General features: G+C 33.0%; 7 protein-coding genes across 8 annotated transcripts; 3 read left to right on the forward strand and 4 right to left on the reverse strand.

The window, feature by feature from the left end:
* Positions 1-128,092: 128,092 nt before the first annotated feature.
* Positions 128,093-185,771, reverse strand: LOC129223877 (mitochondrial import inner membrane translocase subunit TIM44-like). Its single transcript, XM_054858248.1, has 16 exons — positions 185,726-185,771; positions 169,190-169,267; positions 151,988-152,086; positions 149,025-149,102; positions 148,844-148,924; positions 139,763-139,912; positions 138,189-138,258; positions 138,049-138,115; positions 136,112-136,197; positions 134,271-134,363; positions 130,889-131,013; positions 130,756-130,806; positions 130,581-130,670; positions 128,830-128,940; positions 128,609-128,741; positions 128,093-128,218 (listed from the first exon to the last, which is right to left on the reverse strand). Exons 1-15 carry the CDS (start codon positions 185,768-185,770, stop codon positions 128,622-128,624), a joined length of 1,344 nt encoding a protein of 447 aa, XP_054714223.1. The 5' UTR covers position 185,771; the 3' UTR covers positions 128,093-128,218; positions 128,609-128,621.
* Positions 185,772-194,267: 8,496 nt separating this feature from the next.
* LOC129224911 (probable methyltransferase TARBP1) lies at positions 194,268-224,241 on the reverse strand. The gene is made up of 7 exons (XM_054859458.1): positions 222,952-224,241; positions 220,742-220,805; positions 217,781-217,938; positions 214,850-214,902; positions 207,338-207,448; positions 207,036-207,109; positions 194,268-197,871 (listed from the first exon to the last, which is right to left on the reverse strand). Exons 1-7 carry the CDS (start codon positions 224,023-224,025, stop codon positions 195,086-195,088), a joined length of 4,320 nt encoding a protein of 1,439 aa, XP_054715433.1. The 5' UTR covers positions 224,026-224,241; the 3' UTR covers positions 194,268-195,085.
* Positions 224,242-224,614: 373 nt separating this feature from the next.
* Positions 224,615-291,876, forward strand: LOC129224122 (DNA helicase MCM9-like). The gene is made up of 17 exons (XM_054858532.1): positions 224,615-224,688; positions 233,319-233,415; positions 236,630-236,771; positions 238,810-238,921; positions 244,012-244,194; positions 245,814-245,967; positions 252,253-252,379; positions 253,065-253,211; positions 254,376-254,436; positions 257,313-257,422; positions 257,660-257,806; positions 261,309-261,389; positions 267,412-267,547; positions 274,013-274,112; positions 276,945-277,045; positions 280,558-280,719; positions 290,274-291,876. The coding sequence occupies exons 1-17, from the start codon at positions 224,661-224,663 to the stop codon at positions 291,647-291,649; spliced, it is 3,264 nt and encodes a 1,087-aa protein (XP_054714507.1). The 5' UTR covers positions 224,615-224,660; the 3' UTR covers positions 291,650-291,876.
* A 3,256-nt stretch (positions 291,877-295,132) lies between these two features.
* Positions 295,133-330,141, reverse strand: LOC129223946 (alpha-methylacyl-CoA racemase-like). 2 transcript variants are annotated; one of them, XM_054858329.1, is made up of 6 exons: positions 329,709-330,141; positions 320,107-320,242; positions 306,935-307,078; positions 298,643-298,803; positions 298,355-298,553; positions 295,133-295,608 (listed from the first exon to the last, which is right to left on the reverse strand). In XM_054858329.1, exons 1-6 carry the CDS (start codon positions 329,814-329,816, stop codon positions 295,217-295,219), a joined length of 1,140 nt encoding a protein of 379 aa, XP_054714304.1. In that variant the 5' UTR covers positions 329,817-330,141; the 3' UTR covers positions 295,133-295,216. The 2 variants fall into 2 exon arrangements, with proteins under 2 accessions (XP_054714304.1, XP_054714306.1); XM_054858331.1 differs by lacking the exon at positions 329,709-330,141 and adding an exon at positions 329,545-329,679.
* A 132-nt stretch (positions 330,142-330,273) lies between these two features.
* Positions 330,274-350,849, forward strand: LOC129223892 (AKT-interacting protein-like). Its single transcript, XM_054858266.1, has 10 exons — positions 330,274-330,429; positions 330,677-330,768; positions 338,796-338,824; positions 340,759-340,943; positions 341,379-341,443; positions 343,263-343,363; positions 345,124-345,212; positions 345,299-345,397; positions 349,046-349,214; positions 350,644-350,849. The coding sequence occupies exons 3-10, from the start codon at positions 338,804-338,806 to the stop codon at positions 350,731-350,733; spliced, it is 819 nt and encodes a 272-aa protein (XP_054714241.1). The 5' UTR covers positions 330,274-330,429; positions 330,677-330,768; positions 338,796-338,803; the 3' UTR covers positions 350,734-350,849.
* Positions 350,850-351,316: 467 nt separating this feature from the next.
* LOC129224075 (UPF0598 protein CG30010-like) lies at positions 351,317-358,226 on the reverse strand. The gene is made up of 3 exons (XM_054858476.1): positions 358,037-358,226; positions 357,886-357,934; positions 351,317-352,533 (listed from the first exon to the last, which is right to left on the reverse strand). Exons 1-3 carry the CDS (start codon positions 358,193-358,195, stop codon positions 352,079-352,081), a joined length of 663 nt encoding a protein of 220 aa, XP_054714451.1. The 5' UTR covers positions 358,196-358,226; the 3' UTR covers positions 351,317-352,078.
* A 424-nt stretch (positions 358,227-358,650) lies between these two features.
* LOC129224076 (katanin p80 WD40 repeat-containing subunit B1-like) lies at positions 358,651-486,879 on the forward strand. The gene is made up of 19 exons (XM_054858477.1): positions 358,651-359,062; positions 382,807-382,937; positions 443,418-443,535; positions 451,182-451,282; positions 452,047-452,088; positions 453,095-453,178; positions 460,698-460,813; positions 460,944-461,015; positions 461,241-461,391; positions 462,261-462,391; positions 463,140-463,190; positions 465,396-465,520; positions 468,192-468,239; positions 471,991-472,499; positions 473,207-473,377; positions 477,498-477,574; positions 478,356-478,430; positions 482,397-482,513; positions 485,545-486,879. The coding sequence occupies exons 1-19, from the start codon at positions 359,029-359,031 to the stop codon at positions 485,684-485,686; spliced, it is 2,295 nt and encodes a 764-aa protein (XP_054714452.1). The 5' UTR covers positions 358,651-359,028; the 3' UTR covers positions 485,687-486,879.
* Positions 486,880-524,856: the final 37,977 nt, after the last annotated feature.

Consider the following 524,856-nt stretch of genomic DNA (forward strand, 5'->3'; position numbering starts at 1 on the left):
GTACGATGAAACAACATTAAGAGCACAAATTTGCTTTACGACTGTGCTGTGTAACCAAATCCAGACTTTGGCTTGATGAGGCCCTCAACCATTAGAAAGAATATTTAGATAGAAAGCAGGCCTTCTGTATTTCCAAATATCATTCATCCATGACAAATAATATGGAAATACACTGTTAAATAATGATTTATGAACCTGAGGATACTTAAAGAGAATTTGTTTTCTGAAAGTGGATATTGAACCAAAAATGCAATTGAAAGATTGCATTAATAACTAATTCATTGTTAAGCTGCAACAAGTAACAAAATCATTTATGGTTACCTTCACCGTTTTTTACTGCACTATAAGTGCAGTAGAAAATAACACACACACACACTCTTTTATAGAAACAGAAATTCAGGAAGATGTAAGGTTTATTTCTAAGTTTACTTCCTTTAAATTCGTTGATATATTGCTTACAAAAAAATTAGTTAATAAGAAGCATTGTCAGGGTAGAAATCGTTTCACTTTTAACGACGAAAACTTCAGAAGTACTGAATATGTCAAGCGAAAGTTTTCTCCTCATATATTCTTGCACTGAAAAATGTTAAGGTGCTAAAATATAAACTTTTAGAAGTATCTTTCAGGAATTTGAAATACTTTCCAATTTAAAATTATTTCCTTAATTCAAAACGAACTTTGGCTAAAACTTTTTAGTTTGAAATTCCACGTTATTGCAGTTTTAAATTACTGTAAAAACTTCCACAATAACTTTTGAAAGTGTTCTAATTAATCCTTTATTGCGTGGTAAAAATATTTTAATGTCTGCTTGGGTTAACGGTGATTGTGGTCCGGAAGAAGGTATATTTTTGTATTTCTTTTATTTTAATTCAATTTTTTGTTTTATATAATTATTGAGCAATCATGAATTGTTTATTGTTTTCACTCGATCGTTGATTGATGTTCGTCCTTTGACTTATTTTTTCCATGCTTATAATGTAGTCATCCATGTGCCTCGGAACCGAATTATTTATAAACGACCTTTTCGACTTAACACAATCCTTTTCTCGCGAAAACTACACAGTCCAGTCACATTAATGTGACCACCACGTACTTTCCACGTCAGGGTTAAATAACCAATCACAGAAGGCAGGTGGAAGCACAGTGCAGTTGAGCGCATATAAAGGGTGTGTGAGGGCTTCGGAAAACATTTCAATCGTTGGCGTAATGCAGAAACGAAGCGATTTATCCGACGTCCAAAAGGGCATGATCATTGGCTTTTGGGCCAAGGGTGGAAGCATTTCCGAAACGGCTGAGTTTGTTAACTGTTCGCGTGCCGCCGTGGTAAAAGTGTACCGTGCATGGCAAAATGCTACTGTCCAAAGTCAGCGATGTGGCAAATGTGGGGCACCACGGACCATAGATGGCAGAGGCGAACGACGGTTGCGGAGATGCGTTCGGGCAAATAGACGGGCTACCGTTGAGCAACTGACCACCAAAATGAACCAAGGGGCTACCAAAAGTGTCTCCCAAACTACTATTCAGCAAACATTGCTGCGTCTGGGCCTCCGAAGCAGACGCCTGGTTCGTGCACCTATGCTGACTGCTGTTCATCGACGACGAAGGCTAGAATTTGCACGCCCGTACAGCAGCTGGACGTCCACTGAGTGGCGACAGGTAGCGTTTTCAGATGAATCGCGTTTTATGCTCCATCGGACAGATTGACGTTGGTGTATAAGGCGTGAAACCTCTGAAAGGAACCACCCTGCAACCATTGCCGGAACGATCCAAGCTGGAGGCGGGAGCATTATGGTCTGGGGAATGTTTTCCTGGCATTCTCTGGGTTCACTGATCATTGTGGAAGGCACGATGGATCAATACAAGTACGCATCTGTCCTTGCGGACCATGTCCACCCCTACATGCGCATTGTTTTTCCTCAGGATGATGGATTCTTCCAGCAGGACAATGCGAGGTGCCATACAGCTGCCAGTGTACGTGCGTGGTTCGAAGAGCACCAGGATGAGTTTACCGTCCTCCCTGACCAGCAAACTCACCTGACTTAAACCCAATCGAGCATCTGTGGGACCATCTCGATCGAGTTGTTCGCGCCATGGATCCTGAACCGCGTAATCTAGCGCGGCTGGCCACGGCATTAGAGTCGGCATGGCTCAACATCTCAGAGAACTCCTTCAGGGACTTAAGTGACTCTCTTCCTGCATGTCTCGCAGCAGTCCGCTCTGCGAAAGGTGGTTATTCTGGCTTTTGACAGATGGTCACATTAATGTGACTGGACTATGTATATCTAGCACACAACATCCAGCATCCTGCACATAACATCCAGGATCCAGCCCCAAGGCATTCATTTGAATTTTGACATCTTGAATTCAAATTACGTTTGCGATAAAAGCCAGTAGTAGAAACAAGGGGCACAACGAATTGGGTCTTATCGCAATTCGTGATAGTAAAAAAACGTAATTTGAGAGTTCAACATCTCAAAATTCAAACTATCTTTCTCTTTTATTGTTATGTTTTCCTTCACATCAAGTATTTCCAGATTTGTGAAACACAAACATCCTCAATTTTAATTTTAGACCTTATAAAAGGTCAGGCAGAAATGAAGTCTTTTATGTTAGCAATATCTTAGATTCAATCTAGAAGTATACACTAAACAACGCTGTCGGTCTCAAAAACAGTCAAGTAGAGAATACCAGGGATGCGAAGTCGGAGAGAAACTGACTAACGCTGATTACAGAAATTTTGAAGTCTCTGACTCCAGCTCCTTCACCCCAGAAAAAGTTCGACTCCGACTTCAATTCACAGACTCCGACGCCGGAGCTCTGGCAGAACTGCAGTGTCGGATAAAAAATGAACAACTCAACTCTTGGTAAGTTAAATCCTTCGACTACGCAGCCTAGAAAGATATGTTTTCTGCTCGGATATTTCTCACTGAAGAAAATTTTGCTCCGTGCCGGTTTTGAGAATGTTTCAAATGGAACCACAAAGAGGGATGTATTGTTGAATGGAAACTGGAGTGGCCGGGTCAGAACGACCTTGATCACAAAGAATTTGCTGCTAGATCAAACATTGAATTGAAGGTAAGACTCATGTTTTCGTTGAAATAAAGATAGACATTATATGGATGATCTTTGAATAGTCAGATTTCTGAGAATGAGGTCTGAAAATTTTTTAAAAATTTCGACGTCTGAAAATGTTAAATGATCAGACTACTCTTACCTCTCAAAAATTCCTTTATTCGGCAAAATTATCGTCATTCGGAAAAATTTCGAGCTCTATTCGGAAAAATTATCATCATTCGGCAAAACTTGGAGTTCTATTCGGCAAAATTTGGAGCTCTATTCCACAAAATTATCATCATTTGGCGAAATTTGGAGTTCTGTTCGGCAAAATTATCATCATTTGGCAAATTTTGGAGCTCCATTTGGCAAAATTTTCATCCATCAACAAAATTTGGAGTTCCATTCGGCAAATTGAGAATTTCTACCCTTCAAAAAGTTCACGTTCGGGGCACATTTGTATATAATGTTCAAAAACCTTGTTTTGCGTCAGAAACCTTGGCTTGGAAATCTGTTATCACTTCGCTTGAAACAAAAGCGATGGTTTTGTTATTAAATTTTCAACCATGACAAAACCTTAAACTCCGTGAATTTAAAGTTTTGTCCTAGTTAAACCTTTATTGCTTTGAATCTTATTTAAACATCTTCGTCGGCACTTGATGAATTTGTGCCCTAACAGTTCTTTTTCCATCCGCTTATACGCCTAAAATAGATCCATCAATGCCTGTCCTTGATCAACCTTCATTTTCGGCTCCACCTTTTACTTGCTTTCGCGAAAGGAATGTAAGAATCTTTTTCTTACATCGGTATTTCCAACCTTCCTTACGAATCTCTTGATACTATGTAACTAAGGCGCATAACAAGTAACTGATTCCGCCAAATACAGGTATTTTCTTTAACAAGCGACAAAAGTGATGGCATAAAAACATAACACGTGCGAGAAAAAAGATCGAATGTTAAACAAAACAAGTCACTGAAAAATAATGTAAGCTCTTTCTAGTGCATAAAAAATGTTAAGCAACTTAAACACTAATAAATGAATGTTTTTAAAAGGTTGATACGTCAACAACTACGATATTGAAATGCTTTTGTGGAAAAATACAGCATGCCCATGAAAGAATTAAGAAATTCTGAAACGAGTTTTTTAATACAATCATAGTTTTTGGTAAATGTTATACGTATGTACTTGAAGTTTAATTGATTCAAATTTTGAATATTTTTCATATTTCAATGGGGTTGTTTCCTCCAGTCAAAAGTAGTACTTTTTGTCACTGAAATTGATAGAATAAGCAAAAAAATTACATGGACCCAGAAAATACTTTCATTTCTCCAACAGTTATTTTTTAATTTTTTTTTAAATGTCCGATTTTTCAAACAAGGCGTGGTCTTCATGACGTCAAAAAATGATTTTGGCGCATCTTTGTATCGCGTTTCCACGTTATAATAATCAAGAAGCGAATTAAAATTGCGCTCTATGCTTGCTATCAACCACATCGTTGCCAATACACGTGAGTAAAGATGCGAATTAAATATTTTGTTCTGTGAATGGCAACACTGAATGGCATTTCATCATTTGTGATGTCATCGGCAGAAGTATAAACAATAAAAGCATACCGATTTAAGTAATTTTTTAAAAATATTAAACTTAAACAAATTAATTAAAAAATTGTCAGCTCCTATGTTTTTAAGAATGCTCTTTCAGAAATAAATAATTTTAAAATTTTGGAAACGTGGCACGTTTTTGGCACGGCACATGTCCTAAACGGCTATCAACTTCTTACCATGTGCTGGCCAGCATTTCTAGATTGCTGTTTGCCGCAAAAATGACTATCCTTTGACTGAGACGGTTTACACCCTGAATTTTCTTATCTTAAACAGGATTCTTGACGTATACCCACCAGAAACATCTTAAGTCAAATCAGGACTACTTGGAATCCAAAAAAATAGACCTTGACCTTTTAATCCACTTGTTTCTGAATCGAGTAACCCGAGATTCCTCTTTACCTTATGGGTAAAAAAAACGAACTGAAATTAATGTGCATAAAATTTGATGAACTACTATTACTTTCAACAATTTACTTACTTGAGCTAACACATACCATTTACTCGATATGATTTTTCAAGCATAGACACCCTGTACCATTAACTCGAGTGAAAATGGAAAAGTTCAAAAAACCGTAAGAGAAATTTCCTTGAAAACCAAATACTTATAAGATCAGTTTGAAGTTTTGTTTTCGAACCGTTAATGAAGCAAACTAACAACCAGTTCTTATTGTTTTCCTCATTAGAATCAAAATTTTGAAAGTTTTTAAGCGGAAAATTTATTTCCGTTTCTTCGTTCAGAAATAAATTTATTCTTCTCACTAACAAAATGGAAGAAATTTCAATGAAACAGACATAAAATCGTATTAAGTCCTATCGCAAAAGGTTTTTTTGTTTTGTTTTGTTTTGCAATAAAATGATTCCTCGCATAATGATCAAAAAATGCAAAAAATTAGTTTTTAAAGCTAATTATTTGAAACTCCCAAACATGATTATTTAGTAAGCTTACGCAATAATTTTTAAATAACGAAAAATTGTAACACAAGTAATAGAACAGCTTAAAATAAATTCCATTTTTTATTTTTGTTAATGTGCTGTTGTTTTCAGAAATTTTGCTACATTTTTAACATTTAAATCCTCGGAGATATTTTTAAAATATCATAGTATAAAAAATTTATTCTTTTTTTTTTATTTTCGTAGTATCATTAATAGCATACAAATTATTCAAAAAAGCAAGTAAAGACTTTTATTGAAAATTAGTTTACCTTTTTATTTATCTAGTAAAAAGATACAAGTCCTTAGGAGAATCTTATCTTTGGCAAGCAACACAAACTTTCTGTATTAACAACGGTAGAAAGCTCTAAATAAAACCACAGAAATGAACAAACTGATCAAGATCAGAGTTCTTTCGAACTGTCAGGACTAACTACTGATTCTCAAATTTATTCGGGGGGGGGTCGCGGCACTCTAATAATCAAGTAAGTTTTTACAGTTAAATGGCTATTGTGCAGCTTACTCGTAATTTATTTTGCGAAGTTAACTGATCAGAAGTTCAAAATGTTGCTTTTTGACTTCAGAAAACATCGTGAAATATTGCACTTAATTGCAATTAAAAAAATTTAAGGAGATTTTTGAAGTCTGTAATATGAAATTGAGAAGACAATAGCTAAATGGAATGCCTGAAATCAGATAAACTAAATAAAATGTGTAAAAATAGAGTGAGGAGATGAAGATTTTTAACTTCTTTACTTCCTAATTTAAAAGTAGATAATAAGTACAAATAAAGACATACGAGTACTAAACGATGTGATTATAAAGTATGGCTAATGCAAAGAATGTCACTTTCGAAATAAAGGGCTTTAAATTGAAAATCAAAGAGATTTATTTATTAACTTATTAAATCTGAAATTGGGTCAACAAAAACCAAACAGAATGTAAAAAAATAAACAAAAATGCAGGGAGATTCATGAGGATGGAGACAATTTCAAATTTCTACACTCTGCAATGCACTTAAAATCTAAATTATGTGTAATTTACACACCTGAACCTTACACCTGATTATACAACCTGAAATATATGAATATGGAAGTTCATAGATTTCAGGACTTTGTTCAATATGGCCCCCTCCAGCAGCACGAACAACATATGGCTGATGCTTAATGTTCCTTCTCATTAGATGCTATGCATGAATGATAACGTATTTTATCATTCAATAAATTGGAAATTCATTCTGCAAATGCAAATGCATTCTGCAAATGCATGGCGAAAGTTCAGAATGAACTTTCGCCATGAATGAATGGCGAAAGTTCATTCTGAACTTTCGCCATTCCAAAAATTGTAGCTCCAGGCGCCCGCGTGGTCCCCACGGCAAACCCTAGTGAACATTATTGTAACTGCCTGCTCCAGACGTTTGGTTTTATTTGATTATTTTCCCCTTTTCTTTAAATAATTATTAATTTCCAGCTTTAAGATGCATGTTATTTTGTGTTCCGTTCTAAGTTTGGTGTTTTATCCAGATTTTTCGGTGCTTTTATTTAAATTCAAGTAACTTTTGTTGGTTTCTAGCTATTTTATTTGTAAAAAGAGGTTTTATTTATTTATTTTTTTTTAACTGCAGTAATATTTTCCAGACTATAATCCATGAATAAAAATTTTGACATACACGCGTTGTTATTATTGTTTCTCAGTAATAATTGCAAATTATTTTCGCGTAATTCAAAAATATTTCATTTTATTTTATTTTTTATTTATTTTTATTTTATTTTATTTTGTTTTTTGTTTTGTTTTGTTTTTGTTTTGTTTGTTTCATCTATCTATTTTTTTTTTTGAAGGATCTTAGCGCGGAAAACTTTTGCTTCGTTAACTATTTTTTTTTAATAATTCAAAACTTTTGTACAGTTAAAAAACAGTATCTGAAAAAATGTGTGTTTCTAACGTGATTAACTGAGTCAAAAACAAAAAAAAAATCTCAAAAACTTTTTCTCTCTTTTTCATTGTCATACATTAGACAGAGATAAATAGGATGCTTCGGGAAAAAATAAATCATTGAGTTATGTGGTAAAAAAATGTCTTACAGAAGTCAATGGGGAGTACTTTTTATTTTTTTGTTTTGAGAAGAAAATTGCTTTCTCCTGTGAAGAGAAAATGTGTATCAAAGAATAAAACTACTGTCTGATTTCTTTGAAACGAGGTTTTAAAAGTATTGAGAACAATGTAATTAACCTCCTGGGGTTCTGGGATTATCATTTTAATTTATCTTTTGATCTTTTATTGTTGATTGGTGTTTCACAGATTTGACGTACTTTATACCAAAAAAAATTTTTTTTAACTATCCCAAGTTTCGATGACCTAAAACCTCATCCAGCCCTTTAAGGACCACCTAAACTGGTGAATTGGAGTGTCTTTCACACCAGCAGAACTAGACTTTTGCATGCAAACGCTGTTAAGATTTAATTCTTTTATATGTATTTGTATGTATAGTGATGTTTCCACATTACACAGTGCTGTTTCAGTTGTATTTAGATGAAATAATTTTACACAAATCATTGGTCATTTTTTTACTGTGATTAATTTTGTAGAATGCATCAGAAATACAACATTGGGATTAGTGCAACCCATATCACTACTTAGTCACAAAAGAAAAAAAAACATCACTGGGGTTAACAAAAGCGCCCTGAAAAATGTATGGTGTCCCTAAAATTCAGAACAATATGGTTTAAAACTCAAAAAAATGCTAGTATACCGGTAGGTAAAAACAAAATACTTGACCAAAATAATACTTCATGCTTAAAATTTCAGTTGTATTAAACAATACGTTTTCAATAGTATTTCAAATAAATATTGAAGGCTAAAATTTTCAAAAACTGAGGAAGAATGGAAAAGTATATTAATGTCTAACACAATAATATGTTAAACAGCTTCAATACTTCTATTTCAAAACAATTTTTAGCAATAACACTTGCTTCGCTTTTTTTTTTTTTTTTTTAATATCTCATATTTGACGGAAAGTTTTTTCCCTCTGGAGAAGTTTCTTTCAACGTGGTCGGTACACATTTGAAAAACTGACTCACAGATCTTTCTTTCTGCTTGTAAACATTGTCTATCTTAAACTTTGCTTAACCTAAGAGATTTTATGAACTGAGGTTATTTCAGGATGCATAGAGTTTTCGCACATCTACAATATGAAAAGCGAAATCACGTTCTGCTCAAAAACAAAGGGGGGGGGGCGATTTGTTTCTACAAATGGAATGAAATGGAAATTGTCAAGACCTGCTATATTATGACTGGTGATTTTCTAGCATAGGTAATACGCGGCATATCCTAAAAAAAGGGAATGGTGGGGATGTGGTAATAAATATAAAGTTTTGATGGCCGATACCAACCAGTACACTTATCAAAATGGTTATTTACAGAGTATAACGTTATGTATTTTTATTTATTATCAATCTTAACTGATGGGAATTAGTAATCTGGAAATTGGATATTTAGATGAAGTTTTGTTGTTTAAGTGCATCTATGTAGGTGTTTTTTCCTGAAAAATATGTAAAAAAAATGTTATAATAGGTGTTTTTTCCTTACTTTACACAAAAAAATCTTTTCTTTTTACTGTAAAGTCTGCTTGAGTTAAGCCCTGAAAAAAATATAAATAAAATCAAACAAAAGACGATTTGTAACTGTAACAGTTAAAGTTTCGCTCTCTAAATAAATATTAAAAACAACTGTTGTCGTGGTATTCTGAAAAATCAGAGCAACAACAACTTTGGTCATTGAGGATCACAAGCCATACGTGATTGCTCAAAAAAGAGGGGGGGGGGAGAAGCACGAAATATTGTAAATAAATAATATTAATATCAATTACGAAATGGCCTAAGAATCTCAAAGATAATGTGGATATGATAAAAAAAACAAAAATGCTTTAAAGGAAAAAAAAAGGACAAAATGAAAAAAACAACACGAAGACCTGTCACTTCATCGTTGTAACGTAACACGTCGTATTCCCACTCGACACTTGTCATTCCGTAAATATTATTGCGCATCGTTGGTTTATTTATGTTAAATAGCGTTAAATTCAGTACCTAGGAGAAAAAATAAACGCTTGGGATCACATGTTATGGGCAACTATTCAAACAAACTTTTAGGTTGAAAATATTTATTTTGCTTACTTAACCTTTTGTTTTCCGAGTTTTCTTATATTTGCGTTTCTGAATTTTCAACCCAATAAACACTTCTCCGCCAGCGCTGACTTAGAATGTCTTATCGTTTCCTGTCAGCTTCCACCTGGGAGTGCAAAAAAAAAAAAAACTCTCTCGCTCTCTCAACGGATTTAATATGAAAATGCAGAAAGGTTCGAAAATTTCGTTTTGGTATTGAAAAAAATTCTTTTTCTGATATTTTGTGTTGACATTTTTATACTATATTAATTCTGTACTAATATTTTTATATTAATATGAGTTTTTTGTAGAATGCAAATGGATTCTAAAAGTTTGCATTGATTGAAATAAAACGATTCTTATTCTATTTCTGCAGTATCTATTACAGTATTATAATTATTGCAAAAGGGTCACCGATTGTATTGTTTGACCACCGATTAGATGGAAAGGTAAATTTCCGGTTTAGAGGAGGAAATGGAAGCATCTGTTACTTTTCAGGGATGTCAGTTTTTGCAGATGTATGTTAGTCTCTAAATTAAGCAGAGTCACATTCAGATAAACGAAACACGCGCATCAAATTTTTACTTTTCCCCCTCATTTAGATAGACTCGTCTTAGCTGGACGTTTGCCAATTCCACATAATCCGTGGGCAGACTGTAGGAAACAATGAAAACTACACTCCTGTTTGTGAAAATTGTAACACCATGAAGGAAGCATCATAGTTGAATGAAATTTAATACACTGTTGAGTGGTAATGGTACAAATAAATGATTACATTTTCAAACCAAACAAACAATAAAAAGGGATAGAAATTAGTATTTTGTGTGGCCACCACGCACCGCAATAAGAGCTGCTACACGACTCGGCATGGAGTGAAACAAAGTTTGAATATCTGCCAGTGGAAAAGTTGTTTATTGTTTGTATGCGCAACCAAAGTTCGTCTGTCGAAACAACAGAACGAGGATCACGAGCGAGACGAAATCTCACACATGTTCAGTCGGTGACATATCCGGGGAATATGCAGGCCAAGGAAGAAGTTGTACCTGCTGCGAATCAAGATAGGATTTGACAGTCCAGGCGACATGTGGGCGGGCATTATCCTGCTGGAATACAGCCCCTGGAAATCTTTAAGGGAAAGGAATAGCTAGGGGCTGTAAAACTTCGTTTATGTATCGGGTACTGTTCAAATTGCACACAATTCGTAGCAATTGTGATCGTCCATGATATGCTATGGCACCCCAGACTATAACTCCGGGTGCTCGTCCACTGTGGCGTTCGATAATGCACTCCGGAATGTGCCGTTCACCGGCATAGCGCCTGACACGAATTCGGCCATCATGGTGCCACAAATTGAAGCGGGATTCATCAGATAAGACGACCTACTGACATTAAGCATGCCAGTTCCTATGCACATTGACCCCATTGTAGCCGCAGGCGGCGATGGTTTTGCGTGAGAGGAATCCTGTATAAAGAAATCCTGGCGCGCAGCAGCCCACGCTGCAGCAGACGTGTCCGAATAGATGAAGCACAGAATGAAACACCTGTAGCTGTTGACCACTGTGCTGCCAATTGTCTAGAAGAAGCTGTGCGGTCCGTCAACGCCATACGCACCAGATGTCTGTCATCGCGAGCTGACGTCACATTTCGGGGTCCACTCTCGGATTTCTGAGTTGTCCGACCTTCGTCCGTCCACTGCTTCCAAACACGCATGATTGTGCTGCTGTTACGCTGCACACGAGCGGCTACTGCAGGATAAGAAAATCCAGTTTCACGAAGGCCAAGGATCTTAAAATAATCGAAGTAAATTAAATTGTATTCAGTTGTAAACCTATGTAATATTCCCTTTCTCAACTATTCAAGTTTGCAGAAAGGCTCTGAAAGCATCAATGAACGCACTTCCAAGTAATCCCAGAAAGAAAACAGGCTCTTATATGTTATCTCGAATGAAGAATACTAATGGAATTACTGTGACCGAAATGAAAAACAAAAAAGCACATGGAACTTGCTGAAACAATTTTTATAATTGAATTTTTTTGTAAATAGGAATAAATTTCTTTGTAGTTATCTGAAAGATGACGTTCCGCTTGTGCTTAAGGAAAGAACAGTGGAGAAAAATAAATTTTGTATGAAGCAATGAAAAAGCATTTATTTAATCCAAGCTGCAAATTTGTCAATAAAACTGTTAATTTTAAGACAAAGTACATATTTCTTACATATTAATTAGGTAATATTTATACACACACCTGCCCAAGAAACTAAATGCGTCTTAAGTCTAAAGTGTTCCGTCTTCAGAGTTACCTTTGTCAAGCGTCATATTTTCAATAAATATTCGTTTCTGTTACAAAATAAGCATAAGTAAGAATTATTATGCATGAAAAAAAAGATAGGGGTGAAAATAACAATATATATATATAATATATATATATATATATATATATATATATATATATTTTTTTTTTTTTATTTATTTATTTTTATTTTATTTTTTTATTTATTTATTATTTTGAAATAATATCTACTTAAACTTATAGAAATTGAGACCTGAATTTCATACAAATATCCTAGGTTGCAGATATGTTATGTTGGTCAATGTATATTTATTTAATTTCAAAAACCAATTGATAAAATTTTTCTTGTATGAAGAATCACATAAAAAATTTATCATTTCACAAAATTCAGCAAAACTACAAGCAAATAATTATGAAACGTTTAAAACTTGTATGTAAAAGAGTATCTGAATGTCGGCATGAGAAATGACCCTTATACAAAACCTGCTTTCAGTTACTACAATGCTTTCATTCCACGTGACAGTATTTTCCTGGTACCCATGACAGGAGCCTTCCTATGTAAGCAAATCTTTCCAATTTTTTGACGAAGAAAAATATGGATTGAGTTTTGAAACTCTGATAATTCAAATCCAATAATCCTAAAAATTATTTAGGAGCATGTTAGTAACAGAAATAAAAGCTACCCCATATTTCACTCTATTTTCCTGTTAGGAATTTATGGAAAGTATGAAATACATTATTATTTTTATGTACTTTCATTTTTTGTTTTGTTATCAATATAGCACAGCTATACTATTTTATATATCTGTGTTATGTTGCGTATTACTACTAAAAAATATGCTACTGTATGATCAAAAGAAAATAAAAAGGAAAATTAGTCAACTAAAAGGCAAAGCTTTCAGTAACTTACATGCAATGCATTCATTTGGTTATTGAATTAACAGAAAATAAAGCAATAAAAAAGGCTCAATTAATACTCCCAATAATTAAGGGACGCATTTTTCGTAACCAAACGAAAAACAAAAGCTGATACTACTCTCTTTCAGCTTTAGTTTGAACCCCAAAAAAATAAGGTTGCTTCTTCAGTCAAAAGCACTTCTTTTAGTCACTGAAATTAATAGAATAAGCAAAAAAAAAAAAAATAACATTGAGCCAGAAAAAAACTTTTATTTTCCCCAACAGTTATTTTTATTTAATATTTTTAATTTCAGATTTTTAAAAGAGGCATCAAAATCTTCAATCAAATAAGTGATCATCAATCAAACAAGTGATCTTTCATTACTTGTAATGTCATGTGCATAAGCATAAAAAATGAACTTCAATCTCCGCACCAATTAAAATAATTATTAAATAATTTTATGGTTTGTCAAATTATTTTAAAAATAGTTAAATCCTATGTTTTTAAGCATGCTCTTCCAGAAATAAAATACCTTTGAAATTTCGGAAACAACCGAATTGTCTGAAACGTTTTTTGTTTCTTCTTCTTCGTCTTATTTTTTGAATTAAAACAGAATATTGAACTAAGTATGATTAAAAGTTGAAGAATATTTGCGATGCTTTCGAAACATTTATTCGTGTTCTATTTACATAAAACATTTAACGTGATATTAATCAAGAAGAAAGTTAATTTTCAAAATGGCGGAAACTTGAATTCAAATCACGAGGGAAATTACTTAAAAGCTTAACCGTTAAGAGCGTAAATGTTATTTCCATAAATATAGCTGACCTTTCATTGTTCTTGACGGAAATATAGTTAAGCGTTGACTGAAGAAAAAAAATCTATCGTGTTTAATATTTAAAGCAAAAGTTCATTTTATATTATAAATTTTAGAAAATATTTTCTGGATTCCTTTTATCTCTTTTTTTTTCAACAATTTTTTGATTCATTTTGTGTAAATAAAAGTTAAAAACAGCAGAAAAATTCTTTTTCTAATATGATTCTGTAAATTACGTCAACATTTTTGGAGCTATAAAAAACACACCAGAACTAAAACAACGGCAGATAGAGTTGATCAAACCCTCTCAAATAGTGAGTTTCTCTAAAAGCATGAAATTTCATCGCTAGTTAGAGATGAAATTTATAAATTTTAATTTAATTTGAAACTTTAAATTGGTTAACTTATTTTATTTCATTTTGATTAATTAATAAATTAATTAACATACGGATTTTTTTTCACTTCTTTATTTTGGTAAGACTTAACGGTGTATACTTTTTGCAGGTTTTCGTGCTAAAAAAAATTAAAAAAAAAGGCTCCTCCACTGCCAATGAGCTATCTCCTTTTATATAGTTTTAATAATTTTATTACAATTTTTTGTTGTATAAACGTATGTATTAATCATTTTCTCATTTATATTAGTGCGAATATTTCAAGGTAAGGAATTTTATTTTTTATTTCCCAATCTTAAATTAAGGTATATGTGCGCCAAATAAAGCCATGCAGCCCCAAAAAATTCAACCTCCTATTTTTGGAGATAGGATACCAAAAATTCCTTAGATAGAGATTTTATTGCCATTAAAGAGTCTAACTGGTGATAAAGGGCAATTTCACGGAAAAATCAACCACTTGTCTCGCATGTTACGTACGGTTCATATGTTCCATTAAAAAGTAATAATTTTAAAAGGTAATGACGAAATTTTTTGCTTAAGATATCATACATAAGTTTGTAATTTGTTAAGCAGAAAAAATGTGTTCATTAATATTTTAAATCATTATTTTTACTGAAATATATGAGGCGTCACGTGCGGGACAAAATGGTCGTTTTCCATGGAATGGCTCTAAAACGTTATCAGTAAGCAATTTTATTTATCAACAGGCAGTAGTGTAGCAACAGTTATTACAAAATATTCTTGTCAAAATGGCCTGATTTTGTTTAACATTAAATTTCGCTTTTTCAAGGTTCACTGTAGCTAAATATAGAATAAAAAACGTTGTTAATTGTTCTAAAAACCTATTTTATATAGTTGGCGAATTGAAGTCGACAGACTGATAGCGCAACGTCAGTTCTAGCTGTAATTTAGTAACCCCAGAAAAGCAGAATGTAGCCCAATAAGGTCATGATTGGCTTTATTAGGACTCCATTGTCCTTATTAAGACACGAAACATCGGGTGGATGATATGATCCTGTGATTCATACTGCTGCACATTATGTGAGCAAACTGTGTGCAGGAGAGACCAAAAAAAAAAAAAAAACAGAAAATGATTTACTAGTCCTTGAGCGTGGCAATTGATCGTCTTCTTTGCATTGAAGTACCTATATATAAAATTTTGATGATGTTTTGAGTTTATCAAATGTGGTTTAATATGTCTCTATATTGAAAAAAGTAGAATTTTTCAAATTTTTTAGTTTGATAATACTCTGCGGATATTCGGAAGAATTTCGGATTAATACTCAGTACACTTTCGTTTTAACGGACCCCATTTGGAATTCATTTTATCGCATATGCAGGACACTAGAACAGTTATTCTGAACTAAAGAGTTTCAAACATATTTCCTATGTGTAGGGGAGAAAGGGGCTAAAAGTTCCGCGGGTAAGTTGTTCCCTTTGAAATAACTCAATGAAGAAAAAAGATGTATTTTGTAAATACCTAATAAAATGGAATGCTGCAGCGCACCGATGGCAGCCATATTAGCCAGGCCAGTGGGGTCCGGTATATTCGTTTTGAACTTTTTGGTCTTTTCACGAAATTTAAATGACAGAGTTTAGTTCTTTGGTGTTTTTATGCAAACATCTATTTTGCATTCTAAAATACTGCGCTGAAACGATTTACGTTTCGTTATCTAACATATAATTTAATTTTTCAAGGACTTGTGCTTGTGGGGCTAGCTGTCCTTCTTTGTTGGGCAAGTTGTTCTGAGGAACAACTAGCCCCAAGGAACTCCTTGCCCCTATCTATCTATAGCAGCTGTGTAGTAAACAAAAACCCATATAAATAAATAGTATATGTATATATTCGTTACCGTAAAATATAGAAATTGGAGAATGTCGACTCTCACCGGTGATTCATTGAAAATATTTGGACGTTCTCTTATAGATAGATAAAAGAATGAAATTTTTGAAGATCAAATTATGAATCAAAATATCTTTCATACTTTCAAATGAAAAGTGAAATTTGCGAAATTTGTTGATTACGCCGCCTTGCGGTGATTTAAGAAAGTATCCTAAGAGGTAAAACAGATAAAATTGCTCTGACAAGACAGATGTCTCATTAAACAGATGATATCCTACACAAGTGGATCAGTCTAGGGTTTACCTGTTTGGCCGTCATGATAGCTAGAGACTGTAGCTGCTCCTTCGTAAGTTTAGCCTAATCAAATTTGTGCAAGACTCTCAATATCAGAGGTGTAAATTAAAAACACAAGTAAGTGTAAAGCAGGATAATTTTTTCTAGCAAAACTGGCTCGGTCACTCATTCACAGACATATGGAGAGTATATGAAAAAATAGGGCTTCAAAAAACTAGTCAGGTTCCAGTGACCGAGGAGAGTTTGATGTCTTTGGGAAAAAAGGGAAAGAAAGAAATCGGAATGTCTAAAAATAGATCTTGAACATGTTTAGTTAAAATAGGTATTTTCAGTATTCAGTAGTTTATAAACACAAAATTAAATAAATAAACAATAAATGAATACATTCACAACAATAATATCCGCCTGCGAGTAATTGGGAGTTCATTGTTATCATTTGCTCTAATCTCGTTTATGGATCGGCTGCAAAGTATCGTATCAGTTATAGTCAAAAATGGTTTTCTGTTATGATTGCAGTCTGAACTAGCTATCATAGCTTATTAACTACAAAAGCTGTTAAATATTGTATTTAATTTTTCTAAATTATTCTATTCTTACTATATTTTACTATGTTAATATATTATAATGTTACTATACTTTTTAACTGTGCCTTAATATATGTATTTGTGCTTAAAAGGCAATCATTGAGCCTTTAAATACAAATTATCAATGCTAAAATGTAAAATAAGTTTAGATTGTTTTAAGTTTAAAAAAGAAAACGTCTGATCATTCGGACAATATTGATTATTAACCTTTCGATAAACATTCATTTTTAATCAAAATTTATTTTTTTATCACAAAATATACTTTTAACAAAGTACTTGTCTCGAAACGATGTTCATAACGAAAACATCATCGTTAAACATCGTCGTGTCAATATCGGACCAACTTGCCCCACCCGCGGAACAACTAGCCCCAAGAAGGGGCAAGTTGTTCCTTCTCGACTTCCCTCTCGATCTAAGTCACAGTTTCCACTGAGGTCTAGGGGAATAAATTCGTTGATTTTCTGATGCATAAAAAATTTACTGAACGCATTCGCTTGGGCAACAGGTGAATGGAGCTCTCCCGCAGGCGTATTTAGGATAAAGTGAGATTTTGTATCTTCGTACGTTCTGTTATTAAGACTCTTTAGAATTTTATATATGCTGTGATTTTCCTTTGCAATGTTTATGGTCTTATTCCAATAAATTCTTCTTAAACAATTACATAATCTTCTTAGTTTTGCCCCTATTTGTTTGTATTTTTCCCATGCATCACGGTTTAGAGAGTTTCTTGAAAGTCGATGATATTTTCTTTTTTGGCCAAGGAGAAAGCTGCATTCTCTGTTCCACCAGGGATTATTGCCGCTTGTTTTTATAATTTCATTCTTGCTGTTTTTAAAAAGGGTTTTTTTCTATGATATTATTAAATTCGTTAATATTTATGTTGTTGGCATCATTAAGGTATTTGTTTAAGTCAGAGTTGAAATTCTTCCAGTTTATTTTCCATCTGTTTTGGTAATGACTCCCAAGATGCGGAATATTTATTTTGATAGGGTGATGGTCGCTGTCGAAGGTATCGGCAATTACTTCGTATGATAGATGATTGTTAAGGTCCAATGATGTGATTGTTAAGTCCAGAATAGCAGGTTTATTGTTGTTTGAGTAGTACGTTAGAGTATTGCAGTTTAAAAGAACCATGTTGTTGTTAATTATCCAGTCGATTACTGTTTCAGCATCCCGGGAGTCATTATCACTGCCAAGGGAGGTGTGGTGGATATTGAAGTCCCCCATAATTAAAAAGGGAGGGGTCAAATATTGTTGAAAGGTAGAGAGCCAGTTTTTGTTCCATGAGCCGGATAGAGAGTAGATATTAAAAATTTTTAGGTTTTTTTTTTTTTTTTTTTTTTTTTTTTTTGTGTAAAGAATTTCAATTCCAAGTACTTCAACATTGGAGATAGGTAGGGTGATGTTGATAATTTTAGCAGATTATTTTGTACTGACAGCGGTAATGAGCCCGCCCCCAGGACGGTTTCTCCTGTCCTTACGAAAGATGGTCTTATCTTTTAGATTAAAATTAATTTGATTATTTAAAAAAGTTTCTTGAATGGCGATAACATCAGCGCCCAAAAAAAATTCCGTGTTCAGCCAGGTGCGCTTGTTAGTGACGCTTCTAGCATTCCACTGTAAGGAGTAGCAACCTGCCATGGAAAACAAAAGGGAAAACAGGACGAAAAAAGAAAAAGTACAAGCGCACCAGAAAGCGGCCGAGAAAACTAACATTCCACAAGAGTAGAAACAGCAGGGACTGGCCCAAGAGCCTCATGATATATCTGATTTTCGTCTTCTAAACAATCCGTGTCTCCTCTTTGCCTCTTAAAGGCGTTCCAGTCGATCTTGGAGTCCGTGTTTTGAAAGGATGTTTTTTTTTTATTACCTGAGTTGGTAACTAAATTTTGTAGCATTTTCGCCACGTTGGTGTTTATTTGAAGTATACAGTTTTTCATCACCATTTCAATTGATGTTTGTAGCTGGCTGATTTGGCTGATGAATTCAGCCCTAATTTTGGATTCGAAATTTTCCATTCTTTCTTGAATGGCTTTGTCCATAACCTCTTTGGTTACGAATTTATTTTCCTCGCCCTTAGCAGTAATCTTAGCATAAGTGGTGTTGTTATTTTTTATTCTTCTTCTAGCTTCACTTAAACTTAAGTGATTGATGCATTTGAATGCCATGATTTCAGCTTCTTTTATCCTCTTTGGGCATAAATTGAAATTAGTTGGATGTGCATTTTCGCAATTGATACATTTTGGAGGGAAAGTACATATCTCTTTGTGTCTATCTCCGCAATTTATGCACTTACTTGCCTCTGTGCATTTGCTGGTGATACGGAAGAAAGAGAAACAGTTGCTGCATTGTCTTGGCTTGTCAACGAATAGAGATATTTTTTTTCTCATCATGAACAATTTAATATACTCAGGCACTTTGTGCCCTATGATTGTGATTGATACCATTTCTGTCGGTATCTGCCCTTGAGGGGTATTTTTCTGAAATCGACGTGCTTCCAATATGATAATTTTATTTTCTAGTTCCAGTTCAGATGTCAGGTCGGTTAGTCCTATGTCATTATTGATGTCCCTAAGGAGGAAGCGTGAGGTGTAGTTTTCAATGATTAGATGGGCTTGGACTTTTATATTAAGTATGGTGGTTATTGATGGGATTTCTTCAGTACATTCAAAGCTATCAGTGATAATCAAAAGGCTGTCAGTTCTGGTGAAGTTGATACTAGTTATATCATTGGAGCGTTTGATTTTTGCCATTAATTCAGCCTTGATAAGCTTCGGTTTGTTACGGGGGATTTTTTCTGTGTCGATACCCGATAAAAATATGGGGAACGAGGTGACACCATTTTCAAATACTGTTTTTACAATGTCCACATTTGGTACTTCTTTAGTGTACTTGTGGGGCTCCATGAGGATGGAAGAGCATGCATAAAAAAGGAGAAAGCAAGCAAAAAGCAAAAGGCACCTTACCTAAGACACGAAAACATGAAGTGGCAAACTCATCACCGAAAGGGGACTTGCTTGCTCCCCAGAGCAAGTAGAAAATTCATTCGTGAAAAACAGTCCTGTATTCGAGAACTACGAAGCCAACAGGAGAGAAAGACCAAGGCCGAGTAGAGTCTTATATACAATAGGCGGACATACAACGGGACCACCTCGCTCGGCAGCCAATCACTAAACAAAATTTCCGAGTTAGGCCTAGCTCGGATGCATTCCAAAGTCCAGAGTGTTATTTAACCAAATGAATTAGCGGACAAATACCGAAAAACAAAAAGAAATAGAAGCGACGAAGTGCGGTCGCACTCCTATCCTATTTGCATTCCTCTCAAAAAACTGAGAAACTCGACTTCCCTTCAACAGCAAACCTTCATCACTTGATAACTTAACGAGCAGCCAGCTGTGCAACCGACGGATCTTCATGTCTATGCTTCTGTCCGATGACATCACAAATGATGAAATGCCATTCTGTGTTGTCATTCACAGAGCAAAATATTTAATTCGCATCTTTACTCACTTGTATTGGCAACGATATGGTTGATAGCACGCGTAGAGCGCAATTTTAGTTTGCTTCTTGATTATCATAACGTGGAATCGCGGTTGAAAGATGTGGCAAAGTGCATCATTTGTAACGTCATAAAGACCACGCCTTGTTTCAAGAATTGGACATTTTAAAAAATTAATTAAAAAATAACTGTTGGCAAAACGAAAGTATTTTCTGGGTCCATGTTTTTTTTTTTTTTTTTTTTTTTTTTATTTTTTGCTTATTCTATCAATTTCAGTGACTAAAAGTACTACTTTAGTCTGAAGGAAACAACCGCATTCTTTCTAATTTAAGGGAAAAAATACGTTATCAGCGAAGGGCATTAAATCATGATAGGTGTTTTTTTCTTTCTTTTTTTCCCGAAAAAGAAAAATTACTCTTTAAAGAAAATAGCTTTCTCTGTTTATGGTCTCTCCTATCAACACTTTCAACAAAAGCTTCTTGATGTAAGATTTATTTTATTCGAGGTTCCTGAAATGGGGAAATAGCACATAAATGTCATGTTATCAACTCCACATGATACATTGACTACAAACAATCCGTTTTGTGCTCTTTTCTTCTCTTCCAGGCCCAGTAATTCAAAAGTCGGAATTTGTAACAAACTACCATTCTTATTTCGATGCGACAAAGTCAAAACTCCAAATACGGCTTCATGAGCGGTTTAAATATTTTATCATTAGTTAGAGTGAAGTCGTGGAATTACTTTATGGCTTTTCATTTATCAGAAACTTTTTGGTTCTTCGTCGCTTGACTCATTTTTATTCGGCTAAGTTACCGATAAATTATTTTCCCTTTTATATTCCTTTAAGAAGTTGACACAAAATAAAACAATGAGGAACCTAAATTTGATGACATTGTTATAAATGATGATGACCTACCTACTGTATAGAATTACAATCAAAAATAAATGAAATAATGCAATGATCTAGTAAAAAGAAAGTGGAATCAAGCATTGAAAGCAGTTTTGGAATTAAATTTTGCTGAATAACACTATAAACTTATTCATTTCCATACTTTAGTGAACAGATTTTAATTAGCCAAAACATTTCTTTGAAGCATTATTAGTATTTAAATACTTTTACGGAATTTTGTATAAGTATCTATTTGCTAGTTTATGCTTGGTTTTATGCTTCTTTGTGGTTGGCTTTAACTTTAATTACTTTAATTCTATTGAGTAACAAAATATAATGTTGTTCTCCATAATAGAAAGAGTAGATACGATTTCAGTGTTTATGGACTTCTTTTGCCTCAAAGGGGGATTTTACTTAAGGGTTGTCCACAAATGACGTCACTCTTAGAAGGGGGAGGGGCATGAAATTGTGACAGTTGAGGATGTGACATGGGAGAGGGAAGGTGTTACAAGAAGTGTAACATCATGCAATCTGGTTAAAGCAAAAGCATTCTTTAAAGCAATATGCTTGTAAAATACACTGGTGTGCAAAAATTAAGGACGAAGTCGAAAAATTAGCATATCAGCTGAACGAAGAGGCAGAGCGGACAGAAAGACCAATCAGGAGATTAAGTAAGGTGATGTACGGTAGCACATGCGCAGATATGCAGGAAGACGTAATAGGGGAGTGTCTGAGTAGTATAAAGCATGTTGTCGGTGTAAGATAAGTATTTCTGGCAAAGTGATTGCACGCCGTATAGCAGTTAAAATTACACCGAGTTGCTGCCTCAGTGAAAAATGGCGAATAATCAATCTGTTAGACGACATCTGGATGCTTTTATCCAGGGTCGAATCATTGGGAAGTTGGAAGAAGGCCGCAGTGTGACAAGTGTGGCTGCAGAGTTCGAAATTGCTCACAGCATCGTTTCACAACTTTGGAGACAATTTCAAACTACAGGAACAGCTATCCAGGGGTTCAGTAGTGGTTGTCCACGAGGAACCACACCCGCAGATGACCGGTATATTGTCTTACAGGCCAGAAGAAACAGGCGGCAGACAGCGGGAGAAATCACTAGACACACGACACAGGCGACTGGACGACCGATATCGCGTTTTATCGTGGCCAGAAGACTGCACGGTGGTGGTGTGTTTGCACGACGCCCTATACGGTGTGTACCTCTAACGCCTGCCCATCGGAGAAGGCGTTCTCTGTGATGCCGGGAACACCGGAATTGGAGAGACAATGAATGGGGACGAGTTTACAGATGAGAGCAGATTCAGTCTGAGAAGCGATTCTCATCGCATACTCATCTGGAGAGAGCGGGGAAGCCGCAATCATCCCTCGAACATCATTGAAAGGGACAGGTATGGAGGTCGCGGTGTTCTCGTTTGGGGAGGCATCATGCTTGGTAGTCGTACAGACCTTCACATCTTCGACGCAGGTTCAGTCAACGGGACCCGTTATTATAACGAGATTCTTCTTCCATATGTGCGTCTTTTTAGAGGCGCTATGGGTTCGCAGTTCCTTTTCATGGACGACAATGCATCATTTCATCGCACAGTAGCTGCCGAACAGCTCTTAGAGAGTGAGGATATTGAACCTATGGATTGGCCGGCACGATCTCCGGATCTCAATCTCATCGAGCATGTATGGGATTTTCTAGGCAGACGCTTGGCAGCTCGTACCTTAACACCAGTAACAATTCGGGAGCTTCGATTGGCGCTGCAAGACGAATGGGCAGCGATGCCTCAACAACTCATTGACACCCTCATTCTCAGCATGGGCAGACGCTGTGAAACCTGCCTAGCAGTCGGGGGAGATCATATCCCCTACTAAAGACCGGATGTTTCTTGCTGGACACCCATCACAGGGATGTTTCGGCCTTCAGTCGCGTTGCGCTCCATGCTACTTTTTCAATAACGCTTCTTTTTATCCCTCTGATTTCTCTTTTAGTAAGTGTTGCTTACATTACACATGTCCTTACGTATTGGGGATCTTACGGTATTAAATGTGTTGATTTGGAAAGCTTTTGCACAAAGTTATATTGAAAAAACCGTCTCGTCCTTAATTTTTGCACACCAGTGTATAGTGCTACGTGTGACAAGGAGAGCGCAGAGGGTACGATGAAGTATGACACTTTGACAAAGAGGAACGAGCGATAAAATATGTTGAAAAAAAAGCGACAGTATTTATAAACAGCCCATTGCTGGAGAATTCATGCCCCTTGTTGTATCTTGACTAAGGAAAACCACAAAATGCGCTCAAAAGCTGGAGGAGCAGTTCTAAGAATTATTTCCAGTCCTAATTTCAGAAAAGCTAACATAATAAAATGTCTACTTCTTATGGAGTCAAAAAACATGTGATCTAGTGACTTTCAAAATAACGTTCAAATTCATCTTTAAGATATCTGAGGATGCCTCTGCATTAGAAGCTTCATCTTCCAAGCCGGAAGTGGTGGGTTCGATTCCCGCCTGTGCACTGGGTATTCCCTTCTCTTATGTTGTCCCGCGTGTCTTTCCCGTGTGTGACTGGAGGCAAGACACTTTGTACGCAGTCCTCTATTTATGTGAAGCTATTTGGCTTCTGTATAAATAAATAAATAAACTGTCTCAGGAACGTTTTCATCGAATGCCTTCATATGTTTAATTAGAGGAAGGAAAAATAAGAAGTATGGCACCCAAGAAGTACGACATCGTTAAAATCATCCCGTCACAATATTGGAAATTTTTTCAAAGAATATAAACAGCTGTTGGAAATTTAGTAAGTTACCGCCCATTAGCCAGGGCTAAGGCAGAAATACATGAAATACACCTCCAGCTCAGTCATTCCAGCTGAGGACTGCAGTTTCGTGCTTATTAGCACTCATCAGCCCGGCATAGGAAAGTGATTGAGCTGGAGATGGAAAACCTCTTAAGGAAGTCAAGAGTGCCAAACAAACTGGTAGCTTGGTCTTAGCTAATTCTATATAGCTACCAGTTTGTTTGGCAGAGGTTTTCCATCTCCAGCTCAGTCACTTTCCTATGCCGGGCTGATGAGGACTAATAAGCACGAAACTGCAGTCCTCGGCTGGAATGGCTGAGCTGGAGGTGTATTTCATGTAGCTGTTGGAAAGTTTTAGCAGTGGTCATAAAGATCAGCCTTTTGCAAATCGGCCCTCTTGTGTTGATATTTTTTAAATTTTCATTTGTAAACTTACAATCATTTTTTAAACATTTAAAACATTTTCGTTGGCTGTTTAGCCAAATTACGTAAACCAATCCGTACGACCCATTATGTAGGGTGTCCGAAAAGTCCTTGACACATTTTAAAAATTCACAGCTAAGCAACAAATTGTCGTATCAATATGCGATTTGTGCCATAATATTTCGCAGGTTCGAGAATTTTTTATAGCATCGTCAAATGGGGTGGGGGGATATAAAGGAAAAGAAAACTAGTGTAGCTATTAGTAATTTACGTTGACGGCTGTATCGTCACAGTAATAAAAAAAAAACTGAAGATACAGCAATTACTTATACCTACATCCTTTTTTCTTCTTTTTTACTTTTTTTTAACGATATCATAAAAATTCTTAAACCTATGAAGTATTCGGCGCCAACCGTATATTCAAACGAAATTTTTTTGCATTTCTATGAATGTTTAAAATGTGTCAAGGACTTTTCGGATACCCTGTATTTCTTTTAATTTTCATTCTAGCAAAACGCTTCGTTACACGTTCATGTTGATTTAGCCGTTATGAGAAAGTGTCCTTGCATTTAAAACAGCGGAAGGATTGCCCTTCTATGAAATTGTTAGACCAAAAAAAAATATTTTTTCATGTAACATGAAAAAAATACCATTCAATTTGTGGACCCACGATGCCTTTCAGAAAAAAACAATATCTTCCCTTAAAATAATGCTTAAAATAACAGATTTAAAAAAAAAAAAGATACTATGCACTTTTCATAATGCACTCAAAATGACAAACTAACTTTTCTGGGTCAGAAAGGACAATTTAAGTATTCCTATAGTTTTCAATTATTCCAAAAAAAAAAAAGACTTCACAAACGAAGAAAAGTGAGGCTCAAGTCATGTAGAGAATGTTTTCAATTATAAATTTGAATGTTTGAAACATGCATATTTTTCTTAATAGGAAAGTTTAGTTTGAAATGACTTGAGCGCACTTTTCTTCGTTTGAAATGTCTTTTTCTTGGAATAATTGAAAACTATAGGAATACTTCAATTGTCCTTTCTGAGCCAGAAAAGTTATTTTGTCATTTTGAGTGCATTATAAAAAGTGCTTAGTATTTGTTAAAAAAAATCTGTTATTTTATCCTTTTTAGTGTAAATGTATTTCAGAAATAGAATAATTTTACCCTCACGAAACTTCCCCTTATTTTTTCATATAAATGCTCGGTATTAAAAGGGGAAAAAATCTATATGTGTCTAAAAATTTAAGCAGTTTGGACTAAAATTTAATCCTTGTTTCCTCTCTAGGATTTATGCTTGCTAATTTCATGCCTGCTTCAGAGTAGCCTTGATTAAAAACTTTCATTATGACTGCTTTTAACATTACTGTTGCAAGGCAACAAAATTTGTAACAATGGGTTTTATATTTAAACATTTAATAGGGAAATTACATGAAATTTGCTGTTTTCCATCCTGACTGAAATAATAATTTTATTCTAGAATTTTAATTTTTCAGCGCTAAGTTGTACCTTAAGCTTAAGCAAATCATTTAGTGAAATCCCGAAGTCTCTAAGTGGTCTAGTTGCAGAGATGTAAGCAAAACCAGGCCTCAGATTTCTCCATGATAATCAGGCCAAGTATAATAAAAGTGCTTGATAAAATAGCGATATGATTTTTTTTAAAGAATATTTCTCTTTGCTTATGAAACTCGCTTTATGCATCAGATAAAAGATATGTTTTTTTTAAGTATCATCTAGAAAAAATTTTATGTTAAAAATAAAATTGAATATGTAAATCATAGAGCAGGAATTACTGCTTTCTTTTTTCTTGAAAAGATTTCACTTCACGGTAAACAACTGAGGAAAATTTATAACTACGGGAGAAGCTTTGACTCCAGCGCTTTATTTTCCAGAACTTCTCTGCGTAAGTTGGTATATGGTTTGAGTACTTTCAACCTGCTTTAACGCTCTCAAATATTGCCGAGCGTAATATATTCTCCGTCTGGAAATTCCGTGCAAAATAGAATAGTAGGTGTAAAGTAATAAAATACGCATACCGGGCATTTCTAAAAATACATATGGGTTACGTTTTAAATTAGTTTTTTTTTAATAAGAATTGAAAATAAAAGCTATGTGCATGCATGAATAAGTACAAACTTCTTTAAAAATTTGTTTTTTATGTTCAAAACATGAAATAATACTTAAGAATAAATATTCCTTTAAACTGCTGGAAAATTCCGAAACGCCATTGATTATTTCTAGGCAACGTTCCAGTCTTTCACTAGTTTCGAGCAGTTTTTTGTGAAAAACAAGGAAATGTGAGAAAAATTTCATGAGTCGCTACAAGCTGCATAAATACACAATTCCACTTTTGTGAAAAATATTTTTAGCTACCAGTGTAAATAAATGCTCAGCGTCTTTACTAGATGTTACTAGCTTCTCCTGGGCGGTGGCGGAAGAGAAATCCTCGTTCACGTCCCCCCGGAGTCGACCTTATTTAAACCCGAGCTTCTAAATTTTACACAATCCTCTTTATTTAAAAACGGCATCCAGCACACAACAACCAACATTCAGCACAACACAACCAGCATTCAGCACAACACAACCAGCATTCAACACAACACAACCAGCATTCAGCACAACACAACCAGCATTCAGCACAACACAACCAGCATTCAGCACAACACAACCAGCATTCAGCACAACACAACCAGCATTCAGCACAACACAACCAGCATTCAGCACAACACAACCAGCATTTGGCACAACACAACCAGCATTCAGCACAACACAACCAGCATCCAGCGCACAACAACCAGCATCCAGCACACAACCAGCATCCAGCACACAACAACCAGCATCCAGCACACAACAACCAGCATTCCCCTGGCATTAATTTGAATTTTGACATCTTGAATTCAAACTGGAATTTTCGTAATCATGAACTGAGATAGGACCCTACTTGTTGGGTTTCTTGTTTCTACAAATGGCTGCTCTCTCAATCATAATTGCGAAAAACATAATTTGAATTCAAGATGTCAAAATTCAAATTAATGCCAGGGATTGGATGTTAGAGGATGTGTGCTGGATGGGTTTTTTTTTTTTTTTTTTTTTCAGTTTTCTTTATTTAGTCATTTATGTGTTTAGAATTTTGATGAGTTGCATTTGTGAACTGTAGTCATTAGCCTAGGAACATTAATTCTTTTAAATTGTTCTATAGACAATTCGTAACGTAAAGAAAATGTGCAATAAGTACTCTACGTGAACTTCATTTGGATTTCAGTAGAACTTCCTTTCCCCATTTATCTAAATCTCCGTATAATGCGCATGAAGTAGTAGAGTTTTTTTTTTTTAATTTATATTCACATAAAAAATTTTAAGTTATGATATCAAAAGAACGTAACGAGAAGTACGCCAAGCATTCGCTTTTATTTTAATTAAATGCACAGTTCCTGCACAGATTTTACCATAAATTGTAGTATCTAACAGACATGGCGTACTAGTGGAGTGATGAAGCGTCAGCCGGAAACCACTCCAACTCGACTATTAAAAGTAAAGCATTCAAACACCACACGTGTTTGAAATGAAAGAATTCTTTGTTTAAAAAATGATGTGAGACAGTACTCGTATTTTTGTTTTTTGTTGTACTGTCCACCTCTGAGAAGTTGAGCTATGGCCTTGAGCAAGTCCATTTCTTTCAAGGGAGAGCAATCAGTAAGAAGAGGAATTGTTAAGCGCATAGTTGGGCTACCACTGCAACCCTTTTATTGGCGAGAAAATCCTGTACCGCTTGCTACGTCTTACCTGAATTAAATTGTTCGCCAAATGGGCAATAACACTGCAAAATAAATCCGCAAGTTCTTAAGCCGTTTTTTCCCAACCCTATTTCAACAAATGGAATCGTTTGATCGGTCAGGCAGCGGAGCTCAACTTGCCAGGGGTGAACATTATACATAGAGCAGAATTGCAAGTGGTATTTGCGTGCAGTTCGATATTATTTTGCTACAGAAAATTATTTTTATCGCAGTATACGGTAATTCTGCTTATTTAAAGATTCGTTTTGTTAATTACCCACATAACCCGGATTATCCAACTTTTCGATTCTCTGGATTGTCTTTGGCCCAAAGTAATCCGGATAAACGAGGTTGTACTGTACTTTCCAAAGCTCAAAAAAATTTTAAGTGAAAAGAATTCCCTTGTTTCACCCTTTCACCTCCCCCCGAGACAAGTCTATTCCATTTATTTCACAAGTTTTCTATGTCCCAACACTTTTTTCTTTCATATCCTTTTTTTATTTAGTCATATGATTTCAGTTTGACATTGTTATCGAAACTCTACCAGATATTTTTCTTCTTAATTTCTAGCTTAAAACAAGGAATTCACTTTTAAATGTACGATTACATTTTCATTATACACAGCTGTAACAGTTCTTTAAAAAATAAAATACCATAAAACTGTAGTTTGGGAGCTTAGTTAAGAAATTTAAATCCAAAAGGTGTAAGATGAACTCTCTTATTGTGATACAAACTTACAGAAATTTGAAAAAGACTTATGAAACGGATGGAAAGAATATCGTTCCTCTTAAAGATTTAATCGAACAACTCATACTATAGAGTCAAAAAAAAAAAAAGGCGGAGTAAGAAAAATCAGAAACTGTCGAGCTTGTTTCGCACCTGAAAAAAACTTCCAACTTTAGAAAGTGTTATGTTGACAGGTCTTCAACGATTTTCGCTTTTATATTGATTTTATATTTCTGTCTTTTATAATTGCTTTTTAAACGATAAAAATAACGTTTTTAGACACTTTCTTTTTATTTTTCCGAACAGGAATGGAACATTTGTACTTTCTCCCTTTATCTGGAAAATTTGTATAAAAAATTAGTTTTAAACACTTCGCTAATTACAGTAATTATAACTGTCGTATTTCAATAGGCATTTTTTTCACTATGCCATCCTCTTTTGCTTGGGACTTTTTTAGTTTTAAGCTGTAACACAAATAATATTGAAATGATAAATTAGTTTCAGATTGTCAATGAGTAGGACTTTTTTAACTGATTTCTTTTTGTTGTTATCTTTATTAATTTCCAACAAAGATTACTTGTGACTTACTTTTCATTAAAGATATTTTTTCCTATAGCAGTAAATTTGAATCGCCTTTTATGTCTGCATATTGAAATCACTTTCTACTTTTTTAAACAAAGAAACAATTGAAAAAACAATCTTTTTATCTTATAGGCTTTTGTCATCAGGTATTTAAAAATAACCAACTTCATCTGAGTTGAAACAGAAATGTCCAATCTTTTGCAGAAGTTTCGAAAATTAAAATCCGTTGGTTTGATTCAAATGTACATGAAATATTAAATACGAATAGAATTGTTATATATTTAATTTTATAACGTTTTTCTAACATTCTACTTGTTCCCCAACTTTGGCTTGAACTAACTGCCAGGACTTCCAAGTTAGCCGCCAGCGGCGGATTGGTGTGCGCCGTCTTATACACATTAAAAGAAGTTTGTTGAAATCGAAAGAAAGGTATTTTAGTGAATTTTCTTTAATGGTGCAAGACTATAAACACGCTGAATTTTGAAAAGTAAGCAATAATACTTTAAAGCATTAAGTAAATATATAAAGACGAGAAAATAATTCAAATTCTTATGAAATGAATTGAAATGATGAGTTCTAATGACTGAAAATTCGCTAAAAATCAATGCATGCAACAATGAAATTATATTCTTACGGCACGTGACAATAAAACTTAAAGGTATACATCGTTCTCCATCAGGTCTTCGCTTTGACAGATTTTGTTTCAAAAACTTCGCTTTAGAGTAGAATCAGACGAAATAGGGCTTAAATCTGGATTCTTTTTCAGAAAAATAACTCCAAATCTTTCTAAAACAACGGTATAAAATCACTTACAAGTTTCTAAAACATTTTCTTCTGAAACCTTGCTAAAGGTATTATTGATTTATCCTCTAAAGCAACAGCAAATATTGTATGTGTTTGAAAGAAATTAGTTTTACACTTTTCTTGTTTTCTTGATAGCAATTTCTTATAAATTTCAAATATCTTTCGACAAAGTTAAGAAGTTTGAAAATAATAGATCCAACTATGTTATATGTGATCCAACTATCACATTCTAATAACCATTGTCACACTTTAAAGCATTTTTCAAACATATTTTTGCCCTTTAAATTGCATTTTATGTACCAATATTTGTACAAAACGTTTGTGTAGTACGTACACATCTGCATGATAAATATTAACTTAATCTACCATAGTTATTTCGTCTTTGCAATTTCCTTAACAGTTGTGTTTAGTATGATTTCACACGAACTTCTTTTTTAATTGCGTTTTGCGCATATTTTGAACTTTTGTACACATCGCTTCCTCAAACCTAACATTAATTAAACGAGATATGATTAACCTTGGCCGTAGGGATGTGTCCTGGATTTCTTCTGGGTATGCTTTAAACACCAATGTTACTATGCTAAAATTTTCAATGTCGCACGAGACTATGGGTTCGGTAACCATCCTTTGGCAACACTTGTGCGTGAACCTTTTTGTGCCTCGTCCTAACCTGAATCTTGACTACGCGTACAACTAGAAAGAATTATGACAATCAAAAATTTTGTACATTGCATGTTCACTTCTTACATTATTCAATACTCTGCTGCGTCTTTTGGACCAAATTTTAAAAGAAAAGTTGCTTCTTCTACTGTCTTCCAAATTCGTGTAATCTTACTCCATAAAATCGGTGGCAGCTCAGCTTAGCTGCCTCCACTGCTCTGAACTGAAATAACTGGTGTAAAGTTACACATTGCTTGTAGAAGGTTACACCATGGTAATGAAACTATAGCGTAACGTTTCACTTAATTCTGGGCTGGGTTACACCAGAATTTTCTGTTTGCTTACAGAGAAACTTCTTGAAAGGTTACACATTAATAAAAATTAAGCTTTCATCTGATTTTCTTGAATGATTCATCAAGTTCATGCTTTTTAACAACCAATGTGCAACAATTATTCTTATATTTTAAGGGATCACAGTACCTTTCATAACATTTTTTTTTAATTTAAGTAAATTTTATATTTTTTTGAAACCATAATATGCATATTTATTTCTTAATCAATAATTTATTTTCAAAATTTAAAAATATTGCCTATTTTTTTTAAAAATTCAAAAAATTGAAGAAAATTTCAATCTTTTCAAATTTTTAAGGTTTTTTTTTTTTTTTTTTTTTTTTTGCTAAACGATTATACTATACAGGTAATCATCTCTAAAAATCTGTGCATTCATTTGCTAATGAGTTTAGAAGAAAATGTTCTGCGATTAATTATGTAAAAAATCAAAGTTTTTTTGAAAAAAAATTGGTTTTTAAAGGTTTAACATGCCATAAACATTTGAGTAATTAATAAAATGCTTATCCAATGCACAATTTTGTCAAATATGTTATCCCAATTGCAAAAAGTATTACTTTCAAACTGTATCTTTAATAGAAAAAATCCTTGGGGATTTTAATGACATGAAAACACAAAAATACCATCATCGAGAAAAAACAGTTTAAAGTTTTTCTTTTGCATAAGAACACATAGCGAGCATGACCTAAAACCACTCATAACTTTTTAAATATTTGAACTAAAGCAATGAAACTTTTTCCCAGTGTTCAGAATAGTTTTTAGTTTTGAAACAAGCAATAAAAAAAAAAAAATTTGATCGTTTCATCATTTTTGAGGTACTGTAACCCCTTAGTATACAAATAAGACATTTTTACTGCACTAAGAGAGGAAATAACCTTAGTGATGTCACTTAGGTCACAGAGCAAGAACTTTTACCTCTCAGCCACCAAGGAAGGTTTTCGATTCGCTAATAAGAGTTTACCTGCTCTGCGCCGATTCTGATTTTTACGCATGCGCTTTGAATTCTACTGAAACTATAGAGCAAGTAAAGTAAGACAAAACAACGTTAGAAGAAGCACAAATTTGTAAATTACAGCAGACACGTGTTTCGGCGTTACAGGGAACGCCTTTTTCAATGCAAAAAATAATGAGCTTATGGATGAAAAGACATCCGACAAAAGCCAAGAGCAGATAAGCAAGCAGCTTAAAAGATAAAAACAGCGGATTAGCTAAACACCAATGACAAAGTTATAAACCGAACAGGAACCAATAGGAATGCCTTTTTGTTTTGATTGACACCGCCCCCTCCCCCCCCCCCCCCCAATTTTCTTCTATTTATCTTTTTTTTTTCCTTTTTTCGAATATTTTTTGTTTCTGTTTATTTTATTTCTTGGTTTTCCATTCAGCTTTTCCTTTCTTGCGGTTCACGGTTACTGACAATTTCTTTTCTTTTTGTTTAAGCTTCGGCTTACTCTTTGTCCAATTGAATTCTTTCTTTCTGGGTTTGTACCTAAGAGAAAGCTCTTGGCCTTTGCTTGCATTCCTATTGGTTCCTGATCGGTTTATAACTTTGTCATTGGTGTTTGGCTAATCCGCTGTTTTTATCTTTTAAGCTGCATGCTTATCTGCTCTTGGCTTTTGTCGGATGTCTTTTCATCCATAAGCTCATTATTTTTTGCATTGAAAAAGGCGTTCCCTGTAACGCCGAAACACGTGTCTGCTGTAATTTACAAATTTGTGCTTCTTCTAACGTTGTTTTGTCTTACTTTACTGTTCAGCACAAAGGTATTTATTTATCTTATAGAGCAAGGTTCCACCAACAATTTGAGTTTTTGAAACTATGATGTTACACACTTCAGAATTCGTGTAACGTTACGCCCATTAATACTGGTTTTTACAGTAAACCAACAAATCATCGGCACCGTGCTAAACTAACGAATGTGAAAATTGGCCTTTTAAGGAGAACCAAAACACTAAATATAATTTTTTTTCATCAGACGCGTTTACTTATTTTTTTATTTTAAATTTAATAGATAACTTGAGGAGTAAAAAGCTATTATTTGAAGCAGTTATAACCAGTAAACCATTTTGGAGTATTGCTGCAAACATCGAATTTGATTGCGACGACGAATGCTGCAAACATGAAACACGATTTTTCACATTTGTTAGTTTAGCATGGTGCCGACGAAATATTCATAAAAATAAACTCAATCTCATATAAAAAGCAAGAAACTCATTAGCAGTCAACGAAGCAGAATTTATAAACAAATACCCTGGTTTGTTGTCTAATTTCCAGAAAGATGTTTTCAATGAATCCTATCGAAAATTCATTTTCATTCGAGTACCATATGTACACCGTTTTCAGTTTTATTATTTCCGTTTTTGAATCTGAAAAAGCAATGAGCTATAGCTTCTTATTTTTCGCTTTCCGATGAAAATAAAAAAGTTATTAAAAGTAGTTTACAAATGTAATGTTATTTTAAAACGGCTCATACATTTAAATATTGGTTACCGAAACTTTCAAGGTGAGATTTTAGGCAATTGCATTAATTCAACTTTTGAATCAAAGCTTATCAAAATGATGTTGAACAAATTATCCGCAATTTCTCCTTTATGCATGCAAAATATCCAACAATGCCTCTTGAGGAGCTGATCTTTGGCCAACTGCTTTATGGATTATTAAATCCCTCAAAAGTATTTTTGTGAAAAATTAACTCCCATAATGTCTTTTTGTGAATTAACTTCATTATTTATTTTTTCAGGATATGAACCTTGTACTGTAGGGTGGGTCAAAAGAATTTTTTTATCTAGAGTCCAGGACACCCCTTATTTGTTTTAGACTTACTGATAATATTATGCTTTGAAAGTTTTAGCTTCTTACTCAAATTTTAAGAGGGTGCTCAATGATCCCTTAATTTAACATCAGCCGTATCATAGAAATTGATACAAATTTAGAAGCATTAAATTTCCCTAGCTGTTTTTTTGTAAATAATTATTTTATTGCAATGTTTATGCACATTATTAGTGTGTATTATAGCATGTAGCATTGTTTTTTCAGTATTCGTTGTTTAATTGTTTGTATGTTGTGCTCATTTTATTTTGTGTATTTTGTACTGTTGTGCCTCTTACCTTAGTGCATAGGGAGTTTCTTTTTGTGTCTAATAAAAAAAAGCATTTTTTTAACCCCCGTTCCCATACTTATGAAGTTTGGGGAGGGGGTTGAGCACCCTCTTTCAGTTGAAATAGGAAGCTAAATTTCTTCCAGTATATTGCTATCCACAAGTCAAAAATATTGAGGGGTGTCCCGTTATCTAGGAGAAACTTTTTTTTTACATGTATTTTTGAACCACCCTGTTGTACTGCCTGCTATCAATTTTAAACAAATTTAAGGAATGCAGTTATACAGATTTGCAAAATGTACGGAAATTTCTCGTCAATGAAAAAATAAACTTTACAGCTTCATTTTGGCGTTTAATGGTGTATTATAACCCTCTTTTTTTTTTTTTTTTTTTTTTTTTTTTTTTTTTTTTTTTTTTTTTTTTTTTTTTTTTTTTTTTTTTTTTTTTGGAAAAGGTAATTTACTTCCCTACGTTGATACTATTTTCTTACTCCAAACATTCCCGGAAAATGTAAAAACATTTCTTGAATTATGTGTGCTTAACATAAAACTCCAAGAATTTCTCACAGAAACGTATCTGAAAACTACATTTTAACGATCAAAAGAAAACAAAAAAAAATGTACTGATAAAATTTAAAGTGAAAAAAAACCTCATTTGCTTTGTTTTGTTTTTTTTTTTTTCGAAAAAACGACATAGCAACTTCTAGCAATTTAGATGCCTTTTTTCCCTAGAGGTTTCCATTTCTTCCTCTCTCATCCGTTCTAATCCGCAAGGGAGCTTTATTGCCCACTTCGAAAAACCGTAGCTTAAAAAATGACTCTTCCGAGATTGTTAACTATTTACAGATGCGCACTGAATTGTTTTAAGATATTCTAGAAAACACGGTACTTCTGCAGCCGTTTTTTGCTTCCTGAAATTTAAGTGCAATAGTCTACCTCAGAAACAGCAGAAAAAGAGGAATCTTCTCAGGAATTCATTACTTTTTGAAGCTGAGGTAAATCAATTACGACTAAAAAGAACTGAAGTTCGTTTTTTAGATTGTTGAACCGCTGAACGTTATTTTAACTTTAGTTGGATTCAAAATACTGTGTTTTGACGATGATAAAAAATTTTATTCCATTGACTAGTAAGCAGATGTATAAAATGAAGGTGAGTTATAATTCAAGATGTTTTCAAGTTGATATGTTATTTAACTTTAAGATTAAAGTTTACATTTACAAAAAACATTTTACTTGCAGTTATACATACGTAACTGCATGATCTAACTGTAGCATAACATTTTAATGCCATAAATTTGACTGAGGATTTATTGCTTTGAAAATATTTTATCAAACGGAAGATGTTGCATAAAGTACATTTATTGTTTCCGTTATTATATTTTTGAAACTACTGCACACATTGCAATGAGTGATGCCAAGAATATAAAAAGAAATATACCAAATTTTTTCAGTTACAACTGTTTATGGTCCCAAATTAAGTGGGGCCATGAACTGTTCAATGTAAGACACTATTGTACACTTCATAGGGGCGGTGGTGACCTAATCGGTAGGGCGTCGGACTCGTAACCAAAGGATCACGGGTTCGATCCCAGCCGGTCGAAGATCATCCGTGTTCAGTAATGGTGACAGGGGCACGTTAAATATGCTCGTGGTACTCTTGGTGAATCAATATCTCTGAGGGTGCTGAACAAGTGATTGCTTCTTTTTTCTGGTCTGGATCAAAAAATCAGAGCTGTCTTCGTGGTCCCTTCCAAATAGTGGTAAGTAAACGGGTCCCTGGAGTGTGAAGGGAAAGAATGTTTCTCTTCAAATGCTCAATCTTCAAATGCTGTCCATTTTGTAGCGTCACTCAATCTATGATTCTTAATGCTGCTCAACTTTGTAATATCGCTCTGCTAAGGTTCGTAACACAGTAAACTACCGATTATCCGCGGAATTGGGTGGCACGGAAACCGCGGATAATCGAAATCCGCAGATAATCCGAATAATAGGCAAAAGACGATAATAGCTAAAAAAAATATGAATAACACTAATACATACAGAAAAATTATAGCTAAGAACATTCCTACATTGCATCTACTAATATTGAATATAAAAAATATGCATATGTAAAAGCAAAAAATTAACAATAACGCAATCATAAGTTAAAAAAAAAAAAACATTTAATAACAGTTTAAAAAAAATTTTTAAAAGACCCGCGGAATAGGATGGCACACAGTAACCGCGGATAATTGAAAACCACGGATAATACGAAAAATAGGTAAAAAACGGCAATAGGAAAAAATATGAATAACTCACACATGCATTTAAATTATAGCTAAGAACATTGCTACATGGCACCTACTCTGCCGTGCTAAGCACAGATGTCGTATCTGCACTTTTATCAAAATTGAGTTATTGTCACCAGGTGGTTCTTTGTAGCGTATTTTACCCAAATACAATGTTTTATAGTCATTTGAGAACGGGAAATATTATAAAAATAATTCTGGATAAGTGGCTTCTGGATGAAACACATGGAGACGCAAAACTTTAAAAAGCAATATCTCAGTTTGAGCTCGACTGCAGATACCACATTTGTGCTTAGGACGGCAGTTTAACATTGAACATAAAAATATACATATCGTCGCCTCAGAGCAACAGTAAGATAACTAATCCCAGAAATAACACTAAGATATCTTACTGTTGCTTTGAGGTGACGGTATGTGAAAGCAGAAAACGAACAATAACACAATCATAAGTTTAAAAAACATTTAATAGCCGTAAAAAAAATTGTGCAGATAATCAGGTCGCCGATAATCGGGAGTTTACTGTACTGCACAAATGCATACAAGTTCTTGTGGTATTTCCGGTATCGGACAACGAATATCCGAAACGTAAGCGCATAAGGAGAATCACACGAAGTGTGGAACGAACTGGATTACAGCTTAGACCAGTGGATCGCAACCCAGGGGAGATTTGGCTCCTTAAGAGGGCGATAAATTCTTGAGAAGCAATAGTGGGCGATGAGTGTTTAAAAGATAAAATGATAATAACGAAAAGACAGCGAGTATCAAAGTTGAAAAGGGAAACGAAATGGATTGTTTGGCGTTCCGACAAGGAATCGGTAGTTCAAAAAAAAAAAGGGAACGTTCAGGAGCTTCCTCCTCATATCTCGGTTGAACCTTAAAGTATTTCATCGCCAAGTTTATGAAATTTAAAATTTTTCAATTTGTTTTTAATTCCTGATTTCAATTTAAAAAAGATAATAATTTCATAAAAAACGTACTTCTGTTTTTGAAAAGCATGTCAAGGAACATAGGGTAAAGTGAAATTGTGAAATATTTACTCTGCTTTTAGCTCCACCTATCTGGTATTATTTTAACAACGTAGTACCATATGTAGTCTATTCCAATCAGGGAAAAAATACCGCCGAAGATTAAAGCATTTGGTTATACAGGAAATTTTTTAAAAATGTTACTCATATCGTAATATTTTGTTGTAAGTCAAAAATTATTTTTGTTACTATAAAATGATAAAGTTCTTGTTATATTAGCATTTGAAATATTAATTTATACTTTCTAATATTCCATGCAGCAAAAATTAAGTTGATATTGAGCTTATTTGTATTTCAAATAAATTGTGCAAATAGTCAAGTACATACGGGGCAAAGTGAAATAGTTTGTTTCATTTACTCACTCAGTCATTTAGTCTAAATCACTTACATTTCCAATTATTGATTAATTCATTTGCATTCCTTAATTTAGTAATCGACTTATATTTATTCATTCATTCACTTATTTTCTTATTCATTCATTCTTTTATTCACTCATTTATTTTTCTTCATATATCAATTGATTTATTCATTTAATTATTCGTTTTTTGGGTCATTATCTTTTCAGTTATTCATTCAACTTTTTATTTTCTGACTCTTTTGATCAAAAATATATTTTGTAATCAAATAGAAAATATTTCATTAGAAACATATCTTGTTTTTCACTTTGCCCCATGAAAAAAAAGGGGGAAAATTTTCCACTTTTTTCTGAAGGCTCAAATTTACTAACAAAAATAAAAAATACTGTTTCAACACAAGTTTTACCATAAAATACAATGTTCTTTCTTTATGTACTGTAATTTTTAAGACAAATTTCTGATTTGTTCATTTTGAAAAAAACTCAGTCATCTTAACATTTCACTTTGCTCCACATTTCCCTATTTCCCTTCAAATACCTATTAGTTCATTTTTTAAAAGAAAAAAGGGGGAGGGAAGCGTAAAAGAGATACTTTAATGCATTTACTTTAGTTTTTTTAATTTGAGTGATTAGACAAAATTGCTTTATTCTACACATTTTACTTCAAATTGAAATAAGACCTGAATATGTTTCATAATATCGATGTTCAATAGCGCCAGCTCGTAGTTTTTTTTCAAGGAAGAAAGAAGGGGTGCGATAGGTGGCAGTTAATCTCTACAAAGAGGAAGATGTGCTGAACGAAGTTGAGAACGACTGGATTAGACGCTTCTAGCATAATAGAAGGCACATACATTGAACATTTGTTGACTGAAAAAAAAAATTAGTACACTTCTCTTAAAATTCATGCATGAATTATTGTAATATGTGCAATAGTTTCAAAAACATGTTTTTTTAAAATCGGTCAATCCCTTTTGCTCACACCGTACATGTGTCATCAATAGCACCGAGATCCAGAATACTGGGGCTTCTACGGAATGCACAGTGCAGCTGATTTGGTTGACGGCAGATTAATAGCACCTGATAAATTGAAGTGACAAACCCATATTCTCATATCTTCCTGGTGATTTAATCACACATAATTATGTCATGGAGTAGATAATTGTTACAGAGAATTTGGGAAACGTGCACTATATCAAACTTGCTTTAGATGTCATTGATGTTTCGTGATTGTTTACTCTCCCTCTCTTTTGGTGGTTGAATTCTCCTCCATGACTATAGCTCTTTGCTTCAAATTTTACAAAACTACAAAATTTTAAATGGTACTTTAATTTTCCTTTCGACTACTACCATCAATATATTAGTCGCCTTAACATACATACATACATACATACATTCATATATAGCCTGGATGATTCCTCCACCTACAAAAAAGTTAACGCTTCTTTATAACACCATTGCGTAAAAAATCATTGCCCTCAACAAAAAAGTTAAAATTAAAAACACTAAGATTATCTTTCCGTATATTACCATCTACCCCAAATTTCATAAAAATCCTGTTAAATTCCGTTACATTACATGTGGTTCAAACTGTGGTTTAATAAAAACCTGGATGGTGGCCACACTTGGATTATTAAAAATGATAAACCCGTTTTAGAATTTCTGAAAAATAATACTATCGACTGTATCTTTTCTTTTGATTTCAAAGACCTCTTTACAAGCATTTCTATTTCTAGTCTTAAAGAAGCCCTCATGTCATACTTTTACGACTTTTATAGCACGCTGGATATTAGTGAAAATGGCTGGTCCAATTTAATCAACTTCTGTTTGTTTAACAACTACATTTACAATGGTGAACATTGTTTCCTACCAGTTAACGGTATTCCGCAAGGATAAAAGTTCTCTTCCGTTTTAGCCAACCTATACTTACACCACTTTGAAAAAAATTTCACCTTTTCCATTCCTAGGGCTTTCAGATACGTTGATGATCTCATCATTTTCAACTATCAAATTTTTAAATGATTCCAAAAGTATCTATCCTCCTGAATTAGAACTAATTCAAACCAATGACAATATCAAACAATCTGATTTCCTTGATCTTAATATTTCTCTTTCAGACAATTCCGTTCATATTGATCTTTTTGACAATTTCCTTTCAATTCCATGTTAATCGTTTGATTTCATGGAATTCAAATATTTCTATCAAAGTTTTTCGTAACACCTTGATTAATGAAATCAATAGAATTAAAACTATCTGCAACAAAAATGATTTTGTCTCCAAAAATATTAATTTATTGAAAAGCACTTTGGACTATAATAGAATTCCTCCATCTTTTTATTTAAGTTACATTAGAAAAGTAAAGAATTGCCCAGCAGAGTGAAGTATAGCTCAATTGTATTATTGCAGTAAGGCCACCTAAGCTATGAAGGTTTGTTGGGATCTATCCTGAAAATTTCTGATGTAACTTCCGATCCAGTTTCTATTTGTATTATTTTTATTATCATTTTTTTCAACTCCAGGTTTTTTCAACTCCATGTTTTACAAAACCAGGTTCTGCTGCTGCCATGTCTAAACTGCATGCTTGCCTGGCACGTGCAGATCATTTCTTTTTCAAGGTCTACTTTCTGATTGTTTCTTCCTTTTGATGGTTTACCTGAATAAGCTTTCGTTAATTATTTTCCAGGTATGTTTTCTAGTTCAGTTTTCCTCCAAGGCTCTCGGGAAGGGTAGCAAGTTATTGGGACCTTCCCTCTTGCTAAACAGAAAGGGCCGTGTGAACTTAGGAACTTAGGGACCGATCCTTCCCTTGAGAAAGTGTCGGTCCCTGGTTCACCTTTTTTCATTTTTATGTTCTTGTGTTTTGCATCTTCAATTTTTTTTAGATTGTTTATTCATGAATATATATATATATATATATATATATATATATATATATATATATATATATATATATATATATATATATATATATATATATATATATATATATATATATATATATATATGGATCTCATGAAGCCGATGCATGATTTTTTTTTTAATTTTTTTTTGTAACAAAACAATAACTTTTGGTTGTTTTTCTGTACCTTTTTTTTAATTTTTATTATTACTTTTTTTGGTGTTCTTTCTATTTTGGTTGAAGGCTAGGCTTGTGGAGGATTTTAATCAGGTCACTCAGCTTGAACTGTTTTGTTCATCATTGTGACGAAAATTTAAACTTAATATTATACATTTCAAAAATAATTACAAAGAAATTCAACACTTTATAAAATAATCACATCTCTTAAACAATATTTTTATTCGTATAGAATACTTTTTTGTTTCAGTTTGAACTCTACTTAAAGATTTTTCGATTTGCTAGAAAAAAGAATAATGTTATGAATTTCAAGCTTTCTACATCATTAGTTACATTCTAGCCAATAGTTAAATTCTAGACTATTATATTGTCATTAATTGTTCAACAAAAATAGAACTTCTACCAATTTTAAAAATATTTGTTCAATAAGCTCGCTTTAAAAGATTAAAAAGCAAAACTCCAACTTCTCCACACTTTCCTCTCAGAACTATTCATTCCATCGGTGATTTTAGAACCCACCCCGGCAGCATTCCACGAACGATCCTTCGAACATTTAATCGAAACGAAGCTCAAAAATTGCCTCTGCCAATATCATAACTCCGTAACAACTCGTTTTTCCACTCATCAACTTCCAAAACTTATAAACACCCAATTAACAAGAAACCCGAAAATTGGATTCCCCGCTTGGTGTAACTCCACGATAAGCTCACTCCCAACTCTCTAAAACTTTTCCGGGAGAGAGAAAAAAAATCATTAACAACCTCTCTCAGACATAACGGCAGTAACTGTTAAATAAAATCACCAATGGCAATTACCTCTCGCAATTAATTGCTCTTTGGTGGGAAGCTTTGCTCAGCAGGTGCTTTTAAAATTAACTCAGAGCAGGGCTTGACCGTTGATCCCCCCTGCACAGTCTTAACGATAACTACTGTTTCCTGATAGGACCATTTAGATTGCTTTTTTTTTCTCCCCTTCCAGAAACGATTCTCAGAGGAAAACGTGAAGAATTATTTGCTTCAGGAGGATCAATAAAGTATGCTTGGTTTATTTATTTAGGAATGAAAACTTCTGTTGTTTGTAAAGGTTTTTGGTGCGAATTGGTAATAGGAAAATAGCAATGAATGCCGTTCAATGCTGCTGTATTTTTGAGTTAATAGTGTGCGTCTAACAGTGATGTTCCCATCAATTTTTCTGAGGGTACTAGCTACGTCGCCCGGCTTTGCACGGGCCTCGTCTCGAAAATAAAAGTTATGTCAAGTGACGCGTGTTCAACAATCAGGCTTGAACAAAAAAAAATCAGTAAAATTTTCTGGCAGATTTCGGAAGAATAACCAAAAAGTAAACGTTTTAAATCCCCCGGTTGCAGGAGAAGCCTCTTTAAAACAATACCCAGAATTTCAATTGTTCATATTCGAGAAAAAAAATGGCAACAGATCTTTCGTCTCAATGATTTTCTTCACGCTATAAATTTTAATAAAAGCATTGTTGCGGAAAGTTGAGATGAAGCACTGAATAATAATTTGAATGGAAAAATAGGGATTTTATGTCGAAATCTGTGTCATAATTAATAGTTTTAATTGATATGTCCGCTAATTATTATCGGAGGATTGTGTTAAATAGCCAAACATGAAGACGGGAGGATTACGAACCCATCGATACCTGGTTCGATGATCAGTTCACTGTCGTTCGGGAGATGAAACTTGGACATAGACACATACGCTCAGTTTTTAATTATATAAGATACTCCCAATAATCCATTATGCACAATATGTGTATGCGATCATGTACATTATGTCTAGACATTCTTGAGGGTATAACCCAAGGGTGATCCGGGTTTTCCAGGGAGAAGAAAAAAACTGGTAAAATTATAGTTTCATATTTTCCTTATGTTTTGATAATGAACTTTAATTAACTACTACTGTAACAATCAGTAACTGTTCTTTATATGCAGCTATAAGGGACCTGTGGTAAAAGTTGTAATTGGTAACTATATCATTTCATTGCTTTAGAAAAATTTTAAAATACGATGATAGAATCTGAATTATAAATGAAAATTTTTGAAGCTTGAGGGTATATGCTATATGTCAAAAAAATGTTTGAGAGTATATGGCGTATATGGAGTATAACCCTATGGGAGCAACCCTAGTGTCTAATACTAAATATTTGAGTTACTCGTGGACTTTGATTCCTTTTTAGTTCTTCTCTTAGGCAGAGCTACGGAGTTAGACTGATTTTGGGTTAAAGGAGTCTGAGTCGGGAATCGAAGGTTTAATGTTCTAAGAGTCACTTGGAGTGAAAAAAATATGAGTGAGTCATAGTGTGTATTAACGCAGCATGTAATAAAATATGAGTTAGGTATAGTATACTGGTGTACCATGTGACAAAATATGAATGGAACATAGTGTATTGATGCACTATGGGAGAATATATGAGTGGCGCATAGTGAACTGATGCACTATGTGATCAAATATGAGTATGGCATAGTATTGATGCATTAATGATAAAATATGAATGGTGCACAGTGCATTGATGCACTACGTCATAAAATATGAGTGAGGCATAGTGTATTGATGCATTATGTAACAAAATATAAGTGGGGACATAGAGAAATAGTAAGTGTAGAGAAATTAATAGTGTGTGTCTAATGTTTTAAGATTTGAGTTACGCGTAGACTTAGGTTCCTCTCTTTAGTTCTTCTCTTTGGCAGGGCTACGGAGTCAGAGTCTAAGAGTAGGAGTTGGACTGATTTTGGGTTAAAGGAATCGGAGTCGGGAGTGGAAGGTTTAATATTCCAAGACTCACATCGAGTGAAAAAATATGAGTGTGGCTTAGTGTATTGATGCAACATGTGACAAAATATGCATGGGTCATAGTGTATATGCACTATGAGATGCACTATGGGAGAAAATATGAGTGGAGTATAGTGTACTGATGCACTATGGGAGAAAATATGAGTGGGGCATAGTGTACCGATGCTCTACGTGATGAAATATGAGTACGGCATAATATATTGATGCACTATGTGATGAAATATGAATGGGTCATAGTATATTGATGCACTATGTCATAAAATATGAGTGAGGCATAGTGCATTGATGTACTCTGAGAGAACATATGAGTGACGCATAGTGTATTGAAACACTACGTGATGAAATATGAATGGGGACCAAGGACATGCACAGGGTGGGGGAGGGAGACCTGTTGGTATGGGGCCCGAGCCTGAAGGGGCCAATATTTTTATAACGAGGGGTGAAATGTAAGGGTCAACAATATGGAGGGGGCCCATAAATGTCATTTGTGACGGGACCTAAATTTTCTGTGCACGCCCTTGAATGGTGCATACTGTATTGATGCACGACGTGAGAAAATATGAGTGGGGCATAGATAAATTGTGGATCATAGTTACATTGAATGAGTGTAAAAAAAAATTCATCACCATAGTATGACTTGAATGACCAGAAAATGGTAAAGAAATCTAGAAATTAATCAATATAATTTCTGAACACTCTTTGAATACAATAAAAATAATTTTAAAAATAAATATGTTCAAGTATTAAGTGGTTTTATTCTTCACAAATGTTCAGTATTCCGTATTTCCTTTCAATTTTGAGTGTTTCGTCTTTGAGATGTTCCTTATCTATACAAAAATTAAATTTCTTGATTGAAATATTTCTCTTTGAAAGCAATTAATTAACGTAATGAAAGCAGGATAACTCCTAATAGCACAAAAGCTCTTTTTACTTCAATCATTAAATTAATACACGTCTGACACTCTAATTAGTTTTGCTTTCTGAAAAGAAAAAAGGTAAAATAAGCTTTAATTTCAAAGATAAATACCGAAATTAAATGGCATATACATTAGATTTTAATGAAATTATTTTGATTCTATTTTTACTAATAAATTTCTCAGTATTTTTAAGTAAAATTTGCAGAAAAAGAGGAAGGCTCGATAATAATTGAATGTTGTTATAATAAAGTAAGAAGACTAAGAAAGTAGATGTTTATATTTCATCTAGATTATTTTAGTCAACACATTTTTGGCATATGTTTTAATATTCAATTCATTTAGCTTTATTGATGAATTAATTCCCTCGTTTTTTAGTCTAAATTAACTATTTTTCTTCATTTTATGCTAGTTTACGATAGCAATATCTTGTTAAATTTACATTGCACGTATGAAATTTACCAAGCGAATTTTTTTGCCGATAAAAGTAATTGTATAGAAAAAATCTGGCATCTGCATTGCATTTTTAAAGTGCGTATATCCCTAAATCCAGTGTTTATTTTTTAGATTTTTCCTGGCAGCTATTTCTATATACAGTGGCTCCCAAAAGTGTTCGTACACTTTGAAATTTTTTAGTAAAACCAAAATAACTCGAAACTGAATTCGAATATGAAGTCCAATATTTTTTCACATCATTCCTATATCATTCTTAATACAACCTATTGGTTTTTTCTAAATATTGACGGATCTTCTTTTTGAAATGGGTCAGAAAACGAAGATACAGAGAAATAACACGCCACAAAAGTCATCGTACACACAAATATTTTCGAATAAATTCATGATTAAAATTATCATATGCCGTTTTATTAATATTTTTGTATTGTGTTGACCCTTTTAAGTCATTTGGCTTAAATTTTTTGTTTATTTATTCCTTAATATTGTGCTTATTAGTGTAAAATGGCTGGTATTCGTAAAAAACAGAAAACACCATTCAAAATTTGAATTTTTTCCCCACAGTAGTGGTAAATTGGTTTGAAATGTCTCTAAATTAGTTAATTTATTTGTTTGTATAGTAAAGTGCTTGATAAAATGCTTTAAAGAAAAGGAATCGGACCGAAAACAAGGTAAAAAAAGGTCAACCGGCAAAGTTGACAAAACGTGATCGGAGATTTAAAGTTAAAAAAATTATGAAAAATACACATTTGAGTGCTGTAAACGTTTCTGCAGAGTTAAATGAAACATATTACATTTAATTTTTACCTAAAATTGTTCGCCAAGTTCTCTGATTAGCTGGATTAAATGGGACCTCTTCCCGCAGAAATTTTCTTGGTCGTGCGAAAAACAGAAAGCTTACGCTTTTCGTCGCAAAATCAATTATAAATAAGTTAAAAACGTTTTAGAATCACGTCTTACTTACAGATAAAAATTAATTTAACATTTTTGGTTAAATTGTTGTATAACTGCAAGTAGAAGAAAAAATTAGGCACTTAATCTTAAGAACTTATTTGGATCAGTTAATCAGGACGGTGGAGGTGCTCTAGTGTGAGGGTGCATATCAGCATCAGGATTTGGTAGTTTGTAATTTTTTGATGAAATAATGAATCATGCTGTTCCTTTAAATATTTTAAAAACCAATTTTGAACTCTTAGCCAAAAAGTTGGTTATTGGAAACATCTTTGTTTTCCATCAAGATAACGATAAGAAGCACACGGTTTTCAACATTTGAAACGAAAATTGTCCTAAAGTTTCGAAAATACCCCCTAAATCTCCAGGTTTTAACTTAATGTAACGTATTTAAAGTTATCTGGAGGCTAGATTACGAAAATAGGGCTTTAAAACGAAAATAGAGCTAGAAACAGTAAGACTCGAAGTGTGGTAGAACACTTACTCAGAAATTACGCAAAAAAAGAAAGAAAAAGAATGAAATCTTTTCCCAGACGTTTAAAAGGTGTTATGAATATTGTATGATATTCTACTAATTAATAACTTAATCAAAAGTTAGATTATTCAATAATATATAGACATTTTAGAAAGTGTACGAAGACTTTTGTGAGATAAAATTTCCGACACTTTTTGGTTTTTGATTTTTAAAAAATTAAGTTTTAATATTTTTTAAAAACTTTTCATGTAGTTTTGTTAAAAATTGATCATAGATCTTTTATTTAATTACCTATTTCGAAATATTAATTCTAACCAATTGATTGGGGTCTATTTCGTTGAAAGTCGCAGGTGTACGAAGACTTTTGGGAGCCACTGTATGAGGCACCAAGAAGCAAAGGGATATAAGTAGATTTCATAGAGATTCGAGTAAAACGCGTTTTCAGTTCAGACCCTAGGTAGACTTTCGGTGATTTTTTTTTTTTTTTTTTGAGCAATCACGATTGCTTACTGCTTTTATTTTTTTATTTCACTGTCCTTGATGTTGTGGTCCCTTTTTCTGCTTGGACCAGGGACACCAGCACCACCGGCCACCGGCTTTTGCAGGCGCGGCTCCGATAAACACACGCCTACGTGCATACACACAGGTCTACGCACACACACAAACCTACAAATGCACGCACGCGCGCCACACATATGTTACACATACACACACGCCTGCACACACACAACTATACACACGTAACCGCCCAGGAGGAGGGGTATAGGCTTGGGGGGACAGGAGCTGTTTCTAGAAACAATAGCCAAGCCCCCAATGAGTAGGCCCTATCGCAACTCGTGATTGCGAAAAACATAATTTGAATTCAAACTTTCAGAGTTCAAGTAAAAAAAATTTTATTTATTCATTTTATTTATTTATTTTTTTTTTTAAATTTTGGAATTATGATGTATAGCAGAATCCACACTCTTGCACCAAAACAGAGGAGAGGTTCTCCCGTCATGTGTACTGATTAGCTTCAAATTTTAAATTTTGGTACTTACACCACTTTGCTTCTCACTGCCTAGTATCAGGCCTGGATTTACAGGGCCCCCCAACTGCTGGAAATTTGTATGATTCGTTCCAAAGAAAAAAAAAAAAAGTTCTTGAAAGAAACAAAATCATTTTCTATTGCTTGAAAACCTTGATAATTTAGAAAAGTGTGGTTACACAAACCACAAATGGGAGGGGGTAGAGAGAAGGAATGCCAATATATGTCAAATTCAGCTCCTTGCTTTAGCTTGCACCGAAAATGTAAAAACCATGTTTCTGAAACATATTACAAATTTTTGTGACTCGCATGTTTCATATCTTCCTATTTATATAAATCCGACTACAGTATTTTGGAAATTCTCTTGATGTTGCCTGGTTTTATCTTACTTCTTCTGCATCTTTTCAATTTGTTAAGCTCGGAAAGAAACACTACTTCTATTCCTTTTCGTTTTCTGTCCCACTTGCAACTGACGATAAGTTGTTGTGATGAGAAATCTATAGTTTTTTTTTTCTTTTTAATTTTAAATAGCTGCTTTTTGCAAAGTTAGAACCAGAGTAAAAATTTACAATCAAGTACTAAAATATCAGAGACTGGAAAGTACAAAATAAAGTGAGTTAAATAATATTCATTGTTCCGAGTCCTTGAAAATAATTAGATAAATCTTTGAAAATCTGAAGCAAAGTTGGGCTCCAATTTTTTAGAAACGTTGTTCAAACTTCTAATGGGGGCTCCATACCTGAAACAGCTTAGGGCCCCGTTAAGTGTAAATCCGGCCCTGCCTAGTATATTCCCCTTTTTATGGATTTTTTGATTTGCCAAAGGATTTCAGATCCGTGTCCCTTCGGTTAATCAGGTTTCTACTGTGTGCTTACGTAAATAAAACACTTGCCTTAAAATTTATATTGATTTATGTTTCATGAGTTATTAACTATGGTTAGATTTACAACGTGTAGTAATATAACATCATTTTTATGTACCTTTTGATAATTTTATACATGGTTTTTTTTTGTTTTTTTTTGGTTTAAACAACGGTTTAAGCCAAATTACTACGCCTACTTATTTAGTCTTACTGTAAATTATTTCTTTGATTATACATTTATGCCAAGGTCTATTTATTAAATTTATGGTATACTTTTTTAGTAGTTAAAGATGATGAAAATTTCAGAAATCTTCCCAACAAAAATCTCTCATGTTTTTGAATGACTTTTGTTGTCATGAATAAGGAAACTTCAGAGAAAACTTACATATGGGAGGGTGGAATAGATTTTCGAAGAACGCTCGAAAATTGTAGTTTTTGCATTTTTATCGCAACAATTTCGGTTTTTGTTTCCTAGCAGGGTTCTTGAACTTCAAAATAAAAAGTGATTTTTGTATTATTTTAAACCCAATTTTTTTTATTATTATCAAATATTACAAACACTTGAAAAGCCCGCTTTGCCCTACCAGGGAGCCCAAAGCGGGTAAGCTTAACTAATTGTGGTTTGGTACATTTGCCAATCAAATATGAAGTCATAAATGATTAAAATAGCTGACAAGCTACCTGCCAAATAAAAAATATAAAAAATATATAAAACAGTTGTACTTATCCAATTTAAAGTCAGCACATTTGTTTATAAAACATAACGAAATAACTGATTAAATTAATAGACTAATTAACTGCCATCCTAAAAAATAACTTTTTAAAATTATACTTATCCTATTGGAATAGAAAATCTAAGTCATCACCGCACGAGTCAAGAAATTATAAATAAATATATGATTAAATCTTATACCCGCTTTGCCCGAAGGCACGTTTTTTATTTCAATAATTATAAATTTAAATTTAAAAAAGAAGCAAACGAAATGACTATTGCAGTTTGTAGGTGGATGGTGTCAGAATAACGTAATATTATTGACAATCGAAAAAATATGCTGTTCCTCGACTAATTACAAGTTACAAAACTTCATTTTTTTAAAGAAATGTATCATTTTTTTAAATTTTGAGCCTGGTTGAGCCATGCCGCTTCATTGCTGCTTCGCTGGGATTGATTAAAACTCGGGGGTGTTCATATAAACATGACATACGTATACATCGCCGGTTACACACCATGGGGGGCATACAAAGGCCTACTCACTTTGGGCCACCCTCCTCTATGTTTATAGTAATAGCTTGGCACTTTCTCGATTTACCAGGAAAGCATCTAAAGCAAATATGGCCAAAACTAAGGGAGAACTGAAATTAAATACCGAACTTTGCCTGCAATTCTTACAAAGTTTCAATACCCAGAGCCTACATTTGGCCCTTGTTTTCGGTTCAGTCAATCTTATAGGGCCGTGACAGAGCTGCTGGCGAAACACCTAATAATGATGCTCAATTTATTTTAACAGTGGTAGCTAAAAATATTTCAAAGAAATATCTATTCATGCAACTTGTACAAAATCAGGAAAATGCTTCGCAAAAATACTTGATTTTCACAAGAAACTGGTGGAAACCCTTAAAACAAAGGAAAGTTGCCCAGAAATAATGTGACGTTTCGTAATTTTTTGGCACTGTAAGCATTCCGCAATCCTGAATGTAGCTTTTGCTGCCATTTCGACAACACGCTTAGCTCAGAAGTAAAAAATATTCAAGATTTCATGGTCATACTCTAATTAAAAGTGCAAAATTAAAAGAAAAAAAAAACCTAAAATTTAAATCGCTACTGTTTTGCAAAAACGCTTTAATGTTATTTCGCAATGTGAACTAAAATTCTTACGTATTTAGTCTTCGTTTTCTATCTAGTTCGTATCTAACAAATATCAGAAATACTTATCAAACGGTTATTATGTATGCCTCAGAAACAAATTTACAGGCAAATATATTTAATTTACGGAAAAAGTTTTCCGGATTACAAAGGGATTTGAGAACAAGACGATAGTTTAAGAAAAATGCGGAAAATAAGTTTTGAAAAGTATTTTGTAAGCCTTTTACTCATTATTATTCTTCGAACATAGTAGTAATTGCATAAAATAATGTTAAAATCCCTCAATCCCTCATTCATATTCACTATGGAAGTTGAGGTAGCTTCGGTGTAGCAGAAATAATGACTAAAAGCTGCATGGAGATGGTTGAAGATTACTAGAGCTTCTTCAGCGTAAAATACTCCTATAAACCGAAAAATAATAAATAAATATAGGGTAACTGCACCAGTAACAGACAAGGGTCCACCAGTAACAGACTGTCGTAAATTTGGATTTAAATAATAATAATTTTTGATGCTGCTGCAACCCATGAAGACGGAGCAACCATGTAGTGTTATCAGAAATTTTTTGAGTCATTTAGTATTTACAGGATGTCCTGAAGAGGCCGACTGTTATCAAAAGTTTATAACAGGAGTACGGTTATGATAAAAAACAAATTCTTACAGAAAATTCATGTGGTGGGCCCTAAATTTTTTCCTCAGAGTTCCAAATTTTAGTTCAAAAATGTTTCAGTAGATGATGCTGCGCATAGTAAGCCAGTAAGCCTGTAAGCCGAAAAAGAAGAATTGAAATTCACCGATTTTTCCCTCCAATTGCGACATGGGATTACAGCCGAGTATTGTTTGAAAATATTGTTTGGTTCTGTTGTTCATTATTTTCGAAAAAAATATGTTGTAATTTTCTATATATATATATGTATATATATATTTTTTTTTTTTTTTGACCCACGGGCTTACTATCTGCAGCGCCATCTATTGGAAAAAAATTCAACTAAAATTTGGAACTCGAGGGGGGGGGGATTTACGACCCACCACATGAATTTTTAGCAAGAATTATTCATTTTGTCATTTACCGTTTTCCTGTTATAAATTTTTCAAACAGTCAATCTTTTTCAGGACACCCTGAACAAGGCAGTGGTGGAAGGTTATGAACAGCTACCAAGAGGTCTGCAGGTGTTTCATTTTCATTTGAATTTAATAAGGTTTTAGGTCTAAAAATAAAGAACTTTTGCACATTTTGAAGAAAAAAGGAGAATTCTGTCCATTACTCACCCTTTCTTCATCCTATCTCTTACTGGATATCATCAGAATAGGGAAGTATTCGATTTTTTAATTTTATTTTTATATGATAGAGTAACATACATGAACATCATCTGCGAAAACATTTTTACAATACGACTAATACTTTTATTTTAAATAATTTTTTAAAGTTCACGCGCGAGTGACGTCATTTGCTTGTAAGTCCTTTGACTGACGTCACTGCCGCGCTGCGAGGCGGCGGGGTTGGCTAGGACAAAGAAGTGCTTGGCGATTTTTGGAGGAAGGCGCGGGAAAACAAGAGCCTTCTAACAGCAGCACGCATAAAAGGCTAGTGAAAATCCTTTGCTGTCGGTAGGGTTTAATGCATTCTGCGATTGTTTTTAATTTGATTTTCTTTGTCATGGCTAGTAGAATCAATTACAAGTATTGCTTCGTTCCTGGATGCGTATCTACATCTAAAAAAACTCCTCACATAAATAAATGTTTAATAAGCATATGAGATATTTTTAAAAAAATGCAAGTAAACAAAGGATTTTAAACCCTGCACAATAAACTTAAATAGAAAGTAATGGATGCATTACTATTTCCATTTTAATAACAATGCAAAAACTATTAATACTTTCTTTTTAACATTCAAACTATCTTCAAATTTTAACTATTACAAATTGATAATTTAAAAATACATTTTCAGTTTATCACCAGAAGCGTTTCTATATATACAAGACCTTTCTCACATGCAAAAAGGTACTTATTTTATGAAATGAACACCATTTTCAAATTTATTATTTTTATCAAAAGAGCAAAAAAATATATTTTTCCTTTTTTTGCTAAGTTGCACAAAAACTCAAGGATAATTAACATGTATTAATGGATTTAAAACAATTTTCCACAAAAAAAAGCAGATCAACTTTTATTGCCAACAAAGCGAAACATTTTCATGCAAAAACTGCTCTAAAACTTAGTACTGGAATCACTTGCAGTAGGGTTGTTACAAAATGCGCGCCTCATTAAAAGCCGCTAAGTAAGAACTGGAATAGCGCTCTTACATTGTAATTTATTTTTTCATATAAAAAAACCATCGACACACAAATGGAAATGATCAATCTTGATAAGGGAAACTAATGCGAATAATATGAACTGCAAACATAGACGGATATGTACGTACAATTTTAAAGAATAACAATGGTGAAACTTTGTTGTTTCATTCCCCGTACTTCTAGGACATTAAATCTCTCGTCCTTTCGAAAAAAGTCAAACACCATGAATGACTTTACTTGAGGAAGGTTATTGGATTGACCTTTTGTGAATCCTAGCTCCATGATGGAAAAAATGCTGGTTAAAGGCTTTAAAAAGGCTGAAAAAGACAGTGCTATTTACCTCCTGGTAGGAGCAACACGGCATGGAAATGGAGCTCTGATCGGAACAGGGAAATGACGTCAGCTGCTGACGTTTTAGGCCACACCTCTTTTTTGCGCATCGCTCTTTAAAAACTTCATAAAAAATCAATCGTTGGTTTTAAAAATCCGGCCATGGTGAATTTTTGTGTTTTGTAAGCCTGTCAACATTGTGCAATAGTTAAAATTGGAATATTTGATAGGTTGATACTTCCCTATTGTCGGAGTCTGTTACAAGGGGTCGGACCTTCATTCAAAATTGAGCAAATAAAAATGGAATTAACTATTTCGGAAGATCCAGAAGCAGCCAAAAGTTAGATGAGATGTAGTTGCATGCGAGAAAAATAGTTTTAAAAGTCTAAAAAAGGCTCGGAAATTGAGTTAACCTGAGAGCGATGTCTTAAGCATGTCTGTTACTAGTGCCGTTACCCTAATAAAACAAAATTTAAAAAAAAAGCACTGATGCACACAAATAACACAATTAGTCTCAAAATGTCTGCATCTGTATGTCGAAATTGTTATTTCTCATAATTGCATGTATCTCATAATTTGCGTTTCACTAACGTTGCTATGCAATGTGAAAATGAATGAGAAAAGTCCAACCACTAACTTTCTACGCCAAGCTATTGAGTCACGTACACTAACACCAACATTATAAACGCCTTATGCAGGGGAAATTAGGGAGACTTAACCCAATTTTTGGTTTTACATTTCCCTTTTTTTTTTTTTTTTTCTTTTTTCTTTTTTTTTTTTTGCTTTGCTTTGTAGAATAGTTGGAACGAAATAAAAAAATATACATAAATAATTTGTGCCATTCTGCACATTGTTATGGTTAAAAATAACAGCATCATTTAAAGCTGTTGTTATTAGCTGTTATTTTTATGGCTAAAAATAACAGCATACCCCATGTAGAAATGGTACAAAAAATTATATTCATCAAGTCTGTAAATGTGTCAAGTGTCCCTAAAGCTTGAGAGACTTGACCCAACACCTATCGAGACATGACCTCCTCATGAATGTAAGAAGACTCATAGATATTGAAATAAAAACGCAGGTTTGATGGTGTTTCTTGTTTTCTTGTTTTAATAAGTGATCAAGATTATTACTATTTTAGTTATTTGTCAAATGAAAAGAATTTTTAATATTAATTTTAAAAAATATCAGGCTTTCATAATATTCACAATATTAGAGTCATTGCATGAATAAAATAAAATCATTAGGCCCTTAACAACAAATTTTATCGATTCAAAAGTAAAAATTCATCGAAAAAGCATCAAATTAAACAAAAATATCAAATTAGTCTTTGGGTCAAGGCTCCATATTTAGCTTGGGTCAAACCTCAATAGTAAGCATTCTTTATTTTTACCTTAAATTTTCAGCAACTTAAATTAAAGTTCCATAAAACTACTGTATATCAATAGATAGCTAGAAAAGTGACTAAAGCATGCATACTACTTTTAAAATTCCTTTCCCTTGAAACTAGAGGTTAAAATCTAAAAAGTTACAAAACCTTCAAACTTTACTTTTAAGGAGCAGTATCATTCAACACTGAATTTCTTGAAAACCAATGACAATTCCGAAATGGCTTGTCCGTGCAAAATACTGTTGTGCGACTGGCCAACCAATAATATGACTAAAATTTTCCCATTTCATAGAAAAAATCATCATGGGTCTCCTCTCTCTATGGGTCAAACCTCCCTAATTTCCCCTAAGTTTAAAACATGTTTAACAAACGTTTAGTTTACTATTTACAACAAGAGATGCATAGTTTTTGGAACTTTTAGTCGCAATGTTCAAAGGTCATCCGACGAGGTGGAACTAAACCAATCACAAATTTTTTTTAATAATTTTATTTATTTGCACCTCCGCTTATTTTACAAGTTCAAGCAGTTCCACATTATGTTGAATTATGGCCTCCTACACAAAAGGTGGTCAGTTTGAATCAACTTTTCTAAAAAGTTTCCTGTCAACTAGTTGACTGGCGTTTTTCGTCACCTACACACAAAGCAACTTAGTTGAATCAACTTTTCCTCCAATAAGCAGAATTTTTTCGAGCTGCTACTCCACAACGCTGTTACAACTGAACCAAGTTGATTGAATTTGCTTACTCATGTGTAAAGCGAACGCTTGAAAATGTCCCGATGAGTTGAACTAATTAAAAAGTTGATTCAATGCATCTGGACGAGACTGGTAGCTGCACACGTGCCTGGCTTGTCTGACGAGTTAACTGCCATTTGAAGGATGCCGGGTGATTCCTTCAATTTTCTATCTGGTTTCACATCCTTATAACCGCATGTTCGAAAGTTGATTCAACTAAATTGCCTTGTGTGAGAGGCCTTGGTATTTTCGCAATGAATAGTGATAGATGATTGCTTTACAGTTGTTAAACCCATGCAAAAAATAGTATGCAACAAATTCGTATGACAGTGCTACTCTTTTGTAGAAATTAAAGGAAGTTGGTATCCTTAAACGTGAAAAGAAAAAATCAGTTTTTATGTGTTCAAATTAAGAGGTGTCTAGTGACTCCAAATTCATGTTTCTAGATTTTAAAAAATTCAATTTAAATATTAATGGGGAGGAATGTATTAAAATTTACGTACAATTTGACCTTCAAACGTGGCTTTCTCTAATCGTCAGTTTTAAGAACTCATGTTCCTTTTTATAGAATACTACTTTAAATATTACTTTGACATTTTCAACACATTTTATTTATATATTTACAATTATACTGAAGTGAAAATTTGGCTTTAGAACTTACACTTTTTCCTAAGCAGCTGTTTTTATGTTCAAAAACGATATTTTTTTTTTCATTTAAATGGCAAGAATTGGTTAAAATTTAATAAACTATGAAATAAACAGAACTGCTTCAAAATTTCACTTCGGTAGACTCTTAGATATTGAAAACACTGAAAATTGTAAGTTTTTATCATTAAATTTTTTGAGAAAAGGGACATAAAGTTAACGGATTTAACATTACGTTTTTACAAAATGGACTTTCCTTGCAACCATTACAAAATATAGCATTTGACCTATTTCCGTCTTTTCTTGAAGTTTTAAGCGTAGGTTATAAAGTTCAGCCCGACTTTTCAACGTCATAATGTTACAACGATTTGATTGGCTGCTGCTACAACACCATTAGATTTTTACAATGCGTATGCAGTAAATTATGATCATAAATATTAATCTCTATAAATTGACGTAAATCGCACATAACAACGCAATTCTTGCTTTAACAGAAGATGAAAAATAGTTTCATGTATTACTTATTCAAAATGGCAGACATTTCAACGTCATAACTGTTCACCGTTTTCATTGATTGCTGCTACATAAACATTAGAATTTTATAATACGTATAAAAAGAAATTATGATCATAAATGTTAATCTCTAAAAATTGGGTAAATTTCGCATAATAACACAACTCTTGCTTCAACAGAAGATGAAAAATAGTTTTATGTACAAGCAAGTTCAAGATCATAAAACGTCTTTCCCCCTTTCACCAGATTCATTTTCAATGGATCCCGTCCATGTCTGGTAACGAAATTGCTGGCGCATTGGCAAGAGCTGGTGCTGGTGAGGCCATTGTTCCTGCTGCCTCTCTCACTTTCATGGAGTCTTTCTCTAATAAAAGGCAGCGAACATGGCCATTTGGAAAGCCACACCGCAAAAGCAGCCTGGTGACTCTCTTACACGGGACTACTGCAGACGGGACCAAACTGCTCTCACCCGCCTCTTTAGTGGACATTTATCAACAACGACTTTTGTCAATGGTATTAAGCAATTCGAACATAGTGCTAAGTGTTCATCTACACAGGCCTCTCCTACCCACATTTTATCCTGTTTGGAACTCACCAGACGGAACCTGTTTGGTGATCCTTTACCGTTCTTGGACTTCCTCATGGTGAATGGATTCGCGGAACTCGGGGATGAGAAACAACACAAGCAAGTTACTAATACAAAATGGCTGACTTTTCAACGTCATAATGTTTCAACGATTCCATTGGCTGCTGCTGCACCATTACTATATTTTTACAATACGTATAATAGGAAATTATGATCATTGTTAATGTTTGTAAATTGTGCATAATGACGCAATTCTTGCTTCAAAAGAAGATGAAAAATAGTTTTATTGTTAGTAAGTTACTATTATAAAATGACTGACTATTCAATGTCATTATATTTCAACGATTTCATTAGCTGCTGCTGCACCATCATTAGATTTTTACAATACGTATAGTAAGAAATTATGACCATAAGTGTTAATCTCTATAAATTGACGTAAATTGCGCATAATAACACAATTCTTCTATCAACAGAAGAGGAAAAAATGTTTCGTGTATGTAAGTTACTAATTCAAAATGGCTACATTGCAGAGTTAAACAAAACCTACACATTAAACTTTCGCGTGTCTTTTGAAAATATCATTCACTGAAGTGCTCGTTAAGTTGAAATTGCCTCTCAAAGAGGTGCAATTTGAGCTAAAACAACTTAGTTACAGCTATCCATTTAAATAAATTACACTTCGCAAAGTTATGTCCCTTTTTGCAATCTAGACGCATACTTTGAATCTTTAATGCGCAAGGAGATACTTTGCGGAGAAAAAAAAAAGTCGCACATAAAAATCTCAGTTGAGGCTAAAAAATTGCCCTTTGAGAAGACAGGAAGAAGAAATAAATGTAGAGAGGGTGGGGGGGGGAAAGGATTCCTTTGTAAAAAGCCTCCAGATTTTTCTAAATTGGAAGAAAGAATTTGTAAAAAGCCAGAGTTAAAAGACACCTGTGAGAAAATTGTGATAAGAAGCTGGTAGTAGTTTTTTTCCTCCGCGGATGAATCTTTTTTTTTTTTTTTTTTTTTTCTAGTTGATTTGGAGAATTGGGATGGAACAAAAAATTTAATTAACGGAAGGGAAAAAACGTTTCTAATTTGTTGGATTTAGTTTTATAGCGTAATCCGTCACAGAGAGTTTTCGTTATCTTGGATTCGAATTTCTTGAAATGATATAATTAAATCAAGAATAGGAAAAAAAAGAACTGCACTATTTCTACGAAAACATACGCGTTACTGAAAGTTTACGTTTAAAATGATTTTGCAAAGTGTGTTTTGTATGAAAAATGAAGTTTAAAATGTACCTGAGATTTACTTACAAGTATATTTCTCGCTTAAAACTATAGATCGGGCACATCTAACCTAGCAGCATTGGAAAGGCTACGCAGATCCTAATCATTGCATTACGACGCTACCAGGTTAAAATAGTTCCAACTATAGGAATTAACGCGTTATAAGAAAGTGTTTGTCTTAATTACATTTTCAGAAATATTTATCAGCAATTGTAACGGGGGCCGATAGGGCGCAAGTGCACAGTCTGATAAAATTCTTCTAAAAAGAAAAAGGACTCCACATTGAAAAGAAAGCTTAACTTATTGTGGTGGGTTTGGCATTCGTGCGTATACATTTGCCGCTATATCTAGGAATTACAATGTAACAAGGTACATATTGTCTCGGCTTATATTATTTCAAGATATCGTATGTCGTATAACACGGTTTCGACGAAAAACTGTTTAGATACAACAGGGTATATTGCGTTGATTTATGTTGTGTAGATAAATAATTGATTAAAAAAATAAACTAATAATTAAAGTAAATAAAAAAAAGTTTCGTATCTCACGGCTTTGATATAGCACGGTACGAATTAACCGTGTGACACGAGGGATACACCTGTATAATAAAAGAGAAATGAAGAAGATAGGGGAGCCGAAGGCGGGCAATGCTCCTAAGGCAGTTCACCCCAAAAAAGTAGAATTAATTTTGCTCATCACGGGGTAGTATTTTATAGTAAATCGTGCATCCGCCATGCGCGTGGTCGAATTTGAAGAGATCTTCTTGACTGGGCGCCATTGTACGCACTGATTTCATTTTTGCAGGGGAATAGTTCTAACTTCTAAGTAAGAATGTATTTCAATTCAGTTGCGTTTTGATTCTTAAAGCTTTGAGTTATGAGGACTTTTTTGAAAGATTATTTCAATCTCTTCAATCACATTCACTTCAAGTCTAATAAATTTTAAGAGATTGATAAAATTAAATCCTGCAAAAGGCGACTATATATATGTTCACAAGTTGGCCAACATAAGAAAAAAATGGAAAATGATGTAATGGGGCAATTTTCGGTGCTCCAGATTATTAAGTTATTGGTTTTACATTACATATTGCTCTGCTAACATTTTTAAAAAATTTCCACATCATTTAAAGCCGTGGGAGCGCAATGTCCAAAGTAAATTTTTTTAATGTTTTTCTCATTGCAATATCCTTGCAATTAAATTCTTTCTTTTAATTAAAAATTGCATTACTTTTCTAGAAGTAAAATGAGCTTGACAATTTTGTTTTCACATCGTCGCCTCAGAGTAACAGTAAGGCTTCAAAACCTAGAAACACCAGTAAGATATCCCACTGGTGATTTGAGGCGACGATATTTTATAAGATATTTCAATGGGGGCATGGGCCACCATTGGAACACTATGCTCCAAAGTTGATCCACAAGTTACAATTCTAAAATTTTATCAAAAATGTAGCTAAATATTGTCTTACAAAGAAAATCATACTTGATATGTGCTATAGATAAATATAATGTTCCATAAAAAATTAAGCTACACACACCTAACCCGAAAGTTATGAAAGTCATCCAAGCTTGACTATGGCCATTTAGCACCTGTTTCTAACTTACTTTATGCTTTTATTTCTCTATATTTAAAAAAAAAACATTATTCTCATACTAGAAAACATAAAACTTATTACACAATCAGTAAGAATGAGATTTAAAACTAACACGGCTCTTATGAGAAAATCATATTTTGTTACAAAAATAAGCATCAAAACTTCACGAATTCAGTGCTTTATTTTAATTATTTTCATTCACTTATTTTTCTTCTCTAATCATTTTGAAAAGATTCAATAACTTTTACTTTCTGTAAACAAAAGCTCATATGAGACATAGCACATTTTCTAGAGAAGCTTAAAGCTGCCACTCGGTTTTAAATATAATAGATGATCACATAATTTCAGAAGATTATTTTAGAAGAATAGAAAATATTAAAATGAAACAGGACCGTTTCCTCATAAACTATTAATAACGGAATGAAGAAAGGCGATAATTTATTCAGTTCTGAAAATATTTCTTAATATTCTTGGAAAACTTAAAAACTTCAGTGGAAATCCAATCACCATCCATTTTGCTAGTGGTGGTTCAGCGTAGTTCGAAAATTTTACGTAAAGTATTTGCTTTCAAAACTGATCAATATGTGCTCATTTATTTTTACGCAGCTCATCTAATCCCAACTGAAAATATTTTTCCAGGGACTGGATCAAAATTAAATCAGGATGCAATTTCTTTATGTGTTTGTTTTTTTCCTCTTCACTTTACCAGAATTTTTTAAATAGCCATTTTTGCTTAAATAAGGGCTTTAGAAATTCAATATTTTATGGAAATTCTTTTTATGATGTTTAGCTTTTGTGAAGGCACGTAGACTGGTGCGTGGGTTTCACGTGATAAAAAAATAGTGTGTGAAACTCAAAGAAAGTTTTCAAAAAATTGATTCTGAAAGTAAAATGCTAATGCGCTGTTGAAAAAATAAATCAAGTATGTGAAATAAGTTAATACCTAGAAGTGAGGAAAGTAAAATTATTCAATATACAGAAAAACGGAGAATACAGACTAAACATTTTCCCCCGAGTTCGGACTTGCAAATATTTTGTCGTTTCAATTTCAAATTCAGGGTTCGTATTAGTTCGTACTCGATTCCAGAAATAAAATGGAGGAGTTTTGAAGGAGTAAAATGAGATTTTGAAGGAGTACCTTTGGGCTGCCCTTAAGTGATGTCACATTTTTTTCAACATATTCGATCGACTTCGTCCTTTGTCACAAAGTGTCACATTTCACCTTACTCCTCCCCTTGTCACATGTCAAATGTTTCATAAATATATTGTCATAAACTGCATGATGTCACTTTTTATCACCTTCTCACTTCCCTTTACCCTCACTTACCAAACAATTGTTTTTTTAACACAACCGCATCTACTTATATATTTTTAAATACTAAAATAATAATTAGATAAACTGACTTTTGCTGCTGAGAGTGGTGGAAGGAAAAGTAATAATCATAAAACTACATTTACTTCACTTATGAAATGTCTTAGTCACATAATATTTTCACCTTTAACTTTTATGACTTTCATAATCAATTTGTAAAATTCATCTTTATGAAAAAAATAAATATACAAAATTACTATTACATTAAAATCTCCCTTATAACATCGCCCTTGTGACAAAATTAAGTTATCGATAGAAGTATTTTCAAATTACTTTCACAGAGGAAGATTATGTAGTCTTGAACTAAAAAAGAAGGAGTTAAAACAAAAATGAAGGAGTTTGAAGGGCCCTTCAAAACAATTTCCTAATTGAAGGAGTATTGGAGGAGATTTGAAGGAGCGTACGAACCCTGATAAGTAATTTTACCATCATGAAAATGTTTGGAATGATTTAAAATATTTATTGATTGGGGACCTGTAATACACTGGCATGCGAAAGTTAAGGTGCCACATACTTTCCAGCGCTTATCGAAAAAAAACCACAGTAGCCGTAAAATGTATAGTTTATTTAAATGACAAGAGAGAGGTTGAAAGGGACTTATGGCAAAAAACGATAGCTAACACTTTTATTTTATGGAAAAGAACAGGCGTTTAGGAGAGAGAAAATTATGCAAATATCAAGCTTTTGTGATTTTATGTTTAAATGTTGTTGATTTCAGGGTTGCCCCCCTCCCCCCAAGAGCAAAGGCGCCCTCTCCCCCACTTAACTATCGCGAATACCCTCCCCCCTCCTAAAAATTTCAATGGCGCAGTCTGTGCCATGGTGGGCGCTAAGGTAACACCCCTAGGTAGGATGTGCCTAGGTGGGCACCTCTGTTAATTTTCAACTGCTGTTGGCAGTTTCGTTTGAAAATAGTCAGTAGAGTCTAGCAATAGAAGTCGTTTGCCCGAATCGTTACGTGTCCGGGCAGTCGAAAGGTCAAATGTTGCTACACGCTTCCATCATGAGTCTCGCAGCGTGATCCAACGACTTAGGCATCAATATCAATTCGAAGATAGGGTCTGTAAGATGACGAAGAAGGGACTTGATAGAAGCACGCTAAATTTGATCCGATAAAATGTTGAAATTCATTTTCCTATCCCTCCCGATATAACTGGATTCACCTCAAGAGCCGGCGCAAATGTACTTCATCTGCAGTAGAAATTTGATTTAGCCTATGCTAGATTCCGAGTTGCTACTTTTTTTTCTCAAGGTTGAAACATGTAAGACCTACTTATAAAATTTAATAATACATAGATCCTGAGGTAGCTTTAGATTACAGGCAAACAAATTATTAGAATAGAGATAAACAAACAATTCGGGTAGATTTCGGAAATTTTTGGCATTGTTTTGAATTGATGCCATTTTTTTTTTTTTTTTTTTTTTTTTTTTTTTTGAACCGCACTAATATTGCCAGAAAGAAAAAAATATTTTCCAAAGTTTGGCGACCAGTCCAAAATCTGTCATCGAAATTTTCACAATGATTTAATAGTCATCTTGTCATCTAAGAACTTTCCAGTTTCTCAATAAATCGAGGATAGTTTGGTAGTTGGGAGTTGGGGGTTTTGGTAGTTGGGAGTTGGGGGTTTTGGTAGTTGGGAGTTGGGGTTTTGGTAGTTGGTAGTTGGCATCATCGCCAAATTTTAGGCAATAATGGTTTTCTTTTGGCAATATCAGCTTGTCAGAAACACTATAGTTATTTTAGACTCTGGCAAGAGAAAATTGCCATGAATCCTTATGATAGAAACCCTCACACATATTTTACAAAAAACTATTAACGACAAGTTGTAAATAATTTTACTGTGTTAAAGATGAGCAAGAAATTAATTTAGAGTGAAAAATTACCTGCTTTGACTGCACACCAACAAATTAATTTTGTAATATCTTTGTAATGTTCAATTGGCAAGTGTTTTAATCTCTGTTCCTTATGAGAGTTTTGATCTAGTAAATAAAATTAATTCATTAAAAATGCCTGTTTCATACTCAAATTATTGAAAAACAATTGTTTTTAGAATAAGATTCGATGGAACGTCATACGGGATTCGCTGTCAGTTTATTTTTGACTAGTGGTACCCGCGCGGCTTTGACGGTAGTAGAAAATTAAAAGGGTTATTCGGTTCGCCTGTATATTTACAAATAATGGTTGACGAATTTCTCCCCAATTTGCTATGTTCATCTGCTCACCCATGTTACGGTTTCACGTTATGATAATTTGTTAATTTACTCGTCTTCGTTATGATAATTTGCTCCATAAAATGTTCTTGAAATTGAAGTAGAAAAAGAACAAAATCGAATTTTCGAAAACTCGCTTCGAGGTGCTCCCCTCTATGCTATAAACTAATTTTTGCCAAATTTCATGAAAATTGGCCGAACGATCTAGGCGCTATGCACGTAACAGACATCCATACATCCAGAAACACAGACTTTCAGCTTTATAATTAGTAAATATTGCAAACATGCAAATAAATAAATTCTTGCGAAATTTATAAGTGCTGGAAGTGAGTGCGCTGTTTTGTGTTTTATCGTCCAACAACACAATCCACACTTATACTCTTTTTTATTGTACGCTCTTGTATGCTATTGGTTTAATATTACACAAGTTCTCAGTTTACTTAAAAGTTTCAATCTATGCATTACTCGAAATGTTTTAAAGTTGATCTTCATAAAAGAATATTTTTCGTTCCCATGACAAAACTTTTTTTGATTTACCTTTAGTTTATTGGCAATTTGTTTTCTAGATAACTACAAATGACATGTTTTACTCTGACCCCGATTAATAGGTTTTGAAAGCAAGATATTAGAAAGACTTCATCCATAATGGAAATTCCTTTCAAAACTTTCGTCTAAGTCAGACTTAATTAAACCACTAATATGCTTTTTGAATGCCTCATTAATAATTTTAATTAAAGCACGCACTGAAAATGCAGTGAAATTTTAATACTGAGTGGAAAGTGTTTTGAAATTCTTCGCTGAAACTATTACTGCTGAGTCAGAAGTTAATGCTTTAGATAATTCATCGTACGAATCTAATTTAAACAAAAGAGAAAATTCAGAAATATCAAAATTTCCCACGAGACGGCTAACATTGCAATTCTCTCGGAATCATTTTTTCCGTGTCAAATTAGTTTGGAGTAAAAAATTGCTAAAAATGGTATTTTAAAATAATACAAGACTCGTATAGGGTGACGGCCAGGGTTGCCAGACGCCCCGGATTTCAAGGGACAGTCCCGTATTTTGAAAAATTGTCCCGCGTCCCGGGGAACTTCCATACGGGATGGCTAAAGTCCCGTATTCTAGTCCAATTGATAGCAATATTTTACAGAACGAGACATTCTTTTAAGTGAAAAAGTAAAGTAAAACAAAAAACGTTAAATAATGAGCAATAAGAAAATTATGTGGCAGCAAACGCAAAAATTGTTTTCGTTTTGGTTTGGCTTGTATGTTTTTGTTTTCGCAACAGACCATTAGAAGTCGAATAGTTGCTTCATCTTTGCTCATTGACTAACATTGGAAATATATCTCTGCGCATGCGTCGTCACTCGCGATGAAAACGATTTTTTATACTTTGATAGGTGACATTTTGTGAGGTTTAATGCTTTGTTGCTATTAAATTTACAGCGACGTCTCAAAAATACCCCCCCCCCTTTTCACTCCTAGAAGCTTGTCCCGTATTTACTGTTTTTAAATCTGGCAACCCTGATGACGGCACCAGTAACAGACAAGGATCCAGTAACAGGCAGTTGTAAGTGTGGATTTTAAGAATAAGAACTTTGGTTTGGTAAAACTCATGTTCTGTGGCCCATGAGTACGGTGCAATCATCTAGTGTTATCAGAATGAATTTTATGAACCAGTTGGTATTTACAAGGCAGTGGTCGAAGGTTATGAACAGCAGAACAGCCACCACAAGGTCAGCTGGTGATTCATGTTTATTTCAATTTAATAATGCTTTATTTCTAAAAAGAAATAACTTTTGCACATTTTAAAGAGAAAAGGGGAATTCTGTCCACTACTCAACCTTTCCCTCATCCTATCTGTTACTGGGTATCATCAGAATGGTCGGTGTCTGTTACTGGGAGTCGGACCTTTTTTCGAAACTGAGCAAATAAAAATAGAATGAACAAATTCAGAGGATCCAGAAGCAGCCAAACGAGTGATGAGATGTAGTTGCATGAGAGAAAAATAGTTTTAAGAATCTAATTACATTAAAAGGCTCAGAAAATTGAGTTAACCTGAGAGCGATGTCTTAAGCATGTCTGTTACTGGTGCCGTTACCCTAAATGTTACGCAAATTATTCTACAAAACTATTCTACTCGCATAATATCAGTTGATTTAGAAATACGTAAACGTTTTCACACATCTGACTGGATCGCGTGTAAAAAGGATATTAGTTTCTAAAATTGTAAACTTATCGGTTTCTTTACTGATTCACCCAAGTTTGCAGATTCGAATGCTGCCTCAGTATATACTAGAGGGGCACAACCATTTTCAGTGAAGCGCCACTCACATTACAGGCACACTAGTGGAGGGCCGCATGCACTTTCGTCATTTAGCGTTGAGGGTGGGGGAGGGGGTCCGAAGGGGAAATTGCCTCCCTCCCTCCATCTGCTGTGAGCTATTAATAAACTTACTTAGGTGGGAGTGGTTTTTTTTGCATTTTTCCATGTACAGCAAACTTCCAATTATCCGCGCAAATGAGTGGCACACATAAAAATCGCGGATAAACCGCAAGAAAGCTAAAATAAGGGACTAATAAGAGAAAAAATGTTGTTCCTCAAAACCTAGGCTGTATTGATGCATAATACTTTCTATACAAAGTGAAAAGTGAAAATATAAACAGTACAACCAAAATGATTTGTATTTTTACCCAACAGAACTTAACATCAATAAAGAACAAGTGCATGTACGATGAAGAAAGTGCAATCAAAACATAAATAAATAAATAAATAAGCAAATAAATGAACAAAAAAAACAACTGAGTTTAAATTTACAATTTTTCGACAAAAAAAAAGAAAGAAAGAAAAAGAAAAAAACGACAGCCATTGGTGTTTACTTTTTGCTTCGAAAATACGTGTTCCTGGAAAGGCTTTATCGTGACAAGGCCGAACTCGATACGGGAATTTAACTGTTTTACTATTAAGACAGTCATTTTAAGGAAATGAAGAAACAAATATGCGGTTGAAAATTAACGCTACCTACTGAAGTTTAAAGTTAATCTACTGGATCACAATTTCAAATATCAAAATATCACCAAGCAGGCAATGGCTTCGTTCAAATGTAGAAGAGTAGATGCAATTTTTACCCGTCATACCTTTACGGGCAACTTTCTAGTTACAAAAGAGTTTCTTAAGTACCTCTAAAGTATGTGTGTGCAATTTTCATTGAAAACATGTGCTCTATTTTCGTTTCATTGATTGAAGCTTACAATCAGCGCACACATAAATATGGACCAATCGAATTAAGTTCGGCTGCAATGATGCGAATATTTTCACAAAAGAGAGCCCCTCCCCCCCCCCTCCCACCTCCTATCCATTTTTCAAAAAAAATGCAGCTTCTAAAATATTCATTTATTTTATGATTATATTTCACTTTTTTTTTAACTTCCATTTGTTTAATTTTTATTTTATTTCATTATTTTTTTTTCCAGTTATTTATTTATTTATTTATTTTTCTGTTCTTATTTACTTTATTTCATTAAGTTTATTTCTTTTCATGAATATAAATTTATTTATTAGTTTTATTTCTCTTAATTTATTGTGCCATTTATTTTATTTATTTATTCACTTATTTATCTTTCTGGAAGCATAAACTTCTCTCCTAAAAAAATTCTATCCCTTCTTCACACCGTGAACAGAACTATAGTAAGAAATAAACGTTTCTGAGCGAAAAAGTCAAGAATTCTTGCATATTTACCTTCTCTCTCAACAGCATTTCCGTTTAAAAAAAAAAGAAAAAAACCTTTAATCCCTGCTAGGCCTATAAACTTTTTCCAAAGCTCAGAGTCGGATCTTTTCAACCAAGGGAAGCAGGATCAAGGGGGAAACAAAACGGTAGCTTTGAAGTTGGAGACCACTATCTTAAGTGCACCACCTGCTGCGTAAGATGGGACTCCAGAAAAATTGCCCACCCCCTAAGCCACATATTAAATCGTTGGGAAACGGCATTTTTGTGACCTTTTCGGAGCGGCTGTTTATACTTAAATCACGAGCAAGATTTGTGGGCTGAGGGAATATTTCCACTTTCCTTGCGAATTGGCTTTTTTTTTTTGTTCGATTTTGCTTCGAACGGAGATGAAAGTTTGAGCCGTAGTCGGTGAATTACTTTTCTCGTCGCAATTTGTCTCACCTGTTTTCTTTTTTCCCTCTTTGGAGCAGAATTGAATCCTTAGCAGAAATGGCCTCCCTTAGCAGAATTAAATGTATGTCAGTGGTAACATAGTCTGCACGCCAATAATTATTTATTTATTTATTTACCTTAAATGATTCACAAATTTTTCAAAAGAAATTTCAGTTTGCACATGTCAATATGTGTGAAATATGCTAAAAACAGTTCTCAATTCATTTTCTGATTTTTCTATGAATACCAATAAAATTGACAGACATAACTCACTTCGCAAATGAATCAACAATGGGTAATACTGATGGTAGAAATGGCCGCTTAAAAAATTCTAAATTTGACCATATTCAAAAGATCTACTCTATCTGAAAAAAAACTACACCATCTCGGAAATGAATATTAAACCTCTGCCCTTCAGTCTAGGACTGGAAAAGGAGGATTTGAGATCTTCTTGTTTTAGATTTTTTGAACATCTTCGAACTAGCAGTAACGACGAATAAGCAACAACAACAACAACACGTTAATTACTCACAAGTTATGACATGGAGAGTAACATCAGTTACAGACGTTGGCCAATTTATTGTGAATTTATTTGAGGGGGAAAGGATATGAACTCAACGCATATATTAGTCAATCTGTCCAATCGCATATATCAACGCATTGAATCAAAAAACAGCAAAAACCACTTCAACACGTATGAAAAAAACCTTGATTTCTCTAAGCTAGGAGGGTATTGATTCATCTTGACCCCAACAAATGATGAACCCGCACGTAATTCATGTTATTAAATAGTTATGACGTTTCATTCAAAGAAATAAAACCATTGAACTATAGCTAGTTTCGAATGCAAAAAAAAAAAAACAATACTTACGTGTAAAAAATATTATTATATTTATGTGCTCATAAAAATTTTAATAATCAAAATGGCGACAGTCCGAGTTAAACATTAAATAATTATAAAGAAAAGAATAATCTGAATTCAAACTCAAAAGTAGGTGGATCACCGACTTAATGAACTTTAGTAGCGACAGCGAATAAACTTTATTGAGGATAAAATTTTATTTTTGAAATAAATTTGAGTGGTTCATTTCTAATGATCTGCAATAAAACTAATAGTTCTAGATGAAGAAAAAATATTGCAATGGTAAAAGAAAAGGTTCGTTTTTTACAAGTACTTAGGAGTCATAATCAAAACGCTTATACTAATTCCCATTGTTGTAAATTTCAAAATACCATAAATCATGTTTTCTGACTGATTAGCATCCTCACTCATTCTGGAAAACTGATGAACCGAGGTTGAGAAACGGAGTGCAATTGTTATCATTCATTATGTCATTACCGTTGGTTATAAGTACAATAAACTATTTAATAAATAATTATCATTCAAAATGAGGTAAAGATAAAATGGAGGCATGTAATTTAATATTTTAAATTAAATCATAGTTTTTTTCAAAATATCGTCATTAAAAAGAATTTTAATAATCAGTTTCATTAATTTAGCTGAGAAAACTACAAGCACAAATAACAAATTTACTTCCACTATTTCCACTATTTGTGAAAATCTGGTGTTTTCAACTTAAAAAAGCTTTACAAATTTAGAAACCACAATTTGTCATGCGATAAATGAGTTTACTTGTTTTTCATACATTTTCATCAAAAAATAAACTGCTTTTTTCACACAAAATTTCTTGCATCAGCTACACTAAAGATCTTATTTACATGCTGAAAAAACTAATTTGCTCTTAATTATTCTAACTATATAAATTATCACAGCATGAACCTTTTTTCGACGACTAATTACACCCTTGATATCTTGTACAGTCTGGCTTTTTCAACAGAAAGAACAAAATTTGAGACATCTAGGCACGCAAGCAGCTATAATAGTAAATGTTTTGGATCTAAAGATTATGTTAAGGAGTAAAGAAAAAATGATTTCAAAATTAAAATTTAATTATTTTTAATTCATTTATTTAAGTTATATCATTAGATAGATAATCGAATTCAGAGATATAGAGGCGGGTATCATTAGTGGCTCGACAGAAACTAATTAGTATATTTTTTTAACCAAGTAAAAAGTTAATTTACAAATATATTTGACCCAGATCATGCACGATAGTTTTAAGGAAAGTTATTGACATTAGCTGCACATGTATCGTGTACAGCAAGGGTTCTCAACTTGTGGGGCGCGCCCCCTTGGGAGACGTAGAAGAATTTTAGGAGAGACGTGAATGTATAAAGAAAATAAAACGGGAAAATTTACTGCAGTTTACGCAATCTTTTTCTTACATTTTAACAGTACTTTCGACATTATCGTCTTTAAAAAATAAAAAATAAAAAGTCTTCACTGCAGTTTTCATCTCTGGGAATCTGAGTTTTTATCATTAATTTCACATCAAATTAAAATATTGAGCAAGGCTGTCTATTAAAAAGGACCTGAGGCGCGCTTTGACAAACTAATAATTAAAAACTTGTTAAATTAATTAAAAGTTAGTTCATTGATTTCATGTGAATAAAAATATGTTCAATGTGATGTTAAATTTGGCATAAGAACTTATCTATATTTTTGTTTATTGCTCTCAATCATTCGTTTATTCAATATTTATCACGTTCATGCTTTCTCACAATCAATATACACCAATCAACTTTACACCGATTCGAATTTCATTTTAATATACAAATAAGACATTTTTACTGTACCAACAGATGGAATAACGCACAGGACACCTGAGCGGAATCGAACTCACAGCGTGAGTCTCACAGACAGCTAGCATATCAAGCGTTTTTTACCGCTGGGCCACAAAGGCTAGCATTCGTTTCGCTGTTAAAAGTTTACAAGCTCAGCGTCGATGCTGCTCTTTACGCATGCGCTTTGAATACTACCTCAGCTTTTCAACTTCAGCTTTTGTCTGAAGATGGGACTTTACACAAACCATACTGCAAGGTTCCTTCTAACAATTTGAGTTTAAAAAAAAAATATGATACAACTTACTCCAGAATTTGTGTTACGTGACAGCCATTAATCCTGGTAACCCTACACAAATTTGTTACAGTGCAGTAGGATTTCCATTTTAAAGTTTTTTGACATTTCGCAAATATTCGATTGTGTTCATAAAGGTTGTTTCTTTCCCTTTGTGTGAATTCAAAAAATTGAAAATAAATAAATAGAAGGTGAAATGTAGCCGTTACAAAATATTTTGCTAAATGTTTTAGCTAGATGTCTCATGTCTTCAAAATTTGTTCTCTATTATTCTTATTTACTAATAATAAAGCTGAAAGTCTCTCTGTCTGGATGTCCGGAGGATGTCTGTAGGATGTCTGGATCTCTGTGACGCACATAGCGCCTAGACCGTTCTACCGATTTTCATGAAATTTGGCACAAAGTTAGTTTGTAGCATGGGGGTGTGCACCTCGAAGCGATTTTTCAAAAATTCGATGTGGTTCTTTTTCTATTCCAATTTTAAGAACAAAATTATCATAAGATGGACAAGCAAATTACAAAAGTATCATAACGTGGAACCGTAACATGGGCACAAGCCAATTGGCGAGATACGAAATCATCATAACGTGGAACCGTAACATGGGTACAAGCCAATTGGCTAGAAAATTCACCATAAATTATTTCTAAATATACAGGCGAACCAAAAGATCCTTTAATTTTTCTATTACGGGCAAAGTCGTGCGGGTACCACTAGTTTCAAACAAAACAGTAACAATAATTTTAATCTCATTTTTATGAAAACGAAAAACTTTTATCAACCTATCAGACAATTTATTTTTGTATCGATGCTATAAATAAAAGCGCTAAAGACTTTTTGATAAAGTTTGAAAAACTTCTTCAACAGTAGCATCATAAGTACCACTTCTTTGTATTTTATTTGTTTTCTGAAGACATTTTTAGCCATCGATCATAAAACGCCATTTCTCATTCCTCAAGCTGTTTTGAAATGAATGTCTGAAGGAAATAAAGACTCCTAAAGAACTTATTTAGGAAGAGAAGAAGTAAATAACTAAATTTCTCCCCGCGAGTGTTCCATGCGCTGTGGGGCACACAGGAAATAGACGACACCACTGCACATATTTCTGCAGTGATATATTGCCAACATTCAGAAGGAATCCTACTGTGGGACCCACACGATTTAATTCGAAAGAGGGAAGCTGCGGGGATTGCGCAAGAGGGGAAAAAGCAAAATAGAAGATAAAAAAGAACATAAGAACATCTCTCAACATCCCTTGAGATTCCCCTTTTCGATCGTTGCTTCCCTTTTCATTTTTTAAGCATAAAGTGACGCTGGCCTCAGAATGTGAGGTATTTTGGAATTGTCAGGAAGAGGTTGGGAACACGCTTCTTTGACAGGAATATAAAAGTGTATTGGAACGGCATTGCAAGGTGGCCTGAAGTCACGATGGGACTTCAGAAAGCCCGCGAAACGTACTGTCATTGCCAGGAGTCCTCTTGACATTTTTCTGAATTTGAGTTATCGCGTTCAAGAAGGAAGAATGGGAACAGCTCGCTCGCTTTTGGAATTATAGCCTCAAGTCTATTTGAGAGGACTCATCGTTTCATTTAAGATCGAAAGTGCCTGAACTTGGGGCGAGATATCTTTCTTCGGATTACTTGTGACATTGTTTTGTACTGTTTCAAATTTCAATAGTTTTCTTTCTGCTCTCACCTGTTTAAAAATTTCTTTTACAGAAATGAATACAAATGTGGTACTTTGAGTTTCATATTGTTTCATGATTTATGATTGCGTGATTTTGAATTTTAAGTAAAATTCAAAGGGAAAATACTTAAATTTTAAAAATGAAAAGATTTTCCTCAACAACTTTATTAACTTCGTTTTAAAAAAAAAAGTACTTATTTTTTGAGTTTGAAATTAAAATTTCGGCAAAAAAGAAAAAGATACGAGTCCAAGAAACTATAGGAAGAACTACAGTATGTAGTTAATGGTGGCTGAAAGACGTAAACAAATGGCCCCAACTTATAACCTGCTTTGCTTAGTGAATTACAGTAATGTTTCATCGTGTTTATGAGGCTTTTTCTCTTCTATTCCTTTGAAATCTCATTGCAACACTAACTGTCTAAAGCTTATATTTTATAGCAAAAGAAAAATGTGGAACGGAAGGTTTTACCTCTTTCCGTAGTTTTTTAAATCCCAGCTAGGTAGCGTGTTCAAGCTCTAGAATAGCGAATAAAGAGGAAATAAGACAAATACGCTTTAAATTTTGAAAAAGTTTAAGAATAAACCGGATTCCATGACATTTAATGATAAAGTTCGAATTTTAAACTGACAGTAGTTTAAACTAATGCGGAACCAAAATGCGAGTTTGAAGGGGGAAAAACGTCCAATTTCGTAATTGGAAGATTAATTCAAATAATGCTCAAAGACAAAGAACAAAAATTAGTCTTTCTTTCTTTTTCGCTTAACATCGTTTAAAATCTTATTAGTTACATGTCAAAATTTCTTTTTCTTTCAAAAAAAGTACCATAATAATTTTGCTTAATAATCCATTACGTGCTAAAAATCAAGATATCATTAATATTCCTGTCATAAAAAAATGTTTCATAACAAACGGATGATGCAGTCTAATTTACTCCGTAATTTAAGAAATGGCTCGCTAATAACAAACACGTACGGTTAAACTTTCAGAATGTCTTGTTTCTCTTTTTATACCCCTCGTTCTTTTTTGCAAACTTCTCTCCATAAATAAGCTCTCAGCTTAGTTCAGTTTATAAATTATTCGAATTTATCTTTTTTCCCGTGTAATCTAAGGCCTGTAATATTGAGATTAAGTGAAATCACTGATTGTCGCTTTAAATTCTTTTTCTGCTTAATAGCAACAAATCTTTCTGGCTTTGACGAGAACAAAAAGTTAATTATTCCGTAAAAAATAATTTATGCTGTACATTAATTTTTAAAAATGAACGTGAGACAGTTTAAATTATCGGCTTGGAAAACAGGAAAAGCATTGAAATAAAAATTAGTTGAAACTATTCATTTTTATTCTTATTCTTATTACAAAGAAAAATTGATCCCTAAACTTTATTTCTGCCTTATCAAACAGAGTCACATTTTATCCTATTTAAAAACAGTATTGCTTTTAGCTGCGTTTTAGTCAATTATTTATTTAGTTCGGGGAATTCTTTATTGGAACTGACTTCAGAACTATAATATTTTGTTGCTTAAATGATTACAGAGTCGGAAGATAACAAGAAATCTCACTTTTTCTTCCAGATGAAGTAATAGCTAATTTCTGAAATTAAATAGATCAAAACCTTTCTTCAGCGTTAACCTAATTAAATAGTATCTTGATGAAATAGCCATACTGTAAAAAATTAATAACTATTCTCAAGTTTTCAAAAAGAAATGTTTCTAAGTAAATCTTTTGCAATAAGTAATCCTTGATTGAGAAAAAAATGTGGACACCACACTGCTTCATTTTTCACCTATTAAATAATCGGTGTGTTTTAATAACTGGAAAGAATATATAAGTATACGCCTAATTTTAACCCATTATTACCTCTCTTAGAAGGTGTATTGGAGGGGGGGATGAAAATAGAATAACAATTTTCAATGGGGTTGTTTCCTTTAATCAAAAGTACTACTTTTAGTTTTGAAATTGATAGAATAAGCAAAAAAAAATAACATGGAGCGAAAAAAAAACTTTTATTTTCCCAATGTTTAATTTTTAATCATTTTTTTTAAATATTCAATTTTGAAAATAAGACGTGGGTTTTTATGAAGTCACAAATGAAGTACTTTTGCGCATCTGTTTACCGTGTTTCCTCATTATGATAATCAAGAAGCTAATTAAATATTACGCTCTACGCTTGCTATCAACCATATCGTTGCCAGTACACGTGAGTAAAGATGCAAATTAAATACTGCGCTCTGTGAATGGCATCAGTGAATGACATTTCATCATTTGTGATGTCATCGGCAGAAGCGTAAACAATAAAAGCACACCGTTTTGAATAATTTTTCAAAAAATATTAAAACTTAGTCAAATTATTTTTAAAATGGTCAGATCCTATGTTTTTAAGCATGCTTTCTGAAAAAAAAAAATACTTTTAAAATTTCGAAAACAAGCCCATTTTGGTAAAAGTTTTTTTTTTTTTTTTTGAAACTTTATTTTTTAACGGAAAATAAATTGTGTTTGAGGTGGTTAAACTTAAACACCATGCTTAATGTTGTTACGTTTTTTTTTTTTTTTTTTGATTAATTAATCGCAACATATGTGTTACTCAGAGGCTAAAACGCTTGGGGGGGGGGGGGGGAAGGTGAAATGTGACGCCTTTAAACTACAGAGACCGACAATTTTAACCTTTTTTTTTTCGCGATAATCTTAAAAATTCACTTTTTCGAGATATAGCCGTACCATACGTCTCGGACCTTTTACTAGGCTAAAGTACTTTCAACTGCTAGAGTGAAGATATATTCAGCTTTTATATGAATAGTTTTGCCTCCTACTCTGTTACTAGTGTTCCAGACTGATGAGCCAAAAATAAAGGCGAAACTCCAGTCTCTGGATGCTATAACTGAGCTGTTTGGTATTTGCTTGCTATTACGCCTTAACTCCGGTTATGGAGTGGTAATTTGTACCTTTATAACGTAGAAAGTACTTAAAATTAGGGGTCGACCGATGGCATTTTTTGGCCGATGGGCCGATGCCGATTGTTGGCCGATTGTTCAAGGATGGTCGATGGCCGATTGTTTTCCTCTAAATGGCCGATGGCCGATGCCGTTGGCCGATGGCAAAAAAAAAAAAAAAAAAAAAATCAAACAGAAATCAATCGATAAGAGTGTCAGGGATTTAAAGGATCATTGATTCATTTCACTTTACTTCCTTTCTACAAATAAAGAATTGTAATCACAAAAAAAAAAAAAATCAGATTTCGACCTAAATTTCTATTTTACGATTACCCAATACTTCACAAGTTTTTTCGCCACATCTGTACATGCATATGTACCTAAGAACATATAGATGACTGAAATATCCATTTTGAAAGCTTCCTCAGCTAATTATCGCAAATTCTCTTGTGATGTCGTCATGCGCGTAAAATTGCGTCACTCAAAAACGTTATGAAATAGTAAATTGAAAACTCATACGTAGTAGTATGTTCTAAAAGTTCTAGGACAAGTTTTATAAATCCTTACCCTGAATAGTTCACATTACCGAAGCACATCTATCTACAAAATAGTCAGCTTGAACAACTATGCACTTCTGCCAACGTTCATGTAGCTTTTTTAAGTACTTCTGGAAAACATTTTTCGCAACCTCCTGTAAGGCCTCTTGCGCTGTTGCTTTAACTTCATCGTGGGAAAGAAGACGATTTTCATGTTGAGGATGCACGGTTTGATTGGTCAATACTCTGATATGACAAACCAATAAAATAACGTTTCGTCGGAGTTAGCTCCATGTGACTTTTACCTGTTCCCAGCAAAAAACATTTGCATGGACGCTGCTTTCATCCGCCAGGAGAAGATAAAGCTGCATCATAGAAGGTAGCAAAAAATGGCTTCTAGGCGTGTTCCCAAAAGTTATATGAACACTGGCAGAAGTACATAGTCTTTCAAGGTGACCTTTTGAAGGTGGATGTGCTTCGGTAATGTAAACTATTCTGGGTAAGGTTTTATACAGCTTGTCCCCGAACTTTTGGATCGTACTACGTACAATCTGCATAGAGTGTAGTTATGCTTCTCCTTTTTTTGACTGCTGTATGATGAAAGAGAAGGAACAACAGCCAAAAAAGAAAAAAAAGAAAGAAAGAAAAAAAAAGGAAGAAAAACAAAGAGACTGCTTAATAACCAATTGATTTGTTTTTTTTTTTTTTTTAAATTGAACATTCAACTAAGATTTAAGTAATATTGTAATAATGTATGAATCTAGGTACATTAAACATAGTTAAAAACGTTAAGTTATGTTGTTTAATCATTAAAAAAAATAAGAGTAAAACTATGAAACCGTCAACAAATTACGCAATTAAAGTGGAAAAATTGCACGTAGACATTTTTTAGTCATCAAATTAACCAAAAAAAAATGCTACAGATAAATTACAATATCAAATCAAAATAGGAATATTTTTATACTTATTTAAAATTTATGAATAGAAAAGTTTGCATTTTTCATGAAAGCTATAACAGTGGCATAAATTTTGCTGAAAAAAGAAATAGCCATGAAAAGAGCGAGGTTCTTTAAACGCCGCTACAATAAACAAACTCAATAATTACACCAAGTTTATAACTGAATACATAATACTACTTGATCTGATGTTTGCACACGTAATATTGAACAATTTGATTGTTTAATCTTTTATGAAGCTTTTCAAACAAGTTCAAATTAAATTTTTCAATTTAACAATTTTCTGAAATTTAAAAAATTGCATAATAGAAAATCCTTGAAACTTTTCTATAAAAAACGAAAATATCTTATTCATTGATTTTATATAAATACATAAAAATAACTAGTTACAACAGAAAAAAAAAATCGATCGCTATTTTAATGATGCAAAAAAGATGGCGCATTACGAAATATAGGTGAAACAAGTATGAGAAATACGCAAAATGACATTTCTTGACTAAAATAAATAATCGCTAAATATTTAAGAAATGCTTGAAACGACGAGGGAGGGTTAGGGGGGAAGGGTTTCAACCCACTGATTTTGGAGTAACTCACACTTCGACCTCATTTTTACTTCCTTTTACAAAAAAAGGAAGTATTGTATTCGCGAAAAAAATTTCACTAAAAAATCAGCCTTAATTTCTATTTTGCTCACCCCTAAATGAATGTTGAGTTTTTTTTTTTTTTTTTTTTTTTTTTTTTTGAACCCGACCACACGCGGATAAGTGCCTAAGAACGTATAGAACCCGAAATATCCATTTTGACAATCACCGAGTTAATCACAACGAATTTTCTCGTGACGTCCGTATGTATGTCGCATAACTCAAGAACGGTATGTCCTAGAAAGTTGAAATGTGGTACGTAGACTCCTGGTGGGGGTCTAGTTGTGCACCTCCCCTTTTGGTTGCAATCGGGTATTTTTAGAGGGGGCTTTTGCTCCTTTTGGGGGGGGGAATCATTGTTAATTTCGATGCAAACGCAAGTGGTGTTATAATTTGGCGGACACTTGACGATAATTTGCCAGTCTTTTGGTCGCCAAGTTTTGTTACCAACTTGGCGACAAATTTGGCGCTTTAAAAAATATATTTATTATTTTTTTTAATCTGGTTTCAATTTGGCCACTGTTAGTGATATTTAGAGAGTTAACTATTGAATCACATTAAAATTGCCAATAATGGGGAAATAACATTAAGTTGGGGTAAAAAGAAGTCATGTGATGCACACTTTAGCTCGTTTCAGTACAGAACCGCTACCACCAACGCCTCGGAAGAGTTTCTGAATCTACTTCAGCACTTCTGAAGAAAAAATTCAAGTCCCTTTGATTTCCGAATTATGTCACTATTCAAAACGTCTTTAATCAATTTCTTACATTAATGCTCTAATGTCTTCCTAAACAATAGATAAAGTTTGAAAAAAAAATCTCTAATTTTATGAATGGTATTAGTTTTAAACAACTCAGAAATACAACTAGAGTTTAATTTCAGAAATTGAGGGAGTGGGAGGAGGGGCACGCAAGTGTTCTCGGAAATTAAAAAAATAGTCATAAAAAATAGAGTTCAAAATAATCATAAACATTGAGCAAAAAAACCCTTTCAAGACTTGCATCCGAGTTTGTTTTGACGTGCAGTGGCGAGCATAAAATATAGCAAATGTTGCAATTGCGCGAAAGGCCTCATAACCGCAGGGATACCGTAGGAGTTACAAAAATGCTTCTGATAAATGTTTTACAACTTTCATGATAGAGAAATAGGGCCCCAAAATGTATTTCGACGGGTCTCAAACTTGTAACTCCGCCGAAGCGATACAGAAAAGACTGCATTACTGTGATTCATATTACAAATATCGAAAAATTAAAAATTACCGTCGGTTCAACGGGAATCTAATAAAATGACACAAAAACCGGTTTCGCCATCTCATATTTGTTTCCATAGTCTGTAAATCGGTAATATATCACCAAATGATCGTCAGTCTGAGACGCTATATTAGTTTTGCATTGAAATAAGTAATTAATAGAAACAAAAAATGAGTAAACAGGCTTTTCAGAACACGCGATCGAAAACAAAAAGGGAAGTGCACAACTGGAACGTACGCACACCCCACATGCGAAAATTTATCCTTCTACAGCTTACCATTTTTGAGTTATAACTTTTGAGAGATACATACGTACATCCAACTGCAAGAAACAAAGCAATAATTAACTTGTTTGGTACCTAAGAATGCAGTATTAAAATCTCTTTCAGGGGTGACTGATAGGGGTGTCATACAGAAATTTAAGTAAACAATTTTGTATGAAAACTATAACTTCCTTTACTTTGTATTAAAAAGTAAAACAGCAAAGGTCCTTTTTTTTTTTTTTTTTCAAAAACATCGGCCAATTCCATCGGCTTTTCGATGTTTTTTAAGGCCGATGGGCCGATGCTTCCTGCAAGTTAGCATCGGCCGCCGATGCCGATGACTAAATTGTTGAACCATCGGCGCCGGGCCGATGCATCGGTCGAGTCCTACTTAAAATATGCCATGCAATATAAATATATGCATGAGAACGAGAGATCGGCATACATGGATGCATATAAGTACCTATTCAAATGAAAATGGAATAAAGAAAACGCATTCATTATTTTACTTTTAAAATCTAAAGCGTGGCTATCAATTTATAAGAAATAAAAATAATTCATCTGGAACTGATATGTATATTATTTTTGATCAATACTTAAATAAATAATCTGTTTCTTCTCAACAAAATCCTGATATTTAAAAATGTTCTCAAATATGCATCAAAGCTCAAAGATTTTCCGCATATTTGAAACGGCGGCGAGGAAATACAGTTGAAAAAAGTTTCTGGAAAAATTGCGTGCATTAAAATACCAGCCCTTGCATTCATTGTTAGAGTTGTTGCCTGAGACGCATGGTTGGTTCAAGTATATTAAATTCTCACGTCACTCTTAGACATCTGCTCCATAGAACAGCTTAGCGCAAGAGACACTTGCAGTTAAAATGGCGCAAAGATAATGAAAAAAGATTCGAAAGACCATCTAATACCATTCGAAGTAGAAGAAACTTTAAATAATTTTTAGGAATAAAAATGCCAGGAAAAGAATAAAAATTAATTTTGTTTTATTTTTTTAGATCGATGCTTTTCTCAGATGACTTTACATCTAAAAGCTCACACTTTTTTGCATTGAAAAAAGGGCTTCTGGAAACTTCGAAACACGTGACTGCAGTCAGTTGCATGTTTGTGCTTTATCAACGTCGTGTTCACTACTGTTACACTGTTGCAAGAGAATATTTTTTCATTTCGTGAGATGTTATGATTTCATGGTAAAGCTAAATTCAAAAGCATGCGCTACTTTTTTATTTAGATTAAAATTCCCTACATTGTAGCAATATTTGTAGAATAATACGCATCATCTTTGACAATATTTAAGAACTTCTATTTTTCATTGCCATATTGTTTGTAGATGAAGAGTAAAATTAACTAATTTATAATAATTTCTCACATTACATTTTTTGCTATAAACCACCTAATTGTTCTCTAATTGAATCGATGAATCCAAAAGCCAATCATTTCCTCATGGGTTTAACCAAAGGTGGGGATTGATTTTCGGACTCACTGATTCAATTTGTACAATTTCTAAATCGTACAAATTTAGCTTACCAAAAGTTGCATATCCACACTTAACTTACAGATTGGTAAATTAATTTTCAAAACAATCGATAAACTTCATTATAAAAATACCAAATTGTTTCATAATTTATCTTAATTATTAAAGTTAGCAAGAACTTTTCTATCACTTTTGAAAGTGCTTTTCCACACACATTCTTAAAAACCTTTTACTGAAGGGATTTTATTTTTTTTTTTTTTTTAAGTCTTGAAATATCTTCTTACGGTATAACTAAGAGCCTAATTAGCGAACATCCGCATTCCTTAAGTGCACGAATTTTGAAACCGTATTCAAAATTTCAAGACAATAAAGAAATTTAATTGTTTCATCAAGTCGTTTAAAAGGCATAACCAGGAATCCCCCCCCCCCACTTCAAGGGCAACACTTGACCTTAATTCTTCACAAAGTGGCGTAGTCTTTCAGTTCTGTAATAATTGACATAATAGTAAAAGCATTCAAGTGAATTGATTTAAGTTTAAAGCTTCGTGATGATGCCGTTCCAGCCTGATAGCTTCCGTAACTTTTAATCAACTTCAATAAGTTTGAAGGAGCTTTAAAGAAAACTTGAGACCTTTGTAACACGCATGAAGAACTTCAGAACTTTCTATCAAAAAGTTAATATAAAGTATATTTCCAGAAATGGTAGAAACAAACTTCAGTTATTTGTTCGGAAATAAAATTAAAAAATGGCGAAACTACGCGGTTTAGAATAAAACTTTCTTCTAAAATGAGTCAGTCAAGTTTAAAAAAAAAAAAAAAAAAATCTCTCCAGAAAGGAATTCAACATTTCTTTCAGTGGAAGGAAGAATCTCTCTTCGAGGAATTGAGAAAGGCAGGTTTTATTTGCTCATTCGTATGGTACTTAGAATACCAAAACAAAATTTGCTGCCCAAAAGTAATTTCTGCTTGGAATTTTTATTGAGATTTTATGGAGCTATTTTCTCGATATTTATACTTAAGCATTGGTCCATACATCATGGAGAAGTGTAACTGTTTATTTTTTCATTTTATTTAAAGAAAATCAGTTGGTTTCGACAAGAACTGCGAGTGTTTCACGTTTATTTTCTTTGCTTGTGGCACAATGAGTAACCGAGTTGCTTTTTTTTTAAATGTGAACAACAAACTTAAATGTTAAAAAATGCCAAATAAGCTTTTTAAGTTTTCACCCCTGAATGTTTATGTCTTTATTTTTTTTGGGGGGGGGGGGAGGGGGGCATCTAAATTTTGATTTTCCGGATGAAATGATGAAAATATTTGTTTCTAAAATATTTTAAATCCTTTGCAAAAAAAGAAAATAACAATTCTTTTACAAAATCTTACGACTCGAAGATCTTTTACAAAATTTTACGAAGAACGGCGTATGCCGTTGTTCAAGTAGTATAAGCAATCTAAAATGTCGTTGATTAGTTTACAGTAGTGCACAGCTGAATGGTTTACCTGACATTAATTTCTCAGAATAAGACTTTTCTGCATTAAAATTATAGCAATATTGTTTTTGTATTAGGTTCTATAACAATTCACAGAGTTATTTTTTTTACTTAGGCTTTAACCTTTAATCTCTAAGCCTAAACCCATGCAGTTTTTATTCAGTCAATCGACTACGAATTAAAAAATATATTCTTAAATATCTTTGGTTTAGTTCAAGTAAGTTAGATTATCTAAAAAGAAATTTCAGAATTCTTCAATTAGGGGGTGTAAGAGTGGGTAATATATCAGTTTGAAATCTTAGCAGAGATGTCAAAAGTAGTATATTCTCCACAAATAACCTATTTGGACGTCGAAAGTCAAGTCTATTAGACGAATGTTTAGTTAATGTTTAGTTTCATGTTTAGTTAGGGTTAAAACTGCAAATGGCGCAGTCGAACTTGGTTATAATGAGCGTGAATGGACCACGGTATTTGCTCGTTATAACCGGGTGCTCGTAAAAACAGGTTCCTGAAAAAAAAATTAAGAAAATTCTCATATACTTGCCCTTTCTTAAAACTTCTGAGCAGAAACTAAAGACTTTTCCGATTTGTTTTGAACCATCTTATTGTCTCGCCATTTGCAACCAATTTCTTTGAAAAACATTTGAAAATGTTCTGCCCATCAAAAGTTATTGAGTCTGTTTAGGGTAGTTCAACTTCACATTTTTCGTTACCGTTGTCGCTTTCATTTCTTAATTTATTAAGTTTTAGCAAATATTGTAAAACCTGTAAAGTTGACCACCCTTGTAAGTTGACCACCTGTCTAAGTTGACCGTTATTTTCAGGCACAGAGTTAGATCTATATCATATAATTCAACCTCTATAAGTTGACCACCTGTTTAAATTGACCACTAAAGTAATGCACCGCAAGTGGTCAACTTACACAGGTTTCACTGTAGTCACTTTTTAAATGGAAAAAGAGGACCGCTTTTGACCATAAACACAGCTGTTTAGAAAAAAGTATGAGCCCTAAAGCAAAAATTTTACTTCTGTATAAATTTGAACATATAAATAAAATGTGGTGAAATTTTCAAAGTAATAAGTAAAGTAGTTTTCCAGGAAAAGGAACATGTGTTTTTAAAATTGACGTTTTGAAAAAATGGCATTGAATGTAAAAATTGTTCGTAACATTTGAAAACATTCCTGGTCCAATAGTATTTCAGTTGAGTTACTTTTAATCAACACAGAAACATGAATTCTATGTCATTTGAAAGCTCTTTATATAAATACTAGCAGTACCCGTACAGCGATGCCAGCGCTAAAAATTTTTAATGGAAGTCCGTTGAATAAAAAGAATTGACGCCCTCTCCCGCCCCTCTGATGTGAAATGATCGTTTTTCTTTGTATAAATGCGTACACACCTTTTCAAAAAAAAAAAACTATTTAAGTTTTTTTGGAGTTAAAAACTTTTCGTCAAATCGTTAAATTATATTTATTGTTGCTTTAAAACTCTATTTAGCGAGTGAAGCGGTTTTTACTGCAATTTAAAATATTTTGCCAAATAAACAAAAAAAAGACATCAAATAATACCTTTCAAATGTAAAAATAATTCTGAAGCTCTATTGTTTATCGCCAAACTTGCCCAGCAACCTTGCTATCATAATCCATCCGTCTAACGAAAAAAAAAAGACATCCCGTGGAACATTCAAAAATCATCGTCAGAAAAAAAGAAGAAAAATGTCGTACATTTCACTCGGATAAAAAACAAATCAAAAGTTTCCTTTCTTTCAAAAAACAAATCGCCAAAACAATGAATTACATTAACTGTTGCCTTAAAAAAATAATCATAGACTGAACTGCTCAGCGCCTAACGTGCCAAGCGCCGACGCTAACGGAACCCAGCCCTTTTGCGAGTGAAGCGGATGTTTTTTTTCTTTGGCAATAATAAATGTTTCGCCAAACAAACAAAAAGGTATTAAATCACATTAACAGTAGCTTTTAAATCTTTATATATTAGGAGCTGCGTTGCCAGGCTTTGCCCGGTCTACCTTGAGAACAAAAATTGTGTCAAGTGACATATATTCAACAATTAATTAAAAGAATAACTTAATAACTTAAAGGATAACTTAAATAAAAAAAAAAACACCATGCAAAATTACCCTTCCAAACAATGACGACAGATATTAAAATACTTTTAGGAAATTAAAATGCGAAAGATGGATTTTAAAAGCGCAACCATGGAAACATGAAATAAGTTTAAGAAATCAGATGCAAAATAAGAAAATATACAATGGATTCAAAAAGCGTAACCACGGAAACGCGAAAATAAAATGATTGACAACCTGAATCAAAATGACATATTTCGAAATTCATTTTAAAAACGCTTGTAACTTTTTTTATTTGAAGATAGCAGCTATTTTTTTCGACCAAAGGTCGAGGGAGATCTAGAGTAAAAAATCTCGCTTTTTCCAATGCTGTCAAAAAGAAAACTGTGGGATAATTCCTTCACTTTTTATTGATAGATTTAATAAAGAAAGTAGTGCCTAAATTTCAGCTAATCCTAAAAAAGGTTCGAAGCTAAAAACGCAAATTACTCCCGCCGTAATTAAGTTAGAGCATTGAAATAAATTGTTTAGAACGCAGAAAATTCTACCCTTTTTAACGATATATATAGTATTAATATGTGCAAGTAATTTTTCACAACCCTTTAATAGCCAATAATAGGCAATCTACGTGACATTTGGGCCTAAATTTGAATAAAAAAACGAACTATTTTATCGGAGTTTTTCTAATTATAGCCTATGTTACTCAGCGAGAAAGCACATTTTCATATACTGAAAGAATTTTTCAAATAGGTGCAGTGGTTCCGGAGATTACCTCGAACATATAAACACACAAAAATCTGCCCTCTCTCTTTGTAATATTAGAAAAGATTTTGAATACATAAAAACTGAAAAAATCATTTTTTGAGGCTTTAAGGTACTAACTCCCTTAAAGCTTTTGTAATTTTAAGTTTATCCTAATCAAGTTTCCCTACATGATCAAGAGTTTTAAAAGAACGAAACTCGCATACTAGAAATTACTATTCGAAAAACATGGCACTCTGTTTCTATTTTTAATGGGGTGGTTTCCTTCAGGGAAAAGTACTACTTTTAGTCATGGAAATGGATAGAATCAGCAAAACAAAAAATTTTTTTGAGCAATCACGATTGCTTATTGCTTTTATTTGACTGTTTTTGGCGTTCCTTTGATTTTTCCCACCAGCACCCTCCGCAGCATCACCGTCGACCGGCTCCTCACGATGCTGCACCTCTTGCGAAAACCGTCTCCAGATTTCGTCAATGTCCTACACTTACACGCATACATACACGCACCTACACACATATACATATATACACCTACACACACATACATACACCTACACACAAACACACACACACCTACACACTCACATACACACAACTACCCACACACTCATGCCTGCACACAGACACAAACACATATGCCTACACACACACATACCCCCCACACACAATTACACACGCTTACATATACACACACACTCGTGATTGCGAAAAACATGATTTGAATTCAAGATGACAAAATTCAAATAAATTTTCTTTTTTAAATTAATTTTTTAAAATGTCCGATTTTTTAAACAAGGCGTGATCTTTAAATCGTCACAAATGAAGCAATTTGGCGCTTCTTTCTACTACGTTTCCACGTTATGATAATCAAGCAGCGAATTAAAATTGTATTCTACGCTTGCTATCAACCATATCGTTGCCAATAACAACGTGAGTAAAGATGCGAATTAAATATTGTGTTCTGTGAATAGCAACATTGAATTGCATTTCATCATTTGTGATGTCACACGACAGAAGCGTAAACAATGAAAGCGAACCGTTTAAGTAATTTTTTAAAAATATTAAACTTAAATAAATTATTTAAGTTTATTGAAGCCAACATTGAATGGCATTTCATCATTTGTGATGTCACACGACAGAAGTGTAAACATTGAAAGCGCACCGATTTAAGTAATTTTTTTAAAAATATTAAACTTAAATAAATTATTTAAAAAATAGTCAGATCCTATGTTTTTAAGCATGCTCTTTCAGAAAAAAATACTTTTAAAATTTTGGAAACGACCCCATTATAACTATCATTTCGCTGATGTTGCTAAAAGAAAAAAAAATTTCAGACATTTATTTCATATTTGAATACAATTTTTGGCAGTTTAGTGTAAGACCATTGGCGGGAAAATCCTTAAAATTAGGAAAGATGTTGAATAAAATTTCTGGAATGAAATTTAATTTCGCTTTCGTATCAAAGAAGTAGAAAATGCATCACTTTTTCAAATCAAGAAACAATTTTCTGGGAATAATTTAAAAATACCATCGTTTCAGTTTTCTGAAATTCAATCATTATAACAACAGAAATTCTTTCGATTTTAGAAATGGAAAGATATTTCAAATTTCTAATAAAATGTTTCTCTTAATGAAAATATTTTCTCTTTCGAAAGGAATTTTTAGTGACATGTTCGAAAGTTTCAAAAGCCTTGATTTCGTTAGATTTAAATTGATACTCATGCGTATTTTTGTTTGAAAAAATGTAATGATAAATATTCTACAAAAATGAAAACGTGTATCAGCACTTCAAACAATGTGTGGATTTACAGTTGAAAAATGTTGCTGAAGAATTTTAATCTTAAAATTTTCAAACCTGTTATTGCTTTCTCTATTTCAAGATTATTTGGACAAAAGCAAAACTATTACAAGAAAATATTTTTCCTCCTCTGTTTAAAAATTATTTTAATTTGTGATGCATTGCCCAGAAAATAAGTTAAAAACATGGTGTATTGTTTACTAAAACTTGTAACACTGTAATTTTATTTGTTGTTGTTTTTGTTGTTCTCGTGTGCCTACTAGGCTGGCAATTTGATGTGCGTTGCTTCCTTTTTTCAATGCAACTGTACCGTAATTAGGTGTGAAGTCCGACTTCCACAGTACACACACTGCCATAAGGGGCCATTCATTCATTACGTAAGGGTCCCGAGGAGGAGGGGGTTGGGAAAATATCTACATACCCTTACTTTGGGGGGGGGGGCTTAAAACCCATTCTTACGAAATATTTTCCAAGTCGATATTTTACATTAGAAATCGCGCGGTCAAGTAGTTTGACAGGGATCATACTTTATTTGCGTCTGGAATGTAAAAAAACGTATTAGGATGAGGTGTTTTTTACTTGATTTTCAATAGTGTAAAAAAATGAATAAAAAAAATGAATGAATAGTGTAAAATATAATAAAAGAGTCGCACTATGTATGGCATGTTTTATTTTTAATTAGTATCGCATCATTTACAAAAAAAATACCGAAAAAACATTCAATCTAAATTTTAATTTTTTAGTAAATATTTCTTTACACAAAAAGGCTTAATTTAATAATTAGTGAATTAAATTTCGATTACAGTGATGTAAGGTTCGTTAGTTTATTATTTTGAAAAACGAAATGGAATCTTAGATGAGAATAGGGGAGGACTTGAAAAATCTTACGTACCCTTACGTGGGAGCAGGGAGAATCAAAAAATGCCAAAATCATCCTTACGTAATTAATGAACGGCCCCTAACGACCTGTTTATAGGGCAGGCAACCATTCACAGTACGATGCACGACAACACATTCACACAAAGGAAGGACGAGAGAGATAGTAAAGCAGCAAGTAAGCACAAGAGCTATACTGTAATTTTTATTGAAATACTGGAAAAGTATAAAAATTTTCCAAAGAATATGTACCATAGACATAAACTGAGGATACGGATTTCCTTACGAATTCTTTTCGCCAATAAATGCAATTAAAAAAGAAGTACAAATTAGTGACAAATATCAGTGCTGCACCCCCCCCCCCCCCAAAAAAAAACGAGAAAAATACCCCTGAAAACAATTTCCTCTCCTCTAAAAATGGCACAGACTTTGCTATAACTCCTCAACACCTCATTCGGGCACAGAGCCCGACTAACTAAAGTTGAGATCTTAGGCCCACAATAATTTGGAGTTTTCTTGAAAACTCGATTGCGGAATGCAGTGGCTGATTAACAGGTTTAAGGCTCGTCGGAATGCATTTTTGAGGGCACCTTTGTCTATCACAGAACTATACAAATCATTTATCATGTGCATTTATGAATCCCATTCGAAGCCACTTTTTTTTGACATGATAAATTCGCTGCTGGCAAAATGGCAAAATGAATAAAAATTCTCCTTTAACGAAGGGGTTTTTTTTTTTTCTGTTAACAAGTCATTACTTTTTATTGTTATTTAAAAAATACATGTATTTTTCGTATAGTTCTAATGTTATGCATAATTCTTTAAGTAATTTGGGACCACTAATGAAGATGGGCGTCTCAAGCCTAGTTGGCCTGTGTGGTAATCAGGCCCTGGTTGGGCTCCCTTGAAATAAGCATATCTAACTTTTGTGGTATTCACGATCAAAAAATACTGTTTAAGGAGTTCTTTACTTGTGTATTTATTTTAGAGGGGGTTTGATGAACAAGAGAAGGCCAGCATTATTCAAATATCTGGAAAAAAAAACACAGATAATAGCAAAATTTCTCTTCACTGAAGACATGGTAAAAAAGAAAAAGAGAGAGAAAGGAATGGGACATTTTTGCTACAAGTGTCCTATTCATTCTAGCCTACCAAAAAACGTCACGGAAATGTAACTGTTAATGCATTTGCAGATAATGTCGCTTCGTTCACTTCAGTTTGTTATTCAGAAATTTATAGCATTCGAAAGCAAGAATATTAAACCATTTTATCGTTTATCAAAAGAAACGTTTTCCCCTGTATCATTTGAAGTGGCTTTATGCCACAAGAAAAAGGAATGTAGAAAAAGTTCAATTTATAATTTCAACCTTCTGGAAACCACTTCCAAGCGATGACACATTTCCTCAGTGGGTATGTGGGAAAAACTAAAGGCCACAATACTAGGGAAGTCGACTCATTCGCCATTTTGGTTCCAGATGTGTATGAAGAGTTTAGTTCTAGAAGTCCAGAAGTGGTTCGGTCCAGCAGTGTGCGTGCCAGAATCAGGACTGTGGAGTGGGAGGAAAAGTGACCAATACTGACTCCTGCAATTTAAAGACTACGACTACGACTCAAGGGTCACGGGAGGTCACTGTGACCGTCCGAAAATTTCCCTATTCGGCAAGTTTTTGTCTGACGATTCGGCAAAATTATCATCCTTCGGCGAAATTTGGAGATTTAACCATTTTTTAAATAATTTGACAAAGTTTAATATTTTTTAACAATTATTTTAATCGGTGCAGACTGAAATTCATTTTTTACACTTCTGCACATGACATCACAAATGATGAAATGCCATTTACTGATAACATTAGCGCACAGCGCAAATTATCATAACCTGGCAACGCGGTTGACAGCAAACCGAAAACATTTAGCGTTGCAATAGAGTAGCGCGCCTAAGTCCATCACTTGTGAAGTCACAAAGAATGCGTCTTATTTCTAAAATCTGGCATTTAAAAAAATTAAATAAAAATAACTGTTGGGAAAATGAAAGTTTTTTCTGGTTCTATGTTTTTTTTTTTTTGCTTATTTTATCAATATTAGTGACTAAAATTAGTACTTTTAAATGTAGGAAACAGCCACATTTGGAGTTCCCTTCGGCAAAATTCATTTTTTTCCGACATTCGGAGTTCCATTCGCCAAAATAATCATCATTCGGCAAAATTTGGAGTACCATTTGTCAAATTCCGCCCTCCCCAAAAATGTCAGTTTTTGGTGCCCCTACTCCGATTCCACTAATGACAGAGTTGCAGACTCGGAGGAAAAATGAACGACTCAGACCACTTTAGCTGAAAACCCTCCGACTCCGACTACTTCGCCAGAAAATCAGTGCGACTTCACAACTTCAACTCACATCCCTAATTAGAACGATGTTGAAGAAAACTAGTATCTATCTCTTTGCATTCATGTATCACTTATTGTAAAATGTGCAGTAGTTTCTAAAACATGGTTTTTCGAAATCGAGTCTATCATTTGTGCTCTCGCTGTATTCGCAAATACTTGAAACTAGCAGTAGCGTACCTATCATGGGAGAAACCCGAGGCGGTAATTTGTGGTGCCCCCCCCCCCCCTACAGATGCGAAAGAAAAAATATGAAAACATGAAATTCATGCAATTTTCAGAAACAACTACATTTGCGTTATAACGAAATTTCCAGTGGGCTAGTGTACAAAAAAATAAATGAAAATGGGGGTCTGAGGGTTTACCCTCCGGAAATTTTTCAAATTTTTAGTCATAAGAATGCATTTTAGCGCCATCTTTTTCAAAAACTTGCAATTCCACTTAGGGTGTTACCCCCAGACGGGTGACACTTGGGGCGGAACGCCTCCCCCTTCCCCCCGTAGTGGCGCCACTGGAAACTATAGTGATGTGTTAGATCGTTAATGATGTAGATCCGCGGATACGGTTATGGATACGAATCATTTGTATCTTGATCCGCGAATACGGTTACGGACTTCAAAGATTTTACCCAAAATTTAATCCGTATCCAAAAGTGTAAAATTTGTGACAGAAGGTTATTCCCGTAAGCGAAAACATCATCAAAAAATATGATTTTTTCGTAAAAGAAGTTCTAAGAAGAGTAGGTGAGAGTCGGTAAGAATAAGACAGTGGGAGGAATGGAATAGCAGGAGAAATGAGACAACTCTGCCTCTATGCCGAAATAAAATGAGAAAATGTATTTCTGGTTTGCAAAAAAGTGGTCTGATTGTGAAAAAGTCTTTGCAGTACATGTAGCAGCAAGAATCTAAAGCTGCTCCATCTATTGGACAAGCTAGAAATATTTTTTCGCATTTTATTTCGGCATAAATGCAACGCTGATCCATTCCTTCCGACTCGCCTCTACCACCAAAAAATCACAGCCGGGACATCTTTACAAACAGTTAACACAGAATTTGGTCTCACTCTCTTCGAAGAATGAACAGAAAAGACGAAATAAAGAATAATTCAATGGGGTCGTTTCCAAAATTTTAAAAGTATTTTTTTCTGAAAGAGCATGCTTAAAAACATAGGATCTGATCACTTTTTAAATAATTTGACCAAGTTTAATATTTTTTAAAAATTACTTTAATCGGTGCGCTTTCATTGTTTAACGCTTCTGCCGATGACATCACAAATGATGACATGCCATTCACTGTTGCCATTCAGAAGAGCACAATATTTAATTCGCATCTTTATTCACGTGTACTGGCAATGATATGTTTGATAGCAAGCCTAGAGGCAATTTTTAATTCGCTGCTTGATTATCATAACGTGGAAACGCAATGAAAAATGCGACAAAGTAAGGCCCCTGTATATACGAGCCGACGCATCAGCTTAAGATCAACCTTTTTGGATCGGAGCGCGTGTTTGAGTGGTTGTCTTTTCTGGCGAGTTATCGCATTGGTGATTGTTCAATGTAAGGAATTATTAGCGGCATGTGAATTGTTTATAAAATAAAATATTATTTTCTGCAAATTTGGCGAAATCCGAAAATTTGCTGTGGTAACCCAAGCAGTGCAACAATGAAAAATCCGATCCAAAATGGCTTAACTTAAGCTGATGCGTCGGCCTGTCTATATAGCGACTCTACGACAAAGGTCATCATTTGTGACGTCATAAAGACCACGCCTTGTTTGAAAAATTGCACATTTTAAAAAATTAATTAAAAAATAACTGTTGGGAAAATAAAAGTAATTTCTGGGTCCATGTTTTTTTTTTTTTTTTTTTTTTGATTTATTCTATCAATTTCTGTGACTAGAAGTAGTACTTTTGACTGAAGGAAACAACCCCGTTCCCAAATCGAGAAAAATTGACTATTTAATTGCTAAAATGACACTTCACATAGTTTTTATGAAAAATAAAAACTAATTTAAGTGAATTCAAAAAGTATTTTATAGTTACTCATATGTAGAATTTCAAACATGAAATGAAACTTAACTCTAAAGTTCCGTTTAAGATTCACCAGACGGATACGGATACAGATCATTATTTTTCCCTTGGATATCCGCGAACACGGACATCCTGCACATCGCTACTTGAAACAAGGCTGAACCCAAAGCTCACGTGGATCCAAAATGCCGGATAGGTCGGCCTATCCTCTAAAGTGGAAAAACCAACGTATTCCATCCGATCGTAAATACATCGCCGCTATCTCTGCATAAAACGAACTCTCTCTGCTTCTCGGCTCCGATTTGGTATGTTAAGCATCGCAGTCCCAAAACTCGAGTTTATAGTTGATAAATAATAATAATGGAGTGGAACGAGAGGGTCATTTTCAGATTAGAGTGTCGTGGAAAGAAGTTGGAAGCGACATGGAGCGTGGGTTTTATGTTATGCAGTAATAGATGTAGCTTAAAAGGGTTGCTCTGGTTACAACTGCTCCGAACACCGAAATCTTTCATTTGAGAGATTTATTGAAACTTCTACTAGTTTCCCTTCAAGTAACGCAGACTCATGTTTCAAAATTGTTAGATAGTTATGAGATGACATATTGTTCTTTGTTTAGAAGAAGCCTTTTTACCGTTATATTCGTGCAAAAAAAAGAACTTATGTATTTGTGAAAATAAATATTACGTGCTTCTGACAAAGAGAGGTGGTTGAACTTAATTTAGAACGTGAAAAATTATACTGAGATATTAATTTGAAAAGAAGTTCTGCTTTTCATTTTAATGGTGGAAAGGTATCCAAAAACGAATGTTTTACAAAAATTGTGTAATTGATGAGAACAAAGTCATAATTAAGTTAAGTTTTCATCATTAAATAGAATTTTTTGCGAAAGTGCATTCTAAAAGAAATAAAAATTGTACGACACCAAATCTTACTCAACTTTGCCAAATAGTTATTGCATATATTTTTTTTTCTTTTTAAATAACAATACGAATATCCGATATGAATCACAATACGAACAACCGAAAATGCATTATGAGGTAATCAATGTTTTTTTTTCCCCCTTCGGCTTTTATTTTGGAAAAGAAACAAAAGTAACAATATTTAAAGAATTCCAAATTCTTGAAAAAAAAAAAGAGCATGGCTGTGATCATTTTGTATTGCTAAATATTTTTACGCCTCAGATGATTTATTGCATTTTGACCATAAAATATTCACTGTAAAAGCACTTATTTTCTCGAGCCCTTCGCAATCGCGGAAATTTAAAAGTCGCAAAATATTTTTCCACAGAGGATTTTTCAATTTTCGGTTCTGTGCATATGTAAAATTCACGAAATTTTCAGCCAGAAATCACCGATATCTTCATTTTCGAGAAAATGACGACTCGCGAAAATAAGTGCTTTGACAGTATTTACATTTAATTTTATAAACAAACCGCCTTAAAGAATTTTATCTTATGTAAAAATAAAAATTAAGCATTCGCAAAAATTTTGGTGCTTGATACGGATAATATTGTAATGAATACAGGGAAGTGCACGGGGGGGGGGGGGGGGGAGGGAGAAGAGACATCTGTTGGCCCGGGCCCGAGCCTGAAGGGGCCCAATATTTTTAAAACTAGGGGTGAAATATAGGGGTAAACAATTTGGAGGGGGCCCCGGAAAAGTCATTTGTGACGGGCCCCAAAATTTTTGAGCACGGCCTTGAATGGATATTCTATTGGGGCTGTTCCCGAAGTTTTAAAAGTATTTTTTTCAGAAAGGGCATGCTTTAAAACATAGGATTTAAGCATTTTTTAAATAATTTGACAAAGTTTAATAGTTTTTAACAATTATTTGAATCGGTGCGCAGATTGAAATCCAATTTTTCGCTTCTGCACATTACGTCACAAGTGATGAAATGCGATTCACTGAAGCCATAAGCGCACAGTGCAAAATATCATAACCTGGCAACGCGGTTGACAGCAAAACGTCAATATTTAGAGCAGCAATTGAGTAGCACGCCAAATTACATCACTTGTGACGTCATAAAAGACCGCGCCTCACTTCCAAAATCGGACATTTAAAAAAAAATAATAAATATAATATAACTGTTGGGAATATAAAAGTTTTTTCTGGCTGCATTTTATTATTATTTTTTTTTATATATTTTTTTTATTTATATATTTTTTTTTGCTTATTTTATCAATTTCAGTGACTTAAAATAGTACTTTTGACTGAAGGCAATAACCCCATTGGTGCTTGGAAAATATAATAATTACTTACGGAACTCTTGTCAGTTCTCCAGGGAACCCTTGGGTTCCGCGTAATCATTGTTTAAGACATTTGACCTAGCAGGCAAAAATAATAAGAAAAAAAAAAAAAAATCAGCTCATGCTTTTAAATTGGACATTGACATTTGATCATTTTGTAGCAGTTTTTGCGCATACACTACACATGTGTGTAAGTGTAGCAGAACGTTTACGCACGAAAAACTTTTTTGATCTATGAGAGCCAAATACATTTCAACGTTACCCTAAAAAGGCGTCTGTGAAGAAAATAGGTTGAAAATATGAGAAAGAACATAAAAGATCATCTCCCCAAAATCTTGATGGTCTTATTTTTGCTGATACAGCAACAAAAATGTTCTCTGATTCATCACCCTCACATTCTATTTTTCAAATTTCTCTTTTTTCTTTTTTTTTATCACAAATAATTTTTCAAGGAATCAAAGATTTCGGATATGTTATCATTCTGAAAGGATTTCAGTTTCAGAGACTTTCTCCTTATTTTATTCGTTCACGAGCTGAGTTGTCAAATTCCTTTCGAATTGAAAAAAAAAGGCGGGAAAATTGCTCCCATTTCAGTTAACAGTCCAAGAATGTAGTTCATGATGATGCATCTATCAAAAAATGCGAAATAGCTCATTTATGTTTGCTGTGAAAACCAAGAAAATTTTTTGTCACGTTCTTATAAAAAGAAATGTCTTGGATATTTTCTTTTCTAGAGTTGGCAGAAGATTCACTATATGCTTCTATCATTACGAATGCCTTTTACATACAACAGTGAGATTCAAACACTCGTTTTTTGCTCGATAGTTTATTTTTGTTTCATAAAAAATGATTTGTAAACGAGAATATATCTTTGTGTCTTGTGTGCAAGATTTTCTATTTGTATTTCAGCTTTAACCAACCACCTAAGAACTTTTTTCCTTCGGTTTTTTTCTAGAAATTGACCAATGTATAGTATATTTTTTAATTAATGATAATTTATTTGTATGTTCACACAAAATAAAGCATTTAAACCGTTTTCAGCTGTTAGTTAAGAATATATTTTGAAAGGATTTTTTGAAATTTATATTGATATTATTAGTATTATTAACGTAGTAATTTTTTAAAAACATATCATGTGAACCTCCATCCAAAAAAAAAAAAAAAACCTACGGAACTGCTTACATGAAAATATTATGGGAAATTTAAAACAAATACATAATTTCTAGAAACCACTTAGCACAAAAATTCTAAAAAATCAATAAAATCTCTTTTAAAGACATATAGTCCAGTAAATTTCGTATTTTTTGCACCACAGATTTATAATTAAGAAGTATTTTCTAAATTAGTTCCTCATAGTATGTAGAGTAAATCCTTAAATGTCCCCTAAGATCCCATGTGTACCATCCAAAATAGCAGATCAAAGATGGCCGCCTAGTACTTTTTGTTTTCCTTATATCTCGGTTGTCAAAAATGAAGATTTTTCAGTTCTAAAAAAACCTGTATGCTCTAAAAGTAATACTGTTTCGATATATACCCTAAAATAAGTTCAATATAAAAAAAGTTCAATCAATTGTTTTGACATCAAAAGCTAAAATTTCTATTTTCTACGTAATATGCAGCAGAGCAAATAAACTACTAAAATAAAGAATTTTTATGGTATTCTTTTTAAAATATGAACTGCAAAATGATTGATATATTCCATTTATTGAATAATCAAGTAGCTTTTATTCCATTTCTAAAAGAAATCTTGCTATTTCTAGCTTTGGAATGAGAATAGGATAAAAGAAAAAAAACGAAGAGTGACCTTGTAATGAATTTTCAAAAAAAAAAAAAAAAAATGCAGAGTATCGTTTATTTAGTACTTTAAAAACTGACACATAATATCCTTTTGAAAAGCATGTAAAATGCATAAAGAGAAGATAGTAATGTAAGTAAAAATATAGAAAAAAAAAGTATCAACATACAATATAATCATCCTCATATTCAAAACTGCACAGAAGTTGAATTTTTGCATGTTTCACCAAAACAATGCATGCAAAACTTGGAGCATTAAAGGTCTACGTTTTCATTGGCATCTAGATCACAGTCTCACATAATTACTGTTAATTTGTTGTCACGAAACATTAAATGCGGAATTCCTTCAGAAGCTTCGGGAAGTGACAAAAGCGTTGTGAACAGTCCACCATCTTTCACACCACATCCCCATTTAATTGGATTCATGTTTTTCTTAAGCCACTGTTGTACCATTGGGTAAACACAAAATGGGTGCTGTGAAGCAACTGCACTTGTGGGTGGAAGAATTGCCAAGCTTTAAATTTTGAAGAAGGAGTTTTGGTTAATTAATTATTATTATATCGCGGTTGTATCGTAGGATGCCTAGAGAATTAAGTGTCACTCCCACAAAAAAGATGTTTCAGCAACACTTCTACTATCTGGGTGACCTTTTCTGGATGGATCAAACTGAAAACTACTGAGCTGTGAGATCAGAGAAAACAGTTAGAGGTTTTCCTCTATCTATTTGAAAGCTCAAGATTTACCCTTTCTGAATATAGCCGATGTGGAGTGGGAGTCACATCCTGTGGCTGCGTGGAGCAAAAGAGGATCCTTCAAGGGACCCATAGTTTCTTGTACTTTCAATATATTGTAATATTTTCTTTGTATTAAGTTAGTTTGGAGGTAAAAAATACAGTAATGTTCCTGTCATACCTCTTTCACTTAGAATCAAGAGCACGTCTGTTTCATTGCCTATTACTGCGACTGGTCTGGAGCTGTTCTGGCATGTTTTTATTGCAATTGAGCAAATTAAGTCCTCCTAATAGGAAGTATTCCATCACAATTTGAATTAATCTTGATTTGTTCTCAGAATTCCGCAAAAAGTTAGTCGAGAGAATCGTTCCCACTATACTTTCTTTTAAAAAGCAGTAGTCTCAGACATTTTCCACATCACCCTTCTTTGTTTATTCCCAATGTTAGTTGGTAATGCGTACGCATATCCATTAAAAAGCACTGCTTTACATAAAAAGTTTTTTCTGAAGACACCTGAAGTATTTGAGGCAGTGGTTGGAAGTAGCGCGCAACAAGTAGCGACGCTCCGGTAGTAGCTACATTTTTCAGTAGTTTGTAGTGTAGCGCACTACTTTTAAAAAAGAGTAGTGTAGTGAGTAGTTCGATAAAAAAAAATAGTAGTTTGTAGCGATTTCTGAAAACTACTTTTTAAAATAAAGATTTTTTTTTTTTCTTTTTAAGAAACAATTCCGTTTAAACGAATTTGACTCGTGTAAATCTTACGCGAGTACATCAACGGATGCAATGAGAAATAAGACTTATAAAAATACGAGATGACCTCTGGCATATCATTTTGACGCCATACGTTCTATCTGTTTGACGCCATTAGTTCGTTTGCAATTGTAATTTTCATATTTCACCAAAATTTGCATTGAATCTAGAGCTTGACTTAAAAAGAAAAGTATATATGAATCAGCGATAACCGCCAATTTAGTAACTCCTTTGTTTTTTCTGACTGTCGGGAATGTCCCGTGGATGAACGTTTTAAACTTCAAAGAGATCCAACACTGTAAAAACATTTATTTTCGCGAAAATGAAGATATCGATGATTTTGCGAATTGAAAATGTCGTTAATTTTATATGAACAAACCTCAAGTTGAAAAGAAAAATATATATAATATATATATTTCGTGAAGCTTAAATTTTCAAGCTACTGTAAATGTTATAGATGAGGATGATATTGAATTGCCCTTGCCGGCTTACAATGAATACGAGAATTACAGTGTTATATAAGAGAAGAATAACGGACATTTTTGGGGGGGGGGGGAATAGATAACAGATAATTCTTAGTAACATTCCATGTTCAAATGAGCTAATTTGTCAATCTAAACCTTTTTTCGTTCAATCCTCTTACCGTGTGTGTTTGCATTAGGGTGTCTGCCAAAAATCGAAAATTGATTTTTCAAGTCGCACACCCTTTTATATTTTCCCGCATGCATCAAAACAATCGTAAAAAAGTTTCATATAATTTGAACAACTGCAACCAGTGCCAAATTTAAAAAAAAAAAAAAAATTAGAAAATCGAAATTTCTGTTGATAAAACGTTGCCCCCCTATACCCCGCATGCACCACAAAAACATTTATTCAAATTAGAAAACATTAAGGCATCCCCTACACTTGGCCTAAAATTATAACTTTCTTCAAAAAATTGTTTTTTTTTTCGATACATATTTTTAAAATTTATGCTAAATTTTACGAAATTACCAAGCTGAAAAATATCAACAGTAAAGTAGGTAATTAGCGTTAAATAGAAATTTTTGCTCTCCTGCAATATTGAAGTCTTCCACATAGTACTCAAAGATATGGATTTTTTCAAGGTTAAGTTGAATTTTTCATTTTAAATGTATTATTTTTTTGTTACTCATTTGAAAAAGTTGATCTGAAAATGAGCTCGCTAATAATTTTTGAACTTTATTTTTTATTTAAACTCATGTGTAAATTTTTAAAAGATAAATAGGAAAAAAAATCAATTATTTGAAGAAAATTATAATTTTTAGGCCAAGTGTGGGGTATCCAAATGATTTTTAATTTAAATAAATATTTTTTGTGGTACATGTGGGGAGTAGGGTTTAGGGGCAACGTTTTATCAACAGGAATTCGAATTTTTAAAAAGTTTTTTTTTTTTTTTTTTTTTTTTTTGAGGGGGGGGGGAAGCTAGCATACAAGTGCTGGTTTACACTTTCAGACGCAAGTCGGCACGGGTTGCCGTTATTCAACAAATTATATGAAACATTTTTTCAAATTGTTTTGACATAACTGGAAAAATATAAGAGGGTATGACTCGAAAAATCGACTCATTTTTTGTGGAACACAATAAACCCACTTATTTTATTTTATTTCATTTTCTTTTATTTTTTTTATTTACTTATTTTTTGAAAAGTAGCGAAGTAGCGACTACATTTCAAAAGTACTTTGTAGTTGCTACTTTTTAGCCTACTTTCCCAGTAAAAGAGAAAAAGAAGAAAAAAAGCATGAAAGAAGGCTTAATGCATCTTAAAAATGTCGCGAAAAACAAAAAAAATCAAAAATAAATAAAATAATTAAATAAATATCGAAAAATTAAAAATTGGAAAGTAGGGTATTGAGATGGGGGAAAATGTCTGTCGGTCTGTCTGTCGGTCGGTCCGTCGGTCGGTCCGTCGGTCTGTCCCCCCCCCCCCCCTAATAACTTTTGAATGAATAGTCCGATTCGAACAAACTTTTTTTTGTTCGAAAGATCTCGGCGAGGACACCTCATTCCCATATTTCACTTTTTGATTTGAACTATTTTTTGTTCAATTTTGAACAGTTCAAAAAAACTTAACATTAGAGCCTACGGGGAAACTGAAAGTCAATGTAGATTCCGTACTTGAAGGCGGATTTATTTCAAACAAATTTTGTTGGAAATAGCTATTCACATCAAACTCCAGACTCCGACTCCTGTGCCCGACAATTAATCGGACTCCGACTCCCCGATTTCGACTCTGACTTCGTAGCTTTGGCAAAAATTTATACACGGAGGACAAATGACTGACTCCGATTCTTAGATATTCGTCTCCGACTCCTTTATCACAAAATGAGATTGACTCCTACTCCGACTCCGCAGCTATGGTTTTCACTGTGAAATAATTATTGTTGATATGATTTGTTTTTATTTTCACGTTAAAGTTTTAATTTAGGTATTCAGTTTTCGGCGAATAAACTCGAAGTCATTTATGTTTCTACATAACGATATGCGCAGACGATTTATATATATATATATATATATATATATATATATATATATATATATATATATATATATATATATAAATATATATATATATATATATATATATATATATATATATATATATATAAATATATATATATATATATATATATATAAATATATATATATATATAAATATATATATATATATATATATATATATATATATATTTGACAATGAAAAGTATTTCTTTAAGTTGACATTTTATTGTTTTTAGTAATTTTGGTAAGTGCAGTAATTCATTTAAAAAATTATTTTTGGCAACAGGGTAAAAAGAAACGATTTTTTTTTATATGTATTCATTTTAATAAGCTTATTAATTTTAATTATTATTTGTTCGTTAATTTTTTTAGATGTGTGAGGAATACTTTCTTCCTAGAAATTAGCAAACACACTGCAAAAAAAAAGCTGTTGTTTTTACAGTAAAATACTGGCAGCTCGCATTCCAAAGAAAAACTGCAAAAATTACAATTCTAAACTGCAAAATTTGCAGTAATATACTGTTTTATAACAGACTTTTACTGTGAAATTTACAGCGATAAACTGTAAAATTAGCAGTAATATACTGCTTTTTAATAAAACTGCCCTGTAAAACTTACAGTATCAAACTGTAAAATCAGCTGTAATATACTGTTTTAGGAATGACTTGACCTGTAAATTTAAAAGAGATAATATGTAAAATTAACAGTTATATACTGTTTTGTAACGGAATTGCCCTGCAATATCGACAGTATCAAACTGTAAAGTTCGCAGTATTATGCTGCGGAATCAACTGAATTGTGCCATAAAAGCAGCAGTAGTATACGGTTTTATAAATGATTTGTATAGTAAAATTAACAGCAGTAAACCATAAAATGAAGTTATCAATTTTTATGCAAAAGGGTTTTTTCACCCTATCGTTTCTTTTCATAGCCGAAATCACTGCTTTTACAGCTGAAGAACAATATCGAAAAGTAAAGCAATTGAGTCAGTATGTACGTTGTATAAATCAGCCTATATACGAAATCTGTTCCTTTTCTTAAGTTTTTCAACAACAAAAATAATGTTTTAGGCTATGAAAAGCGACAAATAAAGAAATATAAAACACTTTTACATAAAAATAGTTAACTGCTGCTAAATATATGTTTTATTGATAATAATTTCCTTGTACACAAAATAAATCAATGCCCCATCTCAATATTTTATAAACACATGTTAAAGAAGAAAAAGTGGTGCATTTTCATTTCTACAAAAAACTTTTAGCTCTATTGCAGACTTAAAAATTTACAAATAGAAGGAAATTGCAAAATATGGTCTGAAGCTTTATTTTAAGAACAGTTATAGCTTTTTCATAATACAAAACTTTTTGATCCATGGAGGTAGTAAAAATGAGAAAGGTTTTTTATATATAACTGAAAATACTACATCGTATCTTCACTAAAAGTACTTTTTTCACTTCCAGCATTATTGTAATGCTAAAATGTGCAGCATAACGTGAGAAATGTTTTGCAATATGCAATCCATTAAACCTTTAAGTTTATTTTAACTTGATGCATGCAATTATATGCATTTATTTTTCTTTTATGGTAAAACAGAATATTTTCATGGTTTTCTTCTTTTTTTAATGTTATAAGTTGCATTTGGATCTACTTTATTTGAGAAATACTAGTAACAAACTAATTTTATTTCGCACCATATGTGCAGTATACAGCATTTAGACTGCACAGAATGGTTTTTATACTAAACTGATTATTATAGATTAGATAATACTTTATCCTATTAACCTTTTAAAATTTACATAGATGAAAACTATAAATATGTGACGGTTTAAAATTCCAGAGCTACTAAACAGAAACAATTTTTCACTCGGTATAATAAAATCTGCTGGTTTATGAGTACTAGTATTAAAGTTAAAAATTGGTTTTACTACTCCAAAAATTATATAACTTTATATTATGTTATACTGTTTTCATGAGAAAAAATGAAACATTCACACCATTAAAAATTGCCAAATTATTTTATTTCGTATACATCACCTATAAATATCGATTAGTAGTTTTTTCAGTGAAAATGCAGAAATTCATTTAAAACCGAACGCTAATTTTTTCAAGGGCAATATTTTTACATTACAAACTTGATTCTTCTTTGTGACATCTTTGCCGACTTAGGTGCCATCATTAGGCCTTATATCATGCAAGCATCTGTCAAAATAAAAATTGTTAGAATCTCATAAAACTTGAACACCAAAAAACATTCATGGAAAAATCAAATTACGTAGGTATAAAAATACGCCCTAAAATAATTAAAATTATGACTCTGAATGATCTGAAATTAAGATTGCCTTGGGAGTTGCTTTTATTTTGAAACCGCTTAACATATACCTAAATTGTAATTGAATCGTTTATTTCAGGAACCAGTTAAGCGCTAAATATGTTGTCTTAAGGAGAAAAAAAACTGCTGTGCAGCAATTTGGAAACTACGCAATTGAAACGGTGGTTTATTAGTGTCTAATTGAAATAGACCTAATCTGAATACTTTACATAAGAACTCAAAAAAGAAAAAAGAAAGAACATAATCTTACATTTTATCTTCCATGTCAAGAAATGCACTTATACTGGTTTCTGAAATACAATTTAAAAAAATCCTTCTAACTTTCGGTAGTTTTGAAGGATTTTGTAATACATAGGAGACCGTTGATTAAGAGTTATATTTATTTTTTTCGATCGGATAACTGAAGTGATTGGTGATCGGGAGAATATATATCTTCAGGATAATAAAACTTGAAACTAGTTTCTTCTTATAATAGGCTCTAGATTATTGGATTGCAATATGTTTACTTCAAAGCAATAATTAGGATGCGGTAGAGAATTATTTTTTTTGAAAATGGAGCAAGGTCGACGTTTAGGACAACCAATTGGGAAATATTGAGGTATTCATTTAAAATAATGAATACTGCATCTAGCCTCTTTTAGCCCCCCCCCCCCCCCGAGTTGCTATAGTAGCACTGAAAACCGTTGATGGTTTTTCTTTCTTTTTCTTTAACTCATATTCCATTCCAGCACTTGTTAACAGCTCGAGCTATGTTCAACTGATACCAGCTTCATATTCTTTTTCTTGGACAGCTGCCCATTATTAGAAATCTGAATATGAAACAATGTGTGATGTAAAATAATTTAGATTTCTGTACTTAATATGAAATATTTTACTTGTAATTTTTTTAAATATTTTTTTTTCATATATTTTATTTCACAATTGTGTTATTATATTGTTTAAATTTAATTTTTTGGAGCTTTTTTTCTAAGTACTAAGGAACTGCATAAAAAAAATCATTTGAGTTGAAATAAAATAATACCGTAAGAGCATTCTATCTTATATCTGTCTTAATATTTAAGCATAATTTAAGATGTTTCATTTATATTTTATGTCTTTTAAAATGTGAACGCCCCCTCCCCCCCCCCCCCCGTTTTGAACAGCTATCGATATCCCCATTTAATCCGCCAGCGGCTTTTTTTTTTAAGTGCTACTTCTTTTGATAGGATTTAGACAATTTATGTTTAAGTTTTTTAGAATTTACCTGAAACTCGGAAGAAACAATTCTATATTCCCAAAATCAAGATGACTTAGTTAAAGTCAATTCAGTAAAAAGTGAAAATCGATCAGAAAAGTTGAAAGTTTTTAACAAAAGAATAAATCGACAAACATGTCAAGAAATAGATTAAATCTGATACTGCCAGTTCTAATCATTAAGAAATTGTAAGTCCACATTTGGCCCGCCGTCCTTGCTGTAAACAATGCTACCCTTCTTGGAAATGCTTGCCAGAAGACCGCACCTCTTTTAACTGTAAATTTAAATATGCTCACATTTGCAAAATAACTGCTTTTTATTTACATTACAATAAAAATAATCTATAATTTTGTTTGATAAGTGTCACAAGCCTGAATATACGAAGAAAATCTCATACGCTGTAATACATCGTACTTTAAACTCTAATCTTTATTGTTGCTCTCATTATAAAGTTGACTTTAAATTTTGTTCCTTTAAATTTTTACAAACATACGTACAATAAATAATAAAGTACTTGACATTCTGATTTGGTTCCTTCAATTTTACTAACATGTAAAAACAAAGAATCAGTGCTCCAAAATTTACTGGAAAATAAAAATAAAAAAAATAAATAATGAAATAAATTACGTTTAATTTAGCACTAACAGAAATTTCTATATTCCGGTGATTCTTGAAATGATATTATTCAACTACCCATAAAAACCAATATTGAATTACAAGTTTAAAAAACCCAGACATAAATGAATTGTATGATCCATCACATTTAAATCAAAACAAAATTTAGTTTATCTTGTTCCAATACATTGTTCTTGATTGTAACATAAAATCTGAAAACGGGCACACCAAAATCAGCTTCAGGGGCCCAATATGGCACACAGACCGTAGGATAGGCTTTAGTGGCTAAGAACGCTCTAAAGCTCAAAAGTATTTGTGATTACAAATTACATCCTAAAACATAAAAATATAAATGAAAAAGGTACTTATAAACTTCCATTACCGGCATTCATGTCACTAAGTGAATCATCGCAACATCGTTCAGACTAGAGGCTTCTTTGAAATTCCAAGCGGAACACAACCACGAATTGCCATCTTGATAAAATGAGACCACCCATTCATTTCTGGTCACAAGTTACGTAGTTCTTTACATTTGCATACCACTAAACTCATAGAAATAATATTGCATTAGTGAATAAATTTAGATGAAGGAAATTCAGGCGGCTGGAATGAAATACTTTAAGACATGAATAAAAAAAATAGAAATATATTACAGGCCATCCGTTTGTGTGCACAAATTATAACTTAAACATAATGGAATAATTGAAACATTTCAAAAAAAGAAAAAAAAACCCTAGAAAAATATGTCATTGCAATTCAAGCTTTATGTAAATTTTCCCTAGAGAAAAGTTTTGTAAAACAATCAGCTACATTATTTTTAGTTTCATCAAATTGTATTCCAAATTCATTTTTATCAATCGAATTCCTTAGGAAATAGTACCCCGCATCAATCTGCTTAGTTCTGCAATTTTCTATTGCAGAACTAGAAAAATCGATTTCAACTAGATTGATTAATAGTACTCTGTACTGTGACAATCTAAAATTCTGAACTCTTTTCGTAGCCAATTGATTTAAAATTCCTTTAACCCACATCCTTAGATTATTCACTAATTGAAATATACTCCGCTTCCATCGTTGACAGTTGTACGCATTTTTGTTTGAATGTACCACCATATTATTCGTACCCTATCCAAAAACACTACAAGCCCCTCTCCCCCCCCCCCCCCATTGAAATCCAGTCGTCGTGATTCGAGGCGTAATCTGTATCAGAATGACAATGATTTATTCAATTTACAGACAAAATTTAGATTTCAGGGACGGACAAACCTTTCAGGTTGTCTCACAAATCTCCTCTTTTACATCCGCATATAGATACGCATTGCAAACATCTACATGGAAATGGACTCAATGTAGCTTATACACAAAAATTGAAAAGAAAGCCTCAATCAAAGGAAAGGAAATTACTGGAGAGAACACTTTCGAAAAGTACCCCCCCCCCCCACCTGGTGGGTATTTAAAATTACCAGTCTGGTCTTGAAGCGCATTATTTCATTCTGCTCATTTGTTTTTAAATAAAAAAAAAACATCTCTACCCTTTTTTCTTTCTAAAACTTTCATTCAGTGTAACCAATACGTAAACGTTTCTTTCTCATATCACCTGAATTTCTTGAGCCATTCCGTTTTGCCAATTTTAAATCTCGGAAATGTTAGCTTCTAGCATACTTCAATTATCCCCCCTATCTTCATAAAAATCCTATACTTTTCTTGAATTATCATCACAAGTGAAATTAAAATATTTTGTGTCATATTCAATGTTATTTTCAGAACAATAAACCTCGGCTTCACGATTCGGACTTTAGAACCGTCGTGTCAATAGAATAATACTTATCCCTGTATTCTTTATTTTGCCTTGGACTTGCTTTAACCCATTTAATTCTCAACATGATATTTTATGATTTTCAGGATATTCTTCTTCTACTTCAGATTTACTCAGTAGTGAAATAAAACTGTGTCCCTCTGTTTCTCGTTCCTGGGGGGGGGGGGGGGGGGGGGGCGGGGTTCGTCCAGAATTTATTTTCATCGAATTTAACAGTCAGCGTTTCTGTCACTTCGCGATTTTTGAGATCCCAAATTCTGTAACCTTTCGTATGAAACGCATATCCTACCATGACTCCTTGTTGAGTTCTCATATCCAATTTGTTTATTTTCTGTTTTGGAAGTTCAATATACGAAATGCATCCAGAAAACCCCCGGGAGTGTTTAATAGATGGCTTTCTTACCCCAAATAGCTCAAAATAGGTTTTGTTTAATAGATGGCTTTCTTCCCCCAAAAAGCTCAAAAAAGGGTTTGGTTTTTCCTTTTAAAGCCGCTCTAGTCCGTAAGCAGTGGAAGTACATAGCTGCTTCGGCTCAAAACTGCTGAGGCAAACCCGATTCACATCAAAGTTTCCATTCAATTAATGTTGACTTATAGTGTTCTATGACGCTACTTTGTTAACTAGAGGATTTGTTGGTTTTTTCCATTCTTAGGATTTGGTCGCTAAGGTAAATTTCAAAGCGGGAGTTCAGAAATTCCTTTCCGTTAGCGGAGCTTTGCCACAAATCTCTCTTATCTTTTGAAACCTGACAAAATGTTCTTAAACCTCACTTTTCTTCTTAAAGAATTAAACTGGAGAGTTTCTTGAAAAATCGTCTATTATTGTGAAAATAATCGCCCCCCCCCCCCCCCCCCCGCTTTAAAGAACTCAACTGCTAAGGAACCCATCGTATTCAAATGCAAAAGATCTTACCGGGTGTTGGCTTAAATCTCCGTTACAGGTTTAAACGAAATTCTCCGATTTTTTCATTTTACACGGATAACAATCTGACATATTTTTACTTTTGATAAGCAGTGAAAGACAGTGAAGCACAGAATCACACTTTTCATTATTTATAATATACTTTTTGTCTTCATCCTGAACATGTTGATGCCAAAATTTAAGACTCAAAGTGTTCTAAAAGTTAAAATGTAAGGAAACTGATGAGTTTCAAAGTTGTAAGAGTTTCAAATTCTACTGTAGTTTCTCGAGCATCTACTTTTCTAAATGAGCATGCCCTTCAAAGCGAATAAAATATGACAAACAATGTATAATAATGTAAATATTCTACTTTAAATTTAAAAGCTGTAATTTTGACGAGGACGAAACACTGCCAGATCAGAAATGAAAAGCTGAAAATTTTAAAATATAGCCAGGCACGGCCTGAACTTAAATATGTTGGGAAGGCGTATAATCTCAATTTGCCAAATGGAACTTAAATATTTGCCGATTAATAAAATACTGGTAAATGCGCACATTAAGTACGCACAATTAAGTACAATATCTAATGAAATATGCACATTCGAGAATTTAAAAATTGCAACATTACAATTATGTCCCCAAATTTGCCGAATAGCCAGACAAAATTTTCCCAGTATGGCATTTTTGGGGAGGTCATAGAGACTTCCCGTGACCTCCAATCGAGTGCCTTTGAATATAGTTTCTAAAATTATTTTTACGTTCCCAAGTTTCAATGGTACTAGTGCAATTTTCCTGAAGTAAAACTTTAATTTCCTGCTGACGCAAATATAAAACTTTTAAAACACAAGGGTTTCGTGTTTGTATTTTAAGAAGCTTATTTTTTGAGTTCTTTATTGATGATTTTTTCAATTATTATTATTTTACTTTCGACCGTTAAGTATGAAAGCTGGCTCCAGATTTCAGAGAATTTTGAGTCGTTCAGACATCAGAGTATTGTATTTCCACAGTGTCAAATTCTTCAGCAAAAAATATCAGTAAATTGTATACTGTTTGCATGTCTCTCTGTCACGTTGTTATTTTATTTATTTTCATTTTATTCATCGAATTATGTATAAAAGCTACTGATGCTATAACGTAAAGTTTTTCAATAAAATTGTTAAATGCAAAATGTTAAAGAATTTAAAACTGAACATAAGAAAAAAAAAACAGAAGAAAGAAGTCAATCGCGATATGTTAAAAATTCACTAGAGAAAATAAAAATTTAAATTTTAAGTGCTGACATAGTATATAACACAAAATATAATCGTACACAAAGTTTAATGTTCTAATAACTTTAAATACGACCAAGAAAGGAATTGATTTAGTTTTAAATAAAATTTGAGTTTCAGAAAATGTTTAAAAACTATCACACGTGCAATAAAATATTCAGAATCACAACAACTACTCGGATTTTTGCTAGAAAGCAATCGCTACAACTTAGCAACTATAAGAAATTGCAAAGTCAGCATCAACGAATATTAGGATACGAATTGCGATTTCAAAATAAACTGTTATTTTACATACATTATCGATGATAAAGAAAACTATATTTTGAGGAAAAGGGAATGAATATAATATAACCAGCACTTACCTTTAACTTGGATTACAGATGAACAGTCCTGCCTCAGCACACCCGAATCATCAAAAAACATGGCTGCCAATATCTTGAATTCATTAGTTTCTGTTCCCGTATGAAAGAAACACCTTTTGCGCATCGTTTTGCGCAATCTAAAATATTTTTACAGCTTTTCTCTGTTATTTAGCAGAGCAGTATTAAACTGTAGGAAAAAGTAGTATATTACTGTAAAAACAACAATTATTTTTTGCAGTGCATATGTTTGAAACAATTTGACAATTTGCGATTTTAGCTATTTTTGAGAATATTGATCAGGTACTAGAAAGTAGTATGGGTATACGGGAAAGTAGGCTCGTATAATTCTAGACAGAACTTCTTGTTTAAAAAAGTAGTTGTAGTTCTAGTTAACTATATTTGTAAGAAAGTAGCTGTAGTTCGCTACCAAAAAAATGTAGTTTTTCCAACCACTGATTTGAGGCATATGTCATTTTATTATGTGTCTGACTCGTCCCATGCCAATGCGTGCATAAGAAATCCTTCATCTTCAATGAACAAAGAGATTGGTGGTGGGTGGCCTACAAAAGGCTCTACCGATTCAATGATAGCTGCCACGCTTTTTTTTTTTTTTTTAAATCCTTCTCAGATAAACTCAATTAAAAAGCGAAGGTAGTTGAGGGGCTAATTTATATTTGAGATATCTCGTAAATTATCATTTGATTTGAAAACAACAGAATCCTGGTCAAAAACTGTGGATGACTGAACAGAAAGCTCATTTCTTACACTAAAAATAATCCGAAACATTACTGATTATTTCCGCGGAACGTTGCAGGATTTCACGGGTTTTCGCCTATATCACCGTAAAATCAAATATCTTTGAAAAAAAGTTTCCTGAACTGCTTCAAGTTGCACGAACGCAGACTCCTCACTGGTGTGAAAAATATTTTTAGCTACCAGTTTAAAGATTAACAGAGTGTATTTATTAAGTGTGTCGTCTTTAATTCAACTACAGCTCATCTAAGTTGACTAAGCTCCCAAAGAGAACGAATAACTCTCTGGATAGCTGTAGCTTTGCAAGACAAGAGTTGCGAATGGGCAGCATGTTGCAGGGAGATGCTTGATGCTTACTTGCAGTTCTGCCTAGCGCTTTGGCCGTGATTCCATTGATACTTCTGGAGCTTTCGTAGTAACTCTGGAATGTTATAATGAATTGTATTAAACCTACCGAATTTCTGTTGAAGACTCTAAACTGGCTTTGACCATCTGCATAATCTTCAGAAAGATTCAAGAATAAGTTTAGGAAGGTTACTGATTCTTAGCGGAAAACTTTCCTGGTTTTTGCAAGGTATGTTACTGGCAGAAATTGGGTACATCAGCTGCCCATCATTTTTCAGGAACGATTCTGAATCGTTTTTACAGTGTAATAAAAACCTCTTTTTTTTTCTTCCGAAGTTTAACTTCCCCAAAAGAACTTCCTAAGGCAGTAATCTTTCACCGACATTTTTTCCATCGTCATATAATTATATGGAAACATAATTAAAAAAAAAAAAAACATTCTTGAGTAACTATTTTTGCTACCTAAAATGCACAAAAAGTACCATTGTGAGATAACAATGATCTTTAAAAAAAAAAGTTTTGAACGATTTTTGATAAATTTCTATCGTTACTGTGGTTTTATTGTTATTATTATTATTATTCACTTTATATTACAAAAGGAATTTGGAGTCACTTTAAGATTTATGGTAGTTTCAAAGAGCTAAACAGATCAGCATGGAATTTTCACACCGAAAATTTTGCATTTCAGACAAAAAACATAATTTGCTGATTATACGTAGTTATATGTTTATAGCTTTTTATGGGGAAATATCGATGAAACACAAGCACCAATTCAAACATACATAGCATTTTCTAAAACTAAAAAATAACAACTATTGACTAATATATAAGGGAAAATAGTTTTAAACTATACCCCAAAAATGAAAAAATATTTATTTTAATAGCTTATGTGTTCCGCTGCATGGTACATAGAACACAGAAGTTTCAGTTTTTAGTGTCAAAACAAACGTTAGATTTTTTTTTTTTTTTTTTTTTGATTAGTTATTTTAAGTTATGTATCGAAACAATTTTACTTCTAGAGCGTATACAGGTTTTTTTTTTTTTTTTTCCAGAACTGAAAAATTTTCATTTTTGACCGAGTAATAAGGAAAACAAAAAGTACTAAGCGGCCATCTTTGATCCGCCATTTTGGATAGAAGCTCACATTGGAACTAAAGCCCTGGTTTCCTAGAAGCGAAATCACCGAGCTTTGACGTCGCTCCTGGGCGTGACGCTGAAATCAAAGTCAAGTGATTCCGGCGTGCCACTCACAACGCCGATTTTGCTCGGGCGCGCATGCGCAGAAGAATCAAGTTTTCCTCTCGGCGGAAAGCTACGCCGAAGGTCGGCGATTCCCTCCTAGGAAACCAATGCTTAAAGGGACTTTTCAGGATTCGTTCTACACATGTTCAGGAACTAATCCTGAAAAATTCAGTTAATTATAAATTTGTGGTGCATTGAACCTATTTTTGGTCTAAATTTACTGGGCTAATGTGCCTAATTATGATAAAGCTAAAAAGTTTGAAATTATTTTGGACTAAATTTTAAAGCAGTATAATATTTGCTGCAAGAATAACAAGCACTAGGGAAATCATAGAAGCAATGTAATCATCCTTACGTAAATAATAAACATACATACTAAACAAAACAAATTGAAATCTTTTAACTCATTAGGGAACTATTTTCCAATCAAGAACTTATGTTTTGATGAATGAATACAGCATTTTAACTGTTAAAAAATAATTAAAATATTTACTTATATACAAAAGTAACTCAATTTCAAATGATTTCATTATTTATTCGCAACTCCAGAGCTCGAACACGCTACCTTGCGGTGATTAATAATATTAAAGAAAAAGGTAAAACATTCGATTCCACATGTTTTCTTTGGTGTAAATTACAGGCTTCAGACAGCTTGTGGTGTAATGTAATTTCAAAAGAATAGAAAAGAAAGCTTCCCACAAATACGATGAAAAATTACTGTCATTCACTAAGTGTCAAAGCAAGTTATAAGTTACGGCATGCGTTTGTTTTACCTTTTTCACAGTGGTGGCGCTAGGAAATCCCCGATGGAGGGGCAAGCTTGCCCGACAGGGGGGCATAGCCAAATTTTAGTTTGCAAGATTCCCCCCCCCCCCCTTCCAATTTAGGTGATAAAGAAACTAATCATTCTTGGCGTCTAACAATACGAATTCCCCATAAAAATTAAAAGCAAAAAATAAAAATTTTAATGTAAATAAAATAAAATAATTAAGAAAATAAAATTAAATTTAAAATTAAAAACATGAAACTAGGCATTTGTAAGCGGGTTCATCGCGAGATCAATAAACTAAAACAGTCTAAGAATCAGAATTTGACGAAAAATCTGAATATGATGTAAAATCATTAAAAATGTGTGCTCTACAGAGTTTATGCAGTGAAAGAAACTTAAAAACATTAATGTAGTTGTGAATGTAATGTTGCACTTAGAGAAATGAGGGGGGTCCGGGGGGGGTTCCCCCGGAAAATTTTCGAAATTGTAGCTCTGAAAACGCAATTTTAGTTGATCTTCAGTGATTTCATGCAGACAAGGGTTGGATGCTCACCTCCAAATAATTTTAAGAAATTGAAGTCCAATAAACAAATTTTAGTCGATCTGTAATGGTATTTTGTAGGGAGTGAGAGTCGAGGTGCACAACCGAAAAAGTTTCAAAATTAAAAAAACAAAATTGTAGGTCATGTTTGGTAACGTTAGGGTGATGGGGTTAATGACCAATTAAGATATTCAGTGTTCCTCCCCCCTCCTTTTTCCGTAATCAAACCTTATAAACACACAAATTTACGTGGTGGAAACTCTAGGGAGTGAGAGTCGAGGTGCACAACCGAAAAAGTTTCAAAATTAAAAAAACAAAATTGTAGGTCATGTTTGGTAACGTTAGGGTGATGGGGTTCATGACCAATTAAGATATTCAGTGTTCCTCCCCCCTCCTTTTTCCGTAATCAAACCTTATAAACACACAAATTTACGTGGTGGAAACTCTAGGGCTCGAGAGTACAGCGGTGCTCATCCACTAGCTCAACATATTTATTGGGGAGCAGAGAAATCCACATCTTAAGTAAGCGGAAGAACAGTAACTAATATTAAGTTAAGAAATTCAAAAGAAACTTGAGCCCGATGCCTAGCTTTATATTAAGACTAGCTGCGTTGCCCGGCTTTGCCCGGTCTACTTTGAAAACAAATATTGTGTCAAGTGACGTATATTCAACAATCAGGCATAAATAAAAGGAAAAAAAATCATGAAAAATCCCCCCCCCCCCCAAACAATGACGACAGATATTAAAATACTTTAAAGAAATTAAAATAAAATGAGAAAGAAGAATTTAAAAAACGTAACCATAGAAACACAAAATAAAATAAGTTTAAGAATTGAAAATGAGAAAGATGGAAATGAACAATGGATTCAATAAGCGTTACCGTGGAAACGCAAGATAAAATGGTTAAAAACTTGAATAGAGAACAGATTTTTGAACTTCATTTAATTCGCTTGTAACTTTTTTCTAATGGAGATAGAGGGTTAAACTTTCGACCAAAGGTCGTGTTACGTGTTAGATCTGGAGTGAAAAATGTCGCTTTTTCCAATGGTGTCAAAAAGAAAACTGTGGGACAATTCCTTCACTTTTTATTGATAGATTTAATGAAGGAAATTGTGCCTAAATTTCAGCTAAGCCTAAAAGAATTCGAAGTAAAAACGCTAATAACTCCCGCCGTAACTAAGTTAGAGCATTGAAACAAATTGCGTAGAACGCGGAAAATTCTACCCTTTCCAACGATATGTAATATTAATATGTGCAAGTAATTTTTCACCCCCATATTCGGGAATTTATGTGAAAATTGGGCCTAAATTGAAAAAAAAAGAACTATTCATCGAATTTTTTTCGAACTGGTCTGCCAACCTTTTCTGGACTTAAAAGAACAAATTGTGAAAATTTCAGCGAAATCGGCCGAGTAGTTTTTGAGTTTTGCGAGTTCAAACACACAGACACTTTTTAGAGACTTCATTTTATATTATGTACAGATGAACCTCGCGAGTCAGAGCATATATAAAATTAAATTTATTTATATTTTCTTTCATTATTTTATTTTTCCGAGATAACTTGGGAAAGCACGAAAAAGGGAATGCAGTCACAACTACTAAGTTTTGCTATTGCAAAAGCAGAATCAAGAGAAAAAAAATTTAAATCTTTTGAAGAGCCTTGCTTGCTAAAACCAATTACAAGTATTTTATTTGATAACAAATAGAAACTGGAAACGTATAAAAATTTTGCGCTAAAAAAATTAGAAAAAGTGCAAATTTTTACGGATTTTAATTATTTTCTATGGTAGTAAAAGGTCTACATCGATTAGGCCTAGCTGGTGGTGGATGGAACCGGCGGGTAGCCGGGCATTTGCCCGGTGGGCCGCATTAAATTTTGCAATTAAATAGTATAAAAATAAATTCATGATTTTTCCTTCCTTTCTTTCTTTTGATCATATAAATAATCATGATAGTTTCATAGGGGCCGCCAACATATTTCATTCCTAGATTTTTAAAAATATCATCCAGCAAATCACAGACTATTAGGAAGAAAATGTTTGGGCCGCCGAAGCATGTTTGAAATAGAAAATAAAAGTTAAAGTGTAGTTATCGAGATTCAAATTATACAAATGAATAGTCACACCAGTAGTTCTACGCAGGACTGCGGAGTCGGAAGAAAAATGACCGACTCCGACTGCGGGAATTTTAGAGCCTTCGACTCCGATTCCACAAGAACTGGCAGGGTTGCAGATTTTAAGGGAAAGTGATCGACCCCGACTCTTGAACTTTTAAACTTTCGACTCCTGACTCCGACTTCTTTACCTCAAAATCAGTCCGACTGCAACTTCTCAGCCTTGGTTCTAAGTTTTGAATGCACAAAACAAAAGTAATGTGTGTGTGTGTGTTGTGTAATCAAAAAAAAATAATAATAATAATAAATAAATAAAAAAAAAAAAACGAAACTTAATAGTATGGTCAGCACCATGCTAAACTTAATAAACAAATGAAGGTGAAAAATCGCGAATCTCGTTTTTTAAATTCAATGGTTTGCCGCAGTACTGAAAAAAGGCTATTACTACTTCCAACAATAAATTTTACACTTAAAGTTATCTATAAAAATTAAAACATTGAAAATAACTAAACGCGTCTAATGGACAAAATTTTGTTTTGGCTCTCCTGAAAAGAGATTTTCAGATTCGCTAGTTCAGCATGGTGCCGACGATATTACGCAATAAACAAATTTATTAAGTATCAAAGTGATCAACATTAATTCACCAATTTATCTTGTGTAAGGTTTTTCTCTCTTTTTTTTTTTTAATTTACTATATACCTACCTTTTTTCATTTTTAAAATTTTTTGAAGCACTTTTCATAATTCGAAAATGCATAACCATTAGTTTCAAACTTTTTATTGATCATGTCAGTTGAAATCTGTCATACTTTCAAATTTTAAGTTTGCACTCACTTTCCGGACCAAGAGGAAAAAGTGTAAATTCTAAGTCTTACCCCAAAATTTCCATACATGGATCTTTTTTGCAGATCTACGGAGACGAAGGGAAAATGGTCGACTCCAGTTTCAAAAATTTTAGAGCATTCAACTCCGACTCCTTTACCCTAACATCAGTTCGATTCCAACTCTCACTCCGACCCAGCAATCACTGGCAGTGTTACGGGCATTGAGTGAAAATGACTCCAACTCTGACTCTTGTCATTATTAACCAACACATTCCGATTCAGACTCCTTCTCTCCAAAATCAGTCCGACTCCGACTCCGCAGCACTGCTTTTTTACACTATTTTAGCACTTGAAAAAAAGCATATTTAAAAAAAATAGAACATAATTTGCAAAAAAAAAAAAAAAAAAAAAACTTGAACAAGACTGACCCTGGTACCAGTCTGTAAGTTGGTTTGATCGATCTCGAAGGAGCAATGTTGACTTTTGAATTAGACCTGGTCCAATCAAATAATTACAGCTGTATGGGCTAAGCGCAGCATATTGCAGGCTTTACTTTAAGTTAGAAACATGAGTTTCGACTACATGATAACATCTGAAAAAATTAAATTTGGAAGCAAAATGTATATTTTCAATTGCCTTTAACACATGATTTATTTATTTATTTAATTTGGCCTTTTCCAAAAGGTTCGCCCCTCCCCCTCCTCCAGACATTTTTCTCAAAAAGAACCCAAACCCGATTCAATACCAACCCGACGCTTAATAATCCAATGATTGTTTAGTTGTGCCAAACCCGATGTTTAGTAAATCATTCTCATTTCTTCTTCATTCCCAGCAATACTATTATGCCCCCCTAGTATGATCCCCTTATCCCCCAGTATGCAGCCTACAAACAAGATCAATATAAGTTTTTGAGAAACATGTATATAAAATGTTAAACATGTATTTGCTTTTATAAACATTAGTCAAAAGAATTTTTTTCTTGCGTTTAGCAGTTGCCGACAAGACATCATTACACTAAAAAATTAAACCTACTTTAGTACACTTCCTTGCATGAGGTAAAAGGATTGTTTACTCATCGATATGTTTTGTTGTACAATAATCCAAGAATAATCAGAAAAATTGTAAATAACTATAGCAATAACTTACTTGTAACTTCAGGGTGAAAATAAAAGATAATATTGCAGTTATTTACCCAAAGAAGTATTTTAAAACGCATCAACAGTGTGTCTGCACACTTGACATGCTGAAGAGCTGTTTAGCGAATGTAATAGAAAAGGAAAAATCTCCGAAGCATGTTTTTTTCTCCGATGACTCCCCCCCCCCCCCCCCCCCCCCGTCTCTTTAGCTCGTCTCGTCCTGGCTGTTGTCATTCGGTACGTATTTGTCGCGTAATAACCCGATAACCAGATGACGACGCCTTAGGTCTGACCGGAAATCACCACTACATTCGGCAGGGACGTGGATAGTCAAGGGGGGGATTGTACTCTTTTATTAGTCTAAGTCGACACCCTGAGGTGTCGAAACCAGCTCATCGATAAACAGAAATTTCAAGGATGAAAACACACCATTTCTCCCGTAGCAATAGCTATCCCTTATTTTGTCACCATCTGGGCGACGTTAAAAAGGGACTTACGGACTCGGGCTAAATTGCGGGTGTCAAGGTGAGTGGCCCCGAAGGGAATTGATTTTTTGTTTCCTTTTTTAAAATATTTAAGATACTTCTACTTTTTTGTACTAATGTTTTTCGAGTTCATATCCGAGGAAAAAAAATTTTCATTTACGATAAACGCCAAAGCAAACAGATTCCCCGACGAAATACAAAATTTTCCCCGACGGGGGGGGGGGGCAAGACGTTTCCGACAGAGGGCAATTGCCCCCCCCCCTGCCCCTCCCTTGGAGCCACGTCTGCTTTTTCATCCGCCATTAGACAGTGGCTGCAGCGCACCCATAATTTATTGGAGTTGCGAATGGGGAAAATCATAAGTTACGTTTTTAACAAACAATTTTGAAATGCAAAAAAAAAAATCGATAAATTTCAAAATTTTTATGTATACAACTTGGGTTTTTAAAAAAAAATATTTTTTTTAATTTGAAGAGAAAAAAAAACTTCGTATAATCCGCAAAATTCAAGAAATGAATAGATAAATAATCGTGCTAGTTTCGTTGGGGCGCCGAAGCATGTTTTAAATTCAAAAAAAAGTTAAAATGCGCTAAGGGAGATTTAAAATATTCTAATGAATAGTCACACCGGTATTTAGCAGTAAATCGGCAGCAGATCTCAGCCGCGCTCGTTTTTAGGGCTCCAATTCCAAAAAGCTTTCTGGGAAGAGCTCCCAAACCCTTGATAACATCAGCAAGTTATCTACAATTTCGTTTTATAATTCAAATTTCGAAAAATTACCGAAGGAGGATCCCTCCCACTAACACCAAGATCGTCTAAAAACTAAGTTTTAAAAGTTAACTTCAAAAATTTTTCGTTGGAGCGTCCACAACACGCTCGTCAGCTTTATTAAAGCTCGTCCTTAATTTCTTTTTATAGGCTTCAATTTCGAAACATTTCCGGTGTAGATATATCCCGACAACTCAAGTTATGTAAAGACCGTCTAGAAGGCATTAAGATTATATAAACCATCAAAAAACCATATAAAGCTACGTTTTTAGAGCTACTACCTCTTCACCCTCTACCAAAGATCGCTTCAAGTGCATTTTTAAGACAAACTCGAACCCATTTCTGCCGAAGAGAAAACCCCGGAGTTAATGTTATACGACTAGGTTCAGATTGTCAATGATTCAGATTCAGATCTAGTATAATTACTTGCTCTTAAACCAGAAGCTGAACCCGTTCTCTACCTCTGTATCTAAGTTACGTCTGAAATAATTAAAGGACCACCCTTTTAATACACGGGAATAAGTGTAAAAAACGTAGAAGGTACTTTTTGGACCTCGCGGCGGGTCTAAATTCAGGAGACATCGGCTAATGTTAAAACAGGGCTATGTTTCCATGATGGCTTGACATATCGTTCACCTGAAGCCCTTAGAGATATACACCTTCTTTTCTAGCTAATACCTCACTTTGAATAATATTCCTTACCTTAGCCGTTTTCCTCTGCCATCAAAAATAGCCTATACAGCATGTATGTTTTTAGGACTTAAAATCCCAACAATTTTCCGGGAGATCGCTTACAAATCCTCCTTTCCTAATATCACTAAGCGACCCTCCCTGGTACATCCGTACGGACAAGCTGGTGGAAGAGGTTGGCATCCCGATGCTCCACAACTTTTGCAAAAAGCTCGCCAAGAGATTTCACTACAACAGTGAGTGAATCCCTTCTAGGGTTCACTTACCTCGTTTCGACTCTAGTTATTGTGCTACACTCTGACTGGGAGCATGCTCCTATCTATTTTCATTTCACTATTTTTTTTTAAATTTCTTATCAACTTTTTATTATTGTCTTAATTTTATTTTATTATTTTTATTCATTCAAATAGCCTAGAAATCCCCCACGGGGGGAAAAAGTATAAAAGTCAAAAATATGTAGGAAGCGAAAAAAAAAACCTTAAACTTATTTAAAAAAAAAGAACTTTAGTTGAAATTTACTTTGAAGAGCCTTCGGCTAACCATTATGGTGGGCCGTGGTAGCCCGATCGGTAGAGTGTCGGATTCGGGGCCGGAGGGTCCTGAGTTCGAACCTCGATGGTCGAAGATCCACCGTCGTCATTAAAGGGGACTGGGCGACGTTGAATATGCTCGTGGTCTCAATGTCCTCCAAGTGAAACGATACCTCTCTAGTTCTAAATTCTCATTAACTGTTCGATCCGGTGATGGTGCTGCCATCTATCGGTATAAAAAATAATGGAGGCAAGGCACTTAGTATGCAGTCCTCGACATAAATACAGTTGCAGTCAGTTGTAACTCGGAATCGAAACCATTATGGTACTCCCGTTAGAGGAAGCCAACATCTCTCGTACATCCACGCAACCATCTTCTGCGCCAAAATAAAGATATGCCCCCAACTGGGGAACTATCAACATACCACACCAGAGGATAAGGGGCAGGGCCCCAGGTGCCTCATATTTCCGTGGTAGTACAAATTATACATTCCGTTTTCACGCGATATCTCGTGAAAAGTTCCTCCTCTTTAATGGTTATTGCATATAAAGTGTGCTTCCAGAGACTGACTTGGTGGTCAATTTATCGGTAACAAACTTGTTAAAAAAACTTCAATTTCAAAAAACACCCCCCCCCCTCCCCTCTTCCCCAAAGAGCGTCAATTATCGTCAAAATTTGCGATTTGGGAGCTCCAAATGAGAAATTTTGTCTAGAAAGAATTCCCGAATCCCCCTCCCATTTCCTTCTCCTAGTGTTTCCAAAGATAACTTAATACACATTCGCTCTTAAGACTAATTCCGAAACTTTTCTAGGGGATTTCATCAAATCCACCTCCCGCAAACTTCGCCAAAGATAATCTTAAAATGCGCTTTTGGAACTATAATTTCGAAAATTTTCCGGGGGAGTGCCCCCCCCCCCCCCCATCATCTGCAAGAATATTACATCTTTTTCTATGCAGGTGTTCGTATTACTAATTCTTTCTCCCCACATTCGTAAAGGTAGTTCTCCTATATTGAGACCTCAAATTTTAGTTATTCCCTCCTAAAACTAGAAGCTGAATCCGCTCTGCCTTTTACATTTGAAAAAAGTAGATTGAGGGGGGGGGGGGGGACTCGAATAACTTAAGAGGCTGGCTGGCCTATAAATGCCAGGGCCCGTTCATGCGCTCCCATCCGTTGCTGGTCAATTGATTCTTGTTCATTGTGATTAGTTAACGATAATTAACGAATAGATTAAACGTAGAGAGAAAGAGTGAAGCCTTCATTTCTTAAAAGCAACGATTTTAGGTCCCGTGATATATTTTAAAGTAAAGTACTGCAAGGTTCACACAAAACGTGTATTCTGTCGTCGTAGTTGAACAGTGGCGGATTGGTTGAAAAAATCGGCCCTGGCATTAGGAGATATAGCGGCCCCATAGCTCTTATAGATATTAAATTTTACCTAACGATTGGGATATCACTTAAATATGACGAAATTTTTCTTAAAAACTAAATATGTTTTATTTAAACGAAATTTAACCGATAGAAACTCTTTTGCGTTTTAATGGTGAACAAATTGATACAGTATTAGCTAAACCTTATTTTGGGGAAAATTTGTGATTGTAATTGTCTATTTAATTATTTTTATAATGCTCGGAACTTGATTGAATATTTCCGTAAAGATAACACTGCTTGTTTAGTATATGTCCTTTTCTGCAGTCATAACAAGTAACTTAATTGCCCTGTTTTATGAAACTGATCTAGCGATGTTCATGAGTGAAAGACTAGGGCCGTCTTAGAACGTGATGGGTCCCTTGACACAAACACACATTACTGGGCCCTATTATGAACATTCCCTTTTTTATACTGCTATACCCTGACGACCCCCCAGAATCGATACGAGATCAAAAACCTGGTGGGAGGGGTCGGGTACGTGTTTGGCAGCCCCTTAATTTTTTTTTCAAACGCATGTATCAATACAAAGAGAGAAAGTGGACTTAGCTTTCTGGCTTCTGAGTGTCATTAAAGTATTAACAATATAAACCCAATGGAAAGATCAACATTGAGTCTGAAATAGGGGGGTCCAGGGGGTCTCTCTCCCGGACATTTTTTAAAATTGCAGTACTAAAAACTCAATTTTAGGCAATATTTGGTGATGTTAGGGGAGCGGAGGTTCAGGGTTTCTCCTGCTGCAATTTTTCGGAAGTGGGAATTCAAAAACAGAATTTCAAAATATCTTCGCGTATATGCTATGAAGAGCAGTTCCGGGGGCTCTCCTCTGAAATTTTTTAAAAAATATTAGCTCTAAAAACACAGTTTTAGAAGATCTTTGGTGATTTTAAGTCGAGATAGATTCCAAGGCCATCCACCACCAAATTTTCAAATTGAAATCTTAAAAGCCTTTTGGTAAAGACTAGGGAACCGGCAATTACTCAAAAGTTAAGTTCCAAAAACGAAATTTTTGCTGACCTTAGTTTTCAGGAGGTTCACCTTGGAAATTTCTCGGAATTGATGCACTAAAAACGAGATTTAAAACGTTCTTCATTGATGATGCCGAGAGAGAGGAGGGGATGGGGCACTTTCCCAGAAAATTTTTGATACTGTTTAAAAAAAAAAAAACAGTTTTAGACCATCTTTGGGAATGTTAAAAAATGGGAGAGGTTCGAGTGCTTTCCTCCAGCAATTTTTCGAAACTGGAATTCCATGTTATGGCGGGAGTGGATTCGGCTGTTCTCTTATGAAGTTATTCAAAACTGAAGCCCAGAAATTTAAATTTTACACGATCTTCGATGATATTAGGAGGGGGGAGGAGGTTCTGGGGACCACCGGAATTCTTTCGACATTGGTTTTTATCAACTTATTTTGTTTTTAAACTGAGGGGCTCAAAACCGTGAGTTTGTACAGCGTACAGAATACTTTATGTTTCGTCAAAAAATATTTGAAATTATTATTTTCGGTTTGCATTTAGTCTTTGATTTGATACTCTTAATAATGTAGAGTCTTTCATGCTCCTCAATGGTATTTTAAAGTTGAATTTTTTAAAATAATTTTACGGAAAAAAATATTTTGTCACTTTTATTCCAATTGTTATAAACAAGGTCGCCGAGAGCAAAAGGGGAAAAAATGACATAGGTCAATTTTTTTCGCAGGCCCCCTTCTACACCTTTTCGCCATTAGGATATTTTACCCTCTGCACGAGCTCAATTCCGAGCCGGGCACCTATTCTCCAACTAAGCTGACATGACCTCACGTCGGCCCTTGTTGTAAATTGCATTTTAGAGCAATTATGAATTGTCATTTATAAATAAAGCGTCAAAGAAACCAAAAGTATTTTAACTTTTTACGACCGCTAAAGTTTCCCTTTTTTTTTTTTTATTAATTTCTTCATTTATTTTTTATAATACCACTAAAAATATATTGGCAGCCCCAGAGCCCGACTAACTAAAAGCAAGATTCTAGGCCCACATTAATTTGGAGGCCCCCTGAAGACTATGCAGTGTTTGATTTACATTTTTAAAGCACGAATGCACTTTTGGAGGCCTCTTTGCCTAATCACACAACTATGACACAACATTATGACTAACATTTATGAATCCCCTTTTTGCCCCCTCATAATCGTGACCAAGGAAATTCGTTACTAAAAATTCCCCTTCAAAGAAGTTTTTTTTTTCCAATTAATAAGTCAATGTTTTATTTTTTAAATACATGTATTTGTCATATCGTTGCAATGCTATGCATAATTCTTTGAAAAATGTGGAGCCCCTTAGGAACATGGGGCCCCAGGCCTAGGCGGAATGTGTGGTTATCAGGCCCTGGGCAGCTCCATTTCAGAAAGTCAACCTCCCCCCCTCTTGGTGATGTCCCTGCCTCCCTCCACTGCAAGCTTTAGCTCATGCGTAAAGAAGATCTGAGGCTGTGTTTTGCGAATTTGCGTTATTCTAAACACATGCGCGCAAAATTTTGCTGTAAGTAGAGAGGCCCGAAATACTTTGCTGTTAGTTGATTGGCCCAAAGCATGACCGGCCCACCGGGCAAATGCCCGGTTGCCCGCCGGCTGTATCCGCTACTGTAGTTGAACCATGTGACCGGATCGGTGCTTTAGGATTTCCTAGTACCGGACCTGGCAACATTTGTTTCTCGGCTAAAATCCGAGTTTTGGCACCAATGTCAAGAATACTTTTAGGATTATCTAACAAATCAGTACATTATTAAAGAAAAAGATAATGGAATTTAAAGACGAAGCAAATTTTATTTTCGTCCAAATAAATTACAACACACAAAAGATCAATGCAGTGGAAGCTCTTTATCTTTGGTGGAAAGAACAAATTAGGCAATATATGAAGCTTAAAAAGTTTTTCGTTTAAAAGATCGGATCGCTAATCGGTCGGAGTTGGCTTCTCTCACTGATCGGCTGGATTACAGTAACGTGGTGGCATGGCGACTTTCGCTATAAACAATAGAGTTGCGCCATCATTTGTTTACATTTTAAAGATAATGTAATTTATTGTATTTTTTGTTTATTTGGCGAAATATTTCAAATTGCAAAGAATTGTTTTTCGTTTTTATAGTTTTTAGTCATTTTAGTTGAAGAATGTGTTTATTTTACATCGGGAGGGGGGGGGGATGAGTGATTTTCGCTTATTCAGAGAACTGTTTTTACCTTTATCATTTTTCTAAACGATATCTTTTCGGTTGTTTTATTCGTTTTCATACAGGGGATGTTGCAGCGGGATTTCCCGTTTGTTCTAGATGGGTAGTTAGATTTTTACACCTATTAATATCTGAGGATGCTTTTTATCTTTTGAGTGTGGCTGAAAGAACAAGCCATTAAGTACGAGAGAAAAAATAGTTAATAAAACAACTGCTCAATGGGCATTAGATAAATCAAGTTGTAATACATGTACGAATTCTGACACCATAGCAGCTTAAAACATTTTTTTTAACTTTTTTTTTCAACAGAAGGTTTCAAACACTTGATACTTTACTGAAATTTTTTAACTTTTCAATTTACAAAGTTTGAACAGAACAACGTCATCAGATTTTTCATTAACAATTGGCGTGACCTTTCATCGTTCCTGGAAAGAAAAAAGTAAACTGGATTGTAAAATTTGACAAAAGAAATTTTTGAAGCACTGCGTGTCTCTTATTTCCTTATTAAAAATGCTTCTGAATTATTTCAGCCAATTAGCATACCATTTGTCAAAATATGCAGTTCGAATTTGAAAATTTGATACAAAATAGAGAAGTTAGTAAATTTCGAATTTATTTTACGATTAAAAAAAAAAAAAAGAAAGAAAAGTTTAGAGAAGGGGTTGCGTTTTGGGGGGTGTTTGGTAAAATTGCAGGAGCATAACTTTTGGGGGTGGGTTTAAGTTACTGCATTCTACTTGGTAAATAATTATTCCAGTAATTTATTCAAATGATAATAGCTAAAGCACAGGAGTGCCGTCGTGGGAAGAGGAAGTGGGGAGGGGCTAATGATGGAGACTACACTAGTGAAAATTTCAAAAGAAGGCATTTAAAAAGAATTTCTGTCCCAATTTTAGGTGGAACATTATGGGGGAGGGGGGGCTCTAAAATAGTGATAGGGGATGCTATCACCCTTGGGATGAGCTTTTCTTAATCAAGTTTTCGTATAGAACAGCCTTTGATCATTTGATAAATGTTTCAGTACTTTTTCCTAGTAATTATACAGGGGTCATACACTTGTGGCTAAAAAAAAATTCCGAGTTTTCCAGGTTGTTTTTTAGAAAATTCCAGGTTGCTAGCTTCATTCAAAATTAAGTTTAAATAACAATATTTTCATTTTTTTTTGCCTTTTGTTCAAAATTGTTTTCAATCGTTTACTACTTGTTTCAAATAGAGTACATTCAACTTATTTTAGCGTTTCTTCAATGCAACGTGTCATCTGTAAAATTTCTTGAATTGAAATTGTAAAATTTCTTCAAAATTGGAAAATTTCTTGACTTTTCCCTTGACATTTTTAACCATCTCATTTCCCTTGCCAATTCCAGATAGGACTCCAGACAGTTCGTCCAGACAGACGAACCCTGATTATAGCTTATGCAAGGGTGCCAACCCCGGGCATGATGGGGGGGGGGGGGGGGGGGGGTTGAGGGCTCATGGCGAAGCCTACACCATTGAAATTTTTATAGATGTTTCAAAATGATTTCAGTCTTATTATCGGGAAATAGCACTACTGGGGGGATGCCGAGCAAAATGGAGGGGGGGGGGTACTTTGCGCCATCACTCTTAGGAAACGTCCATAGATTAACTATTAGCATATCTGTTTCTGTTATGATTCATCATTGATGATCATTTATAATTGCTTTGGAGCTCTATATCGAAAAGTGACTGGGGAGACTACCTGAACCCTATTCCTTCTCCAGACACTACCAAATCTCTCATTTTTAAGACTTCATTTAGAAAAATTTCCGGGCTAGTTTTCCTTCTCAATAATTTCACCAAACATCGTTTACAATTGAGTTCTTAGAAAAACAATTTTGGGGAAGAATTTCACCTCTTGAGAAAATCCTGCATACGACACTGCATCTTATTAATTAAAAACAAGAGGAATTAGCACTTTTTTTTTTGCAATTTTGGTAGTCAAAACTTAGTTAAATTTTAAATACTAGTACTAAAAGAAAGAAATAATTAAAAACTAGAAAACAAAACAAAATTCTTATTGAATTTAGCTTCAAAAATGAAGAAGACTAAAAACTTAGAATGCAGATTTATTATTATGAAATATTAAAAGGGACTTTGGATGAGTTCAGAAATTTGAGGATTATGTACACCCTGTTCCCCCTGTGCCAACGAAGCCAGCATTCTAACTTTAAACTTGTGTATATGAGTACTTTTGTGTACATTTTCCCACACATCTTGTTATTGTGCAAAGAAAAATACATTTTTTATCAAGTCATTTAAACCATTGAAGAAAGAGACTCCTGAAAAATATAACTTTATTAAAAAACATTTTTGGATCAAGCTTTATCTAATTCTTCAACGTATAAGAAATATTTCTAGTTCTAAGGTCCTATTTCTCATTAATGTTTAATAGACTCTTTCTGGGACAAAATAATTCTACTAAAATAAATGGAAAGCTGTGGTTGCAGAAAAAGAGTTAGGAATTTATCAAATATTATAGGAATACGATCATGCACAAGTTTTAAATCTGTACATTACATAGCAGCTCAGTTGTATTTAAGCCCATTTACCATAAAAATAATATATGCCAAGTAAAATTAATTTCTAATTAATATCTGTCGTATAAATTAAGATTGAGTGATTTTAAAGAATGTATGTTTATGTTAGCCTAACCAAGAATTACTTCACCCTGTCTTTCTTAAGTTGTTTTAAAATATATGTAAAAAAGATCCAGATTAGCTGTTGATAAGGAAATGTTTTTGAGACATGTGGGAAGCCTTCTATACAGCCAATCTGATGAGAATACTAATAAACAAAATTCTACAAGGAAGTTTAAAGATGTTTTCAGATTTTAAAATGTTTTATATCAAACAAACAAAGCAACATTTTCTTCCTAAACATAATATTGCCAGTACTAAAATATTAAATTTAAAACTTAGTGTCTAATAGTTAAAATTCAAAACAAAAAATATATATATTTTGAGCAAGGATTTTCTATTTGACTTGGGTTGGTAAAAATTTGGGACAATTTCATGAACTGTCAAGTTTCTTTTTTTACAAAAAAAAGGAAAGTGTTTACCTGTTGTGAAAGAACAGTAACGTAGGTTGATTCGCAACTCCAGCACTCGAATACGCTACCTTGCGGGGATTTCCAAAACTGCTGAAAAAACTAAAACATTGCCACATTGCCTTCCATGTGTGTTTGTTGACGTAAACACAGGCAGTTTGTTAGGAGCATTTATTAACGCAATCAATGTGTCTTAGATTGCTTTCAACTACAGAAATTGTTTTATCCCTTAGTAGTATTCTCGAGCTTCTCAAAATAATGTTAGTTTTCCTTATTGCCTTCTAAAAAGTGAGTTGATTGAGAAATGGTGAAAGCGAAAACGCAAGAAAACTCTGGATTAACAAACTTGTATAACATTATAGCAGGTAAAATTTTTTATTGTTTTGTGTGAATTTGTAAGAATGTGGGATTTCTTTTTGAATCTTAATTTAACTAACCATATTTTACAGCAGCATTTACTTGGAATGGACAGTAGGCAAAATATTTTCTTGAATATATTATCGTAGAACAAAATGAAAACTGTTGAACCGAGAAAGAATTTACTTTATTGCTTTTATTCTCAGCTGAAAGGTTTCGCCAAATTTGTTTAGGGTTATAGTTTAAGTATTGTGTGAGCAAATTATCCTTGGCGAGATTCCGCATGTTAGTTAAAATATTTTTAATTTTTATCATGAGTGGAATAAAATGGTAGAAAGATTACAGAATTCGATAAGTAAAAAGAAATGATGGTAGATCAACTGAAAAGAAAACTACCACCATATATCCATGAGAATTTTGCTGATGATTTGCATAGCATGACATAATTAAATCATAACTCAGATATTAGAAACATTCGAAACAGAAAAATTTTAAATTAACCGATTCGGGAATTTGAGAAAAATAACTTAGCTACAAATGCAAAACAATTATCGCTAGCCAAGCAAGGCAAAGAAGTATCATCTTCTTTTGATAATAATTTGTAATGTCATATAATTAAATTTTCTAGCATTAATTGTTATTCTTGTCAGGCCACAATTATTATTTAGTTTTATCAAGAATTGATAAATATCGAATTCAACATCGTGGAACTGGCTGCTTTGAACTACAAACTACGTAATTTGCATTAATTTCTAACGTTTATTAATGCTTCTTGAATTCTCATTTCTTTCTACGTGGGCCAGAATATGAATAAGACTTTGAACATTAATTTAAAAAGAATAAAGCGAAAAAATCATGCATACGAACCACATGCGTTTGTTTTACCTTTTTCGTCCGCCATTAGAAAGTGGCTACAGTGCCCCCTATAGTTCGTTGGAGTTGCGAATTATAAGACTTTTAATATGATTTACTTGTAATAATAAGTAAACACAAAGATAAGTTATTGTTGAAATTATTATGCAGAAGTAAATCAACCTTTCAGAAAGAAAGAAAATTATAAAAAGTAATAAAAAATTATTGTAAAAAATATAATCAAATAAAAATAATAATTTTTTTGATAAGGAAATTTTTTCAACTTTAATAAAAATCTTTGAGGGCTGGTCAAGTTTTTGAATGAATTAGTTGTGTTCACCAGACCAGTGGTTCATAGAAACATTACTTTAAAATAAGTTTGAAGCTTAGAGAACAAAATTCGTTTTCAAAACAATTGTTTCCAATAGATCAACTACAATGAACATCGATGAGCAAGAAATTGAGTGCTATACTGAATTACTTTGAACCGATACTGCTAGGAAGAACTACCAAGAACAGTGAATAAAAGAGCAATCTCTACTCACTCCAACATGCTTTGGCAAGTTGATCATAAACAATGCAATAAGCAAAGAAAATGGTCAACATAAACAAAAAGAATCCATCAAGTGAAATGAAAATATTTAATGGCTATACATTTTGATTTTACATCTCATATTTTTATGAAAATATTTACAGCTTTATTACATGACAGCATAAAACTCTATGGAACAACTTTCTGCAAGGGATGCAAGGCTGAAAAATATAAAAACATTTCACAGTATAATAATATCCAAAATATTTAATATCAAAAGAGTGAAAAGACAAAATATTACCATTTAACTTTAAAATATTTTTCTGAAAATTCATGAATTCATTTTTTCCAGTTATGGAAAAAATAAAACTTTGTCTTAGTGGTTCTCAACTTTTTAGTGCATACACAATTCAGTTCATCATCATACTTTTACAGTAGAAAGTGAGAAAGATATTTAAGAGTGAAAATATGACAAAGATACAGCAGGTTTCCCACATTGCAAAAAATAATCACATGTAGAACGAATGTTTGCAAAAGGAAACTTTTGGTGCATATTTCAAATTTACAATGATTATACAATATGCTGTACAGAAACTTAAAAAAATGCTTACTTTATTTACACATTTAAAACGCCTGTTCAGAATAACTGAATTGAATGTCTAAAAGTTTCCAAGCAGCATGAGGATCTAATTCAGTTTGATCTCGACACAATGCCCAAACATGTTGCATCTTCAATACTTTGTCCTATTTCAATACAAAAATGAAAGATTTAAAAAAAAAATGCATTTCATGTTCAAAATAATAGAAGGTACTGCATATATATTTAACTAACCGGGTCCCCATCTATCACATTTCCATTGGCATCTTTAATAGCTATAATTTGTTGTGCTTGAAAACTGAGGATTAGAACTGGGCCTTGTTCCATTATTTGGGCCATTGGAACCTATATTTAAAAAATAAAATGATTAAAATAAAATAAGCATAATGTTCCAGAAATTGAAAAAGTTAGCAATACATGGTGGCATATAATCAGTTAATGAAATAGCATCTCTTGCTATTCTACTAAATACAGCATGCTGATTGACAACTGGAATATTTTAGAAGCCTTCTTACTTTTTCATAAGCAATAAAAGCTCTGAAAACTTTTTAAAAATTGGTAAATGTTTTAACTTAATGATTAAAAATGAAAAACTTATTAAAAAAATAACAAGACAAACAACTTAAAGGGAAAAAAATTGAATTTTGAGGTCTTGAATTCAAGTTATGTTTTTCGCAATCACGAATGGTGACAGGAACCAACTCATTGGGTTTCTTGTTTCTACAAATGCAATTGCAGCCATAATTGCAAGAAACCCAATTTGAATTCATGACGTCAAAAAACTCAAATTGATGCAAGGGCTTGATGCTAGACGTTGTGTGCTGAATGCTGTTTTTGTCTAAAGAGGATTGTGTAAAGTTGAGAGGCTTGAGTATGAATAAAATTATTCATGGGGATGTGGATGTCACTGCCCAGGAGGAGATAGGAGAACTTAAGAATGCGGAAGCCAGTGAGCAGAGTGGATCATGAAGGCTCAGGACTCAAAATATGACTGAGAACGCCAACTTCAATCTAGGGAGAGCAATTAGCAATTCGTGATTACTCAAAGAGAAACAAGGGATAAAATAATGTGTATGAGTAATCACAAAGTTGAGTAATTGACAGTTTTTTCACAGAAATACTACAACTATACTGAAATATTAAATAAGGTACCATCTGTAACTAGTCTTCTAATTATTTCCAACTTAAATGTATTGAAAACCGTACATACAAATGTTTTTAACTTGAGCTTAAACCTTTGGTTTTAAAGAAAAAATATTTGTTATCTTTTTTATTGTTTTTGCTTTATCAAAATAAAGGCAATTTATTTTTTATTTGCCGACTCTATTATCATCAGTAAATGCCTCATACGTAACACAGCTGATTTCTCGGGTAGATGAAAAAAGACTATGAATTTTGATCAGAAGAAATAAAAGTAAAGTTCCAGGAAAAAAAAGCTCTCGACATAAATAAATTCAAAATTATTCTTATAATTATAGTAATCACTTCTGAAGAATTCTAGAATTCATTCTGAAGAAAAGATCGCTTGAAAATTCTGAAAATATTAATAGTATTTTAAAAAGTTTTCCAAAAAATCATGATTTTTGTTAATTTATTGTTTTATTTCAGATTGTTCATTGACCTTTTTCAGAGCTCTAGAAACTTCCTGACAATTCCTGAACTTTCTTGCTTTTTTTTCAATGCTGTTAAATTATATATTAGAGGAAAAGTTTTTTTTTAGAAGTTGAGAGTAAAAAGGAGGAGTTAAAACTAAAAAACCAGGAAGTTCAAAGCGTACTTGGAAGGAAAAGAAATGTTGTTTCAATAGTTTTTCAGGAATTACAGGAGGCATGCGAGAGAAATAAGAGAAAATTTCTAGTCAAAAAATATTTTTTAAAAACAGATTTCAATTTATTCATGATGTTTATCTTTCCAGTTGATAAAAAATATCAATAACTAAGGACAAAAAATAAGCAAATAAATAAAATGCAGAAAAGACAACATACATCAACATGACTTATATCCAATATCTTCGATTCAATGTGATATCCTTGGTTCAGTGCATCTGTGATAGGTTTAGATAGGATACTGTATGGCTGAAAGTAATGAAAATCATTACTTAAACACAAAATGCATTTTTTTGGCATTAAGACTTAAGAGAGCTTACAAAGACAAAATTACCCCTTCATAGCACCAATCTTTCAAAATCTCTAGATCACCTCGTGACATTGCCTGAAATTAAAATAATAATGAAATTTCAGATTTCTTTACTTTTACAAAAATCCAAAATTGGAACAACTTTTACGAAAAATACCTCTAATATAGTTGGAATGATTTCAGTTTCACACTCTTTGATAAAACTTTCTTTGTCGAATGATGGATCCATTTTCACAATTTCAGTCATACATTCAGAAATTTCTGATTTTTGGAACAGACCACCTAAAAACATTTAGGAACATTTTTGTCGGTAAAGCACATTGTCTTCCTATTATAATGCCATTTATCAAGAAATTAAAATAAAATTACAGTATTGTTATGACTATTATTAACAAAATTACAGTAACAGCAATGAACGAAACAAAATGTAATAATAATAATGACTCAGTTCAAAACTTATGAAAGATTACCAATATTTTATTCTTAGTGTGAGGGAGTTTTCTCACCCCATTAGCAAATCATTCTAATGATACTAAACATAACTTTAACAAGTGACAGCAAGTATAATGTAAAACTTCTTTATAAAGATCTATTAAAATAGATTAATACTCAAAAAAAAAAAAAAAAAGAGAAAATAAAAAAAAAATTCAAAAAACAAATAGAAACAAAAAACATTTTTAATGCTACTGTCATAAAAATTTACAAGACACAAGCACCACAAAAAATAAAAATGCACAACAGAACCCATAAAAATTCAAAAAGTATGATCATATACATCAGCAGTCGGCACCTCCTCCAACACAAGCTCCTTTATGGGCAATCATGAGAACATTTTGGACATTGTACCATATATATATATAAATATTATTTTCTGTAAAAAAATTACAATTAAATGCTCAACTTCCAAGTAAAAAATGATATGAACATTTTTAAAACTTTAAAAAAACTGAAGGTGGCAAAATCTTTAATATTTAAAAAAGAAAAAAGTTCCCTTTTATTCTTGAAAACATAGTTCAAAAATAAAAAAGGATAGGTTTTTTAGGATTTAGATAAACATTGTTATGAATGCTTTACTAATATTTTAAGCGAAAAAACATGGTGTTGAATAGGATAGCTGCCAACATCAGGGTGGCGACAGGAACTGTGAAAAAAAGTTCCCTGACTTTTCCCTGATTAAGTTCACCAAAATTTCCCTGATTTACATTACCAATAATAATGGTTTTTTTCTTTGCTCTACTTGAAATCCATTGTATGTTTGTATAAAATGCAGTATTTTAAACGTTTTAAGTTGTGTAAAGTTGAACTAAAGATATATTTTTAAAAGATGCTACTTTCTAAAAAGAATGGTTAAAAAAAAACAAATCAAGTCAATTTTTTGGGAACAAAAACCTACAAAACAGTATATTAAATTTTTCTACATGGAAAGATTAGAGAAAATTTAAAAAAAAAAAAACTTTTCTTCCAGAAACCACTTAGCATAAAAATTTTAAGAAACTATTAAAATTACTCTTAAAAACATATGTGTATTTATGATAGAACTAAAAAGTAATTGAAATTATTTTGAACGAAATTTTCAAACAGTATAATAATTGTTGCAAGAATAATGAGTAATAGTGAAAGAATAGAAGTAATGTAGTTATTCTTATATAACTAATTGACATATTTATGCAAAACAGATGAAACCATTTGACATCCATTCATAGGGAGCTTTTCGCTAATCAAGAACATAGGTTTTAATGAATGAATACAGCATTTTAACGATAAAAAAATAAAGATATTTACTTAAGTATACAAGTTAATTCTATTTCAAATGATTTTAGTATGTAACGAAAAAAAATCTTAGATTGCTTTTGTAACAAACAACTTTGAAATGCAAAAAAAAGCAATTGGTTAATTTCAAAATATATAAAAGAAGAATACAACTTGGTTATAAAATAAAAGAATCATTTAAGTCTAAAGAAAAGAAAAACCTTTATAATCTGCGGTGACAACAAATAGTATAACGGCAAAAAACAAATTTTTTTTTAACTTGAAAGTTCAATTTTAGCAATTAAATTAAAAACGCGAAGAAGTAATAACTTTTAAGCTTTTATAGTATTAATTCAAAAACCCAAAGATTTCTGCTTGAAATCGTGATTACAGAACGCTAATTACTTCGCGACAATGGAATAAAGGCAAAGGAGCTAAGGCATTAATGAAGGCTTCCTCTTTGCCTGTATGGTTGTAAATTTTACGTAGCATTGAAAGCGTAAAGGGAAATTTCAAGCTAGGTAAAATAAAAAACCTAACAGACACAGAAGCAATTTTAGGAAGTTCATCCTGTGGTTAATAAGTAAGATTCAATACTTTAACGTTGAGGAAAAAAGATGCACAAATATGCGGCAGTGTATAATCGCACCTCATTAATTTTACTTTTTTTTTAAACAGACAATTGGCAAAAAATGCGGAGGGAATTATAGTACTTTCTTTTGTAAAGCAAAAAAAAAAAAAAAATTTTTCTTCATAAAATCCATTTTCCCTGATTTTTTGCAATTTTTTTCAAAATTCCCTGATATTTCCCTGATCTGTCGCCACCCTGAACATTGAAGAATGAAAATTCAGGAGACTTATGCATAAAACTGGGAGACTTTGCATGAATATATTTATACAGGGTGTATCAGTCAGTGTTTACAGACTTTCAGGGCAGATAGAGTACACCTAGACGATGAGAAATCCCATACCAATGCATGGTCAGAAGTGCTTTCCTAAGACGATAGTGACGACACAAAGCACTAGAAAGACAGGACACGAATAAGAGGAGAAAACATGTTTATTATTTTAAATGCAGTAAAAATACTAGTAAGTTTTTGTCTCGTGCACACGACAGATGTTGCTACGCAAACCCAAGCATCAGATGATGGTGTATGAGTACACGCAGTTTTTGTTGCGCTCGCTATGAAGCTTTATTTCACCTGCCGACAGAGTGGCAGTAGGATGGAATGTTACATGAATGCTGAGCTTGCTGACATGTATCTAATGCTCCAGTTTACTTAGCAACAAAAACTTACCACATGTACAGACAAAAACTTACCAGCATTTTCGCTGTATTAAAAATAAAAAAACTAGTTTTCTCCTCTTATTGGTGTCCTGTCTTTCTTGTGCTTTGTGTCGTCATTGTCACGTCAGGAAAGCGTTTCCGACCATGTATTGCTATGTGATTTCCCATCATCTAAGTGTAAACGCTATACTGATACACCCAGTATAATAATTGAGAAGTTGACATAAGACAGTGAATAAGTCACAAATGTTATATTTTCAGGCAATATTGAAACTCCAAAGCTGTCCTTCAAAAAAAAAAAAAAAAAATTGTTGATGATAAAAATATACTAAAAAAAATTACAAAAATATTTATTAATATAATAGAATCGTCATAAATTTGAAGACTTGAATACGTATGTTATTTAGAAGAACTAAGCAAGTAGAGACCATTTCTTGAACTTTTTCCATTTCTCATGTAACGCTCAGATTAATACAGGAAAAAAAAGAAGAAGAATACTTACCAAATAAATAAGTAACTTTGTCAGTCAGAAGACGAGAAGCTCTTACTACAGCATTATCACTTTCATCATATTTCATTTTCCAATCAAAAATTTCTGCAATTAAAAATAAATCAGATTCTTTTAAAATAAAGTAGATATTATGGATAGATTTTAAAATTAAGTGATAGAAGTTTAATTTGCTTTTTAAACTCATTGATGAATTAGAAATCTGCAAATTCAAAAACAAATGAGTTTTTCAAAAAATACTGTTTTTTATTAATAAAAAACTGATTTAAAGCTTTAACCTTTTCTCATCGACAACGCAGATTTTGTGGACAGTAACAGAACTTCTCGGACAGTCGAGGACGGAAAAAAGGTTAAACATGGTTAACATTAAAAACAAGGTGAAGAAAATAGGACACACTTAATGTTGAACTTATTCTGATAGCTCAATTAAAAACTCGAATTTTTTAAGAACTAAAAACAGGTTATAAGAAAGCAAACTTAACTGAAAAATTTGTGGAATGATCTGCTCGGGAAGAAAGGATTTACACATATTTAATAATCAAATAAACATTTTATTGAACAATAAATATATCAAAAACATGGCATTAACAAGTGTAAATAAAAACTCGCATTCCCAACAGTTGACTAAAAGTAATCCCAAAAATATCAGTAGGAAACATTTCTTGAAATAGTATGGTTAAAGTTCCAGTAAAATTCACATGACTAGTTTAATACAAGTACTACCTTGAGTCTTATGCCAAAAACAGAAGAGTTCAGATGAACAACCTAAAAGTTCATACCATACAAGCTATTCCTTCCTTTAAAGCTGGTACAAAATGTGAAGGCGCGATCCACCAGTTTGGATCCCATATTAAAATTGTCCGCAGCCATTCCACTTGTGGACAGCCACCATGCTGAATCATTCATAAGACCTGTGCTCCCGTAAAACAGGAACCATCCATCCGACGAAGAAATCTAACGGACATCCAATTCAGCTCTCGAGCGTGAATCTTCAATGGCCTTACTTGCTAGGCCTTTTACCAGCAAAAACGACTTGATTTAAAACTTTCATCTTATAGAAAGAAAATTCCCCACTTAAAAAGACATCTCAAGGCAACCACTGGAAAATGCCCGCATTTCTAGCTGGGCTGAACGAATACTTCCTAAATCTTTCAAAAAGAATCTACTATACAACGCGGAACATTCAATCTGGAGCACTCGGCTCCCAGGCACAATCTCAGCACCTCAGGAAAACATCGAACTGCAGTTACAACATCATAAATAATAAGAGTTTGATTGATTGAGAGTTCACACTTAAATACCATTCCCAATCCCACTATGCAATGGCGTTACGCATATCTAAAAGCATGCATAAATTATATTGATGAAACAAGTTTACAATTTAAAACTCAAATCATTAAAAAATTTTCCCACATGCACACAGCAAAAAGTTAATCAACATCTTTACTATAACGTTACATTATCATGGCGGGTCAACAAACACATACAGGGAATCTTGGCTCTGGGGAACAATTTGTGCGCCAGTAAAATAACGGGATGACATTCTAAGTTCGAAAAAAGGAAGGAAGTTTTGAAAACTTTTATAAACCTTCAAAAACTTTAGGAATTTTCAACAAGAACCAAAAATAATGGCTCTAGGATCTAGGCCAACACTTAAAATCCCCTTTTGTTCTCAATGAGCTTGCATTAATTCAATTCAAAAGAACATTTTCAATGGAAATTAAGCCCTGATTGAAAGAAAAATGAAGAATGCCAAGCTGGACCTTTTACAAAAGTCAATTTTGATCTATAGAAATGAATACGAAAAATAATGTAAATGCTGAAAACATACTTACTATTGACATATTGATTATTTTCCCTAAAGTTTTGCCAGCTCTGGAACCATTTAGAATCTTTATGTAACTCAATACCAGTTGCTTCACTAAAGTGAAGGAAATACAATAAAATAAAAAAATATTGCTTCAACAATGTTTTTAACAAAAAGATACAAATATTTATAAATTGGACTATGCATTATTTATAAAATATGCAATTGGTGCCAATGTAACATTTATTTAAGAAGCCATTTTTGGGTATGTAGCAGTTACACATACAGAGCAACCACATAAACAGTACCACAAAAAAGGAAAATACATAGCCAAAACGTTTAAAAAGTAACAGCCTAAAAATACTTGAAACACACAACCACTCAGGGGCGCACAAAGAAATTTTGGGGTACGTCACAAATGGCTTTTCCAGGCTCCGTCCCAATTGTTTACCCTTACATCCCTACATATATTACTCCTAATTTTAAAAATCTTGGGTCTTCTTCAGGCTTGGGCCCAGGCTAACAGGTGCCCCCCTCCTCCCTGTGCACGCCCCTGCAACCACAGTTCAAATGAAGTGTTTGCCAATCCCCAAAGAACAAAGCTCTCTCAACAATTTCACCAAAAACCCAGTAAAATCACACCCTAAAGAGTGCAATGGTTTAATTTCACTTCATTTTTTTCCTATGATTGTTCCACCCAGTTTTTTCTTTAAAGCAATCCTAAAAAAATTAGCCTAATTTCAGGAAACTAGCAATATTTTTCACTTTTTTCATGAATAAATTTGTTTATTTGCCTATCCAAAGTCTTATATTGGCATGGGCAGTTAGAGGGCAGTAACTGCAATTTCTCATTTTGTTGCCATTTATTGTATGTTAGCTTTTTCGGTACAAGATTGCTTATTTGGTTTCCGCTGAAAAAAAGCCAAAATAATCTAATTCCAATATTTTCTTGTTGCTAGTATGGAATCCAAAACGCATTTCTTCAAATAGCTTGAAAACTCATTTCTGTAGATACCGTCATTTACATGCCCACAGCAGTTTTCACAAAGATGTTTTCGATATTTCGAACAAAAAGTGTGTTAAAAACAACGCAATTTATCCATGAGATCAAGACGTCATTTTAGAAAATCTAGAACAAATGGCATTTTTTGTTTGAAATCTAGACAGAATAGGCACAAAATAAGCTCTGCTAGGAGTTAGACAGGCACGCTCAGCACCTAGAAAATCAGTAATGAGTGACAGTAGCTTTAGAGTGCCTGTATATTAAGGAAGAAGCAACTGTTTTTAGATCATAATCATCCTTACCCATCCTCAGCTTGAGCATTAGCAGTGTGAGACCAGAAGTAAAATGTTTAGTTCAACTCATCTCACCCTGTACAACCTTTTGAAATAAATTATGAAAAAAAATTTAAAATCTAAAAAACTACTAATGGCACAGGGGAGAGCATGGGCACAGGGAAGAGCATGAAACAAACAAGACCCCTCAGTTTTAAGCCCTATTGCCAATGTTAGTAAGTATTCTCATAAGGACTGCTTTGAACTGGAATTTATCCTCGCCCTCTCAAAGAAAATTGATTCCTCTGCAGAGCAACTTCATTTAGTATTAATTTTCCTAGGTGAAATTTACAAAAAGTTTCAAATACAGTCACAGTAATTAATTAGGATATCAGTTACAAATAAAATAAATCGTTCATCAGAAAAATGATACACAGTACATTAACAATTAATGTAAAATTAGCAAACACTTAGAAATAAGAGAGGTAAATGTTTATGTCTTGAGCAAAATACAACAGAAAAACTTTGTTAAAAGCCCAAAACAGTAATAAACATGCATATGCTTCAAAGTTCAAAGGAAATCATTTTACAACGAGTTTATAAAAATAAACCTGAAAATGCTTTATATTGGGCTTTTATTGTTGTTTTTCATTTCATACTAAATATGGTTCCAAAACTGCAGATGTTTACCTGTTAGGTTCAATAATTCTTTGTTCAACTTTTATTTGAGATCTCTCACTTCTTTTAAGGAGTTTAGCTGAAATATTCAATAGTTTAGAACAAAAGTATTTTTACTTTAATTTTAAAGTACAAATGTTTTGTGAACATACCTGGGGTCTGATAAATACGAGCACCAGGTAGCTCAGCATCTTCTATTTGTTCCTTCACGGTTTTGACACCCTACAAAATTTAAAATTAAAGATTTAATTTACAAACAACAATGGTTACACTTAAGGCCAAGCAGTCAAGAACTTCAAGAAAACAGTATACATCATTCGCAAAAAAATAAATAAATAAATAACAAATAAAATTATTAATAATAATAATAAATAAACAAAATAAATAAAGATGCAACACTGTGCCCTAAAACAGTTATTAAAAAAATTAAAAAACACTTTGTCAATAAATTCCTCATTTTCAAACATTTCCACAAAAAGAAAAAGAAAAATACCAATAAAAATAATGAACCTTTAAATGGTTTACACAGGAAAGTCAAAACAGCAGAGGGAAGCTGGATTTGCAGATGAATAAATACATAGTTCTGATTCTTTGGTCAATATTTTTTCTTTCAAGTACAATGAAGACTCTAGTATTTAGCACTCTGTTACAAGTTCCGATTAAGACATCCCTGGCCCATAGGTCAAACACTTTTTTGGGTGCCCCCTATAATGAAACCTTGCAATTATAATCATTGGCTAAAACAATATTAGCCATTTGGGGGCGTTAGTTATTAGCTTCGAATTCTTTTAGGCTTTGCTGAAATTTAGGTACTACTTTCTTCATAACATCTATCAGTAAAAGATGAAGAAATGGTCCCACAGATTTCCTTTTGACACCATTAGAAAGAGCGACATTTTTTACTCCAGATCTATCTCGATCTTTGGTCGAAAAAACTGAGCTTCTATCTCCAAATGAAAAAAAGTTACAAGCCTTTTTAAGTCAAGTTCCTAAAATCTCTTATCCGTTCAAATTGTTAACCATTTTCTTTCGCATTTAAACACCTTGAACTTATTTTATTTTGTGTTTCCATGGTTATGCTTTTTGAATCCATCTTTCTCGATTCAATTACTTAAAAGTATTTTAATATCTGTCGTCATTGTTTTTAAGGGAAATTTTGCATGATGATTTTCTTTTAGTTCAGCCTGATTGCTGAATATACGTCACTTGACACAATTTTTATTTTCAAGGTAGACCGGGCAAAGACGGGCAATGCAGTTAGTATTCAGATAAAATGGAGACGTTAGGTGCTAGATGTTATTGTACTGCAATCATATCATATTTTAGAAATTAGTCAATTGTGGCTTTTTAAACTTTTCGGAAACAAGTAAGAACGTTGTTGATTGGGAGATGGATTTTGATCAATAAGTTTTGAGCTTTATTTTAACTAGAGCAGCAATTGTTGGAATCCTACATGTAACATTGAATTGCATCTTGCATAACATTAATTGTTCGCAATACAAAAGGCCATTTATGCACAAAAAGGATTAATTAAAATAATTAAAATAGTACCATTAAAATAGTGATGCAATAACGAATGGTCTCGGACCATTCAGCTTATGCCGAATATCTGACCTACATTTTATTCTAGACAAAATATTGAAACAAGAATTTTACAAGAACAAGAATTATCTTGTTACTACTATTTAAATCTAAATTAAAACAAGTATTCAATGAAAATTATTACTTCAGCTACTGCTCGAAGGGGGGTACTCTTTCCAAGCTGTTCACTTTGTTTTGCAATAGCTTCTGCAGCTATTTTAGCGGATTTAGTCAATTCTTCAGTTAATTCTCGACTTTTTTTTCCAATTTCACTTTTTTGAGCTTCTTCTAAACCCTGTTAAAGAAACAACAGATTGAAACAAGGATGTTCAGCACAAAATAAACTCATTTTGAACAAAATATGGCAACATGAAATGGGCATCAAAAAAAATTAAAAACTGCTTCTCTGAGGAGAAACTATAAATGTTTAATAACTGCTACATACAGTTTATTCCTGTTTATCAACAGAATTGGGTTGCACAGAAAACGAAAATCGTGGCTAACCCGAAAAAAAGCTAAAATTGAGGAGCAAATAATGTGAAAATATACACAGTACAGTAAAAATATTTTGAATTCTATGCACAATAGAATTCAATATAAAAAATATTTTAAAAAAAGATGTACAAACGATGAAGAAAACCAAAATATTAAACAAAAACAACAAACCTTTAATTCAAAGTTTTTTTTAAAATCAGTCATTGGTTTTTGTTTCTTGCTGCAAAAATACCTTTTCTTGATTTTTGATTGACTTATGGATTGATAGGGAGTTAACTGTAGTATAATTTGGTGAAGTAAGATTCATAGATACAGTAAGTGATTTGAGCCAGTTAGTTGAGGAAAAAACGCATCTTTTTTTATTTCCGTCAAGAATAGTGAGAATTTGAACTTACGAAGTTTGTGGCACAATTTAATGCTAAAATAAACGAGTAAATCTCATAGATTGAATTAAATTTGATCTGTTTTATTTATTTCATTTTTTTCCAGCCATTCAAATTCTCAAATCATTTGAGCTCTAATTGAAGTGAAACCTAATAATTAAATAAACATATTTTCCCCCCAAACTTTAAAAAGGAATTAAATTTGAAAATATCTTTGTTACTTTAGTAAACACTTGCGCTACAAACAGATTGAATCCAATTATAGATCAGGGAATGGATAGCTAAACTTTTACCCTTTTTCCTTCTAAAATAATTTCAGAATTTGATTTATAATTAAAATATAGGTCGTTTTTGCTACTTGAAATGAGGACAGAAAGGATTCTTAGAAGTATAAAACACATAAATTGTCAATAGCAATATGAGTATAGGTTTATTTAGAAAAAAAAAGACTTTTGTCTATGTAAGATATCTTAAATGTATGTGTATGATTTATTTCATTAGAGAGAAATATTATAACATTAATATACCGTATTTTCCTGTATAATCCGCGGATTATCTGTTAAAAAAGTGTAAATTAATGAGGTGCGGAGTATACGCTGCCGCGAATAATCTGTGCTTTTTTTTTTCTCAACACCAACTCATTGAACCTCAATATTTCCAGCAGGATTCGCCATTAAAGATCGTGAACCCTGCCTGTATGTTGGGTATTTTACATAGCACGAATGTTCTTCTTATGCGATTCAAGCTACGTAAAATAAACAACACACGGTGAAAAACGAAGTCTTCTGCATAAGATTAGGTCATTTGCTCCTTTTCTGACTCTTTGTCTTCAAGTACAGTATTACTCTGCATTATCCAGCATGCCGCAAAATTCGGGGGTCACCAGATTTTCAACAACACTTGTCTGGTGCTTTCCGGCATGCCGAAAAATTCAAGATTAGGGAAAAAATATTCATACTATAAAAAAATATATGTTGAGCTTAAAAATGAACATAATTTCTATACATATCCTATTAGTATTAATGAACGGTTTAATTTTGTAAAAATATTTACTAACAATGTCATTTGCTATTTTAACAAGAAAAATATTCAATAACGAATAATATTATTAAAATTAAGTAAGCAAACATTTTAGCAGTAAGTTACCTTCTTTAAACCAGTGCTAAAGAATTTCCCATAACTATTCAATAAATAAAAATTTAACTTACTTCTCTAAAAGGAACCTAAAATATATTTATTTTAAAAAATATGAACAAATCATAGTAACGATGATTGCTTTTTAATTAATAACTTTATCGGCATATAATTAAATCCATTAATAATGACCTACCATAAATAACATGCACATATTATAGGAAATACATATTTTGTTTGAAAGACGGTTACTTTCGGGATTTATTCATTTTTTCCTTACAGTGGTTTGCTTTCTGATTGGAACTGAATGAGGAAATTGACTTTTGCTTTGTTGCAAATAAACCTCAAATTACCTTGCAAGCACACCAGGAAATTCGAATTTCTCGGCATGCTGGTCAACCCATTGAGATGTGACACTAAGTGAAGAGCGAACTAATTGGTCCGTTTTTTGCCCAAGTGAGTATGGCAAAAGAATTGCACTTTTAACGTTTAAACTCAAGTTCTATCATGTAAAGCCCTTTGCCATGCATTTTTCAAATCCTTAATATGTTCGTTTTGCCAAACTCTCTCGAAATTCAGATCGTGAGCCTCAGTGTAGAAGAATAGGAAGTTCTCTCTCCTCTTAGCGTTATAGCTCAACGGGTCAACCTCGCTTTTTTCTGTCATGCCAGATAATGCGGGGTAATACGGTAATTAGAGTATTATAATGACAATTTCGAGAAGAAATCTTTTTTTTACAGATAATTTTGCTTTTTAATACTGAATATACCTCAAAGTTAGTTTAAGTGCTAAAAATGTAGGTTACATCAAAACTTCATTTTTTTGGCATTTTATTATCTGTGGATTATACGAAGGTTTTTTTCTTCAGGCCCATTTTTGGACCTGTGGATTATACGCTGCCGTGGATAATATACAGGAAAATATGGTAGGCTAAATGACTAGGTGTTAAATGGTGGGATATGTTAAATTATCAAATTAATGGTTGAAAATAGTGGAATTTATTATCATGCATAATATACCGTATTATCGATATGATATATGCGTTGTGAGAAATACCATACTGGCATATTGGAAATACCAGACCACGTTGAATCATGAGAATCGATGGTGTAGGCCTAGTGGTCGTGAAGAGGCATGCAAGATACAAAGAAAAATAGTCAGATGTTCACTTACCGCATCTGTTTATTGTTAAAGACATATGTGTATTTAATGAAATGCATTGATACTATCGAAGGTGCACCCTTTTCATAAGAGTAGATAATTTATATCCGAATAGAATAGAATGTTCTCAGGTCAATGGTGGTTCGATGAGCAGTCTTTGACTTGCAAGTTCAATCCGCAAAAATTATCAGTTCATTTCCTAAATCGTATCGTTCAAATGAGCAGTCTTGGAGCACATTAGATCATTGCTTCATAGAGCAACATTATCAAGTGGGGCATCCTCGTCAGTTAGCATGACACTCGCCTTATAGATGGAAGATCGGGAAGGCTCAGTTGCAATTTTTCTCCATGCGGCAATCTATGTGCATCGTGTCGCCTTTGACTATTTGAGAACCGTGAGGAATCTTGGTTAAAACATCGCCTCAATATTAATTTAATTCAGGCTTTATTGGCCACACAAATCATCTCATTTTTTCTTTATCTTCCACGTTGAAGATGAGCATTCTTCAGGCGTGTACCAGCGGGGAATCATCCTTCCAGCGAAAACGTTGCAGCAAGCAGAAAAAAAAGCTGCAGGTAATATGATACTCTTTGTATAGGGAAGACTGGAAGGTGGGGAAAATCTTGAAATCCCATAGGCTGCTGAAACCACGTGATTGGTTATTTCACCTCAGCAAGCGTACGCTGCATGGTACTGCCAGCTACTGGGATTAGATTCATTGAAAGTTGATTTCCCCTTTTACACTAGGGACGGGCACCCAACCAGTAATGGGCTGGTTTGTCTTGTAGTGTCAATACCAAGTTAAAATTGATAGTCCAGAAACACTATCAGTGAATTCTCAAATAGCATCTTTTAAGAACACCATACCACATTTTCCCCAAACGTAAGTTTTTATCTACAACGTAATTTAAAATGTTGATTCCCCTGGGTCACCCATAGTGTATTTTCTTTGCATTTGTTCCTAAGTTCTTGAAGAGATTCTTTTTCAAGGCCCTGTGATTGCTGTTGTGTATCAGATTGCAGTTTTATTGCAACATACTAATTATTCAGCTTATTTCTCCATTATATACAGTGAAACTTCAGTAAGTCGAACTTCAATGAGTTGAAGTGAATCTTTATTCCCGCCTAACTGAATGGAGAATTGATGCTATTTATTTTCGATAAGCCGAATTTCGTCGAGTCGAAATATTGGATAAGTCTAATTTTATTTCATCACTGTCTAAAATTTCTTTGCTGAGGTAACTCCATAAGTCGAAATCATGTTTTTTTTTAATCCCCAAAAAGTATGAACAAAAAAGAAAGAAATTGGCACCATTGCATTGCATCAAAATGTGTCTAAACAAAGTAGATCTAATAAATCTCTGAAATGGATTATTTGTTTGTAATTTAGCAAGGTTTTTTTTTTCTTTTTGTTTTAAACTATTGCTGACTTCATATCTTTTGATAGAAATGAAAAATCTGCACAGAGAAACCAAAGCTCTAGTTTATTGCAACCAAAAATGAGATAGAAAAATTACAGGGAGGGGTGTGTATATTCGAGATTATGGAAAAAATTCCACTTTTTGCATAAAGGGGGGGGGGAGGATGTGGGATTACTGAATGGAAGAGCTATTTTTAGGATTTTGCAATGATCAACGCAGCTGCTGGTCTTTCCAAGACTGGTCTTTTTCTTTTGTTGCAATAGAAAGCGAATGTTTGTGGGGCCGTTTAATCGACTCCTGAACGTTTAGGATAGAATTTTAAAATTGGCTAATAGAAAATTTAAAATTTTAAGCTTCCAAGAAAAAGTTGAGTTGATTCGACTTTGGCACAAAAAAAAAAGGAAATTGCATTGAAATTTGCCTGCCAAGTTTTCAACAATTTTAAGCAATAAAAAATAAATTAAAAAACTTTTAAAAAAAAGTTTTTATTGGCGATACAAGAAAAAAAAACGATGCAAGAAAAGCAGGAGATGTGTTGCGCATTTCTATTATGTGTGTATATGTTCCCTATACAAATCCAGTTTTCATCTGATAGCGACCAAATTCAGCAGGGAGGTACTCCGGCACCCAAGAAGGAACGTCGGGGGGTCAAATGCCAAAAAAGTACAGAACTGTTTGAATTTTAGGGCCAAAAATCGCATTAAATGGCTATTTCTACCGATAATGGTTCGATTCTAGCTTTATTCGAAAGCCTGCGAAAAATACCTCTGGAGTAGTTTCTTCATTTGAATTTCAAAAAAATAAAAAAACCAAGGCTGTAAAATCACCAGAAGAACAGTTATAAGCATTTTTAAGCCCAATCTAACAGCATCCGCAATCGGAAAATTATCGCTTGCGTGTTCTCATTTTAAATTAGCGTGAATAAAACCATTCACAAGGTTGCCACTTATTTTTTCTCGACTGTGAGTAAATCAAGTTTTGATTTTGCTTTGAGGTAAAAATTTCTCCCTTTTGATTATTATTTGGTGATTTACCTTCTTTTTTTTTTGCACTGATGTATCAAGGATTTTAGTGTTGTATTTAGAGAGGATTGCATTTAATTTGAGAATTTTTGATTTGCTGTTTTCTTTCTTTAGGAATGATTATTTCAACGGGATATTTTACAGTATTTTTTTCTCTAATTGAAACCTAATTGTTGAATATGCATCGCTTGACATAACTTTTATTTTCGAGGTACACCATGCAAAGTCGGGCAGCGCAGCTAGTAACACATATAAATCATAATTGCAAAATGAAAGAAATTTGCACAGATATAATAAAATTTCTTACTTCTAACCCCATGGGAATTAGTTTTTTTTCATGAAGTAGAACTGCAACATCACAGTTCAACAAAAATCCAAATTTAAAAAAACCCTTAACCATATCATAAATGATCATCTACCCTGGCATTTTACATGTATGTATTATATATGGTAAAAAAACAGATGGAAGTACAGTGTTGTTCTAGGGATACCTTTCTACATACTGTGTCAGTAAATGAAAAATGAAACACAATAATGTAAGGATATAAACAACATCAAAAAACTATAAATTTTCACCAAAATTGCAGACGCCTGTTCAAAAGCAGCTACAAGAAGTTTTTTTTTTTTCATTGCAAAAAGATATGTGCTTGCCAATGTAAAGACATCTGACACAACATTAGTTAGACAACATAGAAAAATTCGATCATAATGCATACTCAATTAACCAAGAACAACAATGTAAGCTTCAAACAACTTCCAACATCTTCTTACACAATTTCACTCAAGGAAAATATTGTATTCCTGCAACAACAATTCTCTCTCATTTCCAGTTTGAAACTCATCTACTTCCTTCTGCATTGGCACATAACTAACTAATGGTCTGTTAAAATACAGTGAAGCTCTGTTATAACATCAACCAAGATCAGAATGTTTATGACATAAAAGCCAAGAACAACTATAAACGATCATGTTTCTGGATGGTTCAATGAACTGAAAACTTGAGCTGTTATAACCGAGTTGTCAATAAAGTCAAGTTTAACTGTGTAAAGTGTTCAAAAGAAAGATGCATAGGTAACTCTTTACTAACTCTGACAATTGTTCCGAAAGTTTCAGCTAGAATCGTTAATGTATCAACATTTATCATTTGTGCTTCATAGTGAAAATTTCACGTATCTTCTTTACTAAAGGTGAAAGTCTCTCTGTGTGGATCTCTCTCTCTCTCTCTGTCAGGATGCCTGGATCTCTCTCTCTATCAGGATGTCTGGATCTCTGTGACATGCATAGCGCCTAGACTGTTTGGTGGATTTTCATGAAATTTGGTACAAAATTAGTTTGTAACATGGGGGTATGCACCTCGAAGCAATTTTTCAAAAATTCGATTTTGTTCTTTTTTTATTCCAATTTTAAGAAAGTTTTACCAAGCAAATTATCACAACGTAGACAATTAAATTATGAATTTATCATCTTGTGGCACTGTAACAAGGGCAAGCAAATGAATATGGCAAATTGGCGAGAAATTCATCATCCATTATTTGTAAATATACAGTAGGGTGGAGCTTATTTGCACTGAAAAAAAAAAGTTTTAATTTTTGTAGGTCTTACCCTCTTAATTTGTTCCTTTTGATGAAAAACCACTAAATATGAAGTTTGAATGAAAAATTTTGATATTTAGAGGTAGCTCAATGAACTTGAAGTTTGTTACATAGAGAAAATTTCGACAAAAAGTGATAGTTACCATTTATTTATATTGCACTTGTAAATCAATTGAGACATGAAAGAAGGTGGTTTCTGGGTAACAAAATGCACCTGGCATTGTTCTGGAAACAAGTTATTGTTTTGAAACAGTCCCAGATAAAGTCACTTTCCTGCTGTCAGGGTATATTCTGCGGTGTTCCGTGTTCCTCGATGACTTGCACCCGAGTTACTGCAAGTGTTTGAACTGGTTGTGTCAAAACACATAGCACGTATGTTTGATATTCCCCAGCTTTCAATAGCTTTAAATACTGCTGTAGCTTGTGCCTCACCTGTCCCAGATGGAAGCTAGGGGTGAATTCCTTTCCCAGTTACTAGTACAGGCAGGCGATCCACTTTATCTTTTGCAACTAAATCAGGAATTAATTTGCTGTCCCAATGGATAACTAGAGGGACATTAGGTTGAAACTTAGCCTTTATGTCTGCATATTTTTGAACTCTTTCCTTCCTTCTTTGACGGCGAATTGAGTCCTTATTCGAAGAAAATTCATCGATATTGAATCCTAAGCCTTTTGCAGTTTCTGCTATGACATAGAAAGCCTTTCGGTCTGACTCTTTTGTTCTGTCCAAAGCTGCAGCAAGTTGGGGAGTAACTATAGTTTTTCTCCCTCGCTTCCTTTTCTGTCTTTTTGATGCTTGTTCTGTGATATTCATTTTCTTACCTTCTTCCGTTGAGCTTAAGTTGCTATCAGTTTCAGTATCAGTAGATGATTCAAGTTCCACTATAGAATCTTTTAATTCTTTAATTTTCTGTTGCTGTATTTGGGCATTTGCTTTTGTTTTCTCGTTTAAGAGCTTTTTTCACTTTTATATCAAGCTTTTTATCAACTCCTAACATTGATCCACATCTACCTTTCTTCCTTTGTGCTATTAAAAAGTCTTTGTCTTCTTGTAAGACTGCTTTACCGGTTAAAACATCAGCATGAGCAACATCAAAAAGATCTTCTAGTTTAGAGAGAAAAGTTGATTCCTTAGCTTGCTGTGTTGATGAACATCGAGCTTTATTTTTCTTCAAAAGCTGCCACTCTTTATACAACTTTTCAAGCTTCATTTGACAATTTTGGTTGTCTTGCATAGGAATTCTAGCTTTTTGTCAAAACTTGGCAATTTCTGTGATGGTCAGAGTTGAAGCTTGTCTTACGGTTTTCTTCAATTCAAGATGATGATGCAAAAAATGTCCCAGAGCCATACGCAAGGATGGCAGTTTTCCACCTTTTAATTCTAGAACTGACCCACCAAGAAAATACAAGTCACTTTGAGATCTTGTGGTTTTTGCAATCATTTTGCTTTCAAAACTGAAGCAAAAATAAAATACTGAAAACAAACTAAGTGCTAAAATAACCAAATGTGTTTTGTGCAGCTAAAGATGTCACATCCTAAAACAAAATGGCTAAATCAGAGCTAGCATGGCTTTTAAGTATTTGTGGTCTGCCTAGCGGTGCTATCTAGTAAGTTATATGTGAAGTTAAAATAAGTCAAAGGTATATATTTATAAAATAATGGAAAAGTAAGGAATCTTTGCTTTTCGAAAAAAAAAAAAAAAAATCCCGCAATGTTAAAATTTTCACAGTTGTTGAGCTACCTCTAAATAATCTTTAAATGTGCTAATATTTGGCCTGAATTTTTTTTTCATACAAAGGAACAAAATGAGAGGGTAAGAGGTTAATATTTTCATAGTTGAAAAATAAGCTCCACCCTAATATACAGGCGAACCAAGTGATCTTTTAATTTTATACTACGGGCAAAGCCGTGCAGGTACTACTAGTAATAAACTAAAAGTTGTAGATTTACTCTGAGAATGAAAATGCTTTACACTTTTCTATTTTATAAGAATAGTATGAAAAAGAGAATACTTACTTCTTTTATTTTACCTCTGATAGATTCCAGCTGTTCTTTAATTTGCTCAGAACTTCTCGAAGTTTCTTTTTCAATAAGTTTCTATTAAAATAAAGGAGAAAAATTGCTTTCAAATCAATTGCATTGAAAAATTAATTCAAAATATGCATCATTTAGATACAAATAATACTAATTAACTTACATATTTTTCCCTTGCTTTCTGTAACGCTTCTGACTGCTCTAATTTTTCAGCCTCTTCTCTAAATTTTTTTAAGTTTTCCTGCAAAAAGCAGTTGCAGTAATTATCACAATATATGTCAATAATCATAAAATGCAAAACTGAATTACAAGCAAATGTAATGCAAATTCAAGTTATTGTAACTTAAGCTAATAAATAAAGGACAGTATTGAAACTATATTTCTTAAAAGAAATTCATAATTTGGTAAAACATAAAGATAAAATAAGTGTAACAGGTAAAGTTTTGTCCTCTGATGGAATCTTAATTTAAATTAATTCCACCTGCAGTTCCTAACTTAGGTGGACCGGGATTGCTGCTGAATCTTATTTGTGAAGAATGGACAAAAACATCCTTACAAACCTGCATCCCTGATAAAATGGTTGCATGGGACTAGTGATGTAAAATAGCCATATATTCATTTTTAGGGGTAAATACCCAAAATGGGCATTTACTTACTATTTACATTTGCTTAAATTTCCTTCATAATTTGTGCTCATTTTCATTGTTTTTTCATTCCAATCAAATTGAGATTTCACACAGAATTTTCAAATTTTCAGCAAGACTTAATAGAATTGTTTTGGCAGACATGGAAGCCCCAAAACTAAGTTGATAATAAAAATGGATCCTTGGATTTTATTTGAACAATTTTATGTACCAGTATGGATTAGTTTCCGAGATCTGCCTAATCATACATTATTTTTCATTTCTTCACTGTTTTAGAAAAACTAGTATTTTTCTTATGCAAAACCAAAGTTTCTTTTTTGGGTACAGCATACTTGCCAACCTTTGAAGGAAAAAAAACAGGAGATTTTACTAGAGGTATATAGGAGATTCACCATCGACACATCCTCGCTACAGAATTATTAAATTATGCTTTTAAATAACATGAATACTAAATTTAAAGTGAAATGGGGATTTTTTGCAGGTGTAAGCAAATTGGTAGTAGCAAGAAAAATATACTGCAAAGGAAAAACTAAATAATGAGTGAATTTGCTTAAAGTTTCGGACATTCTCCAGTCTCTACCAGAAAAGTAGCTACAAAAATTTAGTTACTAAAATCCGAAAAGAAAAAAAGGAAATCAATATATAATGAAAATACAATATAAAATAAGTAGGTATAGGGTAGTACATGTTAAAATAACTTCAAACATTAAAAATAATTGAAATAATTTCAAGATTCAAAAAGATTGAAATCTGCTACAATTTTCGGCAAAGCACGTGCTTCATTGAACATGCAATGTGGAAAGCTTCTAAAAAAATTATTTTTTTACTAAATGAGTTATTAATTGTAAAAATTCTTATTCCCTGACATTGGTAGACCAGAAAAGGGCGCCATCTATTGAGAAGAAAGTGAAACTTTTTAATGATTGACTAAAAAAACTGCAAAAACGGGAGAAAATCGTAAAAAATGGGAAATCGGGAGATGGAAACAAAAAACGGGAGTCTCCCGCTAAAAACAGTAGAGTTGGCAAGTATGGGTACAGATGTGATACCCCCCCCCCCTCCCCCCATTTGGCGACATTGGATTTTTTACACAAAATTGAAATATTTTTCTCACCAATGAGGCGATAATTTTTTAAGTATGGTATCCCTGGCTAAACTAACCTGTGTTTGGCAACCGAAAGGCAATCTTAGATTTGTTCAAATTTGTTTACTTGCTAGCGGGCTTGCTCACATAGGATACATTCTTGTTTTTTTGTGCTATAACTTACAGGAAAGTTTATTTTGTGTTGGTTTAGATTCAGTAGTTGTGTTTTGATGAATAAATATTAGAAAATGCCAGTTTCTTTAAACGTGACCGTTAAATAAGAGTAAAATCCAACTTGGGGTGTGTCTCGATAACGTGCATTGTTTCATATGTTGTGGTTCAGACTGAGTGTGAGGATTTATACAGTAAAAAAGTAAGTTTTTATTTTAGAATTTAAAAAAAAAAAAACTCTCACTTCCAAAATTCTTTGTTTTTACAAAATCGTGACGGTTATTTGTAGTTTTTAACTTTATATTTACTGCATGTAAATTTATTTTACAAAAAAAGTAGTTATTTTATTCTAAAAGTTAATTCTTACCGATGCCAAAAACTATTCAAGCACATTCTGTAAACGTGCCTCCTTTAGGTACTGAATTTCTGAAAATAAGTTGACTCTACGATTTTATAAAAATATGAAGGTGTTATTTTATGTAAAATATAGTAGATATTTTAGTAGGTATTTTGAAAGCATTTTTGGATAGCAAATTAATGTATGGTATTTTTGTATTGTTTATGTTTGGGATGTTCTGTTGAGACATTTTTACTTTTCATATATTGAAATTTGCATAACTAAGCGTTTTTTTTTTTTTGGCTGAAATAGTTATATTTTGGGGATGTTTTCTGCTTTAAACATCGCATATTGAATCGCTTTGCCCTTTTTCAGTAGAGTATGAGAATTGTTTTTGTTCGATGAAATGCACGTTGGAAAACAGCTTTTATTTCTATTGGTACATATTTCTTTGGTGAGCTGTGACAGTCATTTGTTAATTTAAGCATTTTAAATTAATTTTTTAAATTAATTTTTTTCTTTGTGTACAAAAACTTTCTAGTTTCTTGTATTTTTGAAGCAAATATTCGTGATGTTTTTTGCTGTAGTTTTATGCTGTTTTTATTCATATTGTCTTCTGAAGTGCTTTGATCATGTTTTTTTATCTGAATTTTTCCTGTTGGCGCCAAAAAAGCATTGCTAAGAACGATGTATGACATATGTCGTCATACATTGTTTTCTTGGTTCCTTTTTTGGTCAGTACTTATGTTGAAACACATTAATTCATCAGGATGCTCTTATAAACACTCAAGTTGCTTGACAAATTTTATAATTCTAAATATAGCTCATAGAGTGGGGGGGGGGGGGGGGAATCAAATATAAGATAAGTACATGAAATTAAAGCTGCTTACTTTCATTTCTTGATTTCGATTTAAATCTTCCTTTATGTTTTCGATTACTTGAGAAAAGAAGTATTTTTTCTTCTTCTGTGGAGCTGAATAAAAGCGTACCTAAAAATTGTGAAAACACTGCACATTTATAAATGAAACTCATAACATATTTAGATTGATTACTTAATGTAAAAATAACTTTAAAATCTCAATATGATTCACTGAATCTAACAAATTTTCAATATACGGTTTTTAATACAAACACTAGCTGTACAACTTAGCATTGTACAGGATATTTCAAATACTGCAATATTTTCTGGTGGTGAAATACAGGGTTCATACTCTATTCGGATGAAAAAATTCCATGACTTTTCCAAGACTTTTTCATGACTTCATAAAAAATTTCATGACCGTTTTACATGAAGAGAATAGCACTATTTAAAGTCAAACTTGCCATTTTTTGGAAATTAGCATTAGCAAAACTGCTGTGTAAATGCCACTATCTCTTAGAAGTTTGTGATGGAAAAAATATAAGTGTACACCTAAAAAGCTAAACTATTCTTATTTCTCTACATCATATAAATTTAAGTAAAGTAAAAATACAGTGAATGGAATATAATGATGCTTAATTGTCTCATAATTTTTTTACTAACAGGCAGAATAAAAATGAAAGGGACAAAGGTTGAATGAGTCATAAGCTTCAATAAATTTACTTCAAAGGTTGTCTTTTAGTGTCAACAGTGCATTTAATCATCCACATAACTTGACAGTTTTTTGGTTCTTTAAAGTAAAGTTGCATTCTTTAGTAAATTCATGTTTCTAAACCAGATATTTATTTAAATAAAAAATTCAGAAGTGAATAAATCTTCTCATTGAAAGGTACTTGTTTGTTTATTCGCACATTTTCAAATGCATATAAATTAATAGGTTCAGGAATTCCAGAACATAGTGTTTGATTCCTGATATTGAATGCAACATTGGGTCACATGGATTATTTTTGCGGCCGAATGTAGGGCACTACCATTTCAGAGTATTAGAATTCCCCTATTTCTGCATTCTATCGCCTGACTAAAGATCTTTATTTTCTAAAAACTTTAACAAATTAAGATGAACCCTGACAAATTTAATTGTAAAGTTTTCACGAGTGATGGAAATGAATTCGTATGCAATTGAACTGCGTTTTTTATGTGGGCGTGACAAAATCAAGAACGTGCATGTTTGCTACTACAGAATATAAAATATTAGAAGTGTTGAAAATAATGGTAAATTGAAGATGAGTGATGTCCAAGCAGTAAAATCACATTGCAAAAAAAGACGAGCAGCTACTACAGAAATGAATGCAATGACATTTCAAAATTCAAATTTGTTTTTGAGATCGTTCAATTTTCCAGTTTTATTAGCTTTTATGTGCTCAATACTGTTAAATCACTCTAGGTTTCTAATGCTCTTTTAGCTACTGTTACTTTCTCTTTGGCCAGGACATTTTTCCATGACTTTAAATAAATTTCCATGACTTTAAATGAAAATTTCAATTTTCCATGACTTTTCCAGGTCTGAATTTTGCTTATTTTTTTTCCATGACTTTCCAGGATTTCCATGACCCGTACGAACCCTGGAAATAAAGCAAGGTCAGGCCAAAAAAAAAAAAAATTAAAATCTCCATCAGGGAAAAAGACCGCAGTCTTAAATCCTCAGTACATGAAAGACAACAGTCCCTAATCTAGGGATGCCCACCCTCCCTAATAGCAAGGGTACACTCCCCCCTAAAAAAACAAAAATTCTCCCTTAAAGCACCCTTCCCACTAAAAATTTCAATGGCACAGGCTATGCCATGACTCTCCCCCCCCCCCCCTCCACAGGTGGATACCCCTGCCTAATCCTTTACTAGAACAGATTCATGACAAGTCTTAAGCACAACAGTCTCTAAGAACACCCATCAGAATAGAGTCCTTAAAAATGTTTGTTAAATTGCCACCAACAATTTCTAAATATTCTCGAAAATCCCAAAAAAAAAGCTTCCCCATTAAAATAGAAATACTTCCCGAATATGGTTCAGAATTCCTAAAAATCTTTATTAGCACAAAGGATAACAATTTCTAAAAATTCATATCTGTAACTTCAAAATAAACCCAATCGAATAAAGATAAGAGTTATGAAGTAACATGAACAGTTCCTAAAAACCAAAATAAAATATAAAGCCTTTGTAGATTATTTGGAAGATTAAAAAAAAAAAAATTTGAAATTAGAAAAACCAAATGATATTTTATAACGGCAAAAGGAGTGGGAAATAGGATTTTTTTTTCCACAGTAATCATGACCCACTACAGGATGATTTTATCATCATTTTTCGGTACCTTCACAAAAATCTTATTTTAAAATTGGTACTTTCACAAAAATCAAGTAATAAAATCAGGGCCGGATTTGGAAGTGCGGAGGTCCCGGGACAACAAAAGAGTGGAGGCCCCCTAATCAGGGTTTGAAAAGATCATCATATTTTTGAAAATATCCGACACTTTGATATATATCTGTAGCTTTAGTGTTGTTGTTGATTCAGTAAACACTATCATCTGACTCCATATTATTTATTAATCTTACAATGATACACACCAAATCAAACGCGTCTGTTCGATCGCCGAATTGTTTTCGTTCCACTCCTGCTCTCCGCTCGAGTTGCTCGCTCGCAGGAATCAGTGACTTCACTTCACTACACACTCCCTCCCTAGAGCAAACGATTAGGAATCATAATCCTTTAAATGAGGGGGGAACCTGACAATCCTTCCGCTGCGTGTGGTATGAGTATGATTGCTCGGCGGTGAAATTTCCTCTCGAAATGCACCTTGGGTGTGTTGATCCGTGAAATCCCTGTGTCTTTGGTTTTCAAGGGGTTTCTCGTCGTTGTCCTTTACGATAAAGCATGGTTTCAGTCGGTCAATTGAAATTCTTTTGACAGTTCCATTGATTTCAATGTCAAAATACTTTGGTGACCGATGTTTCACAACATAAGGCCCAAGATAAACTGGTTGCAAAGATGAAGTGACGGCGTTATTGTAGACGAAAACGTGTGAGCAATTCAAAAGCTGTTTTGAAACGAACACGTTCGTATTACCATGGGTAGTCGTTGCAGAAGGTTTTAGGTTGCGGATAATACTTTGCAGCCTTTGTACAAACTCTGAATGCGTGACATTAGGAATGGTATCAACAAACTCTCCGGGTAAACGTAGAGGACTTCCGTAAAGGAGCTCGGCCGAAGAGTATCCTATGTCTTCTTTCAATGCAGAACGCAATCCGAGGAGAACCAAAGGTAAAGCGTCAACCCAAGATTTGCTTTGTTGTAAATGACATCTCAAGCTTGCCTTAATAGTCCTGTGTTATCGCTCAAGCAGTCCGTTCGATTGTAGGTGGTAGGCTGTGGTTCTGGATTTTTGAAACCCAAAGTATATGCTCAAAGATGAGAAGATTCGACTTTCGAACTGACGTCCTTGGTCAGACGTAATACGTTGCGGTATTCCAAAGCGTGAAATCCAGGTTGAGATCATGCCTGTTGCAACTGTTTCTGCTGATTGATCTGCCATAGGAACAGCTTCAACCCATCTTGAAAAACGATCAATCATCGTTAGTAAGTATCTAAAACCTTGACATGGTGGCAGGGGTCCAACGATATCAATGTGAACGTGCTGGAAACGTTCGGTAGGAACCTTGAAGTCCATAAGAGCTGATTTGGTATGTCTTTGTACCTTGGATTTTTGGCATTCCATGCATTCCCTGCACCATAACTGACAATCTTTATTGATATTTGGCTATATGAATCTTTTCTTGTGCTTCTAATCCCTGTATGAGATAGGTTATGAATAGAAGAAAATAACTGTCGTCGGAAGTTTGGAGGGATGTAGGGTCGATTACTCTTGGTGGAGACATCACAATAAATGGATTCGTCAGTTTCTGGAATGGATATTTTATCCATTCTCAGCCTTGGGTTATTCTTCAAAACTGTTAAATCGTGATCATCTTGAAGTTTTGCAATAGCTGCGTAATCGATTGGAGATGGTGCGGATATTGTATCAATTCTGGAAAGGGTATCAGCAATAGGGCTCGACCGATGGCATTTTTTGGCCGATGGGCCGATGCCGATTGTTGGCCTATTGTTCAAAGATGGCCGATGGCCGATTGTTTTCCTTCAAATGGCCGATTGCCGATGGCCGATGCTTTTGGCCGATGGCAAAAAAAAAGAAAAAAAAATCTAACAGAAATAAATTGATAAGATTGTCAAGGATTTATAGATCATCGATTCATTTCACTTTACTTCCTTTCTAGGAATAAGGAATTGTAATCCCCCCTCCCTATTTCGACCTAAATTTTTATTTTACTATCATCCAATTTAAACTTTACAAGTTTTTCCAGCGAATATGTACCTAAGAACATATAGATGACTGAAATATCCATTTTGAACGCCTCCTTAGTTAATTATCGCAAATTCTCTTGTGATGTCTTCATGCGTGTAAACTTATGTTACACAAAAACGTTATGAAATAGAAAGTTGAAAAATCATACGTAAGTAGTATGATCTAAAAGTTCGAGGACAAGTTGTATAAAAATATCGTGAATAGTTCACATTACCGAAGTACATCTACAGTGGCTCCAAAAAGTGTTCGTACACAACCCAGTAGTTTTTCTCAAAATATTGCCAAATTTTATTTTTGAAATTTGTCAAAAAACGATGAGACAGAGAAAAAATACGCCACAAAAGTCATCGTACACTGAAATATTTTCGAATAAATTCATGATTAAAATTATTATATGTGGTTTTTTTTATTGTTTTTACATTGTAATGACACTGTAAAGTCATTTGCCATTAATTTTTTGTTTATTTATTCCCTAAGCTTCTGCTTATTATTTTTAAATGGCAGGTATGCGCAGAAAACAACAAACACGATTCGAAATTTGATTTTTTTCCCTCACAGTAGCCATAAATTGGTTTGAAATGTCTCTAAATTAGTTAATTTATACCATTCTATAGTGAAGTGCTTGATAAAATGCTTTAAAGACAAGAATCGGATCGAAAACAAGGTAACAAAAGGTCAACTGGCAAAGTTAACAAAGCGTGATCGGAGGTTTACAGTTAAAAAAAATTATGAAAAATACACATTTGAGCGCTGAAAAAGTTTCTGCAGAATTGAATGAAACATTTTACGTTTAATTTTCACCTAAAATTGTTTGCCAAGTTCTCTGATTAGCTGGATTAAAAGGGACCCCTTCCCGTAGAAAATTTCTTGTGCGCGCGAAAAACAGTAAACTTACGCTTTCCGTCGTAAAATAAATGATAAATAAGCTCAAAACGTTTTGAAACAACGTCTTACTTATAGATGAAAATAAATTTAACATTTTGGGTTAAAATAGTGCATAATTGTCAACAGAAGAAAAAATGAGGAATTTAATCTTAAGAGCTTAACTGGATCAGTTAATCAGGACGGTGAAGGTGTTTTTTGTGTGAGGGTGCATAACAGCATCAGGACTTGGAAATTTGGAATTTTTTGATGAAATAATGAATCATGCTGTTCACTTAAATATTTCAAAAAACAATTTTAAACTATTAGCCCAAAATTTGGTAATCAGAAACAACTTTGTTTTTTATCAAGTTAACGATAAGAAGCACACGTTCGAGTTTGGTGCCTCAAAATTTGTCCTTAAGCTTAGAAATTTCTCCTCAATCGCCAGATTTAAACTTAATGGAACATATTTGGAGATATCTGGTGGCTAGATTACGAAAATACACCATTGAAACGAAAAGCGAACTAGAAACAGTAGGACTCGTAGTGCGGCTGAACACTTACTCAGAAATTGCACAAAAAAAGACAGAAAAAACAATGAAATCTCTTCTCAGACGTTTAAAAGCTGTTATTGTTACTGCATGATATTCTATTAATATAAAGTTAGATTATTTACTAATTTTTTGATATTTTTTCCGAAGTGTACGAAGACCTGTAAAATAAAATTTCCGACACGTTTTGGTTTTTGATTTTTACAAAATTAAGTTTTCATGTTTTATTAAAAATTTTCGTGCAGTTTTGTTTAAAATAGATCATAGATCTTATAATTAAATATCTATTCCGAAATATTAATTCTAACCAATGCCATAGGGGCCTATTTCATTGAAAGTCGTGGATGTGCGAACACTTTTGGGAACCACTGTATCTACAAAATAGTCACCTTGAACGGTTATACACTTCTGCCAACGTTCGTATAGCTTTTAGAAGGACTCCTGGACATTTGTCACAACCTCCTGTAAGGCCTCTTGCGCTGCTGCTTCAACTTCATCGTGGGGAAGAAGGCGACTTTCTTGTTGAGGATGCACGGTTCGATTGGTCAATACTCTGATATGACAAGCAAATAACGTAACATTTCGTCGGACTTAGCTCCGTGTGATGTTTACCATAAAAATAGTTACTTACAACAGAAAAAAAATCGATCGCTATTAATGATGCAAAAAAGATGACCCATTACAAAATGTAGATGAAATAAGTATAAGAAATACGCAAGATGGCATTTCTTGACCAAAATGAATAACCGCTAATTATTTAAGAAATGCGTGAAATGAGGAGGATGGGTTAGGGGGGGTCACCCTCTGTTTTTGGAGTAACTCACAACGTTAAACTACGGCCGCAACTTCGACTTAATTTTTTTAGTACAGAACCGCTACCACCAACGTCTCGGAAGAGTTTCTGAATCTACTTCAGCACTTCCGAAGAAAAAATTCAAAAGTCCCTGTTTTCCGAGTTATGCCACCATTCAAAACGTCTTTAATCAATTTCTTACATGAATGCTCTAAATTCTTCCTAAACAATAGATAAAGCTTGAAAAAAATCTCTAATTTTATGAATGGTGTTAGTTTTAAACAACTCAGAAGTACAACTAGAGTTTAATTTCAGAAATTGAGGGAGTGGGAGGAGGGGCACGCAAGTGTTCTCGGAAATACAAAAAATAGTCGGAGACAAAATAGAGTTCAAAATAATCATAAATATTGAGCAGAAAAACCCTTTTAAAACTTGCACCCGAGTTTGTTTTGACGTGCAGTGGCGGATTTAAAATATAGCGAATGTTACGATTGCGCGAGAGGTCCCATATACATAGGGGCACCGTAGGAGTTACAAAAATCTTTATGATAAATGTTTTACAACTTCTGTGATAGAGAAATAAGGCCCCAAAATATATTTCGATGGGCCCCAAACATTTAGCTCCGCCGAAGCGATACAGAAAAGACTGCATTACTGTGGTTCATATTACAAATATCGAAAAATTAAAAATTACCGTCGGTTCAACGGGAATCTAACAAAATGAAACAAAACCGGTTTCGCCATCTCATATTTGTTTTCATGGTCTCCAGTTCTGCAATATATCACTAAATGATCGTCAGTCTGAGACGCTATATTAATTTTGCTTTGAAATAAGTAATTAATAGCCACAAAAAATCGGTTAATAAGCTTTTTAGAACACCCGATCGAAAACAAAAAGCGAAGTGCACAACTAGAACGTGCGCACATCCCACATGCGAAAATTTAGCCTTCTACAGCTTACCATTTTTAAGTTTTGACTTATGAGAGATACATACATACATCCAGCAGCAAGAAAAAACGCAATAATTAACTTGTTTGGTACCTGAATGCAGTATTAAAAACTCTTTCAGGGGTGACTATAGAAATTCATACTGAAATTTAAGTAAACAATTTTGTTTGAAAACAATAATTCCCTTTACTTTGTATTAAAATGTAAAACAACAAAAGTCCTTTTTTTTTTTTCAAAAACATCGGCCAATTCCATCGGCTTTTCGATGTTTTTAAGGCCGATGGGCCGATGTTTCCTGCAAGTTAGCATCGGCCGCCGATGCCGATGGCTAAATCGTTGAACCATCGGCGCCGATGCATCGGCCAGGCCGATACATCGGTCGAGTCCTAATCAGCAATAATGTTTTCTTCTCCTTTGATGTAGCGAATATCCGTTGAAAATTGAGCAATATAACTCAATTGTCTTGCTTGTCTGGGAGAGGCTTTGTCCAAGTCTTGTCGAAAAGCGTATGTGAGGGGTTCGTGGTCTGTATAGATTTCGAAAGGCCTTCCCTCTAGTAAGTATCTAAAATGCTTAACTGCACTGTAAATGGCCAGAAGTTCACGATCGTACGTGCTGTATTTCCTCTGTGCCGGGGATAGAGTTCTTGAAAAGAAACTAAGAGGTTTTTTTAATCCAGCGATTTCTTGTTGAAGGACGGCTCCGATGCTTATGTCTGAAGCGTCCGTTACCAAACTCAGTTGAGCCTCTGGATCTGGATGTGATAAGAGAGTCACCGAACATAAGGCATCCTTGAGCCTGGAAAACGATTCACGACTTTCGTCAGTCCACTGAAGAGGTTTGGTGCTATTCTTTTTATGGCCAGCAAGTAACTTGGCACCACCACCGAGATTCTACTCAAGGCCAAACAGCGGGAGGAAGATGGCTCCCCAAGAAGACCTATGCGACTGGATGCAGCTTGATGCAGATACCGATATTTTATGCAATTTTCTTTCTTAATCCATCGTTTAAATAGTTTCCTTTTGTCAGCGAAATGCTTATTTTGATGCTCGCGATGCGCATTTCTTTTCGGTGAAAACAAAATAATTCCTATTGCAATTATTAATTGAGTATGAATACATTCCTGAAAAATTTATGGAAAGTATTTCTGTTTGTCTTCAGCATTCAGTATGATTAACTCTACAATACATTATCAACAATAATATTTTTTTCAGCGTGGAATAATTTAATAGTCGTGGTTAATGTTCACAAAAAAAAAAAAAAAAAGCAAAGATCCATTTCACGGAACTCATTTATTCCCTTTTGACACATCAAAATATCACTAAAATAAAATCCTTTTCACTATCTCAATAAATAAATGCACAAATAAATGTAAAGAAACCAATAAATTATTCAAAATATCTGTTTTACATTTAAAAAAGAAATTTTATAACATAATTACTTTAATAAGTTAAGATTCATTGCTTCTGCATCTGTGGCTGATTTTTTTTATTTAACAGCGCAAATTTTGATAGTCCATTAGTTTAGATCAAAAAGGATCAACACCAGTAAAAATCTAGAGATTTTTCTGACTAATACTTAAGTGGGAATAAAAAATAAAAAATATGCTGAGAAAACCAAAGAAAAAGCACCTTTTTAGCTATTTTCATTTCATGGCAGTAGCTATTTTTTAATAATAGGTATAAGTTGACTGCTTCTGCTTTTAAGACAAAGCATGCTTAAAATTAAATTTAACATTAACACCCCCATCCCTTAGCTACAACCACCATGCTTTCAACTATAATTCTAGGAAGCAGAAGTACCCACTATTTCCTAAAACTAATTTCCATACTTTTTAGCAGAATTTTTTTTTGATTTGGCAGTTTTCTATGTTTATCAGCTTAAAGTCAACATAATTTCTGAAATGAATTCGATTGTTCATTTGGAATGAAGAGGGCAAAAAACTTTGATAAGAAAGCAATCTGAACTATTGAATCAATTCGGCTAACTCATATTGAGATAAGACTTGAATAATAAATTTAAGATTTATTAATACATTATTATGTTTAGATAAGATGTGATGTTTTATGATATGCTTAAAGATAAGGTTTCCATAATCCTGTAAATTTGTAGTGTAAAATAGTATGTTCGACAATTATTTTTCTTAGCTACATTAATCATGATGTATAAGAAAAACTGCAATTTTTTTTTCTTGTTCTGAAGTAATTTTGAAGTAAAAACAATATTGCCATGTCTGAAAATCTGTTACTCACACAAAGAGATATGCATGTAATTTTGCTAGTTCAATTAAAATTATGTAATGCAGTAAAATTTAATTTAGAGTAACAGATTTAAAAAATGCGAAATTAATTTATCTAAAATCTACTCATTTCAATCAATGACTTTGTTAACTTGATTCAAATCAATTGATTTAAAAAATAATCACTTGATTTAAATCATGATTTTAATCAATTTAAATTAAGCTGATTTAAATCAATGAACCCTGCTTATAACATTAAGCATTTCAAAATTAAATCTGTCAACTAGTTTACTTTAACAATGTTTGGAACTTGCGTTCATTCAACAGCGTGCAACATCGTGCCAGACAGTTTTCCCCCAGAACATAAACTTAAGTAATTCTTATGATCATGTATTTAAGAATTTTGAATAATTTCCATGACCTATCCTTTTCCATATAAAAAGCCCTTACATATATCTATCTCTATAAAATGTTTCATTTGATTCCACTCACTTTAACTTTTCTGATTTTTATAAACTCAAAATATATGTTTCTATGAAAGTGACTCATTTATATTTTTAGGTTCTTAAAAAAAACCTCAATTTAAAGTACAGAATTTGCTGCCCTCTTAGCATTTAGTAGGAACTATTGCAACATCGGTAGAGGGTACTTCCAAAAACTAAAACATTAGATAATTTAGAATTAATAAAAAATTTTATTCTTTATTTAAACTTTTATAATGATTGTAAAAGTGTTTATTTTTTGACACGGAGTTTTGACTTTATAGTTAATCATGGTTAAAATTAAAACTGTCAAAAGCTTGCCCACCGGGGTTTTTTCCATATTAAAAAATTAAAGTAGAAAATTTAAACATTTTAATAAAAATATAAATGATTACATATTGTTAAATTATTGTTTTGAATTAAGAATTTAAATTCATTTTCAACAGATATTTGTGGTGACGAAGAAAATAATTTAAAAAAATGATTGCATAAAATACGAAATTAAACAAAAATTTAATTTTCATGAAACGTATTTTAAATATTTCTGTCTCATTGAATGTGCAAAATATTTTATAATTAGGATACAACCACACAAAGAAACAAAAACACTCACGAATAAAATTGGCATAAGGTATACTGAACCTAATATATTACCAGTCACTGTAATAGGGGAGGGGGGAGTGGAATAATGATTTACTTCCTGGTTATTCACGCAACTGTATACGGTTTGTGATTATTCAGCTTTTTAAAAACTGCTACAAAAATCAATTTTGCTAAAAGTAATTATTGACATTTGTTATTCAAATTATTGACATTTGTTATTCAATATACCAGTCTTATTTTTGAGAAACAACAACAGAATTAATTTGTGCCCATTTGTTTTTAATGAGGAAAAAAAATTAAAGAACTCACCCGAGATTACTTAGTTGGTGCAAAATCCTTGCGTGGAATGGATTTAATCCATCTTTTGCACATTTGAACATCGCCCGAGAATTTAAAACGGTGCTATCGTAATTGCACTGAAATCCAGGCACACAGCATCTGAACGGCATGATTGATAAACACTTATACACAATAACAAACGAAATAACTATAATAAGCGAAACTTAACCACTAAACAAATAAAATATGAGAATCAACAAAAACAATTCACACAATAAAATTTTAATCCATGAGTAAATGGCGGGGACAAAGCATAGCGACCGTTACTTTCAGCAAATTCAACGGTGTGAAAGATTGAAAACACTCCCCCAGAAGGTTTGGGGAAAGCACAAACAGGTCTTCTTCGCGTGACTCATACACTTCCCTTCGGAGAGCTTGTTTGGCCTTGAGGAGTATCTCGGTGGTGGTGAACTTGGTGAGTGGTTGCTGTATGCCAGCGCATTTAGGAATGAATCTGTGGTAAAAATTTACCATTCCCAGGAACCGTCTCAGGCTAGTGGCAGAGCTAGGTTCGGGATAATTTTTAATGACATCGACTTTGGATGTACAAGGCTTCATTCCCTCGGAGCTGATTTCATATCCGAGAAATTGGATGTGTGTTACACCAAATATAGATTTAGAAAGGTTAATGCGTAGACCATACTCGTTCAGTCGCTCGAAGAGAAGGAACAGATGTTTTTGATGTGTCTCTTCATCCTTCGAAGCAATCAATATGTCATCTAAATAACAGAAAAGAAAGTCTAATCCCTGCAACACAGTGTTTATCAGACGTTGGAAAGTCTGTGCTGCATTGCAAAGGCCATACGGCATGAAGGGGAACTCGAATAGCCCAAAAGGCGTGGTTATGGCGGTCTTTTGGATGTCCGCTTCATGCACCGGTATTTGCTGGTACGCTCGCAGTAAGTCAATGGATGAAAAAATCTTAGCTCCATGCAGTATATAGCTACAATCCGTTAGAAATGGTATCGGATAACGATCTGGAACCGTAACGTTGTTAAGGGCCCTGTAGTCCCCGCAAGGTCTCCAATCACCTGATTTTTTCTGGGTTAGGTGTAGTGGGCTGGCCCAACTGCTCTTGGAAGGGGGGCACAAACCTTGCTGTAGCATGTAGTCAAACTCTTTTTGAGCGGCCTTTAATTTTTCTGCGGAAAGTCTGCGCGCTTTACTATATACCGGTGGTCCCTGTGTGGTGATGAAATGTTCAATATTATGATTTACAATTTTAGTATTTACAATATTAGGTCTTAGCAGATCAGGGAATTTTGAGACTATGTACATATATGGCTGTTGCGTTTCTATTTCGGTGATGACTGGTCTTCTCGTTGAAAAAAACGTTCCCTTTGTTGACAGTTTTGTATTTCCATCTATTAGCATTTGATTTTTGCTGTCGATTAAAAGGTTGAAGTTTGCCAGAAAATCTATCCCGATGATTGGCTTGTCGACATTGGCTATTATGAACGGCCATACAAAGTCTCGTCTGAGGCCAAGATCGAGTCGTAATAGTTTCTGCCCAAAAGTTTTTATTTTCGAATGGTTTGCTGCAAATAGTTCAAACTTATGTACATTTTTTCTTTCCGTGAGCGTTGGAGGAATTACAGAAATCTCCGCCCCTGAATCTACCAGGAAAAGGGCTGCTGATGCTTTGTCACTAATGAAGAGGCGACTCAGCTCCGCCCCTAGGCTCCCTGTCGCCGTGGAAAGCCGGGGTATCAGTTTTCCTGCACGTCGGGGCCCTCACGCCGTAGTTGAAGAGACATACTGCATGGTTGTAAGCATTTATACGCTTTATCACCAAACTTTGAATGGAAGTAGCATATTCCGTGCTGATCGGAGGGTTTGCGGCTGCCAGATTTGCTGTGGCTCTTCCCACTATGCTGACGACGAGCTGAGGAACGTCCCCCTTTGTTTAAATTTTCCACCAGTATTCGGAGATCTGTTATCTGTTTTTGGAGGGATTCCAAAGTAACCATCGACACATTAGTATGTGACACCGAAGCCAAATTGTAATTATTGGGTGATCGAAGGTCCCAAATTTTATCAGCCATGGTGGCCAGTTTATTTAAATCATCGTTGCTGACTGATAGAATGCTGCGCATGTCCATTGGGAGGCGTTGCGAAAACAAGGTTTTTAGAAAATTTTCACTAACCTTTTGGTCGGCAAGATTTCTCATTTCACAGAGTAAAATTGAAGGTTTACGATCCCCAAGTTCAATTTGGGTCAACAATTTTTGTGTCCTTTGGGATTCACTGTCTGCGAAAGTCGAAATCAGGCGATCTTTTATTGCGTCATATTTGTTGTTGGGTGGTGGGGTAACTAAAATGTCCGTAACTTGCGCTAGGATTTCCGCCTCTATGGAACTGACGACTAGGTCGAATTTTGTTTCGTCACTTGTGATTTTTGCACGGCGGAACTGTGCTTCTAACTGCAGAAACCAAATCCTGGGATCAGGCTTCCAAAACGGTGGAACTTTCACTCCAACATGACCCACAAAGCAGGCTTGCTCAGTGCTTTCGGTTTCAGAAAGAACGTCCGTTGAAACGCTTTGTTTCAGAATTTTTTTATCAGTACTCATTTTCAATGCACAAAATAGTCCGGAGGTCACCACTGTAGCTTTAGTGTTGTTATTGATTCAGTAAACACTATCATCTGACTCCATATTATTTATTAATCTTACAATGATACACACCAAATCAAACGCGTCTGTTCGATCGCCGAGTTGTTTTCGTTCCACTCCTGCTCTCCGCTCGAGTTGAGTTGCTCGCTCGCAGGAATCAGTGACTTCACTTCACTACATATCCAAATATTTTGATATACATGTATATATCCGATATTTTTGATCTGTGAAAGTTAGGATATTTTGTAAAAATTTTATAGTGGGGGCCCCTTTGTTGTGGAGGCTCCGGGGCAGTAGCCCCATCTACCCTCCCTTAAATCCGACCCTGAATAAAAATTAACAGCTTTACAAAACTAAATTTGAAAAACGGCACAGTTAGAAAACAATATTAAATATTCGAAAGTTTTACAAAAATCCGGATTTTAAAATTAAAAAACTTGTTTTTCTATTTATAACAGTTTACTCATAAAATAAAATGCTAAGATGATTTTCATGAACAATCACTTAGGTAACAACTTTTTCTTAATATTTTAACTCATTTTTAGCAGAATTTTGTCAAATTACATTTACTAATCCTTTAGCGTCAGTTTTGGGAGGCCGTTTTTCTGATGATTTCCGAAATTGTACACAGTACAAAGCTTATTGAGCTGAGGTACAATGGCATTTTTCCTACCTCTTAGGTTATTTGCTCCCCCCTCCCCAACACCAAAAAAAAGCAATAATCAGAGCTTCCCCCAGGATTAAAAAAGGGCAGGGTGCTGTTTTTCAAAAAAGGGCACTTTTTCGAAACTAAAAGGCATATTAATTATAGCTTCAAAGCATCAGTGGATATAGTCGTAGGATATTACTGTTATTCCTGGGTTCAAATGTCTTACTGTCGCAACAATAAAAACTTTGAAACATTATGGAATTACTTCCTAGGACATTTGAATAGTTTATAATCATTTTCAAAAAAGGCGATTGGGACTAAAAATTGAGGAAGGGGGGGTTGGTGTTAAAAAAAGAAAGCAACTAAAAGCCATAAGATTTTTAGCATCTGCTAGAAAAAGAAAAGAAAAAAAAGGAGAGAAAACAGTACAAAATTTTGTTAAGGCTGTTTTTGAGAACATGTGAGTGGTAATTGATGCAAATCCAACAGCTTAACTCTGGTTTCTCTTAAGATTTTGATGAATTATGTACATAATAACTTTCCCCAACGACACACTTTAACATGAATTAGACTTACATTAGTAACCACAAGTACTTTGAGATGTCACAAACATTTGGTAAGAATTTCTTTAAGCAAGAAGTGCTTGTTTAAGTAAAACAACTGATTTACCAATATCTGAACAATGAATATATAAAGTAAAAGTTTCTGCTTGTGGCTAAATAATGTTTTGTAAGCAGATACACAAGTAAAGCAAATTATTATGATCTGAAAATTTTAACATTCTGCTTTTTTTTTTTTTTTTTTTAATAATTTCTAGTTTTGGTTTCTAAATTGAAAAAAAAAAAAAAAGAATTAACTATAAAGGGGGGGGGGGGCGGAAAACTAATTCTTTCAGCTGTTACTAGCTGTAACTTAAAAGACTTTTAAATCCAAAAGTAATAATTGCTCTTGGAGTAACCACCACCATAAGGAATTAAAAACCAATAAACAGCACCAGTTTGAAAGCACTTAGTATTTATTTTCAATAGCTAAAATTCATTTGTTTTCATTTGAAATGTCCAAAATCATCCACATTCGACTTTTATATGCTCAATTCTTTGTATTTTTGTGTTTCTTTGATGCCACGTGTCACGCGAAATAATAGCGTTTTGCCTTTAATCTGCAGCAATCTTTTAGCATCTGCTTTCAGTTTTCGATATTTCTTATTATTTTTTGAGTAGTACACAATATGAAGAAAACTGAGCAAAAATACAAATGTATTTTTCGGACCAAAAAATTATCGGCGTGCGTATAATGCATAATAATAAAACAGAACATATTATCCGCTAAAACAGCTGTTTCAGCAAATAATCGTGATTTTGATTATTTTAGACTGAAATAAAATTTTAAAAAAGATTAAATTCGCAGCGCAGGAAAAAAAAAAACGGAAAAAAAAAATGGCGCGGATTTTGGGTCGGTGGATTTGTGGCGCTTCACTGCACCTACTTGATTCTAATTCAAAATGGAAAAGCGCGATTAAAAATATGAATTTGATTGAACGATTATAAAGTGCAGGGCTAACTTAACGTTTATCTGGCTGGAAGAGAAGTAGAATTTTCTTAACATACAGGTACATGTCAATTGGACAAAGAAACACTTCCCTTGTCATGAAGCGATAAGGAGGAAGGATGACAGCCTGTATTCTTCGCTACAGCCCTCCATTATTAAATAAAGGGTGATGCAAAGCCTGTAGCAAGGAGCAAGGAAATGATTCTGGGAATTCAGCAGTGGCTTATCAGTAGTGTTCCCAAAAGTGAAAGGTCCTTAGAAGAACATTGTTAAGTCTCTACAATGCCCAGGAGGCCACTTTTTATCCCTTGTGGTAACTGATAATGGAAGGCATGCTTTTCTGATAGTCAGCTCAATGGCAATCCTAGTTGGGAGGCGAGGGGGAGGGGCGGATGTCGCTATTTTCACTTAGAAGAAAGTCATTGTAGGAAAACAATGGAAAAGGACACTGGCTCCTTCCTTTTTCTAATAAAAATCTTAAATCCAAAGGATGCCAATTCATGAACAAAAAGGAAATTAGGGCGCCATTTTACCGATAAAACGGCAAGTTGGGCGCGTTCTAAGAATCAAAGGGCAAGTTGGGCGCAGCGCCCTCCCGCGGAGGGTCTGCAGTAATAGTAGATGACATTTGCACTTCTCAAACTAACGTTTAAGTTGCTCTAATTTTCTTTAACAAAAATTACAATATGTCTTCAAAAAATCACAAATCTAACGCTGATAAAAAAAACTTTCACAAAAATAATGAACGAGGTAATCAGAAAAAATCCTGGATTGGCCCCTGGCAATATCATCTTCATGAATTCAATTCGAAATAATTTTTTTTCTCTAATTTACTCTTTGCTTAGATTAAAGGAAGTCTTAGGTGTATTTCCGAGACTCTATTTTTTTTCTTTGAAAGGGGAGAAGGATCAGACTTTTGCAAGTACATCCAATATTAGAGTATTAAAAATAAAAAATAAAAAAAAACTGTCTCAGAGTGGCATGCAAAGAGTCCAGGTGGAAAATCATGTGACCAGGTTTGCACTAAAAGCAGATATGTTGCAAAAAAAAGGGGGGAGGCAAGGTTTTTAATTAATGTTCACATAATTAAAAAGTCAGTGAAAAGGCAAAACTGAAGCACAAATTACCAGGAAAGAAAATATGAATATTGCATTTTAAAATAATTCACTTAAAAACCTTTTAAAAATATACCTCGTGAGCACAGCATTTTTCTAGAGTTGATAAGTATAATGAAGTAGATTTACCAGTCAATATCCTTTGTAATTTTGCCTAAAAGAATTTGATTGAATTAGATAAAATTAATAATATATAAAAATATGATCACTGAAAAAAAGCAATTTTTTTTTCAAACAACTCATTCTTTCACAAAAATAGACACAACATATCAAATATGAGATTTAAGCAATCTTTTGGTAACAAAAATGAGAGACATTAAAATAATTTCCAGTAATAGTTTAAGATATTTCATTCAAAGCCAGGGACGATCCTAGCAGGTGTGCACCGCACAAGGGCGGCTGCAGGCCGCATCATATAATTCTTTTAATTAAGCAAAATTCCTCAAGAATTTCTCTCAAGATAACTTATAATAAGTCAAATAAATCTGCTGAATTTTAAATGTTCAATTATCAAAGTAAGTATAGTTTAAGAAAAATAGATTGTTAGGGAACATTGTGTTGGTTCGTTGTCCATTAATATCTACTCTTTGCACACATGCTTCATTTGGTTGCAAAATTTGTGACAGAACCAGTAATCAGGCATGGATACAGGGGAGGGGAGATGAGGGAAATTGCTCCCTCCTGAAGCATGAAAGGGTGCCTTCTAAAAGGAGCAATCAGGGCCCAGGGCGGCCACTAATGTTTACTCCCCAAGTTTTTATAGACCTAAACAATGAAGACATATTTTATACTTTACATTTAAAAAAAGCTATACTGATTAGATACTGTCGCAAGCATTTCAAACAACAAATTCTGTTTTCAACAATTGCGGATGCTTGGAGAAACAGTGGAAAATTGCGACTCTCCGGAGAGTCAAACATATATGAATAATGAACTAAAATTTTGTAATTTTTCCCGTTTACAGCATTTTTTTTGAATTAAAATCACGAATGAACTGCCCAGTTTCAGATCAGGGCTCTTGCCCCGGGTAGTAAATTTAAACGTGGCTCCAAAACGAAGATCCAAAAGGATACTATAAACTCCTTGATGAGACTAAAGAAGGCTTAAAATTGCGTTTTTAGGACTTTAATTTCGGAAAAATTCGCTGTTTGAACCACCGATCTTAAGGACCCAATTAAATCTCTGATTCACCCCTTCCACCTTAACTTAATTAAACATAGTCTGAAAATTTTGGCTTTAAAATCCAAAATGTGTTTTCAGAGGACAGCCCTTCTTAATGTCACCAAAATTTGCTTAATGACATTTTTCTTATTTCTTTTTTGAAATTTTTGCGATGGAGGGCCCCGAAATCCATTCCCAAACATTGCTACCAAAAACAGTCTCAATGAGCATCTTTAGAGAGCCCCCTAATCCCACCCACTCAGTTTGATATTTACTTCAGTTTCAAAAAACAGTTTGTGAGGGCACACTGAAACCCTGCTCGCTCTTTGTCCCATCGCAGGGCTCCCAACACATTTTAGCCATAGAAAAGGGTAAAAGAGGACCACTTTGAATCAAAAAGGGGACCAAAGAGGACCAGTTAGGATTAAAAAGAGAACCTTGGGAGGACCATTCATAGTTAAAACCAGGGAAGCACCAAAAGGCACATTAGCTGCCTGGCACTAAATATGTGAAGATAATTCATTAATTAACCATAACAATGATTATAAATGATAAATCCTTATCACCTTCTGTACAACTGAACTTTTTATCCATTGAATTATATTATTTACACAAACATTTGGATGGGGGGAGGGGTGACAATCAAGCATGTAACTGACCATCTTACAGAGCAACTTTAATTGTAAAATAAATTTTCTACTAATTAACAGGTAAAAACTGGCTAGTTAAAAATAATCACCTAAGTGACCGATAATCAATGCATACCTAATAAAGACCTTTTAGATACAGTTATTACAGTAAACACCTAAGCACATAGTAGTTTACAAAATTTTTCACACAACCAGTTTAAAGATAATTCATTTTGATGTAAGGTACTGTAAGACAAGAAGATATAATTTAGAGGTCAGGAGGTCCCCCTCTGCCTCCACAGCCTTTCGTTTTTACACATATTTCCGGCCTAAATATGATAAGTTTACATATATATATATATATATGAGTTTATGACCAAACACCAAAGCAGGAGACAATTTCTGGCTATGTTACTGACTAAGTTCAAAAATATTAGAGATTTGCAAATCATTTATTAGTATGCTAAGTATCCAAATCATTTCTTCATATGTAGGTATTAGTTGTTCGGGAACCAAAAAATATTGTAACTGTCTTCAAGTATACATAAAAATTAATGAGAAAGAAAATTTTTTATTAAAGTCACCATACCCAAAAATATACAAATGCTTCTTAAGCAATAAAAACAGTGAACGTAAATTTGAGCCTCCTTTTACTGGATAACTTAATGTAATAAATAAATGTGTAAGTTCAGATTCATAGAGCTATACTTTCAAATTAAAAATACTCATTATGAGTATTTAAAAAAAAAAAAAATAAGGATACAAAGTTTTAGTTTTTAAAAATAAAATAAAATAAATATATTTTGAGGTAGCACATGTCAAAACAGCTTCCAATTTTCAAAAATGTTAAAATAATTACAAGATGCAAAAAGATTGAAATCTTGAACACGAGAATCAAATTTTCGCGAAGTATATGTTCACTGTTGGCATAATTTCCAAAAAAAAAAAAAAAATCTCTAAAACTAAACATGACTAAAATTGAACATAAAATATGCTAGTCTAGGATAGCACATATGAAAATAACATTCGATTGCGCAAAATATCAAAATACGTAAAAGATGCAAAAAGATTGAAATCTCAAACACAAGAAGCGATTCTTCGCGAAGTTAAATTAAATAATATAGTTTGAGGTAGCACATGTCAAAACAGCTTTCAATTTTCAAAAATATCAAAATAATTATAAGATGCAAAAGGATTGAAATCTGGACACGAGAATCAAATTTTCGCGAAGTATGTTCACTGTTCGCATAATTTCTAAAAAAAAAAATTCTCTAAAACTAAACATGACTAAAATTAAACATAAAATATGCTAGTCTAGGATAGCATATGTGAAAATAACACTCGATTGCGCAAAATATTAAAATATGTACAAGATGCAAAAAGATTGAAATCTCAAACACAAGAAGCAATTCTATGCGAAGTTCGAGTAAGTGGAATGCTGCTATGGTTCCAAAAATAAGAAAGTTTATTATCCATAAAAATTAAACAAAAAATAAGCTAATCTATGGTGGAGTGTGTCAAAATAACTTCTGATTGCCAAAAATATCAAAATATGTTCCAGATGCAAAAAGATTGAAATCTCAAACACAAGAAGCAATTCTTCGCGAAGTTCAAGTTCGTGCAATGCTGCTATGGTTCCAAAAATAAGAATGTTTATCTATTAAAATTTAGGACTCGACCGATGGCATTTTTTGGCCGATTGGGCCGATGCCGATTGTTCAAAGATGGCCGATGACCGATTGTTTTCCTCCAAATGGCCGATTGCCGATGGCCGATGGCAAAAAAAAAAAGAAAATCTAACAGAAATAAATTGATAAGATTGTCAGGGATTTATAGGATCATTAAAAAGAGCCATGAAAAGAGCGATGCTCTTAAAACGCAGCCAAAATAAACAAACTCAATATTTACACCAAGTTAATCACTGAATACATATACTACTTGATCTGATGTTTGCACATGTAATATTGAACAATTTGATTGTTTAATCTTTTTTGAAGATCTAGAAACAAGTTCAAATTAAATTTTTCAATTTAACAATAATTTTCTGAAATTTAAAAAAATGCACAATAGAAAATCCTTGAAACTTTTCTACAACATATTATTAAAAATATGATGAAAACAAAAATAAATAACTTATTCATTGATTTTACATAAATACATAAAAATAGTTACTTACAACAGAAAAAAAATCGATCGCTATTAATGATGCAAAAAAGATGGCTCATTACGATATATAGGTGAAAAAAGTATAAGAAATATGCAAAATGACATTTCTTGACCAAAATAAATTATCATTAAATATTTAAGAAATGCTTGAAACGACGAGGGTGGGTTAGGAGGGTCAACCTCTGATTTTGGAGTAATTCACAACACTAAACTTTGGCCCCCTTTTTATAGTACAGAACCGCTACCACCAACGTACAGTGGAGTATTTGACTGAAAATCCAGGCCAAAACTAGTTTGAAATTTTCACGCTTCTGAAGGCGACACCCTTTTGTGCGTTTGTGCGCTGTACGGCGAAGCTATCCCACTTATAGACACGAAACTTGATATACAAGTTGTCTGAAAGGTCTGGTGTTACAATTTGAAACTCGATTTTTTAAATTTGAATTAGAAAATGAAATATTTAATATTTTATCCACGGTTTGGACTTTTACATGTTTACGACTGTAAAAACGATCCTAGTGAACGTAGAAAAAAACCAATGCATCACTAGATAGGAAAAATAATTTTCTTCGAGAATATGATTTGTTTGAAGTTAATTTAACCGAATTTCTAGGAATTTACAGAGGGAGATCACTTTTTCGACATTTTTTAATTATTCAATCAATGTAAACTAAAATTCCTGCATCTAATATTCTAATAATGTTATGGCTCTGAAACTTTTTATGGAAATAATATAAACACATTACCTTTATTAACAGCGAAAACGGTGAAATTATGTTGTTTCACTGATTTATAATGAATTTTTTTTCAATGAGTTGAAATAAAAATTTTCAATAATTTTCACTTGATCCGAAATGGATGCCACCGTTGGCTCCTTGCCAATAACGCTTAGACAAGTGAAAAGTAAACATGTTTGATGCGAATGGCTGTTTTCCTTTGAAAATATGTAATTAAGTGCACTGTTCGAGGAAAAATAAATAAATAAATTCAAATAAAACGGTTAAAAAATCCTAGTAATCTTTTCAAAACACTAATTTGAAACCAAAAAAATAATCAATTTTATTCTTCTCGTTTGGTTTCAATCATTAAAACCCTGAGTTAAGCATGCACAAAAAGAATTGGAGACAAGGGTTTCGGGGTTACAAAGAACCTTTTTTCTATTGTAAAAAAAAATGAATGAACTAGGATGTTATAGCTGTAAAAACACTCGAAAATGGATATTCAAAAGCTCTTTGTTTTTGAATTGTATATATTGTACTTGTACCTTGGGTCGGTCCTTAGTTTTACACAGCCTGATGTGTCCCGCTAACGATGTACGAACAAAAACTTGGAACTAAAATTTTATATAACTTCAATTTTACAATGAGTATGTAAAATGTCTTAAATGTAGATAGCTCGCTACCGTAAGGAGACCATTACAATTGTCTCTTAACGCTAGCGAGTGTGTGTGTGTGTGTGGGGGGGGATTTTCCCCTCTTATGCTACGTATAAGGGGGAAAAGATCCCCCCTCCCCCGGCACATTATTTGCAGCAGTGATCTGAAAAAATATAAATATTTATTTATTTTATCTAAAATCTATCTCAATTTTAGGGAAGAGCAAATTTTTTTTAGCGAGATCACAAAATAATTTAATTTATTAACTCATTAACGCACGAGAAAATTAACATAATTGAACGCAAACACATGTTTTAGGGGTGCAATGAATCTCTTTAGCGATACATAAAGGTAAGCGTTTCGAAATTAATTGGATGATTCTCATTCCATAGCTTACATCTTTATACATTGATGAAGCGGTTTCTTGTAACCCTGAAACTCATGTCTGAAATTTTATTGTTGTTTGTGCGCTCAAATATGTCGATCTTTTCATTCAGTAGTACTTATGATAACTTTTTTACAAATTTATTAAATGTTTGTAGGTAAATTCAGTTTAAAATCATGACTTGTCACAAACGATCGGATTATGTACTTAAAAAAAAAATCATTTAAAAAAAGGGCAGTTGTAGGCGGAAGATTTTTTTGCTGAAATTAGCAATAGAGACTTTGCCAAATACGATGCAACTTTCAAAACAGCCCGACCAAGCCCTACACCCATTTAAAAAGCTTTCTCTAGTTATAAATTAAGACGAAAAGTCTTTAAAAATCTCACGTATCAAGTTCTTTTTTTTTTTCACATAAAGAATATAAAAATATTTACTTTGATTTATAATTAGCACGAAGCTCTGACATTTCTTTATCCCGTAAAATTGATTTGGTTCAATTCCATTCATTTATAAAGCCACAAAAAAATCTACATTGAAACTAATAATTAAGCTGAAACGTAACAAAAAAGCGAAAATTCTTATAGAAATCTCATCTTTTACCGAGGCTATGAGCAATTGTACAACTCAAGTTTCCAAAACAGGTGCCGATCAATGCACAAGTTAGTCAACTATCATAGAATAAATTTTCATAAAAATCGGGTAAATTTTTAATTTTGGACTTTTGACCAGGATTTTCAGTCAAATACTCCACTGTACAACGCCTCGGAAGAGTTTCTGAATCTACTTCAGCACTTCCAAAAAAAAAAAAATTCAAAAGTCCCTTTGAATTCCGAATTATGTCACCATTCAAAACGTCTTTAATCAATTTCTTACATTAATGCTCGAAATTCTTCCTAACAATAGATAAAGCTTGAAAAAAAAATCCCTAATTTTATGAATGGTGTTAGTTTTAAACAACTATAAACTCTGCTTCACTGTACATATATTTTATATATCTATGTATTAAAAATCTTAGCACAATAAAAATCAGTACCAGTGAAGATTGGTAAGTATTTTCCTTCTCTCATTGAAGAAATCTGAGAAAGATTTGGATTGAAATAGGATGGAGGAACACATTAAGTTAAAAATCTAATATTTGTTTGACCTACTGGTTTCACTTTTCATAGAATCCCCCTTGCCAACATATTTGCAAATTTAAATTTGTAGGACCAAATTTTAAAATTCAAAACCACATAATAAAAACAAACTAGAAAAATATTTGTAGTTTGCGAACAAATGGTTATTTTAAAAGTCTGAATTAGAATTGAACTAATAATAAAGTAGCTATCCACTAATCTAGAAATCTGCCTCTCAACATACGACATTTAGTATCGTTTATAGAAATAATACATTTCAAATTCAACAGCAAAAAAAAAATATTTTTAGATTTAATATTTTAGGATAAATTAAATTGATTAAAATAAAGCCTGTAAAAATAAATATGAACAGGATTTATTACTTTTTAGTTATTAAAATATAACTTTCAATTATCAAAACTTCTGAAGTATTCAAAAATGCAAAAAGATTAGCAAAACTGGTGTGCAATGTCGGCACGTTTCCCGAAAATAATTGCATTTATTATTTATTAAAATAAAACTTAAAATAAGCTGACAACTTCCGACTGCCAAAAAAATTAAAATATGTTGGTACAAGATGCAAAAGGAAATCTAAAGCACAAGATGCAATTATCCTCAAAGTGCGATTCCAAAGTTAGCATGGCTCCAAAAATAAATTCTTTTATTAAAATGGAACATGAAACAAGCTAATCTAAGGTAGCACACATCAAAATAACTTTTGCTTATCAAAAATATGAAGACAATTGTACAAGATGCAAAAAGATTGAAAATTCAACCACGAGGTGCAGCTCCCCGCGAAGTGCGGTTACAAAGGAAGCATGGCTTCAAAAATAAATTCTTTTATAAAAATATAACATAAAACAACTAATATAAGGTTGCATTTGTCTAAATAACTTTCGTCTGTCAAAAATATTAAGATATGAATAAGATGCAAAAGGATTTAAAACTCAACCACGTGGTTATAGTTATACGCGAAGTACGATTACAAAGAAAGCACGATTCCAAAAATAAATCAAGTCTTTAAAATAAACATAAAAATAAGCTAATTTAAGGCAGCCTGTGCCAAAATAACTTCCGATTATCAAAAATATTAAAATCTGTACAAGATCCAAAGGGATTGAAAACTCAACCACGAAGAGCAATTCCCCGCAAAGTACGATTACAAAGGAAGCGTGGCTTCAAAAATTAATTCTTTTATTAAAATGGAACATAGACCAAGCTAATCTAAGGTAGTATACGTCAAAATAACTTTCATTTGTCAAAAATATTAAGAAATGAACAAGATGCAAAGCTATTGAAAACTCAACCACGAGGTGCAGTTCCCCGCGAAGTACGATTACAAAGGAAGCATGGATCCAAAAATAAATCCATTCATTAAAATCAAACACGAAATAAGCTAATTAAATTTAGCCTGCGCAAAATGACTTCCGATTTTTAAAATTTACAAGATGTAAAAGGTTTGAAATCTAAATCACGAAGTGCAATTTTTCGCACGAAGTACGATTTCAAATTTAATATGGCTTCCTAAATAAAAAGTCATGAAAATTAAACATTAAATAAGCTAATTTAACGCTGCATCTGTCAAAATATTTTCAGATTGAAAAAAAATTATATTATATTAAAATATTCGCAAAAGATGTAAAAGGAACAAGGGAAGCAGATTTTCGCGAAGCAAGTCGTGAAAAGTTTCATGACACCCGGTGTAAGTCGGCCACTTTAAAGTAATTTGGTACTTCTAAAAATTGATTTTTAAATCGATAGCGTATTATACAGCAGAAAAATAATGTATTTGGTGCCATGTTTAGTTTGTTACACACGTTACAGTAATCTTTCCAAAAAAAAAAAAAAAATTCTATAATAATGAAAAATGAACTGACTTGATGCTGGTTGTCTTCGTTTTGAAGAACTGAAATAAAGTCTTGGAAGATGTATCCAATTTTATTCTCTTTGAGCTACCTCTACTCGTCATTTTCAACCTTTTAAAAAGTTATTAGAATTAGCTACGCCGCCGTATTTACGTTTCCCCTCCTCAGGCACTGCAGATGCTGCGGTGTTGACCTTGATTGGGTTCAGGGATCATGTCTGCTGGACCGCGGGGAGGTTTCAGTTTTCACCCCCCCCCCCTTCCCGAACAATGCTCTAAGCCCCGAACGCAGTGTAGGTGTAGCAAACGGGAAGTGGTCAACGAATCAGCGAGGAGAGGGGCAACATTTCAACTTTTCTTGAAGGTCAGTAAGTGACCTCGCGTCTAGACGAGTGACTACCACAGCATGAAAAACTGGATCCGAAAGCACAGTGCAATCGATAACTTCAACTTGGGGGGATTTTTTTTCCCCTTTGGTCACCCGGTGGCGATCGGCGCTGAAATCTTTGGTAGCCATTGAAAATTTTTGGTCGCCAATTGGCGAGTGGCGACCGCTAATCTGCACCTCTATCTGAGACGCTAAATTAGTTTTGCATTGAAATAAGTAATTAATAGCCACAAAAAATAAGTAAATAGGCTTTTTAGAACACCCGATCGAAAACAAAAAGGAAAGTGCACAACTGGAACGTACGAACACCCCACATGCGAAAATTTAACATTCTACAGCTTACCATTTTTGAGTTATGACTTATGAGAGGTACATACGTACATCCGGCTGCAAGAAACAACGCAACAATTAACTTGTTCGGTACCTGAATGCAGTATTAAAAAGTCTTTCAGGGGTGACTAAAATAGAAATTCATACTGAAATTTAAGTAAACGATTTTATATGAAAATGGTAACTCAATTTACTTTGTATCGAAAAGTAAAACAACAAAGGTCCTTTTTTTTTCAAAAACATCGGCCAATTCCATCGGCTTTTCGATGTTCTTCAAGGCCAATGGGCCGATGTTTCCTGCAAGTTAGCATCAGCCGCCGATGCCGATGGCTAAATTGTCGAACCATCGGCGCCGATGAATCGGCCGAGTCCTATTAAAATTAAACAAAAGATAATCTTATCTATGGTGGCGTACGTCAAAATAACTTCCGATTGTCAAAAATATCAAAATATTAACAAGATGCAAAAAGATTGAAATCTCAAACACCACAAGCAATTTTCCGCGAAGAAGTTCAATGTTGCCATGGTTTCGAAAAATAAAGTAGTCTATAATCTATTAAAATCAAACAAAAAATAAGCTAATCTATGGCGGAGTGTGTCAAAATAACTTCTGATTGACAAAAATATCAAATAATTTACAAGATGCAAAAAGATTGAAATCTCAAACACGACAAGCACTTTCCGCGAAGTGCGAGAAAGTTCAATGTTGCTATGGTTCCAAAAATAAAAAAGTTAATTATCTATTAAAATTAACCGAAAAATAAGCTAATCTAAGGAGGTGTTATGTTAAAATAACTTCCGATTGCCAAAAATCAGGGTTGGCAAGGTTTTGGACACTACGGTAAAAACCCTGGTTTTTACCGTCCTGTCCAAAACTGTCCAAAACTCTATTTTTAGAAAAAACGTATTCTGTAAAAAAACATCAAAAATAAATAATAAAATGTTTTATATTGAACATTAATTCAATGAGAACATTCAACTTATTTATGCAGATGATTTTAATCTAGTTACATAGAAGTTGAATTATTTATTAAAATTTCAATTTGCATGCATGAGTTTATTTATTTTGATAATAGTAACCAAATTTCCCTATGTTTACGCATGTGTGCAAATGAAAGCAGGTTTGGCAAGGTTTTTACCATCCTGTTCAAACCCCTTGAGCCCAAAAGTGTCCAAAACTATTTTTGAGAAACTATATTTTGTGGGAAAATATCAAAAACAGAACAAAATGTGTCGAAATTATTTTTTTGACTGTAAAATATATTCATTTAATGTGAACATTCAAGTATAAATATACTATATGTAACTTATTCATGCAGCTGATTTTAGTATAGTTAAGTAAAAATTAAATTTTTCATTGAAAATTCCAATTTGTATGCAGGAGTTTTTTTGCCTCCATAAACCAAATTTTTCGACATTTATGCAAGTGTGCAAAGGAAAGATTTCAAAATGTAGTGCAATAATTGACTTAAATGCAATTAGTTACAATTTTTTGTAGTTACAGAATGTATTATATTAAAAATAATGACTAAAAAAGGACTAGCACAGGTTCTATAACATAAGTGTAGTCATCAATTTCTTGTTCTTTAATCTATAATTTAAAAAATAAATTTTGTTAAAACATCATGTAAAACTTATTTGCAAAAACCATTTTTAAAAAAAAAGCTTTTTTTTTTCTTTTCCCTAAATATTGCACATTTAATAACATTCCTTTGTGTTATAAATGGAACTGACATTAGTTGTCTTGGTAGTGTTTTGAATTTCCTTTGATAACTCTGCCAACTGTTACATAAGGATGTTTTTACGCAATAGCTGTTAGCAATTTTTTTAAGTAAAATATTTTTTAAATGAACATTTTTGAAATTTTTTTTTATTAAATACCATTAATTAAACCTGATTAATATCTATATTTATACATTGCGAATATTGCAGTAAATACGAGTTGATTAGATTACACCCCTTTAGCTTTAGCATAGTTTTGGACAGTTTTAGACTTTTGGACAGTTTTAGACAGTTTTGGACGGTAAAAACCACCTGTCCTGTCCTAAACCGGTTTTGGACAGTCTAAAACCCAACCCTGCCAAAAATATCAAAATATTTACAAGATGCAAAGAGATTGAAATCTCAAAACTCAGCAAGCAATTTTCGGCAAAGTCCAAGAAAGTTTGATGTCACCATGGTTCCGAAAAAAAAAGGAGTTTATCTATTGTAATTAAACATAAAATAAGCTAATCTTAGTTAATGAATGTTAAAACAACTTCTGATTGTCAAAACCATCAAAATATTATCAAGATGCAAAAAGATTGAACTCGCAAACACAGGAAGTAATTTTTCGCGATGTTACATATTGAACACAAGTTTAGAAAATTGCACTGATGAAACATTCTTGATTTTTTTTCAAGGGCGTGAGAAATATCGGTAGCAAAATGCTTTGATTTGATGTCATAACTCCTTCCCCAAACCTCTCCATTTGCTAGATTTCCATGTTACAGCGATTGAAGGAGGAGTAATGACGTCAATCTGAAGCGAAATAATAACCAGAAAGTCAGGTTCAATAGAAAAACGGCGCAGCGGCCGCATGTTCGGGCGTAACAAACGTCAATGCACAGTATCTTTTAATATAATGAAAATATTAAAAACCTGATTTTTGAGTAAAAACAATATAAAAGTGGACTAAACGGACCAAAATTTTAAAAAGTGGTCTAAAGCGGACTATTACCCTAAAAAACGGACTTTGGCAGGAAAAGCGGACCATTTGGAAGCCCTGGATCGTTATCAAACAATGCGTAAAATACGATTTTCTAAAAAATTCTGGAGAACTGTCTGGCTTATGTGAATTTTTTCGGGGCTAGGACATATACCCATCAGTCGTCGAAGTGAGATGGACAAAAGTCTGTAGCTGTGTTTTTCAGATATTAATATCGAAAAATATCCGAAAGATCCGCTGAAGCTTCCCAGTTTTGTTAACGTCACCAAAGATAACATAAAATTACGCTTTTAGAAATATCTACTCGGGAGCCCCAAAAGCCTTCCTTCCCAAAAATAGCCTAGAATGGATTCGTTCTGAAAAATATTTCGGTTCGAAATATTTTCACGTTTTCCCTATCGTTTTCAAATATAGCCAAAAATGGGCTTTTGAAACAATAGTGCCGAGAAATTACCGGAGGAAAGCCGCCAGGTCCCCTACCATCACCAAAGACAGCATAAATTTGCGTTTTAAACTTCAATTTCGAAAACTTTCGATAGGAGATGATTGAATTTCCCTCCCTCTAGCAACGTTAACAAAGATAACCCAAAACAGCTTGTTTAAAACTTCAGTTTCGGAACATTTTTGGAAAGAGCGCCGATCTTTTCTAAGCTGCGGTTGCAAAAAAAGCTTCAAATTGATTTCAATTTTAGAAGAATTTTAGGAGAGAACTCCAACATTACTTTTCCCCTGAAGTCTCGAAAAAGTTAATAAAATTGCAATATTTGACGTCAATTTCGAAAATTTCTTTACGCACCTTGAATATACCCGACTCTTTTCTCTTCTTGCAACCAAACTAGCGATGTAAAATACCTGGGTATTTATTTTTAGGGGTAAATACCCAGGGTATTTATTTCAAAAATTTATATTCAATTAAAATACTTTTCTGTATGTATTTCACTATGTATATATAACCAACCATATACAAAACAATAAATTTTTGCCCAAAAATTGTATTTTGATCACATATTTAAAGAATTATTGTGTGAAAAAACTTAGCAATCTAATATGATATTCACATTAAATGTATTGGATATGCCTACTCAATGTTGATAGCCAAATTTCAGATATAAAAAGTCATTCTACAAAAAGTAAAAAGCTTAACTTGTTACCAAAAAAAAAAGCAAACATCCCATTTAAGTTTTAGAATAGTTCATTCTAAATTCTGACAGTTTTTTTTTTTTTGATAAGATTTCACCAAGCCTTTAATTAAAAAATTATATTACACAAATTTTTATATTTTTAATCTTCCATTTTATGGTTTATGTTTTAAAAAGAAAATCATCACTTTTTGATACCACCCAAAATCTTTTTGCAAAATGCGCAATTACTAGAGGATTTACCCTGCCTTTGGATAAATACCCAAAAAATATTTACCTTCCAACCCTACATCACTAATTGCGTCTATTAATAATAGTTTGAATAAATCTTCATCATGAAGTACCGGGGAGCAAATGCAAATGAGCAAGGCAACAGAAAACAATATTTTGATTTTTTTTTTGCTTATTAATGTGAAAACTGTTTCTATATTTGCCACGTTATCACTTGAACAGCAATAAAATAAATAAATAACATTGCAGTCTTAATAACTTCTCAGTTTATTCTTCCAAACATGCCTCTTGCTTTTTTTTTTTTTTTTTCCATTTTGGATATGACTAACCTAGATTGTGATTTTGAAATTCTGAAGTTCATCATTGAATTGCTTATACTTCTCCAATTATGACATTAAAAAGAAAGATTCTTTGTTTCATAACATGTCTCTTTCATAATTTCATCAAGTCTTTCAATAAAAAATATTATAAACTGTGTACTACATATGTATGTATCAATTTTACCAATTATTTCATATTTAGATTTTTTTTTTAAATTCCCAGTCACTTTTTGCAAATTTTTTGTAAAATACCCAGTTTTTGGGTATTTACCCAGGCCTTGAGTAAATACCCAAAAAATATTTACCTACCCGCTGAGTATTTACCCGATCCACATTACTATACTCGATTGCAAGCTTTCTTGGCTATGGAGAAATGAGCTGCGGCCAAGTGAAGGAAATAGTTCCTTGCGCTTTGCCAGATAATCGGGGGGAAATTACGCACTTTGCTTTAGAAATCGGATTAGTTAGTTAAACCGACGCAAAAGGGACATTTTTTTGTCATAATTTCTGTGAATCGTTAAATATTTTCAATTTTAAGAGCGGTGCAGCGCGGATCCATACATTCATTTGCAACTGAACGAACCAGCCAATCAGAGCTCACAAACAGTTGGCGATCTCCGGATATTCTGCGTTTGGCGCGATTTTGCTCAAGTGCTCCACTCTCGTTGAAGTATGCCAAAGCGGATTAATTCGCCAAGCAGGCAACTGCCAGTGCGGTGTCTTATCGGAGATCCTCCTTACAAACCTACAGGCGGTCTTTTCACTCAGTGTTTTTCCTCCGCGCTTAATGACGTCACTGACAAGTTAACTTGCAAGCTAGTATAAACCAAACACAACCAAAGATTACCAAAACTATTTTTCGTACGCCAATTTCAATAATTTACTGGGAGCAATCCCCCCTCCTCCGTCCTTTCTCTGATGTCACCAAAGACAGACTATAAAATACGTTTTTACGACTAGTAAATTTTGGTATCTATACTTTCTTCAAAGATATAAATTGCACCTATGGAGTTTCTTACTATAAAACTTTTCTTCCTTTTTATAAGTTCATAATTCTTGGTTTTTTTTTGTTTTTTTTTTTAAATTAGAAGATATAGAAATTTGAAGAAATATTTATGGACGTCAAAGATTAGTCAAAATATGCAAATTACTCTTTGGGGGGGATGCACATTAGTTCTTTGCACACGGGCGGACGACACCCTAGGATCGGCTCTGTTCAAAGTCATTGCACTACTTACATGATACAATCGAATAATCCTGCTGCTTTAAAAGAAAGCTAATGTTCACTGAAGTATTTAATCGTCAGCATAATTTCTGTATGCGTTAGAAGTAGGGTGGGGGCGCGCAAGAGTGTCATCTCTTACAGGACGGTTCTGCTCCTACTTCGCAAATATTCACTAATCTCGATGGAGTTTGGAATGGATTAACCTCAATAAACAAGGGTTAACTGTATGTTTTCAACCTCTGTTACAATTAAAGTTAGTTTCATAATACGATCTACCCAAGAAATGAGGGTACACGAAATGCAACACATATTGCATATTCTTGTTTGGCATTATAATAAACAAATTAAACTTGATTATTTAAAGTGGGATTTTTCTTTATTCATTAAAATGTTATGTTACATTGATGTAAAATGGATTCAGATGAAGATTCACAAGGTGTCAGAAAATTCTTCATTGTTTAAGAACAGATGTGCACACGAAGCTATAGCCCAAGAAGCGGACCTCTTACATTTTAAACTTTAGAAATTGAAAAAAACTCAAATACAGAACCAAATATTTTAAAATTGGCATAAATTTTACATAATAATTACAAAAATTCTTGGCAAGTAGCATTTTCCTTTTCCATGTTATTTAGAAAGATTTTTAAAATGTATTTAATTTCAGTGATGAGTGCTAATAAGCACCAAACTGCAGTCCTTAGCTGGAATGACTGAGCTGGTGGTGTATTTTATGTGTATCTAATTTGTTTTGGTTAGCCCACAAAAATCATTCTAATATGATAAGCGGTTCTCTCATAAAAAAGGTTCGTCTCCCACCGATTGAAAGATATCAGTTTATCTAAGAAAGAAAGTCAATGATGCATTTCATTTACTAAATGCATCAAGAATAGACAAAATTATAATTTGTAATACACGCTGAATCTGCATTTATGGACAGCAATTTAGTCTCATTTCAAAAATTAAATTTAAAATATTGTATTCAGAAAAAAAAGACAACAATAATGAGTTAGAAAATAACTATTTTACTAGAAAATCTCAGTCTTCGAGAACCTGAGAGACACCATTACCAGAATATTTCTATTGTGAATGTTAGAGGTATGAAGATTAGTTGAACAGAAACAAATTCATGAGTACTATGCAGGTCAATCACATTACTATAGGGCTGAAATACAAGGTAACTGGTTTGCATAGAGTTTGAGTGAAATCACAGCGTTAGGCTATTTAAAAAGGGGCGGGGGATAGGTAAATCATAGCTTACAAAATAAGATTCATAACATTTTAGAGTTTTTCATTGAGATAAATAACTAGATACGACTTCAGTTTCATTATTTGTCAAAATAGTACGATAGGCAATATCAATACACAATATTTTCTACATCTACATGACACAAAAATTTTAATTTCAAATAGGAAGTATTTGTTGCATCATGATTCATGAGGTATTTAAATTACATATGAGACAGATTGCAATATTACTCAAACATCCACCACCTAAAATACCTTGTATAAAAGTTGCTGCAATGAACTGAACACCGTTTGGTTGATAAAAGAGAATAAGTCACTCGCAAAAACTTACTCGATTTATTGCAGACAGGCATGTATTGCGTGTGAGCGCTGCCATTTTTAAAGAGAGCTTGTTGCCAAACAAGCACTTATGTCTGCAGGGCAGTAGTTTCGTTGCATCGTAAAGTTAGAAATTTATGCTTCGTTTTTCAAATAATAATAGTTTACATTTTTACAAATGTGACAAAACTTATTATTGTTTACAATTTCCCAAAACTATTTTCAATGTTTACTTTCACAAGAAATCATTTCAGTAACTGGTACTATAGCTGGCAATTCTCAAAAATTTTGTTTTTGTTTTCTTTTCTTCAAACGTTAGTTTGTCTGTAATGTTTTAAGGAAAAATCTTTTGTTATTTTTAGCAGCGAATATTGTTTAACTAACGCTCTAAGATTTCCGGCTTTTATGAAAAGAAATTAATAAATTAGCGTTTCTATAACTCTACGTCTCTCAAAGCTAAAACATATTTTTAAATGTCAAAAACCAAAGTTGTAGATTTCCTTTTTATTTTTGTGTTTGTAATTGTGTACATTGAATATTGTATATTTTGAATACAAGTTTGTTTTAAACAATAGAAAAAAGACATAATTAATGGCTTGTTTACATTACTTCATTGTCAATTATAATGTTTAGATTTGATTGTATTTATGTAGTTTTACTATATTTACTATTTATATGTTAGTTATGTGTTTTCCTCTGCTTAGTTTTAGATTAGAAATTAGTTAGGTATTAAGTATGTGCCCAAGATTAATTCAATATAATGTGTACATGAATTTCTCATAAATCTAGAATCATTTCATCCTAACTAATTGTATTGTATATTTATCTTTTCCTTTTTTTATTGTTATTTTTGAAACATATTTTTTTTTCTTCAATTACAGTTGTTGATCAGAACAATGGATGGATGTCGAAAAATCCTGTGATATTCCAAGATCCTAATAAATTAACAGAAACACCAGAGTTGAAATATTGTCCAGTATGTAAATATACCACTTTTTCGACTGCAGATCTTCGTAATCATATAGCTTCACATGTTAGTTTTAAACCGCCATTTAACTGCCCTGTGTGCTTAAAGACATTCTCTAACAAATATAATGTTCAAACACACATGGTGATTCACACGGGTGAACGACCTTTTGAATGTAATATTTGTTTTAAATCATTCAAACAAAAATCTCACATGCATGCACATCAAAGAAATACACATTCTATTGTAATTTGATGTCATTCTGTTAAGGGTAAAAGTTTTCATGATAACCTTTAATGTTCTATTTTCTGTGTAAGATTTTAAAATATTTATGTATTAGGGCAAGTAAATGTGCTAAATAACAAGAGATTTCAAACGCTGGTCTGCAGACTGATACCAATCCTCAGCTATTTTATCTGTCCAAACAAAAAAATATCTTTATTCAAAACACAAGGCATCCCTTAAGTCTTGTTTTGAGGTATCTGCAAGAGCTCTGCCTTGACATGTGCTTCGATGGAGTCAAAACGTTTTCTATTCAGCTCTTGATTTTAATAGTGGGTAAAAGAAGTCAAGGGGCCACAAGCCCGAACTGTAGAAAGGTTAGGGCAACACGGGAGCATTGACTCTGACCTTCTTCAGTCAGAACTCTCGGCACAATTTTCGCACAGATTTTCCACATGTACAACTTCTCTGTAGCAATGCATTACACTACTGTTGAAGTCCAAGGCTTTCGCTACTTGGTAGAGACTCAAACACCAGTCTGTGTTAAAAAATTCACACACTCGATGCAAATTTACGTCAGTACGGGCTGAGAACGAGCGTCCAGACTGAGGTTTGTCAATCACCACTTCCTGGCCTTACGTAAGGCCTCGTGCGATTTTTCTACTTGTGAATAGGACAGACAGTCCCAAACGCCTTTTGAAGCATTGCGAACATTTGGGAAGGAAACCGGAAGCATAATTTGATCTCATTGCGTTGCTCTGACGAACTTTTCATCTCGCCTTGTTGTGAATCATCATATGGGATTACTGGTCAGGCCGATGGTGCCGCTCCGAAAGCTGGGAGGCAACTGACCTGCGTTACTCTGTAAAGCCAACAACCCCCACCACCATTGATGTCAACCGGATCGAACTTCAGGGTGCGCATGTATCAGTATAAAGTGAGGCTCATTTCTTTTGGATTGTACCATGCATATAATTACAAGGTATAGGACCATTCCACTGTCACGGGCACGACAACCAGACTTTATAATTTTACCAACATATTCCTATAGATCTTAAAATTTTAATTAAACTGGAGTAAACGAGTTTTGTAACTTTTACATTTGATACAAAGATGCTCCTCACTCCATTATTTTTAATAATTAATTTTGTTACTTAAAATTTATTTGCATATGTCACATTTACCTCTTGTAATTTGCTATATGATTCAGTAAATATTTTTGCTTGATTAGTAATGCAATGACAAAACAAAAAATAGCTTTTTAATGAGAACAGTGTAAGGGAAATATGTCTTAGTTGTTGAGAAATAACAATTTTTACTGTTGAAACAAATTATGTATAAGATCAATCCCCCAAAGTATCAAATTTGTCCAGCACCTAACAACTCATATAATTAATTATAAATTAATAATTTTAAGGGTAATGAACAATTTTTTTGTTTAGGAATCACAAACATATGTGATTTCTTAAGCAAAAACTTTTGTTAATTACCTGTCCAAATATGCATTTTTAGTGAAATACATAAGTTGTCGCATGCAAACAAAATGTCAGGCCCTACAACTATAATTTACTGAATTTTGTGGTCAAATATGAGCATTAAAAAACCAAGCACTATCATAAATGTTGTGAAAGAGACTTCAGTTGCATGCCAATCTTATCTAGATCTTAGATTATCTCAATTAAATGGGTATTACTTTCTCTGGCTTTTGGATTTCATCTGTTCTATTAATGTGTTCAAAAAAAGTTATGTGAAGTAATATAAATTTTGCATGTGAATTTATTTTCATTTAATAACTAGCTTCAGCTATATTAAACATGGTTCAGTATCAGACTGTAATACTTGTATTGACTCTAAATGGTGATGTGTAAGGGGCATGACCATGCATCAAGGTTCGGTTGGGGGGGGGGGGCATAGATCCTGGTAGGCATTTGAGAGCCCCTGATTAAAAACAAATCAAAAGTAACTTAGAGTACTTTTATGCCTTGTAAAGTCCCCCCCCCCACCCCCGCTTTGATAAATGTCTCTTGCTACTTAAGATAGTTGAAATCAAAAGTGGGACAAAATCAGAAGTAAGTACCTAATGTAAATTTATTTTTTAAATATGAACAAAATGTAAAATCTTAAAATAAAAATAACATAAAGCCAAAAAAAGAAAGATATTGTGAGGACGAGAAATGATGCTTCCAGAACTCCATGCTACAGATAAAATCAATCAAGACAACCAAAACTTATATAATTTTGGAAAATAACAGAATATTTTTTGGTTGCAAATTAGATGTTCATAAAGGAGGCAGAAGAGGGCTTGAGCCCCACTCCAGATATTAGCACTTATATATTAATTTTGTGCTTGAATATCAAAACATTTCAACAAAAGCCATTAATGGATAACGGTTATAAAAAATTCCCTTAGTTGAAAATTTTATTCTGCACTGAAACAATTTTCAGAATTATAACAATGCAGTTTAAACAAATTTGTCTTCTAATAAAAATGAAAATATGACTCCCTTTTACAATAGGATTTTAAGCATAATGCCTTTAAGTGCCACTAATTATAAAATGTGTCCAACATTATAAAAAATGCAACAGTGGTTCAAAATGCCCATTAAAATAAAGGACAATACTTCCTAAAAATACCCATTATAATCCAAAAAATCCTCATTGGAATCGGTAAAAGAATGTTATAAGGGATAAAGGATGTATGTCAGATAAGGAGGAAGTTATAAGTTAGTAAGAAATTTGTTACAAGTGGAAAAAACCCCTTTTAACTAAAAGCCTTAAAACTAAAAGATGGGTTAGCCCCCCCCCCCCCCCCTAAAATTACATATGGGCACCTCTTTCATCTTGGTTGAAACTTTATATTTTTGTTTTTGGGACGAATAATTCCACTTAAGAAAAATTTTCTTGGTTCAACAATGAAAAATTTCCATTTATCATTTTTTAGAGTTATCACTCAGCAGTGAGCATAGCCTCAAACTGCTAACACAATTTTTGTAGCTGCTACGGAAATAGATCAAATTCAAGATAAATGTTTAAACCAGTTTGATATTCGGACATTTTAAATTTTATGACATCCTTGTTTGATTTTTTTTTTCTTTTATTTTTTTAAGACGTTAGATGTATTTTATTTATGTTGGTTATAGTAGGGTAAGTGGCAGAAATGACTGTATGACCAATGCAGGAGGGTATGCTGGGTCATTTTAGAAAATAAATGGGTCCTAATTTTTTTTTTAAATGACAAAAGATGTTTAATGTTATATTTTTTATTTCAAGAATATTACTTCATTAGTGAAATTTATGCATCCTTGGTATCACAAAAAATTTTAGTCTTACTTTTTAACCCTTTCCACTCTACTTTCTTTTACTCGATAACAAGGGTGCCCCTCTCCCCCAATGCTTTCCAAAGTACGAGAGACCCACCTAGGTTAGGTAGGTGCTCCTGTTACTAATTATATACTTTAACTCGACTCTGCCATAGTTATCAGAACCTACAGTAGCCGCAGCATAAGCGTTTAAACATGATTATATTGGCGATTGCATTGCATGGGAGTACATTGTGATGTTTACGTTATTGGGGCTGTCCCAACAGTCGAACGCAAAGGGTTAATTTCTGGATATTTAAATTGTAGGTGCATCAACAGCCCTTCACTCATTTTCAAGGACATATAAAATGATTTTTTTTAATTATTTCTCTGTTTCAAATGCTTTTTAAAAATTTCTGTTGTAGCGTGAAGGAATATCAGCATTTTATTATTCCCAGTTCAAATGTACAGCAGTGCAAGTTTACTGTATTATATTCTTATTAGTCTAAATTTAATTGTTGTTGAAATATTTAAATGAAATATATGTAAAAACAATGTTAATAAGCATTTTTATAAGTATTCAAATGTTTTTAAATTCAATTGAAGCACTTGTTTAAAATGTAGATATTTGGCATTCATCTAAGAGTATTGGTGTATCAATGTAGTTTATATTACAAACATGTATTATAAGTATCAGTCATAATTAAATAAGACTAAGTTTTATTAATTTTTGAAATGAGTATATTTAAGTAGACTGAATTACATTACATAATTAGAAATAATAATTATTATTGACCAAAATGTACATACAATTTTTTTCAAACAAAATAAAATTCAAACAGAATAGACATTTGAAACTTGTTTTATTCTTCTGCATCACTTTTTATGCAATTCATATCTTACTTTTATGTGTACTATATCTTATTCTTTGATGTCAAATAAAATGCCATAAATCCTCGATTTTAACGCAAAACAAAATATTTTAAAATATAGAAATTTGATTGAATTATGACTGATATTGTACTGTACTTACTTATTTTAAACTTACTGCTTCATTATTGTCCATATAATGTGAGCTACTATTTATTATTTTATTTTTTACTGCTATTTTGTTTCCTGTGAAGAGCTTAAAAGTAATTTGTCATCCCTTCCTATTGTACAAAGATTTATATGACATATTAAAAGATGAATGTTTTTGTCTAAAATAAAACTTCATTTGACTGTATTAGCTTCCATATTTTTAAAAATATCCCACAGAAGTTTTCCAAACAGAAAAAGCCTTTCATGAAATGCAAATGACTGAAAATATGAAAGAAAAACTGGTAATATAGTGAATAAACTTATAGTTTCTTCAGCAGAAAATAGCTCAATGAATTTCTTAAAGATTGGGGAAAAGGTGAATAGAGTAGGTTCACATATTCAAACAGTTCAATAGTTGGGATTTTTTTTTTCTTTAACGATAATGAGAATACCTATAACCAGAGGCAAAGACCTGAAAAAAAATTATTTGGGAGACCAGCAAAAAAATTCATAAGCATTCCAAAAGGTTTAAGTTTAACATAATTTATGTTCAATTTTTTATACTAATTGTGAGCACATGTTTTCTCTCTCTCTCTCTCTTTTTGAAAGTGACAAGAATGAAATAATGTTTTTTAGATGTAAGCAAAAATACTAAGAATTAAATGCATTTTTTAGATTTTTTTTCTTTAATAGAAAAACTGCTCTAAAATAGTGTGATAAAAAAAAAGTCTGGCTCTAATTTCTTATTTAAAATAGTTGAAGCATGTATCGCAGTAATAAACCTAAAATTGTTCCCTACCAGATATGTTTCAATTAAAATAATATCTAATCATAAGATTTAGATTTTAAAAGGGAAAGAAAAAACTTTTTTTATTTAAGAACAGTATTAAATCATTTTCCTTTGCATAGGAAAAATACTGCAAGTGTCGCACAAACAAATAATTTTTCATTATAAAAAAAATCTCTAAAATAATTGCACGATCAATTAAATAAGTTTGCAATTATTTTGACATTTTGAGCATTGTATTTAGTTTGGAATTTTCGGCAATATTAATACCATTTTTTGTGATGTTGTCCTTTAATTTTATGTGAGTAATTTTATTAGTATAGCCACTGATAGTTCTGCAAATAAAAAAAATCAAATGGAAGTAACATATACATAAAAAGGTAATCAACAATGTTAAAAAAAAGCAGTGACAAAAATATAAAAAAAGAAAAACTATTAGTTGATTGTCATTACATCCATAGGCTCACATGTTTTACACCGTTTTTTTTTTTTGTTTTTTTTTTTTTGTATTGATAACTGATTCACACATTAAAACTAGTATGTTGTGGCCATCAGAAAACTTTCGATTCATTATTACAATAACAAAATTCTGCTATTTGCAAAAGCAGAATCAAAGAGCAAAAACTGAAAATCAATTTAAAAGCCTTGCTTTAATTAACTACAAACATTTTATTTTAAAAAAATAGAAGAAGGCAACAGATAAAAATCGTAAATCATTGAGATCTCTCTGGTGATTTGTCAACAATAAAATTGAGTGAAAGGAGCTTTCTAGACAAGTAATTTGATTATCTTTCAAATTGTTGATTTAATTAAGCTGTTTAACTTGCACAAAAGAGCCAGCTTCCCTCAGAGCAGTTGGCGCCAATTTTAAATCAATGCCCGTTTCCGTGTAGTTCACTTTAATTCAAATTTCATCTAAATCGTAGCATTACTTCTCGCAGTTGCACCAACTCCTTGAAGCTATGGGTGCCAAATTCCAATCAGCTCGTATACATGCTAAACTCTTCCTTTGGATCAATTTCTGCTTGAACCTATTCATTATTTCTTGAGATATTAGTCATCGCAAGTAGCCAGAAAAACATTTGATTGCTTAACCCCATTAGGTATTGGCACCAAAATTGAATCAGCACTTTTCCTCTTTAGCTTCTACCAATAAGCTCCAACCAATTTTTGTTTGATTCTCCCTATTACTTCTCGATATGTTGTAGTCCTGCATAACGAAGAAAACGTTTGATTGCTCCCCCTGCAGAAGAAATTGGCTTCAATTCACATGGGGTCACATATGTGTACCAAATTTTGTTTGATTTGATGTAGTAGTTTTTGCATAGAGCGGCCATGAAAAAAAACAATCAAGTACATACAGATAGACATACATTTTTTCAAAAAATAATCAACATAGAAAATGCACCTTAAAACATGCAAATCCCTCGAAATTTTAAAATTTTCATGAATTCAATACTTTTTTCTACATTATTTAAGATATAGAAGTAAAAAGTGGCTCCTTATACACTAAAACAGTACCTGCAATTTTTTGCAAGTGTGTACTTTTTTAAAAGTTCGTTATTTTTTTACTTTCTAACACTAAAGTATTTATTTCTTAGTATAATGTAATTCAGTAAAGCAATTAAGATATTTTAAAAACATATTGATGCACATTCAAATTCATAGATTAAAGTGTTTCACTACCAGATTGACAAACTTTCAGGAGAACACGGGCATATAGCAATGCAGGGACAGAAATAGCTGCTTCATGTAGTAGAGAACATTCTGGGAAAGTTCGAAATAAAAAAAGTTTTTCTTTTGAGAATTAGATGCTTTGAAAGGTAAAATCAAAAGTGTGAAAGCACAAAAATGGTAATATTACTGCCTAAAAATTATTAATTACCGATGGATTTCTTTTTCCTAACATAAAATAAATCTTTTGTTTATAATTACTATTGATAACACAAATAACATTTTGAAGTAGGAAAAATTTAGGATTTAACATACCAAAAAAATAATTCCACCTCTCAAATCGAAGGAAGTTTTAATAATTTTTTTTTTTTTAAATGACATTACAGATTTAATATCACATTCAAGCAATAAATTATTCTTACAATTTTTCTGATCCAGTGGTACTTAAAAATTAAAAAAAAAAACTATTCTCCATTGTAAGCGTTGTAGTTTATTCTTTTATACAATATAAAATATTTTAAAGAAACATTTGAACAATATATATATATATATATATATATATATACTGAAGAGCCAAAACATTATGACCACCCCTTACTTTTTCAAAGAATTCGTCGTGACGTGGATGACGTGGAATTGGTATATAACTGACACTGAAGAAGGTAAGGCTTCATTTGAGCACTTTCTTTTGCAAGTTATGGGAAAGGATAACAATCTTAGTGAATTTGAAAGAGGGCAGATTGTGATGGCCCGAAGACTTGAAACGAGTATCTCAGAAACTGCAAGGCTGGTAGGTTGTTCATGATCTGTCGTTGTTAGTACCTATGCAAAGTGGAAAAAAGACGGTGAAACCAACAGTAGGCGTAAAGGTATTGGACGGCCACGCGTCATCAAAGGGACGTTGCAGACTAGGCTGCCTGGTAAAGTAAATTTGTAGGCAGACAGTTGATCAACTAACAGCTCAATACAATGCAGGTGCGAGTAAAAGTGTTTCCAAACATACAGTTCAGGGGGCACCGTTGGATATGGGACTGCGCTGCAGGCGTCCCACTTGTGTGCCTCTATTGACCAATCATCAGCGCCAACTACGCCTACAGTGGTCCCGAAAACACCGAGACTGGTCCCTGGATGACTAGAAGATAGTTGTCTGGTCCGACGAATCACGATTTCTTGTTCATCACGTGGATGGTCGTGTCAGGGTTTGCCGTTTTACATGTGAACAGTTACTCCCGTCTTGCACCGTTGGTCTATTTTGCAGGCCAAAGGTGGCACAATGCATTATTGACTGGGTGGTGATAATGTTTTGGCTCATCAGTGTGTATATATATATATATCCAATATTTAGCACATATAAGTTACAAACAAATATAAAAAAGGTTCAAATGTTAACATAAAAATATACACTTAAGACACATTAAAATGATGCTGGCGAGCATATTCCCATATTAATATTGCGCCACTGACATGAACATTTAAAGATCTAATGACACCATGTTGGGGTATCTCAACACAAACGTCAAGCATTTGAATTAAATCTACTGGAAGTCCTTCTTTTTCATGCCCTAATAAAAGTGCAGAATTTTTTGGAAATGCATATTTTGTTAGTTTTCTACTGTTATCCGTTTGTTCCACACCAATTAATGTATAACCTTTCTCTTTAAGAGACATTAAATATTCCTTTAAATGATATGATTTTATTTCCTTTATCAAAACCCATTTGTCAGCTGATACTGCAAGATTTTGAAATTGCTTATCTTCTACATATTTCATGCATCCAATAACAAATTCTTTTACTCCAAATATTTCACATGTGCGGCAAAGTCCACCTAAATTAGGAATTCTATCAATTAATGAGGCTATTACAATTAAACCTTCTTCTGTGTTCCTATTTGAATCACCTATATCCAATTTTCCAAACTGTTGATTCAATCCATCTTTCCATGGACAAATTTTTTTCTGGAAATTAAAATCAACAACTGAATTTTCACACAAATTTTTCTCTATTGGTTTACTGGTCCATATTGTAGGGGAGCTTCTTCTTAAAATGTCATCGGCATTGTAAAATGGAATTTTACTTTTTTCAGTTAACTTGGAAAAGCTTTTAAAAAATGAGGGCTTTATCAACTCTTCGGAAGTTAAATTATTCAGTCGTGGTATATCAAAGAAAATACTTTCAAGAGAAAAATGCTTTTCAGGATGGAATGCAGAAAAATAGAAATCACTTGCTAGTTTATTCAAATTTTTGGAAAAGTTTCCACATTCAGATGAGTTTTCAGCTGTCATAATTTCAGAAAGATAATCATATTTTTCAAGAATGGTAGTTATGTTATCTTTTTCACAAAGAGTAATACAGTTCATCAACGTCAATCTTGCATGCAAACGGACATTGAAATTTTGCGCCATACAAAATCTAATTATAACTGGAAAGCATTTTAATAATGCCCATTCTGTTTCATCTACATGAGGAAAAACATGATTTAGAATAGAAAGTAAAGATATTAAGTGACTAGGCCGCTTTTCGGATGATTTTTCAAAATAGTCAACGAAAACCTTTAAGAAGATTTTTTGTGATATAAGAATTCTTATCATAATCCATTCTTGGAGGCATCTGACAGAGGGCTGTTGATTTTCTGAATTCAATATGTCTAAAATGGTGAAAACTAAGTTTTGGTTTAATTCATCACTAACTAAACTTGTTTGTAATAACATTACACTTTGCCATATTCTGTTTCGGAGACGATGACAGAAGGAATTTGCAAAACGTGATGACCGAGATAATGCCACTTTTTTATCCATATCAATCAAATCATTTATCATCAAGATTGCAATATTCTCATTTTTCTTTGATATTTCAGCCAAGTTTTCCAATAAATACATAATAGTTGTCAATCGTACAAAAAACAATGGTTTGTTTACATCATAAGATGAACCAATATCAAAATTGCAATGCTCTGCCATGTAAACTAGGGTTTCTTCTAATATTCTTTGACCTTTGTGATGAATAGGTCCATATGTTAAAGCAAAGCTCAAAAATGGCACATAATCAAATTGCAGATTCATCAAGTTAGCTAGTTTAAATGTCACACAAAACTGCTTAACAGCAATATAAAAAATTCCAGCACAATTTTCAGAAAGCTGCTTAAAGTTTTCAATATATTTATATAAAATATTAAAAAATATCTCCTGGAACATTTCAGGCTGTAAAATTACCTCAACAAAGCTTTTAAAAGCAGGACGAAATTTCTCGTTTCCTCGTAGTTCAAGGCATGTTTTCCAACAAACATCTAATAAATCTTCCATGTATACTAAATATGTTTTCCCTAGATTTGGCACAATTACTTTTAAGCACTTGATGATTGGCACAACAGCAGATGCTGGTCCTTCATTGAAGCCCTTTTTTGCTTTCTCAGAAAGAGGAAGCAATATATCAGATACTTCCGAAGGAGTAAAATGTACAAGAACTTGATGAATAACAATCCAAAAGTCACTAAAAGACTCCCTAAAAATTTTTATCCATTCCTCCTTATGCTCTTTGCTTTGAAATGTAGTACATGATAAAATCTTATTAAAATCATACTTTGCAATAATATTAGATGCAATATGAAAATTCAAACTGTTCAAATGTTTTAGTGATAAACTATCACTGGTTGTTTTGCTATGAAAATAGTTAGAATGCAAATTTAAGATTTTCCAAAAAGATATAAGTGTAGGCAATATAAAATAATTTTCATCAGTAAGATTGTCGAATTTCGTAGTAAAATCTTTAACGAGGTTCAAAAACGAACTTCGATATTCTTCAATCCTAGAAAATGCTCTAAGAGCATTCAGAAAAATATAATTATGAGAAATAACAGTGGGATCTGATATAGTTAGAAACATATTATTGTATATAAACTCAATAATATCAGAAACATTATGAAAGCATTTGATGATATCATTATGCATATCTTTTCTTACATCTTGAGATTCTTCCAGCAAGAATGTAATCAATTGTAAAATATTTAAAATTTTTGTTAGTGGCATATATGGTCTTCTTGATAGGCACAGACAGGTAGGTAATAAAGAATCCAATATTAGTGAACAATTCAAAAGTTGATTGTTTTCACCACTACAAGGTGATTGCAATGTTAATTTTGAAAGAACAGTTAATATCACAGCAACTTTTCTGATTTCAAAAGATTCTAAGTTATCTGTAAAATAATAAAAATAAATTTGTAACTTAAATTATTTTTAATATGCAGATTAATGAAATTGCAAGACACTTGATTTGACTTCATAAACTTTTGAAATGAAGTTTAAGTTTTTTCGGAAAAATATCTGTAGGGAAATATATAAAGGATACAGGGGGTTTCACTACCAGATCGACAAACTTTCAGGAGAAGACGGGCACATAGCAATGAAGGGACAGAAAAAGTTGCTTCATGCAGTAGAGGACATTCTGCAGGGCTCCCAAATGGTCCGCTTTTCCCGCCAAAGTCCGTTTTTTAGGGTAAAGTCCGCTTTAGACCGCTTTTTGACATTTTGGTCCATTTAGTCCGTTTTTATATTGTTTTTACTCAAAAATCAGAATTTAAAAATTTTCATTACATTATAAGATATTGTGTGCTGACGTTTGTTACGCCCGAACACGCGCCCGCGGCACCATTTTTCTATTGAACCTGACTTTCTGGTATTATTTCGCCGCAGATTGACGTCATTACTCCTCCTTCAACCGCTGTAACATGGAAATCTAGCAAATTTAGATTTGGGGGAGGAGTTATGACGTCAAATCAAAGCATTTTGCTACCGATATTTCTCACGGGTTAATATGCCCTTGAAAAACCTTGGAAAAAAATCAAGAATGTGTTATCAGTGCAATTTTCTGAACTTGTGTTCGATATGTAGTATCGCAAAAAATTACTTTCTGTTTATGCGAGTTCAATCTCTTTGCATCTTGTTAATATTTTGTTATTTTTGACAATCAGAAGTTATTTTAACATTCATTAACTTAGATTAGCTTATTTTATGTTTAATTACAATAGATAATAAACTACTTTTTTTTCTCGAACCATGGTAACATCAAACTGTTTTGGACTTCACCAAAAATTGTTTGCTGGGTTTTGAGATTTCAATCTCTTTGCATCTTGAAAATATTTTGATATTTTTGACAAGCGGAAGTTATTTTGACATAACACCTCCTTAGATTAGCTTATTTTTTGGTTAATTTTAATAGACAGTTAACTTTTTTATTTTTCGAACCATAGCAACATTGAACTTTCTCGCACTTCGCGGAAAGTGCTTGTCGTGTTTGAGATTTCAATCTTTTTGCAATCTTGTAAATAATTTGATATTTCTGTCAATCAGAAGTTATTTTGACACACTCCGCCATAGATTAGCTTATTTTTTGTTTGATTTTAATAGATTATAAACTACTTTATTTTTCGAAACCAATGCAACATTGAACTTATTCGCACTTCGCGGAAAATTGCTTGTCGTGTTTTTGACTTCAATCTTTTTGCATCTTGTTAATATTTAGATATATTTGGCAATTGGAAGTTATTTTGACATACGCCACCATAGCTTACCTTATTTTTTGTTTAATTTTAATAGATAATAAACTTTCTTATTTTTGGAACCATAGCAGCATTTCACGAACTCGAACTTCGCGAAGAATTGCTTCTTGTTATTTGAGATTTAAATCTTTCTGCATCTTGTACATGTTTTGATATTTTTGGCAATCAGAAGTTATTTTGACACACTCCACCATAGATTAGCTTGTTTTTTGTTTGATTTTAATAGGTAATAAACTACTTTTTTTCGAAACCACGGTATCGTTGAACTTACTCGTACTTCGCGGAAAATTGCTTGTCGTGTTTGAGATTTCAATCTTTTTGCATCTTGTTAATGTTTTGATATTTTTGGTTTTCGGAAGTTATTTTGACATACGCCACCATAGATTAGCTTATTTTTTGTTTAATTTTAATAGATAATAAACTTTCTTATTTTTGAAACCATAGCAGCATTGCACGAACTCGAACTTCGCGAAGAATCGCTTCTTGTGTTTGAGATTTCAATCTTTTTGCATCTTGTACATATTTTAATATTTTGCGCAATCGAGTGTTATTTTGACATATGCTATCCTAGACTAGCATATTTTATGTTCAATTTTAGTCATGTTTAGTTTTAGAGAATATTTTTTTTTTTAGAAATTATGCGAACAGTGAACATACTTCGCGAAAATTTGATTCTCGTGTCCAGATTTCAATCCTTTTGCAGCTTATAATTATTTTGATATTTTTGAAAATTGGAAGCTGTTTTGACATGTGCTACCTCAAACTATATTATTTAATTTTATTTTTAAAAACTAAAACTTTGTATTCTATTTTTTTTAAATACTCATAATGAGTATTTTCAATTTGAAAATATAGCTCTATGAATCTGAACTTACATATTTATTTATTCTATTAAGTTATCCAGTAAGAGCAAGCTCAAATTTACATTTAGTGTATTTATCGCTTAAGCAGCATTTGTAAATTTTTGGGTGTGGTGACTTTAATAAATAATTTTCTTTCTCACTAATTTTTATACATACTTGAAGACAGTTACAACATTTTTTGGTGCCCGAACAACTAATACATATAATTTGGATACTTAGCATACTAGTAAATGATTTGCAAACCTCTAATATTTTTGAACTTAATCAGTCAGTAGCGTAGCCAGAAATTACCTCCTGCTTTGGTGTTTGGTCATAAACTCTCATATGTATATAAACTTGCCATATTTCGACTGGAAATATGTGTAAAAACCAAGGGCTGTGGCGGAGGAGGGGGACCTCCTAGGCTCTAAACTAGATCTTCCTGTTTTGCTGTACCTCATATCAAAATGAATGGGGTCGTTTCTAAAATTTTAAAAGTATTTTTTTCTGAAAGAGCATGTTTAAAAACATAGCATCTGACCATTTTTTAAATAATTTCTTTAAGTTTAATATTAAAAAAATTACTTAAATCGGTGTGCTTACATTGTTTACACTTCTGTCATGTAAAATCACAAATGATGAAATGTCATTCAGTGTTGCCATTCACAGTACAAAATATTTAATTCGTATCTTTACTCACGTGCATTGGCAACAATATGGTTGATAGTAAACATAGAGCGGAATTTTAATTCGCTGCTTGATTATCATAACGTGGAAAAGCGGTAGAAAGATGAGCCAAAGTGCATCATTTGTGACGTCATAAAGGCCACGCCTTGTTTGAAAAATCGGACATTTAAAAAAATTAATTAAAAAAAACCTGTTGGGAAAATGAAAGTATTTTCTAGGTCCATGTTACTTTTTTCCCTCATTCTATCCATTTCAATGACTAAAAGTAGTAGTTTGAATTAAATCACCCCATTCCCTTTAAACTGGTTATGTGAAAAATTTTGTAAAATACTATGTGCTAAGGTGTTTACTGTAATAACTGTATCTAAAAAGTATTTATTAGGTATGCACTGATTCATCGGTCACTTAGGTGATTATTTTTAATTAGCCAGTTTTTACCTGTTAATTAGTAGAAAATTTTACAATTAAAGTTACTCTGTAAGAAGATCAGTTACATGCTTGCTTGTCACCCCCCCCCCCCTATCCAAATGTTTGTGTAAATAATATAATTCAATGGATAAAAAGTTCAGTTGTACAGAAGGTGATAAGGATTTATCATTAAAAATCATTATTATGGTTAATTAACGAATTATCTTCACGTATTTAGTGCCAGGCAGCTAATTTGCCTTTTGGTACTTCCCTGGGTTTAACTATGAATGGTCCTCCCAAGATCCTCTTTTTAGACCTAACTGGTCCTCTTTGGTCCCCTTTTTGATTCAAAGTGGTCCTCTTTTACCCTTTCCTATGGCTAAAATGTGTTGGAAGCCCTGCATTCTGGGAGAGTTAGAAATAAAAAAAAATTTTCCTTCGAGTATTAAATGCTTTGAAAGGTAAAATAAAGTGTGAAAGCACAAAAATGGCGATATTACTGCATACGAAAGATTAATTACCGATGAGGAACTTTTTAAAATGCCAAAACAGTCAAGCTCAAGACCCTAAGCATCAGTTGTCAAATATGCATGCTTTCTCAATTACATTAAAGTTTTTTTTTTTTTCATTCGTAGTATTGAACCAAAAGATTACAAATGCATTAAACTAAGCCTTTCTATGCATTCAGTATTCTTAAAGAAAACTTTTGTGCTTTCAAACCAGGGTTCGAAAACATCATGATATTTTCAAAAATATCCAATATTTTGATATATATCTGATATTTTCAATCAGCGCAAACTTAAGTATTTCAATAGTAACTGATTCTTCAAATCACTGTTGTTTGTTTTTTATATTATTATCATAATACATCAATTTTAAAACTAATATTTCTTTCATTACTTATATTTATAAATATACATTTTATGTAAAAATTTACGTACTTTGAATGGCATTCAAATATAAATGGTATTTACAATAATTTGTGAAATGTGACAATTTAATGTATTAGAGATAACATATAACATTACTGGTATTGTTACTGGCTATTACATCGGATACTAACTTTTAACTAACTGACCACATATACATGCAGGGTTGCTATTTTGTTCACTTTTTTACAAAACGTCTATGACGCCGGAAGAAATTAAAAGAAATGAAAAATCAACCGATTATCCACACATAAATTTATTTTTATGGTGTAATAAAATTAGTATATAATTCTAATTCAGTATCTATTATGAATTCATCATTTAATTAAAATAGAATGATTGCTAACTTTAGAATCAGGGTTGGGTTTTGGACAGTCCAAAACTGGTTTAGGACAGGACAGGTGGTTTTTACCATGCATAACTATCTAAAAGTGTCCGAAACTGTCCAACAGTATGCTAAAGCTAAAGGGATGTAATCTGATCAATTTGTATTCACTGCAATATTTGTAATGCATAAATATAGACATTAATGAGGTTTAATTAATGATAACTTGATAATATTTTTCTTCATAATATTCATTTAAAAAATATTTTACTTTTAAAAAATTGCCAATAACTCTATTACACAAAAACGTCCTTATGTAACGGTAGAGTAATGAAATGAAATTCACACCACTACCAAGACATATAATTTCAGTTCCATTAAAACTCAAAGTAATGTTATTAAATGTGCAATATTTACGTGCAAAAAAAAAAGTTTAATATTTTAATGGTTTTTGCAAATAAGTTTTACATGATGTTTTAAATAAATTATTTTTTGAATCGTAGATTTAAAAAAATTGATGATGAAACACAAAAATTTTGAAACTTGTGCTGTTCTTTTTTTAGTTCATAATTTTAATGTAACACATTATGCAACTACAAAAAAATAAGTAATTTATTGCATTAAAGTCAAGTATTGCACTGTATTTTGAACGCTTTCTTTTGCACTCATGCATACAAATTGAAATTTTTAATGAAGAATTTAATTTATATGCATAACTAGATAAAAATCTGCTGTATAAATAAGTTACATTTTTATTCATACTTGAATGTTCACATTGAATAAATATATTAAATAAAACTTAAAAAGAAAAAAAAAACAATTTTGATACATTTTGTTCTGTTTTTGATATTTTCCCACAAAATGTAGTTTCTCAAAAAATAGTTTTGGACACTTTTGGGCACAAGGGTTTTGAACAGGATGGTAAAAACCTCGCCAACCCTGCTTTCCTTTGCACATGCACAAACATAGGAAAATTTCGTTAACATTATCAAAAGAAAAAATAATAACTCATGTAACAAATTGAAATTTTAATCAAGACTTAAACTTCTATGTAACTAAATTAAAATCAGCTGCATAAATAAGTTGAATGTTAACACTGAATAAATGTTCAATGTAAAACATAACTTTGATACATTTTATTCTGTGTCTGATGTTTCCTCACAAAATACAATTTCTCTAAAAATATAGTTTTGAACACTTTCAGACCATTTTGGACACAAGGGTTTTGGACAAATAAATAAAATAGATAAATATCGAAAAATTAAAAATTGGAAAGTAGAGTATTGAGATGGGGGAAAATGTCTGTAGGTCTGTCTTCCCCCCCCCCCCCCCCCCCCCCCCAATAACTTTTGAATGAGTAGTCCGATTCGAACAATTTTTTTTTTGTTAGAAAGATCTCGGCGAGGACATCTCATTCCCATAATTCATTTTTTGATTTGAACAATTTTTCGTTCAATTTTGAACAGTTCAAAAAACTTAACATTAGCGCCTACGGGGAAATTCAAGGCAATTCCGAACTGTGAGGCGAATTTGCTTCAAACAAACTTTGTAGGAAAAAGCTTTTGATGAAAAACTTGTATATAAAATATCTTTTTGATTTGAACAATTTTCCATTCAATTTTGAACAGTTCAAATCCCTTAACATTAGTGCCTAGGGGGAAACTGAAAGTCAATGTAGATTTCGTACTTGAAGGCGGATTTTTTTCAAACAAATTTTGTTGGAAATAGCTCTTGAGGCCAAACTCCAGACTCCGACAATTTAGGGGCACCTGACTCCGAATCCGACTCTTGTGCCCGACAATTAATTGGACTCCAGCTCCCCGACTTCGACTCTGACTTCGTAGCTTTGGCAAAATTTTATACATGGAGGACAAATGACTGACTCCGATTCTTGGATTTTTGTCTCCGACTCCCTTATTTCAAAATGAGATTGACTCCGACTCCACAGCTATGGTTTTAACTGTGAAATAATTATTGTTGATATCACTTGTTTTTATTTTCACATTAAAGTTTTAATTTGGGTATTCAATTTTCGGCGAATAAACTCGATGTCATTTATGTTTCTACATAAAGATATGCGCAGACGATTTTTTTTTTTTGACAGTGAAAAGTATTTTTTTAAGTTGACATTTTATTGTTTTTATTTTTTTTGGTCAGTGCATTAATTCATTAAAAAAATTATTTTTGGCAACAGGGGAAAAAGAAACGATTTTTTTTTTTTGATATGATGTATTTATTTTAATGAGTTTATTAATTTTAATTATTATTTTTCGTTTTGAAAACTGTTAAAGATTTTTTTCTTTTTTTTTTTGAAATGGAAAAAAAGTGTGTTAGCTGCTTTGTTTAAAAGGTGCTGCTTTTTTTTTATTTTTTAGATGAGTGAGGAATATTTTATTTCTAGAAATTAGCTTAAAATATTGGAAAAATATGTTTGAAACAGTTTGAAACAATTTGCGATTTTAGCTATTTTTGAGAATATTCATCAGGTACTAGAAATAAGTATGGGTATACGTGAAAGTAGGCTTGTATAGTTCTAGACGGAACTTCTTGTTTTTTTTTCACAATACACAAATGGAAATGCACTCGCATGAAATTCTAGAATATCTGTATTATAAATCTACATTTTTAAAATAATGCATGTTCTTCAACAATACAACAATTTGTTTTTCATAACAAAATGATTACATACAATCTAAACAAGATTAAAAAAATTTAAAAAAAAGTTGTTTTCGTTCTGGGTTCACAATTAAGAAGCTAAAGTGCAAAGGTAAGTTTTAAAACTGTCCTCATTCAAACAACATTAGGAACTGTGATTCGAGATATAAACATGCTGCTGTATTAAAGTTTTAATCCATGGATAGTATGAATCTTTACATCAGATTTGGTCTTGACACTCAGAAATTATTGCATATATTATGAAGGGGGGAGGGGGTGACTTTACGTAATTCTCGAAAACATTTTAGCCAAAAATTGCATTCATGCATTTTGAGTTGTTAGCTTTTGATACAATATATGTTGCCATCATAGATGGCATTCTTACTGCATCATTTATTTCTTTTAAGTTTAAATGAGTTGTCTGAAAATATACAGTCGGATCTTGATAACTCGAAACTTGAATATTCTTTTATCTCGAAGTTTTTATTGGGTCCCAAACTCTTGAGACTGTTGTGGAAACTTCCCATAACTCAAACTACCAATAACTCGAACGCTTCAGTCGGTCCCTTGGGATTTCGAGTTATCAAGAGTTGAGTGTATGTCTTTCGTCATCTTAGAAAGTCAAGCATTTCTTTCATCATCTTCGAAAAGTTTTTTTTTCCAAAATAATTAAGTTTTAAAAAATTAAATACAACAATAAAATTTGATTTCTTAATAAATTATTTTAAAATAAAATGTCTACAAAAGTATTTAGCACTTTCATTTTACTTTTACCATCTTTACTTACCTAAAATTTTAATAGTACAATTACATACTACGAACATACAATTGTCCATTAAATTTTCCCCTAAAAAGTGTATTGAATAAAGAGATCAAAGTTTTATGTGACATAATTCCCTTACTGATATGTTTATATACTAAGCACAAACATAAATCATAAATTAATATCAGTAAATAGATAACAAAGCAAATACTATCTTACGTTTTGTATCTTGCTCCTCAATTTTTTCAAATGTTTTAACAGACTCCACACAAAATTTCTTTGCATCAGTAATAAGATTAAAATCTTGGTTAAATAAGTCTTGCAATTTAAGTTCAATTTTAATCCATAGTTGAGGCAGCTTTAGTGAAATATCTGCATTTCTGAATACAATAATCAGTTCACATAAATCTTCAAAACTTAACGAATTCTAAAATGGAAAAATACATAAGAAAAATAAGTCAAGTGCTTGCTAATGAAAAATAAATCAATAAAGTTATCTCAGATCAAATATATCACAGTACAATTTAAAAAAAGGGAGAGAGAGAGAGGGACCCTTTTATTATTCTAATCAGGGCCCGATTAAGATATCAGGGGGCCTTAGGTCATGTGCTTTTTTGGGCCCCTATGTAGTCAACCCTTACAATTTTAACCAGTTTTGAAAAGAGTTTTAGCTATTGGTTGAAAAAAAAGTAGCCATTTGGGGGCCCCTAAAAAGTGGGGGCCTTAAGCCATGACCTAGCTGACCTAATCGGTAATTAGGCCCTGATTCTAATGTATTTCTTTGAATGATGTATGTTTTTATGTATGCTTTCATCTTGACCCCTGGTTTAAATTAGGTGGCCTATAAATGTTTTCCAAGCACTATTTTTTGCCCTTATTGCTCATCAGCTCCAGCCAAATCATATACATATCGGAAAGAAAATAAGCTGTCAATCAAAATCAATAACAATGGTACTTTTAGAGTTTTGTTCTTTCACTAACAAGTTTCCTTTCTTATGTCTAAAATGAGCAGATAATTGCAGCATTACCAGTTGCTAAAAACTCAATCTGTTATTTGAGAAATTCAACCTTTTTTTAAAATTTTACATCAAAAGCTTATAAAGTACTTTATTCCTTAGAAAACAACACATTAGAAGTTTAAAAAGAATGATGAAAATATTAATGATTTACCCAATTCAAAAGTAGCAGACAACATTCCACAATATAGTGGCACAAAGCATACTTGAAAGCTAATTCTTGTGTTTCCTGACTCTCGATTAAAAGCTTCCTGAAAAATAGAAAACAAGAAGCTGTAATTAATAGAGAAACACACAATAAATACCATTGCAATTGAAAGGGAAAGGCAAATTGAATCAGGAAAGAAATCATATCCTGGTGACAGTCAAAGGGCTAAGAGGGTAGGATAGTGAAGAATAGGCAGACTACTTTTATTTCTTAACATTCAAGAGCTTTATCAGCAGATCATACACAAAAAAAAAAAAAAAAAAAAAATTACCTAATAAATTGCAAGTCAGTTCCATTCCAAGCAGGAGTACTTTCAACAGTACTCAGTGCAGAAATAACATGCAACAAGGCAACTCCACACCATGACTGTGAAGATATAATTCTGAGTGAATAACGCAACAGTTCAGCTAAAATACAATATTTTAGATTATGAAATACTTCTAACAGAGAGAATTTCATAAATGATGATAAAATGACAGTGATAACTATAACATTACATATAAAGATAATATATCCCATCCTTGTTTCATTCAAGAAAATTATGAAGAACATGTACTCTACATCTATATTTAAAAAAATAAAAAAAAAATTGGGGCCATGGTGACCTGATCAGTAAGGCATCGGACTTGTGACCGAACTGGACCCCGGCTATGGTCCAGGTTTGATCCTAGCTAGTTGAAGATCCACCATCTTCATTAACGGTGACTGGGGGACGTTAAATATGCTTGTGGTCACAAGGTCCTCCAAATGAATCGAAACCTCTGGGGCCGCTAAACCAGGAGTTGCTCGGCTTCTGGTTTGGTTCTAAGTTATCAAAATGTTGATAGATGGTGCTGCCATCCATCGTGTGCTGTTTGAGACAAATAGGACTTCCACCTAAATTGATGCTCAATAAATGGAAGCCGTAATTCTCTGCCTTAAATCGAGTAGCATCGCTCAGGCTTGGGTATCTAAGTGGCATAAGTAACAACAACAAAAATATAAAAAACTTTTTTGCTCAGTAATGGAAGTGTTATGTCCGTTACTGAGTGAAAAAAAATATTTTTTTTAATTGCTTCTGGGAAACTTCAAAGTCTAATTGCATTTTACAGAAGTAAAATTCGTGTTCTTCATCAAGTTCAAGCAATGAAACAAGAATTAAACATATTTCGAGTCTTTGTGGGATGTTTTGTGCAAGAATTGCTATTTTTATCAAAATAGAACTCCCCAAATATGTACACACTAGCTTTTACCCGCGGCTTCGCTCACGTTGATCTAGTTTTTTTCAATCGATTCAAGTTAATGGTCAACACAGGGAGAGGTCAAATAGTTACCAAAAAATAGTTTCTCCCCAGTTTCGCCGACATTTAAAATGGCTTCCCCCCCCCCCTTAATATATCAAAAGATATGATGAAAACTGAAAATCAAGGGGGGGGGGATGACATGTTGGCCTAACTGGGAGACACCCAAAAAATCACACAACATAAATCAGGAAAACGTTCAGGAGTTGTAAAGAAGTTAGTTTGGGTAATTCTCAAAAATTCCAATTCGAGTGAGGTCAACAATTCTTAAATAAAGTCAACTATTTCCCTTATAATCCCCATCCCCGTCAAATGGTGTCCAGCACTACACCTGCTATCTAAATTATTAATTATTGTATAGCTTCTTACCGGAGAAATCGTCCCAAAATCGGGTCAACAGTCACTACAAATCCAGATTCTAATAATGTCCCTTTAGAGTGAGAAAATCAAACCTTTAAAATCCCCCATGTGAAGGAAATCATCTGTTTCTTAACAACGTAAACTGTCCTGATTAAAATACCAAAAAAGTTCAGAGTAAAAATACCATTAAAATCAGGGTAAGCATAACAGTTTTTTTTTAAGTTCCCATTTAAATGAGGACAATAGTACAAAAAACGTCTCCTTTCAGAAAGAGAAACATTCCCTAAAGTCTCCATTAGAATGGTGATATCAGCGTTTTCAAATAACATCTCCCTCTGAAGGTCGCCTTCATGATTAATTCCAAAAATCTTCATCAGTACAGGTCTGATAGCATAAAAAACAAATTTTAAAAAAAAAAAGAAAGAAAGAAAGAACAATACTCTCTATTGTCGCTATTAAAGTAGGGATATTAATTCCACAAAATCCTAATTAGCATTATTAATCCTTAAAAACACACACAAAAACAAGAAGTTCCGTCTAGAACTAGACGAGCCTACTTTCCCATATACCCATACTACTTTCTAGTACCTGATCAATATTCTCAAAAATAGCTAAAATCACAAATGTTTTCAAACATATTTTCAAAATACTTTAAGCTGATTTCTAGGAATAAAATATTCCTCACTCATCTAAAAAAAAATTAGATGCATTAAAAAAAAAAAAAAAAGAACAAATAAAATAGCAGCAACTTTTAAACAAAGCAGCTAATACACTTTTTTCCATTAAAAAAATCTTTAACAGCTTTCAAAACGAAAAAACAATAATTAAAATTAATAAGCTCATTAAAATAAATACATCATATCAAAAAAAAGTTTATTTTTCCCCTGTTGCCAAAAACAATTTTTTAAATGAATTAATGCACTTAAAAAATGAATTTAAAAAAATGTCAACTTAAAGAAATAATTTTCATTGTCAAAAAAAAATCGTCTGCGCATATCTTTATGTAGAAACATAAATGACTTCGAGTTTATTCGCCGAAAACTGAATACCTAAATTAAAACTTTAGCGTAAAAATAAAAACAAGTCAAATCAATAATAATTATTTCACAGTCAAAACCATAGCTGCGGAGTCGGAGTCAATCTCATTTTGGGGTAAAGGAGTTGGAGTCGAATATCTAAGAATCGGAGTCAATCATTTGTCCTCCGTGTATAAATTTTTGCCAAAGCTACGAAGTTGGGGAGTCGGAGTCCGATTAATTGTCGAGCACAGGAGTCGGAGTCAAGTGCCCCTAAATTCTCGGAGTCGATGTTTGGAGTTTGGCGTCAAGAGCTATTTCCAACAAAATTTGTTTGAAGTAAATCCGCCTTCAAGTACGGAATCTACATTGACTTTCAGTTTCCCCGTAGGCGCTAATGTTAAGAGATATGAACTGTTCAAAATTGAACGAAAAATTGTTCATATCAAAAAATGAATTATGGGAATGGGATGTCATTGCCGAGATCTTTCTAACAAAAAAAAAATTGTTCGAATCGGACTATTCATTCAAAAGTTATTAGGGGGGGACAGACAGACAGACAGACCGACAGACATTTTCCCCCCTACCATCTCAATACCCTACTTTCCAATTTTTAATTTTTCAATATTTATCTAACTATTTTATTTATTTTTGACTTTTTTTTTGTTTTTCGGGATATTTTTAAGATGCATTAAGCCTTCTTTCATGCTTTTTTCTTCTTTCTCTGACTTTTACTGGGAAAGTAGGCTAAAAAAGAAAAAATATTATAAAAGTTTTATTAAAAATTTAAAAAATTCGCCAATGCCCTAACGTAGTCGCCTGGTGAGTCTGGAGATATAAAATGGATTTGGTGGATTAATTTACACTTTGATAGCAGTTTTAATGTTATTTGAGCGTGCTGTTTCACAAATTTGGGGGATTAATTTTAACTGCAATACTCTATGCATAGTATTTAATGATATTTTTACCAAAATTAGTTTGGCGATGTTTTTCCATTTTAGTGCAAATTTTGTAATGGCTGTAGCGCCAAGATTTTTTAACACTCGTCCCGACTGCTTTATCATAACTCTGCCTATCGAATAAGTTTTTAAAATGTCATTTTGTTTTTTGCAATTAATTTCATTTTCTTCAACGACTGCAATCTAATTCATTATCTATTTTTGCAATTAAAAGCAGTGTAAAAATGGAAAATAATCCCAATCCATTATTTATCGGAAAAAGGACCACAGTGCCATACATTCGCCAGAGACATGCCAAGTTTATAAAACTGCGTAAAATGTTTGCTTATTCTACATTCATAACATATGAATTTTAATTCTGAACAGAAGATGCTACAAAGAAAATATTTTGCATGAATTTAGCCTTTCCTGGTAAAATATTTTTTCGACAGTAACTGGAGGTAGGGGGCAGACTCTATTTAATAACTTTCTTTATTTAGTTACCAGATTGTTGTACATAACAAAAATAGCTGGCGTTGCCTGGGTGTGTAATAATTGTGAGAAACAGTATAGTTACTTTTATTTGTTTTCTTTTGTAACTGAAATAACTCAAAACACACCGCTTTGACGTGATTAAAAATCGAGCTTTTTCCTTACCTGTAAAAGTAAAATGGCAATAAATACGAAGGACAAAATAGCACTCTTTTAGAAACGAAAAAACGACGTTTAAAAATATACAAATTTGAGGAATTTCCAAAATACGAATTTAAACTTCACTTGTTTAAAACAATTTAACTTTTTTTTAAACATATTCTAAAATCGTCTCTATATTGCTATTGAAGTACAAACTTTTAAAAAATGTAGCCGCCCGTAATCCCTTACTGCGATTCAAAGCGTTACGAAATTTTCGGTAATCGTTTTGGGATACCTTGGATAAGTCTCCCCCTCTCTACTTTGTAAAACTGTGTGTTACTAATTTTGATAAAGATAGTGTCGCCAAATACTGAGATACTTCTGTTGATCATGAAATGATGCTATCCGAAATGTTTCCAAAATAAGTAGTAAAGTTTGGCAATTGTGTTTGAAATTGTGCGCAAACTTGTGCTGTTTATGGCTTTGATTATTTAGTTGGCGGATCATTTTACATGTTAACAAATGATACAAAGAAAAAAAATATTAAAGAAATGGCGATATTTTGGTTACATGGGGAAAACCGAGAAACAGTATTCGCGTAGTTTTTAGCTTCAAAAACAGCGACAATTGAAAAAATTGCCACATGCCTTAGATATTGAAATGATTCTGCAAAAAAAGTTTGACGAGATTCCTGCTGGTCGACCAAGCACCCAGTCAACACAAATAAATTTCAAAAAGAAAGAAATAAAACATTAATTGCTTCAATGTTGCGTAAAACTGGAAAAATAATCAGCCAAATCCATGTATTATTTGCCTATCTTGTGCAAAAATTCATACTTTAAAATTTGACTTGAGAAAAGCCTTGAACAGACGATAAGCAAAAATAGTCAACAATACAACAATTGTCGCTATCGACAGGGAGTTGAGATGATACCCTTAATACTATATTGTATTGAGGAAAGCCTTCGAACATGGAACTGAAAAGCTCATAACTCGTTTTTTATTCTACTTAGAAATTTGGAACAGTGCCATCTTAAGCAGAAAAACCAGAGCTTTCGATGGACATATAATGTTAAGATGTGCAAGTATTTTTTCATCCTCATATTAGAGAATTTATACGAAAATTGGGTTTTATCGCCCCCTAGGGGGTTTTGCCCCCCATAAGAGGGTGAAAACTACCCTATGTGTTATTCTGATGCATAAACTATATTAAAGTTTTATCAAAATCCATTCAGTAGTTTTTTGCGTGAAAGAGTAACAAACATCCATACAGACAAACTTCCGCATATATAATAGTAGTAAGATCTAGATAGATAAACAATAACATCATTTACAATAAAAACAATGGTTGGACTCACTTTTCTCCTTTTCACTTTGAATGCATGAAATGTAATTTTTAAAAAAGTTACTTAGTTTTTCTGATGATAAAAACAGATGATTTTTTTCTTCTTCATCTGATCTGCAAAAGAAAACAATAACCATAAATGCATAATGGCAAATTTGAAAAGACAAACTTTTGCTATCTTTATTTTTCTTATCAGAATATGCATAACTTCTTCAGGGGTTTCCATCCCCTCAACAGCGAAGGTACCCCCTCCCCCTTCAATATGCTATGAGCACTTCTTAACCTAATTTTGAAATAACTTCATATAATTTTATCAATAACTGCCCAAAATTACAATTCTGTCCCTCATTTCTGAAAATTATTTCACAAGAGGGTTCAAAATCTTCTTTCAACCTTCTTTGTCTGACACCAAAGATTGACTAAAACCGAGGTTGTGAGACTTCATGCTTGAAAAATGAACCCCTACCTATATACCTCATAAATTAAAAGGTCCACATACAGAATTATATCCATGACGATACGGGCAAAATATTCGAATGAAATAAGATCTATAACGAAAGTTCAATGGACAAAAGATTATATTTTTCATGCAGGTACCTTCTGAGCAGGTCACAGTCAAAACAATATAAAATTGGGTTTTTAGATTATGTATCCATCAAAGCAATGAACTGTAAATCAAGAATTTCTCAGAATAGAACTTATTTTACATTCTGTAAATTCATGTTCTTTCTTTCTTTTTTTAAATTATAAATAAACTTAGAGGAAGATTGGTAAAAAAGCTTCAGGTCTTTGCCCAGTCTCAGAAAAATGCAAGGATCACTGCACTCATTAGTCTTCTTAATGTATGAAATGGTGAAACCCAAAACAGGATAGTGTTACGAATGGGAACAGTTTGATTTTTCTGATCACTGACATCATAAAAAAAAAACCCTGAACTGCCGTGATACCTGCTCATTAATGTTGATAAAACAGTGACATAAAAACGTGGTTTTCTATCCTATAGAGAAGAGGTTCTCTCTTTCTTTCAAGTTTCCATAGAGAGGCAATGAATACTTTCAAGGGAGTCGGTAATGTTTAAAAAACTGCAATGAAAAAGTAACACTAACTATATGTTGCTGAATTTGGTAGTGATCTAAATAATTTCAAGGTTTTAGTGCACTTTTTATTCCTATAACACTGTAAATCTGGGTTTTCAGCAATTGCATACATAAAGTCAAAATGTACCACAAGTCTGGACACTGAAATTGACTTGAGGTGTGCTTTGTCATAGTTACTACCCAATACTGAAAAGCTAGTCAAGGACAAATGGCAGCTGCCCTGTTGCTGAAATTGTGAGAATGACTGGGCGTTACATGTCAATCTCACTTAGATCTTAATTGCTTTGTATTTAGTTCTTTGACTTTAAGGGTTCTGATAAGTAATAAGTTGAAAAGCTTTAAAGTTGTAAATTGCAATAATGTTTTGCATGACATTATTAATATTTTCATTTTACGTCTAGCCCACATTCAAAGTAAATTCTTATATAACATTTCTGTGTTTTTTAAGTAGATTAATTGGCTCTAACAGTTCTTAAAAAACATTTTAAAGGAATCTCATAAGAACTTTTTTTGAAATAAAAAAAACTGTATAGGGAGAGGGAAACTTTTTACTCTCTCACCCCTCCCAAAAACTACATCTGTATCTGCTCTTGACACAAACTGATACAAAATTAATGCTTCAATGCATTTTTTCTTAAAGCATAGAATGCAGTTCATGAACAATGAAGCAGCATCTTAGAAATGGCTCCTATACGACACGATTATACATATTAATGATGTTAAAGGAAAGTCATACATTAAAATTTATTCACTGGAATTATACTATAGGCATTTCACGAATTCACTTTCCTAAACTGATATGCAAATACTTTCTTACAATAAGAAATGTCTTTATTTTGTACTAACTGTCATTTTGGTTATTATCTTTTGATAGTACCTTACATTTAAAAAAAGGTTACTTCTGTCAGCATCAGATGCTATTTATGGATACGAAAATGCATAGTTAAAATATCATGTAAAATATTAACTGAACACAAATTCAACAACTTAGGGGAAAAAAAAAAGAAACTTGTTTATAAGCAGTAATAATAAAAGTGCTGATTTATAGTAGCAATTTAAATATATATGCGTGCTTACATTTATGTTTTGTAGACACAATTAACATTCTACAAACCTAATATATAAATTTTGATCATTAAGAGCTTCAATGGTGATTTTGAGAAATACCTAAAGCAAAAGAGAAAATTAAAAGATTAGCTATTAAATAAGCCATAAAAACATCATTGTTCCACACAAATTTTAAACAGGATTTAAAACAAGCTATCAATTTATATATGTATATACCTTAGAGAACCAATTATCCGGAATGTTCGGGACTACCTCGTTTGCTGATTGCTTATAAGACAGAAATTACTATAATAAATAGTAATGCATCTTAAAATATGAAGAAAACTGTTCAAAAATGCTTATAAGTAAGAAAGTATTTTAAAATTTTAATTGAAAAAAACATTTAAAATCCTAAAAATTTCACATTCAAAACACCGTAAAAAAGGGAAAAAAATCACCTCAGTACTTGATAATATTTTAAAAGAAAAGAAAATCAATTGAAAGAAAAATGTTTATGAACGTAAATGTTTCATTTTTTTATACTGGTGAATAAAAAAAAATTTGCTTTATGAACTTGTTTTTCCTTTTTTTTTTGTTGTGAGATCTCGCTATTGCAATAACAATAATTTTTGATAATTCCATCAACTATTAGAATTTGAGAATCTGGTATTCAACATTTTTTGCATGATCACTTTTACATTCTAAAAGGTTTTAATTACCACCATTCAACAAAAAATAGCATTAGAATGCTTCAGAACTTATTTCTTTAGTTTTAAATTGGAACGAAGTAGAGGAAAAGTCCGAATTTTGATTGTCTTCATTTCGGAAAATATTTTGGAAATTTTGCCCTGTGTGTCAAATGACTCCTCAACCTTGAAGTTAGTTTTTGCACTAAATTTACTATATTTGTAAAGAAATAGTTTATATTCTTTTTTGTAAAAATGCTTACTTTTTAAAAAATAATTCCGAAAATGCGTATTTTTAAAAAGGGCGGAAAAAGTGAGCAAAACGATCCCGTTTTTCTGGATTATCAGTATTCTGTATCCCAGATAAAAGGCTCTGTACAGCAACAGGAATTCTAAAGTCTATCAGTAAAATGAGGGTTAACTTTTTTTTTCTTATTAAGGCACAATAATGAAGTCAAATAATTCTATTTGCCATTACAGTTATTAAGAAAAGATTTAGACATATCAAAACCTACAGATGAGCAGAGGTTTTGGAAGCTAAATTCACATACTGGAAAATCATTTTTAACAAGGTTAAATCTGCTAACCTTTACTTATTAATACAAGTCAACAATAAATCTGTACTAAGTACAAATAAACTAAATTTGCATGATAAACATAAATCTTATTATGATATTTAGCAACATAAATTCATAGCTTATAACATAAATACAGCTGAGGACGTTATATTTTCCACGGATGACGTTTTACTTCATCTGAAAAAAATTAAAGAGACTAAGGGTCCGGGACCTGATAATATTTATCCAAAAATTTTAGTTGAATGTGTGGAGCAATTAGCAGATGTAATTGTAAATATTTTCAATGCTTCTTATAACTCGGGGACAGTGCCAGAGGACTGGAAGCTGGCTAACATTACACCGCTCTCCAAGAAAGGGTCTAAAGGGAGTGCGGGAAATTATAGACCTGTGAGTTTAACTTCAGTGGTTTGCAAAATTTTTGAAACATTGATAAAAATTAAGATAGTAAATTTTCTAGAGACTAATAATCTATTGACTAGTTTTCAGTACGGTTTCAGGAAAGGTAAATCTCGTGCAACTAATTTATTACATTTCTATGACAAAGTTACCATGGCTTTGGACAATAAGAAGCCTGTAGATGTTGTTTACATTGATTTTCAAAAAGCTTTCGATAAGGTACCGCATGTTACTCTACTTAGCAAATTAGCTGATATAGGAATAGGAGGGAAAACTTTCATTTGGGTAAAAAACTGGCTGACCGGAAGGAAACAAAGGGTAGTTGTAAGGGGAAATTATTCTAATCGGAGTGAGGTTTTAAGCGGGGTTCCTCAAGGCTCAGTGTTAGGGCCTGTTTTGTTCATTGTCTTTATGAACGATATTCACAAAAATATTTCTGGGAACATGAATTGTTTTGCTGATGATGTCAAAGTTATGGGGACTGTAGAAAATGAAGAACAAGCAAATCAGCTGCAAGAGGATCTAGATCATATTACGGAGTGGGCTGATAAATGGGGTATGGCTGTTAATGTTGGGAAATGTCAAGTGCTACATTTAGGGCATGGAAATAAGTGTACAAGTTATTATTTCCAAGGTTCAGTCATTAGTCAGGCAGACAAAGTTACTGATCTGGGGGTTTTAATAAGTCAGGAATAAAGTTTAGCCAACAGTGCAGCATTGCTAGTAACAAGGCCCATAAGATGCTTGGGTTTATCAATAGATCTATTTCAAACAAATCTAAAGAAGTTCTTCTGCCCTTATATAGAAGTTTGGTAAGACCTCATTTGGAGTATGCTGTTCAGTTTTGGTCTCCTTATCTTAAGAAAGACATTAATGTATTGGAAAGGGTTCAAAGGCAGGCTACAAGGCTAATAAATGGACTTTCTCACTTAGACTATGATTCCAGGCTTAGAAGGCTAAAAATGTACAGTCTTGAGCAAAGAAGAGACCGAGGGGACATGATTCAGTTGTTTAAATTTATTAAAATGAAAGATGTTACGGGGCTGAAGTTTAGCACTGAAAACAGGACAAGGGGTCATTGTTTTAAGCTATTTAAATCTCAGGCTAACACGGATGTTAGGAAAAATTATTATTTTAGCAGGGTAGTGGAACCTTGGAACAGTTTACCGGAAGAGGTGGTAATGAGCAAGGGAGTAGATAGTTTTAAGAGGGCCATTGATCTTTACTGGGGATTGTAAATTGACTAGGACCAGTCTAGCTGGGCCAAGAGCCTGTTGCTGGTCGTCACTTTTGTATTTGTATTTGTATAAATGAAATAGTGAATTTAAAAATACATACCATTGAATTTTGTACTTGAATCGGGCAGGTCTTGAAATTAAAATTCAAAACAGTAGTGAGACTCCATCTTGTAATGTACTTGCTTTCATGAATGAGCATTCTCTTGATAATACATATAATCCAAGAAGTGTGCAACGTAAAGGCAAAAGAACTTGTGGCTGAAAAAAGCATCAATGTGAGATATAAACAGAAATTGTTGGCACATACTTATTAACAGAAGATTAATCCAAAATTAAAATAAAGGTATGTCTATGTATCTATGTTTGGTATCTATCTATGTCCAATTACCTTCTGAAACAGCTGGAAGTCTGATTCTAAATCTGGCACCATCAGATTCAGAAAATTTCGGAGCATTTATTTCAGAAGATCTTAGGTCAGAAGAGTTTTCATTAATGGAGATATTAACTTTAAAAAATACAAAAGCTACTTTTTTTAACATTTATTTTCAGAAAACCTTCGAAAAGCTGATCAAGATAATTACTATAAAAAGTGTCACAAATTGTTACATTTAGATCGAACTACTGACAAACATAAACTATTTCCTGATATTTCCCTACTCTTTGTTTTTGTAAGGAAAGCAAAAACATTCCTAGCACAGGCATAGACAGCAAAAATTTAACGCAAATGAATTAAGATCGCCAATTTTCGAATTATCAAAACATTCCTGTATTTTCGCATAGCAGAACTGAAGTCAGTGGCGGCGCTAGGCGTCGGCAACTGCTGATGGCCTCTCGCAGACAGGGCCTCGCAAAATTCTCAGAAGTTTTAAGATATTTCCATGTTTTCAATTGAAGCTCTTATTAAATACAACAGACGCAAAAGTAATCAAAATAGTGCGTGCAGCAGAGACTGCACAGAGCCAGCCTTAGCAAATGTTTGGCCCAATTCTGTCGGGGCCTGATTTAAAAAGATTCAATGGCAACAGCTTATTGATCAGCTAACTCTATCCCCACCCCCCCCCTTCTTTTCTCTCTTCTTTTCAGTTCTTTTCTTTTTTCTCTTGTTTCCTAAGTTCATCTAAAAGTAAGAAAATATCTAAAATGCTGCTCCTCCGAACTCCTCCCCCCCTCCACACACACACACCAAAAGCATTATGGAGCAACTGAAATTTTGTTTCCAGATCTTAAACTTTGCTATATTTCCAGCTTAAAGCCCCCAAATACTCAACAACGTCGAAAATCGCTTAAAATTGCGTTTTTTTAGCTTGAATTAAAAAAATTACCGAGCGTAATATTACGAAATATGGCCCTATAATCACATTTTTAAGGCTTGAATTTCAGAAAATATTCGGGCAAGGGTCCCCATACCGCCTTTCTTTTATATCATAAGCAATTAGGCTTTTTAAATTTCACTAACAAAAAGTACAAGTGGAATGGCTCCTGAATATAAAATATTGCTAAGTTTTTAGGACCATAATTTTCAAAATTTTTCGAGGGATCTCCCTTCCTTCCTGTAAAATCTTCAAAAATTGTCTAAAATTCCAATTTTGAAACTTCAATTTCGAGAATTTGCAGGAGATTGATTTTGACCTTTTTCTTTTCTTTCTTTCTTTTTCTTTTTTTTTTTTTTAAGAATCGATCTGGGACAGTCTCTGACCCTAAAGTCAATAATATGGCCCATAATTGCATTTTTAAGGCTTCAATTTCTAGAAATTTCCACCGAGACCCCCTGTACCCTTTTTCCCTTAACATCAGCAAAGAAAGCCTAAAATGGCGTTTTTAAACTACAAAATTTCGAAATCTTTAATGGGGAGAACCCCCGGACCCCCCTTTCTATCAGGAAATTTTTTCCCCTGTCAGTGTACCGCCTCCTTCCCCCACAACGAAAAAAACTTCCTTTTTGACTGCGCTACTAATCACGAAATGTTTTTGTCCCAGCAATTAAGTGAATTGGGAACCCTAAGTGCCAATAGTTAGTACAAAAATTAATTCTATGAATTCAATTATTTGTCTGACAATATTTTATGATTAAAAGGGCCTGGCAAAACTGCATCGCCGACGTCTACTTTTGCTCTCGCGCCGCCACTGACCGAAGTAGCGATTACATAAGCAGTTATATGGTGTTATTTTTTTAGACAAAAAAGAATCTCCCTATGCTCCTATGCACGACAAAGTATCAGAAAGGGCCAGAAGGTAAAATGTATAACAGTACAAAAAACACAAAAGGAAATGAACACAATTAAACAAAAATTTGAGGAAGAAAAAAACACAATTAAAGTTAAGCTCAGTGGCTGTGTGGTTTCGGGGGTTCGATTCCTGCCTGTAGCCCTGGTTGTTCTTCCATTCCTAGGTAACGTACATCTTTTATGCACATTGTCCTGGAAATAAAATATGGAAAAAGGTTGTAGACTATTTAGAGGTAAAAGCTTCTCCACTGAGAATGGCTATATTCCCAAATGTGTGTAATCATAAATAAAATCAAAGTTAAGCAATTGAATAAATGAAATGTCTTTATAAACATTTCATTTATTAAATTGTTTAACTTTAATTGCATTTTTTTTTTTTTTTTTTTTTGCTTAAATTTCTGTTTAATTGTGTATCTAATTTGTTCATTTCATTTTGTGTTTTTTGTACTGTTGTGCGTTTTACCTTCTGACCTTAGATAATACTTTGTGATGCACAGCAAGTTTCTTTTTGTGCCTAGATTGAAGAATTTATAAGATTGATACAGAAGAAAATTTAGTGATGACCACAACATAATATCGGTGCCATGAATTGACACAATATGAAAGATTACAAACACATGATTATTCACCAGGATAGAAAGTTAGTAATTCTTATAAAGCTTGGTGAAACATTGATTTGAACTGGCAAATACAACAACTCATTGCATTGTTGTAATAATTAATTCATCTTAAAAAGGCAAAATTGACAGATTAATAAACCAAATTTTGAAGCTGAATGAAATATAATCATCAATGTTAATATAATGAAGATATCAAATAAGTATACTTATACATACTTTCTTTAACAGTTAAAGAAACTAATCGCTCAAATTTAGGCAGAACAGGCTTGATGATATGCACCTATGCATAAAAAACGCAATCAAGAAAAGTTAAATACATAAAACATTATTCAGATACATGTCACAAGAATTAAACCATGCACAAATCCAGTTAAGACCAAAAAAAAAAACAAATATACAAGAAAGAAGCTTCATAATCAAGGGTGCGGAGTTGGTGGGGAAAATTATCAACTCCGGCTCGGACTCAAGAAATTTTAGAATTTTCGACTCTTACTCCTTTACCCCAAAATCTGTCTGACTCCGACTGACTCTGTGTGCACTAGCAGAGTTGAGGACTTAGAGGGAAAATGACCTACTCAAACTCTTAGAACTTTAAAACTTTGACTCACGACTCTTTTACCCCAAAAATGAGTCTGATTCCAACTCTACAGCCATGTTCGTAACAATGGTATGCCAAAAATTCAGTTACTTCTCCCCAAGTCAACCATTTCCATTTTCCGGGAGTTGAGTTACAGAAATGGCAACTTAGTTCAGAAAGTCAAAGAAACACTGAATACATAAAAACAGAATGTGAGAGCAGTTGTCAGTCTGTAGAGTGCATAAAACACTGTTTTACCCCATTTCTTTTGGTTCTTTTTTAAGTGTGGGATATGGGTACATAAAATTGTCTTCTTTTAAAAAAATTGTCCGAAAAAATGTGTTAACAGCTTGGTCCAATAGTCAGTTTTTTTTAGGATTGTCATAAAATGAAGAGTTGCATGGTAAAAAAAACCCTCCAGTACTAAAATATGCATGTTACAATACCTAGGAGTTGAGGGGTCGAAAGGTCATGTACTCAATGAATATTGAATGAAAAAACAATAAAACATAATATTTATACATGTAAAATACAATGAGGAGTGATCTCTCACTGCTAACCATCTTAAATGATCATCTTGTTCCTGTCAGAGTCTGAATAAGTAATAAGTGCATTTCCTTACATACACCTATACACAGCAATAGCCCTTTATCTACAGAAATAGTTTCAGATTTCAAAATTTTCATAACAATGAGCCTAACAAAAAATACCCCCTTCAAAATACTTCTGACACAATTCTTCTTTGGTAGTTTATTAAAAAGGGATTAGTGATTATTTGGGTCACCAGCTCAATACCGCTAAGAATGCAAGTAATACAGTATCAAAACCACATTTTCCAAACTCCCTACTTTCGCAAAAGTGTATAATTATATGTGACTCACCTCCCCCCCCCCTTCCCTATAGTTCCATATACTAGAAAAAAATGCTTCCTCTAGGCCTCCAAGTTCAGATTTTTCCCTAGTGTGTGGGCAATGCATTTTATAGGGAAAACAAAGTACATACATAAATGCATCATTACATTGTTTCGAAAATTAGAGGGGGATTAACCCTTTCTGAAAGCCCTAATAACAGAACTGCTCCCTTCCATTTTGAGCTGGATATGCCCTTGTTCTAATGTATACACATGTGAGAACATTGAACATGTATATACAGAATGTGAGCATAGTTGTCAGTCTGAAGAGTTCATAAAACGTTGGTGTCGCGAATTTGCTCTTTCATATAATCGTTTTATTCGGAGTACCACGTTGGGTAAGTTTCCATATTTTTGGGATGGTTTGCTGCTCTGATATGTAAGTAAAAAATCAGCAGTTTAGTCCCAAGTTTTTATTGAAATAGTAAAAAAGGGACAGATCACAATTCAACATAAATATGTACATCTCGTATAGTATGATTGTTCACAAATGTCCAAGAAAGTAAATGAGAGACAAGACATCTCCAGAGCTCTATTGCATCCTTCCTTCTCTCGTCCCGTTCTCCGCATCTCTCTCTTTCGTCCAGTCATCCGATTCCCACCAACCCCACTCGAAAGAACCCCCACATCCGATCAGGGGTCAGGGGTCAAGAGGAGAGTGAGAGGCGACCTTGGATGAGCGTGGGAGCGGCTGTTCACGACAAATGGACTCTTGTTTATTTTTTTAGGTGCAGGTTCATCGTAAATGTGTCTTGTGTTAAAAAAACTGAGACTGAATCCGAAAAGATATGTTGTCTATAGCTTGGTCTAATCAAGTCAGCAAGTTTTTAAAGGAACGTAACAAAATTAAGAGTTATATGGAGAAAAAAAACACGTCTTAAAATGTAAAACTCACAATTTCAAATTTAATAAATTTGAAGTTTATTTTGAGTATTATACCTGTTTTTCTTCCAAAGTTTCAAACAATGTAATTACATCTGCCCAAATACTGATACATGTAGAACTCCATTGAAAGAATGGTATGCCATCCTCAAGTACATTAATTTTTTTGTTTTCTTTATCAAGCAATGCAAGGAGCAGTTTGAAAACATACAAGCACTGCTTTCTCATATAAGATTCACTGCTGGATAAACCACATTGAATTAATTTCCAAAACATACTATCCTCATAAATACAGCAATCTCCAACTTCATCCATTTGAAAAGTAAATTCAGAGAGACAACAAAGCAAACTATAGAGGCAGGACATTCTACCAGGCTTGGTCTCCCAAGATGGAAAATGAGAAGAAATAAAGTTCCAGACAGTTGACAATATCCCAGTTTTAAGCTCATTATCTGAAACATTTAATATTGATGGCAAAAGGGAGCTTATGAAGAAATTCATAGTTTGACGGTCGGATAAACAGAAAATGCGTACTGTATTTATAAGAGCCTCATTTGAAACATAAATATTGCGTGAATCAATGGGAATAATTTTTAAAATCTGCAAGAAAAAGTGTAATGTTGCATTGTAGAAGCAAAATTCTTCATTTTGAATTTCACTTGAAAATTTTTCGCATTCGACTGTATACTCATTAAAGTATAATCTTAAATTTTCAAATAGCAGTTTATGGTATTGCACTGATTTACGATGATTTAAAAGAATTCGTAATAACAAGACAACAGTTTCAAACAGGCCATTGTAAAACTCTTGTGAAGTGTCAGTTTCAATTTTTTTTATAACTGAAATAATGTGCTCAGATAAAATTTCTAGTATTGACAGCAACATGTCATTGACAGTTTCAATATCAATATTATCAGAACCATGATCATACACAATTAAATAATCGCTACTCAACATATGAGTGCTTTCAAAGAATAATAAACACTTTCGAAATTTCCTTAGAGAATCAACGGCAGAATGTTTATCAATTATTAGAAGACTTTCTCTTATATTTGCAAAGTATTTCAAAACAAGCTGTTTGTCGCAAAACTTTCCTAAGATGAATTCTATGTCTAAATCACTGTTTTCCATGATTAAATTAAAAAAAATGAAATTCAAATATTGATTTAAAATTTAATTTGAATTGGAAAAAAAACAGGATACTGGAAAACAACTTTCAGTTTGTGATGACATGATCTTTTTTCGATATTACAGCAAATGATTAGTGTTGCAAATGGAATTGAAGATTGAACTATAAAAAGCAATAAGATACTCGTCGCTCATAAACAAAAAGGTTTTCGGTGAATATTCACAAGTACAAATTTATAAAAGAATGAAACTTCTAGTAATATCGAAACACACGTTGACCGCATAGCAGACAAAACTTTTAGAAAGCAGTTGCCATACAAGCATGTAGGTTAATAAAGTTCCGAAAGATAAAAATTAAGGAAAATATGAAGCATTTAAATTTTCTTAAATGATGGAAAAAACAGAAAAAAATATATGGTTGGAGCATATTAATCTACATTTTTATTTAGAGGCTCCAGATTATACGTTTATATCGTAATATTGAGTCAATACTTGATAGCACTCCATCTCGTTTTTCTCTCTCGTCTGTACTTTTGGTTTGGCAACTTGCTTTTGGCATGGTTCTGGCGCTGTTTACAAATCGTTCAGATCCGTCACTGCTCAGATCACTCATCTTTTTTTTTTTTTTACAATCGAACATGAATTTACAAGAAGCAGCTATAAAAGGTTATTAAATTTTTTTATTGTTGGCTATGTTATGAATCTGTAAAATTACTTTTTCTCTTTTTTTTCTCATTGCTTTAAACTAGTTCTGAAACCAAAACACACCATAGAGTCTGATTATCTTGAAAATTGTTCCAGATTAAAATTCTACATTCTATTGACGACATAATTAAGTGTTTTTTACTTCCTTGTTCAAAGAAAAATAAGTAAATTGCCTTCGAAAAAAGAGAAATTATCTTTGAAATCTCAAAATAGTTTTTGCCTCTAAACGAATTTTATCTTCTTTTTGCTGTTGCCTGAACGTATAGAGTGCCTGAATCCATTTCGATGAGTTATGTCAAACTTCAATGTATCTATGTGTTTGTGAGCGAGCGTATAAATGTATCTCGCAGAACACAAAAACTGTTAGTTCTAGAACGTTTAAATTTTATCTATACGACTCTTGTGGGGTCAAGTTATTAACCTTCTTTTTTTGACTCCAATTGGGTATTCCAAAAAGCATATAAAACATTCTTTGAGGCAACTCAATGTTGATTTTATCTATGAAGTTTCTACGTCCAAGGAATTTTTTTAAACCTATTCTTTGTAGTTGGTGAATAATTGCATGCCTCTTAAGGAGTTGTTGAAAAAACAATCTCTCAATGCAAATTTTATTTTTCAATTCTAATGAAAATTATTTTTTAGTAACCAACAAATAACTGAAAATATAAGGTAAACGCCTCAAATTAAGCAGAACCTCGAACTTTGAGGACTCAGATTTTTGAGATTCTACTGTATATGTTTTCAAAAAATCAGTTATTTTGTATAAAAGTTAAAAATATATTGTAAGTTTTGTGTTTCATGCATTAGTTGATTCTGGTTAATAGGGCCACATTGGGAGGGGACCATTTTGGACTAAATAACCGACTAGTACGATTAAGCCAATGGAACCTGTGTAGCTTGACCAAACATGCTATAAACACGAAACACATAAATGCCCTTACGATTATTGTGAGCCCCATATGCAGGGTTCGATGATATATATCAGTTGATATCCAATATTTATTTTGAAAATATCATGATACTTTGATATTTTTTATATTCATTTTTTCAACTATGATATTTTCAATATAAAAAGTACATTGATCATATAAATATTGTTCATTTATTATTTAAAATAACCAAAAGGTTATGTACTGTATTTTTATGATGTATCATATATAACAAAGTAATATAATATTCCTTTTATACTTGTATTTCATATTCATAAAATTATTAGTAATGTAACAATTTAAATTCACATTGAAAATGCAGAATTAAATATTAAACATTGCTCAGAAAAAAGAAAATACCTTGTGATTGAGCACCAACTAATGCATATTATTTATTTCTGATTCATATAACTGTAAAAGTAGTTAACAGAAGAAAAATAAGTAAAACAGCTAATGCTAAATTAACTCCATTAAAATTAATAAAAATGTAAAACAAAATAGTAGATGTAAAGAATGAAAGAAACCTTAATTTTAAGTCCACATATTGTAATTATAGTATAAGAAAATAAAGAGTGATTTGAGGATGCATTTACTATTTTGAAGACAATTCGTTTGTGCAATTGAAAATATCGGTTAGATATCAAAATATCGAATATTTTCGAAAAGATCATCTATTTTTAAACTCTGCCTATATGTATGGTAAGCATAAAAAGAAGAAAAATTGCTGTTTATGAAATGTTTCCATTGAAAAATAAATTAAAATGAAGCAAATAATATTTTTACACTCGTCCCAGACTTATACGGTTTTAGTTATTAGTCGGTTTCGATTCAATTCAACAACCAGAAGTAACTAAAAATTGATTGAAAAAAAAGTGTGCTGAAATGTATTGATCGGTGGTAATAAAATTTTTCCAATGAAATGTTAATTACTTATTTCACTACTAAATTGAAGAAATTTGAATTTCAATGAAATTTTGATTTCTGCTGAAACACTGCCGCCATGAAATGGGAGTTTCGTTAACAACTTTTTCCTGGACATTTTTCTGAGTTTAATTGAAAGTTACGAAGAAACATTAATTTTCATTGCACTAACTGTTGTGGATGATTTTAATTTTTTTCCAATTTGTTCTCATGTTCCTCGGTTCAATTTAAACTGATTTTTGGTCCCAATAAGTAAATAATATTACTATTGTGTAATGGTATTTGTTTTGGTTCTTCAAGATTTGGTCCCATTAACTGATGGTCCAATTTAGCGGATTCCACTGTGTATGATATTTAATAATCTTCTGTACCTATAGATTTCAAAAAAATTGTGTTTGAAAGTTTTTAAAAAATACAATTATTTTTCTTTAATCACCTTTCTTTTTCCAATTCCCATTTCCTAAAATAAGCGTTTTGAAGCTATCTCGTCTTTTCTGTCTGGATTTTTCTGGTCACTTCCCATGCATTGCATTTTTTAATAATATTTTGAAACTTAAAGTAACTTTAGAACTTTTCATATTATATGCAGTTTTCTTTTTTTTTTGTAATTGTTATTTTAACGTTATAATCACATATATGTGAATGTAGGGAATCAAAATACTTTACATACTCAGAGTTTAATTTAGTTTTATATGTGTTTTATTAATTAAACTCTGATACTAATTTTTTTAATAGTGCTCTAAATGATTTTTAAACGCAACACTGAACTGTTCTGCAAAATCATAAAATGTTCCACAAAACCATTGTGAATGGTTCTCAAAACATTCTTTAGGGATTTTAAGTCTGCATTGTGCTTTTATTTTTCATTTTCCCTCTCAATATTCGTTCATACTAATGTCCTATTTTTTTCATTTCATTTTATCAAAATGTATGTATTTATTTGTCCATTTGTTACTGGGTCTCCAAGAACAGCACAGTAAGCAAAATATCTTGCCTCAGCATTGCATAAAGGTTGACATGCTAGAAAAATCATCTTGCATTAATGCTGCCTCAATATTGTTATGTTACTCCATTTATGCTGTCAGCAGGCTGCCACAATATTGACTGACAAGATGTATGCAGCATAATATCAGGAAAATATCAAGGTATGCTGCTTTTGTAATATTGCATACGTATTGATATGACAGGATAATATCAAGATGTTGTCATGACAGCATAAAATCAAGGTCTAGGCAAGATGATTTTGCTTTTGTAATATTGCATATGTATTGATATGACAGGATAATATATAGATGTTGTCATGACAGCATGAAATCAAGGTCTAGGCTAGATGATCTTGCTTTTGTAATATTGCATACGTATTGATATGACAGGAAAATGTCAGGATACATTGACATGACAGTATGAAATCAGCACGTTTGCAAGGTGTTTTATCCATTTATTTATTTGTATTATTTTCACTTTAAACTCGAGAGTTAAATTTCATTCTTTAATTATTTCTGTTATTCTTCAAGATAATTTTCTAGCCTAAGAATATTTTCTTAAAGCTGATATCTGATTGGAAATTCATATAAAGATATTAATAGTACTCGCAATTTAATTTAAAAAATGAAACTTTCTTCGTTTTGCGTAATACTTGACTTATTTTTTAAATTCATGCTTCTAATTGTGCTATAAAGATATAAAATGCCTAGTTAGGAATAATTGCGGAAGGTTTATAGCACATTTAAGAGTAAAGATAGCAAAATAATAAATAAATACAATAAAGTACATTTTCAAATGGATGTCAGCATTGAAAATATCCATGGACAAAACATGTGAATTTATCTTAAAGAATAACATAAATAACCGTTGAATAAAATTTTTTACTCGTGAGATTGAAGTGATAATACGAAATTCTGGGCTTCATGTCCTTTGTTTCAAAGTCTAGGGACGAAAAAAGTTATTTTCGGCCATTTCTAACATTGATCGCACATCGTCTGCGATATGACTTGTTTAGTACTATATTAATAAACAAATTCAAATATCAGTCATTCATAATTTATTCCTAAAACAATACAATTCCACACTAATAACCAAGCAACCAACTTAACGAAGCCTAAAAAATGCAACGCCACGTGCAACTCCTCTGAACCGACTGAATCGATGTGCCAGCAATGCGAGGGACGCTGGGTAGAAAGAACTGTGCGCATGCGCAAGTATCAACGAAGGTCTACCTGTTCTATTGTGTACTAATTACCTTGACGACGACAGCATGAAATCAATATCATCTTGGCGGCGTCAACATGTATGCAATGTTGTTATTGTAAGGTAATATCAATATTGATATTTTAAGATGAATGCAATGTTGCATACGTGTTGTTATTGTAATATTGCTTTTTAATCTTTATGCAAGCTTTATGCAGTATGAAACACGTCAATATTGATGCCGTCAGTATGATATCAAGATCTGTCAAGGTTGATGCAAGAAATTTTGCTAGTAGGGAGGGTATTAAGTCCAATAAAAACCATAAACAGACCCCGAAGAGTTCCTATTTTTCCTAGTTTTTCCTACTTTTTAGAGCTCTCTCCTTATTTTCCTCTTTTTTCCTTTTTTTTCCTACTTTTTCTTTCGGAATTGATGTGATATACCCCACCCTTGGCGACTTTTTCCTGTTGGCGCCAAGAAAGCGTCGCCAAGAAAACGATGTATGACGACATATGTCATACATCGTTCTTAGCGATGCTTTTTTAGCGCCAACAGGAAAAAATCAGATAAAAAAACATGATCAAAGCACTTCAGAACACGATATATATAAAAACAACATAAAAGCACAACAAAGAACATCACGAATATATGCTTCAAAAATGTACAGGGCCGGGGTTTTTTGTAAACATATTAAAATACAATGAAATAAATTATTGTATTAATTACAAGTAGAAATTAATGCATTAATTTTTTTTTTCATCATTTCTCCGGGATACGAGCCCTCGGTCTCATAGTACTTTCGTAATGAGACCTCGGCTCGCCGGCCCTGCCTCGGTCTCATTACAAAAGTACTATGAGACCTCTGGCTCGCCAGGACCTCGCTCCGCTCGTTCTGTTATCCCTCCAACTGTTAATATACATTACAGTCGGAGTATGGTCACAGTTATGTATATTTTCATGGAGACACCCAAGGGTGGCTCCTTCCGTTCAGTTTTAAGTGTGAAATATGCACCATTATTGTGCAGATTTATTAATAAAATTCAGCATTTTTAAGAGTACAACCGAAAGAACTTTCAATTGTTGACATAAAATTCAGTACCTAAAGGAGGCACGTTAATAGAATGTCTAAATAATTCGTGGCATCGATAAGAATTAACTTTTGGAACAAAATAACCGTACTATTTCTGTAAAATTAATTTACATACAGTAAAAATAAAGTTAAAAACTACAAGAACCCCTCAAGGATTTGTAAAAACAAAGAATTTTGGAAGTGAGAGGTTTTTTTTGAATTCTAAAATAAAGAACTTACCTTTTTATATGGTATAAATATTCTCACTCAGTCTAAAACAATACATCATACGACAATGATACACACAGATACACACCACGTTACAGATACACACAGATACACACCACGTTACAGATACACACCACGTTGGAGTTAACTTTTAATTAACCTTCAAGTTTGAAGAAACTGGCATTTTCTAATGTTTTTACTTCAAAACACAACTACTGAATTTAAACTAACACAAAATAAGCATTCCGTAAGGTATATTGCACGAAACAACACCACGTATCTCTCCTGCGTGAAACCCAAACAACCCAAGTAAACAAGTTTGAACAGATCTGTAAGATTGCCTTCGGGTTGCTAAACACAGGTTAGTTTGGCCAGGGATGCCATGCATAAAAAATTATCGCCTCATTGGCGAGAAAAATATTTTAATTTTGTGCAAAAAAATTGAATATCGCCAAATGGGGGGGTATATCACATCTGTACCTTTCTTTCTTTAGTATAGCACTTCTAATTGTGCATTGATTTTTATTTTTGCAATGCCGCACCAATAATTTTCTGCATGTTTTGATTTTGAAAAGTAAAAGGAACAAACGGATCCTTAGCTTTTCATTGAATGACTACAGTAATTTCTGGAAGGAACGCCGTTGCGTTTGTGTGGTTAAAAGTTAAATTTTCGTAAGTGACTTTTTTTGCCGTTGCGGCGTTTATGAACAACTTTTCTTTTTATCGCCCTGACTTCAGTCCTACTGTATTAACGAAACTAAAAAAATAGATACTGGCACATTCTGATGCAACCATATATAATTTACCCATCAATTAGAAGCTTTAAGTAAAGTAAACGGCCGACTGTTCAAAAAATGCGGGAAAAACCGAATTTCCTATTCGCCAATTTTTTGTATGATTACAAGTGAAATGGATCTCAATTTAAACAAAAAGGCAATGTAAAACCTTAAAAGGAACATGAGGAAGCAAAAACTGAAAAACTTGTACACTATACATATTTTATACGATATAAAAGCGACAGATAACAGAAATTCGCTAAAACTGACTACTTCAAAAATAATCGCGGAAACTTTTTTCGTACATAAGTATGATTATTGTTCATTCTAAATTGTAAACATGATTATAAAATTTCATTTTCTTTCCTTGCAAAGAGTGTACATATTTGAAAAAAAAAAAAAAAAAACATAAAACCTGAATGGGCAAAACGTTCCCGATTTTTGGAGAAAAATCGGAAATCAATTTAAATGCAATATTTTGTTTTTATTTCTTCATATTTTTAAAAGTTGGGGATAGAGCTACTAACTAATATGCATTTCTTTTCTTTTTAATGGGTATTTTCTACTCTGATATATCATCAATATCGAGGAGTTGCACATCATTTTTATGTGCTGTGTTTATGGCAATGCGACATTTCTGAGCATTTGAAATTTTTTTAGCAGACTCTTACTTTTTTCGGGGTGCGGCAATTATACCGATGCGGCGTATCTACTGTATGTTATTTTACTTAGTGCGCCTGATCAGAGGGGGGAGAGAAGGAGATATATGCAGGCGTTTGATGTCAGGTGCCCCCCCCCCCCACACACACTCTCAATTTCGAGAACAATTTCCGAATGAATATTTTTGTTGTATGGTGAGGATTGGGATAAACTACAAGCCTTCCCTTTTTTGCACAGAGAAACATTAGTAACTAATCTTTGTCTTTGGTAAAAATGTTATGTTTACTATGCATGGATGTTTCCTTTTATTTTCGTGACAAAAATTTTGGAACAAGAAGGAGGTAAAAATCATCAAACCATTAAAACAATATTTGTTTTTATTGCTTGATTAAAATTAGAACTGACTCATCACTTTGATCCCTCCCCCCGGAGGTGGCTAGCGAAGGATGTATACTGAATGCAAATTTTATCTGCAAACAAAAACCGCACAAGCATTAATTTTCCAAAGCCAGGGAGGGGAGACATTGACCCCCATAAATGACGTGCCTGAAACAAAAATGTATGTTGAATTGCTAAAATTACATAACATAGTACTAACTATTTAGTTGACTTATTTCGTTATTTATTTAGTTTAATTATTTTATTATAAATTTTATGTCCCATATTTAAGAACACATTTTATTTTAGTTCTGCATTTTCAGTCGTTTTCCTTTTTTTTGAGCAATCATGATTGCTTATTGCTTTTACTTGACTGTTTTTGGCGTGTTTCTTTGTTTAGATTTTGTTTTCATATTTTTGTAAGTAATATCTTTGTTTCCACCAGTTTATTTTTAATCCTAATGATTGTCAGTCTTCTTAATGTGTGTGTAGTTCTATCTCTTCCTATTTTTTCCTACTTTTTTAAGCGATTTTTTTCTTACTTTTTCTACTTTTTTATTTTTTGATTCCTTATTTCCTACTTTTTCCCATCAAAAAACCACTTCGGAGTCTGCATAAAGTATTATGATTTACTAAGAACGCATAGAAACCACCTTAGTTGGAGAAAAAATAGTGTGCTTTATGTGCTTTATTTTCATTTCCATTTTGGAAGGGAACCTTGTTATACATGTTTAAAGCTTTTATAAAATCATAAAATGAAGACATTTCAATAAGCTTAAAATATATTTCTTCTGTTTCTGATGTACTATAATTAGGCTTGCCAGATTTCTGAGATGTACAACCGGGACACGGGAATGCCCCGCCCCCCCCATCAACGTCGTTAGTATCCCAAAGGGGCATCCACACACACCAGTGGATAATTTTTGGAGTGTAGGGCAGTTTATTCCTATGAATAAATGTTTACTAATTATGAACCTAAAACAGTAGTAATAAAACATGACATAAGCAGATAAAATTTGAACATTTCATTTCTTAGATGTGAATATTTACAATTTATTTTAGTTAGAAAAAATACTTTGAATGAAGAATAAAAAGTTCAACGTTATTTAGTTATTCTTTTCATTTTATAGTGCTCTTTCAGACAGTCTCTTTTGGTTTTGATCTTGTAAAAATCTTCACAAGCTAATCCGGTATTAATTTTACAACTCAAATTTACAAATGATATAGTAATTATCCTAAATTATCCTTCACAGTTAATTATTTTTAAGCCTTTTTGGTCATTTGTAATCAAATTTATCTTTTTCTGGGATGTGAAGTAAACCAACCGGGACACCAGGATTTTGTCTGAAAACCGAGACTGTCCCGGCCAAACCGGGATGTCTGGCAAGCCTAACTATAATAAAACTTTTGAAAATAATTAAAACCTTTTTATGCTATTTCAGATGAACTCGAATTTTTTGCAAAAACATCATGCACATCAGAGCTGATATCTGTTTTAATGCAAAAGGATGCTTCCTCTCATTACTCTATTCAGATTGAGTATAAAATTTAACTATCTCCTTTTATTTTTTTCTTTATTTTTTTAAAACTATATTTTATGTTTTTTTCCCCCTGAAAACATTTATATTTAAACAGTAATGCATCTGTTTCCTGTGCTAGGTAAATTAGCCAATTTTTAAGAGTCTTAACAACATCATTTCTAAAGTCTAGTTAGCCAAAGATTATTTTGACACATTTTAATGTTGATTTTTTTTCTTTCCGCTTTTAGAAAACTTTAGTTAGCGAACAAATAAGGCTTTAGACTAGATATTCAGAATGATTACCACTTTCTACATAAAGTCACAAAAAAGGGTTGCACTTTTGGCAGCTATTTTGTTTTTAAATGGGTGTGCATCGCAGACTGTAAATAACCTATTCAGTGTTAGTAATATTAACAACAAATTAAAAGATTCATACTCTACAGAAAAAAATTAACAAAATTTCACTGGATATATTTTTTATATAAAGGTGTACATATACAGTGGACGCCATTTAATTGAAAAACCCACTTTAAGGAAACAAACTGTCAAAAACAGAACAAAATCCAGCTTTATTAAATAAGCTGCTTTAGGGAATCAAAACTGTTTACAACAAACGTGATACATATAAGCGGCAGCCGCTATACAACCAAAAGAAATAGTTTTAAAATTTTAGAATATAATAGAAACGTAGGCAATAATAACTAAATAAAAGCATGTGAGATGCAGGCTGTGTCATGCAAGCTGTGGTTTATTTAGTAGTCTGAAAATATCTGTCACCTAACACAATTATTTTTGAGGGAATTCGGAATTGTAATAGACTGTAAATGCAAAAACAAAGCCTTTGCAAAAAAAATGTTTGTAAAAAACCTATCATTTTTAAATGTATGTAAAAATATCAGAAATAATAGACTTAGCTACTTTTGCTAAAAATATTCGGTCTGAAATAACCAATAAAAAAAAAAGAAAGAAAAAATTGTACAAGCTCAAGAAAACGCTTACCGGAAATTTTCAATGAAATGATCTTTAGTTGGCGACTGGCAACCTCTAGTCTAAAGTTCTACAAAGTATAAATCAATAAAATATACAATGCAAGCATTTACTTATTTTTTAAATATGCAGCATACACCTAAGGGTTGTTCTCCAGAAAACTTTTGAAGGCAAATATTTTTCAATTTTGAAACCTTTTTTTTTTTCATTCTTACATGGAAGTGTTACCTACTAGAAGTAACCATAAACAATGGCTCAGCTAAGTTCCAATTATTTTACTCATAAATAAAAAAAAATTAAAAAATGCCTTATTCACGGAAATTTAAAAAAAGAAAAAAACTTTTAATATTTAAAAATTGAGGTATATTTAATATCAAAGTAGTAATTTTGTTAATTGTGCAAACAATCAGCTATTTTAATGATTAGTGGGAATCTAATATTAAGCTCTCTTAATTAAAGTATGGCTTAATTAGTAGTTTCAAATTTATGTTAAAAAATAGTATTTAGTAAATTTGAGGCTATACTGGCAATTTATAATTTTGGTAGAATGCCTATTATTGATGTCTTCCCCCTCCATCATTTATTTTCACCTCAGAAGTAATGACATTGATAAGGTCTGTCAGGGAGGTGAGGAATTTGCCATTAATGTAGGCATAATTGATACATTTTTCAAGGGAAATTTTTTTTTTCTTTGTTGATATAATCTGCGCATGTCAAGCATATGAAAACATGTTCACTTCTTTTTTAAAATTAATTTACATCCCTGAAATTCAAGTTCACGGAGGTGAGAAGTCAGAGTAACCACACTAAGTTTTTAAAGCAAAATCTATCTTCTTGTTTTTTGACAAAAATCTCACAACTTCAACTATGGCTGAAAATAAACAAGGAGGATCTCTTGCATCATGGAAAATAAAAATCGATGTCAATTCTGCGAGGTGTTAATGAGGAATGGCATTTTGAGTTTAGGTAACGGAGGTGAGAATTTTTTGTGTGACAGACCTCATTATCCTACTAAAACAAATTAAATCACAATAGAAAAAATTTAAATACCCTTGAGCATTTAGTGTTTGAGACACTTGTGAGGAAAAAGTTCTAAAAAATAAGTTCATTGTTTTATTTAAACAAGTTATTAAGCATCATTATGAGCTGCACCAGGTGTGTGACATGCCACGGAGGTGAGAATGCACATGTTGTGAAGCAAAAAAATATTTAAAAAATTTTTTTCAAAAAATGTTGACAGATTTAAATGGATACTTTTATGGGGAATGTAAAAAATATTAAATGAACTATTCTTTAAGCTTTTACTGTTAAGTACATGTGACTTAAAAGTTACACTTTTTGGAGAATGACCCTTAAATAAGGCACTTAATAACAACATATAAGGCATTTAATTTTCTTTTTGCAACCGTTATTTGTAGCTGCTGGCTGTGAATCCTGTTATCAAGTATGTGAAAACATTAAAAAGTCTTAAAAGTGAATATAGTGCTTAAATTCTTTATAAATTTATTGGATTGTGCTCATTTTTTTATAAATTTCATCTTGCTGATTTCAACATTGAGCATGCACTTCTTGGAATACTGGTTCCTTTGTTTAAGATTGCAATCCTTTTCATCTTACTTTTAATATTTTGCATCTTACTTAATATTTTAATATTTTTGATAGTTTGAAGTAATTTAAAAATATGTTGCCTTGGATTGACATATTTTATTTTGTATTTTAATAATTAATAAATTATTAAAATACCTAGATTAATTACCTACTTAAAATGCCCTAGATTAATTTACTGCATTTTTTATCTTTATAGTAAATAAATCTATTTATTTAGATGAAACTACCTAACATTGAGCATGTGAACTTCCTTTGAACTTTAAATGCCCTAAAATTTAAACTAAATTTTATTCTTAATTTTTTTCCCACTTCTATCTTTGTATAAATGAACTTATCCTACTTTAAAAGAATATTATGTATTTTATATATGTATGTGTGTTATTTTCTCAAATTGCAGGTATTGATTTTGTGTGATTTTTTTCACCTTTCAATGCTTATGACATGCATAACTGAACTTCAATTGTTAGCATCAAATCTGCTTGGAACAGAAAATGTCTTTCACTCCTTTACATTTTGTGTAATAGAGGTTGTGGTTGTGACAACTTTTGCTTTTCTATATAATTGTTTTCCTATGTGTGATTATTGTCAGTTTACGCTGCTCAATGAAGCAAATTTTAATAATTGCCTTCCTCTTGCAGTTCACTGAGCCTTTTTGAGCATAATATTGTTTTTGCTCATTATTTTTTCCAAAACCCAAGAAAAGCACTGAAGATTCTAGATGATGCATTTAAAAGTGTTTCCATTGATTTAACAAGAAGTCATTCTCTAAAAGCAGAAATGGTAAGGGACAATGACGTTAATTTTTTAAAAATGTTAAAATTTGTCGTAATGTAATTGAATTTATACTATTTGTAGACTTCTAAATATTTTCCATGGGAAAGCCACAAAACCTCTCTTTCCGAATGTCACCAAACATTGTTTAAAATTGCATTTTTTGAAACTTGAGTTTTGAAAATTTTCCCAAGAAATTCTTTCAAACTCCATTCCTTAAACATAACACAACTAAAATGAGCCTACAATTACATTTTTAGGACTTACATTCTGTAATATTGCCGGTTGCAGAGTCTCTCAAGGGGTGGGTTATTGCTCCACCCTTGTATCCGGCCTTGAATAGACCTGTTGATAAAACCAGCATTCTGTTGACTTTGTTACTTGCTGTACTACACTGCTGACTAAATTTAAAATTTCAACTAATTAAGATATCCAGATCAAGTTTCTTCTTAGTTTAAGATAGAGTAAGTAAAAGCATGCCTGTTTATTCCCATGATCTAAATGAGGCACATTTTCCTACAATGAACAACAAGCCCACTTATAAATCTGATAAGTGTACTTACACCTTCACAGATTGAAATTAATGAAGTGTTATTTGAAAGTTTTGATGTGTTACATATGTTCAACCCATTGCCGACAAAAATTGCCTTCTTTCAGCCGCCACATTATATGGTAACTCAAGCAGTGCTTCTCATCACTCTTTGCTTTGATGTGGTAAGTGAAGAGGTGCTTCTCACTCCTACTTGATTTGATGTGGTATGGTTTCTTACTCATTTGCAATACATAGAAGCTTTAGTTGACCCATTAAGAGGAAATTTTCAGGAACCACAAGGTTGATGGTGTCTGATTGAATAAGAAGCTCTATATTGTTCTAATAGGAAACACACTTTAGCTTATCAGGCTCTTGTGCTTAAAAACCTAATAAAGCCAACTATTAAGAATTAAAAGGTATTTCAGGGTATTCAAAGGTATTTTATTGCTGAAAGTCACCAAACCACATATTACAGTGAATCCTGTTACAACCAACTCCAAGCGACCAATGAAATTTTTCGTTGTAACGGAATCGTCTTAAAACTTTCTTAGTTTTTAAAAAGTGTTAATTTTGCAAATGTCCACTCTAATATAATTAAAGCTGCAACAATTACTGATACTAACAATCTAAAATGTAATTGAACACATTACTTATTCTGAAAAAACAAAGAAAAAAGTATTGAACACTGACCTTTTGTTCATTGATTGATTTCACAAAAGTTATTTTCTTTTATATGAGAAATTTTTCCTCAGAGGACAAAATAAAGGATTCTAATTTATGAACATAACTTTACTGACCACAAGAAGTTGAAATTTTGCTGACCTCCTTGTAAATTCTCAGAGTACCTCACGTTTGATGCACAGAAATCGACTTTGCACTGCTAGACACTAGCTTTTGTTGCCACACGTCAGCTTACGATTTAGTATGAACCGATTTCTGCTTTGAATGGCTCTGTTTCGAAAGGATAAACGGAATTCTCTCGTTACGACTTGTGAAAGTCGTTTTTTAATTTCCAAAAACAGCAATAAGTAAAAAATAGTCAAGCTTGCATTGAAAAAAATCTTTTTGTGTCGATTTCTTGAAAAAATCTTTTGGTTGAAACAAGAATTTTTATACATTTTAATAGGTTTTAAAACGGGACCGAACGTTTTGTTCGTATTAACAGATATTTCGTTGTAACAGGATTTCACTGTTTATCATTTAAAAAAGTGCCTTATTTAAAGAACACAGATATGTTAAATGTTTAAAATTTAAAAGGTTAAAACACTGAATTGTGTCTGAAATTATTGTATGTTAGGCGTAAGAAAATTACAAAATAAGCAGGATATGTCTTGGGATGGTTTTCTCAAAAGAAAAGATCTTGGGTGCAAAGGGTTAATTTATTTACTAATGTATTGATAAAAATTTTTAAAACAAATTAATAGTTCAATTTTCTGAAATTGGTGTAAAATTTTCTGTAATAATTAAACATTTTTTTTGCTGGTGATTGTGATTAAGTTTTTTTTCTATTTCTAGATTTTTAAGGAAAATTTACATGTCCGATTAGTAGCATTGCCACATCTTCCTGAAATTCATAAATCTGTCCTTCCAAAGTGCTCTGAAGTTGGATTATTTATGTGTATAACTGGTATTATCCTTTTGTTCTTTAAGCATTAAAAATGAATGTATGATCTACATGATTTTCACCATTAAAATCATATTGCTTCAGAAGAAATAATCTTTTTGTTTGCAAACTGTATTTAGAATTATTTCTGAAAGCTCTGTAATTTTTAAAATTTGCTGTAAGAGTTAAATTTTTATTACTTTAGATTATATCATAATGAAGGGAAAAAAGCAACATTGTTGATGAACAATTCAATTAGCTTTTTCTCGATTGAAAAACTGTGAAAATTATAGAAGTTTAAAATTTAATTATGTAGCATTTGATTTACGTAAGAACTTTGCCCTGTTGACTTTCCTTTGCTTTGCTATGTGATTGGTATTCATTTATGTTCACAAGTACATAGAATTATGTTTTCTGTTTGTATTTTGATTATGAACATGATCTTCCTCTTAGAGAATATGGCGAGAGTCAATGGAAAATATTTTGTGTTTTATATTTGTGCAGGTGTGTAGCCAAGGAGGGGGACTTGGAGATATAGCCCCCTCCCTTGAAACTCAGTAAAGTGGGCCAGATTATGCCTTCACGAACTAAGCAAAAGTTAGCTAGACATCCCCTTGCATTGTAGGCATCCTAGGGCAACCACTTTTATTCTTGGAGAAAGAGAGGTTGCTTCACAAAAAGGCCTTTCTTGTATATATTTAAAAACCAGAACTAACAGTATACAAGAGTAAGGTGAAAAGTACTCGGCCTGACATCGAAATGGCCTTCTAAAAAGCAAAAATGTATGTTTCCTGCCTGGAGGGTCTTGTTATTAGTGCATATGAAAAATTTCAGCTTGTTCTCTCAAGTAGTTTATTTGCAGTAATTTTTGCAGTAGACATCCTATTTGTTTTCCTTTAAAATGCATAAATTTGAATATTGTGCCTTCATAACATTCTTTGTTTTGGTTGGGTTTACCCCCTTAAAAAATTCATCCCACGTTGAAAAATGTTTAATTGGACTTTACTTCATCCATGTAAACCGTTAAAAAGTGGGCAGTTGTCCTCTTAAGTCCCCCACATCTCCCAAATATTTCCCATGTGAATCACTACCAAAAACCGCAACACCAGCTAAAATCATCGAAAAGAGCATATATCATGTTGGAAGATAGGCGAATGAAAATGAGTGACAAAGCCGAGGCTGTTAGGATATCAGAAAAAATGAGTGAAACATCTTGCACAAAGAATTGGGGTTGTGACTGCTTGCACCAAGATGGGTGCTTCATTTGCTGAATGCCGATCAAAGCAGATTTTCGCAGCAATGTTTGGATCATTTCAGTAGGAATCGGAACAGTTTTGTGATACAATTTGTCACCACGGGTGAGACATAGGTACAACACTACACGCCAAAAACAAAACAACAATCATAGTGCCATGTCCAGCGCCAAAAGAGAGAAGTTGATCTATCTGTCAAAAAGGTTTTGCGCAACATGTTTTGGGGTGTGAAAGGAATCCTGTTAATGATTGCCTTGTGAAGGTCAAAGCAATTACTGGCAAATATTACTCTAACCTTCTTGACCAGCTGGATGCCAAAATTCTGGAGAAGAGGCCTGGTTTGAAAAAGAAAAAAAAATCATCTTTCATCAGGATAACGCACCAGGTTACAAAGGTGCATTGGCGATAGGTAAACTACAGAATTTGAAGTACAATTTGCTCTGCCATTCTTCCTGATCTACTGGCACACTCAAAGTTCCAGCTGCTAACAAAACTTAAAGAAATGTGTTTCTGGAAAGGCCTGTAGACGTGCCTAGATTTACGTACAAGCTAAGCAAGTTATAGCTTAGAGCCTCCGCTTTGCTAGAGGCCCTCAACTCCCGGAAATTATCCTCATTCATTCCAAAAAAAAAAAAACCCTTGAAAAAATAAATTTCATTTTATAGTGCTGGAAAACCTTGAAAATTTGTAAAAATGTGGCTACAAACTGCAAATGGGAGGGGGTAGGAAGAAAGAATGCCAATGTAGGTCAAATTCAGCTCCTTGCTAACATCCTTACCAAAAATGTAAAAACCATGGTTCTCACCTTTCTGAAACATATTACAAATTTTTTTTGACTCACATGTTTCATGTCTTGTTATTTATATAATTCCGAATGCAGCATTTTGGAAATTATTTTCTGTTTTCTTTTAGCTTATTATAAGAAGCCTGTAGATGTTGTTTACATTGATTTTCAAAAAGCTTTCGATAAGGTACCGCATGTTGCTCTACTTAGCAAATTAGCTGGTATAGGAATAGGAGGGAAAACTTTCATTTGGGTAAAAAACTGGCTGGCCGGAAGGAAACAAAGGGTAGTTGTAAGGGGAAATTATTCTAATTGGAGTGAGGTTTTAAGCGGGATTCTTCAAGGATCAGTGTTAGGGCCTGTTTTGTTCATTGTTTTTATGAACGATATTCACAAAAATATTTCTGGGAACATGAATTGTTTTGCTGATGATGTCAAAGTTATGGGGACTGTAGAAAATGAAGAACAAACAAAACAGCTGCAAAAGGATCTAGATCATATTACGGAGTGGGCTGATAAATGGGGTATGGCTGTTAATGTTGGGAAATGTCAAGTGCTACATTTAGGGCATGGAAATAAGTGTACAAGTTATTATTTGCAAGGTTCAGTCATTAGTCAGGCAGACAAAGTTACTGATCTGGGGTCTTAATAAGTCAGAATTTTAAGTTTAGCCAACAGTGCAGCATTGCTAGTAACAAGGCCAATAAGATGCTTAGGTTTATCAAAAGATTTATTTCAAACAAATCTAAAGAAGTTCTTCTGCCGTTATATAGAAGTTTGGTAAGACCTCATTTGGAGTATGCTGTTCAGTTTTGGTCTCCTTATCTTAAGAAAGACATTAATGTATTGGAAAGGGTTCAAAGGCGAGCTACAAGGCTAATAAATGGACTTTCTCGCTTAGACTATGATTCCAGGCTTAGAAGGCTAAAAATGTACAGTCTTGAGCAAAGAAGAGACCGAGGGGACATGATTCAGTTGTTTAAATTTATTAAAATGAAAGATGTTACGGGGCTGAAGTTTAGCACTGAAAACAGGACAAGGGGTCATTGTTTCAAGCTATTTAAATCTCAGGCTAACACGGATGTTAGGAAAAATTATTATTTTAGCAGGGTAGTGGAACCTTGGAACAGTTTACCGGAAGAGGTGGTAATGAGCAAGGGAGTAGATAGTTTTAAGAGGGCCATTGATCTTCACTGGGTATTGTAAATTGACTAGGACCAGTCTAGCTGGGCCCAGAGCCTGTTGCTGGTCGTCACTTTTGTATTTGTATTTCTTTTGCAAATCTGTTTAGCATGAAAAAAAAAGCACTACCACTATCCCTTTTCGTTTTCTGCCCCTCTTGCGACTTAAGCAAAGTTGTTGTCATGAGAAATCTATAGTTTCTTTTTTCTTTGAAATTTAAAATAGCCCTTTCTCATAAAGTGAGAACAGGACTGTAAAAATTTACTATCAAGTACTAAAATATCAGGGACTTGAAAGTGCAAATGAAGTGCATTAAATAATTTTAATTGTTCTAGAGTCCTTAAAAATAGTTTTTAGAAACCTAAGCAAAGTGGACTCCAATTTTATTTCTTATCAAGTGTATAAATTATGAATTGTTCAAATGGGCAGTATGTTACTCTCTTGATACCTATTTTCTTAAATTGTACACCATTTATTTTAAAGAATTTTTTACTATTGATCATTTTATATTTAATTCGTTGTTGTATTTGTCCGTGAGTTGGAGGCAGAGATAAAATGGAGGGAGTGAAGACTTTCATTCGTGAAGCAGAGACCCCCAAGTGACATAATAGATTTTAAATCAAAGCGTTGGAAGAAACCGGCTTCTTTCGCTAGTTCCACTCAAAACATGGTAACCACTCATCGTTGTTGAGTTGCGTGACTTGGGATCTTTGTTTCAACTTTTACTAAGCCAATAATTACACTTGCTCCCTCCATTTACTAATTCCTGCTTTAAGGTTGGAGGTGTGATTAAAAACTAATTGTACGGAAAGCCAGTGTGTGCAAGTAACAATGCATTGTCTTTTTTCTTCCCGCGCTCTTGCTCTCTCAACTACTGCCGTTAATTTGTTGAATCAAAAACAATTTTTACTGTGTATTATCTTAATTTTTGAAAGAGAATATAAATTAAAAAGTTAAAAGTTATGCTTGCCTATTTCTGTCCTGATATTTTTGTAGTTCCAATCACATCTTTTAAGGCTTCAAAATGCAGAATTTTATATCTGTTTTTTAAAACTTCCTCCGGGTGTGGAATCCCCGGACCCCGTACAATTGGGAATATTTTATACTCCACTAAAAGGATAGTCCTGAATCGCTCTCTTGATACCATTCCCCCTCTTAAGGTCTATCCAAACAGGACATCAGGGAAAATGCGTAAAACACGCGATTACACAAAGTAAAAAGTATTGCTGTATGTATCAGAGGAAAGAGACAAACATAGTAAAGGGGGGGGAAAATAAAAAAATTGCCTCTTACACCACCTAGAGAAACGTTGTTCAAACTACAAAAGGGGCCCCATACCTGAAATAGCTTAGGGCCCCATTAAGTTTAAATCCGGCCCTGGCTGTAGATGAACATTTTCACAGCCTTTTAAACTTATACTTCTAGGAAGGAATACTAATGTTGAAGAAATGCTGGACTAAGTTTGTTGAAGTCAAGTCATATAATGCAGAAAAAAAAAATCAATTTTGAACTAAAAATCACAGCCTTTCATTGTCAGGCTGAGAACTTTTCACCTTGCCCTCGTAGCTTTAAACAAAGAGTTTAGAGTGTATTAAACCCTCTGCTTCTCTCCCTTTTCATGGGTTTCTTGATAAACATCCTCTAACACTAGCTTCAATTTCAATTTATTTTTCAGGTATATTTAAAGCCACAAACTGTATTTTGCAGTCATTTATTTTAATTTTATTTATTTATTTGTTTTCATCCCCCCCCCCCCACACGCTTCCATGTATTAGTGTAATATTTTTTGTTTTATTGCATTAATTTTTTAAAAGCAATGTAAGCCACATATTAAATTTTGAATATTTTTTTCTTTAACCATGAATTTCTTAATTTTTCTCTAAAAAATGTTTTAGGAACTGTCATTCGCTCATCTGTTGTAAAAATGCTTCAGTATAGAAAAATTTGGAGATGTGGCAAGTGTAAATTTCAATTCAACATTGATGCTGAAGTTGATCTCGGATATATATTTGAGAAACCTTGCCATTGTCCAAATCCAGTCGATTGTAATGGGAAAAATTTTACACTCCTATCATCAGGTAGGTATATAGTACCTTATCGTAACCCAGCCTCATCTACAATTGCTATATCTACACATTTAAGGTTAAATAATAAAATACTGTACTTGTGAAAAATGCAAATTCTTTAAATATATGCAAAACAAATTAGGGATTTTTCTTAAAACTTGGGACGTGTTCAAGAGATTGAATTTTTTGCAATTTTGTTGAGTTATATATTTTTTGTGCTCCAATGCTAACAAGATATTGTTGATGAAAGTTTACCTCTGTAGTCGGAATATCATTGTAGGTATGGCCTGATTTCCTGTGTTAAATATTTAAAGATAATATTTCAACACCCTTGGAGTTCTTGACGGAATTTATTTATTTATTTGTTAAAATGTAAGACTGAATTTTCAATGAATTTAATTTTAACATATAAATCAAGCTTGTTTGCTTATTTTTGTCAAAGTAATTCAATAAGATTAAAAAGGATCACCTGACTCATATCTACCAAATAAAATGGCAATAGATTAAATGACATTTACCACGTGAACAGCATTCTTTATTGCACAAAAATCAATAGTGTCTGAGGAAATTCAAACCATGCATAAATTCTGTTCTAAGAAGTAAATTTGCTTCCAACTAACTTGCTTGGATAGGGCTCTCGACATAGAACATATAATACATGAATTATTTAGGAGTAGGCCACATCTGAACCAGAGTGCTTTTATGCAAATTTTGCTACTTGTTTCCACCAAAAGTTGTCAGCAACTTGGTATAAGCAAGTTGGTGGACATTTTTTCAGTACTTTGAAGTTTATTTCGAAAATTGTGAATTAAATCATTTTAATTTTTTCCCTCTTTTTATTAATGATTTTTGCAAATGATCACCTGATTCAAATTCAATAAAATTCTCACATGAAAAAACATTAAGATTGTTAAAATGATTCTCAGCAAAACATCTTAAGTAATAAAACTATGTTGTACTTAATAAAACAGTTTTTCTTTTATATATCCTGTTAGTAATCAAGTGATTCCATATGTTTTGTAATTCTCATCATACCTTTCTGAAGCATAGCATAATGTTTTGAGTAATAAAATCTTCCTATTATAAGAATTAGTTTACTTGGCGATGGCTTTAAGTTATTTTGATTACTGTGTTATGCTCTCTCAAAACAAATGAGATTCCATACAAACAGCAGCTGTTTCCTTTGTCTGTTAGAACTAATTCTTTTCTGTACAATCCACAGAAGTTTGGCTATGCACATTAATGGGAGTACAAATTAAATTCATTGTCAACTAGTAAAGCTCCATTACTATTTTTAAAGACTACGATTTTGACCCTTGAGAGAAAGGTTGTTTTGTGTTATAAAATAAAGGTATCAGTTGTTTATGTGCTTTCATAATATTCACTAGTATATATTAAATGAACAACAAAATGATACAAATTTGAACGTTTTTACACTAACAAATAAACAACATTTTGTTTTACAGTTTATTATTTTATATAGTAAATTACGTTAAGGAGTATTGACAATTATCAGGCTTATGGACGTGAGATATATTAATCCGGCTCTGCCTTTATGCAATATAGTCTTAGTAGCTTATGTATATCTTTTTAACATAAATTTTTAATGAAAAGAGTTATTTTCCTTTCAGATATTAACACTGCATTTTGCAAAGATTACCAAGAAATTAAAATACAAGAGCAAGTTTATAACCTGGGAATAGGAACTGTGCCTAGATCTATGTGGGTTATACTTGAAGATGATTTGGTAGAGACTTGTTTCCCAGGCAATGATGTATGCATAAGGTGTGATACTATTTTGGTGGTTGATTTTTTCAATCTGATGTTTAGCTCAAAATGTACTGTTTTATTTTTAATTTGGTATAAGTAATGCATCTGGCAACAACGTTTAGTAATTATCTATTGTTTTTATTAATTGAAATACATACATTTGAAAAATAGTGAAACCCGAATTTGAAGTATTCCCTCGGACTGGTAATGAAAAATGCATCGCACGGGAAAACGTAAAATCGTGGACGAGGTAATTTTAGCATGTTTTTAAAAGTTCACTTTCCCAATAGACTAGTGGAAAAAATCTTTAATATTTTTACTGTTTTTTTTTTAAATATACAATTTTATTTATACACATTTTACACAATCAACTTCTTGAAATTTTGCTTGTTGTTTTGCATTTGCAAATAAAAATGGTTTAAGAGTTTTTTTTTTTTTCTTTTACTTAAATAATAAATATATCAAAACAGCTTCAAACAACAAAATTGAAAAAAAAAGAACCCAAAGAAAGTTTGTGAGTCTTGTCTAGATAAAATGGTTTTGATCTACGTTTAGAAAAACATACCAAGCAGACTTTCCAAAAAAGAGTAGCGTAAAAGCCAGAATAATTTGACATTAACAAAATAGGAATTTTTACGGTCTAACAGAAAGTGACATCGGGAGCGGGATAACATATGAAACAGACAACTTTAAGTCAGGGTTTCACTGTATATGGACACTCTTTAAAATATTTGTGCATTTAAACAAAGTAACTTCAGGATTTTTTGAATCAAATAGTCTAGTCTCACCTAAGCATAAGAAATCTGATCACTTTAATCCTTCCAAATAACATTTCCGTCCTATATATTTTTCATGTTATTTTTATGTGCTCATGTCATTTGCAGAGTCAGATAAAAATATAAAGTATCTGCGCACGCAACTCAAAAGTATCTGCAAGCTAATCATTGTCTCTCCCGTAAAAAAAGGGGGGGGGGGGGGGGGATTGTCCGGATACAAAAAAAAAAAAAAAAAAAACTTTTAATCATAAGAAATAAAAAATAAATACCTGCAGGTATATGCTTTGAGATTAGAAGTATCTAATTTTCATGCCAATTATGTGAGCCTATGGATGCAAAGACCTAAGGTAAATTTCTAAATTTTAAAACTAAGCTTCTTTTAGCAGATATATTTGCATTCGTAAACTCACATATTTTTGGGAATTATACTCCACAGCAGATCACACATTGGTGGCTTATATCTTCTGTTCTAATTAATTGAGAGAGATGGAACAAACATCATCTCGTTTTAAAAGGAAAACCCTTTCCAACGATATATAATGTTAGGGGGTAGGGGAATTTTTTACCCCATAATTAGGAAAAATTTAGCTTAATTAGTTAATTAGAAAAAACTAATTCGAAATTTAGAATTTCTGCTTCCGAGTGCATGGGCCCGGGGTATGTTTGAGTTTTTGTGCCAAGTTTCAGTGCTGTAGGTGCTATGGTGTTATCTGGCTATGGGGTACAAACAAACAAAGAAAGAAACAACCAAACAAACGCCGTCACCTTTATATATTTAGATTTAAGAACTTTTCCGATTATCGGACGACGTGCCACTCCGCGGCGAATGTATCCGCACGTCAGCTAAAGTATCTGCGCACGGCGTGCGCGTGTGCGTCTACATGATCTAGCTCTGGTCATTTGTTCCTATTTTTATGTATCTGAAACATTATTCTTAAGAAAGACATTTCAAAAGAAAATGTTCATTGCTCAGTGGTTCAAAAAGGTATAAATTCATTGATGTTGTAATGTTATCCTCACCATAAGGCATGGGTGCAAGACCTTCCGTCTCAGGACGGATTTCCGTCTTGGACAAAATTCCCGAGACGGAGGTCGGGACGGGAAGAAATTCGATGACTTTCTTCCAGTTTTTACTCAAAAAAGAAAAATTGAGTGTTTGAAAAATATGCTTTAATATATTACTTGACCGTTCCATAACCACGAATTTACATCGACATTCTCTCGGTTTTCCACCATGGGCTTGTTTTGCTTGCAACGTGCTTTTGAAGGAGTGCCTTTTAGACTAGCGCCCGTTTGATTTTTTTTAGGTATAGCTCTGTTATTTCCAACTCACTGCATTGCATACCGAGGAGTTGCTCGCTATTTTCCCTGATTTTTCAAAATAAACGGCTCTAATTGAAAATTTAGCTTTTCTCATGCTATTTTCGATCATCCTTTCGTTTTTTTCATTTGCGGTTTTTTTTGCAAACTTTACACGCATAAATGAAAATTATGTACGCTCTTAAAATGTCTTGAGTTGAATCTGAATCACCGATTGAGATCAAAGGGCGTCCACATGCCAGGTAAAACGGAAACTATCAGAGATTTTGAAGATTTTAATGAAAATGGGAATTTTGGAAATAATCGGGGGGAGGGGGGGATTTCAAGCTGGTTGGAAATGCCGATGGGCAAACGTTCTTGCATTTTTGACAAAGACTTGAGGAATCACTAAATTCCAATGTCAATGAATTAACTTAACATTCGCTAGAATGGAAATATGGGGTGGGGGGGGGAGGAAAGGAGGCAGCACGAGTTTGCCAAGAAATGATGCTCTTGCAAAGAGGGTAAGTCAGCAAATTAACTAACAATACTGAGGTCTTAAAACGTTTATATTTTGGACAATCTAAGAGGGGGCGGGGGTCTACTCAAGGGATCCAGTATAAAATATCGAAAAACTGAATTGAAAGCCATTTTTGAAGCTAGGAGTGGTTCGATATTTCTCCTCTGCAAACACTTAAAAATTTAAAAGTCAAAAAGTTTTAGGCTGTCTTTAATGATGTAAAAGTGAGGAGGTTTTAAAAAAAATCGAAAACTGGAGTCTTAAAAACACTAATTTAGGCAATCTTTGGTGAATTAATGAGAGATGGTATTGGTGTTCCAACATGAAAATGTTTTGTAGCTGATGTATTTAAAACTATTTGAGGCTATACTTAACTGACGTAAGTAAAAGGGCATTTGGGACCCTCTCCCGAAAAGTGTTTGTAATTGAAATCTTAAAACTTTTAGGCTGTCTTTGGCAATGTCAAGAGGTAGGGAGGGGGCTCTCTTTAGGCGAAATTCTAAAACTGGAGTCTTAAAAGCGCAACTTTAGACCATCTTGTGGTTAGGGGTTCCTCTTCCCCAAAAAATATTCAAAGCTGAAGTATTCAGAACTCAGCTTTAGGTAATATTTGGAAGACTTAAGAAGAGGGAATTCGAAGGCTTTCTCTCAATAACTTTTAGAATTTAAATTCTTAAATCTTCGGTGATGAAGAAGGAAACCGCAAATTTAAGTCAAATTTAATGAACTTAGGGGAAGGGGGGAGGGGTCTCTCTCCCCGAAAATTTCACCGTTCTTAAGTATTGAAATGCTATGTTGGCTATTTTTGAGTGAGTTAAGAGTTAGGGAATTCAGGGGTCTTTCTCGAAACATTTTCGAAATTGAAGTCGTTAGAAAAATAAATCTTAACCCGGGAGAACTAGCGGTACTTTTCGTCACACGAGCGCTCCGGGGGGGCTCCGTAGGCACGAAGTGGTTATTTCAGTAAATTAAGTTTGCAAAATAGAAAAAAAAATGTTTTCAACACTGATATATAAATTGATAAACAGCCTCTATAATATGTTTTAAAAAGTAAAGCTTAAGAAACTTACGATACATAAATCTAAATCTTCTTCTGAGCATTACCGATGATCGCTTTACTGTTCTGTATCAACTTCTTCTTTGTCATCTTCATTAAGGGAGTTCTCATCAGTTGAAACCTCAACCAACAAGGTCTGCAACCTCTTCATTTCATCTTTGTAGCTTAAATAGCAATGCATTTCACAACCTCTTCCTTTACATTCACAATCTGAAATGAAAAGCGTGAGCGCTCGCTCCGGGCCTCTGAGGCCCAAACCGGAATTTTCTGGGGAAAAGTGGGAATGTACATTCCTGAAAAGCATGTGGTCAATATGTAGGTCACCTCGAACACAGCTACTGTGGACCTCATTCATTTCCGTTGAAGGGGTGATTTTTGGCAGCGTAGTTTTGTAATGACCGGGCCTGAGAGGCCCGATGCGAGTTCTCCCGGGTTAAACAAAAACTTACACTGGGTTTAGTAAACACAATGAGAAAGGGGGGATTCTGCACCTCAGCCCGAAATATTTTCGTTTCTGAAATTTTAAGAGCTTTGTTTCGGGCTATCTTTGGATGACTTAAGGGGAAGGGCGTTAGGAAGATTCTTTCAATAAGTTTCCAAAATTAAAGTATTAAAATTTTGAGGCGGTCATGAACCATGTTTATAGGTAAGGGGGCAGGAATAATATAGGTATTCCTGCAAAAAAATGTAGAAACTGAAGCCTTAAAAGAAATTTAGGACAATTTGTGGTGAACTCAGAGGAAGGGGTTCTGTAGTTCTCTTCCGAAAATGTTTTGATGCTGAAATATTTAAAGCGCCAGTTTAGGCTATATTTGAGTGCCTTAAGAGAGATGTGATTCGGGGACCCTGCCTGGGGTTAGGATTCAGATCCCCTATTTCTTTTTTAATTAATGAATATTGGAAAGGTACCTTGTTTAAAAAATATATCTACTTCACTTAAAGCGATTTTTTATTTCTAATTTCACCACCTTTTCTTCTTTTTCAAATGAAGACTGTGTGGGGGAATAGTGCCAGTTCATTGTCATTAGTCGGCCATACTCTTCCCTCACCTTTCCTTCTTTTCTGGTTTGTTGGCGCTACCTTGGGTAGACTTTCCGATCAGAACTGATTTATGTTGCAAAAATGAAAACCTCATGTCCTAAGCGATTTTATTGCTACAATAAAAATGTTTATGATCGGCGAAAAACTAATGGTGTGGGGAGCTGCGAGTGCTTTTACCCCTAACCTTATCCAACATCGTCTAAAATTGCGTTTTTGGAACTTCAATTTCGAAATATAACCGAAGGAGAGTTCCTGAATTCCATCCCTTCAATAGTGCATTCACAAAGTGTATAAACGTTATGAAAGTTGGAGTAAAATTTGGTTTTTAAAGCTTCAATTTCGGGAGAGCCCAGAGCACCCCTCCCCCCCCCCCCCTTTTTCTCCAATATTTTTGAAGGTTGCCCAATACTGTGATTTTGGGACTATCAGTTTGAAATAATTGATGTAAGAGTCCCTTAAACCACCTTTCCCTGAACTTTACCAAAATGGCCTACCATAGCATTTTTTAGACTTCAATTTGAAAAAAATTCTGGGGGACCCCCCCCCCCCTCCTTATGGCCAAATTTTCGGTGTTTTGGAATTTGATGTTAAAACGCTTAACAATTACAATTTAAAGACTTAGAATTTAAATCAAACACAGATTCCAAAGCTGGCATTGTTAAAATCTACAGCAATTATACACATAAATTTTTCTTTAAGCTCGCATGCGGTCGGGGGGGGGGGGGGGGCTGAAAATATTTTCCGTCTTGAACGCATCACCAAAATTGCACCCATGCCATGAGGTTTGCAATATATTTAATATACCGTATTACCCCGCCTTGTCCGGCATGCCGGAAAAAGCGAGGTTGACCAGCATGCTGGAAAATTTGAATTTTCGGCATGCTGGATAATTTGAGGTTTATTTTGCAATAAAACAAAACCAAATTTCCCCGTTCTGTTCCAATCAGAAAGCAAACCACTGCAAGAAAAAAGAATTAATCCTGAAAGTAACCTTCTTTCAAAAAAAAAAATGCAATGCATATAATATGTGCTTGTTATTTATGGTAGGTCATTATTAATAGATTTAATTATATGCCAATAAAGTAATCAGTTCTGGAGCAAACATCATTACTGCGATTTGTTCATAATGTTTTTAAATAAATTATTTTGGGTTCCCTTTAGAGAGGTAAGTAATTTTTATTTATCAAATAGCTATGGTAAATTCTTTAGCACTGGTTTAGGGGTGGTAACTTACTGCTTAAATGTTTGCTTACTTGAATTTAATTTTTATAAAACTATTTGTTATTACACAATATTTTTCTTGTTAAAATAACAAATGACATTGTTAGAAAATATTTTTAAAAAATTAAGCTGTTTTTTAATACTAATAAGATATGTATAGAACCTATATTCATTTTTAAGCTGAACATATATTTTTTGTAGCATTATTTTTTTCCTAACCTCGATTTTTCTGGCATGCTGGAAAAGACCAGGCAAGTGTTATTGAAAATCTGCTGACCATGGAATTTTGCGGCATGCCGAATAATGTAGGGTAATACAGTAATTTATATATAATAAATGCAATTTTTTATTATGTAATTATTTCAAAGTTTGCCAAACTTTTACAGTGGAGTATTGATTCAGAGATGGAAGCCTTTAATTCCTGGACGTCCTATTGATATTGATCTTGTTCTTCTTGCTCATAATGTTGAAGTAAAAAATAAAATGTCTTGTGACATAATATCAAAAAATACTGTAAGTATAGCATTGCTGATGGCTTTTTTTCAATGTAGAAATTAAAATTTATTTTATTCATAATTCCATTAAAATGAGTCTTTTTATTTTAAGAGGTCAAGTAAAGTCATTACTATTATTTTTAAACTGTTGTACAGTGTTTATTGCCCTTCCTATAAACAACTCCACATTGGAGGAAAAAATCACTCTTTTGTCTGCTGCCTTTTCATCCATTTTGCATTGCAAAATAAGTAATTCCAAAACAGGTGGTCATAGCACAGACTGCGCCATTGAAATTTTTAGGGGGGTTGTTTTGAGAGGTAATTTTTCCTTTTATGGGGGGGTCTTTGCAATATTTAGGAGGATGCACCCTTGCTCTTAGGGTTTGTGCACTCCTGTAATAGTATCTTTCAATTGAAGACACTTTTGAATGTTTTTAGAAATTTATTGATTGTGTCATGTGGTGATCGCCTAGTAGCCCATAGATATATTTCTTTTCCCTCATCTTTTCTAGTTACCATTTGTGCTATAATACTATTTTATTTAAAATACAAATTGTCTGAATCATGATAGATATTAACTATTCAAACATCACGGTTATTTGAAGATTTAATGGATGTTAGTTTTAACATTTTAATAGCTTGTATTTTGTACAGCTTTAAAAAAAAATAAATAATCCAATATTTAAAACAAGTTTTTTATGTAGGCTGTTGAGTTTGGAAAATTCTGGTTGGATGAGAAAACTGAACCTCTGTTTAAGCGTAATTTCATTTTGTCTTCCATTTCTCCACAAGTTTTTGGATTATATATTGTGAAATTAGCAGTTGCTCTGACTTTGGCTGGAGGAGTGCAGGTATTGTTTTTTCAGATATTTCTTCGCATAATACAATGAATTATATGTTAGTATATTTTTATCATTAGTGATAATGAAAATGTAATGGATTATCCTCTCAAAAACTGTAGATTTTCAGAAAAACTATTAAGGGGTCATTCCACAGTATTCAGTGTTAGATACGGGACATTTCATTGCTAAATTTAAAATAAAAAATCACTGTAAAAATACAAATAACTAAGTTTTCTATTATTTTGCTTCTTATTTGTATTTTTACCATGACAAAAATACAAATGTTTTGAAATTTGGCTGTGAAATGTCCCGTATATAACACTAAACACTGAAGTAACTGTAAATGAAAAGTGCAAATATATATCCAATTGCTGATTTAATCTGTTTCTTAATTTTTGAGAAGTCACTTACTATTCACATATATAAAATAAATTCAAAGTATAGTAATCACTCCATAATGTGGGGTGGAGAGAGGGGTCCGGGGGTTTTCCCCTGGAAAATTTTCAAATTTATAGTCTTAAAAATATTTTAAGCTTCATATTTTTCAAAAACTTTCAATTCCACTTTGGGTGTCACCCCCCAGATGGGTTCCACCTGGGGCAGATCTCCCCCTTCTGTAGTGACACCCCTGCATGTGCTGTTTGCTAGCGTGCATTTAGAATATGTTTTAACTATCAAGGTCATGTTCACGGCAAACCTTTTCAAGCCTCATTCATCAAAGGTTCCAAAAGCCATGGGATCTTTCGTCCTTTACTGTGACTCCTCCACAAAAACTTCGAAAAAATAGATAAAAATAAATTGATAGTGTTGAAACAACAACAAATTGAACAATAATAATGAAAAACAATTTGATAGTAGGTTTTAATGGTAAGAAAATATAGTTTCTGACTTCTTAAGAGATTTAAAAGCTTGAAAACCAACTATGTTACAATCCAGGAAGACATTCTAAATGTATTCAATGTTACACTTTTTTCCAACCTCTCTTTGCGAGCCCCTCCATCTTTTCATCATCTTCCACAATCCACTGCAATGCATTGGTTTACCTTTTCCTTCCCTTTGCTCTCTAGAGGATCCTGTTGAAAACTTTAGTTGATAAATTGAAGATTCAAAAAAAAAAAAAAAAAAAAAATCAAAATGTTTACTGCTTATCTGATGTCAGCATTGCTTTTTTAGAAAGAAGATGGACATTCTAAAGTGAGAGGAGATTCTCATTTGTTACTTGTTGGTGACCCAGGTATATATTTCTTTGATGATTTTCATTTTTAAAGTTATTGCAGAGCTGTATGAAATTGACTTTAATGAAAATGACAATTGTGTGAAATGAAGTGAGAAAAAGGGGGGTCTCTCAACAGAACCAAGCACTGTAACTGGAAGTCTATTGTAGTAAACCCCAAAATAGTCTCTAAAAGAGACCAGGAGCTAATTCAAAATTTTGCAAGCACTTAATGGGAATGTCATGAATCTCTCAAGGTTCAATTACATAATTGACCTAAGTGCTCAAATCTTTAAGCAAAAGGGCTTTACAGTCATATAAGCCAGTTGTCCCAAACCCTATACTTGCAGGCACCATTGCGCCCTCCGATCGTTTTACGTGTTTCCGCCGCTGCAGGACAACGCTAAAGGCATTTAGGGCATTGAAAGTATTTCATAACGAATGATTTTTTATTATTAGCTACAAAACTTAGAAATGACATCCAACACTGACAAAAGAACGACACAAAATGCCACCAAATTCTTTCAAAAAGCATTTTTAACTGTTTAGAGTCTTTGAGTAAATAGACACTTTTTTATGTCAGTCTTTGTTACTTTGTTACTAATTAAATATCCGAACTATTAATAGTCATTTCAGAGGCTGTTCAAGTAAGGACAGAACTGGAAATAAAAACTTCAAATTTCTAAAAAACATGTTACTGAATTAATTGTATCAGTTGAGAAGTTGTGGGATATAATTTATAGAAATAAGTTTCCAATCTTGAAAAGTGCAGTGCATAAATTAAAATCGTATTGCAGTTCCAAATATTTATGTGAATTATTGTTTTTGACGACCATAGATACTGACATTCATTTTAATACAGTAATATCATTACCTTCAAAATATGAAGCAATGGCTAATGAAAATTAATGATGAAACTTGTACTGACAGTGGTATTTATATTTTTATAAAGAATTTTCATACTTTGTACATTTTGAGTGCATTATTTAGTAATTATTTATTGTACATAAGAATATTAACAATTTTTTATGTATTAATACATGTTGTCCAATTATGAATACTCCTTGAAAAACGAAATGGTGCCTGCCTTTTGACCAGTGTTTTAGATTGTGCTCTTGGGTGCAAAAATGTTGGGCACCCCTGATATAACTAGTGGGCTTCATAGGCTGACATATAAAGGATGCTAATAAATGTTAAATCCATGCATGCTGTTTTTAGTTAGTACCAACTTTCAAAAGATATACTTATTAATTTCACAGTTGTTGGACTTCTGGTTTGTGTAATATAGCGTTAAAAGTGAAGCAACTTTTGTTATTGTGTAAAAAACGAGTAACAAAGAATTTTTTGTGTCAATGAAGCAATGCTTTTCAGGGGAAAAATACTGTTGAAGCTAAGGTTTGGCTTGATATACATTATTTGAACTCTGAACCAGGTAACTCAACCGTTGAGAAGTGGTTTGCTACATTTAAACAGGATGAAATGAACATTGGTGAAGATGCACGCAGTGGACGCCCCAAAGAGGCTGCTATCGACGAAAACATCAAAAAAGTCCAAAAAAATAAGTTTGAATGATTGTAAAGTGAAGTTGACTGAGATAGTCAAGACCTTTAAGATATCAAAGAAACGTGTTGGGCATATCGTGCATGAATATTTGGACATGGGAAAGTGGGTGCCGTACATGCTCACAATCGATCAAAAGCAACAACATTTTGATGATTCGGAACAGTATTTATCGATATTCAGCCGTAATATAATCAAATTTTTCCGTCGATATATCACTATGTATGAAACATAGCTCTGTCACTACACGCCAGAGCCCTATCAACAGTCAGCCGAATGGACTGAACGTGATGAATCGAATCCAAAACGTCAAAAGACGCAACAGTGCGGCGGCAAGGTTATGGTATCAGTATTCCGTTATGCATATGGGGTATTGTATTAAAAGATTACCTCGAAAATAGTCAGGCCAACTATAGCATTAATTATATAAGGTTGTTGGAGCGCTTGAACGATGAAATCACGAAACAAAGGCCTCATCTGCTCATCTGAAGAAGTAAATAGTTCTGTTTCATCAAGACAAATGCATCATGTCATAAATCTATAAAAACTATCAATGGCAAAATTGCATGGATTAGGCTACAAATTGCTTCTCCGTCCACAGTATTCTCCAGATCTAGCCCCCAGTGACTTTTTCCTCTTTGCAGACCTCAAAAGAATGCTCGTTGGAAAGAAATTGAGCACTTCTGCAGAGGGAATAGCCGAAACTAAGGCTAAAGAGAAATCGAATAATAAAACTAGTATTGAAAAACGGTTTGATCGCTGTATTGCCCTCAAAGGCAACTATATTTAATATAATTGAATTTTGCCAAAAAAATGTTTTAGTATGCTAACCTACAAACTTTTCTGGCCAACTGTTAAAATGTCAGTAACAATTTCCTCATAGTACAAGTAGCCCCTAGAGATTCGGTCTCTGCAGATGCCTATAATAGCAAGATGCTATTTCTGTTGAGACTTAAAAACTCATTTTTCTTAATATTAGGGCAGCCCTGTTTAAGCTCTTAAGTCTGATTTTCCCCATTCAAAATGCCAGAGTTTGGCTAGACTATTTTGCACTAAAAAATTACTTTCTTGGATATTTTAGCCATTTTGAGTTTATGTTTTAGAATAGGGTAGTGGGGTAGACTTGGAAAAACTGTAAAAGAGAACACTTGCAGATGAGAACATAAGAGTATTGAGATTAAGAAGAGGGAAAGACACTTGAATTAAATTAAAAAGTTGGTAGGCAGCATCCCCTTCCTTCCTTCTGGACTACAATGCTGGAATGGTGATAGCTGAGTAAGCTGGTTTTACCATATCTGTATGTGTGGGAAAATTAACAATTCCATTGATTTTTGTAGGTACTGCAAAATCACAATTTCTGAAATTTGCATCTAAAGTTTCTACAAGGGCAGTTTTAACTTCTGGCATTGGAACAACCAATGCTGGATTAACCGTTTCAGCTGTAAAAGTAAGTATCATTTTATGTATATCACCATTATATTTTCCTTTGCTGTAGACTAATTAGTGTGTCTGGGAAACGCCCCCCCCCCTTTTTGAAAACTTTTGGTTTGCCCTAGGTTGCCAATCCTAGCATGTTTTTATGTGTACACATATGAGGCCAGGAGGCACAAACCTCCCTCCTTCAGGAAATTCTAGTTGTGCCTCTCCTTATAACTTTTAATTTTGTTTCTTAATTATCCTACAGGAAAGTGGAAAATGGCAGTTGGAAGCTGGTGCTCTTGTTTTAGCTGATGGTGGTACCTGTTGCATTGATGAGTTTAGCTGTATTAAAGAACATGATAAAACTTGCATTCATGAAGCAATGGAGCAGCAAACAATAAGTGTTGCAAAGGTGTTGTTTTTGCTTTAGTTTTTAAATATTTATGTCTTTAAAATTTGATTATACTATTAATCAGTTAGTTGTTAGAAACTCCCTAAAATGCATTTTCTAGTTTTTAATATACTAAAGAGCTCTACCCCCTGCTTGCTGTTGCTCACCTACCACCAAAGATTGCAATCTTATTTGGTTCACAAAGATTTAAAGTGCCTGTTAAGAAGAATCAGATTAAAATAAGTGTTACAATTAGCATTAAATAAAAACCTTGCCCCCATTCCTATAAAAAATAGTTTCAGTAAAGAACTCATTAAAATTTAGAAAATTATTAAAATCCCATTCCAATCCCAAGACAAAAAGAACTTAATAAAAATATGTATAACAAAATTCATTTTTAAAAACGCTTTAAAGAGCACCCCTCTCTTAGGGTATAGACTAACTTGTACAAAATTTCACTAAGTTTCATAGAAATTAAATGACTGCAATTTCAATACTGTATGCCTTCACTTGTGAAGCGGATTGTATGAATAATGTTCTTGCTCTATTTTATTTATTTACTTGTTATCTGTTTTATCTATTTAGTTTGATGTTTTATATTGGGGGCATTTCATTATAATCCAGTTTTTCAATCATTCGCTCCTTTTTATTCATATTTTTAATTTTTGTCTGCTTTTTATGCATTTAAATATTGAAACAGCCTACTTCATATTTTATTTACGTACTAGATTATCATTAGTGAAATTTCCTGAAACATTTTGTTAAGTGAGAGAATAAGTTCCACAGTTTTTCCAATAAGTAATAGTTTTTTTTTTTTTTTTTGAACATAACTCAGAGATATGTTTTGAAATAACTGTTTTAAACAGTAATGATGACTGTTTTAAATTATTGTTGACTTTGATTTTCCTTGTTCAAAACTAGTATTTGTAGTCCTGTTGGGACAAACTAGTAAAAGCTGGTGAGGGGGGAGGCTGGTTAATACTTGGAAAAACTTCTATGCCGGAAAAAATTATAGATTACAAAAATATCTGAATGAGTATTTTGTTTCATAATGTTAAAATTCAAAGTAGAAAGAGAAACTGAATTTTAGATTTGAAAATGTAAGGATTCTTCTTCAGTAAAATTCATGAGATTATTAGTCCAATCTTCAACACAGTTGACATTCTTTAAAATGACCCCTGTTGTCCAAACAAAACATGTAGCTGTTTTTTAACGTTTTTATGCGTAAGTTTCTATTTTTTAGGCATTTTGAAATCCAGTTATATCTTTTTTAATAAAACTCACTCGTTTTTGTTTATTATATAATTCTACCTTGTGGACATTACAGTGTTCGCGCTCAACTATCCGTAACTTGGGTCCCAGGGACCCATTAATGAAATAGATTTGGGTCCTTTGGTGGAAAAAATGAGTCCCTTAAATTTTAAACAGAAAATCTTAGTGCGTAAATGAATATAAAAATATTTATACTTGGGGGGGGGGGGGGGAAGGCATGAAATAAAATAAATTAGTTATTTTTGCCCTAATTCTTTTGTGATTTTATCATTGTAAAATTATTTTCAAATAATACACTTGCAAGACTCAGTTATGTGAGAAACTATTTGGTCAGTTACAATGAGATTAACTCAAAATTTACTTTAAAAATGGGTTTTACCATAAAATATAAAACAAGTGCCTCTGATTAATCAAGCGAAAAGCACTCCCTTAACTTTTGTTTTCCTGGAAATTTTTCTTAGTGAAAAAAGCAAACAGACCCCCTCCCCCCTTCCCAATTATCATTGGCAATTACATAATAATAATAATAAATCGCAAGCGAATAAACCCAACGCAAAAATCGCGATCGCAAAAATGAAACATTTTCTCATATGAGTGTGAAAATTGCTCATTTGCAATCTTAAATCAGTATATTTGACTTTATTTTAACTTGTTCAAAATATCTGCAAAATGGCGCGATCGATTAATACCCGACTTTTGCAAGTCCAAATAAAAATAACCCATCAGAAAGAGATGAATTATTAGAAAAAGAACAAGGTTAAAATGCTTTTGTATAAAATTCAAGTATTCATAAGCAATTTAACAATAAAAATGTAAAGTTCCGAACTCTGTGTTTAGCGCGATCTGGAAAATATTCGCCATTTTTTCTCCCCTCTTTTTATTGGGGATGCAAAATGATGATTTTCAAAAGTAATTCTGGTTACATGAGTACCAAATTGCAATATTTTTATTGTACAATTGTCTTGTATTAATCCTGAAGATTGCATTGAAAACCCTCTCTCATTTTTAGTCTTCATTTCTGTTTTTAGGAATTTCCTCAAGACAAAAGTTGAGGGAAAGTTTATTCTTGGAATACAGTACAATGGGCTATTTGTGAACTTGCTCCCTGAGCTCTGCCCAGGAGGTCACTGTAAGCTCCAGTCTTATCACTAAAATTCCATTGACTGGTCCACAATTGGGGTGTGTGTTTGAATAGCTGATAAACAGATAGGGTCATTTTAGTCCCTTTCTGTTGATTCTCCTGGTCATTTTGAAGCTTAAAAGCATTTACTAAATAGATCTTTAGCATTTTCTCCCATTTTTTTTCTGGTTCTTATCTTTTGGGTTTTCTGGGTCCCTGGGACCCGATTTTTCGCGGAAGTTGCGTCCCTTTCCCGCGAATTTGCGTAAAAAACCCGCTATAGCGCGTAAACGCGAACCCTGACATTAAAAATTTTGGGTTAAACATTATTTTTAACCTTTCTTGCATTTTATGTTGTATACTTGAAAACTTACACTAGTCATTTCACCATGCTCATTCGAAAATTTCAGACCATTTGCACGTGAGTTGATTCAAGTGTATACTGCTGGCAGAAATCACCAGTGTTTACTAAAATTTCTAAAGAGTTCATAAAATAAAATTAGTCTTAGAAGTTAGTTAAGAACATGTAGGATGGCGATAAAATATGAAAGCATGTGTTGATTTTTTTTTTTTTTTAAAGCAGCAGCTAAGCTTGTTACATTTTGCTTCATTTGATTTTTCAGAAACGTGTGTGCAAAGCATAGTTTAGATAGTGGCAATTTATTTTTTTAAAAGTACTAATTTAGACAATTCTTGTGAAAAATGCTTTTTTTTTTTTTTTTTGATAACATTGCATTCCATGAGTCATGAAAAGTTACAAACAGAAGTAAGAAAAAATCATAAAAGTCATGGGTTCAAAAACTAAATGTAACAGATACCCTGAGTTCAGTTATTAAGGGTAATGAAAACGATAAGTAAAAATTTAGAGACTAATATGTAATTTATTACTTCTATCTGCATTTTCTTGATTTTACTGTTGGAATCACATTTTTTAGTTTTTTCCACAATCTTAAATACTATTTGGTCGCGATTTACCATTGCCGAGAACCCTTACTAAAAGCTGAAAAACTTTTAACAACTTATGTTTTGAAATTAATGCTGACTTGCAGAAAAGGTGTTTTGTTTAGTTTTGGGTGAACTTCTGTTTCATCTCATATGCTGATAGATGATAATATTTTTTGTACATTTTAGGCTGGGCTTGTTTGCAGTTTGAATACTAGATGTTCAATCATTGCTGCTACAAATCCTAAGGGAAAATATGATGAAGCATTGGTAATCTCTCTTTTGATTTATTTCTAATATTATTTGTTAAAGAGTGTTTCATAACATTTTACCATAATTTATTATTATTATTATTATTAAGTTAGTAGTGTTAGTTTGTGCAATTAATTTCATTATAATAAATTTTATATCTTACATTAAACATTTTTCTCTTTTGTTTTAGAATTGTGATTTAAAAATTTTATTTGCCTTGAGTCCTTTAAAAATGCATAATAAATCTTTAAAAAATAGATTCTTAAAGGTAAAAAAGGACAAAATATTTTGTTTACCAACATGCTAACATATCAAACTCAGACTCCCCCCCCCCCCTAAATAAAAAGTGCATATTTTATTAATATTATATAATCCTAATTGTACCTAACTAAAATTAACAAAATATTTTATCCTCAATAAATTCTCACATTTACACATTGTCATATGAGCTCTCAGTGAAATCAATATCGTTTTAGTTCAAGAAAAGAGAGAAAGATGGGAGAGGGGCATAATGCTTTTTTAAATGTTAATTTTTAATTAATTAATAATAATTATGTTGTATACTTTTGTGTCATCTTTTAATAAATATTATCTATTTCATTAAAATTTACAAAAATAAGAAAGCATTGAAAAATGATCTTAAGGGGGTATTCTAGTCTAGAGGCTCAATTTTGAGGTGATTTTGCGGGTAATAAAAAACAACTGTAAACTTTTTCAATCAATTTTTTATCAGTTTTTTATTGATACTTGAGAAGTATAAAAATGTATAATACTGGGGGAAAAAATTCAAAATTGAAATCAGTAGAGGCCGGCAAAGTGGGGACTCAGTTAAAAAAGGTGTCTACTGGTTACAAGATTCCAATCCTCCTGGTGATCTGGAACATGAAATTAAGATTGATTCTTATCAAACAAGAATGTAGAATTGTCTGGACATAGCCGATTTGGAAAAACAAAAAAATTGCACAAAATGGAGTCTTTTTGAAAAAAAAAGGGTCATTTTTGGCTCTTTTTTTTTAACTTTGTTAATTTTTAAAAAATTGTTTAAAAAAACAGAAATACAGAAACCCTTACATGGAGACAATTTTGATAGTATTAAGAAAGTCTGCCAAATTTCAAATAAATCGGTGCATTGGAACTTGAGATATCTTGTCAACCATATTAAAAAAAGTAGTTTCGAGAAAAACACGTTTAAAGTTTGCAGTGGCATTTCGGGAAGTCTGAGTGGTTTAATGGTATGCCATACTTATATTTTTTTGAACAACAATCTCTGCCTTATACGTTGTTTCTTCCTATACCTCAAAAGCTACATTTTTGGCAGATCTTTCAGCCATAAGAGCAGTTCTGCCTTCTTTTGAACTTCGGAAGCTCGTACTTCAGAACGTTTGTTATACTGTTGATCTTGTTTCTAGCATTTTCTTCATATTAACACAATTAACTATAACTCTGAAAATAATTCAGATTTCCGTAAATCCTCGTAGAGGCTTATTCTTAAAGGTTTAAACTTTGAAAATATGAAAAGGGAAAAAAATCTTTTTTTTTTTTTTTTTTTTTGAATTTCTAGGCTAGAATAACCCCTTAACTGTATTAGTTTTTGAGAGAGAAACATATTTATATATAACATAATATAATATATATCTATATATATTTATATATATATAAAACGTTTAAATTCAGTTTTTATTCTGTAGTTGAGCAATTACATATTACTCATTTTGGAAATTCCAATGACGCTTATTTAAGCTTGAAGGAGTTGATTTTTAATAAGTTATATGTATGTTGTATAATGTATATGTTTCTCATGGCCTACTTTTTTGATGTATCTCAATATTTCTCATAGAGAAATGGATAAATAAAAGGGCAAAATCAAGAGGATTTTAATGAATTTCTTTTGTTAGTCTCATCTAAGTAATTACAGTATACATACAGATTTTATTTACTGGCATAAATTACTAGTAAAGATCAAAAATAAGTTATATCATTATATTCATCACACTTTTTCCACACTTGAAAAGAGATTGGAATAGATTTTGGGTATCATTTCTCAACCTTTTTCGACCAGTGGGCTTTTTAAAACTTGGGAAAAGATTTCGTGGATCAGTAATAGTCCCTTTCTCTCTTCCTTTTACAAAAAAAAAAAAAAAAAGAATTATGTATTAAAACACTGTTATATATGGATTGCCGAATCGATTAACTCCATAAAACAAAAAGTAGAGAAAAGTTATGAAGATGTTGTTATCCATAGGAGTGAATAGGCCCTCGTGTTACATTTTCTGCAATCACATGCTCAGAAATGTGCTGAACCAAGACCTTAATATAAATTCACATGCTAAGTATTGATAAAGCACTTTTGAAGCAGAAATGAGGATTTTTTTAAAAAGTGGAGTTAATCGATTTGGCAATTGAGTCATCCATATGTTAGTTCTAAGCTTCTGTTATACAATATGTCAATGTATAGACAGGTGCAGGAGGGAAGAATCAAGAGGAATGAGACAGCTAGGGATTAATAAGCCAAAGTAAAATCTGAAAATAAATTTAGCTTGTCGGGTTGTTGTAGCAATTTTAGACTTTTGCTTTACTCTAGCGTGCCACATATACTGGACAAGATAAAAATTATTTTGCATGCTTTATTTGGACTTATAAATGCGGCTGTGTCACTCCTCTTGCAGTCATAGTCTTCCCGACTCTCCCCTAATTTTTGTAATTCTTAAATATAAGTAAATAATAGTGGTGTGACATCGATGGCAAAACATCGATGTTTCAAAACATCGATGTTGGAAATTAAAATATCGATGGTATTGATACATCGACCAAAAAACATCGATGTTTCTGAACATCGATCTTTTTGTCAATATTTAACATACATTTTTTAGTATACTACACTACAAACTTACATAGACGATAATCTCTAGCAAGTGTTTCTTAATGGATCAGGGAATTCTTTTAGCATTGCGTCTAATTTAAGCAATACAAAAGAAAACAAGCCCCACGAATATATTGAAACTACTGAAATGCAAATCATAAATACAATTTAATAGGAATATTTTCGCAACATCTTGGTACTATAATAAGACAAAAAATGATAATAAGACATGCAACAATTAATACAAACTAGTTAAATCTGTGAAAAAATATATCATAGCACTTACAGTCAGTTGTATGATGAGAAAGAGTTGTGCAAATTCTATTAAAAGTACAAAATTAATTCTGACAATTATTATTAAGAGCAAGAAATATGTTTTGAACTGTTAGTGCAATATAATTAAACATAAAGTGTGAGTAATTGAGGGATGGCTTTTTGAGGGTAGACTCAGTGGCGGATACAAGTGAGGGGGTCATACCCCCCCACCCCACAACAGTATTTGAATGTTTGCTCGAAAAAATAAAAAACTTGATTGAAACCGTGAGAAGTGTATACAAGGAGGAGGGGGGATCATGGGGGTCATGATCCCCTCCTCTCATCAAAATCTGCGGCAATACTTTGTAATCTGTTTCAAGGTTCATTGCATTTGAGTAGTGAAAATGACTGCTTGAAAAAAAAAAGCCGGACCGAAACCATAATAAGAAACAGTAAATAGTTCTTGATTTTTTTTGGGGGGGGGAGAGGGTTATTAACTGTCACTTTTCTATTTATAGCATATGTATTTAAAATATGTAGACAGTAAAGATACAGTTAGTCTGCGGCGCTGAGTTCAGGAGCCAGTATAATGAAAAGTAATAAAGAAGTATCTGACGCCCGTTTGCTTTTTATAAGCAACAAATTTAATCAATGATAGTTTTTGTAAAACCATATCCAAAGCTTCAAGCATCGTTTCAATCGATAAAACATTTGAGTCCGTAAATATTTTTTTTTCTGTAAAGTCTCTATAAATTAGAATTTCTTCCTGTTATAATTATTAGATAGTTCAGTTTTTAGTCGTGCTGAGTTTATTTTTAAATGTGCTGTAAATAGTTTATTAGTTTAAATCAGTGTTTAGGATTTATTATCATGCAAGAAATGTAAACTTTGAGTTGTGTTAGTGCAAAACCTCATTATACATTGGCTCTCGCAGGGGTGCCCACCTAGGCAATGGCGGATACAAAAAGAGGGTCATAGGGGTCATGACCCCCCCCCCCCCCCCTAAAACGTCGACAATATTATCCGTTCGCATTGTGTTCAAACTTTATGGATAAAATGTAAATTATTTCAGTTTTTGAATTATTTTTAAAGTAAATACTTGAAACACTACTTCTTTTAATTGTTTATAAAATTTATTCGTGAGGTTTTTGTCCTATTCGGTGCCATATCCCTGACCGATGTGGTATTTTTTAAACACCTAAGCAGTTTCAGAAATTTTTCTTACCAAAAACCATAAGTTTATTGATGGAGGAGGGGTGAGGGTCCTCTTTAGCATGAGCCCCCCTAAAATGTTAGTCTGTATCCGCTCCTGGGTTGAGGATAAGTAACCCCTCAATATTTGGTGTTCAAGCGCATTTCTCTTTTTGCTGACTATTCCACCAGGCAAAGAAAAAACAAAAGTCGCCATCACTATCAAATACTTCGACACAACTTTTAACAGTTCTGAATTTGTAGTTATAATATTCACCGTAGTAATATATAGGACTCTCCTTTAGTTTAAGAATTGGAGTCTTTGAATCAACTGCAAGTTCTGGCAACAGACTACCAGTGTCGAGTTCTTCCAATAACTTTGACCTCTTCCTCACCCTCCAGTTATCTTTTACCATCTTGTAGTGATCTTCCCAAAAATCATCCTTTACACAGAAAAATCAATATTTTTAAATGTGCGCAAATCAATGAAATTTTTGGAGCAATTCCATACGTAAATTTAATTACCTAGCAAGAAAATTGGAGCAAATTTTACTATAATTTTTAATTATTATACATAAACATCAACATCGAGAAAACATAGAAACCAAAACATCGAAAGTAAAACATCGATGTTAAAAACATCAACATCGATGTCGCACCCCTAGTAAATAAACTTGTGAGAGAAAAAACAAAAAAAGAAAAGTAATCACAAAACTAACATAAAAATATCATATAAAATATTGTTATAAGGGGCATTCCAAGGTATTTTTGACATTTATGTAGAGTCCGTAACGTGACCTTTTTTGCCATAACTTTTTAATTTACTGTTTGATTAGCATATTATTTTATTTTGATCTTTTCCTACCAACACACCAGCTCAAATTAAAATAATTTGCAAATCAAACGGTAAATTAAAAAAGTATGGCAAAAAAAGGTCACGTTACGGACTCTACATAATGTCCAAAATACCGTGGAATGCCCCATAAATATCTTTTAAGGAAGAAATATTTTTAATGCGGCCATGTAGAAATCTTCCAGTACCAATTACATTTTTTGCTGACTGGCGCTGGTCCACTGGGCCAATGGTTGAGAATCCCTGTTTTAGAAAACATTAGTGTTACATTTTAAGGCAAATACCAAAATGCTTACTTTTTTATGAAACATTGTCTGCTGTGACACTTTAAATTAAAAAACTCTACTGAAACTCAGTCGTACAACTTTTTTTTTTCCTGCTAAACTCTTCTATAATGTGTCTGAAGTCTGAACTTAAAGCCAACTCGATGTGAATCAATGTTGGGTCATATAATGATTCTTAAAAAGTCTTAATGAGCTTTAAATTCGAGAAACTCCTTTTTTACTGACAGAGGGAGGGTGCCGCAGCACCACTCCCAAATTTTTTTTTAAACTACTCATTGCTACTAAGGATTTTATTATTTTCCAACTTAAATTTGAAAAGTCTCACAACTCCCCCCCCCCCCCTCCCCCCTCGAATGAATTCCTATGCACGTTCTTGACTGATAAAAAATATTGGCTCCATTCTATCCTGTTATTTAATTTTCTCCAACACATGAAGGTTAAAATTTCTATCTCACAGTGAATTCTCACTTCTTCAATTTTCAGTTTCTAGGTTATTCAATACAGTTATTTTTTTTTTATTTATTTATTTTATTTATTTATTTATTCTGTAATTGAAAATTCAAGTATTAGTTCTTTGTTTCATTTTTACCTTTTTAGAGTTTATCAGAAAATACAGCTCTTGCCAGTCCACTACTTAGTCGATTTGATATTGTTCTAGTTCTTTTAGACACCTTTGATCACAATTGGGATGAAATGGTATCATCCTTTATTTTGAATGGAAGGAATGTAAATTGTAAGTTTTTCATCTTTTAAAAGAACAGTTGACTCCCAATTAATTGCCTTAAATGGAATCAGAGAAATTTGGTTAAACAAATTGTCGGTTAAATTGGGGAAGAAATAAAATAGGTATCTAATTGATGAAAATGCACTTTTATTAAACTGCATTTAGCAATTAATTAATAAGTTACATTTTACAACTAAACAATTATTAAAATAAGCCTTTATAAAGCTTTTAACATATCATTAGGGAGAATGTTTTAAAAATCTATCATTTTGTTTTCTGCTGAAGGTTGGAAGTTGGACTACTTGCTGAATAATTTCACCTTTATTTAAAGGCATCACTTCAATGGAGGAAGCAAATTCCTGTTGTTCCACATAGCCTACTTTTATTGTTATTATTTATTTGAGATGAGAGTCAGATATGATTTAATGTTCTTGTGCATTATTTCCTTTCAATTTAGTTTTTATTTCGTATGTTACTAAAATACATAAATACAAAATTTTCAATTTTTTAAAAACTTTTTAATTAGGAGTCTACTGTAATAGCTTTTATTGGTGTTCATAAGATTGTCATGAGAAATAATTGCAATAAATCCCAATATGTAGCTATTTCTTTATGTTTAGACTATGAAATAATGTGATATCGGCAGTACCAATGTATCGGCCATAGAACATTGACATCATGAAATATCAATCGTTTTTTTTAATGCATATTCCATGTTTTTCTTTTTATGCCACTCACATTTTTACTCCAAAAAAGCTGCCTGAGAAATTTAGTGGCAGTATAAAACTTGTTTTAACATATACAGTTAATTCTCGATAACTCAAATCTAAAGGGACCGACAAAAAAGTTCGACTTATCGGAAGTTCGGACTTACCGCTAGTTTTGGTTTCTGACATTTTAATATGAAAAATCATCAAATATTTTAATTAATACAATATGTAACAGTACAGGGTTAACAGACTTTCAGGGCAGATAAAGTACAGCTAGATGATGGGGAATAACATAGCAATGCATGGTCAAAATGCTTTCCTGGCGCGGTAGTGACGACACAAATCATCAAAAAGACAAGACACGAGCAAGAGAAGAAAACATGTTTACTGTCCTTTGTACAGCAAAAAAAAAAAACTAAGAAAAAAGAAATGTAGGAGCCAACAATCGTCAGCAAAGTAGGTGTTTGAAATCACCACTCTGGGCCGTCATGCATGCCTCACATCTTCGGCGCATTGAAGATCAAACGTAAAAGCGAGTGCGGCAACAAAAACTGCGTGTGTGCGTGCACGTCATCTGACACTTCGGTTAACGTAACGATGTCTATAGTGTACACAAGACAAAAACTTACCAGCATTTTTGCTGTATTAGAAATAACAAACATGTCTTTTCCTCTCATTTGTGTCCTGTCTTTCTTGTACTTTGTGTCATCACTATTGCATCGGGAAAGCATTTCTGACCATATATTGCTGTGTGATTTCCCATGGTCTAGGTGTACTCTATCAGCCCTGAAAGTCTGTAAACGCTGTACTGTTACACCCTGTATGTACATGTAACAGATGAAATTACAGAACTTAAAATTTTGTAAGCATGATATGCACAGTTTCTCCGTGAAGAGTTCTAAAAACAAAGTTGTGTGTGGTCTTGAACTTCTCCAGCCATCCAGCACTGGCGTGGAAATTTTCTATGTTCAGTAATATAGAACAATTTGTTGCTTTCTCACGCAGCAAACATCTACTTATAGAAGTGGCATGGTCTTGAATTCAATACTGCTTTAACCATTTGAGTAGAGCTGATTCTGCTTCAGGAAAGGTGCACATCTTCATTCATTTCAAATTCGGATTCATGGATTTGTACCGCTTTTGAAGTTTCTCTTTTAATATCTTTGACAGATTATTTGGAGCCATATTTCAATGCATTATCTTTTTGATTTTAAGATTCATTTCAATGTTATAAATAAGATTTACTTTACTTTCTAAATCCAAGGTTTTTAGCTTTCGCTTAGACATCTAAAGAAAACTTTATCTCTCTCTCGGGAACTTATCAGCAAAGGATTGAACTAAAGAATGAAGGGGAACGAATCTTAACTTAGGTCAGCCTTTAAATAAAGGTACAATAAGTTGACTTGGCAACTTGACAGCTTAAAAGCAGATTTGTTGTCCAGCAACATGTCTAAGTGTAAACAGTACAGTACAACAAAAGAAAACAATCTATACTCATTTCCGCACATGTAACTCCTTTATCGCACGTTGGCTCAACATGTGTTCTCCTTGCTTAGAGGTCTATTGTTCAGGAATTGCAAGTGAAGTGGAATGAATTTTTCTCTCATAGTCACTTGAATTATATATATATATATATATATATTTCGATCTTTCAAAATAAATTTCAAGTCATCTTTAAAAAAAAACTTAGAGTTAAAGGAAGTTAACTTCGAGATATGGAGCATAATTAGCATGGAATTATAGACGGATTGGGAATTGATAAAAACTTCGAGTTATAGTAATATTCGAGTTATTTTGAATTGAGTGAATATCTCTGTATCTGCTTATTTATGGATATATCTATCTAATCTACCTCTTGAACCATCAATTTATCTATATCTATTAATTTCAAAAAAACATTTACTATCTACAAGTATATCCATTTACACATATTTGTCTCTGTATTCACGCGTATTTTCTGTTATGTATAAATATCAAAAACGAACAACTGTGATATTTTCTTTCACTAAACAATTTTTTTAAACTCATATGATCTTTATTGGCTTTGGTTTTAAGAAAGAAATCATTTCCAAGTAAAACTGATATGAAATTAGTGAAAAGGAACACTATTATATTGTATGTATGTTTTCGAAGCGCATCATTTAAGGGGGTCAATTGCCACCCCCTCCCCTCCCCCGACTTTCAAAAATTAATATTTTACATATGTGTATGGCATCGTTTTGTTTTTTCCTATATAACTGGCGCTTTATGTGATTCAAAATGACCGATCTGATCAGTAGCGTAGCCAGGATTTAATTTCGGAGGGGATCCAGTTATACATCAAGTTTTTAGAAAAAGAGAAAAACCTTGCCCAGTAACAGATATGAGATTTTTCTTAAAATCCTCTAGCGAACTAATAGTTCTGCTTTTTAAAATATCCCTACTCAAGCTCTCTTTTAACAAAATAACATAAGATCATGTTTTTACTTTGAAGTTGCTTCTTACCAGGAATTACACTGTAAGTATATTTTACTACAAAATCAATTTTTCCTGCATCATCACATCACACCCAAGGGTCCCCTGTTCCAAAATTTTTCCTGAAATCCATTTTTTTGTTTTTGTGAACAAAATGGGGAAAAAAACTTTCAAAATCTATTTACTTTATGCAGTTGTTTAAATTCAAATTCAAGCTTTCTTGTATCATATGAGCAAGAAAGTTATATGTGAAACAACAAATAGTATCATTTTGGATTTTTCTTACTGACTTTGGGTCAGTACAGACAACCTGGACCTTCCCTTTGCTTACGCACCTGGGCCTCATGTATTCCCTTGTTAATAGCTGAATTCTTCACTCAAACGTAATATTTATTTCATAAAATGTGCAGGAATTTCCTTCATGCTGATAATTTTTAGTCATCTTCTCTAGATTTTATAAGAACTGAAACAATTTCTGGCAGATTATAATATTTTTTAAAATAATATATATTAAGTCCAAAGAGGAGAGATTTATTCACATAAACAAAATTCCTTGAAGATTGCATGAGTAGTTTTTTTATGTTATTAATTTTAGAAGTTTTCCTATATCAGATGCTTTCTATAGCAAGCAAAGTAATTTCTTACTACAGTAAAACCTGTAAAGTTGACCACCCTTGTAAGTTGACTACCTGACTACGTTATCAGGAACGGAATTAGTCCTATCTTATATAATGAAGGAAAACCTCTGTAACTTGACCACCTCTCTAACTTGACCACCTGTCTATCTTGACCACTAATGTACACCAAATTTGGTTTGGAGTATTGTAAAAAACCCTTTGCAAGTTGTCCACTTGGTTTATTTTTTAAAACTTAATCAAGCAAATTATTTTATTTTATTTTTATTAATTTTTTTAATAGCTTTCCATGAATAATTTTAATGCTTTATTGCAGGATTGCCAACTGCTCCGCAAAAAAAGCTTAACTCTGCAGCTCCGTAAAAATTTTATCCGCATTTCCCGGTCGAACCTTTTCAAGCATGACATAGTGTTTAAAGCTGTTTTTCTTTTGTTCTATTTGAGATAGCCTTTTGTACTCTGTTCAATGAAAACAAGCATCAGTAGAAAAGTACTCAGTCTTTTCTTCCACTTGCAATATTTTATGGCAACCCTGGAATTGTGCTTAAGAGTACATTTATTTATTTCTGGTGCAAGGGATTAAGAGATAGAACATTTTCATTTCCAACAGCCTTTATGAAGTAGGAGAGTCCAGCTTGTTGCTCTTTGTGTTATAAGTTTTACCACGGGTGATTATGTTCCGTTATTTTACCGGATTTCCGGTATTTTCAGCTTGAATTCCGGTATCTTCATCTTCAAAAATACCGGAACTTCTATATTTTCAGAAAAACCCACTTTAGTAAAATTTACGGCCATGTTTAATGAAACAAAAAAATCCAAATTGAAGACATTTGGTATAAATATAAAGCGTAAGCTACGGTCATGTTTTGTAAACTGGGGGAAGGTAGGAAAAGAAAAGTGATAAGAGCTTCGACTCCTGTCTTTGTTCTTTATGGCAGTTGGAGGAATTGATCGTATGCAAATATTTTCTTTATTTTATATTCTGGTTTATGATCTTTATCTGTGCGCGTTCTGTTGTTATTGAACTAATTCTGATTATACTTTATTGTTATTAATATGCTCCTCGTAAATATAAATTAGTTTGTTTAATTAAATTTTACCAGTTAACTCTTACTTTTCATTTTGCTACATTTTTTGTTTGATAAATTTATTCATTTGAACTTTGCATGTTCTCATTTAAAAAATGAGGTCTCTGGATAAATCTGAAGATATTGGCTCCATCGATGCAGGAAAGAAGAACAAGTTTAATTGAGAATGGTTAAACAGAGTGGATTCCTACAATGAAAAGATGGAAATATAGTGTAAAAAAATTGATAGGGCTGGATTTTGGTTTTGTGTTTCTTGCAACAAGCCCGTTACATATGCTAATGATGGTGTGAAAGCATTACTGCAATGCAACATTCTTCTACAAATACTCATAAAAGAAACCGAGAATCATTAAAAAATGCTGGTGTATTATTCTTTAGTGTATTAGTAAATGAATGTAATTAGTGGTTAAGGATTCAGATACAAAGGAGGAAAATAAAACATTCTTTGAAAAATTTTAAGAAATGAGAAAAATTAAAAGAATTTAATTCCCACCATGCACATGGACGTATGAAGCCCAATTAAAACTTCAAGTTTTAGCCCCAACAAATAACTATGTATCTAAATTATTTATATACATAATATGATGTGTACATACACTTAATGTGTATATATATGCCCATCAAAACATTTATTCTTCTTGGAAAAAAAAGTTCAGGTATTTTTTCATGGAGTTACAATCACCCCTGGCTTTACATAAAATGGCTTCAAAAAGAAAGTTAGTTGAACTTGAGATTGGTAAAAAGTATGAATTGAAAAGGGGGAAAACAAGAAAAAATAAGCTGACACATATGGAATTTTTTAAACTACAGTGTCTGATTTAGTAAAAAACAAAAATATTTGAATAACGTTTTTAATTATTGTTTCAAAGTAATATTAAACAATGAAAGTGAGTTGAATAGAAAGAGTAAGTTTGTCAAAAAAATGAATACATGATGCAAGAAATGAAAAAAAAAAAAAAAATCAGTACCACCCTTTATAAGTTGACCACCTGTCTAAGTTGACCACCAAAGTACTGCACCGCAAGTGGTCAACTTACACAGGTTTCACTGTATCTTCTGCACAAAATTATACTAGGATCTCGAGGCAAATCGTAAGAGGTTTAACCACTTGAACGAAATATTTTTTATAATCAATTCACTGCCCTGTTTTTATGCAGATTTTTTTTTTTTAACAACTAATAAGTAATTGTATTTAATGCCGCTCCTGCCCCCTCCCCCTCCCTTCCTAATAAAAATAGTGAAGAAAGGGAAAAAATTATACCAGAAATGTTGGTGCTATATTTTTACAATATTTCAATCTTTTTCTGCTAATTATTGGTGCAAGAATTCTTGTTTCTTCTTAATGAAAATGATCACATCATTAAAGAGGCATTAATAAAAAAATATAATATAGTCATGGGGATTAGATTTTAATTCTTTTATTGATACTGAAGTACTATTTCCTAATTAAACGTTAATGTATAATTATAATAAAAGTTCTGCTAAATTTGTTTTATTGATTTGTTGAATATTTTAATTTATTGATTCTAACCTTTTAAAAAGCATAAATTATGGATTTTTTCAGTAAAATTAATTGTTCTGTTTTAGCACTTATAAAGGAGGATGATATTTGGCCAATTACAAAAATGAAAAATTATTTTGCATTGATTCGATATATCAAACCTAAAGTAACACATCAATGTGAAAGGTAATTGTTTATGTATGTATTATTGGCAGATATTTTGTAATCTGGAAGTTTCAAGATATAGTCGAAGCTCCATATATCGAACTTCCACATATCGAAATGTTCTATATATCGAAATCACAGCAAATTTCAATGTTCATTACATAGAAAAACTGTTTCTATATATCGAAAAAATCTCTATACATCGAAATTATTTTTCGAGATATTCGAAGTTTTTTTCCGCTTTAGACTATATATCTGATGAAAAATGAAGGTTGGGGGAGAACATTATGTTCACTAAAGGTTGCTACGAAACTCATAAGGAATCTGAGGTTGAGGGGTGAGTATAGATAGGTCATTGTTCCCTCGAGTTCATTTCAAATCTTAGTTGTAACCAGTAACACTGTAAAATCAGTTTCAAGCTATCTCTTTTGTCTGTTGATTATCATTCCTAGTCTTTTTAGCTTCAGTAAAAATCATTCAAGTTAAGTAGATTGATTTTTTACTTGTCTCTCGATTACATTGTCGGAACGAAAATCCCCTCATGTTGCGAATCAAGTTGAACTGCCAAAGAATGAAGATGTATGAAGGCACAAAAATGTAATTTCTGTTAATTTTTCAGTTATTAACTTTTGTTTAATCCGATGCTCGTATAAATTAGAAATTGGGTTTCATGCACGAAAATTAGCTTTAATTTTAATGTTTTAGGATATTTTTATGATAAAATACGATCGTTTCTATGTATCAAAATTTCTATATATCGAATTTTTTTCCGGCAATTTGCTACTTCGATATATGGAGGTCCGACTGTATTTGAATATACCTCATGATTTTTATAACCTTTTCTCAAACATTAGCTTTTTCATATTTTCTTTACATTTTTAACATTTGGGGAAGGTTATCTATCCGATAACCAAGGTTATAAAAAATGATGATTTAATCAACTTTTTTTTAAAAAAATAACAAGATATGCCCCTTCAAAAACATTATATTATTACCATATTAGGATTTTCTTGAAATCAAAAAAAAATTAGCCCACCATTTTTTGTTTGAAAAATATATTTCATATGCAGGGGTCGAAGTAGTCCTATATATCCTATATTTCCTATATTTTCAAAAAAAGAAGCATCAAAATTGTCCTGTATTTCCTATATTTTTCAAAAATGTCCTATGTTTCCTATATTCCCGTTTTATATCATATATATCTTTTAAAAAGAACGGTAAATAAACTTTCTGACATCGGATTTTTCGCTGAAAGTACGTGCCCAAACGAATTTCAAATTAAAAACTCAATTGACTAAATTCTGCAACAGGTATCTTCTCTCATTGGCTACAGCAATGTGACGTCACTCTATAGTTTGTGGAGTTTCGAGAACTAATGCTGAAGTTGATTTTAGAATTTTGCATTGGGGGGGGGGACAACAGCCGTTTGTTTTGTTTACCATCATGGTTTTCGTTGGTCTATTTTTGCATTCAGTGCCATTTCTGATCGGAATGTTCTAATATTCTTTTTGCAATCTTTTCTTTTTGTGGAATTTTGGGATCGTGGAATGGTTAGTTCCTTATGATGTTAAAATGTAGTTTGTTGTAATAAGTGGAATTATAATGGCGAAATCGCATCGCTTAACAACATTTCGTGTGGAGTTGTTGAACTAGTAGGACATTAATTCTACAAATTTTGGTGCATGGTGCACTAAAGGAAAAGATGATTTCATCGCTTTTTGCCATTTTTGCAACTGTTCAGTGCCCATAAGCAATAGTGGATTTTCGCAATTGAGGCAGCATGCTAAAACATTCAAGCATAAGGAAAACTCTGAAAAACGTCAGAAGGATCCTTCTTAAGCTCTGTTTATTCTTAATACAAGTGGTAAAGGGTTCAGTTTAGATATAAAATCTAAGAGTAGTGGAATTAGTACTGGGGTTATGAGTGAGGAAGAAAAAATTAAAATTATCTTTCTTCAAATTTTGTTTAGTTATTTAGTCTATAAAGTACACTTTTTTCAAAAAATTTTCTTTCAACTGCAGGAAAGTCATTATAGATGTAAAATATTTTGTTTGAGGTTTTTTTAAACAAAATCATTAATAAGAATAACTGAATAATATATGATATGTATTATTTTTTTTTCGTAGCAAAATTATTTATATAATGTGTCCTATATTTGTCCTATATTTTTTGTGGAAAATGTCCTATATGTGACAAGTCGGTCACTTCTACCCCTGAAAATGTTTTAATTGTTTTATAATGGGATATGAATTGAAAATTGCTGCTGAAACTGTAACAAATTAAGTGTGTGGAAAGTATGCCAATTGTGTTCATTAATTTAAAAAAGTGTTTTTTCTGAGAAATATAACTTTTTGTGTGTGTGTGTAATGTCAAGTGTGAAGCAACATTTATATATATATATATATATAAAATAAGCAAACAAAATTTCAAATATTAAACAATTATATAAAAATAATGATGATAAAAAGGAAAATTGCAAATAGCATTAAATAGGAAAAGATAAAGTGTGAATCCAGAGCTCATCAGCTGTGGAGGATTCATTAATTATGGTCAAATTTAACTATGAACTAAAAGAGAATGTTTAAGCTCCAGTACATGCAATATAGAATAACATTGAGCAAATGCACCACTTGCTAAACTATAAACAATAAACAAGAGCTCAAACCTAAAACTAAAAGCAGGGGGTTTCGCCTCGACTAATTAGGAAAATAAGTTCCGATAATTAGCCATCTGCGGGACAGTACCTGCCAATAACAAAATTATCTTACCTTGAAATCCATATAAAAAGAGCCAATTCTGATGTATTGGCTCTTTATTTAAAGTTTTAATATATTTTTATGTCACTTTTGTAGAATTTTGGAAGCATATTATAAACAACAGCGGAGTGCATCTCATAGAAATGCTGCAAGAACAACTCCAAGACTTTTACAAAGCTTACTGCGGCTGGCTGAAGGTAAAACATAAATACAGTTCCATTCCTGTTTTGTGCATTACTTTTTATTTCCTTATGTGGAAAAGAAATACAGTGAAACCTGTGTAAGTTAACCACTTGCAGTGCTCTACTTTAGTGATCAACTTAAACAGGTGGTCAACTTACAAAGGTTGATTTGGGCTATGATAAGGGCTAATTCCGTGCTTGAAAAAAGCAGTCAACTTAGACATGTGGTCAACTTACACTGGTGGTCAACTTAACAGGTTTTACTGTATATGTTGTACATATGAAATGCTCTTCACATAAATTTCAACCTAAATTGGTTTAATTATCCCTGAATAACTTTTTTTTGGGAGGGGGGGGGTCTTGTCCATATGTACCTATGGGGAAAACCAAAAAATCCCTTTTGATAACCTCTGTGCCAATTTTAATAAGTTTTGGCATGAAATCTGTACTGCTCTTGGCAGTAAACAGCAAGCATCTGCAAGATTTTTGTTTTCCTTTTTTTTTTTTTACATTGTCATCTTCATTCTTTTAGCTTTACTGCACAAACTTGCATATTTGGTTTCCGCTGAAAATAAAGCATGAAAAGAACATCCAATTCCAATATTTTTGAGTTTCTTGGGAATGAAAAACATGTTTCTTCAAATATCTCAAAAACTTATTTTTGTAGATACTGCCGTTAACCTGCCAATGGCAGTGTACGTAAATATATGCATATTATGATGGAGTTAAAAAAACGAGAGTAAGAAATATATAATGCCTATATGTAGAAAAATTGTCTCTTACCAAGCCTATTTATCATACAAAATTTTAGCTAAATCAAATAATAACTTTGACCTCCAAAATGTCTTTTAATTTTAAGTATTTAGCCTGATTTTTTTGCCAAACTGCTAGAAAAAGAAAGACAAAATGATAAAATCTCTCATTTGAAACTAAACTCTAAAGAAATAAACACTTTATGTATGGTTAGTTGAATGACCTTGGCAATTGTAAGATGGCTTTCAAATGTGTATTAAGCGCACACATGCTCTGTAGGCTCTGGCTAATATTTTCTCCGCGTCCACTACTATCAACTGCATTCGTTGTTCTAGTTGGTTGTCTCTCTTTTAAGAGGTCACAGTACCTTTCAAGCAATTTTTTTCAATTTAGTAAATTATATTTTTCATTGAAACCATAACATGCTTACTTACTTTGTAATCAATAATTTATTTAAAAAATTTTTAAATATTGCTTACTTTTTTTAAAAATTCAAAAATCTCTAAGGCTTTTTTGTTTTTAAACTAATATAAAAAAAAGTTTTTGCTAAACGATCACAATCATCATCGCTAAAAATCTGTGCATTCATTTGCTTTTGCGTTTACTAGAAAATTTTCTGTGATCAATTATGTGAAAAATCGTAATTTTTTTCAAAAAAAATTTTGGTTTTTAAAGGTATAACATGCTCTAAACATTTGAGTAATTTATAAAATGCTTATCCAATGCACAGTTTTGTTAAATATATTATCCTAATTTCAAAAAGTATTACTTTAAAGCTGTATCTTTAATAGAAAAAAATCCTTAGGGATTCTTATGACACGAAAACGCAAAAAAATGATCATCAAGAAAAATCAAGTTAAAGTTTTCTTTTTGCATAAGAACACATAGCGAGCATGACCTAAAACCACTCATAACTTTTTCAATATTTGAACTAAAGCAATGAAACTTTTCCCCTGTGTTTGGACTAGTGTTTAGTTTCGAAATAAGCAATAAAAAAATTTTTGATCCTTTGGTCATTTTTAAGATACTGTAACCCCTTAAACCATCCTATTTGGTTTGAATAATTTTACACTAAGGAGAAATATAGCTAAGTCTGTCATTAGAACAGAGGCAACAGTCCAAAAATAGCATCAACAGACCCTACAAATCCTCATTAGAGTGAGTACAACAGTCCCCTATCCCAACATTATTCTCCATAAAATCTGTACTTGAGTGAGAACAACGCTCCTTAAACATCCCTGTCAGAGTAAGAATAGCTAAAAATACATATCAGAATAAGGAAAATAGTCCCCAAAATTTTCAATAAGAAAAAGAAAAACATTCCCTAAATTTTTCCCATTGTAATAAGAGCATCAGTTTCTAAAACTCCCCGATAGAACAAGGGCTATAGTTTTTAAATAACTTCATCTCTAAAAATATATATCTGAATGAATAAAATAACTCAAAAAAGAAAAAAAAAACTTTAAAAAAAAAGAATCCAAGCAACATCAACTTTTTTTTAAAATCCCATCAGAATTAGAGGAACAGCATAAAAAAAAGTCTCTTTTGAAAGGTTCAGAATTCTTTAAAAGTCCTTGTTAAAATACCTACATGAACCATTCAAAATCCACATCAGCATCAACCATGCTGACATAACGTTAACACTAAACCTAAAAGTTCTGATTAGATTGAATGCAACAGTAAAGTCTCCATTAATACAACAAAAATCCTTGATGATCTTCTGCCAGCAGCATGAAAAAAATTGATAAATAGCAAAAAATTCAAAAGGAGAAATTTTTAAGTTCCTCCATTACAAGAAAAGCCTCAAAGCAAAAGCAAGATTTATTCACTATCAAGCAAAAAATGGCAAGAGATATATTTTCAGCTATTTCTTTTCAATGATTCTTTCTTGCTCATTATCTTAGCTTATGTAGATAGTAAATTTCCAATTTTAAATCAATTTTCTCTTACTCAAAAAATACTGAACATTTTCCCTGGTTAAATTTAGGCACATTCGAATTTCAAGTCCAAAGTTATAATCTCCTTAGGGGATATTTTTCATGGACTTTTCAATGAAACTATAATTGAGATAATCCGATTATTATTTTGGGTAGAAAGAGTCAGTTTATGCCATTTTTGGGTCATAAAATAAAATTTTGAACGGTTTGATACTGTCTTGGCATTCAAAAACCCTCCTTCCCCGGTGCAAAAGTAGTTCCGTGTCAAAATTGAGCAGTATGCGACATAAACTGGATTTGTATAGGGAACATACACAAATACGTATATATATTCTCTGTTTTATTTTTATAGATTAATCTCTTTGTTTAATAATTTGAAATGACTTTTTTTAGTTGTGGATTTTAAAGAAGTTTCTTTTTTTTCTGGATCCTCTTTCATATTTGAATGAGCTTGTAGCAGCAAAGTTAATATGTTATAAGATTTAAGAAAAACTGAAAGGCAACAAAATTTTAATTTCATATCTGGATGTTCTCTCTTGCCTTAAAATTACTTTGAATGTGATAATATTACTTATACTATTATACTATACTAGAACTTTCATTCCTTGTCTAAAAAAATATGTTTATTTACCAATTGTTAAATATTTAAATTTGTTTGCTATTTGGTTGCTAAATATTAAAGTATTCGGCCGAACCGAATATTTGATGCATCTCTAATTAAACTATTAGACATGAAACATAAAAAAACTTTAAATCTCATTTCAGTTCATAAAATATAACATTTAATCAATTATGTTTGACCTTTAGATATAAACTGATGCTTATTTAAATCTCTAGGTCATGCAAGACTTATGTTTCGAGATGAAGTTCTGATCATAGATGCCGTAATGGCTATCATTCTCATGGAATCCTCCATGCTTGGATTTTCAGTGTTTGAAGAGTTGAGTCCTCTTCATACTACATTTCCTATTGATCCAGATACTGAGTATGAGGATAGAGGTCAGTATTTGAACCATTGAATAAAAAAACTTATTGTTAAAATTTTTAAGAGAATCAAATGCATTGAAGGCTTTTAATCTAACTACTTAGAGAGTAAATTAAGCTGAAAATTGATAGATTTGTAAATGATAATGTGAAACGAAAAAGAACCTGCTCTAGGCTAACAGAACCTTCAATATAATCTCCATGAGATTTGTATTGAATATTTTGGCAAATTTGAATCCCTCATCTTTTTGAGCATTGTAGGTAGGTTATAAAACAGACATCTTTTTGATCCAAAACTTTTATTAAACTTGAGAAATCTACAATGGTTAGATTTTACAGAGTGACAGTACAGGTAGTAATGGTGAAAAGATAAGAGTTTGTGTAGATACTAATACATATTCTAAAAGTCCTGGCTATCCCTTCTAAGTTTCAGAATTAACTTGAAGAGAAAAAAGTTCATTTACTTTTATGTTTTTTTTTTCAAATTTTCTTGTTTTGTATTTTTGTGTTGAGTATTGTGTTGCTGCATTGGTAGAAATGCCATATTTTAGGGGTGTTTTTTTTTTTTTTTCCCTAAATTAACTAATGTATCAAGACCAATCCAGGTTTTATTTTTTGGGCCCTCACTTTGTGAAAAAGCAAAATATTTATGTAAATTTTCTTTATTTTGTGAAAAAGAATTTTTTTATCTTGGAAAAAAGTTATATCAAAACATTTGTAGTTGTAATAATATTATGGGAAAGTCCTAAACGAGTATACATTAAAATCCTATTGCAACAAATACCGATACAAGATACAGCGAACAAAACGTTCGATCCCATTTTAAAACCCATTAAGATAATGTAAAAAATATCTATTTTCAACAAAACAAATTTTTTCAAAAATTAGTTGCAACAAAATGTTTTTCTCAACGTCAGTTTGATTATTTTTTCTTAATAATGTTTTAGGAAATAAAAAAACAACTTTCACTAGTTGTAACATGAAAACTCAGTTTGCTTTTGAAACAGAGCCTTTTAAGGTGGAAATCCATTCATGCTGAAACGTAAGATGTGTCACAACAAATGCTTTCCATACTCAGTCAATTTCTGCGCAAGGGCAGATACAGGGGGGTCTTTCAATTCATTAATTATTTTAAAGTAAATATTTGAACTATTACTTCATTCCATTGCTTATGAAATTTAATTTGCAACGTTTTCCCCAATTAAGTGCCTTATTCCTGGTCAATTTGGAGCTTTTTATTGCTCCCAAGCAATTTCAAAAATGTTTTGTTCCTAAAACTGTTGATTCATTCAGGGGGAGGTCATTCTTCAGCTTGCCCCCCCCCCTAAAATGGTTTTCTGTGTCCGCCTTTGCTTCTGGGCACCAAACATGAGCCACCCATCAAATTCACAAGGAAATCAGCAAGATTTCAACTTTTCTTGTGGTCAGTATAAGTGACTTTCATAAATCTGGTCTTTTATATTGTCCTCTTGCACCAAATCTCTCGAAACAAAAGAAAATAACATTTCTTGTGAAGTCAGCCAATGAATAAAAAAAAGGTCAGTGTTCAATATTTTTGTTTTTTAAGAATAAATATTGTGCTTAACTGTATTTTAGGTTGCTGGTAATGGTAAATGTTGCAAATTTAATTATGTTAGAGAGAGAGAGTGTAGATTTGCAAAATTAACACGTTTATAAAAATAGAGAAATTTAAGACTATTCCGTTACAACTAAATATTTTATCGGTCCCTAGAAGTTCATTGTAACAGGATTTCAATATATATATAATGAGACAGGGTTTGTACGCTCCTTCAAAACTCCTCAAATACTCTTACAGTTAGGAAATTCTTTTTAAGGGCACTTCAAACTCTTTCATTTTGGTTTTAATTTCTTCAAAACTCCTTCTTTTTTAGTTCAAGACTACATAATCCTCCTCTAGGACAGTATATTAAAATCCTTCAATTGACAACTTAACTTCGTCACAAGGGCGAAGGTATAAGGGCGATTTTAATGTAGTAATTATTTTTTTCATAAAGATGTGATTTACAAATTGATTGTAGAAATCATAAAAGTTGAAGGTGAAAATATTGTTAGTTGACTAAGACATTTCATAAGTGAAGTAAAACATGTTTAAATGGTGCTTGGCTGTTTTCAAGTTTTATGATTATTGCTTCTCCCTCCACCACACTATCAGCAGCAAAAGTAAGTTTTTCTAATGGATTATTTAAATTTTTAAAAATACATAAGTAGATATATTAAGTGTTTGTGTTAAAAAACAATTGTTTAGTAAGTTGCAGTTATGATATTGTAAAAATGGTCATCCAAAAGTGATATCATGCCTTGAGAGGGAGATGAGTTCATGAAATTGTGACACGGGAAGAGAGAGGGTGAAAAAAATGATATATCACGCAGTTCTTATAACATTATGTTTATAAAAAATATATGTGATAAGAGGAGGAGTAAGGTGAAATGTGACACTTTGTGGCAAAGGGGTATGGAGGTCAAATATGTTGAAAAAAAACTGTGACATCATTTAAGGACCGCCCATTAGTACTCTTTCAAAATCTTGTTTTACTCCATCAAAACACCTTCATTTTATTTCTGAAATTGAGTATTAACTTTGTGAGAGCAAATGATATAATTTATGAAATAGAAAGCTTAAAGTTCTGGGATTCAATCAAAGATCTTCTTAAAAAGTGATGAATTCAAACAGGGTATCGTTTGCTACATTAAAAGTTTTCAAACCAGAACTACACTTTTCTGCTTACAACTTTCCATGACTTTACGGACGCAATTTTTTCAGAAAAAAAAACTAGATTTCTTGCAAGAATTGTCTAAGTTACAATTTTGTAGAACTAATATTGCAACTATAAAAGCTATGCCTTGTGCATATTGTTTTAAAAATTCAAATCAAAGCAAAACTTAACTGAGCTGTTATTTATAACTAAAAATCTATTAATGCAACAATGAGTAGTGATATTACTCACTAAACAAGTCCTAACAGCATTTGAAATTTAATGTTTTGGTCCCACAGAAATGTATTTATGACTCTTAAAAATCTGATAGATTTTAGAAAATGACAACTCGTACAAAAATATTTCACTGTTAAAAATTTTAATGTATGTGATGTTTATTTCTCAGAAAAATCTCTGATATGATGCACCATAATATTCTTTCAATCACTAAAAACATTGAATAAAAGTAATATTTTAAATAGGAATTCCCAAAACAAAAGTATCTTCATATTTTTGGAAATAATGATATAATAAATTTACTGGCAAAGAGAGAACCATTAATACAGCTTTAAAAGTATATATATATATATATATATATATATATATATATATATATATATATAATGATCAAAATTTGATGTAAAATATTCTACATTTAAACAGCGCAATGTTGCAGCTAAAGTAGTTAAATGTATTGAAAATATAGTAAAGTATGTAGTTTCACATACACGGGTAGCACAGAAATAAGTGTATGTAACAACGAAGATAAACAACAATAACAACAACAAAAATGAACATGGAACGTTAAAAATAAACTAGGAACATTGAAAACAAGAATTGATGAAATCATGGGTATTAAACTGCTGCTACGTTTACGAAGAGCTGGAGCAGCTGGCATATTAAATATTCTGCAAGGTTTCTGTGCGGGTCAGTACCATACATGCAGCAAAATTAATTAGAAGTAAAAGTATATGTATTTGAATTGACGAACTTATATGTGTAGCTACTTATAAGGCTTAATATAGTAAGCAGGAAGATTATAAAACGTTATAGTAAGCAGGAAGATTATATAACGTTTTATAATCTTCCTGCTTACTATATTAAGCCTTATAAGTAGATACACATATAAGTTCGTCAATTCAAATACATATACTTTTACTTCTAATTAATTTTGCTGCATGTATGGTACTGACCCGCGCAGAAACCTTGCAGAATATTTAATATGCCAGCTGCTCCAGCTCTTCGTAAACGTAGCAGCAGTTTAATACCCATGATTTCATCAATTCTTGTTTTCAATGTTCCTAGTTTATTTTTAACGTTCCATGTTCATTTTTGTTGTTGTTATTGTTGTTTATCTTCGTTGTTACATACACTTATTTCTGTGCTACCCGTGTATGTGAAACTACATACTTTACTATATATATATATATATATATATATATATATATATATATATATATATATATATATATATATAAAATTAAGCAAACAGAATTGCAAATATTAAACAAATTATAAATAATTAATGATGAGAAAAAGGAAAATTGCAAACAGCTATTAAGTAGAAAAAGATAAAGTATGAATCCAGAGCTCATCAGCTGTGGAGGATTCATTAAATATGGTCAAAAGACCAAAATTTTTAACTAAGAACTAAAAGAGAATGTTTAAGCTCCAGTACATGCAATATAGAGTAACGATTGGGCAAAAGCACCACTTGTTAAACTAAAAACAATAAACTAGAGCTCAAACCTAAAACTAAAAGCAGGGGGTTTTGTCTCGACTAATTAGGAAAACAAGTTCCGATAATTAGCCTTCCACGGGACAGTACCTGCCTATAACCAGGGTTGGTTTGAAAAAAACGGTTTTTTTAAAAAAATCCCGTTTTTTTTTTTGTTTAAACCGTTTTTTTTTTTGTTGTTTAAATACTATTTGCCAGAAAACAATTAATTTTCGGAAGGTAATTAAGGTTCCATGTAATTAACAATTATTCAATAATCACATTATACCTAATTTCTTGATTAATTAAAGAGATAAGAACAAAATCTTGTAACTAAATTAAATAATTAAAATAGCTTTCTGCGGGGAAATATTGATTGAAATGTTTGACTTGATTAACATATTAGTATGCATGTATATATAGACCCTTTATGATACGAAATACTTCAAGAAGTGGTTGTGATGCGGATTAAGATAAAATATAATGAAGATCCAAGAAAAAAACTTTATAAAACCAACATAATATGAAAAATTATTGAATAAAGGTAAAAGTTATATTTTTAAGCATAATCTTTTCAAAAGAACAATTTTCATATTTTTTCTTTCTGATCTTACATAATGCTGATTTTTATATACACAATGTCGCAAATATTGAAGTAAAGCAAAATGTACAACAGTACATGATTGAACAGTCAAAAAATTGATTGCTGTTGTACTGACAAGGTTTTAAAAAAAAGTGCTGCTCTATATTCGACTCCGTTCTTATTTTGGAAAGACTTGGAAAAGATATCGACTATCGCTAAAACAAAGAACCAAATCAAAAATACAAAAATTGGTGTAACATGGCTTAAACTACAGCTTATTTACTGGCATACATGTTGCATCCAGCATTGAAATTTAAAAAATATTAAATGCAAACTCTTTAGAACAAATAAATGTGTAGCAAATTCTACTTCAAGAAAAATTTTTTTGCCAAAAACGTTATATACGTGAAGTATAAACTTTTTTTTAAAATTTGATTCAAAAAATATTATTTGTGTTCACCTGCAGAACAAATCTTAATTTTTAGGTGCAAACAATTAAGTTAGACTGTTGATTACCTTACAAGTCAAAGTTAAAATTCCAGGAAAGTACAAATAAATGGACAAAAATGTCACACCCCTGCAACAGGAGTGAGCAATATAATGGATTGCATCTACAATAAAAGATTCAATCCTTAGTAAATCTTAACTAATCATGCAAATTAAGCATAATGATGAAAGTTTACTGAAATCTGCTTTATGGCACATACATGAAATAAAAAATATATTAATATTTTTTTTCGATTAAAGCTTGTAAATACATTTTGAAGAAGCAACTTCGCAATTTTAGTATTTATCGCTGCAACTTAGCATAAATGGAATTTTATATTTTTCAATATGTGTGAGGAAATCAATGTAAACCTGTAAAATGGATTTTTTTTTTTTTTTTTGACTTTTTTTTTAAAAAAACCAATTGGTTTAAACCAAACAACCCTGCCTATAACAAAATTGTCTTACCTTGAAATCCACGTAAACTCAGCCCAATCCATTGTTCAACCTGATAAAAATACATTCCAGTTGTCAACGTAACATTAAAAACATACAAACATATCCAGAAATCAATCCATAAACATACCGAGTTGCCTGTTTCCCACGTGTAAAAAATTCATCCACCCTGGTGATTCATAAAAAAATGGTTTGTCACGGTTGTATCATACATTTACACAGTTAAACAGTTTCAAAAGAAGCGAAATGCTCATCGAAGGCTATACTTAAGCAAATGTTTTCAACTAGATTTTTAGGGAAGTTATTATTAAAAAGTAAGTTTTTGAGTACTGAAATTTCTTGCTTAAATGCAGAAATGGTATTGCAAATTCTTTTTATTCTGATAGCTTGCGAAACAATAATGCCAATAAAAACCTTTTTACTTAAGCAGGAGGAAAAATCTTGTAAGCTGTTAACTGTGAAATTGAATTCGCGTCTTTTATCATAGATTGTAGTGGAACAATTTGAGTCAATTTGTATGTTGATATCCAGGAAATTAAAGCTATTTTGATTAGAACTGGTCTTTTTGAGCGTTAATGAACTATCAACTACAATCTATGATAAAAGACGCGAATTCAATTTCACAGTTAACAGCTTACAAGATTTTTCCTCCTGCTTAAGTAAAAAGGTTTTTATTGGCATAATTGTTTCGCAAGCTATCAGAATAAAAAGAATTTGCAATACCATTTCTGCATTTAAGCAAGAAATTTCAGTACTCAAAAACTTACTTTTTAATAATAACTTCCCTAAAAACCTAGTTGAAAACATATGCTTAAGTATAGCCTTCGATGAGCATTTCGCTTCTTTTGAAACTGTTTAACTGTGTAAATGTATGATACAACCGTAACAAACCATTTTTTTTAATCACCGGGGTGGATGAATTTTTTACATGTGGGAAACAGGCCACTCGGTATGTTTATGGATTGATTTCTGGATATGTTTTTATGTTTTTAATGTTACGTTGACAACTGGAATGTATTTTTATCAGGTTGAACAATGGATTGGGCTGAGTGGATTTCAAGGTAAGACAATTTTGTTATAGGCAGGTACTGTCCCGTGGAAGGCTAATTATCGGAACTTGTTTTCCTAATTAGTCGAGACGAAACCCCCTGCTTTTAGTTTTAGGTTTGAGCTCTAGTTTATTGTTTTTAGTTTAACAAGTGATGCTTTTGCCCATTGTTACTCTATATTGCATGTACTGGAGCTTAAACATTCTCTTTTAGTTCTTAGTTAAAAATTTTGGTCTTTTGACCATATTTAATGAATCCTCCACGGCTGATGAGCTCTGGATTCATACTTTATCTTTTTCTACTTAATAGCTGTTTGCAATTTTCCTTTTTCTCATCATTAATTATTTATAATTTGTTTAATATTTGCAATTCTGTTTGCTTAATTTTATATTTACTTGGCTTTTTAGTTTTGCTGCGTGTGGTCTTTTCCAGGGTGGCGACAGGAATTGTGAAAAAAAGTTCCCTGACTTTTCCCTGATTTCCCTGATTAAGTTCAACAAATTTCCCTGATTTACGTTACCAACGATAATGGTTTTCTTTCTTTGCTCTACTTGAAATTCATTGTATGTTTGTATAAAATGCAGTATTTTAAACGTTTTAAGTTGTGTAAAGTTGTTGAACAAAAGATATATTTTAAAAAGATGCTACTTTTTTAATAAAATGGTTAAAAAAAAAGAAAACCAAGACATTTTTTTGGGAAGGGGGGGGGGGGGAACCTACAAAACAGTATATTAATTTTTTATTCCTTTGAAAAATTATAGAAATTTAAAGAAAAAAAAAACTTTACTTCCAGAAACCACTTAGAATAAGAATTTTAAGAAACTATTAAAATTACTCTTAAAAACATATGTGTATTTATGATAGAACTAAAAAGTAATCGAAATTATTTTGAACTAAGTTTTCAAACAGTATAATAATTGCTGCTAGAATAACAAGCAATAGTGAAAGAATAAAAGTAATGTTGTTATTCTTATATAACTAATTGACATATTTATGCAAAACAGATGAAACCATTTGACATCCATTCATAGGGAGCTTTTCTCTAATCAAGAACATAGGTTTTAATGAATGAATACAGCATTTTAACAATAAAAAAATAAAGATATTTGCTTAAGTACACAAGTTAATTCTATTTCAAAATGATTTCAGTATGTAATGAAAAAAATTCTTAGATTGCTTTTGTAACAAACAACTTTGAAATGCAAGGGAAAAAAAAAAGCAAAAAAAAAAAGGAATTAGTTAATTTTAAAATATATAAAAGAAGAATACAACTTGGTTATCAAATTAAAGAATCACTTAAGTCTGAAGAAAAGAAAACCTTTACAATCTGCGGTGACAACAAATAGCATAACGGCAAAAAACAAAGTTTTTTTTTAATTGAAAGTTTAACTTTAGCAATTAAATTAAAAACGCGAAGAAGTAATAACTTTTAAGCTTTTATGGTATTAATTCAAAAACCAAAGATTTCTTCTTGAAATCGTGATTACAGTGTGCTAATTACTTCGAGACAATGGAATAAAGGCAAAGGAGCTAAGGCATTAATGAAGGCTCCCTCTTTGCCTGTATGGTTGTTTATTTTACGTAGCATTGAAAGCGTAAAAGGAAATTTCAAGCTAGGTAAAATAAAAACCTAACAGACATAGAAACAATCTTAGGAAGTACATCCTGTGGTTAATAAGTAAGACTCAATACTTTGATGTTGAGGAAAAAAGATGCACAAATATGCGGCAGTGTATAATCACACCTCATTAATTTACTTTTTTTTTTTTTTTTTGAACAGATAATTGGCAGAAAATGAGTAGGGAATTAGAGTACTTTATTTTGTAAAGCAAAAAAAAAAAAATTGTTTCTTCATAAAATCAATTTTCCCTGATTTTTTTGTTATTTTTTCAAAATTCCCTGGTATTTCCCTGACTTTTCCCTGATTGATAAAGTTCCCTGACTTTTCCCTGATTTCCCTGATCTGTCGCCACCCTGTTTTCAATATTTTTCACTTTTATTATATATATATATATATATATATATATATATATATATATATATATAATTTAGAGAGTTTTTTAAATTAATATTTTATTTTTAAAACAAATAAAACAATTAATAATTAAGTGCTTACTATTTTAAAAGCTAGCAGATTTCCAAAAAAAATATGCGAAAATAGCAATAAATTTATTAAGTGCTATTTAAAATGAAATTAACAATAAATAAATTAAATGAATGGATAAATTATCAGAATGAATAAGAAAATTAGTTATCCTAAACCTGCATATATCAAAATAACTTCTTTTTAAAAAATTGAAATATTAGCAGGATTTAAATGGATTGAAATCTCACACACACTGCCTTCTGATGTTTTATCATTATATTATTAATAAGATTAGTAATTAACTTCAGAATGCATAACTTTAGGATGATGAATTTACGCTTCTTGAATTAAATGTTCTTCTAGTTTTAAAGCACTTTATATGTATTATTGAAAAATGTCATGATTGTTTTTCAATAGTAACAAAAAATTATATTGAGTTTTTGCACAGCATTTACTATCTTTATTTTTAATTTTACAGCAAAGACTATTCTAGAGCTTTTGAAGCTTCAATATTTGATACCAGAAATAAGGAGTTTTGAAAATTCGTATACAGAGTTTAGTATAAAAAGATCACTACTTGAAATTTCATCAGTATGGGACTCAAAAGAAGAAGCAAATCAGTGTGAGAGTTTTGAAATAGAAAAATCTGAAAGCTACCAAGAAACTTTTGAACTAGATATTCTGCAAGAAAATGTCTCAGCCCTTAATTCAGTTACTCTAAATTGTGATGCAAGACAGGAAAACAGGTTAGTAACATCAGATTCAGCACAAACTGCTCAAAATGTTTCTGAAGCTGTGAATAAATTTATTGATAATTTAGCATGCTCAAACTCGGAGTTTTTGCAAAAAGCTCCTTATTGTGTGACGGCACAAGGTGAGAATACAATATGTAATGAAAATCGTGTTAATCAGTTTGATGAAATTTCAACTGTATCCCAGTTGAATAAAGTGTTTTCTGAAAATACTTCACACTTTTGCCAAGACATCCCTCGACCATTTACAGTAGAGCATACTGAGAACATTAGGGAAGTTAGGAGTGGTGAATTATTTGATCGTAACAAAAATAACCAAATAATGAATAATAAAGAAAGTGTTGTAAAGGATTTTACACAACAAAGAGATTCTGGTGTAAAAATGGATACAACTGATATAAATCACAACTTACCACCCACTATGAATTCTACTTGTCATGAAAGTCCTGTCGCAAAGAAACAAAAGCTAGAGACCCCTTCAAGTACAAACACAAACATATTTAAAAAATTTATTTTTATGAGGAAGAAAACTTTTGAAGTTGGTAGTGACTGGCTTGCAGACATACCTAATGACAAAAAAGAACCCTGCTCGGAACAAGAACTGAAACGTAATGAAGAGATTGTTAAAACTTCTACTTCCAGTAAAGAATTATGTATAAACGAAAAATTGTGCAATAATGTTGACACAAATGCATATTCTGAACACACTTTTATTAATCTGCCCTTAGAAGGGGCAAACTCTTCAAGTACTGAAAATTCTAGTCCTAAATTAGTTCAAAAAGAAGTACCATCTACAAGTGAAAGAAATTCATATACTTCAAGAGAAAGAATCAGTGAAAAAATGAACAAATTCATTGAAAAAGCTTCAAACTCAAAACAAGCTGCGGCAAATAACACTAACAAACTTTCTAGTAACAAGACTTCTGATGGTAATGTTATAGAAACTGAAAAAGCTGGAACAAGTTTGGAACGTCAAAATGATACAAAAACCAAACAAACAATGGCAAAAACACAGTCATCGCAAGCAACATTTAAGAGAATTTTCGGTTCTGTATGCAAATTTGACCTTTCTGATTTTGACTTAGATGGACCAGTTTTATAAAAATGATTTTATTTTTAAAATGAGCAAATTCACAGCATCTATGATTTATTCTTATTGATTCAGTTATTTCAATTTACATGATTTATTTGTGTTTACTTTTCCTTACTTGTTTTAATGATTATGAAGTAAACCATCAAAACAAGTAATTGTTAGATATGATATAATTTTAACAAGTATATGGTAAAAAAAAAGGTTTTAAATTAAATTGCATTTCAGAAAGCCTCAAACACTGGATTATTTGCAAAGTTTGTTAAATTTCAAAAGTTCATCAATGACATACTTGCTGATGTTCAGCTTTAAAATTAATTTCTTATCTTTATTAACAATTAATTTGCTAAAACAATGTGACAAAAACTTTCGTGATTTGATAATATAACAATGAAATCTGTTTCAAAAAATTTACCTGTTTTGAATATTTTACTTTTATTATATAATTATCAAGTGAGTTTTGGAAATAAATTAAAAAATAATTTTAAAAAGGGAGAAAATTTTAATAAAGAATTAATGGAATATTATGCCAATATTTGGTCACTTTTCCTTTGGCCTCTGATTAAGCTTTGATTTGCCTGGACATGCTTTCAGTTCAGTGTTTTGTCGATTCTTTTATCTGGGAATTGGGCTTATGATACATTAATTAAATTTTTTGGCTAAAATTTTTTGGCCAAATTAAATTTTTTGGTTGCTTTGTTATAGTTTTTATATGAATTTGGCGCTTTGCAACTTCCTATAAAGTTGTAATTGGTTTCATGTCTGGAAAACTACCCGGTAAGCGCAAAAATAGGATATTTACTATCTATACTATTAAAATCTGTGCACATCATTCTGTGTGTATGTCTAACCCTATCTCCTCCAGACTATCAATGCCTACAAGGTCAAGGCATTCAGGAAAAGCCATTCGGCCCTGTCTCACCCGTCTAAACCTTAAGGGGACGGAGATACAAATTAATAAAAAGTCTACAGGGGGAAAAGCATCAAGTCTCACCCACCTGAAGCATTATTGAGTCACTGCTGGAGGAAAACTAGGGCTGACGAGTTAAGCGAACAGGGGGCAATGCCTCCTAGTCTTCTAAAAAATTTAAATTATCCTTGCTTCATTCATTGCAAGAGGCAGAATCTTGCACAAACACAAAATCTTTTCCATTGGGGGTTCCTTTTCAAAACTGTGGTATAAGAGGAGCTTGCAATATTTAACTGTACTGATCTTGCCTCATGGTTTTTTACACAATATGAAAGCATCTAACTCCTTTAGAACTGATTAGAGAGCGCAATATTGCTTTAATAAGATACTTGAAACTTTCTAGAACGCAACCAGAACTACACTTTTCTGTGGGCAGCTACCACACAAAAATACTTTTGTCCGCCTAACTTTCAAATTTGGACTCTTCTGAGAAGCCTATGGAAAATTATCGAAGTATAATTTTGATACTTAAAAAAGAGTCAAAATGAGTACGAATATAGACAAGTCATTCACTTACTTTCTTTATTCATTAAACATTATGTGCTTTAAAGTTCAGGAAAGAGGTTTTTTCTCCATTGCGTCAGTAAGTTGTGTTTTTTAAAGAAAGGTGTCTGGCAATTTTTCTTCTGCCAGCCATCTTTGGATGGCTTTTTTTCAAGATAGCAATTCAAATATTTTTGAATGAATTGAGTTAGTTTTTAGCACATCTTTTTCCATTTTGTAAATTAATATTTTCAATTATTTGTCAGAGCATGGTGTAATGCCTTTCCTGTCAAAATCCCTTTCCGTTAGGTAGAAATTGTGAAATTTATATCCATATTGAGTTATATTTTGTTAACAACTGATTTAGAACCACCTGAAATAATTGCTATCTTTCTTTAAGAAGGTTCTGTAAGTAATAGAAACGTTTTTATCTTATTTTTTTTTTTTCTATGAAGAAAGATCTTTTCCTTGACCTACAAATGGTGAGCAATAAAATGAAAAATATTCTAGCAAAAAAAAAAAAAAAAAAATGTTTGCAAATAAAGCCTCTTTATTGGTTGACTGTAGGCATGGGAACCTCTTGTGAAGCTAGGATTTGGAATTAATAGAATGATAGGGTTGGAATCTCACAATCAAGTAATTTGTAAATTTTATGAATTTTAAGAATGAAATCAAAATCATTATTGTGTCACAAAAATGCACATTTAAAACTAAAAATAAATAATTATTTGTGTAAAATAAAATCAGTTGACATACTGGAATAAAGAATATTCTCACAACTTAATTCAAAATTTAAAAAGTACTATCTGCGTTGCCCGGCTCTGCACGGTGTACCTCGAAAATAATAGTTATGTCTAGTGACGCGTGTTCCAACAATCAGGCTTGAACAAAAAAAAATCAGTAAAATTTTGCGGCAGATTGCGGGAAAATATTCAAAAAAGTAAACATTTTAAATCCCTCGATTGCAGGAAAAGCCTCAAAACAAAAAGCAAAATTTTATTTGTTTATTTTCGAGAAAGCAAATGGCAACAGATCTTTCACATTTAACGATTTTCGTCATGCTACAACTACAGATGTTAATAAAAGCATTGTTACGGAAAGTTGAGATGAAGCACCGAATAATAATTTGAATGGCGGAAAGCCTTCAAAAAATAGGGATTTTATTTTGCAATCTAAGAGTTATAATAGTTTTTAATTGATATTTTTGCTAATTATTATCGGAGGATTATGTTAAATAGCCAAACATGAAGACGGGAAGATTGTGAATCCATCTGGATACCTGGCTCGATGGTCAGTTTATTGGCGTTCGGGAGAAGTTACTTGGACGTACATACATACATACGCTCAGTTTTTAATCATATAAGATTCTAAAAAAGTTCACAATTCCTTCAAAAGCGTAGCTTGCGATATATTAACCATTCCTGAACTACCACCACATATATACAATCAGTATAAATCATCTATTCGGCCAAGGATCTCATGTGCGTTTGGCAAAAACAGCTAATAGAGCTGAAATATGCATTTCATGCTTAAGCACCGCTATGGCAGAACTCATGACTATAATTAAATTCACCCTGCTAATTTGTAAATGACCCTTCCTGCTTTTTTTTTTTTTTTCCAGGACTACACCTCTAAACTAAATCCAATTTTCACCAGGAATTGTTACTTTAGTTTAGCCTTAAATATATATTACTGTTATTTTTGTTTTCCTTTGAAAATTTTAAAAAAAGTTATTTAAAATCATTTAAATTGTTTGAAAATCTACACAATTGCATGAAGTGAAAACAGAAACTGTAAATTCATTGTACTTCTGTGAAATTTTTGATGTTAATTATCTAAAATTTTCTATATCCAATTCTATTAACCATTAATAAAATATTCCCAGTATGATAATACTTTATAAGATTTTTCCCAATTTAAAATTCACTTTCCTGAATTTTGTAAAAATAAGTAAATATTTGATATAAGCAAAATTAAAATTAGCATAAGAACTTTCAATAAAATTTATTATCAAAATAATACATTTTAATTAAGTAGAAATTTATAATAAGGTAGCAATTTTCAGCAGTAAAAATAACGAATTTCTAAATAGTGTGACACCAGGCATTTTTGTTTGATGATAGCATTTAAAGTGATGATTTTATTGTAGAATATACGACTTCTTCTTTAAGTAAAGCTTCTATTTCACTTTCTTTAAAACCTTCTTCTTGAAGGATTTCTATAGTGTGTTCTCCAACCAAAGGTTCTTTTAAGTCTATTTGCCCAGGTGTTCTAGACAATCTCGGAGCACTAATAGGGAAATGAGCATTTCCATCATTTACAAATGATTTATTTGCAGAATTATGTTCATGATCCTGAGCATTTTCCAAAGGCACAACTGGTGTTACGCAGGCATCAGTGTAGTTGAATATTTCACACCATTCTGCTTGGGTTTTTGATGCAAAAATTTCAGCAAATTTTTTCTGACAAATTTCTGGATCGGAAAATTGTGAATACTCTGCCTCATCTAATTTCAACCCTATAGAAAAAGCAAAACAATAAGTACATCATCAAAAAAGTTTTAAAGCAAACTGAAATGATTTATTTAAAGCTATAAAATTATAAGATGCCATGTATACTAACTGCGAAAAGTTAAGAGCCATTGTCTGTAAGGATCAGGCAGGTTGTGATTGTTGACATTTTTAATTTTCTTTATTTTTGCAAATGTTGTTCCTTATCATGAATGTAATGTTTGTGCAAAATATGAGCTTTGTCTGCCTTACCGTTTTTGGGAAATTAAATTTTTTAATTTAGGGCGCGTGGCATATTTTTGCTGGTTTTTCAAATTTGAAGATTTTAAAGTTCTTGTTGCTTTAAGCGCCCCTATAATGACATGGATTTTTAAATTCTGTACTATTATATGGTCTTCTTAGATACCATTACAGCTGTCAAATTGGTGTCACTACGAGGGCGACGGCCACAAACTCCGTTTAACAATGACCGAAAATGAATTTTTTTACTACATTCAATGCCAATTTTCTCAAAGCGCCTTCATGATGACTCCAACGTTTTTACGTAAATTCCTAGCTACACTTGCATACATCAAAAATATGGAATAAAATTGGTGTCACTATAAGGGCGCCAGAAGATATTGGAATTTTTATGTGATAAATTTCACAAAAATGCAAATGTTTAAAACCTAATTACTACTCTCGCCCTCATAGCAGAGATCTAAAACTAATTAAGTTTGATAACCAACATGTTCGTCTAACATATGAACTAAAAAAAAACGGTGTCACTCCTATTACTTTCGAAAATATAATCATTCGAAATTAGTACGTTATGGAGTTATTTAAAAAAAGACTTTTCTAATTCGAATGGCTTTTTGCACGGTTTGTTTTAAACTTTAATATAAAATTACAGTCGTGACACCTAAAATAATATGCCTCTTATGCTTTTTATAAAAAAAAGCTTTATAAAAAGCATTAGAAACACAGTAAATCGATATAGGTATAGATGGACGTATTGTGTAATGTACATTATAAGCTAAAATAGTCGTACTAATATTCATATTTTTTCAACCATACTAATTTTTTATATATTATTTATTTTAAAAATGCAACTATTTATAACATAATATCTTAAACAGTTATAAACATAATGTATTATATAGCGAGCATTCAGAATCTGAAACATAATTTGAGGATGACGTAGACTAAAACAAATAAAACATAAAAATTCAAATCACCCAGTTTCAGAAAGACAGTCAACTCTTATTGATATCTGGTAATTTTGTAGCATTAAAGCAAAAACGATCGATAAAATCATTCACAGACATAACTCAACTACAAGTATAAATTTAAACAGGTCCAGTTTCTTCACTACCACATGCATTACGCATTGATGACAGCATATTTGAGTAACGATATAAATGTTTCGTTCCTAACTTTGGATGATTTTTTGATAAAAATATGAACGAAGCATGGTTACAATGGATCTTACTTTTTGTTTTTGCGCCAACTTCAAAAATTATGTTTAAAAGTATTATCGATGGTGTTAAAAGAATAAAATTATTTTTCACTTTTTAGAGCAATTTTGAAGTTGGTTCTATTTTTTTTTCAAAATTTTTTTATTTCATTCTTTTTAGTGTAAATGTAGATATTTCAGTAAAAGTAAGAAGTTACCTAGTAAGAAGTTTCGCTCTATATCACTGTATTGCTTTAGAAAAGCCTTTATTCAAAGTTATCATTACAATTACTATTAATGTTACTGTTATATGGCACCAAACTTTTATAACAATGAGTTTCATATTGTCGCGTAGATGAAGATAGCGAAGACAATGTGAAAGCCAAATGAAGCGAATACTCGTTAGTCTCAACTCGAGATCTTTATTCAGAACCACGAATGAACGTTACATCTCCTTATATACAACTTGAGAAAGTGCTGGAACTTTCCAGACTTGGAAAGATACAGAAATTAATAGAACATTCGAGAAAATACGGGGAACAGTAGAAACGAAATTTTAGTAAAATTCACTTTGTCCTAGTGGGGATTTGAACCCGGGTCGCTCGCGTGGGAAGCGAGAATTCTACCACTGAGCCACCGTTATCCACGAATGAAAAGTGCGAACTTCGCTACAATATCATTTTAATCATTTAATAGGGAAATTGCATAAAATTTACAGTTTTTTGCCCATAACTTTTTTCTAAAGAACAAATATGGTCAAACAAAGTAATGGGACCTAAGTTGAGCCATTCCGTATCCATTAAAAAAAGAATCATCAAAATCGGTTCACTAGGTGAGACGCTATGAGTGGACAAACAAAAAAAAAACATACATACGGTATGAACTGATAACCGCCTCCTTTTTGAAGTCGGTTAAAAATTTGACATTTTTAAGAACTTATTCATTAATTGCTGGAGAAAAATTTTTTTTACATTTTTACAAAGAAAAAAGTACTAAAAGCAAGGAGTTTCAAATTCAAAAAGGGGGGGGGGGTTAGCCCTCACTCCCCCCCCCCCCCAAATGGGAGCCCTTAAATTATGCTAAAAGTATACTGATTCAAAAGTACTACATTCCAGTTGTGCATGTAAAAAAAATATCTACAGTTTTTTTTTTTTTGCAGATTTCCCTCTTATTCCCCGACCTCTCCCCCGCCTTTTTTAAAACTATACACTAAATTTCTTCAAGAATTATCAGGAATTGTATATTCTTTTAAACTGTATCACATATATTTCTACATAGTTCGTTAAATTTTATCTCTTATATAAGAAATAATAAATTACCTTTTATTAATGCTGAGTAAAATTGGGGCTCAAGAGCTCCAACAGCCATGTATTTATCATCTTTTGTTTTGTACGTCCGATAAAAATGATAACCTCCATCTAAAATATTTTTACCCCTGCTATTTACCCATAGAGGAACTGGAAAGTCTGGCTTACGAGTTGTCCATAACCAGCTTGAAACATAGGCTGCTCCTTCAACCTGTAATATACGTATCATTTTTCACGTTTTCAATAATAAGTTTGAGATTATAAAACAAAAGTTTGAAAACAAGATAGTTAAGTATTTACCATGTTAGCATCAATTATTTGCCCTTTTCCAGAGTTTTGTCTCTCTAAAAGAGCTAAACAAATTCCTAAAGCACACATTAGACCACCTCCAGCAAAATCTCCCAGTAAATTTATTGGATGGTATGGTGTATCACTACTTCTACCTAATGTAGAAAGCACCCCTAGAAAATATTTTTTTATTATTATTTTCCATTAAACATTTATAGAAAAAACATAAAATATTAAATCGTATTATTTGCCAATTCCTTTGGTATTGGACCTAAGGTGAAAAATAAAATTTTTTTATCTATATACCATACCTAATAAGTTACATAGTTGTTACTATAGTTAACCAAAAAGAATTCCCTGCTTCAAATTTTCAATTAGTTACATCAAATGATAACATATAACTATAAGTATTTGCAAGTTCATCAATTCAGGTGGAATGGTGATGAAGTTTCTTAGATTCTCTCCTTGAATCCAGTATGTACGGGAGGCCCCTTCTTTTGTCCGTGTAAGATTCCAAAAATGTTCATGAAAACATTGAAATTTAGGTTTCTTACTTGTGTGTAAAGTGACTGACAAAAGTGGGTATAGTCCGACTGCAAACAAATGACCCTTGTCAATCATTCAAGAAAACTAGCCCATTCCTTGAAATGGTAGAGAAGGAAGAAAGGAAGCATGTGTCATATTTTCAAGTTTAGCAACATTTTGGTGATATGAAAAAAAATGAACTCCTAGTATGTTTTGTTATGTGATTATTTAGATCTGAAATGTTAAAGTTGCAGCAATAACTGTATTGAGTTGGTGAAAAAGTAAAAATGACAAGCCTTGCATTTGTTATTGCAATCCTGCTCTTGCCAATTTTCAATTCAAATTAATTATAGGAGGCCTTTCTGTCTCTGACCAATTGCTGCTGAAAGAGATAAAACCAAGACCCACCTAGTTACTTGGAATATGACCTGTCCATTGAGACACCTGCCTTGACAGCACAAAATTGTAATGCTTTACCTCTTTGTCTATTTTCTTGAATTCCAAGGTGACATATTCAAGCTCTAGAACCTATAACGCATTTGCAAATTCAGTTCAACTTTCCTCTCGGTATTGCCCCTTCACAAAAATGGACACTTCTGGAAAAAACGGGTATAAGGGCTAACTCTTCGCAGTCAAACTTTATAAGTTGTATACATCATATTGTCTTCAATGGTAGATGTATGAATAAAATAAAATAATAGTTTAAAAACTTAAAAAAAAAACACGCTTTTGTAGCAAAATGAACTAAAAAGTAAAAAATAACCTTTGGATGATAAGTCTCTAAAGTAATTGACCTAACACTTAATTTTAATGTAATAAAAAACGAGCTGATGTGTGCCTCACATTACTTCCTTTTACTCCAATTTAATGTCATTTTCTCATTATTGGTAATTTTAATGTGATTCAATAGTTTACTCTCTAAATATCATTAACAGTGGCCAAATTGAAACCAGATTTTAAAAAAAATCACCAAATTTGTTGCCAAGTTGGCGACTAAACTTGGCGACCAAAAGACTGGCAATATATCGCCAAGTGTCCGCCAAATTGTAACACCACTAGAATTTAGATCGAAATTAACAATGATTTCCCCCCCAAAATGGGGCAAAAGACCCCCTTAGAAATACCCGAATACAACCAAAAGGGGAGATGTACAACTAGACCCCACTAGGAGTCTACATACCAAATTTCAACTTTCTAGGATATACCGTTCTTGAATTATGCAACATACATACGCACATACAGACGTCATGAGAAAACTCATTGTAACTAACTCGGGAATCATCAAAATGGATATTTTGCATGTCTATACATTCTTAGGCACTTATCCACGTATGTAGAATCGAAAAAAAAACTCAACATTCATTCGGGGTGAGAAAAATGGAAATTAAGGTCGATTTTTGAATGAAATTTTTTTTGCGAATACAATACTTCCTTTTTTGTAAAAGGAAGTAAAAACTCTGGGGGCTCTCAGGGACGTGTCGAGCCCTTCACCTTTGGGGGGGGGGGGGTGCAGAATTCTGAAATTGCAGACTCGAATGATGAGATTTGCCGACTATATATATATATATATATATATATATATATATATATATATATTATTCAGGGTCGGATTCAGACTTAACCCCACATCCAAAGCTGTTTTAGGCATGGAGGGTGGAAAAGGCAGGCATTTTTAAAGTTTTTCTTCTCTCAATCAATGCTTTTCTTTCCACTGATACATGTTTTTTTTTACTTTTTATTTTTCCTTCTGTCTTTTCCCGAATGATCTTGTCAGAAGAAGGATATCAGGAAAATGACGCAGGGATATCCCCAATTTTAGGGGTTCCGGTGGAGGAACCACCGGAGATTCTACATTTTGAGGCCTTATAAGGGGTGTTTGAAACTACAAAAATATCAGGGAAAAAAAAGCAAAATACGCTTTTTAAAAGTTTTCACTATTTAGCAACGAAAGATAATTCAAAATAAAAACTTTTTTATACTACAAATCGTTGTCATTAATCGACAGAGAAGAAGACCGAGGAAGAAGAAAAGATAATGCATTGTAACATGCTCACATCGGCTTTTGGTATAGTTAATTTTTGAGCATCCCACCAAACCACCGATAAACACAACGTTGAATTAAGTATAATAAGATCAATAGTAAAAAATGTATTAAATACTTAAAAAGAAATGGTGTACAGATTTAGAGAACATATAACAAGAACGTAATATCCTGACAATTAGCAATTAGGGCAATTCATAGTCACTTGATAAGAAACAAAACTGAAGCACTTTCCAAGAAGTTTTAGAGACTCAATTATTTTCAAAAAGTCGAGAACAATTAAAATTATTGAAAACACTAAATTTGTACCTCTCAGTCTCTTATATTTTAATATTTGATTGTATAGCTTTATAGAATTGTTTTAACTTTGTAAGAATCACCCATTTTAAGTTTAAAAAATACATGTATCGATTTCTCTTTTCAATTTTTTTTTTCTATTACAAGTAGGGCAGAGAACGAAAAAGAAAAGAGGTAGAGCAATAATTTTGTTGTTACTAATGATAATACCACTCGGACCACCGAGCTCGAGTAGCAAGTGCTACTCGATTTAATGCAGTGAGGGACTGCTTCCGTTTTAACGAGAACCATTTAGGTGGAAGTCTGAATAAGCTCAGACAGCAAACGATAGATGGAAACAAAGTCTATCAACAATTCGAAATTTAGAACCAAACCTGAAGACGAACAATTCCTGGTTCAGCATCCCCAGAGGTATTGACTCATGTGGAGGACTTTTATGACTGCGATATATTTAGCGCTACATTTGCGGTAAAACACATTTTATTTTAAAAAAGGGGGACCCTAATACTTAAATTTTATTTTTCCATCATGTCAGTGTGTAGGGGGGGGGGATCTATACAGACTCATTCTATATTAAAAACTCATTTTTTGCTGGTGATTGCATCACGTATCACACAAACATAAATATATTCAACAAAATTAGTTGAGACAAAGGAAAAACTTTAAAATCCGGTCGTTTTGTCCAGAAAACTGGACCTTATGTCCTAGCTGGCCAAAAATGTGGACGTTCTGTCCTTGAACCTTTTGTCTGTCGGACATTATGTCTGTTGGACGTTTGTCCACTGGACGTTATGTCCGTCGGACGTTCTGTCCTTCGGACATTTTGGACCTGGACGTTATGTCCATGGACGTTTTGTCCAGATCCCATCGAAGTCGGTGGCCAATACGAAGGTCCGGAAATCGAACCTGCTGTTTGCATGTTGCACTTTTTACTCTCGTTCATTCTACCGTAAAATTTTACAGTAAAATAGGATTTTACGGTAAAAGTTAATGGCAGCATGGATGCCAGTAACTTTTACCGTAAAATTTCAGGATTTTCTTTAACGGTGGACTTCATGCGGAAAAAATCTGTATGTGACTCTGATGTTACTGTAATGTAGAGTAATTTATCTGTACCTAAATAGTAAAAATTTCTTAAAGTGGTTCAATTTCAAAATTTTCTTTCAACTATCATGAACTTTGCGTGAAAAAAAAATATCCAGAACAAAAAGCTTTACATTTTCTACAAAATATCATCAAGTTAAGGTTAGAATTACTGTATGGATTTTTTTTTGGTGCATAACGCAAGTTTTTTTCAGTACCTAATTTGAAATTTCTTTGCAAAAACCTAAATTTTCAATTAGTGATTAGAATCAATAAAAATGAATATAGAATTCTGCCGAAGAAAATAAGTTTTTAAAACAATATTTTTCCACCCATAAAGATTCGAATTCACTATCTTCGCATTTTTCGCACGACACTCTAACCAACTGAGCTATTGGTTCTCCATTTCAGGATGCTATGCATTGAAGCAATGCGTAATAAAAGACAAAATAAGTCGGTTTTTTCAAACCAACAACGAAATTGTGTTAATTGCTTCTTTATTTTTCGTCGAAAGTGGTGAAAAAACCTTTAAAACGGTGCCTTACTTATGAAGTTAATAAAGTATTGAGGGAGTTAATGTGTTCTAAGTTCTAACAAAAAACACCTTTGAGAAAAAAAACATGATAATAATAACAACAACAGCAATAATGAATATTTAAAGCGGAAATTTACTGACCTCTTTAAAAAAATCCCCCCTCCCCTTTTTTTTCTTTTCAATAAAAGTAAGAGCATGACTTTACGGGACAGTTCTTATTTTTTGAATAGTTATTCAAGCTGACGATTTAAATATTGTCAATTACCTTAGTAAACTCCTGTATTAGGTTTAGATTTAATAGACAGTTCGTATATAAAAACAATTAGTGCTGTATGAGTGCTAGTTCAGATATATTTTGCAAATGTTAAAGTTTTAAAAAAAATCAAATGAATTTTCTTTAGTTTATGTACTGATTCATCAAAATTGCATCAGCAATATATTCATTTTAGTATCAAAATCCAAAGTTACAAGCATTTATGAAGGATAATTTTATAAAGGAAGTTTCTAATGAAGTGACAAATTTTCCGTCTCTGTAATTACTTGAATGAAAAGGAGTATCTTTCTCTCTCTCTTTTAAGGACTATACTTTTTTGACTTACGTATTTTAACTTGGGACTAATAAATACACAAAAATCATACAAAATTGCTATTTCAAGCTTGTATTATTTGAAATAACGAGTGCTAAATAATTCTAACAAATAAATAATCATTAAAAGCATATTATACTCACAAATAATGTTTTCCTCATTGATTGAAAACGAGAACTCAAGACTTCAAGCGTTGGGAAGAAAAACATGATGTAGTATATCGAATGTTTTATATAGTTATTTCTATCTCGATAAAAAAAATCACAAGCTTTCTAAAATTACCTAATTGGCTGAAAACGTTATGGAACAACTACTTATAAACTGGAAGGAAAGATGGGGGGAAAAAACGAAAGAAAACACGGTCAGTGAAATAAAAGGAAAAAGTATGCTTGCTCATGTGCACCATTTTCTAATTGCAAAGGAGAAACGAAGGTCAGCCTCAAAAAAGGGCCATAAAAGCCCTCATCCCCTCAAGTAAAAAGATCTGTATCAGCACATTCATTCGAGGAATCATCAGTTTCGAAGCCCAATGCCATTGCCTAAAACAGCATTGCATCCTAGTAGTACGCCAATACACACCTTATTATGCGGTTTCGTCTTCTTATTAGACAATGATCGGATGCCCGACCCCCTCAAGGCCCTTTCTCGTGTCTCATTCTGAGTTCAGTAAAAAAGGCAATAGTTAGTCCAGTGCTGCCCCGTGCTGTAAACATTACCTTCCTCTTTAAATTCTGCTGCTCTTCCTATTTTACACAAATGCCGACTCAAGCAAAATCGTTATATAATGCCAAGTGGTACATTTCATGTTCCTTTTATAACTCGGCATATTTGTCCCCTCAAAAGTCGATATGCAGAAAAAAATACCTGCTCATATACAATTGCAATATTTGCTGACTGATTTGTCCAAAATGCCGACTGTCGAAAAAATCTGGGGGGGGGGGGGTGTCGCACCCCACTCACCCCCCTCTCGCCACGTCCCTGGGTGCTGTCTATATACATTTTTGCATGGACAACAAATGGAAGAAATTCAAGACAACTGGTAAGAAGCCCCCATGCTTTTTTGTATTATATTAAATTAAGTGTGGTCAATTTCTTTATATACTTATCATCCAAAGATTATTTTTTACTTTTTAGTTCATTTTGCTACAAAACCATGGTTATTTTTAGTTTTTTAAACTATCATTTTATTTTTCTTCTTTTTTACTGTTTAGTTAAACTTGTTTTACAAAAAAATATTAATTTCAACATAATTCAAATCTTTTATATTCATGAAATTTATCCAAAAAAAAGCGACTAAATGTCTTGGGCAGCATTTAAAACCTAGTCTCTCGAAAAAAACATTCAACTGCGCCAATAAATTGCCAGGCAAGTAATAGTTTGATCCATCTCAGTCATCTATGTATGCGTGCGGAAATATATTTATATTGCATATTGAAAATTTGAGATACATTTTAATAAAAGTATACTTCAACAATGGCCTGATCAACAATGAATTTCCAATTGAAGACTCACCTAAATTTTGGCATGAAATTAGCTAAAAACAATTACAACTCATGTTCTAATTACTTTGCAACATTGGAACAAATTTTGTCTGATGCAGAAAAATTAAAGCTTTTTATAGATAATTTTAAATAATTTTTGTGAGCATTTTCAAAACTTTTTTTTAATAATTTTTCATATCCATTCTTGGATTTATGTCAAAATATTGATTAAAATTGGAATAAACCAACAATTAATAGTTAATTAATTTGATTATAGAATATTGCATTGTCATCGGGCCTAGGTCACGTCCCAAATTTCAAAAGAATCTGATCTCAGGAAGTGGGTGAAATTTGAGTTGCAAGATTCTGTTACAAGATACATACAGGTGAAGCTAATAAACGCGTGTTAAAAATGATCATGAAAGGAAAATGTTTCCTATTTTGTTAATAGCACCTAAAATAGTGTTGTTTGTCATCCTAAACATATCAAATTTCCTTCTTCCACATATTTAGCATTATTCTTTAAAGTGTATATGAATTATTTATATATATGTATACAGTTGGCTTTCTGTTTAACGATGCTCTATTTAACGACTTACCCTATTTAAAGACGACTTTTCATGGTCCTAGCTGCTCCACTAGTTTTAAAAGCATTCTATTTCATGACGCTTTCTACTTAAGGATGATTTTTTGTGGTCCCTTGAAAGTCATTAAATAGAGGGCCAACTGTGTATATATATATATATATATATATATATATATATATATATATATATGTATATATAAGGATAACTCGAAGTCCGATAACATGAATATTACTATATCTCAAAGTTTTTACCAAGTCCCAACCCCTTTGTCTTTAATTCCATGCTAATTATTCTCAATATCTCGAAGTTAACTTCCTTTAACTCTTAAGTTTTTTCCAAACATGACTCGAAAGATTATGTATTAAATGATAATGCTAATCCATTTTTGCTATGCATACAAAAATATAGTTTTTTTTTTGAAGCAACTTGAAATTAGTAGTGTTAAAGTTGGTCCCCCCCCCCCCCCTCCCGGCCAATAAATTTTATCTGATGACGCCAATGCATTCCAATACTATAAACTATTGCTTTAAAACATGCAGTATTTTCTTAAGCATAATACCTATAGTACTTTTTTTCCGCAGCTACCTCTTACAATTTACCATGTATTCATTGCATAAAAATTCCAAGACCTATTTTTTAGAGCTAAAATTACTTTAGCATAGCAGCCAACACTCCTGGTATAAAGATTACAATCACCAAAACGAAACCTTTTCATCAATTATAAAATCTACATAAGTGCAATAATTTTTTAAACATGTTTATTTCATTTTTCTTCTTTTAAAAAGTCGTTAAACATTCCCAATTTTTCTCTGAACTTCCTAACATTTTACCTGCTGCTAGAAAAGCAACCTTTTGACTATTTTCAAAGAAATTTGTTTCTAACCTAGAAGTTTAGTTTTTTCATTTAAAAAAAAAGTAATAATTATGTTCTGTATTTCGGGTCTTCCCAGATTTCACGTCTTGTACAAAATTTGGTGTAATTTAGGAAATCCCTACTTATATTTAAAAAATCCCTTTTACAATCAAATTTTTGTTGAAAAATTTATTCACCCAAAGTCTTCCTAGTTTTATTCATGTCTCCCTAATTTTCAGCCTAAAATGTTGGCAGCTATGCTTTTGTAAGGAAGAGCAATATTTTAAACTTGAACAAGATAGGACCCTACATTACCTGATATTGCAATGTAATTGATATCATGTCCAGCCATCTTAGAAAAGGGACCATTTTGGCCAAATCCTGTCAATCTTGCATAAATTAAACGAGGATTCTTCTTACATAACTCAGTTGGCCCCATTTCAAATTTTTCCATAACACCTAAGAATAGAAATGAAGAAATTTCAAAATAAATTAGATATATCTAAAGTATCTATCTTGGTAGTATCTAAATCTAGACAATATTTATTTTTACTTCAGATATGAAGCAATTTCTAAAATAAATACATAATTCATCAAATTTTAGAAATGTTTACATTATTACTCCTTCTTGTGTAAGAAACAAAAAATAGTGCATAAATATGCTTTATAATAGGGTAGACCGACCAATGAATGAACAGTTAAGCACAATTTCATTTTTAAAAAATCCTAATAATTTTAAATTCTATACTATACAGATCGTGATAGCTAAAACATTTTAATTGATCTATGTAAATATCTCTAAAAAATCGCGGGAACTTAAATGGTACCGCTTCAGACTTTTTTAGGTGTTTAAAGAAAAAATGGCACAACGACCCAGTGAATGAACACCTCGAACCAGTAAATGAACACAAATTGGTCCAGTGAATGAACATGATAAATTTTGATTCAAAAAGAAACTAAGTTTCTTTGAGATCTATATAACTATCTATATCTATTTATCTATCTATATCTATCTCTTTATATCTCTATCTATCTATCAATATACCATTCTACCTATTTTTCTATCTACACATCTATCGGTCTATCTCTATGTCTATTTACCTATTTATCAATGTACTTATCTATTTTCTATCTATCTGCTTATCTGTATCTAGCTATCTATATATTTATCTATCTATCTATCTATCTACTTATCTGTCTACCTACTTACCTACTTATCTATCTATCTATATATCTATCTATTTACTAATCTATATATATATATATATATATATATATATATATTAGGGTGCGTCTTATTTTTGAAAATGTGTTTTTTTCATGAGGCACCCTCTCATTTTGTTCCTTTGGATGAAAAAAAAAATCACATATCATAAAAATAAAAATTGAATAAAATTTAGAGGTTGCTACCATTGCTGCAAAATTTGAAATCTATTTTTTTTTTGCATCTTTTATTATAATATTTATTTATGTTATCTTTTTGTCATTAATTTTAATTAGTAATAAATTAGATTGTTACTGACTTTGAAATTATTTCATATTTTATTGAATCATGTTAACTAACTGTAGCTACAATCAACTCTCAACCTCTTTACTAACTGTTGGTTAGCAACTCAAAGAAACACAAGTTGTCAGTTAGGAACTCAAAAAGAAAATTAAAAGAGTTCTATTTCAATAATCAAAAACAACATTATTGGAATCCATCATTAGATTATTTGCTTGACCTTACTCTTGCTGACAATACTTTACGCAAGATTTCACTTCCAGGCGAGAAATTACTTCTAATTGAAAGAAAACAGGAGGACAAGGCGAAATTGGTAACAAATTAATCTCTTTTAAAATGGCAACAGAACTTGCGTGAAAAGAATAAATTTTGAAAGAAAGAAAATCATGAAGAATCTGAATCAACTGTAGTGAAATTATTATTATTATTTTTTTTTTGCCTCTATTGTAACTGAATGTACTTTGACTGATTCTGAAGAACAAGAATATGCAATAAAGTTTATATAGATTTGATCTTTTGTTGTTGGAAAGCATTTTCACTTACAAGAAAGAAACTGTTGCTTCAAGTAATTTTATTTGACACCCTACGTGTCATTTCTGAAGAGACACACGCAAACTCCAAATTTGTCTCTTTTTTAAATAGACCTAAAAGAACAACTCCTCCAATTAAACACTGAACATCAGATGTTGTATAGAACTAAAACCAAAGGGAAAAAAATAGAGAATTTCATTACTAACATTCATATTTTTCACCATTAAGGTCTTTTCATCAAGTTTTTTCGAAGAGATATTATCAAATAGTTTGGATGATGAGTAGCAATCAGAAAAAGGCTTGTATATTTCACATTACTAGAAACAAAGGGGAAAAAATTACAATATTGGTGAATGTAAAAGAGTGAAATTGTAAACCTATGATATAAATGTCGTAGTGGAACTTTTGCATGATTTTTGTTTTACACTGTTACACAGCATAGCAACCATGAAGTGCTTATTGTTTTTTTGTATGCATAGGAAATAAGTATTTTATTTATGTTTATACCTTAACCAACCCAAACTCATGTTGATGTCAAATATTGCAATAGAAAATTGGGAATATATTTTTACTCTATTTTTTCACAATGAACTTAATTTTAATCGCTGGTAGCAACCTCTAAATTTTGTTCAAATTCTATGAAACTTTTAAGTAAGTGTTTTTTCATCAAAAGGAAGCAATTAAAGGAGTGCCCCATAAGAAATTCATTTTTTTTTCAAAAAGTGCATTATAAGACGCACCCTAATATATATATATATATATACTTATCTGTCCACTTATCTACCTATCTACTTATATATCTATGAATGTATATATCTATCTATCTACTTATCTATATATCTATTTACTTATCTCTCTATTTATCTATCTACTTATCTATCTGTCTATCTACGTAACTATCTACCTATTTATCTGTCTGTACATCTAAATATCTACCAATTTACATACTACACATCTACAAATCCTAATCAATCTATTTATCTATCTATCTACCTGCTTTTTTACCTGTCTATCTATCTATCTGTCTATCTCCTTATCAGTATATCAACCTATCTATATCTATTCACCAATCTATATCTATCGGTCTATCTACCTGTCTATATATCTACCTACTATCTATCTCTATATCAGTCTCTCTACCAAGCTATCTATCTCTATATTAGTCTCTCTATCTACCTATCTATCCACTATCACTACCTAGATAGATGTAACCACTACCTAGCTATTTATCTATCAATAAATCTATCAATCTATCTATCTACCTACCCATTCTATCTCTATATTATCTACCTATGTATCTATTTACCTCTTATTTTTTATATATCTATCTCTATATCTTCCTCTATCTATTTATCTATCAATATACAAAAGTACATACATATCTACCTATCTATTCTCTCTCTTTGTATATGTATTTCTATTTCTCTATCTCTCTATCTACCTGTCTATCTATCAAGAGAGATAAAGATATAGAAAGATAAATGTACGTAGGTAGGTTAAGATACAGATAGAGATATAGATAGATAAAAGATAAAACTCAGTAAAAAGTGCATTGTTTACAAAAACAAAAATAAAGAAATTATAAAATATATAATGAAATACATAAATAAATAAGCATATAATACTATCTGCATTACAAAAAAGTACAAAAGTGAAAATATCTCAAAGAAACTTCAAATTTCTTTTTAAATCAAAAGAAATTTTGCCATTGTTCATTCACTGGGTTTTCGCAATTTTTCGTACCCAGTGACTGAACACCCCTCTACCTGAAAATCTACGCATTCTGCATTGACTGAAACAATTTAAATCCATAGCCTAAATATGTATACTTAATTTCTCTTTGGTAGAGTTAAAAAATAAAATTTATCGATAAAAATAATATGTATCAAAATAATTGCTAGCACGAAACCAGCCTTATTATTTTGAAAGAGAGAAAAAACGATTCACGGCAGTAAAAATTTCAAATTTTTTTCAGGAAAAAATACGTATCCAAAGTAACCAATCAGGTGTCAGATAGCTTAGAATATCAATAAAGAATGCTTTTATAGTGAATTTATTCAGAAAAAAAATTTTTGAAGATTATTTTTTTTTTAAATGACGCGCTGTTCATTCACTAGGTGGTGTTCACTCACTGGTCGGTCTACCCTAAGACTTTTTCAAAATAAAATAGTGTTCTACTTAATGCACTTTACATTCCACTATTTAATTCTTAAAAGTTTCCATGTGTCTCATTTAAACAGGATATTTTCCAAACTTGGAATCAACAATCCTATCAGTGAATTAAACTTAGTGCCCAACTAGAGAGAGGAGGTAGGGGGATTGAAAATTTTAGGGATATTTTTCACTTTTAGGGGGGGGGGGGATCTTTGTAGTTTTTTGGATTGGGAGCACCCCTACCAAATATACTACTTTATATTTTCACGTAGATTAAGTACACACTACACTAGAGATGAAAGCAGGTTTATTCTGAACAAGTGAACAATCAGGCTTCAAGCTTGCAACTGCCAACTCTCAGCTCAAGACAGCTCTCAGCTTTTATATAGAAACTAAAGAACATCCAAGAACAATGCAAATTAAGGCTATTTACATATATGTATATACATATTTTGAGAAAGGAAGTAAAGAAAAAGGGAAATGAATCGGAAATTGAACCTGAAGCCCGAACTGGTAATCTTCCCTGAAAGTCCAGAGCCTAGCCATTCAGCCAACCGGGTGCTCGCTTGCAATGCGATTTACGACAATTTTCAGACCTGATGAGAGGCCATGTCTGCCAAGTCGGAAACTAGGGGCCCTTAGGGAGGGGGCGAGCAGGCTTGGCGACACTGATGCACAAGGGGGGAAAAGGGGGGGGGATGGAACCTCTGAATAAGAGAAAACATAAAGATTAAGTAAAATTTACTCTTTTAGTACTTACTGTTGTGGCACTTAAAATAGAGGTAATAGAGGTAGAGTATTATTTTCTCCCCCCCCCCCTTTTTTTGCTTCTTTTTTTCTTTTCCCTCTTTTTTTTCTTTTGGGGGGGGGGGGAGGGCAGGAAGACCCCATGACATAACTGACAAGGGGCCCACCTTGGCTCTCTGCGGCCCTGCATATTTTACTGCATAAAATTCCAAATGGCAACTGAATTGCATACATTTTTTAAACTCTTTTGCTTATATTGAAGAAATATAAGTTTTCAGCAATTGTATAGTTTTTAATCTGTTTACATAAGTATTTATTTTATTAGAAATATCTAATAAACTATGCTTCAGTGTTGGGCATCAACTAAAAAAATCAACTAAATTTGTAATTGATTGATTAGTTGACTAAAGTAATCTGACTCCCATTTAGTTCAGACTAATATTTTAAAAATTTAATTCAATTGCAGACGAAGATTAACGTTAGTTTAAACTAACTCGTTAGTTGCTCAAAAAAACTAATTTAGTTCAGATTGATTTAGTTCAGATTAAATTAATCAGATTGAATTTAGTCAGACTAAAAGTAATCAGATTAAAAGTAATCAAATTGATTTGATTACTTTTTTAATTCAGATTAAATTCGTAAAATATAAATATCACATGAACAGAGACACATTTGTATTTCTACGTGTATATATATATTCATGAAAGCATACACGAGTTAATGCGTGTACATACGACTACGTGCGGGTATATACGTATATAAACGTGTTATCCCGCGTATGTTCGTGTACGGAGGTATATTTGAAATTTTAAGTAAATATACATATTTATGTGTGCATACACCAGTAAATACGTGTATATACGAGTATGCGCGTGTATATAAGAGTATGTACGTGTACACATGAGAATATGCGTCTGGATACGTGTTACCCCGAGTATACTCGTGTAAAAAGGTACATTTGTATTTCTACATCATATTCCAGCGTGCGTATACGAGAAAGTACGTGTATATACAAGTATGTTCGTGCACACACGAGAATATGCTTATAGATATGTGTTACCTCGAATATACTCGTGTGAAGAGGTACATTTCTATTTAAACGTGTATATACATATTTATGCAGGCATATACGAGAAAATACGTATATATACGAGTAAGTACGTGCACACACGACAATAGGCTTATAGATACGTGTTTAACCCGAGTATACTCGTGTAAGATGGCACATTTGTATTTCTACATGTATGTGCATATTTATGCGTTTATAAGCAAGTAAATATGTGTATATACGAGTATGTACGTGTACACACGATTATGCATATAGATACGTGTTACCCCGAGTATACTCGTGTACAGAGGTAAATTTGCTTTTAATTGTGTATATACATATTTATGCGTACACACAAGCTAAGATACGTGTATATACGTGTACACATGAGAATATGCGTATAGATACGTGTTACTCCGAGTATACTCGTGTAAAGAGGTACATTTGTATTTCTACGTTTATATACATATTTAAGCGTGCATATACGAGAAGGTACGTGTATATACAAGTATGTTCATGTACACACGAGAATATACTTATACATACGTGTTACCCCGAGTATACTTGTGCACAGAGGTAAATTTCTATTCAAACGTGTATTTACATATCGATGCATGCATATACGAGAAAATACGTGTACATATGAGTAAGTACGTGCACACATGATAATAGTCTTATAGATACGTGTTTAACCCGAGTATACTCGTGTAACATGGCACATTTGTATTTCTACGTGTATGTGCATATTTATGCGTTTATAAACGAGTAAATACGTGTATATACGAGTATGTACGTGTACACACGATTATGCGTATAGATACGTGTTACCCCGGGTATATTCGTGTACAGAGGTAAATTTGCTTTTAATTGTGTATATACATATTTATGCGTGCACACAAGCGAAGATACGTGTATATACGTGTACACATGAGAATATGCGTATAGATATGTGTTACCCCGAGTATACTCGTGTAAAGAGGTACATTTGTATTTCTACGTTTATATACATATTTAAGCGTGCATATCCGAGAAAGTACGTGTATATACAAGTATGTTCGAGTACACACGAGAATATGCATATAGATACGTGTTAACCCGAGTATACTCGTGCACAGATGTGAATTCGTATTTAATCTAGTACATGCACTTTTATGTGTGCATATACGAGAAAAGACAAGTATATACGAGTATATTCATGTACGCACGAGAATATGCGCATAGATACGTGTTTAACCCGAGTATACTCGTGTACAGAGGTACATTTGTACTTGTCCGTGAAATACATATTTATGCGTGCATACACGAGTTATACGTGTATATACGAGTAAGTACGTGTATATACGAGTATTTTTGTGTATATACGTGTTGACTCGACGATATTCGTGTATACAGGAATTTTGTATTTCTACGTGTATATACCTACAAGTACGTGTGAACACAAGTAAATATGTGTATATACGATACATATTTGTAAACACGAGTTTATACGCATAAATACGTGTTATCCCGAGTATATTCGTGCACGGAGATATGTTTAATTTCTAAGTGTATGTACAAATTTATTTGTGCATACACGAGTAAATATATGTATACACGAGTATATACGTGTACACAAAGGAATATACGTATGGATAAGTGTTAATCCAAGTATACTCGTGAACAGAGGTAAATTTGTATTTAAACGTATATATATATATATATATTAATGCATGCATATACGAGAAAATACTTGTATATTCGAGTAAGTTCGTGTACAAGCGAGAATAGATTTCTAGGTTCTTTTTTTAGCCCGAGTATACTCGTGTACAATGGTACATTTGTATTTCTATGTGTATATGCATATTTGTGCGTTTATACATAAATAAATGCGTATATAAACGAGTATGTACGTAAACACATGAGAGAATATGTGTATAGATACTTGTTACCCCGAATATACTCGTGTACAGAGAAATGTGCTTTGTATATACATATTTATGCGTGCATATAAGAGAATACGAGTATGTACGTATTCACACGAGTATATGCGTATAGATAAATGTTACACCGAGTATACTCGTGTGTCGAGGTACATTTGTATTTAAGATTGCATATACATTTTTATGCGTGCATACATGAGAAAATACAAGTATATACGAGTATGTACGTGCACACACAAGAATATGCGTATAGATACGTGTTTAACCCGAGTATACTCGAATAGAGAGGTACATTTGTATTTTTGGTTTACATATTTATGCGTGCATACACGAGTTAGTACATGTATATACGAGTAAGTACGTATATATACGAGTGTGTACGTGTATATACGGAGCTGTACGTGTTAACCTGAGTATATTCGTGTCTACAGGAATTTTGTATCTCTACGTGCAAACAGAAGTAAATACGTGTATATACGAGTTCGTAAGTGTAAACACGAAATTTTACGTATAAATACGTATTTCCCGAGTCTATTAGTGCACAGATTTATATTCAAACTTCTAAGTGTACACAATGTTTATCAGTACAGCGTTTACAGACTTTCAGGGCAGATAGAGTACACCTAGACGGGGGAAACACATAGCAATGCATGGTCGGAAACACTTTCCTGGCGCGGTAGTGGCAACACCAATCACCAAAAAGACAAAACACGAATAAGAAAAGAGAACATGTTCAGAATCTTTAGTACAGCAAAAAACTAAGGAAAAAGAAAATGAAGGGGGCAACGATCATCATCAAAGAAGGTGTTCGAAATTACGACCCCGCGATCGTAATATCGAAATTTAGCAAAAATACCGGGCGGGTCCCGGACTTCCTGGTGGAACAAAAACCACTTGTGCGCATGCACCGTCATCTGATGCTTCGGTTTACGTAGCAACATCTGTTGTTTACATCAGACAAATCTTACCAGTATTTTTGCTGCATTAAAAATAATAAACATGTTTTCTCCTCTTAATCGTGCCCTATCTTACGCTTTGTGTCATCACTATTGCGTCTAAGTGCACTGTATCTGCCCTGAAAGCATGTAAACGCTGTACTGATACATCCTGTATGCTTATTTATGTGTGCAAACACGAGTCAATACTTGTATATACGAGTATGTTCGTGTACATACTAGAATTTGTGTATGGATACGTGTTAACCCGACTAAACTCGCGTACAAAGGTAAATTTGTATTTAAACGTTTATATACATATTTATGCATGCATATACGAGAAAATACGTGTACAAACGAGTAAGTGCGATTCCACACGAGAAAAGACGTATAGATATGTGTTTAATCTGAGTATACTCGTGTACAATGGTACATTTGTATTTCTACGCGTATATGCATATTTATGCATTTTTCCACTAGTAAATACGTGTATATACGAGTGTGTACTTGTACACACGAGAATATGCGTATAGATACGTGTTACCCCAAGTGTACTCGTGTACAGAGGTAAATTAGCTTTTAAACGTGTATATATACATTCATGCATGCATATAAGAAAAAATACTTGTATCTTCGAGTATGTACGTGTACAGACGAGAATATGCGTGTAGATACTTGTTTAACCCGAGTATACTCGTGTACAGACGTACATTTGTATTTGTAAGTCAAAATACATATTTATGATACATACACGAGTTAATGCGTGTATATACGAGTAAGTACGTGTATATACGAGTATGTGCTTGTATACACGTATGTAAACGTGTTAATCCGAGTATATACGTTTACACACTACTTTTGTATTTGCCACATGTATGTACATCAAAGTACGTGCAAACACAAGTAAATACGTGTATATACGAGTATATAAGTGTAACTTGTTATCCCGAGTATATTGGTGTACCTATGTATATTTTTATGTCCAAGTGTATGTCAATTGCAGATACAAAGAGGGGTCATGAAAGTCAGGACCCGCTCCCCTCCCCCCCTCCCCACACCGCGGGGAAAATTTTGAACGTTGGCTTGAAAAATACAAAAAAATATCGAAACCATGAGAAAATGTAATAATCTCTTTGAATTTTTTTTTGGGGGGGGGGCATTACAGTAGAACCTCGATAATTTGAATTAATTGGAATCCGACCCAATCTGGAATATCGAAGATCCGGAGAATGAAAAAAACAAAACAAAATAAAACATACTCACTGAAAATCACTTTAAAAGGAAACACATAGAATTACAAATAAACAGTAAACATGTCTACTTTGTTATTACGAAGTCTGTAATCTTCTCCTGTGACAGTTCAATTTTTTCCCTATCGAGTAAAACGAATTGATTCAAAAGTTGCATTGCGAAGAAAAGGGAACTCAATCAACGACATAACACAATCTTGCCCGTGAGAGGGTTAAATAAATAATTATTATGGAATTTTGACGATCGCTCTTTAAATGTAAAGGGAAATCGGTCAAATCGATCAAGCCGGATTATCCGGCGATCCAAACTAACGGGGTCCGTGGCGCCGACTTCAAATTTGTAAGGTTTGTTTTTGAAAAATTTTTGTGTTTTAATAGGTTTTTTGAAGGTAGGGGAGCCCCCCAGAATATGAGGTACTTTCTTATTTAAGGATTGGTATCCCCTTAAGTAAGTTACTTTGAAACAGAACAAGCATCGGCCATCTGGATAAAAAAATTCAAGCATTTTATTCGAATAAGATCAGAAGTGGTGTGGCCTACAGGGGGGGGAATTAGTGGGGCGGGTGGCGCAGACTTCAAAATTTTAAGGTTTGTTTTTGGAAAATTTTCGCGTTTTTAACCACCACCCATAATTTGAGTGGAGTGAATTTCTTTTTGAGAGGGGGGCATCCCCTCATATAAGTAACTGCAATAGGGAATAGGCATCGGCTATCTGGATATGAAAAAAATCAAGCCTTTATTCCAGTACTAGTGGTACCCGCATGGCTTTGCCCGTAATAGAAAATTAAAAGGTCTTTTGGTCCGCCTGTATATTTACAAATAATGTATGGTGAATTTTATCGCCAATTGGCTTATGCCCATGTTATGGTTCCACGTTATGGTAATCTCGTCCATCTTATGATAATTTTGTTCCTAAAATCGGAATAGAAAAATAACCACATCGAATTTTCGAAAAATCGCTTCGAGGTGCACACCCCCATGATACAAACTAACTTTGCTAAATTTCATGAAAATCGGCCGAACAGTCTAAGCGCTATGCGCGTCACAGAGGTTCAGACATCCAGACATCCTCCAGACAGAGAGACTTTCAGCTTTATTATTAGTAAAGATTATGTGAAAAAGGGCTTAAAATTTTAATAGAAAATTAATAAAATAGAATTTTCGAAAAATCACTTCGAGGTGCACACCCCCATGCTTCAAACTAATTGTGTGTCAAATTTCATGAAAATAGGCTGAACGGTCTAGGCGCTATGCGCGTCACAGAGATCCAAACATCCATACAGAGAGACTTTCAGGTTTGTTATTTAAAAAGAAAGGAAAAGGAGAAAGATAAAGAAGTAAAGAAAAGAAAGATAATTTTCAGAACAAATTCTTTCCCATTTTATTAAATTTCTGTGAAAAATGGGCTTAAAATTGGAATAGAAAAAGAACAAAATCGAATTTTCGAAAAATCGCTTCAAGGTGCACACCACTATGCAACAAACTAACTCTGTGCCAAATTTCATGAAAATCGGCCGAACGGTCTAGGCGCTATGCACGTCACAAAGATCCAGACATCCTCCGGACAGAGAGAATTTCAGCTTTATTATAATTAAAGATTGTGAAAAAGGGGGCTTAAAATTTCAATAGAAAATTAATAAAATCGAATTTTCGAAAAATCGCTTTGAGGTGCACACCCCCATGCTTCAAACTAATTGTGTGTCAAATTTCATGAAAATCGGCTGAACGGTCTAGGCGCTATGCGCGTCACAGAGATCCAAACATCCATACAGAGACACTTTCAGATTTGTTATTTAAAAAGAAAAGAAAAGGAGAAAGATAAAGAAGTAAAGAAAAAAAAGATAATTTTCAGAATAAATTCTTTCCCATTTTATTAAATTTCTGTGAAAAATGGGCTTAAAATTGGAATAGAAAAAGAACAAAATCGAATTTTCGAAAAATCGCTTCGAGGTGCACACCCCCATGCTACAAACTAACTTTGTGCCAAATTTCATGAAAATCGGCCGAACGGTCTAGGCGCTATGCGCGTCACAGAGATCCAGACAATCTACAGACATCCTCCCGACAGAGAGACTTTCAGCTTTATTATTAGTTAAGATAAAGAAGATAAAGATAAGGAAGACTAAAAGCAGTATTGTGTACCAAATGGGGGGGGGGGTAGTGTGGGTCATGTCGCAAACTGCGTCACTCCAAATGGGGTGTTTTTAAATATTATTGATTTTTTAAGGTCTTAAATCGGTAAGGGGAGCAGCCCCCAACCCCCAATGTCCCCCCCCCCCCCGTAACACATTAGGAGCTACTTAATATTCATTGGAGGGGGGAGAAGAGAAAGGAACCCCTTAAAGAATCTGATTAGATTTAGTATAAATTTTAATCTGACGAAATTTAATCTGATTACTTTTTAGTTGACTAAATCAATCTGATTAAATTAGTTTGACTAAATTCAATCTGAATAATTTAATCTGAACTAAATCAATCTGAACTAAATTAGTTTTTTTAGTCAACTAACGAGTTAGTTTAAACTAACGTTAATCTTCGTCTGCAATTGAATTAAATTTTTAAAATATTAGTCTGAACTAAATGGGAGTCAGATTACTTTAGTTGATAGAGGATTTAGTTGATTAATGCCCAACACTGCTATGCTTAAAACATTGCTATTTTAAAGCACATATATTGTGAAACTTGAACTGTTTCTAGAAACAGAGGTTTTCTTTATAAAATATGAGCATTATTTCTGCATTTAAGTCAACTGGCATGTTTGCAAGTTTCCCATGTCAATCCGTAGAGATCATTTTATGTAGTAATATTTAAGCCCAGAAATGATTAAGAATAAGAAATAACCTTGTGCAGAAAAGGAAAAGGAAATATTACAAGTAGCACAAATTGGAAAAAAAAATCCGGACAAATGTTTCGGGATTATAAGGACTTTTCAATGCAAATTAGGTGAGCTTGTGGGTGAAAAGATATTCAATAAGTCGGTTGTGCAGGTTCTACAAGTCAGATGTCTTTTCTTATGGATAGTGGGATATCGAGCATTAAGCTCCACAACTTTTACTTAATATGTACAAGGTGTTTCCTTTCCATGAAGGTGCAACAAACTCAGGAAATGCAGTTAGCAAATTATTTTACATTTATGTCGTGCTGTAATTGAAAAAGAATATTTGGGAAACCCACCTTTTCATAGGTGAGATGTTTGGTAAAAAAACTTTGACTAGGCTCAAAAAGTTTAGTTTAGATTATACTTCTGCTACTTTTAATCCCCTCCCCCTCCCAACTACAGCACTGCATTTATACTGATACATGACATGAAAAACTGCATGCAATCATTTTTGGCTTTTAAATTGATCTTTGTAAGAGATATGAAGTTCCTTATCTTAAAATGAATGTAAATAAATGTACCAGGACGGAAAGGTTCAAGAAGAACATCAGCATTCATGCACAACCTAGTTAATACATTTCTTGAATTAGGTTTCTTCAAATCAATGCATACAGATTTTTTCCCTCGGCTCAGTCCATCGTTTATACCATTTTGGGGCTAGAAAAAAGTTAATTAAACTTAATAAAAAACAAACTTAAGCTCTATAATAAAACAAATTACGGTTAAACATCATTAATGCAAAACTGATTAACGTGAAATATTGCTTTACATGAAACATCTTTTCGTTTCAGGAGTTCACAATCACTTTAGAATTTATCCAATAAGATGAAATCCGGTTAACATGAACTATTTATCAGTCCCATAAATTTTGCCTTAACAAGGTTTGACTGCATATTAATGAATTTGCATCTTGTATTGTTATGTACTGATGCAGAATAATTGGAAGGTTGTCTTATCAATATTCACAGCTATATTGTTTTGATAAGTACAGGCGTTAAGGGCGTTCGTTCTCTTTGCACTCATGAGGATGTCATCAGCAAACAAGATACAGTGGACTCTTTATCTGAACACTCTCTGATGTGAACACCCCAATATTTTGAACACTTTTTGATGGTCCCGGCAAATACATATGCATTATCCAGTCTCCCTCTATAACGAACACCTCCATAATCTGAACACTTTTGTTCGGTCCCTTGAGATTTCAGAATAGAGAGAGTCCACTGTAATTATGCCTGTGATAAATCTGAAAACTGCCAATTAAATCATTTATCATATTGAAAGGAAACAGAATTTGTACCAGCCTTTGGAATAACACCAGTTTGATTTGACTATAGCCCGACACATTGTAACCATATTTTACTTACAAATGGTTGACATAAATCTTTTTAAATTCATTGACATAAATTGCCAGTCTTTTGAGCAATCCAGCTCTCCAGACTTTATCAAATGCCTTTTTAAAAGTTACAAAATTTGGCAAGGGTACTTTGCTTTCTCACAAAAAGTTATATTTTACTTTATAAGATAAAGGTACAATTTGTTCAACAGTGCATCTATGTTTGCAAAAACCCATTTGCCTCTCATAAAACACTCCAATTTCGTGTAGCACAAATGGCAATCAATCGCTCCTTTAGTTTACATTTTATGTTTGTATAAGAAAGATTAAATCATAACTATCCATATTTTTACATTCTTGTTAGGTTCAGGAATTGGTACTTATTTTCTAAGTTAGATGAATAAATGTGGGTAGAATTCCATGTAAGGCTGTTCTTTTATTTTTCACCTCAGTACCAAAGTCATTTTTCAACTCTTTCAAACTGAAATCAGCATTAATAAGCTGTTCAATAGCTGATAAATTATTTTTATGCAATGGTTTCAGTTCCCTTTTTTTATTTAAATAGTAAGCCTGAAATTGTTTAATTTAGCATAGTGCCCAAACAAAGTGTTTGTCTTTATCAACACAATCTTTATCAATAGTAATTATACTAATAAAAATGTGACGACCAGTATCCCGAATCTGTTAAGTTGGCCCCGCATCTGTCTTCAGTCAAATGCCCCCCAAGATAGTCTAGCATTAACCCAGAGATAGTCTAAAACTGCATGTTTGCAAGCACCCCTGAACCCCCCTCTCTACATTACCAAAAATTGTCTAAAATGCATTTTTAAAACTAAAATAATAGTTTAAAAAACTAAAAAACACACTTTTGTAGCAAAATGAACTAAAAAGTGAAAAATAATCTTTGGATGATAATAATTGACGAATCTCTTAATTTTAATGTAATACAAAAAGCGTGGGGTGCTGTCTATTTACACTTCTACTTGGACAACAAATGGAAGAAATTCAAGACAACTGATAAGAAGCCCCCCACGCTTTTTTGCATTACATTAAAATTAAGTGATTGGTCAGCTACTATCATTCAAAGATTATTTTTCATTTTGCTACGAAAGCGTGTTTTTTAGTTTTTTAAACTATTACTTTATTTTTCTGTATTTTAGTCTTACGTTGGAGAATTATCAGGCAACGAAATTATTTATAAAGCGAGTGCGAGGTAATATATTAAAGTTAAGACAAGGGCACCCCGATGGGAAGCTACTGTGAGTCATCGATGTATGTTTGCAGAAATCATATTTATATTACTTTGAAAATTTGAGATGCATTTGAATAAAAATTTTGTTCAACAATGTTCTGATCAGCAATGAATTTCTAATTGAATGCTTACCTAAATTTTTCCATGAAATTAGTTTAAAACAATTATTTTTCATGTTCTAATTACCTTGGAACATTGGAACAAATTTTGTCTGATGCAGAAAAATTAAAGGTTTTTGTAGATATTTTTAAATAATTTTTGCGAGCATTTTTTAATGTATTTTTTTAAATTTTTCCTTTTTCACATTGTTGGATTTATGCCAAAATATTGATTAAAATTGGAGGAAACTAGCAATTAAAAGAGTTAATTAATTAATTTGATTATAGAATATTGCATTGTCATCGGCTCTGAGGTCGCGTGCCAAATTTCAAAAGAATCCGATCGCAGGAAGTGGGCGAAATTTGAGCTGCAAGATTCCGTTACAAGATACATACATACATACATACATACATACAGGTGAAGCTAATAAAAGCGTGTTAAAAATCAAGAAATTTTCTGTGATTTGGCCCTTGAATCTCTCCTCTCATTAACACCAAAAAAAATCTTCGAAAACTGCGTTTTAGAGCTACAATTAAAAAAATATTGCAGATAAGCTCCTGAATCAATTTTATTAACATAATTAGAGACATAACAATTGCAGTTTCAAAAAATGGACGGGGGAGCAATTTCAAAACTGTTCTTCCTCTAACATTACCAAAAATCATCAAAAACGCTTTTTCAAGACTACAAATTCTTAAACTTTCTAGTGGAGAAGTGAGAAGCCACTAGAAAAGACTTTAGGACACTTTAAGACATGTGATACAAAAAAGAGGGGTTCAATTTATACCACCAATTCGACTTTGGAATGGCCCTGAGAGTTGGATCATGCCGCAGCAGCAAATTCTGGCTAAGAATAGCAAGTTTAAATGTTGCGATAAAATCCGAAAAAGGATTTTAACTCTTGTCAAAACCAAAAAGAGTTCAAAATTGCATTTTCAGGGCCTTGATTTTGAAAATTTTTTGGGTCAGAGTCCCTGATCCCTGCTATCCTCCCTAATATCAAAAAAGGTGCACTTTCAGAATTTTGATTTCAAAAATTTACGGCAGGACAGCAGTCACTTACCCGCTCCTTATGCAGTCGTACCAAACAAAAAAGAAAATCATATTTCTTGAACTTTGATTGTAAACAGTTTTTCCTGGGGAACCTCTTTTTCCTGTTTAATGTTGCCAAAGAGAACTTAGAATGTGTTTTAAGAAGGGAAAACTCATAAATTTCCATCTCTTTCCTGTAAACTCATCCAAAGAAAATTGTATTGGCAGTTTTAAAGTCTTATTGTCAAAAATTTGAGAACCCCCAGCGTCATTAAGTGTAGGTCTTATAACTTAAAAAAATTTCCAAGTTAGAGCAACCACCTCCTCCTCTAACATGTCAACATGTATCCGAAAATTGTTTTTCCAGCTTCAATAACAACATTTTTCGGGGACAGTCCCAAATGCATTTTTGAGGCTTCAAAAATTTCCAGGGGAGTGTCCGCACACCAAATCTTTTTCCTTGTGTTACTACCTAATGTATCATGAATAGCATTTAAAAAACTGTCTTATGAAATTGCATCTAAATTGAGATACCGAACCCAGCGTCAGTTTGGCATGCATTTTAAAATATTAAAAATACTCTTAGGTCTGCTCCTTCCTTACAAACAATCATTTGGGACAGTGGCGCCGACTCCATAGGGCCTGAGGGGGCCCGAGCCCCCTCAAAAATATTTTTGAGGGGGCAGAACCCCCCCCCCCCCCCCAATAAATCAAGAAAACTATTAGTTATATTATTCTTTCTAAGCTCGTAAATTTATCTTTTATTTTCCTTGTTTGAAGATAATTTACCTTGTAAAATATACATTCAGTAAGGAGTTAAAACAAATCATTATTACGATAGTAAGCAGGTTAACTGAAAACGAGTGGTGTGAATAATGATGGTGTTACGGTGCTGCAAGCACACTTAGAATTTGTCCCAGTGCACGAACTTATGGGTCAAATCTGTTGCCGGTGGGCAGCGCTACGGCAGCGGCGCCCTCATCTAAGTGTTGCTGATCTGGAAAAAATATATGAGGGTTTGATTTGTATATTAAATAGGAGGTGTGATAGTTTTGAATACTTTTGGGAATTGTGTTTAAAAGAAAAACCTTCACAAAATGATGATCCTTTGCTTCCTTGGAATCGACGTATACCAAAGAAGTATGAAAACAACGAGCTCACCACACACTTTCAAAATCCCAAAGGAGTACTACAAGGTACTTTACATTGAGGTTTGTGAAATGGTGCAATCTTGCATTATTGGACGGTTTACATCAACTGGACTCACATAGGTCATTGCAGTTGAATAAAAGTGCTTGCTTTTATTAAAGAGAGGTGAAACAAATTATGAAAAATCAAACTGAGTTTTTCAAAAAGGACCTATAGAAATTGAGAGACTGCGTTTACACTTGAATATGTTAGCCGATATCACTAATGAAAAAACAACTGGTCTTAAAAAAACATGCGTTTGTATTTATTTTTTCCTTTTTTCAAAGCCAAAAAACATAGTCAGGCTTGTCTAGTTTTCGGGGTTCTAATGTTGATTACTTGACTTTAAAATGCTTAGAAAAAACTCTAATTTTCATCTCAAATTTAGAAAATTTCCCTCGGCAAGACCCCCCTATTTGCCCCCCTCCCCCATTTTTTTTTTTTTTTTAATTCGGCGTTTCTGGGAGTGTTCTTTCATTCAAGTCAAGTGTCCTACCTTATATCAATGCCTAGCTACGGTACTGAACAGCTCCTCATAAAATAGAACAAAAAAATCTCTTACTAAGACAAGTGACATGATTTACTTGAACCAGAAAATTTGTAAAGCAATTTTTAGATTGTTTTACTTTGAAAACGCCATGTCACATACTATTTGTTTGCTAAAATTATACACACCAGAAAATAAGGCATTTTCAAAGTACAAAAATCTGACCTTTATTTGGGGTGGGGGGATCTCCAACGAATTACATTACCCCCTAAAAACCCGGTGATGTCTGCCCCCCCCCCCCCCTCCCAATAATATTTGCAAGTCGGCGCCCCTGATTTGGGAGCTCCTGAACCTCAGAGCTCATGAAAAGAGATTGATGGTATATATTACTATTTCATGTCTAACTTGAGCTCCAATTAAAGGTCCTTATGTCATTGGTAACTTTTGCAATTGCAACATTTATGACCACCACACATCTTTTTCAGAACCAACAAAATTTGTACATTATTAAATTTTGATTAAATGATATTATATTAATAAATTTATATGAGAAAAGATTTGCTCACATTTTGACAAAGTAACTTTAACTCTGTGTAATTCAGTAAAATTACAGTTCAAAGCAAAAAAAAAAAAAAACACCTAATAATACAGCCAACCCTTTCCCAAGTCTCCTTCCAAAAAAGTTTTAATTTTGCTGTGTTGCCCCTCCCCTCCTTCCCAACCTACTGTGATATGTCTACCAATACACAACATGCTTCAAAAATCATAGCAACAGGTGACTTGTTTCGTCATTTTGTCCAAAATTTTTTAACTCCACCCGAAACAAAATCCTGGCTACGGCCTTGGATTGATACTAACTAGCCTGTGTCTTACATAAAACTATGCAGTCCTCACTAAGACCAGTATTAATAATCAACTCACCAAGGACGCCCGTTTAGGGGGGCAAGTGGGGGCTCAAGCCCCCCCCCCCTTAGAAATTAGAACTTCCTTGCTTTCAGTACTTTTTTCTTTGCAAAAATATAAAAACATTTCTTCACCAGCCATTAATGAATCATTTATTTAAAATGTCATACTTTAATAACTCTAATTTGTACTGAAATCGGTTTATATAGAGAAAATATCTGAGCCCCCCCCCCCTTAAAATTTTGCATATGGGCACACATGCTACTCATACTTTATCTCTATCTTCCTTAAGTTTCTGTAAATCATCATTCCAAAAATGATATATAATTCTTTTGTCCTCCCCTTAGAGACACACTTTAATTTTGTGAGGGTAAAACATTTTGAAGTATATTCAAGGTTTAGCACAGTGATTCCCAACCTGGGGGCGATCGCCCCCAAAGGGGCGATCAGACTCTTCTAGAGGGCGATAAATTTCTGGGGAGCAATAGGGGGGCGACCGGTATTCCGATACCTTGTAATGGGAAATTCTTGACCTTTCAAAAACTATATTCATTGAAACAAATTGGTACACAATTCAGAAATATCTTTCAGAATACCTTTGTTGTGTAATACTGAAACAAGCATATGGCACGTCAAATCAAAGAAAGTCGTTCCCAGAAAATAAGGCATGTATGATTTACAGCTCATTCAAATCTGTTCGGATAAAAAAAATCCCAAAAGCGAAAAATAATATCTTTTACTTTATTGCCGTTTTCACAAGGAAGAAAAAAAATCTTGTAAGCACTGTCTGACTGTTGGCGCCAGCATATATTTAACGCCTGAAAAGTGGATGGATATGTGTAGGAATGGATTTTTGCATTTACTTATCAGTTGTCATTCAGAATCTTGCAATCAGCGCATAAACCTCCTTCCATAGTTTCTATTGTTTGATTTAATTTAGTGAATTTCTGTTTAATAGTGTACGTTTCGTAGTGTGGAAGTTCGATATGAATTCGAAAAAGTGCCGGCAGTATTCAGCAGAGTATTTAAAATTTGGTTTTCTCACATCACCGCAAAATGTGCAGTTTCCACACTGTCTTTTGTGCGATAAAACATTTTCTAGCAATGAAGCGATGAAGCCCTCGCGAATGAAAGAGCATTTGTCAAGAGTACATGGTGACAAAGTAAATAAACCTCTTAGTTGTTCTCAAGACCTCAAAAAAAAGAAAAAGCGGATAAACGGCCAAAGGTGGGTGAATTACTTAGAAGACAAGCAACAGATCTTGACAAAGGGCTTCTTGCTTCTTACGAAGGGTCTGTTTTGATAGCAAAATGTGGTGAGCTTCATACGGTTGGGGAATCTCTTATTCTACCGGCTGCCAAAAAAAGTTGAAATTTTGCTTGGTAAGGGCTCCAGTAAAAAGATAAGTCAATCTCTCCCCTGAGTAACAACACAGTTTCCCGGAGAATAGATGAAATGGCTGCTGACGTTGAGTGCAAACTCATAAATGTTTTGAAACAAAGTAAATTTGCACTACAGATTGATGAATCAAGTGTGACAGATAACAGAGCTATGCTATTTTATTAGCTTAAGTGAGGTTTATTAATGAGCTGAAAAAAATAACTGAGGAAATGTTGTTCGCCAGAACTTTGATTACTGATACAAAGGGATCGTCGATTTTTAAAGTGGTGAAGGATTATTTTGAAGAAAAAGAAATTCCATTGACAAATGTAAGTGCTTGCGCAGCAGATGGTGCCCCTGCCATAGCGGGTCATCATATTGGGTTTCTTGCACACCTTAAAAAAGAAGTGCCAGAAGTGATTACCATCCATTGTGTCATTTATTGTCAACACTTGGCTGCAAAAAAATTGAGTGGTGTTTTACATGAAACCTTACAATTAGTCATTACTTGTATTAACAAGATTAAATCTAATTCTCTCAATGATCGCCTGTTTTGACAGCTTTGCCATGAAAATGATAAAAAATTCGAACGCTTACTTTTACATACGTCTGTGAGATGGCTTTCCAAAGGAAACTGTTTGCCCCGTTTCTTTGAATTATTCGACTCTGTAGCTGAGTTTCTCAACTTGCATGATCCTGCTTTAAGTGAGAATTCGAAACAGCGCAAATTGGAACTTGCGTATCTCAGATATTTTTGACAAAATTAATGAAGTCAACATTAAGCTTCAAGGAAACAAGATGAGCCTCACCAAGGCCAAAAGCATAATTTCAGCATTCATTGCCAAATTCGAAATCCACAAGGTAAATATTGTCCGTAAAGAATTTATTCTGTTTCCGACCCTAAAAAAAGTTTAATCGTGGATGATGAACTTCCTGAAGAAAAAACTTTAATTTTTATTGATCACCTTGATCAGTAAAAAAAGAACATGGAATCAAGGTTTTCAGATTTGATCAACTTACAAATTCCTGACTGAATTTTATACCCATTTAGCTTTGAAGATGTGGATGAACTGGAAAACTCTTTGCAGACAGAGTTTATGGATTTGAAATTTGATTGTGAATCAAAAATTACTTTCAAGCAATACAGTTACGAACTTGCCTGGGTGAAGCTTATGGGTACTTACCCACAACTTTGGAAAAAAGTTGAACAGCTCCTCATCTCATTCCCCTCAACATATTTAGTTGAAAGAAGATTTAGCTCTGTACTGCAGCTTCTCATGAAACAAAGAACCCAAGAAAGGTAATAAGTTCAGCAGCGAGGTTATATTATGCATTGTTATTATTTTTAAATAATTCGAGAACAAACCCTACCCTCTTTCCAAGATATACGCAGGGACGCCCCCAATTAAATTTTTAAGAGGGGGAACTCTTCAATTTACTGAATGATATCCAGAGTTTGCCGAATGATGTAATATAAGCATGCACATGAAGGGGTATGCACAGAAATTTTGGGGCCATCACAAATGAGTTTACCAGGCCCCCTTCCTGTTTACCCCTATTTTTCACGCCTAGTTTTTAAAATATTGGGGTCCCTTCAGTCTCGGGCCCGGGCCACCAGGTGTCCCTTCTCCCCCCTTCCTGCATAAATTAAGAAGAATTATTAAATATCATTAAAAAAGCAACATGAACTCTAGATTTGCCGAATCGAATCGTCAGAAAAAATTTGACATGATGAAAGTTTTTTAGAGGTCATACTGACCTCTCATCGAGGGATGCACCAATAGGACATAGGAAGTCATGGAAGGTCACTGTGACCTCCCAAAAATTCCCTTATTCTTTATTTTTTTCAGACAATTCAGCATATTTGAAGAAGAAATTGGAATTATGATTTTTTCACGGCACCCCAGTCTACTCCAATAAAATATATATTGTTCATACATGGTATATAAGATGGTTTGCATATCATATACATATTGTGGCCCCCTATGCCACAACTGCACCCACTTTGGGAACTCCTGCCATATCCCAAGGGTGCCCCCCCCCATTTAGAGCAAGGGTGCACCCCCTAAATATCTCAACCCCCCAGTTCAAAAAGTGAAAATACCCCTCAAACTTACCCCCCCCCCCAAAAAAAAAATTTCAATGGCGCAGTTTGGGCCCGACCCCCCTTCCCCAAGTAGGCACCCCTGCATATCCCATATACAACAATAACTATATTATTTCTTCATTAATTTTTTCAATTTAATATTTTTACATAAAATATAAATAATTTATTCAAATATACTTTTTGTTGTTGTCAACTAGTCACATCAGGTTTTTCTCCATTTGGATTAATTTTGAGTAAGCTTTAAATGCAAATTAGGACAGTTGATATTAAAATGATGAATTCGTACAGGTAAATTAATCAAACAATTGTTTTATTGAATATTTTTCTTATCTTATACTCACTCTTTCTAATTTAATAACATTAGCACCATGATCTTTTAAAATCATACCACAAAAAGGTGCGGGGGCCAGACCAGCAAATTCAATAACTTTGATGCCTCTTAAAGCCATTATAATTAAAGATTTCTTGCAGTAAATTCTACATTAAATCGCTAGAAAAACAAACAACTGTTAAAATTTTTCACATTATCTGTCAAATTTTCCGGGTCACGTGCTCTTTTTCTCAGCAGACGACCTAAAAATAAAGCATCTTATTTTCCCCTCAAGATTCAAGACTGCACTCTGGAAGAATTTTTATATCACTTGTTTTTCGTTTTTTGTCAGACTTTGTCCTCTTAATTTGTGTACCATCATTTTCATTATGTTTGCACATAAATAAATTTTTAGATATTTATAAAGAAAAAAACGTCTAAAAGAAGGAACAGCCAAACCCAAACATCAGCTGATTGGTTGTTTTGGTTTCATTTCATTTCATAAGAAAATTGTAATGAAATTAACTTTTAATACATTTATTATTTTAATGCCAATATAGAAAGTGTTCTTCGTTCAAGAAAATTTGATAACATGTACTAAAAAGTGTTTTGCAAACTTCGGGGTCACGTTTCCCATTGTTGCCCGAAATGGGTATTTAATCATTGGTTTTAAGAAAAAGATTGGCAATAACGTGCAAATGAAATGTATACAATCCGGAATCCGTGTCTCTAAAAATTTTGTGCCAGTAAAGGTATAGTATTAAAAACCTTTTTAAAGACTTTTATGTGTTGATTTTGCCGTATAGTTTAGCATGAACATACTAAATATTATTTTCCTGCTTTTTCAACTGTTTATTACGAATTCTTCCACTTAGAGATCATCTTCAAATGTTGATCGCTGACCATACATACATTTTTTGCGAATGCGGCGTTTTTCATTTCATAATTTTGTATCCTTTGTTTGTTTGTTTCTTAATATTATTTCCCTAATATTTTTAGAAAGAATATGTTGTGAGAAGTCTTTAAGAAATGCACTACTAGTTTCAGTCGTATTACTACACTGCAATGAATGCTTAGCACTGAAATTAAAAGTAAGTAACCAAGTTTTGTTTTTACATTAAATGAAATGTCTTTCTGAGCATTTGTTTGACAGTTTGGAAATGTTTAATTGCGTAAATAATGCAAACTATTGAAAGAAGTGGGCCGGTGCTCGCTTAATATAATGCTGTAAATTATAACGCTAAAAACCAAACAAAATGGTTTCCTATTATTGGGTTTAGAAAAATAGTATTTCCTACATTAAAGAACCTCGATATACATTTACGTCACTGCCACTGATTTACTTCATATTAACTAACTATAAGCCTTCTTGCATATTTGCTTTTACTTTAAAGTAAAAAACTATATCATAAGAGTTATAAAAATGAAAACATCAATATCTTTCTGAATATATTTGTAGTTTTTATCCATAGCAAAAAAAAACCATGAATAAGTTTTTACAAACTTCAACAAGTTTTAGTATAACATTAAAATTTTAGTAAAATTTAATTTTTAGAAAAACAATTGCATGGATACTAGTTGAAGTGAATTTTCGGAATTTCTAGTTTGTGTTTGTAAAAACTTTGGAAACATGCTAACATCCAAGGCCAGATCCAGGCCTGTCATTGGTCATTCACGTCACCTCCCCCCCCCCCCATTTTAACACATTAAAACACAATGCAATTGTCCATTTTGCATATATTTTGATGTTTTTTTTCCCAATAACATACATTGAACATAGTGGTACACACAAAAAGAGGGTCCAAGGGGTCTGAACCCCTCCCATCACCCTCAAATCTTTTTGATTGAGGAAATTCGTATATTTTTGGTACTTAAAATAATTGAAGACTAATCTACCAAAAAGGAACATATGCATTTTCCAAAAATGCTCAGGAGGTGATAAAAAATGAATTAAAATTAAGCAAAATAGTTTTATCATGTTTTCTGGGTACAGCATTATGCATAAAAGCACAGCGAATTATGTCCCAGAGTAAGAAATGTTTACATTAAAAAAAAAACGAGGGGATATTGCAGGGTTGGCTAAAACCCGGGGTTTTTTAAAAAAGCCCATGGACCCTGGGTTTTTTGGGTTTTTTTAAATAAAACCCAAAAAAACCCAACTAAAGTTGGGTTTTTTAAAAGAAATGTGGGATTTTTTGTATTTTTTTAGGGAAAATGTGGGATACTTGTAGCATATTATAGCGTAAGTATATGAACAAAGCGCAAAAATTGTCTTGGGGTAAAAAAAGCTGGAAAACTAGTTAAAGTTCAGCATTTTCTGAAGAAAAGTATAAAAGACGACAAAAAGCCAAGAATGGTGAAGTTTCAGATTTTTTAGTTTTCATTATTACCAACAGTTAAGGCAAAGTTACTTCTCGAGCGATAAAATCTATTGTTGTTTTTAATTACTACAATTTTTTCTGCATTTTACTTTATTGTATTTCATTTTGTTATGCAAAACTACTGTAGAACCTCAAGTATTTTAAATCCCTTTTTACTGAATTCCAGCTTAATCAAGACATTTCTTGGAATTATATGTTGCTTGTTTTTCTGTTTCTGTGTACAGAGTAAGAAATATTAAACTTTTTCCTAAGATAATGAAAATACTGTACATCCTGTTCTGTTTTCTGTCGACCGTTTGTAAAACCTGTTAATTTCTAAAAAATATAACTTGTTTATTCGAGATTTGTGATGTGTTGGTTTGTAGAAAATAATTCACATGAAAACATTTTAGCCAGAGTAGTTTCCTCTGTACAATCTTCAAATATTGAGAAAATCAGACGTGACAGGACTTAGTCAAGATAATTCGAGTTATTTATTGAGACCAGTTAAAGAAAAAGGTTAAATACATTTATTTAAAATCTTTGATATTTTTTAATGCCGTTAAGAAATACTTTTTAAGTTCAAAATTCATTTTTTATGTTCATTGTCTGTGGTCAAGAACAAATAAAAAAGAAGTTTAAATTGTAAAAATATTTAAATTAATTAATTTTTTTAAAAACTTTTCAGAAAATTTAAAAAAACCCAAAAGTGGGCTAAATAATGGGTTTTTTTAAATGGGTCTTTTCAAAAAAAACCATTGGATCCAACCCAATTGGATCCAATTCGGCCAACCCTGGGATATTGCCATCTTTATTTTCGATATGTGTCCTATAACAAAAAGCTGAATGTTAAGAATTCCAATTTCACCAAAACCCTGATATTTCACACTTTTAATACTAATCTTAGGTCATAATCGCAGGCGGCTGATGCACCAAAAAAGTGCATCGTTTTTTGCAGAGTCAAAAAACGTGTGGGGTTAGGAGACAGAGCTCTTCAAGCTGATTTCTTTCTCCTTTTTTTTTTTTTTTTTTGAAAAATTGGGCTGTTATATTGGATTTTAACTAGGGTTCATTAATTTAAATCAAGTGATTTTTTTTAATCATTGATTTGAATTCAGTGATTTTTTTAAAAAAACCATTGATTAAAATCAGTTGATTTTATTTTTATAAATCAATTTTGCATTTTTATAGAATATGTTGCTCTAAATTTAACTGTACTTCATTATACAAACTTAACTTCAATGGGCAAAACTACATAGATCCCTCTTTCTATGTGTATAACAGATTTTCATACTCTTGCAGTATTGGTTTTACTTTAAAATTAGTTCAGAACAAAATAAAAATTTGCAGTTTTTTAATACTAGTTTCATAACTAATATAGCTAAGAAAAGTAATCGCTCAACTCAACATATTATTGTACACTAAAAACGTATGTGATGATTGTAACCTTATCTTTTAGCAAATCATTGAAAAAATCATATCTTATTGAAAAATTATTTAACGTATTTATAAACCTTAAAAATTTATTGAATATTTAGAGAACTTATCCTAATTTTAAGAATAAGTGGAATGGATTCATTAGTTCAGATTGCTTTATTATCAAGGTTTTTTGCCTTATTCATCCCAATTGAACAATTAAATCCATTTCAGAATTTTTTTGACTCCAAGCTGATAAACATAGAAAACTGCGAAATTTTAAGAATTTTTTTCCAAAAGTATGAAAACTATAATTCTAGGAAATAGTGGTACTACTTTCCTAGAATTATAGTTGAAGGATTGGTGGTTGTAGCTGAAAAGGGGGGGGGAGATAAAAATTAAATTTAATTTGAATCATGGGTTTGTATTAAAACTGATCTATTATTAAAAATAGCTACTGCCATGAAATAAAAATAGCTAAAAAGTTGCTTTTTCACTGATTGCATGAAATAATATTTTGTTTATAAATACAAAGATCTATAGGGAAATTGCTGCAACAGGGGCTGGATCAGAGCCATAGTTAGAGCTTATTATATGGTTGCAGAGCTGCAAGGGCGTATATAAGGGAGGGGCTGAGGAGGCTAGGGCCCCCTGCAAAATCTGGAAAGAAATTAAATAAAGGTAGTTATTATTTGGTTTTAGTTAACTCACAAAAAAATTTCCAAACTTTTAGCTACAAAAAAAAAAAAAAAAAAAAAAAAAAAATAGTGATAGGGATAATAATTATTATAATACGTTAGATCAGGAATTTTTGAACTGGGTGCCACAGGAAGAGGTGAGGGGTGCCGTGAAGTGTCCATTGTAACAATAATATGTAATAAAACTTGACTAGGATGGCGTGAGAAAACTCTAATTCTTCAAAGGGTGCCACGAATCGTTAAAGTTTAGGAACCCTCTGCATTAGAGGGCACCAGTCAATGGTGTTCAGGAGGGGTCAGGGGATTCGTACCTCTTACTCAAGAAATGAACATGTCTTGGGAAAGCAAAGTTATTGTTAAAAAAAGAAAAGCAAATAATGTGTAGGGAAAATCTCAATACATTTAAAAAGAAAACTTTAAATTAAAAATGTTTAACAGATGTATATTATTGCTTATTAAATTAAGTTCCCCTCTCCTTCTTTCACTATCCCCCCCCCCCTTTTTTTCTAGTCAATCTGAAAAGAAGGGTCTTCAAAACATTTCTCTCCTTAGCTTTCGCAGTGGCAGATCTAGCCGATCATTTTGGGAGGGGCCATCAGAAATTTTTTAACTCACTCCCCAGAAATTTAATTAAAATGAAGTTTTAAACGCTCAATTTTAGTCTATCTTCAGGGACCTTAGATAAGGGGGATGATGATGGAAATTTCCGAGTAATTTTTGAAAATTTGGGTCGCGCGTATTTTAGTCTATTTTTTATAATGTGTTAGGGTGCGGTTGTTGACACCAAAATACTTTTTGAAAATGAATCTTAGAAACCGAAATATTCTGCCGTTATATGTTGAGAAATCAGGACATTAGGTGGGTGCTTTTCTATCTACTATTTAGCTGTCGAGCCTAAAAATGCACCTTAAAGCAATGTTTGTTGACATTAAAGGGAGAGTGAAAGGAAGTCCTGGAAACATTTTAGCATTGAGGCTCTAAAAATCTAATTTTAAGCTATTTTTGGACCTATTAGAGAAATGGTTGGAAGATTCATGAGCTCTCCCCCGAAAAACCTCATTTTAAAGCTATCATCTCGATATTAACCGGAAGGGGAGGGGGTCGGAAATTGTTCACAATCAAAGCCACCATAAAGGACATTTAAGCCGCTTTTAGGTAAGTTAAGAGCCAGGTATTCTAATCTCCGTTGAAAAATTTTCAAATTGAATCCTGTAATGCAATTTTTTCCTACTTTTCATGGCATTTGACGAGAAGTATAAGAAAAGGGAGCTCTCCCCTAGAAAAGTTTCGAAATTAAAGCCTTAAAAACTCAAATTTGGCTCTCTTTGGTCTCGTGAGCAATAAAGGCGTACTCTGAGGACAGCAGCATTTCGAGATCGTCAAAGTTGGAATCAAGAAACTATGTAAAAGATTTGAGCCAAATTTTAAAAATAATAGTTCTGTTTCCAGTAGAGGGATATAAAATATATCCCAACTATAAGACTTAAGTTTTTTTTTAAGTAAAACACATGTAATGTATTTTGTTACCTTCTCATAATATTTTCCTTTTTTTTTTCTGCTTACAAAAAAATTCTTGGAATGACAAGACTTTGGGAGGGGCCATGGCCCCCCATTACATCTACCCCTGAGCTCTCGTCCTCTGCAAAAAATTTAAAATAAGTTTTAATTTGGTTGAAGTAATATTGAAATTGATGTCCTAAAAACGCATTTATTTAGGAACTTTTTTGGACTTCAATTTCAAAACATTACTGCAGGAGAGTTTTTCTAATCAAGCCACTATCTTCACTACCAAAAATAGTCTGAAATTGTGCCTTTAAAATTTAAAGTTTGAGAATTTTCGGAAAAGGTGCCTAACCGCTCCTTACCTCTAAACGTCTCTATTTTCAAAAAATAACCTGAAATTGCGTTTTACATGTCAGGGGAGGATTCTCGAACTCTTTCTTTCCAAAGAATACCTAATGTTAGGGAAAAATCTGCATTGCTTTTGAAAAGAACCTTGAAATAAAATTTTTTTAAAGTTGCGGACTATTACAGGTATTTTGCCCAACACCAATTTCTTTCATCCCCGCCCCATTTTTTTCTTCCCTAGTCAGTCTAAAAGTAAAAAAGTCTTCAAAATGCTACACCTCACAAACCCCCCTCCCCCCCCCCACACCAAAACCCTTCAAAGAGGGTCTCAAATCTTGTTTTCAGGGCTTCAATGTAGAAAAATTTCCAGAGGAAAATTATTAAATGCATTTTCTCCTAATAATATCGAGAATCATTCAAGATTGCTTTTCTGGAACTACAATTTTGAAATGGCCGAACCCGTAATGTTACCAAATATGGTCCACAATCGCGTTTTTAGGACTTCAACTGTGAAAAAATTTCGGAAAAGGGCCTGTTTGCTTGTGTATGAAATTTGAAAATGAATAAACTACAATTTTTAAAAATTTAAGCTGGAGAGCTAAATTTACAGTCAAACCTCCCAATAGCGGACACCGTCAGGACCAAAGTTTTTGTCTGTTAATGGGGAGTGTCTGCTATTGGGCAGTCTGAATTTACAATGGCATTTTAATTTTGTATTTCAAACCTACACATATAGTACATAGTTCTAAATTAAACTAATAAGTATTGCTTTTATAAGTGAACTTAATTAATAACTAAATAATCCGCTGCACACACAAGCACAATGGAATCAATGTCGTTGATTTTCAGCACCTTTTTTGTTTTAGATTGTAGCAAAATGTAGCGCAACCGGCTACTTTTCACTTAATCTGGCAATACTGTGCCGATTCCTTATCAGCGTCTGGAGGGAAAGGACGTGGCAACGATGCTCGTCTCCCAAAAGCTAGTAGGAAGGTTTGAGGGGGGGGGGGAGTGCGGTTAAGTTTCACAAGAGTACTTTTTCTCTATCATGCAAACTGATAAAGCAAGGTACTGTGTAAAATCAGAAAGATTTTTTTTCTTCTGTTTTTTGCTGGAATTGCATGCATGAAATGAAAACTAAACTTTCATAAGCTTCGACTAAAAAGTTCAACTTGAATGGCTCCTGTTTTTGGAGAAAAATGGATGTTAACCCCCTTATCAGTACTGGTTAGCCCCAGAACATCGTAAAAGAGTAGAAAAAGTGCTTGCCACAAAAGCAGTGCTGAGCAAAATCTTACCAGACACAGAAAAATAAGACGAAACTCGGCTGATTTACTGTCCGCTATTGGGAGTATCCGCTAACGAGGAGTGAAATACATTATACGCCTATCTCAAGGGTCTGGGGATTCAGAAACTCTGCTATCTGGGAGGGTCCATTAAGGGAGGTTTGACTGTAAATCCCTCTGTCTGGAATCACTGAATACCTCTTTAAAACTTCGTCTTCAATTTCGGAATAGTTTTGAGGGAAAGCCCCAGAGCTGCCCTGCCCTCAGCATCATCGAAGTTTGACTGCATTTTTAGAACTTTAATTTCGAAAAATCAGGCAGAGGGGTGATCAATTTAGCTCTTTTTTAAAAAAAATAGATTGGAGGCAACTTCAAAATGCCCCATTCCTTTCATTACCCCAACGTGAACAATTATAGCCGAAAATTACATTTTTAAAGTTTCAATTCCTAAAACTTTCCGCAGAAGTCCCCCATAATTTTTCCTCCCCATAGCATCAGCAGAAACCGCCTAAAAGTGCATTCTTAGGACTTCAATTTCAAAAATCCTCCCCTTTCCCGGCTATCAGAATCAAGAATTATTTTAAAAGTGCCCTCTTTAAACTATTTTTTGGTTGTGGCACTGGGTGACAGATCAGAGCACTGTTGCCCCCCCCCCCAATTGAAATTACAGAAAAAAAGGTGGGGAGGGGGGAGGAAAGCTAATCTTGGTTATATGGGCCCCTCCAAAATAAAAACATATATACGCCACTGCAGAGCTGGGGCATAAAAGTTTTTCAGCTCCCTACTGTTTTACAGAAAACTATTCAAATCTCTGAACAGTCTAGAGCAAACGAATTTTATTTGATATCAGTGAACCCATCAGAGTATCAAAACTCACTGAATTCGTATGAATTCAGAGTATCAATACTCATTGAATCAGAGTATCAATAATAAAGATGTATTATTCTGTCTTGTGTTAATACAATTGACAAAATCTAAATTGCTTAATATCTCAGCATCACTTGAGATATTTCAAACATGCTAAACATTCTAAACAAAATACAAAAAAAAAAAAAAAAAAAGGAAAAAAAAAGGGGGAAATTATTTATCCCTTTAGTCTAACTTATCTTGTGTCAATACTAATTGCAATTAAGTTTTCCAGCCCTCCTATAGAGTGACATAATTGGGCTGTGCAGTAACCAGCATCAAATTGAATTAGTAGTTTGAAGAAAGGAACAAGCGCCAATGTATTGTGTTGGTGCTTGTTCCCTTCTTCAAACTACCGATTCAATTGTAAAATCACTATAAAGGTAACTAAAATTGTTAAAAAGTTGAATGACATTTTAATAGTCTTTTCAAGAATAATCACTCGTTATTTACAATTTTATTTGTTGACAAATTTCTCCATTCCTTACATAGCTATTCCAGCTATTTTCTAACATTGTCCATTTCATTAGTGTTTCAGTTTTTTTTTAACAAATGTTGTTTTTGCTGTTTTTGATAAGTCATTTCTTTCTTCATTTATTTGCAGGCTGAACAATGGCTTCTGAAAACCCTAGAGTGAGTTTAATTTATTTTTTAGTTCATTAAAAGCTAATTTTTAGTCTTTCTTGGATTGCTTAGTTATTTAATTTAAATTTTATAGCTTATTTATTGCATGAAAACTTACATATTTATTACTTACAACTTATTTATTACATGCGACATTAACTTTTCTACAGAAATCAGCAGACTAAGAGTCTATGTAAGGTCAATTGAATCCCAAGAACAGAACTTCTATATCATTTCTACTGGAAAATTCACCCTTTCATAATGTAAAACCGGAAAACTAGACCCTCCTTCTCAAATATTGTTAAATTTTTTTTCCAGTGGGGCTGTGTAAGAGGTCATTTGGCCATAACCAGACCTAGTGCGCTCCCCAACAAGGCATCAGTCTTTCGTGTGCCACCATTAAGGCGCTGATGCATGACACAAGTAGTTTTTGATGCACAGTTTCCACCAGATGGAGGCACCTGGGTTCTCTTTGATGTGAAATTGCACAAGGAATTTAATATTGCCAAGGGAATTCTAAGCCAAACAAATACCCAAGGGATCTTTTACTTGCCGCATAATCATACAACATGGGCTCTGATAATTTTCTGCGTCTGGAAAATCCATCAACTGACCACCTCAGGTGGTCCAAAACCCGGGTCCAAGGCATAGAAGGCCAGGGCCTTACCATCACTCTACCAGCCGACTTCATCTTTTTAAACATCATGATGATAAAAATCGACCCTTCGCAAAATAATTGAAACCTTTTAGCATAAAAACAATCTCTTTCAGTACTTGAATTGCATTATTTCCATATAATACTATGCTTCGTTTGAATTCTGATTTTATATTTATTCACTTATCAAATTTTCATTAAAACATCAAGCAAGAAAGAAATCCTTAAAAGTAATTGCATTTCTTCAAAAATAATTTTTAACAACTAAAAGTGGACCCTAGCGATAACTTCTGGACAGACTCCTTGATTTTTGGCCAACTAGCCACAGACAATACATGGCAAAATAACATAACAGCAGCTACCTTAAACAAGAAAGAGAATCAAATGCACTTACCCTTAAATCAAGCAGTGATTTTTTAATATTTTATTTTCAATTGAGACAATTTTCTTAATGCTGTTTCATGTTTTTGAGTGAAAGTTTTCTGTAAGTTTGAGTACTTTTATTACCAGCAGCTTTCCGATTCCTCAGAATTGCAGCCACTCTGTTTGCAGAAAAAATTTACCAGAAATGACATTTTTGCACCTTTATACATTTTCATTCTTCGGCACTACATCAATTTACTTAACTTGAATAATTTTCACTGAAGCTAAAAAGACTAAAGGAATGATAATCAACAGACAATAGGGATAACTTGAAACTGATTTTACTGTATTACTGGTTTCAAAGGGAATTTAAGAACTCCAGAGCGGAACAACGACCCTATCTACACACCCCTCAACCCTAGATTCCTTTTGAATTTTGTAGCAACATTTAGTAAACATGATTTTCTCCCCTAAACTTCATTTTTCATGAGACAAACAGTCTAAAGTGGAAAAAAAAGCCTATGAATGTCTCAAAAATTTTTCGATATGTGGAGATTTTTTCAATATATAGAAAATTTTTCTATGGAATGGACATGGAAATTTGCTGGGATTTTGATATATAGGAAAATTTGATATGTGGAAGTTCTATATATGGAGGCTCGACTGCAACTCTAAAATTTAGAAATCAAAGTGTTGAATGTCACCAAATACAAAATGTTTAGGTTCCAACAGTGATAGATAAATTAAAATTGCCAAAAAAAAAAAAAAAAAAAAAAAAAAAGGACCCTTTTATAGAAAAGTGCCATCATTTTATTTAGCCTTTGAAAATTGGGTAATTTTTAAGTACAGCAATACTTTAAGGTCCAAAATAAGAAACATTGTATATTTATTTAATATATAATAACCTTTAGTGTTTGTTTCTTAGCATCAGCTTTCTGGCATTCAGTCTGGGAAACAAGTTACAAGTGCTTCCAAAAAAGTCTTGCCCTCAACTCCTTCTTTAGGTGAAATTTCAAGCTCTTCTGTGTCTGTCATTGACAGAAATTCGAATGTCAAGCAAAATCAAGCGTATGCAGCATTCTTTTTAGAATATTCCTTAATTTCAGAATAGTAAGTTTTTTTCTTAAAAAAAGTAGTTCTATATTGTTCTGAATGTATGTGTAATTTCAAGTTTTAGATGTATGCTGTGTTTCTATAAGTAACTGTATGAATAAGTGTTGCATGCATTTTGATTATGTTCATATTGTAAAGAAGTCAGATTTCATTCTTGCATTATTTGTGTATATGGTTTGAATATTCAGTGTTAGAAATAAGCACTCCTGAACACTTTTTATTTTTGACTCTGCATAACAGAGCTTCTGATATCTCTCATAACTCGGAATTTTCTTATCCAGTGCATTTTTAAAATGTTTTTGTTAATATAACATCTCTTTGAAAAGAGTTGTGATAGTCAAATCAGTTTGCATTATTGTAAATTTTAAAATGAAGAATATTTATTTCTTTTATGTTTTGGTTCCTTATTGTTTTCGTTCTTTTTTTGTATAGCCTACTCTTGCAAAAGCAATTCCTTTCTGGTGTTTATGTCATTCCATCTGCTGGTTCTCCTTTAAGTAAGCTTATCTTATTTAAAAAGTTATGCTATTAGTGTTGTTAAGTTTTTAATCAGCTTTTAAAAATGATTCAAGAAAAGATGTTAACTGAATCCTGAAATTGAAATTTAGATAATAATAAAAAAATATTGGATTTTTCTAAAAAGTTGATAAAAAAAATAATTCAGTAAATAAATACCATTAATACTGAAAACCAATAGTCATTGATTATTGCCAATGCATGAAAATAAAATTTTTTCTAACTTTATTTCATCTTATAATAACTTGTATATTTGGGGAATTTTCTCTGAACAATGTTAGTGATAAATTTGGTTACTTTAGTAAATATTTTGCAGTAAATGGATTTTTGAAATTTGTGTGTAAAAGAAGTGTAAAAAAGTAGCACCTTTTTTAGGTTAATTCAAATGATTTTTCAGCCATTAAATTAAGAAAGAAAAAACATTTAATTTACAAAATTAGCAAATGAGAATTGCAGACAAGTGTTACAGAGTTACAAGGACACTGGAATGTACCAACTTGTAGATGAAAAGACGTCTATATAAAAAAAAAAAGCTTTTGTCAGACATTTATTAAAGGGTGTTTTTTTTTTAGTTAATTTTCAATGTGCAATGTGATATTATACCTGTACATAAGTTTTAAGAGATCATTCTCCTAATAAGAGCATTTTCCAAAAGTAAAATACTGAGAATTTTACACCACTTAATTTAAGCTTTGTTTTATGCTGCCGTAACATATGAAATATACTAGACGACCAAAGTTAGTTCACATATATAAAATGCGGTGGGCAGGTAAATGGCAGTATCTGCAGAAATGAGTTTTCGAGATTTTTGAAGAAACAGGTTTTGGATTCAATACTAAAAAAAATACAATCCAAAATCAAAATTTGGATTCAACACATTACTACAATAGTAAAAACACTTCTACTAGTGAAATGTTGGAATTAGACGCTTTTTTTGCGCTTTTTGTTCGAGCAGAAACTAAATAAACAAGCTAGTATAATAAAGCAAATGTTCAATAGATGAGAAAAATGAAAAGAAAAATGGAAAATTTGCAGTTAGTGCCTTAACTTGCCCTTGGCAATTTAAACCTCTTAATCTCAAATAAGTAATGAAATTAAAAAATGCTGCACAAATAGAGAAAATAAAGATAGGTAAAAAAAAGTTTGAAATTTAAAAAATAATTTAGACTTAGACGCAATTGGAAAGGTAGATGAGTCATAATTATAAGAAAAATGATAGAGCTCAATCCATTGCTGGTAAATTTCAAAATGTCTTTCTTTAGACTAATGCTTTGATAGCTTAAGTCCTCTTGATGTTAATTGTGCACTAATCATGTTCTACACATACAATAAGGTTTTGAAATTCAGCATAGGAACTCTAACAAATGATAACAACAAAATCTTTTTTTTTTAGGGGAGGGGGAATTTTAAACTATGAAGTAATTTTATTTAATAACTTAACTGTATGTCTTTACTTTCATGAAAAAATATCTGAGGAATTAAGGATGCATTGGATATCCTGTTACTGTCTGGTATCCGATTGATTTTTAAGTATCCAAAACCCCTGATGCAAACTGTGCTTGCATTTCTTCATCTCCAAGTATTCTGCTTGACTTGCCGCTTAGCTGGATAGGATTGCAGACACTGATAAAGCAAATCTAATGCTCTGGATACTGGATAGTTACCAGACATTTAATTCATTCATAATTGTTTGTATGTACTCTGTTCTTTCTTGTATGTTCTTTAATTACAGTATAAATAGCTATCAAGTTTTTTTCAGTCGTAATAGTTTTACATTTAAAGCAGCAATTTTTTTTTCAGAATGGTTTGGTGCCATTTTTGTTAGGCAGGGTCTCTATCAAGGTGGGGTGTTGCGATTTACTTTGTACATACCTGACAATTATCCTGATTGTGACTGTCCAGTAAGTTTTATTTTTTTATATCTAATTAATTTTTGTAATATTTAAGACATTGGCATGTTTTTCAATGTAAGAACATGTAATTTTTACTTATATGCTCTGGAATTTTTACTAAACCGGTGTAACGTTTCTAAAAACAGGTATTTTAACTTGCAAACAAACTTTAAAAAATAATTAATATCTATATTGTGGTACACCGCAGCAAAATTAAAGCATGTTTTTTCCAGTCTTTACTGCATGTCCATCATTTAGGCAATCAGTGGGGGGAGGGGACATAACGAAATTCGGCATTTCTGTACTTATTTTTTGCCCCCCCCCCCAAAAAAATAAATAAATGACAGGCTTGCTTTGTAGGTGCAACAAGAAAAGTAAAGATGCTAATAAAAAGTAAAATCAGAGTCTTCCTAAAAATTTTGAAAATGAAAAAAAGACGAGGTGTTATATTGAGAATAAAATGAGCTCGGAATTCAACATTCTAATTGATTACAGTTGTATCTAAGTATGAATGAGTTCACCTCAATAAGACAAGTTCAATGTCAAAATTGATTCAATAGATCAGAATTCTATACTACATTCACTTAGCTACCACAATTATATTGAACAAGCTAGTTATCCCAAAGCATAACTGTGAAACCGAGGGAGACCATGTTTTGGAACTCACTCTTTTGATCTTTTCTCGGCTTTCAAGAAAATGCAAAGCTTATGAGAAAAAATCGCTTGGTAAACAGATAAAATGCAAGCGATGAAGAAGCCCTGGTATTTGACTGAAAAAAGCCGTAATAGAAATAGGATGTTAAGCCTGAATTTTGTTGTTTTTCTTTCAGAATTGTACTCGAGCAAGAAATGTAGATTCCTATAATCTTCTTGGCAGCAAGTCCAATCGCACTCGGCCTTGTCTATGAAGTTGAACATTGTCTGGGTGTAGTTCTGCTACCAAGAGGTTTAATAAGTTGGGATGAATTTTTTTAATGATTCTGGAACTAAATATCTCTGAATCAATGTTTTGTAAAAAAAAAAATGAACCTCAATCACATGGCTATGTAAAGTGGCGCCCATGGCAGAATTTAAATTGCACCTCTTAAAATATTTAAATTTATGCTTATATATTTTTGAGAGGAGATGAAAGGGAGAGATAAATTTTAATGAGCGCTAATGACTCATGCATGCATCAAAATTAATTCAAACGTATGAATTCTGAAACAAAAGTACCTAGATTGTTTGGCATATGCACAAGTGCACTAATTGCCCCCTCTCCTGCTATTACTAATGGGGTCTATGGCAAATACTCTTCCTGCCATATTTTAAATATGCTACTGGTTATTCTGAGGGTAAAGATCATTAAACACTCAAAATTAGTGGTTAGTGTCAATTTCAGTGCTATTTTTTGTATAAGCTTTAAATCTTGCTGTATTTCTTGGCCACTTTGTATAGAATAACATTTAATGCTAATTGATTATCAAAGACAAACATCTTTGATAATATTTTTTGTTTTCTGATTGTTATTTATTTATATTCCTCCAACAATATATCATCACTTTCATTAAAAAATATTTGAAAGGAAATTTTCCTATTACAAAATTAAAACTACAACTTTTGATTTATGTTTACATTGAGCTTTAATATTTTTGTTTTCAACTTCTGAGGCTATGTTGTACCCGTTGTATTGCATTTAAAAATTAACATGCTCAATCAGAAACTGAAGAAAAAGCTGGATAAATGTAAATGATGACATATTTGTTTTCATTTACTCTTGATCATTTCAGATTTTGGTTTTTGATGTACCAATGTTTCATCCTTTAATAAATATTGAAACTGGTGAGCTTGATGTTAAAAGAGCTTTCCCTAAATGGAGGTAAATAACAAGTTATAGTAAAAAAAAAATTGCCCTATTTTTTGGAGCTGTATTTTGATGTTACAACTTTTAAAACTTTGTTGCAGGAGAAATGTTAACCATTTGTGGCAATTGATTCAGTATGCAAAAAGAATATTTTACAAGATTGAAACAGAATCACCATTGAATTTAGAAGCTGCGGAGTTGTAAGTTTCTTTTTCTTACTATATTACAAAAATCTAGTGTTAGGGTCACAGCAGCCAACCAAATTGATAAAATATCATTACATAGAATAAAGGTATTGTTCAAAAATCACCGCTTTTCTATTTGAAGGCTTACCTCCATTTTAGCTTGAAATTAGTTTCAAACAATTATTATTCACATTTTAATTACCTTGGACAGTTCAAACATATTTTATATTAGGGAGAAAACATATTTTATATTAGGGAGAAAAACTTTCTGCTTTCTATTGATATATAATTTATACACATGACTGTATGAGCATTTTTCACCTACATGTTAAAGGATTTATGTGAAAACTTTGCTTAACATTGAAATAAACTTATTATTAGAAGTTAGGTGATTAATCTGATTATAGAACATTGAATAGTCTCCCCTTAAGAGGTGGTATACCAACTTTTAGAAGATTTCGAGCACAGTAAAAAGGTGAAAATTGACTTGAAAGATTCAATTACTTATACATATAGGTGTAGGTGAAGCTATATTATACTAGGCATGTTTGGAGAACATGAATTAGAAAACTACTTTTCACACATTATGTACAGCCATTTTCCACTGCTCTGGAATCTCTTAGCAGCTATAGCCTTAAAATTTAATACAAAATTAGGGCAAACCCCAAAAGTGTGCAGCTCCATTTATTATTTATTTATTTATTATTATTATTATTATTTATTTATATTTTTTATTTGTTTATTTATTTATTGCTGTACATGTTATAACTAAATTCTTTTTCCTCCGTGTGGAAGCAGGATTTTCGTATTTTATTTATAATGAAAGCTTTGAATAAATTCTATTTTCTTCAAGGGGGGGGGATGAGATTTTTTTATTTTGTTCATATTGCAATCAAGTTTTAATCAATTTCTTCCTAGCAGACGGTTTTACCCTAAAATTATACAGATAGGGGAAAAGGGGCACATGTGAACATTTTTTATTTTTCATTTCTTAATTTTTCAGAAAATATTATCAGTTTCACATAGAAAAAAGGTCTCCATGATTGAATAGTATTTTCTTTGTGCCATGGAATTTTTCAGATTTTATAAAAAAATAAGTCTTTTGTTTTAAGGAATTTTTAAAAAAAAATTTTCAATTGTTCACATGTGCCCCGATATGGGGGCACATTTTAACAAGCTTGGGGCATGTGTAAACAGGATTAAAAAATGCAAGAGGAGCATCATATTTCAACGAAAAACTGGTTATAATGAAGCATATAGGTATATTCAAATTACATTCAAGGGTTTGTAACCTATACTGTGTCTGTTTGAATTGTACAACTGTCATTAAGAAAATATTTTTTCTGAATTATATAACTCTGCTCACTGTCAAATTTTAAAGTTTCATAGCATGTTCTAATCACTGGATCAACAAAAAAAAAAAAAAAAAACTGACTAAACAATACAAAGAATATTTTATTTTGTAAAGTTTATTCTTGTATAGTGTGTTTAAGCTTCATATGGAATATGATGATGAATTTTAAAATTATTCTAAACTTCAGTTTTTAGTTGAAGGAAAATATTTTGTTTTTATTTTCCTTGCAAACATTACATAACAGTTGAGTTTTGGCCAACTATTTAACCCGCGAAGACGCGCGCTACTCGGACGAACACGAGAACAAGTAAGGGGTGTCCTGCACCCCATTGGAGAATTTCCATAATTTACTAAGCAAAAGTTTATTTTCACGGTGTTTTTTGAACTTCCTTACGCCAAACATAAATATTATTACTTTAAACATTTCAAATCAACATATTTCATGAGTGATTTTTGCTAAATTAAGACCAAAATTTGAAATTTATTTCATATAAATGCACATCTACATTAGTTGATGCATTCGGTACACATGACATCAGAATGATTTTTGCAAAAAATATTTAAGTATTTTAAACAACAAGACTCGTTCTTACTGCCACAGATATAACAGCACTTGTATGACACCTTTTTTGTTTTTGGAGTTGGCTTCGTTGAAAAATTACCTCTCAAATTTTAGTTTTGTTTGATGCTTGACATCGCTCTCTGATCCGCATGGTTTTTGACAAGTTGAACTGCCAAGTCGTTAATGAAAGGTCTCCTCCTTTTTAATACTTATTTGAGAATCTTCGATTAAGAGCAGCAAAACCCTGCGGTTGAACATAGCTATATTTAGAGGAGACAAAAATAGCACCATTGGCGTTTTTTTTTTAAATCCATGCAGTAGAATAAGCAGCTAACCAATAAATGTCTTCGGTTCATCTTTGCTGATATCATTGGCATTTCTTTATCGAGAAAAATTATATCTAACTCTTTCAATAGGTATTAGTAGACTTCATTATAAAAACCAGAATGCTTTCAAAATAAAAGTTAAAATGATTCTAAAGGTGTTGAAGTATTACTCGCATGCTTCGTATTTCCCAGAAGTTAATAAATAATGCTCTTTTCTGGTGTTCTTGAAACGGTATTTTTCTTTCATCCCTTTTGTTTGACAATCTTTTCCAATGGTAAAAGTTTCTCTTTTAGGACCAATTATTTCATCATCTTAATCAATTATTTCATCATATAAATCTTCAGGTTCACTATCAGAATTATGGCGACTATAATTTAACACTATTATCAGGCTCCTCATAAGATTCATATATCTATTGATCATCAGTGGAAACTTCATCCAACAGCTTTTGCAAATGTCTCATACCCTCATCATACGTTATGTAGCGCGACATTTTCAACGAAAATCAGAGAATCACAAGGACGTGCAAGGGGTGTTTGACACCCCATAAAAGGAATTATAGGAAAACCGCTGCAGGAATGCACACAGCGAACATACCCTCCATTTGCAAGTGACCTTCAAACCAGCTACACAGAGTTTGATCCATTTTCAATTAAGATAACTTAAAAAGTTCGAATAATAAAGTTCTGTGGGGTGTCAAACACCCCCTTGCGGGTCCTTGCAAGTTAGTAATTAAAGAATTTAAAAAATAATAAAATAATAATTATATAATAATAATTAACAATAAATTTACAAATTGATTGCAGTGAAATAATAGTTAAAAATCTTTACAACTCTTTTAACACTAAAAATAAGCCTACACTAATATTTGTATTGTGGAGAGGATATTGGAATAGTTCATATGTGCCCCTACATGTTGTGTTCACAATTGCCCCGTTATCTACTACCTTAGAACTAATTTTCAGAAAAAAATAATTTTTAATTTAATTACAAAGTTTAAACATTGGCGTAAATATACGTTAATTCTCACAAAATGGTTTGCAATAATTAAATTTAGCTTATTAGGTAGTTTAAAACATGTTTTTACACGAAGAAGATAGTGATAAAAGTACATCAGCATCCGCTAAAACAAAGAAGCTGTCGCCACAGGAACATAAACTGGCTCCTTGCTCTGCAAGTTTGGTGAAGAAGTAGGGCTGGTACTGCCATTACTTCAGAATTTTTTAAGATATTTTGCGTGACGTTATACTAGTATAACATACCATGTTCACATGTGCCTCCTTTTCCCTTATATTAAGATTTTTTTTTCTCCACTTGAATTGGGAAAATTTCAAAGCATGATCATGTATTAAAAATTAGTTTTAAAACAAAAATAATATACAATATTTTAATTTCTTATGAATTACAATTATTTTTGAAGGTATGAGAAAGATTTGGAGTTGTATAAAGTTAAAGTTGCTGAAAGTATAAGTTTGTGCAGTGAAAAGTTGTATGAAAAACCAATCACAGATGATCCCCATGCATTTCACTTTACACCTTGGGATCCCAGTGTACATGATGATTTCAGAAAAAAGCTATTTTTATCAAAGGTAAGAAAACAAGACGATAAATCTTCATTATGATGCTTGTTTTTGTTTATAAATATGTGTTTTGTTTCTTTTCAAAAGTAACTTAATCTTTTTCAAAAAAATTATTTAAAAAAGCAGAATTTCATAATTGATAACAAATTTGACTATTCATTGCAAGCTAGAGTAAAATATTCAAAACTATTAGCACTACATAACAATTATAAACTTTTGATTTCTTTATCAATAGTCATTACCTTTGACTAGAATGACGTCTGCTAAAAATATAATTTTTCTATATTTTTTCTCTGATTTTAACATTGGAAAAAAAAGAAACATTCTATGTTTAGTAAAGATTCCCCCCCCCCCCCCTCCTTTAAAGAGATTCTTTATATTTTTCCCTTAGTAATGGTTAATTTATTCTAAGAATAGCTGCAAAGAAAATGAATTATTTTCTGGAAGTTTAGAGTCTTTGTCTGTAAATACTTGATGGTTGTTGTCATTGAATTTTTACTGCCTTAAAATAATTTGGAAAATAATTTATAATGTATTTTTTCTCACACTTTAAAACACTTATGATTTAGTGTGGTTTAAATAGTCAAATAAATATCATAACAAAGTAAATTATTTTTTTTTCCAACAAAAGTTTAAAAAAAAAAACTGTCTTTCATTGAAAGTAAATTATGTAAAAAATATATTTTTAAAAACCACAAACTAAACAAAGAAGTACTGGTTAAAAAATTTAGGATTTTAATTTTGTACAGATTGTAATGAGGGTTTTTTTTTTTTTTTTTTTCCAATTTTTTTTTTTTTTTTTTTTTTTTTTTTTTTTTTTTTTTTTTTTTTTTTTTTTTAAGGAGAGGGACCTTTGAAGGACAATTGAGGCAATGAAAAGCAAAGGGATGTAAGTGGACATTTTCAAGTTTTGAGTAAAACACTTTTAATGATAACATCCTAGGTAGGTTTTCATTGATTTTTTTCTTCTAAATCATGCTCTACAGCAGCACATACCAGGGCTACATGTACTATATCTTGCCCCAAGACAGAGAAAAGGTTCCCCTACTATTTGTACTAGTTATCTCCAAATTTTTAATTTTGCCACTTACATCCCTATGCTTCTTACTACCGCATTTGGTATTATTCTTATGAGAATTTTTGTTACCGAATGGAATACTCCTGGATCTTAGGTTAAAAGGTGTATATTCAATATTCATCTTAAAGATTTTTCTTTTTTGCTACTGCAAAGGGGAAGATATTTTTTCATTTCATTAATTCAAGGAACTTTCTTTAAATTTCTAACAAGCATCAGCATGCAGGTACAGTTACTGTATATATAATATGGAAAAAAAAAACTTGTACTTGACAGAAATCAGGGAATTTTCTCAGAGTCTGAAGCCAAGAATCTGAATTATTTCTTCTTCTTATTTGATATATATGTATTTTTTATTTGCAGAAAGAACAAGAAGATGGTTCAAAAAATTCACAGACTGGTTTGTCATGGATGAAACCAGGAAATCTACAAATATTTTCTAAAACATCTTGATTATTTATTTTAAAATCATTTTTTAAAACAAATTATGTTGAAATTTTATGATTAGAACAATGTTTTTTAATGATCTCTGTATTTTATATAATTTTTAAATAAAGATATTTAATTTTACAGAAGTTTGAAGTTGGTGAATTTTTTAACTTGCATGATACCATCCATAAAAAAAATGGTTTGCATCAAAAAATACCAATTATGCTAGGTTAAGTAATTAAGTTAGTCAGTTAGTAAATAAAGTTTTAGCTTAATGTTGAGATGCGTATAAAAAGTGTCTCTAATTTAGAAACTTATAAAAATGGTGTCAGTATATGTGATTTTCAAAAATTCTTTTCAATGCAGATTTCACTTCAGCAGTTTATAAGTTAAGGAAAATATTAATGGACGTACTTTTTTTGGTTAATGCATTCATCATAAGATGTTTTAAAATCATTGTCATTCTATGTTTACTTTTGCAAAAGAAACATACTGAAAAATCCAAAAGAAATAAGCAAAAGTAGAATGGAAAATAGGAAATTTGAAAAAAAAAAGCTTTCACAATACACTTTTTATTACGTCAAATGTGATATTGAGTAACTGAAATACACTTTTTCAGCAGGTTATAGTACGTCTGCATCAAGTTGAAAACAATAATAATTCTAATGCCTTAATGTTCAATATGCATAATTAAGTGCATTACTTAACTAAAAAGTACGCAACTTTTAACATTGAAGCTTAAGAGCACTTACAATAGATTTCTTTGTTAAAATTTAACAAAAACATTTCAAAACTACAAAATGAAAAAGTGTCACTAAGCATAAAAAGATATCTATTAAAATCATGCCTTAACTTAATCTTTTTATTTTTTGTTTTACGTTTTTGACCGAAATCCTTTTTAAGAACAACCCTAGAACTCTTCTTGAAAAATAAATCTCACTGGTTTTGCCTCTATTTTTCTTAGTAAAACCTCTGTTTTTGATTTTGTGCAGCCTGTTTTTGTAGTTCCAGTTTTGTCATTTTAAACTACACATCATAGATGAAGGAACCACACAACTTTTCTGAAACTTCACTTTCAACCTTTTAAATACTAGCAGAGTTGAAATGAAAAAAAAAATGCAAATAGCATTAAAATCAAGTAAGGATTTAGTTATGCCTTACATTTACGTTCCACAACTCTTTTTTACTGTACAACAGAATTAAGGTTTAAGCCTTTTCATTCTCAAAAATGATTTCATTTGAAAATATTAAATTTGGGCTGCATGTGTCTATAAAATTAATAGAGTATAAAAAATACTAACATTTATTCCTTATAAATAATCTTTGCTTTAAAATTCGTTTTTTTTTTACATAATAAAAATTAACTTACTTAACTCTTCATATATTTCAATTTTTCTACAATTTCATTTGTGAGTTCATATTTTCTGTTCTTCCACACAAAATGTGAAGGTGCAGCATCTGTGCCATTATCTTGATACAAGAAGTGCTGACTCAATTGAATTGCTAACGATGATTTAATTAATCCTACACCTCCAGTACTTTCTGGACCAGGATGATACACTCTGCCACTTTCTGGCAACATGCAAATTTTCTCTGGCTCAAACTTTTGTTTTAATAGTTCTCCTGTGTGTGCGTAAGAAATATATTCAATGGTTTCATTATCTTCATTTTTTTCAAATATATGAGTGAAAACTATAGGAAGGTCATCACATCTCACAAAGTTTGTTTCTCTACCACACAAGGATAGAAAAGGAAATTCTTTTTCATATCTGCCACTATCATTAAATTTCAGCCTTCTGAAAAAGAATTCTAGAAACTTTTTGTCTGTAACAAAAATAGAAAAATTATTCTCAATTCCTAATCATGTATGTATGTTTACAACATATTTACATATTGAATCAAATACATCAACAAAGTGAAAATAATAAATCAAAATAACAATTTTCACACTATAATAGATTATGAAAATCAAATTAAATTTCGCTTGAAAGGAGAAAAATAATATTGGTGCTCCAATGACTAATCAGTCGCTCATTAAATTTCTTCTAGCATTTCATTTATTATAGGTAGGTTTTATTTAAATATAGGTACAGGTTTGATCAAGTAATAAACTGAATATAAAAAAAGTGAATAAGAAATTTAAATGAGTAAAATATGAATGTGTGTATTGTATACACATATAAATAAAAGAAATTGAAAAGAAAAAAATATTTTTTGATTCTCTTTTTAATTGCTTTTATTTATACATGTATACATTAGTGTGGTTCAAAAAAACTTCTTTTCAGCTGGAGTCCAGGACACCCTCTATCTTTTTAGACTTACTAATAGTATTATAATGTAAAAGTTTTAGCTTCTTACTCAAATTTTAACTCACCTCAATGACCCCTTAATTTAACATTAGCCATAACATAGAAAATGTTAGAAATTTAGAAAAATTTAATTTGCTGTTTTTTTGTTAATAATTATTTTAAAGAAAAGTATATGCATATTACTCATGTATATTATAATATGTAGCTTTTTTTTTCCAGTTCAATGTATTTTTTTAACTCCCCTCCCGATACTTATGAAGTTTGAGGAAGGGGGTTGAGCACCCTCTTTTAGTTGAAATAGGAAGCTAAAATTCTTCCAGTATATTACTATCCACAAGTCGAAAAATATTGAGGGGTGTCTTGTTATCTAGGAGAACTTTTTCTTTTTACATGTATTTTTGAACCACCCTAGTATACATGTTGTCATATTTTATCCATTTTGTAGTACAAAGTATTTCAACAGCTTTTTTACATAGAAGTTCACATTATTTCAATTAACCATCTTTAAAATTACCAAAATATCTGGATTTCTGCTTGGTATTGCTATTGCTAACTTTTGTATTGTTTGGACTTTTCATTTATCTTTACTATTAAGTTGAAAGAAGAAGAAATGCATGTAATATGTTGCTGTTTTAATGTCACATAAATATTTCATAAAGAGGATAACTGTAATGATGCATGGAACAAAAGTTGAATTTTTGTCCCATGTCATGTCATTTTGCCCCCCCCCCCCCCCCCCCCCCCAGAAACATTAAAACACTGACGAATATTTGAATCAAACACACCGCTTAAATCAGGGGTTCCTAAACTTTTTGGATGGAGAACTTTCTTTTTTTTCTTACTTGCTTGAGGAATGTCGAAAATAATTGTAAAGTTTGAAGATAATTTTTTTTAGAGACATATTTTAAATTCCAGATAAGGCAACGATACTATTTAATATGCTAAAGCAGGGCTTCCCAAACTTTGCAACCAGCGGACCTCTTTCTAGGGGGCTTCTCTAGGGGAGGGGCGTCTCAGGCGATGTTGACAAGTGCCTCCCCCTCATCGTAAAAAAATATAAGTATACTTTTTAATCAGCGAGCATACTCTGAGGTATTGTTGCAATTTGAGCTGCACAAAAAAAATAAATAAATAAATAAATAAAATAATAAAAATAATGATTAAGGAACAAATTTGACTTTTTTTTTGCCATCATGAAATTTGCTGTCCCTAAAATCTGCCACCCTAGGCGGTGGCACAGGTCGCCTACCCCAGGAGCCGGGCCTGCCCGTTTCATAGACCAATATTCAGTGAAGGCCACAGTCCTTAGTATGTGTAGATACTTGTTGTTTATAGTTTTTCAAAATTGAAAACTTTAAGACTTAATTTTAGGCAACCTTTGGAGAAATCCAAATGATCACATTAGATGAAAGATCAGAAATTGGAGGTTTTAAAAACCTAGTTTTAGGCCATGCGTTAAAACTTTAGAGGAAGAATTGATGTTTTGAAACCCCACTGCTCAGAAATTTTTGACATTGGAAAGAACACTAATTTATTGTGATGTAGTAACTTATGTTCTAAGTGGGGCTGTATTGCAACCTCATTGTGAGGTTGGGATGGGAGCTACTACATTAAAAATGTGAAGACAGGGCCGGATTTAGAAGTGTGGAGGCCCCGGGGCAACGAAGGAGTGGAGGCCCCTAATCAGGGTTCGAAAAGATCATCATATTTTCGAAAATATCCGATAATTTGATATATATCCAAATATTTTGATATATATGTATATATCTGATATTTTCAACCCGTGGAAGTTAGGATATTTTGTAAAAATTTTATTGTGGGGGCCCATTTGCTGTGGAGGCCCCGGGGCAGTAGCCCCGCCTACCCTCCCCTTAATCCGGCCCTGTGTAAAGAAGTAATAATTTATATAAGCTTAAATTACAGTTCAATCTAAAAAGTAAAAGATTTCTCTTTGAAATTTTTACTATAGTAGGCTAATTACTTAAAGACAAAGTAAAAACAAAGATGTTAAGTAAGTAATGAGAAGAAAACAGTTCATGCAAATAGAGACTGCTTCTTTTTTACTTATAGGATTGTTTATTTTACGTAGCCTGATTGCATAAGAGTAAAATTTGGGCTCCATAAAATAAACAACCCTGCAGGCAAAGAAGCAGCCTCCATTCTTGAATCCAACAGTAAATTGGGGTTAAATACTTTAACGTTGCAAAAAAAAAAAAAAAAAAAATTCAGATAATAAAGATAATTTTATTAATTATATTTTTTTCAACAGATAATAAACAGGAAAATATTTTGTGAACCTCTATTTAAAGGACTACGAGCTTTCGCTGCTGGAATGGCAATCTGGCACTAATAAACCACAGTTACATGTGTACTTTAACTTCAGTTTTGCATCTTTATTCCTTTTCTTTTCCCCTCAATCTGAAATATAGCTCACATCATTTTAACAGCTATAATGCATTTAATTTCTAAGAGAGCTGAAGCAAGTTCCAATTTGCTCTGGTGCCTACTCGTGATTCAATTTGAGACTTTTCACACATGTCACTTCCTTAACTTGTTTATTCATGAAATTTTGAGTGTTTTAATTTTGTTAATTCAAATGTTAATTAAAATAATCAATTTGGCTTTGTGTTAGGTGTGTTTCTACACATGCAGTATTCTTAAGCTTAATACTTTTCAACAGATGCTGGGGTTGACATTTCAAAACATGTTATTTAAAATGTTTGTTTTTTGGTTTAAAAATGGCCACCAAACATGCAGTGGTAGGAAACAACATGGAAAGGGGGAGGAGGTTCAAAGGTTCTCAGGAAATTCTACAAATTTGAAGTTGGTACTACCAGAAAAATGTTGGGGAAAGTGGTAATGAAAGGGCAAATTTTTGGTTTTTAATTTTTGTAATTTTTTCTAATACTTTTTTTTAGCTTGGAATTGGCTCTTTAGGTACTTTTCTTATGTAGTTACATAAAAAGTCATATACGTTGGATTAGAAAATGTCTATTATGAATGATTATAGAAAATTAAAACATAGAAATTTGGCCCATTCATCCCCACCCATGGGGCTGAATGGGCCATTGAAGGCAATGAATGGGCCACTGAATGAATTCAATGAAAACATGTGGAGTTGATCTTTTAAAAAAAGCTCTTAAATAAATAAGAATACAAGCAAAAATGTTTATCATTTTCATTACAATTGTACTTTTAAATTTTATATATTTTTTAATAATTAAAACTTTATTTGCTTTTGGTATAATTCAATATTATCACTTACTATGTTACTAATAAATAAGAATTATTACTTAGATTTTCAAAGAGACTAGTAATTAAAAAAGATACTTAAATATATGCACCAGCCTACAAAAGTAAAAAATAGGACATTTTCAAAAAATCATACAAAATCAACAAAGCAAAAGCACGCAATTTTAATCCAACCTATTTATTAAATACAGGATGGAATCACTTATATCAAATCCAAATGGTGAAATACTGATACTGGTCAAATAACTGGAAAATTCATCTTAATCGCTTTAGAATTTCACTTATGTTTCTAATACATAGCAAATATTTCGGAGGGTTAAAATGTGCAAATTTTAGAAATTACAATAAACCTATTCCAACAAGACAATAATTTAAATCTCAGATAGCCAGTTACATTTAATATTAAAGAGAAAATCAGGAAAAAAAATGAAGAAAAACCCATATTTTAATGGCCTATCCATAACCATGATGACAAAGAGGCCCATTCGGCCCTATCTATACTTCTGGAATATATTCAGGTTTTTTTTAATACATGAAATTCATTTGACTTCAAAATACATCTTAAAATTCGTTTACAGATGTGGAAAGACTTGCAAACAAACTTATATGCAGTGAAAGAATTGATACTTTTTAGCTAGTATTTATTTTACCGAAGAGGGAAAAAATTATTTTTCAATCAGATTCTTGATCATCCTACTCTAGTGGAAAAATAGCTTCTCTCAAGCAATTGAAAATTGGATGAGTTTAGAAGAACAAATAACTTTATCTACTAGTGGCATCTAAAATAATTTTATGCAAATACTTTTTCATATTTTGTTAGTGGCCCATTCATCCCCATGGCACATTCATTACCACTCTCCCCTATTCCATTTCACCAAGGGTTAGGAAAATTATATTTATTCTTTAACTTTTTTTTCTTATAAAAATTGGTGGTTGAAGCAACATTCATTCCTGAATTTCTAATGTTCCATTTTTTAAAAAACATTCATATGGACACTACCCCTTCCGGAAGGCCAAAAGAATGAAAAGATTTTCATGGGTTAGGGTGAAGAGCCTACAATTGACTCTAACAGGTTTAATTAGAGGGAACTGAAACTTATGAGTTGCAAATTTATTAGGACTCATTTTGATAGTTATTCAATTTTTCCTGTACAAAAATGCTTATAGTAAAAGTATACTTGAGACGAGTTCGATTTCTGGTCATGGAAAATATTTCCCAAAGGTTAGAAATGAAATTTAACATAAAAAAAAAAAAAGAAAAGAAAGTTGGTTGCTGAGCTACAAAAAGATGTGCTTTTTTTTAAGAACATAGCACCTTTAATTTATACTATGGTTGATAATGATAGAGTGTTTCTAAATCAACTGTTGTTTGATCAGAAAGCAATCATGAGATCTATACTTGATACAAATACAGGCATGTCATTTACAGAGTCAGGAAGAGGCAATTACCCCCCCCCCCCCCCCCGACTTTGAGAAATTCATGTATTTACATATAAATAGGCGTGGTTTTGGCTGTTACTCAGTTTGCACTGAGTATACACCCTCTGTTTTGAACCTCTCTCCCCTGGAAAGCATCGAAATGTCAAATCTGAAAAAAATACAGAATATTTTTTACCTTTGAAGCAAGAAGTAAAATTCTTCATTTTTGAATCATCCAAAAATAACTAAAAAAATAATAGACAAATAAATAATTGTCAAAAAACCTCCATTAAATCAGTTTAAAAATAAAAATTTGTTGGAATAGGTTATAAGGTTGAAATGCTTACCATTCCTTGGTGATCAATGAAATAAAAATACTCTCGAATATTCGGTTGAGGGCTTTGTCCTTGTACATAAGAAATGTATCTGTTGATTTTTAATCTGTTATATATAGCAGGAGTGCTAAAGGACAAATGTTTCAAAATATTTAGTTTTGAAAGCTGCATTTCTCAAAAAGGAATTGTTTGATCAATGAAAACAAAACAGCAGACGCTTTTTCATCAAAACGCGATGATAAGTAGAAGTTGTAGTGCGCTTTAATTGAGCTCGAATGCGTTCCTAAGGGTGCGTTCGTCAACCTCGACTGGTCGATGACTAACCGCATCGTAAAAGACTCATTATCAGTTGTAATGCTTGCTCTTTAATCTTAGAAATAATAGAAAACTTCCGCGAAAGCATTTTTTCAATCATTATTGTACTCTTAGATAACTTCTCCAATTGAACCTGAAATCATTTTTTAAAAAATCCCCCGCCCCCTTTGAACTCGGTGGAGCATGCGCACTAAGCAGCGCAACCAGAGATTTAGGTACTCAGCTGTTGTATTATTTTTTTTCCAACTGAAGGCAATTTAGTCAATCGTCAATCTGTTGTGCTACACGGATGCTAGCGTAACGTGCGGTTTTTGGATTCATCGTCAACGTTTTATGAGTTAATTATTTGTTCCATTCTTCATGATGTGAATTTAAATATAATTTTTAGTTCAAAATTTCAATTGTAGACATGATTTCACGGGTCATTATCTGTATAGAGTTTAAACTGTGTCACCAAAATTTAAATTTACCGTAGCTTCAACTCGTTTGAATTCCTATAATTTAATGTTTGCATTTTACTTATTTTTTACAATTGCCTAAATGTGTATGTTCAATTGTGCTTCAAACACGTTCGATGTTTTTACAATTTGTTGCTGGATTGTGTGTTTGTGTACGAAGAAGTGCTAATGTTTAAGCAACAGAAAACGGTGTAGTTTTAAACAGTGCAGGATATTAAGAAGTGATTCGTGATGTCCCTATCAATGAAAAAGCATTGGAAATTACGTAAGTATAGTTTGAAAGATATTGTAATTTTCTAATTGTTTGTAAGACAGGAATACATTAACTGGGCGTGTATAACACATGATAATGAATTCAACGAAAAAACTTGATTTCTGAAATGAGTTATTTTGAATTAATTATTTTAAAAAATTGATTTTGTGCTCTGTCTGATGTTATGTAAGGCTTGAATTTTAAACAGTAGTAATATTTTTTTTTCTTAATTTATTTATAAATTTGGTAAGATGTATGATGAGAAACAACAACACAGGCAGGTGTTTCCACCCCCTTCCCCCTTCAAGTATGATGTCAACCCCTCCCCCCAAAAATTACCACTCCTGCTGAATAGGATCAGAAATCCTCACAAATTAACCCCCGAAAAATGTCAATGGTGCAAGCCTTGATCGCAGACCCCCTTGTAAAGTCATGGACACCCTGACATAAGTTGACCCTGCCGCTTGCCTCAAATCCTGTGCAGTTGTTGCTTAAATTAGTTTTGCAACAGAGTTGTTTTATCCTCCTAATAGTTGTTTGATCCTGAAAACAAATGTCACTTCATATTCTTATCTGACTGTGAAAACAGTTGTTTGTAAATTTAAATAAGCAACATTAGCAGAAAAGTATTCGCTTATAATGTACATCAGTTTTCATTATTCTGCAGGGCCGTGTCAGCCTAGTCAAAAACAGGGCCTTTAAGGTAGGCTTGCCAGACGTCCCGGCAGGGCCGGATTTGGAGGAGGGCAGGCGGGGCTACTGCCCCAGGGCCTCCACAACAAAGGGTCCCCCACAATAAAATTTTTACAAAATATCCTAACTTTCACCATTCGAAAATATTGGATATATACATATATATCAAAATATTCTCATGTATATCAAAGTATCGGATATTTTCGAAAATATGTTGATCTTTTCGAACCCTGATTAGGAGCCTCCACTCCTTCATTGCCCCGGGGCCTCCACGCTTCCAAATCTTGCCCTGCGTCCCGGTTTTCAGGGAAAATCCCGGTATCCCGACCGGTTTACTTCAGGTCCCGGAAAAAGATAAATTTGATTAGATGAAAAAAAAAGTCTAAAAAATATTAACTGTGAAGGATTATTTTTGATAATTACTTAGTCATTTGAAACATAGACTTATAAAATTAATATCGAATCAGCTGTGAAGATTTTTATAACAATATTAAAACCAAAAAAGTCCTAGCGAATGAAAAATTCATGTAAATATTGTTCAAGTTTTTATTCCTCATTCAAAGTATTTCTTCTTACTAAAGTAACCAATAAATATTAACATGTATAAAATAAAATGTTTAAATTTATCTGCTTGTGTCATTTATTATTACCCCTGCTTTAGGCTCATAATTAGTATTTATTCATAGCATTGAGAATGAACTACCCTCTAAAATACGCTAAGAACCAGCCAAGGGTGCGTTCCTTTATAGGATGTTTGATCTGAAATTTCCAAATATTTTGGGCGGACAACACATTTCAAAGCTAAAAAATTGTTTAAAGAAAAGAAAAAAAACTTTTAAAATATTTCTTTTAGAGACGTACCAAGTAGCACTTTGGCCGAGTACCAAGTACTCGGCCGAGTTACCAAGTACCAATTATGTTTTAAGAAGAACCATCGACACACATGTGATAAATTTTGAACTTATTGGAATAGTAGTATAGACCTCCATTTCCATATAATAGTTTTTAAAACTTAATTCCTGCTGAAATTTAATTATGCATTATATAAACAATTTTGTTTGTGTCTAAAATTTTACAAAAATATTATTTTTAAAATTAAAAATAAATAAAAGGTATGATTAATCAAGTTGGAATTAAAACAAATTACAGTAAATTCCCTCTAATGCGGACACTAACAGGACAATTTTTTTGTCCGCAATAGAGAGGTGTCCGCAGGACAGTGGTTAAGGAATGTTATTTGCATTGGAACTGGGGAATTAAAAATTGTCCGCATAAGAGGGGTGTACGTTAGGAGGGTTTTCACTGTATAGCAATCAATTATAGTTCTAGTCTGCCAAATATAAAGAATTTTTAAAAGCAAATAAAACAAATGTGCAGGAACACTGCAGGCAGGTGTTTTTGCCCCCCCCCCCCCCTCATTATAATTAACGTCTTTTTCAGTGAATAACATGTGAGCTAAAGAATGTAAAGACATTCGACCCTGGGCGGATTTAAGGGGGGGCGAAGGAGGGCGATGCCCCCCCCAGTCTGAGGAGTACTTTATGTATAATAACATACCTTCCAAAATCGAAAAAGAAAAAAATCATGTTTTTTTTTTTTTTTTTTTGAATAGTTCAGAAGTGAAAATTAAGAGAATAGCGAATGTCCTTCTCTAATGGGGGGGGGGGGACTGTACACAGTATTACAAGTAGTAAAGCTATCACTAGGTTGCTGAAAATGTGTTGAAAACAACAATTTTTAACTGGAAACCATTAGGGCAACTATATAAGTGAAAATTACGAGCTATGTATTCAGATGCAATGTTTAAAAAAATTGATTATTTCAACACATTAGAAACAAAAACAAAGGTTTAAAAAAAGAACGGATTTACATCCCGAAAATTTCATGAAAAAAAAAGTACTTGAAAAAATTTCATTTTGAAGTGCTTGAAAATTTGGAAAAGTGTGGGTAGAAACCAAAAATTTTAAAATTTATAAAAAATGGAAAGGGGTTAGGGGGAGAAATGTTGAAATATGTCAAATTCAGCACCTTGCCCCATCCTGCATCAAAAATGTAAAAATCATGGTTCTCATGTTTCTGAAACATATTACTTGGGATAAATTTTTGTGACTCACATGTTTCATATATCTTGCTGTTTATTTAAGTCTGAATGCAGTATTTAAAAAAGTGCTACCTCTATTCTTTTTCCTTTTCTGCACTACTTGTAATTGAAAAAAAAGTTGTTGTAATGACATATCTAAAGTTTTTTTTTTCTTTTAAACTCAAAATAATTGTTTCTTACAAATTTAAAACTACTGTAAAACTGTACAATCTAATACTAATTTTCAGAGACTGGAAAAGGCAAATGAAATACCTTAAATCATTTTAATTGTTCTCAAGTCCTTGAAAAGAATTAGATGAGCATGAAATTCCTAATCAAAGTATTCTTCTTTTTTTTTTTCTAATCGATTGAATACATTATAAATTGTCCAATTGAGCAGCATGTTACTCTGCATTTGTGGGTGGGTTGGATGCGTGATTAAAAACTTATGGAATTCAACCAACAGCAGATGTAATCAAATAACAATGCACAATTATTCTATCCTCCCTCTCTTTTTCTTTCTGAAGGCTGCTGTCATTGATTTGTGGACCCAAAAACAATTTTTACCCTGTATTGTCGTAATTTGTAATTTTTGCCTCTTTTTTTCCCGAGATGTTTTTAATTCCAATTACCCTTTATAAGACTTCAAAATGCAGAATTTTATATCTATTTTACAAAATTTCGTCCGTGGGAGAAACCACCGGACCCCTGTAATTGGAGGTATTCTACACCTTACTTAAAGGGACACCATTAACCCTCTTGAGTTCAATTTAAGAGGACAGCAGGAAGCAACATATTAATAAAATGACACAAAATAAGTATGACAGGATCTTATATATTTCAGGAAAAAAGACAACGTAGTGTGGGGGGAGGTGGGTAAAAAAATGACCTTTTTCGCCACCGACAGAAAAATTGTCCGGAGGCCCAAAACCAGCCAATATTGCTCAAAAAAAAAAACCCTGCCCCCCCCAGGAACCCAGCCCTAGATCCGCCTTTGCATTCGACAAAAAAATCCGAGTTTCGTCTTTAAATCCACGAGCTCCCATTTTGTGCATTGCCAAAACATGTGTCTGCAGTATTCCAACACTGTACTTTTAACATTGTTTTATTTCCTTCTATTTTTTAAGCAAAGATATTTTTATATTTTTTATAACTAATTTTTGGTTGAAGCAAAAATCCATTTTTAATATGAAAATTCCATATTTTCTGTATTTACCTTTTTTGCATAATTTTTAATAAATAAGTTTTATTAACTTTGGAGACATTAAAATAAAGATTTATTCCATTGAAGCATTACAAACTTCGTTATTCTCAAAACTTAAATTTGACTTATAAATTTTAATTATAAATGATTACAGAATACAATGCTTGCTCTTTTTTTATAAATTTTAGTATCTGTCTTGGATTCAATTTTTTGCAACTGCTCGGTATTGGCCGAGTATCTGATCAGAATTTGGCCGAGTACCGAGTAGGTGGAGTACCGAGTAGTTACCGAGTACTCGGTACGTCTCTAATTTATTTTCAATAATTTCTGTTTGCATGTTGCAAAATTTTTCACGGGAAGGGGGGGGGGTCAAATTCTCATAGTTTCTGAAAATTTCAGTCTTCAGAAAATTTTACTCGAGTCCACTATCACCCCTGGTTTCCTTTTGAATACTCGCGACGGGGGGGGGGGGGGGGGGGGGTCCTGGTTGGACATTTCAGAAATCTGGCAAGCCTACCTTTATGGGGGCCTGACTTGAAATCGAGTGAATTTTCTACGCTTTTTGTGGAGAGAGTGGCTTGCCGACCAAATTGAACAAAGGTCCATCTTGTCTCTTGTCAGCCCTGTTATTTTGGTGTTATGTTTTTAACAATGTAAATGTTTATCGAACTTTAACCATATCCATAGTTTCACCCATCATGTCAAGAACCTACTCTTTCCGCTTCTGTAGTAAAATTTGGATGCAACAAACTAGATATTCGTTTTTCTGTTTTATTTATTGCTAATTACTTAACCATTCAAGCATTTTTTAAATGTAGTTATTCTTGTTTCTTGTCCATTAAGAGACCAAGATCAGCTTCCATTGAAATAGTTTTTTCAAACTCTGGGCAGGGGCGGAGGCGGATACAGAAAAATCTTTTTTTGGGGAGGGGCAGAAAGCACTTCCCCCCCTTAAATAGCACTCCCCCCCCTCTCCCGCCACATTAGATGTTTCCTAACAAAGTTTTCATTACTTTATTTTTTACTTTTTTTTTCAGGATCCCTTCAAACTAGTAATCTACTTCTAGGTACATAAGTATTATGCACAAATGTACTTTGAATGTGGACGTAAAGCATCTTACTACTAAACCCAATATATTGTCACCGAGATGCTATACATTGAGCGGCTTTAATTAGGGACATTGTCGTAATGATTACAACACGAAAGCAAAGTTATTCAATAAACCCATATCTCATTTCAGTTTTTATAACTTATTTTATATTTTAACTATAAAATATTATTTAATTCAGATAATCATTGCTATTTAACGTATAAGTTTTATTGAAGAATTCAGGACTATATCTGTGGATTTCAAAGCAGTTGCTGGTAGCTGATTTGTTCTTGAAACCATGATACAGTTGAGATTACAGTGATATTATATGCCGTTTCCATTAATATCATGGTTTTCCCAAGAAAGTACTATATGGTTTCTTTCATTTTGCATTTTTTATAAGCTGAAAAATAAATCTATTTTTTAGCTAATAGCTTCCTGGGTCTAAATAACTTTTTTAGGCATGCCTACGCATTTTTTGAAGAATGTTAATTATTGATTTCATCAAAGAAGAATTAATGAACGAATTGTGTGATCCCTTAAATTCAAAACCAGCAAGTTAAATGTATTCTGCCACTCTGGGCCTCTGACTTCATCCTTTTATTTAAAATATGCTCTGTGTGTTTTGCCCTTTTTAATTAACTACATAAAAAAAATGCTAAAGAGAATTCAATTTAAAAAAATACATAAAATAGTTAAATAAATTCATCTTTTAAGGGGGGCACAGGCCCCCTCTAAAATCCGCTATTGACTCTGGGCACATGCTTTGACATTGGATAGGTACAAATGTTTTAAATTGTCAGTGTGGGATTGGATGTTATGTGGCAACTAACTTTTTTTCTATATCTAATACATAGAAGAAAGTATTGGATTTGTGAACCAATGCATCAATACCGCACTGACTACAAATCCAAGCACTGATGTTTTGACACTGATCTACGATCATCGTTGCTGTTTTAATCTCGTAATCAAAATGCTGGGGAAGCAGGTGCACCTTGATGGAAGGTCACTGTGACCTTCCAACAGGGTTCATAATTTTTTGATTTTTTAAAAATATTTATGAAAAATTGCATTTTTTTAATTTGAACTGAATTGTTTTGATTTAAATCAGATTTTTTTTTTAAATCTTCAAAAATTTGAAGATATCAATTGCTTTAAATTTTTAAACATAAAACATTTCATACAATAGATGAATTCAATCAACTTACTTTTAAAATTTAGATAAGTTTTCTAACTATTCAATAAATTTTAAAGATTTATAAATAGGTTATAAATGCTTAGGTAAGATGTGATTTTCTTTTATGCTTTTCTTAAAGATAAGGTTTCCATCATGTATGTTTTAAGTGTAAAATAATATGTTGAAATATTACTTTTTTAACTATATTAATTAGTCATGGTGTATAATAAAAACTGCAATTAATTTTATTCCAAACTAATTTTGGAGTAAAAGCAATATTGCAAGAGTGAAAATCTGTTACACTTACAGAAAGAGGGATCAATATAGTTTTGCCTGTTCAAATTAAGATATTATAATACAGTGTAGTTAAATTTACAGAAATACATTCTAAAAATACACAATTAATTCATAAAAAATTTACTGATTTTAATTTATGACTTTGTTAACAAAATGTCATTGTAATGTCAAAATGCATGTCTGTAATATTTATAGCTATCTTGCACTTTCAACGCTTTTTTTTTTTTTTTTTGACAATTTCTTGCTGATGTTAGAATTTGTTTGTAGTATCAGGTGTAGTTTATATTTTTAAATCTTGAATATATTATGTAAAGTTTAAACAAGCAGTTATAAGTAAAGTTCTTAAAAAATATATAAAAGAAACTTGCATCGAAATATAAGGTTGCCATGCATCACAATGTAGAAATTCCTACATCGCCCAGCCCTAATAGATATAATAGGTGATAGTTTCATGATGGCCACAACATAATATTTTTGACTAGCTGTTACACCCAGCCAGACCTAGAGATTATATGGACAAACGTGCAAACTACGTTCTCAAAAAATTTTCTATATTTATAGACAGCTTTGATATTTTTAAAGCAATTTTCTCATTGAGAAACATGTGTTGCTTGCCATTTCTGCAATTATCGCAGTTAATACTCAAAAAGAAGTAAGCATTTTTTTTAATGGTGAAGTTACATAGTGGCACTCCACATACATAAACTTTATAGTTTTGCTGTTGGCAGCAATATAGGAGTTGAGGGTGCAGCTTTTTTTTTTCCTTTTTGCAGAAATTTTTTGAATTTGCAGACAGTTTTGCATTTTCACTGCGTTTGCACCCAGCTTTGCTTGGGTTTCAGTGTTTTAAATGCAAAATGCTCATTCAATGAGACGAGTATAAAACAAAGGACTGTGACTGTTGGTTTGATTTGGCTCATAGTGTCAATTGACCGTTTTTAGGGAAAATTACTAGAAAAAGAAGTTGCAACACATAAACTATTTTCCCCCCGAAATAGTGCATTTTGTCAAATTCTTTAGGAGGTTACTAACCCCTTTTATTTACTCCTTGTAGTAGCATTTATATTTTAAAATCCACTAAACCTAGAATTCCATTAAAACTGGGGGGGGGGGGGGGGGATGGAAGCATTTCACAATAATCTGGTAGATGATGAAAGATAAGTAGGGATAGCCGGCATGGATGGTCCACTCTTCTACTTTTATGTTTCATCTCATCAAAAGATTCAATAAGCCGTTTCATTTTCTACCTTATTTAATTACATTGTGTTGATCGATTTGCATTTTTAAAGAAAGAATAGACTTAATAAATGTATTTTTATGCTTTCCCTGGTGTTATTATATGATAAAAATTAAATTGGAGACTTGAACTGGTAGGAGGGACTCTGCTATGTCGATTTTTGAGGTTGTGTGTTGAATTTTGTAGAAAAGGTCACTCGATTAATAATGACATCAAAATTAACTGTCCAGTTTTCAAAAGAAGAGTTAGCTTCAGGGCTGCCACCCTCCTAACCTGCCCCCTTCACTTTCTTGGACCCCTCACCAAAACAATTTGCTGGGTGCCAAAACAATTGACCAAAACATTTTTGGTGCACCAGCTGCCTATGATTTGTGACTTCGCAAAAATCAGTTCTGGTTGTTTTTGTTTTTTTGGTCTACAATTGGACCAAGGTAACCAGGGTTCTTGATCTGAATAAATGCTATCATACAAAATCAAGTTGCTGGCTCTGAAAATTACTCAGCACTGATAAAATAACTTTCTGACATTCTTATATTTGTTTGAAATAGATCAACAACTATCTATTGATAAACGTAAGATTCTATTGGCTTTGTTACTTGCAATGCTGTACTGTTGGCTAAACTTGAAGATCTGATTTGTTAAGATGCCCACATCAACAACATTTTCTGTCTAATTAATGACTGAATCCTGTAAACTGGCCCGGATCAACATCCCCGCAGTTCCTGCAGTGCAAAGGGGCCTAAGCCTCTAAGAAACCAAAAAAAAAAGTTTTTTTTTTAAAACTAGGTATTTAAGTATTAACAGTTGAAAATATTTTGTAATGTTTTGGTACACATGTGAGGAAAAATTGAAGCTCAACACTATATTACAGGGTGGCGACAGATCAGGGAGATCAGGGAAAAGTCAGGGAACTTTATTAATTAGGGAAAAGTCAGGGAATTTTGAAAAAATAACAAAAAATCAGGGAAAATTGATTTTTTGAAGAAAAAAAATTTTTTTTTGGTTTACAAAATTAAGTATTCTTAATTCCCTGTGCATTTTCCGCCAATTATCTGTTCAAAAAAAAAAAAAAAGTAAAATTAATGAGGTGAGATCATACACTGCCGCATATTTGTGCATCTTTTTTCCTCAACGTCAAAAGTATTGAATCTTACTTATTAACCACAGGATGAACTTCCTAAGATTGCTTTTGTGTCTGTTTGGTTGTTTATTTTACCTAGCTTGAAATTTCCTTTTACGCTTTCAATGCTGCCGTAAAATTAAACAACCATACAGGCAAAGAGGAAGCCTTCAATTATGCCTTAGCTCCTTTGCCTTTATTCCATTGTCTCGAAGTAATTTAGCGTACTTATAATCACGATTTCAAGATCTTTGGTTTTTGAATTAATACTATAAAAGCTTAAAAGAGTTATTACTATCTTCGCGTTTTTAATTTAATTGCTTAAATTGAACATTCAATTAAAAAACTTTGTTTTTTTGGCCGTTATACTATTTGTTGTCACCGCAGATTATAAAGGTTTTCTTTTCTTCAGACTTTAGTGATTCTTTAATTTTATAACCAAGTTGAATTCTTCTTTTATATATTTTGAAATTAATTAATTGCTTTTTTTCCCCTTGCATTCCAAAGTCGTTTGTTACAAAAGCAATCTAAGATTTTTTCTCGTTACATACTGAAATCATTTGAAAGAGTTAACTTGTGTACTTAAGAAAATATCTTTATTTTTTTATTGTTAAAATGCCGTATTCATTCATTAAAACATGTTCTTGATTAGACAAAAGCTCCCTATGAATGGTTGTCAAATGTTTTCATCTGTTTTGCATAAATATGTCAATTAATTATATAAGAATAACTACATTACTTCTATTCTTTCACTATTACTTGTTATTCTTGCAGTGTTGGGCATTAATCAACTAAATCCTCTATCGACTAAAGTAATCTGACTCCCATTTAGTTCAGACTAATATTTTAAAAATTTAATTCAATTGCAGACGAAGATTAACGTTAGTTTAAACTAACTCGTTAGTTGACTAAAAAAACTAATTTAGTTCAGATTGATTTAGTTCAGATTAAATTAATCAGATTGAATTTAATCAAACTAATTTAATCAGATTGATTTAGTCAACTAAAGTAATCAGATTAAATTTCGTCAGATTAAAATTTATACTAAATCTAATCAGATTGAAATAAATCTACACTGTTAAAACTACAGATTGCGTTTGGATTCTTTAAGGGGTTCCTTTCTCTTCTCCCCCCCCCCAATGAATATTAAGTAGCTCCTAATGTGTTACGGGGGGGACATTGGGGGTTGGGGGGCTGCCCCCCTTACCGATTTAAGGACCTTAAAAAATCAATAATTTTTAATAACATCCCCTTTGGAGCGACGCAGTTTGCAACATGACCCACACTACCCCCCCCCCCCCGCCCCCATTTGGTATACAATACTGCTTGTTTGGTCTTCTTTATCTTTTATCTTCTTTATCTTTACTAATAATAAAGCTGAAAGTCTCTCTGTCGGGAGGATGTCTGTAGGATGTCTGGATCTCTGTGACGCGCATAGCGCCTAGACCGTTCCGGCCGATTTTCATGAAATTTGGCACAAAGTTAGTTTGTTGCATAGTGGTGTGCACCTCGAAGCGATTTTTCAAAAATTCGATTTTATGAATTTTCTATTAAAATTTTAAGCCCTTTTTCACATAAGATTTAATAATAATAAAGCTGTAATTCTCTCTGTTCGGAGGATGTCTGGATCTCTGTGACGCGCATAGCGCCTAGACCGTTCGGCCGATTTTCATGAAATTTGGCACAAAGTTAGTTTGTTGCATAGTGGTGTGCACCTAGAAGCGATTTTTCGAAAATTCGATTTTGTTCTTTTTCTATTCCAATTTTAAGCCCATTTTTCACAGAAATTTTATAAAATGGGAAAGAATTTGTTCTGAAAATTATCTTTCTTTATCTTTCTCCTTTTCTTTTCTTTTTAAATAACAAACCTGAAAGTCTCTCTGTATGGATGTTTGGATCTCTGTGACGCGCATAGCGCCTACACCGTTCAGCCGATTTTCATGAAATTTGACACACAATTAGTTTGAAACATGGGGTGTGCACCTCCAAGCGATTTTTCGAAAATTAAATTTTATTTATTTTCTATTAAAATTTTAAGCCCTTTTTCACTATCTTTAATAATAATAATAAAGCTGAAATTCTCTCTGTCCGGAGGATATCTGGATGTCTGGATCTTTGTGACGCGCATAGCGCCTAGACCGTTCGGCCGATTTTCATGAAATTTGGCACACAGTTAGTTTGTTGCATAGTGGTGTGCACCTTGAAGCGATTTTTCGAAAATTCGATTTTGTTCTTTTTCTATTCCAATTTTAAGCCCATTTTTCACAGAAATTTAATAAAATGGGAAAGAATTTGTTCTGAAAATTATCTTTCTTTATCTTTCTTTTCTTTACTTCTTTATGTTTCTCCTTTTCCTTTCTTTTTAAATAACAAACCTGAAAGTCTCTCTGTATGGATGTTTGGATCTCTGTGACGCGCATAGCGCCTAGACCGTTCAGCCGATTTTCATGAAATTTGACACACAATTAGTTTGAAGCATGGGGGTGTGCACCTCGAAGCGATTTTTCAAAAATTCGATTTCATTAATTTTCTATTAAAATTTTAAGCCCTTTTTCACAGAATCTTTACTAATAACAAAGCTGAAAGTCTCTCTGTCTGGAGGATGTCTGGATGTCTGAATCTCTGGGACGCGCATAGCGCTTAGACTGTTCTGCCGATTTTCATGAAATTTGGCAAAGTTAGTTTGTATCATGGGGGTGTGCACCTCAAAGCGATTTTTCGAAAATTCGATGTAGTTCTTTTTCTATTCCGATTTTAGGAACAAAATTATCATAAGATGGACGAGATTACCATAACGTGGAACCATAACATGGGCATAAGCCAATTGGCGATAAAATTCACCATACATTATTTGTAAATATACAGGCGGACCAAAAGACCTTTTAATTTTCTATTACGGGCAAAGCCGTGCGGGTACCACTAGTACTGGAATAAAGGCTTGATTTTTTTCATATCCAGATAGCCGATGCCTATTCCCTATTGCAGTTACTTATATGAAGGGATGCCCCCCTCTCAAAAAGAAATTCACTCCACTCAAATTATGGGGGGTGGTTAAAAATGCGAAAAATTTTCCAAAAACAAACCTTAAAATTTTGAAGTCTGCGCCACCCGCCCCACTAATCCCCCCCCCCCCCTGTAGGCCACACCACTTCTGATCTTATTCGAATAAAATGCTTGAATTTTTTTATCCAGATGGCCGATGCTTGTTCTGTTTCAAAGTAACTTACTTAAGGGGATACCCCCCTTAGATTGAACCCCCCTCAAATTACGGGGGAAGGGGGCTCCCCCCAAAAAAACATAAGTACAATTTTTTTTCAAAAACAAGCGCTTAAAATTTTAAGTTTGAACCAACCTCTCCACTGTCCACGCTCCCCCCCCCCCCCCGTAGACCACACTGCTTCTGGTTTTATTGGAATAAAATGCTTGAATTTTTTAAATCCAGATGGCTGATGCATGGTCTGTTTCTAAGTAACTTACGTAAGGGGATACCCCTCCTTAAATAAGAAAGTCCCTCATATTCTGGGGGGCTCCCCCACCTTCAAAAAACCTATTAAAACACGAAAATTTTTCGAAAACAAACCTTACAAATTTGAAGTCGGCGCCACGGACCCCGTTAGTCTGGATCACCGGATAATCCGGCTCGATCGATTTGACCGATTTCCCTTTACATTTAAAGAGCGATCGTCAAAATTCCATAATAATTATTTATTTAACCCTCTCACGGGCAAGACCGTGTTATGTTGTTGATTGAGTTCCATTTTCTTCGCAATGCAACTTTTGAATCAATTTGTTTTACTCGATAGGGAAAAAATTGAACTGTCACCGGAGAAGATTACAGACTTTGTAATAACAAAGTAGACATGTTTACTGTTTATTTGTAATTCTATGTGTTTCCTTTTAAGGTGATTTTTCAGTGAGTATGTTTTATTATTTTGTTTTGTTTTTTTCATTCTCCGGATTTTCGATATTCCGGATTGGGTCGGATTCCAATTAATTCAAATTATCGAGGTTCTACTGTAATGCACCCCCCCCCCCCACCCCACCACCAAAAAAAAAAAAATCAAAAAGATTATTACATTTTCTCATGGTTTCGATATTTTTTTGTATTTTTCAAGCAAACGTTCAAAATTTTCCCCGCGGGGGGGGGGGGAGCGGGTCCTGACCTTTATGACCCCTCTTTGTATCTGCAATTGACATACACTTGGACATAAAAATATACATCTGTACACCAATATACTCGGGATAACAAGTTACACTTATATACTCGTATACACACGTATTTACTTGTGTTTGCACGTACTTTGATGTACATACACGTGGCAAATACAAAATTAGTGTGTAAACGTATATACTCGGATTAACACGTTTCGGACGTGTATACACGCACATACTCGTATATACACGTACTTACTCGTATTATACACGCATTAACTCGTGTATGCATCATAAATATGTATTTTAACTTACAAATACAAATGTACGTCTGTACACGAGTATACTCGGGTTAAACAAGTATCTATACGCATATTCTCGTCTGTACACGTACATACTCGAAAATACAAGTATTTTTTCTTATATGCACGCATGAATATATATATACACGTTTAAAAGCTAATTTACCTCTGTACACGAGTACACTTGGGGTAACACGTATCTATACGCATATTCTCGTGTGTACAAGTACACACTCGTATATACACGTATTTACTCGTGCAAAAATGCATAAATATGCATATACGCGTAGAAATACAAATGTACCATTGTACACGAGTATACTCAGATTAAACACGTATCTATGTCTTTTTTCGTGTGGAATCGCACTTACTCGTTTGTACACGTATTTTCCTCGTATATGCATGCATAAATATGTATATAAACGTTTAAATACAAATTTACCTTTGTACGCGAATTTAGTCGGGTTAACACGTATCCGTACACAAATTCTAGTATGTACACGAACATACTCGTATATACAAGTATTTACTCGTGTTTGCACACATAAATAAGTATACAGGATGTATCAGTACAGCGTTTACTTTCAGGGCAGATACAGTGCACCTAGACGCGATAGTGACGACACAAAGCGCGAGACAGGGCACGATTAAGAGGAGAAAACATGTTTATTATTTTTAATGCAGCAAAAATACTGCTAAGATTTGTCTGGTGCATACAACAGATGTTGCTACGTAAACCGAAGCATCAGATGACGGTGCATGCGCACACGTGGTTTTTTGTTCCACCAGGAAGTCCGGGGACCCGCCCGGTATTTTTTGCTAAATTTCGATATTACGGGCGGGGTCGTAATTTCGAACACCTTCTTTGATGATGATCGTTGGCCCCTTAATTTTATTTTTTCCTTAGTTTTTTGCTGTACTAAAGATTCTGAACACGTTCTCTTCTCTTATTCGTGTTTTGTCTTTTTGGTGATTGGTGTTGTCACTACCGCGCCAGGAAAGTGTTTCCGACCACGCATTGCTATGTGTTTCCCCCCGTCTAGGTGTACTCTATCTGCCCTGAAAGTCTGTAAAACGCTGTACTGATCAACATTGTGTACACTTAGAAGTTTGAATATAAATCCGTGCTCTAATAGACTCGGGAAAATACGTATTTATACGTAAAACTTCGTGTTTACACTTACGAACTCGTATATACACGTATTTACTTCTGTTTGCACGTAGAGATACAAAATTCCTGTAGACACGAATATACTCAGGTTAACACGTACAGCTCCGTATATACACGTACACACTCGTATATACACGTACTTACTCGTATATACACGTACTTACTCGAATATACACGTACTAACTCGTGTATGCACGCATAAATATGTATTTTAACCAAAAATACAAATGTACCTCTCTACTCGAGTATACTCGGGTTAAACACGTATCTATACGCATATTCTTGTGTGTGCACGTACATACTCGTATATACTTGTATTTTCTCATGTATGCACGCATAAAAATGTATATGCAATCTTAAATACAAATGTACCTCTACACACGAGTATACTCGGTGTAACATTTATCTATATGCATATTCTCGTGTAAATACAACGACCTCTACACACGAGTATACTCGGTGTAACATTTTATCTATACGAATATACTCGTGTGAATACGTGCATACTCGTATTCTCTTATATGCACGCATAAATATGTATATACAAAGCAAATTTCTCTGTACACGAGTATATTCGGGTTAACAAGTATCTATACACATATTCTCTCGTGTGTTCACGTACATACTCGTTTATACACGCATTTATTTATGTATAAACGCACAAATATGCATATACACATAGAAATACAAATGTACCATTGTACACAAGTATACTCGGGCTAAAAAAGGAACCTAGACATCTATTCTCGCTTGTACACGAACTTACTCGAATATGCACGTATTTTCTCGTATATGCATGCATAAATATGTATATATATATATACGTTTAAATACAAATTTACCTCTGTTCACGAGTATACTCGGATTAACACGTATCCATACGTATATTTCTTTGTGTACACGTATATACTCGTGTATACATGTATTTACTCGTGTATGCACGAATAAATTTGTACATACACTTAGAAATTAAACATATCTCCGTGAACGAATATACCTCGGGATAACACGTATTTTTACGTATAAACTCGTGTTTACAAATATGTATCGTATATACACATATTTACTTGTGTTCACACGTACTTGTAGGTATATACACGTAGAAATACAGAATTCCTGTATACACGAATATCGTCGAGTCAACACGTATATACACGTATATGTACAAAAATACTCGTATGTACACGTACTTACTCGTATATACACGTATAACTCGTGTATGCACGCATAAATATGCATTTTAACATACAAGTACAAATGTACCTCTGTACACGAGTATACTCGGGTTAAACACGTATCTATACGCATATTCTCGTGCGTACATGAACATACTCGTAATATACTTGTCTTTTCTCGTATATGCACGCATAAAAGTGCATGTACTAGATTAAATACGAATTCACCTCTGTGCACGAGTATACTCGGGTTAACACGTATCTATATGCATATTCTCGTGTGTACTCGAACATACTTGTATATACACGTACTTTCTCGTATATGCACGCTTAAATATGTATATAAACGTAGAAATACAAATGTAGCTCTTTACACGAGTATACTCGGGGTAACACATATCTATACGCATATTCTCATGTGTACACGTATATACACGTATCTTCGCTTGTGTGCACGCATAAATATGTATATACACAATTAAAAGCAAATTTACCTCTGTACACGAGTATACTCGGGGTAACACGTATCTATACGCATAATCGTGTGTACACGTACATACTCGTATATACACGTATTTACTCGTTTATAAACGCATAAATATGCACATACACGTAGAAATACAAATGTGCCATGTTACACGAGTATACTCGGGTTAAAGAAGTATCTATAAGACTATTATCATGTGTGCACGTACTTACTCGTATATACACGTGTTTTCTCGTATATGCATGCATCGATATGTAAATATACGTTTAAATAGAAATTTACCTCTGTACACGAGTATACTCGGGGTAACACGTATGTATAAGTATATTCTCGTGTGTACATGAACATACTTGTATCTACACGTACCTTCTCGTATATACACGCTTAAATATGTACATAAACGTAGAAATACAAATGTACCTCTTTACACGAGTATACTCGGAGTAACACGTATCTATACGCATATTCTCATGTGTACACGTATATACACGTATCTTAGCTTGTGTGTACGCATAAATATGTAAATACACAATTAAAAGCAAAATTACCTCTGTACACGAGTATACTCGGGGTAACACGTATCTATACGCATAATCGTGTGTACACGTACATACTCGTATATACACGTATTTACTCGTTTATAAACGCATAAATATGCACATACACGTAGAAATACAAATGTGCCATGTTACACGAGTATACTCGGGTTAAAGAAGTATCTATAAGACTATTATCATGTGTGCACGTACTTACTCGTATATACACGTGTTTTCTCGTATATGCATGCATCGATATGTAAATATACGTTTAAATAGAAATTTACCTCTGTACACGAGTATACTCGGGGGTAACACGTATGTATAAGTATATTCTCGTGTGTACATGAACATACTTGTATCTACACGTACCTTCTCGTATATACACGCTTAAATATGTACATAAACGTAGAAATACAAATGTACCTCTTTACACGAGTATACTCGGAGTAACACGTATCTATACGCATATTCTCATGTGTACACGTATATACACGTATCTTAGCTTGTGTGTACGCATAAATATGTATATACACAATTAAAAGCAAAATTACCTCTGTACACGAGTATACTCGGGGTAACACGTATCTATACGCATAATCGTGTGTACACGTACATACTCGTATATACACGTATTTACTCGTTTATAAACGCATAAATATGCACATACACGTAGAAATACAAATGTGCCATGTTACACGAGTATACTCGGGTTAAAGAAGTATCTATAAGACTATTATCATGTGTGCACGTACTTACTCGTATATACACGTGTTTTCTCGTATATGCATGCATCGATATGTAAATATACGTTTAAATAGAAATTTACCTCTGTACACGAGTATACTCGGGGTAACACGTATGTATAAGTATATTCTCGTGTGTACATGAACATACTTGTATCTACACGTACCTTCTCGTATATACACGCTTAAATATGTACATAAACGTAGAAATACAAATGTACCTCTTTACACGAGTATACTCGGAGTAACACGTATCTATACGCATATTCTCATGTGTACACGTATATACACGTATCTTAGCTTGTGTGTACACATAAATATGTATATACACAATTAAAAGCAAAATTACCTCTGTACACGAGTATACTCGGGGTAACACGTATCTATACGCATAATCGTGTGTACACGTACATACTCGTATATACACGTATTTACTCGTTTATAAACGCATAAATATGCACATACACGTAGAAATACAAATGTGCCATGTTACACGAGTATACTCGGGTTAAAGAAGTATCTATAAGACTATTATCATGTGTGCACGTACTTACTCGTATATACACGTGTTTTCTCGTATATGCATGCATCGATATGTAAATATACGTTTAAATAGAAATTTACCTCTGTACACGAGTATACTCGGGGTAACACGTATGTATAAGTATATTCTCGTGTGTACATGAACATACTTGTATCTACACGTACCTTCTCGTATATACACGCTTAAATATGTACATAAACGTAGAAATACAAATGTACCTCTTTACACGAGTATACTCGGAGTAACACGTATCTATACGCATATTCTCATGTGTACACGTATATACACGTATCTTAGCTTGTGTGTACACATAAATATGTATATACACAATTAAAAGCAAAATTACCTCTGTACACGAGTATACTCGGGGTAACACGTATCTATACGCATAATCGTGTGTACACGTACATACTCGTATATACACGTATTTACTCGTTTATAAACGCATAAATATGCACATACACGTAGAAATACAAATGTGCCATGTTACACGAGTATACTCGGGTTAAAGAAGTATCTATAAGACTATTATCATGTGTGCACGTACTTACTCGTATATACACGTGTTTTCTCGTATATGCATGCATCGATATGTAAATATACGTTTAAATAGAAATTTACCTCTGTACACGAGTATACTCGGGGTAACATGTATATATAAGTATATTCTCGTGTGTACATGAACATACTTGTATATACACGTACCGTCTCGTATATGCACGCTTAAATATGTATATAAACGTAGAAATACAAATGTACCTCTTTACACGAGTATACTCGGAGTAACACGTATCTATACGCATTTTCTCATGTGTACACGTATATACACGTATCTTAGCTTGTGTGTACGCATAAATATGTATATACACAATTAAAAGCAAATTTACCTCTGTACACGAGTATACTCGGGGTAACACGTATCTATACGCATAATCGTGTGTACACGTACATACTCGTATATACACGTATTTACTCGCTTATAAACGCATAAATATGCACATACACGTAGAAATACAAATGTGCCATCTTACACGAGTATACTCGGGTTTAAACACGTATCTATAAGCCTATTGTCGTGTGTGCACGTACTTACTCGTATATACACGTATTTTCTCGTATATGCCTGCATAAATATGTATATACACGTTTAAATAGAAATGTACCTCTTTACACGAGTATATTCGGGGAAACACATATCTATAAGCATATTCTCGTGTGTGCACGAACACACTTGTATATACACGTACTTTCTCGTATACGCACGCTGGAATATGACGTAGAAATACAAATGTACCTTTTTACACGAGTATACTCGAGGTAACAGGTATCTAGACGCATATTCTCATGTGTACACGTACATACTCTTATATACACCTACATACTCGTATATACACGTATTTACTGGTGTATGCACACATAAATATGTATATTTACTTAAAATTTCAAATATACCTCCGTACACGAACATACGCGGGATAACACGTTTATATACGTATATACCCGCACGTAGTCGTATGTACACGCATTAACTCGTGTATTCTTGCATAAATATATATATACACGTAGAAATACAAATGTGCCTCTGTTCATGTGATATTTATATTTTACGAATTTAATCTGAATTAAAAAAGTAATCAAATCAATTTGATTACTTTTAATCTGATTACTTTTAGTTTGATTAAATTCAATCTGATTAATTTAATCTGAACTAAATTAGTTTTTTTAGTCAACTAACGAGTTAGTTTAAACTAACGTTAATCTTCGTCTGCAATTGAATTAAATTTTTAAAATATTAGTCTGAACTAAATGGGAGTCAGATTACTTTAGTCAACTAATCAATCAATTACAAATTTAGTTGATTTTTTTAGTTGATGCCCAACACTGTATTCTTGCAACAATTATTATACTGTTTGAAAACTTAGAACTAAAAAGTAATTGAAATTATTTTGAACTATCATAAATATACATGTTTTTAAAAGTAATTTTGATAGTTTCTTAAATTCTTATGCTAAGTGGTTTCTGGAAGTAAAGTTTTTTTTTTTTAAATTTTCTATAATCTTTCCATTGTATAAAAATTTAATATACTGTTTTGTAGGCCATTCCCCCCCTCCCCCAAAAACTGTCCTTTTTTTTAACCATTTTATTAAAAAAGTAGCATCTTTTTAAAATATATCTTTAGTTCAACAACTTTACATAACTTAAAACGTTTAAAATACTGCATTTTATACAAACATACAATGGATTTCAAGTAAAGCAAAGAAAGAAAACCATTATCATTGGTAACGTAAATCAGGGAAATTTGCTGAACCTAATCAGGGAAAATCAGGGAACTTTTTTTCACAGTTCCTGTCGCCACCCTGTATTACTTAAACACATAAGTAAAATGATTAGACAAATGTTTTCTTACTAACGAAACTTATAAATAAGATGAATTTCCAAAACACAACTTCCCACAAGCATTTAAACAACTTAAAAACCTTAAAACAATAATAAAAAAACATTTTTACAAATGAATTCAAAATTTAAATAGATATATTAAAGCAATTCAAAACTTACAACAATTGCTCGTAAAAAAAAAATCTTTTTTTTAAAGGGGGGGGGGGTAGAGCAATCTAGTGGGCGATTAGGGGCCTTGCTGATTTTTTGCATGAGGCCGAAAAATTATAGATCCGGGATTGCATGTAAATGATAACTAGTATGCTTATTTCCATGATTTAAATGTAGCACATGACATTTCCCAACATTAAATGCCCTACCTGCTGCCCACTTATTAAAATGATCTAAATCCTCTTGCAGCTGTTTCACTTGTTCTTCATTTTCTACAGTCCCCACACCCACAACTTTGACGCCATCAGCAAGACAGTTCATGTTTCCGGAAAAATTTTCAAGAATATCATTCATAAAAATAATGAACAGAAGAGACCCTTAAACTGATAATTGTGAAACCCCACTTAAGACATTACTGCATTTTTGCAACTACTCTGTTTCCTTCCAGTCAGCCAATTTCTAAACCAAATAAAAATTGTCCCACCTTTTCTTATCTCAGGTAGTTTGCTGAGTAGAGCAACATGCAGTACCTTATCAAAAGCTTCTTGAAAATAAATATAAACAACATCTACACACTTTTTGTTATCTAAAGTCAGGGTAACCTTGTCGCAGAAATGCAATTAATTAGTAGCACACGATTTATCTTTTCTGAAACCATGCTTCGAACAGCCAACAGACTATTTGCCTCTAAGAAGTTCATAATGTTGAATTTCTTAGAGACAAATAATCTTAATCCATAATCATGTCAGTAAACTGAAAAACAATTTAAAAATTTTTACCGGAACATTTAGTATTCGGCAAAATATGGTATTCAGTGTATTATTAGTTAAAATGACTCAATGTAAGATATCCTGAGTCAATTGCAGAGTGAGTCTAAGTTTATAAAAATAGTAATGGTCCAGAAATATTCACAAGGTTTCAAATAGTCTATTCCATTGAACCTCAAGAGCCATTGATCAGTCTTCAAAATAACGAGGTCCGGGTGCATGGTATCCCGTGTAATTCGAATAATAAACGAAAATAGGTGTTGTACGCGGTGATTTCTCTACGTTGATACTAAGCTAGCAGAGAAACAACTTTTACAATATTCATTTCATTCTTTTTCATTAAGAATTTACATACACAGTCAAGGGCGCCCATATGGAAAATTGTAAGGGGAGGGGGCTTAGATATTTTCCCCATAGGTTAGGAGGATATTTTCTCCATGGAAATCGATTTCAGGACAGATGTAAGTCATTAAAATATTTCATTTTTAATAACTTGTTCATTAATGGCTGGAGAATAAATGTTTTTACATTCTTGCAAAGAAAAAAGAACCAAAAGCAAGAAAGTTCTAATTTCAGGGAGGGGGCTCGAGCCCCCCCCCCCCCTTGCCTCCCTCTATGGGCGCTCTTGTACACAGTGGTGAATGGAAAAATCCACAAAATTCATCTGTTCGGTAAAGGTTCTAGAACCTTCTTAACATTAGATACGTAGTATTCTGTAAAATTTAACAGGCTGTTCGGCATTAAATGGGATAGTGAAATTCAAGACAGTTAAAAAAGATTAAATGAGATTGATTTGCGATTCGACTGTATTTGATTGTGAAATGTGGAGACAGTCTGATATCTAAGTGCTCAGGTTTAAGTAATGCAACGAATAGTCATTTGGCCGGATAACGAATATTCGGCCATAATCAAGACCGATTATTCCGTTATTCCCCCGTCGAATAATAATTAACTTATTTTTATTTACAAACGCAACATAGAATGCTTTTCAAGCGCGTTAAAATTAAAGAACGTTTTGAAACTATTTTTTTTTCTTTAAATGTAATTTTTCTGCAGATTTATATCTTCTTTATGACTAAGCTTTCAAAACAGTAATTTGTTTTCTAAAAGAACAGGGGTTCCTAAACTTTTTTTATTCCTTGAGCGCCCCGCCGATTTACACAAAAATAGGTAGTAGAATAAAATAGATAATATTAGGTTGTCCCAAAAGTTCTTAAAGACTTGCTAAAAAAGGAATTTTTAGCATGTTAGAAACTTTTTTTTTGTTTTTGTTATATCTTGGCTTGTAACATTTCAATTTTTTGCAAGTGTTTACGAACTTTTGGGACACACCTAGTCAAGGACGAATACAAGAGATCGCTCCTCCCTTGACGGACTATTGCACCTGCAATTTTTCCGAAGTTCTTAAATGCTTGTGCAGGTCATTTTTGATGACGTTAAGGAAAGAAGTGAGATTCAAATCTTTCTTCTGGAAACTTTTCGGAATTGAAGTTTCAAAAAAGCAATTTTAGATGATGTGAAAAGGAGGCTTTTGGAGGTCTTTCTCCGGACATTTTGAAATTTTTTAGGTTTTGAAATCACGATTGTAGTCATTTCAGGTAGTGTTAGGGAAAATAATAGGTTTAGTGAATTTCCTCTGGTAATTTTTTGAAACTGAATGTCCAAAAAGCGCAATTTTAGACGACCTTCGATGATGTTTGGGGGAGGGGGTTTTAAAACTTTCCCCTAGAATTATTATGAAATTTAAGTTCTAAAACCCAATTTTAGAATACCTCTTCCAACGGTAGAATAAAAGAGTAAGTTAGGGGATCTCCTCTGCTAAAAAACTATTTCAGTTGCCTTAAATAAAAAAAATGATAGGGCAATCCTCACCCCGCGCTCCAGCATGTGTAATCAGATATGTAGTAAACGATAAATTAAAAAATCAACTGGCCCCCCTCCTTGAAACATTTCTGTGATTCGCCCTTACCCCTATAGTAGTGTAGTATGGGTATATCCTTGATTGCCCCCAGCGATTCTAAGATTGACACTGGTACTGTCCGTCCATCACGAGAAAAGTCCCCGCCGAAATGTCTGCGGCTGTCTATTGCTATAGCAACGAGGCTTGTCTCATTTTTCCTAGGGAAGCTTAATGTTGGGAAAACCCGTACGACTGCACGAAGACGAGTGGCAAAATTGCACCAAAAAAACATCCTGATAACCCTTGCAGAAAATGAACGATGTGCCTTTCTATAACAGTAAACGGGCTCAGACTTTAAGGCGAGAGCTTTTCTCGTGAAAGACAGACAGTATTGTGACAGTGCTTTGTTGTACGACGTAGATTTCGTGAAATTTTCACATAAACTCGATTATCTATTATTTTTTAAAACAAGTGCTGTGTCCCCAGTTTCAAATGTTTCCCGAAAATTAATTGCTTCTTTCCTTTTTCAGAGGAATTCGCCGCCCATACGGCCAATGTCAATTGTTTGTCATTTGGCCGGAAGTCTGGGCGAGTGATGGTAACTGGTGGAGATGACAAAAAAGTAAATCTTTGGGCCGTCGGAAAGCCAAACTGTATTATGGTAAGTGTTAATTAATTTTGCACAAAAAGTGCTGTTTTATGGTTGACTTGCCGCCTTTGACAACAAACTCTGGAGGACGGATATAAGGGAGGGGTAATGGGGGCGATTTTAATAGTTTAGCTGTTTTAGAATTGAGATAAAAATGATGCGGCAGCCCACCCCAAGCATGTGTAAATCAGATGCGTAGTAAGAGGTAAGTTAAAAAATCAACCGCCCCCCTCCTTGAAAAATTTCTGGATTCGCCCTTGCCAACTGGTTTACCAATTATTGCTTTTGCGTCATTTTATATGCACTTTTGCGTTGTGGTTATATGATCATTAAATGTATAGAAATCAAAAATTACTATTTAGATACTTTTAAGAAAAGAAACTCTTCATTTTGTTGGGTAACATTCGAATTCTCAATGCTGGACAATTTAATTTGTTTTGTTTTTTTCGGAAAGTGCGAAAAAGCTATATGTTTTCAATTGACATATACTCTTGACTCTCGAGAAATAATAATAAATTTTAAGCAGTGAAAATTCAACATACGAATTACCGTAAATTCCCATGATTTTCACCCCTCTCCCCTTTGTGGAAAAGCGTTGCGCTAGGGGGTAAGTAGTGACTTCATTATTAAAATTCGTGAATGGACTTCAATCCCTTTAGCATCACTGAAAGTGAAAGTTCTCCCACCTTACCCGCCTTACCAGTCTAAACATCGCTTTAGTGTATACGAATAACCATTTCGTATTTTCTATTCATTTTTTTTCATTCTGTAATGGCGCTAAGCACGCTGCTTTATCTGAAGCAGTTTTTTTTTTTTTTTTTTTTTTTTTTTTTTTTTTTTTTTATAGCACAGTACAAATATAGTTATTTATGGCGAAAACGGTCTAAAACAGTTTGAGAGTTGAAAACATTAGCCTAAAATAATAAAATAGGATACTAGAACCTCATTTATATGGACTACAGGATGCTGGTCGTTCGAATCAATGAAAGAACGAAGTAAGCAAAATAGACTATAAATTGAGCCAAGATACATTAACAAACTACTGTACAGTGTACACAGTAAAAAATGTGTTTCCAAAAAATTGAAGAGAATAAAATATGAAACTGCGTAGGAGAAAATTTCAAAAATACGTAACGTAAATACTAAATACAGACTACAAAAGTACATTATTATCACAATGCGAAATTTTGACTTGCGAAAGGGGTCTTGAAAACCTCCCTCGCGTAAATAAGACTCCACTGTAATTCGAGGTGACTGCGTAAGTTTCTCAAACGCTCAATGTACACACATTCGGGCATTCATGTAATAGAAGCACATGAATGAAATGAAATTATATATAACTTTTTGCTAGGTTCTTTCATTTATTGCATCATTTCTATGTCTTGTTGCTATTTCTAGTTCTCAAACCGTAATTAGATGTTATTTCCGGATCGATAGCATGCGTTCGCGTGAATACCCGTGTCACGCAAACTGAATGTTAAAATGAAACAGTTTTCTTTTGCAGAACGTCATATTCTTTAAAATTTCTTTTCGATTTTGTATTTTTGAGATAATCCTTGTGATTATTTTAACAGAAGAATCGTTTCAATGTGAAAATTGTGTATGCTTTTCAAATTTTCCTTTGATATACCTGCCTCATGTGTACACTGAATCGATCCAACCGTTTTATAATTTAATCACTTAATAGTTGCTACAGCTTTGTTAAAGTTATTTCAGTAAAGTTCGTTTATAATATCACCTGTTTTCATTGCTTTTAATCTGGACAGTGATACAAGTCGATTTTTTTTCCGTGTGTGCTCTAGCGAGGGTTGGCAAATCTGGTTGAAGGCCAACTGTTCTTTGAGGAGAAAGGCTATTAAGTTACGCTGTATGAGGTGTCCGAAAAAAACAAAAAATGACTCGATATTGCTAGTTTGATATCTGAAAGGTGTTTTTTTTTATTAATTTATTTTTTATTTTATTTTGTGGGAACGCCATAACTTCCTTAATACGTTTTCAAACTTCACAAATAAGGTGCATGAGCTACTATGGTGCTCTCTTAAATACTTTTCCCCGCTTTTGGCGGAAGGGGAAAAAAACCGACCAGTTTCCAGCTTGTTACACCTATAAAAACCAGGTAAATCAGCAAGGGAGAGCGTTCGGCTCTAATCCAGGGATTGAGGCCCTGTTCGGGCGGTTGAATTTATCTCAACTTTAAAACATTCTGCATATATAACACCCAAGGGGTTAAATTTATACGGCGGGAATCCTCTTCGCTTTTTCACATCAAGCAATATGTTAATTTTTTACAATTGCATTTTTACAGCAGGGCTATAAATATTGAGCGCGAGTGCTTCGCACGGGTCAGCTAGTTTCTTTTATTGTGTGAAAAACTGCAAAGTAATTTTTTTTTTTCACTTTTCTCACATTTTCCCACTAAATCATGTGACCCTTTCCTCAATATAGTGTACGAATTCGCAACAGCCGAGAAACGTTTCGCTGCTATCGCATCTGGCGGAACTAAATACACAGTAAGAAATCCGTCTGCAAGATATGTGTTTCAGATTTGAATTCGGAAGACAAAGAAATGAACATCTGGCATGTCCGGAAACTCTGTCGCTATCGATCAGATAGATCGTTTGTGAAAATGACATGACGGCAATAAATAGTAACGCTTGAGTTTTTTTTTTCTTATGTTGTCTTTTCACATCCTATAACACAGGGGTAGTGGCGTATATAGCACTTTCCAACCCCGCGGGGGGGGGGGATGCAAAAGGTATAAGGTTGCACCGCTCTGAAAAAATATAACGTTATGTTAAAATTTAAAAACAAATCTGTGTGGCTCACCGAAGTCTGTGTACGCTATTACTCAGGAGTTCTCAAATTTTTAGGCTCTTCACCTCTCTTTGAACACTGGTTTGAGGTCACGCCTCCCCCAGGGCCTTCGAGAGCCAAGGCGGACGGACCCCTTGTCAGTTTGGTCGCAGGGCCCTCCCCCTATGAAACTTTAAAACTAATATTACGCAAACTCTTTGCAGGGCTCCTTGTTTTCTCCTAGGCTGACAAAACCTCTCGTTGGCTCTGACCCCCCCCCCCCCCTTCCCCACTATATGTTGTAAAGACGTGCCCCTCACGTGATTGATACAATTCGGAATCTGGTGCTGATTTGGATAGCTGAAACTAGTTAATAAGTAAAATATCCAGATAATTTCTCCCTCAAAATTTAACATTACTACACAAAACTTTATTTTGAACATATTATTACTAGAAGAGCGTATGAAAATTTAGAAACTAAGAAACTTTTTTTTGCGGGTTATCTAGGATGAGGTGAGGTTGGCTTGTATATCGATCACTTTCACAACTTTGAGAAGGTCGACACTGTGACACTGTTTATTTAATATTCACTTGTGACCACAATATTGAATAAATCATGTTTTTTTTTGAGACTGTTTCCAATTTAAAACCATTCCTTAGACTGTTGGCATAAACGTATTCGTACGTTCAAAATATGGTATCTGTATGGGAAGTTCAAAATTGATTTTTGATAGATATTTTGAATCATAAAATTTTGCAGGCGCATGTTTTGTCATTATAATAAGAGACAATAGCAGACTCATAGTTCCAAAAGGGAATTACGACATTTGACACGTTTTAAGAAAATGAGCTACCCATAAATGGCGTAAGTCTTTTCTTCAATGTTTTCTCCACCCTCCCCTCTTCATCACAAAATACAAAATGTCTACTTCATCTTCTCTCTCTCTGCTCTTATCACATGTCACGGAATGTTTACATGGACATCGTTTCTTGTTAGCACCCTTCCAGGCCCGTCATATGGGCGATGGGGGGGGGGGGGGGCAGTTGACCCCGTCCCTTGATTTTAGGAAGACAATGAAATTAAGTATTTTTGTACGGGTATTTTGTTGTTTTTCCTGTAAAATGAATTGCACACAATCCCTTTGCTTCTGGAAAATTTTGAAATGACGGGCCTGTCCCTTCTTCTTTTCACAAATTGTGACAATTTCACTAACCTCCCTCCACCCTCAAAGGGTAATTTTATTCGCACCCTAAAGACCGTTTTTTTTCATGTCAATTTTGTCCTGCATTGGATCATTTTCAGATGATTAATTTAACTTATTTTTACTTTTTGTATTTGTAAAAGGTACGTTTTATTTGCGTGCTATGTACAACAAAAAGTTCTAGCTGAGAAAAGGTTTCATGACTCGGTTATTAATGAAAATGATTCATTCATGAAAGTGATCGTTTTAGTGGTGATTAACTGGTGTAGTTCTGTAATACATTATATTGATTGCTTGCTCTCAGAATCCAATTTTATGGGAAGCATCCGGTCTTGTTTAATGCGTAACCCCATGGGAAACTTTCGGCGATGACACCATTTGTGTGGAATGAAGAGATGGACGAAATACAACTTAGCTGATATTTGCAGTTGTTCCTGAAGACATAGCAAAAAAAAAAAAAAAAAAACCCTTGGATAATAATAGCTTTTTTAATTTTTCTTTTAACTTTTTTTGCAGGGACAATTAAAAAGAAGGAAGTAACTTAACGTTTTTATATGAATAAATTATTACACTTTTTTTTAAGTGCAATATGCTCATTTCTTTTAAAGATCGGATTTTATTTTATTTTTTGAATTATTATTATCAATTTGAATAATACTTTTTGGAACTTGAAGGGGGTTGATTGTGAAATGAGTTTTAATGCATTTTCTTTTTCTTTCTTTTCTTTCCATTCCAATTTGTACACCGTTTGAGGATTCGTATTACCTCTTAATAAATTTTTCTACAATCTCATACCAGACACTAAAATTTTAATTCGCGAATGTAGATTTTAATGTAGCAAATTTAGGGCACATGAGAAGAAAATCTGTGTTATGATAATAGCTTTTAAATGTGTCCATTGCAATTTCTTGCAATGTGCGTTTTTTTTTTTTTTTAATTGAAATATTCTTTGCATTAAATAAAAATCCTTGTAAGAAAAAAAAAAACATCGTGACAACATCGCAATTTAGTAAAAATGAAGCAACCAAAACCAAGGAAAATTCGATCTCACGGCGCATTGCCTTAGTTGCTGTTTCGGCAAAGGACTTTTTTTTAATCTATGTAATTCTCGAAAAATCCCTTAGGATCACGGTTGTTCACGTTAGTTCTCCAACCCATATCTTTATAGAATTGAATGCTGCAGCCCTTGCCTAAAAATATATCCCTGCCTTATCCCTACGCTTCTAAAAATATATATTCCTCTATTCCCTTTAAAAATACATTTCCTAGTGCATACACACGATAGGTATTCTGTCTCATAAGTTGAATTTTTGCTCCTTTGGCTAGGCTTCCTAAACAAAAGATCTGTTGTGTATGTTGTGTTCGCTTGTTTTCTGTTTTACGTAAAAATACTTGGATACTAATCCTGCATTTAATGAATATTTCACGATAAGGGATCGTCCACAAATGATGTCACGCTTTGTGGGAAGGAAGGGGAGGGGGGGGGTGAAATTTTACCAATTTGTGACAAGGGGAAGGGATGGGGAAAAAGAAGTAGACGAAGTGACGAAAGGATCTTGGTTCGTAATCCATTACGCACAATATGTGTATGCGATCATATACATAACATGTAATAATATACAATTTTTTGTAGCTTGAGGGTATACGCTATATGTCTAAAAAATGTTTGAGAAATAACGGCGGAAATGGTTATTCCCTATGGGAACACCACTGCTGTAGCGCAACATGTGACAGGAGGGTGGGGCTAAAGTTCAAGATTAGCGGTCGCTAGTCGTCAACGGGTGATCATTTTATTGAAAACGGCTACCAAAGAATCAAGTCTTCGTCGCCAAAAGTAGCGATCACGTGTTTCTATTTTGTTAAAAAGCATATCGAGCCTTCAACACTCTTCCAATCCTATTTAAGACAGTCTCTTGAGTTTTTAAAAAGCGTTTTGTCTTGATTTTTTAACCTTTTTTTTTCGTCTTTTGTTTCAGAATCGAATATTTTTAATTAAAGTAACAAAATCAACTATTACTGACGTTTTTGCATCTACGCGAACTTTAAAATCGTTTGTTTTTACGATCGTGTGATTTTTTTTCTTCTTTCTTACTTCTTTTTTGGTAAAGGGCTTCGCTTTTGCGTTTACGACCTTTTACAGCTCCAAACTCCCTGAAAAATAATCTTGTCATAAAGCAAAAATTATCCGATGAATAAATAAACCAAAAACCAGTATGAGTTCTCGCATTTGCCTTCATTTAATTATAGTTGCCTACATTTGTATTATATTTTAAAAAATTGGGAAATTATTTTCTTTTGCTGCACGCTCATATTTTTATGTTAAAAATATATCCAGTAAAATTTTGTTTGTTATTTTTGTGCAGTATCATAATCTTTTGTTGTGAAAATTACTAATAGCGAAGAGGTTATTTGATTTTTGCGCTGTGTGCATACTAAAGCTTTAGTGATTGCAAGGTGAAATGTGACAAACGGTCGGAAGGGGATCAAATATGTTGGGAAAATGCGCAATAAATGGGGTCGTTTCCAAAATTTTAAAAGTATTTTTTTCTGAAAGAGCATGCTTAAAAACATAGGATCTGACCATCTTTTAAATAATTTATTTAAGTAACTTAAAAATATTAAACTTAAAGTTTAATATTTTTAAAAATTACTTAAATCGGCGCGCTTTTATTGTTTAAGTTTCTGTCGTGTGACATCACACATGATGAAATGCCATTCAGTGTTGCCATTCCCAGAGCAAAATATTTAATTCGCATCTTTACTCACGTGTATTGGCAACGATATGGTTGATAGCAAGCGTAGAGCGCAATTTTAATTCGCTTCTTGATTATCATAGCGTGGAATCGCGGTAGAAAGATGCGGCAAAGTACATCATTTGTGACGTCATAAAAACCACGCCTTGTTTCAAAAATCGGACATTTTAAAAAATTAATTAAAAAATAACTGTTGGGAAAACAAAAGTATTTTGTGGATCCAAGTTTTTTTTTTTGCTCATTCTATCCTTTTTAATTACTAAAAGTAGTACTTTTGACTGAAGGAAACCACCCCATTTTACAGTAGAGAGCAAAAAAATTTTTCTAGCGAAAGCAAAGGATGGGAAGCACTCTCTTTTTTACCCCTTGTAAAAAATTGAAAAGGATTATTTTTCAAGAATTACATTCACATGACTCGATACAGGGTAGGCTTCTACATACAATGCACTAATAAACAGAAAATCGTAGTTTTTGGACTTACGTCCTTCTGGCTCTGAGGTACAGAAATTGGGGTAAGGTTTGTGTTCCTCCAGAATGAAAGGCTTCTTTTAGCCTTTTATTAGTGTAGATTCTGTCGTTCACTAGCGGTTCATGTTGACTTGCGCAAAAAAAAAAAAATATTCGTTGTTGAAAAAAAAAGCCTTTGACTCCCCCCCCCCCCACCGGCAGAGACGCCCAAAGCTTACATTTTCGGGAGGGGAGAATTCTCAATTTACCGAATGAAACTCAGAACGTTATCTTTACTAATAATAAAACTGAAAGTCTATCTGTCCGGATCTCTCTCTGTCTGTCAGGATCTGTCTGTCCGGATCTCTCTCTCTCTCTCTGTCTGGTATCTCGTTTGACTCTCGATTCGCAGCGGTCTCGAGAAGATCGATCTTCATACAGACAGACAGACGGACGCGAACAGATTTTAATATTATAGTCTTTATGTTCTTTACTCTTTATTATTATTTATTACTAACAATAAAGCTGAAAGTCTGTCAGGATCTCCCTCTGTCCGGATCTCTTTCTCTCTGTCAGGATCTCTGACGCGCATAGCGCCCAGACCGTTCGGCCGATTTTCATGAAATTTGGCACAAAGTTAGTTTGTAGCATGGGGGTGTGCACCTTGAAGCGATTTTTCGAAAATTCGATGTAGATCTTTTTCTATTCCAATTTTAAGAACAAAATTATCATAAGATGAACGAGTAAATTACGAAATTATCATAACGTGGAACGTAACATGGGCACAAGCCAATTGGCGAGATACGAAATTATCATAACGTGGAACCGTAACATATAGGCACAAGCCAATTGGCGAGAAAATTCACCACACATTATTTGTAAACATACAGGCGAACCAAAAGACCTTTTTATTTTTTCTATTATGGGTAAAGCCGTGCGGGTACCACTAGTCGAATAATAAAACACGAGCATGCTCACCAGCCTGCATCTATGAAAAGACATTACGTAAAATAAATGCAGTAGCTATTGCATTTCTGTCTCCAAATTTGCCGCTGAAAGACATTTTTAGGAGGTCGCATTCAGTGACCTCCCATTGCATTCCCATCGTGGCTCCCCTGCCCACCGGAAGAAATTGCTGGCTGCAAGGCTTTATTTTCTAGAATTGTTTTACTTGAGAAAAAAAAAAGTCAAGGAGAAAAGAGGTTGTCCTTTATAAACTGCGATTTACTTTGTGTTCGCATTCGCAATGCAAACAAAATGTCTTGCAAGTACTTATTTTCCGTTTCATCTGAAAATCAGTGATTTTTACTTTGTGATTAACATCTGTGGAGGCAAACTCCCAGTAACTCGACGCCTATTTCTATTTCAGTTTTCCGAATTGATGTTAATGGCCGAGATTTTGATGTAATTCTCGTTCATAAGAATACGTCTTTACTATTCGCGCTTCATTGACTACCCGAAAAACGTGACATCTTTTTTTTTCCGGCAACTTAGTTTTTTTTCCTGAGATCAATCTACCGGCGAGCGGCATGGCGGCGTTCCTTTTGAAAATAATATTGATCACTTTTGAAACGTTCATTTTAGTTCTGGGTTTTGTTTTTTGCACTCTTCCACAGATACTATCATTGTTGTGAATTTATGGTATTATTTGATCACAGATTTCTTTTGTGCTTTTTCCTTTTTCGAAATAAAGTAGAAATGAATGAATTAAAGAATTTCCTCACGTCAACATGAAGTAAAAAGACGTGTTTTCATTTTTTTTTTTTTTTTTTTTTTTTTTTTTTCATTAGTAATAAGAAAAATTCCTTTAAAAACTGCGAAGATTAAATATTACAAATATTGAATTTGTCTTTTGCATTTGGTTAATTTTATCGGACATCGTTGGTTTTCTAAATCGAATAACATTTCATTCTTTTTCATATCACATAGTTTTCGTACTTTGTCCGTTATCAACTTTAATTTTGAGCTATTTCTGTCGATGAATTTCTGAACTTTAGTGTTCTAAGATTATTCATTAAATTAACAAGGTTTTAAAATTTTACTTACGAACTAGTAAGAACGCTGCTTTTTATTCAGGCGGAAAGTACTATGCCAGTTTTATTTTTTAGGGATGAAATTAGAAAAATAGTTGAACTGATGAATTGTTGCTCTGGTACAGAAAATACTGTGTGGGGGGGGGGGGGGGGAATCCCAAATATATTTTTGCAACAGCACTGGAAGCTTCAGAAATGTATTACGTAGTACAAAGAAAAAAGAAACAGGTTGCATCAATTATTTCTCATTAGCCAGAAATTCAGAATTTCAATTATCCGTAAGAAAAGAGCTAAACTGCCTTTCAAAGCTTTGAGGTACCATATTAAATGAGATCAAACCGCTGCTGGGTACATAAGTATTTTTAAAAAATAAATAAAAACAAGTTATTTAGACATCTAAAGAAATTTTATTAGCGTTTTTCAACTACTGCTAAGAATGTTATATTTATTAACAAAAAAAAAAAAAAAAAAATGCTGTTTTAGAATTTCGAGATAAAATAACATAAACTGAACTCAAATGCTCTTGATTTTGATACAGGGGTATCCTTGCGTCTTGACTCTTGAGCTTTATATGTTTACTGTACGTGACATTTTATGAACTGATGCTTAACGAAAAAATGGATTCAAGAAGTCTTCCCCTAAGATTTTTGCTCCCAGAATCATCTTGATCTTCGAATTGAAATTGTCTGTTTTTTTTATGATCAATCCTTGCCCTCTAAACTCCCATCATTCGGTTTTGCTTTTTCTGTGTTAATATTCGTTCAGATCCCATAATCAATTTGAATATTTTTTTTTAAATAGCAGAAATGGAAACAAACCATTCCACAGTTTTGAACACAAAACTTTAAAATGGAATTGCGAGTAGAAAAAAAAAAAAAAAAACGTAAGAGAAAATAAAAAAAAGAAAGTAGCCTTTTTTTGAACTTGAATTTAATTTCCAAAAGGCTGCCTTTAAGTTTTGGAACGCAGTCAGTTTCTTGTCAGATTGACTATTTATAGTAGTTGGTGAATGACTTTTTTGGATGAAATATATTCTGCGATGTCTAAAGGTAAATCTGATCCTTTTTTTAATCAATCAAAAGCTCTATTGTTCATTGCACTATCAAATAGCAATTTTGTGGGGAACGTCAAAGTTTTAAAGCGTGGTTGATATTATTTTACAGGATACTATAGAGAATTTTTTTAATTTTGCATTAAAGATTCTAAATTAATCATCAGCGCGAAATTAGAAGGAAATGTTATGAAAGATTTGGTGAATAATTTTCATTTTAGTTTTTGAAAAACTTTTCAATTAACCTTTTTATTAAAATGTATTTTGTAGAAGTTTTATGAACTCAACATTGATGTTCATCAACTTGATTTTGATTTCAAAGAAAGAAATTGTGTTTGAATTGAAAGGAACTGGAAATTAATTTATGTTTAAGAATTAGTAAGTTAAATTAACGCTGGCAAAGGCTAAAATTCAGAACAGTAGATCTGAGATTTTTGAAATAGGAAAGGTTTGTAACAAAGAAATGAGTTGTCCGCCAGAGCGTTTTCAATATTTATTCGACTGCGTAATGAGAAAAAATGAGATCAATTCAATGATGTAATTTTAAATGTTCATCTAATTTTACTTGTCGGAGATACGACATAAAAAAAATAAATAAATAATGCCGACGCATAACAGATGAAGTACGATTTGAAATAAGTTTTTAAATCAACATTTACCAAATTAGAATGATGTTTAACTTATTAAGCTTTGCGTTTGGAAAACGTTTTTATCTGTATTTAAAGACTGAGTATTAAATAATATGTAATATTTTTCACAAGTGTCCTGAATCTTCCTTTGAAACGAGCTATAAATGTCAATTTTAGATCTTTTTGATAACAGTAAGTTATGATTGTCATTCGCTCAAAGTTAGAATTAGCAGGCACTAAGTAAGATAAAGATCCTACATTTAGAGTTCTTATTTATCTTCTATCTTGTTATCTGTTTACCCGCTTTAAAGTCGCTTGCTGAACCTTGAAACCTTCTTTAACAGGACCTACGTCATTCGAAGTTATTAATACCGATTAGCATAATCCCCCGGTTTTGCATTCTAAAAAATCGGAACAATTCCAAACCGGAATGTTGAGTGAGACAGGGTTACCACTTCTCCGTATTTTGCGGAGTTGCTCCGCAAAAATGGAGAAACTCCGCGGTTCCGTAAAGTTCTTTTGCTTCGCATTTCCCGGGCGAAAGTTTTCAAGCTTAAATTTTGTCATTTTATCATAGCAAACATGTAAATATGGGTAATTAAATTTGGAAATAGTATTTAGTGTGTAGGATATTCAAAGACTGAAATAGTGATGTTCAAAGCTGTTTTATTAATTTAAAAGTAATTATTTTTATACCGTGCTTCCAATAATTTATTAAAGCTATAAAACAGTTTTAGATAAGTGATTTTAGTTATTTTTATTGATTTTTATGCAAATACCGAGCTGCTCCGCAAAATTTTAAATTGCTCCTCAAAATAACCCCAGATGCTCCTCAAGTTACTTTTCTGAGATTGACTACCCCCTGAATGAGACAAAAATGGCATTCTCAGCTGCTGTTTTTTTTTCTGTGACAATTCGAGAAGAATTTGTTTTGTTTTGACAGCAGACGACACTAGAAACTCGAATAATATTGACGAAACATATGGTGCGCCCACATGCAGCAGCACCTGTAAAAGGTGTGTAGCGGTAGCCTTGTCCTCCGTAAAAGGAACTTGTAAAAAGGCCAATTCACATGGCGACCGAACCGTCCGTCCGTTCCGATATTTTTGCTGCCAAACTGGTTTTCGGAATCCGTTGCCATGACAGCACGCCGAATTTCTCGGCTCCCGTCACGTTCTGGCGATGCTGGATTTTGACGGCCGTCCGATTCGGGGAGCGAATGTGATAGCCAATCAAAGGAGAGACGCCGTTTTTACTTTTGCGGGAATATTTCTCGTTTTGTTTACTGCTAGTTTCGTACAAAATTTGTGGTTATTTTTCAAAAGACAGTTGATGCTTTTCAAATTGAGAATGCCTAGAAGTTATATGAGGGTTATTACTCAATTATCTTTATTTTGCGTGGAATGCTTAATTAGATATAATTACGTGAAAATTTAGTTTTGCAATTTGTTATTTCGTTAAAAAATAATTCCACAGCTAACTTGCAAAACCAGCTTCTAACGCTAAACACTGGCAGTGGGACCATTAACGAAACCCATTATTATTATTATTTTTTTTTTTAAATTAGTCAGTAGAAGTTTTTGAATCTTTGTTTGAATAGTCATTGTTTCGAAATGTGATGAAGCAAATCATATTTTAACCAAGAAAAAAAAATCATACAAGTTAAATCTTTTATGGTTACGCGTTAAAATGTCGTCAGATCTTAATGATATTAAACTGTCTTAAACATTTGCTGGACTTTTCAAACTTTTGAATAAATAGGCTTTGCCATGAACTTATTCATGAATATAATATGTGCTATTTTGTCAGAAATATCCTGACATTTTCAAAAATTGTCACTTTTTTGGATTTCTGGATAAATATAATAATTGAATTCTTTTGTAGCTTTTGTCATTTTAAGAGTATGCTTTAGCTAACTTCCCAGTAAAAATTTAGTTACGCAACATATTTAAAAATCCAACAACAAATTGAAGAAGTCAAAGTTTTTTATCGATCATCCTGAATCGTAAAAAGAGGAAATTTGTACCCAAATTTATCTCAATATAAATATTTTAAGAACACTGTTTGTAAATTTAAAAAATAAATAGTAATTCAAGTGAGAATCCATGTTAAAATATAGAGAAAACTCCTTTATTTAAAGAACAATGTTTATATATTTAAGGGGTGTTTTTTTTTTTTTTTTTGTTATTTTTAACAACATTTTTTTAGTTCTTAAGAGCATTTTTATAGATTTTTTAGACCGTCAAAGTCCGGGACCTAATCATATAACGCTCAGTTATTACTAAACGATTGAAATATTAGACCAAAAATTTTTTTAAATGTTTTAAGAGACGAAAAGTGCTCTAGCTTGAACTTATATGAAATATCAACACCTATTGTAGTAGCATCGAATCGAAGTTTCATCTGTTGCATGCCTAGGTTAATTTCAAACTAAATAGATTTTTTTATGTATAGTTGTCATTAAATTTTTACTTTTTTGCGAAAACTTCAACCAGCAAGTTTTTTCAAAATATTTGAACACTTAATCTTTCTCTCATATATTCTATTGAAGATCAAGGGGGGGGGGGGGGGGGAGGAGTGGAATGTAGTACAGATGCTTTTTTTTATGTACAATTCTCATTCAATTTTTACTTTTTTGCTAAAACTTCAACCAACAAGTTTTTCAGAAAAAAAAAGTATAATAATAATAATAATAATAATAATAATAATAATAATATTTATCTCTTAAATTCTATTAAATATAAGAGGGTGGGGGAGGTGTGTAGACACGTTTTTGACAGAAATGTTGTAGACAGAAATTTGATAAATTTTCTGTTACACTACTTGCTTACCCTTATCATTCGGCCATTTTAATTTCTACTGCCCCAAATTCTTTTAAACGTTCAGAGTGATCCTACTAACCGCTTGCTTGACGTTCGTGACAAACAATAACGTATTTTTAAAAGGCTTATTGCAATCACAGCAACATCGCTTATAACTTCTTGTTAATTTTATTTTGATTAGGAGAGCGACAAAAGAACGGCATTAGATCCGCGCTCTTCACCCCTAGCGAGTGAACACCTTCCCGTGGCTATCGGACGGAGCTAGTATGAATGTTGCAATATTTTCACACCCATCCGTCACGTCCGATAAATCGGAACGGGCGGACGGATCGGTCGCCATGTGAATCGGCCTTAACCTTGGTGTTAGCGAAAGCGAACACTAAACTTCTAAACGTCAGACGTTCTGACACTGAAAGGTTACGCACCGTTGTGGATGCGGAAGATGGTGCTTTTACCTTTTATGACTTTGTTATTTCGTTCCTTCAGATGGTTTTGAAATTTTTTTATAGGGTTAAAAGTGGGTCGAATAAATTTCAATTTCTACTGCGCTTTCTCTTTCGTTCTAGTTTATTCTTTATGTTTTTCAATTTTTCGAACTAGCATTTAATCGAAGTAGTGTTCCCCTATCTTTCTGTTACTTATTTATTTTAATTAAATGCTTTTTGAGAATATGTTTGCGACGTTTTTATTAGTTTATTGCTTTGTTTGAAGCTTGTAAATTAATATGCACGAGCAAATAATTAGTAGAGTTCGGTGCATGAACATTTCTTCTTCAGACCGCAATGCTTGGCACTAGTACCATAAAAGAATTAAGCTTCTCAATCAAAATACTTTATGTAATGGGGTAAAGGGTTTTTATATGAATAAAAGGTAGAGAAAACGTGGACAAAATAGTGTTAGATCTTTATGAAATAGATTACATTTTTTTAATTAATATTTTGTATGGAAGGACTTTTTACCGTCAAGAACCATGGCTGGCCTCTTGTCAGTTTGCTCCTCCCCCCCCCCCCCCTCCCTCCGCTCCTATGGGCCGGGAACCTAATTTCCGACTTGACTAATATTTCCTCTCGTTGGCCCTGATTTTCTACAATCTAAAAATATTTTGTCTCAAAAGACCTTGCTTGGAACACAAATAAAAATTAAGTACTGTATTCTGTATTACTGGTTATTCTAGCTTGTTGAAATTTCTCATCGAAGAATTATTATCGCTTTTTAAAATAGGGAAGTTATTTAATTTTGTCTGCTTGATTACCAGTAAACAAGTAAAGATTTAAAACAAGTAAAGTGAAACAAGAAAAGTTAAGTATTCCATTTGCTTTCATCTGTTGGAGAAAAAACAAAATTGGTGCTTATAGCGTTTCACGCAAACGAATAATTTAGATTCCCAGAACTCAAGTCTTTTGGTTGTGCTTGAGCTTTGCAATACTCCCCGAGTCGAGTGACTTGGTGATTTGCCGTCATCACTCCTCATCTTAGTGAATTGCAGTCAAAAGCGTTTTGTATTTTCAACCAACTTAGTGTTACTGTTATTTTCTTTGATCTTTTGGAGCTAAATACGAAGCAGTATCTGTTTTGGACCGTTTTTGGTCTTCTTGACACACTTTTTACATAATTAATAATTCGTAACATTAATTACCATGAATGCGATATAATTAATCGCTTGAATTTCAAGCGTAAATTTTTTTGCGTAGTTAGTGATATACAAAGCTACTTTCTTTGCTCATATTTGATTTTCTTACTAAACTAATTTTTTTACAGAAAAAAAAATCAAGTTCAGAAAAATTATTGTATTTCACAAAAATAAATACAACCAATAAATACAACAACAAACAACAATGAAAAGCCGATTGATATTTTTCTTTTTTTTTTTGTTTAGTTACTTAACAATTTTTCAAAAAAAAAAAAAAGCCGAAATTTCAAACATTTATCAGATTTTACAAAAAGAAAAAGAAAAAAGAAAAGAAAAAGAAAAAAAGTCAAATTCTTAAAAATCGATTCATGGAATAAACTCTTCAGACTCCAAAAACATTTAGTATTCTGTTAGTAACATTGAACTTAATTTCGTTTCTCTGGGATGCAGTTAAATGAAGCCAAACTCCCATTCACAATGACACTTTTGAAGATAAGAATCAGTAGAATTATAGTTTGAATTTTTCAGCAGCATTTATTCTTTTTGCCACTTGATTGCATTTAGTATTTGGAATGACCCCTTAATCCTTGCACAGTCATGGTTCTTGCACTGTGCATTCACTCATATTTTGACCCCAGTTTTAACTTTCTCCTTACATGAACGATTTTTCTCGCAAGACGTGTAATCTCGTTTTTTTTTATCACATTTTCAGCAAATAGATTCTTAGCCGTATTGCAGTTCCACGTGTATGTACATCGATAATGCAATTTTACGCTTGTATGACTGCTCTTCTAAATCCGATTTCTGTAAGTTTGTTGTATTTGTTAAACCGAAAAACATACCAACTGGAATTTCTTGCTTCTTCCGATGAACTTGGATGACTTCATTTAGTAATTTGTCTGCGATAGTCACTGGCGGTTTCGGTTGGACCCATTTAAGCGGAATTTTAATTTGCATTTACTACAAACATGGGAGCGTTTTTTTGTTTCTCTTTTTGCATTCACTCGGAAAGTTTCGACTGTAGTTCTATTCAAATTATGTACCTCTTTTTACTTGAATCTTGCACTCCTGGTGGTTTTTTACCAGAGGGCCGCACCTTATGTTGAAGATATTTTCGCGGGCTAGAAGGCGCATATTTTTTAAAAAATAGTTTTGTGTTTTTCTAGATAACATGGAAAAGGAAAACATTACAAGCCAAGGATTGTTGTTATCAATACATAGTTGAGCCTTATGTTATTACTGCTAAGTTTGCTTCTGTTTTTTAGAAACCAAGCTTTGGTTCCTAATTCTTAACATTGTGGCTAATCGTAGTTTTCGTTTTGTAACATTGAACAAACAACGAGCCACATCGGGCAGCTTCGCGTGTCACATGGGAGCGCCTCGCGTGCCGTCAGGAGTGCCAACCTATGGCCTACGGGCCATAGGTTGGGCACTCCTGATTTTAAGTATCAGTATCTTATTTTGTAGTTTCTGAAATATCCTTCTGGAACCTCGCTGCCGTCCCCTCCCCACAGTCTTGCCAAGTGGTTGCATTATTGCGTCATATAACAAACAAACTCTGAGCAATATGTATGTAATGCACAAGTGATGTATTCGTAGTAGTGTCCATCGTGCCCACTGAGCTGTATTTACATATAAGCTGATTGGGTTGGCTCTATAACTTTGTGGTCCTAGGTTAACATTTTTTTTTTTTTTTCCATTCCAAAAACTTTTACAATTGGGTAGCTTTTCTTTTAAAAAATGCGTAAAAATTATAAATTCATCTTGAAAGGTTGAATTTGGAAAGACGAACCAGCTGATTCTCAAAAAGTATTTCAATAATTTATCAAAATAATTATGTATAATTCTATAGCTCGACGGTGTCCAGTTTCAAGCCAAAGGTGATTTTAAACCCAGATATGCTTTCATTCATTGCCTGTAAACATTTGATTAAAAATTTATTTAAGTACTAATAAGTGCACGAATGCAAAAATATTTATTTGACTGTTTATGATAAACCGCATTCTTTTATAAAAACTCGATAACTTCCTTCCAGAAAGTTTTGTATTGAATTTGGATTGGGGATCTTTCTTCGACTTTCAACCATTCACAAACGTCCTTCGCGATTTTAGTAATGAATAGACTTGCCAATTACCAGAAACTTTTTTTGGGACTGGTTGTTAAATTATACCTACATAACCGCTTTTCTGTATTTTCTTCTTCAACTGACCTTCGATAAATGTTTTCATAAAATGATTGACATTTATACCGGATAGATGACTTCTTACGCATGAGTGTTCTTTCTTACGTAATGCTGATATCAATTCACACCCCAACAGAACGAAAAATCTGTCTGTCAAATAAGTCACCTTGTAAATTTGTCCCGTGACATGGTGATTTTTTTTTTTATTTATTTCCTCCTTTTTTCTGTCATTGAATGAGTACCCTTTTTCTTCTGATACAGCAAAAAGCGAGCTATCTGCATTCTCCATTCTATTGAAGTTGAAGATCCAGAGCCAAGGTGTTGATGCAAGATATTTTGAACCGTTGTTTAAACTATGGGATAGTCGTAAAATTTTATCATTGTATGAGAGTTCATAGTTTTTTTTAATTTAAATAAGATATCGGTTAAAGATTTAGGTTTTCCCTTTTTCAACACTCTTTTACAATCGTGAATTGTATGTGTGCTATGGAATTTTTCAATTCACCTTTCACCCACTTATTGTTCTCTGATTTACTTGAAATTTGATGTTCGGCCTTGTACTGAATGACAATATTTTTTTTTGATTTGCCATTTGCTGATCCCTTAATTGTACATTAATAATATTTTTCTGAAAGTTTTTCGCGTAAATTTGCTAAATTTGAAAATTAAAAATATATTTAACGTCAAAAAATTTCATACCGTTCGAGATCCTTGATTTTTCTGCATAAGATAAAATTTATTCCAGCTTAATACTTTTTTTTTTAATTTCCGAGTTGACTATTTGTTTAATGATTTTGTTCTTATTGTTTTAATCCCATTCAAAAAAAAAAAAAAAAAGCTAGTACGTTGTGGCAATCGCCCAATCAGCGTCAAAAACTAATGAGCACCAATTCACATATGGGCACATATTCCGTTCGATGTCATGTATTGGTTTTTGCGCTAGAGCATCCACTAAAAACATGGATGACTAAAAACCGCAGACACAACGCCACAAAAAACCAAACACACATACAGTCATATTCCAAAAATGGTCAAAATGGACTCAGCGCAACTCAAAACGTGTAAATCCTTCGAAATTCGAAAAATTTCACGAATCCAATACTTCTTTCTTTTTATTAGATATAGAAGAAAGTAATAAGTTATATTCAGTTGTGTAGATCATCCTATCACTGTTAAACATAATCCTTATGTTCAACGATTTTTTTTTTTTTTTTTACGAAGGTTCATATTTCTACAAAACGCATTTTATTTATTTATTTGTATTGTTCTCATGAAATTTCATGGTTCGTATAATTTTGGTGACATTTATTGCACCGATTAATTGACAAATGAATCGATTCAGCCTAAAAATTGGGTACAAACTAAGCCTTGTTGTGACTTTCATAGCAACATGTTCATGTTGTCAATTCGCAACTCCAGAGCCCGAACACACTATCTTGCGGTGATTAACAATATCAAAGAAAAGGGTAAAACATTCTATTCCACGTGTTTTCTTTGGGGTAAATTACAGGCTTCAGAGAGTTTGTGGTGTAATGTAATTTCAGAAAAATAGGAAAGAAAACTTCCCACAAACACGATGAAAAATTACTGCCATTCACTGAGCATCAAAGCAAGTTCTAAATTACGGCATTTGTTTTACCTTTTTCATCTGCCATTAGACAGTGGCTGCAGCGCCCCCATAGTTTATTGGAGTTGCAAATACAAAAATGCTCGCAATTCTTTAAAAAAAAAAAGGGAAGGGGGCATACATTAATGTTCTTCTGTTTAATGTATAAATGAACTTTCAAACTATTGAATTTTAAAATATGGAATTCGGACAAAATACAAAACAGGAAGGGCGTAAATATTTGTACAAAGTAGTAGTTTTATATTATAGTTTGCTCTTGCGTTACATCGTTCAGACAATTTTCCCTTTATTTAATACTCCAAAACGTAGTTCTTTAATTTACGCTGTATTTTTGAATCATGAGCTCAAGAACTTTGCGCATGCTATTTCTTTTTAACATAGAATTAAGTAATGAAAACAATGCCTCATTTCTCCACAAGGGGTGGAATGGTGGAAATGGTGTTTTTATTACCTATATGTTCAAAAACGCTGATGTTTTTTGTTTTCGTTAACCAACATCAACTTATCTCTATTGCTTACCTCTTACCAGCACATACTGAATAGAACTGAGATTAATATATTTTTGTTTTTGATACAGAAACTGAAGTAATTTATGTGTTTTCCACTTGATTTACTCTGCTGGAAATATGAACCGATTTCGAAGATTATTAGAATATTCCATTGTTCCTCGCAAACAATTGCTGAGAGAAACAGTGCCATTTTTTTCTTGCACAGCCATATATCCTGCGTTTAGTAAGAATTACGTATGTGTAACTAGCACGTTTTCAGACCTTTTCTATCGTGCCCTATTGTTCAACAAGAACCATGATCTAGTTTGCCTTCGCTGATCTTGTGGAAATAAGAATGCCGTTTCTGAAATTTGCCACGATACTGAAGCTGACTGTACCATTTCTTTTCTAATGCTTCGCTCATTTGCAAATTTGACAAATGGGTTACACGTTATTTTTGGAGGGAACGTTTTATGTATTACCAGGGTTGCCAACTGCTCCGTATTTTACGGAGTTGCTCCGCAAAAATAGCAAAACTCCGCAGCTTCACATAAAAGTTATTTTGCTTCGCATTTCCCGTTTGGTCTTAATGCTGATCCGGCTTACCAGAGATTTAAAGAAAATTAAATTTACTTTTATTTTGCTAGTTTATTATGACAGGCATGTGAATATGGGAAGTTAAAGATGACTAAATAAATATAATAAACTCAAAGCATGACATAGTGTTCATAGCTGTTCTATTAATTTAAAAAAAAATAATATTTATGCTAGTGCTAAAAAGATTATCAAAGATCAAAAATAATTTTAGATAAGAGGTTTAATTTTTTTATTGATTTTTATACAAAATACCAAGTTGCTCCACAAAATTTCAAAATACTCCTCAAAATCACCACAAAATCACTTTCAAATTGTTTCTCCTTGGTCGGCAACTCTGTACTACTCACGTATTAATGTACAACTAGAGTGCTCGCCCTCTCCTCGCTTCGCTCGCCAACCCTTTTTGATGCCTGAAATAAACTCGATAAAAATATCTGATACTAATGATAATCTCTCTTTCTTTTTTAATACCCTGCTATTTTATCCTTGCTGAAAATCTACTTTTGCTTGTCAAATTGCAGAAGCGGATACTAGTAATGAATCAAAACCAATGATTCCTAGTAAAATTTGACTCGAAAAAGTTAAAATTTTACTTTTATGGGCGCTTTTCCAATTTCAATTTGTAAAAAATGATGAAGCTTTTTTATTGGATTTTGTATTGTTCTTTTTTATATTTTAATTTATTTGCCTTATAAAGTCCCTGTTTTGATAAAGTAATGCAGATATACGACACTCAAAATATTAATCGTAGTATTTTATTTTCAACTTCATTCTAACTATTGAAGTTTATCGATTTTCCATTTTCTTTGTTTTGGTTGAGTCTTAAATTTTTAATTTTGGGGCTCGTTAAATGAGTACGAATCTTGAAGTTACTTACCTAAACTGTTTTTGAACTTTTCAAAGATGACAATCATACCGATTTTATGGCAGAAAAGTGTTGCGCGGAAAAGCCGCCAGCCATCAAATCATTGTTCTACGAACTAAGTTTCGGAGATAAATTTCTTTAAATTGTTTCAAGTGGTTGGTAGACCTCCTAGATTATAACCTTTCTGTTTAATCCGTTGCTGGAAAATCGAGTCTACTTGTTTGTTCCTTTAAAAGGTTATTGGTAACTTATTAGTGCCAATAATGTCCTCTCGAATATTTATGTTTTTGTTACAGCATTTCCAAATACATACACTAATCTGAACACAAATATGTACTATTAGTAAGGTGACGTCATGTTTGCTCGAAAAATAGATTGACTTCTACTGACGGAAAGATGACCTGTATTTTTTTTAACTTTATATATATATCATACCAAAGTTCTATATTTGCATTGAAATTCGTGTTGTATTTTTGGATTTTTAAAACAAAAATTCCCTCTTTGTTTTACTGTGGGCAGCAGGAGACTACGTTTTGTTTTGCATTACTTTGCGTGACCGAAAATTCAGTTTCGGTTGCACTGGTGATGACACTCAGCTACGGGATGCATTTCAATAAATATTTTTTTCCGAATCATTGTTTCAAAACGTGTTTACATGTCACAAATCAATTCGGCTGCAAAAGAGCAACGAATCTCTTGAAGAAAGAAATGCATAAAACACGCTGGCGTATCTTTACCAAGTGTCAAAATTACGTTCAAACTCTGCGTGAAAGTCTTTACAACTCCCACTCGATCTCTTGATTTCATTTAAATAGTCATTGTTTGGTTTGGAAAGGCGACGGAAACGGAAGACCCGTTGCAAGATCATTTACCGTCTGTTCACATTCGAAAAGAAAAAAAAGTTAGACCTTTCGTTTCCTTTCGTGCAAGGTGGCAAGGCACTGCAGTAGTTTTCACAAAATGATATTCGCCTGACTCTTTCGGTTGCAATTTGCGTAGGGGGTTGTGGAAAGCCTGAATGGACCCGTTCACCTACGCGCTTGGGCAATCTGTGCATTTACATATCTCAGAGCATGGCCTGCGGGCTGCTTTTGAATTATTTCGTTCTTTGACTGCCTCCACCTAGCCTACGTTTATTGCGCAGTTCCTCCGAGCTGCAGAAAACTAATATTTCATTGAGTATGTTTATAGCTCAGCCAAGGTTGGAAAGCTAGAACAATGTAAGAATGGGAAATCTGAAATGTGTCCAAGTTTGTTTTCATAACGTGAAATATTTATTGGACCATTCCACGAACGTAATCATTCGGATTATTGTAGTCACGTGACAGATCATATATTTCATTAAAAAATAATAATTTTAAAAGGCAGTAGCGAAATTTTTGGCTAAAGAAATCATTATACTTTTGTAATTTCTTAAGCAACAAAATTTTGTTCATTGCCCTTTTAAATTATTATTTTTAATGTAATATTGAGGCGTTACGTAAAGGAAAAAAATGATCGTTTTCCGTGGGGAATGGCCCTGTTGCATTTAGCTCAATCAATTGTCTGTTCATCATTTTTTGCCGTGACTCTTCTTTTGCGAATTGTTATTGATAGATTTGTTGAGAATTTTTATCAATTTTGTAAGAAATGCAACTTTTTGTAGAAGTAATTTCTAGATGTGTTCACAAAATCGAGAATGTGTAGAAAATATTAAGTGATATTTTAATTTTTAAAACTTAATGCGAGTTCCTTGAGTTACTTGCTCATATTTTTTGTTAGAAAAAGTTCAGAATTATGATTCTTTTTTCAAATATTATTTTCAAAATTTTATGAGAAACCTGTGAAAGAATGAATGTACCATCCCCGCTTTATTATCTTTTTTATCTTGTTCATTTTTAAATTATTTTATTTCCGTAGTATAAATTATTTTAATTAATTTTTGTCCATTAGAATTGTTTTTGTACGGTCTGATTGGCCAAATGACGGGCCTGATCAGAAGTTTGCCTCCTCTTTCGATGCTCGCATATTACTCTCACCCTCGCCTCACTCATTATATTGCTTCATGTCCTATCGGTAGAAAATGTGAATGCCGATTCATAAGCAAGCATTTCAATTTCCCTACTCGTCTGGCTCCGGTGAATACGACAACAAAGATGTGTTTTGTCCGAAAATGACATGTCACATCAAAACAGGTTCAGAAACATTGCTTCAAGTAATCTTGCGTTTATAGAAAAAAGTGTATCCCCTGAAAATGATATTTTATTAATAAAAATTCTTGTTTTTCCGCGGAAATTGAGCTGTATTAGTTATATTTCCTCATTCGTGCGTGACGTCCCTTTTCGGTCTGCATGAAATCTATTCCCCTTGTTGAACACGAAGGTAACAATGTGTTCCTTCTCTTTTCCTTTTTAAAAAGGAATAGCTGCTTTCTGTGCTTGAATTAATTTTACGAAATCTATATTCTGCGAATAAGTGTGTGAATTTGATAAATTTTATATCAGAAGAGAAAGGAACTGAAAATGATTATGTTTGGCGACATGAGCCTGGTACTGTGAGGAATAAAATAGTTATTCAGCTTATTTTCGTGCTCGAAAAGTTCTCTAAACTAGTAAGAAGATTATTTTTTGAAAAGAAGTAGAGATATTTTTTTATGATTTGTATATTAGATAGTAAATTCTGAGGACTGATTTGTGGGCGTTGATGTATGCGTGTTTTTTTTTTTTTTTTTTCCCCGAAACTGAAGAACTACTTAATATTTTATTGAAACAATTGTGTTTTTATTTATTGTTTTTAAGGTGTATGTTAAATGGAAAGCTTTAAAATAAACGGATAGCTGTGACAGTTCAAGAAAAATAAAATAATAACGTATACATGGAAAAGTTTACTAAATCTTCAGATTCATTCGTACATTACTTCCTTTTTTAAAAAAATTGCGTCACTCTTTTGTTCAATTAAAATACTAAATAAACAAAAAAAAAATCTAGACAGCTAAAATTTAATGTACCAAGCACAACTTTTCTTAAAAGAACCTTCAGAACCCCATTTTATTATTACTAGTTTATTATTATCTGTCAAATAGAATCTTTCTTTGTAAAATATATAACTTGGTTAGCATGTATAATCTTTCCTAAAATGAACAAAGCGATTTTTTTCTCTATGTACCAAGTAATCTTTCTTATAAACAGGACCAAAAATTTTGTTGATGTGACGAGTACAATTTTTCTTTTGACAGTAGTACAGACCCTAAAATTTTTGTTCATTCATGCCCTAAGTGCAATTTTTTTTTAAATCAATGTACAGATTTTATTTTTTATGTCTGAAGTACGATATTTCTTATGAAATTTGCAGAGCGAATTTCTTTTTTCTTTTTTTGCGTGGGCGGGGGAGATTTCTTTTAAGTAAATTTATCGGCTTTCTTCCCCCGCTTGTTACTTCCTTTTCCAAAAAAGGAAGTATTGTACTCGCGAAAAAAAATTTCACTCAAAATTCGGCCTTAATTTCCATTTTGCTCCCCCCGAATTTATGTTGAGTTTTTTTTTTTTTTTTTCATACCCGACCACACGCGGATAGGTGCCTAAGTACGTATAAACACCCGAAATATCCATTTTGACTTTCCCCGAGTTAATTACTACGACTTTTCTCGTGACGTGCTTATGTACGTATGTATGTCGCTTAACTCAAGTACAGTATGTCCTAGAAAGTTGAAATTTGGTACGGAGACTCCTAGTGGGGTCTAGTTGTGCACTTCTTTTTGGTTGCATTCATAAAAATATAGTACATAACTTTTTGGTTATTTATTTTTAAAAATAAACAATATTACTATGATTAATATAATTTTTATATTGAAAATACTGTGATGGTTGAAAAAATAAATATCGAAAATATTAAAAGATCATGATATTTTCAAAATAAATATCGGATATATATCGATCGTGATATATATCATGATATATATCGACTGATATATATCGGCGAACCTTGTTGTTATTACAACCATACCATACATTATGTTGGCGACGGAGTTTCTTGTTTGTCCTCTTTTTGTTTAAGTATAAAATAAAATTGGCATTTTACATTGTACTAAAAGAAATCTTATGTTTAAAAATAATGTTCAAAAACTTCTTAATTATATGTATGGTCGGTTAAAGGAAATAGTTTTACAACGTTGTAGCAATATCTCTTACACAGATCTATCTCATATATAGATCTTTCTCTCATTAATTAATTTTTGTATGGAGAGTAAATTTTGCTTTTGTGCTTGTGCTATATGAGAAAAGTATTCTTTTAAAGGTGTTCTTTTTAAATGTATTTTAATCCTGAAATTTATTCTACAAAAATAGAAAAAAAAATTGCATACTTTTGGGCGGCAGAAAACTTTTTTTTTTTTTGACCGGTATTTTATGGAGTTCACTTGTGAAAGAAATCTTTTGAAACATTCTTATTGGAAAAATATTTCGTACCAAAGAGGAAGAGGCGATAAAATTGGGAAGTATTTTCATAATGCCGCTGGCATTTACCAGCGAAATGATATTCTGCATTTATTTTATTACTAATTTTGTGCCTACTATAAATCTTTTATGAGAGTTTTCTATTTACAGTATTTTATAGAAATTTTATTTGGAAATATTACTTATAAAAAAATATACTTGCTTTAAGGCATTGCCTCTATGTAAATTCGCAAACATTCAAAGCTCTTTTAATAGTTTTCTATTCTTAAAACCTTTCTCATATAGAAATGGGTCCTTTTAAGAAAGTTAAAAAGAAATTTGTAGAAAACCGCATTTGTGGATATTTTCTAGTGATAGTTATTTAATACATTAATGGTTTTGAATGAAGTGTTTCAAAAAGAAGAGGGGAAAATATTTTATTACTGTTCTGAATACTTATTTTTGCTTTGAACAAAATGGAAAATGTTCGTTAGTTCAAATAAATAAATAAATAAATAAATAAAAAATAAAACATTCATACCATTGAAAAAAAAAATGATCTCTTTTTCATTGTCGGATGTTTTTTCACTCTGAAGCTCACTTCTTTTACATTGAAAACAGGTTCCTTCTAACCCCTAAACACGTGTCTGCAAATTTGGGAATTTCATATTTAGGAAATGTATAAATACTTTTGTACAGTAATCTGATAATTTTGGGCTTTAAAACGTAGTTGATCACCATTTACATTTCATACTTGTTTGATTATCTTTTTATTTCAACGCAAAGGCATTTATTTCTTTCTTAAATGAAAACATCTAAAACCAGATCCATAATATTGTAGAGAACGCTGTTTTGCATAACTCAAAACAACTGTCAGACATTGTTATTTAGTGAAAAATATTTTCTATTCGAAAGAAAAAAAAAAGATAAAACTCATCGAAACGTATATGTACCCGGAAAAGTACAACATGACAAAACTTTCGGAAACTACGTTCAAATTGTTGCTGAAATATAGGATAAATTCCAATCGGAAACTATGAAGCCCATCGATCCCTCACTCACCCATTCATTGCTGTTGATCTCATACTTCCGATACCTTTTAAAGACAACTAGGTCAGACATGCTGTGGGGAGTACTGATTCTTTTTTAAGCGGTTTTATTTTGCGCTCGCCATTATAAGGTCGTAATGTGCTATGGATTTGGTCCGGCGAATTGCGTTTTGTTTTTTTTTTACATAAAGGAACAGCTTTCATGATTGTTCGATATCATCCCGAACGATTGATTTTAGAAATGAGGTCAGCGTGTTCGTTAATACAGGCTCTGCCGTTCGAAAAATTTCTTCTGATTTTTGTTGTTCTTCTACAAGTCTTCTTTTTTATGAACGCCTACTGTTGTTAAAATAATTAATTACTTTGTTCACTTTCTCTGCCTCGCTTACTTCGTCGTACATGTGCACGCATACCGCTTTCCTTTGCTTTGTGCGAGTTTTCTTTCTGTCTTTGTTTCATGGAAAAACTGAATGCATCATTCTGATCTGTTTTAATGATAATTAAATTAAAAACTTTTTTTTTTTTTTTTGAGGTTGTGACTTCTTAGAAATTCACTGTGTTATTTAATCATGCGGTTAGAGTGTTATTCACGTGTTTAATAATTTGTCGATCATTTTGACGACGCTTTTTTAGTGCCGTGTGGTTTGATCTCTAGACGTAATCAGGATTTATTATAATTTGAGTGCTATCATCTTACCACAAGAAAAGTCTGAAAATTTTTTGAAAATGTAGAATCATTTGGGTCAAGGCCAGATTGAAACACATGGGAGGCTCGGGGCACCAATATTTAGGGGGCATCATATATATATGCAGGCGAAGTCTTAATTGGACGATTTTCATATTAGTGGTACCCGCACGGCTTTGCCCGTAGTAGAAAATTAAAAGGTCATCTGGTTCGCCTGTATATTTACAAATAATGGATGACGAATTTCTCGCCAGTTTGCTATGTTCATTTGCTTGCCCATGTTACGGTTCCACGTTATTATAATTTGGAAATTTACTCTTCCACGTTGTGATAATTTGCTCGGAAAATTTTTCTTAAAATTGGAATAGAAAGAGAACAAAATCGAATTTTCGAAAATTCGCTTCGAGGTGCACACCCCATACTATAAACTAATTCTGTGCCAAATTTCATAAAAATCGGCCGAACTGTCTAGGCGCTATTCGCGTCACAGAGATCCTGACAGACAGTCAGAGATCCAGACAGAGAGACTTTCAGCTTTATTATTAGTAAAGATCGCACTATAGCATGCTGTAAATATTAAATTTTGCGGGGGAAAATCCCCTGAGTTGATATGCAAGTCTCAAAATATTTTATCGCTTCACTATATAAAATAAGCGGTGGGGGGAGGCGACGCCAAAAAAATCTCGTGCCCAGTGTCATAAAAATCACAGTCGGTAAAAGGAAACAGAGTTTCGATGTTTCAATTTTGGTCCTATCCTTTCCTCTGGATGAATTAAGAGATGAAATTTTGTACACTTCGAAACTACAATCTCTAAGCGTAACTGAGTATGAAAAATTTGATTTTATGACTGTTTGTTAGCGACTGAACCATGTTTCCTTTTACCCCACAGATTATGGTTGTACCATAGAGACTTTTTTTTTTAATCTAACTTTGTAACTCGTAGTGAAGTTAGGACAGCAGCGTGGTTCTAGAAGTCAAGATTACAGTTTAAGTTTGCGATTGATTCTCTTATGTATGAAGCAACATACCAGAAAGACCGATGTTTTTTCTTTTGCATCACATGGCTTCATTTTTGCATATTGAAATAGGAGGTTAATTCAGTGTTTACCAACACTTTTTTGACATGATCTAGCCTTAAAATGCGGATGCCACCTTGTGGTGATACAAAATTCGTATTGCTTATAGCATTTTAATGTGGTATAATAACTTTTGAAGACCTTCAATTTGGTTTTAAAAAAGTTATGTAAGAATGAAATGGAAAAAGAAGAAAAAAAAGTTGATAATGAAAAAAAAGGAAATTATCCACCACTTAACTTCGCCACTGCGCCAAACATAATTCAAGGTCATGTGATAACTGGAGCATGTATCAATGCTATTTTACTTTAATTATATTATTTATTTATTTATTTATTTATTTGTGAAAATGGAATGCTTTTTTTAAAAACCGCTTTTACATTTAATACCTATGTTATTTTTTCAAGGGCAGAGTGATCATACCTGGAAAAACCATACAGCTTTCCAGGGGCGGCATTTCAGCATTTCGTTTGGGGGGTCGAGTTTCTTGAACATGAATTTCCTCAGTACGGTATAAAAGAAATATTGGTTAACAGGAAGGAATAATAAAACGGTTTTAATGTTTAGAATAATTAGGCTTGTTAAGAACAATTAAAATTTTAGCAACCAAATCTTCAAATTTATTTTGTAACAATTTATCTCACAAAATATCTCGGTACTAGTTTTTATTTTTTAGAAAAGCTTTAGTCTGCTATTTTTGGGGTCAGGAAGAACAGAAAATTTTGTAATATTTACTCAATATCCAGTGTTTTGCTTTCTTTCCAGTACAGCTAAAGATGAAGGTCTTGCTTACCACATTTCGCTTCGAAAGTAATTCTCTAACCTCCTGAGACACAAAAGTCATCTTTAAAATGACTGACCAGATTGAAATAGACCAAAAACAATGGAAGCAAGAAAAATTTATGTTAAAAAACACACTTCCTTCAGATTTCTCTTTAAAATAACCAAGAAAGCTTTTTAAATTGGGCTAGTATTTATTTGGCGTCATTAAAAAGTATAGTCGTAATTCACAAAACGATTACTCTTCCCTCACGCTATAAAATTTTCTTGTAAGTGCAGTGGCGCAGAGAGGAGGAGGGTGAAAACACCCCCCAGAGTCATTGGTTTTAACATAAACGTAAATTCTAATGCAGTAGTTTATGCATATGAAAGGGCTGTTTTCATCCCTTCAGAACGTATTTTTCATCCAGAAAAAAAAAAAAAAATCCTCCAGAAGATATTTTTGATCAAAAGAACCAAGAAAGGTATTCTTCATCAAAAAACAACACCACCCCAGAAGGTATTTATGATTAAAAAAAAACCTTCAGAAGGAATTTCTGGCTGCGCTATGGCTATAAGTGTAATATTTTCTTTTTCGTTTTCTATAATCAACCTACATAATATTGAACTTAAAAGACCAAAGAGAAGTGTAGTTCATCAAATCCTGCCTCAATTTCTTGAGAAACTGAATTGATTATTTTATTCAAAATATTAATTCAATAATTTGACTACAACTTCATGTGGGTTTTGTCACCTCTTCTACATTAGCATACAGTAAAAACTGTTATAAAAAGTTCTGTCAAAAAGTTCCACACTTGGTTCAAGTATGCATGAGGGCGAAAATTACAAAGAGTGTCAATTGTCAATCCAATAATTGCTATTGAAATTTTTATGATAGAGTGTAGCATTGTTCAGAAAACGTTCCGCAGGAAATAAAGTAAACAAAAATTCAAACAAAGTCGTACATATTAAAATAACATTAGGTTTTCTATCATCGAGAACGTCGCTTTCCAGTAATTCTTCCAGATAGCTTTTATAGGTTTAACTCTTGAATACCATTTGTGTCTCTCAGAGATCGTCAAGTAAAGAGCCTGAAGATATATTTGTTGATGTAAAAGTATCTTTTGATGTGGGAAGTTTTTCAAAAAGAGCTTATCTTTGCAAAAAGTTTCTATGAAAGCATATAATATATCGAGTTGCAATGTGTTTCAAGTACAGGGAAACAGTGAACACTTACTAGCTAAACATTAAGTTACAATATGAGCATTAAATTTATGTAAAATGACATGGAGTTTACGTGTAAAAATTGCGCAGTCTCAACACTGTACGGGCATCTCATAGAAGATGCACCAGCATAATATAGATTACACAATTTTTAAATATTTAATCCATATGAAGAGATTACTTCTTTAGTTAAGGCAAACCATTATTCTCTATCAGTTTTTTCTGTTCTGAAAATGCAGGCAAATGATTTTCTAAGTTATCTAAATTGAATTTACCCTTTTTTTTTTATTATTCTTAGTGAAAGATTTGGGGGTGCGACCGCCCCCTCTTGACCCCCCTATTTGCCGCCCCTGCAGCTTTCCGAGTGTCCGTTAGCCGAAACCTAACTCAACAATGTTCGTGGATAAATTACATTCATTTCTCAAAGAGTTTCAAAACATTGATCAGGACTTAAATACCTGTTATTCCCACATAATATGACCCACATCATAAAATGCAGAGTCGAAAAGATTTATTGTTAAAGCCTTGCGTAATGAAATTAACTTTACTGCAGTTTTTTTGCCTTACTCTTTTTATATCCCTTGCAAAGTTTTATGCACCGTAGCATTATTATAATCAGTAAGCAAATCATTCCCTGATGTCCAGCGGAGATCATAGTTCGGCTGGAGGCTTGACCAGTGAACCAGAAACGCGTTTTTGATTGCCAGTGCTGTTGACATTTATAAAGAGCTCCGACAATGGTCACTTCACTAAATCTCTTCCGTGGTTTGCTCGTGTGGCACAGTTTACCTTGCACGAGGTAGATAAAAAAAAATTCAGTGTCAGAGCTAATTTAATGATGTAGTATTTTTTGGTTAAATTTATACATCCTGCGGAAATTGAGTTGAGAGAACTCATTTCCGTGACTTTGGTGATTGATTTGTAATTGTTTTGCAAATGGCGTATCGGGATATTGAAAGATTCGATTTGAGATTAATTAATTCTTGTAATCGATGCATTTAATTTCACTGCAAAGCATTTTTTTTTTTTGAAGAAATTGGGACAACTTTTTCACATTTTATTTCATATTTATTAGCTACTGTTTCGCGTTCAAGTCGAGATTCTGCGGTTCCAGGCTTTTAGAATGTGACCTCCTTTTTCATATTGTGAGCATTCTCCGTTCATTTTCTTCATTGTATTCGAATGACCGCCCTGGTTTTCCATATTCTTTGATGCTTTAAGCGAACATATTTCCTCTTTTAAGCTATTTTCTAAAAAATCTTTTTCTTCCCTCCAAGTCATATTTGCATTTTTTGGGACCACAGAAACATATGTTTGATTTTTGGCGAATTTTTGTTTCTTAAACTCTATTTTTGGAAATTTGGCTATTTTAAATGCATTTTTGTTCTTTGCGTTTGCAGTGTTAACGTTTTTAAAAATACATTAAATCAATTTTATCAATTATTTAGAATTTTCAGAAATATATATTTTTTAATTTTGCATCATCGAATTGAGGTGTGCGTTAGCTTCTTGACTGTTGTTGATGGTCTCTTTTGAAGGACTTTTTTCAAGTGGTCCTGTTCTCGTTCTGTAGTGAGAAGTGCCATCAAAAGTAGCGTCGTTTTTGCTTGGACTTCGTACTACCAATTGGAAGCAAACCGTAATAAATGCATCAATGTCGCGGTAAAAAGGAAGAAAAAAAAATAATAAAAAATTTTTAATACAATGCGTTTCTAAAGATTACTAAAAATAATTTGCATATGCGAAAGACATTGAAATAAAAATAATGAAATTCATTTAAGCTTATTAAAGCATCTTAGTATTCCTAATTACGGAACGTGAAAAAGAAGGGAAAAAATCGCTTTTTCTCTCTCTCTCTCTTGTCTGAATAGAACCAGAATTTTCTTTCTTTTCAAGATTTGAAAGCAGTGTAGCACTAAAATAACAAATTCCTTATTAAAAAAAAAGCCCCAAATGTGAATTGTAGTGTTTTTTTGGGGGGGAGGGGGGGCGGTTTGATTGAATGAAAAGAAAAAAAGAAGTTGGCACCGGATAGCTGTTTGAGTCAACTATGTACAGTTGGGGCAAACCTAACTTGGCAGCGTCGGAATGCTGTGATTTGGATATGCATAGCCTTCACAATGCTGACAGGTTAGGTTTGCCCCAACTACAGTTGGCGCTGGCTGTTTCCACTCACAGACCTCTTTTTCGACTTGCAGTCTTTCTCACTGCTCACTAACCACAGAGTTTCAATCAGTTCGAACTCATCCAGCTTTGTACAGAGGTTGACAGTTCCTTTTTACATTTGTTTTGAGTTAAAATTGTTAGCTAGCAAACATGCCTAAACATCACGACTAGAGTGTGAAAGATAAATTAGAAATTTCGCAAAAGTATGATAAGCTTTTTGGATGTAGCCACTGTGGTGCTGCAATTAAATTTGGGATTTCCCAAATTGCTTTGTGGTAAGTTACAAAGACTTTAATAAACTATTGAATGATGTTGAATCTTTAGTTTCAAATTCTATTACTCAAACAACAATAAGTCAATATTTTAAGACCCTTGTGCATAATTAAAAAATTGTACCTTATGTAAGTTAAAATATCAACTGTATTTTGGAACACTAAAAATAAATAATCGTAATTCATTTTTGTAATCATTTTTTATTAATCGTAATTCAATTTCTTATTTAGAGTATTTAAACTATAAAACTCTTTGGTTTTTTTAAGTTATGCCGGTTTATAAAATCAGCCGCTTTATAAAATCAAATATCTTCAGAACGAATGTGAGTTTAATGAGCGGCGGTCACTGTTTTCCTATTTTTTGAGCATTGAAAAATTTATTTTATATGAATTGGTAACTCCAGTCCCACCCTCCAGCCATTTTTTTAAAATCTAGTTTATTTATATTTTATAGTCGCGTCTGATTTTTTTTTAATGTTTTTCAAATGACATATGTAATTTGTATCCAAAAGGTACATTCAATTCAAATGAACCATATATCTTATTCATTTTCCTTTTAAGCGAAATTGGATTGCTTTCATAATACTCAGGTTCGGGAACAACCTCTATAAAAAATTTAAATGAACCAAATGAAACTGCAATTTGCTGCTTCCGGGTTTATTATCTTCGAGCAAGCGCTGGTATTCGTGCTTTTAAAACGACTCTCTTTCTCTCTCCCCCTCGCATACAAAACATATGTTTTCATATCCTTTTCCTTAATCGTGGTGGAAGTACTTAGGTTTTCCTTTGAGTCATGTTCTCGATCAAGAGTACACTATAGTATTGTTCTGCAGCTATTGATGTCTGAGTTCCTTTTTATGAATTATATTTTACTTCTCTACCACCACCATCACGTGACAACTGTATGGAAGTACAGTGCCCGCCGCTTATTAAAATCACGTTTGTTCTGAGGACGTTTGATTTCATAAAACGACTGATTTTAGAAACCGGCATACCTCTACATTGAAAAAAAAAAAAAAAAAAGAAAGGTTTCGAAGTTTAAATGCTCTAAAAATGAATTGAACTACTTAATTTATGTCTGATTAAGTATTTCAAATACAGTTATCATTTTTACTAAACATAAGGTACTTTTTTTTAATTATTTGCTCGAGGATCTTAAAATATAGGCGTATTGTTGTTTTCTTAACAGAATTGGGAGAACAAAGATTCAATATCGTTTGAGAGTTCAAAGTGTTTTGTAACGTTCAACATTATATTTTTTCTCTTTGCTCTGAAATGCATCGTACATTATCAAGCGCTTTTCTGACCTATTGAAGAAAATCACTCTGAGATTTTCTCATCTTCAGAGACCGATTCCTTCACTTCTTCGTGCTTCTTTAACAATTTTTTACGTATGAAGTCCAAAAGTTCGATTTTATAAAACGGCGATGGTGTTTTTTTTTTTTTTTTTTTTTTTAAGATGGTTTTAATATATTTTGATATTGCAATGATTCTGTTCTTTCAGATTTGATTTTAAAAAGCGGCTGATTTTATAATCCAGCGATTTTTATTAGTGACGGGTTCTGTAATTGATTTAACCACTCGGTCCAATGTAATAAAAAATGCTGTAATCGAAATCGATGTGAATGTTTATTTTGATGGAACTCTGCTCTGTCATTGAACACGTTTGCATATATATAAAAGAATATTCTTATTTTGTTTTAAGTCATTGACCTGTTGTCCAGATTTTTTTTTTTTTTTTTTTTTTTTTTGTATGAAAAGTTGGTTTATCACAAAGCCTTAGAATAGCAAAGAAAACATTAATCCATTAAGTAGTTAATCTTACAGGTATAATTTGCATGGAAGCCAGGCTCCTATACTTTTTTTTTTTCAATTGTATTTGAATTTTAACAAATTAAACGGAATTCACATTATTTATGTATGAAATGTTCAGAAAAATTATAGAGCTTCTTCGCTAATTTTGTCTTACCCCATATAAGCGGCTCATTTATATAACTTGTATTGCTCGCTAGGAGAAATGAACTTTTAGTTCATATTCCTTTGCAGGTTAGTCAGGCAGTCTTCGGAATCGGTTACCATACCAGCAATATACTAGGGCTCGACCGATGGCATTTTTTGGCCGATGGGCCGATGCCGATTGTTGGCCGATTGTTCAAAGATGGCCGATGGCCGATGGCCGATTGTTTTCCTCCAAATTTTCCGATTGCCGATGGCCGATGTTGTTGGCCGATGGCAAAAAAAAAAAAAATCTAACAGAAATAAATTGATAAGATTGTCAGGTTTAAAGGATCACTGATTCATTTCACTTTACTTTCTTTCGACGAATAAGGAATTGTAATCACAAAATATATATATATATATCAGATTTCGACCTAAATTTATATTTTACGATCACCCAATTTAAACTTCACAAGTTTTTTCGGCACGTCTGTACATGCATATGTACCTAAGAACATATAGATGACCGAAATTTCCATTTTGAACTCCTCCTTAGTTAATTATCGCAAACTCACTTGTGATGTCTTCATCCGCGTAAACTTACGTCACTCAAAAACGTTATGAAATAGTAAGTTGAAAACTCATACGTACGTAGTATGATCTAAAAGTTTGAGGCAAGCTTTATAAAACCTTACCCTGAATAGTTCACATTACCGAAGCACATCTATCTACAAAATTGTCACCTTGAACGATTATGCACTTCTGCCAACGTTCGTATAGCTTTTAGAAGCACTGGCAGCCATTTTTGCAACTTCCTGTAAGGCTTTAACTTCATCGTGAGAAAGCGACTTTCATGTTGAGGATGCACGGTTTGGTTTGTCAATACTCTGATATGACAAACAAATAACGTAACGTTTCGTCGGACTTAGCTCCGTATGACTTTTACCTGTTCCCAGCAAAAAAGATTTGCATGGACGCCGCTTTCTTCCGTCAGGAGAAGATAAAGCTTCATCACAGAAGGTAGCGAAAAATGGCTTCCAGGAGTGTTTCCAAAAGTTATATGAACGCTGGAAGTAGTACCTAGTCCAGTGTTGCCAGATTGGGGGAAATTTCCCCATTTTGGGGAAATCCGGTGCTCTCTGGGGAAATTTTGGAGAAATGGGTTTTGAGGGGAATTCTTTGGGGAAAAAAATTTTCTTTGGGCAAACCTGGGGAAAAAAAACCTCGGGAAAATTTGTAATTAAATTTGCATCTTGACATCTGGTAGTTGCATTGTTTGTATCAAACAGCGTTGGTTTAGTTTTCTTCTACTTTATGGAATTCGCATTTCGTATTATGTGGAATATTATGTACGGAATTCGCATTAATAGTTCTGCGTGAGTTACTAGTTGATACGTGAAACAGGCAAAAATAGGTGTGATGAAGAATATTCTTGGATAAATATATACAAAAATCATAGTTAAAATTTAAAGAAGCGATGCGAGTAGAAAAAAAAATATTTGGTTATTTCTTATCTTTCGGTCAGGCGCTTGTATTTATGACTAGTGGCACCTGCACGGCTTTGCCCGAAGTAGAAAATTAAAAGGTATTTTGGTTCCCCTGTATATTTACAAATAATGCATGGTGAATTTCTCGCCAATTGGCTTGCCCACGTTACGGTTCCACATTATGATAACTTGATAATTAAGTCTTCCATCTTATGATAATTTTGCTCGGGAAAATGTTCTTAAAATTGGAATAGAAAAAGAACAAAATCGAATTTTCGAAAAATCGCTTAAAGGTGCGCACCCACATGCTACAAACTGATTCTTTGCCAAATTTCATGAAAATCAGTCGAACGTTCTAGGTGCTATGCGCGTCACAGAGATCCTGACAGAGAGAGAGGGAGAGATCCGGAGAGAGAGACTTTCAGCTTTATTATTAGTAAAGATAAAAAAAAGATAAAGACAAAAAAAAAAGCGAAAATGGGAAGAAAAAAAAAGTTGACGAATTTTGTAAGAAAATTCGGCTATTTGGGGGGGGGGGGATTTTTTTCAAGAGACAAAAATATCAGGGGAAGTCGATTCATTTTATGAAAATATTAGTGGAAAAATAATTTTTGAATTTGGGGAATTTTGATACAAAACATCGCTTTTTGGGGAACAGTTGGAAGGGAACTGGGGAAATCTGGATTTGACCATCTGGCAACACTGACATAGTCCCTCATGGTGACCTTTTGAAGGTGGATGTGCTTCGGTTATGTGAACTAATCTGGGTAAGGTTTTACACAGCTTGTCCCCCGAACTTTTGGATCGTAGTACGTACAATCTGTATAGGGTGTAGTTATGTTTTTCCTTTTTTGACTGCAGTATGATGGAAGACAAAGAACAAAAAAAAAAAAAAAAAAAAAGAATAAAATAAAATAAAGAAAGAAAGAAAAAAAGGAAGAAAAACAAAGAAACTGTTTAATAACCAACTGATTTTTTTAAATTGAACATATAACTAAGATTTCAGTAATATTGTAATAATGTATGGATTTAGGTACATTAAACATAGTTAAAAAACATTAAATTATGTTTTATCATTAAAAAAAATTAAGAATAAAACTATGATACCGTCAACAAATAACGCAATTAAAGTGGAAAAATTGCACGTAGACATTTTTTAGTCATCAAATTGAACAAAAAAGGTAACAGATAAATTTCAATATTAAATCATATTAGGAATATTTTTATACTTATTTAAAATTTATGAATAGAAAAGTTTGCATTTTTCATAAAAGCTATAAGAGTGACATAAATTTTGCTGAAAAAAGAAATAGCCATGAAAAGAGCGAGGTTCTTAAAACGCAACTACAATAAACAAACTCAATATTTACACCAAGTTAATAACTGAATACATATACTACTTGATCTGATGTTTGCACACGTAATATTGAATAATTTGATTGTTTATATTTTATGAAGCACTACGAACAAGTTCAAATTAAATTTTTCAATTTAACAATAATTTTCTGAAATTTAAAAAATTGCGTAATAGAAAATCCTTTAAACTTTTCTATAACATATTATTAAAAATATGATGAAAACAAAAATAATTTATTCATTGATTTTATATAAATACATAAAAATAGTTACTTATAACAGGAAAAAAAAATCGAACGCTATTGATGATGCAAAAAAGATGGCGCATTACGAAATATAGGTGAAACAAATATAAGAAATACGCAAAATGACATTTCTTGACCAAAATAAATAATCGCTAAATATGTAAGAAATGCTTGACACGACGAGGGGGGGGGGTTAGGAGGGTCACCCTTTGATTTTGGGGTTACTCACAACATTAAACTTCGGCCTCATTTTTTTAGTACAGAACCGCTACCACCAACGCCTCGGAAGAATTTCTGAATCTACTTCAGTACTTACGAAGAAAAAATTCAAAAGTCCCTTTGATTTCCGAATTATGTCACTATTCAAAACGTCTTTAATCAATTTTGTTACATTAATCCTCTAAATTTTTCCTAAACAAAAAATAGAGCTTGAAAAAAAAAAAAAAAACTCTAATTTTATGAATGGTGTTACTTTTAAACAAATCAAAAGTACAACTACAGTTTAATTTCAGGAATTGAAGGAGTGGGAGGAGGGGCACGCAAGTGTTCTCGGAAATACAAAAAATAGTCGTAAAAAATAGAGTTCAAAGTAATCATAAACATTGAGCAGAAAAACTCTTTTAAAACTTGCACCCGAGTTAGTTTTGACGCGCAGTGGCGGATTTAAAATATAGCAAATATTGCAATTGCACGAGAGGCCCCATAACCGTAGGGGCCCGAGTCACAAAAATGCTTACGATAAATGTTTTACATTTTCTATGATAGAGAAATAGGGCCCTAAAATGTATTTCGACGGGCCCCAAACTTGTAGCTCCGCCGAAGCGATACAAAAAAGACTGTTTACTGTGATTCATATCACAAATATCGAAAAATTAAAAATTACCGTCGGTTCAACGAGAATCTAACAAAATGAAACAAAACCGGTTTCGCCATCTCATATTTGTTTCCATAGTCTCCAATTCGGCAATATATCACCAAATGATCGTCAGTCTGAGGCGCTGTATTAGTTTTGCCTTGAAATAAGTAATTAATAGCCACAAAAAATGAGTAAATAGGCTTTTTAGAACACCCGATTGAAAACAAGAAGGGAATTGCACAACTGGAACGTACACACACCCCACACGCGAAAATTTAGCCTTCTACAGCTTACCATTTTTGAGTTATGACTTATGAGAGATACTTACGTACATCCAACCGCAAGAAACAACGCAATAATTAACTTGTTTGGTATCTGAATGCAGTATTAAAAACTCTTTCAGGGGTGATTAAAATAAAAATTCATACTGAAATTTAAGTAAACAATTTTATGTGAAAACAATAACTCACTTTACTTTGTATTAAAAAGTAAAACAACTAAGGTACTTTTTTTTTTTTTTTTCCAAAAACATCGGCCAATTCCATCGGCTTTTCGATGTTTTTTAAGGCCGATGGGCCGATGTTTCCTGCAAGTTAGCATCGGCCGCCGATGCCGATGCCGATGGCTAAATTGTTGAACCATCGGCGCCGATGCATCGGCCAGGCCGATGCATCGGTCGAGTCCTACAATATACAGGTAGGTATCTCGTATAGGCAATTCCACGGTTAACTGACTGACATTCTTGAAGCAAAACAATACGTATTTTGTAACATTCAACGCAAAATATATGTTGTGCAAACAATCTTTTGCCCTGCAGTATTGTATTTTTTAAGCTGAATTTAATGGTACAGTTGAATTCCTTAAATACATTTTGAATATTTATTAAAAACGTGGTAACTGACTGATATTCCAAAAAGAAGTATTTTGGCAGTTACCATGCTTTTAACAATTTTATTTTTTTTTAAATCGTCCAAAATGTATTTTGAGAATTTAATTATACTATTGAACTTAAGCCTAAAAAATACAATATTCCACGGGAAAAGATTGTTTTTACAATGTATATTTTGCATTGAATATTGCAAAATATGTATTATTTAGCTTCAAAAATGTCAGTCAGTTACTCGTAGAATTGCTCATAGATATTTTTTACGTTTATGATTGAAGGAACTCATATCAAACCTGCGAAGCAAACTTTCGCTAAAATGAAGCATTTAATAATTGAAAGATATTTTTTGAATGATTCTCTTATGAGGACTATTTCCTGCAAGCTTCCCGACTTTTGAAATAAAAACAAATAATAGTTTAAAAAACTAAAAAGACACGCTTTATTAGAAAATTAACTAAAAAGTTAAAAATAATTTTTGGATGACAAGTATATAAAGTAATTGACCAAACACTTAATTTTACTGTAATAAAAAAAGCGTGGGTGGCTTCTTATCAGTTGTCTTAAATTTCTTTCACTTGTTATCCATGCAAAAATGTAAATAGGCAGCCCCCCCCCCCCCACGCTTTTTTTTTTCTTCCAGTAAAATTAAGTGTTTGGTCAATTACTTTATATACTTGTCATCCAAAGATTATTTTTAACTTTTTAGTTCATTTTGCTACTAAAGCGTGTTTTTTTAGTTTTTTAAACTAATATTTTTATAATCGAATGTATCTTAGTATTCTATTGCATTAATTGCAACAGACATTTTGAATGATTGCTGGTAAATTTATGTGCAAACATTGTTACACTCCGCAGCTCTGATTTGTACGTTGTAAGTAATTCTAATAAGCCACTGGGTATTTTTCCAAAGGAAAGTTGGACCCACAAGCAATAGCTAAGCTAATAAAAGCGTGTTAATTAAAATAAACTAATAACTTATCGTTTATAAATTAATTTGATTATGGACTATTGTATTGTCATCGGGTCTGAGGTTCCATTCCAAATTTTAAAAGAATCCGATCACAAAAAGTGGGCGGAAATTGAGTTGCAAGATTATAAATTTAATTTCAGTGTAGACGGGATTAAAACGCACGCCCAATGATTCCCGGAGGTGGACATCAGCGAAGACCCGCTCCTTAGACCGCTCGGCCGCGAACGCTCATAAAGTGATGGAATGTACTAACAGTAATAAGCGACTAGCTCTTAGTCCAAAGGAGAGTTACTCACAAACATACAAGTGAAGCTAATAAAAGCGTGTTAACAAAAAAAAAAAAATCTCAATATTATCCCTCACTCGAATGGAACTTTCCCTCTCCTTTCAATGTGACCGCCGGCAATTATCGATGTTAAAAGAGGTCGTAATCCTCGTATTACTTGTTCCTTAAGAGTGACATTGTTTTTGTTTGGTACACTTAACAAACAAAAGATTGTCTGCAGACAATAGATTGTCTCTTCCTCTTTTTGTTTCTTAATCTGGCTGCATGTTTTTCTTTACAAGAGGTCATTACATTTTAACAGTCCGGTGATTTTCCTCGGGGAACATTTACATCATAAAAAGCAGATAAGAAAAAATTAACCACGAATTTTGCGGTTCTATAAGCAGCCTGATGCATAAACTCTTCCAAAATAGAATAGCCATACAAATGTTCGCTTGATGAGTGAGTCGGGCGTCGATGCTTTGTTGCCCTACGCTCACTTAGAAATGGCCCGACTTAATTGAACGTGTTTCTGATTGTCTTGGAGATTTTGTCTTCGTCACATCCGTCCTACACAGGTGAACGATTTTTTGATGAACCTTTAGCACCCAGTTCTGAAGGAGTATTCTTTTGTTTGTTCAACTGCGCAGAAGGTCTTTGATTCCTCCAGATGTCCTTTTAATCATGGTTCTGCGAAATAATTCATTTGCCTTCTTAGAGCCTCATTTTGGTTTGTGCTTTGCGTAGGCTTCGTTGCCCTTCAACCCAATCAATCAATTCTGGTTGTTCCTATTGTATTCTAAACTTTTTCATGTTCCGCAAAGTCTTCGTCGACATTATCCAATGACTATTTTCAGCTACTGAAAACTAGCTGTTGTAGGCTCACCATGTTTTGGGGGGTCCAACACCGGAAATGTTTTAGATAAACTCATATGTGGACATGTTTGGACGAACTTATGCGGACATGTTTTGTACGAACGGATGTGGACACGTGTTGAACTAACTCATGTGGACATGTTTTGGACTAACTCGTGTGGACATGTTTTGGACTAACTCGTGTGGACATGTTTTGGACTAATTCATGTGGACACGTTTTGGACTAACTCATGTGGACATGTTTTGGATGAACTACTGCTAAATTTGTTTTTTAAAGCTCCTGCTGATTTTCATGTATTGAAGAACATGAATTAAAACTACTTTCCATAAAAACCACACGATAGTGTAATAATGGAAAAAAAAAATTAAGTTGCAATTAAAAGAAGAACATAGTAAAACATATTTTCAATCGTATAAATTATTTTCCCGCGTTTCTCCGAAATATGAAGTCTCTAAGTCTGCCGAAATTTAAAGGAAAGTCACCAACTTCAGCCAGTTTCAGTGTGAAATGTTCGCACCGAAGACACCTTTCACACGCTTTGCAGATGGATTTCGTGCTAAAGTCGCCTAGTACTTTCCACTTCTCGCCAAGTCTTTGAATTTGGCTACTTTTCCCAAATTTTGGCGGAAACTAAGACCTTATATCTCGATAACGGGGAGACATGGCAAATAATTTATGCGTCAAAAAAAAGCTTCTTTGTGCTCTTTCGATTACTACCTATTTAATTCTTTTGCGCTGTTACACAATTCGTGTGGTTCCCTGGTTGGAAGTTTTAATATTTTATTATGTACACTCTGAGTTATGTCAATTGACTTATTTGCGTAGATTTCATCAAAAAACTCACCACATATAAAAGTTATAAACTAACTAAAGTATTTATAGCGAATATTAAATAGTAGGAGCAAAAAGTTTACCCCTTTCTGCCGTCCAAATGCTCTCCACAATTAAAAAAAGCTTAAATAAACTCATAATATAAAAAATAAAATGAAATAAACTCGAATTATTTTAGAAATATTGATACACGAACACCTTGAAAATTGCTTGCCACTTCTCGTCAATTGTATTTGGTAGTGCTGTGGTACTTTTTAAGAACTTGAACGCAATTTAACATTTGATTTAAAATTATTTGTTTCAACAATGCGATCATCAGTATTAATACAATTTTTTACCCCCAGTTTCGCAGACATTTGAAATGTCCTCCCCCCGAAAATATATCAAATTAGTTAGGGAAAGAAGCTTTGTTTCGAACAAGCCTTATATTATATCCAAACGATTGTAATTCGATAGCATCGTAATCCAGAGATAGAAATCTCTCATTTATAAATTCCAAATCGTTTTCCAAAAGGTAATCAGCTTTATCTTTTATTAAAGTTCCTGATTATTACACAAGCGATAGTTTGTATTGTGATCCTGTGACATGTATGGAAGTGATTTTGTACAACATATTTTTAATCATGTCTAAGCTAATTATGGAAACAATTTGCCAATTTAACATCTTAAAATAGTTTATATCATTTAAGAAACGATGCTCAGATAAACCTTTTAACGACCTAATTATGTAGCGCGTCAAGAGTCATTTTCATTGTGCGAACAAATAATGAGGAAGTTATTTAATAAGCACATTTGAAAATCATTAACATTTTATTTGTGAAACTACTGTTATTTTTATGTTAAGCTGCAAGTTTTGCCGCTGTAGAACAATTTGACTGTTGATTGCTAGGTTTTTTTTTTCTCTCTCTCTCTTTCTTAGAGCAGCATTGACAAAGCTGTCATAAGTTTTAGTTTCTAATAATTGCTGTTTCGCGGATGAAACCCATTTTGTATACCGTATAGTTTCAGGTAAACAATTTACAAAAATGCCGAAACTTTTCCATCCATGATTCGTAATTAAGAATATGTACTCAATTAAAATAAACTAAAATTTTATCCAAATCATCTGAGTGTTCATCTGATCTTATTAGTCCTGTTGCTACTAATTAGGAAAATTTTCTAAATGTAACTGTGCATGGTGCAACTCCAAAGCCAAAATATGAATTGTCTCTTTATTTTTCGCGAAAAGCGGTGAAAAAAATCTTTAAAATGATGGCTTACAAATGAAATTTGATAACGTATTGAGGAAGTCATGGCGTTGTCAGAAAAAAAAAACAAGTTTGAGAAATTATTAGAAGCATATTGATCAGATGCTAGAATAATGTTGGTACACGGAAAGTTGACTCGCTTAGAGCTAACTTGTTAAAAATAAAGAAAAGTATTTTTTTTAGATAATGAATTGGAAAAAATGGATTAAAATATTATTTTATTATTAAATTCAATGATTCTGAGGATGAAAATTTTGTTTTATCGTCAAAATCAAGTACCTAAAAATGTTTCTTGTATTTTTTGTTTTATAATTTTTTTTTTTTTTTTGATGAGAAAGTCTTTTGCTACTGTTGTTTTTGCGTAATCTCTTGTATTAAAAACTGAAGAACAGGGAGGGTGATATCTTTTGATGTTTTAAGATTTGCAACGGCGCGGCGGGAGGGGAACGTTGATTTCATATCTATTTTTCTCTTCTCGAATCAAAGCTTCGAATTCCGCCGTTCAAAAGAGATCTGCGCTGGGCGGAACCAATGATTTTTAAATGACGAAAGGACTTTCTCATCTTTCTCACAAGATTGAACTCAAGCGTGCCGATGAAGGTCGTTTCTTTTTTTCTTTTTCTCCTGTTTTGACGGTACGAAGCTGTCGGTGGCTGGCGTGAAGGAACCACGGCCCGTGGCCTCGCGTTTGATGAGGTTTTTACCCTAATGTTGTTAGCAACCTCCTAAGAAGAAGACGGATTAGCAATATGCAATGATTCGTGGTTTTATTGAAATGATTTTTGAACTCACATAGCGTAGAATTCCTCTGTTTTTTGTGCCGGCGACTAAAAATGTTGCTATTTAGGACCATAAGTCTCAAGCTCTTTAAATTTGATTGCACTGAATACAGATGTCTGCTTTCCAAGCATGTTTTATCCTGGATATACCACTAGTTACAAGCCTGGAGAATAGTTATACAGTGGAATCACGTTACAACGAACTTCAATGGACTGAAAATTTTGTTGCAACGGAATTCAATCAATGTAATGGCAAGTAAATCGGGAGCAAAAATTTATTTCCCCGAAGGTGGTATTTCGTTGCATTGGTATTCGTTGTAACGGGATTTCACTGTATAAATGACGCTGGTCGGTGACCAGAAAAGCATCAGTTTTTGAATCATTTTTTTTCCTCTGCAGTCTTCATGGTTTTATTGGAAAGTTTTTTTGCAATTATGTGCTTGAGAAGTGGTTCAAATCTCGATTTAAACGTAGAAAAAATATATATTAAGTATGTAATTCAACATGCAATCATTTCCCCCCCCCCCCCAAAAAAAAGTCATTCCCCCTCCTTCCCTTTTTTTTAGACACTATTACATTTTAACAGTTTTTAAATCGCAACATAAAAGTTGGTTCTACGCTTTTTTTTTTTACATGGACTATGAGGACAAGAAAAATATTTTGAATGTTAATCAATCTTAATCGGAATGGTTTCGAATAAAAGTAATGTATCCTCCCTTATGCTCGAATTACTAAGTCAACACAGAATATTATCTTCGTGTTTAGGAAATCTTCAAAACAAAGTTTCTTCTTAAAATCAAGATTGTCTGGGAATCTGTGAGTTAAGTTTGAGAAAAGGTGAAAAATACTTCAATTTTGTGGACAAAGAAAAAGAAAATGCCTCTACCGTCGCAATAAGTAATTGAAGTAGTCCTAATAAGTAAATAAATACACTACCAATGTAATAAAAGTTCAGTATTTCAGAAGTTTAAAACAAAATGCATGACATTACTCCCTTCAACCAGGAGCATCAAAACTGTCCTTCTTACAAAAGAGAATGGGCGAGAAATTGTTTAGAGTAAACGCATAGAGTCCTCCCCTCCCCCCCACCCCCATTGATTTCCAATTGCTAGCAGAGGCTAAAAATGCTTTGAGTCGACTTTTCATCAAATTTGGACGAACATTTCATTTGATTTGAGCTTGAGTTTCTGACCCAGCAAGAAAAGAATGGGGTCGTTTCCAAAATTTTAAAAGTATTTTTTTTCTGAAAGAGCATACTTAAAAACAAAGGATCTGACCATTTTTATAATAATTTATTTAAGTTTAATATTTTAAAAAAATTACTTAAATCGGTACGCTTTCATTGTTTACACTTCTGTCGTGTGACATCACAAATGATGAAATGCCATTCAATGTTGCCATTCACAGAACAAAATATTTAATTCACATCTTTACTCACGTGTATTGGCAACAATATGGTTGATAGCAAGCGTAGAGCGCAATTTTAATTCGTTACTTGATTATCATAACGTGGAAACGTAGTAGATAAATGCGCCATATTGCATCATTTATGACGTTATAAAAACCACGCCTTGTTTGAAAAATCGAACATTTTAAAAAATTAATTGAAAAAAACTGTTGGGAAAATGAAAGAATTATCTGGGTCCATGTAATATTTTTGCTTATTCTATCCATTTCAATGACTAAAAGTTGTACTTTTGATTGAAGGAAACCACCTCATTGTCAAATTTGTCGTACGATTGAAAAAATCCTCAAAAGTGGGCGTTTCATTTCTGAGAGGGCAAAGGCGAGAGGCATTACGAAACTTGGCTCACTTCTGACAACTTTCTAACAATAACTAAAACTTACTGACGTCAAAACTTACTCAGCAATCTTTTATTATTATTATTACTGTTCTTTATTTGCGCATATTAAATAGTTGCAATTGTTTTAAATACTCCTCAACAAATTCTAAACTGTCTAATAGTGGTAGTAATATGTTTTATAACATATAGTACTGCAAGAGAGTAAAAAAGTGAATTAAGCGAATTCAGAAAGTTCAGAGACCACATTAAGCGTGTAAGAAGTTAAAAACATAGTTTTTATTGTTTTCGCCCTATTAAAATGAAGATACATTGTGGAATTCGAATAAAAGATTGTATATTATGCCATTGACTTGCTTTAATTGGTGCAGTTTCGGTTCATCGAATTTTAAATTGCGTCATTAGCGAAAGATACTACCAGTGTTCTCAACAAATGAAATGTTCCTTTAATGAGTTTTGAGTTGTAAGCAATAATTAGCTTCGATTGGAGGCCATAAAAAAAGTTCTTAGCTTTAGTAAAGAGAAAAAGAAATCTTCTGAAATTAGAAAACACTTCTTTCGAGTTTTGGTAATTACGAGACTCGGCAAAAATGTTAAATTACTGATCATAGTTATTTAACATTTTTAATTCATAACATAACATTTTACATAACAAAGTATTTATGCTTTACATTTTTGATGCTGTTTGTAGATGTTGTAAACGCACATTGAAAAGTATTTTTTTTCCAAAAATCAGCTCCTGTACAAGCAAAATTTCTCGCATGTCCACTTTGTGTATCCTTTTAACAAGACCGCCGAGAGCCAAGGCAGTGCTCTGATTCCTAGCCGAGCCCCTAGCTTTTGATTAGGCTGACATAGCCTCTCGTCGGCCCCGCAGAACTTCTTCGTTTTGAATCTTGATGACATTTAAGCTTAATGAATCATGCTGTATCATGCATGAGATAGACAGACGAACTCAAACAATTTCTTGACTATTTTTCTAAAAGCTTTCTTCTGCTACTGTACCAAATTCGCAAAATAATACACCGAAACACTCACAGTTACATTTTTATAATCGTTTATTATTTTTAAAGTATCAAGCCAAATTTTAAACTTAATATATTTGGTCTCGAATCTCGTTATCTTGAATTGAGTGATTCAATATTAGTTGTACTAACGAAGGTAGCTATATCGTAGCAGATTCTGCAACAGCTATGTAGTCACAGATTAAGGCTTTCGCTTTCGTATCATTGATAAATATTGACTGATGCAAAACACCGTTTAACTCTCGAGAGGAATCTTTACGATAGCGATCAAATTAAAAAATGACAATGGTAAACAAGTTGAATTCACTAAAATAAATAAAAGAGAGGGGGAGGGATTCATTTTCTGTTTTATAAAGCTCTTCGATGAAAAAATAAACCCGAATAATCCAAATGAATCATTGAACTTGCTTAACGGTTCATAAAGAAAGTTCAATACCACTTTATTTTGGAAATTACGAAATAAACGTTAACTAATCTGATTTATTATAACTTGCATATAATTGTGTTTCAACAACACTGAATTATGCAATTATTAAAAGATGCTTGAAATAAATATAAAATCCATTGTTAAACTAGTTGAACCGATTATTTCAGTTATAGGGGCATTCCACGGTATTTTTGACATTATGTAGAGTCCGTAACGTGACCTTTTTTTTTGCCATAACTTTTTAATTTACCGTTTGATTTGCAAATTATTTTATTTTGAGCTGGTGTGTTGGTAGGAAAAGATCAAAATAAAATAATATGCTAATCAAACAGTAAATTAAAAAGTTATGGCAAAAAAGGTCACGTTACGGACTCTACATAAATGTGAAAAATACCTTGGAATGCCCCTATAATAAGACCACTTATCTAAAAAACAAAAACAAAACAAAGAGAAGAAGAAAAAGAGTACAGTATTAGATCTCTTTTTTCTGTGCACTCGAACGCTATAAATTTGCTTATTTTCAGACTTCCAGAAACGCAGCAATACTTATTGGTCTAATAATTTCTTAACCCATTATACGGTTTCTGCAAAAACGTTTGGTTATTTTAATATCTGATTACATTGAAGAGAGGGGAAGGGAGGACGAAGTGCAGTAAAATTCAGACTACTTCTAAAGTGATGATGATGGTATGTTTTGCGTTCGTAAGGTATTTATTCTGTAATGAATTTTTGTATCAAAATTCTACTGTTCTACTTGCAAATAAATAAGTAACAATCGAAGCTTTGGGTTTCTTCGTTGCGTTGAATATAATATTTTTATTTTCACCAATCAAGTCTTTCACCCTGATGTAACAAATTGAAGTATTTCGTTAAATGTTATAAACATGCAGAAAAATAATTTCTTAATTAATTACACTTAACAATCAACAGTGGCCAGGGCCACAACCAGAAAATAATTTCGGGGAGTGTTTTAAAACGTTCATGCGGAGCTTTGCGTTATTTGTGCTAATGTTCAAGTCGTTGGGTTATCGATTATGAAAGGTTTTATGCCATTAATATACATATGAAATACATTTGAGTTTTTGAGCAATATTTTTTGGAAATTTTTAAATATATGTCATACAAAACCTTTTTTTTTTTTTTTGGAGGGGGGGGGCGGTTAAGTCCTAATCCCCCCCCCCTCTTGTATACGGCCCTGACAGTGGCGCTCAGAGGAATTTCGCAACGGTTCAGGATCGAAGGTCCACCATTCTCATATTATCCTCCAACACCCATCCAAACATATTCTTTTGGTTTTATCAATTTTCGGGAACAAAACATTTTTTAAAAATGAATTAAATAATTTCTTAGCATTAGTTATTAATAAGATACATTTATGAATAACAAATACTTAATTAAAATACCAGAAAGCACAAGAATTAATGTATTTACTTTTCTGTTAGTCAAAAATAATAACAGCGAAGCAAAATCATCATTCTAGAACAATTTATGTTCACATACAATTCGAATTTGTTGGGGAAGATAGAGAGAAAAAAAATTATGTATTTTTTATTTATTAAATCTGAAATTATAGTTCCCTTTGCTTGGAATTATTTTACGTACTACATACACAGGATTATACTAAGTTAAAAAAACTCAAGGGCTATGAGAGAGGTCCGAACCCCCTGAACCCTCTCCTTTTATGCGCTAGTGACAATCGACTACAACAATCAAATGCACCACTTTCTTCTCGAGTACATGCTGTCAGTTTTGGCAATATGTCAAATTACTCCCGATTATATACGTTCTCAAGGGTAATTTAGAACACTCCGCATCTCCATGTATTTGAAGACTTTTATGACTTAAAAGATTTTACGTCAGGAATTTCGTTCTGTTACGATTGAAATCCAATTTTGTGTAGCTCATTTAGTGTAGTGGGTATACAGCGCTTAATAGTTCTCCAATTATCCGACAACGATTTGATAAAAAAAGATAATTAAGAGATTGGATTTTTTCCAACTATAAACAAAAAAAAAATTTGTAGTTCATCAAATGCGATTTTGAAATTCGAACTTTATTTCATCTATACCGGGACAATAATGGATGTTCTTTCGGTTGGTTTCACCTTCCCCCACAACATATTCAGCGTTATTCTTCTATGAGAGAAAAATAATTGGCCGCTCGAGAATTTTACAACTATTTTTATTGCTTGATAACTTATTGAGAAAATATTTTATAACTTAAGCTTAAGACATGTAAAGAACAGGCTTTGACCCTTTACATTCATATTTCTGCCACTTGAAGGAAAGAGTAATTAATTAAAGAATTAGGGCCACCAAAAAGCGGTAAATGATTTATAACTTCCAAAAAATACTCAATTAGTTATATTTTTAAACTAGTGGTTTTTTGCACGGCTTTGGCCGTAGTAGAAAACTAAAAGGTCATTTGGTTCGCCTGTATATTTACAAATAATGAATGATGAATTTCTCGTCAATTTTCTTTGTTCATTTGCTCGCATATGTTACGGTTTCACGTTGTAATAACTTGGTAATTTACTTGTTACATGTTATGATAATTTGCTCGGTAAAATGTTCTTAAAATTGGAATAGAAAAAGAACAAAATCGAATTTCCGAAAAATCGCTTCTAGGTGCTCACCCCTGTGCTACGAACTAATTCTGTGCCAAATTTCATAAAAATCGGCCGAAACGGTCTAGGCGCTATGCGCGTAACAGACATACAGAGATCGACATCCAGAGACAGACTATCAGCTTTATGAGTATTATATTAGTAGTAAAAATGAAATCATGAACTTTTCCAGAAAAATTTCATCTCTTCCAACGATATTTGCATTTATTATCCAAAGTTAGAGTTGAAATCCGCAGAAATATTGATAACATACAAAAGAAACGTTTTCCTGAAATTTGCAATGAACATATTGATTATTCAATGATATATGAGCATTTAAATTTAAAGAATAGTATCAACAAGACATTTATCGAAAATATTTGTGCTCGATTCTGCCCTGAATGTATCAAAAGACGTTCTAATGGTTTTGAACAACCGTATTGTAAATACTGAGAAACATTGTCTGCCAAAGTTCTTACAAAAAGTGCAGGGACCAACTTAGGGGCTATCTACAAATGATGTCATGTTTTGAGAGGGGAGGGGTTCGTGACATTGTGACAGTTTGTGATAAGGGGGGGGGGAGGGGGGTAACATGAAATGTGATGTCCGGCGTTTTTACAAGTATTTGCTTGTGAAAAATAGCTTGACATGTGACGAAGGGAAGAGGGGAGGGGGTGAGGAAGTGTGGCACTTTGTGACAATTGGGGGGGGGGGGTAAAAAATGTTGAAAAAATGTTACATAATTTATGTACAGTTCCTTATATCATTACAAAATCGTCTGAGATTCTGATTGATCGGTAAAAAAACTCAGCAAAAGTGGCCTATGGTAGAAGTTTCGCTTCATATGCCGAAGGTTGCGGGTTCGGTTCCCGCCTGTGCCCTGGGTGTTATTTCCTCTCTATGTACTGTAAATCTTTCTTGTGTTGTCTTATGTATTAATAAAGAAGTCTAACCTTTCGAGGCAATGGCACCAATCTTTCCGTAGTAGTAATTTATTAGGGACACGCCAACAACAACTCGGCAAAAATGAAAGGAAGTATACAGGATCGAAGTTAAGTTCCCTTGCAAATCGACTATGGTTAATGTTAAATGAAAACTAAAATGCAGTTACAACACTCAACGTTTATCGTCAAGAGTAATCATTAATAGCCTAATTAGCTAGTAAAACATTTAATATTGAGGAATTTCATTTAATATCCCAATTTCGAGTGTACTTAAATCTATTTCCTATAGTACCACGTGTTGAGATGAGTTTAGAAAATGTTTACAACATAACGTGCCCCTTATAAGTATTTACGTACATAAGCACGTAAATAAATATGAGACAATTAACAACTTTTTGATTAGCTCTTCTAATCATTCGCAATCCACGAATTGTGGCCGTCTCTACGTGATTAACTTTTTCGAATTTGTATATAGCCAATAATTTGAACTTGTAATTGCTAACAGTTTGGTAAGTGGCACTCAGGGGTGGATATATAAGGAGAGGGTAGAGGGGGTCATGCCCCCGCCCAAACTGTCGACAATAGTATTGTCCACATTGCGTTCAAACACTTAATGAATAAAATGTAAATGATTTCAGTCGTCTTTTCAATTCATTATTTTTGAAAGTAAATACTTGAAATATACTAATTCTTTCCATTGCTTGTGAAATTAATTTGTAACATTTATGCCCTGTTAGGTGTTTTATTCCTTGCCGATTTGGTGCTTTTTATTGACACCCAAGCAGTTTCCGAAAATTTTCGTAACTAAAACCGTTGGTCCGAATGGGCGGGGGGAGGGAGGAGGGTTCATGCTCCACCCCCATTAACGAACGGTTTGAAAGCATTTTTTACGTGTCGATTTAAAGGGAGAAGGGGGGGGGGGAGGGCTGACAGAAAGCATTGACTGACGTACCCCTTACTTCAGTTGCAAAACAAATGAACAAATTGAATATTTCTCGTCAAGCACATGCTCTGATCGCGATTAGTTTACAAGTTCGCATCTGCGTGTTTATTTACTCGTTTATTTTTGCGCTTCATCGGCGGCAAATCAGGTTACTAGCATAGGGGAGGATACCTTGACATCTTTTTCCAGCCGGCATCGTGGATCTTTTTTTCTTTTTCATCTCTCCCTTGAAATTGTTATTTGGCACATTGACCATGAGGAAAAATATAATTATCGCTTCCTCGACGTTTCCCCCAAAGATAATTCATACTTTGCCATCATGTCATGGCTTTTTGATCTTTTTTTCATGGTCTGCTCGCAGTTTTGCCGGTGATGTTGACTTTCCAGTTCGCCCTCCTTTTTCAAGGTCAGTCGGTGCTTGAACCCCTTGATGATTGAACAGGTGGTTTGTGTGCACGCTGATGGCTTTGAACGCTTCCATTAAGTTCTTTCATTTAATTTTAATGGTAGAATCATAGTAACATTTTTGTGTCTTCCGACGAATCTCATTTTCGTAAATCTAGAGTCACGAAACGGTGGAACAAGTTTAGCATTCGAACGAAAAGTATAAACATGTCCAAACTTTCCTACTAAAGTTAAAATCAATTAAGTTTGTACGTTGGGAGACAAGAGGCACTATATCCACTATCTTTTTCAAAAAAGTGATTGCTTAATAATTAATGAAATAAAAAGGTTTTAATGTACTAAGTATAAAATAATTTTTCTCTGCTTCATGCGGATTTATATCCCCATACAGTGTCAGAATTTCTTACAGATTGTCTGGAAAATTTGATTGTGAGTTTTTAATAGCTATCAAATTACTTGTGAGCTTTAAAATGAAAAATATGGGAAGCAGGCAACAAACAATCCCCCCCCCCATGCATTTATAATTTAACTAACAATTTTATCGGTCTGCAAATGGAACTGAGGTGTAACTCTAAATTTACATGAAGCTTAGAGAAATTATTTTATACTTTTTAGTTCATTTTAAAAACATGGTACATTAAAACGTTTTTATTTCATTTAATTGTAAGTTTGGATTTCAGCGCTGGAAATATGCCAATTTTCGATTCGTTTTAATTAAATTTTTAAACAAGGGTTACAAAGAAAACAAAACGAAATGAAAACTTGCACATCAGCACTACAATATCTACCGACTTTTTTTTTTTTTTTTGGATTTAATCTCAGATTCTCTAATTCTTTCAATTTGGAGGAAATTCAAAAGGACTTGGGGGAAAAATTTGAGTTTACAAGAAAAATATCTATCTTATGTTTCACTGAAGGGTTCAAGCTAAGGGTTCACTGAAGCTAAATGAAATTTCACTTAGCTTCAAATCAAGTTTCTTATAACAGAAAATGTATAATTTATGCAATCAAGTGGTAAAAAAGTACACTGCAACTGAAATAATTTTACTAATGAAGCAATATTATTTATATCAAAAAGTAAGCAAAAAAAATCATAATAATGAATCAACAACTTTAATTATCGTGTAACAAATACAAATTTTTTAAAATATTTTTTATGAAGTCCTCCTCAGTGTTGCCAGATTAGGGGAAATTTCCCCATTTTGGAGAAATCTGGTGCTCTCTGGGGAAATTTTTGGAAAATGGATTTGGAGGGGCATTCTTCGTGGAAAAATTTTTTCTTTGGGGAAAACCTGTGGGGAAAAAACCTCGGGAAAAAAGATTTTTTTTTCGTTTTTAAATTTGCGTCAAGAAGTAGTGGGAACGTTGTTTGTATCAAACAGCATTGGGTTTGCTTTGCTCAACTTTATGGAATTCGCATTTCGCATCATGTGGAATATTATGCTATGGGATTCGCATTAATGTTCTGCGTGAGTAACTAGTTGATGCGTGAAATAGGTAAAAATAAGTGTGATGAAGAGTGTTCTTGGATAAATATATACAAAAATCATAGTTTAAATGTACATACAAAAGTAGAGTAGTAAATGGGAGTAGAAAAAAAATTTGGTTATTTCTTATCTCTCTATTTCTTTTCAAAAAATCTCTTAAAGGTGCACACCCCCATGCTACAAACAAATTCTTTGCTAAATTTCATGAAAATCAGCCAAACGGTCTTGGCGCTATATTCGCGTTAGAGATCCTGACGGACAGAAAGAGATCCGGACAGAGAGATATCCAGACAGAGAGACTTTCAGCTTTATTATTAGTAAAGATAAAGATAAAAGACAAAAAAAAAAAGCGCAAATGTGAAGAAAAAAAAAAGTTGGGGAATTTTATAAGAAAATTTGGCTATTTGGGGGAGAAAAAAAATTTTAAGAGACAAAAATATAAGAGGAAGTCGATTCATTTTATGAAAATATTAGTGGAAAAATAATTTTTGCATTTGGGGAATTTTGGTAGAAAACATCGCTTTTTGGGAAAAAGTTGGAAAGGAATTGGAGAAATCTGGATTTGACCATTTGGCAACACTGGTCCTTCTCTGTTGGTTTTGCTGTAAGGAAAAGTTAAGGCTCAAAAAAAAAAAAAAGATTTTTTAAAAATATATACATAAATCTATTTGTTTCCGAAATTTATACGAGTCTAACTAATTTAAAGCGTGGGAAGTTTAATGTTAATTTCATTATTTTTAGGGAATCAGCATTTGAAAAATACTGACACACTTGGTTTCTCATCACAAAAGATGCAAATGTTTTCATTTTCTTTTTTTTTTGGGGGGGGGGGGGTATTTCCAAAAATGTGATTGTTGGTTAAACAGTCTTAATTCTCAGTTTTTCACAGTATTAGCGAGGTTTTTTTTTTTTTTATAAGTCCTAATTGCACTGTTTACAAGAGAGGGAAAATACTCAATCTAAAAGATGAGTTATCAAATTTGGCAGTTCGCCTATTAAAACATTCAGTTCATAAATTAAAGAGAAGTGTGGTAGAAGATGAAGCTTCTACCACAGAGCCCATGAGGCAAATATCTGAGCCCCTCTTAAAATTTTGCATATGGGCACCCATGGAATCAAATCCTGCCAGTAAAAATAAACCTACCATCTAGTTCCAAAATCCTATGGATAATACACAAGTTCAACGATTCGATTCATGGGCTCGGCATCCATTTGACTTTGTTGATCCATGATCCATGTGCTTTGTATATGTTTTACTTTTCGCCGTGTCATGTTGTGCAGGTGTTAACACTTTTGAAAAAGTGAGTAATAGCCCAGTGGTTGGGTAGTTGAATACGGAAGTAATTGGTGGAAAGCTGGAAATTGTTTTAATTTATGCCGTATGGGTCTGTAATGACCATACTAAGTTTTCCCCCTTCTACTAAGTGAGCTTTCGCCACAGCGTCCAAATTAGTGCCAAAAAACACCTGTTTTTTCATTAGTGTTACAATATCTCAAAAATGGCTCTTAAAACGACCAAAAATACATGCAGGTTTCTTGTAGAGCACAAAATACTGAACAAAATGAGTACCTACAACCTGCATTTTTGTTAAATATTAAGCTCACAACTCTATTTCAAAAATTGGCTTAAATTACTAATTAAGCGCTTAAAGCCAGAACGCACCTCGTTCCTACGCTCCCTAACGTAAAAAAATGGCAGGAAAACTTTATTATGTTCATTATTGTAATAGAAATATATCGTAGGTGGAATAAAAGTATGAATGAGAAGGAAGGAAGTTGAAAGTAAGGAGGGAGGGGGGGGGGGGAAACGCGTATCCAGGTTAATTATGCTAACCCCTTCCCACTCCCACCCTTAGATCATTAACACATAGATACGGCAGTGGGCGTGGTTGTTGATGCAGGAAGAACCGCGGGGGAAAGTAAGGGGATACCACGTGACTGGGATGGACACACAGAGGAGTGTTTCGCATAACTGCGTAAATTCTCGTAGGGATTTGAGTAGCGTTGATTTTAATTTTTTTATCTTCGGCCAGAAATGTTTTGGAACATTTTTTTTCTGTGACCCGCAAGCGCATAGTTTACTGATTAATGGATTTTTTTTTCTATTTTATTTCTACCGTAAATTGTTGAGTTACGCCGATTTAAAAATGGTTCTAAAAGTTCGCTCATTGAGAAATAGAGTTACTAATTCCCCCACGTTTTCGAAAGAGGGTAAATTGCAGAGGAGTTCTATACGATGAATGAAAATTGCTTTTATTTCCCCTCGCTCTCTCTCTTTTTCCGTTTGTAATGCAAGATAGCTTTTTTACTATTAACTTACTATTTCATGCTTTCAAGAAATGAATAAAATATTAATTTTGTGAAAATGATGTTAAAAGTTTCAAATGCTAATGTATTTCAAACTATTTTTAGCCTATCTTCCCCGCAAAAGTTTTTTTTAAAGGAAAATTAATGAAGTAAATAAAGGCTTAATCTAATCAAAAAACATCGCTAAAACAGGAAGAAAAATTTCAAATCCCCCTCTAACTTTATGTGTTTGAATCTTGTTTGTATTTTCCTTATTCAGCAAAGTTTTTTTTTTTCTTTTCTTTCAAAAAATATGGATCGCTCGTTAATCGCAAAAATTTTAGCTACTCTAAACATATTTTTAATATTTTGGGTTCGGAATTTAAAAAGGTATATTTACGAAATTCGAAATGCAATTTCCCATACAGTTTACAAATTAGAGATTGGCTGATTTTATAGAGAAGTGCATTCATAGCGGAAATTGTTTTATTGCGTGTAAAAGTGATTAGTGAGATGAAAAAAGTGTTAATTTTGTTTTATAGGACAGGGGAAAAAATGGTTTTTATAAAACAATTGTTTGAACCCCCCTCCCCCCCCAGTTGATACCCTTCTGGGGGAGGGGTGGATTTATACACGAAATGCCATTAAGAGTCACTGAAAAATGTAAATACTGAAATTCAGATATGTTTAAAATCATATTTCATGTCTAAAATGCACTGACATCACTACGGGGGAAGCGTTTGCGTGGGGGACGCTCTTTTGGGAGGTGATACCCAAAATGCATTTAAAAGTAAAACCTGTGCGCCAAATTTGGTAACACTCCCACGCAAATTTTGTATTTGTATAAAGAACAAACACCTACCCACACGCAAACATACATCCATTTATATATATCTTTTTCTTTCGTTCTTTTTTTTTTTTTTTTTTTTTTTTGCTAAGTTAGACGCTATTTTTTTATAGAAATACTTCTCAATTTCCACTACCTGTGAAACGATAGTTCGTCTTTTCTTGCTTTTTCATTGCAATTGTGTGCACAGCAATACGGCATGTTATTCAGTTGGACTCTCTCCTACTAGAATAGAGACATGGGAAGAAAACGCTGATATCCAAATGACCGAATCACGTGGTAGAGAGCGGCGAAACTGTTTGATCTTCTCCCCGGATCGTAAAACTTGTCGCCCTTACTCCTGCATCAGCGCATACAATAGCGACTGAATGGAATGGCTCGTCTATCTCTTAATGGTCTAAGCTCCCACCGGCTCTCCCTTTCTCCACTGAAATACCTTCGTTCCCTCCCTTCCGTTCACTCACCCCTTTCTTAGAGGCCGAATAAACCTTTTTATGCTGAAATTTCTCCCATTCGCTAAAAATTCCGGAGGGTGGTTTCTTACAATCGAAATTTTAATGCATTTCCAATGGGAAACTATTATACAATATATTTAACAACACAGCTTTTATATCTAAGTAATTCTTAAAAGTAATTCTTCTAAGAAATTAAAAATAGTATAAAAGAAAATAAGTTCAGAAATGCAAAATTCGCTTCTCAGAGTATGTATGATGAAATTATACTCGAAACAGTATTCATATATCACTCATAAAAAGTAATCTTCTTTTTATCTAACTATTGACGATAAATAAACAGTCAGACTTATTTCAATGAACACTCAATTTTTGCATTCTAGTAGTGCAAAATGAAATATTGATCAAATTAACACACAGATAAGAGTAATTAAAAAGGTACTAGACACGTAACTGTAGAAAATATATTTAATTACGAAAACGTGAGGTACAAAGGGCAACATTCCAGATTTCAAAACAGCTCTTATTTTCTTATGTTAAATAAAGAAAGGCATTAGATATTAAAAGTAAAATGCAATATATACATATGGGTCACCTAAAATGATACGTTGAGCATCGCTAAAACATTTGACAACATGTGAAAGTTTCACATTGTGTGGAATTGTGATAAAAACTACAATAATTTTCTAGCTTAATGAAATTTAACATAAACAATTTTGTTACACATAAAATAAACAGTTAAATGAACTTAATTTTTCTTGACGCTGAAAGTGTGTTGCAAATGTCAGTGTCAGTTTGGTCATTGCCACTTTCATTATTTTGCAAATGATCATATCGCTCCTCCAATGAGTCAACTTCTTCTAAATTGTCCTCCAGTATATCAATTTCCGCTTCTAAGTTAGTTGAGTTTGAAGTGCCGTCATCATCCTCCGGAGAGTTGGTGCATGCATGCCCTCTGCAGCTGTAGCATATTGCAGAGCACTCTATGAGTTATTAAAAAGCAATTCCTACCTGTGTATAAGCCTGTGTTCTATATGAGATGTTTCGTCCTTGCCTCAAGCTAAAAAATAAATGTATAACCGGAAGTCGCTAATTCCCCTCAATGTTACCATTTCTAAGAAAAAATCTTAATTCACTCTACAAGCCTGGCACACCAAATTTTCTGTTATCTCAACGCTTGCAGTCAAGTTCGTCGATAATTTAGGATCTGTTACCAATTATTCAGGATAAGATTTTCGATTGCATATTGCAGCTGGAAAGTTTACTAGAGTTTTATTTCATAATTGCACATTGCAAACATCGTTTTAAGAATAAACTAGATCGTATCTTCAGTTTTTGATTTCAGATGCATGAAATTTGATTAAATTTATTTCAGTTATTGTATCACACAGCAAACTTATGGGGATTTTTCAAAATGATATAGCATGTAAGCAGGCAACAATGAACTTTCATTTTCAATATTAAGAATTTTGAATTCCTTCTTGCTAAATTATTTCGCAAGAACAGTTAAATATTCTGAGTTAAATATTCTGGCTATTATGTACATTAAAAAAAAGAACATTACTGTATCTGAATGATAGGTTTTAAATGATTTCGAGGAAAATCCACGAGGAATTTATAAAAGATTATAACAAACTTAACGGTAAATATGTCGTCCCCCCGCCTTTTTAGTTTTTTTTAAATGGTTATTGTGTCAAAACGAATCGTTAATTATTGAGAGGATGATATAATTAAACAACTTCTTAGCCATAAAAGCTGTTTTTTTAAATATATTGTATAATAGTTTCCCATTGTAAATGCATTAAAACTTCGATTTTAAGAAACCACCCTCCGGAATTTTTAGCAAATGGGAGAAATATCAGCATAAAAAGGTTTATTCGGCCTCTAAGAAAGGGGTGAGTGGACGGAAGGGAGGGAACGAAGGTATTTCAGTGGAGAAAGGGAGAGCCGGTGGGAGTGGGAAGGGGTTAGCATAATTAACCTGGATACGCGTTTCCCCCCCTCCCTCCTTACTTTCAACTTCCTTCCTTCTCATTCGTACCTTTATTCCACCTACGATATATTTCTATTACAATAATGAACATAATAAAGTTTTCCTGCCATTTTTTTACGTTAGGGAGCGTAGGAACGAGGTGCGTTCTGGCTTTAAGCGCTTAATTAGTAATTTAAGCCAATTTTTGAAGTAGAGTTGTGAGCTTAATATTTAACAAAAATGCAGGTTGTAGGTACTCATTTTGTTCAGCATTTTGTGCTCTACAAGAAACCTGCATGTATTTTTGGTCGTTTTAAGAGCCATTTTTGAGATATTTTAACACTAATGAAAAAACAGGTGTTTTTTGGCACTAATTTGGACGCTGTGGCGAAAGCTCACTTAGTAGAAGGGGGAAAACTTAGTATGGTCATTACAGACCCATACGGCATAAATTAAAACAATTTCCAGCTTTCCACCAATTACTTCCGTATTCGACCTTTTTTCACTCCCCAACCACTGGCCTATAAGCTTTTAGACTATATCAGAGGACCACTGTTGACGGGAGAATTCTTTTCTTTCTAGAGACATTTCCGCTATATCAAAAGAGGTTTCAGATTAATTTTTTTAGTGTATTCACTCTCAAATACTAGATGAACATTTAGTACACAACTGTACATTCCGTACTCAAAACCTTCTTTGTACTACTGTATAAGTTTTTGACTGTTATTCTCATTGGATCAATGTTTAAGTATTTTATATTAACTCAAAATATAGTATCTTGATTTTGAACTTCTTTTTATAGAGCATTGCTGGCCACACAACATCCGTGGAATGTGTTCGGTTTGATCCCAGAGAAATAATGGTCTGTGCTGGTTCCCTGTCTGGAGCCTTGAAACTTTGTGATCTAGAAGCCTCAAAAAGTAATATTATTATATATACTATACATACTTCTATGAAATCACTTTCTGTAAAAATTGACCACTTATCGTTGGTTGGCTGTAAAACTGAGCAATAAATATCCCGAACCACTAAAAATGTTTTTGTTGACTACTGATTGAGAATCTGTGGTAATGTCATTTTTAATCTGCTTTCAAAGAGGAAGTTTTATTTCCCATTGTGTTTATGGTTTTGTTTGTTTGTCCGTTTATAAAGAGAAATCTGATTTGATGTTTTTTTCTTTTCTTTTTCTTTAGAATATAATCAATGATAATCTCCTGCCAGTGTCTGCATGTACTTTTTTTAAAAAAAAAGATGTTGATTAAAACTAATTACATTTTTTTTTTTTTTTTTTTTTGAGTTTATTCTGGACCTAGAATCATTTAGAAAAAAAAAGATTGCAATCATTGTCTGGAGCCAATCAACTTAACTCAAAAATTTTTCATTGCCTATTGTTTTTATTTGGTTGATTCAGTTCATTAACTAAGCATTTCCAACTTCTTTAAAGTTATCAACTTGTCTGTTTGTTACTCTTATCAAAACTCGGATTCCTGTTTTACTTGCTGCAGTATCCATAGAATAGTATTTCACACTTGTCTGGGAAGCTAAGTTTTGTCAAAAGAATTTTTGTCCCCCACCCCCCTTTAAAAAAGAAAAAAAAATTTGTAAATTCCTTAAAATATTAGCTCAGTTATTTATTTAAAAAATGTTTTGTATTCTAGTTCACTTGAATGAATTTAGTCTCTGCCTTTTTTATGTCTTGATTTATGTGACTATTAATGTGATGCTTCAGTTGTCCAATTTGATTAACTCCACTTTAAAAAAAATCCTCATTTCTGCTTTAATAGTGCTTAATGAATGCTTAGAATGTGAATTTATATTAAACATTCGGTTCAGTACATTTCTGATCCTGCAATGGCAGAAAATGTAACACGAGGGCCCATTCACTTCTATGGATAACACTATCTTCATCACTTTTCTCAGCTTTTTGTTTTATGGAGTTAATTGATTAGGGCAAGTGAAGCATCCAAATGATACTAATAAATGTAAAAAATTTTAAAAAGAGGCTAAAAACAACTGTCCAACACTTTTTTTTTAATTTAGAAAACTGAGCATTAGGAAATATTAGATTAAGAAAGCAGTTTTTTTAGATTTGCATTTTTTTTTTTTTTTTTAAATCTTGAAAAAACATTTTTTATGTAAAATTCTGCCAATAACAAAAATTGAACTTATATGGAGGCCATCACCGAACTTCTGCACTTTTCATATGAATATTCTAAATCTCTGGTTGAAATAAATAGTCATAAATTAATGAATATCATTTTGGTCCAACTGTGTACCAGTTTTGCTTGGTCCTTTGCATACTTCTTAAGTATAATAATCATTCTTATGAAGAAAACCCAAAAATGAATCATAATGTTTCGTGGTTGGAGGCTTATATCGGCCAATTTTTGTTTAATTCACCTTATTAATTTTAAGTGTTTAAAACCAAGAAAAACATTTTAATTTTGCCAGCCTCTTAGAATGATTAATACCAAAAAGTAACCAACACCAGTCTCCATTGGTGTTCATTTGTATCTACCCTTTTATTTAATTCCTTGCATATTTTGAGGCAGGTGTTGTTCATAAATATCACTTTTCTCGATATGTTTGGACCCCCCCCCCCCCCGCCCTGCTTCAAAGTGCCACACCTTACATCCTCCCATTCCCCCTGTCACATGGTAAACTGAACCACAGTAACATATAGCTTGTTACAAAGCTCTCCATTATCCTTAGTGTAACATTTTTATCACTTTTTACACTTATATATTTATACCTGGGAGGTAAAGGCACTATGTCCATTTTTTTCCAAATCGTGAATTAAACACCATCTTGGCCCTACATTTTATACTCTATCTAGAGATATTTTGGTGAGCAAATTTGCTCCCCAAAGGGCAAATTTTGAAGCAGTTGACTTTTAGTGAGCAGCAAATTTTTGAGTACTCAGATTTTAGTGAGCAAATTTTCATTTTATAAACCCTTAAATGCCAACTAGAAATACAAATCATCATAAAAGAAATACTTTGAAACTCATCTCCCCTGGTTAATTTTAGTTTTGTGAGTACAGTCAATCCCTGCTACAGCGCGATTCAACTTAGGCAAAATGGCTATAACATGAGTTTCTTTTTCCGAGTAACGAATTTTAGAGCAAATGCAAATTCCTCTCCCTCAGCACAAAAATTTTCAGAAGGAGGTATCAGCTTTGTGATTGGCTACTGAATACTGATTTCTTGAATGGACTTATATCCCTTTAGCATCCCTGACAGTGGAAGTTCTCACACTATACTAGTCTACAGATTGCTTTGTTAGTGTATCAAATTACTGTTCAGCCTTTTTTATGTTTATTTTTTCATTCTAAATATTAAAGTTGATGAAATATAATGGTGCATTAGTGCACTGTATCATCTAAAGCAGTGGTTCCCAACCTTTTTTCCGTTGCGAACCTTTAGCAATATCTTAAAGAAATTGGCAAACGATTTGTAGTCAGTAAGTTTTAAAACAAAAATAAGAATAAAAACAATGAATTTTTGATAACATTTTTTGTTTTGAGTTGCATATAACAAGCAATGAAAACCTTTTTTCTCCTTCTGTTTTGGAAAAATTATTTTCCTAAAAGGTCAAATTTAACTCTAATTAGTGCGCAAAAAAGTAATTTTTACTGCAAAAATATTTTTTATTCACCCTTACTGCAAGTGTATTTTGCACACACACACACACACAAATTATGTTGGGTCATTTTACTCCATAACCATTTTTTTACTACATACTTTATACTTTGACAATTTTCGCCTCCAGCAATTTTTCTGAGGAATAAAAAATATTGATAGTTTCCCACTGATATTTCTGGCTCAAATGGTTCAGATTATAATCGTCGAAAGTTACTTAAAGATGTTTCATACATTCACATATACTCCTTTAGCCCGGTCAATTTAGACATAAAAATAGTGATCAAATAACAAAAATTCCGGGAAAGCTAAATTTTTGTAGAGACTTTGTGTTTAGCATTACAAATAAAGTGCCAAAAGTCCCCGTCGATCCCATGTGCGCTAAAAAAGTTATTCGGGGTCAAAGGTCAAAATTTTAGGTTTTTTGGATTTTTCTCAAAAACGGTAAGTTTTATCGAAAAGTACCTCAGACCAAAGTTGTAGATCTCAAAATTCTCTACAAAAATGTCCTTATGATTTTCATCTCCAAGACCAAACCATTTCCCAGACATTGCGTACTCTCAAAAGACAGCCACTCACTTACAGAATTCCCTCTACTCGCATGGATTTGAATAACATCTGGCTATTCTAATCCGTGTGGCATCGTTCACGTACCCGGAGGTGCCCAACCCACTAAGGGCATGGGCGCACCCCTCAATATCCTGGAGCCCCCCCTCAAAAACAAGAGCCTTCGCCAAAAACTGAGGAAAATACCCTTCTAAACCCCCCCCCCCCCCTTAAATGTTTTTTGAGCTCTCAAACTGTAACCACATTTCATACACTAAAACATAGTTTGGCTGGCGAGTCGAATTATTATCTTGACTCCTGACAATGTTTGGCCATAGTGATACATTGTAGTAAAGATTTCTAGATTCTAAAATCCATCTCTCTTGGTTAGACAACAAACTGTGGTTGGCGCTTCTTCATCTAATTTTGCGCGTCGTCTCACTGCTTTAGTATAACGTGAGGTATTGGAAATCATATAATTCAATAGTTAGGCAATCAAGCACCATTTCTTTTAAAGTTTTATCTGATATTCCTTTTTTAAGAAGATGATCCGAGTTTTCCCACTTCTGCTTATCAAGGAACTGAAGTTGAAATCTGGAATTGTAAATTTTCGCTGTACAATCGAATTCTTCAAACTTGTCATCGTATTATGTTTGGATCATCAGCTCTTGTTCTGCAAACTGGTTACGTTGAGAATCTAAGAAATATAACACTAGGTATTGCGGATGACCATCAGAGAACTTGTTTCGAGACGGATTACGACGACCAGTTCGAAGATGGACAAAAAACATTTATAATTCCAGATTTCAATTTTGAAGCTGAGAGAATACTATGAGCTCATTGATAAGCAGAACTGGTAAAACTCGGCAGCTCCCTCTTTCAAAAAGAGTACTTTCGATAAAACTTTGAAAGAAATTGCTTGATTGCGTACCTACTGAGTCGTATGGCTTTCAAAACCTCACATGTCATACTAAAGCAGCAAGACGATAGGTAAAATAAGAGAAAGAAGTGTCAGGTACAGTTTGTTGTCTAACCAAAAGGGATAGATTTATTCGATTCAGATTAGAATTTAGAAATATTAAGCCACAATACCATCAAGCCACAATTTCAATCAAGACTGAAAATTATGAGAAGCAAAATAGTTCAACTCGCACGCCAAACTTATGTTTTATTGTAATCAATGTGGTTACAGTTTGAGGGCTCAAAACCCATTAAAGTTTCTTTAGCAACGTCTTTTGTTTTAAAAGGTGACTTATGTGGGCTGTTGCAAGCCACATTTATATTTTAAAATTTTTATACTTAACCTTTGTTCTCTATCATAGGTAAATTTGACATTTTGAGCCAAAGCTACGGGCTAAGTGGAGAATTAACTTTTTTTTTTTTTTTTACTAGATAAGAAATGCTTTGATTGCTCTTTTTTCCGTATCTATGTAAGAATTAATTAATATGAAAGCAAACTTTTACAAATCATAACTTCTAATGTTTTTACTCTAGGTACGAAGCAACACTGTGTTAATCAATTCTGACACTATATTGGTCAAATTCAAGATTCAATGCATGTGTGGAACTTTAAAATACAGTTTATTATTAAAATGATCTTATGCGATGTGTTATCTACACAAAAAGCCTGCTCTTAAGAGCGATAACATCAAATTTTGATACTTGATGAAATTATTGTAACTTTTTCCAGCTTTTATGCATTTATTATCAACTTCAAGGCGGAGCGAAACCTCAAGATATTTTTTGCGATCGAAATACTTTTGCATAACGAGATATCTCTACAAAAGGCAACTTTTCCGGGTTATTGCTTAGCGTTTAGCAGATTTTGATTTTTTTTCAACCCTCCCTAATGAATTTATCCAGTACTTCAAAAGTAAGTCCACCTCGTACTAGAGCGGTATTAAGTGAATATGAATCCAGCTTTTGTTGTAAAAAACACTGCTTATTTTGTGGCGAGGAAGCGGATGAAGAGGCTGAGAAGAACAAAACGCAGAATTATCGCAGAACAATTCTTAAATTTTCTACACTTGCATTCAAAGAATCCCTTTTAAAATTAGCTAAAGATCGTTCGGAGGTGTGTCAAAAGCTGCCCTTGCACGTTTTAATGTTGAGTATGATTTAGTCGCTGCTTTATGAATATTTCTGCGATAATTCTGCGCTTTCTTCTTCTCAGCCTCCTCATCCGCTTCACAGCCAAAAAAAAAGCAGTGTTTTTGAAAACAAAAGCTGGATTCAAATTCACTTAATCGGGCTACAGTACGAGGAGGACTTACTTTTGAAGTATTTGGCCTTGGAATTAAATCCTCACGTTGCTGCAGAGATTGAACTTTTCCGGGTGTATGATTTTCTGCAATTCACGCGAATTGTAACGGACTTTTGACTTCTTAAATAATCAGCATTCTTATAACTTCTCCCGACACTTGCATAGTTGGCATTCCACGACTGCCCAGCACAACAGTTTCACCTTCAGTCAAAAGTTTGTTGCAAATAAAGCAAAATTGTGACATTTTTCTTAAATATTGATCAGCACAAACAGTAGACGCTTGTAATAAATACGTTTATTCACTCGAATTGCACGTTTAACTCTAAAAGAAGCATCAGCCCAACTAGAAGGGGTCATGGCACAGACTGCGCCATCGAAATTCTTACGGGAGTTGCTTTGAGGGGTATTTTCTCAGTTTTTGGAGGGGGCTTTTGCTTTTCAGGGGGGGGGCTCCGTGATATTGAGGGGTGCGCCCATGCCCTTAGTGGGTAGGGCACCCATGGGTATGTGAACGACGCCACACGGACTAGAATAGCCAGATGTTATTCAAGGCCATGCGAGTAGAGGGGATTCTGTAAGTGACTGGCTGTCTTTTGAGAGTACGCAATATCTGGGAAATGGTTTGGTCTTGGAGATAAAAATCATAAGGACCATTTTTATAGAGAATTTTGAGATCTACAACTTTGGTCTGAGGTACTTTTCGATAAAACTTACCGTTTTTGAGAAAAATCCAAAAAACCTAAAATTTTGACCTTTGACCCCGAATAACTTTTTTAGCACACATGGGATCGAGGGGGACTTTTGGCACTTTATTTGTAATGCTAAACCCAAGGTCTCTACAAAAATTTAGCTTTCCCGGAATTTTTGTTATTTCAATTGTCTAAATTGACCGGACTACTTGTATTAAGTTTTATTCGTATTAAGTTTTAATGAACTATTTTCCGGTAGAGAACTACAGAGAAAACTGAAGTAAGCGTGTTAAAACTCCGCCATTAGAGTTTTATTTTCGCAAACCCCTTTGCACATCTCGCGAACCCCTGCTGGTTCGCGAACCACCGGTTGGGAATCAATGATCTAAAGTTTGTGAAGATGGAAAGGAAAAGGGGGAGTTTCTGAAAAATAAAGAAAAGGTTAAGATTCTCGATATGTGTGAACAACTAAAAAGTGCATCGACGGTAGCACGACAATAAGTATGAGTGAATCTTCCATACGTACAATTAAAAGTCAAGAAAAAGATACCCGTGAAAAACTTGGAACTTAGCTTCAATATTGAAGCTCACAGAGCAATGTCCAAACAAATTAAATATTATGAAAATGGAAGATGCTCTTGTATTGTGGATTAAAGAGACCATGAAGAGGGGTGCTGCCATAAATGGAAGCATCATAAAAGAAAAGGCAAAGCAACTATACTTTAAAATATGTTAGATAAGAATAACAATGTGATCATAGAGTATAAATTATAATCATTTCTTCATTTTTTTAAATCATAAATATTATTACTGTATATACTGTACGTACCATGGCATGCTGTTTTATTTTAGGTCTTTCCCTCCCTTTGATCATTCATTTTTTGCATTTTAACCGTATTTTATGTTGAATAAAATAGCTTTTTTTGTTTTATAAATGTAATAAAAGTTCAATTCTTTAAATAAAAAACTAATATGTATAGTTGAGGAATGGTTTAAAGCAGTCAGAGAATGTTTATAAGCGTCAAAATATGTTTTTAAGAAATTCATATACATATCTTTCTCGACAATGAAAATTTTCTGAAGTGTTTAAGGCTCCTTGTTTTTGTAATTTTCATAAGTAAGAATATTCATAAATGTGTGCTATTTATTTATTCATATTATTTATTATTTAAATCCAAGAAATCAAATGAAACCTAGTTTATGTGTGACACAGGGTTAACCCTCTTGGACCAATTTTGGCGAATGTCTGACCATATTTTAAATGTCTGATTGCGGGTTTTTGCCTATTCTGTTAAAATTCGAACAAATTTTGTTTTTGAAGAAAAGTTTTTTCAAAGATAATTTAAATGTATATAATTGAAATTAAAATAAACCCTTGCATGTAGATTTTTGTATTACTTATTAATATAATATTTTTTCTTGTTCAGTTATTAGAACCTTAACTGGTCACAAGGCTGGCATTAGATGTTTAGATTTCCATCCATTTGGAGACTATGTTGTTTCAGGTTCCCTCGATACTAACATAAAGGTACGTATATATCTTATTCATTCATCTTTTTACTGAAAAAAATTATAAAGTAGTCAAAATTATTATATGTGAAATTTTATGTTTATTCTTATCAAATAACTTTGTCAAAATGTTTAATAGTTAATTTTAAAGTGAATTTTACCTGCTATGTTAGTTAAATAAATTATATTGGTAAAGATTCGAGAGGTTTATTTTCCAACAACCAAAAACTTTATTTATTTGTGTATATTTCTAAACCTAACTTCTGATAAAATTAGTTAGTTGAAACAACAAATCCACATTTGATCTGGATAAACGACGTTCTACTACACATGAAAACATATACTTTTTGTACAGATTTTTTTTTTAAACTGCATATCGTCACATCGGAGCAGCAATGAGACATCTTAGTGTTATTTCTGGGATTAGATGCCTTAGTGTTGCTCTGAGGCGACAATGTATCATTTTAAACATATTATACTGCATTTACCTACACAAGTAACACACGCATTTGTGATCAACTAAACACAACTGATTAATAAAAATGGAATCAAAAAAAAATATTTTAGCCGAGAAATTTTTGTCTGTGTATATGACTTATATGACTTAGGCGCTTCGTCAATGACACCAACAATAAACAGTTTGTTGTTATACTGATGGGAATTCTAGTTACGTAAACTGAGCTTCACTATTTAAGGGTTGAACTTATAAGCAATTACTTTTTTATGTTTAAAACATGTATTTGTGTTGTGATTGCTTGTTAAATATTGTCCTTTTTTTTTCAGTTATGGGATGCAAGAAAGAAAGGCTGTATTTATACATACAAGGTAAATAAATATTTATTTCTGCTTTTGCTGCATATATGCGTGTGTATATATATATATATATACACACACACAGTATAACTTTGATTTAACAATACCCAATTTAATGATACATTTCACTGATCCGAATTCGACTGCATCGAATGTCTATTCTCCTTAATTTGATGATTTCCTTGATTTACCAATAACTTTTCCCCTTAAAAAAGTTTTAAAACCTGAAAAAGCTTGAAAGAATTTGAGATTCTTCAAGCATTTTGTATTTGCAACATAAAGTTGAATTATTTAATTTCATAAAGTTGAATTTATGTATATCATTGTCATGATGCCTGCTAAAAGGGATATTTTGGTTTCTTGCTGCATAAAAGTTCAAAGCTCTCGAAAGCCCTGCAATCATGAAGTTTTTTTTTTTTTTTTTTTTTTTTAAGCTAAGCTTGTTGGTTCTTGAAAATGTACTTTGAATATAAAAATTGCAAAACTAAGCCTCATGTGATCTACTCCCCTTTATGACCAAGTTTTTCAGACATTTTTAGAAAACCTTTCAATATAATAGATCTTTCATCAAAGTCTCTCTTGTAGAAAATGCAGTTTTCCTGTACGTACTTTTATATTACTGCCTTTTTTTTTTTTTTTGCATTAAATTAATCCTGCATGCGATATTTACAGTACAAATTTAGAGTGGTGTCTTGAAAAATATTTTTTTGAGTCTTGAAAAGTGCTTGATTTTTTTTTCTCCCTGAAGGATATGAACTCTGAAGTAATTGAGAAAATTAAAACAACCTTCATCTTGTGTATTAAAAAAAAATCTTTTGAATGACATAGAACATTCAGTAGTGTGGGGACATTTTTCTCCCCCTTTATAAGCAATTGATGTGACATTTTAGCTTAAAAACTGATTGCAAAAAAATCCTAAAAAGTAAATGAAACTTTTTCATAAATTGATTTTAAGTGTTCTTTTGGTTCCTAAAGATACTTTTTGCCATTTTAATCATGAAATTTCCATGAATTTTAGGGTCACAATAAAGCTGTAAATACTCTAAAATTTAGTCCTGATGGAAAATGGGTTGCTTCTGGTGCTGAAGATGGCTCAGTAAAGGTAATTCTTTTCTCTGAAATATTAGTAGTCTGCATCTAGTTTTATTTCTCATTCTTTTGATATATAATTAGAATTTGATTTTCTGAAGGATATTGTTTAATGCAGTTCCAATGAACTTAATAGAATTCATGTAATAATATAATCTTATTCAATTTAATATTTTATAATGTACTATTCAGTATATCTAGATGCGACAAGTAATTTCCAAGGATAAGCAATAGTATGTGGATCGCTCTTTTATACACAGCACAGGGGGCTGTGACAAACATGCACATACGAGGTCTGATCGAAAAGTTGCAGGACTTTTGAAATTTCGCGGGAACAGAGAGTGCTAGAGACTTCCGATTAGCAGCATTGTTTAGAGTAAGTCTTCCCGAGCACAGCTGGTGTTTCATAATATTGATAACCTTCTCCAAACGGAAGTAACAGCTGTTTTACTGAAGCCACTTCTTTGTTTCTAGCTTTTTCGTAATGGGCAGGAAAGTAGAGCAGCGCGTTTGCGTGAAATTGGGCAAATCATTTGTGGAAACTTTCCAAATGCTTTCAGGACGCTTTCGGTGATGAAGTGATGAGTCGTTCACGGTGTCATGAGTGGTTCAAACGGTTCAAGAAAGGCAGAACTTCAACGACAGATGACCCTCGTTCAGGAAGGTTTTCAACTTCAACTGACGATGCTCAAGTGGCCAAAGTGAATGCCCTAGTGCGTTCCAATCAACGTTTAACGATTCGAGAGATGGCAGAGGAGTGCCACATCTCATTTGGGTCATGTCAGGAGATCCTGACCGAAAAATTGGAGATGAGAAGGGTTGCAGCCAAATTCGTTCCACGCCTGATGACAGAGGATCAAAAAGCGCACCGCCTGGAGGTTTGTCAGGAGCTCTTGCAAATGGCCAATTCCGACGAAAACTTCTTGAAAACCATCATCACAGGCGACGAGAGTTGTGTTTGTGGCTACGACGTGGAAACGAAGGTGCAGTCGTCCCAGTGGAAGTCAAAAGGCTCACCAAGACCCAAAAAAGCTCGTCAAGTGAGATCGAACATCAAAGTGATGATCACTGTTTTCTTTGATTCGAAAGGTGTGAACCGTCATGAATTCCTTGCACAAGGTGAAACAGTCAACAGATTTCGCTACCTTGACACCCTGAGAACTTTGCGTCAAAAAATTAGGCAAAAGAGGCCTGAATTGTGGGCGACAGGCAAGTGGTTTCTCCACCATGACCCCAAAGCAGAATACTTTACGATGTTCTGCGACGTAAAATCATTTGACCAAAATTGTTCTGCAAGTACTTCAAGCATTGTACGCGAAAAAATGTGACATTTTCCACAAATTGCGTGCCAAAAATCAAAATCGTTTCATATAGGATTTTTTTTTTTTAACTGGACTGTTGCTATTTATTTCTGTGGAAATGAGATATTTCTGGAAACTTCACAGCTTTCAACCAAATGACTAATTAAAGAGCACTGAATTTGTAAAATTAGTTGATCATGAAAACTATAAAATCAAAAAAAAAAAAAAAAAAACTTTAACAAGGTGTCAAACCTCAACCGATTGAGATTCTCCAAAAATAATTTATATGCTTTCTAAAATGCATAGAAAGAGCAAAGATACAAAATTTTAAAAATCTGAACCTAGGTATCAAACCACATTTTTTTTGGTTAATTTTGCGTGGCGCATGAAAGAGTAATTAAAATAAAGTTACTAAATAAAGAAATTACTGAAATAATAAATAAAATGAGTAGAGTTGTGGTTGCATATAATAAAACACTTCAAAACTTTCTAAATATTTGAAATATTTTCTGGATGCAAAGGGATTGAAATCTTAAATGTGACACGCAATTTCTGGCGATGGACGTGTTTCAATGTTGGCATGTTTCGAAAACATACGTGTGTGGCGGAAAATGCAGTGGATGAAGATTGGTTGTGAAAGTCCTACATAGGACTTATCGAATTCAACATCGCGAGCTTTCCGCCAAATTATCGTAATTTGCAAGAATTTTAGATTTTCTTCTAATTTTACGAATTATGCAGCATTTCTGCAAAATTCGATCTTGAGTTGGAAGATGCTTGTAGAAAATCTGCAGTTTCTACAGATTTTCTGCACCGCGATTTCTGCAGAAAATTTGTCAGTTTTCCTCTCACATTTGAACAGAATTGTTCTGCAGCTCAGGCATCTGTTCTGCGACGTACGTCGCAAATTTAGTAGTATTCTGCTTTGGGGCACCATGACAATGCGCCCTGTCACACCGCCCTTCTCATCCGCAATTTTTTGGCCAAGAACAACATGACAACCCTTCCCCAGCCCCCCTATTCACCTGATCTGGCCCCCTGCGACTTCTGGCTGTTCCCCAAGCTGAAGTACCCGATGAAAGGACAGCGATTTCAGACGATAGAAGAGATTAAAGAAAAAACGCAGGAGCAGCTCAAAAGCATCCCCGAAGAAGAGTTTTCCAGGTGCATGGGACAGTGGAAACACCGGTGGGAGAAGTGTATTTCCTCCAGAGGGGAGTACTTTGAAGGTGATAAGTTAGAATAATTGTTAAAAAAATTTTAATAAAGAATTATTGAGAAAGTCCTGGAACTTTTTTATCTGACCTCGTAAGTACACATAAGCCTCAGCCCAGTCTGGGAAGGTAACTTACGCCTTATTAACAGAACATTTTTTGCCATGAGTTTCTTTAAGTCCTAGCAACAAAATTTTCTAAAATTCTTAGATTTTTTAAACTTTGAATTATTTTTTTTTTATTCAACTGAATTTCATTATTAATCAGCTAGCATTGTGCTTTTAAACTTTTTAAAATGCATCTCACTGCTGGTTCTGCTTCCTAAAAATACTTTACAAAAAACCTTTCTGGGAGCAATGTTTTATTTATTTATTTATTTATTTTTGAATAACATTTACTAGTCGACCCGTGCGGAACTCCGCACTGTGCTTCGAATCGTTTCATAAGGTATTTCTCTCTTTAAGAATTTCAAAGGAAGAAAATTATGAAGAAGAACCGAAAAAAAAGTAAGCGCAGAGAGAAGGCATGTAATTTAAAGACATCAGTAACAAAACCTCGTTAAACACAACGTTGTGATGATTTGATCATCGCTCACCTTTTGGTCGTACATATTTTCAATTCAAACATAAATATCATTAAAAGTGGTTGAGTAGAGACTCGTGAAAAAGCAAAAATTGTGCATGTGAAAAAACAGGTTGTGGCAAATACAGTCCTGCCCATGTGAGCATCTGACAGCAAAAAAAGGAACAGTAAAGAGATATTTATTGGCACGGATTCTGGTTGGCGCCATTCTGATTAACAGCCCGACACCCCAACAAACCTAGCAATTGCGCCTTCCTTTTCGAAAGCTATTCATTGAAGGAATGCGTAGTAAAGAACAGCAAAAAAGCTTTTTGCCAATAATAATAATAATAATAATTATAATAATAAGATCACGCTTCTATGTTTTGTCATTAACCAGCATGATACGATTTAAAATTATTCGCAAAGCATGGAATTTGATTAAAGAATGACGAAGATCTCACGTAACGATTGAAACGAACATTATAGAGAAGTAATAAATTAGATTGAAAATAAGTGTTTTTATGTTTGAATATTGAACTATTTCACATAGAAGGTTGCTTTATGAGTTACGGCTTAAATGCCCGCACATTTTTCTCTTTTAATCGAATACTTAAAATTCAAAACCAAAACCAGCTGAACTGAGTCCATTTTTTAAGTGTAATTTTTCGAACGTAGACAAAATGTTTTTTTTCCAGCAGAAAGCAGAGGAGTAGAACATGATTCCTTGCTAATGAAGTTGATAATAATTTTAATGCTTTATATCGTATTCGCGCGAATAAAAAATTAAAGGTTTACTGGGTGAAACTCGTAGTTTTAATTTGCCGTAGAATTTTTTCATTTGTACAAAAGGACGAACACTGCTATTAGAAACATCTACATTTCAGCATACAATGAAAATGTTTTTCTGCACAAAAAGGATTTCCTTTGGGTAAATCTAATACTTTTTTATGCTTACATTATGCTGAGTGGTCTGGATGTAGTCAAAGCTTAAAAAAAAGGAAGAACACCCTTCGATTCACAGTCAACTTATCCAAATGATAACCGTAGCCTGCATAAAGAAGTCAAAACACCAAGTAGCATTCCCACTGCATTTATTTTATTACGTTTGTATGTTATGAGTACATGTAATGCGTAATACTAATACAAATTTGATATTATATCAGACAGCCCAAACTTGCCCGAAGTTCAGATAGTTTATAGCCGAGTTTATAGCCGAACGCTCTACCGAAAAAAACTTATCAATTTAACCGAACAACTAAGTCCAGTGCTTTTAAGCTTTATTAAAGTATGAACACACACAGGCTTTTTTTTTTTTTTTTTTTGCCGAAAGCGACTTAAAAAATGGAAAACTGCATTAGAACTTTGCTTTTAAAAAATGCATAAGAACTACAGGTAGCATCAAGGTTTTGAATTAGCAAGGGGCGTTTTCGAAAACTTGATTTTTCGACCGTAAGTCTATTTTTCTTCATTAGCCAGCCTGATAAGTTCTAAAATGAGAAGGGAATAATATATAAGATAAGATATTGAAGAAACATTTTTTTATTCTTGAAAATTTTTACAATTTCTTACCGCAGGCTCCTTGAACCGTTATAACTTAGATGGCAGCACATGTTCATCATTTAACAGCTCGGTTAAAATACAAAATAAATTGAACTATGCTATTTTTTAAGCGTAGCTTTTCGAATGTAGTAAAAATGTGATAGGCTATTTGTTTTTTTGCAAAAAGAAGAAAAAAAATATATTTTACCCTTCAAATTGAGGTAGTAATTTTTTTATTTGTACAGAGAGTCAAAAACTCATTAGAAGAATATATATTTCAATATACGATTTATTATTTTTTTCTGAACAAAAAACAATTCTATTGTAGTCTGAAATCTTAAACCTGTTACCTGTATATTTTCGCTTACATTTTGCTTTAATTTTCTTACCAGAGCCAAAGCTTAAAAAGAAAAAAAAAAGCGTTTAACTCAGAAGTAATTTAGCACAAAGTCATTTCAAGTTTTCATATCAGCGAGGAGCGTTTCCTCCTCATTTATTCTATTTCTTCGTAGTTGTTATTCACTTAATTAAGAGTTCATGTAATGCGCGATATTTCTCTAATTTTTTACTGCAGATTGTCCGGACGTGGGCCCGAACACGCATTCTCCTGGTTACGAAGAGAACGCTCTGCCAATCAAGCTATTCAGCTCTGTCAGTCATGGCGCAAATTAAAGTTATAAGTTTAACCGAAAACCTCATTCTGGTTCTTTAAAACAGGTTTTTTCGGCTCAAAAAAAAATTTTTTAGACCGTGGGTCTATTTTTCGTCAGTAGCCAGCACCATAAGCTTTAAAATAAGGCGTAAATCAAAGAAATCGATCAAGAATTGAGGAAAATCTGGCATAGAAACCAAAAACAGGCTACAGAAATAATATATAAGGATTTTATACAAAAAAGATTTTTTTTAAATGCTGCTATCTAATCAAACCTCTAGAGGCGAGTTTTTTTTTTTTTTTATAATCAAACACTTAAAAGAGTGTGCTTTTTTAGTTTGCTGTATAAATCCTTATCCATTACCACAGTTTGTTCTGCTAATTTATAAATGTAATGCCAAAGATAGTACAGTGACCTCTCACTTATAAGTGACCAAAGGGGACAACGAAATTTTCGCTCATGAGTGAAAAATCCAAAAATAAGCTGAAATGCAATAAGTTAACATCAGTTATAGTTATACTAATAGTACGTTACTAATACTAATGAATAAATACTCACATAATTTCCGTTTATGCATTGTTATTTAATGAAAATGTAAAATTTGAAGTTTCACGTTTTGTCATTTTTTATACACTGTACAGTACGTAAGGGAAGCCGCCAAAAACCAAAAAAATGTCGCATGATCAGTACTATAGTCTACAAGGATGCAAAAGATTCTCGATGGGCTACGTCAATGCGTACCACTTGAGCATGACTTTTAGTGATGTTAACCTTTTGGTATGTAACCTGTTCTTCCTTCTCGATGTCAATCACAAGACTAATTCCACTCCTTAATGCACACTTATGCAAAAAAGAATGTGTTCTTGGAAGAATCCGAACAATGGAATTAAGGCGTGTGAATGTATTTCAAGAGACAGAACAAGAAGGGTACCAGTCCTTCGATAAGCAAAGCGTGAATAAGCAATTTAACAAAAACTTGAAAAAAATGTATCGTGCATAAGTGAATAGTGCATTTTAGGTTTTGCATGTAAATGAACAAGAATTAACGTTTTCCTATATCCCTGACTGGGCCCATGAGAAAAACGCGTATAACAGAGGTCACGTATAAGCGAGAGATCACTGTATTTATACATACATGTAAGGGCTGCTCCAGCTTCTGATTTGGGGGGGGGGGGGGGTCATTATCTGAAGGAGGGTCAAAGTGCAATTCTTGGGCTCAAATAGGAATCTGGAGTACATTTTTCAAAATAGTAGTCCGTTAAATGCAACTTTTAGCTATATTTGATATTTTAAGGGAGGGAGTCATGACCCCCCTCCCAGGATTTATGCCTACATACGTGACCATTAAAATCATATTGTTTTCTTTTAATGATGCCGTCAAACCTGTCTATCTCCAAGCATGTATATCTCAAATAACTGCATAGCTTAATTTTTTTTTAATTTCCCAGCTATCTCAAATAATTTCTAATGCTTTTTTCCCTGATTTTCTCAAATACTTCATACGTAAAGTCTATTTCTCAAAGTTCAAAATTCACTCATACAAAAATTTGAAGTACAATCTCCCCCCCCCCCCCCCACTGTTTAAGGAACAAAAGTAGGCAGGAGATTAGCCTAGAATAAGAAATAATGGAGGATAGAACGCAGCCTCTGTCAGGGAGAGAGGAGGGACAGAGTGAATGCTAGCTGCAAGAACTCGGGCTCACAATGCTATGAGGGGAAGGAGAGATAAAACATGTCACTTCAAAGTAACAAACTGGACATGTGGTGCTATTATTTCTCCCGAAAAGCAAAAAAAAAAAGGGCAAGTGAAAGAGTAAGGGTCGAGTAGTAGATGAAAGCATCAAAATAATTTTTGGTTACCTTTTTCCTGGAATTTGCTATACCTTGTGCAGGTGTCATGTTGTGCCTGTTCATGGAAGAAGACCTGTTATTGAATGTGAAATTGTTTATTTTATTGATTAATTCATTTATATTTTGTATATAATATTTTTATTCAGTTTACTGAACAATGTACACGTTGCTTGAACAACTCATAGTTGCTAGATTTAAATGCAAAAATCAAAACCTTCATGTCTCGAAACCTGTCTTTCTTGAATTTATTTTCTGAACCCTCGAGATTCGAGATAGACAGGTTCAACTGTACATTAATGCATAATTATGACTATGATTCCATTTCCCTACTTTTATAAAATGAAATGTATATTTTTTTTGTTAATGATTCATTTATCATTTTTAAATGTTCATTTTTATTTAATCTCTAGCTTTGGGATCTTTGTGCGGGTAAACTTTTGACAGAATTTCCTGGCCATACCGATTCAGTGTCAAGAGTCGAATTTCATCCAAACGAATTCCTTTTAGCCACTGGTAGTGTAGATAGGTAAGATTTTCTGTATTTTATAATGCTTTATTCAGCATTATTTTCATAATATTGATTTACTCTGACAACGCAAAGCATGCTTGTGAGCAAATAACAAAATAACAATCGTTTTTCTTTTCTAATAATCTAGAACTGTCAAATTTTGGGATCTGGAATCCTTTCGACTAGTCTCAACAGTTGGTGGAGATGGACCTCCTGTAAAGTGAGTTTATTTTTACAAAAAATAAATAAATAAATAAATAAATAAATAAAAAATCATTTAAATGTTTATCTAAACAGTTTGGCATTTGTTTAAGTTCACCAGTTACTGATTGGGTATTGCTTGCTAATTTTTCATTTTATGAAATTTATATTCTAAAACAGTTTTAAAATATTCATTTAATTTTTGAAAACTATCCTATAAGTTGGTTTGCTTTATTTTTTACAGGTGTATATATTTTCATTCAAGTGGTCTCTGTATGTTTTGTGGATCTCATGACATTCTTAAAGTGTATGGATGGGAACCTGAATGTACATTTGATTCAGTTTTAACTGGATGGGGAAAAGTTTGTGATATGGCAATAACACAGAATCAACTTGTAAGTCATTTCCCAAAATTTTGTTCTTTTTAGAAACTAAAAGAAATAAAACTTATGATTATTTCTCTTTTTCAAATTGAGCATTTTTAGTGAAATACTAATGTAATTATTTTGTTTATTAATTTTTTCTGATCGTTTTTATTCTTTTGAAAATAACGGTAATAATTAAAATCAGGCAGCAATTTTTACAGATGTTATCAACAAATGTTCCACATGTTACATGAATCAATTGATTCATTCACTGTCAATCTCCGACCAGCATATGACCATAAACAGATTATCTGCTTTAATCAGTACTGTATGTCAAGTGTATCTGATAATAGTGATATAGAGCCAATTTAACGGCAACAGCAGTTAATGCAAGGGGGTCCCCCCTCCAAATATTGCAAAGTATGAAATAAAATAAACTGATTTCTTGATTATAATTCTCAAAAATTTCAGTTGATCTTATTATCTGAATATTTAGATTAAATCTAAAGCAACCAATAAAATTTCAATTACAAATGTGAGAAAAGAAATAGATGGCATACAGCAATGTACAAATAGCTTTTACTGTACCATCTATATTGCTTTATTTTTTATTTAAATTTTATTGGCTGCTTTAGAATTTACCCAAATATAAAAATATTAAGATCAACAGAAAATTTTGAATGTTGTAATAAAAAAATCAGTTTCATACTTTTTAGTCCAAAACAAGCTTATAGAAGTAGTCTTTAAAGTTAAAAACATATCTTTATATTTTGTTGTTAATTATAACTGACTCTTTCCTTATTATATCTGAAATGCTCTTTGCTGAATAAATTGGCACTTATAAGTTTCAAATATTAATTTCCGAATATAATTGTATGCATATTTTGTTTTTCATGTAGATTGCTGGTAGTTTTTCTATGAACAGTGTTTCTGTGTATGTTGTGCAACTAGACACGTTAAAACCCATGTGCAAAGTGGATAATAGTAATGTTTCCTACAAACCAAACTCCTGCATTAATCCTGTCTCTCGGTAAGTAATTAGTGCATTACAATTTTCTTCATACCATGGGCTTATTTTAGAGACTCCAAAATGGTTCAGCCCCTCCAGAAATAAATTTAAAGCTAGTCATTGTAAATAAAGACTTTAAGGGGACTAAAACTTTCTAAACTTGACAAATTTAGGAAAAACGGTTACTTTTAAAACCTGCCTATCTTTTTACAAAATAACTATTTAAAAGTTAAAAATTTTCTAGTGTTTTTAGCTGCTATTAGGAGCATGTTAGTGCTAATTAAAACTTCCACTTGTTGAAAAATATTTTGAAACATTGCCTGGACTAAGGTATAGTTTTTCATGAACAAAATAATCGATATAGCGCTGGGTACACTTTTTTCACAAATGACATAAATTTTAACCTTGAAGTTTTATATGTATCTTTAAAATAGTGCAACTGATGTAGCTAACCATATTTTAATTTATTTTTACCAATTGGTTAAAAAAAAAAGAGTTGAACATTCAAAAATATCTGAAATTTTAATCATCAAAATGGGTTCTTACAAAAAATATTCAACAAAATTTCTAAAACTTTTAGGTTTACTAGAGGCATGTGGGTATTATAAACAATTGAGCCAAATTTCAAGTATATACTAATATTGTGATACAGGTTTTGTGCTTTAAAAAAGGAAGCACGATCTAAAAATATCAAAAAGTTTTGCTGGTGACAGTAAGAATTACATCTTTTATGAACTGTACATTTTTCTTACGTAATTCCTTTTCATAGGTCCCATTTACGCAAGAGCTTCGAAAAAGATCAAGGAAATCACAAATTAAAGTAAGTACAATATTTATAAGATTCATAAAAAGAGAAAAAAGCAAAGACAATTTTTTTTTTTTTGCATGTGTTTTCAACTAAATATTGTTTACACTTTGTTTTTTGTTTAGTTTTAATTTTTTCGCCTGTGATTTTGCTTTGATATGAACTCATGCAAGTTTATTTCATATGGCCAAAAAATATAGGGATAAACAAGAACTGCTGGGTTTTGAAGCCATTTTTATAAATGCAATCATTGAACTAGGTTAATGTTATGCATATGTAATTAAAGGTTTAATTTATCAAAACGTTTACCATTTAACAGATTTCATGTGTGCCCTGATTGTGGCAAGGCACACATCCAAATCGTGTTCAACATCTTCTCATGTCCTAGCCAGTAGGTCTGGAGTCATGTTTGCCACACAATTGCGCACACCTTTGCTTTTAGCTGGTTTGCATTCTAAATTGTTGTTAGCGTAAACAAATTTCTTGACTTGTCCCAGAAAAAAATAAAAGTCAAATAGAGTTGGGATTCAGGCATTTTGGAGGTCAAGAAGAAGACTGCCCTTCGAATCCACTTGCTGTAGAATCAAGTATCTAACGCTACATTGCTTCTAAGTCAATGAGACACTGTATTACCTAGAGTTGGAAAAATCAAAATTTATGTGCAAAATATTTAATGAGCTACTGATTTTCTCCAAGATTAACTGACCTAACTCATGCAGTTAACTTGAATAGTGTTCTACAAAAAAATTTTATGGGCAACCCGTAGTTCTTTTCCAAATATTTGGTTTCTTTAATAACCAGAGTACAGATTATATGCACAATAAAATCATCAAAAACTGCACAAAAAATGGTGTGCACAGAAAATCAGGTGATCGGAGAAAAATCCACAGGTTGACCCATTTTTTGCTCTTGATGAAGAACAAAATACTTTTTTGTAGTCTTTCTTTTATGCAAAAACTATCTAAAAGTATTTGAAGAACACAGTAATATGCAGTTGTTTTGCAAATATGCCGTTTTTAGGAAGTTATGTGCATTGACATCACTGTGTGATTAATAAAATTTTTTAATGGCCTTTGGAAACTTGTTGCGTGCCCAAAACTTGATTATACAGTCGACGCTCATTATAACGACCACACATTATAAAGACCGTCCCATTATAACGACCAGTGGTAAAAGTCCCAACTTTGTTCCTATGAACTCTATGTTAATTTGCTTTCATTATAACGACCTTTTTGTATCCTCTAATCCAATACAGCGACCGAATTCAGCGGACGCTATTTCTGATGTTCTTTCCAATAAACAAATTTGTAACTTGAAATGACTTTGATTATTGTTTACGGACATCTGCCTGAAGTTTTCAATGTCAAATCGAACTTTGAGAGGGGTGGAGGGATTACCATTCACCACTGCTAGCACAGAAAAAATAATGGGATGAAAAATCGAGAAATTTCCAGATTCCTAAGAAAAGGGAGTTGACAGATGTGTTGGTAGTTTGGTGTTTGTATCTAGTGGATTTTAAAATTTGGGGTTCTCGAGGGACTTTTAAATGCTTCTTTGAAAAGCAAGAAAAACACAATTTATCACATATATCTGAAACAGAAAATAATGTTTCGCAAAAATCACTTCTGTCAAAAAGGCAAACATCTGTCTGGTTTTATCTTCAGAAAATGTTGTGGTAGTAGTAGTAGTAGCAGATTTGCAAGTGTGTATCATTTTCTTCCCTATATTTTCTACTTTAAAATTTGTTTAATATTCTGTCATAATATTTTGCACACGATTTTTCTAAAAAATTCCTATGATAAAAATAACTTGGACATTTAACTGGAATGTTTGAAAAAGTACCTTTTTTTTCGGAACAGCGGGGCATGCATGATGACCGTGTATATTTTTTCAATTATACCTCTTATAACGACCACTCGTTATAAAGACCTTTTTCTCTGGGACGGAGATGGTCGTTATATCGAGCGTCGACTGTATTTTAAAATATTCAAACTAGTCTAAAGTGAAAGTTATGCTAGCAATTAATTGTAAGTGGGTTATAAATATCTACTGTTTTAAGAAGCTGTTGTTTCTTGGTTTTGTTTTGTCACATTTTAGTCATTCTGGAATGTGATTGAAAAAGGACTACATTATGCATGGAGGAAAATATCTATGTGTTGTACTCAAAACTCTTTTGGGGTTAATTGTTAAAAAAAGTTAACAAGAATTATTTCTTTCTAGCTCTATAAATATGAAAGTTGTTGAAAGTGCCAATCAAGAATATGATATTGAAAATGACAATCTCAATTATGAAGACACAGAGGAAATTGTTGATGATGAAGAAATATTTGCTCCCAAAAGTGAATGTAAGACTTAGTGTACTTAACATGTTTATATATACATTTAATACAAATTTATTTAATTTCCTGATTTTATAAAAAAAAAAAAAAACTTGTTTTTAGTAGTATTCCACAACTGCTTCACTTTGTGTACAAAAATTTCTAAAAAATTAGCTTGTATTTTTTTTTTTTTTTTTGCAGTTGATTATTATTTATAAATAGCTACTATTTATGAAATTGCTCATCAATACAGTTGTAGGTTCGTTTTGATTTGGTAACTGTAGTAGAAAGAATTCACTGTATGCTCTTCCACAAACCTTTTTTTTACTCATTTATTTATGCTGATTTTTATGCAGTTACTTGTTCTCACTAACCATCTATGAAAAAAAAGTTTGACTTTTATTTAAAAGATTAACTTAAAACCAAAATTTGTAGGACAAGTTTTTGTAATGAGCATTTTGTGCCTCAGCTAAGCCTTAGAAAAATAAATGTTGTCGGCATATTGAGTTACCAGTAGAGATTGCAATACTGGACCCAAAACTCAATACCGGTATTCGGTATTTTTAAAACGTGATACTGGAATACCAGTATTAATACCAGTATTTGAAATTTCTCAAAAATTGCTTGAAAACATATTGTTTTATTGACTCATTTCGTAATTTTGTACCAAAATTGTATTATTATGAAAACGTATTGTGAACAAATATAAAATGAATGAACAAATGTCATAATAAAAAATCAATACTAGTAAAAAACATAATGCATCCATTGCATTGTCTCTAAGTCTGGAACTCATTTTAGTGCTCAACTTTCCTTCAGTTGAAACTACTCTTTGGTGATACTGTTAACAATGCATGATACACCTCCTCTAATTTAATTGCCTAAAAGTATTTTATCTTCAAAAATGCATGTCATTTTTGAATAAACCCTTTTATGTGTATGTGTATTTCTTTCGTATTATGTGTATTTCTATTTTTTTGATTTAAAACGAAATTTCTTTCCTGAGAGACGATACTTTTCCAATATTATCATCATTTTCTCTCTCTGGTTTGTGTTTACTTTTTATTAGCTCTTTGATTTGAAATTTACAATAAACTTGACTAAATTTGATCTTGTTGGTTTCTCTCATTCGTTCTAGCTTTCTTTTCGAAATTCTTTGCAATTATAATTATGTAAATATCTGAAAATATCTTTGAATTTGTGGAACATATTTATGATTTTCTTCTAAACAAATTTTCAAGGCAATATATAATTTCTAAATATTATCTTGCCAAGTATGAAGCCAAATAGCGAGACGGCACAACAAACCAATACTGTTGCCAAAAAATTGCCATTTGCAATGCTAACAAGAAAGTTTTTGTCAAAATTTAGTACAGTTGAGACAAATATTTAAGAAAAAAAATCATAAAGCATTTCTGATATTGATGGTTTTAATAAATAGTTCATCAGACAAAGGGGGGGGGGGAGGCATTCACTCGAAATTAACTTTTCCAAAATGGAAAATGAGTGATCAGGGAAATGGAAAAAATAAATACATGGTGCACAAAATACTTTTGTTTAATGATATTCTATTATTCATGCTTTTGAAGCTAAATTTTAACATCAATAGATTGATCTTGGTTCTGTATCATGGGAAAATAAATGTACATTTAAAATATAAGTAGATATTTGATAAGTTAAATTGAAAATTCTTGAATTAAAACTATTTATTATTTTCAGCTAATATCGAAAATACCGGTATTGCAATCCCTAGTTACCAGAGTTTCATTGTCATAAACAAATACCAAACATTTATATGTTAAAATATTTTTTTATAGTAACTTACCTCAGTTTTATTATAAACTAGCCACCTGCGATGACCAGCTGATTCGCCTTTTTACGCCATTCGTCTTTCTATGCAAGCAGCCGCCTATGACTGTTGTTTGGCTTGCTGGTCATTCTCCTTTTGACACCAAGATTGCCATCTTTGATGGTTACTTAAATAAATTTGGCAGCAGTATTAATCAATCTATATTTATCTATATCAATATTAATATGAATAAAATATTTTCTATATCTATATTGAATAGTGTCGTTTGGAATTCTTCCAAAAAAGAGGTACAAGGTGTACTCTTAATAGTTTTAGCAAAGATTAAAAATTTTATTTAAATTTTAAAAAAAAGTGCAGCTATAAATAATAAAAATGTGTCTTCCAAATCAATTGTGAATGATAGCAAATATATGACAAGGCATCAGGAGAATATGACATCTTATAATACTCACTCATGCTTCTAGGACTTATTTAAATAATGCTGTTACATAAAGAAATATTTACCACAAGTAGAGATTGAAGTGTTTTACTCTGTGCTACCCATATTGCTTAGGTATTTCTCAGACAGTATTAATTTCAAGTACTAAATTGCATTTTCTTTTAAAACAGATTCCTTACAATTATACTAAAACCAATAATTTTGGAATAGTTACATTTTTCTACCATGTTGTTGTAGTCTTTGAAATTTTCTTCAATTTGAAACAAATGAAGAAACACTTGCTATGCATAAAATTATAACGACTTTATGTGAAAAGGTGTAATTTTTAATTTTTTAAATATTGACTTTAGTTTTTAATTCATTATGCTTATGGGCATTCATATGTCAAAATACTTAAAACTGTTGTCTGTATCAAAAACCTCTCATATTTTCTTTTCTATTTCTGTTAGTATGTCGTACCCCACCTGAGAGTGAACCCTTCCCAATACCCTTGGATGGTATGGTTTTTTCCCTCCTTTAGTATTTTCATTTTATATTTTGATGTAGACTTGTTTTTATATAATTTTCTTTATCATAGTTATATTAATTTTTAGCTTTGTAGTACCACCTTTCTTATACTTTTCTTGTGTGTACATTAGAAATAATGATTTTTCTTATAAATTTTAATGCAAAAAATATACAATAGAGTCTGTTTATAATGAATTGGAAAGGATTTAATGAAAATTTTGTTTTCGAAAATTGATGAATAGAACACTTTCTTAATACAAAGGCTTTTTCAGAAGGTGAAATCATAATCATTCATTTTTTTGCTACCCAGGAATCTATTAAAGATCTGTAAAAAGTCTGTGTAGTGCTATACTTCCAATTAAATCTTTTTACTGTTTTAAATATATGCATATTAAGAAATTATATTGATGTTAATTGCAAGAAGGATCGATAAAGAATGATCATAGTTGAATCAAAACAAACTATGTGAATTAATCCTCCAAATGAAAATGTTCTCTCCAAAATAATCCTTAGTGCACCTACACAGTTCAATTCTGTTGCATCTATTTTTCAAGCCCCAATTACCTTCTGGTAGCCATTTTTAGACTCATACTTCAAATCCCCTCTGAAGCTTCCTCCACTTGCATCTGAAGGCGAAAAATGCCGCCTTTTGAAGGTGTTTTTTCAAGTTTGGAAGCAGAAAAAAATCACAAGGAGCTAAATCTGCTATATGGAGGATAGGACACAACAAACAAACCTCCACAGCACAGCCTTTTTGTTTGGAATAAACAATCTTGGAATCCTTCAGACACAAGCACATGTTTGTAGTCTTTTTTTGAACAAAGTTTGAGTGAACTAAACAAAATGCTTATTCGTTACAATAGCTTGATTCTATCCTTTTGTTATCCCACTAAACACCAAACACACACTGTCTGTTTTCTGTGACTTCATTTTTTATTTACCTATAACACTAGCGCAGCCAGAAATTCTTTCTAGAGGGGGGTTTTGTGGTCACAGCAGTCCTCACACGTGTATTAACTACTGTGTTAGAATTGGATTGGCAATAATGCTAAAACCAAGACCTCTGGGGTGTTTTTACCCCCATGCCCACCCCCTCCCCCGCTTTGCTTCGCCTCTAATGATTGCAATGCTGGATTGGCTGTGTAGGTAATGCGGATTTACTCTTTATGTGTTGGCCAGCCAGATCCCCAAACCTAATCCCGTGTCATTTTTTTTTAATGTGGTTTCGTCAAAGACAGCGTTAATACACCACAATTGCCTCCTACAACATTGCAAGAACAGAAAAATTGCGTATGTGCACTAGCGCAACTAGGTATACTGTCTGAAGGGAGGGGGGTTGAGCAAAAATACTTTCTGGAAGGAGGTTTCTGATCAAAAATACCTTTTGGAGAATGTTTTTAATCAAAAAATACCTTCTGGAGTGGGTATTTTAATAAATTAGCCCTTTCATATGCATAAACTACTGTATTGAAATTTGCGTTTATGTTAAAACCAATGCCTCTGAGGTGTGTTTTCACCCCCTCCCCCTTCGCTGTGCCACTGACCTACAGAAAAATTATTGATCAACCTACTTAATATGCTGTTGTGTTGAGAGAAAATGCTGCTAATTTTTGAAGTTTTTCTTTTTCCTTTCTTGATTGCATTAATGTAAGAATTAAACTTAGTTACAAATTCTTCCAAGTCATAATTGTTTTTTTTTTTCTTCCTCCTTTTTGAATTCTTATAACTGATAATTGATTTTTGAATAATGTTCAAAAAAAAAAAAAAAACATTGCTTTATAACGAGTGCTGAATAAAAAGTGTACACTTTTTAGCTATGGATATTTTTATGCAGTTGTTGCTTATTGAGGCTTTTAGATAAAGTAAGCGCAATTTTTAAAAAAAATTTCGTATCCCAATATTATGAATAACCCCGATTTAACGCAAAAAAGTTTCAGTCCCGATGAATTCATTAAATCGGGATCCGACTGTATTTTTATTTTCAAAAAAAAAAAAAAAAACAACTCTGTGGTATTCTTAAGATAAGTTCATTAAGCTTTTTATTTTAAATAATGTTTAGTGTTTGGATTTGTATCAATATATATTAGCTGATATGTATCTACCAATGTGGAATATCGGATTTCACTATATTCAGCACAAGTAGATATAGTGGTATACAGTCAGATCTCGATACAAGGTCACCCCGCATATCGGGTCACTTTTCTAAAGTCCCGGCTCACTGAATAGGAATTCTATGTTATGTCTTATTGGATATATGGTCAGGTCATCAAACATTATTCGCTTATAAGGTCACTTCTGTCTAATTTCTTTAAGTGATTTCAGTGCTAAACAGATTCACTTCCAAGAATTTTCCGCGCTATACGATCTTTAAAAAGTGAAAAGTCGTATTCCTATTAATGTTGCATGTAGTGCAACGAATGCAGTAGAAAGTGAGTATTACGACAGTGACATTAAAATGTGAAGCAGTACCGAGGGTACTTAACGTGTACATATCACACTTTTTTACCAGTCATGAGAAACCAAAGAAGGTTTTCAGAAAACAATTGGAAACCATTGAGCTTAAATTAAAGAAAAAACCTATAGTCTAGTATTTATGATAATTTTAAGTTAGGTAAGTTGCACATCCGGTCTCTGCTTGAGCATATTTGTAAGCAGCTTTACTCTACATGAAAGTTATAAAAAATCATTTTAAAATTTCTTATTGATTTCAAAAGTTTTAATTGGTTCAAATCTATTAAACCTAATTATAACCTAATTACTGATAGTTTTGAACGTTTTAAATTTTAAAAAGAATTAACGGATATACAAGTTTATTCCTTACACCTATGTTATAAAATATATATGAATCGATTATAAGGTCCCCCCGCTTATAAGGTCAGTTTTGTGAAGTTCGGAGGGGTGACCTTATATCAAGGTCCAACTGTATCTGTGAAATGTGTATGTCTCACTATACAGTTCCAAGACATTGTTCCAAAATACGAAGGCCCATGAGAGATGTAATAAATTTTTATAGTGGAGCTGATATTTTGTTAAATTAACAAAAAAAAAAAAAAAATCTAATCCTAAATCTTTGTTTGGGAAATTAGAAGGATCTAAAAATCAATCAGGGCATTCTTTATAGAGCATTTATTTTTAGTTTCTGCAAAAACAAGTGAGAGAGCAACTTCTTCTGTTAGTGCAGAAATTTTATTTCCTTCATTCTTTCTCTGCTGTAAAATAATGTTTTTCTTCATTACAAATAATTTTTTTCTATTGATGTTTCTCTTTAAAATAAGATGAATTGAAACTATAATGTTATAACATTTCGTTTGCTACATACAACTTGGTTTATAAACTGTACCATTTATTAATATAAGATTGCGATGAACCCTTGTTTCTTACAAAATTTTGTGTAAGAATTAAATTTACTTGCATAAAATAAAATCTTTAATTTATGGTATATTTGTAACTACTAAGCGCTTGAAGAGGTTGGAGCATAATTAGTCTTTCTATCTTCAATTGGATCATAAATAAGTAGGGGCATTGCTATTGACTTAAAATAAATAATGTTCTTATATTATATTGAGCACTATACTTGATACAAATCGTCTGAAGCTTTTCTTTAAGTACATCCTATTTTTAACTGCTACTTGTAAAAGTCATTTTCAGGTTTTGGTAACTGTAAATAAATTTTCACTTTTCAATTAAATTAATTGCTTTTTTCATGATGTTGCATCAATATATTTTATTGTTTTTTTTTAGTTTCAGATCCTGTTAAAGGAGATTTTTTTATCAAAAGCTTTGCAAAAGAGACAAAGACTGTGATTCAGTCATCGTATTCTGTATCAGAAGTTCCAGAAAAACTGTCCAAATCACCTGTGTCAAGTCCCATCAAAAGTGGCTCTCCTGTAAGGACTCAATATGCCCCAAGTCCGCCCTCCCCACCTGTCAATGCCCATCCACCATTGTGTACGCCATTTGGAAGTGCTCCTAACACATACAATAGGAGACCATCCTTTCCCGGAGAAAGAGACTCTCAAACTGTAAATAAACCTTGTGAAAAGGCGACTGCAATCAGATGGCCTGGTTACCCACCAGAGGCTGTCTCAATTGTGAGACCTACCACATTTGTGCCTGAAAAAGATGTCCTTATGCACCGAATAGCAATGTATCCAGAACAGTTGAAGCCTAAATCGGTTTCAGTGACGTCTGATTATGTGCCAGAACAAAGAGATAAGCCAGCTGGTTTGGATGTTGATGATTTTTTGCCAGTAAGTGTGTGTCACACTGGTGTACTGTATTTTCTTGCATTTTATTATCTGTTAAAAAGTAAAATTAATATGGTGCGGATTATATGCTACTGCGAATTATCTGTGTTTTTTTGTTTTCTCAACACCAACTCATTGAACCTAAATTTACAGCAGGATTCACCAATACAGACCATTGTTTATTTTACATAGCTTGAAATTTTCTCTTACGCAATTAATTCTGTTGTGTAAAATAAGCAACCCATACAGTCAAGGAAGAAACCTTTGTTTGCACAATATTAGACTGTTTGCTTCTTTGTCTTTTAGTAACTTGCCTACTAAAATCACGATTTCAGGAGGAAATCATTATTTTTTAGATTAATTTTTATTATACCTTAAAAAGTATCACTTCTTTACATTTTTTTTTTTTTTTTTTTTGAAGTTGCTAAAATTATATGTTAAATCAGAACAACTGCGTTTTTTTACATCGTATGTTCCGTGGATTATACAAAGATGTTTTTTCTTCAAGCAAATTTTAGGACCTGCAAATTATATGCTGCCGTAATATGTAGGGAAATGTGGTATTTAAGTTTATCATGTAATGAAAAATAATTTGAATTTCTTAAATACTCTGTATTTTTAATTGGTGTATAATTTTTTTTAATTGGTTTGTAGTAAAGTTACCATTTTTTTAATGCCTAGTTTGAAATAAAAAATATTTTAACTTGCAGAAATCTATGCAGCAGTGCCTTGGCATAAGCCAGTCAGTGCAACCTGAAGTTTCTGAAGCAGAAGCTATGACTATGATATGCCGAGAACACCAACCACTATTGATGGTCTTCGACAGCAGGATGAAAAAGCTTCAGATTATTTTAGCTGTCATGAAGTCAAAAGGACACAAAGTTAGTATTTTAATCAGAAACAGTGCATAAATATTTTTGAATCAGAATGTATAAAATATTTTTAAACAAGAATTTTTCATTAATCTTTAAAATAGAACATCATTGAGTTTTAAATGTAAGGAGAAGAATTAAGAGTATTGCTTCACATTAACAATACCTATTACTAATTTCCTTGTTTATTGGCTATGGTAGAAGTATTGGTACTCTAATAAAACCCGAGATGTATCATCAGGGAATACATTTGCCACAATCATTTTGAATTAACTAGAGCCTGCAAGCTTGGAAAGTAGTTATGTTATTGTCACCAGCCGTGCTCTTTGCTCAATTCTTATATTTATAGTAACAATATGTCCTTGTTCCTTAAAAACCACAACAAAATTTTGCTGTGAATTACTGAGCTAATTATTAATGTGCTATTTTATATATGTGTATATTATATGTGCTATTGATGTTGGTATGATGAATATTGTTCCAGATTAAAAATTAGACACTTATCATTACTCAGAATTGAATAATATAATTGAAGTATACCTTTACGCTTGAAAAGTGATAGAAAAAGTAACGTGAAAAGCACAAATTTGCAGGGAGACTGCATACACATATGTTTTGGGGTTAAAAGAAACCTCTTTTTCAGTCCAAAAGAAGTGAGCTTATGGATGAAAAGACATCTAACATTTAATTTTTTTTTCCTATCATGATTTTCTGTTTTTTTATAGTTTTCACAGTCTTGTATAAATTTTAATTTCTTGGAATGCTTTAATTTAAGCTAAAATTAGGAGCTTATTCAATTTTTTTTTTTATTTTTCAATAAAGTTGTTTTTATGAAAGTACGGGAGCTAGAAGTCGTGTCTTATGTTTTTACTTTCTTCTATATCTAATATATAGTAAAGTATTGGATTCGTGCAAATTTTCGAATTTTGACAGATTTGAACGTTTTGAGGTGTGCTGAGTCCATTTCGACCATTTTTGGAAAATGTCTGTGTTTGTGTGTGTTACGTATGTGTGTAATCAGTTTGTGATTGCATGAAATCGAACGAAATTTGGTACACATATGTGCCTCTATGTGAACTTGTACCCATTGGTTTCTGGTGCAAATTCCTCCAAGGGGGTGGAGCAATGGGACGTTTCTTGAGTTATGTGTGCCTGCTATTCCCCAGGAAGTAACTGGCGGAATCAAACAAAATTTGGTCTTATGTTGCCCCTAAAAGGTACAGGTGCTGATTCAATTTTGGTGTCAATAGCTCAAACAGAGGTTGAGCTATAGAATGTTTTTTGTCGTCAATTGTGACTGCTGTATCTCAAGAAATAATGAACGGAATCAAACAAAAATTTATCCACAAGTAGCCCTTAGAGGGTATAAGAGCTGATTCTATTTTGGCGTCAACAGCTGAAAAGGGGGTGACGCAATCGAACGTTCTTTTTTTTTCCATTGTGAGTGCCATATCTCAAGAAGTAATGCTACGTTCTGGATGAAGTTTGGAATAAATGTGAATCCATATGTAAACAGGCGTTGGTTCAATTTTGGCAACCAATCGCTCCATGGGGGGAGGGGGATGATTTTTTTTGTGTGAATAAAAATAGCTTTGTAATTGCAACAAAAAGAAAGATAAGTCGTAATAAACTTAAGTCTGCGTAATTTGCGTGATTTTAATTGTTGAAAAATGACAAGAAAATCGCGATGATTTAAACTTTTTAACTGTTGCCATCTTATGTTTATTAACTAGTAATAATGTTTGTAATTATTTTAAGCAAAGCTTTTAAAATAATTTTCAATTTTCATTCTTTGCTATGCGTTTGAGATAAATCGGGAATTGGAATGGTCGTTAAGTTTTGGCATGTGTAATTTTGTTTTTGTTGGGAATATTGCTTCCTCGTCAAGAAAGTTTCTTGATGGCCACAACATACTAGTTTTGCTCTTTGGCCAGACTACAAATTCTAAATGAAAATAGCACTTAATTTTCTCTAGATTTAAACTTGCCTAAACTTGGGAAACATAAAATTCTTGCTAACATCTCTTAAATAAAATTAATTAGTGTCAGGCATACAATCAACAATACAAATGAAGCCAATATCCATCTGACAGTAAAGTTACGTTTAGGTGATAGATTTTTTCTACTTTCTCTTTCTCTGTCCTTTTTTTTTCGTATTTTTGTAAAATTTAGGCACTTTATTCATTTTTATAAAAGAAGTCTTTTCTTGTATGTACCTTCAATGAAAATCTTCATAGTAATGAATAATATAAATATGATCAACCATAAGAACATAACGAAGTTTTACATCAAAGTTTTACTTTCATAAAAAAATTTTTTTAATAATTTTATATTTTTTTCACTGTTTTGTAACTGGTTTATACAGTGTCTATCCTTTATCCTTCACAGCTACTATGGCTTTTTCTTGAAAGTATTTTCTATTTTTATTGAAAAAGATTACTACAGTTTTTCCCCCTCGACCGAAAAAGGGTCATGTACTTCCAGATAAAAGGGAACCTCAATTAATTTTAAAGGACACTTTTTAAAATAAATTATGTGATAGACAAGGTGTTTTCCTCCCTTTTTTTTTGTATACTATATGCGATGATGCTCAACCTTTTTCTACCCGAGGAATGCACCTCATATTAAAATGACTCTCACGGGCCAGAACAGATATAAAATTCAAAATATTTAAGACTAGCTGACCTATGAAAAGCATTCACGCCCGATGAATGAGCACAAAAAAACTCTTTTCAGAAATAATCTACAGTTGGCTCTCTGTTTAACGACTTTCAATGGACCGCAAAAAATCGTCCTTAAGTAGAAAGTGTCCTTAAATAGAATGCTTTCAACACTATGTGGAAAATCTGAGACTGAAAAACCGTCGTTAAATAGAGTGTCGTTAAATAGAGAGCACACTGTATATGACTTTTCTAAATAACATAGGAGTGTGAGGAAGATTAAAGAAAATTTCAAATCAATAATTGTTATCATTGCTTAGTCAGGCGTGAATCTAGAGGGAGGGTGGGGGTCATGACCCCCCTTTGAGTGATCAAATATAGCCTAAATCACTGTTTTTGGGGCTTATATTTCAAAAATTTGTGCCTGACACTATTTTCCCCTCAGAATTGCACTTTGATCCCCCTGATGATGATCCCCTCCAAAACCAGAAGCTGCATCCGCCCTTGTACTTAATACATATTTTATTAAATGCATCTGTTTTTCAGAAACTAATTTCTGAATATTTGGCTCAAGTTTGTGACAATGTCGCTAATTTTGCTTTTCAATTTGTGACATTAAACAGAACAATGGACCTCACATATCAACTTTGTGGGCTGGATGTGGCCCACTGGACATAAATTGGGTACCACTGCTGTATGCATGCAAAACCTAAATATATTCCAATAGTTTTTTTTTTTTTTTTTAATAATAAGAAACTTTTAATGTTTTGTTTTAAAATTTTGCTAAAAACTGGAAAATTTATTTTCAATTCTAATTCTAGTGGATAGGAAAAATGAGCAGGTAATTTTTTAAGGCCAGGTTACCTTTTGAAAAAACGTTTGCTTTATGATGAAGTTTTGTTAAAACTTCAAAGGGACAAGAAAGACACATTGAGAAATGCCAAAAAAAAAAGTGCATGGTGCAATGCTCTCTTAAAAATTCCTGGGAGAAACTTTAGTGCTACAACTCTACAATTGTTGCAGTGAGAAGTGAAGGGATGTAAATTGACAGGTCCAAGTTTTGAAACATGTTTAAAGTTGCGATTCAAAGTATCTTTTCATTGAAAAGTTTTTCTAAATCCTACTGTATAGCAGCCCCTACCAGGGCTATAAGTACCATCTCTTGCCCCAAGGCAGAGGAGAGGTTCACCTACCATTTGTACAGGTTATCTCCAAATTTTTGATTTTGCCACTTGCATCCCTTTGCTTCTCACTGCCTCAATTGTAGCTCTACAGTTGTAGGACTACAAGGAAATATAAAGGTATGTGTGTTGATTAGTATTTACTATGTTAATTTATTTGCTTTCAAATCAAATATACTAAATCTTTGCACAATTGGCCATTGCAAAGTATGAAAAAATATGCAATTTACATGTCTACTTCCTGCATGATGTTTTTTTAATTTTATGAACATTGTATTTTCTTCAACAGATTGCTGCAGATACTGCTGTTAGTATGAACGACCCAGCGATTCTAGTTGACTTCTTATCAATTTTGAATAGGAGATCGTAAGTTCTTTTTCAAGGTTTGATGATAATGTTATGTTAATGCCATGAAATAATGCTAATTTTGTGTTAATGCTAATAATCCTAATTTTGATTTTAAACTATCAAGTTTGGAACATTATCACTAGAAGGCTATATTACACTATAAAGAGTAGTACATAAAAAAAACTTTTGTGCTTAAAATAATTATCTTATGCGATTCCAAGCTATGAACACCTTTGTGATATAGATAGTAAAAAATTATAATGATTGAATTTTTTAAAAATCAAGAATTTGAGCACTTTATGCTTTTTAAAGATGAAACAAAGTAAGCTCTCCGAATTCTTGGGATTCAATAGAAACTTTCTTTTGTATGTTATAATCTAGTTTGTTTTTTTTCCAACTTAGTTTTGTGTGTGTGTGTGTGCTGTGTATTAAAAACAAACCTCCCTCCCTCACTTTCTATATGAATGGAAGGGATAGTGCACTTTAAAAGTTATGATATATATTGTGATTTTGTAGCAGATTTTCTGCGCTTGTTTGCCCCTGCTTTTCTGAGTATGGAATTTTAAAAAATTCTGATTTATATACAAAAACCAACCAAGTAGTGTCAGCAAAGCAGCATTTTGAACCCAAAACAGAAGTGCTTAAAGTCAATATTTTTAAAAAATTTCAGAAATTAAAACGGTTAAAATGCATTTTAGAAGTTAAAAGTATTTATTCCTTTAAACAAATACTTTTAGTATTTAGCATGGAATTTTATCCTCACTGCTAAAATTATTTAATAATGTCTTTATTTGCCTAGGGATTTATGGACGTTGGATTTGTGCCAAGCATTACTACCTTCTCTTCAAGATCTAGTTCAAAGCAAATATGAAACGTATGTACCTTTAACTACTTTAGCAAATGGTACCTTTTATAATTCTCATAGAACTGTATATTGTTTCCTAAACAATGTGTTCGTATTGTACCAATATTTTTAACTTTCTTTCTTTTCATTCTTTTTTTTCTTTTTTCTTTCTTTTTTTGAGCAATCAAATTGTTTATTGTCCTCACTTGACCAAAGTTGACGTTGCTCTGATTTTTCAGATTACCATGATGGCTGTTGTTTTTAATATTTATTTAAAGCGAAATTTTCATTGGCATAGTTCAATTGTCTGCAGTTTGATTTTGTTCATATTTTTTTCAGGGCTTGACTCAAGCAGACTTTGCATAAAAAAAGGCTTTTTTTTGTGTAAAATTATTTTTTTGGGAAAGAAAAAACACTAATATAGGTGAACTTAAGCACCAAAACTCCATATAAGTACAAAATTTCGAGATTACTAATTCCCATCAGTTAAGACTGATAAGAAATAAAAATATACAGGGTGTCTGAAAAGTCCTTGACACATTTAAAAAATTCATAGAGAACCAACAAATTGTCGTATGAATTTGCGGTTTGCACCATAATACTTCACAAGTTCAAGAGTTTTTATGACATCGAAAAAAAATGAAAAGGGGAAAAAAAGAAGAGGAAAAAAGGCATTTCGCATCCAGGGTGTCAGTATATGCTACGCTTGTAATTCTTTGTTTAGCAATTTTATTCCTTTTTGCGTTTTCCCATGTCAAAAAACGATTTAAAAGTTACTTTTAAATGTAGCATGTACTGACACCCTGGCTGCAAAATGCCTTTTTTCTTCTTCTTTTTACCCATTTACATTTTTTTTTTCAATGTCATAAAAACTCTTGAATCTGTAAAATATTATGGTGCAAACTGCAAACTCATAGGACAATTTGTTGATTTTCTATGAATTTTTTAAATGTGTCAAGAACTTTTCGGACACCCTGTATAACATTACATACTGTCAATAATCTTCATGATCAGGGCGGTCCAAAGAGGGTTCGAGCAAGGCATTTGCTCCTGGCACCACAAAATGAGGGAGCACTACAAGGGGCCCCACATTTCGTGTATCATAGATGCACTGTCATAGACACACACAATAGAGAATCATTTTAATGATTCTCTATTTTTCCTAATGCACAAAAATATTCCTCTCTTCCAGTCTCCAAAATATTTGTATCATTGAAGCAGATACAAATTCTGAGAATATAACTGTTTAGAATCAAACAAAAGGCACTTCTTTTCTCTCTAGTTCCCACAAATTTCTTGGAATTCTGCACAAGAAACCAGAAAAAAAGTTTGAGTGGTTCATTGAAAAAAAAAAAAAAAAACTGATGTGGGGGGGGGGGTACCCTCAAAATTTTAAAACTTTGAGTTTCAAAAACGCAGTTTTAGACTTTCTTTGCAGATGTTACTTGGAAAAAAAGTATAGGTATCCTCAGTGAACATTTCTTGAAATTGAAATCTAAAACTGCAATTATAGGCCATGGATAGGCGCAGAGAGCCAAGGTGGGCCCCTCCCGTCCCCTGAAAAAAAGAAGAAAAAACTGAAGAAAAGGAGGAAAAGAAGAAAAAAAGGGAGGAGAAAAGAAAAGGGGAAAAAGAAGAAAAAAAGTTGGGGGAAAAAAAGAAAAACTTAAAACTGCTTACTAGAAAGCAATTAACTCCATTTTAAGTGCCTTAACAGCAAATTTCAAAAGAGTAAATTTTACTTAATTTCCACGTTTTCTCTTATACAGAGTCCCCTCCCCCTTTTTTTTTCTTTCTTTTTATCTTTCCATTTTTTGCGTTTGTGTCACCGGGGCCCTAGTTTCAGATTAGGCTGACATGGCCTCTCGTCGTGCCTGGTCATGTTTTTGACGTTAGGGTAAGTGATAGAGCTCAGGAACTGTCAATATTTTTAAAAAATAGATTGAAATAAATTCCTCCGCCCCCCTGCAAGTTTTCGAAATTGAAGTTTTAAATATGTAATTTTAGACAAACTTTGACAATTTTAAGAAAGGAAGATCTGAAGCGCTTCCCGGGAAATTTTTCAAAACAATAGTACAAAAAAATTAAGCAATGTTTTATATTTAGGGGCTATTCCATTTAAATTTTTTCTAAGAGTCATTTTAAATTGCCCGAATATTTCCTGCAACTCGAGTCTTAACAATGCAATTGTAAGGCCACATTTTGAAATGTTAGAGCCAATAATTTTTCAAAATTAAAGCTCCAAAAAGGCATTTTTTAAGTGGTTTTGATGTTATTGAGTATTTAGGGGTTTTTTCCTAAAACTTACAAAATTTTGATGCAAAAAAATGACATCTTTGTTTTTAACATGTATGAAAGCTGGTATTAAGTTGGTACAGGTAAAATCAAAAAACACTTGAAAAGAATTATTGGATGAGTCCAGAAATTTAATTTTGATGCAATAAACTTCTATAAATACATTTTCTAATTATAATCAACAAAATCAATTTGTGTTCTTAGTTTGATCAATGTGGGTAACTATTTGAGTTTTAATTGTTTTATCTTGTGGTGTAACATTTTACAAGATAAATATTTGGATTTTTAACAGTTCCGTTTTTCGTTTAGTTTTTCGGACATTAATGTATAATAAATATTAGAAACAGATTCATTACTTGGGTATTAATTTGTATTACCCATAGCTCTCTGATTGTTTTGTTCATCTTATATAATTAAAAGCTGAGCAGTTGCACCTATGTATGTATGTCCCAGTTACTTCTCCCAAACGCCAGTAAACTGACCATCGAACCAGGTATCGATTAATTCGTAATTTTCCCATTTTCATGTTTAGCTATTTAACATAATCCTCTGATAATAATTAGCAAAGATATCAATTAAAAACTTAATTATGAAGCTTAGATAACAACATAAAATCCCTATTTTTTGAAGGTTTTCCTCCATTTAAGTTATTATTCAGTGCTTCAACTCAACTTTCCGTGACAATGCTTTTGTTAAAATTCGTAACATAAAGAAAATCATTGAGAAGAAAGATCTGTTGCCATTTTCTTTCTCGAATATGAACAAATAAATTTCTGGGTTGAGGCTTTTCCTGCAATCGATGGGTTTAAACTGTTTTCTTTTTGGTTATTTTTCCGCAATCTGTCGCAAAATTTTACTGTAACATAAAGAAAATCATTGAGAAGAATGATCTATTGCCATTTTCTTTCTCGAATATGAACAAATAAATTTCTGGGTTGAGGCTTTTTTTGTAATCGAGGGGTTTAAACTGTTTTCTTTTTGTTTATTTTTCCGCAATCTGTCTCAAAATTTTACTGATTTTTCTTTTTTTTTGTTTAAGCCTAATTGTTGAACACGCGTCACTTGACATAACTTTTATTTTCGAGGTTCATGCAAAGCCAGGCGACACAGCTAGTTAATGTTTAAAATATTCAAGTATGACGTGCGTTCACTCGTATGATGCAGTGATGTTATAACTAACTTAATTCTTCTGTGTTTATGGGGGGGGAGGGGAGCGCCTGGAAAATTTTGCCCCGGGCATCGTCTGCTCTTTGGACGGCCCTGTTCATGATAAGTGTATTGATGGGTGTCGGTCATAAAATCTTTATCATTGCATCCTAATCACCATTTCTTTTTTATGGATATGCCTTACACTGCCTATTCTCACCAGTCATAATATGGTGGGTGCAAATTTCTTGGCCATTCCAACTCACTGCATTTGTAGAAACAAAGAAATCTAATGAGTAGGATCCTATCTCAATTCATGATTACAGAAAACATAATTTGAATTCAAGACATCAAAACTCAAATAAAAATTTTTACTTTTTTTATGTTAATATTTCAATAAAATGTTGGCAGATTGTAACAAACTGTTGAATTGATGAAAAAAAAAATCTTAAGGATTTATTTATTGCTTTTCTTTCTCCGAAATTTTGCTAATTAATTTTTTAAAGTTAGAAAGTTATTTCATATGCATTGATGCCCTTTTCATTTTACTTGCAGGTACATGTCAGCTGGCTGTTGTTCTGTAAAACTAATACTGCAGAAGTTTGGTGGGCTAATAAAAACCAATATTGATGCTCCTCCTCGCATTGGAGTTGACCTTTGTGGAGAAGAAAGGTATAAAAAATACTATTAATGAGTCATTTTATGTTATATTTATTTATTTATCTTCTTTATTTGAAAACTTAGCCCTTGCCCTCATGTTTTGGCACGATTGTGTCCGTATAGCTACTTGTTAATAAATATTTAGTGCAGAATAGTTTTTTTCTGGCCTTTAATGTCGGCAAACCAAACAATTAAAGCTCTTTTATGTTATGTCGTTTTATTTATTAAGGCTTTGCCTATCTTTTACTGTCATGAAAGTTTTTGTCAAATAAGTATATTTGAGTTCCATTTGTTTGCAAATTGAGCAAACATTTTTGTGAGTATTTTTTTAACCCTAGCTCAGTGTGTATTGCGTTAGTTTGTAAAATTGTCTGTACCATGTGTTGGAAGTAATCAAATTACACTGCAAATTACACCAATTTAGAGTGTATTAACTATCGCTAATGAAAAATTGGTAGAATTATGTTTTGCAAAAGTTTTCGACCCCCTTCTTTTTTTTTTTAGGTATGAAATACTTTTAGATTCACATACATACAATGGGGTTGTTTCCTTCAGTCAAAAGTAGTACTTTTAGTCACTGAAATTGATAGAATAAGGAAAAAAAAAAAAACATGGACCTAGAAAATTCTTCTATTTTCCCAACAGTTATAGTTTAATTTTTTAAAATGTTCGATTTTTCAAACAAGGCGTGGTCTTGATGATGTCACAAATGATGCTTTTTGGCGCATCTTTGTACCGTGTTTCCACGTTATGATAATCAAGCAGCGATTTAAAATTGCGCTCTAAGCTTGCTATCAACCATATTGTTGCCAATACACATGAGTAAAGATGCAAATTAAATATTTTGCTCTGTGAATGGCAACACAGAATGGCATTTGATCATTTGTGATGTCATCGGCAAGGAATGTAAACAATGAAAGCGCACTGATTTAATTAATTTTTAAAAAAATTATTAAACTTAAACAAATTATTTAAAAAATGGTTAGAGCCTATGTTTTTAAACATGTTCTTTCAGAAAAAAATACTTTTAAAATATTGGAACCGACCCCATTGAACTCTGTTGATAAAAGATGCCAAAAATTTACGAATTTATTCGTTTTCACCATTTTTCATAACAATCATAAGTTGAAGAAATGAATGGTCATTTTCAAAATGCGAACCTGCTTTAGCAACACCTAAAGAACTCATTCAAAGAAGAGCGATAATCGGCAGTAATACTTAATGGGGATAGATGGTTTTAATTCCCCTAGCAAACTGGTGGGTAATTTACAATTACAGTAAACTCCTAATTATTCACGTATCATTTAACCATCAGGAATGTGTATTTTTGCAGCAAGAAGCAAACTCCAATGGCTGTTTTTTTTTTTTTTTTTTACAATAGAGTCTTGAAAGTTTGAGGTTCCGCTTAATCCAAGGTGCTTCATTTACATTTTAAATAATATTTTTTAGTAGTTGAAAATTTAATTTTCATTAAAATCTGAAAATGGAAATATTTTGTGTTGTGAAACTTACTAATTCAAACAGTAAATTAATGTACATTGACAAGTTGGTTTCAACAACACTTCTTAAGTGACACGAAATAGTCATAGACTACAAGACGTAAATCAAGAGATGCCCTGGAGATAATAACGTGGTACATGAAACGGGTATTAAATTTGCCACATAGAACGTGTTAAAATCCTAATTGAAGTATCCAATTGTAATGAAAAGAAGAGGTGCACGTGAAATCGAAATCTTCCTAAAACTAACGGTTTTTGTGTAATACAAGATACATACATGGATGCATTTAGATACAGACGTCATGACAAAACTCGTCGAAATGGATTCAGGTGCAGTCGAAATTCCTATTTTGATTGCCTTGCACACATGAATACATACATGTATTGAGAAAAAATTAAGTCAAATTTCGTTTAGACCCAATTAAAAGGAACTCTATGCTGAAATTTGTGTGATAAATTTTTCGGGAAGACAATAGTTCATTTTCTTTATACAAGGAAATAAAAGGTGCTCCTCCTTATGACTTCAGATTAGTGTAAATTTTAAGTCTGGAAGAATTTTGTGGATAATCTGAGTTTTCAGTAATCCAGTATGAGGTGAGCCCTAATTACCTCGGATTTTTGAGACTGCTCTGTACTTACAGTTTTTGTTTCATTTGTTTATTTATTTTTTTTTTTTTTTTTTTACTTCATCGTACATGCCCTTGTTTGGCATTGATATTAAGTTCTGTTGTTAAAAATGCAAAACATGTTTACTGTACTGCACATACTTTCCCTGTACAAAGTTCTATGTTTCAAATCAGCCATGTTTTTGAGAAAGAATAATTTTTACCTTTGTTATCCCTCATTTAGAGTTTTTGTAATTTATCCATGATTTTTACTATCCATGACACTTGTGCCACCCAATTCTGTGGATAATCGGAAGTTTACTGGACAGTTAAACCTATCCGAGTGGCCATCCCATCGTTCGGTGAAAATGTGGCCGTATAGAGGGGGGCTGATCTTACGAGTTTTCATTATTGAACTCGAACTATACTACTAATGCTATAAGTCAACACATCACTTTTAAAATGACTTTTTAAAAAAAATAAAGAAAATAAATGTTTTATTCCATGATTTCTCCTTTTAAGAAAAAATTATTCAATTTGTATTTGTTTACAGAAACTACGTTTTCTTTTTCAAATTTACGTTTAACTTGTTAAAGCAAACCCCGAATTGAATCATCAGCTATGGCTTTTGAATTAGCGATGATATCAAATTGCCCTCAAAATTTGCTGTGTTAAAAACTGCTTTTGTTTATCGCAACAAATATTAAAAGCTTCATTATCTAAATGCAAAATACCGCCTAAAAGTCAGAAATTTTTTTTTTAAAAATCATCAATCATTAAATGAAAAAAATAACAAAATTTAAATATTTTCCCTAAAACTAAAATTATTGTGTTCCTTTTTTTCCATATAATATTGCGTTTTGTGTAAAACTAGTCAAGTTTAACAAAATTATTTTGAATTGATTCAACTTGATTTTTACTTTAACCTTTTCATTTCAGAGTTACTAAATGCAAGGATTGCTATGAACAACTTCTAGCTATACAGTCTTTCATTTTAAAACGACAAACAATGCAAGGCAAACTAGGCCAATCTTTTCGAGAACTTCTTAGCATGATGTGTTCAGAGTTCAACAGAATGTGATGTTCATGTTTATAGAAGATAATTTATTATAAGATTGACAAAAAAAAAAAAAAAAAAAAAAAGAATTCATACCGTGTGATACTGATGTGGCCTTTCATCATTTGTGAAGACTGAACATATGCCTTATATTAAACATTCCATGTGCCATTTTTATTTTCTTCATAGGGTTCTCCTTTCTGGAAAAGGCGAAGCTGTCGACTAGAGTGGTGCATATGTAAATACAACTTTAATGATTCTTGTTAATGAATACTTATACTTTTCAATGTTCAAAATTAAAAAAATAATAATAAATAGTTTTGCAGTTTTTTTACTAATATGTATGACAGCAAGCAGCATTTTAAAAATACAATCAATGAATTTCTAAGATTTTGAACTGCCTCATCTCTTTTTTTCCCATTGTAGCTAATTGCAATGTTATTTTCTTTTGTGTATTTTGTTCAGTGGAATTTTTACGTTTAAAAAAACGAAATCAAATAACCCATGAAAGAATTTTCATACAAAAAAAAACATGTATTGAGTTTACTGAGTGTCATTGCTAAAGTTGCAGTTTATAGTTTAAGAGAAAGTTAATGTGTTATTTTGGATAGGCCAAAAAAAAAGGCTGAAACATAACTACTAAAAAGCACTGCTAAACAAAATGTAAAAATTTAAGTTACACAAATTTCTGTTCTATGAAAACCTAGTTCTGAGTTCTAAAATGCTTTCTTGTTTCAAGTGTTAATGTTATAAATGTTAAAAATATTGAGTAAAAATATGACAACGTGTATATATGTACAAGTACAGTAAAACCTGTAAAGTTGACCGCCCTTGTAAGTTGACCGCTATTTTCAGGCACAGAATTAGAGCTATGTGACATAATTCAACCTCTATAAGTTGACCACCTGTTTAAGTTGACCACTTAAATAGTGCACCTCAAGTGGTCAACTTACGGAGATTTCACTGTAAAAGCATTTAAAAAGTTTAAAAATGTGCTTAAAAGAGTGATGGAACAACCAAGTGAGACAACAGACAAGTGAACATGTCCACTTGTCCATTGTTGGACCTGGTTGTTCCATCGCTCTTTCTATGCACTGAAGAAGGGGTTTCATTTTATAACCCCGAAACAGCTATTTGCAGAGTTTTTAAACTCTTTTTAAATGCCTTTATTTGTACATATATACATGTCGTCATATTTTTACTCATTTCATTGTAAAGTTTTCGACTGCTTCTTTTACATGTTCAATGCAAATAAATTAAATTCATTTATTTTAATTTTCTTAGATTTTTTTTTCTTTTGAACTCGTGTATGTCCCCCCCCCCCCCTTGCAAGGAGATTCTTTTGCTAAGAGCTTACCAATCATGATGAAAGAAAACCCAGATTTTTTTTTTGACCTCCCCCCCCCCCCCCTCCTACATTAATGCTATCAGGGGCCAATCTTTCAGAGTGCAAATTATATGTTTCCTTGCCAAAAGTTTGATATTTTAGTCATTTGTTATGAATTTTTTTTCTTATTTTCAACAAACTAGGATGTCCAGAGTGATTTGTCAGCTGGTCGCCATCCTTTCAAATTGCTTTGGGGGAGGAGAAAGAGGGATGTAAAGTCAACCTATATTATATACAGTAGAGTCTCCAAAATCCAAGTCTTGAAAGTTTGAGGTTCTGCTTAATTTATGGTGCTTACTTAATACATTCAGTAACATTTTTTAGATCAAAAAAAAAAAAAAATTCATTGAAATCTGAAAATAAAAATATTTTTCTATTGTTAAACAAGTTTAACTACATGCAGCAAATAATAAAAAATGCATTGAGAGGTTGGTGTCAACATTCTTCCCAAAATGTGGATTAAAAGATACCTTGGGGATAATAATTTGGTACGTAAAATTTACATTAATGTCACAAAGAACGTGTAAACATGCCCTTTTGGAATAACTGATTGTATTCAAAAAAGAAAGTTCACAACTTGTTACCACTCAAGTCGTATATACCTTCTACAGCTAACTGTTTTTGTGTTATGTGTATGTACAGACATACGCTAGCAAATACAGACGTAATGACAAAACTCATCAAAATGGATTTGGGCACTCAAAATGCATGTTTCTTTGCCTACAAATTTGCACATGTGTAGAAACATGGTGGAAAAAATTGAACAAAATTTGTTTAGAGGTAATTAAAAAGCGAAATTTATGTTGAAAGTTCAATGATAAATTTTTCATGAAAACAAAACCTATTTTTCTTTGTGCAAGGACGTAAAAGGTGATCCTCATGCCATTCAAAAGGAGTAAAATTTTAATCTGGAAGAATTTTCCAGATAATCAGAGTTTTCAGAATCCAGTGGCATGAGCCCCAATAATCTCGGATTTTCGAGACTCTAATGTAATTTAAAAGAAACAAACAAGGAAAGTGAATACATATAGGGCAACTGCCAAGGTGCCCATATAGGGGGCAAGGGGGTCTAGAGCCCCCCCCCCCTTTAGAAATTAGAACTTCCTTGCTTTTAGTACTTTTTTATTTACAAAAATGTAAAAACATTTCTTCAGCCATTAATGAATAAGTTATTAAAAATGTCAAATTTTAATGACTCGAATCTATCCTGAAATCTACTTAAATGGGGGAAATATCCTGCTAAACCATGGTTAAAATATTTGAGCCCCCCCCTCCTTACAATTTTGCGTATGGCCGCCCATGGCAATGCACAAAGATAAACAAACAACACAGAACTGGTTCTGGTTTACGAAAGAGATCGCATCACCAACCAGTGACATTGTAAATAAAGGAATGTATCCAACACTGTAAATAAGGGAGTATTTTCGGTGTATTTTTGTTGTTTAAATGAAATTTTTAACTGCTTTCCAAAAATGTGTATTCCTCAATTTGAATAGAACTTCACGTTTGCAATAGTTTTTTCAGGAGCATATATGTTATTTCTTTAATTTTAAGCCTACAAGAAATCCTGTATGTTTTCCCAACCGTCCAATACCATGCATCTCTCATAAAGTGTATTTACTCGATATGGAAGTAAAACTCCAAAATGACTGATCTCGTCTATTGGGACTTCAGTCCCAGTTGGTCCTCTCTCAGAGTATTGTTCCAAACGAAAAACTCAAAGCAACAACACACAAGTCCCCCTCCCCTGTTCTTTTAATTCTTACAATGGATAAAATTTCTAGTTTTATTATTAGAAAGATGTATTTTAATATTGATACAAAACATTTTTAAATTAAATTGCCTCTTCTATTGGGACTTCAGAAAATGGGCATGTTGCTGACGACAATATCAGATGTCCTCTCTCAGAGTATTGTTCCAAACGAAAAACTCAAAGCAACAACACACAGGTCCCCCTCCCCCTCTTCTTTTAATTCTTACAATGGATAAAATTTCTAGTTTTATTGTTAGAAAGATGTATTTTAATTTTGTTACGAAACATAATTTTTAAATTAAATTGCCTCCTGGCATACTCATATGATAAATAGGGCTCATGAAAATGAGGAAAAGTCTGAAAATGTGGTCTTAAGAAACCAAACTTTGATTCTGAAATCACATTTGCATAATGCCACCTTGAAGCATTTGCCTCTTATAATGTTAATTTGAGAGTTGCAACAAATGATTTGAGCCTCAAATAATGGCTCTTAATAGTTTTTATTCCAGAAGTTGACGATGATGTTTTTTAAACCTCTAGATGACAGTCATTTCATTTTGAAGCTTCAGTAAGAAATTAATTGAAATTCACTTGAAGGGTTTTAATTTATATATTTGTATCTCTATTTGTGTTAGTTTTCCATCAAGACATGAAATACTCCACAAATATTTTTATAATAAACATAATTATACATAAAAAAAAGTTTAAACGTTGTGAGATGAATTTGCATTGTTATGACAGTTATTTAAAATCTGCAATTTACCACCAATATTTATAACAGAAAAAAAAATATTTTTATCAATATGGTGAAGATAAATATAAACATTGAGTTCCAAATTGAGAAAGAAAGTATGTTGTTCCATTAGAACTTGATTCTATTAGTTTGTTAATGATTATAAAAGTTTAATAATCTGTTTTTATGAAAAATATATTTTTCAAGTATTATTACTATTAAAAAGATTCATTTATAATAGACTTTTTATATTATACATGAACAAAAAATAATAATACTAAAATAATATTTTTATTAATATGCAAAAGTAATGACTATTTGCTGTGGTTACTCAACAAATTCCAGCCAGTGGCGGCGCTAGGCGTCGGCGATGTCGGCGACTGCCGACGGCCTCGCGCAGATAGGGCCTCGCAAAATTCCCAGAAGTTATTAGAAATTTTTACGCTTTCAATTGAAGCTCTTATTGAATACAACAGACACAAAAGTATTCAAAATAGTGCGTGAAGGGAATACTGCACTAAGCCAGCCTTAGCAAATGCGGGGCCCGATTGGAGAATTCTGTCGGGGCCTTATACAAAATGATTGTACAAATTTGAGCAGTGCTTGATCGTTGATTTCTCCCAACGCGTGCAAAGATTTGAAACTGTTGCAATTATCCGACTTTCTTCAAGTTTCAGCATCACGTTTTATTTATTTTATTTTTTTCAAGGAAATTAATGAATGAAATTTCCATTATACATATAAAAGAAATCTTTGAATTAAAAGTATTCAAAAGTTACAGATTATTGATCAGCTAACTCTACTACCCCCTCCACGTCCTATTTCTTTTCTTTTTTCCCAGTTTGTCTAAGAATAAGAAAATATTCAAAATGCTGCTGCTCCTCCGATCCCCCCCCCCCCCCATACACACCGAAAGCATTATGGAGCATCTGAAATTTTTGCATCCAGATCCGCAATTCCACGATATTTCTAGCTGAAAGCCCCCAAATACTCAACAACATCAAAAATCGCTTAAAATTGCGTTTTTGGAGCTTTAATTTCAAAAATTACTGAGCTAATATTACAAAATATGGCCTTACAATCGCATTTTTAAGGCTTTAATTTCAGAAAATATTAGGGCAAGGGTCCTCATACCGCCTTTTTTTTTTAATATCATAAGCAATTAGGTTTTTTTAAACTACACTAACAAAAAATTAATGTGCAGTATGGCTTCTGAATATAAAATATTGCTTAAGTTTTTAGGACCATAATTTTCAAAATTTTTCCAGGGAATAGCTCCCAGAATCTCCTTTCCATAAAATCTTCAAAGTTTGTCTGAAATTCTGTTTTTGAAACTTCAATTTTGAGAACTTGCAGGGGGGAGAAGGAATTGATTTCGGCCTATTTTTTTTTAAAGAAAAACAAGAATCGATCGGGGACAGTCTCTGACCCTAGAGTCAATAAATATGGCCTATAAATGTGTTTTTAAGGCTTCAATTTCTAGAAATTACCTCTGAGACCCCTGTACCCTTTTTCCCCCTAACATCAGCAAAGAAAGCCTAAAATGGAGTTTTTAAACTACAAATTTCAAAATTTTTCCGGGGAATAGCTCCCAGAATCTCCTTTCCATAAAATCATCAAAGTTTGTCTGAAATTCTGTTTTTGAAACTTCAATTTTGAGAACTTGCAGGGGGGAGAAGGAATTGATTTCGGCCTATTTTTTTTTTTTAAAGAAAAACAAGAATCGATCGGGGACAGTCTCTGACCCTAGAGTCAATAAATATGGCCTATAAATGTGTTTTTAAGGCTTCAATTTCTAGAAATTACCTCTGAGACCCCTGTACCCTTTTTTCCCCTAACATCAGCAAAGAAAGCCTAAAATGGAGTTTTTAAACTACAAATTTCAAAAATTTTCCGGGGGAGAGCCCCCGGACCCCCCTTTCTATTCGGTCATTTTTTCCCCTTCGATGTACCTCCCCCTCCCCCTTCCAACAAAATAACTTCTTTTTCATTGCGCTGCTAGCCACAAAATGATTTTGTTACAGCAATTAAAAAATGAATTGGTAATTCTACGTGATGATAGTTAGTATAAAATTGAATTTTATGAATTCAATTATTTGTCTGAAAATATTTTATGTTTAAAAGGGCCTCGCAAAATTGCATTGCAGACGTCTACTTTTGCTCTCGCGCCGCCACTGATTCCAGCAAAAGTAACGAAACTGAAGAAAAGAAAACTTTAATTACTTTAAGTTAGGAAGTAATCTTTAAAAGCATTCAATACTTACTAGTCATTCATATTTTCATTCATTAAGTTTATTATTGGAACAAAATCTTAATTGAATTTCTTTTTTCATTCAAATCTGAATTCTCTTTAGATATTTTAAAGGAAAGTTTCTATTCATACTTTCATTCATTAAGTTTATTATTAGAACAAAATCTTAATTGATTTTTTTTTTTTTTTTTTCATTCAAATCTGAATTTTCTTTAGATATTTTAAAGGAAAGTTTCTAATACATTAAACTTGAAAAGTTTGCGCAAAAATGTTTGTGAAAAATTGTTTCAGAAAATATGTAATATATGTAAAAAGTGTCTTTATTTTAAATTAATCCTTTTTTAACAGTTTGTTTGTATCACGTTTGAAAACATTATTTATGTAGAAATGCTGTGTTCAAATAAAACGTTTTACTATATCTGCTGAACCGGAAGTTTCTTGTGTGACATTTTTGTACACCTTTAATTTATGCAGGACTGCCACTGGCGACTCTTTTGATAAGTTGGCGACTATGACGACTATTTTAGCCTGAATTAAGGCAAAAGAAGACTATTTTGTAAAAAAAAAACTGCTACTATTACAGTCGAAAAGCGAGAAAGTGACTAAGACATAAAAAATACAACTGATGTAAGAAAATGAATGTGTTAAAAAAAGAAATAAAAGAAAAAATACTCAAACCTCACTCAGGTCTGCTAATTTGCGCGAAAAGTTGCCAAACGGGCTAGCTTGAAGTTATTCATCTGCAGGGCCGCGCCGACCCTATGTGCAAGGTCGTGCAGCGCACGACGGCGCCAGAGTCAAAAAGGTGCCGAGCTCTACCAATCAAAAATGCTACAAATGGGGTGGGGTATCCCAAAAAAAAAAAAATTGAACTTTTCATTATATCTCTAAAAGTAGCAGTGAAATTATACTGCTCATTGAAACAAGCAATCCTACTTGATGCCTAGCTATAAGGAAAACATATTGCCTTGTTGTGTCTAAATATGCTATTCAAAAGCACAATCTTTTACACTGAAAATACATGATGCTGATTGATGCATACATTAGCAATTTTCTTCATATGAGGCAGTGAGAAGAAGCAAAGGGATGTAAGAGGACATTTTCAAGTTTTGACTAAAACGTGTTTAAAGATAACATCCTAGGTAGGCTTTCATTGAATTTTTTTTTCTAAATCATGCTGTATAGCAGCAACGACCAGGACTACTAGTACCAGCTCTTGCTCCAAGACAGAAGAGAGGTTCACCAACCATGTGTACTGGTTATCTCCAAATTTTTAATTTTGCCACTGACATCCCTTTCCTTCTCACTGTCTCATATGTGGAGCCATGAATGTTATTTCGATATGACTAAAATTTCACAAAGTTGAACATACGAAGCAGCGCTAGAAACTTGCTATTCCCCATTTTGGTTCTTGCAATGAATATGTTATATTATAATTTGTGCAATGTGTCTTTTTGTGATTTTTAACTATTGATCGTAGTCGTTTCCCTGCATCGTGTTATCATACATAAAAAAATACAGTAAGCACATTTGCATATTATTTACTTATGCGTAATATGCATATTTTGTCGACGATAATTTAGATTTACCTTTTAGTTCCGAAAAGTAACGACTTGACCATAATTTCTCAATTCCTCCACCCCCGTTTTCTTCAGCTATTTGTGTAAAATTAAAGAAAGAGCTTTAGACAATGTGCTTGTTTTAGATATTAAACTCAATGCCTTCTTAATGATTTCGTGTTTTAGAATTGATTGTTTTACCGGCAAGTTTCAGTTTCAGATTTTAAAGTGAAATATCCTCTACAATATAATCCTTCAATTTAGAAATATAATGAGTACTCTCCTATTCCGTGATGCAACCAGAGGAGGGTAGAGGTTCACAGGGGTCTCCTCTGGTTGCACCACCCCCGTTCCCCCTCCTCCTCCTCCTCCGGAATGCTTAGTTGAATGTTTTTCAAAATTATATACTATTGAAGTGGGGAAAAACACGTCTTTGGAAAACGAAGGGATTTTAAAATGGAAAAATAATGATGTTGGGATAAAACTTGAATTTCTTTTAAAAAGAAAGCTTGGAGTTAAAAATTCTCAATAGCTTCAGCTAATTGGTCAGCTACTCCCCCACCGTCCGATATATTTCTTTTCTTTTTTCCTTATTAATTTTCTTTTTTCTAGTTCGCCTAAAAATAAGAAAGTTTTCAAAATGCTACTCCTCCGAATCTCCCCCTCCATTCCAGGCCAAAAGCACTACGGAGCATCTCAAATTTCGTTTCAATTTCTCGAGAGCTCCGAATACGAAACGACATCGCTTGAAACTGCTTTCGAAAATCACTCAAAATTGCATTTTTAGAGCTTCAATTTCGAAAGATTACCGGCACTATTGTTACTAAATATGGTCCACGTTGTTAATCTTCAATTTCAGAAAATATTCGGGCGAGGGCCTCCGAACCTTCCTTAAATATCATCAAAAATTAGGTTTTTCAAACATGACTTACAAAAAATGTAAGTTAGAATAGCCTTTGAACAATTTCTCCTAATATCATAGAATACTGCTTAGGTTTTTAGGACAAAAATTTTACTAGGGGAACTACGCCAGAATTCCCTTCTTGTAAACAAAGTTGTCTACAATTGCGTTTTTGGAAGTTCAATTTCGAAAAATTGGGAGAAAAATAATCGATTTCTATTTTTCGAAAAAAAAAAACGATCATGTAAAATCCTAAAATTTCCTCCCTTATTTTAACGTCAAAAGATTTGGCCTATAATCACGTTTTAAATCTTCAACTTCTATAAATTTCCGCGGAGCCCCTTGTATCTTTTTTCCCCATAACACCACCAAAGACCGTCTAAAATTACGTTTTTCAAACTACAAGTTTCAAAATTTTTCCGGGGTGAGCTCCCGGACCCGTCTTATTAAAAGATATTTTTTCCAATTTGTGCCCCCCTAAAACTATTTTCTAGTTGTGCCAATGCTCCTGTTGTCATGTTTTGACAGGCATAAAAGTTTTATTAATTGTTCATCACTTAGAGATTAGAGATATTCACAAAGTGGCTTTAACTTAGATATTAAAATATTTTCTTCCAAAACGCATTATTAGCATATCAGAGGCGCTGCTTGCTAATTTTGAGGTATAAAGTAAAAACGTACACCATGTTGCGAAATTAAATACTCACACATTATTATTATTATTTTGTAAATTAATGCCTAACGTATTTTTTTTTTCCATTTTATATTTCTCTACAAAACCTCTTTCCAGGTAACTATATTTTCCTCGAACGCCCAGAGCATAGAGGCTTCCAAAAAACATTTGCACGACGACGCCGAACAGGCTTGGCGCGGCCCTGTTCATCAGCAAGGATAAATAAAACAGTCCTACTTTTGACTGAAGGAAACAACCCCATTGTCTCTAGCTTTCCAGCGCAGCATAACCATTCAAGTAAAACCCAAAATGCCGCAATAAACCCACGTGACTGACAACCTCCAGTTGAAAGCGGCATGCAGTGCATGTAAGGAATGCTATACTGAACCAAAAATACAATACCGGTATTCGTTATTTTTAAAAAGTAATACTGGTATTAGAAATTTCTCAAAAAAGCATCAAAAACATTTTCGTAGCTACGTTTCAAAATTTTGCTCAAAAACTGCATTAATTACGAACATTTATTGTGGAGAAATAATTATAAAATGCAGGAACAACTATTGTAATAAAAATTTGATATTAGTAAGAAACAGCAACAGTGCATCTTTTTGAATTGTCACTAAGCCTGAAACTCCGTGAACAAATTTCCTGCAGTTGAAAAACGTTTCCTGAATTCAAGCTTGTCGGTGGTACTGTTAATAATGTGCGATTCACCTCCTCTAATTGCCTCGAAGTCCATCATTTTCAAAGAATTCGCTCTCTTGCGTACTGTTTTTTGAAAAGATGATTTTTTTTTTGTACTGCGTTGGTATTATTTTCTTTTCTTATATTTTAAATTTGCATCTAGTTGTAATTTCTCTTCGAGAGACGGTTCTTTTCACCGCTGCTAGTCACCGCTGGGGAGAGATTCCTTTCATTGAGGATGATTAGCAGCTTTTTACCGTTAAACCAGCTCATAACTCTCGGAGCGATAGGATTTGGTCTGTAGACACTCCATGCACCTTCACAAATGCTGAAAATCGAAAAAAAAAATCCGAAGTTGGTCTTGGTGTGTTGTGGAATTTGCACAAGCGGCAAAAAAATCTCTGGTTTTTGTGGATGGTGGGCATTAACATGAATCAAAAAGTGTACCAGCAGGACATTTCAGAAGCTGGTGTATTTGGGAGCCAATAAGCACTTTGACAATGTAGACTGAAAATTTCTTTCAGAAACTCCGCACCACCTTATTTTTCCTGAACGACAAAAAGGTCAAGGTGAATTTTCCTGATATGATATCTGTAGAGTGGGCATCCTACTGGCTAGACCTCTATCCCATGGATTATGGCGTATTGCCTATTTTTTTAGAGTCTAGGGTCTGCCCTAAATCACACAAAAGTTTGTACTCTCTAAATCATTTTTTTTTTTTTTTTGGCGGAAATAGGATAGATTAAAGGTAAAAAACTTGCGGCCAATGGCTGAAAACTTCAATAAGCGTTTGTGCATCTGTGTACTGAGAAAAATGAAGCTTTTCCTCCTATAACTGCTTTTTTATATTGAAACTTGATATTGTAGCTTGAAGAAAGATACGTAAGGGCGGCTGTTTAAAATAGTTTCCTCGCATGGGAAAATCGAATACTCGGCACTGGAATTAGCAACTTTCTCAGCAAAGTCATGTATCTATGCCTGCTTGAAAAACTGAGGATGCACGTCCTTCAGGACCCGCACTGAGAAAAATGAAGCTTTCAAAAATGAGTACATTCATGTTTTCAAATTTTCTTGCAGCCCTTTGTTTCAAATATGAGTACCCATCTTTTCAAATAGTGGGCTGAATTATTTCATACTCAAAAATGAGTACATAACTCGGTTAAAACTCAAAAATGAGCAAATGTTGATTTGAGTATTTGAATGCTTCAAATATGTATATCCCATAGTCGGAGCCATTTTGACTCTGTGATATGTTCAAATTTGAGCCCTTTTTCGTCATTTCTGAAATTGTTATTTTTAGAGTGTGGAACTGCAAATGGCGGCCAGTTTGAAAACAAATTTATTGATTACTTAAGGTCTACTCATATTACTATTGGTTGTGTTTGGTTAATTTATTTATCTTTACTAATAATAAAGCCAAAAGTCTGTCTGGATCTCTCTCTGTCAGGACCTCTGTGACGCGCCTAGTACCCAGATCATTCGACCGATTTTCATGAAATTTGGCACAAAATTAGTTTGTAGCATGGGGGTGTGCACCTCGAAGCGATTTTTCTAAAATTCGATTTTGTTCTATTTCTGTTCCAATTTTAAGAACATTTTACCGAACAAATTATCCTAACGTGGGCGAGTAAACTACCAAATTATCATAACGTGGAACCATAACATATGGACGAGCAATTTGGCGAGAAATTCACCATTCATTATTTGTAAATGTATAAGCGAACCAAATGAGCTTTTAGTTTTCTACTACGGGCAAATCCGTGCAGGTACCACTAGTTTTCAATTAAGTTGTACGAAAAATTGCTTCTCCGTTTTTTTTTTGCCGCACCCTGTATAGTGAGCTCTTAATTTAGGAGCTGACTAACTTCAATAAAACGTGAATCAAAAAGTATTTCCTTATTAGATGAAGTGTTATAGGCTCAATATTTTTTATCTATTGAAAGTGAGTATGCTATAAAGTGCCACAAAACTTCCTGTCATATTTCGAATATGAAACCTGTAATAAATGTCACCAATACAAAAAAGGGGGTATTAATACTTAGAGTCTTTAAACCTCGCCATCTTTTGTAAAATAAATATTTAAAAAAAAAAGCCTCTCTCTCAATTTTTAAAACTCTCACTCTAATTTAAACTGAGAGCGAGTTTTGCTCACCCACGTTTTTCACTCTAATGGGAACCTTGTACCAATATTTTTCAAAGTGTAATAACATTGTATGTTGCGAATTTAACGGTGATTGAATAAATCCCAGTTTCAATTACTGACGACGTTTCCTTTTCTTAACCAACAGTTAGCGTTAAAAAAAAAAAACTATATCTACTATCTCACTATCGAAATTAAATACAAAAGTAAATGGAAAGAAGAGGGTGATAGAGCGAACGAAAGCTGAGAGAAAAAACAGGGTCGTGTCATGTCAAGAAATTCAACTATGGACGGTCGTGTCAAGAAACAAGAAATTCAACTATGGACATTGGACACACACTGCGATAGGCGGTCAAGAGACAAATGGATCGATTATTTACTGTCCGCAATTCTCATAACGTCTGTTCTGCCCATTTTTACTTCCTTTTACAAACTAGTATGTTGTGGCTATCACGAAACTTTCTTCTATATTTTTCCTTTTCTGATCCCTCCCCATGCTTGACGAGGAAGCAATATTCCTAACAAAAACAAAATTACACATGCAAAAACTTGACGACCATCCCACTGTCTGAATTATTGTAAAAGCAAAGCAAAGAGCGAAAATTGAAAGTTATTTTAAAAGCCTTGCTTGAATTAATTACAAATATTTTATTTATTAACAAACATAAGATGGCAACAGTTAAAAATTTTAAATCATTGAGATAATATTTCCGATCATTTCCATACAATTAAAATCATGAGAAATACGCAGACGACAATCTATTACGATTTATCTTTCTTATTGTTGCATTAATAAAGCTATTTTTATTCGCAAAAAAAAAAAAAAAAAAAGAAAGAAAAAAATCAACACTTCTTGGAGCGATTGGAGTCAAAATTGAACCAAAGCCTGTTTACGTATAGATTCACATATATTCCAAATTTCAACCAGAACGTAGCATTACTTCTTGAGCTAGGGCACTCACAATGGAAAAAAAAGAACGGGCGATTGCGCTACCCCCTTTTCAGCTGTTGACACCAAAATAAAATCAGCTCTTATACCCACTAAGGGCTACTTATCAAAAAAAATTTGTTTGATTTCGTTCGTTATTTCTTGAGAAACAGCAGTCACAATTGACGACAAAAAACGTTCTATAATTCAACCCCCGTTTGAGCTATTGACACCAAAATTGAATCAGCATCTGTTCCTCTTAGGGGCAACATGTGGACCAAATTTTGTTTGATTCCGCCAGTTACTTCCTGAGGAATAGCAAGCACGCGTAACTCAAAAAAAACGTCCCATTGCTCCACCCCCCTTGGAGGAATTCGCGCCAAAAACCAATGGGCACAAGTTCACATAGGGGCACATATGTGTACCAAATTTCGTTCAATTTCATGCGGTAGTTTTTGCTGTAGAGCGGCTACAAAAAACTGGTCACACACAGACGTGACACACATACACACACACACACATACACACAGACAGACAGACATTTTCCAAAAATAGTCGAAATGGATTCAGCACACCTCAAAACGTTCGAATCCTTCGAAATTCGAAAATTTGCACGAATCCAATACTTTCTTCTATATATTAGATATAGAAGAAAGTAAAAAGGAAGTATTGTGTGTTCGTGAAAAAAAATTTCACTCAAAAATCGGCCTTAATTTCCATTTTTCTCATCCACGAATGAATGTTGAGTTTTTTTTTTCGACCCGACTACACGTGGATATACGCCTAGGAACCTACAGACACCCGAAATATCCATTTTGACGACCCCGAGTGAATTACAACGAATTTTCTCGTGACGTCTCTATGTACGTTTGTATGTGCGTATGTATCTCGCATAACTCAAAAACGGTATGCCCTAGAAAGTTGAAATTTGGTACTTAGACTCCTAGTGGGGCCTATAGTTGTGCACCTTCAATTTTGGTTGCATTCGGATGTACCTAAGAGGGTCTTTTGCCCCTTTTTGGGGGGAAATCATTATTAATTTCGATGTAAACTCAAGTGGTGTTATAATTTGTCGGACACTTGGCAATACATTGCCAGTCTTTTGGTCGCCAAGTTTTGTCGCCAACTTGGCGACAAATTTTGCGATGTTTTTTTTTAATATTAAATTTGGTTTCAATATGGCCACTGTTGGTGATATTTAGAGAGTAAACAATTGAATCACATTAAAATTGCCAATAATGAGGAAATGACATTAAATTGGAGTAAAAGGAAATCATGTGATGCACACATCAGCTCGTTTGGTTCAACAGATAGATATTAGGCAGCCCTTCCTTTGTTTGCTTTTTTTTTTGGCAGAAAAACTATTCAAACGTCCAGAGGTTCTTTCCTCTCAAAAGGAATAAATAAAGAAATAAAATAATAATAACAATAATGGCGTTTCCAAGTGGTGTGACTGAAGAAGCTTTTGATTTTACAAGTTCAAACAAAATGCCGATCATAAAGAAATTAATTGCAAAAAAGCAGAAGATTAAATCTTGCTTTGGATTTAGGATGACGTTTAACAAGCTCTGAATAAATTAGTGTAAACATTTGCACTAACACATAATCAGCTCTTAATTTAGGAGCCGACTAACTTCAATAGAACGTGAATTAAAAAATATTTCCAAATGTTCAGAATTATGACAACAGTGTAGCTAATTTTTACAATCAATTTTGGTTTGGTTTCCCAGATCATTATGAAAATATTTAGTAGAAACAAGGTTTGGCACACGACTTGTTAGAACTGAAATTTCTCAGATATCTACCACAGGTTAATAACGATAAGTGGTCCACACTCTAAACACAACAATTTCAGAAATGATGAAAAAGGGTTCAAATTTGAACATATCGCAGAGTCAAAATGTCTGCGACTATGGGGATATTCAAATTTGAAACATTCAAATACTCAAATCAACATGGGCTCATTTTTGAAGAATTAGTACTCATTTTTACTTCCTTTTACAAAAATAAAGGAAGTATTGTATTTGCGAAAAAATTTTCACCCAAAACTCGGCCTTAATGTCCATTTTGCTCGCCCCCGTATGAATATTGTGTTTTTCAACCCGACCACACGTGGATATATGCCTTAAGAACGTATGAACTCCCGAAATATCCATTTTGACGATCCTTGAATTAATTACACCGAGTTTTCTCGTGACGTCTGTATGTACGTACGTATGAATGTTTGTGCGCAGGCCCGCGCCACGTCGTGCAAAAGTGGTTTAAACGCCTTTATGCTGTGGCGTTTGGCAAAAAAATAGTTAACTGATGGAATGAGGTTTTGTAGGCAAAAATGACGTAGGAAAAATACGTTTGGCAATTAATTTATTAAAGAAACGATGTGTAAAAATGTGTAAGTATGTAATTTTGGATTACAGTGTACTTTTTACTTCATATCTCGAAGTTTTTACGAGTTCAGTAACTCCTCTGATATACTTGTGTTTTGGAAAAAGAAAATATTTTAAGTATCAAAGTTTACGCTGCTCTAAATATCTCTCTAATCTCTAATTGATGAATAATTAATCAAACTTTTATGTCTGTTAAAACAACAGGGTACTCATTATATTATCAAATTGAAGTATAGAGGATATTCCACGTCAAAATTTGAAACTGAAATCCAGTAAAATTAATAATTCCAAGTTTCGGAATCGTTAAAAAAGCATTGAATATGATATCTAAAACAAATACATCGTCTAAAGTTTTTTTTTAAATACACAAATAATAAAAGAAGAAAGCGGGGGGGGGGGGGGGGGTCGAGTAATTAGGGTAAAGTAGTTACTTTATGGAACTAAAAAGTTAACCAAAATTGATGTCTACACAAATATTACGCAAAAGTTAAATAATGCAAATGAGATTTATTTTTTTATGTATGATAACGTGAAATATTCGAATTGCCACGAATAATACTTACAAATCACAGACATCAAAAAAAGGCATGTTGCACAAATTGTAATATAGTAAACCCTCGTTTTACGCGGGTTTATTTTACGCGGCTTCGATTATACACGGTTTAAGATTTGACACCTTTATTTTATTTTACGCGGATGAGTTTCGGTTTTACGTGGATGTGCAAACAGGTAAAATTTTCCCCTCTTTCAAAATCCAAATTCCTAAAGATTGCAGATTAAACATAATAAACTGCATTTTGGCGTGCTAATAATCGAACTTGGGGCCACTGAAGACATTTTATGCGATTGGTTCCAGAGCTCTTTCCAGAAGTAAAGACATAAAACTCACAATAGTTCAGAACTCACTGGAAGAAGAGCTTTCAGGAGTGACAAAGGAGGCAAAAACCAACGAGGATACCGACATCGGTGACACACAAACATAAACGTTCAAACTGAAAATTTTGAGCCATTCCTAGACAATAGATCCTTTTGATTGGTTAGTAAAGGAAGATTCTATCATGGAAATGACACAAGTGATCATGGATGCGTTAATGCTCTGCAAAGAATTACAGAGAAAAATTCTTAATGACTGCCAAAGGACTATCATAGTCAGCTCCTCTTTATAAATAGATCACGAAATTAATTTATGTTTTCTTTATGCATGTTGTGCATAAAAGTCGATATATAAGTACATATTAAACTTATGATACAATTAGTCATCACTAGAATGAAGTATTTTGTTATCTACGGAACCAAACCCCTATTTTAACACTAGTATTAGATCTCAATTTACGCGGTTTCGATTTACGCGGCATTTTCATGGAACGCAACCCCCGCGTAAAACGAGGGTCTACTGTACATACGAATATATTCACCTCCAGAACCAAAATGGGGAATAGAAAATTTCTTGTGCCTCTTGTGTTCGGCTTTGTGCACTATAGATATGCCAAAATAGCATTCGCGGCTTCACATTAGGAGGAAAAATGATAACGTATGCATTAATTATAGCATCAAGTGTTTTCAGTGTAAAAGATTGCACTTTTGAATAGCATGTTTAGAAACAACTAGTAAATGTTTTTTCTTTTTAGATCCGCAGCGAGACGGATAAATTGTTTCAATGTGCAGTGTAATTTCACCGCCACACCGTTAGATATAATCAGGGCTTGATAAACATACGGTCCGGCAGGTCCATGGACCTGTGCACAATTTTAGGTACACCAAAATAGGGTAAATTTCTTGATTTCTTCCCTTTTTTTGTAAACTTTCACAAGAAAAATGTGCAGATTTTCTGGTCAGAGGGGTACCAAATTTTGCCAGGGCGTGGGCATCATTTTGGCTGGATCAGGTACTGGAAAAAATGAAAAGTTCAGTTATGTTTTTTTTAGTTGTAGATATTCCCCAAATTCGGAATATTTTTGATCGGCAGATCTCGGCGCCTTTTTTGTTTGACTCAGGTGCCGTCGTGAGCTGCACGACCTCGCAAATAGGGATGGCGCGGCCCTGTATGTACGTATGTGTGTATGTGTGCAGGTATCTCGCATAACTCAAAAACGGTATGTGTAAAATAGAAATTAGGTACGTCGATTCCTTAGAGCAGGAATCAGTAGAGGGAGCAAGTACAATCATTGGCTAAGCAAAAGCTTGGGCAAAAAGCTCAAGTCACGTGACTCAACAATGGTTAACACCTTTTGCCTGAAACTAGAGAAGGAAACCTGATTTCTTCCTATGCTTTTCTTTAAAATCTGTCACGTGACTTGGGGTCTTTCCTTTACGAATGAAGTTTTTGACTCCCTCCATTTTATCTCTTCTCAATGGTCAATTCCTAGTGGAGTCTAGTTGTGCACTTCCCCTTTTGGTTGCATTCGGATGTTCCAAAGGGGATCTTTTACACCTTTTTGGGGGGAAATCATTGTTAATTTCAATGCAAACTCAAGTAGTGTTATAATTTGGCAAACACTTGGCGATATATCGCCAAGCTTTTGGTTGCCAAGTTTTTTCGCCAACTTGGCAACAAATTTGGCGTTTTTTTCTTTTTTCTTAATCTTGTTTCATTTTGGCCACTATTGGCGATAGTTAAATAGTTAACCATGGAATCACATTAAAATGTCCAGTATTGTAAAAATTAATCCGTGCAAAACTCTTTTTGCTTCAGTTAACAACAAACTTGGGATAAAATATTTAATGTTTCTTTGCTTATACTCCAAGGCACTATTATCATTAAATTGGCGTAAAAGGAAGTCCACACATCAGCTCGTTAAATACGTAACAATTTCAGAAATGATGAAAAAGGGCTCAAATTTGAACATATCACAGAATCAAAATGGCTCCGACTATGGGATATACATATTTGAAACATTCAAATACTCAAATCAACATTTGCTCATTTTTGAATTTTAACCGAATTATGTACTCATTTTTGAGTATGAAATAATTCAGCCCACTTATTTGAGAAGATAAGTACTCATATTTGAAACAAAAGGTTGCAAAAAATTTGAAAGCATGAATGTACTCATTTTTGAAAGCTTCATTTTTCTCAGTGCAGGTCCTGGAAGGTTAATCCTCAGTTTTTCAAGAAGGCATGCACTGTAAAAAAAATCCGGAAACGTTTCTGAGTATATCGTGCAGCTGTGGTTCATGAAAGTTTCAAAAACGTTTCTGAGTATTTCGGAATCCTCTTTCTGTAATGTCCAGAAACGTGTCTGAGTATTTCGGAATCCTCTTTCTGTAATTTTCAGAAACGTTTCTGAGTATTTCGGAATCCTCTTTCTGTAATGTCCAGAAACGTGTCTGAGTATTTCGGAATCCTCTTTCTGTAATTTTCAGAAACGTTTCTGAGTATTTCGGAATCCTCTTTCCGTAATTTCCAGAAATGTTTCTGAGTATTCTGTGCGACTGTGGTTCATGAAAGTTTCGAAAACGTTTCCGAGTATTTCGGAATTCTCCAAACAATTTTCAAAAACGTTTCCGAGAATTTCGGAATCCTTTTTCCGTGATTTTTTCTAAAATATAATTCTTTATTATAGTATTGCATACCATATCAATTTCAATTCTTTCATATCTAAGAGCAATAATACAAGCAATTTTAGAATTATTCGTGGATTTTTTTTTTTTTTTTTGGAATTTCTAATGACAAATAGCATGGTTAACAGCATAACATATGCACAGTTATAAATTTTTGAAAAATTATGAAATAATCTAGTAGTTTCATTCCTAATCACAAAATCGTCGGGGAATTGGAGTGGAGGTACCTTCTGAAAAGTGCGGATTGTTTGTTAAACAATCTTAAACTTCAGTTTTTCTCTCAATATTTTCGAGACAAAACTATCAACATATTGTATTTTTAATGCAGAACTTAAAAACATATCTTGTATCAAACTTGATAGCTTTTATCTTCGAATAAAATTTGACAGGACTTACCTACCCTTCGCGTTCCGGAATTCGTTCACCTCAAGTCAATTTCTCTGACGAACAAAGTGTACCGAAAAGTACCAACAGAGAAATTGATGAATTTAAATGACACCAAGTCCCCCTGCTGGAACCATTCGGGTTGATTCTTCTGTTCTTGCCCTTTTCCAGCTCATCACAAATATAAATACTTATTCAAAATAGGTTACTGATTTCATTTTTACAGTGTGCGCAAAATGCATTATATATTTTATTTATTAAAACATTGAACTCTATTACATGATTATTCCATTTCATATATACGAGAATACCCCCCCCCCACCATAAGAGTGATGGTGCACCCATAAAATGCTATGAAGCGCCCCCCCCCCCCTTGAAAAAGCAACATCATATACATTATAAATCAAAGTATCATATACATTATAAATCAAAGTATCATATAAATTATAAGTCAAATACTTTAATATGGTGTAAAAATACAAAATTATTTTATTAAGTCTTTTTTTTCTTTTTGCTTTTGGTAAAATTGAGGCTCGTAAAACGAAAAAAATGAAAACACTTTTAAATACATATATGTATCTATTTGTTAAATAAATTAACACACATTTAACTAATTTAAAGCGTTTCGCTAATGCAAATATTTAAAGAGATATCGTCATTTAGATAATACTGAAGCACTATGTTCCTAATTACAAGAGATAGTTTTTTTTTTTTTTACTTCATACAATCTAGTTACACTGTTTACAAGAGAATGAAAACATGCAACCTTAAAGACGAACTATCAAACCTGACAATTTGCATATTACAACATTTAATTCATAATGCTTGATACATAAATGTTCAGTCAAATATTAACTGAGATTGACACATAAAAACAAAGTACACAATAACACATATTTAAATTTTTTTATAATCTTCAATTCATAAATTTTACAGAACTAAACTAGACACACTTGCACTTTAAATATGTGTTCTATGTAATGTAAAATATTTTCAAATTGCAATAGTTCACAACGAAAATATGATACTGAAGAAAATAGTTTTTTTTTAACGAGATTTATATGAACTAAATCTCTTTAAAGTAATAGAGTTGCAAAGCGACTTACCTATTCGTCGGTGGTGGTCTTTTGCAGGCTTTGGTCACCAAAAAGGTGATTTTTATGACAGAATAAAATTCTGCCAACAAAAATTACCCATTTGGTGGAAAGAAGAAAAGTATCCAAGAAAAAAGTAAATTACCTACACAAGTTATGCGACGCAATGAATTTACATGGCGTCCTCTCGGTAGTTATTTGGTTTTTAATTTCAGTTTGTATTCCTTCCGGGAGCATGCGTCGAGAATTTGCACTTCGTACTTAAAAATAAGTGACATAGCTTCAAATTCAATCTCATGACGATACATATGCAAGAAAATATAAGACTTTAAAATTATCTTCAGTAAATTCATGCGAGGAACAAAACTTCTACTAATCCCCTTGATGAGTGTTACTTCGCATACATGAGTCAGCACTTGTTTTCATTGCGTGCTTTCGAAAGTTTCAGTTTAGATTTGCTGCTGGACTATAAAATTGCCGTGTGAACTGCGCATGCGTCGACTCTTACTTTCTTGCTAAACGGGAAACGTTTTTGATTATTGCAGAAAACTGCGGAGGGCGTACGAATCTGTGTATTACGGAAAACTTTTTTGTATATTCAGAGAGTTTTCCGAGATTTTTTACAGTGTAGATACATGACTTTGCTGAGAAAGTTGCTAATTCCAGTGCCGAGTATTCGATTTTTCCATGCGGGGAAAAGATTTTAAACAGCCGCCCTTACATATCTTTCTTCAAGCTTCAATATCAAGTTTGAATTTAAAAAAGCAGTTTAAGGGAAAATTTTTAGTGCAATTTATTTCTTTGGAGGTATAAGATATAAGATACCAAAAGTTACAAGTCCTAAGAATTCAATTTTAGGCTGTTTTTAGCATCTTCAGAAGAAAAACGGGGGAGGAGGGGGTATCTTAAATGGTATTGGTGTGTTCAGGGCCCTCTCGCGCCAAATTTTCAGCTTTTTATCTCAAATGACCTGCGAGTTTTTCAAATAAAACCCCCTGTTTTTTCGATTAATATTTTTTTCCATAGTAAAATTCAAATTTATCGAATGGTGATTTTTTCCCTTACTCTAGGGAGTAAAATGCATGAAAAAATATAATGAACATAATTTTTAAACAAAAAGCCGATTTTCGGCGAAAGATAAAATTTAAATATATTTTTAATGCTTTTCTGGAGAGTGACCACTCACAAAATTTTTCGCCAGAAAATATCCTTTATACTCCTCTACACTCAGGATTTGTTTCGAATTTTTTGAAGTGGTGGAACAATACAAAATAAATAAATAAATAAATAAATAAATAATAAATAATAAATAAAAAGCATTTTTTTTTTGCCATAATTTTGCGTTCAAATTTAAATGTTTTTTTTTAACGAAAATGGGACTTTGCCAAAGAAAAAACATAAAGAAAACTATTTAAAAAAAACTAAAACATATCTTGCATATAGTGCAAGTCGAAAAAGCCGTAAGGGCAGATTTCTCATATAAAACCCGTTATTTTAGGCAGTTTTTTGTAGCTTTAGGGGAAAAAGAGTTTCTCTTATAATTTTTTTTTTTTCAAAATTTTTCTGAATTTCAGGCTATCTTTGTTAAAATTAAGAGAATGGTGAAGGTACGGAAGCTCCCTCTGGAAATTTTTTGACATAGAACTCTGAAAAACGCTATCTGTGTTAATAATCGTTAAGGGAATCCACTAACAACTTTCCTTAAAGTTGGCTTTTTTCACGGATGTTACCCGCACGGAAAAGAATGTATTACAGACACTGAAGGGTGAAGGTGTAGCGTTTTCACAGGGTCAATGACATTAACGAAGCTAGTATAATGTGTGCATAAAAGTAACTAATTAATAACGGAAAAAGCATCAAGGATCTTACTCCCCCCTTCCCTCCTCCCCGATAGGTGTTCAAAGAAAATGGATAAGGTGAGTGCTTAAAATAATTGGATCGTTCTCAAAAATGGTTACATTTCAAACATTCGGTACTTCTAAATATACTATACATACATGCTATATTTTCTACAACTTCTAGCTATTTTTAGCAGCCTAATTTTTATTAAGTGAATTTATGAAAACCTGTACACGTTTCAAGTGGCAAATAACTGCAGTTAATTTCGAGTTAAAAAGAAGAAAAAAATTTCCATTTTGTTACCAGTGGCAGTTACTTTTTGATTTTTTACCATTTAGAATGTTTGATATTTTGAATTTGAAGAAATAAAATAACATTAAAATGGAATACTTTAAAAATTCCAAGTGTTTTTCCACCATTTTTCACGGTGCTAAATTTTTGTTTGAAATACAAAGCGGAAAATACGCCTGCTTAAGTTTTTGAGCCAAACCATTAAAAAAAAAAAAAAAAAAAAGCAAAAAATAAATAAATAGAACCGCTCCTGGAAATAATGGGCAGGTAATGTGCCTAATTTCTGACAGTAACTCATCTGACAAAAAGGAGTAACGTTTCCCGCTAAAATTCAGTGACCTTCTTGAAATTAACCTGGGATCTATATCTGAAGAATTCAGAAACCTTCCCAATAAAAGTCATTCACATTTTTAGAATAAATCAAAAATGTTCCGAGAAAACTTATATATGTTCATAGTAGCTGCTTGGCACTATCCTGATTTACAGTGCTGGTAAAAAAAAAAATAATTTGAGTTTTTGGCATCTTGAATTCAAATTATGTTTTTCGCAATCACGAGCGTGTATGTGTATGTATGCGCGTGTGTGTTTGTGTAGGCGCATGTGTGTGGGTGCGTGCGTGTGTGTATGTAAGCATGTGTGTGCATGTTGTGTATGCAGTGCTATGTGTGTAGGCGTTCGTATGTGTATATGTGTGTGTAGGAGTGTGTGTAGGTAGGTGTGTGTGTGTGTGTGTGTGTGTGTGTGTGTGTGTGTAGGAGTGTGTGTAGGTAGGTGTGTGTGTGTGTGTGTGTGCGCGCGTGTGTGTAGGAGTGTGTGTAGGTATGTGTGTGTGTGTGTGCGCGTGTGTGTATAGAAGTGTGTGTAAGTAGGTGTGTGTGTGTGTGCGCGTGTGTGTATGCGTGTGTGTGTAGGATATGGACGCAACCTGGAGACGGTTTTCGCTATAGGAGCAGCATCGTGAGGAGCCGGTCGACGGTGGTGCTGAAGAGGGTGCTGGTGGGAAAATAAAATGATAGCACGCCAAAACAGTCAAATGAGAACAATAAGCAATCGTGATTGCTTAAAAAATATATATATATAAATAAATAAATAAACCGTTTAACTCTAGCATTTTAATGAGCACTAATCGAGCCTACTTTCCCGTTTACCAATATCGACTTTCTAGTATCTGAGCAGTATTCTCAAAATTAGCTAAAATCGTAAATTATTTCAATCATATGTTTTTAAATATTTTAAGCTGATTTCGAGAAATAAAGTATGCCTCGCTCTTCTAAAGAAGTCGACACGTAAAAAATAAATAAAAGAGCAAATAAAATAGCAGCACCTTTTAAACAAAGCAGCTATATACATTTTTTCCATCAAAAAAATCTTCAACCGCTTTCAAAAAGGAAAAAAAAAGAATTCAAACTAAAATCTCATTAAAATAATCATATCAGAAAAAAAAATTAATTTGAATTCTGAAATTTTGAATCCAAATTATGTTTTTCGCAATCACGAACTGAGACAGGACCATACTCTAGAAACGGCTCCTGTCCCCCTCCCCCCCCCCCAAGCCTGCCTCTCCTCCTGGACGGTTACGTGTGCATAGTTGTGTGTGTGCGTAGACCTGTGTGTATGCACATGGGCGTGTGTGAGTGTATGAGTGTGAAGTCGTGTGTGTGTATGTGTGTGAACGAGCGTGTGTGTAGGACATGGACGCCTCCGACCAGGAGATCGGATAGCTCAAAACCGGAGCTGCCGCGCCGCCAGCAGAGAACGGTGGGCGGTGTGCTACAGCGGCTTCTGGTCCAAGTTGAAAAAGGCACGGACACCAAAAACGGTCAAATGAGAACAATAAGCAATCGTGATTGCTCAAAAAAAAAAAAAAAAAAAATTGCATCACCCTCGCATTTTCACAACAATGGGATTATGTGAGAAGTTTTGGTCGACCGATTAACGATGAATGTAATGTGAAATTCTGCAAAACTTATGAAATAAATATTTAACAGCAGGAATCCGATAATTGTTAATGTAGATGTGGGCTGTTTTCGGGAAAATACTGTTAAAACTATAGGATGCATTCGGCACCTTTCAGGGGAGAAACGCTTGTTCACCAGCGGCACCCAATACGGAGTCGAAATGGCACCTCTAAATAGGATGAAAAACAGGCACCTTTTAAAAAATAGATAGCCAGAGTGAAAAAAAGGAACCTTCGGAGAGAGAAAGTGCACCCTTACCATAGATCCTTCTCCCCCCCCCCTCCCTCGTATTGTGTGCGTTTTTGAATAAGTGCTCATTAAGATAAATAAATACCTTTGTGCTGAATAGTAAAGTCAGACCAAACAACGTAAGTAGAAGCACAAATTTATAAATTACAGCAGACACGTGTTTCGGCGTTACAGGGAACGCCTTTTTCAATGCAAAAATAATGAGCTTATGGATGAAAAGACATCCGACAAAAGCAGGAATCCGATAATTGTTAATGTAGATGTGGGCTGTTTTCGGGAAAATACTGTTAAAACTATAGGATGCATTCGGCACCTTTCAGGGGAGAAACGCTTGTTCACCAGCGGCACCCATCTGACTTTAAGTGCTCATTGCTTTAATTTATCTGATCGTGCTCTTACTCGATGTTTCTGAACCTCTTTTGATCCACGGGCGTGGTAAAAGCAAATGAGAAACTTTGCGGACCAGTGAAATCTTTATCGTTTTCTTAAAAACTCATAAAATAAACAATATTAATAATAATAACTCTGGGGCCGTTAAAAACATGCTTTTGTCGGATGTCTTTTCATCCATAATCTCATTATTTTTGCATTGAAAAAGGCGTTCCCTGTAACGCCGAAACACGTGTCTGCTGTAATTTATAAATTTGTGCTTCTACTTACGTTGTTTGGTCTGACTTTAAGTGCTCATTGCTTTAATTTATCTGATCGTGCTCTTACTCGATGTTTCTGAACCTCTTTTGATCCACGGGCGTGGTAAAAGCAAATGAGAAACTTTGCGGACCAGTGAAATCTTTATCGTTTTCTTAAAAACTCATAAAATAAACAATATTAATAATAATAACTCTGGGGCCGTTAAAAACATGTAAAAATTTTCAGAGTTCTGGTGAGTTTTTTTTTTTTTTCATAAAGTAATGTTAAAAATTAATAAAACAATAAATATCTACCCCTTTACTTGGCATCAAAGGTCTGTCACAAATACGTTATAATTTAAAGATGAGTAATTATTTAAATAATGTGAGAAATTATACATTTACTAAAACATGACCATTCCGAAAATGAAGCATAGCTGTACTTATGAATTATTTACAGGAAGAGCCAAAAATATCCTGGGATATTACAGTTACGGAAAAACAAAATCGTTTCATAAACGTTAATCAAGAGTAACAAAATAAAATGGTCATGAAGTCTTTCGACAGTTAAAAAACCAAAAGAAATTTCTAACGCCATCGAGACATTAACCGCTAACAGGAAATAATTCTAACACTTGAATGAAAAAGCAAAAAAAAAAAAAAAAAAAAAGAGCTACACTGAGAGAGATTTTTTTTTTCACTAGCTTCCTGTTATAATCTACGAAACACAAGAATCATTTTTATTAAGATTCTCACTTGTTAATTATTGATAATCTTATAGCAGGCGGTTTTTTTTTTTTGTGATTAATAAAAGCTGTTTATCGAGTTCTCAAAAAAATAATGACAGATAATTTTAGTAGCGTTTTGAATCATGGAAATTTCACGATAGTAACGGTAAACTGAAATTAAAAGACAGTAACGGTAACTGAAAAGCAATAAATGCACTTTTAAACACTTAACTATGTTTGAAAGCCCTAAAAGCTACAAAGTGATCAAAAGCTGTACTTACTTGTAATTTCGGATAATTAATCCTAGAAAAGTTGTGTCTTAATCCAATAGTGTACTTCATTCAATGTGAAAGACTCACAAACGCAATCATCATTTGCCCGCCATATTGAAGTGGTTGAATGTATGTCTAAGGCAAAAGCGCATGCGCAATGAGTCTTTCTGAGATTGCATGCTGTTTCGGCTCCTCTGCTCGATTTCCTGGCCTGCATTGCACCTTCAGGCACCATGCTTTCACCTTAGAGGGAATACATTCACTCATCTAAAACCCCTGGTTATAACAGTGAAGGCAAACTGCTGACCCCATGCTCATTTTTCTATTTTTGAATCTGTGTGTGAGTTTAGAGAAAAAGAATTACTTAACCCCATGTCAATTTCAGTCTAATGTCAGGATAAAGGTTTTTAACTTGTTACTTGCCAGTTTTGCCCTATGACACGGAGCGAATCATCCTGTAAAATGACGTTTGGAACTGAAGTAAAGTGATCCCGGATAGAAGGAAGCAATTTCTCCTCCAAAATGCCAATATACACCTGAGCGTTTACTGTTCCTTGCACAAAGTGCAAGGAACAGTAGAACAAGTGCAAGGCCCACCAACTCCTTGATCAGAAATACATCCCCAAATCATCTGGGACACTCGATGCTTGACTGTGTTGAATGCAGTCGGGATGATATTCCTATCATTTGCGGCGCGGGTGATGCAATTTTTTTTACCACCACTGTACGAGGAATACTCCTAAACCAAGGTATTTTAGCTAGTTTGACCAAAGCTAATGCAGAATTGCAAGCAAATGTCATTGTCAAACACCTTATTTGCCTGCAATTCTTGCAAAGCAAGTGTTCAGAGTACAGGGGCGGATACAGGATTTAATTTCAGGGGGGGGGGGGGGGTCATGCTCAAGAATATAGTCAAACGTACGACAATTTTCTTGAACTTCATGGGTGCCCACCTGGGGGGGAGGGGGGTCTTGGCGCAAACTGCGCCGTGGAAATTTTTAAGGGGTGTTTTGATGGGTATTTTTCTCATTTTTTGGAGGGGGCGCTTGCTTTTGGGAGGGGAGAGGCGGTATTGAAGGGGATCCTTAGAAAGGGGTGGGCACCCCTGTGAACTTAGGTGTCGACAAAAAGCACAAAATCGGCCATTAATTGGTTAAAACTGAACTAGTTTTAACTATTATAAATTAAATACGTATATTGGGATTGCTTAAACTTAATTAATAATAATTTAATACATTAAAATGAACTAGTTAAGTTGTATTGTTACCTGTTTTAGACCAATATTCGCACCAGCCAGCACAATAAATAAATACTACGAAAATATAATAAAAATTAAATATTTTATGAATATGATGAATTTAGAATTTGGTTAAATCTTAGCATAATATTCGACACAGGACACACATCCATGTTGAATCATAAATTTGCATAATACTTGACACATCCATCTTGTGTGCAGAAAAATACTATTAAAACTTCACTTCCTATTCCTATTCAGAGTCACAACTGACTACAACTGTATTTATGTCGAGGACTGCATACTAAGTGCCTTGCCTCCATTATTTTATATACCGATAGATGGCAGCACCATCACCGGATCGAACAGTTTATGAGAATTTAGAACTAGTCCAGGAGCTAATAGCTACCTGGTGCTAGCACCCCCCAGAGGTATCGTTTCACTTGGAGGATATTGAAACCATGAGCATATTTAACGTCGCCCAGTCCCCTTTAATGACGACGGCGGGTCTTCGACCATCGAGGTTCGAACCCAGGACCCTCCGGCCCCGAATCCGACACTCTACCGATCGGGCTACCACGGCCCAAAAACTTCACTTAATATAATAATAAAAACTGCGGCGAAAATCTTCTTTAAAACTAGATATTTTACGAATATAATTCGAATATCGATGAATACTCACCGATTCGACGTAGCAGTCCCTGAATCTGACACAAGAACTGTGGATATGTTTCCATCGTTTTTGGTTTTCTTCAGTTTTTTGTTTCAACACTTCAAAAAAGACAGCAATGTTTTGTCACCCAAACGCTTCATTGTTTTTGTTACCGGTAGTACTTTTTCTAGCAAACCCGGTTTTATTTCAGATCAATTTCCGTCTAAAACGATGGGGCGAGAACCTTCGTATAACTACGCTTTGAGCTAACACGAAACTAAAATTTTACATTTTTTGCCCGACAATAAGTCCAAAACACTGCTTTAAACTAAGTTTAACATCTCATTTAAAAATAAACTCCAATACGGACAAAAACGAAACTATCTAAAAATCACAACAGAAAGGAATCGGTCGACAGACACTTCTTTGTTTTCATTTTACTGGCCCCTGAAGGCAGCGCCGTGAAGAAGACAATCTCAAACAAAACTATTTCACTCTCTACATATAGGGGAAAGTGGGGTAAAACCGAGAAGTCGGAAGCAAACCGGGTACCCCCTTCTAGCCTCTGTAAGCACTGCAATCGCGTGGACAAGAGAGGAATTTCCTTCAACCTTGATGAAGAAGCACCGGCAATTAAATTAGAATGATATAGACTCGCTTCTTCCGTTCCAATGAAGAAAATTCTGTTTGAGTAGTTTTTGCTTAAAATTCTTGAACAAAATTAGACCGATTATACTACGTTCCTGTTTTTGCAACAGTAAAGGTATGTAGCTCTCTTTGTAAAACATTTAATTACTTTCATTATCGTTCTAAGTAATTGTCTGTAGCGTTCCGTATAATTATATGACGGCATATTTTATGAAAGCTGTACGTGCGGGACAAAACCGGGAACTACCCGGTTTTGCACCTTGATTTTTAAAACGTAGTATGTCTATTATATAATAATAATAAAACTTTTATTTGACCAAATTATTTTACAATGAGGTTACAAAACAAGGTACATTAAACAAGCTTCATCTTCAGGCAACATTAGAAGAAAAGAAAAGAAAAAAATGATGGAAAAAAGACCAAAGATCGACGGAAGAATAAAAAACCTGAAGGAAAGATAAACGAATCAAAGAAAAGGCAACATTATAAAGATGCCAAAAAGGAACAGATAGAAAATAAAAAGCGTCCAAAAAAAGTAAAACCGAAGGAGCAAATGACGGATGAGCAGTGACAGATACAGCCGGCGGGCAGCTCCTAATTACGCATAGGCTAAAGCTTGCGAGTGGAGGGAGGCAGGAACGTCACCAAGAGGGGGGAGGGGATTTCTGAAATGAGGCTGCCCAGGGCCTGATTACCACGCAGACTGACTAAGCCTAGGCCTGGGACCCCATGTTCCTAAGAGGTCCGAAATTTTTCAAAGAAGTATGCATAGCATTGCAACGATATGAAAAATACATGTATTTTTTAAAAAATAAAAATTTATGACTTATTAATTGGAAAAAAAAACTTCTTTAAAGGGAAATTTTTAATCATTCTGCCAGTAACGAATTTCCTTGGTCACGATTATGAGGAAGCCCGAAGGGGATTCATAAATGCACATAAGTGATTTATACATAGATGTGTGATTAGACAAAGAGACCTCCAAAAGTGCATTCGTGCTTTAAAAATGTAAATTAAACACTGCATAGTCTTCAGGGGGCCTCCAAATTAATTTGGGCCTAGAGCCTCACTTTTAGCTAGTCGGGCTTGGGGCTGCCAATATATTTTTAGTAGTGTAATAAAAAAAAAAAAAAAAAAAAAAAAAAAACAGGGAAACCTTTAGCGATCGTAAAAAGTTAAAATACTTTTAGTTCTTTTGACGCTTTTAATTATAAACTAGAAAGTCGCTCGTCATGCCATGACGGGTGAAAATTTGCGTCTACATTTGAACGCAGCATTTTCCTGTTTGGCGATATCTTGGTGGTTTAAGTTTTAACTCTAACATCAGTTGGATTAACCCTAAGCTCCTGTTTCCGTTTCTTCATTCCCCTGAAATGACGCAGTCTTATCAGTAAAACAGTTAAGTTACCGGATCAAGTTCAGCCTTGTCACAATAAAAACCTTTCCCTGCATGTTAAACATTACCAAAACACATTATCAAACTATCATGACGTGGCGCGAGTTTCATTTTTTAAACACACGGGTTACTTTATCCTCGTCTATTATTTATATGAGGATGACAATTCACAATTGCTCTAAAATGCAACTTACAACAAGGGCCGACGTAAGGTCATGTCAGCTTAGTTGGAGAATAGGGGTCCGGCTCGGAATTGAACTCGTGCAGAGGGTAAAATATCCTAATGGTCAAAAGTGTAGAGGGGCCTGTGAAAAAAATTGAATTGTGAAAAAAATATCATCGAAGAAAGGGTAAAATTTAAATTTTTGAGCTTCAATTTTGAATAACTTCATAAGAGAACAGCCGAATCCACTCCCGCCATAACATGGAATTCCAGTTTCGAAAATTTGCTGGAGGAAAGCACACGAACCTCTCCCATTTTTTTAACATTCCCAAAGATGGTCTAACACTGTATTTTTAAATTGACAGTATCAAAAATTTTCTGGGAAAGTGCCCCGTCCCCTCCTCTCTCTCGACATCATCAATGAAGAACGTTTTAAATCTCGTTTATAGTGCTTCAATTTCGAAATTTTTCCGGAGTGAGCCGTCTGAAAACTCCTTTTCCTAACATCACTGAAATTCAGCAAAAATTTCGTTTTTAGAACTTAACTTTCGAGTAACTGCCGGTGCCCTGGGTATTTACCAAAAAAGGCTTTTAAGACTTCCATTTGAAAATTTTCTGGTGGATGGCCTCGGAATCTATCTCGACTTAAAATCACCAAAGATCTTCTAAAACTGCGTTTTCAAAGCTAATATTTTTTTTTAATTTCAGAGGAGAGCCCCCGGAACCGCTCTTCATAGTTATACTCAAAGATAATTTAAAATTCTGTTTTTTTTTTTTGGATTTCCACTTCCGAAAAATTGCAGCAGGAGAAACCCTGAACCTACGCTCTCCTAACATCACCAAATATTGTCTAAAATTGAGTTTTTAAGACTACAAGTTCGAAAATTTTGAGGGGGAGAGGCCCCCTGGACCCCCCTATTTCAGATTCAATGTTAATCTTTCCATTAATTTTATATTGCTAATACTTTAATGACTCCCAGAAGCCAGAAAGCTAAGTCCTCTCCCTCTCTCTCTCTTTGTATTGATACATGCGTTTGAAAAAAAAAATTAAGGGGTTGCCAAACTCGTACCCGACCCCTCCGACCAGGTTTTTGACCTCATATCGAGTCTGGGGGTCGTCAGGGTATGGCAGTATAAAAAAGGGAATGTGTATGACAGGGCCCAGTAATGTATGTTTGTGTTGAGGGACCTATCACGTTCTAAGACGGCCCTAGTCTTGCACCCATGAACATCGCTAGATCAGTTTCATAAAACACAGGGCCATTAAGGTAGTTATGACTGCAGAAAAGGACATACTAGCCAAGCAGTGTTATCGTTACGGAAATATTCAATCAAGTTCCGGGCATTATAAAAATACTTAAATGGACAATTACAATCACAATTTTCCCCCAAAATAAGGTTTAGCTAATACTGTATCAGTTTGTTCACCATGAAAGCGCAGAAGTGTTCCTATCTGTTAAATTTCGTTTAAATAAAACATATTTAGTAGTTAAGAATAATTTCCTCATATTTATAAGTGATATCCCAATCGTCAGGTAAAATTTAATATCTATAAGAGCTATGGGGCTGCTACATCTCCTAATGCCTGGGCCGATTTTTTCAACCAATCCGCCAATGTGGATGAGTCCAGTGAAGAATACTGCCTGCATCTGCAATGAAATTTACTCGGACTTCAAGGATGCTAAGGGATGGATTCAATGCATCCAATGTCGTCGTTGGGCCCATGAAAGCTGCTCTAGGGCCGAAGAGGAAGATAACTATTTTACTTGTCAACAGACCTTATATTATAGCAAAAAATTAAAGGTAAATACGATTAAATTTACTGACAACTCATCAATATGCGTCCTTTTATACTTATTCTATTATATTATGATAATAGTTAACATATGTCCCAAAATAAAACTTGAATTTTGTGGAAACTTTCAAAATTTTTATTTTCCCATAGCAACAACATGTATACCCTGTTTTACCCCACTAGTAGGGTAAAACCGGGTAAAATGACCTTTTTTTTTTACAAAAAATTAATAAAAATTAAAAAATAAAAACACTTATGTTTTTGAAACTAGTAGCAATAAAACATACTTTTGCAAAATTTTCTTCCTTTTTTATGCCAAAAACTGTGGTTTCTAAAAGCCTGCAAACCTTAGGTCCCGGTTTTACCCCACTTTCCCCTAAACAGAAAAGTGACATGTAATACCCAAAAAAAAAAAAACGAATTCAAAAACCATTTATTTCTCTTCCTTGGTGGTTTCGGTCAGGTTTTCTTCTCTTCCTTTTTCAAGCAGTCATTTTCATTACTCAAATGACAACAGATTACAAAGTATTGTCTCAGATTGGGAAGAAGGAGGGGTCACTACTACCATGACCCCCCCCCCCTCTCCCACTCCTTCATATAATGCCCTAAAAAATTTGAATTCAAAAAAGATATTTACTTTTTCTTATGGTTGCGACTTCTTTTTTTATTTTTCCAAGCAAACATTCAAATATTACCACGTGCTTGGGGAGGGTCATGACCCCCCCCCCTTGTATCCGCCACTGTCAGAGTGTATAATATGAGTCGGCGCCCTTATAAGCCCCTGAGTGGGGCATCAACTGAAGATTAGCCATTTTGGATCGGAGCGCGTGTTTGAGTGGTTGTCTTTTCTGGCGAGTTATCGCGATTAGTGATTGTTCACTGCAAGCGATAATTAGCGGCACGTGAATTGTTTATACAAACAAAATATTATTTTCGGCAAATTTGGCGAAACCTGAAACACTGCTGTGGTAATAGTGGCAACGCAATAATGAAAAATCCGATCCAAAATGGCGAAACTTAAGCTGATGCATCGGCCTCAGAGAATGTGAATACTACCTCCCGTTGAAGTCGAAACGTAATAAAAATGTTGAGCATGTTTTGACACTGGCAGCTAAAAATTTTTTTCCCCGACAGTGAGCGATCTGCATTCAAGCAATTTATAGCAGTTCAGGAAACGTTTTTGAGAAGATTCTTGATTGTCACAGGAAACGGGAGGAAACCTGTAAAATCTCGGAAGTATTCTAACGCTTTTCGGAATTTCCTTGCAGTGCATATGTCTAATTTTAAGTGTGAAATGCGTAGAAAATATCTCTGAGTATAAACAGCTGCAAACTTTTGAAAATTCAAAATCGTAGCAGCATTTTGCGCCAGAGAGGGGTGGGGGCGTGGCCGCTTTAAGCAGTGATGAATTGTCAACATCATGGAGAACAAAAACAATGATAGGGTGACACCCCCAATAATTGGCAGGTCACTAGTGATTGGCACTTCCAACAAAAATGAACCTAAAATAAGATTCGTATCCAATCTTTTAAAAGTAGAAGGCTATATATCAACTGAATGTACATTTACTTTAAAAAATTATAACTTCAATTCGTGTTACTAAATGGTAGCAGTGCATAGGAAAGACAAAAAAAAATGGTGGCTTGTGTCAAATCAGACATTTTTGTTGCAAAAGCTTCTTCTCTGGCTAAAGAGAAGCATGCACATCAATTTATTAAAATCTGACTTAAAATATATTTAAAATTTTTGTTGTCAAAAGTTTTGTTTATAGTTGGAAGGTGTTACTTTAAGTGGGTAGAAGTATATTTTTGTCTCTTTTGGGATTTTTTAAATAATGATGGATGCCATTTAATGGTGCTTCAGTTTTGCTAGTCTCCAGTAATTGGCACATGTGCCTATAGTCACTAATGTGTTGTGCAGTATGTCACTAGTTTGATTTCTGATACTTTTGCAGCAACTATATTATTTGGGTTCTACTATTGATTCGAATCCTACAGAATATACTGCTAAGTTTTTAAGTGAAACAATAAAAAACATATATGTGTGGTAATCAGTCAGATATTGTGACTGTAGAGAATCGGTTCATTTTTGTACTCAGAATCATCAGGTCAATGTTCCTTTTTCTGTGGAAACAGCTATAATTCGTAAAATCGAAACTGCATACCGACTAATGAAACAACAATAATCTCAGTATTCTTTTCCATGCAACACTCCAAATTTATTCTTAGCTCTCTGAAATACATTTTCAACGTCAAGATGTGCGATTCAATATTAATTCATGTAAAATTACCTACTTTAAATTAACATTAATTATGTTTCTTGTGATGATAAAATTGCTATGTAATCTAAAAGAGAAGAATAAAGTGATTTTCCAGTTTTAGTAGCATGTGCCAATTACTGGATCACAAGGTGTCATACACTGGGGTATCAGGTATGCCAATAACTGGTGATTTTGATAACTTTATATATATATATATATATATATATATATATATATATATATATATATATATATATATATATATATATATATATATATATATATTCATAAAAATATGAATTCAAATATTTTTGATTTTAGTGAACTAAATGGATACACAGGTGTGCAATCTTTAATTCAAAATATTTGCAAGTGAATTTTTTTTTCTACGTAATGAAAACAGAGGTCAGTTTAAGGACAAACTCTTAAAGTGCCAATGGGGTTTAACTCTACTTAACAAATTTTAAATATGATACAGAAAACATTAATACGGAATTAAAAAAATTATACAGAATAATTAAAGACTATAAAATATTGATTTTAAAACTTAATTCTTGATTGTTAGCTGTACCTTTTACCCGGTCGTCAGGTCCTTCTGAAGTAAAACTCTTGCGGCAATCATCACGACCACCACGTTTAACTAAAAATCGCTATTGCAAATAGTACATCTTGCATAACCAGTCTTTAAAAATGAAATGAGGAATGTCCAAGTGCTTTTACATTATTGTTATTATTATTTTTTTAATTAATTAATTTATTTATTTATATTTATTATTATTTTTTTTTCTTGCGTTCTTGAGGTTATAAGTTTAAAAAACATAAAATCGTAATTTTGGAACCCGTTTTCGTAACGTCGTAGTTTAAAGCTGTAGTTCATAGAAACTACGATTTTTTCGTAGCAGTTGGCAGCTCTGCAGGGCCGGATTAGCCATAGAGCAGAAGTAGCAAATGCTACGGGCCCCGCTCTTCTGGGGGGCCCTCGCCATGAGAAAAAATTCCTGAAAAAAAAAAAAAAAACTAATTTCCGTACTTTAACCCGTTTAAGTTTCTCTCTAGCTTTCTCTTTTTTTTTTATATTAGATTAATTTTTCTAAATGCTCAGGTAAACTAAAAATCTTATTTTTTTTCGGTAGATTGCTTTCCAGAAATTTCTCCCAATTAAAGTCTTGAAAAGTAAATAGTTAATCTTTCTTAGTAGAAGCAGAAAAAGCTCCGTTGGGTCAGAAAAGTTTCAAAACTGACCTAAAAATTACAATTTTAGGCAAAGTTTGGAGAACGGAGAATTGGGTTTACTCTGGATTTTTTTTTCTTTTTTCAAAATTAAGTGAATTTTAAGGTATCTAAGGAAATTTAAGGGAGTTAGGGTCCTAAAAAATTCAGCTATCCTAGTATTAAAAAAAAAAGAAAGAAAAAAGAAAGAAAGAAACTTTTGGTTGTTTCATAACAATAGAGGAAAGGGGAAGGGGTTCTTTCCCGAAATTGTGCTCAATACTGAAGTCAATTTCAGGCTATCCTATCTTTAGGAGGAAAGGGTTTGAGAGATAGACCCATGCTAAAGCTGAAAACAAAATTTCAAGCTATGTTGGAAGATTAGGGAAAGGGATGAGGGTTTGAACTCCCTCAGAAACAATTCTGACTTCAAGTTTCAAACCGTGGTTTTAGACTATCACTGGAGACGTTATGGGCGGGGGGGGGGGGGGGGGGATACGGGTTATCTTCGCAAAATGTTAGAAACTGAAATCTTCAAGACGCAGGTCATCTTTTGTTCTAACTTTAGGTGAAGACTGAAGAGTGATGCTTTGGAGCCTTTTCCCCGAATGCTGAGAAGCTAGGGAAGTAGGTGGGTATTCTCCTTTGCAATTGTTTTGAAATTTTGAAATGGAGATGGTTTAAGGGCTTTCTCCGGAATTTTTCGGAATTTAGGCTCTAAAAACTCAGTTTTAAGCAATTTTTGTTGATAGCAGGAGAAGGAGGATGCTGAAATTCTTAAAGCACAAATCCTAAAACCACATCTTAAGGCTCTCTTTGGTGATGTTAGACAAGAGGGGGAAAGGGTTACCATCCAGAAATTGTTTAAAAGTGGCTTTCTTCTTAAAGCTTTCAAAATTGCAGTCCTGAAAAGGTAATTATTAGTCATCATTAAACTCTTTTTAGTTACTTAACTTCATGTCAATTTATCACTCTCTAAATTTTCCGCTCGTGAGACGAGCCCGTAGATCCGGCACTGTAAACAACAATGAGCAAAATTAAGAGATCATGATAGAAGAAAAGAATAAGATTCTGAGACTTCACACTTATGCTGAGCGAAATAAGTGAATTGTTAAGAGAATGTTATTTTTGATGAAGTAATATAATTATGTGTAGAAGAAAGACTTTAAATATCGTTTCTAATTTTTTCCTCTGAGAGGGAGGGAACTAAAAAGCTGCCACCCATGCCCCGAACCTACCTAACCCCTTTCTTTTGCATCACCAAAGATAGCCGAAAACTTTTTCATTTGAACTTGAAACTCAGAAAAATTCAGGAAGAAAATTGTTTAACATAACCGAAAACCCGCTAAAACTGCTTTCTGGGACTTCAGTTTCGAAAACTTTCCATGGGTGTAATCCCGAGCCCGATACCGTCCTATAACGTCGTCTAATAAGGTGGTCTACAAATGCGTATTTTGAACTAGAATTTTGAAAAATCTCCAATGGGAGTGTACCTCTCCCCCTCCAACATTGTTAACACAGGTCTAAAATGTACTTTTAAGACTTAAACTTCGAAAATTTTCCGGGTTGCCTCGGAGAGTGCCTGAACCCCATCCCATACCGAAACGTAATCCGCCATGGCCTACTATCTATCACGTTTTCACATCTTTCCATCCCCTTTAAAATTTTTAGGGGATGGCTTCCGCTAACTCCGCCCTAAAATCTCCAAAAAACGTAAAAAAATACTATTTCAGAGTATATAATTTCGAGAATTTTTGCTTAAAATAGTGTTTTTAGATTAATAACAGATAATAAATACAAAAATTTTCCAATGGGATCTCCTTGAACACCACTCTTTCCTCTCTCTACAACAGCATTAGGGATAATCTGCAGTTTTATTTAAGACTTCAATTTTAAAAAAATACGTGGAGAGTCGCTGTGAACCCAAATTTTTTCCTTTGATCTTACCTAAGATAGGAAGCAATCGCGTTCTTTGACTTCAGTTTCCCTAAATAATGGCATTCGAATCTTCTCTTCCTAATATGATCAGGGGTCGTTGGAATTGAGTTTTTAGAATTGAAACATCAAAAATTTTCCGGGGGTAAGCCCCCCGGACCCCCCTCCCTTTATATCGTTCAAAAATTGCGTTTTTGGAATTAAAAGTTCAAAATGTGTTGTAACGGGAAGACAAGGGGCAATAAAAGGGAATCATAACTCTCGTAAAGCTCTAAAACTATATCCACATTTATGTATTCATGCATGTTATAATTACACATCCCGTCTCCATGAAGAAGTGCTATATTATTTACTATATCATTCGAAAATGGGGGCCCCTTGGAAACATTTGCTACGGGCCCCGCGCTGGCTTAATCCGGCCCTGCAGCTCTGAGTAAACATAGCAGAGATAAATCTGATACACATCATACCCTAGTTTACGAGATTTTCGATAAAGACTATAGTCAAAATCCATGAACAAGACCCGACTAGCTGAAAGTGAGGCCCTAGGCCCACAATAATTTGGAGGCCCCCTGAAGTCTAATGTAGTGGTTGGTTTACAGGTTTGAAGGTCCATCGGAATTCATTTTTGGGTGCCCCTTTGTCTATCAAGAACTATGCAAACTATTTATCATGTGCATTTATGAATCTTCTTCGGGGCCTCTCTTAATTGTGACATGGTAAATTCACTACTGGCAGAATGAATAAAAATTCTCCTTTAAGAGTTTTTTTTTTCCAATTAACAAGTCATTTTTTAACTTATTTTTAAAATGTGTGCATTTTTCGTACAGTTGTAATGCTGTGCATAATTCTCTCCATAATATGTTGCCCCTTGGGAAGGGGGCATGTTTTTCCAGCACATATACGTATATAAACAAGTATTAGTCTTATTATATCATTCTTTGCCCCCATTTTTTTTTAGAATAGGATCTTCCATATTGTATTGAAAAGTGTTTTGTCTCATTTCTTCAAAAATCGAACTTTCCGATTATTTGTTTGGTATATCCAGGTCTTTTTCAATTAAAGTGCGAATTCATGTCCATATTTGGTGTGGAATGGGATCGAAGCATAATTTTTTCATTTTTCGCCAAAAATGGCCACTTTTTGAAGTACGATATCTCCTAAATTATTGGTCGTACAGAACCCTATACTTGAGCTTAAATTGTTCAAAATTTAATGTGCTTTAAAATTGGTGCTCACATTTAGTGTCAAAAGTTGGAAAGTTTAGGAGTTATAAAGGAAAAACTAAAACAAGTCCCAAAATTGCGCAGTTTTTCGCGAATTACGCAGCGAGCGCAGGTTTTTGAAAACTGCAAACTTAGACTTAAACTGACCTAACAACAACCCTAACTGACCCAAACAACATATTAAAAAATCAGAACTACATCATGTTGTGCGATTTTAGCCCTTTTTTTTGTATAATATGACTGGATTACTATATAGGTTTTTCCAATTAGTT

The sequence above is a fragment of the Uloborus diversus genome, chromosome 6 (assembly GCF_026930045.1).
Source record: "Uloborus diversus isolate 005 chromosome 6, Udiv.v.3.1, whole genome shotgun sequence".
Lineage (NCBI taxonomy): Eukaryota > Metazoa > Arthropoda > Arachnida > Araneae > Uloboridae > Uloborus > Uloborus diversus.

What these genes read in the sequence shown, in the direction of transcription:
- LOC129223946 (XM_054858329.1), bottom strand. Translation starts at nt 329,816, where the DNA reads ATGGCTTTAAGAGGCATCAAAGTTATTGAATTTGCTGGTCTGGCCCCC. An exon ending in TCTTGAACCTTTCCGTCCTG is followed by an intron (nt 307,079 to 320,106) that starts GTACATTTATTT and finishes TTCTATTCTTAG; the next exon opens with GTGTTATGGAAAAATTTGAA. An exon ending in TTACTCAGCATTAATAAAAG is followed by an intron (nt 295,609 to 298,354) that starts GTAATTTATTAT and finishes CTTTTTCTATAG; the next exon opens with GGTTGAAATTAGATGAGGCA.
- LOC129223877 (XM_054858248.1), bottom strand. Translation starts at nt 185,770, where the DNA reads ATGGCAGCGCTCACACGCAATACATGCCTGTCTGCAATAAATCGA. An exon ending in AAGATTGGTGCTATGAAGGG is followed by an intron (nt 130,671 to 130,755) that starts GTAATTTTGTCT and finishes CATTACTTTCAG; the next exon opens with CCATACAGTATCCTATCTAA. An exon ending in ATGTGATAGATGGGGACCCG is followed by an intron (nt 128,742 to 128,829) that starts GTTAGTTAAATA and finishes GTATTGAAATAG; the next exon opens with GACAAAGTATTGAAGATGCA.
- LOC129224911 (XM_054859458.1), bottom strand. Translation starts at nt 224,025, where the DNA reads ATGGAAAACAGTGATTTAGACATAGAATTCATCTTAGGAAAGTTTTGC. An exon ending in AAACTTTGGAAGAAAAACAG is followed by an intron (nt 220,806 to 222,951) that starts GTATAATACTCA and finishes TTTTATGCATAG; the next exon opens with GTGCATATCATCAAGCCTGT. An exon ending in GTGCCACTATATTGTGGAAT is followed by an intron (nt 197,872 to 207,035) that starts GTTGTCTGCTAC and finishes ATTATTTTACAG; the next exon opens with ATAACTTAGAATCTTTTGAA.
- LOC129224122 (XM_054858532.1), top strand. Translation starts at nt 224,661, where the DNA reads ATGAATTTACAAGAAGCAGCTATAAAAG. An exon ending in CATTACTCTATTCAGATTGA is followed by an intron (nt 233,416 to 236,629) that starts GTATAAAATTTA and finishes TTCCTCTTGCAG; the next exon opens with TTCACTGAGCCTTTTTGAGC. An exon ending in TACTGAGTATGAGGATAGAG is followed by an intron (nt 280,720 to 290,273) that starts GTCAGTATTTGA and finishes TTAATTTTACAG; the next exon opens with CAAAGACTATTCTAGAGCTT.
- LOC129224076 (XM_054858477.1), top strand. Translation starts at nt 359,029, where the DNA reads ATGTCCCTATCAATGAAAAAGCATTGGAAATTAC. An exon ending in CAATAACACAGAATCAACTT is followed by an intron (nt 461,392 to 462,260) that starts GTAAGTCATTTC and finishes TTTTTCATGTAG; the next exon opens with ATTGCTGGTAGTTTTTCTAT. An exon ending in TGAAGTCAAAAGGACACAAA is followed by an intron (nt 473,378 to 477,497) that starts GTTAGTATTTTA and finishes TTTCTTCAACAG; the next exon opens with ATTGCTGCAGATACTGCTGT.
- LOC129223892 (XM_054858266.1), top strand. Translation starts at nt 338,804, where the DNA reads ATGGCTTCTGAAAACCCTAGA. An exon ending in TGGCTTCTGAAAACCCTAGA is followed by an intron (nt 338,825 to 340,758) that starts GTGAGTTTAATT and finishes TTTGTTTCTTAG; the next exon opens with CATCAGCTTTCTGGCATTCA. An exon ending in TATTCCTTAATTTCAGAATA is followed by an intron (nt 340,944 to 341,378) that starts GTAAGTTTTTTT and finishes TTTTTTGTATAG; the next exon opens with CCTACTCTTGCAAAAGCAAT.
- LOC129224075 (XM_054858476.1), bottom strand. Translation starts at nt 358,195, where the DNA reads ATGCAGCTTTCAAAACTAAATATTTTGAAACATTTGTCCTTTAGCACT. An exon ending in TCATTGATCACCAAGGAATG is followed by an intron (nt 357,935 to 358,036) that starts GTAAGCATTTCA and finishes TTATTTTTTTAG; the next exon opens with TTATTTTTGGATGATTCAAA. An exon ending in TTTTACTTCTTGCTTCAAAG is followed by an intron (nt 352,534 to 357,885) that starts GTAAAAAATATT and finishes TTTTTGTTACAG; the next exon opens with ACAAAAAGTTTCTAGAATTC.